Source organism: Columba livia, chromosome 6 (assembly GCF_036013475.1).
Source record: "Columba livia isolate bColLiv1 breed racing homer chromosome 6, bColLiv1.pat.W.v2, whole genome shotgun sequence".
In the NCBI taxonomy this organism is placed as follows: Eukaryota; Metazoa; Chordata; class Aves; order Columbiformes; family Columbidae; genus Columba; species Columba livia.
In genome coordinates this window covers 11,779,848-12,356,563 of record NC_088607.1, presented here as the reverse complement: position 1 = coordinate 12,356,563, position 576,716 = coordinate 11,779,848, and the positions used below count along the sequence as shown (strand labels likewise).

Sequence of the window (576,716 nt, the reverse complement as noted above, 5' to 3'; positions counted from 1 at the left end):
CTTTTGCCATGGAAAATAAATGTGCTTCAGTACAGCAAAACACAAAGAAAAAACCCCACACCTTATAACCAGGGAAACAATGATTTTTCACGCAGGAGAGGAAGCAGAGCATAAAATAGGGTATATGGGAAACAGGGCAGGCACAGCCCCATCTTGTGGCAGAAAGTCCAATTCATGTTTCTCTGGCTGTGCATGAGCCACCACGACCCAGTGACAATGTTCTGGGACATTGCTCTGTGCAGCTGGCCTTTAAATATTTAAATATATTGGACTACAAGAAAGATGTCTGCTCTTTGCCAAGCAGCTGCCTATAAACAGCTTTCTAAATAGCAAGTCTAGACTGCACCAGCCTAATCCAGAAGAGAACAGGAGGAATTGTGTAATTAATTTTTCCCTTTCTCACAGGGAAGAACCGCTTTGTGCTGGGAACACAGGGGTTGGTCTGAGTATAGAAAGGAACTGAAGTGACACTGGTCTTTTTTGGTGTGTGTTTGTTCAATTTGGGAGTTTCCTGTGGTCTGTGGCAGGAATAGAGCTACATGCTGACAGCTGGCTGGTCTCTTGCTAGAGATAGTTTCTCCAGTTCTCCCTTGCATCCATTCCAGCTATCAGACATTTATCCAGGTAATTTCATATTCCAGAACAGTCATCCCCACTCAGCTAGCTGCAGGCAGACAGAATACTATCAGTCAGTGACCAGGAGTAGCTATTTCAGGATCTTCGTGGTCCCAGAGCTACAGGAGTGCAATGTAGAAATCTCTTTTATTTGTGCCCAGGTTATGTCTCCTGGGATTTCTTTCTGTAAATACACCTCAAGCCATCTACTGCATGTTGAGGAGGACATGAGCAAAAAACTTGCAGCTAAGAATGTATCAGTCATATCTATGGGGCTGTGCAAAAGACATCAGATCTGCATTCAGCTTTTTTTCCAACTAAGATCCAGCTCTTTAAGAGATTCTGACACATTGCACTGATTCCAACAGTAGCTGAACTTTGAGATGAGAATTAGGCTCCTAAATACCATTGAGTTTTGAAGTGTCACGACTGAGGACTTTCCAGACACAAAGAAAGGTTTGTCTGACTACAGCCTATCTCTGGAAGAGTCTGCCTTAGGTCTCCAAAAAAGATTGGAAATCATTACAAAGTTCTCTCTTGAGCATTCTCTTCCTTTCTCATCTCTGTTAATGAGCATTTATACATAGAAAACATGTTCTCTCATGTCATTTTGTTACTTTTGCATCTAAAAATGAAGTAAAATGACTACATAAAAATGCAAAGCTTTTGCGTACTCAGAAGTTTATTCAAAACTTCTGTCAGTGGGAAATTTCATTATGAACTTGGGCCAAAATTTGTAGATTATCTGAGTTCATCCAGATGTCCTAGAAAATAACTTCCTTGAAAACAGATCAATGAATCATCTTGGCCATTTATATTTCTAGCTCAGATGTGAGCCTGTGGTGGCTCACTTCTGCTTTGCTGTGAGCTGAGGGTTCAGTAAATGGTTGACTGGAATCCTTCACCTCCCACGGAGTCCCATGGTCAATGTGGCCATGGCCATGGGTCACTGCTTAGCAGCATCTGCCACGTGGCTTCTTCATGTCTGCAGTTCAGTTCCTTAAGGGTGGGCATTTGCATAATAAAATGGAAGGGCAACTCATTAGTGAACTAGCAAACGGGATACAGACCTCTCATGGAAAAAGTATGCCTACATTACGACCTCTCCTTGTAAGAAAATATTTTTAAATACTTTATGCTGAAGTATTCTGTGGTGAAGACAGCAGCCATCACATTCTATACACATCAACTGGATAAATATCCACCTTATTTTTAATATTTTTTTCTATTACATGCATCTAAAGGATGTCAGACTCTGCTATACTATGCATGCTACAAGCAAGGCTTGAGGATGGGTATCTGGCCTAAGGATCTTCAGGCTTAGCACAAGAGCAAATGAAAACAAGTTGAAGTTCATAAGCACAACTGGGAAAAGGATCCAAATGTTTTAGCTTACAAAGTCATCCTTCATAAATTAGGTCATACTCATTTCCTTCCCTCTCCACTAACCTCTACTTTTTCTACCCTATTGGGTGTTCTTTCCCTATCTGAAAGAGATATAGGCTCTGTAAGAGAAATGGCTGGGAAAGAAATAAAATCAAAAGAAAAAAGCTGTCATTTATGGTAGAAGTTACTGGTAGCAACATTGGAAGGGCATATACTGGAAGATTGTATGACACTGGGAAACCTTTGGATTTATGGGGTGGCTTGCTGGGATGAAGGAAGATGAGGTTTCAGAACAACAGAACTTTATTTACTACACAATGTATGCTGACACATTTTCTTTGATACTAGTGAAATGTGAACATATTTCCTAGAAACTTCAAGGGGCACAGAGGAGCCTTCACTAGTGGCAAAGGAAAACACAAATATCAATAGCATGAGCAGGTTGCGGATGTTTCCCTGTTTCTAGAAGAACATGGGAATATTTTTATTTTTATTCAGTATTTTTCAAAGTTTTCTATTTTTTGTGTTATCGGACTTTTAAAAAATATTTGACAAGGATTCTTTTCAAAAGGTCAGGAAGTGGTATTACTCGGGTTTGTTTTTCTGAGCATCCTTTGAAGACTGTTTTTCTACAGTAAACAAAACTTGAGAAATCCCTAATTGGCAATTAAATAGTTCTTCTGGACATCCCTATTTAAAAAAAAAAATGGCATGTAAAAAAACAAAACCAAAAACACCTGATATGGACATAAAGATTCAGCTTAGCTTACTAATGCTTTGGATAAATTTGTTATCAGAATATTTCAAATGTGTTATTTGCAAATCTGTTTACTCTGTACTCAGTTCTGGCTCCAGCAAAATGGTATTCCTTACAAATAACATTATTCATTATGTTTCTCCCCGGCTATTCGTCATACGTTTTCTTTGCTGATAGTCAATTGTTGATGTTCACATTTTGTTGTATTATGCAATGAACTTACTTAAGAGCTTTAGCTGAGCAAAGGTCTTGCAATATGTGGGGGCCAGGTCCTTCACTGAAGAAACACGTCAGAGTGCTGCAAACTCTGGCCCCCAAAGGCAGAGCTGGGAATCTTTCCTAGTAGATGCCAATACCCAAATCTAAACGGGGTATGTTTCAACTTTTACAATAACCTTCAGTCAGCTAGAAAATTGTAAGGCAGCAGAACTCACTTGCCTTTCCAGGTATCACTCGCTCCTGAACCCCACATCCTGGGATGATACTTCTTTGCACATCCTGCAACCTAAAGTAAGTTTTCTTGCTTCTTTCTCTGTCTCTTCCCACCCCTTCCCAAACAGGTTCTTGTCTTTTGTCTGTGCATCCCTGCTTCTGCCTGTCTTCGTTACTGACCATGTGACTGAACACTTAATTTATTCGCCATGGATCAGCTTAACACTACTCCTTTCTGTAATTCACCTGTATCCTGCCTGCTGTTGAATGTTGTTTAATTCTGTAAAGCTTTCCAACTTACAAGCTGCTATGCACTGTGCCATCTTTTATTGTCATCTTGAATCTTTAATAAAATTGTTTTCAAATAATGTTTCAATAAATGAAATATATCTGCTGAGATGAAATTCTGCATATCAACATGATGAGCAATGACATTTAACGGGATGGAAAATACAGACAAAGGGAAGGATAGGCTATCTTGGGGAGAAAGAACCTTCCTCCCCGTTTTTTTTTTTTGCATTCAGAGTTCTTGGCTGTTTTTGTCTGAGATTTCTCCCACATAATTGTCAAATTTAATTATTTAGAACACATATCCAATAATGCACTATGACTAATTCCCCAGGAAACTGTCAAACTTGAAAAAAGGAGTGGTGAGAAAAGCCCTGGAGGGATTTTGTTTAGCATGACTGCAATTCAGAAAAAGATGTATGCACAAATACTAAGGGCTTGGGTATTTGCATATACATGTAGATGTGCACATGTATTTATACATGAATATATATTCATTTGCGTAGGAAAAAAAACAGAATGCCTATAAAAAGTGAAAAAGAGGTGGATGAAAACTGTCCCTTTTTAGACAGAAAAAAGCCCAGAATTTAATTTCTGACTCTGTAAATAGATACAGACAGTTGATGGGAGGATTAGTGCTGAGTTATTTGTGATGAAGAGGTGAGGTTTGTTTTCTGTGAGGATTCATTATGCTATAGAAACTCAGATTCTTACAGGTGCACAGGCACCCAGTTACAAATGAAAATCAATACAAAAGAGTTATGGACATAACTCTTCTTAAGAATTTGAGCGCTTGATCCAAGGCCCATTTGTTGGTTTCCTTAGACTTGGGAACAGGACCTATCTCAAAGATGCTGCAAATAGAGACAAGGTCAAGGTCTGCTGCTCAGTGAAGGGAAAACAATGTGCTAAAGCATTAGTGCACTCAGCTCCCTGGCAGCTTCCCTGTGTCCCCCAGGATGCTCCGAGGTTCACAGCTGTGAACGAGCAGCTGAAACATTCAAGCACGGGAATCAGGCAAAGTTAAACAGCTAGAAAAGGACAATATCAGGACTGGAAATAGCTGAGAAGTAGGAAAGTGGGTGCAGGACAGGTAGTTCAAATTACCAGCTCTAGTCTGGATCTTTCTACTTCCACTTGGTTCATTGTTTACAGATGACCACTAATTTTCCTCAGAAAGGTGCAAGAGGGACAACACACCAGAGTGGTGCTGAAAGGAGCTGTTGACATATCCTGAATGACAGTGGGGAAAGTTTCCTAGAAGCCAGCCAAGGAGAAGCGCCCAGCGAAATGGCCTCAGAGGAGCTAGAAGGACAGAGGAAGAGGCAAAGGATGTTCCCCATTGCACTTCTGCTTTCAAAGGTCATAAAGAAAATGTTTGGTGAGGAGAGGCTTTCAAAAAGCAGAGCCCGATAAGCCAGACACAAGTCCTCCCTGGCCTGTCCCCTCCTAAACTAATGAGATCTTCATCCACCCAGAGCTGTCAAGATGGGTGTTGGAAGTAAGAACTAACTCAGACGTAAGTTTCACATCTAAAAGCATTCTGAGATCTTAGAGTCCGCAGGACATGGTGGAGCCTACTCATTAAGTGGCATGCTTAATTTTTCCCTTGATTTTTGCTGATAACTTCAAGATGTCAGAGACTGACTACATTATCTTTGATAGTCTTTTCTTTTGTCAGTGACTTTTGGGGCTGCTCAGGTGTGCTTTGTGTGTATGCACAGGTGCATGGGATTGAGGTGTTTGGTTTCTATATGTGTTATTCTAAACAATATGTTGATAAAGCCTCAGGCTTTAGGAAGAATAAATCTGGGAGAATCAGCACAGATAGTAATAGCTTCTGCTAATGGTGGTGATTCAGAAAGAAACCCGAGACTAAATCAGGTATGCTTAATTTTTGCCACTATAAAACACAGTTCCTGGTTGCTTGCTTTATTCAAGAGTAACCTGAAAACTAGAACTGGGAAGAAGCGATTAATATTATGCTTCTCAGGTGTTGAGCAAGTGTTTCCTGGGAACAATTTCTAATATTCAGAATAAAGTTAGAGCCTGTGAGAGTTCTGCTACCCAGTACTAAAACTGTTCCACTCCCTAAATATTCCTTGATTTTACTATTTCTGTGAATACCTGAGAATGGATGGTAATTCCCCTGAGAAGAAATCTTAATAGTGTAATTAAACCTGCAATGCACCCTTTCTGCTTCAGTTTTGAACTTCAGGGGAGCTCAAGACTGTATTCTCACTTCTGGAATGATATATCATGTGGCTCCCACTGAATTACTGCTGTACCTGAAATGCATCATCTGCTGTCATTCCAGATCCACCTCTCCCCTCTCCTTGTGGTATTGCTATAGTGCCTCAGGACCTGCTGCCTCAACACTATCCCATCCTAAAAAAACACCGCAGCCCTAAAAAGAAAGCTCCTTGCTATTGCACTTGTGAGCTAAGTCATGTTTACCCACATGTTCTCATACCGAGCAGACCACATGGTTTCAGACCAGTGTCAGCCTTTCAGCAGGTTTCAAAGGGGGAAGATTTCTTTTCTGTGTCTTAACACATGGACCGAGAGTCCCTGAGATACTGCATCAGGGAAAAAAAAACGCACACAGCACAAGGTCCACCCTGATGTGAAGCAATTCTTGAAGGCACTGCTGTTGACAGGGCTACTCTTGACCTTGGCAATATGATGGATTGCTCAAACTATCTGTATCATCCCAGGGAAGATACGCAGGCATTTCCTCTTGCACATATCTTTCAAATCACTCATCAAAATGTGGAGTACACTGTGGGACAAGTGCTGAGATCTTGTTCATCCTCTCAAGCTGTTTTTGCTTAACAAAACACAAGCAGGCAAAATGTAGATCTCTGTTGTTTGCTTGACATAAACAAATTACATTGTGGGTCAGATGATATATAGAAACTATCCTATTAACTTGACAGCCTGTAGTTGGTTTAGAAAAGGAAAACAAAGACACAATATTTTTGCTCCATTAGGAAGTGTAGGGTTTTTTTTTATGATGTGTACAGAGAACTGTGAAGTCAGGTTGTGGTAACCACAAGACCAAGGAGCACAAGTGCTCCTTGTAAGTCCAAGTAAGTCCAAGTAAGCATAACAAAAATCTTCTGAGTAGTCAATAAGACTTATATCCTAATGTGGTAGCTAGCACAGTGAAGGGATGCTTAGGAAATGAATATGTAAAAGAGCTGCAATAAAGTATGAAAGGCAATCATAGAGAGGGTGGTTGTATGGAGTTTTCCACAGGACAATATTTCTAGGTGTCATAGCACCCCGTATGTGGCAGGTTGTGTTCAGATAAACAAGGCAGAGATGCTTTGATGTTGGAAATATGCACAAATTTTAACTCTGCTTCCTGATTTCTGCTTAAGCAAGCCTGTGGCTTTCTCTAATGATCTTTGTGTGACTGATCAGAAGCAAACCAGAGATAAGGTGCGGCAATTGTGCTACTTAATTTCAGTGTTATCTGATGTTTATGATCCACCTCTTACATAATACGGACTATTGACGCCAAACTAGTCCATTCTTCCTTGTCTTTGCTAAATCAGGCTTGCCTTCAGCTCAAATCTCCTTCTGAATACTGCTGTTAGGAGAGAGGCATTTAACTCTGTCCTAGGTGATATAGTCATTGGGAGAACAATTAACAAAATCAATCCTGTCCCTTGCTGAGCAGTGAAAGGTGCCTTCATGAAACGGCCTTTCTAAGGGGAGCAGCACAAAGGAGGAAGGAAGGACAGCATCACCTGTTGGAGCTAAAAATAGGCTACAGGCAAGCAACAGACCACCTGAGAACTGCTATGAAATAGAGTCCCAAAGCAGAAGTTCCTCTTGATAAAAGGAAAGGCCTCCTCCAAAAATAGAGAAGGCTGGGAGAGGAGAGGCAGAAGTGCATAACTAGAGATGGCTCAGTGGGGCAGATTTTGCACCTGCAAGAGGTTGTTCCAGATTTGGGTGCATATTCCCTGCCAAAATATGGATTTAAACATTTCTGAAATAGTTGTTCAGGTATCTTGAGTTTCACGGAAGTCTGCAGGCAGCTTAACACGAGGTGTTGCAAGCTAAAACCAGCTGTTGCTCTAATTTATACCCCAGGGTTTTTTTGCTGCTCAGTGTATGCTGAAATGGAATGGGCCTAAAGGGAATGTAAATTCCTCTTATTTCTGCCCTTGCTTTACACTGTTCTCCCAGAATGTAACACAATATACTGTGCATTTTCCTAGGAATTTCTTTATGCTGATCTCCTCAAAATACAATTTTTTATTATTATTTTGACTGGTGGTCTATATCTGACCTCTGTTACCTCCAGTATGTGAGGCATTTGGCCTCCTAATCTCTGTGTAGATGTAGATAGTTTTCCAGAAAGTAAATGGACTGCTAAATTTCCCTGAAATGAAATGTCTGATTCCTGGGACTCTCACTGAAATGAACGGGAACCAAATTGTTTTATAAAGCTGTCTTTAAAGACTTGTAAGAACTAGTGATAGAGGCTTGACCTGGGTTTGAAGGGTAGCAGGGAGCACTTAAAATGTAGAAAATCCTTTTCACTTGACATAGTGGCTCTTTCAGTGAATGAGTCTTCCTCTCAAATACATGTGCCACTGACAAAATTAGGCCATGCCACTGAATTACAGAATCTTTGGTGCAACTAGGCAGTCTTATCCTTTATATTTCATCTTTCATTAAGAATGCCTATTACATTCTCATTCTGTGTTGACTTTATATAAACTTGTGATTCAAAGTAGTTCTGCCTGGGAATCAGTCACTGCAGTGTGCTGGGCTTATATCAAGGATGCTGGAATACTCCACTCACAATGCAAAATTCAAAGGCTTTATTAATATTTTGCAGTATTTTTGCATATGTCTCTTTATGCATATAACTAGACTCCTATTTAGCATATGTATCAGTGACATGCAATGCAAGGGATATAAACTTAGTTACAGAAATACAGCTGTATCTAGTGCCTTCCAAATATAGCTAAATATTCTTTATCTCCTTTAAAGATAACACTTCTGAAAGCTGCCAATGTATATGACAACTTCTAGACCTAATGTGTATTACTGGTAAAGCTAATTCTACTGAAATTTACATCCTTTTACTCAGTTTAATTTCCTTTTTAAAGAAGAAAGAGTAAGATTGTAAGAATGTGATATTTATTTATTCATTTGGAAGTCACCACTTGCCCACTTTACTGTTTTCTCCCATAGGGAAATATTTAACAGCTCAAATAGAAACAGCAAGAAAATATTTGTGTTTTGTTGGAATGAAACATTTCTGAAGACCCCAAACAATCCACTCTTCTTCTTCTTTCTCTCCTTCTCCTTCTCCTTCTCCTTCTCCTTCTCCTTCTCCTTCTCCTTCTCCTTCTCCTCCTCCTTCTTTCTCTCCTTCTTCAGGGAGACCTTATTTTCTATAGCTACCCAGAAGGAGGTTGTAGCAAGGTGAGTGTTGGTGTCTTTTCTCGAGTAACAAATTATAGGACAAGATGTAATGGCCTCAGGATGATCCAGGGGAGGTTTAGATAGGATATTAGGAAAAATGTCTTCACTGAAAAATGAAGCATTTTTAAGCATTAAAACAGGCTGCTCAGGGAAGTTGTTGAGTCACCATCCCTGGTCTTTTCCAACCTAAATGATTCTATGATTCTCGGTCACCAGGTAGAGCTGTTCATCCTGGGAAATTTTAAATTTTTCAGATGTTCTTACCACTTGGAATAAAGCCAGTCTGTGCAGCTCCAGTTACAATAGCAGCTTTTCTCTCTCTACTTTTTCTCTTGCATAACCATCTGGCTTTCAAGCTCTTTATTCTAGGTAATATTATTTCCCTTTCTTCACAGTTCCTGTTTCAGTAAGCACAGTTAAATTTTCATCCCTTTACTCTCAGGGTTTCTGTAGCTTGAAGACCAAGGTAATACTGCAAGGCATTTCTTGGCCTGATCTTATCTGTTGAAAATGCCTTGCAGAGGCAAGGCCAGTGGACTCAACTGACCATGAGATTTGGCTTCTGTGGGCTAAACCTAATGATTTTGTCTAACTGCCTTCTGAAACCAGCCAACGTTCCACATCTGACTGCATCCTGTTCTTTTGCTGCAAGAGGTGGTTTGAATTTCTCTATCTAGCTGACAGTTTTTTTAGAATTCAAATCATATTCTGATCTCAGAGACTATTTAGAGAAGTTTGAAAGGAAGCAGCTTTTTAGCTTTGGGGAATGTGCTTCTTAGCTTTGTGCTTTAGACTTTTTGTTATTTCTTATTTTCCTTATAATAATACTATCAATATCAAGTTAAAGGGAATTCCCTCGCTGAACTTGTCTTTTCACAGACTTCTTATCTGCCTAAACATTCATCTGCCCAGAGCTTAGATCCTGCCTTAAAGTTTTATAGCAGTTGTTTTTATCAGATACTTTAGAGATTTTTTGTGAACATTCTTCCTTTTCTCTGTTAAAGAAGACTGATTTTCATGTAAACGCCATAACACTGCTAATATCCCAGAGTCCCTTTGTAGCTGCAGAGTTAGCCTGGGATCCAGGGCTAAAACAAAAGGTGTTAAAAGGAAGAAAGGACTCTTCAATGCAGAGTTGCTCCACCATGGGTTTAATGTCAAGGCAAGCCAGATACCTTCCAGAGTTTGTCCCTTCAAGCACTACAGACATCAGTAACATTACGATGCCATGTCTGGTATAGACACCGTAGTAATTTAGGTGCCCTGTGAATTCCTTCAGCTCTGGATTGATCTTTTTTGGATTTATGTAACAGGAAATGAAAAAAAGTCTTCTCTGTGATCAAAATGGTTAAACATTTGTCTGTCTTACACAGTGGACACACTTTTTAACTGTTTGAAAGCCAATAACCATATAACAAAGCCATTTGTCTAAGCATGTGCCATAGTACCGGGACTGTCCAGACCTTCACAGTCTTGGATAAGTAAGGCACAGTTTTACTCAGTGTAAACTAATCAAGTACTATATCTATTGATACATGATAATTCGTTGCTAGCCACAATCTCTGACACTAAATCTCTCTTGGGTGTATACAACCCTGACTGCAAGCCACTCCTTTGTACCTGTGCTTTACCACCTCAATATCAAACAAACTTCTGCTTTTCTGTTGTATCATCTATCCCTCATAGTGTAAGACTTTACGAAAGAAACACGACTAAGGCATTTCTCATTGAATTTTAGAGCAATGCTGTGGCAAATCACACCCTGAGTATTCTGCTAAAGACTTCTAAGCAGCACATGGAAGAAGTGACAGAATTACGTTCATGCCTACTGCCCCTGTCACAGTTTGGCTGCTAAAACAAAAGCTTTTCCCATCACTACACTTAAGTTTTGCTAGTGACATTAGTCACCACAGGAGGCAAACTCAAAAATTTTCTGGAGTATTACTGCCTGGTTCATACTGTCTAAACACTCCCTGCTATAGCCAACAAGAATGCAGCAGGAGTCTCCTAGACCTTTTATAAATCTATTATTTAAGGCAGAGTCACTACTGGAAAGGTGTTCACAATTAACAGAAATAAATCCATTTTCTTAAGCTATGGCAAATAACTCAAGAAAATTGTAATTTGACCAACTTGACCCTGTATAAGTTGATTTAGCTCTTTTTTTCTTTAGTAGAGCTATACTAAAGCAGGTTTTTGGAGAATCTGGCCACATCTCTTTATTGTGCTAAGGTAATCTATGTTGTCAAACGTCATCTACTGCAAAGACCATTTAGTGCGTATGGAAGTCAGTTCAGGGACAACTTGTCAGATCATTTTATTCCTGTCTGTTGTGGTAAAATACAATCAGAAATGCAGAAAACATCTCTCTTTCAGAAAGGTGAAAGAGCAATACAAAAGAGCAGAGGCATACTAAGATATCTAGAAGATGTCATCTTTCCTAAAATGCGTATTTTCCTGGAATGCAATTTTAAGAAGAGTGATATATCCTTAGATATTCTAGAGATAACAGACATTTTCTTGATTTTGTTTCCCTATCCCCACAAAATTTTAATAGAAAAAATATTTAAAATGTTTTATTAAAAGAAGCAGTCCTGGTAAAAATAAACTAATACAGAAATTGTGGGTATTTTCTGCTTTATTCCTTAACCTACAGCTTACATTACTATGTTTTAACTATGTATAGTAATAAAAAACAATTGCTATAGCTAACCAGCTAAATGAAAATTTAGAATATTGCAGTCATGTGCACAAGTAGTCTGTTCTAGTACAGGGATTTTTGATAGAACATATTTACAGTTCAATTTTGGATGAAATAAAGTCAAGCAATACAAATTGGCTTCATGCACAATTTTGCAAGCGGACACAAATGGCAAAAGTATCAATTATGAGTACAATGCAAAGGGGGCAGGAAAAGTGACCTCCTGCTTTTTCTGCCTCTAGGTAACATTTTCAAGGAAATACAATGGTAAGTGGAACTGTGTCGTCTGAAGAAAAGATACACTTGAGTACAAAACCCATCATATCAGGTATACCAACCCCCCATTTTTCATTTCTTCAACTCTATTATATTGATTTCTGGCCTTGCTTGAGTCTCTCTCACCCAAGGGGCCAGAGTCTTTCAGAGATTTGTGGATTCATCTTCCCACTCAAGGTATCGATGAAGTTGGTATTTCCAACAGAAAAAGCAGGGTGAATACACACAGTGTGGAGTGGTTCCTTCAGAACTATGTCAACAACAAATGGAACGGGGAGTTGTGTACATTCCCTCAAAACTTTGTGTGAGAAACAGTGGGGCTTAAGCTTGAGTGTTGCTTTGTGCCTCTAAGCTTGAGGGTTCCTTTGTCCTCTGTTATTTCCGCAGTCAACATTCAATTACTACTAGAAACTTGGAGGCTAACAGATAACCCTCATATCAGGACCCAGTGCCACAGTTTATATAGTTCAACAGAGATTACTTCAGTTTACTGTGAGAAATCAGGCCCTTTCAATTTATTACTTTTCAATACGTGAGAAATATATTTCTTTTTTCCTCCTTTGCAGCTAAAGAGGAAATGACCTCTAGTTGTGCCAGGGGAGGTTTAGATTGGATAATAGGAAAGGGTTGTCAGGCATTGGAACAGGCTGCCCAGGGAAGTGGTAGAGTCAGCATCCCTGGTGGTGTTTAAAAGGTGTTTAGACAAAGTTTCTAGGGACATGGTTTAGTGCTAGAGTTAGGGTAGGTTGTGGTTGGACTCTATGATCCTGAGAGTCTCTTCCAACCGAAATAATTCTATGATTCTAAGAGACATTTTTCCCTGGTTCACAGAGAGAAACAACTTCTCCTGGGAAGGCTGTAATATTTCCTGCCCTCCTCTGGCCATCCCAGCCACTCTGATGGATCCTCTGTTTCGCACTGTTTGGATGGTTCAGCTGCCTATGCAACTCTACAAACTGAAGAATGTTAAAATCATTCTGTATGATTGTTAAAATAATCGTACATAAACAGCAACATTCCTTTAGTATCAAAGCCAAGGTACGGGAAATTTGAAGGGGACAGATGTTTGTAGACTTTCCCGCTCATGACTCAAAAATCCAAATATCTGGGGCTGATAATATCAAGTGTGTCTTGATATCTCGTTCACTAAGACATCCCTTTGTCTGCAAGGAAACCTTTTACTTCTCCAACAAGCTCCCATTTTCTTGACAAATCAAGGGCTAAGCCTCTGAAAGGAGCAAGTGTCCCTCTTTAAAGTGACATTTTCTCTGATGGGCCTTACTCAGTTCAGTTCTTGTCCCTCCTAAAGAAATCTGGAGCTCTTCCCAGTAGTGCCAGCATTCAGTCTCAAGTCACATCTTTAGCAGGACTAAAGGGAAGCCATGAAAAGCCTCTCAGCTACAAAGCAGCAGATTTGGTGTTCAAAGGTAGAAGCACGCTAGTCCCAAGATTTGTTAGCAAGTGAGGACCTGATATTTTCCATCCTTCTGCCTGAGGGGAAGACGTAATCATCTGGTACATGTTTACAGGGCATGAAACAACAACTTGGCTGTAACACTTCAGGTCAGATCCCTTCAGCTGATCAGCTTTGAAGAGGTGGCAGGGGAAACACAGAAGCACTGTGCGTGTATATATATATGTGTGCATTATTTTCTCCCATGCTTAGGATTTCATATAACTGTATGAGCACCTGCTGAATGGAAAACTGAATTCTTCCTGCCACTTGAATGACAGAGCTGCCAAAATGGTGATGAATATTTCTTTCAAGGCTGATAAAGTAATCTCTCAGTGCTGGTCACCACTGAGTCTTCAGGGAACCTTCAAATGCAATTTTCCCTGTGTAGGTTTGTACTTGTTTTGATTTTCAATGAATTGCATCAGTGTGAAACCACCCAAAGAGGACACATAAGGAAAGAAAAAGACTTAACTGGTGTGTTTCTGATTGACTGTGTAGTTCAATATTGTGCTGTGAGCTGCATTAACAGTTAAGCTCATCCCTTTCATAGGGACTGGGACAACTCCAGGGAGAAAGCAACTTTTGCTAAGCTATATACAGCCCAACAAAATGACTATGACTCTTTGGGATTGGGTCTTAGGCACAAGTGAGACAGAGTAAACCACAGGCCATGGTGAATATGCATACTGGCATTTATTTAAGAACAAGTGAGATTAGAGTTTTTACCTTACTTGATTATCTCACACATATTCACACGCTCGCTCTCCCACAGCACTGCATTCACCAGGGCTCAACTTCCCTGGAAAGAGGTGGCATTACCAGCCAAGGTCACTGACTGTCCCCCAGCATTTAGCTTCCTGATCTTACTGATCTTTCCCACATCCCACATCTTTCCTTCAGCAGAATTTTCACCTTCTTTCTGGTCCAGTTGCCTCTTTCTGAAACAACTTCTTTTTGGGAACACCTTTTTGAACAGTATGCTTTTTCCAGTCTTCCAAGTCCCTTGTTTTCCCAGCCTAAATATTCTACTTGCAGAGCAGTAGACTACAATGCATGAGTGCCAAAAAGCTCCATTTTGGTCATTCACCCCCTCACATGTGTACGCCCAATTGTCTGCTGCCTATTGCCAGTCACTGTTCAAACTACTTTTTCTGCCTATAACAGTTTCAGTTGGTAAAAATCAAACCCTCCCCCTGAGTCAGCAGAGCTGTACTGGTTTCTGCCAGTTCAGAATCTGGCCTGAGACACCTTGACTGTGTTCTGCAGGTGGAAAAAGGGGCATGGAACATTTTCAGGCATGTTTGTTCAGCAGAAACCAATCCTAGAGGTGGAAAAGTCCTTTTCTTACTTGCTCGAATATTTGTGTTGCTGTTTTACCACAGAAACATTATTTTTCTCATTAAAATCTTGTGTACAATATTGTTTGAGCATCATGTAAGGCCTTCATATAAAGACGATTTACTGCTTTTCCTCTTTGTTTTACTTGTTTAATCCAAGTCCTGTGTGATTACTTTAATGCAGAAGTTTGTTGCTGAGGGCAATTTGGAATGTAATGCTTGCTACTCTCCCAGCAATGAGGCTTCCTCCGTGAATCCCCAGCTGGAACCTGCTTGTGTGCCCTGCCCCATTTCATGTTGATGCAAAAAAGCAGCATTAAAGGGAGAGCACAGACTGAAAGAGAGGGACATTTTGCAAACTTCCCAAGTAGCCTTGTCAATAATATGGAAAGTTATATTACCTCCTTCCCTTCTGTATTACCTTCCATGCATGCGCTCAGCTTCTGATATCTTCCCCCTCCCCCCCCCTTTTTTTTTCCCTGTGGTGAATTAGATCACTAAAATACAATGGCAGAAAGTTTTGGAGTGTCATGCTGCTTCTCTGGTCTCAAATTCTACAAATTGTGTTCATTCGCCCCTGCTCCATGCTTCTTCCTCAGACAGTTTAACGGAGTTGATAGAAAGAATTATGATGAGTATCACAGGTCCATTGCCTTGTACGGCATGTCGGTAGTCAAAAGAATCCAAAATAATTTTAGAAAATAATGAGATAATAGTGCTTAAAAGACAACTCTGTATGCGTGCAGACATACCTGAACCCCACTACTGATGTTTTGGGCTAAATGCATGCTCTTTGGTCCAAGACATTTATAACCACATTAGCTATGTTTGTGCCTGATATAGCTGTCTTTTAATATATTGCCTGACTTGGCAACCTGCGGGTGAGAGCAGCCTCAGCTGAGCAGCATAGGCTAATCTCTGAGTGACCCTGTGTGTTAATAGTCTAAGAAAATAAAAGATTTTTCCATTTTCCAGTGGTGAAAGCCAAGGTTTTAAGTTTCTCTATGGGTTATGGAATTCCTTTCTCCCCTTTTGGGAAAGCTTTTTCCCTGGGGTAGCGCTCAGGGTAACAGAGGCACAGAAGGGATTTGATGGGTTGGGGGAACTGTTGGCATGCTGGGCACCAGCCAAGCTGTGGATTTCCCTTTGCAGAGAGGTACAGGTAACAAGAAAGGGGAGTTTATTAGGAAACCCTTTCATGCTTCTCCTGTGCAACCGAAATCTGAAATGTACTGGGGCAAGGAAGAGGTGTCAGCTTCTGTTTGGATGGTAGATTAAAGAAAGCCATGACCTAGGAGCTTTAGCTGAAATTATGTGGTGAGTAGGGGAAGCTGGGTTGCAGTGTTTGTTTGTAGTCTGAGCCTTCCATGGTTATCTGCACTACTGTAGACAGCAAGAGCCAGACCTGTGTATCTAGAGGTGTCCTAATTTCATATTTCTGTGGCCAATGCATGTGTATTAGTTGGTGCTTCTACTATGTCATCTGAAATGGGGAGCAGCTCTGCAGAAATCCCATCCCCATGATGGCAGGACTTCCTCTGAAGTCGCTTTACTCTCTGCTAAATAAAACAACATCTGGATTAAGCAGCTGGGTAATATTGAGTAACTGCCTCTGCACAACCATGAAGTGCAAGAAACACAGCTCTTTGTCTCCCTCCGATGGCTAATTAACGTCAGAGCTTACAGCTGGGGTAACATCCATGCTCCATTTCCACCATGGGCAAACCTTACAGTGACTGCTCTTTTTAGCCTCTGAATCATCTGCCTAAAAGTCTATATCCAGAAGTTTGGAGTTGTGACTTTGGAACCAATCTGGAAAAACGTGGATTTGTATGTGCTAATGCCTTAGGACAGGACGTTTAGTTGCCTGAGCTGAGACATGGAGTAGAACAGGAGGGCTCCAGCCCCCCTCTCTGAACCATTGTCATATCACATAAGGTCTTTCCCCCTTCATAAACTCATCTAGAAAAACCAAGCTGGTAAACACAGCTGGCACATATGAATTTATACATCTCTTCTTTGATGAAAGAAAGCATGTGGGATTTGCAACGTTCAGTAGCAGCAAGGAGCTGACTTTTAGCTCCTATCGCAGATCACAGAGATACTCAACACTGCAGCTCTCCTCTGTGTCCCACTGTGACACCAGGGCCATCCTGCAGCACGCCAGCCTGTCACTGCTGATACTTGCAGCACACTTGGGCTTTCAGAGGGTTTGGTGCTCGGCTGCCTGACCTTTGCATTTGTGTGATCTGAGATGATCACAGCCTGCAGAAATACAGCCACAGGCAGAAACAGAGGTTTGCTGCAGGCCTGGCTGTTCTGAACTAGAGATGGGCAGGTCATGAATCAATGCAGATGGAGAGGCACTGTGAGAGCAACAGGGTGCTGGGGGAAAAACGGGGTTGGTCTCCAGCTTGGTTTCTGACTTATGTCAGCAGGTACTGCTAAGCTCAAAGTACTGGCCACACAGGCAGGAAAACAATTATTATTGAAAAGACACATCTGAAAGATACCTTCAGGCTAAAAAAAAAAAATAGTTGAATGCAGCTTTGTCTAAAGATGGCCTGCAGTTTCTGTAGCCAGCACCCCCCTGTCCTGCCTTTCTCTCTGGAGCCCAAGTGGCTGCATGGATGGGGAAGAGGAGAGAAGGGGATCAGCTACATTCCAAGGCCGCAGCTCAGCTTGACCTCATGCCCTTAAATTCACAGACAGTCCCTGCACCAGCTCTGCTGCTGCATTCTCTCTGTTGAAACAAACAGGTGTAGATGTCATCATTAATGTCTTCCAGCCAGGAAGTCAAGACAATAACATGCAAGGTGTCAGCAGAGCTGAGAGGAAAACCCAGTGCTGGTGGAGTCTAAAGCTAGCCCTGACCCAGCCCCCCACGCTAGCTCTGACCCAACAACTCCTCTGCCTAAGGGTCTTGTTCCCATCACCTGTGACTTAAAGGAACTTTGAGGCTGGAATTGCATTGGAGGCTGAAGGCTGCAAAGCTTTGTGATGCAGAAGAAAGAAGTGATGAATGTGTGATGGATCCTCCAGCTGTGTGGTTTGTGGCTGTTCTTGGGGTGGAAAAAAAAGAAAAGTTCAAGGCAAGGCAATAAAGTACATCCTTTTTGTCCTTTCTACACTTCCATGGGGAAAACCGTTATACTACAGCTGTCAAGATGATGAAGCTCCTCCCATAAAATCACTGGCAACCCTAGCCATTCCTGTGTAATTATAAATCTGTGCTTAAATCACAAGGAATACCCATTAGTTTGTTTGTTAAAGAAACATACACACATATACATATACATATACAAGGTGTGTCAGTGAAAGCCAGCTGTTTATGAATTATAGTGGTTTCTCCAAGGATAATCTATATGCATTGCACAGTACATGTAACAGGGCAACACAGAGGGCTGTACAAGATAATAATGCAAAAAACTACACCAGAGCTGGTCCTGGTGTCCCTGTCCGGGGGTGATATTAGAAATTTGCATTCTCTTTAGCTGTTACAGTCAGTGTAGGTGCAATATAGCATAACTGGGAACAGAAAATTTGTGTAGCAGCAAGGGTCAGCTCTGCCAAAGCTGCCTGATAGTTTGATGGCCATTTTGGGGACAAACTGTGAATATAGTCAGACTGTAAGTTATGACCAGGAAAAACCCAGGAATCTTTCCTCACTAAAACCCATCCTTCAATGAGACAATCTTAAGAAATCTGAACTATGGTTATTTCCTTCCAGTTCTTTTAAAATCAAGCTCCTAGACAGGAGATTGCTAATTTATCTCTTGGTAATAGGCCTGTTGAGCCCAGATACAGAGCATACTAGGAGAAAATCAGATAGTAAATTCTCTCCCAGAGCACATTAGCAAACAAATAAACAAGTAATCCATGAACTGACCCATACCTTTACTCCAGCCTCAGTTGCAATTTACTCTTTGCTTGTCTCTCCATTGCCAGAATTAAAACACTTTTGAGTACCCCACGTGCACAGCTGGCAGAGCAGCAGAGAGCTACAGGTAGAGAATGTTTGAAGATACCAATCCCAAAGCTGCAGCTTCCTCCATTCCAATCTTCTAATCTCCTGGCTAAATCCTAATTAAATGGTGTGTCCAAAGGGAGATGAATAGGAAAAATTACAGGGACAGAATTAAAAGCTTAACCTATGCTTGCAGTTGCAGCGATAATTTGCACTTCTGGGGCAACATTTATCTACAGTGGGACAAGCATGTCATATACCACAAACTGATGCCAAGAAAACTTTGATCAGCTCCCTTCAGGACAACTTAACTTTGCAAAGATCTGTTTTTGCAGCAAACATTTATTTTTACTGTACCACTGGCAAATGACACTAAAGAGTTATTGTGGCTGATTGATTTCTCTTGTGCTTTTGTTAGCCAGATTTGTTTATTCTTAGCATCCTGTTCCAAGCAAAGACTACTTTAAAGGATTTAAATTAGCAACGTGAGTATGATGTTCATCTATTTATATGGACAACATCACCATGACCACCAACTTCTAACCTATCATTACAGAGTTAAAAGTTAGTAGCGACAACTGGCTGTCACAAGTTGAGTTCTCAGTGTTTTCTGTTTTATTGGTAAAGGCATTGTTATTTCTTACCCTCTGAAAGGAAACAAAAACATCAACACTGTTTTTCTTTGTCAGTGAGCACCAGAACAGTTAATGCATCTTAGTAAGATGTTTTTTATTGAGTTACTCTGAGATGAAGCAAACCTTATTTCAGCCACAAAGACCTCTCCACCAACCCTTGTGATCAAAAAGAACTCCGTTTCCATTCACCATTTTGGAATAACAGCACTGCATTGTTCCAGGGTTGTTAAATCACTGGTCAGTTCTTGACATACTCAAAATAAGATACAGAAAAGTTATTATAGCCCAAGATTGGAGTGCCCAGCACTGTGGTTCTTACTGCAGACTTATGACTTCCACTAGAGGTATCCGTCTCTGCCCCCACTGCTGGCTAAGATGACAAACATTTTATGGCAATGATCTGTCTCCAAAGAGAAGTGATAGAGATTTTATTCTCATTGGAAAATTCTAACATGTTATATGAAAACCACTTCAATGAAACATGCTGCCTCTAACTTCAGAACTGCAAGAGCTTCAAAAACTGAAATAAGATGTGAAAATGGGGTCAAAGCATTCTATTTGAGCCATTTAAAGGAGAATTATTTGTTCTTGCATTCTGTTTGGTTTCTCATTTATTTATTTGTTTGTTTGTTTGTTTGTTTATACAAAAATATAACCCAAACCTGAATGAAAAGTCTGACCCATGTCAAAAAGGAATGTCTCCTGCCTCTAGGATTTTCCATCATGATTTAAGTGGCAAAACACTTTCTACATTTTGTCTTTGTAAACCCAAAATTTAAGATTCACCCTAAATTAATTAAAAACAAAAACCCCAACAACAACAGCAAAACCAAAACAAACCACATCAAATCCCACCACCATTTATTTCACAATAATATTCACCAGAACTTGGGCCTGAAATGGGTGGCTGCTGCAGGAATATATATATATTTTTCCCTTTTAACCAGACTTCAAGACAGAGTAACCTTTTAGATTTTCTATTTTCCACATATCCATGCTAGTTTTCCTATGAGCTTAGCAGCAAGGAAAATGAATATATTCTTTCACATAGTTAACCATCTGTATGTAGTAGAGAGAATGGCAATCGTCCAGAGGACAGTTCTGTATAACATTTATTTTAAAATAAGAAGTTCATCTCTTCCTTTGCAAGATTAAAGCATTTCTCAGTCCTACATGAATGAACTCTTCCATCCATGGCATGTGCAACAGAAAAAGGCATTTCAGCTCAATATTGAGCTGAAAGTCCTGCTTGGTTCATTATGACATTGATGATTATTATATTTGCCTAGAGAAGCAACTGTTTGTGGAGATCCAGGTTTTAGACTGACAATCGGGGGATATTTTCAGACAGGCAGGAGAAGCCAGGCTAAAGAAACAGGAAGGCAAGATGCTCTTTAAGCAACAACTTACTCTTACTAACACTGAGACCATCCGAGATAGAGGGTTGTTGCATGATGCTCTGCACACACAAAGAAACGTTTGCAGCTATTATCTTGTCCCCAGGTGACTGGAACAGAAAAGCACTATTTTCTGTTTGCAGCAGCACTTTTCAAGAACAGCAGCAGCACAGCACCACAGATCATAAAGCACTTCACAAACACTAAATCACAAACCAGGCAAGTGCAAACAGTGTTTTATCTCAGCTTTCTCAGAGTGCAAAATTGGGAGCCAACGAGCCCATGTCTACTGTGTCTGTAACTCTGTATTACAGCTCATTAAAGCAATTTGCAGTGAAGTTAGACTTGTTGCTTCTGAATGACAGGGCCCTAGAAGAGGAACTGGAGAAGGTCTTTTTTAGCCATTAACAAGGGAGGCCCAATGATTGGCATTGAATTGCTCTGAGGCCAAGGAGCAGCGACACATTGGTCTATGGCTGCGGCAGGCTGCCCAGCTGGGCTCTTGCAATTCTCCCTGTGCAGGATCAAGAGTGTCCAGGAGGACACAGCTGTTGGTGCAGTGCAAGTAGTTTTCAAAATGGTATGAAAGCAAAATGACTGTGTCTCAGGACTTCTGGCAGAAATGTGATCTTCCAGACAGTTAGAGAAGACAGAGCTATGTGGATAGGAACAGACCTGGGAGGAACATACAACTGTGGAGGTGGCTGACAGGTAAGAGGACGAGGCAAGAATGTCCTAGGAAAGTGTGGTCAAGTCCAAGGTCATGAGATGCCTCGTGGCTGAGGCAGGAACAGGATGCAAGTCTTCTGAGTTAAAATCTGGTGCTTTATTCCCTGAACCACACATTTAGGCCAGAAGGAGGGCTACGTCTAGCTCAAATGTCTAAATTCCTTTCAAAATACAGAAAATGCCTAAATTACATCTTTTTCCCACAAACAACACCTTCTCATTAAAATAGGAATCTGGGTATTTACAGTCTGATTTCCTAAACACTAGACTAACGTTCAGGGCAAAAGTGAAACAATGTGTTGGGAAACACTTTGACCAGGATAATTTCTTGACTATTTAGTTTTGTCTGAAAGCTGATATCTGAATTCAAACTATTGCCCCAACCACATGGTCAGTATTTAATGCCTGAAAACTGTACAGTATGTAAAAACCATCGTACTTCAGAACTTAAAAAGAAACACAGGAAGTCTGTGGTATGATGATGAGTATCTGGTCTGCTGAGGAGCTCTGTATATCATATCTCTTTTTGCTTTAGTTTTTCTTCTGAAAAGAAAAGGCATTTTGTTACTGATGTTTTTAAAGAGTTCAAGAAATGAAAATTATTATTATTAATACATAAAAATACCCCTATCTTTGGGGAAAAAAAAAAAAAAAAAGAGTTGGGTCTGTAGGTATTGTTGCAACTAGCAATTTACATCTCATTATCTTCTAGAATATTAGCTTTCATCATACTGCATATTCTCCTTACACTGTTTCCTTTCATACTTATGTTGACTGTAATACAAAGTCACAGGAAAACCTCTCTCTTGTTTTGTTCAAGTAAATCACACAGTAGTTCAGGGATTTTGATAAATTGATACTTCACCCCCATCATCTTTGGATATGAAGAGGATGCAAGAAAGAAAGATGAAGATGAGATTTTGTCCTTAATGTATTGCTCTGCAAATGAGAAAAAAAAAAAAAAAAAAAAAAAAAAGTAATTATTTTGTTTCCATTACGTGTGATCCTGGTAAGGTAAACCATAAATGACTGGTGCTACTGATGTTTGGGCTCACAAGGGTGTAAGATACTACTTCTGAAAGGGTCAATTCTCCTTCAAATGAAACATGACAGTGTGTTTGAAGGAAATGGACACAGGTTCTAATTCTGACCTCTGTGGATAGTTATATAGAGGCACAGTTATCCGCTGTACATCGATTGTGTTTCAGGTTTTCTGGGTTATTTTCCTTTCACAGGCATGGCCTCCATCAGTGCTGTTACCTGGAGCAGCAAGACAGGAGATGACAGCCCTGTCCGAAAGGAACATTTTGAGCCCATGACTACCAGCAAAAAATGTTGACATCCTTTTCGAACGGATCAGCCTTGTACCTTTGCGGGGAACTCTGCCAAACAGGATCTACGTTTTACACTCTCTGTGTGACAGTTGCACACCTCCATTGAGGGCCGGAGGTTTCAATAGGGCAGTTGATGGCTCTTTAGCACCTTTTGTGCCCCCCTGTGCCGCTCCTCCCGTCCCCCGCCCCGGGACACGGTGACTCCTCAGCGACACCTGCCCCGGCTGGGGGAGCGGGAGGGGCGGGAGCCCCGGTGAACAGACAGGGGGCTCAGCCAAACAGGTGCCCAGGCGGGGAAGCTTCTGGGCAGTGCTCGCGATGGCCACAGCCAGAGCCGCCCGGGCGACAAAACGGGGCCCTTGGCAAAGAGCACTCTTCGAACCTGCCACCCCATGAAACAGGGACACTGTTTAAGGAGACTTCCCGTGATTGAGAGCCCTCATCTTCTCCTTGGTGAGTGATTATTTTCTTATGGATATATCCCCAAGTGAGAGTGGCCTCCTCTTGTGAGTGTGCGTGGGCTGTGGATCCTCATTCTTTTGTGGCTGTGTGGTAATAACATCCCTAACTGGTCCGTCCAACCTCCGGTTTATCAAGTGTTGCTGGAGTGCTGACTGATTTTTGGATTATCCCTGTGCTGTTTGTATTGGGTTTTATTGTTTGGTTTCTTTGTGTTGTTTGGTTACAGTTCCGAATGAAAGGCAGTTTAAGCTTATTGTTTGGAGTAGTTTTGGCCTCTGTGACAGGGTGAGTCCAGCAAGGTGCCAAGCCCATGGCTGGAGGTGCTAAGAGTGGACTCACAGAATTAAACTTTATCTTAAATCATAATTTGGGTTTCATAAAAGGAAAAGGCTGCTAAAATAGCTGTTTCTTAATTTTAAGGATTAGATTCACCTGCTGCAAATCGGAGTAGCTCAGCTGATTCAGAATAAGCTTAGCAGTTTAGCAGATTGTCCTTATGCTTCTTTGCAAGTTGTTTGGGTTTTGGTTTTTGTTTTGTTGTGCTTGTTTGTTTGTTTTTAATCAACATGTCCCACCTCTCCTCTCTCTTTTTTTTTTTTTTTTTGGTAGGTTTCCAAGTCTTTCATTCAGCTTGATGCAGCAAGATTATTTACAATGCTGTAAGCATCACAAGTAGCATGATACTAATGTAGGAAGAGACTTTTGATATTAGTAATCCTTTGAGTCACCTGAGGTCTATTTTCCTGATCCTTTTTCAGCTTTTCATTTTTACAAAGGTGTGTGTACCTACATGCACACACACAGGTGTGGAAGATGTCTATCTGTATAATTAACAACTACAAATTGGCTGTTTGCCCTGTTACATTGTATCCAAATCCTTTAAAAAAAAATAAATTAATAGATGGGGATAAAGTGAGGAATATTTTTCCACAAAATATGTGTAGTCTCCGCACATACTTTTACAGATGTCGTATGTCAGAGGTGTGCAGTCCAGTCCTTTATTGTGCAGATTAACTTGATACCAAGAATGGCGTGTTTTGTAAATGACAGTAATGCTTTCAGGACATGCTAAAAAGCCTTGACGTGCATTAATGAGCTAACCAGAGCCCTTCATCTCCTTCTAATAGAAAGCCAATCATTATCACAGCTGGATGAACTAAGGCATGGACTGAATTGTCACTGTCATGCCTAGAGACAGTGGAAAGGCCGGGACTGCAACCCCCACCACATGCTGATTTATCCAACCTGTGTTTTACCTGCTGCATCAATCAATAGCCCTGTCTACCACACTTTCAACTTTCTTCTTTCAGACCCCTAAATATTTTCCAGCAGAACAGTGATTCCAGCAGTGCAGATTTAACCTTAATGTTTTTCTTGGTTAGTTTTTGTTGTTTCCATTAAAGATGCAAAACAAACTTAGAAGCAATAAACAGAATGAAAGATCTCTCTGCCAGCTAGATGACATATATCTTCCTGATCCAGAGCAGGCCTTAGAGGGGAAAAAATTGTTTGGTTTTGAAACGAACTATGGTAGTAAAATTGTTTGGTTTTGAAATTGACCATGGTAGTACACTTCAGAAATCTCCTATGTTTAGCTGCACTTTGCAGTAATACCACTGCTGGGATAGCTCATTCCTTTTCTCCCGACAGGAATGGAATGTACTGCTTTTGTGGCCTCTGTGATAAATGACTGTATACAAATTCCCAGATTCTATTCAGAATAGTATTTTCAGATGTAAGGTTTCCTGTTAAAAAGCTAGGCAGTTCATTTTGTCATCTCCGCTTCAACCTCAACAGAAGCAAAAAACTAATTTCTCTGTTTGAAGAAATTTAATTTAAAACAAGAAAAAAAGCAATTCCCCTTACAAAAAAGGCGTTTTATTAAACCTCAATGTTAAGACGAAACTGAAAGTTAATTCAGGAGTGATGATTTCTTTCTATTTTGTATATTTTATTTTTTTGCATTGGTTACATGCAGATTGAAGACAGTTCTCAGCATGTAGCAATGGGGAGAGCACTAAGGGCATCATAGGGGCTTTGGGAAAAAACCATACCTGGGAAAGAGTGCAGACATCACTGAACCAAACTGCTGTGCATTTTCAGTTGTGCAAACTCTTTTTGACACCTCAGCTTCTCAATGAGGTCTTGAAATGGCATAAACCAGAACAGCTCCACTGAAGTTGATGATGGCATCAAACTGAGCTGTGTCATGGGCTTTGACATTTTACTTGTAAAAACAATGCCTTCAGCCTCTGAGGAAGCACTGCAGTGGTCATTTCTACAATGTCTTCAATACATATATATGTAGTTAACTCATTTCCTCCATTATTTGCATAATTTTGATTTAATTCCCATTACTTTTATCTACAGGGAGTGTTTAATTTCCTATGTGTTGTTATTATTATATTTCTTATTTATGCAGTGTTCTGAGGGCCATTTTCTTTTCTGTAGCACACCAAATGGCTTCAGTTAAGCCAAGTTACAAATATTTACATGAGGTGAGTGTTTATCTCTTGTGGTCTTCTACTCAACATGAAAACAAGAAATGGAAAACAACAAATAGACAATATTTCAAAATGCAAGTCTGTGCATTCCTGATTCTGTACACTCAGGTTGCTGCTGCAAAGCAGAACACATGGATATCTTTCTGCATGCCCTCATATTTTGTGTGTTTTCTGAGTTGAAACTCCTTCCTCCCCATTTTTCTGATTGTTGTGGGCCACCCAAATGCTTTGATGGTTTGTTTTTTGCTGTGTTGTGTTTGTTTTGTTTTGTTTGTTTGTTTGTTTTTTGTTTTTGTTTTTTTTTTTTTTTTGTTTTTGTTTTTTTTTTTTTCCTTTCTCTAATGGACAAGGCCAGGGTCTTTTGCTTAGGCTTCTGTAAAACAGACAGCCAAACATAACCTATTTGCTTACTATGTCAGTCATTCAGCAATGATCATAAATAATAGTACTTCTATTCAGAATTATATTCTCTGTATATTAGTGCTAGTGGTGGAATGCATTTTTGGATTAACAGTATACTGGATAAAGACTCAGAAAACTTCAATACAATATCTGTTTTTCCAATTGGCAGTTCTCAAGTCACTCCATGTGATCATCACTCTGTACCTTAACTTATCTGTTACCATATGAGTTTAACCTCCAAGTTGATTGATGTGGGAATTGTCTCCTAACACAACCATGGCAACACACACAGAGAAGCTTTTCCTACATTGAAATCTCTTCTAATTTACTAATAAATCAAAATTTCTATTATCCTACTACCGAAACATCCTAGATACATTGGATAGGGACATAGAAAAGGAGGCTTCCAATCCTTATTGAAAGGCCTTATATAGTGAAGTGAGCCTGAGCCATGATCAAAGTCTTTAATACTGAGCACAGCTCATTGTGATTTCTGTTTGCTTTCTGATTCCAAGTCCTGAATCATCACCATACCTGTTCCATACAGTTGTCTAGAAGAGCCAAATGCAGATGGGAGGACGATTTAAAGTAATGAGCTAATCATAGTTAATTTTCTTGGTATTTACTGTAATAACATTAATTTTGATGAACCCCTCCATTATTAATGTGAATGTCACAAGTGCTTCTATAGCATTTCCTCTTGGATTCCATATTAATTAACTAGGCTGTTAATCTAAAGTGTTACTGCAGAAATATAATAGAACATAAGTCAGTGAGGAAAAAAAAATATTTCTTAGTCAATTGGAAGGTAAGAAATATATATTAAAAACCACAGGAAAACCCTAAAAGAAAAATAAAATGCCCCCTGTGATTTGTCAGACAGGGTGAGTTTCAGCACCCTGGACAGAGTCACTGCCCTGTAACCGTTCCATTCACCAGTCAGCGGTGGATGACTCCACCGTTTGAACTCATCCCTCTTTACATGTAATGGACATAAATTGCGTTTATGCCTGCTTTATAGCCCACTTTAGTGCCATCATGGAAAAGAGCCTTAGAATAAATTAGAGCAGACCCACATTTCTTAACCAGTTTTCAAAACATAGACAAACTTGATTTCTTTTTTCTTGAGGAGTTTAGAGCTTAGCAGAGTCTCCAAATAAAGGATGACAAATCAGGCTGTGAGAAGCAGTATGACGCGTTGCTGTAGCGTAAGAGCTGGACAACTAATATGTCCTCTGATTTCTGGCCGGTGCCCCTAATCACCCTCTTTGATTTTTCTATATTGCAATATATTCTATATATCTGTTTTTCTGTATTGCAAGCAAATACCTGGGAGCGTTATATAATTCACTAACTGTGCAAGATCTGTTATATTTTCCATTTATGAGCCAGCCCATGCCCTACTAATGTGTTTTTTTTTTTTAAACCCAGGCTGAACAGGACAGAGATGGATTAGAAGCAGCACTGTGTGTGGGAGTTGAAATGTGTGCTAGTTCTTGTTACTCCAGTTGAGATACCCTTCTCTCCTGGACTTTTGTGTCACTGTAAACCTCTCAGTAGCACCCCTTGTTTGCTTCTTGCTTTCACAGCACCAGAAATGCCTTTTTGGCACTCACTAAGGACTCTGTGCATGAACACTGCCTCTGCATGTCTCAAATCCCTGAGATTTTTCCTTAAAAGTCTATCTAATAAACCCATGTCTTGTCTATGCTTATGTGCCTCCATCTTCTTGTCTTGCCTGTCTCTAAGCTACAGTCTGATTTTTACTTTCTTTCTCTGGCTGCATAGATGACTATGGAAGTAAATGGAAACCCGGGTATGCTGTCATATGGCTTACTCTGGTTGCCTGTCCTGGCACGTTTTGGCACTCGCAGCCACCTCATCACAGCTGACTTTAGTCAGCATAGATTTTTGCCTCCCGTCTTATAATGCAAGTCCTATGCACAACTGCTTAACTGCTTGTGAAAGAGAAACTTCTGCTTGGGGTACAATTTGAAGTGCTGATTTTAGTGACCCAGTTAACTTTCTCACAGACAGAAGATTGTCCATGTGTCACCCTTGTTCAGAAATGTGTTCCCTGAGATGTCTGCCTAGAGGGGTCTGGCTCATACATTCTCTTGAATGATTTGAAATTGGGTACAAATATACAAGCATTTTAACTCCAGAAGAGTCGATATCACTTTTCTGTGTGGTTTCTTCTCAGGTTTGGGAAATATCAGCTTTATGCTGTGTTCAAGAAGTGCCCCTTCTTGCACAGAAAAATCTAAGTGTGTTTAGTATCTATCATGCACTGACCTCAACACAGTCCTTGTGAAAAAGAATGATGAATAAGTGAGAGAAAGCTACAAAAGCATAATCAGTCTTATCTGGTTCTCCTAACATGTCAGTGGTGAGGAATTATAAAGACTCTTATCCTCAGTCTCAGCCTCTAAGATCACAGACCTTGTCAGAGAAGCTTGTCACACTCAGGGTTGCCAAACATGTTACAGCATTATGATGATGTAACAGATGGCAAGGAGCAAGACACAAAAGGAATTTGATTATATCCTAAGGAAGCTATTTTAAAATATGGCAAATGCACATCCAAATCTCATTTCACATATTCATTCAGGCCTAACAGCAAAATACTCTGTAACAGCTCAGCAAGAACGTTAGTGAAGCTCAGAAAATTAAATGTTGCAAACTGCTTTGTCCATCTCTGATAGAAGGTACCACATATATGTAAAATAATAGCTAGAGCTGCTAAGCACATCAATTATTAGTGAAAAGATGTAATGATGATTTTCAACTTCAGTGAGAGAGAGACTGAATTGAGTGAGCTGATGTCTTGCTACTTCAGAGGGGATTTTAGTTTAAAGAAAACAACCTTACTAGTCACTGTGGTTTGTCTTCATCACTTCTCATGATCCTTACAGATTTTCACGTGCCAGCTGAGGACATGGTTTAAGTTGTGTATTTCCTGCAAAAGAGCTACATCAATTTATAACAGCAAAAAAAATCTGTCTCTTTTGCTAGGTTGTCCCTCGCAATGATGCACAGCAGGCTTTGCAGCATGACCAGCACTCAGCTTTATTATGAACCTTGTTTTCATGACTGTTGTCTGTATAGAATTTAATTGTTTGAATTATTTTACCCTCTTTCCCTGAAAATAAGACCTACCCTGAAAATAAGCCCTAGCATGATTTTTGAGGACGTTTGAAATACAAGCCCTGCTCCAAAAATAAGCCCTAGTTACAGTTCATTTTAAAAGTAAATCACCCTTTAAGATAAAGAAATAGCAATTTAAGCCTTGCTTTTGAATGCTTTTGATTTTCAAACACTGCTACTTCCAGTGAGGTCTGTTGGGCTGACTGAGGAAACTCAGTCAAAGAGAGCAATTAGCCAAAAGGTTTCAAGTGTGTCAGTACTCTCAGTGCTGGCACAAAAAACCTTGAATTATCTGAAGACAGCAACTAACCACTCCAATGACAGCCCTTTGCCTCCATGCCTGACAATCCCAAATGCACCAGCCAATCCTTACAGGGGGGGCAAATTAGGTCCCTGTGGAGAAACCCCCCAATAGAGTCAATGCCTTAGCTGGGTAGCTGAGAGTCACCACTCAAAATAAGAAGGAAAAGTGCATGCATTACACTCCTTGCTTTCAGCTTTCTCACTTTGCTGCCCCATTATCAGCTACTAGAAAACGCCCTTTCTATCAGCTTATTACTGCTCAGGCGTTGTGTAACGTGCTGGGGAACAGACTGAACATAGCTGAGAGCTTATTAATGATGGAATTAACCAATTAATAAGCATGCTTTCTGTGCTCTCTGAAATCCAGAGCATGCATATTTTGGGCTGCAGTTTCTCTTGCTCATGCTATATTGCCTCTTTACATTTGTGTTGTGGGGTCTTTGTTTCATGGGTGCTTTATAAAATGTTTGCATATATGCTAATTAAAAAGGATTTATCAGGTTGAGCTCATAATGACTGAAGGATCCTTCCTCCTTTGGTAAGGTTTGAATATTTGAATAGCTCATTAATGCTCCTGCTTTTTCTCTTTATAAGTAGAGACTGAAAAATGAAAGAAGGGGATTTGCTGTGTGGCTTTAGATGAAAGGTTGCTTCATTTATTTTTAAAGCTGTCTGAAGGGGTTAAGCCCTACTCTGATTTACATCAAAGGGCAGCTTCCCTCACCAAAATAATTCCTCATTTACATTGGCAGGAACCATCTATTTGCAGGGTATATTGTATATAAACAATATAAAAATTTATCTGAGTCTTCTGCCTTTTGAAGGTGTAAAACTGACACAGTTTTTCTGAATCCCTGTGAATCAGGAATTGTTGTAGTTGACTTGGTTGTGATGTAAACTAGACTATCATAGCCTTTAAATTACAGGAAAATACCCAGGCGGCATAAATGAGGGTATTTGACCTGAGTAAAAAAAAAATACCCAGGGGTTGATTTTACTGCCACTATGCACCTGCTGCAAAGTTATACCATGTTTATATTGCCACAGGTGAGATTATTGCATCTTCAGAACTGAATAAGAGTAGTGCCCATGCAATATTAATAGTTAAGTTTCAAAGTAATGTAATATATCCAAAGACATACACATATGTTTTAAAAATACTTCCTATCAGTGCTAATCCTGGGTGCTTGGCTTGACTATTATCTCATGAAGATTATATCCCAGAGAGATTTTATTGCCCACTATGTCTTCCTTTATTTTTCTTTCCAAAGTGCTTGAAAGATCCCACTGAGTCAATTACACACAGTATCTCTTAATAATGTCCTCTTCTTGGCACATCATTGTTTTCCTTTATGTTTATTTTAAAAGGTTAAATTAAACAGGAGAGTAGAGATAAATCCACATTATGAATTATAAAATGTTACCATGTGCTCCTGAGAATGCCCAGAATTTTGATGGGGAAGATTTAGCAAAGTGGTGCCCTGGGGAGGTTGGTGTTAGAGACAGTCAGGATTGTTAAAGCAGAAGGAAAGCAGGGTGTATGAACTTTGCTGTTTAAAAGTCCAATTTTCCTGCACTAGAAGGCTGGTGCCAAACATCCTCTTGGTTTCTGACTCCTACACTTTAATTTGCCTGCACGTACGTGTATTATGTAGCAATTGAACTGATTTGCCAAAGCAAATGGGGGGAAACCCCCAGTGCTTGGGAATCTTTAGGAAAAGGTCAGTTTTAACAGCCTTCAGGTCTGGTTTTGGAGCTGATCCTTCTTTCAGCAAGGTGATCCTTGGAAACTCAGCTCTATGATTATCTGAAATTCCGCAACACACGTACGCAGGAGTCATGTGGGCTGGAAGAGAGATAAGTGCTGTTCTATGGGAACAGCAACAGTGATGGTTTTTGTACTAGTATTAAATCTCATAACCTTTCCTGGAGCTACAGGGGTACCACACTACCGAATGAAAATTTAGCAGGCACGCTCTTGAATGCGTAGAGCTGTAATGGAGACTCTGGTCACCAGTACCACACATTGCAAACTAACCACTTCCTAAAATACACCAGGGTGTAATATGAGCGTGGCTCAATTTCCCTCCTCCTAACAAACATATGAAATAGTTTGTCCTCTGACTTCAACCTACCTTATCTTGTCATATAAATTCAACCAGATCCAGTGAGTAAATATAACTCAACATAAATCAACACAGCCAACAATAGCCCTACAGTAATATGTACTGGCATAGCCTAGGGACTATTTCCTTTCACCTCTTATCTTTGGCTTTATCATTGCTTCACTGTGAGCTATGAAACAACGACCACGTCTCTCACACCTGAAGAAATTTTATCTTGGTGATGAGTGCAATATTCCTCATATAGCCATTGAGTAAGTACATAAAGCACCTTATGAGCCTTCCAGATATAAAAGGCAATATAAAAGGAAATAGTAATATGCCCACATAAATATTAAGAGAAAACTGGCATTTCTCTTTTATAAAAGCAATATCCATTCCCAACTTAGTATTTTGTGGAATGTATGGAAAGATAAAATCTGCATGCCCATATTTTATGGCTATATTCTTGTCTACAAAATTTCACCTCCTCATTTCCTCCTCTCTTCCCCAATAAATCATTAAAAGCAATAGGGCTTGTAAACCTGTTGTAGTACAGGATTCCCTGAAAGTCTTGTGAAAAAAGGTCAGGAAGGAGAGGTTTGTTTTGAAAGGTAAGTGGGGCATGTGAGAAAAGAAAAGAAAAAAAACTTAATGCTGCAAAGAACAAGAGTGCTGAATGTTAGGAGCAGGCAGCAGCAGCGAATGTCAAGCAAAGTGGAAAATGAACTATATTGCATATCTCTAAGAGGGGTAGCTGGCAAGTTATGCAGGTCATCATTCCTTTATTGTCCTATTTTCTGCTTTCCCATTGCACATACCACCTGCAACTGACGAAATCTGTGGCCAAAAAAAAAAAAACAAATGGACAAAATAGCCAAAGCAGGGTTTTCCCTGCCATAGGGATAAAGCAAATTTGCCACCTGGTGTAAACTTATATCCTCTAAAATGAATTGCTCTTGCTGGTCACTTCAGAGGTCTCTTCTGAAATTGCAACAAAATGACTATCTGGCTGCACTTCCATCCTCAGTGACTCTTCATTAGAACTACCAGCACCTCCATCAGCACCTCCATTTCCAGTTTTGTGGGTTTTTTTTTTTTTTTTTTTTTTTTTTTTTATTTAGTCAGTTGTGTGTCATGAGGAAGATGCCTGTAATACAAAATGGGATGTGGGGTTATGACACTTAGCTGTAAGCACGTGGACCACAGCTTAAATCAAATAATCTAGTTTACAGCCCTGTGGAAAAGGCTATGATGGACTTTTTTTTGGAGTCAAAGCCTTTATTCAAGATGGTACCCTTCCCTGATGACATATTCACAACAGTGGAGATGCACAGGACTAAACTGCCTCTGTCTACACTGACTTTGGAAATGGCTGTAGAGAAGAACAGAGGGAGCTGGAGACAGCAGCATCCCAACCATCTCCACCTGAGATGCTGCATAGTCACAGCCTCATTGTGATTTAAGCTGCTACCCCTGCAACAGGTACAGTGCAGGTTCCAGCTGTCCCACGTGGATCAAGTAGCTACACCAGCTTTAGCTTTGGGACTGCTCTGCCATGGTTGTCTGAGCATGACTGAAGGGGCCCCCAGAGAGGGAGGTCAGATTTGACTATGGACACAGAAATGGTGCAGAAAGTAGCTACCAAAATTAAACATGTGGAACCTCCCTGCTTCTCACTGTTTCTGAGTAATGCGGGCAAAACCATGCTGCTGTGAAGCAGGGCTGGACTGCTTCTGCTGTGGGATAGGAGTGAGGAGCTGGAGAGACTTGCTGCCACTGTCCAGGTTTGAGGATGGCCACTTGTATTTCAAAGGACAATTACCTGTCTTTTATTTTGCATCTTTCTCAGAAAGGGAGGCTATCAGCACAGCCCAACTATTCACCTGGCACCTCTAACCTGGGCTTTAGGGTTTTAATGTATGCAGCAGGAGTAACTGCCATTTTGCCATCTCAGCTGTCTATTCCACCAGGCTATGACTTGCTGGGCTTGAGCCTAGAGCTGTCTCTGGAGCAGTCTCTCCTGTGCTACCGATAAACCAGAATGTCTCAATTCCTGTGGCTTTGCATATTAACAACACTATTATACCTCCTAAAAGATGTAGTATGACCCTCCTCTTCTTATCCCCTGGGAACTTCTCCTTTGCAAAGAGATCCAAATTATTTTATTTACATGTGTAGTAAAAGTCAGGTCAGTTAATAATGTGTGAGACCCAGGCTGAGTTTACAGATTTTTCTCCCTTGAAACCAATTATTTCTTAGGTTGGATATTTTTTTTTAAACTCTTTTGTTAAAGGGCAGCCTGCTTCTTTAAAAATACATCCTCTAGCCTCTAGACCTGGATTCTTTAACATTTATTTATGTAACTCTGTTGGCTTCTGTAGAATAACTCAACACATAATATGTATCATCTTCAACCCATCTGCTTTATATTACACTATTTCTTCTTGCACCACTAGTGCTAATCACTCATTTGTTTTCTGTGCTGACTGATTATTATTTATATTAGACCAGGAATTTCCTGCAATGACTATTGCCCTTTAAAAATCCCCATTTTTCAGTTCCCTAATAGCCCTTAAAAAAAGCTATTACTAAGCAGCAAAATGGCTGTAAAAAGACTTGGCAATCCTAACAAAATCTGATCTATATAAACTCTAATAGAAAGTCATGATAATTTCACACAATTCCATTCAAATATGTCTGAATTGGAACAGTTTGATTTTAAAATTACTTAATTTATATACTTTAATTTTATTTCCTGTTATAGATTTTTAAAGAAATAATTGGGAATATGGAATTTAATGTTTAGCTAAATTTTTTTGTCAGAACTTTATTTCATAGGAAGCCTCTTCTTTTTTCTTTCAGTATGTGCATACGTTTGTTTTTGTTTTTTTTTTCAGTCATATTACACACTTCTTCCACAAAAAGACCCATCAGAAAGGAATTATGGCAAAACTGTTATTGACACTTCTGGCCAGGTGCAAAGAAAATAATAGGTACAGATTCTGTATAAGGCTTGACTTCTATACGCAATTCCAATACTGCATGAATGATCTACCTTTTATGTCTCTCACCCCTTCAATAAAAAGCTGCCATGTTGTTCCTTAAAAAACAGAAACATGCATAGTAAGTTATACCAAACACCCTCAAAGCCAGAATCTTTTCCTAGTGCTCTGTAGTGATTCCTTTCCTCTTGCTAATACTCCTAATAATAATTTAGTGAATTCTTTGGTTCCTAAACTTGTCTTGATCCTTCTGAACTTGTGCCAGCTCAGGAAAATGTCTTGAGTGAGAGAAGACTTGAATGAGAACAGTCCTAATACGATGCTGCCATATTTAAGAAAATCCTCTTAGGTTTCATGTAACCTAAGGAATTCCTAACTAAGGTCCAGTATTTGGAGGATGCTGGGAAGATGCAGTCTGTTGTTCTCTGCACTTTAGCTGTGTTACTTATCCTGGTCTACCTGAAATGATGAGTTCATCTGCAAAGTTCAAAGGAAGCTGAAGTCAAACTTCTCAAATATTCTACAGCCTGGATGAAAGCCCAGCTAAAGAAAACTTTCCCATCCTTAATTCAGTTGAACCATTCTCATGGGGGGTGTTCTCTGAGCTTTGAAAGAAGAAACTTGAGACCAAAGATCAGATCCTTTCAGCGTTTCTTGATATTCATTAGTTACTGACAGTGAATTAATATTAACCATGAGTAAAAGCTCGAAAATGAACTTTAAAAGCTGCAAATTGCCTCTGTTAATGCTTAATGATCATTTCCAAAATAACAGGTGGCTGATTGAGATCTTCAGCTGTCTTAAAAGGTGATACATTATGTTAGTTCTTCTCCAGGAGCTGTTGAATTCCCATATTACCCTCAAAAGACATGTATTTTCCCGTTAGTTAACATTTCATGGGATGTCAGAACATTTATAAAACGTGTCATATTGCTGAGTGGCAAACAGCTAAGATTGACAAAAACCATTAACAGTGAAGGGCGGTGACCCCGAACTATTAAACGAAAAGATCAAGTAATCACAGAAATCATTGTTTACCAAATTTCCCAGTGAACACAACCGTTGTCTTTCCTAGTTCAATATGCCTTTTTGCACATACCCTTTCTCCATGTCCAGTTTTTTCTCTGATTCTCACCAGTTTACCACTTTGCAAATGAGGTCCCATTCTTCTGAGTCATTTAGTGCTGTTTCTTTATAAAACTAAGGCGAGCCTCTGACCAAGCCTTTACAAATCATTCTCTTTACTGTTTTTAAATTCTTTGAAATTCTTCTTTGAGGAGGCCTATGAGTGAAAATTACATGCTTGCTTATATGCAGACTGTTTATATCAAATGATTAGGGAAGACAGAAGATTACTGAGTGTTTTGAAAAGACATTATACAGAGATTATTCAAGAAAACAAGCATCCACCAGGAAACAAACAAGTCCCTGACAATTGGTGATTTGATGTGAGGAAAACACTGTCACTTTACAGTTCAGAAGAAATCTGACTCCATTGATCCTATTTATTTTGTACTTCATAGAAGTGCTTCAGCTTGTTGGGATCAATAGTAGCAACTCATATTCTACCAGTCACAACTGTTATTCCAAGAAGCCCTTCATCAAAGGCAATCATGTTTTTCTTCAGAGCCCGTGCATTATACAAAGAGAAACATTTGAAGTAAAAGTAAAACCCTGTGCCAAAGTCAGCATGGTGCAAAAATGTCAGCCATTTGCATATGGTCCCAACATTAAAAGAAAAAAAGGAATAAAAGCACAGAACATAGAAATGTTTCAGAATGTCTCAAATATCCCTTTCTTAACAGTGGTTAGATAGATGATGCAATGGTTCCCTGACTGATGGTCAAATGGCATATCAACTTTTTGATGATGTGACTATGTATAGCTCTTCCTCCTGGCTTTCATTAGCAATAGCAAAGATCATTTCAAGGGTCTTCATTACATCACACTCCAGGCCTCCTTTAGAAGGTGGGAAATCAACCCAAATCACCTATATAAACTAGACTTCTAGATGTGCTATTAATGAATTAAACCATTTGGTTCAGCTGTTATTGGGGAAGAGGTGTTTGGGGAAACTAAAAAAATACTTAGAAAATTGTTTCCCCTTTCTTTTATCTTTCAGCCACAGGTAAATGGTAGCTTGAGTCATCTTCTTTGGAAGAAATCTCTATAGCAGCTGATAATTACTTCTCTGTGGTAATGATGTCTGACTGATATGTTGGCCTATAGTGACGTATTCCTCAGCTGTGATGGTTGGCCATCACCAAAGCTAAGGCAGGTGCTAATGTCCCCAAACAGGATGCCCAAATGTATTTGTTAGTAGAAATCATACAGAGCCACTGCCACAGAAGAGAGCATTCCTAGGTAAAAGATATTTTCTTTCTTCACCTAAAATAAAAGTTACAAACTGCTGGGATAGTTTTGGTTGACCATACACCTGGGACACGCTGGGCCTTTCGAGGGTTTTCTATAAGATGATGACACCTTTTGTAATTCTCTGAGGCTTGTATTCTGGTTCCTGGCTAATACCAGCTGAGCACTTCTCCAATTCTACCCATCTGGAATTCTTCTGGAAGAGGTTGCTCTTTACTCTGTATGTCTAAAGGCAGCAGATTTATTCCTAGAAAATCATGCAGAATTATTCTTCAAGTCTCACTTGCAGACTGCCACAATTGGACAGTTAGGTTGAAATATTCTTCCTTTCTTGTATTATCTGTCATCTCCAATTGTACTGAAAACACAAAAAAATGTCATAAGATTTTTAGGATAACCTTGTTTTTCTCCTTTCCTGGACAACGCAGCTGGCAGTTTAAGTGGCTAAAGCAGAAGGGCTATTAGACCACTAGTGACATCTAATAGACATGACAAATAACTGAAGTTGTTCCTGAACTGAACCCACTAACCAGTTCTCAGTTGAGGTAATCTTGCCTGGAAAGATATCCAGGTCTTCAGACAAAGGACTTGCAGAACTGCAGAATCTACAATTTACCTTCGTGATTTCTACAAATGGATATTCAGCTTCAGCACTCAAAATCTTTGTCTTGCTTCTCATTCAGATGTGTCCAGATTTAAACTGCCAGCTCTCAGTTCTCTTTAGACTTTTTTTTTCCTACGTTAAAGAGCCTTTTAGGACCTGGTGTTCTCTCCTTACAAAGGTGCTTACACAGACAATGGATGTAGTGACCTCCCAATTTGGGGTGTGCATTTGGAAGTTTCACTGCTTAATTGCTATAGAAAAGCACCCGGAGATTTCATTGACTGAAGGGACCTTGTCATGTATCAGAGGCAGTGGTAGCACATCTGAAAATAGAAACAAACCTTCTGGGCTCTTCTTATGTGCACCGATCATATGCTATATGCCAGATAATATTCACACTTAGCTGGAGTACACAATCACCAGTGTACTGCATGAGATGTAATATGTTGTGTCAACTAATGGAAAGCAGTTTCAGGGGGACGGGGAATCCAAGCAAGAGGAAACTTAGAAGGAAGTTTGCAGTGGAGAAATTACAATGTGGAACTGCCAGCAAACTTCAGCTATGATGTTGGACATCCCACTTAAATTTGTTGCGTTCTGCCTAAAAATATAGCCTTGGCCATCCAGTGTGGTGAGAAGAGTGGGAGGCAACCTGATTCACTGTGCTATAACAGGAGTAGTAACTGCAGAACACCATTACTGCAAGGCAGGTGAAATAGCTTTTTTTTAATTCAAATTCATGTTATCTGGCTGGATCAAATGCCTCCATTTGCATCACAAAGTCTGGGTTGCTGAAAGTCCATAAATATGAGACTTTTGTTTTTCATTAAAAATAACTGTTTCAATCCTTGTGTCAAGAACATGTGAACCATAACAGCTTAAAAAACAAAGCAATATTAACAAATACAATTTTTGGTTTCATTTGGCTTTTGCTTCTGAATCGATTTTTGATGGATATGTTTGATTATATCAGTCCCCAAGTACAATAAAAAACCCCCGAAGCTCACCTGTAAGCAACAGGTGGTTTTCAATTGCCTGTTACTGCTGAGAATTTTTCCCAAGTAAGGACTCGTAATAGTACATCAAACTAGGGGTTTTCAAGTGTTTGTTTTCTGTATGGAGATACTGTTAATATGTAAACATTTATCCTTTACTCAAATCCCATAGATTTTTGAGTTTTATTTTCAGACTGGTTTTGGTTCATTTGTTGTTTGTGAGCTTACATAGCATTACCTTCAAATTCATGTTCTTGTGCACAGGGCAGATGGCTCTGAAAGTGCAAATTAAAAACATAAAAAGCAGCCCCTGTATTTTAAAAGAAAATATATCCTTATTAGACATGTATCTATTTTGATGGGGTTTTGTTTATTTTTTTTTTTTTTTCAGTGCCAAACAGTGGAAAAATAAGCTTTTAAGAAGCTAACGCTTGGCTTTAGAAAAACATAGGTATTCTTTAGATACATAGATGCTTCATTGTAAAATCATATAATCGTTTTTCTATCCAGATTAGGCTTTTGAATATCCTGTGCTTTTCTAGTTTAAAAAAACTTATGCTGCATTACGTAACCGCTCAAGCATGTCTCTTTAATGGACAAGATTTATTTTGTATAATGACTTCTTGGAGAAAAACAGCTTTAAACAACCCCTGATGCAACAGCTGCTGTTAAATTTCAGCTGAATTGTCTCACACTCCACAGTGCTGCATCGCCAGGCGTGAAGGGGTGAGTGCCTTCTCCAGCAAGAGCCGTGCAGTTTGTCCAGTGCTTTAACACACATTTGTATACTTGAGGTGATATTTTAGAAAAAAACATTGAATACAGCTTCCCCTTCCCTTGTCTGGGTCCTGCACCTGGGCAGAATGGTGACATTCTGCTTTTCAAGAAGGTTTTGTTACCAGCTACTGCTTGTTTTGTGGTGGTATCAGCACGGCTGCTGTCACTGTGGCTTCGTCAGTCTGCCCTCTGGACCTGCTTCAATTAGAGCTGTGCACACACAGAAGTATGTGCATTTGCAAATTGGTCATGTTAGGTAAGGATTATGAAGCACACTAGGTATTGAATCAGCTAATTATCTTAAAATAACTATGAAGAAATCTCCCTGGAGCAGGGCATTCCGCCAGCTGTGTCCCAGCATGGGCTGATAGCTCTCTGCTGGGGAGCATCAAGGCCTTTTCTTCTGGGAACTGGAAAGTGCTTTACAAATGATAATTAGCTGCAGATCACAGCCATCCATAAAACATAGCCAGATACAACATCCCTGTCCTGTGCCTCTGTAAGCTTGATTATTGGTCATATTAAGACCAGAAGCAGCAATGGCCCCTGTTGCAGGATACTCCAACTTGAGAAGATGATTGCTCAGCTATAAATTGCTGGCTCTAAGGATCTTTGGTCTTCTCAAAATGAAATGCATACACTGTAAGAATGGTTAGGAACTTACTAAGAAAACAAGTTTCTGTTAATATGTACAACAATGCACAATATGTACATATTAATATGTTAATATGTACAACAATTCTGTTAATATGCACAACAATGTGGCTTAGGTGCATTGCTGGAGAAGCACAGCTCAATGAGGTATCACACACACACCAGTGCAAAACCTCCGAGATGCTCTGTTTTAGTTTGCATCTGTGACAGGAAGAAAAAGAATCCTCTGTCTACTAACAGTCCCCAGTGGGTATCTGACAATTCAGAAAGCTGTAGTAGTGTAAACTTATATTTTGAATCAAAAAAACCCAGATTTTGTACTAGGGGAGCAAATGGACAATTAGCACCTTTACCTGCAGAACCACAGCCAGCTGGCAGCACAGCTGGGAGCAGAAGCTTTTGTTTCCTGCACCAGTGCTCTAAGGAAAGGCACGTACTGTTTGTAAGTATGCAGCAGATGAAAGTGAGAATTTACCTCTAACTCTGCTGGTTAAGTTTTTCCTCAGGTCACATGGGTAACAGCTAACACTATTTTCCTAGTAATGGTTTGTCTTCAGTTGATTCTCAGGTCACTTGTAACTGTAACAGGATGTTCCTCCTGCAGATTTTTTTTTTTCTAGTTAAAAATGGAAGATGTTTGACTTTTGATTTTGAAGGACCTGTTCTAGCACTGGTCTTGAGAGCCTTGTTAGCTGTAGCTGAACTTCAAGGAGATTATTAGGGTTGGAGCCAATCATGGGGTGACCCTGTTCTGTGTTGCAAACAGAAATTCATCAGAGTTGAATGGGGACTGACCTGAAATAAAGCACTGCTGTTGTGATGTTTTTCCCTCTGATCTCATTTCCACTCATTCTGTGATCAAAAACGTCAACACATCTTGTTTGTTGTTAAGAAACCCATAAAAGGGGGTAGACAATATCTTAGAATCTAAATATTAATCTTTGTCATGGTCAGAAAGCTGTGAGTTACAGGTTTGTTACTCCAATAACACCAGAGAGAAATTACAGAACCTCTGTATTTTCATCAATGCACATTTATGTTTTCTCAAAGCACTACTAATTAGAGCAGGTTGAAAACCAGTAACTTATTTCACAAAGAATGCTTGCAATTTTAAAAAATGCTTCAATATGGAAACTTGGAAATGTAGTAGTCATTAATTAATTCAGATATTATCTTGATTATTTCCATATGAAGATATAATTTTTTCCCTTTTTTAATGGTGTTAAGGATAAGGAAGAGCAATATGGTATGCATTTTTCTCCCATGATTCTTCCACTTCTTGCATCTTGCCACTAAAATAGAGAAGAGGTAGAGCATATACAGGACAGTATTGAAAGAAAAAAACCTGTCTCTTGGAATTTTTCAGTCTAGGGAAAAAGGCTATTGGGGGGTAATCCTAAAAATGTTAAATGAGTGTTTCACAATTTGACATTTCAGACTTTTATGTCTGTTGCTGTAGGGTAAACACTCAATAGATAATGCTTTGGAAAATTTTGTCAAGCATGAATCTTAAATTAATAAAATAAAAAGGTCATGTATAGATTTAAATAGGAGTGTTAGAGACTATTGAAAGGGTGATAATTTGATTTTTAGCTTGTAATAATACTGTGACCTACACATGAGAAATTAGGCACAGAGATTTATTATCAGTTTTTGACGGCAAAAAGGTTATAACTTAGTGAAGGTGGAGGTCAGAGTTGAGGCAGTTTCTAGGATATTAAATTAAGAAAACAATCACTGTGAGGTCAGTGGGACAGAAAGATCTTTTCAGCCTGGGATTGCATAGAAAGAGTAAGAATGAGAAACTAAGTAGATGAAAAAGAAAAAAGTTTATGAAAGCCAGTGGAAAAAACCTAAGGGAGATGTATGTGAGGATGGAGCGAGGAATGTGAATGCTTCTGTTCTAAGTGCAGCTGTTGCTTTCCTTGGTGATCACACTCTGCAGGTTCTCAAAAAATTGAGACTGCAGTTGGTTAGCCTCAGAAATGCCATTATCAGTAATGGGAAAGCATTAAGAAAGGACTACATGTAATGAATAGAAGGAAACACTTCCAGATGGTGAAACTAATTAGAAAGTGAAACATGAACGTGGGGAATTTATAGAAGCCTCATAGCAAAGGTCACTGAACATAGGACTGAACTAAACATGGCAGATTTCTGCTGAGGGATTCTTCATGGCCAGTTATGGTTTGCTCTGTTACTCTTGAATAACCACCTTTTCTTCTGGGGTAAAAATCTATGCGGAGTTGATACCAATAGTCTATTTCTACCAACATTACTGAGGTTCACTGAAGGTCTCATTTTCTTTAAGTAGCAACATGTAGGCAGTTCTAATAATGTATACACGACAGCTGCTACATAAGCACATGTTAAATGCAAGACAACAGAAAGGACTTGATTACTTCGGATATGTAATAGCATGTTTCTAATTGCCCATCACTAGATTCCTGGAATGTGGAGAAGTTAGATGTTAGTCTCCCAAAGATCAGCAAGACTTTTCTTTGAATTATCCTTTAGCAGTGTCAGTGCTTTTCCTGCTGTCTAACCTGGAGTGTCACCACAGAACATGATTTATTAACAAACTTGTTCTTGGTGTGTATATACGTAGCAGGTGAGAAGTATCTAGGCGAGGTGCTATAATATGAATAAGGTGCTTTTCTCATCCTGTAGTTAAGCTCATAATATGCCCCAGGCCAACTCTGCCTCAAGTCAGAATGATATCGAAAGTCTTCTGATGGAAAATGACACTGCACTAATGGAATGCATTATTTACTTTCCAGGGGGTGCAAGGGGGGGATTCACATCAGCTAAAGATGTTAATGGATATAAAAGGAAATCCACCCCTCTAAGTACCATGTGTTTACAGGGACCTCTGGGAATCCTTCTGAAATACGGTGATTTCCAGCACTTGTTTCCTGCACAAGTAATGTCTCACTCTCTTTCTGAAAAAAAACCACACATAAGCAAGCTACATCACGAACTTTAAGTGAAGAGTAAATATTTCTCCACAACCAGAAACAAAGATTTTGGGGGAGAATCTAATGATCCTTGGGAAAAAATCAATCATTTCAATTTAGTTTCTACATGCACCACCTTTATTGTATATTGATTTTCTACCTTCACAGTCAGCTTCACACCAGAAAGTGAGATAGGATGGTGACCTGCATCCCTGCTTTACCACTGTCATCTTTTACTAAAATCTATTCCGTGCCACATCACTGAAACAAATGTTATATATGCATGCTTACCAGACAAACTTTATAACTAAAAATATAAGACTTTATATTTCTTTCAAGAGAAGTTTTCTCTTTAGAGCACTATGTTTTATTTGTATGGTGAGCACAATAGGGACAGTGTTACACTTGGTGAAAGAGTTGAGTTGTTCATTATTTTGAAGCATGACAACGTAACAGAAAATTTGGTGTTTCTCATTCCTGAGAAACTCTCAGGAGTGAAACTGGAAGTATGAGTGGATGGATTCTGTCCCACTAAAAAGCTGAAAGAGCTAATCCAAACAGATGCTTCTGATCATCAGTATCAACACATGCAGTCAGTGTTGTTTTTTAGACAATCCATTCATTATTTATTGCTGTTTAACACTGTGAAAGGTTTCCATCAACCATATAATAGAAATGCTAAATTAATGGACACGTGAGACTTTGGCAAAGATTTGCTTTCGTTATGTTTATACTCTTAGTAAACTTTCTCACGGTTTTCCTAAGCTCAATGTTTTCCTCCTAAATGATCATGACAGAGGTTACTTTTATTTCCAAGAGGCTTATGCCTAGTAAATCACTTCTTTACAGTGGTACTGTATGTACAATCTATTCAAAATCTCCAACAGACTTTATCCTAACCAGAACAGCTACACTTTGGGAGCCAGGTTAGTTTTTTGCCATTATTCCTCTCTTATTACAGTGCCTTTTGAGCACTAAAAGTCAGATGAAAAAGAAAACCTATTTAAAACTAGTGATTTTTGAGACATTTGTGCTTTAGAGATCTACAACGTGATTGTTGAAAGCTGAGGTTGGCAATATTAACTCCTCCAAAGGTGGATGATTAAAGTAAGTGTAGCTATAAATAATCTCCATATGTGAGCATGCCAGGATTAGAAAAAGAATAAAAATCAAGATGTGCAGATATGTAATGTGAGTAATGGTCTAATGCAATATAAACTTGATTGTTCTACACTCGTATCTCTGGATGTGAAAGTGAAAAGTGTTTGGGCATATTAAAGTATCATGAATTTTAAGTAGCAAAAATAAAAAAAAATGAGATACAGTTAATTATATTTATTGTGTATACCTAACATGTGTGTATATGCATATATACGCATAGAGACATCTATATGTGAGCAGATATTACATTTGGAGAATTTGGGTAAAAAATAAAGGAAGCTGACCAAAGAAAATACAAGTTTGGAGTAAACATCAAACTTTTTGTCCTATGAAGCATGTAAGACACACTCGCCCCAGGCCTCTCTATTTGTGAGACAGACACTTATGTTGCTGCAGAGTTTGGAAGCATTTCAGCCTGGGGTAAAATCTTCCAGGAGGATGAGCAGTCACTGAGCAATTCTCTATAAGGTTTGCCAGCCAACCAGATTTGCCTTCAGCAATATGAGCAGGGATCTCTAACTTACCTGTGATTGTTTCTAGCTTTTCAGCTTTACAGTTTTCCTTTTACCAGCTGGACTTCACTCATTTGAATTTCAGCCTAATTAGGCTACAAGATTTTGGCAAGCTCTGTCCATTTCTATCATTGCAAATGTGCCGCAGTGTATTGCAGAAACCTGTCCAAGTCAAAGAAAGGAGTATTTAATGTAGTTTCTTTACTGGAAATTTTACAGGCTTCTACATGGTTTTAAGATTGGCTTAACTAGTAGATCATGCCTACCCTTAGCCTGGAATTCACTGGTCAGCTTTATGATTCTGGAAGCTTTGTTGAACATTTGGGCAGGAAACTGGCTTGTTCATTTTAAAATATTCACTTTCCAGAGAAAAATCAAGATCTGCGTAGCTTTAGAGCCATTTAGTATACCCAAAAACTAGAATCTGGGTGGTGATGGATGATCCTTAATACTGACCTGGGTGTACCAGCAGCACCTCCTGCAGGCTTTGGACCAAGTTTGTGACAAAACTCTCTTTGGACACTGAACAAAATTGAAGGTGGATAGATGTGTCATGTAGCAACAAAATGGCAGGAGGAAGCCGGTTAGGATGTGTCTTGATTACTTATCAGAGAAGGTTCTTTCTTGAGGAAATGTCTGTTTCTCAAAATAAAGAAATCATAGCTGATCGAATGAGAATGCAAACACTATTATATAGCCTTTGATGAAAAACACTAGTTATTACGTATTCAGAACAGGACGTTGAGATTTAGCTAAAAGAAAAACCAGGTAAAAAAAACCTCAACAGCTTTAAGCCTTACCCCAATAGATATGTGGGTTTTCTTTTTTTCATAGTAAAGAGCAAGACTAAGCTTCTTTTCAACATGAGTGCAAGAGTTAGCAAAAAAAAAAAAAGTGGTTTTGCATAATTTATTACATTCCATTATTAGTCTTTAATATTATTCTGATTTTGCAAAGCAATCACCTTGCATTTGCCAAAGCAAGTGTCAATAAAGCAAGTATATAATATCCCAGAGTGCATGCTTTTGCTTGGTAAAGTTTTTTTTGAAATTAATAAGTAGTGTGAGTTACCACAATAGCCTCAATCAGTCTGTAGGCCACTTTATCCTATCTAAGATTCTACTACTCCTCCACCTTAAAACCCTGTCTCATCAACCTGCTACATTTTCATAAAAGGGAACCCATCAGTTCATGTATCTCAAAATAAGAATCACATTTTCATGACAGGTCATTTAGAGCAAGTACTTGTGTATAGTAAGTGGGAATACAGGCAAACAACCCCAGAGTGCCCATGAGGGAGAGTTGGTTGTAACACCTATAACTTGATTATTAAAAAGTAAAATTTAATATGTGTAGAAACATAACAGCCACCAAGGCTGGGATTTCTTTATGCATAAACAAACATTGGCAGCCTTAATAATAATGAATGGCCTTCCATGCCTAATCTGTTCTGTTTAACAGGTGGTATTTCATACTCAGGCTTCATCAGTGGGATAATTTTATTGTAAAAGAAAAAGAGATATTATACATGGAAACTGCAGTTATTTGTTGAGATAACTGGCCTAGCAGGCTAAGCAGCAGGGGTGAAATCTTGGTGCTATCAATGCAATACACATTTACTCAGTATGGTATGTGAGAAAGGCTGTTGTGGGCTGCATAAAGGAGAGCTGCTGAGTGGGTAGTCTCGAATTATCCCAGGTAGGTGTTCAGCAGCAGTCTAATTGAGTGATGCAGATGGTCAAGACTTAACCCACAAACATTGTATTTTAACTGTCTGGAATTAGATAACAATTTTTGAAGTCTTTTGCAGTGTAGCACCATCTCTAAGTCCAAAGTAAAACTCAGAAATGTTTGTTGACAAACGTGTAGGAAAAGTCAGTGTATTTCCCAGAAATTTACTGCCTCTATATGCAGGAAAAAAGGTGAGAAAAAAATATTTGGTGTATTTTGCAGGTGTAAGAAATGTGTGGAATACAAAAGCCAGATCTTCTGAATGTTCATCTTGTCTTAGAAGAAGAGCAGAACACTTCAGTTACTGACTACACTACTTAAGTGATGTGTTTTGTTTGAAAAGATTGTATCAGATGCAGACAGACCCAAAAGATTTGCAGAACTGTGCTTGGAGCACAGAGTAGTTTAACCAAAAGGATCACCCTTCCACTTGTTTACTTGTTTCCAAGTTTCAGATGTCTCAAGCCATCATCCTAAGAGAGGTCTGCTTTTGTGACTACTGATTGTATATAAATAGTCACAACTTCTGAAAAAGACCATGAGGAGGAAATACTCTTTTCATCTCATCTTGCTTTGCTGGCTGCTCTCTGACAAGCAATAACATTGTATTTGAAAAGCTCAGTGATCCCCCAAAACCTAGTTAATCCCATGAGCTAGTTGCAATTGACTGCATGATCCTCCCACACTGGCAGCTGGCATTTGTAAAGCTCTTGGAAGTCCAGCAGCCAGCACTCAGTGCTCCTGATACCAGAGTCTCTTCTTCTTTAATCCTTACCTTGTCACACCACCACACAGCTTTGTTCAAAAGGTCTTTTGCTGTAGAAAAATTGGAGTCGGTAATCTTGACAGTTGCTAATAAAGCTGCTTGGATGGACTTGCCAGGACAACCAGTTGCTTCTGTTATCCATCACTGGGCTCATTGGTTTTAGCTAATCTTCTGCATTAAAACTGCTGATGAAAACTCAGCAGTTGCCAGGGAACAAACATTTGGGAGAAAGTTGAGTGGTTTTATGCTATGTGTTTGAAAATAAAAGGAAACTTCAACAGAACCATGAATGTGTCACAGAAATCCCCAGGACTGCAGACATAGCACACAGTTGCATCACGTGCATGCCACAGCAGTAGTTTTGTCAGAGACTGCGCTTATTTTTTCCTCAGAAGAGGAACATGGAGAAACACCTATTTCCAAAGGTAATAGGAGGAGTGGTAATTCAAATTGACATAAATAGGTAGAATAAAATCAGAGATTGTTCATTAGTATGGTGACCATTAGCAGAAATCAATTGCTGCCCAGAATGCATTTTCACTACAAGCTTGTGTGATCCTAGTAACGGGAAGGGGACTGGAAACTTAAGTGTTTCTGCTGATTTGAAACCCAGAAGTGTAAAGTAATTGAAAACAAATACTGTAATTAACTGTTTTTTTGTTTTTGTTTTTGTTTTTTTTTTTTTTTTCCTAGTTCAAAACAGAAACATTGTTTTTCTAGTTTGGATGAAACTTCAAGGAGAAATGAGGAGGTAAAAGAAAAAAAAAATGTAGGATAAGCCTGTTCTTAGTGGAAGTCATTAATGGCTTAGGATGTCACCAATATATTGACTATTGTCTTCCTCCATAATTAATTACATTCAGTTTCTTTGTATTCTACCCAGTACAGGAGCTATATGACATTTTGGTAGATGTCTTTTAGGACTGGCACAGAACATGGGTGAGAAAAAAAAAGTGGAGGGAATTTTTACAGTCCACAGTAAGTGTTAACTTCTAAAGAGAAAATATAAGTTTTGCTTTCCTTACTATTGATGAAGTGGAGTGAGTGATTTCTGCTTTAACTTTTATTATGTTTCCAGAACAAACACTTCATGGGGCAGAGAAAAAAAAAATCTATTAAGCAAACTCCCTATTGCTTTTAAGCAACACGCAAAGATTGTGAAAGGAAAGCTAGATCTTACTTGTTTTGTTCCTTTTCACATTGTCAGAAAGAAAACTTTGCTTACCATGAAAATGGAAAACTTTTATACCAAATGAAGTATAATTGTATGCTTTTATATTTTGGTAGGAAAGAAAACACAATAATTTTACACTCACTTATGTATTGCTTATTCTTTCCATGTACGCGCGCTCACACACACGTACGTGAGAGCTCACGGGCATCCGTGGATTTTTCTTCTTTTGTCCTTAGGTAAAGCAATGTAGCTTCTGCCTCTCACCCAGTTCTTGCACATCATCCACTGTGACCTGTACTTTAAGGATGGTGAAAGCCACAACTTCATCACTTGTTTTCCCAGTGCTGTGAAAGCTGCTGCCGTACTGCAGTCCCAAATGCACGAAGGTCACTTCAGCAATTCCCAACAGAACAGTTAATAACAGACAGTTCTCCCCCAGTTCCCTCTATTTCAGAAGGCTACAGATAATCTCCATGAGCAGTCAAATCAATACCTCCTGCTCCAGAGTGCCAGATCCACACCAGGAGCTTATTGCCAACTTCAAGCTAGAAAAGTCTCTGAGGCCACAATGTAAATTAGGGACTGGCTTGGTTTGACTCCACAGGATGTTCTCACAGCTGTCTCCCCCTTCACAATCTGTTTCACCTCAGAAGAAGAGAAGTACAAGGCTAGTTGGTTTGCATGCTGAATTATGCATTCAAATAGCTTGAGCTTAAACCCCTAAAAAAAAAAGAATCTTAATGACTTAATTAAGCTCAAAACTGCAGAATGCATCTCCTTAAATCTGAACTTCCAGATTGCTCTCTTTGAACAAGCCAGCAGTGTGACAGTGAGTCCAGAGCATAACTAAGATAACAGGAAATTTAGTGTCACACTAACTTCTTACTTTCCCATTTAATAGATTTTTCTCCTGTATTGTCACACAAAAATAAGATTATTTTTTTCTTCTAAATACCAATACATTTTAAAAATTATTTTGTTACTTTCTGTCCAGACACAAGATTATGACTGTCCTATATCAGTGCATGTTCTGGAACTGACTAGATCATTCCAAAATGAGAAACATAGTTTCATTTTGTTTGAAAACTTTAATTTTTGTATTTATGCAAAGATTTGCTCTCTACAATAGATCTGCTATATATTATGTTCCTTTGGCTGTTCAGATTCGGTGAAGGGTAGAGAAAGAAGGCAAGTAGTAAAACTTTTTTCACAGAAATAAAATGTATATTCAGAATTTTCATTTTGTCGCAATCACTCCCTCCTAACACCTCTGTAGACTCAAAAAAAAAAAAAACCCAAAACAAACCCAACCTGAATTTGAATAGTTTTGTGTCATTTATATGACACAGTAGACACTTATGTGTGTTCATAACAGACAGACATCAGTTGGAAAGTTGATGTTATAATGTCAGCTGTAAGTTGTGTGAGTGTGAGCTCCATCTCAGTATGCTTAGCAGCTGTAATGGAGCAGTTCTAACATGTATCTGTCTGTCTTGGTGTCAGATCTGAAGGCTGGTTTATTCCCAGCAAGTCTCAAGGGAAAACAGTGAGACCACAAAGTGCATCGTGCAAGAAGTCAGCACTTTGCACTTCCAGAAGGGAAGTTTGATAAGTTGTGCTTTGTTCAGATCAGGCTCTTTCTCCATGTGAGACCTGTTCTGCCAACTACAGCTTTGAACGGACCCTCTTGTTTCTCTTTCTTCCATCACACCTTTGCAGAGCTGTGCTGCTAATTCTGTCTTTTGGGATTTCAGCTGCCCAACCCTTTCAGAGGGTTTTTGGAAAAAGGACTTTGATAGCTTGTTATTGCAGGCTGAATATGCTGTTAGAAGGCATCTTCCCCAGACACAGCTGTCTCTGAATCCCTCACCCATGAGACCTTTAGCGCCTGGGGGCTTGGCTGTCATGACATCACTCACATAACTTTCATGTACCTTTGTGTGATGGTTACAAAGTTACATGTTCCATTTATAATACATTCATGTCTATTTCTGAATAACAGATATTATGTGGCTTGATAATTGAGTTTTGTGTGTCAAATTTTTGGCTATCTGATAGATTGAGAGTGCTCCCAGAGAAGCAGCCCATAGAGGAGGAGGGCTAGGATCAGACTAAGCTGCTTAGCTGGATCTAATCCCCCAACACAAGCCATTTTCTTCTTCTCCTTTCCTAGTTTTAATCATTTATCTGAAAATTGTTTTCTCACAAGAGCACAACTACCTGTATTAGGCTCTGAGGAAAAAAAGTGGGAATGCTTGTGTTATCCATGGGAGCTGGGATAAGGGGAGACAGGATGGGATGTGTGTTGGAGATTAGCTGTCAAGGCAAAAGGGAGAAAAAAAAAATAGACAAAGTCCTTGATGGAGGAGAGAAGCCATCTCAGTTTTAAGAACTGAAACTCAACATTTAACTGATATTCCTGTTTCTTTTTTTTTTTTTTTCTTTTTTTGAACTCTGATTTCTTTTTAACCATTGGTTCAAACTCAAGGTAGTTTATTAGAGAATTCAAAACATGCTTTTGGGTTTCAAGCCTGTCTGTAGTGATTAACTAGGACAACAGAGTCAGGGCCAGGACAGGAAGGCCCTGGTGGCCACCTGAACCTGGCTCTCTTATCCCATTCAGATGTTAATGGGATGCACAGAATGATAATCTGCGCTCATGTATCATGTTAGCAAATCAAAATGCCTTGTGACAACATGAATACCCCATAGTATTGGTGACTTTCTGAAATGTCTCATTAGATCTTTGTAGCTGTGTAAATTAAGCAGGGTTGAGTCTGGCAGAAATTGACGTGGCTCCCTGAATGCTGATTGCGTGGAGCTGCAGCAGCAAGGCTGGAATCCAACCTCTTCTTTGCAGCCATTTTGCTACTTTGCAGAGCTGTCTTATCCAGGTCAGATTAGATATGTGCATGCACTGAAAATGTCTGAGTGATGGAAGGAATTTAAGGAAGAAGTGAAAGAGTAAAAAAGTCAGTCTGTTGGGTGAGAGGTTAGGCCCCTGACATTGTCCCCCCTTCCTTTGCAGAGATCTGTCATGACCTTTCAAAACAGTCCCCTCTTGTTCCTTTTTTTTTTCTCCAATCAGCTTTGTCTTTTTAAGTGACTTGACAACCCATTTTGCAATGCGGATCCCCCAGCATCTTACTTACCCATCTAGTTAAGTATCTGTCTTGACAATTAAGTGCTCTTTCTTTGACACAATATTAAAGGATTTGACTGAAGTACTCTGAACATACCCCGGACAAACGTAATCCTGATGTGCTTCGAATCAAAAAGCTCTTCTTCCAGTTGCAAGACCATGAAAGGTGGGGGGAACAGCTGTAATTGCAGCCACTAAACCTGGACCATTCTGAATAGATTTCAACCTGAATCTCTTGCAGAAAGGGAAAGCTAATGCACTGCATCAGAGACTGGGCTGCAGGTAGGGAAAGCATCTGAGTGAGCCTACAAGATTGTTTCAAGCACAAATAGTGTATCAAACATAGAGCGGGGCAAAGGGGAGGATGAATTTAGTCACAAGGTGGAGACTGGGAGTGAAAAGAAAGGATAGGTAGGTGGGGCAAACTTGCATGTGATCCATGCCATCATACTCCATTTTCCTTTTGTAGTGACTTAAAAACTAGCTATGAACAGCAATAAACAGGAATAGCTTATGAACACAACCGATGTAAGCATGTGTGTCTTAAAAGTCACAAGTTCGGTCCTGTGATGATCTCCTATTACCATGATATAAACTACTTAGGGAAAACACTTTTCCTCCTTTTTTTTTTCCTTCTTTTTTTTTTTTTTTTTTTTCCCCTACATAGGCTTGTGTCATTCTTCATCAAGGAATCTTTTTTAATAGAAACAGCTGCGGTAGTCCTGATAACTGCAACGTGTTGCACTGTGTCCGAATGTTTCCTTTTCTATCGTTGCTTTGGTATACACTGTGGAAGCAGCATGTCCCTCTCTCTTATGGAAAGTGCCTGACATGAACATGGAGAATTACATGGTGTCAGTAGGTGGATGTTTTTCATAAACCCCATTTAGTAACCAAGGGCTCAGCAAGTTTGGAGATAAATAATTCCGGGGTTGGTGGATTATTGATGTTCTCCTACCAAGGAGGAAAGCAGCTCAACAAGGTAAATGGTCATGGGCCTTGGCTGTGTTGCTAAAGATAGAAGACAAATGTCTCAAGAAAAATGGGGGTGTCCTGCAGAAAATGGCTACCACAGCAGCAAGTCATCATGAGAGATGAGCCTCTTCCTCTTGTCAACAAAATGAATGGTGCAGGTGGCTTGGTTTAAAAGGGAATCTGCACCATAAGGTGAAAGATTTTCTAGTTGAGACACCCAATTAACAAAGGTGACTGAATCATTTAGCATATTTTAAACATGGATCTTCTATTTCCCTTTTAAAAGAGTTGACAGGTAATTAACTTCAAAACCACTCATCGTGTTCTGTCATTGTAGCTTGTGACATGGTAAAGTTCTTGTTTTAAATTAGGAAATGGATATAGATGATGGGGTCATGAAGTGCAGATCTAGACCTACACGTTCAGTTCACCAGCTCAGGCAGGAATTTGGCTTGAAGAATGAATCTGAATTTTGTCATCTTCTTTTAAATGTAGAGTAAAGCTGTGAAATTCAAGATGATATCTGAGCTTTTACAGAGCTCTGTAGGTGCATGGATCCATCTGCCAGAGGAGGGCCAGCTTTATTTCCAGCTCAGAATAAAGATAGGTATATTTAAAGTGTGACATCTCTGAAATTTACCTTCCTGGACACCATGCCACAGTTTTATATATTCAAATTCAAGTTGAATAAGCCTGAATATTTTCACTGAAATCAAATTGGTTTCATGCTTAAGAATATCCCTTAGAGCTTCCCAGGCCTGGAGTGTTGTCTGGCAATTCCAGTGAGATTTTCACATCTCCATGCATTAAGCCAGAAAATCTGTGGAAAGGCCAGCACAGCAGTCTCCTGCCCAGAGTTGTGAAGCTCTTGTGAAAGCCAGGAGGTGTCTGAGCCAAGTGTAGAAAGCATTTGCTTAAATAAAAGATAATTTCAGAGACTCGGAAGAGCACATACAATTATTATTTTATATATATATATATATTTTTTTTTTTTTGTGAAGAAGGAGCAGAGTACATCAAATCTGTCAAGACTGAACTATGAGGGGAATACCTCTGTTCTGCCAGAACTGAACACTACATCTTACGTCTTTGTCAGAAGCTTTGACTCCTTGAAACAAGTGAGTGCTCTCAGTACTTTGATTCGCTAGATTTAGTTATCTTGCAGGCCTTTTGCTGCTAGAGGCATGAGAATCTCTACAACTTCAGCAGTTGACTCAGAAAAGTACATTTAATACATTACAGTAATGGCTTTCTTGGCAGTGGTTTCTTTTTATTTTTTATTTTTTTTCCCTCAGAGCAGTTCTTGAGGAAAGAGCTTAGGTGTAAAAACAAGTACATCCATTGCACTTATAAATGTGTGAAACAAACAAAAAAAATCCTACTCTTCTGCAGGACTAGCATTTGCACAATGCTGCCTAGGAAACTTGGTACAGCATCAGCACAATGAATGTGTCCCTGTTTCGGGGACCTGGGGATATCAAGACATTTGCTTTTCTACTACTGCACTGTCCAGCAACTGAAAATTATGGCCCAGTGTTTTTTTTTAAAAATCTAAATAAAACTTTGAAATAAGTGCCTGTCCCACCCTAAATTCTTGGGTAAAAACTAGAGCCAGCAGAACATTTCTGCATTATCTAGAAAAGATCTCCTTTGGTACCATAGACCTTTAAATACATCAGATAGGAAGGGGAACTCTGTACACACAGACCAACATGCACTGAGGGCAAATCCTGAAAAGAATGATCTCTTGAGGGCAAGTGTCACAACACCAATAATGCCATATACAGTTGCTTTGATTTTTGCTATGAATGTGCAAACTGCAGTAAAAATAACTGCAAAAGCTGGTTTCTAGTCTTAATGTTCTAGAGTTGCACTGAACAGCAGACTGTCCTGGGGCTTTTGTTTCCTTGTTAAACCAAATGGAATAAGTTTTTGGTAGAGTTAGTATTTATAATAGGAGATCTGAGTTGTCATTTAACTCACACAGCATCAGCGTGGCAACAGCTCAGCCCTTAACCTTATGAGCAGCATAACTGTGATATGACATAGACTCTTTTGCGCACACATGAAGGAGGGTTTCTGGTGTCTGAAGGAACTGGATCAGAATCATTTATTGCAGAAAAGCACCATGAGATCCAGCTGGTAGATCCAGCTAACAGAAATTTAGACTAGGACTAAATTACTGATTTTTGCAGTGATGGTGGTTAACCAGTAGATCAATTGGCAGAGGAAATACAGCAGTCTTTCTAGTGCTAGGAGCCTTTAAATCTGAACTAAGTGCCTAGAAAATGCTACAGTAATAAACCAGAATCAACAAAGAATTTCTCAAAGTTGAAATGCCTGGTTTACACATATTAGCTATAGTTGTCCTTCATGATTTTAGAATACACACATGTTCAAAAGGAATCTTACTGCAGGCCCTGATTCAGCAGAGAGGATACTTGGAGTACCCTTAAACTACATCTTTCAACATAGGGATGGACCATGTAAAGTCCTCTTTTGTCTCAGCTGTGCTGCTGTTTTTTCATTCAAAGCTCTGGACCTGACAAACTGCAACGCATTTAGAAACTCAGCTCCCCTGATGTTCTTTTGGGTTTTAGTGTCCAGTTTCCTAGAGTCTATTAAAAATTTGCAGGCTAAATCAACTTGCTACCTACAGTGGAAGGAATAAAGGAATAAATACATCCAAATAAACTGTGCACATTGGTGTAGCTTCTGATTTCTCTCACACTTAGTTTTTTCTTTTACCATTCGAAGCAAAAACAGACTCTGGCCCAATAGGTCTGCAGCAACAAAACCTATAGTAGACAACTGAAAACAAGAAAGAATGTCCCTGCTTCACAATACCATTTCTCATCTCTATCAATGTGGTTTAAAGGCAGCTTGATCTTTCTTGCTCACCCTGCGGCCATTTAATCGTTATGGATTGTTACAAGTTGCTTCAGCAAGCCAAGTATTCTAGATGAATGTGTGTTGGCAAACATATTTAAAGAAATTGCAGCATATTTTGAAAGGGACTAGGCAGAAATAATGGCAGTGGGAGGTCTGTATTTGTTTAGAAATCTGTTGGCACACAGAGTCCAATCAGCTCCCTATAAGTTTTCAATCAGACTGAAATCTCTGTCCAAAGTCTGTCATGCAGAAGAATATTCAGCATGAGCAAGGAGGTTTCTGTTTGCCTGTGAGGATTTATTGTGCACAGAAACAAACAAACAAACAAAAAAACAGCTACCAATGCAGTAACTAGCAATATAAATAAAACTGGGGACAGAAGGAAAAGCCAGGATATCTAATAATTTCAAAGCTTCACCATGATCAGGTCCTGAAACTAAAATAATTTCTGAATTATGTGTCTCTGGATTTCAACAAAGCAAAACTTTGTATCTGAACTGTCCTGATCTCAGAGTCCTTCCTAAAATGGGATGCAAATTTCAGATGGTTTGGCACTGCTTAAGGTGGTAGATTAAGAAAGTCTTTCTGTGGTAGGAGAGGATACATGAATGCAGTCACACCTTCCTGACAACTGCAGGTAATGAGACTTTTCCATTTGTCTTCATCTGGCTGCTGTTCTGGTCCCAGCTGTGCTATTGCAGCTGCTGTAATAAAAAGTGAATAGATTGGGGAAGATTTTTATTCCATAATATTGTATTCCAACTCCAGTCTTGAGTGTCAGTATTTGAAGTGGTATCTAGCTGCAGCTTTTATTACATTCATTTTATGACAGCACAGCATGTTACCACCCATCAGCTGACTGCAGATACCTTAGCTTACCCCAAAGGTCTCATAAAATACAGTAGTTTCATGGAGGTTGCTTAGACTATTAAGAATTTAACTGTAATATAATAAGTGCAAGTGTATGTTTGCTAATGCTCAACTGAGGATAACATGAAAGTAAGATGTTATGTCAAAATAACTAAATTGGGTCACAGTAAAACTTCCTTTAGATTCCAGTTTTGACCATTGACAGAAGCAAGATTCTGAGCTAGAGGTGACTTTGGTTCAGATAGTTTGAACACAGAGAGGAGTCAAGTCACTTTGGCTAAAATTGCAGGTGAATACCCTAACAAAGAAAGGAACTAAGACTAGTTATGAAAGGGAATATTCACTGAGAAAAGGGAAAATGTAAACATAAATTATTTTGAAGTTGCTAATTAAGTGTCTGCTGCTGAATCTTCCAGTTGTGTCTGCTATAGGTCAGCCCAGGGCTGGAGATCTCGTTTAACACTTCGTATTTGTGATGCTGCTGCAGACAGCACTGCACTGCTTGCTCAGTCCTGCTGGTTGAAGCACGGGATTTATTCTGTGCAAACAGATGGGTTAGAGATTTGTTGGGCTTCAGCGAGACTGCTATTGCTATTCTGTAACAGCATCAGTTAAATAAGCATTAAGGCAAATGGCTGTGTTCTAGAGAGGAAGATCGGAAGGCAGTAATTTAACACTTGTTAAGAAAAAGTCTCCTTCCTTACCCTGAACTTCCCTCTATATTCCAATTGTTAAACCTAACTTAAAAATCCTAAGTCTTTGGGCTACTGTGGGGACTTCACTGCCCTACATGCAAAGTAGATTCTGTGATTTGAAACTCTGACGTGGAAGGTGCCAAGTCTAAGTCTCCAGCTAACTCTCTTCTCAGCTTTCTGAGACCTGATCACCTCAAATGTCTAGCTTAAACTTGCCAGGGCACTAGTTACACAAACATTAGATTTATCCTACGTAGGAACGGGGTGGGAATACTGACTCTTTCCAAGTGCATGATACAGTTATATGAAGTAGGATTTCAAGTTAGCTAGGAAATTTTCTCCATATTTCTTAATGGGATACCATGATTGGTGTTTAAATGGCTACAACTTTGCCTTTTCAGATGTTTCAACTTCTGCATTTCCAGGTGACCTAGGACTCCTCGTCTGTTAAGTCTGGCTGAGATACTCAAGCTGGCTCCATCCCTTCATCTTTAAATTAATTCCCTATCATTCTAAAAAGGCATCAACATTCATACAAAGAGGAAAAAAAGAACAAAATCCTCCTTTGCAACTTTAACTAACAAGACCACACTATCTGGGCATTTGCAACCATCACTGCCCACCTGTGGGATTCAGAAAATATTGCTCCCCTTTTATTTGTTATCAGATCAATTTCTAGAGGATTTGTATTAAACAGCCAAGAGGAACTTTTGGTGCTGGGGGCTGTGTACCTGCAAACTGTCATCATGGAGGATTTACAAGTGAAGTATGCCACAGAAGACAGTTGGAGACAGTTTCAGCTCTTTATAATCTGGACATTGAGGTGGGAATAAACTCGCCCTTCTTTCCTGCCAGTGAATTGGCAGGACCCATAGATTTAGGGCAAAATTCAGTTTGAAAACTGCTTCTTAATTATTTTCTATTAACATACTAGGTAGATATGTTTGTTTGTTTGTTGTTTTTTTTTTAAACAGGTAAAAGAGCTCACTTCTAGGGGTAATTACTAGCATACGTTCTAGAGGTATGAGTTGTTCCAAGCAGGGGGAAAAATTGAGGAGGAGAAGCAGGCACCAGGAGCCCTGGTCCAGCAGACATCTGCGAGTGATGGCAGGAGCAGGATTTGCCGTGACCTCTGCTCCCTGGGGAGGCATAGTGTGCAGGAAGGGCAAGAAACAGAATGTTTCCCTTTAATGCTTATTTCTATTTAAAAAGGAGGGAGGGAAAAGAGATAATTATAAGTTGTCTGTTATATATTAGATTTAGAAATTTTTGTAAACAGAGTGCACGGTTATAAAAATCAAGAAAGGTTAAGACAGCCCAGACGACCTGCTTTTTTCAGTCAGAAATTCATTCAATACGGGAAAAAAGCCTTGGTGCACACCTCTGTCCCATATTCTGCCATAGAAACTGTTGACATTTCATATGTAGCAACAAGCAGAAAGTTAATTGGATTCCTACGTGAGGCTTAAAAGTCTTGTGTTTTAAGGAAAACCTTTGCTGACAACTCCCTGGCTCAACTCAGTGGTTTGGCTTTATTTTTTTTTAATTTTTGTGCACTGAAGTCTCATGAAGATGTGAGCATTTCAGAGGAAATTTAGCTTCCTGGGGTTGCATTTCATCTTTCTGTTATTTCATCTCACCGTCTCCTTACTGGATTCCATCTCCTGCACACTCCTTCCCTTTTTGTCTTTTCAGCATGGCTATCTTTTGCTCCATTTTTCATCCACATGCTGATCATTATGTGATTTTCCTTTTGCTTAGCCAAAAAAACCAATTGCAACGACCCCAAAGTCCCAGAAGTCAAGCCATCAATATAAGTTTGGAATGAAAGCAATATTGACTGCCAGCTCTTCTATAATTCCTAGCAATCAACTCCATTCTCTTCTCTCTTAATGATAGGTGGATAAACCATTTGACTTCACTTTTCCAATCTATACAGAGGCCTTCACCATTCCTTATAACCCTCAAATTCAAGATGATTAGGACTTGATTAAATCCTGTCATCTCTCAGGTCTCTTAAGCCGAGTAATGGCTTCTTGGAGAAGCCAAGTGATTTTGCAGCTTCTCCCGTTCCCTCCCCTCTCCATTCTGGTCCATGTGCATTTCTGGCTCTAAGCATGGGTTTAATTAAATGTACTTGACATCCAAAGTAATTAAAGAGATTATTCTAGACCTTTAACATAAAAGCTATGTTTTTATTAGCAATTTGGCTAAGAAAAAAAAATGTATTTATACATATACCTATATTTATGTATACATTTCAATTATATTTGCATTTACATTTTTATTTGCATTTATATTTGTATTTGTGCATACATACATATACACACACTATGTATGTAGACATATATATACATGTAATACAAATCTGCAGATTTGTACTTGGTGTTCGTTCACATCTCTACACTGGCTTTATGCATGCAGATTAATTTCCATGAGAAATAAAAATACATAGAGATCCTGATTCCATACTTACTAGAGTATGCCACAAAGTATGTGACAGACACGCCGCCAGTAACTAACACACATTCATCTTCAAAAATGTTGGTTGAGATTTCTCAAAGCACCTTCAGGTGCTTTGTAGAAGACTGGGTACATGTCCCTTAACTGCCAGCTGCATTCAGACTTTTCAGTCTCTGCTTCTGTGACACTCCAGCTTTACATTCTCAGCCTTCCTTACTTTCTGATTTTAATTAATTTCAACTTTTTATTCATCCAGCAGCACCCTTAATTGACAGCTTCAGTCCTTTCTCTCATTACAACATTTCTGTTTCTATAATTCTTTACCCTTCTATACCATGTTAATGCTTGCACCTTACATTCAGCATCAGTATAAGGATGGTTTGAGCTTAGGTCTTCAGGTGATGACCTTGCGTGATGGTTACACTGGGATCTGTATCTTCATCACAGCATGTTTAGAAGCCAGGCACAATTTCCACATCCTAAAGATAGAGCAATATTTGCTCAAGATCATCAAAATCTTTGTCAATGGCCATCATCACAGCTGTTGATGCTCCCTGGGTCTTGCCCAACCTGAGGGGAGAATAGGGTCATGAACGAGCTCTGCTCAGGTAAGAGACTCAGAGTATCAATCTGTTCTGATCTGTGCTGAAAATGAATGCATATTAATAGAAGGGGAAGGGTGGACACAGCCTCTGGCATCTAGAATAAGGAGAACACATCAATGCCTGGATCCTTTTGGCTCAAATGGCAAGGTGACAACTTTGAGGAGACAGAAAAGATACCAAGCCTCACAAAAATGTGATCTTATTTCTGTTGCATGGAAATGGAGAAAGATAGGCAGAGTTAATTTCAAGTTGTGCCCACATAAGCATTGAACTTTTTCCCAATTCATCCCAAAACATTATTTGATTAGAAAAGCTCAAATAGCCCAGCTGTGCCTGATGTTTGCCCTGCAAAACAGCCATGGGTTTCTCACCCCTTCTTTATTCCTGAGATCTCCCTACAGCTGAAACATGGTCATATAGGACTAGTCCTGCAGAAAGAAAATGTGAGAGTGGGGCTGTTTCTAGTGAGCAAACCACAGGCTGTCTGTGAGGCAGAGGTATCCATCTAATAATCAGAGGAGCAGCATTATCAGATGTGAGAGCTGGTCAGTTTGCAGTCAGGTTCCATTCATAAATTATTCATAAAGAGCTGACAAATGACCGAGCCAGCTTTTAATAAGAGATTGCACTTCCGTAATAAGATTAAGCAATCATGACATGGAAACATTAGTAACAAGTACTAATTGAATCTCTGACATGCTTATAACAATATGTATTATAAGTGGGACAGACTTAAAGGGATTCAGTATTAAATAATGCCTGGTAAACTACAAGTTGCTCCTCACATCTCCAATAGCTTCAGTGAGGTTACTGTGTTATCCTACTAGGAATACATAGCAGGGCCAGAAGAAGGGTGAATAACTTCCTTTGTCTGTCCTGTACTGTAAAGGCTAAAAACTTTGCTGGCTTATCTGTACCTTGATATGTTTTGCTTTTCCAATAGTAATCTCAGGGACAAAAAGTGTGGTCCAATAGTCAAACATGCCCTTTTGTTTCATTGCTTCTAAGATCTTAAGGTTGTGATCTTTCTGTAACTTTTGGGATACTGTTTCTCCAAGGTGAATCTGCACAAAGATTTTGAAGCAGGGACCAAAGCAAGGATCTTGCTTGGATGCAGCAGCATGAGTATGTGTTGAAGGGAGCACCTCCAGAAAAAAAAAGGATTATCTCCCCTTTAGGGGGAATCTGTGTTGCTATTCTTATTTCAATAAGAATCAGCAAGTCATATTGAAACTGACGTTATATTTCTTCTATATTTGTTAAGAAATGATAGAAATATAGAGGTAAAAAAGTAAAAGAAGGTGTAATCTTGGTTTTCAGCATGTCAGAGAGACATGGTTGGACGATTCTTTAAACAAAAGAGCAATTAAAACAAACCTGGGTAGGAATTATAAACAAGTCTGTTGTCTAAAACAATTCTGTATTGTCTCTAGCTATGCCTAGGGATTAGATTATGTATTTGTTCTTTTCCATCTCTGGTTACTGTGAAGCTATGCAAAGTCCTGAGACAAAGCTGTGAAAAACTTGATCTAAAGCCAAATTGCTCTGGGGTAAAAAAATAGCTTTTCTCTTTGACGCAAAATAGATGTCTCTGAGAAGACATAGGAAAGGATGAAAAAAAATCAGTAATTGCTGCTTTTGCAAAGGAAAGCTCTAGGGCCAACTGACTTAATTATGCTAATCACTCCATCAATCTTAATAGAAGAGAGACTGTAATCCTAAAACTACAGTCAGTGAGGCGCCAAGAAAATTCCTGGTTTTCTTACATTTGCTAAGGCCACTATCACATGGCATCATTATAAAGGTATCACCTTGCTCAGAGATAAAGCTTAACTAATTCAGATCCATTCAACTGGTCAGGCAGGTGTCAGAAGAGATGGCTTGTACTGGCTGCCACACGAGATAATGAGACAGCTCCTAAAGCTTGTTATGCAAAAATCTCATAGAGGGGAGGAGAGCCAAAGAAAAACTTCTGTTAAACTTTAAAAAGGCTTTGAAATAATTCTCTTCTCTTAGCTTTTGTGACTTTCTGGCTTTTTTGTTAAGTTTTTCCCACTTTCGTGTGTTTTCAGGTAGTAAAGTAATTCAGACCACGGGATGAATATGAAGCCTGAGTCTCTTGAGGAATGGTGCTTTTACTCAAATAATGAACTGAGAATTGTTATTAAAAGTGGAGGTGGATTTTTCTGAAGGGACATATATCTCAGGTCTCTTTTAAGGTGAGAAATGAGGAAAATACCTGTGGGCATGGAGGGGTTAAGTGCTGCTATTCTCACCCGGTACTGAAAGAGGGATGGGAATCTGATTTGACATGATAGAGCTTGATCCTACCATCTCAAAGAGATATACTATGACTGACATATATTCATTCTCCAAATGGATCTAATACCACCCTTGCTTACTATAAATAGTTCCATGCGTCTATATCTACCCAGTGGAACCTATACAAGGGTGAAAGAATCTTTTCTGCAGGTGCCTGATGAATGCAGATGATATATAAAGCTTTAGCATCCAGCTGCTTTGTTCCTTTTTCTCTCACCTTTCAGAAAAAATACCTACTGCTTCCCATCAGCTCTGATTTGGTCGCATTGCAGACAACAGCACAATATCAGCAAAAAGTGACTTGAGTATATAGCCTTATATTCTCCTTTGGGAAGCAGTAAAAGTCAGTTAAAATAGAAGGTCACCGAAGAGTATGTGGATGAAGGGATAAATGACAAGGTGTGATATTTTTCTCTCAGCATGTTTCAGATTGGATGTTGAACAGAAGCCCCCTAGCTCTTTTTCCCTAAAGCCCATTTCTCCAGATCTGTTTTCAGTGATGTCTGTCTTTCCCAAAACTAAATCATCCAACAGCTTTATTTTGAAACTTGAGTATCTCCAAAATTAAAGTCCCACCTGGGTGGGAAAACCTGGCACTTAAGCTAAAGCACAGGAGTAGGTATAGTCAGACTCCATATTTGAGTTTAGAAAATGTGTCTCCATCTCCTACCCTAATGATGATAATCTCATGTGAACTGCTTACAAATATAAAGAATTAGAATTTGGTATAGATTTTTCTGAAGAATTAGTATTCTGTTTGTTCTCTTGCTCCACCTAGCTGAATCAATTTTCTGCAAATTTAAAACTAAAAAAACACCTTAGTTTTTTAACAAATATGTTCTTTATGTATAATAAACTCCAGTGACCACATTCTCACTTTAATATGGAAGGCTGATACTCTCAAAAATGTAAAGTGATTTCTAAATGAAGATATATTTCAAGTTAATTTGTATTTTTATTAAAAAACAATGAAAATATGAATGAGAATTATATTGACATGGGATGAAACTTCTAAATTCTGCACAAATTAATGACTAGTTCTGATTGTCTTGAAATGGCTTTTTATTAAATATACAATTCTGCAAAGAAACAAAAGATGATGGATGAAATTTCAGAAAAGCACATTTACTACAACCTAGATTGAGAGATTAACTAAATAGGTTATTTTAAGTCATGCACTACCACATGGGTCTGTGGAGAAGATATAAATCATGAACACATACTTATTTTAATTTCAATAGTTTATACTAGTTTTTAACTTCAAGTAAGTTGATATTAAATTGTTCAGTTTGAACCACTTGACACAGGCCAATCAGATCATCCTGCCCTGTCATGCAGGATGTGCCAGGGTAGCAAACAATAAAAAGCTGTAGCAAAAACTTCTTCCTGACTGCTAATGCTGATGTAACATCCTGAAGGCTGGTACCAGGCTATTTCATCTCAGGTGCTGAAAAAGCACAATGATTTCATGAAATTGTTCAGTAGTTCAATAATCTACATTTGTGATTAAAGGGTAATCTAACATAGAGCTGCAGACACCTCTATACTCTTTTAAGTAATGTATAAATCTTCTATTTGATTTTAGCTTGTTTTTCTTTGGGGGGAGCAAATCAATTGCTGTTATTGCAATATGTGACACTTCTTATCACAAGACAGCGTGTGAATAGAGAGTATCCAATTAAATCTTCACTTGCAAAAGTCCTCTTTGACTAACCCTGTTGAGGACTGAATGGAGAAGGAAATGTGGTTACTGGAGATTATATATAAACAAGGAATGTTTTTGTTAAAAAACAAGGCATTTATATCCCGCTGTAATATTACTCTAGTTTTAACAATTTTGTGAAATCCATGATAGGAGATGTCACTGAAATAATAAAGAGAGATGAGACATTGGGTTTTGGAAGGCATTTCCTGTGGTGGCCCTTCTGCTATGTCTTCAGTTATTGTTTAAATATTCACCATACTACAAGCTTTGCAGGTAACAAGACTTCTAACAGAAGAAAATTAAATTATTAAAATTCTCACCTCTAGGAAAAAAAAAAAAATAATAAAAAAAGAATGTGCCTACTTATGGCACAATTTATCTGGGTGGATTAAAGCTGATCCCTTGGAGGGTTTAACTAGTAGACAGCTGCACACGAATATGAGACAGAGAAAGAATTCAGCAGGAAATCAAATTGTACAGGGAAATCACTGCTTTGGAGATGTGGGGAATACCAGAGAAGCTACCGTTTAAATGCTGGGTTGATTGTACAAAGGAAGAAAAAGTATTGGACTATGTGAAGTTAAATGCAAAAACAAATAATTGCAGAGGTTAGTGATAGACTGTTTCTGAAGTACAATATTGCCAGTCATTTGAGGGAGGTGATTGTCCTGCTCTGCTCTGCACTGGTGCAACCTCACCTGGAGTACTGTGTGCAGTGCTGGGTGCCACAGGATAAAAAATGTATATCAAGCTACTGGAGAGTGTCCAGAAGAGGGCTACAAAGTTGGTGAAGGGTTTGCACAGGAAGCCGTATGAGGAGTGGAACAAGTCACTTGGTTTGTTCCGCCTGGAGGAGAAGAGACTAAGAGGAGACCTTGTCATGGTCTACAGCTTCCTCACAAGGGAAGGAGGAGGGGCAGGTGCTGAAATCTTATTTTTAGTGGCCAAAGACAGAACCCAAGGGAATGACAGGAAGATGTACCAGGGAAGGTTTAGGTTGGACATTAGGAAAAGATTCCTCACCCAGCGGGTGGTGGAGCACTGGAACACGCTCCCCAGGGAGGTGTCGCAGCCCCAAACCAGACAGTGTTCAAGAAGAGACTGGACAACATCCTCAGACACATGGTGTGAACTGTGAGGTTGTCCTGTGCAGGGACAGGAGTTGGACTTGATGATCCTTGTGGGTCCCTTCCAACTCAGGACATTCTGTGATTCTATGAAGTTCTTCCAGCTCAGACCTTCCTAAAGAAAAATTCTGAGCTTTGTGCACACACAGTGGAAGAAAACAACTCTGCACAAGTTTGCATCCTCTTTGCATGGAAATAATTCTTTTATCCCCATATTGAAGCTGAGCCTAAAAAGCAAGGTAACATCATGCTAAGAAAAGTACAATTGCAGAGGATAAATTAGTTCAAGAAAAGTGTAAAATCAAAACAAAGAAAAAGATGAAGAGTGTAATACTTGAGCTCCTGCCTGCCTGCAAATATTTTATGATGGAGAATTGCTGCATTAATGAATCTGCATATGACACACACATGTTGCCGGGGGATTCAGGTGTGCATTTGAATTTCATATCATCTAATAATGGGAGAGATCAGTGACTGGCAATCCAGTAGTGCTGAGTAGGTGAGAAAACAATTGGAAAGCCGGTCAGAGCTGACTTAATTCCCAGGCATCTGGGCACCAGTGGTGCGCAGAAGGATACGCTGCCTGTAAAACAGCTTAGGAAACATCTGTGATTACAGTGAAGCAGGCTGTCACCAGCTCAGCTCTGAAGGGGATCAGGGCTGGAAAGGGTTTGTAAGGCCCTGGTGACTGGGCTGTGCAGTGTCCCCGCAGTGCTGGGAGCGCAGAGCGGGGCAGTTCTGCTACATCCCATGGCCCAGGTGGGGTGCACAGAGGTGTCTCTCTTTGTGCTGCACAGGAGAAAATGTAGTAGGGGTGAGTGAAGTCAGTGGAGCTGAGTGTGCAGGGCTCTTCTGGCACAGATTTAATAATATCACCTGTGTGAAAAGAGTGTACGTAGCTCTGCAGGAACTGCAAATACTCTTCAGCCTTTGTACATGTCAGCTAGTAAAATGGATGTTGAAGTAACATTTTTGAAATTGTGACTTTCAGCTTTCAGGAATGGCATGTCCTGATCACGTCTGTCTTGTTTGGATCCTTCTCATTTGTCTACCAGCACGTAAGGCAGGTAAAATAAAAACTTCAGTGTGATTCACAGTGGCTTTTTGAGCAACAAAGAAATACACTAAGTTCTCATCCGTTCGGTATGCTGAGCCTAGCTAAGTTAGATCTGCAGAGCCAATAGTCCTGTATAGGATTATATATAAAAACATCCTGTTTCCTGTGGTGCAGTAGAAATAAGTTCAAGGCATGTTTAACTTAAAAAGAAGAGTATTTTCAGATAGCAACACCTCTAAGAGAACATTCTAAGCAGAATCCACTTTTCATATATAGCTGTACGCTGTGTTGATGTGGTGACCCAAACACCCTCATAAATTTAGACTGTATGGAAGGCGCTGCATGTAATTATCTGAAGCAGCTAGAACATTTATTATGATAATTAAAGTCAATTACTTTTATGACAGGATCAAAAAACAAACACCACCTCTAACACTTCCCTAGTTTTCTATCTCTTGCACAATATAATATTGCCACAGTAATTACTGTAACTCACCACCCTCCTAGCAAATTCCAAATGCAGGGACATCTTAATTCACTTGGCTGGTTTCCTTACACATGACCACTTCACTCAGCAGCAATAGATGGATATGTTCCTTAAAATGTTGATAGCACTCCTGACTTGGTTTACTTCAAAAAATGCATAGTTTATTGTTGTCAGAACACCTCTGAATAATGAAGGACATGGTTTGAATGATTGCTAAGAAATTATTAGCTCATAAGTAATGCTAGACACATCCTAATGCATTCTGAAATGGGATGTTACTGTGACTATGGGAACAATACGAGACTGTGAATATCTTATACCATTCATTTGTGTGTAAATGTCTGCTCTGTTTGGAACTGGAGTAGAATGGCAGTCTACCAAAATAATCACGAACTACTTTTCCTCTTGGGATTATATTCAGGGACCAATTAATAGATTAACAAAGTTATTGACAGTGTTTAGAAACTTTGAATTTCAAACTTCTGCTGAAATGTACTTCAGTTTTAAAGCAAAGGATGCTCCATTTAAGTCAAACAAGGTACCTTAGGGAAATAGAATGATGTGATTTTTTACTAGCTATCCTGTTCAACATCAGCTCTCTGTTTCCCGGTTCTTTTCTTGTCTTCTCTCTGCAGTAGATGCAGCAGTTATCTATATCACAACAAAACCTCTTCCAGGCCTTGTGTCCAAGGTCACAGATCTTTTGTGCTCTGGGATAGCCTGCATTTTCTGAGAAAAATTCCCTCTCTGATATTGCTTGTGTGTTAAACAAAGATGTATATGTAAAAAAAACCACCCTCTCAGTACAGTGAACCTTAGTTTTGATTCACTCTTAAAATAAGAGAAACTGAATTAAAAAGAGCTATTAATAAAGAAATGTTTAGGGAAAATTCATTTATTAATTCATCCATTACAATGGGACAAAACCCAAGAAAACTAGTAGCTGTTCTTCCAGCCCTCAAAAGTAGTTCAGAATCATCAAAACAAGTAGGATACTGACCAAATACTTGTAGTTCTTAATGACATACATCTTTCAGGAAAGACCAAACAAAAATTTATGTCAGTGCAGTACATGAGAACATTTCTGGGACATCTGACTTCCATGGTGCAAGTGAGAATCTCTTGCACAGCACCACAGAATTGACTGAGTTCTCTTGGAAGTCAGATGATATAATGAATAATGTGACCCAGGCAGGATCTCAGGCTGTTTAGATTTTTAGTACTGACAAAGCAAAACATAGTTAAAAAAAAAAAAAAAGTTGCCTAATGGAACTGTTTTAACTGAGCTGAATAACCAGTCAAGACACTGAAATAAGGAAACATAGAATGGTTTAGGTTGGAAGGGATCTTTAAAGATCATCTAGGTTAACCCTCCTGCCATAAGCAGCAACGTCTGTCACAGGATTAGGTTGCTCAAAGCCTCATCCAGCCTGACCTTGAACGCTTCCAATGATGAAGTATCTACAGCTTCTCTGGAAACATGTTCCCAGGCAATATTTTTTAAGACTAAAAATGTTAACTGTTCTGTGGCCTCCTACCACCAACACCACGTCTCACACTGCCTCCTCCTACACTGTTCTTGGTTAGCAGACACTCTTTCTCAACCTGACAGGGAGTCAGTGTCGGCTAGTTACCACTTTGCACAGATGGTGCGGGCTTATAATGTGATGGGCATCTCAGACCCCAATAAGCTTCAAGAGAAAACCTTGTCAGTCTCCAGGGTGCAGCAGCACATTATGAAACAGAGAAGGACTCACTCCGCTGATATCTGAGGCCCTTATTTGAAAAGAGAAATGCACACAAAAGGCTGCAGTGTTAAAACCAGGCTGATGTTCTCTATAACTCCCTCCTTGCTTTCCGTAGGGAGTGTAAATCACATTGTGGCAGTGCTGGCATGGACAGGGTATGATCAGGAGCTGGAACTGACTCTGGGGAGGTGGCTACTCTTCATGTTCCTACGGGAGACTTGAACTGGGGCAGTCAACAACACCCCCCAGCAGCTGAGATATGAGAGTGGGTTCTACTGCAGCTCGGTGTTGGTAGCTAGGATTTGGTTGCCAGCAATTTAATACCATCCCTGGGAGCACTGGATCACTGGATCAACCTCAGCTCTCTGCCCCAGCCATGCCAGAGGCCATGATCAAGAGCTTGTATTGAGTTTGTGGAGAACCTTCACCAGCAGCTGGGTTGTATTTAAAAAAAGTGTGTAAAAATATTGACAGGGCCACCAGAAATATATGCAGCTGCTGTGAGACCGTGTGATTGCCTACATGTTACGTGGCAAAAATTCGAGTGAGGTCCTTGATTTCCAGTGTTAATGTCCAAAGTTAACTAGCAAGTTCTTCTACAGATTAGTCTATAGCATTAGTGATGCCTAAATGTATTTCACTGTGTTGGCCATTTCAAAGACAGAAATTAACATATTCTCATGGATAGTGACCCAGAAAACTCCCTCTGATTGAGGCCATGTGCCATTCCATTGAGATCCATGTAAGCTAAGCTGAAGATAAAAATAATTGGGTAAAAGTCAGTGTGCAGTAATTGACATTAGATGATGTAAGTTTCTTTTCTTCTCTTGACCCTTTTTTCTCCTGCTCATACCCTTTTAGTCTTTTATTCCTGTTATATTTCATACTGGGGTGTCTTAATTTGAATCTGTTCTTCCTTGAAACTCCCCAGCATTTCTTAGGAAGAATTTATTGGTGAATTTAATTATTCTTTGCTTATAGATCAATCATTTTAAAAATAATAGGACATTAACTAAATATATCTTTGCCTCTATTAGTAATGCAAGCATGTTGAGGAAAAAAAAAGCATTCAAACAGTGACGAATGAATTTAATCTTTACTATAAAAAATGGCATAAAGGATGAAAATTACTCATTAGAAAAGAGTCTGTGAAAGTAAATGCTTAGCCTGGTAATGTTTCCTGGGGAAAATCAAGATCTTAGGGATCAAAAGCTATAAAATATACTTTGCTCCAATTACAGTGCTGGTTTTGTTGCCATTGTTTTTACTATTACAAAGCTGTGTTATTCCAATGAATACATATGGAAAAAGCTACAACTAGAAAGTGTTATTTATTTAATCACTGTGAACTTGAAAACTACAAAGAGCAAACCTGGTTTGGCTCCCAGCTGCCAAACATTTTCAGTCAGTTACAGCAAAACAGTGAAAACCACTCCCTTTTTATACTGTCCTGTCTCCTCTATGTATCACTGCTCACAGGGACCGCAAGCTCAGGTTCAACAATTCAGCAGTCAGCTACAAGACTACTACTCTAATACACATGCCTGTCTATCTGGGGAACTATACCTCATATTTGTGTGTTTTATTTCAAAAGAAGTAAAAAATTAAGCAAACTCATGAGGGTAAAACACAAATAAACAAAAAAACAACTAACATTTCTATATTGAGTTGTCACTTGCTGCACAGCAACAAGATAAATTGTATGCCAAGGATAAGAAAAACCTGAGTCTCTTGTTCTCAGCTGCATGGTGACCTGGACTTATTTTCTGATTCAGAGAGCTGAGCCAAGGAGAATGTATTATGTGAGGAGTATTTACATTTGCAAAATGATTTCCAGGTAACAAGATTATGGAGACACAAGGAAAAAGAGTTTGTTAGGCTACTACCATTCCTGTGCAGAGAATATTTTGTCTACTACATCGTTCCACAGCAATCTGGTAGATTTTTGGTGGTTTTAAGCCATGTTTTTTTTTCCTTGATTCTCATGTTCAGGTTTAAAATTTCTGTGGTTCTATGGGGCAGTAGCAGTTCTATTATCAAGTGCAAGAACAATGTTCCAACACATTAATACCTGGTCAAAATGCAGTTATTAGAGAAATTAGATCCTTCCTGAAGAATTTGCTAGAGCACACCAAGTTCACAATTTACAGTATCAGCTTGATGGAAAAGGCATCAAAAGTTCAGACATTTAGCTAGTAGTGTTGCCAACATTGTACCCTGTGAGAAAACGGGGCATCTGACCCTTTGCAGTTATTATTGCTTTTGGGCTCCCAGTTCTAAGGTACTTATAATCCATATCTATGGCATTAAAATGAAGCATGTCACTGATACTATTTTGAAGATAAATCATAAGACAAATTTAGAGTCCTAATGGATTTTAAAGATATTTTAGCCCCTTTCCATGCACAGGGTCAATACTTGAACTGAGCTTGGATACTTTGGCAAAATTGAATTAATAGAGGCTTGGTAGTAAGAGGCCTTTGAATCACATGAAACGTTTAACCACATCCCTAGTGAGCTTCATCGTTGGACTTCTGAACCGTCTTGTCTTCCAGGACAACAGTGATTTTAATGGTTCATTTAAAAAAAAAAAAATAAATTGATGATTGATCACTCAGTCTTAAATATAAAAAATAAGAAGAAGAGACTGCAAATGGCACTTGGTAACTTGCTGTGCTTCTAGTGCTCTAAGAAAGAGTTGTGATAACATCAGGAACCTAATTTTCTACTTAACTGGTCATTGTCTTCTTAGTAATTTTCAGATACAGTGAATCACTTTATTGTTCATTCCAGAGGAAGACATTCACTAGGGATGACATTTAATTCAGATCTTCAATAGTAAGGATAGGAAAACATTTCCTAGGTAGTAGAGAAACAAAGTTATTTAGGAGACATGTAAGTAGGGGATCTGCCATGCTTTGAAGGCTTTTTCGCCTCTTTAACACAGGGTGGCTTGTACACCCTCAATGCAGAGTGAAATATTCCCCGTCTAACACTCATCTTGCCCGGACTGAGGGTCAAGCTGCTCTTCACTGAAGAACAAGACTTCTGGGGCAGCCTGAAATTTGAATAGTGAATAGCCTGAATGAACTGGTAAAATGCTTTTCTGCTAAGAAATTGAATTAATCAAAATCAAACTTAGAAAAAACAAACAAACAAACAAAACAAAACAGTTGAAAGAGGAGTAAAATTTCACCCTCCCACAACTTGAAAAAAAACAAAAAAACCTGAACTGCAGGGAAGCCAGACAGGGAACCTGCAATTAACTGTTTGCATTTATGCAGGATCCTGGGATCAATGTCCTTTGCAGGCTCTCTGCAAGTAGTACAGGCTATTTCTGTTTGAAGAGATTCCTGTTCACAGGGGCTGAGAGTTTGTTGGTTTTTTTTTACACTGTTTTCATGCAGTCAAACGATGACAGAAATGCCAAGAAACAAGATCAAATATAGTGTGGGTCACTACTGATCTTTTACCGAAGTGCTTTTGGTGTTTGACACCTAGACCAGCTCATCAACACATATCAGAGGTTAAAAAAAAAAAAAAATAGCTTGGGTACTATAGAAAATGATAAGAAACAAGTAGCAGGGAGACAATACTGTCTGAACCCAATGTTATTTCCAAAGGTTAGGAGAGAATGAATATTTCTACTTTTTTTAAATGTCAATTTAATCTGAAAGACACTGAACCTCAAATAACATTTCAAACTAATGTAGAACTTCTGAAAACAAGGTAATTGCTGATCTAGCAGCCAGAAATTTCATCTTGAACTGATTGTTACTCCCAATATGCTTGATGTTTTACAATGTAAATACATGTATTGGGAGAGGAAAAAAAAGTGTAGTAAGGGAAACGGGAGAAAAGATCCAAGGACGGCTGCTGAGTCCTTGGCAGTGGTGAGCTACTGAAACTGATGTGCTGAGATTTAAAGAAGGATGTACTACTACCTGCCTCGTTATTTTGTGATCTTTCCTCACCAAACACAGAGGCTGGTACAGTAAAGTCTTTGTGCCTTCTGGTAGGGAGTCATTCTCTTTAAAGGTGAAGGGCTTGCCCAGGGCTACAGAGAAAAACCCCATCACATCTGAGGAATCCAAATTCAGGATTTTAGTGTTGGATGTTTCTTCTAAATGCTATTTTTACATCATAATAAACAATCATGCAACTTCTTATGTTTCTTTAAACACACTTTGCACCTGGCTGAAGACATGGTAACATGCTTCAGGTTTTGCTGCTTATGAGTAGGAAGATGACAAGTTACAGGATTTTTTACTATCAGCTGAAGCAGCCAGAGATGTTCAGCTTAAACGTTAAAAAAGACCTTCTTGGCTTCTGCAGCTCAGGGACAGGCCACCCAGAGGAACCTTGGAGTCCCCGTCTGAAAGTTTTTTAGACTCAGGTAGAAAAATATATCTGCATATCTACTCAATTACTCCTGCTCTGGGAATGGATATATGGACAGGGTACAGTAATAGATCAACTGGTATTTCAAGTAATAATAATAATAATAATAACAGCACTAGGAGAGCAGAGTTCAAAGTGTGCACTGTGTCACTGCATGCTCCAGATACCTATCTAGCATTCAAAGACTTCAGTTTAAAAGCTTTCTTTGCAGAACAGCCATCTGATTAAGCCAATAATTTATTTTTCCTTTTAAAGATATAAATCATTGCAACCAGGCTAACATTTAATATTTAAGTTTGGCTGTAACTTAATTGTTTGAAAGGTTTTGAGATCTCACCACAAATTTAATATCAAATCAAATGTTTAAAAAAATTAATTGGCTGCTGAGAAAGGTGAAATTAATGCTACCAATACAATGCCACAGATATTGTAGATTCATGTTTATTTTGAATATGATTTATGAGTTAATGGCCTACAGTAGAGAATCCAGGATTCAGAGCAATCTACTTGCAGTGTTCTTTTCCTTTTTGCACAAAATAAAATTACCTTTATGCAGAAATTAATACAACAGTTTTACCAAATTGGTTGTGCTGCTATTTATGCCAATATCATGAAGAAAGAGCTATTTCCTTTTAAGAGTATGGGGGAAGGCATGTAAGGAAGTTTCAGAAGAGAAGAGGAATGCATAATGCAGTGGGGTAGAACTTTGATGTATAACTGCTGAAAACTCATCTGAACTTTCTTTTCTGTATTAAGTGCTCTGGAAGTGTTGATTGTCAGCTTTTATAGGAGAAAAAAAAAAAAAAGTCACTGTCTTCATCCACAAATCAATGCTGTAAGAACAGTAGCAGTGCAAGGTTCTGCACAAACCATTATCTTTCAACGTGGTCTAAGATGTGAACATCCCGAGAGGCAGAAATCATCTATTGCCACATTTCAAGAGAATGATCTGCATAATAAATGTGGCAAGTGATGATGACATTTTGTGATGTATGCATTTCCTCAACAGGAAATATGCTAGGATTCCAGATCTAAAAATTCATATGAATTTTTAAATAGCCCTCAGTCCTTCAGGTATCCTGTGCTGGATTTAGAATAAAAATTTAAAATGTAAATGCACCTTCTTTTGCATCTTCTTTAGGGCTTTGAAGGTGAATATTCTTCGGTGTTCACATGCCTGAGTATTGTTTTAGAGCTGCGCATCCACTGAAAATAAATCCTGATAATCCTCCTTGATCAGAGATGGAAGTGATACACTAAAACCCTTTGAGAAGTGGAATGAGTATAAGATCACCCAGACACTCACCTTTCGCTCTTTTCTCCTTCCCACATGCTAAGTAGTATGAGAAAGTGAAATACTTGTCTTTCTGTTAGTTTGTAAGACTAAAAACACTTCTGTGTGCTGTGAAAATGTCTTTTTTTTTTTTTTTTTTGCCAATGACATTTTCTAATAAAGGCATGTACCTTTTCAAAGTAACTGGTGGTCCTCCAAGAATTATTTTGAGTACTCTTTGCAAGAACAAGTTCATATTTGTCAAATCTTAAGACCAGGACCCTGATCAAAGTTCCATAGTATCAGTCTGAATCTTCCTGTTCCACTGAAGTTTGGAAGTTGTCCCAAGCACATCTCCTAGACATGACAGCCTACCTAGAAGTTTGAGGGAGCCTGCCTAGATTCATTCTGAGTTAACTTGGGCATTTTTTTGTATTAAATCAGGAGTGATCAATTCTTTTACACTTGGAGCAATCTTTACTCCAAACTGTGTGTTCAGGAAAACTGATGCATCAGTTTTGGCCGTGGGTAGCCAATTTTCAAGAAGACAGGCCTTCACTAAACCACAAAATATAGATTGCATAAATAAAATAGGAAAACCCTTTAAGGTGAAAAAAGTCAAATTTCCTTATGTCTCTTAAACGTGACCTGACTTTTTTCTGATCAATAATTCGTCATTATAAAATAAAGATTGTGACAAAAATTAATCAAATCCATAAGTAAGTCATGAACCATACGTCTCAGACAAGCTCTGCAGCAGAAGTTCACAATCAGACAGAATCAACTGTCAGCAACTGGATACTGTGACTGGATTTTGACAAATCCACCACCCACACCGTAGGTGGATAATAGAACACAATATGTAACAGATGCTACAGTTCACTGCAGAAGTCAGAGGAGTATTTCTGAAGGGGTAGGAGTTGTCTCCTCTGGATCCTGTGGTCTGAAGGGCTGACATGACTAGCTCAGAATTTGTTCAGATCTTTAACCATGTTTGTGCTTTGTCTCCTATGGGAAGCATGCTTGCTAAGAAGTACTTTATTTACACTGTACAGCAGGATACAATGCGTAATAAGAATTAGATATACTTGGCACACTTGATTTGTGAACTTGCTGTCTATGCAGAATATAGCTACAAAGTCTGCACTGTTGTATTTATACCACAGAAAAAGCCAGCTTCTATTTATTACTTAGCCTGAATTCTGAGAGCTTTCCAGTTGAATCCACTCAGCTGTAAATTAAGAAAGGTACAATGGGAATGAGTTAAAGCATTATGCCAGCACTGCAAAAATGTTATTGGAAGTGAGTTATCAAGATGTCTTCCATACATAGTTTATTAGATATGTATCAGTGACAAATGTGTACTGCTGATAGACTTATAAATGAATTCAGCCTACAAATTTTCTTATCTGTATTGAGATTAGCATATCTCATCAATACTTTATCCATGTATACGTACATGCTCATTAATAACTGCCAGAAAAAAAGAATTAGATTATGCTGTCTTTTTGTACAGAGAGAATATTCCTGGAATTAAATAATCAGGTTTGTATCAAGCACTGGTCAAGCGTTTCCTACTTCTCCTCACGTAGAACAAACTCAGTGGCTGAAAGGGCGCCCAGCTACGTTGCCAGTATCTTTCTTCTCGTGTGAGAATGCCCGATGAAGGCAGCAGCTGTTTGCCTCTCTTTCCATTTTGAGTAAACCCCCTTCATCTCACAAGTGCTACTTTAAAAATCAAGCTTCCTCTCAAAATACCTGATTTCTGGTTAAATAATCCACAGCTCTCTTTATAATCAAGCCAAGGAGCTAGGATTTCAAAGTGTTCACATTGCAGACATTTAGTGAACTAGGTTTTCAAGGGTTACTTCAATCACAGTGGGGAAGTTTTGGCAAGCCAAGAAAAAGCTTTACCCATGTATATGTTTTTTTGGGCACATTTCCAACAGAGGCTCAGAAATTGCTCTCATTCATTGTCCTGTCCAAGACCTGAACTGAGAGGTGGCGAGTGAGCAAGTTCCTGTCTCCAAATCCTACAGATTATGGGCAAACAAATCAGAAAGAAATGTTTAAACCACAGACAATGGTGTAGCCCTCCATGAAAGCTGAGGAAAAGCATTTCATGGAATCAGTAAATATTTTTCCAGCAGTAAAAAGTATTTGGAGCACTGTTTTTCACCCAGGTTCCAAAGTTCAAACATTCAGCTGAGGTGACTGGATATAAAGCTTTTAGGAAAATCTGTTTCTCTGGTTTTCCTCAGGAATACCTTTGAAAGTATTCTTTATTTTCTGATGACCTATACTCACAAATCTTTGTCACCTTGCTTTGCCTTCAATCTAGGGTTAGATATGATTTCTTTTTTTTTTTTTTTTTTTTTTTTTTTTCCTCAGGACAGCTTTAAGTCTGCCTTAGCATTATTTTTTTTGTATTTTCTCAAAATTGTTACTAAGGGCAGGAAAAGTTATTTCAGAAAGAAAACTGTTCCTGGACTGCTGCATCTCTCAGTGTAACTCTTAGATGTGTTACCAGTTACTTCTACCGTCTACCCATAATATTATACCAAATCCCAGTCATTTCCGAAGAAATAGAGATTAGGACAAGCAATACCTTCATTCTATGATTATTTTGAAGAAGAGTTCATAGAAAAAGAATATAATGTTTATAGGGACTGTTAATTTTTCTGTTTTCAAATTATTTTACCCAGACTTGAAGAAGGACACTTAAAAGCCACTCATAAGCAGATTTCATTTCTGTTTAGACCTAGGAAAAATAAATTCTGACATGAAAAAATACTGGAAGGTGGTTAGTGGATGTTTGTCAAACCTCCAAAATCCATAGGTAGCTCATACACCCCAGAGTTCTTGCTGCAGGTATCTCCCATAGACTGTTTTCACCTACACTTAAAATTACTAATCTTGACTCTCATTGCCTTGTTTCAAAAGGATGTATAGCCACCAGGAAGTAGTGACTGACTATAGCTGTGTCTGACTAAACTTATACTGACGTTGCAAAGGTTCCCGTGTCTTCTTTTCATAGGTTATAGAATCTTAGTTGAACACCTGGCCAGAGAAAAAAAAGTAAAGCAAGAATGTAGGCAGGTTACATGAATATTTCCACATTTGAGCAGCAGAAAAGAAAATCTGCCATAATACACTTCCATTCATTTCCATGGCAAATAATGGCATGAGAATAAGTATGTCTGATGTGGTTCGCTAGGGTCAACATACAGAAAGAAATCCATTAGGAGACCCATTGACATGGACCAGGGTGGTAATATCTTCCTACATGTAGAAGTGAAGTTTGGCTAGAGGACTTCCTAAGGAACATCACTGAGGTGATTAACAGGAGAACAGAAGTAATTTTTTGTATTTAGTATTGGTATTGTTGTGACAGCTTTATGGCCATTGTAGACTAATGTGTCTGATTTGTCTCCTAAATTATTGCATAGTTGCAGTCCTCTGCAACACTTGGGTGGTGGATTTTGTAGGTAGGTTTTGTTCTGCATAAAGCTTAGAAGTGATGGCTGAATGGAAGAAAATACTGTATCTGAATGTCAAATGAGCTGAAAAAAACCCCATATGAACCTACTGTCACATTGTAGGAAGGTAGGCAGACTCACTTTTTGCCCTCTTATTCTACACATTATTGCATTCGTGTTGAAAGAGACAATCTGTACTCCAGGTAGCTTACAGAGGTCAGAGACTGGTAGATCAGAGAGTGAATCAGAGACAGCAAATTCTTTTACTCTGTGTCAAAGAGGTCACTTGAAGAGAAAATACAAACTCGTGTTTACATATCTTGTTGAAACGTAGACATTGATATTTTAGGCTCTAGGAACTGTTCTTAGGAATTGAAATTCAACATGGTAGCACACTTCCTTAAGAAAACCCGCAATACCAATTCTCGCATTACAGCCAGAAACCCATGAAAAACTCCTAGAAATGGCAACATGCCTGTATATTAAATGAGATCTAACTTTGGATATTAATACTTGCATATTTTCATCTATTTATAACAGCATCAGAAGATTTCCCTAGTATCTCATTAGCCCTTTCATCATTATCACAGAAGCATGCACTCTCTGCTCCTCTGTTTAGATCAGAAGAGCAAATAAGCTACTTAGGATTCAAAGAAGAAAATAATTTTAAGTAAAACTTCTTAAAGTTGCCCTCTGCTACAATGTAAAGAAGAACATAATCATATTTTTTGTTGTTGTAGTAGTAAATACTACTATAGGTAGCTAATTTAATGTTAGCTATACACCCTACATTCAAATAGCAAGAAGAATAAGATGTAAGTAGGTAAAGCCAGGAGGCCAAATGACTGTATCACTCTAGGAAGTTATCTGATTTCCAGAAAGAAATACCTGATTTCAAAATAAGGAGGCTGTTATCCTCAAGCTTAAGGTTACTCAAAGACATCCCCAGCTTTTCTGTCTCCTATGAAAAAGCATAACCAGTTCAGAGGGTAGATCACACAATGCCAATTAAGAAAATCGAATATTTCCAGACCTGGTGTAATTGTGTTAGAGTTATGACCAAAAACCCTTTGCATTTCATAGAACTTTATAATACATGGGCAATGATACTTTTTGGCAATTTAAATGATGCCATTTCGTCATGGTGGCTAGGCACTACTCTCTTCCTTAAGCAAAGAAAGATGTCATTCCATCCATTTGCAGCTATAGGTCTGGTTTCTTGAGAAGACTGATTTTATCCTGTTCATCAAACACTGTCAGCACCTTAATTTCCCTGGAGTTTGACACAAGTAGCAGCAGGCAGGCAATGAAAGTTTTGATTCATTAAACTCATTAGCATTTCTTGGAGTTTCTGTTGAGCCTGAGCAATTACTAATAAAAGCAGAATGACTGTCCTTGACCAAAATTCTCCTGAAATACTGATGTAGAGAACAAATCAATTGCATGGACTCTATAATGGCACTACATACAAATAGTCTAATCTGCCAATTTATTGAAATTCTTCCCATAGTTACTGTTGTGGAAAGATTCTTGTGTGATGCGTTTTTGGAGATTGGCTTAAAAACCATATATCTAGGTTAAAATATCTCTATATGTGAATGAAAAAAAAATATAATAGAGAACTAAATCCAGACAACCAGTAGGCAGATATTCCATTTGAATATACATTTCAGAAAGCTGGATTTCTGAGGGGTTTAAATATGTAAACCAATTCATAAAGTGCACATAGAAAATGGAAGATACTTGATTGAATCGTCCTTTTCATGAGCAAGAGACAAGCATTTCTGGATTTTGATGGGAAAAACCCACAAGATTTACCATGTTTTGCAATTCATATAAATAACCACTATCTATGAATTTCCTTCTTATGGGAGAGTGTCTAGGACATCTCACCATTCCTTAAAGATTTATTAAAGTATATGGCACCATACAGGCAGCTCTTAAGCAATGACTTCTGGCTTTATGAGGATTAACTTACATGAAGGTGTGCAAGACCAAGGGCTTTTAGTTCTGGTAGACTTCAGGGCACAATAAGATCCAGTACCTCAGACTGATGTCCAGCCTTATACTTAAACAAGTTTTGTGATGGAAATCCTACACAGCTCCCCTTGAGAGCATCATACATTGTCCTGATTGTTCTACACAGAGTATTTCCTGATGCTAAATTGACATTTTCCCTGCAACATCCTAAATCCATCAGTCTTGTTCTGCCCTTGATGACTCGAGAGAATAATTGGTCCCTGTTCTCTCTGTAAAATCTCTTTATGTATGTACAGACAGTTATGTCTCTAAGTGCTAGATGGTCAGTCCTCTTTATCACTCTTGCAATTTCCATTTTCTAAGTATTTTATCATTTTTCTGCTGTACCCCTGTAGACTACCCTTGATTTGTCTGCAAGGTCCTAGTAATCCAGCATGTAGCCCTGACAAGTTGTTCTCATATCAAGTGATGGTTACAGGAACATGCAATCTTTCCCTTGCAAGATGGAAACCCCCCTCAAGTGGGTATTTTACCCATATTCTTTTTCTTTTGTCATCAAACAGAGGTTCTGTGACAAGGTTCAGACAAGATAGCTCAGGTTCATAAGATTTCCTATTGCAAAATATGTAAAGTGAAGCTTTACAGTAAGCAAGAACAGGAGTGATGCTCTCTCACTGAAAACAGAAACGTTGAAAACAAATATGCTGTATTAAAGAAGCAATTCTTTTCTGTTTGAGGGTTATTAACTATGAGTTTTAGTACCACTCTTTTCTGGTTCTGAGGTTCAAAGTGTCTGGCTGAAGTTGTCACAGTTGAGAAGTGCATTAACCTACATAAATGAGTTTAAATGTTCACATCATATTTTATGATCACACCATAACACAAAACTACAGGATTTCAATTTTAAAATATTATTATTCTAGCATTATCCCCACAATTTTTTCTAAAAGTCTCCAATCCTAGGAAGACAGTAACATCTAATTCCTCCCCAGTGCGAAATACAAGTATTTATCTTTCATATAATTAACAAAAAATGACTTCCTTTCTGAATTAACAGTTGTTTATCTACAAAAAAAAATGCAGAATGATGCATATTTAGAAGCTATTATTTAATTTCAGTGAACCATTCACTAACAAGGCATTCAGAGGATTAGTAGCAACCACCTATTTATAGCAAAATTATGCCAGCATGGAAATATACTGTTCTATTCCTTGCATTCTTACAGCAGATCTCAGAACATGTTCTCCATATCTTCCAAGTCATGTTTCAGTTCCAATGTTGTGGAATTTAAGCTGCTCCAATATTATCTTTGGTGATGTTAGAAAGGCAACCATTTGGAGCAAATCTTTTGAAAAATCATTGTATCAGTCAGAGCATCTGTAGCAACCAAAACACTTAGTGAACAACCAGTCAAGACACAGAAATCTGCTTAAAAACATTTCAGAATTTTCCTCTGTGCTGTGCTTTCCCCTAACTCCCTAATGCCCCAATTTGCATTTTGCTTTCTCTGTGCTTTGTGTTCTAAGCAATGATTGCCCACCCCAAGGGCTGCTTTCAGCATTTTTTCATATATGAAGTTACAGCAAGTAGAATTTTTAGAGCTATACATCAAGGTCTGTAGAGTCTGGAGCATTCCCATGAATATGTGCACCCAACTTCCCAAACCTTATTTCAGTGTACATTCAATGGGAATGCCATTCCCTAAAGATCATGTATTTGTTAACTGATGTCATGTCTTCACATTTCCCTTTCTAATACTTGCCCCACAGGGGCCAACTGCTTCTTGGTATTTTTCATGTGCAAAATGTGAATGGCTGAGTGGATCTCACAAGCTGTTTGGGTATCCACCACTGCTGCAGTCAGATTTTATATCCCCAGCTTAGCCCAAAGAGATGAACTACTTGCCTGGAGAAAAAGCTGCTCTCTGGTTGTGGAACTGCCAGGGAAGCTGAACTGCAAGTCCGCCTCTGTCCCCAAAGTCTTGTAGCAATGTTGTTACCATGCATCTCAGGCAGAAGTGCTGAGCGTTTTGTTCATGGGGTTTACAAATTCCCAGAGGCTCCGAAAACCAGTGTTTTTCTGTGTGTGACGAGGGACTGCTAATTTCAGCCTCCTGTTCATCTACAGTGATCATTGCTACTGTAGTACATAGACATCAGAATAACGTAACAGGGGAGACTGAAGCACAGAAGATGAATAGCACTTGCCAAAACACGCAGCTTCTCTAGTCCCTGTTGGACAGTGAATTCAACAATCACACAAGGAATGATCTGCAAAGCCATAAATCAATGGAAGTTATATGCTGTTAAAAGAAAGTGAGAGATTTGCCTTCCAGCCACAAGGAAATAATGAAGGTTGTCTGTACAATTTGCTTTGTATTTTATAAAAGGCTTTTGATGATATAAATAATGCATTTGCAGTATTCTGAAACTGGCCAATATTCACAGATATTGCGATAGGCTGTGGCAGAACATTAAACATGGTTTAGCAAACTACAGGAGTGCAGTGGGATATATCATTAAGGAACTTGGTCCCTAGCTAGTTTTGCTCATCATATCTCTATTAAGATCAGTGGAACTGCTGCCATTTTTACTAGCTGACACTCAGACCAATGCAAATATTTCCAATGTGTTTTTCAGAGCAAATGGTCAATGAAATTGATTTGACTTTAATATTGAAGTGTTGGGAAAAATACCAGCTGTGACAACTGACTTTTACTCTCATATAGCACTAGTGAAAAATATCAACCATTTAATGTTGTAAATTGGTGAGCTGCTTATTTGTGTTAGATGAGACTATCAGAGAAGATGCTTCCTCAGAAGAGCTGTGGACTGGCTGTGCCTTACAATTGCTACATCTTTTTCCTCCTCATAAGCTCTGTGGAGATTCCACACTTCAATATCAACCTTTCACCTACATGGCAGCCAGAACTGAGAGAGTATTCTCATGTATGCTAGAGTTCTGCTGCAACACTGGTGACTGGACTTTGAGTATTGTAAGTGCCTTTCTCTGTTAAAAACAAGACAAATCTAGTGGTTTTTTCCTTTTTTGAAACATACTTACGACTTTCAGTTACATAGGATATTTTTTATCGCAAAAGAATCTAATAAAAGAATTTACGGGCAGTACCCAGTGGATTTTCTGATACTTTCAGAGCCAAAATTTATTCCAAATAGCTTAATGTAAAATAATTAAATAAACTAGATTTTACTCTCTGCGTTTTCCTTACCAACCCAGCCTTTCCATAGTTTTATGAGTCCCAGGATTCTTACCTTTCCATACCTGTAGGCAAAAAGTATGAGAAAACACAAAGCCTCTATCTGCCTTTCTGACTGATTTTGTAACTTACGAGGTGACAAAATTCCATGACAAACCAGTAGCAGTATAATTTCACTACTAGTCCATGGAGTCTGAGCTAACTACGTGTTTTTATCTGTTATGGATTTAACCCAGCACCCATTTCACAGGCCCCTCCCAGTGCTAACATATCCAGGTGTGGACTGAGGCCTATGCAGTCATTTATAGATTCAATTGTTTGCAGAATTATCTCTCAAATTACAATGAATAACTTAGATAAAAAAGAGCTTTACCATATCAAATATTTCTGTAAGCCCCCCCCCAAACCTAGATCTATGATACATTTGCAGTATGTGCTCATTTCCAGTTAAAGGGTTTTGGATCTAGATTTAAATATACAAACTAAAAAAACAAAAGAGGTGGGGGGAGGAGGGAGGCAAATACATCCTTTATTTTATGTGGTCAGCTCAGCATGTCAAGATTCTGTAAGTTCCTTTATGTTTGACCTTCATATTAAACTGCATTAAAACTGCAGGACAATTGAAGTTACCTTACCCAAACAGTCAATACACACAGAAATAAAGTACTTAAAAGTATACAGACTGCATCTTATTTTATTTTGGCAAGTGGCTTTGGCAGAAGAAAAAAAGAATTGTTAAGAGTAACAGGAGAACTTACGAGCCTTGCCAAAGATTGCTTCTTGAGTGAGAGCTTGTTTCTTTGAGAACGTGCGTATATTTTATTTATTGCAAGCATCACAATAAATCATTTTACATCGAATTCATTTTGACATTTGTGAAATAGCTCATTAACAAGACACTTTGTCAGAGACAAATAAATGAATATTTTTAGCATATTAGATTGATATTAGCACTTCACATTTGTAATAGCCCCTTTCCTGCCGGAATCTTCATCTGTGTTGCAAATATTTTTTAAGTCTTATGCCACTTGTGGGAGGTAGGTACAGTATTTTATGCTCCTTCAGCCTAACCAACTACACTACAGACTACAGAGATTTCCTGTCCCCGGTGAGTGCTTGTTGAGGATGCTTAGACTATTATTGTTAAGCAAGATACATATAGTTCATCCTGCTGTCTGTACAAAGTCAATTCCCTCAGTTACTTTAGGCTGTGGATTTGTGTTTCTCAGTCTTCCCTCCTATTCCTCCAAATCATCTGGTCACAAGCAATCTGCACTGCAAAGAGGCTACAGTTACTTGTCTGATTATATTTCCCTCCCACATGAAGTTTGGTTGTGAAGAAGTCACGAAGATGTAATATCTGATTATATGGACATCTGCCAAACCTAAACACACAAGATCAAGCCCCAGAAACCCTTGGGTTCAAACACAGAGGAAATTAGTACAAGTATGTACTTAACCAAATGGGCATTACCTAATCTCTTTTAGTATATCCTCTCACACCATTGGAACTAAATAATAAAGGAAATAGAATGAAGATTTCTAAAGTTCTGCCAAATGCAACCAGACACCAGCAAGAGTAAAAGGACTGCAAAGCATTTCATCTCATGTACTAGAAATGTGCTTCCTAGGGCTTGAGAACCAGTCCTTAACTCCTCCACAGGGAGCAGATTCCTAGTGCTCCTCTTGTGAAGAGAAACTTTAAGAAGAGAATAAAACTAGTAAAAAGTACCAGTAGACTTAATCAGGGATTAAAATTTTAATTGCCTAAACACAGAGACTTTTTTCTAAACTATAAGAAAACACCAATTCTTAAACAATCACAGCTGCAACCTCACTACAAATATCAACACTCTTTACGGTAAGCTGTGAGAACCCTGGATCATCACCCTTCCTGCAGTAATACACTACTACATCTAAGGATAAGGCTATAAATTAGCCTGCTGTTAGGTAAAACACCTAGCAGTAGTAAAACTAACCAGTACATATAATAGGTAGATTCTAGCCTAAAACATGAGATTGAAAAAAAAATTTGGTATCTATTTGTAAAATCACTTGGTACCCTAAAATCAAGATTGGGTTTTTCTGGGCTGTTCTCTTAACATCTTACAACTGAACTAAAGAGCTACTATTGCTTTTCCTTTCCACTGTCCCTTAGCTTACTCCCTTCAGTGTTTGTATAAGATCTCACTTGTTTGAAGTGTTGAACTTTGAAAGATCATACAGAACTTGCTGCAGTCTTAACACCAAAATAACAAATAGCCTTTCTTTAACCATGCTTTTCTCACTAAATAGAGAAAAGCCATTAAGAAAGGAGTCTTATATAGGTCCCTTATGTTGTGTTCCCATTTGTTATGGGAACTTGGAAGCTGTACTTTCTAGGTGTCATTAGCCAAGGTCTTTTGTGCTTGGCTACAGCTGGGAAGGAAATGAAGGAAGGTATGAGCAAGTGTGGTAGGTACAAGATGTTCACAAATCTAGGTTGGGAGAGAGATTTATGTCTGTTAAAGAACTGAGGTTCTAAAGTAAGGGAGGCGGGTAAGGGTAAGCAAGTGGAATTGATAGGTAAGAAATATTCACAAAAAGGGACATATATGGTTTCATGCCATGTCACAGGACTGTTTGATCATTTATTGTTCTTTGCAAGCTTGTGTTTCAATTTATTTCAGAGACTGAAGGACAGTCTTACCAATACTGTTCAGCACCACTAAATCTTTGAAAATAGATGGATTATCTTAAGAATTAGGGTCATAAAAGAAATGCACAATAATGTCACTTGTACATCCTCAGTCATAGCTTAAATAAGCTTAAATGATTTCCCCCTCAAAAGAGGTTTTATTATCATGAATGTTGGGGAAACAGTCTTAAGGAGCATTATTTCTATTTGCCTTACTCTAAGCTATAGCTAGAGGTTGACTTTGGTTATTTACTTTCTCATTTACATAATTTTTACTTTATCTTTCCTGTCTATGGAACGTAAGAAACAATATGTTTCTCTGTGAGAACCAGCTCACAGGTGCCTGGTGATTGTTGCACCCAAAGCACATATGCTGCAAATGGGGTGCTGCGTCTTAAGCAGGGAGAAGAGCTCATGCACAGCAGTGTGTTGACTGGACTATTCTCTTTCTTTAGAATAGCTAATTGTGTACAGACATTATACATTTAGGTTAGCTGTGCAAGATGTGGGTAGGTGTGTTTGCCACAACTCAGCTTGAAATGGGAGCCTTTCTTTCCTGTGCGGGAATGGTTAATTAATGCTATTGTTATAAGAAAATATTTGCCAGGTGAGGTGTGTCCTTTAGAAGGCTGATTTGATTGGGTTCCCTGTAAGTTCATTTCAGCAGACAAATATACAAAAGAACTGGGAAGCAGAGTAAAAGCCAAAAGGCAAGTTCTCCAATTAAGGGCTCGGGGAAACAATGTTCACTGTATTTCTAGCATAGCAATTGGTGCTGCAGAAGAGTTAAAATGCAAGCTGCTGCAAGAAAATAGCTTTAATACACAATCCCCCATAGTTTTGTCAGGATAATTGCACTTGATATTACACCTATTGCATGTGAAGCATAATTTCCTGTTCTACAACCCATGATCAATACCTTTTCCAATGCAAGAATCAAGAAACCCCAAAATGCTCCTTTATGCTGTCATGCAAGCTACTGTAATTTCCATCTTGACTTAACAAGCTATGCTGAACCTAAACCTCCCTTGTTCTTGTGACAGGGACAGTGCTTGGAGGGAACAGCAGGGTGATGGGGTGGGAGGTGAGAAGGGAAAACTTGTGCGATGGCAGGAACCTGTCAGTTTGTAAGTAGTGATGGTGGTCATGTCTAGCCCTGAAGCAATGTATTTCTATAGTAGTTTATTACTACCTGTATCTATGTAATCTTTCAAGTATCTCAGTTCTAGGCGGTTATCCTCAGTAAAGGTGAACAATGATCTTCTGCAGGAAAGAGCCACCTCCTAGTGTCTTGGGAAGCAGCAATCTAATCTTGTTTCCTGAAACTACATGCTGCTCTGAAACACTTATGCAGATATGCTTTTTGTGGGTTAAGGAAGACCCTTCTGTGGTGTTTATATACTTTCCACTATATTTCCCACCTGCTGCCTCCTGTCTGACATTTGGATTGCAAACCTCTGGGGACAGGAACCCCCTCTGTTTAGCTAGTGCAAGGGGCTCTAGTCTTTAATTAAGAATCACAGGTGCTGCAGAAACAGAGGTATATAAATACTTGGCCTGTTTCCTTTTTGGATATGACTTCTGAGTTAGCAGTAGTATCTGATGACTTTGATGGAACAATAATTATGTGTAAATATATTAATTTTCATACAGGAACAAAGGTAGATGTGCTCTTGGAAGCACAATGAAAAGAAAGGATTGATGTGTCTCAAATTGCCACTCCCAGTACGCAACAAAGCAGGACCCCCAGAGCTTTCTAAAATCAGCGTTTTCTCCATTCTTTTCATGAAGGATCAGACTCTTCTTTTCTCATCCACTTTCTTCTGCTAAAATAAGGACATAAAATTTGGCTGTTGTCTTCAATATCTGATTTTAGAATAAAGCCATTATTACATAATCTCTAAATTTGAGAGCTGTTTCTTTAAAAGTTTAACATGCTATGTATTCCACTTTCTTTGAAAATCTAGCTGCAGGTGTTGAGATATGATGTGCACAGTCTATTGTGGGTGGGGAAATGAAATTTTAATCTTTTTAGGCCATAAGAAGGTATCAGTTCATCTTTGAAAATCTGGTTTGTTTTTAGACCAGAGAGAGGAGCAAAGCAAAAACAAAACCCCACAAAAATTTCTGACTTCGTTCTGAGGATAAAAACTAAGGTTATCAAAGAGACTGACTGAAAAGGGGAGATGTATTTTATCACTCTATCTGCCCTAATCTGAAGCAAAATCATGACTTCCCTGAGAAACTCTTGGATTCAGACATTTGTCCCCAGGACTCAGATTCTCTGCCAGAATACAGAGATTGCTGGGGTCACTTGGTGGGAGAACAAGGCTCTGGTACCTAATGTAGATCTTCACCTCTACAGTTACATTGCATTTTTAATACCTTAAAATGCAAATCTTTACTGTCTAGCTTGACAGACAAAGTTAAAAGCTCTTTCCCAGAAACATGAGTGAAACAGTAGAAGCCTTAATGGGAATATTAATGCAAGGCATCAGAATAGCAATGGCAATGCTGGAGGGATGCACTGGAGATACAGCTCTGAGATTAGCCATCAGGAGTAATTTCTGCAGCATCAAATAATTACTGTGAATTATTTTCCTTTCAGATCCCCAGGGTGTAGCTGCAATAGCAAACACTTTAGCACAACAAGAGTTGTTGTAGAGCAAAGCAGTACAGTGCAAGGACCTGTCATCCCTAGTGATCATTTGTGTCACCTAGGGCTAGCCTGATAATCTTATTCCAAAGTCTGATTTTACAAACAGAGGTTTGGGATATTGCAATTATGATCTTTGCCTGAATGGTAGGTTTGCTGGTGTGTAGTTTCCACATGGGTTTCTCTGGGGATAGTCCAGCTGGGGGAGCTGCAAAGCACAATCTAAAGTGCTTCAAAAGTACACACCTAGGAGATTTGTGTCAGAAAAGCACTGACACTACACAATAAATTGCTAAGGAAGATGCACCCTCATTCTGAGAGGTGTTTCAGTTATTTTCCTGGCACAATGTAAGAAAAGTATTTTATTTCATGTGTTTTAGGGCTGTGGGGGGGGCCATTCAGCTGATGTGGTAGCTGAAACTGCAGCTATTTTCTCAAAAGCCTTTTAAATGTTGCTTGCTGCATACAGTATGCTTGCTGCTTTGACTGATCCTCTGGAGCTGTGTCAGCTTCTTTCATGCTGCTTCTGGTTTTCCCACTTGGGTTCTCTCAGTCTCAAGAAAAAACAGTTGCTCACTTCCATATGTGTGAAAAGGTAAAACTCTAGCAAGGTCTTGACACCATCCCAGCTCGTATCAGAAGAGTATAATGGCCTGTATTGGCTTATAGGTACAATTTTGCATTGGACGCTAAGACGCAATTGTTTATTAAAGCCCTCAGAATAAGTGGAAGTGCTAGCAACCCACTAAAGACTGAGGTGATAAAATGCTATGGAAATATGGTCATACCACTATGATAGAAAGAACTTCTTTGGAAAAAGCCAACAATACTGTTAAGACTTCTTTCAGGAATTGCACACTCAGTAGTGATGCAGATGGATACAGCAGCTTGCTGAAGTTGGACCTTATTTAGCTTGGAACATGGTACGGACTAAACAGAGAAGACTGTTCCCTCCTCCCAACAATGATCAATGCAATGATGAGCTGTGTCTCTTTAGTTATTCAGGTGTTTGCTGAGTAACTCTGACCTGTCAGCCTTCTGTTCTGCTTATGGGTGCAGATCCATACTGCCATGTTACACTTAGATCAGCAAACAGTGCTATCCCCAACCAGAGGAAATATTCAGGGCTGCTTATTACTGTGTAGATTTGCAAGCTGGTATTTATGCAAGGATGTGTCACCTGTTACTGCCAGAGCAGGGCTTTGGTAGTGTGGGATGCGCAGAGAATTGTGTGTCGATACCTGTTGGGCTGTGGCAGCATCCAGCCAGGCACTGTGTGGCCAGGTGGCTGCTGCTGTGCTGGTGAGTCCACATGTTGCCTGATTTGAGAGCTTCTATCTGAAACCCACTCTTGCTTTTGGCCTCCCTGACAAATTTTTCATAATTGCATACATGGCCTGATTCCCGACCAGGCTTGTTAACACTCTCAAGCAAAGACATTTGAGGATCTGTTATTTTATCACGGTCGTTTTAAGAGCTGTAGCTCTGAACCTGCACTTCATTGTGCTGACTGCAGTACAGGGAGACCAAAGAAACTTGCCCATACCTCAAATGATTTATAGATTACATATAAAACAGGATACCCCTTGAGTGGGTATATAATATGAAAATGCAATTGTACATTTAGAGGTTGGAAATTTTAAAAAATGGTTTATCTTACACATCTATTCCATGTAACTAATTGTCCACAAAAAGAACCGATACATCTTTATTTGTGTTACCAAATTTGGTTTGAAATTAGTTTAAATGAGGTTATCCCACAAACTTTTGCTTCCATAGCTGCAAGCTTTCCTTGGAAACCGTGCTCTTTTATCTCCAGCATTCGACAGTGTTGACTGTTGCTTTTCTGATTGGTTGGGGAGAAGAGGGAGAGCTCAGTCGCTTCTTAAAAATTGTAGTTTGGAATTCCAAGGCAGGATGTTATTAATGACATTCCTTGCCAGGGCCAAGCAGACTCCAAGATCAAAGTAATCTGGCCACCCATGTCGTTTTAATAGCAAACTATAACCACTTTAATTCTTCCCTGAGCATTGATTAGATGTGGTATAAACTGCAGTGAGAGCCTCCTGCCTCGTAAACACTGGTAGAAAATGCAGTCTCAAAATTCACATAGGGTTTTTTTTCTAGGACTCTGCAAGATAAACTGGAAAGACAGTGGCATTCCACATACTCAACAATATGCAAATGCTGACTTTGTAAGCCAACATAACTGGTTTTGAGCAGAAATATAGACCAAACTTCAAAAAGATCTTTATATCCAGATCTCAGTACCCCCAGTGACTCCCAATTAGGACTGGAAATAGGTGACCAGATGTTGCATTTGCAAATGCTGGAAGCTGGTGGCTGCTGGGCATTTTCAAAATCTGCTCTTATATAATTTGACAGCATTTTCTTCACTCCTACCTGCCAAGGGTTGGGTGGTGTGTTGGTTTTTCTTTATCCTTTTCATGGGCTCTGTTTATCACTTACCTTGTTGATAGCTGAGGCTTAAATTAGTGCAGGGAATTCAGAAATAAAGTCGTCACATAAATGCTGCTTTTCAGTGTAGCAAAGAAAACAAATTTCCTGAGCACCTTGTTTTGAAAGATGAAAATAATTTTGAAAGTACTCATTTAAAAGGGAAGCTAAACATTACTGAGAAAATAAATGAAATCAGTTGCTTGCTGTTTAATTCATCTCCAGGACTGGGATGCGGTTAAAAAAGTTCAGATTTTAGTGTTTAGGATAGATTAACCATTTAAATAAATGGGAACTCTAATTTTTTCAGCTTTGCAAATCTGTGTTTTGTTTCTGTCAGTTTTTAAACTTCTAGGGTTATGAGATCTGAGAAACTGGTTCCCCAGGTGGGATGCAGAGACAAACAGCAGTTAATATATCCTCCCCAGTAATAATGAAATCCACAAGCGAGGGGGATGCTCTAATGGATGAATTTTCATGGAGTGTAGGGAGAAAGATGTTATTTTTTGTCCTGTTAACAAGACCACTCCTAGCCCGCATTTACAGGGTACTTGTAAGGTCAGGCAGACTGCTCTTCACTAAGCAGAATAAAGTGTACAGTTAAATAAATAAAATCTGTAAGTGAATTTTTATACTGACTGCATAAACAGCACAAAGTTGATTTATGTAATAAAGGATTCATGCTTAGCCAAATCAGCATTTGTCGTATGTAGTTTCCTTCTCAGTTGCCTGCATCAGGAGAAAAGCCATCCATCATGACTCCTCTTCTTCCAAGGGTTCAGCAAAGCAGTCTGAAAGCTCTTACACCCAAGACCTAAGGAGATAGTAGAGAGATAATTGCAGTGCATTGCCAATAAAATAATCAGCTAAGCATTCCTGACATTTGAGTTCACGAGCTTTTCATCGCCCTTGAGGCTGGGAGAAGTAGTGAGAAATACAGAGGCAGAGCACAGTTCCCAGAATGGCTACTCATAATTATGGCAAGCTTTGTGCACTTGGGGTGCCCGTGGTACAGGTTGGTGATGCTTTGCTGATGTGAGCTTAGGCTTTCAACTAGGCTGAGCCCGGGGGCCATGGGGGTCTGTACTGTGCAACCGGTGTGCGATGGGCTGCACCCCGTGAAAGCAGGGGTGCCATTGTTGCTTGCTGTGCCCGCACTGGGTCTCTGGTGAAACAGGCACGAAGAAAGAGACGGCATCAGAGTGGACTGAACTGACCCCAGTTTTTGTGTTCTTTCTTCAGATAAAAATTCCTGTTGTGTTCAATAGTCAGCTTGTAGTGTTTTAAATACTGTGCTTTAACTGAAAGTCAATTTTATTGAAGAGGAAAGAAATACAGACTTTAAAAAAAATTCCGTTGCGAACTCAAGTCTTCTAGAAGATCAATTTCTGAAGGCATAAGTTTGCCTGCAATTATTGTGCTACATGGAAATTTCACATAATGGCATTTATATGGAGTTTTCCTTCAAACACAAAGAAATAAATTATACAAGTAAATTACTTGAATCGCTAAAACCTGCCAGTTAGGATGATTCACAAAGATTAATCTATTGCTTTAAAACACCAAGCAGCCAATTAAAATTTTAATTCAACTATAAGCTGCTGCAAAATTAAAATTTAGCAATCCTAATTCTGGGGGTAGTTCAACCAGAAAATAATGAAACAATAAAGAGTTTGTCATGACCATCATTATGTTAAAACAAACAAACAAGAAGTTTTATGTAGAAGCTTTTTGTTTGTTTGTTTGTTTTTTTCAGCATTCTTCACGAAGTAGGGGGAAAAATTTAGGACTGTAAGCCTAAACATTAATTAGCTTAACAGATTCCTGAAGGAAATATACTGGGCCAATTATCAGCACCTTCTTTCCAGTGGAAAGAACATTCCTTTAATACTGAAGCAAAATGGACTGTGTTTATTTACTGGAAGAATAACAATGCTCCATATTTTAGTTGAACAGAGATGAATATGTTTTCTAATGATGTAAATAAATTCCACTCTTTTGGTTTAGGTAAGGTCAAGAAAAGAAATCCTTATGTTATGTTGGAAGTGATGGAGATTGAGTTTGAATTAGAAATGGACTGAAAATACTGACTGAAAAATACAGAGGTTTCAGGTGTTCCAGTTAGATGCAGAATGAAAATGAGTGACAGTCTCCTTCAATATGAAACATTGTCTGATGGTTAGGTCACTCTTCAGAGATGACAAATTTTAGAGTAAAGCCATGAATAAGTTCTTAAAAAGTGACTAAGATTGCATGTTCATGAAATTTGAAAAAAGAACAAGTCTGTATAGATGCAGAACTTGTCACACAGTGAATTCCATACTGTTCATTAACCATATGACTCCACGAAGTTCTGAGAACAAAGGCTCTTTTATGGGATGAGTGCTTTTTGCTTTGAATCTAAAGGATTCAACACTTAAGCAACAGCAAGAGTCAGCAGTATTTTTATCCTACTGCCAAGTACATGTTCCTGATCATGCCTGAAATACCAGTTTAGCTGCCTTTGATGTGTCTTCCCGCGAGTGATGTCAGGTGACATGACCGTGGCCATGTGTCAGACAGTATGACAGGGCCAGGCTGAGCACCAGAAGACCATTCATGAGTTTTGCTGGCTGAGGGGGTGTGGAAGGAAAGCCAGTGCTCGTGGTAGCGGATGGCAGAGGTGGCCTAGAGAGGGCAGGAGCTCCCTGGATTTTGCCAGGTCTTCACCCTTCATAAAGTGGAGGTCTCTGTGAGGGTTTGCTGTGACAAGCTGCAACACTTAACTTGCTTTCCCAAGTGTAGTCTCTTTTAGCTAACACTTAAGCAAATAATAGAGCAATGCTGCATTCCTGTTCTTGTGCATTAGTCCTTGGTGGGAATTTCTCTGGTCACCCCAAGCTCTCAGATAAGGGCTGGTGGCAGTTTATGCAAAACACTGCAGGCAAGTTACAAAATCTTTTGCAAGGTAATGATGTGGGGTGGTGTTTGTGGTGTGTGTGTTGGGTTGTTTTGAGTTTTTGCGTTTTGTTTGTTTTCTTCTCCCATTGCATAGCAACTAAATGTTCTCATTTTAATAGGATTGTCTTCATAATTAATAGCTTCTGCTTTCTTTCTTTCTTTCATACAATATTATTATCTTAAATCTCAGTTGTGCTCCCTGCTGCCCACAAACATGCCTAATATAAAATTTTCTGTTTCGATCTCCAACAGATAAAAAACATGGGAGTTGCCACCACCAGCAATTTCATCTGTTCTATAATGATGCAATGTCAGTTGTTATAGACAGATTGAATGTTTTCGTCACAGTAAAGAGAACCTTCTCTTTCAGATACCTATCTGAATCTATTCTCGTAGTGGTTAGCATTGTACCTTTAAACTGTCTGGAGCCTTGCAACAGATTTAGCATATATATTTTTTTCCTAACAAGTAATTGTCGAATGAAGCCATTTTGAATTTTCCTATAGCAATTATTTCCAGTCACATTCAACTGGGAAAAAAAACTTTTTGTTGAGTCATTGTCCCAGTTTGACTTTCAGCTGTTACTTATGCTTTTCTTTGTAATAATCTTGGATTTGTACACATCTGGGAGCCTTTACCAAAGATCATGGCTATGTCTTGTGAAATCCACTGTGTATTTTTTCTGCTGAGTTGTCAGTGACTTATCTCCTTCATTGCAAAAACATACTTTAATTATGACTTCAAACACTTATTGCACAGGTCAAAATAAATTTCAGCTTCTGTGGTAGCTAGCCCATGTAAATATAAAAAGATATGTGATGGTAGGAGAATACTGGCTAAAGAAAAATAGTGATGTTATCCTCCAGTAAAATACTTTTGATAAGTTTTTCAAACTGGAGTGGGATTGGTTGGGGTGGAAACATGTTTTCAAAATACTTTTCTGCCTTTTTCCCCCTGATTCCTGCTTAAAAAGAAAAGCCTTAAGGAAGCTGATGCAAAAAGGAAGATTTTCTAGGGAAACACTGACTTTCTATTTCAAGAGTATTCACTTCCCAAAGGCTGAGAATTGCATGTAGTTTAGAAATGTTTTACACCTCTCACAGTTTTTGACCAGCGCTGAGAATGTGTTTTTATTGCCTTGTTTAGTAGAGCAAATGAAAGTGTCTTTCTCAAAGTGCTCCGATACTAAGAGAACTATGTCAAGAATTACTTTATTTTCTTTTCTAAAGGATGCCTTTTTTCTTCTTCCCAAAACAGAGGGTTGAAGTGAGCTAACTTCACTTGTGTTGGTTGGAAAGCTTTCTTCATTATTTTCCTGCCTTTTCATCGTGCTGAATGTGACCTTCTTGTTCCTGCCATGCAGCCGTGAGCAGGGACCCTCTCCTGTTGCTGCTTCACTTGCTTTCAAGATATTCACTGGAGATTGTAAAATTCGGTTTGTAGCTCCCAGACCTTTTCAATGATCTACGTTTTGCCTTTGAGCCATCCTTCATGCTTTTGACATATGTTATCTTTGAAGACTTGCAAATGCTGCTTATGTCTCTGGGAATTCCTTTAGGTATGATGGAGACCGATTCTAGGTGGACATTAAGTGTTTGACTCCAGCTGCAGGGGAGCCATGTAGAGCTGCTGCCCTTAGGAAACAGCATCTTACTGTCTTTGGGGAAAAAAAAATAAAGTTCTGAGGAACTGCTGCTGCCTTGGTGTTCCTTTCATCAGAGAATTAAGTAAAATTTGCTCTGGACTTGTGAAGCATTTTGGCCTTTTATGTTGTTTCTGCACCCCAAGGCTTTTTGCCCAAGGTCCAGGAATTACACAAGTTTCTACTGAACAGTTAATACTTGATAAAAGATCTTCCAAATTATTTCTAGAAACTAGACAGGCCACAAGCTGCAGTCCATCCAGAAAGTCCATGTCACTCAGAAATGACCTCGCAGGTGGAAAATCCTCTCAGGATCAGTGTGTCATAGCTGAGGAATAAATAATGCTGAGTTTGTTACAGCAGGATTCAGCTGTAAAACAAATCAGTCTAAACCGCTGTATAGTACTCAGTCTTAGTTATGGAAAAATGCCACATGAACAGGGCAAATTCATCTTTATTTATTTTAGAAAAAGGTCTTTGTTTTTCTTCCATATGGAGGCCTTTTTCAAACACAGTACTTCTCCCTATGCAGATGTATTTTTAGCCAACAGTTCCACTATGATCTGGTCCTAGTAGACTTCACTCTGGTTCTGATTTATTTGTGTTGTGTGGATGGCATAGACAATCTGAAGGAAGGAGATTTGTCATCATATCTGTTGCTGACTGATGGAATAAGGGGGATTTATTCTTTCCACTTCAGCTGTGACTTTGGATATCAAGAAGATACATTCTAATTGGCTCCCCCTTGAGACAAGGTGCTGGCTGGGGTGTGTGGGAGGTGGAGGGTCTGTTTCAGGACCAGGTAATAATTTCAGTATTACAAGACCAGATGCATTTGGGGAGTCAGTTTGACAGTTAATTCCCTTCTCTTTTCCTAGGGTGATGCAGAGGCTTTCGTTCTCCTTAGTCATGGTAGATTTCAGCTCAGTTCATCACCAAGTCAAATAATAAAAAAGTGACAGTTTGCAGAACTCTTTAGCATCCAAATTACTTTTTTGAGAATAAACCCTGCTGATGCCTCCTCAAGAAAGAAGAGATTTGGAGGCAAATAAATGTGCTGGGAAATTTTTGCAAAATACTGTTTGATCTTTCAACCAATTCTCCGTAGACCTTTCTTTATGGTTCTGAATCAGATTGTGGCTGCTAGAAAACTCTTGTGTCAAGGACTGTTTTTCCTTCCTCAGAACTGTTGCTGTCATCTCACAGTGAGTAGGAAACTTTTGAAATTTGAATGATTTTGATATTACTGATTATTAGATAGAAGGATTCTGTTTTGTCTTTTTGGTATTTCCTGGGTTCATGCTGCTGCAGGAGCTAACATATTCTTACCAAAGGTACTGTAGTGATCAGATCTCTGCTTTAACCGTGCAATGTAGTAGGAAGATGTTATCCAGGCAGTTACAAGGGGAAGAAGGAAAAAAACCCAAAAGGCAGCCCCTTACTGATATACTAGTTAACAAACCAGTTACTATCTTTTTAAACTCAGGATTGCAATTTTAGTCAAGGAAAAAACAACAGGTAACCTGTCTTGTCATACAAAATTAATTGCAAAATATGTATGTAGAGATATATTATATGATATTTCTTATGGAAAAAATACAATGAATTGATATAATATTTATTGTCCTATTATTCTACTTTGTACACAAAACTCCCATTATCATTAAATGATATGTGCTCACTTTCAATAAAAAGGAGATTCCCAAGGAAGGAAATATAATTTCCTTTTTTTTGTTGTTTTTATTGAAATTTAAGGGTGTGGTATGTTTTGGTGTTTTTGAGAGAAATAAATTTGTTTGGGGTGCGTCACCAACAAGTCTGAGTAACTGAGTCATTCCTCACCACTGTACTTTCAGATCGCCGTTTCTGAAATTGCTGTAAATGAGACTTTCTATCTTGGGTAACTGGGAAGGAGCAAGCTATGAGAGTACCGAAGTCATTATCAGCTCAGAGGAGGTCCAAAGCTCTGCTCAGAAAAGGTCAGCAGGTATTAAATTCAACCTTTTCATATTCAGCAAATAGTGAAAGAACACGTTCCAACTTCCTTTATGAGTTCTATTAAGAGGAACTGTTGTTTCTACTACATACATTTTCCCTGCTGCCTGGGGTACCTGGAAAGCCCTATGCACTCACTACACCTACTCCACTTATTTGCCTGAAGCAAAAATCACATATAGAGAACCCACCAAAAAGGTACAGAAGCAATTCTAGCAGCCCAACTGGTCCTTTTCAATAGCTTTTTTTTTCCTACTAATAGTAAAATTTTCTATGCTGGGATAATAAAGATTTGAATGCATGGATAGTTTATAAAGCAGTACCTAATTCTGACTTGCCTGGCTAAATGTAAGATAGAGAGTCTGTGGGAAACTGGATTAACCTTTCTCTGCCTTCCTTACAGATCCACAGTGCTTACAGCTGGGAAAAATTAATAATGCGATAGTGGTGAGCAGGCCTTAAATCAATAGATAGGATCTTGGCAAGACTTCTTAGGTCTGAAATATGAGTAGCTGGTATAGTTTAGCCAGTAAGCTGTGTCCCTTTTTTTGGAAATGTTATTCATAGGAGACAAAGACATGCTATATCGATATTCATATTTTGTTTACAGTACATATTTTAGGGGAAGAACTCATAAAATGAGATGATCTATGTTACACATTTGATAGGTCCTTGGCAATGTTGCTTCTTTTTTGGTCCTCTAGCACAGGAAAGTCCCTTTCTTCCCATATTTTCAAAATATTGACGATTCTATTATTTGTGGTGGAAAGAGACAATGAGCATTTTATTAAAAAGTGTTCCAGGACAGTTGGTAGGCCTATCTGAAGTTATCTTCAAGTTGATCTGGAAAAGAGGTGATAATTCCTCCCCTGCCCCTTAGTATTAACCACATGGGAAGTAAAAACCACAGGAGTAATGTACCAAACTCCCACCCATTATCTCTGTGTCAAGGAAAGAGGGAGTAGCAGGGGTAGGAAAATCTCCTCTCTACCGCAGCTGGTGTGTTTATTTGTTCAGGGCAAATCCAGGGAGGCAGCGCACCATGGCTCTCAGCATCTTTGTGCAACTCCTGTCTTGCTTAGGAGAGAAAGCAGCTCTCCTGCCAGCTGAAAGTCGTCAGAAGGTGATGAGCAGGGACCAACACTACAGAATACTTCCTGCCTCCCCTCAGAATACTTGGGTTTTATTCTGTCTTTATTTGAACACCTGGTTCCTGTTCAAGTTACTTATTATTATTTTTTTTTCCTCCCATAGTCTAATCTTTTGGGATGAAAATTTTTCAGGAGGTTTGTTTTCAAGCTTGGCAAAAACTAGTTTATGAATCAATCCAAAAGGAGTGAATTGTGTGAAAATGATGCTTCCGATGTCGTTAGTCTCCACTTCTGCACAGGACATTGCCTGTAAAACTAAAATCCTATTGCAGCTTTTTTTCTGACTGCCCAGGTGAAATAAGGCTTAGATATGTCCTTCAGTCCTTGCTCACCCACTCTGCTATTCAAAATAACCTTAGCATATTGGGAGGTTGTATTACCCATTGGCAGCCCAGTGTCCCTGCCTTGGAGCAAGAAAGCAGTCAAACATTGTATTCAAATGATAAGGTAGTTTGCTGTCCTGCTTTTCCCTTTACATCTCCAGCATTTCCTTGCTGGATGGAAGAAGAGCTGCATGCATCACCTCTCTTGTAGTGGTATAGATATTCCCTCTCAGTTCCAAATCTATCAAACTACAGCCAATAATTTTATCTTGAGGTTCTCCCCTCCCTCTCCTTCCATCCTTTTCAAATATTCTTGCATGCTGCTTTCCCCTTCTTGAGGGTAATTTGCAAGTGTCTGCAAGCATGAGGGCAAAGTGAGACTATTTGCGAAAATGCATTTTCCTGGAGTTGGTGCTGGATTGCACCTGTGTCTTTCCCTGTTGTTGCCTTCCTTTGACTGTGAAGCTCTGTATTCAGAAAGATCTCTTACAAAAATTAGAGTTTTCTGAAGATATTTTTTACAGATTTTTTTTTTTTCCTTCCTTTCTGAGATCACTGGGGAAAAGTAGGTAAAAAAAGACTAGGCAGGTGTACTACATACACATGTATAATCCAGGGGTCATCCTCATAAATGCTGTTTCTGCCCCTTAAGTCTTGCATTCATATTCAATTTCTGTTGTTAACTTGCGAACCTTTTTGGCTGCAGAAAGAGAGATCATTTTCCTGCTGATTTAATGCCAGCACAGCAGAGACTGCTCTGTGTAGCCCTGCAAGCATCGGCCATGCACCCCAGCTGGTCTATCTTTTTGTACCTTTTGGGATACTTACTGATTTCTTCAGTTTTAACTGTGAATTTTATCTGCATGTTATTAAACATATTATTTTTGTGCAAGGCTAGGTTGCAAATGTACCTCTTTTTGTTTGTTTTTTCTTTTGAAAAGTAAAAGGTAAATTTCTCCATCCAAGAGTGGCCGCTGCCATCTTGTAACAGGAGAAGCCTTCAGGATCCAAACTGCTACCTTCTCCAAATGTAAATGGGGAAGAAATGGTATGTTTACAAGAGTTAAAACAGCTTCACCAAAAGAGAGAGAGAACCAGCATTCTAATCCTATTCCGCATTAAATAAAAACTCGACAGAAATGAGAATTAAAAAGCAAGGAGTTCTCCAGTACCTTACTCATAGATTTCTCTTTGTTTGGTTTTTAACACTTAAAATGCTAGAAATAATCTCTAGCATTTCCACATATAATGTTGTTTGAGCAGGTGTGTGAGATCAAAGAAGAAGGGACCTGTATTTTTTGAGACTTTTCATAAGCTCTTTCTCTCCTCCCCTCCCTTACCCCTCCTTCCCTGTGAGGTTAAGGGGTGGTTTTTGAAAAAAGCAACGAGAAATATGAAAGCTAAATGTGAATGAATGCCTTTTTGACAAAAATGAAATTTCGAGAACATGCTGCTCGAGCCAAATCTTGCAATACTGTGGGTGTGAGTTAATGATTTTGAGAGAGACTTTTGTCAATGAGATTTGAGAGGTCAAGGGCTTGGTGCTCACTTCTGCCTGTTGAGAGATTTTCCAATTGCAGAAATATTTTGTACTTTTTAGCAAGAAAACAGGTGGTTTGGACATAATTTCCTCTCATGGAAACATCTGAATGAGATTTTGAAAGACAACTTGTTCCGGTGTGGGACATGAGCAAACTGACCTCTCTAACCATTCATACCTGGAGCTTTTTATGAATATCTCCTAAACATCTTGGCTTTCCTGATTATTATTTTTCGGAATTCTTTTTGAACCATTTTGCACAGACCTACTCTTGGTAAGTTGGTGAAGTCTCAGTGCAGTAAATGAAAGAATAGAAGGCTGTGTGAAAAACATGCTGTCTCAAATGCCGTAGGTTTTGTTATTAATTAATGAGCACCACAAAAAGAACTACAAAACAGCCTGTGAAAGGTAAATGGATTTATGCTTGAGTCAGAAATATTTGAAAGACAGTTTATCCCAGTAGAGAAAGTCTTTCTTTTAATATATAACTAATCCTTCAAAAAGTGCTGGGAGGACTTTCCATAAGAAAAGAAGAAAATTGCTGCAATTTGAATTGCAAATATTTGCTGCAGTCATTGTTTTCCTGAAATACATGTTAAGGTGGTTTCAAATTTTGACTGTTCCTATCTTTTTCCAGGTATGACACATCAGCCTACCCTCTCCCCTACCAAGTCTGAACAACGCAAAGTGTGTTTTTCACAAAAACACTATGTTTATCTGTCCTAGGATATTGAGATTAGAAAACCCAAGGGGTGTGCTTGCCGAAACTCAAACAATTATAAATTAGCTCATAGTAGCTACCAAAAAATGACAACTGTAAAATGCTTTTCAGAACTTATGATACTTTACTTGTTCTATCATAATGCCTTTTTGTCACAATTCACATTTATTACACCTGTTCCAATTAACTACATATAAAACCTGTCAAGTTGCTGTTCTGCTGCTGGTTTTTTTCCTGTTTTGCCAGTGGACTAAGTATGGCTGATGTTTACTTCTATTTGAACCCAGCAATTTCAGTCATGTTATCTTCAAGAGAATCTTATCTTAATTTTCTTGATAAATAAGACAGCTAATTTAACCAAGGCAACCATACTGTGTGATATAGGAGCTAAAGTGAGCCCCCTGCAACCAGCTTTATTTTGTTAAAGTAAGTGGGCAGTCATGAAACAAGTGGAAGATATTAATTTAATTAATCCTTTACTGCCAAACAGGTGATTAATTAAAGGTGTTATTTTAGCTACTAGGATTCACAGCCCAGTTGTATTTACCTAAATAACCAGTGATTGAGGTTTAATGGGCTGTTACCCTGGAGAACAAAGCTCACTGGGGTAGGACATTCACCCCAGTGACCTCCAGGCTGGATCTCTATGAGCTTTTTGTGCTGGAGCAGGAAGGTTTTGGGGAAGTGGCTGCACCACCTTGGAGACAGCATTGAACCAGGATGCTAACAGGGACCAACAGCAATTTCTAATCCACTTGAAGGCCGGTAGCTACCAAAACTCATCTGACTTGAATCCTTAGGAGAGAAGAGGAACTACCTAAGGAAACATGGGGTTTGTAAAGTGAAAGGTATGAACAGTGATCTGCGGGATGGAGAGCAGGTAGGGTATCAGCACAGGCTGGGTTTATTTCATATGTTGGATTTATGTTGTGAGCTTTGTGCTAATGCCTTCCCCACTATCTGGCCATTTACAGCTTTTGTGATATGAAATCTCAATTTACCATACTGAAGACAAAGTTCATAAACTATTCAGATAATGATTAAAGGAACAAGTAGAAATTCATCAGCAATTTAAGTGTTTGCTCTTTGTTAATACAAAAGCAGTAAAAGCTCTTTCATTTACATTGTAATATTAATCCCGCTTCTCAGCCCATACAATAATGATATGTTTCTTATATAATAACTGAGTCTATTACATAATTACTTTTAAATAATGAAGCTGAATCCAAAGCAACTGTGCATTTAACGTATAATAAAATGCAATTTACAATATAAATAATCCAGCAATTAAACAGTCAGCAGTTACTTTCTGTATAAACAGAATTTTGGATACTGAGAAAATGTAATTTTAATGCATCATCTTTTTATTATTATGCCTTTAATTTTTAGGGACTTTGAAAAGTCTGTTAGCCAGGTCTGGCAGAAATGAATGTGAATGTTAAATAAAACACTGCTCTCAGTGACAGTGCAGCAGCTTTCAGACTGCCGCTCCAGATTTTCTCTGCTCCTTTTAGTGAACCTGCATTGTGTTTGAAGCAGCTGTGCTCCAATCCAGGGCAAGCAGAGAATGTCCTCAGCTGCTTTGCAGCTCTTTTAGCCCACTGCTCCTCTTCCATTAAAGGTAGCAGTACAACTACTTCTCACCATGCAGTGATTTTCAGACCTATTCGACTTAAATTGGTATTTATTTAAGGGAGATGAAATCTACTGGTAATTTGTCTTCTGACTGTAATTGGTAATCTACTGCTGTGTCCCAGCTATGGAGTTAAAATAGCTTTAGTTGTTATTTTTTTTTTATCTACTGCCCTCAGGATCCAAATTAGATGGCTTATAGACTGGCCAAAATAACAGAAATTTGTTCATAGTTGCTTAATCATCTTAAAAGTCAGCATAAATAAAACCAAGTAAACAATTGGTTATTTGAATATTATATTATCTAATTATATCTGAAAGCTTAACCTCCATATGTTTAGAGAGAGGAGATATATAATAGATTCATTGTACAAATACTACTTTATGAAACTAAATGCGCAATTGTAGTTTCTCAGGTACAAGACTGCTGATATTTAGAGAAATGCTTCCCTGTCATTAGCAACGTATTAGAGGAATGAAAGCCTGGTGATAAAGTCTCCTCTTTTTATTGTTGCTTTGCAAATGCAAGCATGTCATTAGCGTCTGAAATGGTGTAAACATAATTCTATTAAACTTGTGTTCTAAAAAAATATAGTTTCTTTCCAATTACCTTATTTTCAGCTCAATCTCTCCTTGCCAGGGTTAGCACTTTTCTTTGTCTGTTCAAGTCAGCTACCAATAATATTTTCTCCTTAAGCTTTTTAAAACCTTTAGTACTTCAAATATATATGCAGTCACTGATAATGGAAAATGTAGATTTCCACCATGCGTAACAGCCAGACTAAGGCTGCTTGCTTGGCAAAGGGATATTGAGTTAAGGGAATTGGTGTTAACAGTCAAATACCAACAGTTAAAAGCATTCTCATTAGGAGCAAAAAATGATTGACTGAGAGATGGAGCTACCAAGTGTTTACTGGAATGCGTGAAGGTTTATTAACGTTGGCACGGGGATGCTCCTGTTTGTCTAGACACTTAAAAATCTAGTGTGTCTGGGCTGTGATTTGTGAGGAACCTTTCCCCTTTGTAAACAGTATTTTGTGCTAAGTGATAGACACAGCTCCACATACACTGCAGTATTGGCCTGGAGCATCAATTGGTTTTGACAGAATCCTGCTAGTCACAAATAACCAGGGTAAAACAATTGCCTTTTTAAAAATTCCCTTTGAGCTAGGGTTCTGGAATGGGTTTTCAGCAATCTGCTGCCTCCTTTATTCCTTATAAACAACTGATTTTCTGATAGTATCATTTCAGATTTTTTTAAGGTGTGTGTGTGTATATATAGATACATATATATATAGTTCTGGGTTCTTTTAGAAAGGATGTCTGAGATTGCAATGTCTGGAAGCAAGGGGTGTGTATACCTGTGGGAAGAGCATTTCCTAAATTATTGCAGAATACCATGTCTTGTGCACAGATGTTTGCAAATCCACCTTTTTTTAAAAGTCATTAAATGGTTAATAAATACCTGTAGGAAAGATCTAGAACCCCTTTCTTCTTTGCCGTTCATCTTCTCCCTTGCTTTAAATTCTGCATGTGTCCTCTCACTGGTCTTTTCCAGAAAATGACTGCTTTCAAAACTTCTGTACACCAGAAGACTGCAAACACATGCTCTCACTTGCTATGTAGGTATTTAATGGTGTTACTCTGTTCTAAGCCAGACAACAGGACAAGTGCTTTCCAGCTGAAATATAATATCTGTGATGGATGAATGTATTGCTAGTGCCTATTAAAGTCATAGTGTCATAGCAATTTTGTCACAAACCAGTATGGCTTATTTGACAGTAAACCTTTGACTGTGGAAAGCTGTAGTGTAGGTATAAGCCTGGCTTGCACACAGCTTAAGGGGGATAGTCTAGTAATAAAGCAGTGCAGCCACTGCTTTGGGATATATGTCTCAAAACAAGACATGATCTCAAATAATGGGGCTATGCCTGTTGCTTGATTTCCACTTTGGGATAAGCACGGAGATATATAGCAGTGCTAGTATAACTGTATTTAAATGTGCATAGGCCAGAAAAACAAGAAGCAATTTTCCTATGATAAATTGAGCACTTTCACAGCTGTGGAATATCCATTGCTTACCTCACCTTTTGCTGTACTCAGGTGGTTCAACAAGGAGGAGATTTTACTAGATATCCTATTGCATTGATTTGAAAAACACACGCACATACAACACTAAAAATAATCCCTGAAAACACCCCAAAGCAAAAAACAAAAACCCAACAGACCCACCTTAGATGATCTGACAGATGAATCTCTTTAAATGATGAAAAGAGGTCATCCTAAGATTGTTTTGGTAAGCTCCCAGAAACAGATGTGATAGCTGCTGTTGATTTGTGGTGATTTTATTTGGTTTTGTTTAATGCAGATGCACAGACTTTTCACTTAAACACAAACTCAGGTTTCATGGAATTGGGTGTTTTATGGCAGATTCTTCCTCCACACAGAACCGTGCTGCTTCATTTACTAGGAACGTTTTTGGTTGCTGTATTTCAGCCAGCCCTCCTTACCATTTGTTCCAGCATGCACAGACAGGATAGAGTGCTCCTGTGCTGGTGAGGGACTTCAGCAAGCTTTGGAGAGGCTTTACATCACGATGAGTTTCTTTTGCTGTGACAAAACCTGCAAACATTAAGGAAAGATCATCAGAGAGTTGTTTTTTAAAAATGGCCACTTCATTACAGCCTCCATTCTTTGAATGACACCCGGTAACACATAGTGCTTTTGCAATTTTGCTGTCAAAATGGATGGTGGTTTGCACATAGTATATCTCCTGGAAATAGATTGCATAGCTCACTGTAGAAGCAGTTAGTCAACAAAATGCACTCTGGCACTTGGTGTAGAGACTGTAATTATTTGACTGGTGGCCAGCCTAGGTAGGACTCGGGAATTATAAATAGTATTTAGAGATTGCTGTAAAAGCTTTTTAATTTGTTACACCAGAGTTCATTTACATTGTACACCATATGTCATGGCAAAAGCACCCTCTCTTTGTAGAACATTATGCACAACACAATATGTTATAAATGCTACTTTTTAATGGCCTCCAGAGTAGCTGTAGATAGCTCATCCAGGAGGCTGCTAAAGATGAATCTGTTACATGGCTGGAAATCTGAGGTCACTTTGTTTTACTGATCAAATGAGCGAAGATTCACTCTGCATTTCAGATGAGAACATGGACCACCAGCAGTTTAATCACAGTAATGCAAAGTTATTTGTTATAGACTAATGCAGGAGTTGCTATTGTAATTGGAGAACTCATCCTCTGGAAGGGGAGGAGAAAGATCTGTTTTGATGGAAATCTCTGGATGATCTTGAACCTGCTGCTGTGCAGCTGATGTGAAACAAGACAAATGCTGCTTCAGCGATGCACAGGGGAGAGGTTACCAGCACTAGAAGGTAATTAACTGTTGTCCAAGGCTACATGAATGTATTCTATAATTCTGTTACTTCAAGAAGCTGAAATGAGGAGAAGGGCAAAGAGAGACTACCAAAGAATGGAGTGTGTGTTTTCAGGAGAAGATGAAAAGAGTTTAGCTGGCTTAGCCTGCAAATTGTGCGCTGAGAGGAGATAGGATTATTCTAAATAAATGCATCAGAGAGGATTAAGCATGAGGGAGGAAGAAGAACTATATAAACTGAAGGACAATGATGGTAGGAAAAAAACAGATTAGGCACTGTACATTAGGGAACTTAGTGTGGCAATTGAATGATTACCAACCATTAGAGGAATAATTTCTTCCTGCCCACCCCCAGACGTTGATTATGTGAACGAGATAGTAAATTTAGAGTATGTACTAACCTAAGAAAACACAGGTGGCACGGTGACAGTCAACACCTAAAACAGCAGGGAATCTGAAACAGCGCTTTCCTTTATAGTCCAAGCATAGACGATTTTTCTGCTTCTCTTGAGAAAGAAATTCTAGTTCACCAAGAAAATCTGGACTACTTAGGGTCTATTTTACCTGTTTGTATTATCTCAAGCCAACTGAGGAAAGAAAGAATTTGGAAGTTTTGCTCTGGAAATCTGATCTAGATTGGATTTCTTCTTTTTAGGATCTCACATTGGTTCTTTTTTTTTTCTTATGTACTGGTGCAAGACCTAGGTTTGTTTGGGGATTTCCGTAGTGCTAATAAGCATGCTTCTTCGCTGTCCTATGTTCCCATGTACTTGTATGTGGATCCATCTTTGTTAAGCAGCTCTTATTCTCAAGTTAACTTGATTTTTGGAATATTTGTAACTTTCTGAAACACTGAGGGTATAAAGAAACTTTGTTCTTTTGAAGTCAGTATTTCTTGCTCAGTCCAGTTCTGCTGTGGTCTTCGTTACAGAGAGAATTATCCTGTTTAGCCCTACCAAATAAGACATGAGAGGGCTAAAAGATAAAATTATATCCAGTTTACATGGAATCATATCCCTCCATGAGCCTTAGTCGTTTTGAGGTTCTTGCAAATGAATTACAGACTGATGAAGCTTGTAAACATCTCAGACAACATTAAAATCTGTTCCTGAAGTTAACCCACTATGTTAGGATGGATGTTCTGGTCTCTGTGTCTTTTATTTTGTGCTTTAGCATTCTTGTCACTACCCAGCTTCAGGTTTGAGTGTTAGCTGCATTCTTCTAAGAAGTGGTGAGAATATAATTATTTGCCATCTGTGGTGCTGGGCAGTATCTCCATGTGAGTGGAACTGGATAACATCACTGGAGAAGCTGTCTCCCTGCCACTGGTCTTACATGGCTTCATACTTCTATGTCTTGACTCTAAAACTGTTTCTAGGTTCTGAGGTGAGGTGATACCCTGAGGACTTGGTTCTACCAGGGCAGTGCAGCAGGGGCCATGGAACTGTGATGTGTACAGCTGCAGAGGAACAGCTCCAGAACAGAGAGGGGAACATGCAGACCTGAGACAGTGACAGTAAATGCACTAAAGGACCCATGTTTTCTACTCTACAGTCTCCTGCGTTCTCTAAATCCTCCACTTAGAGGGACAGCCTGTCTGCCTTTCTAGAGCTGAGTAGGAGGCAGCAAAGCAAAGGCTGTTTTTATCAGCCTTATTTTCTTCCTATGGCTAGAGATGGCCCTGCATATGATCCATCCATCCTGTATGGAAGAGTGCCTGTTACAGACATTGTGACTTTGGGGTTGGGTGTTCCTCAAGAAACCTTTACTAGTTGGTAGAATGAAGATTTTTGCCATAATCCCTTGCAGGGGATGACTGTGCCTTCAAAGTAGAAGTGGCTCTGATCATCTGGTGCATTAACCAACTTATGCTTGTAAAACTTCCCTCCCTGTAGAAAAAGCTTTTGTTGAAACGTAAGGGCTCCCTTCAGGGATGTGTGACTCTCTTCCAAAGCAGAGAAGTAATTAGCTGCCACGATCTCTCACCCATGCTGTGCTTCTCACAACACTTCGAAGGAGCTTGTTAGAGGTACATAACTTACCATGCTCATCCTATATTAAACTCATCAATTGCTAAATCCACCTTTTCAAACTGGGGATGGAGCCAGAGGAGTCAGTCAGTCATGTGGAGCAGGTGTGGCTTTCTGATTTCATTAATTTAGATAATTGCAACTCTTCTTCAACAGCATCAATCTCTTCTGTGTCTTATGTAGTAAGTCCCTGGTTTATAAATCTGATCACCAGGGCTGCTTAATTATAAGTTTTAAAAATTCTTTGCTTTCCTTCATGCATGTTGACTCTGTATGACTGTCCACTTGACCAATCAAGTCCAATTTCTGTTCTAATGAGCTTTTGGAGACATAATGAAATTTGAATGCCAAGGGCTGGCAAGAAACTCCTGTAGTTCCCAACTTTTCTCTGTGATTCTTTCCTTCTCCAAAACCCTCATTGCTGCCATACTGCAAATGAAATAAGCTCTAAGGAGATTTTGATTGTGTAAGGAGGGAACATACAATTTGTAAAAGTAAATAAATAATTACTGGGGGAACATAAGTGTTAGGCTGATTAACAGTGGTGAAAAGAGAACATTGCAGTCTGATTTGGTTAAAGTGGAATGGAATATTCAGAGACTGAGTGGATTTAGATCAGCTTTAAAGATTATAAAATAACTACCTCTGTGTTCATAAAGGGCACAGGAACACCTTTGTGCCTTGGTTTCTCTAACATCTAAAGCAGTTCTCGAAATTCACAAGCATGCAGACTTTTGATGGATTTTATTTTTTCCCAAATTAATATGAAGTCCTGAAATATTATACTTAACCAAAGCTTTCGTATCTGTAAATGAGAATTCTGAGCTGATAATCCAGTCAACAGCTGAAATCTAACTGTTGAAGCAAAAAGGTTTGCGTATGCATTACTCAGACGTGTGTGTGTTTGTGTATGTAACATCAAACAATTTAAAAAGAAAGTATGATTTCACATGAAACTTTTTGAAATTGTTTTGTTCCTTGGACCTCCAGACTGCAATACAAACTTGTTCATTCTAACCAGTTTATCATTTTTCACTGCCAGTGCTTCATTTTGGACTTTTTTTTTTAGTCTTTTTGTATGCATTGTAAATCTGCTTTCCAGTTTTTAGAGTATTTTCAGAGATATGCCTACATTATCTGTGTGCTTGGAATCAAGCAAATCAGTTATGTAAATATAATACCTGAGTTTATTTGGAGAAATTTAAAAATAATAATAAAAAAGCCAATAGATATATGGAACATTGTTTGTAGCTTAGTGAACTAGCTCAGTCACATTATTATTGTATCTTTTTTTATGGTTATTGTGTCATGCGATAGCAGTGACACAGCCACTTCAGAATTCAGCCTTTATCTTTGTTCCGTTTGAAGGTGAATCTTGCAACCTCTCTGAAAACACACAGATATAATTATGAGGAGCTTTAATCTTGTAAACCAAGTAACAGATCTAGGAATATTTTGACCAATGTGATTTGCTATTTACAAACAAACAAGGATTTAACTGCCAGCTGTCTTTGCTAAGTGCCTAATTTCCAAGCCGATAAATTTAGAGGTAAGCACAATGTTCAGCAGTCTGCAGACCTGAGTGCTAGAAAAAGCACTCCTGCACTTCCATGGATTAAATAAATACTGTGTGCATTGAAAGCAGCTGCATTTGTCCCATTGCAGCATAATGGATGGTGCCTTCTGAGGCCGCAGGAAAACTTCCCTTGATTTCAGCAGCTTTATTTACCACTGGGGGCTGAGCCAGGCAGCGGTGGATAACTGTGCCCTCATAGTGAGAAAAAACAAATCCTCTCAGATGCTGGATCAGCTGGTGTTAAATTCAGGGGTGATTTTGCAAATGGGGGCCAAGGCCTCTTACAGATGATATGACAGGAAGCAAGATAATGTAATGTGGCAGATTTTGCATGGAAGAGAATTGAGGTCATTTGGTATGCCCATGTATAATACAACCTTATGCCATAATTAAGACACTGGATAGAAGCTGTTGAGAAGGATTAGCTACTGATCCATACATTTTATGTTTCTGTTTATTTAAGATAAAGCCTCATGCTAGAGGGCTTTTATATATATATATATATATATAAATATATATATAAAACTTCTTCAAAGGTTTGATTTCCTTTATTTTCTTTGTAGATGTCTATTTTTTAATAATTTTATCTCTGTTTAGGTGTAAATAAGGGTTTCTGGAAGGTGGTCTAGCTTTAGAAGCTGGCCTATAAGGCAGGACAGAGATATATGGAATTGAACCTAATTCACATGATTGATTCATCATGGTACTATATCCAAGGAAGACTGTCTTGCTTATTTTCAGGGAAAATTGGAGAAATCTTGTTTTTCAAGTATATGGAGGTGATCGTGTGTGCTTTCTTTTTAAATAGTGAAATTCTCCATAAAAACTGGGCAGTCCCACTGAAATATTCTTTCCTCAAAAAGCCTGTTTTTCTATCAGTAGACAGCTATGATGGACAAATGTCACCTGCTCAACCTCTGGAGAGAGAGACAGAGAGATATGAAGTAATTCTGCAGAAGGAAGTTGTGGACTGAAGGCCAGAGCAGACATGAGCTTTCAGACTCCTGCTATAAGTCAGCCTTGATAGAGGAGAGAGGGGACAGGCAGAACCAGGTTACATTCAATTATTCAATTGTTTTCTTTCACTGGTTATTTCAAATCTTCAAGCTGGTGCTTGGGAACAAAAGGTTGGGGCAACCATCTGTTTTGAAAGTGTGCCAGTGAAAATCAAATGATGAATTAGTATCAAAGGTAGACTTCTGACACGGAAAGTGGAAAAATGCTAAGGTAGGAAAGTCTGTGAACAGACAAGTTTAAGGTGTGTTTGAAACTGATCTGGAGATGATCTTCCTCCCATTTTGGACAAAAATAGAAAAAAAAGAAAACAAACACACAACCAAGCAAAACTCAGAAACTATGTGAAACAATTATGAAGGGCTACATCAGATCACTGCCAAGTTCCCAGAATACTAGAAAATTTTTGCTTTCCTATGGTGGGTTGGACCAGAGGCCCATCTGCTCATGGTTGTAAGCAAGATGTAGTGCCCCCTTGTTCATGGATGATTTGCCTGTGAGGGAATGAAATGTCTGTCTACATTATGGTATACATTTCCTTTCAGAGATTGTGGAGGTATGGTTGGGCAAATTCACCATCTGGGGAAGAGTCTTTCCTGTCACTCACTTAAAGCAAGTCTTAGGAATGCAAACATATCACAAGCTTTTCCACTGGGAAAACCAGTCTCGGAACAGAAGCTATGACAAATAATCTCATATGCCATATATATTTAATCAAGAACAAGCAATGGGCAAAAAATGCAAGACCTTGGAATTTAAAAAGAAATAATAAAATAATGTCTATTGAATGTATTTGTATCTCTCAGTGTCTCCAGTTCAGAAGACAGAACATCATTCATATTTATGAGGAGTAATTTGTATCAATTCGTAATTACCTTGTGTAAAATTAATTCTCTCAGTGCATAAGTAAAATATTCAAAGGCAAAATGAAATGGCCATAATAAAAACATTTGTAATAGAGACATGCATACTGCACTCAGTAAATAATTTTTGGGCCCTTTTGCAAGGCAGTAGCACCCACCTTGAACACCCTGATGCTGTTCAGAGAAGGCAGCCTGGTCTTGTCTCCAGTTGCCTCTCATCCCACAATCCCTCATCTGATCTGGAGTCTTGAGCTACAAAATCAGTAGCTGATTTTCCTATGGATGAAAGCTCATGATTCAGCTGTTTCCAATGCAAGTCTGCCTTTTCCTGGATCCTTCTTAAACTCAGTGGCATCCATATTTCTCTCAGTGTGCTTGAGTCCATTTTTTTTTCTAGGATATGCAGGCTGTGAGCTTCTTGGATCTGAAAAAAGGACAAATTTAAGAATAAGCAAGCGGGTACACTTCAGCTTTTGCATCTAATCATCCCCCTGCCGCTAGTGGAATACTTGTGTCCTGCCATGATCGCTGTTTCCAAGCACTACTGCTATTAATAGTGCTTTCCAACAGACTAACTCATTTCCCCACCCTAGTCATTATGGGCAGTAAGTGACCTTTTACAGATGGAAGCCTGGGGCACTGCTGAATGTACTTGCTGCATGCAATCAAAGCAAATTCAGGGAAATGGTTGTTACATTAAGCACTAACCAGTGTTTTTAATGATGAATTTACTCTTGTTTGGATTGTTACACCCAATGGCACCAATGAGAGAAATATGCTGTTTTGAGTTAATTAACAGTACATACTTTTTTTAAAAAAACTCCTCACCTGGATCCCAGGGAATGCAGGAGAAGGTCTACTAAATTTGTTGGGTTTTTTTAATATGAGTTTTGCCTCAACTCTGTCCAAATCATGGAGTTGGACCTGAGGAGAAATATAATTACATCAGACTGTATGAGCTTAGTGATTTGTGGACATACAGCATGCACAACACACACTACAAGAATGGGTGTCTCCAGGTGTGGGTTACTGTATGATAAAGTGTGCAAGGAGGTAAATTTATGAGTGTGATCCAGCTGGGATGAATGGCGATCAACAGGCAGAGTGTGCCAGGGCATATTTTCTTTTGACTTTCTCTGCAGATACAGCAAATTCACTGCATTCTTTTGAGGTAGAAATACAATTTTGTACTCTTACCATTCTTGGCAAAAGCAAAAATTGGGTTAGGATGTACAGAGAATGCTCCAGCATTGAATTTTTTAGAATGTCTAAGTACCTTCATTTTTAGATGAGTTTTTGTGCGTGTTTTAAAACATCTCAGCATAGGAAAGTGCGCTTTTAGACAACTGAAGGCAGATGGCCCCAAAAGGAAGGTCCTTATAAATCAGTATGGACCACTGGAAAAAGCTAAGGCCACTTGATGGCCTCTAGATGAGTCAGTGGCTAAGTGGGAGTAGAAATGGAGATTTCAAATTTTCAGTGACAGTAAAATGACACTAAGTGGAAGTTTATCTGGTGAGGTGGTTTTATAGCCAGAACAGAGGAAATGTTTGCAGAGGACTCTATTTTTGAGAATCACTGTGATGCACTGAGGTAGCCACAGTCTGAGCCCTTCAAGGTTGCTCATAACATTCAAAACTAGTTTGTTTCTAGACCGTGTTACAACTATGAGGTTAAGCCTGTGTTTCAAGCACTCTCCTCCTGGCCTGCTGTGTGACAAGATAACCTGCTTAATGTTTTCTTCTGGGAGACGCTCTTCCCCTCAGCTGGCCAAGTAAGGTGTCTGTCCCCAGCCAGGACAGTGAGTGTCCTGAGAATTTGACTGTCTCCTCTTGGGTGTATTTGATCTTTGCTGAGGGAGTTTCATGTTTACTGATTTCTCCTTTGACAAGAATAAGGTGCATGCAATTTTCCATTTCCAGATTATTTTTAGTACCAAGCAATTTAAGTTAAAGAAGGCATTCATTTCATCTTAGTGCAATGACTATTTGAACAGTTACTATATTTAGTAGTACAAAATAAGAGAAGAATGTTTCCTAAGTACCTAAACAATAGCTTCATTCAGAGAGGTTCACTGTCTGGTTTGTCCATTTAAAAAGTTAACACGATATTTATATCACTGTCTGTTTTCCTCTACACGGTTTCCAAAGAACAGGATCTTGATATAGGGACAAAACTATTTTCCATATGTATCTGTTTTTCTCTGGGAATCCATTCAAATTGAATTTCTCCTTCTTGCTTAGGGATATACGTAATAGAGTTTATGAATTACTGGAACAAAATATCAATTGTCGTATTTCCCTAACAGATTAATGATTATCAGTTTGTAAATGCTACTGATGTCCCTTATGTGTTGACAGATACAAACAAAAACCTTTACTGAATGCAAATGTAAAGCCTAAGAACTGATTTTGTAATTAAAGGGACTATAAATGGGTAGCTGATCCACAGTAAATGCGGTGCTGTATAACATGTTAGTGGGACTTCGAGCTCCTGTAGCTGGGCAGAAGGTTGTCAGAAGAAAATAGAGTAATACAATGTTGATTGATTAAAGCTATTAAAGAACTTGGAATTTTTTTGAGAACTTTTATCAGGAAAGGTTTCTCAGCTGTAGAATGTGGAGAGTATTTTGAAAAGGAGTACAGATCAGTAGAAATACTCTAGTGATTTTTTTTTTTTCCCCCAGCTTTCTAGCACTAGTGACAGCACAGCCACTGTGACATATATCTTACACTTTTGGTTATTCCAGGCAAATTCTACTACAAATTTCTTGCTTTCTGAACAAATAGATATTCACTGGAACAGAGAAAAAAACCTGCAGAGTTCATGCAGCCTTATGGCAGTGACTGGACATGCCCTCTGTGTATTCATATGAAGAGAAAACACACAAAAAATCTTTTTGAAGAAGGAGAAATTCAGACATCCAAGCCTTGGTCACCTGGTGAAAATGCATTTTTCCTCTGCAGATTGAGAGGCAGCTGGAGAAACACATTCAGAGCAGGAGCCTGAGTTGTCTGCTGAACTCCTGGCTGCTGGAGGTGCCTCTATCCCCAGGGACTAAAGACATCTTTGATTAATCTGCTCAGTTAAGTTCCTAAAGTCAGATAGATTCAATCTTCTTTTTACACAGCACCTACTGTGGGAGAGCGTGAAGCTCAGATCTACAGAGAGAATTCGATATCTAACTTTCTTGTTTAAGGACACAAGGACATTGATATCAGTAGGAGTGGGGCAAATAGGTATCTCTGGATCTTCAAATTTGGTGGGTTGTACTAACATCAGAGCAAATTACAATCCTGTTTCCTCAGATTTTTGTTAATCTATGACATGTCTTTATCATGTGAATATAAATTCATTGTGGAAATAATGTTCCTCATTATTTCTTTTTCTTATTGAAATGCTAAAACATTAGGCTGCCTGTTCTGTCTGACTTCCACAGATACCTTTTAGCTGCTGCTGTAGTCTGCTAACCCACTTCTTTATTAGCATTAGGTTTGTCTGTGTTTTCTCTCAACCTCATCGTGGCTCCTCCTTAGCTAATAACAGCTGGGAATCCAGAAAACAGCAGGATTCTTCCTGCCTTGCAGAGTCTTTGTGCATGGCTGTCCACTGCTAAAGCACATGCAATTACCCATTGCTGATGTACTAACAGAGAAAAGTTATCTGGGATTATTAGCTCAGGCATTGCTTCCCCTCCTGTATTAAGGTAAATACAAATGTTGCATTGAAGGCCCTCAAGCTGTGCTGGCAATCCTTGTTTTTGTGAAATAATTCATTTGAATGCTTGCTGTTGCTGGTTTTTTGGGATGGTGCTGATGTCGGTTATCAGGTTAGGTAATTAAATTGCTGCCACCTCTCCAGAAATATTGGGTTCTTAAGAAGTGATTTGGGCCACTCTTATTATTTACCACATAAAAGAAAAGTGCAGAGATTCCAAGTCTGTTACGCTTGTCAGCAATGAGTGTCTCAGTCAGGCTGGAGAAGATCTCCTTTCCAAGATAATGGGTTTCCCTACCAAATACAGCTGTTGCTAGTGGAAAGTGAGGAATGGATTTCATAACACAAAGGAAGACTTGTGCTTTTGAAATGCTATTTTGATCTAGAGTGAATAGAGATTTTAGGGAAAAGCATCCTGTGAAATCAAAATTTCACCCGTTAAAACCTGAAAAGATTTTATTGTGATAAAATGGGAATATTGGGTTTCTGTGTCAACTTGATGTGCACAAAAATATAAAAGTATATAATCATCTAAGTATTTCACATAGAGAGGTTGTTTTACATACACAAAAAGAAGTTTTGGCAATTGTAAAAATAAGGTGTTATTGCCTTTTTTTTTTTTTTTCTAATTATGCTTTTAAAATAATAGAAATTGTTTCTAAAACATTTTGCCAGGAGAAAAACTGAATGGTTTTGTTATATAAGCAGTAATGGAAGTTTCCGTCATGTACTCTAACTTGGAGCAACTCATCTAAACAGGATTAATATGTCCAAGGTGAGACTAGGAACTTTCATTTGATGCAGAAACTACATTAAGATATCATGAATTTGGGTCATAACCGCTATAATCAAAAAGCATTTTCTTTCAATGTTTGCTAAGGCATTTATCTGCCTGGCAGATGGTTTTCTAATATTTTCCACTTCTGTTTTAGACTGGTCCAAACCAAAATTATATGGATACACAGGCAGGAGATGTGGGGCAGCCCAAATCCCAGGTTCAGCTTTTCAGCTGGATTCTCAGTGCTTAGAAACAATAGACCTTAGGCTAAACACCCAGAATACTGGAAATATTGTGATTTTTTTCAGTGAAAGCTCATCCCTAGTTCTTCTTTGATGTCAGCTTCACTCCAAATTCTGTTTCTTCTTTTGATCCTTTTGGTGCTCAGAGGTGAGAAACTCAATGCAGAATTGCCAATTTGGTTAAAACTTCCTGCTAAGGTGGCTATTAATTTTAACTAGTAGATGCAACCATAAATCACCAGGAAAAACAATTATTTAAAAAATCAGGCTGCATCAGCAGCTATCATTATTTCTACTACATTACTGAATTAGCAGCCAACCCCAGCTCCCACAGGCACATCAGTTGTCTGTTAACAGGATCCCATGATACCTTCCCACAGCAACCAGTCTGTACTCATTATATCCTGCACAAAATATCACCCCCTCTTCCCTTATCTTCCTACTAATCCCCAAATGTTTAGCACATCAAAATCTGTGGAACAATCTCCTCAGAACAAGGAGGGACACATGAGCATCAGGGCTGCTTTTCAAGTGTCCAAACAATGAGTGCTGGCTTGTTTCACTGCATGCGAATTTGCTTGGAAAATGAGAGACAGTCTTTCCTCCCGGGCAGTCAGCACTGCTAAAGCCATTGTGGGCTGATTGGTTGTGAATCTGAGATTGTCCTGTCCATTCCCATTCTCAAAACACTTATGAGATTGTGGCCATGTCACATCTGGCCACTTAGGGAATATGCAATAAGCTGAACCATTTTCCTTGCAGATGACAGATGGGATTGCAGGAGGAGGGACTGATGAATATCACAAAGAGCTCTCCACGAATATCCTTACAACTTATTGATGATAGAGTTAAAGCTGGGATAGCTCGAAGCCACGGGATAGGCTGTTTCTGAAAGTATTAGGGAAGCATTATGGAGAGAGTGAGAGATTTTCACGTTAAACAAACAAGCAGAAAGAGTTTGTTAAATTTTAAGCCTTACAAATAGGGAGAGTTGAACAGTCTCTTCAAAGAGTTTAAGGACACTACAAAATGCTCAGGTATCCTTGAGTTGCCGTTGAGATAGACAGACACGGAAGGGAGGAGTTAATGGATGGCATAGCCAATTTCTTGATCAACAAGAACAGAGGCTCTCCGAAGTCATGGGTCCGAAGTTCATATGGACTGATGCTGATAGGAAGCAAGTGAATAAGTAAAAGCAGTTACCCTGTGCAGCACCAAGGTATCAATGCATGTTTACGTGGTATGCAAGTCCATTTATATCAACTGGGGCCTGGACTCTGTACTTGCAAGTGTAGAGTGGGTAACATCACTCCAGTGCTCAGAAAGCTTACACCATGGACTGGGTGGCTTAGGACCCTTTGTTTTGACAAGTAAACACTGCTCACTGTCTGCACCATCAAACTGATGCACTGTTAAGGTGGCAAAGCATTGCTGTCTTCCTTTTCCCTTCTTGATTTTGCTCCTCTCCATCTCCCGTTTGGCCATCTGGGATATAGTGTCTTTCCAAGAACTGAGTCACACTGAATAACTGGGGTGTAGCTGCCACTTTTGCAGCCCCAAGAACCTCTGCAGCTTTGTGACCAAGTTGGCAAAGGAGGCTACAAAGTGGATTGCTTCTCTGTTCTCACTGGAAGTCAAAATACAACACTTAATCCCACTGGAAGGTGGTAAGTCACCTTGGATTCAGGTAAATAAACATTCATGTCCATGAACTCAATCTCACCTGATGTTCCCCAGGCCTGGTGGTAGTCTGCTCGGCTTTTGCAAAAAAGGATGAAAAGCATGAACTCTGTTCCTCCAGAGACAGAAAACCTGACTTTTTTCATGGGTCTGGGAACAACTTTTGTTTTATTTTCACACTGAATTCACCTGGGTTCTGAAGAAGCAATTCTTCCTCACCTCTAACCCAGTGGCTGGAGCTCAGATCTGATAGCTGTTTTAGCTGAGACTTGCAGCCCTGCCCTCAGCAAATATAGTTCAAGTTCAAAATGTATTTATTCCTCTCTAGTCTGCTGGAATGGAAGAACTCCAACTCAGAAAGCTGTCTGCAGCTTTAGATAAACTTGTTGAATTAAATGGGTTTTAAATGGGAGAAAGGTGGTGTTGCTGGAATATCTTCTATTGTACATCCACTGTGGGATTGGCATCTCTGTGACTGATTAGGAGTGTCTGGACATGCTACACTGCAGTTGTATCAAACCAGATTTCAAACTGAGAAAATTCTATTTACATGTATGTTTTCTCCTGGCAGATGAATGTTGTCACCAAGACAAAAAGTAGTATAAAGTTTGGAGGGAAGGCTGAGATGTAAGGAAGAGACTACATCTCCCATTTGCATTCTGCAGATGTGTTGTCAATTAATGTTGCTGCAGTTAAATTCACAGCAAATGGACCTTAGGTCTCAGCTAATAAAACAATTCTTGAAGTTTTAGCAGTTCAGTTTTATCTGAGCAAATGCAGGCTCAAGCCATGTGAATAATCTCTGAGTTTTTAAAAAGCAGCTTTATTTAAAAAAGTGAAAGGTAAATGACTTCAGATGGCAAACTGTATCAGGAGAGCTAAATAAGGAAAAAATATTGTTACAGTGACAGTAATATTAGCTGCCACAAACAAAATCAGTCAATAAAAGCACTTTGGAAAGTTAAAAAGCCAAACGAATGAATAAGCCTCTCCCTAAATTCAATATTCTCTTATATAAAATATTAGCACTCAGACTGAAATCACCTCCTGAGTAGAGTATTTTTTTTCTGGTTTATCAGCATGCTCTCTCTTCCACCTAGTAAATTCATTTATTCGTTCAAAACTGTGGTGTGTTGCCAGCACTTTCCAATATACGTATATAAGATAATGCACCCTTCATCCACCCTAAATCTCTCGTTCCACAGGTTATTGATTTAGCCATGCTGCTGTAAAGACAAACAGCCAAGTTCTCTGCCTCTCTCTGACTCAAATGACCAAAGCTTCTCTTGCTCGAAGAAATCTACTTCTGATAATGAGGGCATTGGGGACTACGTTTGCACGTGGCCAGGCGTGGAGTCTGTATTGAGAATCACTTGCCCACTATCTCGGTGGCTCAAAATTCAGGTTATGATCTGATGCAGGCTCAGGCCAACCTGCAGAGGCTTTCTGAGGGGGGAAAAGCCAATCTTTGTAGACCCATAAGTTCATCACTAAGAACAAATAGAGGCAGGGAAGAACTCTTCACCAGCAAATCTGTCCTAAGTTGCCTTTTTCGAAGCAGCTGAGGTAATGAACTTGAGCAGCTTGTCAGCTAATAGTCAGCAATGTGGGTAATGAAAAACATACCAGGGACTGGAATGCTAACATTTGCTTTTGCATCCTTTGTTTCTGTTAGTAACATAGAAATCCCATGTAAACTACCAGTTCTGTGAAGAGTTAACACTATGTGAAGATTTTCTGTCACAACCACATGGAGTGGTGTGTGTGACCCCTCATTTTGCCAGTGACTATGTCCAGGAGCTGAACAGCTCATGTCCTCTCTTGAATAAAGCCTCTTAAGTTTTATTACCCTTAACTCCTGGTCTGCAGGAGACTGTGAGGTCTGCATTTTCATGCACTTTTGAATGTACTTGGATCAACAAGGCTCACCCTGCACTTTCTGTCTGCAAGAAGCACTTTAATTTTGATCTGAGTTTGACCTAGTTTATTGGGAAATTTCAACCTTGCCTTCCAGGTAAGAAGCTGGGGCAGTTGTCGAGGATTCTTCCACCTCTAGGGAGGGTTTCTGTGACTCAATGTGTCAGAAAGAAAACTCAAAGAGGATGCCCAAGATCTTGGTAATGGGGAGTGTGGCTGATTCTGTAGGTAATCATCCTTTTGTGAGCACAAAAACCCTGCCTGTGTTGTCCAGCCAACCCCTGCTACTACTTACAGATTTCTGTGCTAAACCTTTGATTTAGAAAGTCTCTGATAGTCATCTAAAATTGTCAGAGATGAGCAGGAAAAAATAAGAGCAGAAGAGCATCTAGTTGGCAGCTGCAGCTGTGGTTTGCCTTTTCTGGAGGCAAACAAAATCTGCAGAATCTTCTGGGGGCAGGAGGAAAAGGAGGGAAGAGGCCATGGAACCTTGTTTTTCCTTCTTGCTATGACCCGTTTCTTAATTCTTATGAGACAGAACTTGAAAGAAGCCCCATATGACAGGTTGACTTTTGACTGGGTAGAAGGAGCAGCAGCTGGTCCTCTGGCTCATACCAAATGCCCTGATGCCAGGACCCTTCACAGCCAAGGAGATGTGCCACTTTCCCTTTACTTATCAGTGTGTCTACCCTCCTGGATCCAGTGCCACATCAGCCTATTCCTGCAGCAACTCAGCAAATAAAGGAGAAGCGTGTTTGCGGTTCGCTTCCAACTACCAGGTAGTACCAAATTTGATGTTTTTTTCTTTATTTATTTTCCTTGACAAGGACATCTGTTTACTAGAACTCATCTCCAGCTTTAGTGAACATCAAAAGGGATGTCTGTGAGACTGCAGCTGAATTTAGATGGTACAAAGCCCTTCAAGTGACTATTTAAATCTTTTTTCTGTTCTGCATTCCCCGTCTCCAAATAGAGATGGGTTAATTTTAAATGCATCTCCAGCTTTTGCAAATTCATTTAATGTGACTGTCCTAACTTGTGTTTCATGATCACCTTTGGATTTAAGTGTAGCATTTTATTGTTAAAAAACAAACAAACAAACAACAACAACAAAAACCCAGCAAAAATACAAGCAGAAAAGAACATCTGTGCTAAAATACATACATGGGTCCTTTTTCTTCAGTAATAGTAAATATCTGAAGAGAGAGGGGAAAGCTAGTAGCAGATTGGGGAGCATTCTTCTTTGTTATTCCTTTCCTCCTGATATCTGCCAGCACACACTTAATCTCAGGAATATCTGATTTAGGAGTACTGTGCTTTCATGTTGTATGCCTATATGACTGTTTATTTAGTTGTGAGTTGATTGATTAGGAAATAAGTGCTTTTCAAGTTGACAGTATAAATAATGAAACTTTATTAGTGATATATGTGACACATTTAACAATGCTAATTTTCTGTACTGCTCTGTGTAATTCACTTGCCTTTTTCGGTAGGCTGTAAACAATAGAAGGTTTGAGGGAAATTGCTAATTTGTTGGCTTTTTAAAAGGCAGTGGAAAGGAATCCAGAATTTAGAAATATTTCCAGAGTGCCACCTAGTGGAAAAAGTGGAGCGACAAGAAAACTTAAATACAGCTTTATAGAATATGTCTTAATACACAGCAGTGTCTTGTAATTTCCTTCTACAGCAAAACACAAGCAGCTACTAATGGCCTTTATGTAGTTTAGTGATAATTGCAAAACTTTGTTTATTCCTTTTTAATTTATATAAAAATATATGTATGGTAGAAATAATAAAAATGAATGCCTTCTCTGCTTTTAGCTTTTTGAAAAAATAACAAAGTCTGGCCTGAGACCAGACTTAAAATTTGATTTAATCATCTCATGTTCTCAAAAGCTTTGTCAGTAAATCTTGACTTAATTTTCATTCTTTTAATTAAAATATAAAACTATACATTTAAAATGGTGATACACAAAACAATTTAGACCACTGTTATGGAAAAGGCTTTAAAACAGAAGAGCTTAAAAAAAATCATGTTGATGCCTTGTTGCTTCCAGATGTGATTTTATCACAGGCTTTGCTTGGTGCTTCTTAGGAAAGCCACAGCTCCTGTGGTTATAGCAGACACACTGCTACCATTAAACAGGTTGACCACTTAACATCTCATTACACAGGCAGTTCTGAGGGTGTCAAAACCTCAATTCTGCTACCTCTGAAGACGCCAGTTTTTCAAGTGTGGCTCAAGGTGTGATGTGGGAAATACCGGGAACAAAATTCTTCTCGCTTGAAGGTGTCTGGGAGTTGAGTGGAGCTTGGCTGGGGCAGGCTGGTGTGGTTGGAGGGCAAGAGAAGTGGGCAGACCAGCCTGTGCATACAAATATTCTTGCATCTGTCTACCTGCCTACTGTTGGTAGATCGAGCATAACATTTTGTAACCCAGACAGCCTGCTGTTTTTGTGAGATGCCAGGCTCTTATGAAGTAAGCCTTAGAAATTGGCAGCCTGTATAAAACTGGGGCTGCAGCCTCTGCTGCCTTTATTGCTGAGGGTCTGGAGCAGGGCTATCACTGGGCAATGCTGAAGGTGCCTTTCTGAGAAAGGATCATCTGGACAGGTGTGTGCATCTCTTCTGTTATTGCTGCCTCCTGGGAAGGGAGTTCGGGGATCTCAGAATAACAATTGCTGCTTCCACAGTTTACTTTGAGAAATTCCTGTCAAAGGGTGTTGGTGCTGAGTTGGAAGTGTCCCCCAGCTTCATTAGTTTGGTAAAGATTTACAGCAATGTAAATTCTAAGAGGTTCATTTTGTAACCGATACCTCTGTGGTAGATGTTTTTGATTTTCCAGTCATGAGCAAGAAAATCAAGTCGGATTCACTTTCATTTCTACCTGCTTCTTAAAGTTCTTTAAATTTCTACCTGTGGCATATTGCAGGGAATAACTTATGGCAAAGAAGGGCTGTAGTTACTTTCACAATGACTGGCTTTGACATTTAGAATGTTTTCAGTAAGCTTGTTATCTGAGTGCATTGTGTGTCTTTGAGAGAATTTTTTTAAATCTATGTTAAAAGTAATATTTACATTATGGAGGATAAGTGTAGTGTATTGTTATGTCCGTCTGGTATACAACACTGGTAACTTTATTGATCTCAAAATGAGATAACAAGAGGGGAATGACAAGAAAGCTCTGAGAAAAGCAATGTGAAACTGAGGCAGGAAGATTTTTTTATTTCTTCTGAATTTTTCATGTGCTGTGAAGCAGAAGCCAACAACAGCACCAACAAGCAATTAGCAGGCAAAAGGAGTAGGGATGATGTGGTGTGTGAAGTATTGCTTCCTTACCACTTTGATCCAGACTCTGCTTTTGCTTTTCTTGGGTAAAACAATCTGCAGAATTATGTAGAGATCACCCTTGCAGCCTGCGTGTTGGCAAAGCTGGAAGAACAGCGATTTGTCAAAGAAAATATTAGTGGCAGCATGGAAAGTGCTCTTTCCAAATGTGCTGCAAAGGCCTTGTTGGCAATAGGGAGAGAGAAACAGGGTGGAAAAGGCATGAGCACAGAGGAGGTACTTTGGTGCTAGGGAGAGGCTATGTTTTGTATTGAGGTCAAAAAAGTAGATCGAGCATTATCTTCACTAGAGTATATAATCAGCTTCACAGGGAGGTATTTCCCTATACGTAAGAGCTTTTAAACTCATCTGAGAAGAACATATTAATAAGCTGTTTGGAGGTGTAGCGTAGGAGACATTTTCCTCTAATGGCACTGTTTTCTGAAAGAGGAGCTGTAACATAATTACTGCATATTTTCACAGTTCTCAGTACTGTGTGCAGTGGGTGTGAGAGGAGTGTGTGGCTGAAATCTGGAAGGAAAGAACAGGATTGGAACAGCAGCTGTGAATGATGAAGACCTGTATCTGTGAGATACAGCTGCAGGAGTTCAAATAAGATCTTCTGAGAGTCACAAGTTGGATCCTATATCTATGACTGATGTGCCTGCATGCACATGACTGCAGTTGGACACCATAAATAACTTCCATGTCACAAGCGCAGCTCTCAGAGACAGCAATATTCAGTAAAGTTGCACTTTTCCTGCATTTTTTTCCTATTTCACTTCTGCTTTCCCCACTGAAGTTGGTTCTCTCTGCTGCAGTTTCAAACAGATGCATTAGATCCCTTCAGGCTGAGTTTTGAAACCAGCTTGTTAGAGAAATGTTTCCAGTTTTCACTCTTATTGCCAGATGACTCCTGCTTGGATCTTGCCACGTTCCTGGAGCAGTTATGAAAGCAAAGTGACAGTGGTCTTGTAGAAGCAGGAACGGAAGATTTGTGCCCCTGAAAAAAAGGGAAAATTTTAGTTTTAGTTTAGTCACAATCAGTTCCTTGAACTCTGGAAGATCCTCTGGTTTTTGACTCAAAGTATTTGATGTTTTTTCTATTAGAAGAAAACATCCTAAATCATGTTTAGAGATGTCTTCAGATGATTAGTTGTGCGTATTTTTACTCCCTCTGAGCCTAGTTTTATTTCACTCCTGGGAACCATTTATACAAGCAGAAGAACATGCATGCTCCTGAATTATTTTTGTTTAGCTAATATCTCTAAAATATTTTTGTAACTGTTTAAAATATGTGACCTTCACAAAATACATGTGCGAGTACAGTGGTACAGTGTCATTAAAAAGGCTTGTGTGTCATTTTTGCATCTTAAAAAGTGTCTTCTATCCTACTTTGTTAGTTTATTGCATCAGATCCTCTTACTTCCTCCTTCACTTCCTTGGTCTCTGTCAGTGCAGATGTTGAGCCTGGGAGTCCACTTGCATTTTCTCAACGTGTTGCTGCTAATCTGGTGTTTCCTAACATCCTATTTTCACCAGCCTTTACAATTTTTTTTTTTCTTTTTCACACTTAGATGGTCAATGTTGTATTTAAGAACCTGTTACCAATTGCAGTTCTTCATAGTTGTGAGTGACGAGTTCAGGGCAAAGCACTGTGAAGTTAATGAAAGTCTTTCCATTGATTTTCATACTTTTCAGTCTCTGTGCCATATATTTGTTTCAATGGACATTGGATCAATCCCCTCAGAGCTCTCTCTAAGATTAGCTGAAAGTCAAAATAAGGTACCATGGAAACAAAAGGCTCAAACAGAAGCCATAAACAAATTTTTTCTTATTGCAGATGAATTTACTTAGTTGACTTTTGCAAAAACACAAATATAAGAAGAGGCACATTAATCTAGGCGTTAATACAAGGATTGTATCTCTTTAATTACCCCGGAGTGTGTAAGAAAATTATTCTGGTAAATATTTCATTAGCAACTGTAGTAAAATATTGATTCCAATTTCTCCATTAATACATATTACTTTGGTTCTGTACTTTTCTCACTTTCAATTATTTAAAAAAACCTTTTAGTGGCCACTTCCCCCTCTGACTCCTCTAGGATGGGGGAAGGAAAAAATCACTGTGAAAACTTTTTTTCTCCTGTGCCATCATTTCTAATCCAGTTAATTACACAATATGTTATAACCTCTCAGTTTCATTTTTTTTTTTTTTTTAGATATAAACTAAACAATGAGTCTTTTCTTGAAGAAAACCTTCTCTCATACTTTTAAGCCTTCAAAATGACTACTTATAACATGAGCTAATTAGCACATAGTTATATTTCTGAATGGATGCTATGCAAAAGAATCCAAAAACCATTTTATGGGGAAGAGCAAAGTATTCATATTTCAGAGAGAGGTTGACCTATTTTGATGAAGCTGTAAGCTTGGAAAAAAATCCAAAGCAACAGCTAGAGAAACAAAGGAGGACACCGAAGAAGTTAAGATATCAAAAATCTTGTTCCTTTGCTTGTTACCTTCTAAATATGGTTATGCATTAAGATTAACAATCAGGATATCTAACTTATTCTCATAGAAATCTTTCCAATAATAAATAGATTGTTTTTTTCTTTAAAGCAGCTGAAGTCAAAGCAGTGCTTTGACTAAATATGCTAATCATTTACCACTGTTTGTAATTGCAAAATGTGAGTTTAATCTCATAATATTTTCAGTTATACTTTAGCACAAAATCTGCTGCATCATTAGTAAATATATAATGCTTAAATACTAGTTAAATACTGAGTAAATGCCTCAAAAATGTATATACAGATTGATCTCCTGAAATCTGGTGTAAATGGCCTTGTAGTCAGTGTTTTTAGAAGTGTTTGTCTTGTTCTTCAATTCTTCTTAGTGCAGAAGAAACCTGCTGGCATCTAAAATATTTACAGTAAAAGCATAATAAATATGGAAACAAATACATTAACTATACCAAAGTCTGACTGGCAGACTTTTGGCATAGTGTTTATGGCACACTGGTGGTCATCAGACCAGTGAAAGTAGTAGCTAATGCCCAATGTAGCAGCTAATTTCTGCCACATGGTATTTGTCTGACAAATTGTCCTGGGAGCAAGCCAGCTGGTACCACACAGTTTCACTAACTTTGCAGCTCTATTAGTCTGAAGTCAGGAGTTCAGATGTGGCCTTGACAAGCATATGATTCTGTGCTGCGCTGCCTGTCATGGGAAGCTGTTCAGTTTTTCTACATTTAACAGATGAAAATGTCTCCAGAGTTCATCAAACACATACTTGAGATATCACAAGCTGCAGCTGGCAGCTGTGAGCTCTGTAGTTCAAGGTGAATGGGATGCTAATTATTAAGTATATAGGGTTATCAGCACATGCAACACCCACTTTTTAGAGCAGAGGAGGAAAAAGAATTAATATAAAGAGGAGGGCCCTTCTCCAGCTGCTTCCAGCTCCCCTGTGGCTCTTGTTCCACCATCTACCCACCAGCTTCCAGAGTGAGACCTCCTGCAGATGCAGCTGTGAGCACCAGGGGAGCACTTCGGGGCCGGTTGGCATGGGGGGGAGCCAGGTCACCCCTGGCGGAGGTTAGATGTGGGTTCTGGGTTGCTTTGTCCTCTTCCAACCGCTTCAGACACTGAAAGCCTGGGAATGCGGCAGGATCCAAAAACACTGGGTAGCCTCAGGTCCTGGGAACTAGTGCCAGCAAGAACTAGCAGGGAGCAACAGCCGGCTGAAAAGCAACTTCCCTTCTGTCGTCAGCAGAAATTGAGGGTAGAAGAGAAGATAGGACTGAAAATTGCTGGAACACCAAGCTGAATACTAGCCAGGGAATAATCCTTCCAAAAGTGGGTAAGAGTAAGATTAATGTGCATTTTACCAAGAGATATCACTTTTGCAATTACTATTCAGTATCTAGAAGTCCCTAATTCAAAATACAGATAATTTACTGTAAATCTTTCTACTGACTGCCGTGTTTTCAGTAACTCTTGGCTGTAAATTTAATAGCTGCAGGAAAATTTCAATTCAATGTATGTAGAATCATATCCTTCTCAAATATTTTCTTCTTTCCAATAGCCATTCTTTCAGGAATCAGAATTGCATTTCTTTGGGTAGGAATCCCATCTGTATAACTTTGAATCACCCAAGATAAGCCCGGGGGATAAAATTAAAAGCCAAGTTTGATGAGGTTGGTTCTTAACTTCCTTGTCATTTGGCTACCAGGGATATTGGTTCTTTAGGTGGCTTTAAGTCTGCCAGTCCATATTCCTAGTAAATCCAGAATTAGTAACTCTGTGTTCACAGAAGTCTCAATCTAATTTTTGTCAGAGACTTTTGTAAATGAAGGTTACACAAACTCATCTGTGGTTCAATAGCTTTGCTGTCTCCTTCTATGACTGAACTTTTTCACTGTTACCCAGATGATTCTTCTCTGCATTCCTCCTACTACAATGTACCCTCCTTAGTTTGCAGTCAGGCATTTGCAATGAAAGGGAGGGAGGGTGAAAGCTTCATGCATCACAGAAGTAGCATAAGAAGGAATAAGTTACTCAGATGTCAAAGCAGTAGTAAGTCTAACCAAAAGGATGGAGCAATTATCTGGGAATAATTCAGGGAAATGTACAGAAATTCACAAGCTGGGGTTCTGTGGAAAGGAGAAAAGTGAAGCTGCCTTACAGTGAGGAAAAGAGACAGTAATGACTAAAGAGTACAGCTGTAATACTGCTTCAGGAATTATTTTAGGTTGTACTGTTAATAAAAAAGATGGCTCTGATCTCTTAGACGTCTTTCATAATCCAGGAGTAGAAGTTCTGCTTCTCACAGGATTGTTCTCAAAGATGAGACCAAATGGTCTTGATGGTATAAGCTGAGATTCATGCATGTAAACCTGAATCTTCAGGCCTTGGAGAAGGACTGCTCCTGATTTGACTTACACTGAATCATACTCATGCAAAGGCTGACATCTGGAAAGGACACACATTGTTGCGGTGCTACACAGGCCTGAATTGTGGAGCAGCTGATGCCAGGTAGTCTGTCATGAAGAGACAAAAAGGAAAAGAAAGGTCCAAAAGGATTTCATATAATCACAATGAGCCCATATTAGGAGCTGTAGTTCTGAATTGTGAGATAATTCTGAATTGTGAGGGTCTTATTCAGCTGTGCCTCCCAGTAGCGCAAGGCAGTGTGCAGAGATGGGTGGAGGTAGTCAGGCCGCCACCACTGTCTGAGGTCTCAGAGTGTCCAAGTCTGCTGATAAAGATGAGAATCCTGATAAATTGACAGGCATGCCTCATGGATCTTTCATCTCACTTTTGGTCACAGTCAAAACTACCAGATCTCTCTTTCTTGTGGCCCAATCTAAGCCTTTCTCACTTTTCTTCATCACTGAGGATTTGGACTTTTGCTGTTTGTCTGACAAATCAACTTATACATCATAGGCAGGAGCAGAACTAAGCTCATCCAGGCACTGCTGTCCTGCCTGTATCTCAGAGGCATGATGGACTCCAGATTGAGCCATGCCATTCTCTGTGGGATGGATGTGGCATTGAACTTGAGATGATAACTTCTAGTCTAGAGGATGCAGTTTGAGCATTGTCCTACTGAGGTTTAATTAGCTCCACAAAAATGCAAGCAGCGAAACTGTAAGCCTGAGATGGTTGCTTGATAAACCTTTGGGATGCTGGGATTCTATAACTGGAGTGACCCAGCAACATTACCACAATTTTCTTTGTTAGAAAAACACAACCATCGTATGCTCAACTTATAACATTGAGTTGCTTTGTAGAATGTCTCTCTAGTTAATATCAAAGTGCAAAGGGGTGTTAACCGTGATAATAAGATAGCAAATACTGATGGAAATTTGATTGTAAATGAGCGATTTGTGTAGCAAATAAGAATTAGATACTCTAATGTGTAAGATGAGAGGCTGCCTCTGCAGCCTCTGAGGTGTCCCCTGTGTCCCCAGTCTACTGCCTTGGCACGCTGCATGTTGCTGGCACATCTGGAGGCACATGAACAGGAAGGGACACACCTAGAGTTCCTTCAGTTGCAGAGGGACAACATCAGACCTCAAAGACCTGCTTCATGCAGCTGATCTTAAGGAATGACCTGCATGAGGGTGAATATCTGCTTACTGGTTTTCAAGACACATTTAGTCAAAGTGGGTGTCAGGAAATCAGAAGATTGTCTGTCCCAGCTTTAATCATCCAGCTCATCTCCTGTAGTATGAAGGATTTCATAACAAACATTAATGAGTCACCTTATTCACATTCCACCTTTACTTGCTTATAAAAATACCCAGTACGTTTATTGCTCATTAATTAACAATGACTTTATTATATACAGCTAGTTGAAATTTACTAGCAGTACAAAAATGTATCTTGTAGATAATTATTTAATAACTATTTTCTTTAGTAAAACTTAGCTAGAAATTAATTTAAAGTGCCTTTACTTGGGGGGAGGAGGCAGAAATAGAAAGACGTATTGTTCTCTTTGAGTGTTCTGGTCTCAAGATAACCTTTTCAGTTGTGGGGAATATTAGAGTAAAATATTTTTAAAGTATTAAAAAGCTGTGTTCCTTTTTACTGTAGTAACTGACCCACAGAAGATTATAGCAGGAGTTATGAATGATCTTATTTTGTATTTATATATATATCTGTATATTTGTATATTTGTATTTATATATCTGGGAATAATTCAGGGAAATGTACAGAAATTCACAAGCTGGGGTTCTGTGGAAAGGAGAAAAGTGAAGCTGCCTTACAGTGAGGAAAAGAGACAGTAATGACTAAAGAGTACAGCTGTAATACTGCTTCAGGAATTATTTTAGGTTGTACTGTTAATAAAAAAGATGGCTCTGATCTCTTAGACGTCTTTCATAATCCAGGAGTAGAAGTTCTGCTTCTCACAGGATTGTTCTCAAAGATGAGACCAAATGGTCTTGATGGTATAAGCTGAGATTCATGCATGTAAACCTGAATCTTCAGGCCTTGGAGAAGGACTGCTCCTGATTTGACTTACACTGAATCATACTCATGCAAAGGCTGACATCTGGAAAGGACACACATTGTTGCGGTGCTACACAGGCCTGAATTGTGGAGCAGCTGATGCCAGGTAGTCTGTCATGAAGAGACAAAAAGGAAAAGAAAGGTCCAAAAGGATTTCATATAATCACAATGAGCCCATATTAGGAGCTGTAGTTCTGAATTGTGAGATAATTCTGAATTGTGAGGGTCTTATTCAGCTGTGCCTCCCAGTAGCGCAAGGCAGTGTGCAGAGATGGGTGGAGGTAGTCAGGCCGCCACCACTGTCTGAGGTCTCAGAGTGTCCAAGTCTGCTGATAAAGATGAGAATCCTGATAAATTGACAGGCATGCCTCATGGATCTTTCATCTCACTTTTGGTCACAGTCAAAACTACCAGATCTCTCTTTCTTGTGGCCCAATCTAAGCCTTTCTCACTTTTCTTCATCACTGAGGATTTGGACTTTTGCTGTTTGTCTGACAAATCAACTTATACATCATAGGCAGGAGCAGAACTAAGCTCATCCAGGCACTGCTGTCCTGCCTGTATCTCAGAGGCATGATGGACTCCAGATTGAGCCATGCCATTCTCTGTGGGATGGATGTGGCATTGAACTTGAGATGATAACTTCTAGTCTAGAGGATGCAGTTTGAGCATTGTCCTACTGAGGTTTAATTAGCTCCACAAAAATGCAAGCAGCGAAACTGTAAGCCTGAGATGGTTGCTTGATAAACCTTTGGGATGCTGGGATTCTATAACTGGAGTGACCCAGCAACATTACCACAATTTTCTTTGTTAGAAAAACACAACCATCGTATGCTCAACTTATAACATTGAGTTGCTTTGTAGAATGTCTCTCTAGTTAATATCAAAGTGCAAAGGGGTGTTAACCGTGATAATAAGATAGCAAATACTGATGGAAATTTGATTGTAAATGAGCGATTTGTGTAGCAAATAAGAATTAGATACTCTAATGTGTTAACCAAATAAGAGTCAGGAAACACTTGGGAAATTAATGTGTAAAGTAGACAATATAAAGCATTCAAGGCGTGCTCGTTCCTGGAAGTTTTTTTGCTTTCCCAATTGTCAAGCTATAGAATGAAGGTTATAAGTAAGGGAAGAGACGGCCCACTTCTCAACTTTGTTCACAGAAAACTGTTTTTAATTATAGAAATAAGCTGTGCCTGAATTTCCAGAGTAAGTCTGTGGTTCTTGTAACCACCTCAGACAGGTATGTTCATTCAGGAATTAGCTAATATCAACCCCACAGCTGTTGTTACTTCCAGAATACTTCCAGCTACATTACCCAATCTAGTTTAAAATATGCTGTCACATCTGAATACCTGAGAAACTCTTTACAAACACAGTTATTCTTGGTTAGAAATTTAATTACCTAAATATTTTCTTTGATAAACATCTTTTTTACTAGCTTTGTTCCATTTATGCTATGGCTATTTTGAAGCCTCTGAAGTACCTTTTCTCATATTGTTATATCTATCTTCAAATAGCAGAATCCTGTCGTCTTGGTAGCTAAGTGAAACCAATGTCCTACTGCTGGTAAGCACTGAATAAATGCTTGGTATGAGACCCTGACCTCAAAGAGAATGCAGTTTGGAAAGACCAGGGAGAAAGAAAATCCTACCTTTGTCATGTTGAATACAGGATTAATTACATGAATACATAGAATAGCTGCCTCACTGCACGTAGGAAACCTCTGACAAGATGGACACAGCATACAAACCTCCTGAGTCCCAATCCAACATTTTACCTGTTCTACATCCTGCATCTCATGTTATCCTTTATCACGGGCCTTTGTTCTCAGACAAAAGCTGGGAGGAGTTTACTTGACAAAAAAGGCAAGTCATAAGGTTTAATTTGTAGTTTCACATTCTTTTTCCTTTCCTTTTACTTAATAGTATATAAAAATTGTTTTAGAGCCTCTTAATGAATCCAATACTTTATATAGTGCTGTAATTACTTTGTAAGTGTCTAAAAACACAGCCAATCTGTCTTTTACATGGTTTAAATGCAAGTGAAGCACTTATTTCTCCAGTAAATGTTCTGCTCCTCTAATAGAAACTGATTTTAAAATAGGAGAGAGAGAGAGAAGGGGGTGTGGGGGGGAAGGTCATTGATATTCTTACAAGCTGTCTGCAAAGTATTATTATAAAAATAATTGCATTTTCATCTAATCAAAGATGTGTTTAGGAGTACTTGGGCTGCAGGGATTGCACATTCAGAATTTAAACAGAGCTTTCAATAGCTGTATGCCTGAATCTTTTCAAAGAGGTCAGGATATTCTATTCAGTACAACAGATTCTTATTTTCTGAGCATGCTTAGATTGAGAGTTGCTTTATGAGATGACACCATCCTTTCCTTTCCACACCTCTCTCTTCTCACTGCTAGTACTCAAGGCGCTGAGGGAAGTTAGGGATGGATAAACAGTAAAGTTAATTTAATCCCATGTGGTGCCTGGCAGATGTTGGTCGACAGGTAGACAACCCAAATTTAATAGAGTGACTTTTTTTTTGTTGTCGTTTTGTTTTGTTTGAATGTTCTAAATAGTAGAATGATGTCCTACCAATACCACCAAAAATGATCTAGAGAGTTTTTACCCAGAGTTATTTCTTTTTTTCTTTTCCTGGGACTGAAGAGATTATTTCAAAGGAATGACAATCAGTTCATTGACAAATTCATAAGTGTGACAGGAAAGTACCACGGTGCTGGGCACAGCAAGGTTATGAGACTTCTCCGCCTCATTGTGTTTAGCATCCTCGATACTTGGACACCAGTGTCAGGACAGTTCAACAGAGAGAAGTTCTTTATTGTTTCCCAGACTTATCTAGTCCTCAGGATAGTGCTGCCACAGGATTTTGCATGACAGTAGCTCTGCACTTGTTCATTAATATGACTCAGAGATACAAATGTAATATATGCTGATCAGAAATTCACTTCCTTGTTTGCTCTCTGACAGTTAAGCAGGAACAGCGATGATAATCCAAGCTTAGGCAGGCATTACAATGGAAATCCTCCAAATGAAACACAAAGATTAGTGACTCCTCAACAGAAAACAGTACTTTCTATGTAAGGGGTAATATACATTGAAGTGCAGAATTGCCACTTGCCTCCCTCAACAGCAAGCTTTGCTAGCAGTTCACTCAGTCCGAAATATAAGTTGCAAGTCTATTTTAATGATAAGAGTTAATTTTGTCTTTGTCATCATCTTCTTCATTTTAGTTTTTTAAAGCAGTCTTTCAAGATTTGTGTTTTGCATATTGGAAGGGCTTTTGAGATGGTGTCATTTGTCATGCTACTTGAGCTTTCTTGATGTGCTGAGCAACATCCAGTGTTTCAAAGAGACTGAAATATCTAACAATTGAGTTGGAAAATCTTCTTCATGTCATGTTAGAATATGAACTGCATTCTCTTTCAGAGACTATGTAATTCAGCAGAACTTGAACCTCTGCTCTCTGAGCTTTTATTCCTTCTAGTACAAGAGGACAAGATTCATATTTTGTCCCCTTTCTCACGAGGCAAAACATGTGAGCAGTGAAAAACAAGGTGAGCGCTCCCTAGTGCTCTGCTTGCAGTATTGTGAGACTGTAGGAATGCTTCTCCTGTTTTTGCATGATCTGTCTAGCTGCTGGAATAACTCCAACAGAGAGCGATGCCTTATTGAGCCACGCTTTTCTATGAGCTGCAAAAGAATGATCAAGGAAGACTGAAGGAATGATGCTTCCTTCTCTTCTTCATGGATAAGGCAAAAGCCACTGGTGGAATCAAAGAACTGATAACTGTAGACAGAAGATAGTGGTAAGATGAGAGGCTGCCTCTGCAGCCTCTGAGGTGTCCCCTGTGTCCCCAGTCTACTGCCTTGGCACGCTGCATGTTGCTGGCACATCTGGAGGCACATGAACAGGAAGGGACACACCTAGAGTTCCTTCAGTTGCAGAGGGACAACATCAGACCTCAAAGACCTGCTTCATGCAGCTGATCTTAAGGAATGACCTGCATGAGGGTGAATATCTGCTTACTGGTTTTCAAGACACATTTAGTCAAAGTGGGTGTCAGGAAATCAGAAGATTGTCTGTCCCAGCTTTAATCATCCAGCTCATCTCCTGTAGTATGAAGGATTTCATAACAAACATTAATGAGTCACCTTATTCACATTCCACCTTTACTTGCTTATAAAAATACCCAGTACGTTTATTGCTCATTAATTAACAATGACTTTATTATATACAGCTAGTTGAAATTTACTAGCAGTACAAAAATGTATCTTGTAGATAATTATTTAATAACTATTTTCTTTAGTAAAACTTAGCTAGAAATTAATTTAAAGTGCCTTTACTTGGGGGGAGGAGGCAGAAATAGAAAGACGTATTGTTCTCTTTGAGTGTTCTGGTCTCAAGATAACCTTTTCAGTTGTGGGGAATATTAGAGTAAAATATTTTTAAAGTATTAAAAAGCTGTGTTCCTTTTTACTGTAGTAACTGACCCACAGAAGATTATAGCAGGAGTTATGAATGATCTTATTTTGTATTTATATATATATAGTATATTTTTTAAAAGAGATTATTTCCTTTCGTTTTGAGTTGACCACCATTTAGGTCTTGCAGGGAAGCATTCATGATATCAGTCAAATAGCCTTTAGGTATTTCTTTTTTTATTAACCTGAGTGCAGCTTGTGTGGGAAGACAATGGTAGGCAATTTCTTTGTGCAGAAATCTCCACCTGTATGACTTGAGAGAGCTCCGTGCCAGATGAAGCATCCTCCTTTCTTCCTGTAATGTTCTTCCTCTTTGTCATTCAACCTGTCACTTCCCCTGAGACATTACCTGAACTACATATTTCAGACCACTCGCATAACCAACCATTCATGCCCTGAGTGAACTCGTCTTTGTCTGTAGGTTTTTCTAATGAACACAGGCTTTTTTAGCTTGAAAATAAGAGCTTACTCAGTTCTTTGAGTTAATAAGGTCTTTGATTCTCAAACTGCTATTTGCATAGGGGTATATGGCTTTTTTTACTGGGTAAAGAGCAGTTGTTGCATTTACCACCTTCTACCATAACAAGTTTTTTTAATGTTTTGGCTGTCCTACCTGTGTAAGGCAAGATTATAGATCTAAGAATATTCTGATGACTGAATGTGAAAAAGATGGCTTGAAGGATGTCATCAGGGTACCACAAATGTTTGTGGGACAGTTCTTGGGTGTTTAATTATTTGTGCTGAGAAATGAATAAATGAAAGACCATATATTTTGATAACAGTTATCTAAGATTTGAACCTATTTGATCAAAGGCTAATGTTAAACATGAGGGGGCATGACTGCTTTGGACATAGGGCTGGTTTCATATGGCAATAGAATGTCAGTATTGATTTGCCCTGAAAAGTCTTTTTGGTGGTGGTGCGGCTGGTTATTTGTTCTTACGTATTTCAGTTACTGCATCTCTAAATTTGCTGATCTGATATATAGTTTTGGAGGGAAGCTGAGAATTTACAGTTCTCGCAGACAGGAATGCACTTCCTGGTTGAGAAAAAAATAGCACAGCAGCTCTTATGACAAACACAATAATTTCAAATTCAAGAAGAGCTTGCTTTGACCTGTATGTTCTTAGTGTAGTTTAAGAGCCTTGGAAAAAAGAGAAGAGGCCTTTTCTGAAAACGAAGCACCTGAGTTAGCTGGAATGCCTTGAGATTTGACATTCTCAAGCAGAAGTTCACTGCAATACTTTTCTCAAGTCTCAGTCAAAGGAACATCACAGCATACCATTTATGCTTCTCTGTTTTCCAGTAAAAAAAGAATCTGCATCATTTTATGAGTGGAAGAGATATTTTTAGCTTTAAATTATCTACCCCTTGTATCCCTTTCCTTGTAGATGAATCAATAAGTAATTTGAAAACTAAAACACTAGATCTGGTTGAATGGTTTGTATACAATAGCTGTGACAAAAGGCAAAGAGAAAATGGCCTGGAAACAGCTCAGAAAATCCTGAACAGCATTGGCACTGAATTGATTTGGTTTGGTCTGTGTTTGATACAGGTTTGCACTACAACTGATCCCAGGGAGTTTTTCAGCTTTCATAGCATGTATTTAATCTTATACACATGATTAGGTTGCAGAAAGACATGTTGGCTGATGTGCAGAGGCTGAACAGCAGGACACGAGAGGAGTTCCCTTCCACAGGCACAATTTCATCCATCGGAGAGCAGGTCTCTAATGCATCTTGCATTTGCTACTGGCAACCTTAGGTCACAAGCCACCAAAAAGGGGCAGGGACATGGATTAGTTCTGGGCCTGCAGCTCTAACACTTTGGTATTGCAAATCGCACACCTTCTAGGTGATGGAAGAGCTTCTATCATAAAGTGCGAGGGTAAAAAATCATGGAGTCCACACAATCCAATATGAATTCAAGCGAAGCCATTTATTACAGAAAGAAGCCTCCTTATATATGCAGTTATTTCCTGATAATGTGTCCACACTCCAAGCATGCATTAGCAGATTGGATATTGTCCATATTCACGAGCTGTCCACGCGCCCAAGTCTCACTGCTAATAGGTCTGTTGATTTACGTCTTGTTGAGGCCCTGTTATTGTAGAACTGCCTCACTCCCACAGCAGGTCATGTTTTCAGCTTTCAAGCTGGCCTTGAAATTTCTTTTGAGCTTGGCTAGTTCAGAAATAAATATCCATCTAATAGAAACCCATCCACACAACAACCTCAAGAAAATCCCTCAAATCTCCCACAATAAAGTGGCCTAAAGTTTTAAAATGGATTCAAAGTTTCTTTTAATTTGTCTCTGCCTAGTATAAAGTGGATGGGCCTTCTGCTGGTACTGTTTCTTTTCAAGTTTTTTGTTTGGTTGGTTGGTTTTCTTTTTTTTTAATTTTTATTTTTCTACAGGTCAAGCAAGCTCAAAACACTTTAGTGGATTTTTTTAATTTTTTTTTTTAAGAGGACAAAGTTAATGTATTTAATCACATTATTCAAGGAACTAATGCTTTGGGGAAAAAATACAACAGAATACAAAAAACTTCTATTTCACAAAGATAATGCAAGAGTTGACTAGATTGTGGCAACTTGAGCTCATTGCCAGTTTGGCTCAGTCATGTAATTCACACATTTTTACAAATAACAAAGTAGGAAAGCACATTACAAAAACTTCAGTAACATAGAGAAGGGGAAAAAAAATTAAGCAGAAGGGATTGCAGTGATATTTCTGTGTTTAACCTGACAACATCTCAGGATGTCAATAAAGTCTCCTGTACTAAAATTGATTTGAATTAGCGTAATCCCATCCTATCCATGATCTTACTATTCTTGTTACTGTCTGTCAGCCTGTCATTCATTAGTTCTTCTTAAAAGATCTGAGCTGGGACGCCTGATGCTGGGTGGCATTGAATTATGCCTCTTCTCCTTGTTATTTTGGTCTGTCTCTGCTTTATGAAAAAGAGCACGGGGATGTGTGATGACAATAAGTAGCTGCTGTTCCTGCATGGCCCCAAAGCTCTGCTGGTGTGGGGGAGTGGAAGTGAGCCTTGCTTCAAAGACAGGGTGTAGATGTTCATGTTTGTACCTGTGTGGATTGCCTTGGGAGGTTTTTGGTGAAAAGCTGCGTAGAGGAAACCATGTCATATTCATATCTTTTATTTTAGTCCTACAAAATCAGAGAGATGCCTCACATGCAGACCACACTTGTGGCCTGTGGCAGCAGTGGGTAATTGTTTTTCCTAAGCTTATATGGAATTCTTTAGAATGCTTGTAGCTTTTTTTTTTTTTTTTTCTTGAATAGAAATGCAGCCTGAGCTGCAGAAAAATGTTGTCCAGAAGAGACTGGATGTATGCGTATGGTGCAGGTTCTTTCTAGTCTCACTGTTCTTTGCTGAGAATACATGTGTTAACTTGTAGGATTTAATACCGCAGCTTTATCTGTGCCTGAACCAAGATGGTGACAGTACACATGAGCATATGGCTAAAGACGTAAGAAGTGAATGCACCAACTTGATTTTGCTGGGCATGAAAGAGGTTATAAAGAACAAGGTTGCAGTTCTCATTATGTGTAAGACCCAGACTGAATTTATGCAATAGGAAAGTACTATCAGAGTCTAGAGATGAACATCTTGGTCTGCAAGATCACCTTTCTCAGTTTTCTTTCCTTCCTGTGAGCTTCCTTAGTCTCCTCCATTCATACAGGAACATGCTCGACTCTGAGGTTGACTGGTGGCGTTTAAAAAGTTAGAGGTTACAGAGCTGCTGATATTACAGCAGCAGTAAGCACACACATAACTTTGACATGCCCATCCTAAGTCAGATCCCATCTTTGGACTGCAGTGACCAATCCAGCAGAAAGGACTATTATTTGTTCAGAATGAATGGAGTTGACAGGTGGAGGAAATTTATTTAATGATAATTGCCATTTGTGGCCTGTAGGACTGTGTGGGGGACCATGGCTTTGTTTTTTCTGTGACAGCAACAGATGTATCTTGTTGGTGTGATCAATTCAAGGGACAAGGATAATTCAGAGACACTTCAGTTTTCTCTGCTGTAAGAGGTTTAAAAAGCATAGCTGAAATCTGGCATAATTTTTGATTGGTGTTATTCTGGGGATGGAGTAGAAAGGGATGCTTGATCTGGTATTCTTTTTTTGTGGGAAATATAGGGACTGTAATTTCAAAATTAAGAAAAAGTGGTTTTAGGAGGTGGTAAAAACAAATAGTGTGGGTAGGCTGCTGTTGCTGCTTATGTCAGTCTCATTTCTATTTCATTTTCAAAAGATTCACATTCTGTTTTGTTTTCCCTCTGTAAGCTTTAACACACCTTTTGCCTTGGGGTCCAATCCTGTAAAGATCTAGGGAGTGATCATGCATGTAGAATTTCCCTTCCATGGTTCAAATATGTCAATTCACAAGATCCATCCCCAAAAGAGAACACACATCTGGGACACATCAGGATGCATTTAAAATAAATATGGGGAAAAACTCCTTTGCATTGAGAAGAAAAATAAATCATGTAATGACGGATTTCAGGTGGTGGTGGAGTTTCCTCAGGCTGCATTTGTTTTTGTTTTGGTTTTGTTTTGTGTTTTTTTTTTTTGTTTTTTTTTTTCCAATCAGTAATATTCTGTGAATCCAGGAAGCACTTGTAAGGCAGGCTTGCTGCAGCTAATGATCACCTTCTGTTAAGTGTACAGGTGGCTACTCTTTGCTAACAGGGATGGTAATAAACAATTTTACTTCTCCCCAGGGAGTTTAATTTCTCTATTTATTTATATTGCAAGGAATTTGTATTTTAGTGGCCTTATTATAAATCCAGCCTGTTGGAACAATCCACGCTGATTAAATGAAGCACTGGGAAATCTATTAGCATAACTGGCATATATTAGTGTGAGACTGCTTTGGCTTTAGGAACCTGGGTAAGTCTTGTTTGAGGTGATCTGTTGTTCTAGTAGATGAAATCTTTCCCTCTGTAAAGCCGATGCCAGAAAATATTAAATCTGTGTGCAGACTAATGAGTTTGAACATTTATGGCCAAGCTTAAAACCAGGTCAGAAATGAGCCTCTTGCCCTCTTTAAAAACTCTACTTGCAAAGCAGTTGTAGAAATGTGAACATGCTCTTTATCACCTCTCATGTTGGATTTGTTTCCACCTGTCACCATTAAGTGGTAGACACTGGGTTTTTTTCCCCAGGAGGAGAACTCTGCTCATGATTCTGTTAACACGTGTATCCTTCATTAAGGAGAGTTTAGTGCCTGGTATATAACCTTCAGTCCCTCCCACTTTACACATCCACCTGTATTCACCGTTTTGTTGAGTTCAGCACAACCATGACTGGAAAAGAGTTGTCTTGGGAATGGAGTACCAGTGCTGTCTCAACTCGTCACTTGGATAGCTTTTCTTCACCCACAGTCTTCCAAGCCACAGAGGTATGTCATTGTTAGGACCTCTGAAAGCTAAACTGTTCTCCTTGGCAACCACACATTTCCAGAGCTAACTGAAACCAACATTTCAAGGGCTTCTGTGCTTACTGCTAGGGCTATGGAGGAGAGACTTTGTCTCTGCAGACTCTTGCTTGAAGATGCCAAGCATGAGGATGAACATTAAGATGTTGCTTGCTGATGTTAAATCCTGTGTTTGCAAGAGAATGAAGTTACACTCCAGAAAGCATACCCTTCAGCCTCTGAGACTTGCTTGCAGCTTGATAAACCAAATTTGGCTGGTGAAGAATCCACAGGCATTTCTTCACTATAACTTATCTCTCCTTATTGTCCTTAACTCTTAACATATGTGGGCAGCCCATCTTCAGATAGATCAAAATCATTGAATGTAACTGAGGCAATTTTTTCTTCTTTGCCTTCCTCCCCCATCCTTTTTTTTCCCTCCTTCCCTGGAGTTACTGGCTGGCAGCCTGCCTCTGCTCCCTTGTGCTCTGGGTTGAAGTTCAACAGTGTCCTAGAGCTAATTAGCTGAATTAGTGTCATCCAATATGACCTGTTAGTTTGAGGGTGAGAGAGGAAATTTTCCAAGATGATGTATACCAAGCAAGCTCTGTTCTTTTGTAAGTGCCCCTGTATTATCGTAATTAAATAGTTATAATGGCTTAAAAAAAAAAATTTAAAAAAAAATTAGAAAAAAAATACTCCATTACTGTAACTTAAAGATTATTCCTTCTTTATAGCCCTGTCACTTGGAGATGCTCATGAACTTCCCTGTTGTTGACCTTGTAGGTTCATAATGTGAAACTTCTCATGACTTAAGGGAAAAGGTGTAAGCAGAGAGCCAGGGAAGGAAATACTTCTGTCCCATTTTAGCATGTTCTTCTCCTCTGTGTGAGGTGATGACATTGTACATTTTCATTATGACAGGTTATGCATTGGAGAGAGATGCCAGGTGTCAATCCTAATGTTATTCAGAAATTACAAACCTTTTAAAACGTTGAAAAAAAATATAGAGGGATATAACTGAGAGTTTTAAAATACATAACATTCGGTGCAATGGCAGTGGATGGTTTGAAAGCCAAGACTTTAGGAATCAAGGTCCCATCTTTAGAAGAAATATAAATCTGTCATGGGAATGCCGATCTTCGCATAGTGACAGTACGATGGTCTTGCTCAGATAATTTCACTGGCAAATTATTCCACCTCTACTGATAATAGAGAATTGCAACACCTACAATATCTACCTGCTTTCATGTATGAATCGCCCCATGACAACATCTGAGGAAAGGCTTGTGATGTTTCTGGCTTTGGGGTTTTGGGAGACTGGGGACAGAGAGATGTTGTTTTTCTTCAGCCACCCTAAAGAAAAAGGGTTTTAGGAGGCTTCAAAGTTTAGAACTCAGGTTTGGTTTTTTAATTATTTATTTATTTATTTATTTTATTCAGTTGGGGCCCTTTGTATTGGACTTCTGTGTTGGGAGCTGTAAAATCAGTGGCGAAATGGGTTGGTGGAAGATACTACAATAGACTCTTTGTTCTGCAGCCTGTTAGGAGTCTAGGTGATATTAATTTTAAGATGCAGAAGCACCAAAGCTGGTGTATCAACATTCACAAAAGAAAGGGTTTTTTTTTTTTCAAAAAGACTGCTTCTGTTTGCTGCGGGGATTCAAATAGCCTCATCACAGAAAAATATCAACATATTAGCAACAAAAATATATAAAAAAATCCCTCTCAATATGATCTTTTAGTACCACCTAAATTCTGTCCCAATAAAATAATCCATCTTATCCCACCTATGAATAAGAAATGTCTTTGTCCTAGGAAGAATGGGTATCACTCCCCTGTAGTTTGATGTTGATCACAGTCCCTTTGCAACCTGAAAAATTAGTCCTTCAAGGTTTGTTGTTACAGTGCATTATAAGTATTCTGTATGTGCTTCATGAGATGAAGATCACATGATGATGTTTGTCTATGGCACCTTTGAAAGGACACAGTGTGCAGCATTTGTTCAGTGTTGTATTTGATCCTTGGTTACACAGAGCAAAAATTGCTGCCCTGGGGTACATGCCAGTAGACCACCTGATCTACTAACTTACCTGCAGCAATGGGTGATTTTACTGGCCTCCACAGATGTTCACAGAGAAAATATTGGCTTAGCATCTGCATGAAAGACCCAAACCTGAGGCACAGGTAGGATGTGAGAGGTCTTCAAATCCCAATGCTGAGGATAGCTGACTGAAATATGGTGGTAACACAAGTCAATCTTTTCAGCCTTTCTGGTCTTACTGTGTATTGCATACTTGAACTAATCTATACCTTAGCTTCTAGTGCTGGAGCACTACTTCTTTCTTGTGTAGTAGTTCTCTGCATGACTGTTGCTAAACAGTACTGATCCCAGCTATCTAACACACGTAAGAAAGGGCTATTCAGTGCATATATTCATTTGTAGAGCTGTTAATGAGTCAGTTATCTCCATGGGGAAAATGCTTCCTCATAAAAATTCCAGTAAAATCTAAGGATTTTGTTCTTCTTAAAACCTATTGTTCTTTGACAATTCCTTGTAATAGTAGCATCAAAAATGTATTGATCACAGGTAGTATAGAATTTGAAATATGAAACAGAGACTACTCAAGCTGATAGCACCAAGCAGCTGTTAAATGGCCAGGTTGTCTCTAGATAGTCTGTAGCTGTTCAGATGAGTAGAATAGAGAAAGAGAGACATTTGTCCAACTTCATATTCCTTCTTACAATGCAAAATTAAGCTGTGGAGATGATGGATGTGAGACATCTCAGAGAAGAACTCAAAAAAGAAATTGGACTTTTATTTGGCTAAGGAAAAGTATCACAATGAAACATAACAATCTCATTAACTTATTAAAGCAGATAAGTCACAGACTGACTGTGTCCTTGAAACTTGTTAAGATGGTGGGACAGACTTTCAGCCTGACACAGCAGGCCTGGTTTTATCTTCTACCATTTCCTGTGAGATCTTTTTGGAAAGACACCTGCAACTTATCGGTGGTTTGGATCTAAATCTTCAGATGTGCTAGGACGGATCTGTTGTATTTTTCCATTTGGGAGAACGGTAATCAAATCTGCTTTTATCAGGTGTGTGTAAAACAAAGGAAACATAAAAACATACCCTGGGTTTAGGCAGGCAGATGGCACTTTCACTCATTTCAGCAGAGAAGAAATAGGGTTTGTAGTTGTGGAAGAGACCTTTTATGATTTGCTGACTCTTTCTATACAGTCAAGTGACACAAACTGTGTTGATCAAAGGCAGTTTCTGCTGCTCAGAAATGCTTTTTCATGTCCTGAGGAGGATGAGCTGATGGCAAATGACAGGAGTGGAGGAGGCAGTAGAGTGCTGCATATTAGATTCAAGCAAATCCAAAGTCACTTTAAAAAAAAAAAAAAAAAAAAGGTTTTTTTATTTGTTTGGTTTTTGTTTGTTAGGTTGTGGATTGTTTTTGTTTTTTTGTGTGTGAGCGAAAGCTAACAAATTACAGTGAATCAATGAGGGCTTAGTAGGTCGTAGTTTTCCACCAGGCCTTGCAGATAATCAGTCTTCTACCAGGACTGTCATGTTAACAAATCTTTGTTATTATAAGTGACAAAGCTTTGATTTGGTACACCAAGAGGTTTACGTAATCTGCTCAATGTGCATGTGGGAATAACATGGTTAAAGAGCAGGCACATGATTGAACATAGTATCTCGCATAACAGATGCAAATTTGATTCTTCCCTTTTGTAATATCTACATTTTCTGTATCTCATTGTTTTAGTTAGTTCAAAAAGGTATTGAAGTAATTCTGATGATCTTTCTTTTCATCTGCCTATCTAACTTTTCTGATAATCATCACAGAAATATTTGATTGTAGAATCTGACTCAAAAGCTCCCTGATATGAAAAGAAATCTTTTCTGTGGCTCAGAGGATTTCTGATCGGCTCCTGCAGCTGGCTGCAAGGACCGCAAATTCCTGTAAACAGAACAGTCAGGGACCCAAATCCACCCAGAGTTCCACCAATGCTCAGTGTCACGCAGGTTGTCAGATTCAAGCAGGAGAAAGATTTTTAAAACCTACCGAGCTATGCAGCTCTCACATGAGCTCACTGATTGTGTGATGTTGTTGAGGTTTCCATATTTGCTCTTTAGTGGATAAAAATGGATTTTTAAAAAAAATCCTTTATAAAATAAAAATTTAAAAATCCCCTTAAGGAACTCCACACTAGATATCCAAACAAGCTTCACTGACTTGCCTCTACCCTCTTCCTTTTTTTTTTTTTTTTCATCATATAAAGTATAATGATGAAAATTAAATTCAGCATAATGCTTTTCAATAAAGCAATCAAACTATTTATTGTCAAAACTACCGAAGCAGGACGCATTGAGATTGTTAGGCTTTTCTTCCCAATATACACACAAAAACATGCATGCATCTACTTCTCTAAAATGCAGTTCTGGAAAAATCTAGCTGATTTTGCAAGGCATCACTGTGTTTCGCAATAGGAGATGATTCCTTTAAGGAAAGTGGTTTTGTTCGTGGAATTTTTTTTTCTCCTCTTTTAAGTACCTCCACTCAGATTGTGCAGTAAAAACTTGTTTGTACCTTTCCCTTGAGTAATTGAGATTGTTCAATGAGGTCAAGCCCAACATTTATGAAGAGCCAACATTTATCATTAGTTTTAGACCTCAACGTAGACCTGTGTGTCATTTTCTTATAGAAACAAAGCAAACCGAGATGTGAGGGAACTCAAGAAGTAATAGGTAAAAGGCATTAACACTTTTTCACAGGGATGCATGAAAGGCCTGACCTTGGAGCTGCATCTCCTTGTCTGATGAGTGAAGGGCATTCATGCTTATCCTCTGGGGCTCCAGAATGAGCAGTAGCATGTGAATCCCTCCACCTTCTGTCTACCAGCGCAGTGAGCATTCACTCCCTACAAATTTTCCATAGAAAGCTTCCAATGTGCATACTCTCCTCAGCTCCAGTGGGAGAGATTTATTTCTTTGTATCAGGGAGTAATGAGATGCATTTCCCACCACTAAACATGTGTAAATAGCTGTGGTCTGTCACATCTTTTTCTGATGCATCCAAGAAGTATTACGTGCCATGGCTTTCTTGCCAGCTCCATGGGTTAGGAGAAACAATAATAAAACTGTGACCAATAGTTTTTTCATTTTACAGCCTTTTGGTCTCAATTTCATAACTGGGATGACTGTCTTCTTTTCTTCCTTTTAAAATTAAATCTTTAACTTGCCCTGGACTTAAAATGTGTTATGTCTGAGGCACTGTTATTTAATGTGTGCTGTTAAGTGCTCAATGCAGAGGAGTGACAGCGTGTGTCACTGGAAGGTTATGTGGCTGCTCCTTTTGCTCTCTGTGTCTTGTGATAATTTACAACTCATACGGAAAAGCCTGGTTAGCAATTAAGCTACTCTATTAAAGTAAATAACATAGATTGTGTTACTGTATCTTACTTTAATCTTTGAAAAGTAAAATAAGAGACAGCTTAATGGTTACAGTGTAGTTTGAACATAAAGCTCAACTAATAATACGCTCCCTAATCTCTGATTTTTAATGACAGTTTCACCTGGCTAATGATAAAGTAAAATAGACTTTAACCTGTCTTGATGTGGTAGAAATCAAATTTTGATGGAAATTCAATATATATGGGTAATTTTTACTTCTTTTCTTGGATTTATTTTGAGGGCAGCCAAATGAATTTTTTCTTCCTCTGATCACAATGTTTGCATTAAACAAAGCAGCTTCCTGAACTCCAAAATTTTGAATCTGCTTCCAAAAGAACTGATATTTTCAAATCCAGTGCATTCAGTCTGACTGTGAAACAGCAAGATAATTTTATTCTCACAGATCTAATTTGGGCTGCTGGTTGTTATTACTAAGGTATCCTATCAGTAATATTTCTAAACTGGGGCTGATATGGTTGGCAGCTGTTACAAATGTCAAGAGCCTCCATATGCACACAGTGAATAAGGGGTCCTGAAAGAAGTCTTAGAAGGAAGTTCTAACTTGGCCTCATTCACTTTCATTTCACTTTCGGAAAGTTTTAAAATGCATACTTCCCTGTAAATCAAGGAAGTCACAAGCACTTTTTTGATTAAGGGTGGATTTAGAAGCATAGAGGTGTTTTCCCATAGTGTGGCATTTTGGGGGTTCCAAAAATCCATTAGCATTTCTGTTCTTTCAGAGGCATTTTCATTTACAAACAAGATTACATCCCTGTCTCCTAGTGATGAAATAAATATGACTTTAAAAAAGGTGCTGTGAGCTGCCAAATATTACTGGGTAACGCTTTCAAAATATACAAAGAGTTAGAACAAACAAACAAAATCTACCAGGAATACCAAGTTCTTTGCCACCTTTTGTTTCTCCTACCTGCATTGGCTCATCCTGGAGACTAGCAGAGGATTGGCCTTTTTAAGACCTGAAATGGTGGATCGAAAATAATAAAGGTTAACAATTAAAAGATCAGCTGAACTCCCTGAGAGCTGTGATGAGTCATGGAGCTCTATTTGATTAACAACAAGGACTGCTTTGCCATCCAGATGTACCTGGTGGGTAAACTGCACCATTTCTCCCATAGCCAGCCTGATGTTAAAGCTTTAAAGGAAATCTAGTATGGAGAAGGGTTGAATAAATACCTCCTTTGCTTTCTGTGGATATCAGTTTATGTCCAAGTGGAAGGAGACTAAGTTCAGCCATTTCTAATACATTACACATTGTTTTCAAGTGCCCTTGCGGTCACTTACATTGCAAACAAAATCTAGGTGTCACTCCAGGTGTGTGTAAAGCCTGAGGTGTCTCCTGTTTAGCTAAAGCCTCTGTCTCCTGATTTCCCCTCCCTTCTCATCTCCTCAGAGAGAATACTGCTCCCCTGTTAACCTTCTGCAGCTCTGAGGCAGGTCCCTCCATGGACACATGCCCTATATTGCTGTGGTGTGCACCAGCCTGAATGTCCTTTCTGTAGAGAAGGAAGCAACACCTAACAAGAACTAAAAGGGACTTTAACTTTAAACCTGGTATGTGCTGTATCACCAGACAGCTGGAGTCAGTGGTTGTTGAGCACCAGGGAATAGCAATGGACAAGTGTTTTCTGTGCCATGGCCCTGCAGGACTGTTGAGGCTGGTCCTGCTGAGGAAGGGGTGAAGCAGCTAGGACACAGAGACGTAACTAGTGCCACTAGTGTTTAAAACACCACCTTGAGAGGTGATTAGAAGTTTGAGGGTATGTTTTGCTTCTCATGTTAAAACTGTCTTCAGTCTTGCACAGAACAGCAATTTCTCCATTTGCCTGCATTGCTTCTCTTCTGCTTGGGTGTTGGTGTATTTGAAAGTTAATGGCATGTCAGGTCTAAAAGAGAGGAGGGGGAGGCAAAAGAAGAAAGGAAATAGGGGGAAAAAAATCCAGGGACTCATTTTAAAATCCAAATCCTGTTCTCAGACTGATTTTTCTCTTTGTTTGCTCAGCTGCTTTTCACAGCCACCTTACTGGCTCAGACAAATCAGAACAGCTTGCAGAACAAAATGACAGGAAGATGGAAGGATAATGTGTGTTTAAATATCAGTGACCAGCCTCTTTCTTGGCACTCTCAGCATGGGGAAAGCTTGTTATATTCTGCTTCCTTTAATCATTTCAGACAGGGCTTTTCCTCCTACCTATCTATCAAGAAGAGAGAGGATCTTCCTCCAATTGTTAGCTGGAGTGACGGACAGGTGAATTATTAATATTGTTTGTCACTGACTTTCCTTTTTATTCTTATTTGTTAAGTCCCCAGCCGATGTGACCCCTGTTTTTTTTTTTTTCAGTCTGCTGAAAGCCTGACTCTCTCAATCACATGTAAAATGCATGTGGTCACCAAACAGATTTGAATTTGAGAGGTTTTGAAAAAGCACAAGAAAAAAAGAATGACTTTGGTACCTGTAGCCCAGCAGAGTGGAGAGGAGCTGGAGGAAGGCTGATAACACTCAGCTTCCAGTTAATGAACTCACTGCCAAGGAATTCAGTGTCTGCTGTCTCCATGGGACACTGATGTGTGTCAAAATAAAAATCGTACACCGTTGGTTAAACCAGACCTTTGTTACAGCTAGTATATGGGATGATTAAAATTTAAACACATTAGGGATTGAGATAAAGAGAAAAATGGCTCTACTATTAATTGGACATTGTGATTGTCTCTTCTCAATGAAGGAGGTTGTTTATTTCCTTGGGCAGGTTTTTCTCTGTATGTATGCATGTGTGTGTGGATGTAGAAGTTTACTTGTGCAAAGATATACAGACAAGAATTCCTATACGAAAGCTGGAGTGCTTGACTGTAAATAGGGAGTCACTGGCTGAGGGCTGCACAAACAAGTATAATTTCTCTCCCTTCAGCCCAATGTGACAATAGCTTTTTTTTTCTTATTATTTAGTATTGGAGCCGGTTGAAATTGTACAGTACTTATTTCCATGTCACGATTCTGGAGTAAGACACTGTAACTTCTGTTTTACTGAGAAGAAATTGAGGCATGGGGATATTGTTCATAATTGCATTTTTAAAATAAGTGAAGCTACTGATTTTGAGTACTCATGCATTCAGAACTGGATTCAGCCTGCCTCCCTGTAACTCGCATCTGAGGCCCAGGGCTGAGCGTTGTATTTGGCAGGGAAGTGTTCCAAGAGGATGAGTAGTTTTGTCAAGAACGAAATCATCTTCCATCTATCCCAGGGGAATCCCCGGCTCCTTTGTGCAGGAATTAGGGTAACTGCAAAAATTCAAGTACCTTTTCCAGAAAAGTTGGGGTCACTGTCGTTTTCCTACCTAAGTGGTTGTCAAATTTATCGTAATTTATTTTTTAAACTAGAAGAGTGAGTGAATGTGTGTATATGCATGTGTCTGTGAATGGGGAGGCATTTTTTTAAATATTTTTTTTTCAAATAAAATTAATCAGTTTTCCAGACTCTTTCCCCTGACAGATCAGTTTGAGCTAGATGCCCAACCTTAACTATGAGTCTAAAGCATTTAAGCAGCTGAACAGAGAAGGTCTTACCTCTGTCAACACTAAAGCAAATATTTTAGTTAAAAGTATGACCCAGCATTAATAGCTATCTCTATTTAGAAAAAGCACTTACAAAGCCTGATGTTAAGCATATGCTTATGTAACTTGCTGAATGAGAGACTGTATGCTGTAAAAGGCATGTAGAATAGGGATGTGAAGTGGGTAATAACAATAATGAACATTTACGTAGCCTTCTGCACTTTCAAAGGGAGGTAGGAGCTGTAAGTATAGAGCATCAGGGACAGGAGGAGGTATGAAAATGTAAGGCTGTATATTTAAGCTTCCCTTTTTGCCTGGCTAAACCCTACCTTCAGCTACCAAACTTCCAACCTCATTAAATGCCATCAAGCTGGATTTACTAGCTAGGCAGGAAGAGAAATTCAGCCCAGGGTCTTGTATATAGGTAAAGAGTTGTTTCAAAACGGAAACCTCTTCTCTCTTATTATTAATTATTTCCATTTTCCTGTTATCTTACTACAGAAAATACAGCTTTACCATGATTATATTCTGAGCTCTAAAACAGATCAAATCAAGTCAACCAAAGATGGTATTCCTGGTCCTGGAGAGTGATTTACACAAATCCACAGAGAAAAAAATCTGGAAGTAAAGAAGGGGGAATAAAAAAAGACAGAGATTTTTAAGGATGTAGACACACAAATTAGCTCTCTTCTGGACAAGTGACTGTAAGCACCATGTCTTAGAATCAGTATTTAATTAACCTCTTAAAAAAAACCAAACCAAACCAAAAAAACATTAAGCCCACTGATGTGTAACGAATGGGCAAAGGAATGGATGTTTGACAGGATGCCAGACAACATCAGAGAAGCTTTAGGAAGATGAGGTTGAAATTAAAGGGAGACGTTTGCTTCAGGAAACTATCTCATTCATGGCTCATGCATCTTAAACAGGAGCCTGGGAGCGGTTTCACTGAGCCAAGCCCTGGAAGGTTCATAAATTGCTTCTTAGGCTTGGTGGATGCTATGACTGACTCTCCTCATGGAAATTAAATGAGGCAGCTCACAAATATCTTCTGTTGGCCACGGCTGGAGGTCAAATACGGGGTGGGTGAATCAGCCAAGTTTATGTGAAAGCAAGAGCAATGAGAGCTTTAAACAGAGGGACTGATTCACATGGGTCCTGTTAGAAAGAGCTGCTGAGCACCTCCTTGAGCCACTATCAAACTTGCCACTCTCCCTGATGATTAAATTTCATTTGGAAAAATAGAAAGGATCTTTTAGTTTATACCACAGTTTCAATTCTTTGTATGGCTTTCTGGAGCAGTTTCTGTCTCTCTCTTCCCGTCTGCTTGAATCTGGTTTCCTTACCCAGCTCCCCAAACTATGTGCTTGAAGTTCAGCAATGCTGAAATGAGGTAGTATTTGAATTGGAGGCATTAAAGTCTCAATTGCGCAATATAGCAAAAAAGACAGAGTCAAACCATTGTTGACAGCCCACCTGTCTGCTCAACATCCTTGACAGCAATGAGGCTTTTGGAAGTGTGCCCCCATTCATGGCTGAAATACACTATAGAAGACAAAGGACTGCACAGGTTCATGCTGTGCTGGGCAAGTTTGTGAAAAAAAGACTCAACGATTGCTATTAAATACATAGAAACTATGTTTGGCTCAAGAAGGCTCCAGCTGTCCAGTGGTTAAGGACTGGAGATTATCCTGGGAAAGCATTCTCTATACTTACCTTGCTCTTCTCTGGGTTTCTGGCCAGTGCCAGAGATGGGAGAGCAGTCTGCACAAATCCTTGCTGTAATTCACAAGAGCTGCTCTTCCCACTTTCTTGTTCTAGCCTGAGGGTGCATGCCAAAATGCTGCATTGCATTTATCAAATAAAAACTGTGTTGTTTTGTACAGAACGAGCTGCATCTGTTCTGAATGTTAGTGGGAGGTGTTACTCTGGAAAGTAAAAGGTCTTTCAGTAGAGACATCAGATTCAGTCAAAGCGTGAGCTAAACGCTGCTAAAATCACATCTCTGGGGAAATTTCCCCTTCTGGATGTACTGCTGCTGCAGAGTTGTAGCTCTCCAATATTGCTGTGAATGAAGCCGTGTAGTTCACAGCAGCTTGGCAGAATGGCAAGCAAAGCCATGGAGTCTGTGACCCCAGCACAGGCTGTTCATCCAGCCACTGCTATGTTTTAGATGAAACCACCACCAACTGCATTTGACACATTGCCAATGTGCTTGCCCTGTTGAGCAGAGACCCTTTCTGCTGTGATTTGATCTTTTGTCAGCATGGATGGAAATTTTCTAAAGGAGGTAAATTAATTAATCAGGTTAACCCTGAGATGTCTAACGAGAATAATTGTATTTAACCACTATGCATCTGGCAAATACTAAATAGCACTTGAGTTCTGTTTCTTTAATGACTGTTAAAAAACAAAAATAAGGGGAGTTGATTATGTCAGGTTAACAATATTTAATTAAAATGGAGGGAAGGGGCAGCTGTTATTTACAACCGCCACAAAGAGGAACCAGATAGGAAAGTATTGTGCAAACCTGTGAAGTGCTTCAGCTTTTAATTAAAATTGCAGTTCTTTAAGACAGCCCTGTGTCAGATGAATTCTGTTTAATTGCTGTTACTCCTGCAATATTGCCAACAGGATTCTTCTGTGGCTTCATGTGCTTAATAGAAATCCCTGTGTGAGGGTACATGCTAGATCTATCATGTGAGGTCCCCATCCCTACAGTGAGGGTGATGCTGGCTGTCTCTCTCAGGAATGTGCTGTCTACAGATGGGACAAAAGACATGCTGCTGGTGAAACAAGCTCTGTGCCCCTTCATTTAAGGACTGCTACTTTAGTTTGAACTTTGTGGTGATGCTGATGCTCACAGAGCTTTTGCAAAGCTTTTGGCAGTGATCTGGGAGTCAGGAGACCTCAGGTCTCTCATGGCTGATCTATTAATTAGCTGTCAGCTCTTGATTATCTCTCTTATCCACATCCCTCTATTATCTGCTGTGAAATAATGATCCATACAACCTTACAGTGGTGTTTGAGATCTACACATACAACTATCATATTGGTAAAACTGGCACATTTGCAATGTCCTACTGCCACATACACACACAAAATGTGAGGGAGTCAGGTAAATTCACTGCAGAAATGTTTAGTTAGTGAACAGCTTACAGGGTCTAGAAAAGTCGCAGATGTCCAAGGTACTTTTCAGAAATATATTCACAAACCAGTAACAAAGCACAGCCAAGCAAGAAAGAGATGACATCTACTTAGTGCCAAGGAACAGACACGTGACAAAATTCACTTATTAAATTCAGTGTCATGCACATACGTATATATCCTACTTGTACTAACATAATTGTTTTTGTTTCTTAAACTACAAACATACACAAACAGACACAAACATTTGGAAAACATTTATATGGGATTTAGAAAAGAAATACCCAGTTTGTTAATATGATTATACTGATCCAAACTATGTCAGGCAAAGTTTGAATTTTGGCTCATAATATCTTCTTTCAGAGCTGACTGCAGTCTCTCTTGAGTTGTCCTTAGTAGTTCAGTGGTTTTTGACATGAAATCTCCCAGATGTTTTAACTATTCGCTACAACCCAATTCTCTGTCTGCTGTCTCTGTGTTTTTACACTTTCATCTCTTTGGTGTCCAGTTATCCACAATGAAGAAAAGGTGGGTTGTTAGAAGTTTTTCATACTCTGCAAACTCTGCTGGAAACAAATAAATTTTCTTATTGCTAGAAACAGAGGATATATGAGAAAGATATTCCACCATTGCAGTACCACACTCAGTTACTTTATTTCTGTGGGAATCGGTCTACGTCTGTGAAACTATTATATTAGGGTTTCCCCCATATTTTGTCTTTCATCATTCTGGGCAATAAACTCTTCTAGGTTAATATTATGTACAGATAAGATACTTATTGTGGCCTTTATCTCAGTTTACTGCTGGAAAGAAAATCAGTATTTCCTACAGGCTAACAAACACTTTTTGTTTAATAAACAGCTAAACAACAAATCTAATGAATGTTACCTGTCAAAGTGTGAGCGCATAAACGTTAAAGAAGTCTTCAGCTGCAGAAAATTATTTTCAGGTATACTATTTACACATGTTTTCAAAGGGTTTTTATAATCTTTTTAGAGAAAAAAGTTATTTGAGGCAAATCTAGGCCTTTGTTGTTTATCATAAAGAAGCCAAAGAGCAAAAATAGAGCCACATCTATCTAAATTTAATTTGCTTGTTCACTTTCTAACCAAAGATTATGTATATGTATTTATTTAAATAATACATTTTCTGAGGTGCTAAAAATTCACACACTGCTCTGGGATAACTTCATTAGACTCCACTTTGAAATCCCTTGGTCAAATTCTGCTCCCACAGACATGTCTGTAAACACTCTGCAAATCCAGTGAAGTACCTGTTCATTTAACTCAACCTCATAAAGCCAGAACTGGCCACCATATGATTTATTTATGGATATCACAACCACATTGTCGCTTAAAAGTAGATGTTTGTAATTCACATTCTTGATTTTCTTGATTTTTAATCTTTCATAGGACATAATAAAATATTGATACTCCATCTATTACAAATGCCATAAATAAACAAGCTGTGTATCATGGTCCGATATACTCCAGTTCCGTACACCATAAACTGTTTTCTGTTTGATAAAGTATTCAGCTGAGCCTGGAAGGTGGTGGGTAGACAGCAGACCTCTGTCTTCTTGGCTGCTGTATCATAAACATAAGAAGACATTTCTCTCGCTTCTTGGTTAAAGTAACCCAAGGAATCTCCAAAAGGGAATATGAAAAAACATACCTGATTTTCATTTAAAAAAAAATACAAATGACCTTTTCCTACTGCTTGTGGTCTAAATGAGCTGTCTCGACTCACATCTTTGGGAAAAGAGAAATCCAAGAGTAATTAGATCACTGAGGGTAGTTGAATGCCCAGTTCTGTTACTATTTTTTGAAAGTGCAAACAGGCAAAAAAAACTTAGTTGAAAAATGATCCTTTTATGTACAGTCTTTATACATTAAATGATCCTTTTTATGAAAGAGATTTATTTTCAGTTCAGAGGGCACCCTTTCAAAAAAAAGAGGACTAATTATACACTCAGTACAAACATTTAGGTTAATAAGTACTTTATCCCTTGAAAGGGTGTTAAGAAAATCAATTCACTCCTAGCCCTCGTGTTCTATTGTTTGATTGAATTTTTACGTCCTGCAAAATGCCTTAAGCCAAAGGCCCTGCTAGCTCATGCTCATGGTGTAACAAGGTATGCTGACTCTTCTTCCTCCTCCCTGAACCATGTTTTTAAGCAGAGCTGGCTCTGTGCTTCTTGGAAGAGCTGTAGGAGAAGGCAGGTGCTGTTTTGCCAAGTGTGTGTTCCCTGGGCTGGGAAGCCCCTGCCGTAGTTGGGTCTCAGTTTAACTAAAAAGAATCTAGATCAAAGGAGTGTCTGCTATCGCAGTGATTGATCCACTTGACTTTTAGGGATTTGACCATGATGTAGAGTCCTCTGCTTTCAGTGATGTGCCCAGGACATCACTGAGGTGGACATAAAGGGACAGGAGATGGGCTCAGCTGAAGGGATTCAGCAGAGAGATCAGGCTGGTAGCCCTGTATACTGGAGGTTCATGCAGTCACTCACTGCTTGTGAGTATGGTTGTTTTCATCTCTCTCTTGACTCTTCTTCCCTCCTGCCCTTCATTTTCTATTAATGAAGCTACTGGGCAGTTCCAGCCTTGCTTAACAAGTCTCAAAGAATCAAATTCTTAGCAGCTTAATGCAAATTGTCAGCTAGGCAAAGAAGAAAGTCCACAATGTGTCTTTCCAACCCCTGCCCCCAAGGTGATCACAAACTGGGTCATCCCTGGAATGGCACATATATTAATACATGGCTTCATGAAAGAGCAGTGCCACAGGCCTTGCTGTGCTGTCAGTTTCCCTCTCCATGGGCTGGCTCAACAAAAACAGTGGGGAGAACGTGTGAACACTGGTCTTTTCTCTTTGGCAGGTTATCTGTCTTCATGAGAAAATAAATTAATAAATCCATGAAAATCTAGGCAGCTGGCTGTGTGGAATTTCTTTGTGCCCTTTGATCTATGCACCTGTGGCTCTGTGATGATGCTTACAGCTGCTGACAGACGATTTGCTGGGGGTCTCTCTTCTTCATCGTGCTTGGTCTTGGCATGAGAATTTCACAGTGGTTAATGAGATCCATTGGCCACAGTAATCCATCCCCTATGCATTGAGTGCTAATTAGTGTCAGCCTGTCACAATAGCAAGATGAGTTGCAAAATAAAACCATCATGTGCACTCTGATTCTGATTTATTACTTATTTTCCTGTCACTGTGGCTGAACAATAATTTTTTAAAAAAAGTCATTCTGGCCTCTTCCTTGGCTTCATGTGCTCTGGCAATGATTTTCCTGTAATTAATGAGGTGTATTATCTAACTCCCTCACCTTGCAGTAGGGAGAAAAGTCCTTTTTTCACTATTTTCTTGTTTCCAAAGAGAAACTCTCTGAAAGCCTTGGGAAAACACAATCTTGAGGAGCGAATGGCCTAAAAGGCAGGCTCCATTCATAGTTCTGCACAATCCAGTGTTCTTTTGTTCATCAATTTAATTAGATTTAGTGTGGAGTCCCTACCCACACCAGTAAACACAGCACTGATGTTTCAGGTTGATGCAAAAGAGGTTGTGAGACAGGTTCTTGGGGCCTGATCCTTTTACATCTGGCCCCTTTCCAGAGTGTGTTCCTGTAGCATTGAACAAACTGCTGCAGTTTTCTAAGGTGGCACAAATTTTCCTGTACTAAAGTTAACTTTAGAAACAGCCTATGTGTGTGGAAGAATTCTAGAGAATTGATCTTTATCAGAGTTTTACCTCAGTATACCTGGGATGAGCCTGGTGACAGCAGTTGTGCTCTTTCAGACTCAGGATGTCAAGGCTGAGATCAGTCTTGCTTGGTCTGTGCATTACATTCTTTCTCTAGGAATATTCATCTACCTCCAGCAGTAAATTTTTGCAAATGGCTTGATTCACAGTTATTGTATTTTGTAGGCTCTGCCTAGAGAATAATGATTGTGATTAGGGTAAGTATCATACTGTTAATAATGAAGCAGCAAAATGAGAGTTGGCATAAAACTCATGTATGTCCATTCATCTGTGTGTGTCTTGAATTTTCCAGCAGTAGTGGGAGAAATACTTTCTTTAGTGCTTTCTCTTTTTTCTTTTTCCTTTTTTTTTTCTTTTTTTTTTTTTTTAGCAGTATTTATGAGATGATAAAGGTGTACAAAAAGTTGTATGAGGGAAAATAAGAATGATCTAGGTCAGAAGAAAATGGTGAATCACCCCTTAATGTTGTCCTCCTGTCTCTCCTTCAAGTTTCTTTTCAGTGGGATTATGGCTAGCACCACTGAATAATCAATGTTCTGGCTGCTAATTGTACGTATATTTGAAGATTGCTTCTTATATTGGTCAGTCCATTTTACACTACCAGCTTTTGTACTTAATTCAGTAGGATTGATTACCAAGGTACTTTCAAACACACTCGCTTAAAATGTTCCTGACCAGCAGTGTTTCAGCTATAATACACTTAAAGCAACTATCAGTTATTGTGTAGGAGACACTATTTTGGTGCAGAACTCTTGGCCTAGGAAGTTTCTGACAACTTTGTGGTGTTTCAAAGTGAAAACTGATGCTGATAATTTTTTTCTTCAAATGGTTTAATTTGGGGTGGAGACTTTTCAGTTTGATAGAATCAGGCTTTTTGTTGGATAGTTTGCCTTTCTCTATCATCTACATTGGGTAATTGGGTACAATTCAGACCAGTAACAGAGAGACCATGACAGCTTCCCCAGCTATTGCTTGTTTGTGGTTTACTGGTCTGTTCTTCACAAATAGGTCACTTCTCAGTCACGCACTAGCAAGCTGTCAGCAGTAGCAAGGGGCTTCTCACATGTAAACTGCAGGTGCTGTTGAGAAAACTTCTCCGAAATGAAGATATTCAATGAGCACAGCAGAGTGGAAGGTCCTAAAACTCAGCACACCGTTTCTACCTTGCTCCCACTTTTTGTTTGTTTGTTTGTCTCTTCAGTTCTGATCAAATAACACTGGGTGCACTATTTTTGTTATTACTGATGATTTGGGTGTTGTTTGCTTATTGTTTGCTCATTCATCACAGAGAGCAGACTCTGTTAACAACGTGCCTGGAAGTGTTAGTGTGTCCATGAGCTTTTCTTTAGTAAGTTCTTTTTGTTCTTGCTGCATACCGCTGCTACAGTACCAACTAAAGCAGAGAAAGGTTTGAAAATCTGGGAGCGCTATTGCTCACTGCTGTCTGTCCCTGCTTTAATATGGACTTCTATTTGTTTAAGGACCTAAATGCTTTGCTAAGTTCCATGAGGTTTACTTGGTGTAGATAAAGTTTTTGGGAAAGTTTCCTAAAGATGCCTGCTCCTTGCAGGAATTGGCTTCTCATGTGCTCTCTTTGTGCTATCTTATTAATTGTTTTATAAATAAACAAATGGGAGAAATGGCTATAAGGTGGGAAGGTGACAAATTAGTTGGAGTAATTGCAGAAGTTGCAGATTGGAAGTTGAATGTAATCATCAAGATGAGACAGTACCTGATGTAGGTGAGGTTTAAATAGTGTTTTAGTTTTTGGGTGTTTTTGGATCTGTTACCTCTTGGCCTCAGACAAATGACATGATCAAGGTCATGCAGGATACTGTAGAATATCTAAGTCATGAACTAGGAGCTTTTGTATCCCTCTCCATCATTTGATTTACAAATTCACCCACCTTCCATTGTGTTGTGCTGTTAAACAGCTGCTTATGAGCCTAATTTTTAAGATCTCATTGGATGGTGAGTTTTGAGTTTGGGGCGATTTTGTTTGGATCATCTTGACTCTTAGAATGCTTCCTCCAGTGTCCCTCTGATTCATGATGACCGATGTGCTGAAAAGCCTGCAAAATGGGACGTGAATAACAAAAGGCCAATGCCTTTATTTTTGTCTGAATTGGAATATATTTTAAATGAAGGTCCTGCAGATTGCATGTACTAGTTATTTTATACAGTCTTTCATATTCAGAGCTTCAGAGTGTATGACAGGTAATTTTATAGAAGACATCTGTGCAAAAGCATGTCTTTGCTGAAATGGTACTCATTTTTCCCATAAGTAGGTCAGAGGAAGGAACAATCCAATGTGAGAAAGTCTTTGTTGTGTTGTTTTGGGTTTTTTTAATGTCTAAAACCAATCTAATTTATTAAAAGAAGAAGAGTATACAATAAAAAAAAAAGTCTCACATGACCAAATAAACTGCATTTGAAAAAAGGCACAGTTTGTTTTCTAATATGCACTTTAGTTTTTATCAGTTATGGTCTCCAAAATTGTATTCCTTGCAGTTAATTTAGTTTTGAAAGAACATAACTTGTTTTGTTAATTTGGCATGGAGTTGGTCTGTTTACATAAAACACTCTAGCAAAAGAGATTGGCAGAGTTAGTGTTGTAAAAACAGGGATCTTTTCAGTTAATTATATGCAAATCAGCTTTGTTAACAAACACCTAAATAACTCTGCCTTGTCTTCATTAGCCTCAGAGATACAGTACATTTCTCAAGGAACTAGGCAAGGAATATTAATCAAAGCAGCTTGTAAGTTTTAATGAGCTTATTAATTGTTGACCTCTGTATTTCCAAGAAGTGGCATTAAAAGTGAAAGAGAGATATTTTTGTAGGCAAGTATTATGCAGATATATGTGGGAAAAAATGTTATGGTGAAATTTGGGTCATGCAAAATAAAACCTCAGTCTAGCTGCTAACATATTGGTAGCTCATGTTTTTCTAAAAAACTACATGCTGGCTGATGAGAGTTTAATGGCAGAAATGTTCTTCTTGCACTAAAAGAACATTCAGGGTTGTAGAGAAAGATGAGAAAAAACGGAATAAAGTTCAGATTTGTAGTTTCCCAGATGAGGTTTTTCAAACTTTCCAAGCCAGTAGTGACACTGTTCAGAATTTGTTCCCTAAATGGACTTTCCGAATGTCAGGTGATTCTAGCTCCTATTTCTAGGTTTGGGCAATCTCTTAAGGCAAAAGTAATCTTGAAAAATACAAACAGAAAATGAACAAGCATGGCCAGCTGAGCTTGTCACACTCCGTACAACAAACCCATTAATGGTGAGTGGAAGGGTGACACCCAGCCTGGGGAGTCTGGTGGTGAAGTTCACCGAAGCCTTCCTTGAGGGGAATCTTTAAACCTGCTCTCAGCAGTGATGAACCCTTACTATCACTTCTCCTAAACAGAGGAATATACTGCTTCACATGGCTGATGTTAATGTCATGGAGAAAGATGAAACCCTCTGCTGTTTTTCTGGCCTACGATCTGGCAATAGTTTTTAATGCTGTGTGCAGGAGCAGACTGTGGTGTAATTAATCTTCTAATTCGTTTCTAATAGCTGTCTAGCCATGTGTCAATAAACAAGGATACATAACAATGAAAACATCTATCAGAGTAACATGCAGTGTTGTTTCAGAGAGAGACAGACAAGAAGGGAGGCAAATGAATAAAACAAGAAAGAAAACAGGGCAAACCACGGATCGAGATTAAATGGAGTCTAAGCAGGAGAGACAAATTCTGTGTTGCCAGCTGATCTTCCCTAATTTGATTTGGTCACTTCCAATTCTAAAGGATAAATGAATTTCCAGGGTGGGGGGATGGATAGCGGATGATTAGCTTCTGGTACCTGAGTTGCTCTGGTCTCTAGCTCTGATCCTTCTATGGCAACAAAAGATGATGGTGTCTATTTTCTTTCTGCCACTGCTGTCCACATGAAGTCGTCATAAATCCTGATAGATTCACTCATCCGAGAGACTGTACCTGTGTAGCTGTGAGTGGCAAAGCTGGCCAGTGATAATACTGGCAACTAGAGTGTACCTCATTTACTGCAGCAGAAAGCAAGGATGAAACTTAAGAAAATGTTCTGCTGTCACCTAGTAATCGGTTCCAAAATTTTTCCACCCAAACTTTTATGGGGTGGAGAAGAAATTAAGATCAAGCAGTTCTTATGACCACATTTCAGTTTTAATGGGAGATAATTGAGTTGGAAATACTTTCACCACTTCTAGTAAGCTCATTACAGATGAAATGGAAAAAGGAACTGAAAAGAATTGTTTACTGAGACATTGCTAAATCCTGGAACATTAGAGACCCAGGAAATCTCAGATGACCATCTGTCCAGAGACCACACTGCTCAAGAACAGAGCTACCATATAGCCCATCACATTCTTAGTTAGTCTTTGTCTTCTGTATTCCAGTTCTCTTAGGGTTTAGATATCTCCTTGAATTTTTTAGTCAGCCTCTTTTCCATTTTAAATATCCTCAATCAGCCCTTTCTTCCTGCCATCCTTACTGCCATTGATTTATTTTGATTAAGATTCTCCTGTTCAAGTACCATAATTAGCCCCTGTCACTACTGATTCATATCCCTTGGATTATACAGATAGAACTAAAATCCATGTGAACTAGTTCAGCAGCATTTGTTCACCTGCAAACTGGGAAAGAAAGAGCCCAAAAGTCCCCAGTGAGGGATACTTGGGACTAGAAAAATATTGCCAGCTCTATCTCACTGAATTGATGGGTCTGTCTGTTTTGGTTGGGTTTATGTACCATCTTTCTGGTATTATTTTCTACAAATCTTCCTGCAACCTTCTTTAAAGGGTAGAAATGAACCGGTGAACAGCTCTTTCCATAAAGTTCCAAAGGGATCTAATACAGATGAGTTTCTCAGAAGTGGCTGTAAGTTTCCAAGAAGGTGTTTTTAAACCAAGTTGTTAAACGTGCTTTTATCCTTGGAAGTAAAAAATATGAACAATACAAGTTACATTAAGTAGTTTCTTATGTTAGATCAACTTGCCTGTACTTCACTACATGTCAGACCTTTGGTGGTGCTATGAGATACCCATCACATGCCAGACCTCTCTTGGTGAGTGTTTCCCTGCTTCCACTCCTTGCTTTAAGGAATTGCAGCTACCTTAAGTCTCCTGAGAAAGGTGGCTCATGCTCACTCGTGCAGTGTGCTGGAGCAGTGTTGCAATGCAATCACATAAACCGAAGCAAAGCCAAAATAGAAAGCACATTATTATGATGTGCACAAAACACACAAAATTTGATGGCAAAATATGAGGCATATCTGCTTTTATTATTTTTTCTTGAGATATTTTTAAGGCTTGATGTCCATGTCCTGGTTCCACCAGTTGCTTTTCATCTTCTTTGCTTACAGAAACTGAGAAATAATACCTAGAATGCCATGTTCAAACAAAGAGACAGGAGTTGGAGGCCTTGTGAAAACCCACATTGGGAGACCTTTTCACAGTCAATATGAATACATTGCTTCTCCTGATCTGTAAGAAAAAAACACTAGAAGGCAAAATGGAGAAATATGTACCTCAAACTCCTCATCCTCATACACATGCAGAGTTCATTATAAAGTTTGGAGCAAATGGTTGTCAAGCTTTACAAACATGGAAGCTGGCACTGTTGCAGTACTTGTTCAATTACTTTTTGAGTGTTGTTGGATTTTTGTGTTTTCTGTGAGGCTTGGAGGCTTACCATTGCTGGGAACTGAGGAAACTGCAGTTTGCTGAACCAGATGCCTTTTCCCTTAGCTGAGAAGGTGGGATGAGTCTTGCACATTAAGATATTTTTCCAGACCAGCGACTCACTAAAGAGATAAGGAGACCTGTAATATTGATTGGATTAAGAAGGTGTCAAGCCTTCACCTCTAGCTGATCAGCTTTCTGTATCAAAATGTGAGTATGAAAATAAGAGTATTAAACTCTGAACCTTTCCATCCATGCTCAGGTAATCTTGCATGTGCTAAAGAGGCATTTGATACCACAGAAAGTAGCTATGGGATTAGGCATTATTTGGGAATATTTAAATTCAGATTTTTGGCCTTTCAGTGTACAGATAACTGATTTTTCTGATTCAGATGAAGAGAAAGACTTCAAATTTTCTCTAAATTCAGTAATGTTTAAACCAAAATAATAGCAAATGCTTCTCTGGTTTAGATGCTTCAGTGTAGGTTTCCAAAGTATGAAATAAACTGAAATTAATTGGTAAATTTAGTAAGGCAAGAATGGTCTAAGAGCCTGTACTGCTTATATGCCAGTTTCATACTGAAGCCACAAGTTTTTTACTAAAGTGAACACATTCATAATATACTTATTATACATAGATACAAAGTATCTCAGCTTCTAAAGCCAGAGGTTAGCCATTGCAGTATGTAAACAGGCACAGGACAGATTGGGCTTTGATACAACAGGAATCCTTTTAGTGTGAGCAATTCAGTGGTTAACAGGTGTCAATAACCGTGTGGCCAAAGAAGGCACTGAGCATTTTTTGGTGGCTGTGGTCAATTGTGCAAGGACACATGGGTTTAAATGTTATCAGAGTAGCCACAGGTGCAAAATCAGGAGACATTTTTGTAAAAGGAAGGCTGGAAATCAGTTCCCTGGGAAGGCTGGAAAACTCTATCATTAAAGAACTGCTAACACTGATAATTAGAAAAAATGTGTCATATAGAGTTGATTCTTATTTCCTGGAGCTGGATGGGTGACATAGTCATCCTGAGGTCTCTTTTGTCTCTATTTACTACATTTTTCATAATTATGTTATAGAAAATGACTCATTTTCTGACAGTCAAATGTGAGTGCTTCTGTGTGTGCAGGTGTGCAGGCAGAGAAACATGGAGAGTGTGAACACAGCACCTGTAGTGTTAATTGTTTGAAATTTAGAATGGAAGAAAAAGTAAAATGTCCTTCAAGATGATGGTCAAATTAGGCTGTCTCATCAAAAAAGCAGCTTGGTACCTTCCATCGTCAAACTACTGGTAGGAGGAAGCATTAATAAAAGAACAACAGGAACACCAGGACTACTCAAAAGAGTTAAAAAGGCCATGGAAAGCTCCTGCTTTCACTCTGCCTGTATTGAAAATGAACGCAGTGAGGAAAAGGACAGAAAAAACTTTATCTGCCACAGCTGTGTGCAGTTATTTGCGAGTGAATGCCCAGAGCTGCAGTTGTGCTGGCCGCGGGGGCTGAGGGTTCATGTCCTGGTGTTGGCTCAGCCTGTGCCTGGCCTGGCCAAGGACACAGCTTCCAGAGCAGCACATCTGCAGGGACCTCTCATTGAGATGCAGCATATGCCTGGAGAAGGAGCTGCCTTTTTTATTTTTATGAAGTGTTCATGTTTAGCTGTATTAATTCTTCCATGATCTTAGTGAAACAGAAAAAGGAGAGAACACTCCCCAGGAATTCTGCAATCTGATCCTGTGGTTGCGGCATTGCTGTTTTTTTTCTAGATTAATCATAAAAAAACCGCACGCCTGCAGAAATGTGTTGTGAAGGGCAATTTAATTTTTGCTCTCTCTCCCAAACCTGGATGAGACCCCCAAATTAATCTTTTTCTAGTTTCTGGTGACAATGAAATTTCAAAGGGAGCATCTCAAGGCACAAGGGGTTTTGAATTTTACAATACAGGCAGACTTTCCAGCATTTCCTATCACTGCACCTGCCTTAAGATTTTATTTTTAATCCAGACAGTTTGGAAGTAGGAAACAAATAACAAAGTTCTCCAATTCACGGGAGGTTTGCTGCCTACTTCAGTCTTTTGCCTGGTTGGAAACAGAAGGAACTGCAGAAAGCTCAACAGTGGCTCCAGACAGTAACAAAGTATCAGGACTTTAGGATCTTTCTCCAAACTCTTGCCCAAAGTATCCAAAGTTCTGTATCTTTTCCTCCTTCAACCATATCCTTCCCTGCAGCACCACACCACTGATTTATGGGCTAAATTTTTTCAGCAGTGTAAGGCATGAACAGATTCCAATACTGTCTCCTTTTTCTAATTAATCACTCTTGAAGAGAGTGTTTATCTGAGTCTAAGGGAGAGGCAGGCAAGGTTAATTTGTTTGATGAAAATTCAAACCCTGCCTATCCCACCTGAAATCTGGTTTTATCTAAGCCTGATATAAAACTAAATGGTGTCAGCTAAATGATGCCTTTTGCCAGCTTTGGACCAATGTTCTATGTGTGCTGTTCCCTCACTATGTCCTCTGTCCTATGGTTTCTCTGGATGGGCATATACAACCCTGATTCTTAAGAAATCTGCCTTTCTTTGCTGCAGATGTATGCCTATAAATCCATAAAAAAAACCCTGAACAATCAGTTCAGTGCAACAGTTCCAAGCCTGATGTATGCAGATGCCTCAGGCTAAAGGTTCACATGCGAAAACTCCAGAACACATCAGTATCCTATATACAGGTTTTGGAATAGCATCAATTACTTTCCAGCCAAGGAAACCAGACTTGTTATCATAGCATGCATGTGTTTCTGCTTACCTGTGAACTCATGGGCCAGTTTTGATCACATGTTAGTAGAAGAGGGAATATCTTAAATAAGTCAATTTTTTCACCTGTTTAGATAGTACAAGCAGCCACAAAGAATATAGGAAATTTCTTTCAAGGTCTGAATCCATGGGCAACACAACTGCAATAGTTTTGCCAAATCACAGGAGCTCCTCTGTAAAACACTTGATATTACATTTCCTTTGCATGGTGAAAATAGACTTTACCCTCATTACAGAGCTTTAGTGATAAAAGTCAAAATAAACTCTCATTGTAAACTCTGTAAACATTATATTCTTTGCCCCCATTTCTTGGGATTAGAAATGTATGCATATGGAGTTTCCAGAGGAATTGTCACAAAGTTGATGTCTACACATGTAGGCAGGTTCAGGTCCTCTTGGAATATGAGTGACTGTCACCATCACCCAGTGACATGATAAAATCTGTCAGAGATTACTATGAGAGGAAGCAGAAATGACTTTTTTTTTGCCTTTTCCTAATCTTATTCTTAATGTCATGTCTGCTTGTAGTGAAGTTAAAGACAAGGGGAGCTGTGAAAGCTGAGCACATCTGAACTACCTTTGTGCTTCTGAAAATAATAAAATAAAAAGTTAGTGTGACTGAGTGTGATACCCCAAAAATCCAGAATAGAAAGAGAAATAGCTCTTCTGAAAGACTACTGGACTGAAATTAATGTCAGATTCCCATAGTGAGTCCTTAATAAATGGTAACGTGAAAATTTGTACTTCTGCCTCTCATCCACAGTTGCAAAAGCAGCACATTTTTATTTCTTTCTTTTCTCACTTGGCTTGGAGCTCAAGGAGAAGGTCCTGTCTGGGATTTACTGGCAATTGTAAGAGGTGAAAATGCTTTAATTTGCTATTAAAATGCATAATAATTTGAAGGCTTACAGGATATGTTCCTGTGATATGTTCACTTATGTTTAGTGTGAACAATTAGTTTGGTGGTGTTTATGTTTGTTGGGGTTTTTTGTTTGTTTGGGGTTTTGTTCGTTTGTTTGTTCATATGTGTTTTTTGTTTTGGTTTGGTTTTGGTTTGGTTTGGTTTTTTGAGGGTCTGTGGAGCATTGCCTAATGAGCTGGCTGGATCTGCCTGGTCATTGTATCATTTCACATTTCATGTTGCTGGACCCTTTACACAGGGCTGAATCTGAATGATGGAAGGTACAGGTGCATTGACGTCATAATGCCAAGTTCATGTTTTTTATTCCATGACTCCAGCCCTGCATATTGCAGACCAGGTTACACCAGCCTCTGACCTAGGGTTTCTTTTCACCCAGGTGCCACTAGTGTTCTGTAATGAGGAGGAAGTGAACAGATCAATCCAGGCTCATTAGAGGTGTCAGTAGCAGCAAGAGAAAGATGGACTCAAACATTATCCCTTGCTTTAAATGCTTCTTAGAACTGCTCAGCCCACAGTGTGGATCTTTTCTCTCCAAGGTTTATGTCTGATCATGATAATGATTTAAGTAATAGCAGAAGATATTTTGCAATTTCTCAGCATCATCCAGCTCTGCTATCAAGATGGGCTACTTCAGCTTGATTGCTTTTTCTTTTTCCTATGTTATTGGGCTTTAGAAATGATCCCTGTAGAACAGCCAAGCAACTTTCGTTGTCTTCATACTCCAGTGAAGTTGAGACACCCACACAGACCACTGAGAGCCATAGGCAAGGCTTGTCCTTAGGTGAACTTACCCTAGTTGGCACTACAAGCAGTTCTTTCCATATGAAAACAGCTCTTTGAAACAGAGAAACAACATGCCTTCAAGAATTGGATACAGCAACTCATAAACAAATAATATAACGTTGATGCTCAGTGTTACTCTAAGAGAATGGTTGGGTGGATTTACAGCATAAACTATGATTGATTAGGTTTGTATATTTTCATGCTATTTAAAATCTCTTTACACTTCAGTGTTGCAAGAAAAATGCTCTAAAATATTTCAGTAGCATGAAAAAGCATAATGTACAGAGCTTATAACAGAATGAAACCCAGTGCTACAGCATTATTGGCTTGATTATTACATTTGCTCCATTTTAACTTGTGTCCTATTCCCTTTCCTAGTAATGCATCCATTGTCAAATGTCGATATTAATATTGTTTCAGCTGAAGTGATACAGTTGTGCAACAGGATTACAGCTTTGTCAGTAGAACTGGGATTTGCACTCTCATTCACATGCATGAAAACCTCAGAGATTTAATTTTCAGATCACATGTGATTCTATTGATTGAAGTCTACAGGGGTTAAAGAGTAATCTGCAATTTGTGTCTCCTGTGCCTGCATTAGAGGACTGTGCATTGCAGAGAAGATAGTGGGGGGTAAATAAATACAGCAGCTGGTGGCAAATTCATGTGATTCTTCTCAGAGTTTCTTGTTTGGTTGTTTTTTTCACCTTTAAGTTTTGTCAGTTCCAGCTCTGAAACTGGGAGATATCGATCATTTCCAGGTGGGTAAGCTTTCTGATTCCTTCAGAACCATAAATGGTATGGTAATAAAACTGTATATTTAGATTGGCCTTGTGTGAAGAATTATGTCAGGCAAGAAAATTATTTTCTTCCTCAACAAAAAGACTGTTACCCTCTGAGCCTTTAAATCTTATCTTTGCTATAGCAAAGATGCAGACCATAAAAGCTTAGGTTCTGTATCTCTAATTGCTCATGCTGTGTTCTCACCCCATCTCACATGTTTAAGTTGAGTCACAAAGAGTCTGTTCTTTGTAATGTAGGAACTGAAGGGAAAATCTAGGTGATTCAGAGGTCGTTTCTCTTCTCTCAAGCTGATTGCCAAAGTAAGATATTAGCCTGCAGAACTGGAAGCCTCTGCAGGAAATAGTGTTTATCTGACAGATGGATGTTATACTGCATTCCTGCCCACCTCCAACTATGATAATCTCCCTCCACTACCTTCTTCCCAAACTAGACTTTTCTATTTGGGGTAATAGCAGAACCTAATTTTTCTTTCCCCTTCAGTTTCAGTGATATGTCTTCACTTCTGCTATTCTTTACATGTACTTTGCTACTTAGTTCCACTCCAGCAATAGCTGCATTTCTGTTTCAATTAGGGCTTTTTATCATACTTTTTCCAATAAAAGTTGTGTATCTATTGGTATCCCAGTGAATAATGTGACTCAGTGGTTCTTCGTTTTTGTCAGTATCTTACCTGGTTTAGACATAATTGTCTGATAGTAATTTGAAGGAAAAGAAAAGCTTCCTTTCTTTTGTTTTAATGAAAAATATCCATGTGACTCTCAGTTTGTGTTAGAGAATTATATTGTGAGACACAGTGTGAAACTGGAGGAGAAGAGGGAATTGTTTCTGGCAGTCCTCAGTTTCTGGTATAACTCATTATGCGGTCTTGAGACAGGACCTAAAATAATGAAGTTCTGTGCAACAATCACCTTTGCTCTTTCAGAAGAGTCATTGAACGTGAGGAAATGCCACTGTAAAACTGTTCATGTATGTGACATCTATTAGCTGAGTCTCTGTCTTGGAGCTAAAGTGATGGACTGAATTGTGACTTCAGAGGATCAAAATATAGGAACAGCCACTGGATTTGCTGGATGCCAAGAGAAAAACAAGTTGGACAGACATTTATTTGGAGTTTCAATTTCACTGTGTCCCTAGTAAAAATTAAACTTGGAGTATCAAAGAATAAACTAAGACATAGCAGCAAAGCTTCGGTTACTTTAGTAACAAGGACCACAGTAATGAGTGGGAAATCTGGAAAAGTGTTTGTCTTTGCAGATTTCTTCCTTGGATATAGGAGGTCTTAATGATTCAGGTATATTCCATTGATTCTGCTCTGGAAAAGGAGGAGGAAGGAAGACTGAAAAGTGGTGGTAGTGTACCTGGGTAGGACATCTGAACTGGATACTGGTATTCTGTGGGCTGGAGAAGAGTGGAACTGGAGGTCTCTATCATAGAAGAGATGATGGCAGCTGCCTTTCTGCTAAAACAGAACCTTATTTCATCTTTGAGAAAACACATCTTGTTTCATTTTCAGATTTTTAAGTTGTAAAACTCTCAGAGTCAATGGATGTCTTCGCCCTTCTTTTCAACTTTTTTTCTTCAGTGGGGTAAGGAAGAATGAAAAGGACAAATGGGGATCTTTGTTCCTTGCTGGTAGTGTCCTAGTCTTGGGACAGGGTAGATTGATGTGGAGTTCTTGAATCATGGGACTAATCTGTATTCCTGTCTCCCCAAAACCAGAGAGCGTGAGCCTGGGGTTAAGAACGTGTATGAGTCCTACCACTTCTTTAGAAATAGATTTCCATAGCTTAGTGAAAAGATGCAATATTAATGTACAGCCACTGACGAATATTTAACAAACTTTTAATCTTCCAAGAATGGAAGATTAAAAAAAATTTTTCCATATATTTCCCTCCATCCTTAGCCTTAACTAGGAAGTAAATAACTCCAGAACATATTTTTGGAATGAGATTCAATACGTGTTTTGCTTCTTTATATTCTGAGTCACACCTTCACAAAAATGTACTGTCATGGCATTCTAAGAGATTAGTGGTTTATCTTACTTAATGCTGCTCCATCAAGGTTGCCCCAATAACATAATCTTTTAAATCAAGGAGCCAAGGCAAAGACAATCAGTGTCAGACTTCGCCATACGTTATGTGCTTTTCTGATCATCTTTTGTCCATGGGGATAAAAGGCTGGGATATACTGCCAGATTATCAAAGACCATCAACATTCTATTTATTTATTTATAGAGATCAGCAGAAAATGGAAGGTTGCTTAAAAAATGGTTCGTAATTTGAGTATACTTTCTTGGTTGGTGTTTGGAGTTGGGTACTCCATTATGAAATGCTAATGCAGGAATCACAAGACATGGAGACTGTCCAACACAAAGATATTTTATCTCTATATCAAAACATTTCTTCCCTATGTGCAAGGGAGTGTTGCATTGAGAAATTGCAAGAATTGCACAGAATGGTGAAATCTGTAGCCCTCAACACTTCAGTATTTGCTGGCTCAATTTCTTTTTTCATTAGGGATAAGAATGCTATCTTTGCCAGCATGTTGACCAGTCACATCTTATTCACTTCACACTGGGACTAGAATGAACTCTCACCTCATACTACTGGGTATGTTTGTAGTCAAGTTTGTTTTTCTGGGAGCAAGAAACACAACTGGTCAGTCTGACCTGTAATCTGGTGACCAGCTCTGATGAGAAAAAGTGTGGATAAGAGTGATGGCGAGACCCCTGGGGTGTCTATCTAATCAAAAGATTACCTGCAAAGGTCAGTCCAGCTGTCATCTTGTAACCTGATGGTAGAGCTGCCAGCTTGCTGCAGGATCTGGAAGGTTTTCTGGGGCACTCTCTGACATCCGAAAGGAATATACTTGAATTACTTGGTTATTTTTTTCACTGGTAAATATAATAAATTTCTTGAAATTATGCATTCAAGAAAATTGGATATATATTGTATGTGTAATGGCAAGAAAATTATTTACCAGTACAGCTCAGAGAGGTATTATTAGGTGTTTCTGTAACAGAACTACTGGCTTGGCTTGGCTTTCTCTTCTTGTTTTATTTCCTAGGATAAATTTCATCCATGCTAAAAGAGTTTTTTAGGATCACTTTCTTTGGAAATCTTTTAAATTCAGATAAGACCTTAGAGATGCATCAAAACTGAAAACTGTGAAATGTACAGCTCGTCATGAAAGCAGTTAAGTTCATAATAATAAACACAATTTATACAATGTCTGAAATGTTCAAAAAGCTGTACAGACATTAACTCATTAAATGGGACAATAGTTACAGGCTGACACAGCTTGATTTGTAGAACTTGAAGCTGCATTCAATTTAATTCTAAATAGACTGGAATTTCAAATTCCTTGTTTTGTAGAAAAATTGTGTGTATGGATACAAACAGCACGTGATTGTGAGACAAATATGACAAAATGTTAATAGACTGTGAAGGGTAAAGCTCTAAAAGTGAAATCCATAGCTATTTATTTCCACATCCACACGTAATTGTTGGAGGGTCACAACCTAAAAAGCACAGAAGTCTCTGATCACTTTCTGTGTCTAGACCAGAGGAAGTCAAAGCAACAAGTCAAAGCACCATGTTCCTGAACCACCCAGAGCTGGTTTAGCGGGGAGAGGTTGGTTCTGTAGTTTGCCTTTTAAGATCAGGCAGTTAAAAATTCTGAAAATCAAAAGTCCAAGATGTGATCTCAGGACCTGTTTTTAAAAAAGGCATGAGGGGGAGAAAGTCCTGGAGGAGATAACTCTCTTTGTTGTGTGTGTTCATAGTACAGATATCTCCATCTGAGCTAGTCTCCCCAGACTCACTGGTAGTCAATAAAATAAAATAATGGCTTCTCTGGACTCTTACATAGCTTCATCTGGTCTCTTAGAAACATTTGGGGGTTTGTTTGTTTGTGTTTTTGTTTTTTCAAAGAGCTATGCCATAGGATATTCTTTTGCCTATTAACTAAAAATGGATCTTGGAAATGCTCAGGCAAATATCTATATATCAGCCTCTGGTACTGGGTGACATGAATCTTGCTTCTACTTACCAGAATTTTTAAGGTTGTTTCCTGCTTTCAATGAGACACTAACACAGAATCATAGAATAGTTTGCTTTGGAAATAACCTTTAAAAGTAATCTAGTCCAACTCCCCTGCCATAAGCAGGGACATCTCCAACTAGATCAGGTTGCTCAGAGCCCTGTTCAGCCTGGCCTCGAATGTCTCCAGGGATGGGGCATTTACCACCTCTCCGGTAAACCTGTTCCAGTGTTTTACTATCCTCCTTGTAAAATATTTCTTCCTCACTTCTAGCCTGAATCTCCCCTCTTTTAGTTTAAAACTGTTAGTCCTTGTCCCACTGCAGCAGCCCATGCTATAAAAAAATCTGTCCCCATCCTTCTTATAGGCCCCTTTTAAGTACTCAAAGTCCGCAACGAGGTCTCCTTTCTCTACCTAATAAAAGGTAAGCCTTCGCCAGGCTGAAAAACCCCAACTCTCTCAGCCTTTCCTCATAGGAGTGGTGCACTGAACAATGACAAATATCTGTCTTTCACAGATTTTTGTGACTATTGTGTGGAAATCCCAATATGCCTGCTTTTCCATAATGTGTGCAAGCCTGACTCAATTAGCAACACAGAATAGCAGCTTCTCTCCTGCAGAAAAGTTGTATGGTGTTTGAGAAGACTAAGAAAAGCAGCATGCAGCTTGTTCTAGTGCCAGTGCTATTGCTGAATGAGTAAGTGGGATCTGTCAGATGGCCCCTGTTAGCCACAGACTGCCCTTACCTGCCCTGGCAGCTGTCATGGAGAGATCTGGAGGCCTTAGTGATGAACTTTTTTTAATGATGAGGTCTGTTGAGTGACCTGGGGCAAGTCATGTCCTCTTGATTTGTCTGAGAGAGCAGAATGTATTCTGGTGGTGACTGCTGCCAAGCAGGTTATGGGGAAGGTGGCCAAGAGGAGATGAGAGACTTGACTGGAAAACGGGCATGCTTGGGTTGGGAGCTGAAGGGCATGGGAGGAAGGAGCAAAACTCAAGATTAGTCAAACTGAAAGGCTGATGTGCCTCGGGCAAGAAATCAACAGCAAATAGACACAGGGCTGCTTCTCATCACAGATCTGGTATCTGCTTTCTCCAACTAGAGACTATTCACAGATACTGGCCTCTTGTACGCTGCAAAAAACTCACAGAAAAGATGTGTCCACTGTTCCTTGAACCCCACTATCTTTTATTAGTAGTATTTTTAACCTAGTGACCACCTAAACATTTCCTGGGAAATAATACTCATCATGCCTGGAGCATCTTGTGAAACACATCCCTAGAAGTTTTCACTTACAGTTAAATAAATGTTAACTTAGTTTGTCAACATCTAGTTCTTCCTTCTTCTTCTTCTCTTTATGTCTGTAGGTCAGCTGTGCAAGGGCACATGGTTCCTGTGACAGCCTGATGAAATCATCTTGTGAACAACTTCTTAATGTCTGACAGGCTGCTAGTTGTTCAGGAACTGAGCTGACATAATATCTAAATAAGGCTCTAATACAAATAAATGACAAACATTGACCCTTAAGGACATTGACAACACAGTTTAACCTCAAATGGTAGGAAGAGTGACAATCTGTCTTTATCCTATCTTTGTCCTTTTTTTTCTAGCTCTTTTACTTTCCAGTCTTCTATCTTCAGTTGAGAAATCTCAGGAGTATTTGATTTTTAAACGTACTTCAGTGTTCATGTAGAGAGTAGCCTCTCACTGTGTCTTCCTTCAGCATGTTAGGCAAACCTAAAAAGCATTAAAAAGTAAAACAGTCCTAAGAGGACTATTAACACAGTGTCTCACTAGAAGCTTCCCCCTGTACTTTGTTTAGCAAACAAAGCATTTATTGGTAAAGACAAGCACTGTTCTGCATCACATGTTTTTGGAAACAGAGCTTTCTTATCAAGCTGCATATGAGAATTTCACAACTGCAGAGCAGCTTCTCTTTTATGTAAGTTTTGGTTAGTGTGGATACAGCCATAAAACATGGGATTTCTATTGTAGCTGATAAACAAAGTAAATGTGACAGTGTTGTTTGAAAGAGCCTGAAAAAACCCAAGCCCTTGTGTCTGTTCAAGGTCTGTTCAAGTGTGGGTCTACATCCTGAAAAACATTGTGATCCCCAGGGATTATGCCATGAGAAACAGGAAGGTGATAAAAACCAAATAGTTACTGATATCATTCCTAATGGAAAGCAGATGTCTATTTCAGCAACATCTGAGAAAGCAAATATGCCTGATACAAATAAAAGAGCTCTTTTCCTTCTTTTGCTCAGCTCGGTGAGAGAGGACAGAACCCATCTTCCTGCTTATCTTGTCCGGAAACTGCTTTTCATTTGATTTTACCTGTTTGGAGGATATATTCCTCTAACTGCCTTTGTTTCCTGAGTTGCTTTTAGCAGTTGATAAGACATCCCCTAATCTTCTGTTTCAAAACCACTCAACGCTGCCCATAAGCAATTTGATTCCTCTGAAGTTCTCTTTTCTGTGTGTGCCTTGTATCTCAGCATCAGTGAAGGGAAAAAAGTTATCTGCATTATTTTCATACAGATATCTTTAACTGAACCTTCTGGCTATAGGGCACAACAGCTCTGATACCACGAGATGCATCCATTTTACTGGTCTTGTTTTGCTTTGAAGGAACAGCAACTTTGTGTTCTTTTTAATCCTCAGAATTATTTGTTCCTCCGCCATGGAGATGAATGTGGCAATGAAGAATAAAAAGACAGGCTCCTCTTCCTGCAATAAATGGTTCGTCATCACTGCTGTGGAGGAAGGATTGTTCCCTCCTATTGTAGAGCAGACACAGGAAAGATGGAGAAGAAAGGTAGTTTATACTTTTTGATTGTCTCCTCATTTCTGTTGGTGAACCAAAGTGTTGCTTTGGGCAGGTCCCATGCAGATTCTGTTTTGCAGCTCACTCCTGGCACTGTAGAGCTGCTGCCTTCAGCCCTCCTGACATCCTTTCAGCCTGCCCAGAAACCCCCTGAATGGCACTGGGGGGAACTTCTGGACTGGCCCTTGCTAGAAGTGGGGAAAAAGTGGTGGAGATGAGGAAAGGAAATCTCAGATCCATAGACAGGAGTTGAGCCTCCTCAGCAAACCCAGCCTATAAACCCTCCAGTTGAGTTAAAAGCACTGAAATTCAAGTGTGTTGGTGCCTAGTCCTTGTTTTTCTTGCCCATGGGGTGAAACCCACAGTGAAGTGACTTTACAGTTGTTCCTTTTCCGTCCCTTTCGGGTGACAATCACTCCTAATATTTTCTGTGTAGCTGGTTGCTTCAATAAAGTTTCTGCTGCTACAGGGTTTCCACACCATTTGACCTAGCAGTAGGGAGCTCAGATGAATCAACTCACTAAAAATATTTACAAAAGACTGCCCTCGCACTTCAGGCTTCCTCACAATAATATTAAATATTCAAACATCAAAGCCAGAAAACAGCAAAAAAAAAAAAAAAAAAAAAAAAAAAAAAAGAGTTCTCTCTCTCTCTCACCATTACACCTCAGACTGGTTTGTAGTCTCTCTCCTAGCCTACCCTGACCTCTTCAGGTGGCCTTGTGCAGCCACTTTGATTCTACAGAATCTAAAAAATTCATGCTTCAACATGGGTTAGTCTTTGAATATGTATTTGTGAATGTGTATGTGTCCCTCTGGGGTACAGCAGCAAAACACAACCTCAAGTGTTTGTTTGCCAGTAATGTCTGTGTACTGAGAACTGAAAGTTCCCACCACGTTCATTAAAATACATGTTTTGGGCTGAGGGCATCATTAACAGCCTGGTGTTGCCTGTGGCTCAGAGTGGAGCTATTCACCGCCATACGGTGTGCCAGTGGGGATCGCGCTAATGATTGGGAATGGCAGGGTGAGCTGGGCACTTGAGGGACATCACACATTTTGGGCAAGGCTTTGGGGAAGACTTGCTTAAAATGGAAACACTGTTGCAGCAGGACTCCTTGGATTTTTATAAAAACATACATTTCAGAAGTCTGTTTTATTTCTATCTACTTTGTTTTTGATACACAATATTTTGATTTGTATATGAAATGTATACTTTTTTTAGTGAAGCAATTACATAAGAGCTCCCTACTGTAAAGTCCTACTTTTTCGCAATATTTTAAATTTCATGGAAAATGTCTTATAATGTTCATTTACTTCAGCCTTATATGGACTGGATTTCTTGGCTTTCAACCATCCAGGGTGGGTGATGGATAAAGCAAATGTGTATTTCAGCATGGCTGTTGCCTGTCATTCAGGGCTCCTATGAGGAGCCCAAAAGACCAAAGCTAATACATCACAATATCTTCAGATGTGTAGAACTTTAAAGAAAATTAATTGATATATTAGAAGTGGAGATATGGGGAGTGAGAAACAGTGACAAGTAAGAGTCTGTTGACTCTTTTCTTTTTTTTCCCAATTAAAAGTGATACTTTCTAACACCACCACCACCCGCACACACACCAAAAAAAACCCCCAAACAACCAAAAACCCAAAACAAAACAAAAAACCACCACAAAATCAAAAGTATTTCCACTTTTAACTTACATCTTCTAACTTTTTGTGCATTTTGTTTGGTTTGTTTTTTCTCTACACACTAACAGGGAGAAAGTAAAACCAGAAAGAAACTTTCCCATTTCATAATTTCTTGCTTTCTGAAAGAAAATGTCAGATGCATGTACAGGAACACACACACATATGCACTGACAAACACATGTACAAAAATGGCACATTTCTGAAGCTTATTTTTAATTTTATCTTTTTTTAATAAGTATTTTTTAATAAATAATCTTAATTTGCAGCAACAAATAGTGAGAAATTTCTGACCTGCTCTGTGTAACTGAAAAACTCATCAAATTCATACCTGTCCATTGGAAACTGGACAGCAAACCCCGTGTGAGGTAGAGCTTCCCCACTCCAGGCTTTCAGCCAGGCCAGAAACAATCAACTCCAGATTTTTCTATCCTGTTCTTTCTGTAATGTGAAATGGTGAATGGGGAAATAATGAAACAACTGCCAATTTCCCCCAAGCTGTTCAGCCTGATTTGAATCCAAAGCCAAAATTTGTACCAGAGCTAGTTCCTGAGGTATTGCAAATCCAAATACCTTTAATGAATTCAGTTTACAATTTGGCCTTCAGTTATTTTTTAATCTGGAGAAGCTACCTTGTCTTTACTAATTACATGTTACAAACACCTTGCCATGATGTGTTCATTAAAGCAAAATAAGAAGTTCAATACATGTAGGTTAATGACTTTTGGATCTGTTCAGAAGCTTATCCTACAAGTGCTTCGAGGTCAATGGGAAGCTTCTCCATGCGATCAAATTTCTTGAGCTTGGACTCTGTGAAGTAATAAGTAGGAAGAGTAATTAACAGACTATCTAAACTAGCAAAACAGGGGCAGGTTCTGAATCTGTCCTTCTCTATCAGAGCAGGAGTGATTTGGCAGGGGCTGGGGGCATCAGAAACTGGTTCCACTTTCTCATCCTCTGCTGATGCTTTGTGATGTCAGACCTGCAGAGTAGCAGGCTTGTAAACAAACGTGCTTTCATTGCCACCTTGCAAAACAAAATGCTACTAAGTTCAATTTAGATGCCATTAAATCTTCAGTGGGAGACTGCTGTGTGACATTTTTGATTTTGCATGCATAACATACTATAACTCAATGACAATGTCTGCGCTCCCTATCATTCGTGAGCAAAATAGCTCTCTTAGCCATGCAGGTGCTGATGACAGATCAATCGCTGGAAAGAGATAACAGGAGTGTCTTAGATCATTACAGGACATGAAACTTTAAAAGTAATTATAGGTGGTAACAACTGGTATGACAATTGAGTCTCTTCAGCGCATGTTTCACCATAAAAAACAACTATGTGTGATATTTCCCCGTAGGAATGTGCTGCTGCCTGCCAGATCCTGCTGCGTTTTGATGTAAAGTCACATTGTGCATGCTAAAAAGGAGAAATGTTCTTAGTACAAGTTTCTTGTTAGCATAGCAGATCTAATTGGAATCTAAGGAAGCCGGCAAAGCAATTGGATGCTAATTTTCTCCCTTTTGCATTATTGAAAAAGGAAATATTCTTCTCTTTGTGTGCCGTGCTATTGAACTGTCATATTTAGCATATCATACACCCATGGTGTATTTTATATAATCTTTCTTAACAGGGATATAATCTATACTTATTCTTTGAAGAGCTAAATTCTTGTTGGCTTCAGCTGGAGCTGAATATAGGCAGATTAAACAAGGAAAGACTTCAGGATTTGGCCTTTTCATTGGAAAATATAGAAAGATAATACTGAATCAAAATGCTTCTTCAGATTTTAAAGTTAGAAATTGTTCTACTTCAGTTTGATCATTTCAATTTAACTGAAATACTGTAGCATCTAGTTAGTTTATGCACCTCACTAGAAACCATTTATAAATTCTGGTTTGAAAATGGAGAAAACTTGGTGTGCCTCAGTGTAGGTTGAAGCTATGGCTGGAGTAATCTTTTTACATCCTTCTTCTCTCGTAAGCACCAATATGAAACAGATGCACCCCAAGGTAATGAGTTTGCTCGAAGAGGTCCATTGCTCCACCATCTCTGTGATGGGATTAAATTAAAGTGAAGATGCTCAAATGTAAAAGTAAGAAACCAAGAACTGATGCTAACTTTCAAAATCACAGAAGCTAGCATGGGACAGGGATACTACAGAGATATATGGGAAGTTTGTATAGTAAAGAGAAATGTGATGTTGCAGTGGGGGTATATGTCTTATCTGTGAAAGCTGCTGTCAAGGGGTGGTGCCTACCTCAGTCTGCGGGCCAGAAGTTTTAGCAGGGCAAAGACTAGCTAAGGAGTGTTACCTTCACTCAGAGTGTAGGTGCACACACCTGTGCACACTACTTGGAACTGAAATTACAACAACTGATTTAGCTTCTAGTAGTTCAGCTACCAACCCTTTTTCAATAGAGGGGATTTTACTGCATTTTGTTACGCTAATTTCAGCTTAGTTTGCCCAGTGGTTTAAGTCATTTTGGATTTCAGTCTTTCTGAGCTTGAAGGCATCCATGAAAGTTCAGTCTGTCCTCTGTTCAAGGCTTATAAGAGTGTCACTTGGAACTGGTGGGACATATCACTTCTCTTTTGTTTACAAACATGTCATAACTATTTTCTGAGAAGTATTTTTTATCTCTTTGTGCATGTGTCTCTTTACAATTGTAACCTGACCATATGCCCTTAGGTCTCTCATGAGAATGGCATATGAGTTTGAGAAAAAGAAATCTAATTAAGGTCCATGTGTACTAAATATACTGCCTTCAACTTTTTCACTAACAAGAATATTCCTGACAAACAGGAAAATAGACTAGATTGATATAGTCCAGTTTTGATGGAAACATTAGGGCAATGGAGTTTATTTTATTATCTTCTGGGTACTTGCAAAAAGACAGTGTAATACTTTGTTCAAAAATCTTTCTGGATTTTCCAGATTCTATTAATGTGTATCCTTGGCTACATCAGGAAAAGTGTTACCAGGAGGTCGAGGGATGTGATTCTGCCCCTCTACTCCACTCTCGTGAGGCCCCACCTCGGGTCCTGCATCCAGCTCTGGGGCCCCCAACAGGACATGGACCTGTTGGAAGGAGTCTAGAGGAGGCCATGAAGATGATCAAAGGGCTAGAATACCTCTCTTACAAAGACAGGCTGAGAGGATTGGCATTGTTCAGCCTGGAGAAGGCTCCAGGGAGACCTTATAGCAGCCTTCCAGTACCTAAAGGGCACCTTCAGGAAAGCTGGAGAGGGACTTTTTACAAGGGCGTGTCATGACAGGACAAAAAGTAATGACTTAAAACTGAAAGAGGGTAGATTTAGATTAGGTATAAGGAAGAAATGAGGGTGGTGAGGCATCACAACAGGCTGCCCAGAGAAGCTGTGGATGCCCCATCCCTGGGAGTGTTCCAGGCCAGGTTGGATGAGGCTTTGAGCAACCTGCTCTAGTGGAAAATGTCTCTGCTTATGGCAGGGGGTCTAAACTAGTTGATTTTTAAGGTCGCTTCCAACCCAAACCATTCCATGATTCTATGATAAGGTAGCAGGATGAATCTGTAACTCTTTTAGTTGAAAAAGTTATTCAATTGCCCTTAATCCTGTGACATCTCCTCTGCCCTCCATGGTCTTTCAATCTAATTGCTGAAGATTCAAGCAGTGCGTCCCCCAGATAGTTTAAGGTTATTTTTTTAAGACCTTGATGGCATGCATGGCTGTGAGTTAACTAAAATGATCTTAAATTTTTACTGTCATCTGGCCCCTCTTCTTATCTGCTTCCTTTAAATATATGATGGGCCAACTACCTCCTAAGTTAGCCTCAGTTAATGTCAGTTAATTAATATCCTCCTCTCCTTTTCTCTAGTTGAAGAATACTTTATCTTAAGAAGAAGTTTGGCCCTCTCTAGCAGTCACCATGTTGTTGCAGCACTCTCCTAGCATGCCTTGCATCTGCAGCATCGTCAACTCCTTTCACATTTTTTTTTTTTTTTACAGCTTCCCTGGAAAGCTGCTTATTGCTTCTCTCATTACTCTCCACTTTATTTCCCTCTTTATTTTATTGTGGCACTTTAAAACAGTCTTATTTAACATTCGAAAACACTTTTTTCTTTTTCCTCATGACAGATAACAGGATAAAGTTGTACTGCCTGATAAACACTGTCGCTGGGGATCTAGTGACATCTCTCCCTTCTACCCACATAATGCTTAATTTGAAACATAGAATATATCAGACAGATTTCGCTGAAGGAGCATCATAGTTGAATTAGTGAAGCTGCCAGTCTTCTAACATGAGTGGAAGAGAGAGCATAGTCTGGGGAGTCTCAAAGAGATGCAGAGACTGGAGGAAACTGTTGCTGTGCCTGGGGGAAAACAAAACAAACCAACCAAACCAACCCAAAACCAAAACAAAAAAAACCTCACAAACAAACAAACAAACAAACAAACAAAAATATTCCTGAGAGAAGAGGCAGGCAAAATAGCCATACCTGAGTTGCATGGAGAGGCACACAGAACATACTGGGAATCAGGGGAAATTGTATACAGCAATGAAATATCCAAATCCACGGGCATGGCTGAACATGCATCTTAAAGAGTCACAGAAGGGACCTCTGGAGATCACCTAGTCCAACACAGGAATGCTGAGGTAATTTCAATTTCTGTAAGATAGGGATCACTGGAACTAGTGATTAGTTTATAGTAGAGCATATGCTGGCACAGGCTGTTTGAGGAAGGAAAATCCTGACCAAAATAGAAAGGGGAGATGCTCACATGATGCTAATTGGGCTTGCTCTACAGGGAGAATGGCATCTATGGATGCTACGCACAAGTGTAGTCTTGAGGCAAAATCCCCCAGTGCAACATGTGCCACAGGCATAGCCAATGCGTGCCTTGTCTCCTGTATTTTCCTCTTCTTATGTGCCTTATGACCACAGAAATCAAGGTGCTCTCTTAGCTTTTCTAAATAAACAGGGTTTCTTCCTCATGTTTTAAGAACCAATTTAGCGGTAGTCAAAAATCAGACTAGTTTACTGGAAATTTCTCATGTGTACTTTTACATGTGTGCTTTTTCCATTTTCAGTGTTTTCTTACTTCCCTTGGGAATTGGGTCCATGTGAATCTAATTTAAATCATCTATCTAGTTTAGATTAATTATACTTAAGTTATCAATGCCAAGCTTTAAATTAGAAACAAAGAACAAAATAAAGTAGGAGGAGAAATCTGCAGCAGGCTACACACAGACAAAATTGCTAAAAGGCAGCTAGAAAGCTTTAGGAAATATCTCTGGGCCTAAATTAATCCGTTTTGCTCTTTCCCAGTGAGTTCAGACCATCAGGAGTCTGATCAGGGCAGTTTTTAAAGTGACTCCTTAATTAAGTGCTTCAGCATGTAACTAATAGGGAAATGCCTTGGCTTGCATGGGCTGACATTTGGCAACATGGTATCTGCAGGAAAATGCAGTGGTTTCAGGTCAGGGGAGAAGAGTTTGTGAACTTTCCTAGAGTGGTCTTCATGCATTGACCTTATCTTCAATATATGCTGTTGTTTAACATTAGCACGCAGGAGCAGTAGAGGTATACATGGTGCTCCCAGCCTGCTGAGAAAGACAAAGATCTTTCCGATAACAAAGTAATGTAGAATACATTTTTGGGTGATGGGCAAACTTACTATGGGGCTGGATTTAGTATCAAATTACCTTGTCACAAAGGGCATTGTGTGTCAAAGTAACACCAAGTGTCAGCCTACTATAGAGCTGAATAAAAAACTTGTAATGAGTAATTTGTAAACCCCCCTTCCTTCTGGCTAATGGGAAATCTCGTAGCCTGACAACCTGAAACAGGTGTTATTAATGTAGTCATTCTATTCAGCCAATAACACTGTCCAACAACTTCTGTTCTGAATCTAACACCATTCCTGGTAAAATGGTCCTATTTTTGCTCCCTGATTAGACTAAACAGATTTTCAGATGAAGTTCATATGAGTACTTATGTTTGCCAGTTTAATGTTTATTTTCTGTGAGGTCTTTTTGTAACTTTAGCTTAAATGCTGTAAGAGGGTTTTTGCTGTAAACCCTTTGCAAACAACAAAAAGTCCAACCAGCAGCTAATCAAGACAGAAAGCCCACTAGCTTTTGATAATAATAAAGTATGGTTAAATGAAATTCATTTAAAATATCTATAGACTGTAGAAAATAGGATTCCCTCGTTACACATACATAATGAAGTGTGAATCAAACACATGCTTAGTAAATCATGTTGCATATTCTATGAGAAGGATTGTCTGTATTTCTGCCTGTTATAAAGATGGCAAAACCAGTTTGCCTACACTGAAAGCATTCCTTTCCATATTTCCAGTGGTGTTAAGAAGCTGTTTTGGTGTGACTTTCCAGGTGTTATTTACAGCACTGGTATCACTAAGATGGAGAGAGCAAAAGCAAGAAACAGTAGAAACAAAGGCAGGAGGCAGAAGATACAAAGGGAGAGAAGAGAGAAAGAGACATAGGGATGGGAAAAGCCATACCCAGAGCAAGGAACTAGACAGGGATTCAGTTGCTGCTGAATTCTGGAGCCCAAGCAGAAGGCAAACTTCAGTTTCATCACTTTGTGCATTGACAGCTTTTGAAATATATGACAATATATTTCCTATGTATATGGAAATATCCACTCAGAGTACTCTGGAAGAATTCTTGACATTTCTCTACTTTAGATTGCCTCTGAAATCTAATGCTAGGTTTCTGTCTGGAAGTGTGGTGGGTTTTTTTGTTGTTACATTTTTTGTTGTTGTTGTTTTCTGTTTGCTTGGCTTGGTTTCCGGTTGTTATTTGTTTTATTTGATTTTTCCTTAACTGTAGGTTACATCTATGTCTGTGATAGGTGCCTGGTGTACTCTGTGAGAACACCATTATGTACAAGTGTGCTCACTGTGCTGTGGCTGTTATTAACACTGAGAATAAACTTTTTTTAGCTCCCAGCAGCCACAGTAATTTATCAGTACCTATTTGAGTTCAATGCAGCCTTGCCTGAGGGACGATGGCCTTATAATTTCCACACACCATGGAGACAGACAGGACATGGAAAAGTTGGTGTGAGATCCCAGCCTCCAAACATGTTGAAGGTGTCGGTATTCCTGCTCAAGTCCCTTTCTTTCTATCAGATGGACTGTCCTTGAAAGATAAGGAAAGATGAAGGTGGACATGTCTTTATACACGAATTGTGGTGATGGCTATTCAGTAGCCACATTGTAACAGCCAAATTTAAACAGATTGCTCAAAGCTGGCCAGTCTCCCCTTGCCAAATAAATTAAATAGAAAGACAGTCTAAACCAAATCTGATTCTTCGCCTGAAATACAAGTGATATATTCCAAACCTGAGAAAGATGCTTTACCAAAACTCTGTACCAAATCTCTTCAGTCACAATATCTTTTCCTAGTTGCTCTTGCAGCAGATACATGTCACCTCAGGGTATATTGTAAAATAATGAGCTAGCCTGAAAGGAAGAGTTTCCAAGAAAGTACAGCAGGCTGATGATGGACAGCAAATCAAGCCCCTATTGGCAGCATCCCCCTGAGGTGCTCTGAGATCTAATTGTCCTAAGGACTGAGGTCTAAAGAAAACTTTCTAAGCTCTATGAGAAGTTTCCTTCTCTTTAGATGATATCTCACAAAATGCTTCTTTGGAGTGTTATGCTCAAGTTTGTAGGGCCACTGTGGCCACGGGTCTGCTGCTTCAGGCCTGTTTATGGCTGTCCTTGTGAGAGAAGTTTCCTGCACTTCACTAAGTTAGGGATTTCCTTTTTTCTTTGCTGATTCACCATGACACAATAGGTACAGAATCCATTAAAATAATCAGTTCCATGTAGTTTGGCTCTAAAGCCCAGTGGGTATTTTATTTCACCATTCAGCCAACATCAACTGAAGATCATGAATGACCTAATACAAAATGCAGGAAGCAGTAGGCAATGGAAGAGCAATTCTCATCAACTTTCCCAGCCTCTGGCTCAGTCTGTGGCAAAGACAGCTGGTGGCACAGCTGACTGGATCTCTGTCAGAGAAGAGCTCATTGTGCATTTTGTTTTCCAGGAATTTGCAAACACTCTGACCAGGAACAGAAGCACTAGAGAAAGGTTGTATCTGGAGATGAAATGAATCTGAAGCTTTGAGACAAGATGAAAAAGGCATCATTTGAAGCTGAGACACTGTTTCTGGTTAAGCTGTTGAAAGAACCTGAGTTCATTTAAGTTGATCACTAAGTTCCAAATACTTCTATTACGGTGTCTTTAGAAGGGAGAGGACAGGAAAAAAAAAAGTGATTTTGGAAAAGTAAATTAATCCTAATGCAATCATTTACTAACACGATTGACTTAGTCAATATTTGTTGCCCACCCAACACCCTGGGTCTCTTGGTCACTGAGCTCAGGGCCTGATGACTATTATTTGTGTTCTGACTTGCAACTTCCTTGTGTCTTACAGAATGAAATCCTGTTTGGTTAAAGATGTGACAAAAAAAGACTGTGGCGAAATTCAGGAGAAAAGCATTCTGTTTTGACACCTGATTAGAAATAAGGGACAGAAACAGAAGTACAAAGTATATTAATGGTAAAACATAGTCTTTTCACAGCCCAAGACCAACTTGTGCCACGTTCTCCAGGTGTAAACCACGTTCTAGGTCAATGTTGGGTACTCCTCCAGTGCTGAGCTTGAGGTAGTCAGCCCTGAGTGTATAAATTTGGGTGGCTGAGTGTATTATTTTGGGATTAGCATGGGGTGAGTGTAGGTTTGTACATTTGAGATTCTGAAACAGGCAGATCAAACACAGGATTAGAAATAGCTGGTCACTGTAAGAAGCAAGAGCTTTGCAAAACAATTTCAGGGATAAAGTCAGTGTAGCATTGAATTATTCTGTAAAATGAATCTGGAAGCCCCAGGAGATTGATAGTGAAAGGCAATCTCAGCTTAAGTTTTCAGAAGTATTTGAACATATTTTGTTTCTTTTGTTCTCTTTATTTGAATGTCTGTTTTCTGAAAATAGAGTTAGAAGTAAGAAGTCATTATGAGACAAAGAATGGTGTAATCCCTTTTGTTCTGATTTTTCTCCCAAATTAAATTTCAGCTACATAGTCATGTCTAAGGTAAATTCTGATGCTGATGGTCAGTTCTTTTCAAGAAACAATAACTGAATTTAAATAAAGGCAATTTTGACTACTTGAGAATTTAAATTCCTGCTGTAAATGCTATGCCCAGCACCTGTTTGGGTAGAGTATGTGACAACACACTGAACAGAAACGTTGAGTTACTCTTGGGCTTCATGCCTATTAGTGGGCTTCATTCCTTTTGTTTTGCTGAGCAGTTGCAATTACCTAATTCTATTAACATCTAGTGGGATCTTCAAATGTGAAGGTCAGTGCCAATAAGGATGTCATTTGGCTTCAGTTTAAGAAGTTCCATTGGTTTTTAAAAAATGCTATGAGTCTGTGTAGTATTTATAAAAAGCTGTTCTCCTGCTCATGCACTTCTTTATGGAATTGTTTTAGCATATCCTTGTGCTGTGTTTGGTTACTGACAGAGCCTTGTAACTCATTGTGGCATCATGTGTTTATGACAGCTCCCTGGATATGCCCTGTTTTGTTCTATTTAATTGAGAGGTGGGTAATTTACAGCCTCTGGGTCATTTGTGGCTTGCAATTTTGTTTCACAGAGCCTGTGGCGGATGATCATTTTATTCTGGATAACACTAAGATGCATATTAATGGAATGCCTACCAAAGACATTAGAGAGGTCCCTCTGGATGATGAAAAATGTCCTCATCTTAATCCAATATAGCATTTAAAGGGACAATAATGGCAAGAAAATAAAAATTTTGTTTTGTGCATGACAGTGTTTAGATGTGAACCAGGAATTACCAAGTAAAATCTCCATGATAATTTAGATCAGCATTCTTTCCGCTATGGGACTAGAAATCTGTCATTAAAGGAACTTTTGAGATGTCCTTGAGGCTGTTATCCGGTATCATAATGATAAATGATAATGACTCTGATGGCTGTCAGGTTGTGTTGCCATAGTTATGTCTCTGGGAACATTCCTCCTGTGGACTAGATCTGCTGTTGCTGCTACCCAGTAAGGGAGCAATGTGTTTAGTGTAAGTGCTACTCTTTCGTTCAGACTGTTGTGGCACAGGAACTTCCTGCAGGTATAAGAGGTGCCCAAGGAGCCTGTGGTAAGATTTGTCCCTGATGGGCTCAAAGGATAAAGAAATGCCAACTATCTCCTGAAGGCAACACTGGGAGAGCAGGGCCACAAATATCGGTGTTTATTCCCATGATAAGCACATGTAGGAACAGTCAAATCCCATTGATATCACAAGGAACAGCCAAATGCTGTGACACTTCAGCCCTCTTTCACATACCCCTAGACCGAGCTGTAGTCAGAGCAATATCAGCTGTTCACTGAATCACTTGTCCTCTCACGTTTTGTCTGTTTTCTTTACCTTGTCCCCACGGTCTCCCTTCCAGCAAACCCACACAGGGGAAGCTGCCTTCTCTGTAGAGCCTCCTGTGTGGGTTTTGCATGGCAGTAGAGCAGCTGCAAAGAGCTCTCAGGACTGACACACAGCACCTTTGCCCGCAATGACCCCATGAGAAGATATTTTTTGAGCAAATATTGTTATAATGGCTGGAAGCCTTCAGTTCCATCCTTGCTGCTCAGAGAAGGAATGTCTATTCTTTTCCTCCCACAGCAATTTCTAGTTGCAGTAGCAGTTGCAACTTCAAGAGCTGGTTTGGCTCATAGGAAATATCTGAAGAAATTAAAACATTAGAGGTTATTGAAAGTGGTAACCATCACTAGCAAATGAGCGTTAGGCCAGACTTAATGAGGATTTTTTTCCTAGCACCTGTCAAAACACTTGTTTTGTCTATTGCAACAGTTCTGGAAGTTTCTTAATTTCCCGTCTTTATCCATTCTCCTGATCTGAATCTCTTGGAAAGACTTGCACCTCCTTTTCCCACACTGGTCTTGTTTTTCCTCAGTGGTGCTGTATTCTCCATTTGTGGGCTGCATAGCAGAGTGCTGTAACTGTCTGTGCTCAGGGCCTGAAAACAGATGATTTGGTGCATTGCAAATCACTTTCAAACTGCATTTCCTTAGCAGCACCTTTGGACTGCATGTTATAAATAATTCCAACAATTCTAAACATCAAGAATGCTATGAATTATGAGCTTTTCATCAGAATAGCGTGTAGGATCAATAGAAACAGAAGGTGTCTAGATAAGCACATTTCATAATTACTGCTTAGATCTGCATAAATCAATTTACTAGCACGCTTCAGGAAAAAAAGTTCATTTTTTTTTAAGATGTATTAAAATAATGATATCTTGATAGAAGGTTACATCCCATCTCCCTTTTAATAATACCTCTTAAGAAAATTTAATTTCAACTTCAAAAGGACCTACATTAAATATCAATCCTCTATAAATGGATCTGACACATTTATGTTACATTATTTTATTTTATTCCCTTGCCTACCCCAAAGGAAATGAATCAATCATTTTGTTACTCTTCAGTTCATCTTAGTCTTTCTTGTGCAAAGCTATCTCCTTCAAATAATCAGACCTGTTTGACAATCAGTTAATAAACAGACACTTCAATATTTTTTTCCTGCAGCCTAATAGGCAGGTAATGAGGTTGAAAGATATTTCACAGTGCACATCATACTTGTTCCTTTACTCAGATTAATCTAATAAACCCTCAACCTTCCTAGTACTTTAAAGAAGATTTATTTCAACTGTTTAATCAACCAGTTAAAAACAAGATAGGAAAATTCAGTAATTTAGATGCAAAGTTTCTTGTGTTGATAGGTTTTATCATTCTTTCTTGGGGTAAGTCCCATTTAATTGCCTTCAAAATGGGGAAAAATTGTGGTATCATTCCACGCAGAAGTGGTAATGAACAAGACTAGTTTTTTCTAAGGAATTTTAATTTATAGTAAGTTGTTTTCATTACTCTGTTGTGTTAGGAGGTGGTGGTATAAGATGAGAGAAGAACAAATAGTGCTTATTTATTTAAGCGGAAAATGATGATGCAGGCCCATTTGTCCGTTCTTTGTAGCCTTCAAATGTTTAAACCACTTTGTTAGAAAGAACATTTTAAGATGTCAGAGTAGCTGAAAAATGGCGTCAAGCAAAATATGGATTTCCCAAAGGTAGATAACACAAGACTAAGTCAATAACTGTATTTGATAAGGGAATTTCCCTTCTAGAAAAGACAGGTGTTCTTGTCTTTAAAAAAGTATTTGATTTTTTTGAAACAGGAAAAAAAATAGAGATGGGAGAGAAAAGGAGAAGTTTAAAAAAGGAGTATCATGATGGAGGATTAAGAAACTAGAATATAACAAGCAGTGTTGAAAGGAGGTGTATGAAGCTTGAAAAGGTAACTAATAGAGTTCATAAAACACACATTTTGGAATTGATTGTACCTAATATTTTCAATAATAACCTTATTTAACACACTCCCATTTCTTAGGCTTATGAAATGAAGATGTAAAGTATTGTTAACACAGATGGTCAGGTTATCCTACAGAAAGAGTTAGAGTCTTAATGTTGAGATTGAATCAAGAATACAAAATGTATTAAAAACACATATAAAATAGATGTGTTTAGAAACTAAGAATGGAAAAAATCAAGCTTATCAGCTGGAAGCAACACAAGCAGGACATGAATACACCCGAGTCAAGTATGACCATTAGCCAAAGTGGTGCTACACATTAAAAAGTTGTACACAATCCTAGGAAGTATCAAGCAAGGTATCAATGCTGGTACATAGAAATTGTTATCTAGTCCAGGATGTAAAAGCAGGTCACAAAGTTTTCCATTTTTGCATGTGTAATACAAAAACCAACAAACCAACCAAACCAAGAATTGGGATTATTTTCTCCCTTCTTTCATTCTGGACTCAACAAGTGAAATGAGCTGTTTCATGAGGCTTCCTTGCAGCTGAATTCACAACTGCTGATCCCATAAAGGGAGAGGATTGTGTGAGGTTTTTTGATGTTAATCCAAATTTTCCCTCCTTATACAATATATTTCACTACAAGTGAGAAATCCTCAGGGGAGGAGGAAAAAGAATGACTCTGCTGCCATATTTTGTCCTCTGGCTATAGTGCTCTATTGGTCTTTGGTTTTGGCTTGGCAAACAGTTTCTGTGGCCCTTTTAAGCGTGCTGAGTGTTTCTCAGGATCGCGAAACAATCAAGACCATAAGGTGAAAGTCAGGCAAAATGTATTTATTCAGATAATAAGAACAGAGGTGAAAAAGACCCAAAACATTAGACAACACTTAATTTTTCATTATCTTTCTCTCTTTTTGTCTACCTGCCTGCCTGTCCTTCTCTTACTTTTCACATTAACTGCTTAGAGTAGGAAAATAAAAATCAAATTAAATTTCCCACAGGTATCGTGTTACGTTTTACTACTAATACTTCAGGTACATATAAACTAGGATTAAGAGTAATAGTGTTTCAGACTGCTGTTCTTCAACTCATGCCTCTTGGCAATGTATTGTCCTGACCCTCCCTGACATCACCCGTGGCATTAAGAAACAATCAAGTTAAAATTGACATTGGCAGGAAAAGCAATGTGATACTGCCTGTAGGGTTATTTGTTCAGTATTATTATTCCAGTGATGCTTGGCAAGCAATTGGATTAGACCTATTTCCAGTTAGCCAAAGCTGAATACAGTTTATGAGTTGCAAGGCCCCAGTTCAGCTTTGAGCTGGTATGGTTTTTTTGAAAGGCTTCTTGAGGAAGCTTCAAAATAGAGATAGGAATAATTAAAACTTGTAGTTGTCACTTAGAACTGTGCATAATGAGGTTACTCCAAATCTTAAAAGATTATCTTTAAATTATCATTCAAAAACTTCTTTATCATGCACTAACAGCCTCTTCTCCCTTACCACTTAGAAAGAGCTCTTGAAAAAACGCACCACTCTCAAGGATTATGCACTCTTTTCAAATAAAGAAATAACTTGTGTGTATATGTGTGTTTTGTGGGAGTGTGTCTTGGCACCCTTAAAATGCATTCATTTTCACATGACTCCTTTGACACAGACAGAAGGAAGACATCCCAGGCGTTGTGTATGAGGCCTTGGTTGTGTACTTACAAAGTCACGGGTCTACTGGGTTATAAGGCCTATCCCTTTTTGAAAACCTGTGGCATCTTTGTGGCTTTCCTTGCCACTCTGCACAGCCACATTGACATTTCCTGCCACAAACTACTTCAGTGGAATTGAGACCACCATACCCTTCCCACGAACACCAGCAGCTGTTCCTCCCTTTACACTCTTGAAGTGCTTCATTTTTCATGCCTGTCCAAAACGCATCTGCTGCCTTTCTTTTTCCAGCCCATAGTGTCTGTAAAATACTGCAGACTAGGGAACGTGGTCTTCTAAGACCTGGTTTCAAAGCATGTAGGAAGCTTTCCCTCACAAAGATACAGCCTGTCTGCTGGTGGTGACTCTTTGATGCGTGTTTGCCTCAAGCTTCACTTCTGTGACTTTTGCATATGGGTGCTTTAGCAACACAAATAATTTTGAAGGCCCTTTTGTAGGAGGACTGCTTGAAGGATGGCTCTGCATGCGACAAAGCATGTATGCAAGCCTCAGGGAGGCTTCAACATGCATCTGCTGTAGGACAGTCTTTTTGGTGTTATTGCCTTCCTGCTGTCTTCTGAGCAGACTGAGGACCACATGGTGCTTTGGGTAGTGTCTTTGAAAGGGAAGACCCAACTCCTGTGCATGAGACCATTTGGGGAACAGGATTTGGGGCTAAATCAAGAGTACTCCCATTTAATAATGTAAATGTACCTGTAGAGTCATGTCCAGAGGTACCAGATCCTTTGGTGTCCTTAAATGAGTGGTACAAAGTACCTAAATACATCTGGCGGTCCCTGTCACCTAAGATCATGGGATAAGTTTAGAGAGCCAGTGCTTGTCTCACAAACCCAGGCTCCTGCTAAAACCACAGGACTATTCTTTCTCTTATGAGACTCCTTTACTACAGAAATCATGTTTTTGTGGAATGGATTTTATTTTTCTCTTTTTTCGTTTGCAGTGAGCAGAAATGGACCCTTGTTCTATTCAGAGTGTAGAAAGGCCATTGATTTCCCCATGGACTGTAGCTCAGTGGCACAAGCAATGAACCTGATTTTCAAAGGCTTCATCGCTAGTGTTGACTGCCTGCAAGTGTTCTTTCTTAGCATATATATCATAAAAAGGTACTACAGAGAGAGCTGTAACTGTTCTCTGCAGGTGTGGAAATAACAAAACTGGGCACTACTCTTGCTAAAAGGGACATTTTCCTCATGTTTCCTCATGTTTGTCAACAGGTGGTATGTGATATCTATACGTCCTGCGGAAACTATAAAGTCAGAGCAATTACAGAACAAAGAATTTAAGCTCACTTCATGTCAGCTTTTGCTGGTGTTTTTTCTAGGGGGAGGTGTTTTTTGCTTATTTTTTCATTTGAACTGTGCAGAATACATGATGTTTTATTTGACTGACATTCAGAGCAAATCAACAAACATCCCAATGCCTTCACAAAGGGAGGAAAATGGTGGAGATCCTAGTACATACATTTTAGCGGGTTCAATTTCAGACAAAAGGGGAAGACTTTTTTAATCAAACATTACTTTCCTTCTCTTCTTTCACCTAATATTTTCCTCATTCCATGTGGAAAATGGCCTTCTCAAATAGCCCCTGCTGATGACTTTCATGAAAATCACACAAAATGGGTGGAGGAGGGAACTTGCAGCACAGCCAGGGAGGAGTGCATTTGGCTGACACTTGTCAGCACCAGTGTATTTTGAAACTATTCTGGCTGAGCAGGTCTCAGCCTCCTGAAGACTCAAGATGAAAGAGAAGAATGAATTTTGACTCTTAGACATTCTGATATGAGAAACTGAGAGGAGGAGGAAAGGAGGAAGGAGAGATAGAGGAAAGCAAATAAAGTTGCATAAGAAAACTAGCTAGGTGATGAGTGAAGCACTCAGCACTAATGCATTGAACCCCAGAATCCTCAACCAGGAGAGAAATTCTGCAAGCCAGTCAATAAGTTCCTTTTCTGAAACCCTGCTTATGTCAGGCAAGCCCATCCATTTTTCATCAGCTACTGCAGGCATCTATTTGTCAGGATTTATTTGGTCTTACTGAAAGGCACACTGAGGTAGGGGTCTCGAAGTGTAAGTATTGGCATGCCAGGATGTGTCAGAATACGAAACTCTACAGCTGATGCTTATTTAATATCTGCAGTGTTGACTAGAAAAAGACAATAAACTCCTGGATCGCTGTGATTCATTGTACAAAATTGACAAGCCAGGGAAGGCTGGTCGGCTACTGTGTGAGATGGCTTCCCCCAAAGGAGTAGAGAAGCAGGTTGGATGAGCGTATAGTGAATTCTCGCTTGGAATTGCAGCCCATCTACTATCAGCTCCCTGGAGACAGAGCGTACGGGGCAAAGCAGATGCTCTGAACTCTTTTATGGTTCATTGACTCAAGACCCCGGAGAAAAGCATGGTTCCTTACATATCTCTGCTGATATGGATTAGGTTAAACCTTGTGGTACCTCAGCTCACTGGTTTCTCAAGTATCAAGCAGAAGTAACATGTGTACACCTGTGCATGTGCCTGCCTATACGTTTATGTGTGTATATACACATGTATGTATGTATGTACGTATATGCGTATTCCCATAATCTTTATTTAGACTTCTAGGTCAGAGACAGTTGCCTACTATGGATCTACCAACAGTATTTTTAATACAGTGTTTTCTACAAGTTCATTTGAAAGTCTGTGTGGCTTTTAAAGCTCTTCTGAAACACAAATGACTGTTTTGAGATGGTTTCAGTAAAACTGGTTCTTCAATATGCTGTGTCAAGTAGAGGCTAGTAGCAATGGTGTCTGCAGATGGTATGCTCAGTGGGTAGAAAGAGGACTTGAGTGTCCAGCACTGTTCAATAGGGAACTTTAATTGCAATTGTGAGAGCACCTGGAGAATTTGAATCTCCTGATTACCTGAACCTTATTTTTATCTGGGACTGTGTTCATCTATGGTTTCATGAAGATAAACCAGGCCATCACTCAGACCATGGATTGAGGCCAGAGGCTGCCTAAATAGTTTTATGGAAAAAGTACGTCTATCCTGCATGGCCGGCCCAGGTCTGAGCCAGAATTTGTGCTGACTGATCCATCTTTTATACAGTTGCTCTTCCTTTAAGTAGGGTCGTGGCACTGTTATGATCCCTGTAGAAGCACTAATCTGCTGAGTTCGGTCATGGGTCTTCCTGGGAGTGAATGGGCTACAGCAACCAAAGTCCTTGACAGGGCAAGTGAAATTTATTTTAAGGTTAATATTGCTTTTAGCAGGTCATTCACTTCTCTGAGAGAAAACTTTAGACTTTGCCACTTCCCAGAGTAAAAGTGCATTCCTGTGTCCTTGCTGGCTGAGACCATTCAAGTTTTCTGGCTCCTGAGGATGGAGGCCAGAGATGAGACCCTTGGTCACAGCTGTGGTATGCACATCCCCATGGCCCTCCCTGCCTGAGCATCATCCTCCAGCAAACACAGTCATTTGTAAATAATTGGGCTTTCATATAGGCATCGAGTCTGACAAGGGTAAATTCATCCTTTTCAGCTGACTTCTGAAGAAGAGAAATTCTACTTGGTGGAGAACTTCTTCCCTGTAGTACAAAAAGCTGCTATCTGTGGACACCTAAATCGTAATTAGTCCCTTGGGCTTGGTTCTGACATGGTGGCTCTTATTACACAGACTACAGAACTGCTTTTAGCCATTAAGAGCATTGGTGTGTCTAGGTCTGGGCATTGTTTTACCCTGAAGAGGAGGCCATGGTCAGAACACATATGTAGTACTTACTCGCTGTGGCAATGAGTCTTTTGTTAGTGATTCAGATGGGTAGAAGCTTTTTGACTGTCACAGTTCTACAGCTTTTTCATGTTGACAAATATAATATATTTTATCTAAGCAAATGTGCAAAGTACTAGAAGTTAGAGCACATATCCAGTCTAATTTCACTTGAAAATTATAACGTGCTATCTTTACGCTAAAACAGGACTGTTATTGAGGGTCAAGTCTGCAAGGAAAATGTGTTCAAATGAAGCACGTCTTTTTTCATCAGCAATCTTCAATCCAGACATGAATTCTGCCTGACTCTGAATTTGTTTTATATTTATTTATTTATTTTGCCCTTCAGATATTGAGGAAGGTTTGCCAAAAGCTTTGTTAATCATCGGAATGTGAGGAGCTAACCTTATCAATCTGTTTCCCATGTTGTAAAGAGATATCATATGCCTGAAGTAAAGATGTGTTATAGAGCACATTTCCCTGGATTGAAATATGGTATATAACCACTGAAACAGATCAATAAAAACATAGTGATTTTGAAGAAAAATGTCTTTAACAAAACAGATTATTGCTTTTCCAATAAATCAACTTTTGAGCTAAAAATTTTCTAGTTTCAATCAAAAACCCTCACAATTCCTCTTTTTCCTTTCATCCCAAAACCAATCTTTATGTGAAAGAAAACTACTTCAGAAATTATTAATAATGAAAACTATCTTTGGACATAATTTTATTAATGAAAAATCCCAACAGGTGCTGAAGTAGTTCTAAGGAATTTCCTCTCTGCATCAATATTCATGCTACTGATGGAGGTAGTAAGGAGAAAGTCAACTTAAAGTACAGCCTGAATTTAAACAGGTATTGACCTGAATTTGTAAACTAGGTACTGTATTCTTCAGCTACAAATTTATGATTTACATACAAATGCAATGCAATTTTTTGTAATTTAAATACCAAAGTGAAAAATCTGTATCTGGACATTACAATACTTGAGTGTAGGTGAGAGAAATTTTGTTCCCATTTAAAAAGAATACGAAGAAATTGTTGATCAAGTCCAACTGAACTATTTAGCATACCTTTTGAGACCAGTCTAAGGTATAATTTTTAAACCGCATATCTAAAAGAGTTTGGAAATTAAGGGAAATGTACAGTGTCCCTAATAAGACTTGTTACACCTGTAATGCACCCAGGTGACCTCCTGAATTACTGCATGTTATTCTGCTTTTTTAATATTGTCTAGTGCATTTCAGCTGTGTTACACTGCGTCCTGAGGAGATTAAAAGGACACAAATGGTCCAGGTAATATTTTGCAACTGTGACTCATCAAAATACTAATTTTATAATATGATTATCAGAAGCAGAGCTTGAAACTCAGCTCCCTCTTGCTGTTGAGCTGTCACTAGCTCCTTGGTCTCCCCTAGTTTAGCAGGATACCTCAGGGCCTGAGCTTTGGCAGCCTGATCCTCTGTGAAGGTGAGCACATTTCTGTTTATTCACTTTTCTGCTGTCCGTCACTGTAACGGACATGATCAGGTTAAAAACCATCAAACTAATACGGTTTTTGTTTATTCTTGGGCTGGGTGGAGAAGAGGATTGCATCCAGTAGTTTTTGTACCTGTAAGGTGGAGTTCCCTCAGAGGACCACCAGATAAAAAAGTCTGCAAAAGCTACTTCTTTTCAATGGCAGCTGAAGAATGACTTATTATACAAGTGAGATGAGTGGGTTGGCATCATCCCAGTTTCTTGCATCTCCATGTTTGTAAAAGAAAAAGATAAAAGAATATCAAGGTGTGACTCATTATCTCAGACAGGAAATCATTAACAAAGGTGTAATGATCTAATCTAGATCTGAATATCATTTCTTAATACTAGCTTGCAAGTGTTTCATCTGTCTTACTGATGGGAAATTGAATTAATGAGAAGTGTTTGTTTTCTTATTTCTGTTTCCCCTTCTGAAAAAAAGTGATAATATGAAAACTCCTTACTGACTAAAATACGAAATATAGATATCATTCTTTCTTTCAAGAGACAAAAAACTTCCATGGTGACACTGACAATTCTATAATACTTATGTCGATAATTATAATGCAGTGTCTTTAGTTTCCATGGCATGATTTGGATAAATGATGACCTGTCTTACAACAGTGACCCAAATAAAGGGCTCAATGTTCTGTGAATGTAGCACAGCAATGACTAAGACAATTCCAGTAGTGGTATAAGAAAAACAGTGTAACATAAGAATAGCTGCATTAGGTCAGACAAAGTCCCAGCCAGGCACTTTCTCGGTTGTTAACACCAGATGATGCTGAATGCTTTTGAAAATATTTGTGATATACCTCTCTAGTTCCTGACAACACTCAACTAGAGGATATATCCAGATTAAAGAATTTAACAGGTAGCAGTGAGGGTCTATCTTATTTAACTTCTACTTTAATTCATCAATACTTTGACCATCTACAAAATAATGTGTCAACAAGGTCTGCAATTTAGTTATGTGTTGTTGGGAAATGTTCTTCTGTTCCGAGTTGTAGAAGCTCTGACACCCAATAATAATACTGTGTGTACTCTGCTCTTAGACTGTGGAAAGCTGCAACTTGTCTCTTTTTCACTGTCTTTACATAATATGTGATTTTTGAGAATTGACTGTATACCCATGATCCCTGTCATCTGGCTCAGAAGCTGAAAAATTCCACGTTATTTGCTGTCTCCTTGCATGGCTGCCACTTTAACTTTCCTGGTTACGTTGTCATTCTGTTTTGTGCCCTTTTGAATATGTCCCCTTTTTGATGTAGAATGAGAAGACATACTCTCAGGAGTCAGGATGCTGGTGCACCATAGATTTATGCAGTGGCTTAATAAGGTTTTCTGTTTAGTTCTCAGCTGTTTTCTTAATAATTGCTCCATTTTTTTCATCACAAATCTCATGGTTTTGGGGAAATGACCACAGGTACTCCATGATCTTTTTTATGAGTTATGAACAATTATCATTTCAGCAAATCTATTTTGTTACTCCCTTCATGACCACTTCCCACACACTTCAATTCACTCCTACTAGAAGTTATTTCTTGTTGCTTTTGAAGCCTTAATTATTCTTCTTTCTGTACTCCAATTCATGCCTATGAAATGCTTGGAAATTAAAAGTAGCCACAAAAACCCTACCATGATCAATATCTGGAGGTAGTATGTTATCTGGTGTGTATTAGGTGTATCTGCACTTGAGACTTACGCACAGGCAATAGTAGAAACTAATGGATTTTAGTGGGGTTTTTTTTTGTTTTTTTTTTTTTAATAGACTCTTCTTACAAATTTTCCATGGGAGATTCAGATTTCTGAATTAGGTAGATTTCTGGAGAATTCATAAAAACTTGTTTTTAATGTCACCTTTCATGAATTCCCTAGAAATAACATATCATGGGCTGAAAGTTCTTCTAGGGAAGCCTATGGGAAGCATCTTAGAGAATGGAGTATTACTGCCTCTTGGGTGATGATACCTTGAGACTATATTACTATACTGCAGTATAAATATTTATAATGTATGCATAGAATCTGAATAAGGGTCAATGCTGAAATACAAGAGGTTGAGAACAAAAATATGTGTTTAACTCACATCAAAGCTCCAGGGTTTCAATATTGACAATTGTCAGCATCCCTAATTTTATTTACTTTTTATTTATTTGCAAACTAGAAAAACAGAAGGAATTCTAGCCTGACAATGATATCTGCATGCAATTTCAGGCAGTGGCATTTATTTACCTTCTTCTCAAAACTTTTTAGACTATTTTTTTTTCCTCCAATATTATTTCAAAGATTCAACAGAAACGGAATTTCCAAGGAGAGGAAATGCAATTAAGGTACACAATTTCCTAGGCCAAGTATAATTTCACTATATACTTTGAAATGCAGATTTAAAATACTTGGATAGAAATGCATGACCAGAGTATACACACGTGACAGACGAACAGATAATTAGTGATAATGACTGCAGTATAGCAATGAACAATTCAGGCAGCCACTGCGTGAGAATATTGCAGCTGAAGTCCTGAACTTGCTGTAGAAGAGTAATTTTCTTGTTTCCTCTCCCCTGCTTCCTCCATCGCCCTCCAGCTTAGAACCGATGGGCATGAAATTATGTTCCTTGTCTGAAACGAAACCAGGGCAGCTTCATCCTTGAAGCTACTCAGAAGTAAACATTTTAGATATAAACTACATTTACCTTGAGAACTAGAAGTAGTTAACACAATTTAAAGACTTGAAATAGAAACCAAAATTAAATGTACTGCTTAAAGGATTAAACAATCATCTTCCTGTACAAACAGCATAAACAAGGAAATCGTATTAGCTCTTAATGTAATTAGCTGAGCCCAACAGTCTATGGATAAAACCTTTCTCTGCACTTCTCAAAAAAACAGGGCAATCTTGGGAGGACTTAGAACTTGACAATTTGCATGAATTTCTAATGAGCCAAAATTCATTGAACTGATTAAATTGAATTCTTCCTATTATCTAATCCTCATAACTGCTAGCACAGAAGATATGAAAGCTTTACCTACTTCCACACTGAGAAAAGGCAGCAAAAAAGAAAAAAATTCATAACTACATCATGACCTCATTTTTTTTTTCCTCTTCTGCTAAGCTACATAATATCTGGAATTGAATTACTTTATTTCTCATTCAGGGCAGCATAACCTTGAGAACATTTTCAGGCTGGATACACACACCAGGGACCTGATCCAAAGGCCACTGAAGTCAAAGAGAATTTCCAAAGATTTCAATGAGTTTGCATCAGAAACACATTTCATTATATTTTCTCACTTGTAAGATGGCATTGTTCATTAATTGTTATAAAGAGATTTACTGGAAGAGGAGGATGTAGGTTATGAAATTATAATTAAGCATATACAAAAATATGATTTTTAAGTAACTATATAATCACTGCTAGACTAATTCAAAATTTGATTTCTCCTCCCATATAAAATTCTAATATTTTGATTCATGTTTTTTATCCTAATTGGGAAAAAAAACCACGAAGCACAGAACCGCTTTCCTGGATCAAAACTTTTGAACATAATTCTGTTTAGAAATGTTTCTTTTTGTTTGGAGTAGGTCCAAAATGAAATTGTCTTTGATGTGTAATATGTGGGGAAGTCTCAGCAGCCAGGATGGTTCATGAGACAGGTAGCATGGCCATAAAATCACTTCCATGGAGGAAAATGTGAGAAGCATTTATGTGAAATACACTTTCCATTAGCTTAAGCAAATTTAACCCAAATTAAAAAATGCTTTGTTTCTATTTGGCTTTTCTACCAAGGGGAAAATTGAAAATAGTTGTAAGTAATAACATTGTCCAAAACAAAAGAGCAATTTTGCAAAACCTGGCATTTGAAATGAACTAGTTGTTCCTATAAGCAATAAACCTAACAAGGTCTGTTTTTCTATGAGCTTTATATTTGATGGTATTACATTGGATTTTGTACTACATCCTCTACAGCCTCACATCCTCCCCAAGCCAATAGCTTTCTCTCCATTTAGTCTACCTGAATGTCCTTCGTTTCCCTACTTGATATGAAAAGACCTACCTTTACAAAACAGATTTGTATGGATGTTCATAGCCTATGTATCTGTCCCTTGATAGTGTTCTTGACCCACGTTCTCTAGGAGTGCTGAGTGTAAGAATCCTATGTCTCACCAAATTAAGTTAAAGTTGGCCAGCTGTTCAAAATTTGTGTAGGAACAAGAGAAGTAGATGCTCTGTCATATAGTCTTCCTAATCCTATAACACTTATTAAGTTTGAGGAACTGAAGTGAAAGACAGATTTTGGTGAAAAATTCCTAACTCAACAAGACAGGATTATCCACCATTACCCACTGGCTTGCAGAGTGTACACATTACTCTTCAGTAAATACCAAAGTGAAGAGCAGCACTGTAACTCAAAATAGTGCTGAAACAAATATCATTGTCTTAGACAGGATTCCTTCCTCAGCAGAATGGGCTGGAAACTGCATGAGCTCCAATTGCAGTAGAGTGATGGTCATTCAAGTAGACAGTTGTTGAACTACCACTGCCTAATGTATTGCTTTTATAAAATGCAGGGAGTAGAAGTGAGACAAGGACCACTCTTTATGTTATAGGGTTGGAGATGTTTGTTATCTATCAGCAGGTACAAACATCATATTTGGGGGAATCAGCAGGTAGCCCAGAGTTGTGTGAACATTTATGTGAGAGAAGAAATAAAGTGATGGAAGCATATTTTACCTTTACTGTCTAGTCTTATATATTTGACTGTGACCAGTCAATGTGACATGAACAAACTATGCAAATTTATTCTTGCTTCCAATATCCTATAAAGTGGGGCTGGACTTGAATCAGCCTAGGGAGGTTACTTCTGCATCTCTGCAGAAGCAGAAAACCAGAAAAAATAGTAAATTCCTCTCATGGTTCTGGTGGTGCTGGGGGCTGCTGTTATGTCTTTGGATGAGGAGGGACACAGTGATAGCTTAATGACAATAACCCCAACACATCTGCCTAAACCTCCAGGGCTGGCCCAGGCTGGGAAAATGCCCAAGGTGGTGGAGCAGCCAGTGGAGATGGGTTTGCCTCAGCAGGGAGTGGGATCTGGGAACAAGAGAAGCAGGGAGGAGAAACAAAGTCTGGAACAAGTAATCAAACATGATGTCTGACACTAAACAGGGAACCTGTGGACATTTCAATGTCTTCAAGGTTGGAAGGAGGCAAGGCAGAGCTGTGACCAGGAGGGCTTGTTTAGTATGGCAGCTGCAACACAATCATTCCTGGAGTCCAGAGACTGAGGTAATTGCCCCGTTGCCATCACTCCCACTTGAGGTCTGTGAAGCTCGTTGACATGAGCCCAAAGATAAGGACTGAAACCTGCTGTGCCCAGGTTTGCCCTCAGACATGTATTTGGCCTGAGAGGGTCGAGTAACAACTAGCAACTTGCTCAGTTGCTATGCAGAGGTCATATCCTCACTGAGAAGTGACAATGTGTTACACTTCACCCCTTAAAAACAATTCAATTCAGCCCATAAGATGGAGCTCTAATAGACCTGACGCTATTACTGCCTGGAGGTGAATGTCTCCCTCTTATTTATTAACCCTGTTGAATTTCCTAAATTTGATCCTAAAACTATCATGATAAGGAGACTCTTGTTATGACTCACTGCAGATTATTAGGTACTCTGTAGACATATTACAGTGCAATTCATACAGTGCTGACTGTAGCACTGAGCTATTGCCAAGCAGAGTGAGATAAAGTGTACTGTACATCCTGGATATAACCCTACGTCTTGTCATAATCTCAAATTTAGCATGGCTGGGGACAGCTGCTTTTTCTTCCAGGGAAAATCAGTCTCATCAAGTGAAAGAACTACTAAAAAGTATTCCATTCCAATGAGTAATGACTAAATAAAAGCATTACAACAAGGGTGTAATTCCAATTGCTAACTTAGCATTGAAGTATTTTTGTGCTCTGTGGCAACTATCCTGTGAGAACAGTGATTCCACATCTAAAGGAAATAAATACACATATTTCAGAAGGGCAAGAATCTTTCCCAGTTGAAATGGCACTGGATTTTAAGTAGTATTACCGATCGGATTCCAACAGGAAGAACACAGAAGGATAAAATAAAATAATAAAATAAAATAAATCAAATTGAGTTATTTTAGATAGAAGTGTGTAAAATCACAGAAGATGCAGCAGCTGTCAGTTCTGATGGAAACATATAAATCTTTGCAAAAATTTGGCTTTGAGCAAAAGCAGAAAGAAGCATGCACAAGCTGTGTGTGGGTGGCAAAATGTTAACCCGAGGGATTGTATCAGACTTTCCATATTTAGTTCTTTGGGGTCCTTTCCTGCCTCTCTGCAGAAACACATAATGGGTTAAACCAGATTTTAACAACAGTGAAATCCTTTCACTGTATTCCACTAAAGAAAGATGTCTGGTCTGATAGGCAGAAGGAATCTCCTGTGTGATTTTCCTTCATGATGCAGAGTAACAAGTTCATCAGGTAATTTCTCCCCTCTCCTGCCTCGCTAAAGTGTGATGCTGCCAGCTTAGCAAATACATCTCATTGAAAAAACACTCAGACTTGATTTAACATTTTCAAGTGATCGAGTAACTGCTTTGTTCCATCGTAAATTGTGCAAATGATTAGTTATCATGACTATTAAAAAAAAAAAATCAAGGCCTGTAATGGAAGTGAATTTGTCTGGCTTTCACTGCTGGTCTCCAGCTTTTGTTCTGCCTTTTCCAGGATATCTTAGAACTCTCTCAGGTATGAGAAATATCATCTCTGTATGTAGCCCAAACTCTTGGGTATTATAGCTCTCAGATGTACCAAAACCATACAAACTTTTAAGGCATTATAGCTTGTCTAGCAGTTCAGATCAGTCTAAAGAACAGAACTCTTTGCAACTAAACTTGAGATTTTATTTAATAAAAAGAAAAAAAAAATAAATATAAATATATATATATATATATCAAGCTTATTTAACTGGGGTTTGGTTTTCCCCTATTAAATTGTTATTGAACTAACAACTGTTTCTTTCACAATTGAACTTCCCCTCATGCTCATATTTCTGTTCTAGAATTTCCCTACTGTTCCATCTAAGAATAATAATTATTTTGTCAATGCTTTTAAAACTCTTGAAAGCAAATTTCCAAAGTGTAGAGAATGGAGCAAGGACGAAGCATTAGGCTTTGGCTCTTCTGTTACTGGGTCGCCCACAAATATCATCTGTAATCTTGGATTGATCATATAATCCCTTTGTCTCCTCTGGTGTATGAAAACAATCATTTTTCAGTACCTCCTGAAGTTGTTCTGAAAACATTTCTATAACTAATCCAGAGCTGTATATTAATGAGGCTCATAAGATAGTTAATCAGATATGCTTTAAGGAATATTTCGGATTCAAACCAATGAGTATTTATTATTGTATACACCAAAATACATACAAACACTTTAAACTATAGTTTGTTGATAGCCTAGATAATTCTGATGAAAATGGAGTAACTATTGGCTATACAATCAGTTTCACTTGCAAGTCTTGGGGAGGGTTTGCAGTCCGTTAGCAGTGGAACGCAACTGGAGAGCTACCAATTAATGTGACTCAGATAACAGCATGTCTAAGGACATCCTTAAGCCCAATGTCTTGTCTGAACTAGGTTAAACAAGACCATGAATTTGAGTTTCCCCTACCTTGACCTAAAATGATCTCCCAAATCCTAGAAACCTTCCTGTCCAAACTAAAATGAATGTCCTTGCACAAAGTTGTAACTTCAGTGCCTGTGCACACTTGAACAGCTAGAAAAAAGTTTGGAAATTCCCAGTTAGCTGTATCTGTAAACATTCAACTCAGAGGGAAGCTCTGAACAAAAACTGTCTAAAGGGACTTAAAAATTATACAAAACCAAGTTCCTACTCCTTTAAAGGTAACTAATGGGAAAAGGAGAAAAATCTACTCCTGAGTGTTTTTTTTAGCAATATTCACATTTTGTCAAGCTCATACTGTATTGTAAGAGGATTCTCATGTTATCAGAATCAAATAATTCACATCCTTGTTCAGCACAAGTAGTGAAGAGTACTGTCTATAAATCCCTTTGGATTACCACATGGCTTTGAGCATGCAATAAATCTTTTCCCCTATCCCATCCCCTCCTAATCTGCTAAAAGTCTTCCAAAAGATCAGAACCATTAAGATGTCATTTTATAATGGAGGAATTATTGCCTAATTTAACAAACCTTGTTCTGAGGTCTATAAACTAGGACTCAAAAGTGAAAAGAAATCCTGTGCTGAATTCAATCACTGCTTGGGATTCATTGCCATGAGAGCCGATGCATGGGCTGAGTAGCCACAGGCCTTACAAACTGGCTGATTTTCCTTGCCAGGTTTGAGCTGTTTTGTTACAATAATTGTTGTTCCTTATCTTATTGCTTTTTTTTTTTTTTTTGATCCCACAAGTGAGCCAAAATGTAGAACCTGTGTAGGTTAAATTTGTCCTTCCACTACATGTTTCAATATCCAAAACTCATACACAAAGGTTTGTAATACTAAAAAAGCTTGTTAAACCATCAGCAAGCAGCCTTCCAGCTTAGAAATTCCTAAATCTAAGATTTCTTGTAGTGCTCTGTCACTTGAGCAAAGTAGGTATTTCAGTTCACATAAATGTATTTATATGGCATACAGTGCTGAGCCCTCAATACGTTTAACGTATGTAGCACTCCTTACAAATAACTACCTGAGCTCATACATACTTCTGCACCCTGTGATTTTTGTGCAGTTTTTACCTCTGTCCACCTTTCATTTTCATTAGAGCTATTTGACTGGGAGTGTAATCAGGATGAAGGTATTAGCGTCTAGTAAGGGAGTTAGCAAGCCCCTGATGAGCTTAGAAAAAAAGATTGCTCTAATATCTCTTTCCCATACACAAAGTTTTCATGTACACTGGCATGTACAGTCTGGAAATTGGTCAGGTTTCCATGGAAATTATGGAAATTGGACCAGCAATAGCTTCTTATGAAGTCTGATTTCTTGCCATTTACAGATGCCTTTGTCTAAGGAAGCAAAACAATGAAGACTGTCCTTTACTTCTCTCTCTCTGTCCTGCTTCTCAGCACTACCCTCACCCTTCAAGAGCCTAAAAGAAATATGTACCTGTGTGAGGGGACTTTCTGTCTGAGGAAAATCAAAAGAAAACCCTTGGTGACTTCAAGAAGGACTGGGTCATGGCTGTGGTACTGCTCACCAAATCAGGGGGTGACTCCGTTCAGCCGTCAGCATCAGCAGCATGGAGGAGGCAGTTTCAAACGCCTTTTCTTCACAATGGTAGCTTTTTTCTCCAAAGTCTGAAAATTGATTGCTCATGCTTAAAGCCTGCATAACTGTAAGCTATGGCATGGTGGTAGGGGTCATATATTGTTAGTCCCTTCCCAGATTTGTGCTACTGTGTTTGACTAGCTGACCACCTGGGAGACAGCAGCAAATTATTACATGGGCCAATGACACACAGCACAGCAAGTTTCTCCTGTTAATCTTTTCTAAATTTCCCAGCCATTAATTCCACCGAATAAGCTCTTTATTACAGTATAATCTTTCCTTAAATTTATAATAAAAGTGCTAGGAGCAAAGGCAGAAAAAGAAATCACAGCTTCAGCCTAGAAGTGGAAGTGTCTGCATTCCTGCAGACTTGTTTTTGTTCAGGTTTCTCTGTCTTGTTCAGGTCCTGAATGAAGTTTTACATTAATTTATACTCCCTTTAAGGAAGGACACTAAGGAACACTACTTAAAAAAATAGCTCAGGTGCTGAGGATCCTTGGAGTAATTCCTGTCTGTCCTACTGTTTATTTTCTATGTTCTTGAGATGTGCCAAAACCCTTCCTAAGACCATGGGCCAAATGGGTGTAGTCCCCTTCAGAGATGCTTTCTCTCCGCCTTACTGATGCTAGGGCACTTGTAGTCTGGTGACATGTCTTTCCTGCAGTGCTTTGCACTGTGTAACGCTGAATCCTTCTGTATTGTAGCACAAATAGCTGATATGTCCAGTACAGGCCATACAAAGTAAAAGCAAAGCGTTGTTGAATTTACTGTATGCTGTCAAAGCAGGGAATGCAAATCAGAACCAGGTTTTGAGCTTGGGAAGCAATGGCATGGTCATGTTTATGTGAGGGGGCAGTGAGAAGTGTGAAGTTTTAGAGAACTAGGAGAGTGGCTGGCAATTGTATGCAAGTAAGTGTCTTTAAATTGTGATTAGAAGGAGATATGTGTTCTATTTTCTTCTCTACATTAAAAAATTCACTCAGGTGCTTTTGTAAAAGTTCCTGGAAGCCGCTCATTATCTCTTCATTGTCAAACTGGGCTGTAGGTCTTGAGAAATTTGATTCTTGTCCTGTCGTTTGGCTTTCAGCCTGGCCAGGAGTATCAAGAACAAGCACTATGGTCCCAGTTCAACTGCCTGGTACAGAAATCAGCAAACACTAACCAAGTTGAATAATGTGACTTTCCACAGTGAAAGAAACTGACTTTTCACAATGTCTAAAAGATGTTCAGCTTTGGTCTGAATCTGAACTAGAGGTCTTGGGTTAGTCATTACTGAGAGTGATCTGTTACAAATGATCACCTCCCTGCTTCACTGCAAAATCTTTAAATTGCTGCACAAACCTTTGTTTTCCTCTCACCCAACAGGAGACAGCAGCAGCGCAGCATAAAATGTCAAATGAACTCCAGGCTCCTGTAGTAAAAATAGCATTGTAAAAGATGATGGCAATGCTGAACTCTCCCTTCAGATATGCCAGAAAGGGATGGCAAAAACAATATTCCTCTCTCATTATACCGTATCAGGTCACAGAGTACTTAGTTCGCAGGTGCTTTCTGAGAGCAGCAAACCAGTTCCACCTCAGAAACATGAATTTTGATTGTGAGGAAATCTGACACACTGCAACAGAGGTAGGTAACCCAAGAGCACTGGAGTATTCCAGCTCAACGGCGTTGCTGGGACATTTCTCTCCATGATGTTCTGTATTCTTTTCCTGACTTCTGAAATTTAATTATTTCTGCTTTGCTATTGGTGTTTTTTTGGTTTGATTTTTCTCTCTCAGCCAAAAAAACATTTGAGACCTGAAAAAAATTACATTATCACAGCATTTTCTTCCCCTTTTGGTGGCATTGACTATAAGAAGAAATGAAAGGAAAGCTGTTCATCCCTGTGAAGAGTTTTCAAATGAGCACATTATGTGGCAGGAGTGCCAGCAGGCTGTGCACGAGGTAACATTCAACAGCCAGATCTGGAACAAAATGGGAATATGGAGTTCATCTTGTGCTTTCTTATAGAACCGAAGGTTGGGGTAGTCTGAGTTTGGCAGAGAGTGGAGCTAAGGAGTATGTGTTCATGGCTCAGGAACTCTGCTAATCTTCAGCTCTCTCTAACATAAACTTTCCCTGGCCTGGACCACTGGAGCAGAACCCCTGGAAGCCAAAGACCAAGTACTTTTGCAGAGCACAGCACCCACAGAGGAAGCCCCATGAACTGTCTGCCTGTGTTCCTCTGCCCCATTCAAGGTCCAAAGAAAGGAGAAAAGTGAACAGCATTTTTTTTTTTGCCAGTAAAAAGAGGAAGGTGAGGGATTAGGCCACTCCTAAAACTATTACTTCTCCATGTGCAAAGTACTATGTTGTAATTAGGACAGACACCCTTTTTATCAGTGTGTAGTGAAAATTCATGGGAGACAACAGTCACATCACAGCTTATTGGCAAGCTTTAAACAAATGCATCTAAAAAATGAAGAGCTTGTAATGCTGTTCTTAGCAGTGTGAAGAACAGAGTCTGATCCTGTTCTCACAGCAGGAATTTGTGCAGGGTTTTGTTTAATTACTGTCAGGAGCTGCAGGGTTGTTCTTCCAGAGAATTAGCAAAAGAAATGTCACAACTGGGGAGTCCTATTGAGAGTTCAATGAGGCTCCTTTCACCATTCTTGTCTTGAAAACATATGAACACAGAATGGTTGAGAACAGATGACATGCCAAGTGGTAAGAAAACCGAATTTCCTTTTCCTGTGGAGATAGTTGTAAGTCTATAAGCTTGAATTTTATTAGTATTTGAGCAGCTTCCTAAAATAAAGAGTATTAGCCCTTCCATGTCCCCTCAGCTGTAATGAGGAATTCAGTGTGCAAGAAATGTACTTAGAAAACTCTCTGAGATTGGGTTAAGGGCATATGGAAAAATATGAGGGAAGTCACTACAAAGAATGAATATAAGAAAATCTTCCCTGATGGGATATGGAGTTTTCAAATATTTCCTCCAGTGTTAGTCTTAATATGAAGTTAATTTTTCTCATGACTTGCAGAAAATGATTGTAAAAATTGTCAGTTTTCCGCAAAAAATCTCTTCCCCTTAAGAATTTTTGCCCCATTTTTGTTGTTGTTGTTGTTGTTTGTTTGTTTGTTTGTTTGTTTTCATATTTAAAATGGTTAATGAAAACAAAAATAGTTCTTGGGTACATCTAGCAGGATGAAATGAAAAATACTAGACAAGACTTATCGATCTCCCCATCTTCCTAACAGCTTTATTTACTCAAAATGACCCAACTCATTGGAGAAGTTTGTAAACACAATCCACTCAGTTGTTCCAGTAATCATTAAGGCCTCTGTCTTGTCTTCGAGCAAGCAACACTCTTCTTCCATGAGGACGCAGAGGTGGATCTAGAGGCTAAGTGGCTGAGAGCAGAGAGGTCAGATACTCCCTTATCTGATCTTCCAGCCTCTTGTTAGGTCGTAACTAAAATAATAGAACCGTGAACCAGTTTCAATTGCCCCACAGGTGGCATGTTGCCTGTAGATCATCCTTCTGGTGCAAAGGCTTATTTTGTCATATTCTGTACAATCTAATACGTAACAAAGTTCTGCTGAAATAGCTTTGCTAGAAGCACATTGGTAATGATAAAGAACAGCAATGTCAACTGAGAAATTGCAGGGAAATTCAGGACACATTTCTGCAGCAAAGGGCAAGAGGTACTCTCCTCATTCTGACCCATGAAAACTATGTCTCAAATAGAGTGCTGCACATGTCTGAAAGTCTTTGTCTTACAGATCCCTAAACAGGCAGGACAGGAAAAGGAGTAGCATGCCTAACAGATATCTGAAGGAGAAACAATGACCTACCTGTTCCACCCAGGCAGTCAGCTGGATTTTAAGTGAACCTAGACTGGCTCTGAATTATGAGAACTACAGGACCACACTATCTATATTTGACCTCAGGGGTGAATGCTTTTGGATAAACCAGAATATGATATTTTGCATTTACTCAGGCTGCTGTCCCACTTGCTGGATGATCTTTAGACCATCTGGGAAGCCCAGACTATGCAGATTTCTTGCACCAGTGGCAGAGATATGAAAAGATGTTGTGTGTCCAAGGCCTTAACATTTGTGGCTGTATTTTCCTCAGTGGACTGGTGTTTCATTTTACCCTGTACCTAAAGATTAAGGGGACACTTTGCTAATTCTGTTATGATTACATGATGTTATTTAATCATGATCCCACCAGGTCTTCCATATCCTGCTTTAGAATTAGAAGGCTCACAGAGAACACACAATATCATGCCTCAGAAAAGGCAGATGAATCTGGCTGATCTCTGTATCTCAGGGATTCAGGGAGACCCTGGAGAAGGTCTGAAATCCTTATCTTTTTCTCAAGCTGTCTTCTTTTATTATTTATTTTTCAGCTTCCCATTTTGCTGCTATTCCAGATAAGAGGTTCTGCTATCAGTTATGTGCTGGGCTTCCAGCCACTGAACTGAGATCAAATGGTGTTTTCTCTCATGTGTCAAGAGCTGAGGTAACATGCAATTAAATTATTTCGTTTCTTTATAAATAGAGAAGTCAAAAGATTTCCAGAATGATACTATTATGAAAACCAGACAAAATCAGAATCTCTCAAAAATTGGCAGTGATGAGGTTTTTGTGAGACTAGATCCAACCACAGGGTAGAGGAATTGCTATTTCCCATTTGTACATGTACAGTGCTGAGGGAGAGCATGTTTGTACATGATGATGACAGAAGTCCTGTGACAAACTGCTTTCACTGTGCTGCACTTGCCTGAGGCAAGGAGTGTCTTGCATTGTAAATTTTTCCTTGAACCTCTGTCCTTCCGGAGACTACAGCTGTGCTTAAAGTCCTGTTTAGGGCCAAGCATCACTTCCAACAGTTGAGACATGAGTGTCCTTCATTATACCACAAAAATAAATGGAATTTCCTGAACAAAAATAGCTAGGACCAGTAACTGCAAACATTCCCATAATCAGCATTTAAAACACCCCAAGTGACCTCTTGCTGCCACTGCTCATAGAAGGAGATTAACATGGAAATGTCTTCACCCTATCCTCTGCTCAGACACCAGGAAGCCTCCTCTTTCATGGCTGGCCCAGTGCCATTGAATGCGATCATTTATTCACTGTCTTTGGGATTAGCCAATGGCCATACCTACTGATAAGTATCCTGAGTTCATTCTTGTCAGCTGTCCTGATCAAACGTTCGGAAGAAGAAAAGGGGAAAGCAGCACTTCCTATAGCTCTTTAGGTCATTTTGTAGGATTTATGTACTTACCCTAACAGTATGAGAAGAGAATGTGTCACTGGATCTCCTAAGAGGAAGGCAAACTTCAGTGTCATCTTTTCCTGTATAATCCATGTTGTAGAACTATCTATGTGAAGGTGAGTGCAGGGAGTGCCGCTTTCTTTTCAGAAATATAGGGGCTCTGATATTGAGATTATGCCCATCTAACTCCACCTGCTGTCACGAAATCTGTCTTGGAAAAAGCAATAAATGCAGTAGTATGTCAACCAATTTAAACTGCTCTTAACATGGAGTTGTAATCATGGGAATCATATACTGCAACACAGTCAGAAGAGAAGTTGCATTATATCATGGTAGATATAGTGCAGGTGGTGAAACCTCCTTAATTTAATTTGGGACACATCCACTATGACTCTTGTGGAGGTTTGAGACATCCCAGACTGCCTTTCCCAAATTGGAAACCATACTAAATATATTAGTACAGTGTAGCTAATCAAAATATTACCCTCTGAGAAGTCTGAAAATACATTAGATTTTTTTTTAGTAGAAAATACTGACTTATAGAACTTTTTCCATTAAAATTTATTTAGTCTCAAATTTTCCAGCAAGTTCCATTGCTCAGGCTCATGATTTAGACTTTCACCTAAGCCTTGCTCAGCAGTTGTAAGGTTGTAAATTAACTGTGAGTTCCTCTTGGAGAAGGTCCCATTATTAGTTTTAGTCTGATGCTAGTTTCTTAGCAAGGTATTTTGAACCGGAATCCTAAATGGCATAAATCGGTGTAACTCCACTTGGCAGCCTGCTAATTAATTCAACTGAACCACATTAACTTGGTCCTGCTGTCACACAGTATACTTCTTGCTTTAAATTCTTCACAGGAATTTGTTTTCACTTGTTTTTCTTTTGCAGAAACAATAGCATCAAATAAGTGCCTTGACCAGAACATTTTGCTGTGTTTGTCCTAAACCCTTAGTCTCCTGACAGTACTACAGGTGAAAGCAATGTGTCTGTCCATGGAGCATGAAGTCATTTGCTGGGTTTCCCCCTCTTATTCCCTTTTGCTTGTATTTGAAATCCGGAGTACTGTGTTCCCAGATACAGAAGAAAAATGTGTGCTGAGAATCTGAGCAGCTGGGGTGATAGCATTGCAATGTTTGTACCCAGTCAAAGCAAACTCCTCATTGCTATGTGTCTGCTTCGTGCTGGGCAAGACTTGAGCATGGGAATGGACTAAATGACCTCTCAGAGTCCTGTTAGTTGCCTTTTGTGATTCTAGACTACTTTCTGCTTCCTTTTGACTTTATATTCCTCCTTTTCTCTCCCTTATTACCTTATTTATTTCATTTCTTGACACTATTCTGTATAAATTTTATTAACTGTAACAGAAATTTAAATATTTGTGTGCTGCCCCTGTGTGACAAACGCTCAAAAAAGTATTATGAAACCCATCCTTAGACTCCCTCAACAGTCAACAGACAGAAACAAGGACTTCCACAGGGTGCCTTATTTCACCCTAAGGTCCTTGTTTAAGACAGAAGAAACAAATTACCCTGTAGGCATTCCTACTGCTCTCACTATTGAGGGAGTATAGGTGTTTAACTTCCAGACACCCATGGTTAGATGAAACGAATAGTCACCTAAACTTGTCTTCTGCACTTTGTCTGTAGTTAATGGAGGGAGAAAAAGAAGGGAATATATATCGAGTAACTTAGTCTTAAGTGAGTCCTGAGACAGGAAGAATTGCTTTCTGCATGTGCTTACCTCTCCTAATTAATTGTGGAAGCCCAGGTCTCTGTTTCAGACTAGATACACCCTGTTTTGGTGGCTGAGCTCAAATGAGGTGAATTGAGTCTGAAGAGAAATACAAAATCACGCATCAAGCCAATTACAGTGCTTGTAAATGAACCAACAAATGTAACTCTTACATGGTTTTAGGTACTGGACCGTGACTTACATCGCCTCGTACCTTTTTTTCCTGCAATGCTGACTTGAAGGACAAGGGAAACTTCACAATTGAGAGAGAGGTTGAAACGTGGCTACTGAGGACTGTGAGAGAAGAAAGTCAGATAAATCCTCTAGCTAAAAAAGTGAGACTGAAAACTGCCTTTAAAGGCCCCTTGGCCTTTCATGAGACTTGGTGTTTGACTCTGCATCCAGGCAGCGCATCAGAGTGAGAAGTGCTGGTAATTTCCCTGCTCTGCAGTGGTAAACGAGGACTCATTGAGTGGCTTCTCCCTACAGCTCTGCAGATCACAGTGGTGTAGAGCTGAAAACACTTTATCTTGGGGGAATAATGGCTCTGTCACTTTTTAATGCTGGTGAACCCAGTTATTTCAGCTCTGTTCCTGCTACTTTACTTATTGTTCTCCAACGTATTATTCATTCATGCCTTTCTATAGACCTATAATGCGGTCTCAGAAAGAATTTCAGGAGGATAGGGATTTGATTAGGGTGATGCATTTGAAATGTCAGAGGTCTCTCCACCTCATCTAGAAGAAATGGATAGAGTTGACAGATGTGCTCTGTGGTAATGGGAACAGCATTATTCTTACAACATTGTTATAAACTACCTCTGTTTATTCTTTTCCTTTCCCTCTTCCTTTATTTTTCTCTCTCCAGGAATAATCACTAGAAAAATACAGGGAAATAAATAAGGAAATAGACTTGACCTGTGCCACTTAACTTAGGGGTTTGTTTTGGTTTGGTTTTGGTTTGTTTGTTTGGGTTTTTGGTTGGTTGGTTTTTGTCTATTTTTGTTTGTTTGTTTTTGTTATTTACATAATATTTTTCTTAACCATTGCTTTGTTAAGACCACACAAATGTCCACATGCATTTTCTGGAACATTTGTTGATCTGCATAGCCAAAATTCTAAAGTCTACTCTTAGTAGTTTATGAGGTTCATTTGTCTTTTATGCACCTGCCAGTGGCTCCAGGCTTCCTGTGATTACTTGGCAAGGTTGTGTCTGGGCTTCAGCAGCATGTTGTTCTCTGCAGCCCTGCAGAAAAGACAGAGGACACCAGTGATCAGGGCGAAGGCAGCAACTCTTACCTTCTCTGTGTTGACTGATATCGTAGAGTAACATTGATAACTTCTTAAAAGAGTAGACATGGTGATCTGTCTGATCTGTCTTTATACCATTCTCCCAACTGTTGGGAACCTTGACCAGTAATAGAACTTTATTATGTCACCTTGAAGCATTTAGATGGCTCAGAGGCAGCAGGCTTCACATAGGTTCATAAACAGTGGGGGGAGTTGAATAAATATAAATTCATTTCCAACTTTTTGTTGCTGATAGAACAGCATTTTAAAAGGTGGGTTACAAACTGACCAGACATTGATTGCATTGCAGCCACATTAACCAGTTCCATAGGCATGTGTTATATGAGAAGTGAAAGTCTTGGGAGAAACAACCTTTTATTAAGGCAATGGACTTTCATTCCAGACTCATGTTTGAAGGACCCTCAGCCATTAACAAAGGGATTGTTAAGAATGAACACTTACGAAGTAGAATGTAGCAAGTGTTTTAGAAAAGAGGGATATTTTAGACCACCAGGTAAGCAATAAGCTGTTGTCCTCATTTTGGAAGGAGGTTTCTCCTCTGTTGCTGTGGACGAGCCTGGCTAAAAGCATAATGTGCTGCAGCTGGAGGCTGTAATTTCTTGACAATCAAACAGATACAGTCATCCTTTCATCTTGCTCAGGAGTTCCTTATAAACATTTGCAAAACTGTCTTGTTAACCTTCCTCAAGCTCTTTCCTAATGCTTTCTTCTTGGGCTTTAAACAACAAGAACATAAAAGAGTTAGTTGCTAGATTTTCATAAGCAGCCTGTTTTAGCACATCACAGTGAATCTTGATTTACAGCTAATGTTTATTGCCAGAGCTGTAATAAAACATTTGTGCAATGATGACAACATTTATCCCTCTCCACCTGCTCCTTCTGCCTCTGTCTCCTTTTATTAGTTTGGCTACAAGCACCTGTTGTGAGAGGGATGTATAAAACCTGGGAAAGGAGCACTGTCATTCCTGGCTTGCTCTGGTGCTCTATGGCTGAGCCCATGTCACACCCCTGGTCCTCACAGGACTGAGACTTGACTTTCTATTTTATTCCTTTCCTGGCTACCAAGCTATATTCTGTAGTTCAGGGTGGTGTTTGAGTTTTTGTTTGTTTTTTTTTTTTTCAGGTGAGAATTTTAATTGCTTCACCCATATGTGACATTTGGGTGTGGCAAGAAAGGTATGTTCTCATTTTCCCTTGCTTCTATCTCTTTAAGGCTGTTCTGAAAATATTCTCTTGTCTTATGTAGTTGTTACAAATCTGTGAACTGGATTCTTTTAAGGTTTAACATTTAAAATGCTGGGGTTTTATAAACACGGTGAATGACAAGTTTACAAAGGGAACACTTAAGCACATTCTCTGGAGAGCAGGGTGTTGATAACTGCCTTGTATACAACTACTAAAACACAAAGGTGCAGAAATGCTTATGTAAATTTCCAATGTTATTTTTTAATGGATTTTGACCTGTTCTTTGTTCTTGCTTTGACCACCTTTCCAAGCTGGTAAGAATACTGTACTAATACCTGACACAGAGACTGTGTTGTGAGAAGATGGTCTTTTCCCTCTCAAGATTTGCTTAACTTAGCATAAAATTTAGATAAATATGAATATCCTAGGAGCTTAAATAATAGCATTACTGTAGCCAAGGTCATGTGATGGTGTAGGCACATGAAATCTGTAGAAGAAATTCTGTTGATATATTTGAAAAACCAAACATTTTGGTCCACAATCATATCTTCAGGCCTCCTAGAAATTGTTTGTTATGATAATATGTTTCTTAATACTTGCCTTGGGGAAGCTTACTTGCATAGTGTTTGCTAATGGAATACAAACATAAAATGCAGTGAAGGGAGGTGACATAGTAAAAAGTGAAGAATATTTCCCTTGGAGAGCTTCTACCCCCTCTTTTGTCAAGTGACTCCTTGGTCAGCCTATCCATCTTGCCACCTGAAGCTGACTTTGGAAAAGGAAATCTCTTTCTGTGGCAGCATCCAGACCTTCATCCAAGAAGGCTTTGCAATAGAGGACCCTCAGAGTTTGACTGATTATCAGTGGTGTTTCAATATGGTTTTGCCAGAACTGGTTTTACCAGTTCAAGGAACTGTTGAGATCAAAGGGAGTCTTTAAACTGGGTACATACTGCATTTTTGTCTTACTGCTGGAGTGATGGATTACTGTGGTCACAGAGTTGCTTGTGGAAAGTGTTAGAAAGTTATCATGCATTAATTCTTAGTGGTGCAGTCTGTGTGGGGTTAAAGAGTGGGTTCTCAAGCCTCCCTTAATTGTAAGGAGTGAAAGAAAGCTAAAAATCTCAGTTAAATTAGTATTTTTTTGATGTTAGTGGCTTGACAAAGATATTGGGGTAAGCCCTGCAGAACACATGCAAAAATATGGAGTGTTTTAAGACACCAAAAATGGGTTTAGGTTGGAAAAGTAAAGCTAATAGATATTCTCAGTGTCTGAAACTCCCATTGTGTAAAGCTCAACACAGCTGAAATGAGATTTTTTTTTTTTTTTTCAGCTGTGTTGTTTATTAGACAGGCCCAAGTCTTCCTCTGCTAAAGACCGGAACAGAAGAATGAGCAAAAGACCATTCTGCCTACAGATAAATAACCTTTTCCACCAATCCAGCCTCCAAAAAGCAAGAAAGATTTTTGTTGTTGTTGTTTTGCTCATCCCTAAGATGCCCATTAGTTAGAAAGTATTTTGAGAAAATGGATTTAGGATTTTTAAATTGCCTAAAGAGTGTAGTGTTTCTCAGAGAATGAGAGTGTAAACAGATCAGCAGGTCAGACACTGACACAAATAGTTACTGTCAAAGCCAAATCTTAAATCTTTTTACTCAGGGGGTGCTAGAAGTATTTTGTGATACAAGAACAAAACATATTCTCTGTACCCCATCTTCTTCATCCCCATGCATTGACAGCTTTGGAAATTAGGTACGCTAATTCCTACTCTGATTTGCAACTCTATGCTGGCAACCTGTCTGATACCCTTGTCTTATTTACAGGTTTTTCAATTAAAAATGGATGCTTCTCACCTGCTGTCCACACACTGTTTTGGCTGAAGGTCTTATCTGAGATTGCTTTTGGATCAGAGCACTGTCAGATGAGGTCAGCAGTCTAAGCTCCTACTGAAGTCTAAACTTGTTTTCTTCTACACTGATTAATGCTCATATGCAAGCTTTGGCCATGCTCCTGAGGTCTAGGTCTGGAGGATACTCACCGTCTTGGCATGGTATGTGGAAAAATGCTAACATTAAGCCAAGGGAGAGCTGAGTGCACTGTAGCTCAGGTTGCTATCAGGAGATGGCTCTTCCACTGCACTGTGTGGACATTTTGAGCCTGTTCCTTCAAGGAAGACAAAGCTAACAGCATGGGAAGCAGACGAACAGGTGATAGGACATGTTCTACTAAATTCTTATTTTCAGGATAGATTTAATCTTAGAGTTCATATCAACATTAACATAATTCTTCCAGCACATAGAGAGGAGTTAATTTTGCCCTGGGGACCCAAAAAAAAAAAAAAAAAGACTTGGCTTTTAAGAGATGAGGAGATATCTTAACTGGACAGATGAAGGCTAAAAAGGTGTTTTTGACTTGCTGTCAATGAACATCATGCTGACTATATGGAAAGGCAGACATATGGAACCTAAGTCATCCTTAGGGTGAACTCTGGAAAGGTTTCTGTGGTCTTCTTCCCCTGACTTTGTGAGCTGCACAGTCTGGCTGTGCCTCATGTCCTGCTTGGGGAGTGCAGCTGAGTCTCTAACATATTGTGAACCATATAGGAAGCTAATAATAAGGTATAGCTTAGGTATAAGTATGTGACTTTCTGAATGAAGAGAAATACAGAGGTTTGGGTTCTGCCATGATGTTTTTCTCAGTCTGCACTCATGCAAGTCAGCAGACACTAAATATGAGAGTGAGCAAGAGGTGCAACAAATTCTAGATGGAAGTCATAAATGAAAAGTTAATAATATTTCTGTTACTGAACTTCATAAAAGTGGTGGTCTTTCATCCATGTCCTACTGTATTTTAAACTGAGCCAGTTTATATGTTTGACCCCCACACAGATCCCACATAGCAGAGCAGGCAGCTCATCAACCTGAATTGACTGCAAGGAGTGAGTCACTTATTTGTTTTTTTTGTTTTTTTTTTTTTTTGCTTAACTACAACAAATGAGTACAAAAAGGAAATAAAACTTACTGCATTTGAAATGTCCATTATTTCTTTTCCTCCTTACACAGGGAGTCAGATGGCTTTGAAAAATGTATTATTCAGCTAGCGGCAGTACAAACATAAGTGAAACCAAGCAACTGTCAGTTTTCCAGCAGAGCAAAAAGCAAAATGTCACAGAACCAGCATCAAATCCGATAAATGCATTAGTTTGATTACATCCTTTCCACTGGAATAATGGAAAATGATGCTAGCATAACAGGAATGAAAATAATTTAGGTCTGACTCAAAGACAGATATAGCTGGGGATGCTAGAAAGTAAATTCAAAAGGTGTACCTTCAGTAAAAAAGGGATTTTGATCATGCATATTTTCATTTAAAGTGTCTATTTTCTGTGGTTTTCATTTAAAATCTAAGTGCCCAAGTGCCTAATCTTTTTATACATGCTTCCATGGATACCATTACCAGCTTCTTAACAATGAGCAGTTCTGTGGCCCAGCTTGTGCTGGAGCCCCAGAAGTAGCTGGGGAGTAGGTAAGAGTGTCACCCTGTTGGTCAGGGTGATGAGGGTCCAATATTCTCGGCTGAGAGATCTGAGAGCTGCTCCGGCTGCCTGCAGTTCATAGCAATCTCCAATACTGCAGGAGACTGTGACTAAATAAGGGTCCAGAACACCAGGTTTTTGTGCCTTGAAGTTGCTGACAATGTGAATGTGAGGAGGCAGTAGATTTGAGCTCACTACAGATTCAGTGCTCACATCTTTTGGTGTGCTATGTGATAAATGTCTCTTTAAAGCTTGTAGACCTCTGTTCATGGTTGCCAACTGAGGATTTTCTGTTGGGGATCTCTGCCCATCAACATTTGGAAGTTAGAATATCTACTGGACTTGAAGAATACTGGTGTTTGGATTTCTTCAGGCACTCTGGGACTAGCAAACTTAATGTACCATCTCCTACAGCTATAAAACTGGATAGATTTATTCAGCTTCCTAAATGGCCCTATAGGTAGGAGGAAAATCCTAATGATGTATGACAAGGCTTTCATTACAAAATAATTTCATTTGCTTCATGTGTGTTAAAGCACCTTATAACTGCTCTGGAAACTTGAAAATGGGTTTTAAGCAGGTTTTAAATTAAAATAGATGAGGAGATGGGTTATTTCAAGTGTGGAGGTTCTTTATAGCCCTAATCCCAAATGCCCTGAATTTTTCTTCAATTGATGGAATCCCTTATGCTAGGAGAGCAGAATACCTTCGCGTTAAATACAAATTATAGTTGTATTTACATGTGGTATACAGGAGGCAAGTTGAAGCAAAGATAGTGTGGAAAAATATCATACTTGTCTGTAGTATAGTTTATTTTCAGCGTCTTTCAAAATAAAGGAGGCAAGTGTAGCTGCTACAGCTGTTTATCTGAAGGAAAAAGGGAATGTGGGGGATCTGCAATGCTTGTGTTGGAGATTAGTAGCAGCGTCAGGAGCTGCACTCAGCTCTTACTGCTGTGAAATACCAGCTCCACTGCCTGTTGCACACTCTGCTCTGTGACATTCCTACGTGCCGGGGAGGTGTCAGGGGGTGTCGTCACACAGTAAGTACAGTTATGATCCCATACCTGGTCCAAAGAGCCATGTTTACAGTCATGTAAACAATAGAGAACACTTTGATCCAGCCTTACTAAAAGACTGAAAAAAGAGCCGTTTTTAATAAAAGAAAAAAGATTACTTCAAGGGATCACAGAATGTGTTGATGATGTCCTACACTGAGTAGGTTTTATAGGGAAGAGAAACATTTTGGAAAGAGAATATTGGACCAAGACCAAGCCTAAACTAACCATAATGATAGACATTTTTTCCAAACATTGGACCAGGTCTGTTCTGGAGTATACATCCCACAATGGGGGAAAGTGCATCTTTAATTTAAAGGTGGAGTTGATCTATAGATGTTATCTATAACATCAGGAACTTGGCTAGGTGTACCACAAGATGATATTTTCTTCAGCACCATATATACTTTGGCTGCAATTGTTCAGCTGAATTCAGAGAAGACATCCAAACCATCCATAAGGGTGACGTGCCTCATCTCTATTTCCACAGCTGCCTAGCTAATATAGCACTTGTGGAGAGGAGTTTCTAAGATATTAACTTACCTTGTGGGGCTGGGTATGTGGTACCCAGCTGCTCTCAGCATGCGCTCTGCATCCTGGATTTTTAGGTGGCTGTTTCCCTCTAAGTCAGATACTTCAGAGGCAGGGAAATGATGATCTGACAATGATGTCACCTTTGTCACCTTGACAAAGGAATTTAGTAGACAACTACTAGTTAGCTTTTGATGTTCAAGCTCTGTGTGCTGTGCTAGATCAGCGTAGCAGGACAGGCAAGCCTCAGTCACTTTGGGGCACTCTATTATGCACTATAGTGACAAGCCAGAAAACACATTTAACTAATGGTCCTGACTCTGCTACAACTTCTATGGTTCCAAATCAAACTGAATTTCAGTCTCCTTGGAAGTGAGGGGGACTGATGCCCTTACACAGGTGCTTGAAGAGCAATCCAGGAAAGACCTAGGAATATGTTTTCAGCTATAACGAAGCTGGCAAGTTGCTGCATCATCAGTTTTGTGATTACTGGAGTGCTATCTTTGCTTAATTAAAAATAACACTCAACAGCAGTACTTATCTTCCAGTGAGCTAACCCAAAACTGCTCTAGAAATCCTAATTAGTTTTATTCAAAGGGTTCCTCTGGCATTGATCCCTCTGGTGGATTTCTTGCAAGAGGACCAAACTCACATCTCATGGTGAGGCTAGTTCCCATTCCCAGAGGTGTAAGAGTGGGGGGAAAAAAATTCTTTCTGAGCCTGAAAGACACCACTTTGGATCCCCACAAGAGATGAAGCAAAGGATGGTGCAGCAATGAAGTACAGGGAGGAAGAGAAGGAGGGGGTCTCACATGAGATTTGGCTTTGGTGCCTTATCAGACCTGGATCTTCATCAGCACAAGGAGGAGTTGCTTAAAAGCATCAGCTTGGGGTGACACACTTTGGGAAAAAGAGATTTGCAACGTGCTGTGAACATGCAAAGAGAAGCGGGCTCACCACAGCCCTTCAGCTCTCTGAAACAGGCTGTTCTTTTTCTGCCGTAAACCTACACTGGATTTTCTCAACAAGGATGCCACAGGAATTTACATAGGGAGTTCCAAAGGATGTTACTTAAATGTTCAGTTTTCTTAATCTACTTTCTGCATCAGTCCTAAACCTTTATGCTTATGTGCACTCCTGTATACTGCCACTCCTTTTGATATATCATGTATTTATTTATGTTGCTATCTTTTCAACAATAACATGATTATCAAGTTTATGCTGTTGTTATAATCAGGCTTTCCAGGTATCTTATCAAAATGCTCACTGCTCTAACAATCTGGGAATGAGTCAATTTACACAGCAGTCTAACATAAAATTGCATCTTTATAATCCTTTTCGCCAAATAGTGTCAGGTTATGCTCTATTTCTTAATTAACATGAAACTACATTACACTGTATGACTAACACCGAACTGAAATCAGCTTACCCATAATTCATTTATTTATGTCACAGAGCTCTCTAGGAAGCCTTGTAAATGAAGAGTTTGTCTGTTGCTCTTCTGTTTGCTTTACATGATTTGGTTTAATTTAAAAATCCTCAAATGCTGCCTTGGTAGCATTTTTACCATATTCTGGGGTAAAAATGTCAACAACATTGTCTAGGCTTTGGTAGTAGACTCAAGTATGCTAAAAATTCACTTGATAGCTGTTCTGGTCTTCTCTGTGATGCCTCAGAGGGGTTCTGGTCATCAGCAAAAAGCAGGTGTTGTAGAAAGTTTCATGATCTGAGATTAAAAAGTTTAAGGAAGTAGCATTCAGTATAACTCTGAAGATATCATTTGCAAATTGCAGATAATTCCATTTGAATTTTAAAAAAAGGAAGAGAGACCAGGATTGGTCCTGGTTTGCACTAGTGGTCTGTGTCAGAGCTGAGACTTCAGTTCAGAGCTCTTCAGAGAAAAGGCAAGGGAGACTGATGTTACAAATTACAAAGGAGAATTACAAAATGGTACAGCTGGGTCTTGATTTAAAGCTAGGACAAACATTCATAGATGAGCTGCAATTTTGCGTGAGACTGTTTCTCTCTTGGGTAGTGTGACTGGCACGATGTTCCTCTTCTCTCAGCAAATGAAAATAATACTTTTCTTGTCAAAAAAAGGAGTACGTTTTGAGTCTAAGTTTTTTTTTTTTTTTTTTTTGAGACATGCTTCACTATTTAAAAAAAAAAAAAAAAATTACATATTTGAAAACTCAAAACCAAAAGGAAATATTTCACTTGGAATAAAATTAAAAACAAAACAACTTTTTAAATTTTCTGATTTTTAAAAATTATAAAATACTGTCCTGACATGAAAGCAGCATTCTCTCTCAGTTGAGTCAGTGAACCAGTCACTTCTGTTACTCTACTGCTTATAATGATGGCACAATTTTATTTTCAGATTTTCAGTTATTTTTTCATTTTATTTTGCAGTGGAGTGAGTTTTCCAGTCATGGCAGGAGTTCATAGCATATTCTCATGAGCCTGAAACTAGTTTCTTTGTTTAAGAAAGTGGAATGATTTCAGATATTAAAAAAAAAAAAAAAAAAAAGAAAAAAGAAAAAACAAAGACTTTAACAAATGCACAACAAGAGCTTCAGAATTTCATGCATCTGACCGATCTAAAGCTGAGAAGAGGAGAGTTTCTGCCAGACCTCATATGCAGAAGCTGAAGTCCCCCAATGTCATTGAAGTAAATCAAAGGAAGCCTTGAAAAACTGGCAGGGAAAGCTGGGCATCTTTTCAGGCCAAATGAAAGCCTGGCTCAAAAGGCACTCGTAGAAATGCATAGTTCATATTCTGAAGGCAACATATATTTACAGAAAATGAAATCTTGGTTAAAACACTTTTTGAATCATGTTGAAGTGTTCATTGTAAACTCGAAAGGTCTTTCTTGATTTACTTGGCTCAATTTCTGAACCCTTTTTTTTTTCTTCTGCTAATGGCAACCCATCGATCATTTGAGCTGTAATCAGATTTTGCAGAAGGCCATGGGCATCATTTTCAATCATTTAAACTTTGCCAGGCTGCTTCTATTTCTTGTGAATCATGAGGATTAATGCCAAAGGATTTTTACCCTTTAAAAAAATTAACAAGTGTTGATTTCATCATTCTTGTTACACCTGACCCACTTATCACCAATTCACCATTTCACTGCTCAACAGACAAATGCCTGCCTGATGGTATGTAACAGTCACATCCAGTTCTAGCCTCATCTCCCATAAATCTCAAAAATTATTTGGATGTCTACATGCCTTTGAAATTAATAGGACATATTTGCCTAAACTGTGAATAGGGTAGCAGACTTTGTTGTGAGGGAACAATATGAGTTCATAGCCAGAGGCAATGTGATAAGCAGTGGTTGTGGCAGTGGTAATTTGTTATTAGCTAACTTAGATGCAATTTAAATGCTTTACTCACATCTTTGTGTCAGTATAAATATATCCTTAGGAAATTATGGTTAGAGTCTTTATTCGCAGGCCACTATCACTTCATGCCACTGCTCCTAGATTTGTCGCCAAAGCATAGTTAAGCCATCACTGGTTATTTACATGTGATGCTCATGTAATGCTCATGACAGTGATGTTGTCATCCCTCCTTAAGTCAGAAACAACACATTTAAAATAGCACTGTCAGAAGAGACTGGCTCTATCACTCAAGTGACTGATACCAGAGAAGTCTGTACAAATGATGATGAGTGGGGATGAGCAGCTTTTAAATGTGCTGGGTGGTTCAGTTGGTTGAGAGTGATGCAGCAAACAGGACCAGAACAGGTGCATAAGAAAGTGCTTCCTAGGATCAAATGGTGACTGACTTTGACTTTATCTGAGCATGAGTATCTGAATAGACCCAACACAGCTGAGATTTGGTCACTGATCACTTCTAGTCAGTTGTAGTGTTTAAATTTTTCCCAGAATTATCTGTGGGAGAGTGATGGCATGGAACCAGGTGAATGATATTTCGCAGAGAAAAAAGAGAACAAAATGACACACACAAAACAAAACGAAACCCACCACAAACAAAAAAAACCCAACCCTAAGATGTCATCTCTTAATGCATAGAAAATAAGAGGGAAAGATATGCTGTATTCTCTATCCATCTATCCATTGCCATTTTCAGCTGTTTGAATACTTCCTTCCTCTTCCAGGCATGTGTCAGCCTGTGGGTGAGTTATCCAATGTCCTTTCTCACAGCTGTTTAAAAGCACAAGCCATTTCCAGTGGGTTTTATCCCGTTCCGCAGAGGACACAGCATTATGAAATCACTATGTCACCTGCAGAACAGGAACTCACAAATGTTCCTCCTTAGTGGGACAGACCTGTGCCAGGAGAATGTGCCATGTGCCTGGAACCACCTTCTTCCATGGCCATGGAAGTCATTGTACAGAAGGGATCTTTGAGTTATAATTCAGTCATCTACAGAAGCAGGCCAGTAGAGGTAGGGACAGTATAAGGGTTATTTTCACTATATTTTGTCAAATTTCCATCCAGATCATGAGATATAAGACTGTACTTAAGCATTCTGAATAGAGGTGTCATCTTCCATCAGGTTTTAACTCTTTCAGTCCTACAGGAACAGTAAGTTTGTGCCCTGAAACATGAAAGTCGATCTTGTTTGTATCTGGTTACTCAAGGAAAGTTACAAGCTTTTTAAAACTTCATTCATTAACAAGAACATCCAAAAATCAGTTATGTAATCCCAGATATTGTTATCAAGTCTTACCTTTCCAATAAGTGGTCTCTCTAGTCAAAATTCACATACGCTATCCTTTTAAACCACACTGCAAATACAATCCTGAAATGATTACCCAAAGTGCTTCTTTGCAGCTGATGTATCTTTAAAGAATTTGAATCAGATGGCCTTTGCACTAGTGAAATGAGAAAGCAAGGCAGTGAGCTAAGACATGGCTTTTTTTTTTTCCCCTTTTCTTTTGTCAGTATGTGTAGAATTATGATTGCACAGGTAGAATATCAGCTGCATGTGTCAGGGTGATCAGTCACACAATCAAATGCAGGTTCATTCTTTACCATAAATGCATTAAAAGAAGATCAGTCACATAGATTTGGCTTTCAACAGAGCAGCAGGCTGAGTTCTATTCATAACAAATCAGCTCACGCTTTGGGGGAAACTACAAATCATTCCCACAGCATTATTCATTGGATTGTCCTTTGCATCCCTCCAAGGAAGACTAGTTTGAATTCTTATGCATTCTCTCTGCTGTTAAACTAACAGCAATGGGTGGGGGAGGCAGAAAGGAGGAGCAGTCTGCTTGAAAGAACAGCTTGGTTTGTTTTTTGGGGGGTGGGGTGTGTTTTATTAAGCAAGTTTTCGTATTTGCTTTTCATGGCAAGAAGGCATTGTAACTGAATGCATGGTGGATTATCCAGATTTAGGTTTATTGATTTTTATTATGATTTAGCTGGAAATCTCTGTTTTCTAGCACTGTGAATTCATCATTAATATTTCAAAGACATAGTTTGTATTAGTGGTGGTGCATAAAGCTCCTCACTGAACTTAGGATCAGTTGTACTGAGCACTAGACAGCATTTTATAGAAAAATAGTAATAAATATTCAGTAGGCAAATGAAACGGTCAAATCTGTCTATGCCTTAGGAGGGAGAATCAAAAGAGTTTCAAAATTTCCCCAAAAGTCATGGTTGCCTAGGAACACATATGCTTCCACCTTGAACAAGCAAAAGGATTATATTCATTTACATCTTGTAACCAAAGGAGCAAAATGCCTTCTCTTCCTCTGCCTGCTCTGCAGCCTCAGCAGGGGAGTGCTGCTGTGCCCAGCCCACCTTCAGCCACACACAGCTCAGAGGAACTGGGGAAAAAGATGAAGATTTTGCTAGCTGGTCACTGCTGAGCTCTTCTTGCCTCAGTTCTCGCTCTTGCAGTATTTGTTAGCTACTTTAAATCTAGTGACATTTCCTAAAAATACAGCATGCATGACCAGGTGGTGGCACAGCAGGTGGAGGCTCCTCAGGCATCAGGATGGGCTGTTGAGAAGATGGTGGCTCCACCACGACAGGGCAGCTCCAGGAATCCCTGCTCACTGCTGAGCAGCACTGGGGTGTGCAGACCAGTGGTTGTGCCAGATGTGGCTTCTCAACATCTTGCTCAGTGCTGCAAAAACAGGCAACGCAGCTCTCTATGTCTCTAACTCCAGACTCCGTCTCATCCCTCCCTCCTCTCTGCTTTCTAGGACAGGAGTGGGCTGGCATCAGTTTTTAGCCCAGAGAGGCAATGTTTGCTTTTGCTTCCACTTCTGAGAAATGAGCTGGCTCATTGAAGGTATGGATGTAACCTGCACAGATTTGGGCACCTTTCCAGGTGGACCCTGAAGTGAATACATCAAGCTTTGAATTGTAGTGGCTTGGAGATGGATACACCATTTCTTCTGTTGCCTCAGCTAAGGGGGTGAGAAGTCTGGTGGAAAGCTAGAGTCAGCAGTCAGCACTTCTCTCATGCATCGTTTCAGTGCCAGTTGCTAGAAAATGCAAGTCTAAATTCAGCTGTATGGCAGCTACTTTGCAAAAGACTTTGGACCAAGTTATTGCATGTAATTTCTCTCACTGCTTTCTTAAAACATGTTTTTAACATACTCTCCAGGTCCTGACCTCAAGTTTATGAAGGGGTCCTCAGGAGGTAGCCTGACCACTGTTTGCATCAGATCTGCTGGTTGAGAAACCTCTTCTTGGACTACAATCTACGACACAGCTCTCAGAGACACCCACCAACAGAGGGATTTGAATTCATCACTGTTCCATCAAGAATCTGTGAAATGGAAGGTGGGAAATAAACCTCTCTCTTGTTCAGTGCCTTTACCATGAGACCATCCTTTTCCAAGCAGCTCAAATAGCTCCTAAAGATAAGATCTTGCACTTGAGATTAAAGACATGATGCAAACAGTAGATTAAATGAATAAAGCAATAATCACTTCATGCAAGGGGATCTGACCTACCAAATATGTGCCATCTGCACACAGGGTGCAGCTTCAACTTTATTTTCTCATTAATTCTCTTTACGACCATAAGGAATATGAAGCTAGAGCAAAAACATTGTTGACTGACACAAGAAGGCTATGGGTTCAATTATTCAGCAATGCCCCTTACGAACTTCTGCAACCTGAACTTTACGGAAAATAACTGATAGATCTGGTAATGTTAAGATAAATATATGACATAAATGCACACATAAGAAATTATTTCCATCAAGCATCAAAAAATGGATTTTTTACCAGATGGTTCCTGACTCATCAGGAAAAATGGTAGCATCAGAAAATGAGGCTACCACTCCAAGCTGATAAAGTTTTGCAAAAAAGGAAGACAGTTAAATGTCAAACTGACTCAAAAGGTCAGTTTGTTAGAACAGCAAATTTAAATGACATGTCTAGATTTGGAAATATCAGAATGTTTAATACTTTTCGTAAAACTATTTTGTCATTTTCAGATGTATCTTTTCTACATAGCATTTATCAGCTTTGTACAGACATTTTTATACTCACGCACATATGCATACACACAAATATGAGAAAAAAATTAAGTTTAATTCTATTTGTTCCAAATATTAAAGACAATAAAATGGTGATGGTTCAGAATGTTTCATGGAACAAAAATTTAACTTTCTACTTTACCTTAGCATTAGATCAGCATCTGGCCATCCTTTATGGAGGCAGCTGATAATCTACAACAGAAGATGACCTCGCATGCCCTCCTGGCATTCACTGGCATTAAAACCAGAGATACTAAATTAATTTTGTGGTTAGATCTTTTCCCCAGATATTTAGAGCTAAAAGCCAAGTGGAGTATATCAAACACTAACTTTAATTTGGTACAGCCCTGCCTTTAGATGCACAAACAAATGAGCCTTGTCTGCTTGAGTCTATCCACATTTCCTACTGAAAAAACAGGAAATGCCTCATGATAGGAGTGTAATAGAAATACTCGGGTAGATAATTCAGTTAGTTTCAGAATTGCTTCTCAATTGAATCTTTTTTTTGGTGATTTCCGTAAAACATCTGGAAATTTTTAAATTTCTTTCTCCAGGCATTGAAGGAAAATTGTTCGCCTACTGTTTTAAAGGAACTAATCTAATGTTGCGATTAGTTAAAAGTCTTTCAGAGGAAAAAGATGAAACAGAAATAGATTGAAAGCATTCTGGCATCTACAGGAGTTAATACAAACTTGCTTCCCCTCTCTGTGATTCCTAATTGAATTCTGTATGAAGCAGGTTGTAACCTTTCTTCCAGCACCTGATGGAAATATATTGTATCATTGTCCTACCTTCAAGATCAAGACGCCCACCTTCTGCTCCATGACTCAGTGGTGAGTAACAAGGGGAATGAATTATGAAGCCACAGGAGCTGTCTTGACTAATTAATTCTGTTGTTGTTAAAGTGCTTATTTGGATGTACAGTGTGGAGTGGGAGAGGGGCGTTAAAAGAAAAGGGATAAAGAAAGTGTCAGGGAAATTATTTTTGTGTGATGATGAATCAAAATTGTTTCATCATCCATATGATGGGCACATTTGAGCTATGTTGTGTGGATTAATATAACACTGCTTTGGAAATGAGAGACAAATATATTACTGCTTTGGAAATGAGGTGAGAGACATCTTAAGAGATCCTGAATAGTCTGGTGGAGCGAGAAGGCAGAGAGATGATTATACTCATTTCTGATATGAATGAAAAAAAAAAATCGGTACAGAAACTCCAGCTTCTTAATCCATATAGCTTTTTTTAGGTATGTGCATGGCTAGTAATACTTGTCAGCAGAGTGTCTTCTCTTCCCCCGTACATAAAGGTGTTATGATCAGTGAAGAGTTATCTTTGTAATTGTGGCGGTTGCACACTCACCCACCCCCACTTCCCATGAGGTCGGAGCTTTCAATAGGGCAGCTGATGGCTGCGCCTTTTGTGCCCCCCTGTGCTGCTCCTCACACACACACACGCCTTGGTCAATGCCGACGCTCACATCTCCCACCTCTGGGTCTGGTGACTCCTCATGTTCACCTGCGCCAGCCTTGCTTGGGGGGCAGGAGGGGCGGGACCCTTGGTCAACAGACAGGGCCTTTGACCAATGAGACACCTCAGTTGAGAGAAGTTTCTGGACCACTACCATAAATGACCACAGCTCAGATTCAACTATGGCATAAATGGAGAACCCCATTGAGTGAGTCTTGATCATAGCAGTGGGTGTATGGTTGAAGACTCTGCTCCTTAGACTGCCCATCTAAGTAACGTTCCTCAGGGAGTGAGATACCTTGCCAACCTGGTAAGCGATCTGGGTATCCTTAAGAGTTCTCACTTCAACACAGAGTGGGAAGATGTGAATTTTGAATCATTACTTTAGAGTTTCAGGGTCTGAACCCTTGAGTTTCAGTTGGCTGTGTAGTAATTAATGCCAAACTGGTATCCGAACCTGTGTTTTATAATGTTCTCGGAGTGCTAAGTAGTTCTGGAAAACCCTGTTTGTAGCTGGTTTTCTGCTAAACAGTTCTGGTTAGAATAAAGTCCATTTGCAGCTTGTTGTCTGCCTAAATCAACTTCTGAGGTGCCCCCATGACAGTAGTGGTAAAAGCAGAGAATACAATTGCCTGTTCAGTCCACCACCAGTCATGCTTCATACATCTAAATCCTGTTTCCGTAGCATATATTAGAGGAGAAAGAGCTGCTCTAGCAAGCTCAAATGCTTCTCAGAATGGTTTCAGATACAGGCCAATGTTTTATTAAGGCTACCAGTAAGGCTACCAGTAAGAATAAAGTGGACTTGCATGAAATACTTTTTAGCTTTGCCCAGGTAGCTCCACACAGATGGACTTCAGTTGCATTAGTGCAGGCAAACCAAATAGTGCCAAGCCCTCATGAGGATGATGGTGGGCTCCCAGAGCCTGTTGCTGGGCTGCCCTGGCTGAGAGCCTAGAGATTCATATGGGCACCTGTGAAGTTTGCCACAGTAGGCATGTTGGTAGACCACACAGAGAAAAATCTGGATGCTCTGTAGGACTCTACCCTCAGTTATTGTAATGGATTTTGTTGGAGATTGACTATGTTTTGGGGACCACATGTTCATTGAAATTCTATGTGGTTAGGTATTGGTGTGAATTTTAATGAATTTACCTCATTTTTGCTATCTCTTTGTAGTAAAATAATTTGAGAACTAATGAAGACAAAAAGGATTGTAATTATAATGGTCCTGGGCATACATAGGATCAACAGGTTTCTTTAACTTCCATGATAACACAAGTTGCCCTGCAAACTTAAACCAACATGTAGGAGTTCCAGAGCTGAATTGGATGTACCTGATTCCTCTTTTTACCCAATAGCTCAGAGGACAGAGCACGGGAGATGCACAGTCAGCTCCTTCCTATCCCTATCTCAGAAGTTTGTATGGGTAAAGCAACTCAAATGGAGTGTGGTTCACTGTTAGTGAGCAACGTTGTGAGTTTTGAGCAAGTGCTGCCCAAACAGTACCAGGCTTTTTTTTTTTTTTTTTCTTTTTGAGGAGGAGGGCCTGAAAGAGGAAGAGAATAATGGAAATTGCAGTAATTCAGAGGGGATTTTTCCACCCAATTTACAGAAATGTCAGGCAGATTTCTGACAGCAAAGTGTAGCAGCATGCTGAGATGCTTACATTTCTCTTAAGTCTTATGCATCACACACATTTAAAACAAAGAACAGAACACCCCCCCCCCCCCGAGATCTTGTCATTGAAGTTCATATCCTGCTAAGTACATTCATTATAGTATAAAAAGTGCACTATAGTATAAAAAGTGCTGAGGATACTTGTTTGTGTGCTGAAATGAATAATTGATTTTTCATCCAATACCCACACCAACAAATCAAACGAAAAGTCAGATCTGATAACATTTAATTGAGGGGGGGGGTAGGACTGTTGTTACAGAAACAAACAGAAATGCATTTCTTTATCATTCAAAATGTTCTGTTCAGTCTGAAATATTCTATGCTCAAAAAGAAAGTAAAGGAAATTATGGAGTATATTAATAATCCACTGGAGTCCTCTGAACTGGTAACCCAGTGGATAGTACAGCTACCCTGTAAACTCTATTTCTGGGTTTAATCCTGCCCCATCTCCTCCTTGGAATACTATTGACAGGCTGTCAAATCTGATAACTCTTTATTTATGGTAGAAAACCTTCTTCTGAGTCCTACTTGAAAACTCATGGTCAGGCAAAGGTGTCTCCCAAAATAAAATGGGAAGAACTCATCAGTAAAGAAACCAATATGGGTGGGTTGAAAACCTTGTCCTTAAATTGCTATGTCTCCTACATCTCTTATGTCTTTGCAATTTTACATTTCAAATTCTTATCAATAATCATCTTGCATATCTCAGCTATTGAGGGCTAGACCTATGCAAAGTCTTTTTGTGGAGCCAGACGGGGGCCCAGACACCCTTTTTTCCCACCTAGGCATTCTGCACCTCATTCTACACACCCTGTGGCTGCATGTGATATGGTGCTAAGCAATCGTCCTTTTCAAGTGAAAGTTTCCTATTCTCAAGGTTCTTCCCACTTTAAGAACAAGTTTGTCCAAGCTGAACCCCATAGCAGTGCATTACAACTAAAACACAGCATATTACAACTAAGTCAAGATATTCTCTGTCATGTTTACCAATTGACAAATGTTCACCCAGAAGTAATATCGTAACAGTGATCAAAAAATGTAATTTGTATTGACCTTATGAAAACAATTTTGGGCTTCCCATTTCATAATTTAAAAAATGTGTAGATGTGGCACTTAGGGACATTTAGTGGTATACTTGGCAGTGTTAGGTTTGTGGGTGGACTCTATGATCTTAAGGTTTTTTCCCCTATGATTCTATTCTGTTGTTGGTAAATATTTTTTTCGGTATCAGATTCTCACCTCTTCCATCCTGTTGAAACAGACCATCCAGGTCTTCAAATAACTGGCACAAGTTGCTGTCTGCAGTGCCTTTCCTAGTAAATCCCCACTAATCTTCAAAATCTCTTGAGAGGTTGTCCATTTCCCTGCTCTCTCAAGAAGTACTGCTGAAGCCAGTAAATTGATAATTGCAGATTTTTTTTCTCTTTGAAGGAGAGTTTTGGTTCTGCCATCATAACAAATTAACTTTGCTGATAAGTGCTGGAAGCAAACTTCAGAGAGATATTGACCAGGAAATTCCTTCAGATGTGCTCCACTCTGAGCTGTAATAGATCTGTGGCTGGTACAAACTGACATGCTTCTTGCAAAGCTCGCAGAGATGTAACAGCTGCAAATCGGGAGCAGAGCTTGCTCACACCCTTCTTAATGAGTGAAGAATTGCTCTCCACAGTATGTTCTGCAATGTATTAGCTGCAGCTATTTTTCAATGTCTGTTTTGTGCTAAGACCGGTTTGATTTTTTTTTTTTTAGCTCCAACTCCCCCATTGATCAGACAAAGTGTTGCTTTTAATTAAGTTTTGTACCTACAAGAGATATGTTGCAAATAAAGCATTATTTGTTATTTTTCCTGCTGAAGTGCAAACAAATAGGAGTTGGAGACAGTCATAAGGAGGAGACAGTGCAGAGATGTACTTGAATGATGAAGTAGAAAGAGAGAAAGTCAAGAAAAAATTTCCAGAGTTCATTAGCAAAAATATTTTCCTATTGTGTTTGCCTTCTCTAGTTGATGCTTCCATTCCTTACATGTATCACCATCTTCAGCGGCTGCTTAGGGCCCTAGGATTTTAGCAATGGCTTATTCCTCTTCACTCTGATTTTATGATGCTCTCGATTTGGTTTGGTTCAGGACTCTCTTTGTTATTTTGACAAAACACTCAATTTGCTGTAGTGTATATCTGCCTGTGTGAAGGGCATCTGCTTCACTGGATGCAAGTGGAGTGGTTGGGTTTTGTAGGCTTATTTTAAATTACATCTCTGCCTTGTGTGGACTTGCTAATTCAGTTTGTCCTCCTCTGTGCTTATGTTTCTGCATAATTCCTTATTATATACAGGGTTCAGTTATTATTGTTCCCCTTCGTATACTTGCCCCACAGCAGGTAGGGGGTAAAGAAAAGTTCCCACCCAGTGGTATTTCTCTTCTGATCATGTATTGCTTGCCCACGCTAAACCCAGGGGATCTGAATGAAGGAGAGAGAAGGAGTGGCAACACTCTCCCTCCTCTTCCTAGACAGAGCTACAACCCCAACACAGACCCTCAACATGCAAGTGTCCTTCATGTTCTCCTGGCTTCAACCACAAGCAAGAGATGATGGTGACTTGCCTTATCTATCATGCCATTACGTCGTAGAGATTTCTGCAGGGTGGGAGGGAAGGATTTCTTTTACTGGTCCGTAAGTCCTGGGGAGCCTTTGACTTTTTTTTCATCTCTGCTGAAAAATGTAAACTGTTTTGAACAGAAGGCAACTTTTCACATCATTTGCAGTAAGCATGCCTAAATTTTTCTTACTAGGACCATTTGTAAACATCAAGCATAATGATATATCAAAGAAGACATGGTTTTGCAACTCAGACAAGCTTTCTCAATGTTTTCAGTAGGATCCCATAATCACTTTTTGTGTAACAACACCGGAATTCCTTTGTTCCCTGGACACATTTACCTAGTAGTGGGTATGTGGGAGAGCCTCAAAAGTTCTTTGTCTCAATTTGTATTTAGGATCTTAAAATTCTTCTTCTTTGGTAAAAGCTGCATTGATCTTCTGGATGTAATTACATCTGCCTTCCTGTAATTATTAATTTCTTAATAGCTTTATGAAGGGCTCCTTATTCCATCTTAAGTGCCATTTGGATGCCCTTTTTCCTCTTACACAGATTGAATCGGTAATAATAAAGCTTACAGAAGTTCAGCAAGTGCTCTACTGATATTGCATGCGGTGATCATTTCACTCACCTGTGAAATGCAGCCATCTCAAGAGAGGAAGATACTGAATATTTCAACAGGATCTTGCAACTGGTAAATACATTGTGCTGTGCCCCACTGTCTGCCCCACAAAATCCTTATCTCAGGCAGCAACAAGGAGAGGAGCCTCATACCCTGCTGATGGCTGGCTGCAGAAAGTGCCCGTGGTAAATCAGAGTGACACCGATCCTCTGTCATTGTGCTCCTTTTGCAGAACTGTGTCCTTTGCTATCAGATGGGCCATTTGGATGGGCTCTCACAGGCATCAGGAAACCTTGGGGAAGAAAGTAATGTCTGGGACAGATAAGACAGTAGTGAGCTCTGGGTTAAGCTGCATACATGTGGTGTGAGGGAGACAATATTACAGTTTAGATTGTGCCAGTGCACAGAAGCTCTGGCCGCAGATGCACTAACCTTGCTGTTGAGAGCACGTGTTTGAAGTCAGTGAAGGTTGGACAGATTTCAGTCCTTAGTCTCACTGTTAAATCTTCATTTGTGATGGCACTCCCCAAGATACAGACTTTTCTCAAAACTTCCTTGTCCTAAGAACTGTCTTCTACCTTTTTTTCCCATGAAGGGTATGGCAGGCAAGAAAATGATGAAAAAAAAAAAAAAAACGCATCACACCTTCATAATTTAGCAGAGCCAACAACATAGGGTTCAGTGCCAGCAGTATAGACAGGCAACATCAATACAACTACATTTATTTGGAATTACTTGGATCCCAAAGCACTGAGAAGTTATTTGAAGCTGCACAGGTCTCACCAATATACCTGAGAACCTGGACCTCCTGCCTGGTGCTGAGCTCAGCAGTGTGGCAGCCAGAGTTGCACATAGAGCTTGCAGCCCCAGCATGAGGCTGGATAGCTCTGCACTGCAAAACCAGTGCTGCTGTCCAAGCAAGCCACAAAAGTAGAAAGCAACTGTCTCTGCTGCCCAGCCTACTGAGCTTTAGGAAATATAGCGAATGTGTATCCGTATAATAAATATGGATTTGCTTCAGTGCTTTGAACCAGATCAAAAAGGTGGACGACAAAGAGTTATTTCAAAGTTTCTTTCTTCTGTGCACTGCAGTAATTACACAGTCATGCTGAACTCTACACACAAAGTGCAAATATTCTGTGAAATTCCTTGACCTGCCTTGAGACAAATGGATTCCTTTTGCATCCCCAAAGCCTTTAAACAAACAGAACTGTTAGGTTGCCTTTGTTTAGCTTCCCTTGCTGATATCAGTTAGGTTTTAGCCTGACTCTGTGTTAATTTCCAGTGAGATTCTTTGTTTAAACTGTAGTGAATGCAAAACCTTGGTCATCTGCTGATCCATGGAACAGCTCAAGGTCACGGATTTTTTTGACTTTCAAGTGGCTCCCATTCAAGTGACTGAGATTACCATTGCTTCTTGGGATCCTCTCTTTTGTTTTGTTTTCCAGATAGATGCTGTCTGTACTTTAAATACCTGAAAAAGCAGTGCAAATCAGCTTTAGAAAAGTGGCACACAGGTGAGCCTGAAGTAAGACACCTTGCCCTTTGGGAAGGCTTATTGGCTTGAGCATATGCCAGCTATTCACCATCCAAGTTCAGAGGGCACACAGGGAGAGCTTATGTCTGCCTGCAAAGAGCCTTTCACTCCAGTACCTATTTCCAGCTGCATTCTGTCTTTCTGAAGCTGATGGTCCTTTTGGCATGGATTCAGATAGGAGCACAGTCATACTGGTGTTTCTTGGTGTCTAGGTGTTCAGGAGAACTGGCAACAATTTCGATGTGTACCCCATCTTGTTAAGAAACAGATGAAGAGACTGTCCTTGAATTGATGTTCTGTTCCCCCCCACTGACCATCTCTTAGCTGGCAGAAATTTACTTTTTTGAGCTATTCAAATAAATTTGGGGTTATTTTTAGTTTGAAGAGGGTTTTGTTGTTTGTTGTTTTGTTTGTTTTTTTTATTTTTAGTTGAAGACCATTAAGCAACTGCAGTAAATAATGTTAGGCTGTTGCTGAATACTGAATTTTTGGATGCTCTTTTATTTTTTGTTCAACTGGGAATACACATATTTGTATGGGGGCTTAGGTGCTTTAAATAGCCAAGACTGACATTTGGGCTGATATTAAAAAGGTATTGCTCTGGTTTTTGTCATGTATATCGACATATTTCCATAAAAGGTAGATGCTTGCTTTTGTTTAGATGTGGCGTAAGGCATTGTTTTCATCATGTATTTAGATCGTGTCCCTGTGTCTTTGAAAAGAAAATCACTCTGGCCTCCATACAATTGAGTTGCTTGGAAACATTTGCTGGAGCTCAGTGAGAGAATTGCTCCAAGAGAAGGCTTGGAAGAGGGTGTCCCTTTCCTGGTCAGGCTGCAGCTGAAGCACAGTAGAGGGAGCAGTAGAAAGATGTGGACCTCAGGCACTAAGTATCACAGTAGCACTGTTCCCAAATATGATGGGCATTTAAAATTTTTCAGCTATCCCCTGATGAGGTGTTTGTCCTGGTCACATTACCTCTGATGCACTATTGTGACACTGGACCTGGATTCAGGTTTTTGAATTATGGTCCTGTTCCTCCATCTAATCTTCCTAAACTTCCAAAGGGAAGGACTAAGCAACACAGTTAGAAACGTGCCAAGAGGAAAGGTTTTGGGGTAGTGGCATTTGCTTTCCTTCTCATCAAGACTGAAACCAGAAAACCCTGTGAAGAATGTGCGGAGTGGATTGGATGCTTGAATGGATTTAAAAATGCAAAGAATAAACACAAGTTGTGTCAGCCTTCTATTTCAGTTACATTTTAAATCTGCAGAATATATGAGTAGAATTCAGTTCAAAATGAAAAATCAAAGCAGCATTTTCATTACATACTACCAGACCTTCCCCAGAACCTCTTCGTCAGTGAAATCTCAGCTGAACAGGGCATGGGGTATTTCCTGTGGATAGGAATTCTGTTCCCACAGTACCACAGTTTTCAATTACTACTTTATTTAATCTATTTTTTTTAAGAGAGCACTTAGATTGACAGGATCTGTAAGTATTGTCATAATAATAATAGAAATTAGAAGGACCGCATCAAGCATCTCTGCTTGTTTAGCCATAGGATTCTTGTAATGTATTTTAACCTTTTTTTGCTGCTGTTTCAATTCTTAGCAGTGCTAAAAGGTAGCATCTGCAACTAAATACTTCCCAGCCCTAAAATAAACTTCATGGAATGAAACAGTAACCCTGGAGATAGAGAGCTCTGAAGAATGACCTAAATTGCTAACTGGTGTGTCATCACAAAGCTTGTTGTATTTGCTCCCAATATTATTTTGCTTTATTGTGTTCTTGTCATCACAGTTCCTATTCCAATATGCTTCACATATTTTCCTTGGAATATAATCCTCTTCTATGCGGATTTGTGCAAGCAGGCTTTTGCAAATGCAATTTATTTTTCAATTGGGTTATCAAAGAGCACAATCATCTATCTGGATTAAATGAGCTCATTAAGAAATTAAAACTTTTAGCTGCTTTTAGAACAGAGTTTATATTATTTTTAGTCAACTCTCTTCTTTTTTTTCCATGCCAAACTCATTGGTCTGTATTATAATAAATTATGCACACAGACAAATGAACTGGAACAAAATTACCTCTCTTCAGTGTAACAGATTAGTTTTACTTTGTGCATACAGTGGTTTGTCTTCCTGTTGATGTATCCTGAGGAAAGGGAAGAAATTTATGACAGTCCTACTGAAAAGGCTAATGGAAGTTAGATGCATTTTCCTGCCCTCTGGCAGATTTCTTGGGACCAAGAACAGAACTGGCAAGTGCACCGTGCTTTACTCTGGACATTTAAAGTAAATTCCTGAGAATTTTCAGCCAGAGGACTGTACTCTCATCTATCAAACTTTGATTGATATCAACTACTGTGGAAGAGGGATTTGTAGGAAAGATTTTTACCAAGATTTAGGCAAGTGGGATTTTGGAATTATTACATAAACAGAACTCTTCTAATTTAGGAGTTTCTCATATTGATCAGCTCAATAGTTTTCCTCTTTTTTTTTTTTTTTTTTTTTTTTTTTGCCTATTCATTTCCACTCTTGTATCAGAGTACTTTTGAGACTCCTCCCAACCTATTTTTATCGTGCTAAATTTCTTCAGCTCTAGAGAAAAAAGTGTTGGATCATCAGTTGCAATACTGCACTTTGAAACAAATGGTACACATTTTTCTTCCCAAAGCTTTTAGATTTTTAAAATCTTTGAATGAAGCAAGCCAACTATATCTTCTGATACCAGCATAAGTAGAGTTTGAAATCAATGATTTAATCTGTGTATAATTTTACCCAGTATATTTTTCTGGACCAGTTTCAGACTGACATCTAAGTACTTGACAGTCTCTGAAGTACACCTTGCTGATAGTCTAAACTGAAAGCTCAGATGTTAAGAGTGTTTCGTTTACCATAGCCTTGGTAAACATGTATACATTAAATATATGTTTAAGGTGTCCTTCTCTGCATCAGGAAAAATGAATCTAAGTTTCACTTCAGATTTGTTTCAAGAAGAAAGTTCAGCTGCTTTGCCATGCATCTACTATTGGGATCACTGGGTCTGAATACATCACAAAGCACCTTAGAACTTTTCACCCCTTCTTTGCTAAAATAATTCAGTCAACTTTGCTCCTAATGATGCAGACAAAATTGTCCAAGCATATTAGGTGTCTTCACGTTGTCAGAATCAGTTGAGTAGTGAGTGGCTAAATAATTTAATGAGCTTAGTCTTTTTTCTCCTGTTCCTCAACTCCTTATTTGGATTTTAAAAAACTGAAGATAATAGCAGATTTTTCTGTCACAGAAGGATTGTGAAGATAGATGCATTAAAGATTATGAGATGATCTCAGTGAAGTGGGCACTACAAGTTTCTTCTCTGAATACAATTAACATATTCTGCAAGGCAAGAATGTGTCTGCCCACTTTAACATATTTTGCAGTAGAAGGAAGAATTAAATGTGTGCTTAATCTGAAGCTCATGCTCAAGTGCTTTGTTGAATCAGGCTCCATTATAACAATCCAGCCACTTCTAAGTAGTGTATCTCTGTTTCAATGTTCCTGACTAGATTGAGCAATGTCCGTTTTAATTATATGAGAAGCACTTAATATCATTGGCATTTAGCTCACTTACAGGTAATGCTTCAGATTTCACTGTCCCCTTATCTAACAGATGTGACATCTTTACATTGAAGTATCTAAATAGCAAGCCTTCCTTGTAATTAATTATATATGAAAAAGTAAGAAAACATAGCTCAGAAAGGTATTTTGCCAATAAAGTTGTAGAAAGAGCAGAACTACAGTTTTAAATCAGTCTGAAATGAGCCTCAGAATTATGCAACTTCTCACTTAAGAGGCACTTCATGGAAAGTGGAAGGAAATTCATAAATTCATAAAACATAGCTCTTCTGAAATTTCATTAAAATCAATGAAAAGCACAGGTGCTGAAAACCATGCTGACTTGGAGATTGATCTCTGGGTTTGAACATCTTATTTTCCAGGCATACAAGTAAGGTGACTGCTGACCTGTCTCTGTGCAGTGAGTGGAAGCCAGGTCAGAGAATAAGCCTCATGAGCTGTATGGGGCTTTCATCTGGGAGATGTCTGTAGAAATATAACCCAAATCTGATAGTGAGGGAGATGGGTAAGGACTGGGTCCCTTCCCCTAGTGATGGTTTCCTGAACTGATCCCAAGCTGACAAAGGCTCAGGCTCAACTCAGATGTGTAGGGTCAGAATTAGGAAGGATTTTGTGTCTGCCAGTAGAAAGAGTTACTGCTCTGAAAAAACACAGGTCAAATGAAGGAGAGAAACAGTAGCAAAAAAAAAAAAAAAAAGGAAGGAATAAAAAGGGCATAAACTTTTAAAGCTTACTATGGAATTTAGATGCACAACTGTTTGTGTTGTGGGCTACATATCTCCAGCTATATGCCTCACTGGGAGAAATGCCACAGGCATCAGGTCTCATATCTACTGTAACAGCCCCTCAAATTCCACCTTAATTCAGCTTGCAGAGAGATTAGACAGACTTGTCCAGGGATGTGAAAAGATCGCTACTATAGTAGTGAGATCTGAAAAATAACCAATGTGCAACTTCATCAGCTGTGCAAGTCTTTCACAGACACAGAGTAACTGGCATTACTGTCTTGTTCACCTAAACATTTCAGAAAGCATTTAGAAAGGAGGAGACTAGTCTCACATGTGCCTTTAAAGCTAACCAAAGAGAACAGAGAGTACAACAAAGTCAATATGAAAACAGGGTTTGAGCCAGCAGCTCGTCTCTAATCTGACTTCATGTATTGATGAATGCAAATTGGTATTCTCTCCTTGATAAATTAAATCAAGCTTTGATGAAATATACAAATCAATCAATTTGTGCGTTTAAGGTTTCTTGTATAAGCAATGTCAAACAAGACAATGTATCCAAGCCCACTGTGCTCTTCATAAATCCTTTTAGCGTATTCCTACTTGGAGGTATATATTTTATGGGAATTGATTATTTAGAATAGGTTCATCATTCATTTCACTACAAAAAATGAACAGGGGGGAGAGATGATAAATTGGTAACTAGAGGCATCAACGTATTTTTAATGCTCTTGATCAATTTCTTCCCTCAGACTCTGTTGGCAGTGCAGGGTGGTTATGGTAGTACACAGGCTTTAATAATACTGAAGTGTTTAAACAAATAATTGTGTTTTTTCCATACTTTTTACTGGGTAGATACGGTGCATTTTAAAATGCTACGCTATTCTTAAAGAGTCCATAAAGACTGCATTTAAGCTGAGACAAGACTGCACTGTCAGACTTGCACAACAATAAGTGTCTGTCACACTGTTCAGTCTTGGTGCCCCAAATAATGTAGTAGTAATTCGTGCTTTGAAAAATCTCTCTAGTAAATTAAGTTGCTCTGTGCCCAGCTTATGGCTGAGTGGCAAGAAGCTCTAGGTTTAACGCCAGACTTGCTCTTGAACTATTTTCAGGTTTTTCATTATTTTCCTACAATGAAATCCCATCTAATGAATCCCCTCCTCTGCTAGTCTCCTGGAGATGTTTTGAGATATTCTGTGTTCACATAAATTTCACAAATCTTTCTCCTAAAGGCTAAGAGTGATAGTCACATATATATTCCAAATAACTCTTACAAAAGGTGTCTCCTTTCCTGTTTGAACCACTCCATATCTTTTTCAGATCTCCCCTCAGCTGGATTTCTGCTACTGTTATTAGGACACAAGGTGCATTGAAGTGAACAGGCATTAAAAGGCTTTGCATTAGCCCTTTCTCCTTTGAGATAACATTATCTTACCTGAATTAGGCCATGTATTCTCCAGGCAATGAGAGATGATCTAGGGCTAACAGTAGCACAGGAGATCATACAGTCAGGTTAAGAAAGTGGGACTAATTAGCCTTCCACAGAAACAGAACAACGTATTTCAGAGACAGCACCGTGCAAGTGCCACTGTACTACTTAGGGACCAAGTCTGTATCTCTGAACAATGTTAGGCAGTTGTGCTCTGTGGGTTATTTCTAGTTCTAGGGTTTGCACATCACATACCATTGTAAATATCCACGAGGTCTTCGAATGTCCCTGCTACCGTAATGAGCTGCTTAACTCTCTGGAGTGAAGACAACAAAGCACACAAAATACTGAGTGTACTAGATCCTGTTTCTGAATTGTGGTTGTTTGGAGGTCATTAGAAAATGAGAAGTTATTTTAGGTAAATAGTAATAACTATTAGTTTTTATTGTTTCAGTTGACATGATCATTTAACCAGAGAGGTAAGTACCATGTGCACAGAGGAGACTCCGTTTCCCCATGATCCCCTGAAGCTAAAATCTCCCTTGAAGCAGTTTCAAACCAGCTATTGTACATCAGTTGTTTACTGTTGTGTCCCATTGCTAGGGATGCACATCTCTTTGAGGCATCAATAACACACTAATTGGTGTAACAGGTGTGTCTTACTAAGGGATCTTGTGGTGGAGTCAGATGCAGAGAAAAATAATCATGTCTTCTGCTGAGCTCAGTTGCAGTGTTGGGAAGGTAAGAAAATGTTGCTCACATCAATGACTAAAAGATTGATCTACAGTCTGTTCCTTACGGAAGTGCTGAATGCATGACTTAGAAATAAATTGGTTTAAGGCTTCTCTGCCATTTACCTGTTACAGAGCATTGTATCATACATATTGTGTCTGCCTAAATTACACAGGTTTGAAAGGTGAATAGCTATTTTTCCAGGAAGCTAAGAATTAAACACCTCTGTCTTCATCACAAGATCAGCCTTTAATTCATCTTATATCCACTACTAGTCAGGCACATGCCAAACTGAAATGATCAGTTCCCACAAATACATTTTATTTCATGAAGTCACGTGGTTGGAAAGAATTTCAAGTGGTCATTTAAGTCATCCATCTGTGCTAGTGTTAATGAAGAATTGTCCAGTCTTCCCTAAGACTTTCACTCATTGTCTTCCCTAAGACTTTCACTCATTATTTTCCCAGGATGCCCATCTCAATCCTTTATCTCCCTTTCTGTTAGTAGGTTCCTCTCTAAAAGTAACCTGAATCTCACTTACTCAGTTCGCACATGTTGAGCTTCACCATGAAGAACATTCTCTGCCTTTTTTTTTCTAATAGCCTTTTAGAGACTATTACTCTACTTCCCCCTCAAAATTCTCAAACCTGCTTTTTCCTTTTGAACCATGTCTTTTTGTTTCCTTATGTTTTGGTGGGGTTTTTTTAAATAACTTAAGAAGCTAAACATTTTTTTTCATTCATTGTTGAAAACTGCTTGAAGTATTCCTGCTGAGGTTTTACCTGTGTTGCATGAAGGAGAATACATTCATAAATGGTGGATGTTTATATGTGCTGATGTGTTTCTTTGTGGAAGGGGATGACCATAAATGATCTTGGAACTGTGTCTGAACTTCATCTTCTGTTCAGGGAGCTTTTAGAAATAATCTCATTTCACCTGTTTTGAAATCACTAATAATTTGCAAGTTTCTTCAAGGTGTCTTTTGTCTCTGTCCCTGTCTCCCTCCCTCTTTGGGGTTCTTTGTAGGAGCTTTGCTAATTGATTGTGCCAGTGTCCTCCAGGACAGGATGCTCCAGCACTTGAAAACTTCAGGCATTTATGTGAGAAGAAATTCTCAGCCTGAAAAGCAAAGATTTAGGTGAATAAGATAAAACCAAGCAACATAAGTAGGAATTGTACCAGTTTCTCTAAAGGTACTTTAAAACCAGCAGTTTTTGAGTCTGTAACTGTGGCCAAGACAAGGGCAAATTCTGAACACCCATGAAAACTTCTTCCTTCCCACAAGGCTGAGCAATGCCCATGCAGATGATTTATTTGTCTCTGAGGCAGGGGCTGGTTTCTAAGTGGAAAGAGCTCAAGGAATTATTAACAAGCCACTGGTATGCAGTGCTTAAGGGGTTGCCTCTCGTTGTAACACTGCTTAGGTGGTACATATGCAGCTAAAGAAATACACATTTGTGGTGACACTGTGATTCAGTGGGGATGGAAATAGGATCTGAAATTTTGAATGCAAACTCCAACTGAAATGACATCCCAGTGTGAAGCAAACATATTTGTCATTTGTCATTGGCAAGCTGGATATCTCCTTCCTCACAGCTTTGACTATTAACAGTGAGCTGCTTAACTGAAACGTGGCATGCATGCGAGGGGATGTCAGTTTTCTTTTCTAGTCTGGAAATGCCAACATTTTCCCCAACTAATTTCTCTGGTTGGGTGAGTTTACAACTTAATTTATGCCTGGATAAAAATCAAGTTTAGATTCAAGATGCTATCTAACTACTTTCTCCTGCCACTCTCTGTAACTCTCCACTCCTGACAGAAAAGGAGATAGTACATGAATTTCTGAAAGAAAGGAGTTGTTCCTTCTGGCTCCACAAGATGAGGTGTTCTTCAAGTACTCCACTTATTTTTTGATTTGTCCTTTTGGTTCTGTCAGCATCCAAATGGAGGTATCAGAAGTAGTTATTCAACTCAAAGATGTATCAGGTCCAATGGTACTGGCATCGGAGCCTCTGAGAGTGGAGCTGGGGATGTTACCCAGGGGCTGCAAGTCACTGACCTGAGCACAGAGCAGCCCTGAAAATATTAAGTGTGGGCAGTTTGGTTTTGCTTCAGCCTGTGATGCCACCCCATTGTGGTCATGTCTTTCTAGGTCACCACCTTCCACCCATGTTCTCCGCTCCTAAAAGTCTCCAACAGCACTTTCCCAAGCGGGAAGATGTGGGGGAATAAGAGTAGTAGATGCAGAATATGCCTGGGAAGGAGCAAAAAGGCACAGGGAAGAACATCTTGGGGAGTTTTTATGAGGAGAGCTTGTGTCGCATCCTACAGTCTACAGGGGCACCTTGCTAATTGTCACGTTTTCATCTACATAAATTAATTCAACATACATCTGGATCTCAGAATTTTAAGAACACATCTAGTATTCTGTGTCCATGTGGTGCTAAATCATTATTTTGTTTTCTTTTATTTTCAGTGAAATTAAAACTCAACAATATGTAGAAGTAATTCCTTGAGCTCTGCAAGTGTGACATTTGACTTTTTCGCTGAGATGGGAGAGTGAAATTGAGATTCTAAGGTTTGTGCTGAGAATAAGCAAGGAACAGCTGAGTTCCTCTGGGGTTCAATGTCGTGGAGGTAGAACTTGTAATGTGTCACTACTGGGTTCCATATTCATTAGCCTTTGTTTGCACTGACATTACACTGCCTAGTTTTTTGTCCTTGTCAAATGTTTCTCAAGTTTCAAGCAATTTTCTTTTATCAAAACACAATAATTGTTTAACCTCTGTAAGTGTTGCTAGTTCAGTATGTGATCTGTAGAAGCACGGATTTTAAGTCTGTTCTTGTTGATCTCCCAAGTTGCACAACCCAAAGAATGTCACCTAATAATCCTTGCATCAGACCTTCTCTTGACCTAGAACATGTCAAGAATGTGTCATTGTGATGTAATCTGAACTGCTGATGAATCATAATATTGTCCCCAACATTCTGTTTTTGACCAAAAGTGGTAATACTGAGTAGCATCTTATTAAACGCCTCATTTCACTTTGAAAATTTTATACAACTTCCTTAAAAACACATGTACTGTTAAGCATTGTGTAGTATGATAAGTTTTAAACACACTACATTGATACTAGGTGTTCTTTATACACTTCCAGTAAAACTTTAGTGTGATATAGCAGACAGTGAAAGAGATTTTTTTAGATGATGCTTGTACTTTGACTCAAAAATCCTGTAAGAACTTCTATGCTTGGGAATTATGAGACCTTTTCTTGTACTTCCAAAGAGGACTCCGAAGTACAAAGGATCTGCATTATGAGAAGTGTTATACTCAAATATCTTTTTTGATGTGCAAAGACAAAGCACATTTTACATATATATATATGAAACCAAGAATTTGTTGATATAATAGAAATCTTAACAGACTTATCATTAATAGACCACATCTAACTATTACCAAAAAAGAAGACTATAATATAGTTACAATCGTTCCACACTTCTGAGTTTCTGTCCCTTTCCAGGTGTTATACTTTCCCTTCCTCTGCTCCTGAGGCTGCTGAGATTAGAGATTTCATTCTGGCATTGGTGCTGGTGGGGTGTTGCAGAGACCTGTCAGGATCTGGAGACCTTTGCAGGGTGTTGTTCATGTTGATGTTTTTTTTTCTTTTTTTTACTCCGGTAGCCACCTGGGGTCACTTATTTGTTCTCTTAACGTGCTTTTTACACTTTGTACGCACTTTTACAGATAAAACAAGACTGTACACCTGCTTATGCCAGAAACTTACTCAATATTCCATTTCTGTGTTAGCTGGACTGTCCTTTCTCTGACATGAACACAGGAGGAAAGATGCTCTCACAACAACTTACAGAAAGAAAAAGCTTTTTCCTAGTCAGACTGAAGTGACTTGCTCACACTGGCATGTTGAAAACATTCTCCAGACCTAGAGTCAGGAAGAAATTAATTCTTCAGGCAGAACAGCAGTAGGCATTGGAGGTTTTTCCTTATCTTTTTAGTGTGAAAAAAACTGCGTTTTGCATCAGCTTCTGGCTATTTGCTCCTAAAAGATGTCTTCATCCTGCAGGCTCAAAGCATTGCTTGTGTCTTTGAGATCTCCTGTGATGCACAGTACTGGCAGAGGTCTTTTCTTCTTTTTTTTGATACTAGCGATCTATAACTTTATGGCATTTGGAAAAGGATGCATCAGGGGTTGTGCTGGGCTTATGAGAGGAAAAGCTGATGTGTTTTTGGCTCTTTGGGATTAGTTAGTAGATAACCCACATGGCTGATGTTCTCATATCTGTGTCCTGGCTAGTAATTACAGTCGTTCATTGGTCAAAGGCATGAAAATTATTCCAACAAGAATGTGAGTGAACAACTCTGAAGCTTTATAATAGATGGTTTTTAAAAGGAAGAATAAGACGAGAATGTTCCTATGGTAAATAACCATTTCCCTAATATGCAAAGCATTTATTTTTATGCAAGCTGTGCTTGTGTGGTTTCTCTGGACAAGAATCCAAAACAGCTGTGCTTGTCTATTTGAATTCCTCCGCAGGTTATAATGAAGCATGCTCCCAAACTACTGAACAGCATTTAAGGACCTATTTTTAATCTTGTCATTCGTATCTCATTCCAAACTGCACAAGTTTTGTACCTCATGGGTTTAAAGTTGCCAATTGAATTAATAAAAAGAAGGAAATGAGGAAAGACAGAATCCTGTTGTTCCATAACTCAGCCGGTCTCCCATCATATTCCTCTTCTTAACCACACACTGGAAGCAACTGCCCTCTCATTTAGCTCAAGTGTGAAGGATATAAAAGTGGAAAAGTTCTCACTAGACTGAAGAAGAAATAAAAGAGATTGAAAATGCCCAGAAACCACTTCTACGTGGGTAGGAAGAATATGGCATGGATCCTGTTCTGTGTGATTCCACTGTGTTTGCACAAGGCTCGAGTTGGGTGAAGAATGAGGGGAGGTGGTTCATTGTAAGGCTGAAAAACAACTACTATGAAGGAAAAGTCTCTCAAAGGAGACATTTTCTGAAATTAAACATGCCATTATGAAAGACTCTGAATGCTTCATTTAGAAAGCACTGATATGAGACGGTCTGGCTTTAACAAACCTGAAGGTCTTGGTGTGAAAATACATAAAGTATATGGGCCTGCTCCTCAACACAGAATCGTGATAGTTAATTGATCTTTTGGATAAGAATAACACTGTAACTCAGCTCCAACAGGGCTGGGTGCAGCCATAATGGTGAATGAAGAAGAGAGTGGGAGGAAGGGACTCCGTGTTCCCCGTCACCTTGCAGGGCATCTGTCCCTGTCCCCTTCGGCTTGCCTGGTCTACCTTAAGGTGACCCAGGACTTCTCAAAGTTCCTTGTGTCCACTTACCAACAGCTGCCAGCCAGCAATCTGTGGCTCTGTGCTTTCCCATTTTTCCTCTCTCACTGTGGGTCTGATCTTTCAGGGAACTAGGAAGAAATTTCAGCTCTGTGGAAACCATTCCACTGTGTCAGGATAAGTTCTTTGGGAGAGTGAAGCTACGGACCTCCTGATGCAGAGGCACTGGGTTGATCAGAACACTCCCAAAAGAGGTATGTTCGTCACTGATGTGGTACGTGGTGCCATCTGTCTCCAACATTTCCACTTCTCCACTGACAGAAGAAGATTAGTTCCTGCTGTAGCAGCAAGGACTGTTCTGTAAAGGACATAAATTAGCATTTCATCATGCTTACCTGCCATACCTTACCTCATAAAAACTCAATTTCATTATAATATTTCCTTTTATTTTAGTGGAACTCTTCCCTTCAGCAGATACAGGTTTTACCATCACAATATTGCATCTTATTCCCTGAAGCATTTATAGAGTATGTGTCACAGGTTTAATGGATCTGGAACATAATTATTCTTATAATAGTAAAACTTTGACTGACGGCACTTGGCCATTTCTATTTTTTACTTTTTTTTTTTTTTTTTAATGCAATGAATTGCAATATAAAAAATATTTTAAAACCCACCACAACCTGACAGGCCAGAATTCTCCTGTCAGCTACATCTCAAAATATCAAACTTTACTGACATTTTGCTTGAATATTTTGCAGGGTGAGAAATGTCTGGAAGCAATCTAGAATGATCTTGTAGCAGAAAAGGCTAGTTCCCTGCTGGGATTTGTACTTTTTTAGGGTGTTAATCTAATACACTGTTAATCTAATACACAATTTGTTTCCATGTGAATGGAGAATTTATATGGGCAGTGTAAGAGGAAGATTTCTAATATGTTTTGTACAGATATGGGTGGGATCAAACTCACTGATGCTGTGTAATTTCCTTGACTGAGAAAGAATACGTTGCATTGAGGTGGAATTTTTTAAATTGTTTTTCCAAATGATATTCCTTCATAAATTGCAGGTGGAGGCTGGTTGAGTGATAATGAGCAAAATCTTGCAAGTAATGAAAGTAAAGAAAAAATAGTAAAACCTGAAAAGTCAAAACAATTAGACATTTTCAAACAAATAAATACATTTTAAAAATTTTTTAGATTATATCCTATGTTGAAAATTGCCAGGAAACTTAATTCAAAGGAGGGTTAAGAAATGGGTTAAAGATACCCTCCAAAACAGAGGACAAAAATCTGTTTCCCTACAGTATATTATAGCTGTCATTTGATGGACATTTTTCATGTTCTTTTTCCCTCACTGCGTAACATTAAAATAATAATTGGGGATCATATCAAATTATATAGGTTTGGTGTCTTTTTTTGGCATCTGATTGTTAAAATCAATTATTTGCTGAGTTTCCTTGGGAGATCAATGGATGCTGCAAGCTCTGCAGTATGGCTGGAATGATGACATATTCCTTAACAAATGAAGTTAATAACTATGCACTGATACATCAAGATTTTCCCTAAGGAGTCAGGCCCATACGGTTTTCTATTTTCTGTATGTGTTGCCTGCATGATTGAGTATTGCATTAGTCTTGAGATTTGCAGGGATGAATTCAAGTATATATGATAATTACCACAAATAATGTATGGCCATGGGCAATACTTTACTACCTGAAGGATATCTGCCAGCTAGTGAAGGGCCCAGTAAGTTGAAAGCCAAACCCAGAGGAAACTTTCAAAATAATTTAAGAGCATTGCATGTATTCATCCATGTACTCAGAAGACATTTATTTTTCCCCCATGCCTGCTGATATAGTTCAGGGATACAGTTCATTCTGGCTAACTAGGTGAACGCATCTCAAAGGAGGTGGATACTGTTTATGAGTAGAAACTCTCTACACACCAGCCTTCACCTCTGAAAAAGTCATTGGCAGCTTCCAGAAGGAAAATGTACCTGTGATATCTCAGTACTAAGGAGGAATGGGAATAGAGAAGGATATGTATCCTCTGATATGGTTGTGAAATTAGAAGAAGAAATGCCAGATCCAACCTGTCACTGATTTAAAGTATAAATGGAGCTGATGGATTTCTCATCTTTGACTCTGATGGAGTAAACAGAAACCTCTTGACACTTCCTTGGGACAGTGACCAAGGATGCAGTGGATCACATTACATAAATGAAGCAGCTTTATTTCTGGTGGGATGGCTAAAATATATTCATATAAATATTAATGAGCTTGAAAGGAAGGGAAAGAAGCAGAGAGAAGAAGAGGTCCCCTCACCCTGTTTCTTCCCAGCTCTAAATTATTTCCTTTTACCTTTTTTTTGTCTCACTGTCCCCATTTGTCTGCCTGCAGATGAACCTGGATCTCTAATAAAGAGCATTCCGGGAAAGAGTCAATGGCATAATGCATTTTATTTCCCATGGTCCTCATTGTCTCACCAGTCCACAGCTAATGACAGAAAAGACTATTTCAGAAACATCTCAGAAACTCCTGAAACCTAAGTATCTGGGTGTTTTAATTGCTGAGTTTTGGGGGTCTTTTAATAATCAAACAGAACAATTCTTTTCACTTTGCATGGCAACTTAGTTAAAACTTTCAGACTGAGATTAATTTCTGCTCTTATCTGATTGAGAAACATCTGTTCTAGTTCTCCTCTAAATGATATTCAAAGGATGTGTAAAATCCATATATAAGAGACAGTCACAATAAGGCAAGGTATTCCACAGAAAATGATGAAAAAGCAATGTCCTTGCATGGAATAAAGTACATGGAGTGTGGTCATTCACAACAGCTAGCAAAGGATTCTAAATAGCCTGGTCAAATAATATGCTTATCACCTACTGCATAAATTATTTGGGACTTTTTTTTTCCCTTTTGTCCAATAAGATGGTCAAAATGTTTTCGTCACATCTATTAGCTATCCTTTTCCAGCTGCAGATTTCAGAATTTCATTTACAAGTAACCTTTTTTCACTGTTTGCACAGTTCTGTAGTCAGGTGGCAGTAGCTGGAACAACAGTATAACACAGCTAATGAACTCATCATTATTTCTAGCTGCTAAGCAGGATTCAGAAGCCTCTCCTGCTCACCTAATACGCTAATTGAAGAACCACTTATATAATGAAAGCAAAAAGAAGCCTATTAAAGTTTTCCTGGAGCTCTTCCCAGAAAATGGCCTCATCTTGTGGCTTCTAAGTGAGTTTTGTTCCCTCTGAACAGGCTGTTGAGGGGAGACCTAGGTTTCCTCTGGAGAAAAGGAAGCTACACCACTGTCATGATTTAGGCTTAGGTGCCACACTGTAGAGGAGTGTGTCAGAGCTAAAAGCATAAACTACTGTCACTTGAGTTTCAGAGAAGGTTCTGCAGCTGGCCTCAGACTTGGGAAGAGTGTTCTTCTGCACCTCTTCCTCTTTGTGAGCAGAGTACATTGGGGCATGGCAGTCCTCCAGAATTTATTTCCCCCATGCACAGCTATCTACATACTCACACCCGTTCACTCAAGCCTTATGGAAAAAGAAAGGACCAGCCTAACAGAACTGCTGGAGTCATCTAAAGAAACTCATGTGCCTAAATTATTGATATAGGATTGCAGACCTTTATGTAAAATAGGCACACATACATTTTTAAGTTTTATTCCAGCTGTTAAATATTAATGATTTTTTATTAAAAAGGCTCTTTATCAATTTAGCTCTCGTTACTCAGTGCTGAAGGCAAGAAAAAAAGGATTAGGAAGCTGTTAGGATTTTTCTGGGTGATCAGTAAGAGACAATAATCCTGGTCCCAGATCTTAGTCCTCATAATAAGGGAAGATGCCCAAACCGTTCCTTTTCAGCCATGACATGCTGCCAGGACACCAAAGAGGGCATGGAGTCCTTTACAGAGTATCTTCAGTGGTCTGAGTACATAGACTATAAATAAGGCAAGCTACAAAGAGCAGACATTTCTAGAGGGGATGGAGGACTCACTTTGTGCTCCCCATCTTATTGCTGTGGCACCAAGCTGTAGATTCGGGCTGTCTCCATCTAGAGGAGAACTGATCAGGTTGTTTTCCAGTCTAGCAATTGTCAGGAACCCAAACAACTTCAGGCAGACATTAATCCTTTTGAATGGTCTGCTAAAGTTTGTAGCAGTGGCTTGAGAGTATGCTAGCCAAGAGTTCTTTTTCTAATAAAATTAACACCAGTATCTGTTTGTCCCTGGAATGTTTTTCTGCATTGTGCTGTCCTTCTGTCCTGGTGTTTTTACTGCAGCATCTAGTTAATTAGCACTCAGTCTGTCTTCCTGGTACTTTGAATCCAGTCTCATTACATTATGCAAATCTCCATCTTGCTGAATCTGCTGCGTTTTAGGCCACATGCTGAAATAATCAAAACCCCTCTGCATCCCATTGTTGTTGTCCTCTCTGTTTCTTAATTTATTCACTTCCATGCGTGTGGACGTGTATGTGCATGTGTGCTTCCTAATTTAGACACAATTGAAATCTTAATTACAGTTCTCATATAAACAATAACACTGCCATTCTAAGTAGATGACATGAAATGGACAGGATTCATTTCCTAAGCGTTTCTGACTGAACCTCCCATTTTGTGATATGTATTTATTGGTCTAGTACTGAGTACCATCTCCCCTCTTTCACTGGTGCCAATTTTTTTTCTCTCAGACAGAAATATCTGAAATGAACTATGGGCCTAATCTTGTGAACTCAAGTAAAAAAACATTATTTCAGCATCTACAAATTAAATATTGAACTGAATTATAAACCTGGAGCTTGGAGCTTGAAATTTAAGCTTAAATAAACAACTTGAGGAAAGCAGGCATGCGCTGTCACTCCATCACCTGCATATAGTAAAAATAAGAAGTAATAATAAATAATAAAATTATTTACAGTAAGATTTCCAGTGTTCTGGAAATGTTTAAAATACTTGAGAAATGTATTCCTTATTCAAGGATTTTTTCAGTAAAAAATGCTTACAGACAGACTGTTACATAACTATCCCCCCAAAGACTGAAATCTTGAGGAGGACTTCCTAATTGGAATTGTTTTCTATCCATTAAAAAGCTGAAATCAGGTTCTTGGCAGGCTAATGAACTGTAGGAAATCCACAATTCAGCTGATTTCTAGTTGTCAATCAAACACCACAGCAGTATTGGTGAGGTTAGAATCAGCAGGATAACTTGGATTGCAGATAAACTTGCATTTTATAATACCACATTATTTTGCTCTATTGGTAATGATGACTGCACCTAGAAGCCTCCAATAGTGCAAACGGACAATTTTAAAATAGTGCTAGTGCAGAAAATTGTCTGTCCATCAGAAATACCTCCTGTGGGTTAGAACTGTTTTCTTGGCCACTAAAAGGAGATCTCTTAACTAGCTATTAACTAGTGAACTCCCTCAGTTTCACCCTTCGGCCCCTTGGGAGGCCCTTACAGAGAAGCAGATGCTGGGTGAGAAGGTCCTACTTCTTCTCCAGGCCAAAAAGGATGGAGTTTGAAGTCCTTTCCAGGTAGGAAAATAGCAAATGTGTTTCAATTGCGCATAGTCAGGAAGGATGTTTGCCATCAGTGATGACATTTTGTTTTTCAGAGGTGAACAGGGACCACAAGGGCTTTTGTCTTGAACTGTGCTTGTTATCCAGCAAATATTGTAATTCTCACACTCTTTGGACCCTGGCAGTATCAAAGTAGTTTTTCTTTCCTTCTTCTCCCTTTGAGCTGCTACAAGAGAAGCAACATTTTGAAGGCAAAGATGAAACAAAATTCGTTTCCTTATTTGTCTTATTAGAACCTTTCTGAACAGAATGCATCAAACTGCTCATTAGAAGTCAAAGATTAAAGAGAAATTGTTACTGAGTGAGAAGACCTTTCGTGCATCTCCCCTTTCCGGAAAAGCTGGAGGGCACACTGAAATGACTAAAAGGGAGTGAAATGACACAGAACGTGCTACATGTTAGAGATTTGCAGTGATCTGTGATGATGAAAGCAACAAGATCAGTGTCAGCAAGACAAAAATGATGATTTGCTAGTTCTCTGAACAAGCATGACAGTATTTCCAACTCCACAGCAGACACTGCAGACATTTGCATGTAAACTGTATCTCTGCTATCTCAGGATGGGAGATCAGAAATTTTATTCCACACAAGAGCTCATAAGGCCAGCCTGAGTTGGTCATGGGTAAACTAGGGTGAGATTTGATGGAAAGCGCCTGTAAGAATTTCTTTAAGAAGTTGAGCATTTCTCTCATGTAGCTGTCCAGGAAAGCCTAAAAGTTTAAGAAAAATTAGAGTCTTGTTTATTGTCTCCACCATAGCTCTACCATAGCTGGAGTTTAATGAAAGTTTGAGAGATAACATAAATAGAGCAGTTTCTCAATAGGCTGGAGGCAGGTGCCTGGTTAAAAGTGTTCAAAGAGGACAGTGTTTGCTTTACTTTTGTGTTCAGTCTCCCCTACAGAGGATACAATTTATAAACCTTGTGCATCCTTCTGACTTGTATCAGGAGGAATCCACATTCAGACATCTCAGCACCTCAGTGGGAAAAAGGGAGGAACGTGTCACTCCTCACTGGTCAACCTTTAACCACTGTTCTTGTGGCATACTTCAGATCTTTACCCAGATCAATATTTTTTGAACTATTGCCTTTCTTATTTCAAAGAGAACAATCATCCAGAACACTTAGATACTTTTCCTGTTTGGTTGGTTGGTTGGTTGGTTTTTTTGGCGGGGGAGGGTGTGTATCCTTTCACACAGGATTTGCTCTCTCCTCCCTATAATCCCATGAAGCACTACGGACTTTTCTTATGGATTACAAATATGAGTAAAAACCTGTAAGGCATTTGAGATTTCAAGTATCATTTGCAACTGTCCTGAGAAGGTGCTGAGAGCCATTGGGCTAAACTGAATACCTGTGACTCGTTTAGAAGCATCTCTCAAGGGTAAGAATCCACTTTCAAGCATCGTCACTGTGTTGTTTTCAGTGATCTTCTGCAGGTGTGGACTTGAAAGAGATGTAATCACTGATAGATGCATTTGATGCCATGGTCTGGGCAGGACTCCTGTTGAGATGAACAGTTTCTCATCACGAGAGATAAAGCAGCTGAGTGGGAAAGGGAAAAGACACATGAACTCTTGGCCAACACGCTTGTTGAGTGAAACTGGAATTCTGACAGAAGCGGTTAACTGGGAAATCATTTATGCACTGATTACCAGTACTGCCTGCCTAAAAGCACAACACAGCACTTGTATGGAAGCAAGCAGAGTGTAACTTTATAGTATACTTGTGTTGTCAATTACCTGCCTAATAGGCTTATAATTGAAACCACTATTATCATGTAGTTTCCATAATAAGCAATAAACACTAAAAAATAATGCATGAAGCCCCTCCAAGTCTATGGAGTGCATGTATAAATCATGTAATCAACAACAGCTTACTTTGTGAATCCCAAAAATTGATTAAAAATAATGACACTTCCTCAAGGGACTCTTCACAGAAGCATCTCTAAAATTCAGGAACTTTTGGATGAGAGCCTGGATCTTGAAATAATGGCTTTAAGTCAGAAGTTTTTAAACCTAATCCCAAGCCTATGAACTCAATGGACAGTTTGCCTTGACTGCACAGAAGTTTGGACCAGGCCTTTAAAAGACAAATCATACCCTGGTCTTATGCAATACTTCACATATTGAACTTCCCTGGCAAGAAAGAAAAAAAAAAGTCTGAAGCCAGCTTCGCTGGCTGCCCTACCAGTGGTAAAGTAGTCTTCATCTTTGTGGTTTCATCTGCTCTGTAACTTTTCAAACTGCTTCGACTAGGAAGAAAGGAAGACTCAGGTGGCTGGTATTTCTTTCACTCCATCTATTTCTAGTGAAACAATGGAGGTCAGAATGACCTGAGAAGTTCAAGGAATCACATTATCTTTGCATTCTTCACACAGCATAATTGAGAAAGCGATCACGGGCCAGGTAAAACATTGAAAGGCTTAGAATGTGGAGGGATTTAAGTGTCTTGCTGACTAGAGGACTACAGTTTAACAAAATCCTAACAAATTTTGCTACTGACCATAATTAACACATAAAGTTGAAGGGAATAGTATTGCACATACCTCAGTTTTCTTGTGACTAACACTTGAAATGAACTGCAGCTTTTCCTCCTAGCAGACACTTTCTCTGCCTGTGAAGATAAGAATTATCTCCACTTGTGAACCGATTGGCAAATCAAGCACTTATTCAACTTATTGTTAATGTCACGAGGAGCATATATAGATAATTATTCATTCTGGGAGCAGAGGAAAAGGAAACATAGTTATCGCCCAGACAGAAATATTGACAAGAAATCCTGACCTTTCTTGGTTTATATAAGTCATTTAACTAGCCGCTTCTTGCGCCATATAGCAGCTGAGGTAGCTACAAGAGAAACTTGAGTCATTTTTCTCATTAAAAACCCAACGAGTCAGTGACTAACTACTTGAAAGTAATCCTGGTGAAACAATGTAACCTCTTTCACTTTCTTCCCTCTATTTTATTACCTTCAGTTAGGTGAGGAGATTTGACTTTATAGAATATTCGGTCTTGCTCAAAAATATGAGACTTCTACCCCCCCAATCTTTATGATGAAACAGAATGCCTTATTCTGTCTTGGTCTAATTTGTATAATAAATTAGACATTTCACTGCAGATTCCTCAATGAGAGTTGAGCCAGTTAGCAAGTTCTACTTTTTACTGCACAACTAATTTTTAGCTTCAAATAACCTTTGGGTGTATGTATTAGACTTTGATTTTTTTTTTCCATTTCTCCTAATAAAATACTCTACATACATCTCCATGCACTAAAATGACAACAGTTTTATTTCCTTTCTGTTGCACTTTAGTCAGTATCCCTTGCTGTCACCACACACCTCATTCAAGGACATCCAGTTGAGTATGGGCTATCTTCAAGTCAGTTAGGTCTGATTTAATCCTCTATGCTAATTTATTCTGTGGGCCTGCAGATCACAGCACCATGCTCAGACCTCTGAGGTGGGCTCTCCCTGGTGATGGGTTGATGAGGCTGTAGCCTTTGGCCTCCAGAGTTTTCCTTCCACTGCATCACACTGCTCTAGCTTTCAGCAGATACCTACTGGCTTCTCAACCATAGGTCTTCAGGCACTCAATGCACAGAAAAGTAAATTAAGACCGAGAACAAAGTCTTAACAGAGCCCAGAAAAATGCAGTATTGAAAACAATGAAGAGTGGAAACTTCTTTAAAAACCTGAGAGCTGAGATAAATGTCTGATCATGTCCTTTTTCACACCTCCTTAGGAGGATGTGGTTTACTGTCTGCATGGCAGTTAACCTCATATGAACTGTGCTTCCTGCTCCAGAAGTATTCAGCTCTTAAAAAAGCAAACTCTTTCTGTATCATATGATCACCTTGGAAATTTCATACCTACTCTCAACTCGCAGCTCCTTACAGCCACCTGCAAAAAAGTTGCTCTTTCCTAAATGTGTTACAGAAACCAGGAGAGAAATGCCCTAGTGGTAGGACAGCAGCCTGCTGTTTTCCCAGTGAATTATAATATGTCTTTTTTGGGGGCTGGTTGCTTGTAGAAGTACAATATATACCTTGGGCAGGAGCAGTGCAGGTGTTCTCAAAGCAAATGTCCTGTGTAATCTGATACAAATATATCACACACTGTCACAGGATGTTTGCTTAAATTCTTGATATTTCAGGGCTTTCCACAGTACATATTAGCACAACCAAATAATATTGGGACCCTGATCTTGTCTGGGTCTTCCACAGTTGATTTTATGACATTATTAATCTTGTTTGCTGTAGACAGTTCTTTGAGTATCTTGTGCCAAATTCTGATGTGAACATGGGAAATGGATATAAGATAGCCATTTTACCTAACCCATTTGTGGCATTTGCCTCTTCCAGCTGTGGCAGGCAAAGGAGTGGACTGAATTGTCCCCAGAGTTCCAGCCTCTGTAGCTGGGCAGAGATTACTAACCTCTGGCAGATGGCCTGGAGCTTTGTTGTGCTGAAGATAAATATTCTGTCTGCAGACAAGGAGGAATTTGCTTATGTGGCTTGGTTGTCAGAAGATTTAGTTTCAGAAATGTTTGTTCTGAATGAACAGGTGAAGGAAAAGGTAGGATGTAGATGCGGACCTGCAGTGATCTGAACTTGCTTAGAATCATAGAATCATTTTAGTTGGAAAAAGATCTTTAAGATCATCAAGTCTGACCATTAACAGATCCCCATGGTAACTGCTTTGCTCGCAGCTATGGTGCTCTCTGTCCTGTGCTGCCCAGAGGAGCACAACCGTCTTATTTAGCTAATTTAAACTTTCTCCAGTACATCAACTACTACAGCACTTCTCTCTGAATGCCTGTTTGTCGATATCTCTCTGGTACCCTGACCTGAATGTAATATTCCAGGTGCAGTCACGGCCAAGCTGTACAGAGGAAAATTATTGGCCTTTTTGTTTTTCTCCATAATGTAATGTCTCTCTAAACATAACCTAAGATTGCATTGCCTTTCCTTTTGCTGTATCACATTGCAAATTCATTTGTGATTTCTCCATTGCTAGCCCTCAATCTCTTTCAACAGTACTGCTTCATTCCATTTAATATAGAATTAATTTGTTAGTGTTTATAGACCAGTGAGTGCTACTGAGTGAGAGGCTGGACTAGACCATGTAGAGACAATATAGTATCGATGGCAGCCAGACAAAGAGAAAATTGACAGTTCAAAATAGAAAGGAAAGGAGGAATAGAAGACAGATCTTTCATTTCTTTGGTAGACCAAAAAAGATTTTTAAAATTGCTCACAGCTTAATGTCAACAACTTTAAAAACACAAACACAGTATCTAAAAACAAACAAACCCACCAGAAACTGATTTTGATTTTTAGTAAAGTATTTTGCTCAACTTGAGATTAGAAGTCTTGAGAATATTTTTTATTTGTGTTCTTTTACTGTTGTAATAATTTAAAAACGTCTTTTCAAGGAAAAATATTTTTAGCTTGAAAATTCCTTTGTTTTCATTCTTCAATAAAAATGGCACTTCAAAAGGCCATTCAAATTTGTAATATTTTTTAATATATATTTTCAAAATGTCGTCTTCTTTTCCATTAATGTTATTAACCAAATCTGATATTAGTAACCAAGTTCTAGTCCAGTTTTTAGTTTCTTCAGAATAGTTTTTGGGGAAAATGACTGTCAGTTCGTGACAAAAAGCCTAATACACAATCAGAGAGAGGAATGAGCTGAAGAGCCAAGGGTACAATAAGCAGGGAAAATCAAAGGGAAGGAATAATGTATATAGAGAAAACGGGGAGATGTTAAAAAGTTAAAAGTAGAGGAAGAATTTGAAGATTCACAGGGAGAGAAACAGGCATAATATGCTAAAGAATGGGAATAATGCAAAAACCAGACTATTGGTTTTAGGCAAGAATTGAGGTTTATAAATCAGGTGTCCAGATATCATGCACATCCACTACAAGATACAGGGAAGAAAGCCTTAACAGGAGGTGCACATGAGATCAAAATATCTCAGTGGTTCTATGTCACTGAAGACACAAGGTGCTGAAGGTGACCAGACCAGACAAAGTGTATTTATATCCTTTGTTTCATGGTCTTCCTCACATGCATCTGATATCTAAGCTTGAGGAAAAGGCTGACGAGTCAGGCTAGTTTATTTATAGTACTATGTAGAGAGTTGTATCATAGGTCATGGAAGAAAAGGGTAAATTACATCAAATCCCTCATAATTTCTTGACAAATTATGCAACTTACTGGCAATAGCACTCAGGCTATTGGCATGGATATCTGGACCCTGCACCAATGATACCAAAAGACCGTGGCTCAGATAATCATACGAAGAAAAACTAAAAAATAGGTCTGAGTGCCCTAAAAAAGTCAATTACCCTTTGTTCTGCTGCCTTTTGATTCTGTCAAGGATAATATTCACCCTTCTTGAGGCAGTGGGACAGATAAGTCAAGATATTGGTATCCGCTCATTTTGGTTGTGGTTTTCGGTCCCCTCAGGAAGACAACAGACAATTATACCAGTTCTTTGTTTAGCTCTGGGTTGCAGTGTAAAACCAATTTAGCTTAACTGCCCTGGTAATCCTTATCCTTGGACCTCCATGGTACAAAAGTCTCTTGACTGAGCACCAGGTTGAAAATAAAGATGTTCCAAGGTTATTTTCCATATCCTTTCATCATTAACTTTATGCCCATGATATTGCAACTGTCATTCTCCAAGATCAATGCTTTCAAAATATTTATTCTGTTGTTTACATCTTCTGAAAGTCATGCGCACCTACCACTAACCTCTCTCTGCATATGTGCAGTACGTTAATGCCACTAAATTGGCAATAGAAGTAAATGATAGCTGTGTAAGATTGCTTTCTTTGTTTGATTCATTTTCTCTTCATCTTAATAATCAACTGCAGTAATTGCCAGATCCTTTTTATTTCCAAAAGAAAGCTGACTTCCAGAATAACCCTTCTGCATTATCCCAAGTAAAATCAGAGCCAGCAGGCTGCCATAGAGGTTCAACATTCCGTGCTTTGAAATAGAACATTCACATTTGACTGCCACAAGACTAAATTCTTATCTTGTTTTCACAAGAGTTAATGAACTGCAGCCCCAGAGTCACTGCATTTCTGGGTGCCAACCACTGCCAGTGGCCCACCAGTTATCTCACCAAGACCTGTTACTCAAAAGCTGCAGGTCAATGCTCACAATTCCAGCATGTAAAGCTGCAGCTGCAAATTTCTGGAGGATCAGCTTATACTCATCCTCAGCGAATGCTCCCCTGAATTTGCTGTTACATGCAGGTATCCCTTATCTCTGCCACTGAATCACACAATTCTCTGCAGTGACATAATGTCCATGAAGAACACTGTCCTTTAACTGATGTTGGGCCTGAAACAACTCTCCCTTGTGTCTGTTCTATGAATTCATTGGTCCATTGCCAAGAAGAAAATTTTTGCCAACAGATATCAAGCCATCTGATACTTTTGATTAAAATGATCTTAGAATCATCTACCTATTATAGCTAAATAGTTATTTTAGTGGTTATATCTTTAGTGTGAGACGTCTCATTACAGAGGCAGATTGCATGAATCGAAGTAAATGTATGTTGTGGAGACTGGCAATGATGACTTTAGCTGCCTTCACTAGACAAACTTCTGAGCTGTTGTGTAAAATATGGAGTGAGATAACATCTCTGTTGTGGCTGAGGCACTCTGAGTGAAGAATTTCTGTCTAGTGTCTTCACTCTTGCCAGTAGTTCTCAGCAAATATATCTACTGTTTCATTAAAAAAGAAAAAATATACAGAACATCCAAGTACTTCTTTGTATAATGTTGAAAAATTAGAAAAAGGACAAATCTAGGAGTCTAATCTTTTAGATCCCCAAAAACCAATTAAACTTCTCAACTTACCATCATCTTTAAGTCAATTCCCAGCTGCAGTGGAGCTGAAACCTCCTCGCTTCTCAGATTGCAGATTGTTGTCAGGACATGGGCTGGGACTTTCAGCTCATCTGAACTCTTGGCTCTGTGGCTCAGGACCTAGAGGCCCAGCGGGACCCATTTGCAAGGCAATTGGAAGTTGGGCTCACTGCGGTGCAAACAGTGAGTGAGCATCCCCACATTTCACAAAGCAATTTGGCAAGAAACTGGGCAGTGATCTACAGGAAGTTCATAAAAATGGATCCCAATAGGTAAATCATTTTGGTTTCAACAAATCTTTTTTTTTTTTTTACTCTCATAACAATGTACCTACTTTACCTATGTTTTTCTGAAGCCTTTTTAAAAGCAGTGTTATTTGTGGAACTGGCATCAAGCTCTCCAAACCACACTCTTTCAAAAGGATCTATAACTGCAGAATTGCACATATGATCATATCCCTATCCTGCAGTGATAATATATTAACCTATTACAAGTCTGGTTGTCTTTCCCCTATCCATATTTTTCAGACTGTTGCGTCAGTATATTGTTAGCCATCAGTGTCTATAACTTCTAGTTAGGGTTGCCAAAAATTTAAAAATATAAAGAAATTCTTCTTATAACTTTATAACATTTTTAGGTAGCTATTTGGTGTCACAGAGAGTCTTAATGCAATATAATCCTATAAAATTCAGCCATGAATCTAGTCTAGAGTCATCAGCTAAAATAAAACTAGAAAAAAAGTACTAAAAGTTCTCTTGAGTGATTCTTTTCTGCAATATATTGTAATATTTTTGGAAGATGTTAAAGCTCATGTTGAACTCCAGATCAAATGCAGCATGAGCTGTTCCTTTATTTCTGAGCATTTCAGTTCTCTTTGTTAAATAATGGATCTGAGCAAACCAAACATACCTCATGTGAAGCAGTTGAAATTAGATATGGTCCCTTATGGTTTATATTAAGGCAAACCTTAATGGCAGTATAAACTTAATATTGAAATTAACTTAGGTGAGAGTATTTTAATCTATATATTTATGATTTAGCTTACTTCCTTTACAGCTAGAGGAAATAAAATAAGTTCTCCCGTGGTGCTTTTCTTCCATTCCAAGTCTTTATATTAAAATGTCAATATGCAATGTTGCAAGATGGATATTTATAATTACTCTGATTTAATTAGCTAAAAAGCTAGAATTAGATGGTAAAAATTAGATTTTAATGAACAATTTCAACATGAGGAAGTTATGAATTGGTGTCTTGAGGATATCATCATGACTTAGAAATGAGGCAAATTAGGCAACTCAAAAAGGAAAAAAATTGCAAGGTTGAGAGGAGATTAAAATAACTTCAAACAGAGCAGAGGGGTAGTAGGAGTAGAGAAGAATACTGAATTAGCTTTAAAATCTTAATTCTTGTTTTAATATTGCAAAATAATTCTGAAAAGGTTGGCAGAGATTGGGGAAAGGACTTAATTCAACACCAGACAAACATCAGGCTAGAGAGAATAAAGCTATCCAACCGAGCAATACATGCTGCTACTTCACCTACCACTGTTTTGTAATCAGTGATCTCACCTGCACTAAGAAGCACCTGTGCTGATTATATACATACTACCCACTTGTGCTTCAAAATAGGCCCATAGTGGCTTTGCGCTTCTGGCCTGTGAATGTGTTGACCCACATCTGCAAGCAAGTCTGAGCCTAGGGCAGTGAGAAAAAAAAAATAATCTGTAATTAACCAAAGTTTTAATGATTAGGGATGAAAGGCTGCTGTTCACAACATAAGAGATAACAAATAAATACAGAAATCTGTTTACCATTTACTCTGCGGGTGTAATGTGGATTACAACCATATTGTGGTGGACATCTGAGCTGGATAGCTCTTGGCCGAAGTTTTTATGAACTGAATGGATGAGGCTGAGAAAGAAAGGGGAAAAATCAGTACAACAAAGAAGTGATCTGACTCCTTAAAAGGTCAAACACCTGGAAACAAATCTGAGGTATCCTGAATCCTAATGCAATATCATCCTCATAAAACTGTGTCATGCCCTAAAGCAAATGCTCAATAGAACTGCATTTTTACTGCAACCATTTAAAAATGATGGCTCTTGTGGCATACACATGTCTCATTTGTTATATGCGGTCATGCAAGTGATGCAGATGACTGTTAATGTTACCCTCTCTCCCCCTCAACTATTAAATAAACTCAGAAATTACAATGATATTAAGAACACTTTGAGCAATTTTATGTGATCATTAAGTCAGAATATTCCACTCTGGAGGCTTCTGCTATTCAGCAGCCTTGAAATTACTTAGATCAATTAAGTGCATTATATTTTATATGGAATATAGGAATGTGGTTTTTTGCCACTGTCGGGAAATATAAATAACGAAACAAGGAGAATCTCCAGTTATCTCTTTGTAGTCCTGTGCTGCTTTTCTCACTTCTGAATGTTTTCACTTTATTTGGCTTCCTTTTTCCTCTTTTTGGTGGAATGTAGTCATGTATCTCTATAACCCAGACATTTTAGCAGTAAGAAAGTCTAAAAATCTCCCTTACTCTGCCATCTCTTTTGTCTTAGCTGATAGAGCAGATAAACAAGCATGCATAAGCCAGGATCTTTTAATGAACTGGGAGTTCTTAACCAAATCATCAAAACTAAGAGCCTGCTTACTCTGTATCTTGGAGAAGAACTTCCAAAGGATGCTTCATGCAGCTGTAGATCTGAGGTACATCCTCAAAATACTCTCTGTATCTACTGACAGCACAGAAACAATCTGAGTCAACTTCATGGGATAGGTCTCTGCTGGAGGTGTTGGTGTCAGTACACTGAACAAAAGTACTGTCAACATTGGAAAAAGTTGAAAAGAGCAGCAGAGGATCAGGCAGAGAGGGCTGGACTTGAGGCAGGTCACTGCCAGACTCAGCAGTATAACCCAGGTCTTTTAATGGACAACATCAAAGGGGTAATGCCCCTGTGGAGAGAATGATGTGTGACAACATCACACCTCATAATGAAGTAGAGACTATATTTATCTATTTATTTATGCTATTTATCAGTGTAATATTATTTTTATTGTGATGTGTTCATTTATATTTTATTCAGAAAGTGAGCCACTTGGTATTAATCATAATCTTTACCACCGGTCATTACCAATTTAGGAGAATGTTTATAGACTCTGGTATCATCTTGGGATATGACCTTACAGGAAAAATCATTAGTCATTAGCTACTACTAATAATTAGTGTCCAGGTAGAGCGATTAGCTGGTCAAGTACAATGCAAGAGTGCCTTCAGAGCAAGCACTGCTTTCTGTAGAGTGAAAGGGCTAGAAGATAGCTTTCTGGCTTACAAGAACGCTGATTGAAAGGCTATGTAATTTAATTCGTTGTGTGCTGTGCCCATCCAACAGAACATAATAGGACTTACCCAGAAAATGAATCCGATAACCTGGCACCCAATGCCATGCTAATTTTCATGCTGTTGTGCAGCCCAGCCACTAAATTATAGTTATGCAGGATTAATTAGTGCCATTCTCCATAAAGCTAATATTCATTGTAAATGAGGGGGATTAGCAGGGAGTTATGTGGTGACTTATGAGAAAGGAAACACATTTTTAATAGGGATCTTAGGACATATAAACGAAACCCAAAGGATTTACTTTCAAAAAGCAATGGCTCACTGCGTTGGGTGTGCATTTGCTTTGCATTGGCACTGAAATACGTTTACAGAGATAGAGCTGTGCTCTGCTAGATGCAGCTGAACCTCCTTAGGTATTTCAGAGTCATCAGCTTCTGCATTACAAATCCAGAAAGGACCCAAAGTGAACTTCTAAAGGATTACTTATATAATGTGGATATTACAACACGCTTCAACTGCATTCTGTTTAAGCTTATTTCTTTAAGTAATATTTTTAGGAAAGAAAACAAAATGAAACAAAATCTATAAGCATTTGATGGTAATCCAAAATTGCACAGTGATACTGTGAAAGCTCTTGGTGCATTATTCTAATGATTCATATTCTCCCTATTAAAAAATGGGTATCTTACCACACAGATTGTTTGTTCAATTTTGAATTCTAATCCCTGGGTTTACTGTAGCTTTATTGGCTTGAGTTTCAATAGTAAACTCATCCTCCCCACTGAAATCTGTATGAAATGGGATGAAACTACTCAGTCTCTTTTATAAACTAATAGATTGAATTCTTTAAATATTTGTCTTGGGGCATGTTTCTCAGTACTTCACTCATTCCTCTTTTCTGAACAATTGGCACTATCGTTTCTGAATATCAGACCCCAGACCTGGGCATAATATTCGTGCAGTGATTGTAGCATTAGCAAATGCTGAGGAAAAACAGCATCTTGATCTCTGCTCAGAATTCTCTAGTTTGTACTGTAATACACATTTTTCACTGCAGTCTTTTGTAGGCACAATTATTTTCACTTGATTCAAGAATGCTTATACTTGTTTCAAATTCACTACAGTGGAGTTCTTTTCTTCCCCATTTATGTAGGCTGTAGCTATGTCTGCTGTGTCTAGCACTCTTCATTCCCCTTTTGTGTCTGCTGGCATACATTAGTTACATATAGATTGATTTCCTTAGGAGATTAAGGTGCAAGGACCTTTCCATCAGGAAGTAGACTTCTATGTAGCCCATACATCAGAGGCACTGGGTGACTCTGCAACTTTGTGAACGCTGATGGCCCAAGAAGTGACTCTAATAAATGTAAGTGAACAGAAGAGTGGTATGCTATTGGTTTGCTTTCTCTTCAGAAAGGTAGAGGAATGTACCACAGAGTGAATATTTATGTTGTTTCTTATATTCTTCCCTAAGAATCTGTCAATGAATACCATCTGAGATAGACATTTAATCTGATCTGGTAAAGCATTTCTTATCCTCTTCAGGGAGGAGGAAAATAAATAAAAGGAAAGCTAATAGGAGGATATGGCAAATTACAAGCCTGTCCCAGACCTAAGCAGAACAAAAAAAAAAACTACAACTGACAAAGGTGTTGAGGAGTCACAGAAATACACGGAGATCTCTTCAAGTGATAATGCTCACCCTGCTGTATTTTGCCCAAGACTGGGCTTTGATTGCAGCCCTGCTCTCTCCAGCTGGCAGAAGCCTGCCCATGGATGCACATGTATGTGTAACATTTGGACACTACATCAGGGCTTGAAACAAAGACCTCTGAGGCTGGAAAGTTGATTCTGCCCTGTCAGACAGACACTTTTTGTGGCAGTGGCAGAAGAACATGGCAACTCCCACAGACCGTGGTCTTGGACAGTACAAGCTTAATTACGATCCGTAGTCCCAGTAGGGGACTTACACAGTTTGTAAGACAAAATTATTCAGTTTAAGAAGGAAGATAGTAGAGAGATCAGAAACAAGACAGAGCCAATAACTTAGCTGACACTGCCATCAGCTTGTGTTTCTCTCACTCTGTACCCTAACCCTAGCTTTTTTTCTGAACTGGTTCAGGGCACTTGCAATCAGAATCTCCACATATCTCCTCCATGCCATGGTGTATTTAGCAATTACATTTGCACAGAGTTAGTATATTTTTCTAATGAGAAGAGGTGCTATGAAAGCTTTGATGTTGTTTTCTTCTTTATTTGGTTAATACACTTAGTGTGTGTGAATGTGCATCTGTGTAATGTTTTGTTAATGTGACATTTATTCTCCTTTCCTTCCAGCCCCTCCTCAAGCTTGTCTGCAAATCAGTCTGGCTTTGTGCTTAATGCAAGTTATCAATCATCTTTTCATGAGCAAATGGTTTCGTATTAAGGGTAAGGAAACATTCCAATTTATTCATTCTATTATTGTACCTTGGAAAATATCCAGATTTGCAATAAACCAGTGATTGGAAATGCACAAAGTATTTTAATATCCTAATTATTTTGATTTATGTTGCTCTAATAGTTTAAATTGATAGTGAATTTATTTAGAAGCCATTACAAAGGGATTCCCCCCACCAAGTAGTTCAGAAACACATATTGAACTTAAGCTGAAGACAAAATACATTGTTCGTATTCCAAGCTACCAATGGTATGCAAAGGGGAAGCTTTTGTATAAGAAAGCCAGGTGGAGGGAAATGAAAAAAAAAAAAGAAAAAAAAAAAGGGCAAATGGTGCTGCTATATATACATTCCGTTATTATTTAAAAATTCACCTGATTTAAAAAAAAAAAAAGTTACAATAGCAATTTTTCTGTCTTCAAGAGATAATAATCAGACACCCACTGACTTCCTACATTGCTGGCACTAACACAGATTTGAGTATATGAAAAGACCTACTCAAAATTTGTATCTCTCCCTGCCTACTCTTTTTTTCATTTTTTATTTTTTTTCCCCATGTTATCTGCATTTTTACCCTGCTGCTACGGTCATGCTTTTCACTTTTCACATAAATTTCATATGAGATTTTCACAGGAATGCTTTGCTTACGTTCAGGATTTCTCAGCATCCTTTCACCGCCTGGATGAACTAAGATGACTTTAAGGTGATAATATGTTCAGTCCTCCAATACATAACCCAGAAACCTTAGGATCCATGCCTAGAAGGCTCATTGCTGCAGTAAAGGTTCAATGAGCCTCTTACCGCGTATGTACTAAGAGCTTGGTAAGAACTTTGTACAAGCACAAAAATGTTATTGCCAGGCTCTTCCCGGGTGGAAGCCATCAAGTTAGACAGAAAGTTGGTCAGGACTAGTGTCCTAAGTATTTTCTAGATCTTTTGTGGCTCTAGAGATATCAGTAAAAGCTACAGACAGGATGAGTGACCTGCCATGCTCTTGGTGGTCCTGACACAGTAAGAAGCCATCCTTGGCTTGATGAGCTGATGGCTCCACGCCTGGATCCCCAGTGGGACTTTGGACTACAGCAAGCAAAGCTGCCACTTCTACATTTACAAGTCTTACTTCAGTAGCTGACTGACCTGTTCAATCAATTCCTTTTCAATATCTCCCTCCAACAAGAAGTTACTACAATTTTAGATTTTTTTGACCCTAACAGAATCAATGGCATTACATTAGCATAAATTAAAGCAGTGGAAGACTGGGAAAAAAAAGGTGAATAGGATCTCTATATTAAGAATTTATGCCCCGTGATTGTTTTGAAAATAATTCACAGTAGCTTGTAGCTTGTAGCTTGACAATAACTATTGCCTGCAAGTGAGCATCCATGGATACCATATTACTTATAAAGCAAATTCATGAAGGCACAAAAGTTTCTCAAAAGATTTGGCAGAGCTTTGATCATTAATTTTGAAGTGCTAATTTGGCACAATTTTTAATGCACATTAATTCATTATACAGATTTTGACATGTTTGATTTTTTTTTTTTTAAGTAGCATTGAAATTTGTTTGAGAAATGTACTCTATATAAACACACTATAATTAGAATCACCATACTTTACCGCTTTATTTAGTTGCAAGTGAAGAGATGAGTGTTTCATGTCATGCTATGTCATTTTATAAGAGCATGTGAATGAAGTCCTTTAAACTATTTAACTGTATTATCTTGCCACCTAGCTTTAGGACAAAATTCTGTACTCTTTGCATTAGCTGACCTTGACAGTGAACAGAGTGAGTGAAAGAAATAGCCATTTCTGAAAAACAGTCAGGAATGTTCTCTGTGCTGAAGGAACAGCCAATTAGCGCTAGCTAATAATAATCATGAGGCACTACTCAAGACTTTTAGAAACAAATCTAATATTGCTGTATCCTTTCTTCTGAATTGCATATGATTTTAAAGTAATTACTCTGAAGATGGGGAATTTAGGCTCTGGCCTAGGAAGATTCAAAATATCAATCCTGAATTATGACCTGGAGTCTTCTTTTTGAAATAGGATGACTTCTGCTCCCTAAAATGCAAAATTCATGATGAGGGCAAGTAAGAGGAAACCTGACTGGGAAGGCCAATGCATATTGCACACAGCTAGGACATGGGGAATTTGGATATTTTTGTCCCTACCTAACAAAATCATAAAGGAGGGGAACTAGAAGGCAGATCATCCAGATCATTCACACATGTACAAATCATCAAGACAAGGAGTAGCCTGTACTCAGAGAAGTTGTTTTTATCTTTATAGCAGCATTTGCAAGACTTTCTCAGCCAGTTCTTCCTGGATCAGCATCTTTCCCCAGGACTTGGGCAGCCTTTAGGCAGCACTAAGCCACTCTGCTACAGTCCAGGCCATGCTGGTAAGATCTATGGGCCGAATGGATGTGCTCAGGTATATATATGCAGTGCTAAAACGTATACACATACACAAGACTTTTTTTTTCCCCAGGTTGTCCAGGGGAGCAGCCCTGAGGTGCTTGGGCAATACTTAGCGACCACCCATCTGGACTGTGGACTGGGCTTAAATGTGGACTGGGTTTAAACCACACCCAAAAACCACTTTAGATGGAATATCTGCATTCTGGATTTTGTTGCGACTATTCCTTCATCTCTGAAGCAGTGAAGGGATAAAAGTATAATTTGTTGATTCTGTGAAAGACAGTGATGGTAGACTAGGCTGATCACAACGCAAAGGGATTTAGTCTAGCAGTGATAATTTAGGCTTTTTTGTATATTTATCTAGCTATCTACCTGTCAGATAAGCAAGTCTATGATTATCTGTATTTGTTTGAACTACTGAGCTATGATCTAAGTTTTCTACTGATGCAATCACCTTTTCCCAAGTCACTGAACATTTTTTGAATCCCTCAAGATGTTTTAATTGACTTAATGCAAAATTTTCCTCCTTGAAATAATCAGGGAGTTGGAGTGTGTCTTTGTCCCTCTGTTAAGTCCTTTATAAGATATGACTAATAACTGCAGTATTTTCCTTTGACTATTGTAGCAATGCTTCATTCACTCCACATTCTTTTTAAAGTAATCCACCCTCACAAATGAAGTAGTTTCAGCCTTTCTTTTTTAATTTTATTGTCTATCCAAAAAAGTTGCTAGATTTCACAGGTGTCATATTTTCATCAATAAAAAAGATGGAAGCCACTGGAAAGCACCTAGTCCCTGCAAGATAGGCTCCTGAAGAAAGAGGTGTTTTGAACATGCACAAGTGAGTGAAAATCAGTGATTCAGTGTACAGGAGGATTTCTTTTTAGATGCACATTTGTAACTAAACATGAGCCCTGTAGTTCCCTTTACCACAGCACTTCTGTACTTCAAGCAGTTTCCCTCCTTGGAGAAGCAACGTTGAAGCTGCTCAGTGGAGCATCATTTAGAGCATCCCACCTTCAAAGCAAATGTAAGGTTCTCCAGATGGCAGCAGTTATCTCTGCCTGGGAAAATGGGATGTGGATTTATGGTCCTAGAACCACAGAAGATCACAGGAAATTTGTTTTACCAGTTACCAGTGTAGCTGTACACCTATAAGAGATTTCCAGCTGGTTTTTAGCTCTTTCATGCAGCAAACAGTTATCATTACTTTCCAAAAAAAGTCCTTGGATGCATGCCTAAGACAGATTTCCAGATCCTTTCATGACACTATTCGTTACTCTCTCCTTTGTCTCTTCCCCTCCTTTCCCTTTATAATGGAGACAATTTACATCATAAGCTAAATAATAATTTCCTTGTACAATATAGGAAGAAAATAATGTTGCAGAACAAATAAAGTAAATGAATAGTGTATGAACTGCTGCCATCTCTTGGTTATATTCATTATTCCAAGTATTCTGGGTGTATTCATCCAAATCAAGAATATTAGGGCACTTCATAGTTTTATTTTCCCTTTCACCTCACACCCAGTCATGCAAACACAAAGGAAGACACAATTTTTTTTTCTGATGCTGCTGCTGAAATTGTCAGTTGCAACTATTAAGGTAATGTTTAAAGATCTTTGATCAATATTTTTGGTGTGCTTAAGCTAAGTCCTTTATTTTATTTTCTGGATTTTAGTTTGTGTTTTACCTTTGCTAGGCTTCCAAGCATTCAGTTGCAATTTTTGTACTACAACAAAGAGAGTTAATTTTATTATTTTGTTATTCCGATAATGAAAGACGTGAGGGAAGGGCAGTGGTAGTGAGGAATCACATCTGCCTAAGTGAAACAAAATGAGTTTCCAATTTAATATTTTTTCCATGTTTAAAGAATAACATGCTGATTTTATGCCTTATCCAGGTGTGTGCCCTGATTAGAAGCTCATTGAAGTTAATGACATAACTCCAGTGCACTTCAAGAGCCTTTGGATGATTTCTGTTGAAAATCGTCAGATTTCTATTGAAGGTGTCAGTGAAATGACATTGTTTTTTTCCCACCCAGTCAGTACCTTTCACCACCATTGCTGCATGTTTAATCAGTTCCTGCTGATTTCAGTAGGACATCAATTGACCTTTTGTAGGTCAATTGCAATGTGTGGACAGCTAAAATATCCCATCTGAGCAGTCATTATTGCCCTCTGAATGACAGTATGGATGATAAATGGGAACAAAATCCTGGCAATCTCCCACTGAAAGCCACAGAGGCAGGATTTTTGCCTATTCCTCACTTTTTCTAAGCCCTTGGTCCCATTCCTGTTGATGTCACACTTGCTTATTAACACGTTGCTGTAGCTGTATCTCACCCATACCTCACCAGTCCCTATGGCTGCACCACAACCGGTCGTCTCAGACAACAACAGAGAAGGATCAGCAATTTATACTGAAAATACAAATGCAGAAGATCTGAGAGCAACCTAATTAAAGCCCTCTTGAGTTAGGCCGTCACATTAACTTAACACCCGGGCTGTAATCAGCAAATCTTCTCACTTGACTGAGTGAGGAGGCTTATCCACAGTCTGTTGGAGCAGAAGCAATTCGTAACCACCATGAATGTTCCAAGCAGTTGCTCGTCATGTCTTACTGAAAAGATCATGTTGACCTGAGGCCTTATTAAAACGTATTTGTCTGGAAAACCAGAAATTGCTTGGTTCTTCCCTCAGCTGAAAGATACATCCAGTCATGGCTGAAGAGCTCTTTCCTATGGGATGTACATGACTCTGCAGTTCTGGACCCAAAGATTATTTTATCTTTCTTTTTGTTGTCATGACTAAATAGTACAATCACATACAAACTCAGCTAAAACCCCCAGCATTAAGTCTGAAAGGACTTCTAGAAAAGAACAGCATCTGCCCCTGTAGCAGGTTTTGCTTAACTATTTTTTATTCATGAGTGTCTTATGTGACAAGTTACCACAGCCTAGTTTTCTTACTCACTGAAGTGATTAAAGCAATATCACCCAGAGACTTCTTGTTTGCCTGCACATATCACTGCAACCCTCTCAGCTTCCTCCAAAGCAGGGGCAGAGACCCGGCGTGCTGGAAATTTGGCAGGGTGAGGTCTGTTCTCATTTCATAATGGAGCCATTCTGTTTCTTCAGCTTGCTGAAATTCCTTCCTGATGACTTGATTAAAAGATTTAAAAAAAAAAAAAAAGAAATAGAAAAAGAGAAAAAAAAAAGCAGCATGGTAAGTCTGATCTAGAAGAGCACAATATATACCCTGAAAAGTGCTATAAAGCAGCATTTCATCCTTAGAGCAGTTCAGACATAGGTAAATAAAGGGATTTGGGCTGGGAGCCGAACTACACTGTTCTGATGAGTGGATACTTACTGCAGTGAGTATGAAGTATAGACATGAAAAAGGGTTGAAAAGCCACTGTAGAAGGTGTAGAAGCACCGTAGAAGTACGAGTAGGACCACCAGTGTTCAGGTCCTGTTACTTAAGCAGTGGTTTTCTCATAGTGTCCAGTGCACCATCACCTGCCAGAAGGAAGGATTTATATGGCTAATTTGTGGAACAACTTATCAGTAGCCAGGCTGCTTGAGGATGCAGAATTTGTAGTGATTATTGTAGCTTTTTCTTTCCCAATGCCCTGCTCACTGGGGATTACATAACATTGCTCAAAAAGCAGGCAAATAATGGCCTTCATAAGGAGAAAAAAAAAAAAAAAAAGATAAATAACCCCACACACTTTTATATAATATATAAATACATATATATATATATATATATAATTTTTTTTTTAAACAAATCCAGGACATTTAAAAGAAGCCCTAGCCTAGAAGCAGGTTAATCTACACTGACAGGTTCCTTCTGGATGTGAACACCTGAAGTTTAGCTTCCAAATTGCACTTCCACTGATTTTTTTCTCTTACCCCATCATTCGACTAAATTGAAAAAAATGTTATGCCATTACCATTTATATTCAAACTCAAGTCTTGGTGGCTTCAAGACCTCTCCAGGGACTCATCTTTCCTGCATAGCTATGGTGGTGGAGAAAATGGGGGCACTGAGCTCTTGTTCACTATCAGGATATTGAGTGGGGCTTCTGTCATGAGAAAGGTCTGCAGAACCTTGTAGAATACTTTTTATTTTCTTGCCTAATCCTTTTTCTTCTGCAAGTGAATCTTTGTACCATAAAGACATGAATGCTTTAGTTAAGAATAGATGTCTTTCTAAAATTTCCCATCTCACCTAGACATCACCAAGCTCAGAGCAGGAGTTGGACTAGAATTTTCTTTGCTTTGGTTTTTTAGTACTCAAGACATGATCACTCTGCTGCCTGGAAGCAGGAGCATGTTGAGAACAGGTATATCAGCAAGAGCTGGTAGGTACCTTAAACCCTTACTCCCCTGGTGGGTAAATCTGAAATCAGGATGAGCCTGGGTTACCTACAAAGTCCACATGCCATAGGAGCATCTTTATAAAAACAATTTTTTTTAAATCCTGGACTGTCCTTGCTGGCTGATGTCTCGTGATACAACTCCAAGAGGAGATGTAGGAGTTGGGGAAAACAGACCATCCGTAGACAAGAAAAACAAGTTGTGGGAACTTGTCTGTGTTTTCCTCCAGCTCCCAGCACCGCTGGTGTCAGCACAACGATGCAGACCTGACCCCAGTGTGTCCCACAGCAGAGAACGGCATCTGCAGAGTTACACAGGCTAATCCAGAGGGGCTTCCAAACCCTACTGCCTGCAGCACTGAGATCCAGAAGATTCCTCCTATGGTTCATTATTTTGGAAAAGATCTCAGGCTGGGAGATGAAGTGTCTTTGCTGCACTTCAAAATAGCAGGGAGAGGTCAGAGAGGCACAAATGCTGCGGCTGTTGTGAACATCTTGGCAACAGCTTCATTTTTTGCTTTTGTTCTGCTCTGGTGAACAAAAAAGCTTGCTGAGGAGAAACAGAGATGTTCCATTCTGGTGAAGCTAACATATTCAAAACTAAACTAAAACTGGGTGAAAATATTGGAGAAACTGACTGGCAGATTTGCCCTCAAATGAGTGTACAGTTATGGTTTCTTCTCTCTGAAAAAATCTATTTCTTTGAAAAATTTATTATTAATTGAAAGAGATGACACAGTTTGATTCCCAGTGGTAACAAAGGATTTGTGAAAAGCAAAGATACAGATGTTGCTAATTATGACTTAGGTGCACTGAAGTACTGATATGAAGAGGGCTTCTTGCTTACAGTAATTGAAAAATGCTGGTTTCCAATGTGACCAACTGCTGAATTCACTTTTAGAAAAATAAATTAAGATCCCATTTAAAATAATGTTTTATTTATTTTTTTTTTCTTTTCATAGTTGGGAAGAAAACATTTCCCTAGGTGATTTATAACAGTATTCAAATGCAATTCCCTGAGAAGAGTGAGTAATTTCAAATCCTGACTAAGATATTTAATTTGAAATTAGTTAAGTGGTTATTTGACTGAAAGGGATTTTAAAAAACAGGATCCATTTATGTGTCTTCAGGCTAAGGAAGTATTCTAGTGAATTTAATTAAGAATAAGATTCTTTACTAACTTCAATCCAGTAGAAACATGCAGGGTTGTCTTTTGGTAATTAATGTGTCTGCTGGTTAATATGATAATCACGACCACGTTTTCAACAACTGAGAACTCTAATTAAACAAATAAAAAATTGCTAATAATCATCATCAGTATTCACTGAGCCTTTTCTTGGAGGAAACTTCTGGCTGCATTTATACATCTTATTCATAGTAATAGTATTACTTAACTCAAAATCTACAAACTCTTAATATGCTGGTATTTAAGTACTGAACAAAATTTAGAAGTGGAGGCATTCTGGTATCTTTACCAGTAAAAATTTCTGATAAAGTGAACTAGGCTTTTATTTTTCCTCTTTGTTGCATCTTCTAAAAGGCTTTAAGATGCTGTCTTAGGAAAAACAAAACAAATCCACCTGTTTCTGATTTCTTAATAAAATAGTAATACTTTTGAAGAAAAGAATGTGACATTGTTTTGGGGTTTGTTTAGATATCTCCCATGTCACTTTATTTTGGAAAAATAAGATCTAGTTTTAAAAATACAGCAATGAGGTATTTCCAATGTATGCCAAGGGGGTTTTACATTACACTTCTCAGTGTTTCTCTCTTAAGAATTCATGACCAATAAACGAAGGTCAGCTTGGAAAGACAGGGAAGGAGTGTTCTCAACAGGAGCCTCTGGGAACAGATTTGTGGAAGAGACTGTATCAGTGTGAGAAATTTGTGGCACAAATTATTAGCTAATAGGGTTGCTGCTAGGTGAGTAAGGGGTGTTGAACCCCAGGCAGCCCTTCCAACAGGGAGTGAATCTCCAAGTCTTCCTGGCTAAAGGAGCTTTCCTGAGAACCATTTCAGCCGAACTTCCTCAGCCGGACCTGCTGCTGTTACCCATACAATTCACTGCCTTCACCCCCTTACCTTAGCTGAGGGTTTGCTTCACTGCAGTGGTTATCTAAAATGACATTGGTCCTTGCATAGTCATACAAGTCTGCTACAAAACTCTGTACCCTTGCCACATCTCTCCATTCCCTCTCTTTAGCCCCTCTTCCAGCTCAGAATTACTCAGCTACGATGTCTGTGACAAAGGAGGATGAGGAAGATTGCATCAGTGTACAGGATGGGAATGGACCAGATGAACCACCACACCAGGTTCTCTGCCATCTCAGGCCATCGCATCAGAGCAACATCTGGCAAGATGCTGAGGAAAGGGATTCCTCTGAATTACAGAAGGGAACGGTAGCTCCCAGGACAGCATCCTTCCCTTCTTTCCATAGATGCCGACATCATGGAGCGCCTGAGCAGTGGAGTTTACTCCTACAGTTTTTCCATCCTGGGTTCCAGCACTCAGGATCAGGTTGTAAATAAGGCAACAAGTCCATGTGAGTGGAAATGATCACAAAGTAAATACATTCATCTTTCAGATCTGTTGCCAAATTCTGGAAGACAATGGGCCTTGACAACTCAGAGGGTCTCTCAAGGCTGGGCGTATAACAAACCTTTCCAATTCATCTGTTCTTCAAGAAAAAGAAAGGCTTTTTAGTTCTTTGAAAAGCAATACTAGAATTCACAAAAGGGGTCCTCTGTATGCTTCTGAAAGTCTCCTTTTAACTGTACACTTTACAGTCCATTGGAAAAGCACTGAAATATTCAAAGATGCCAAAATCAAAGGCTAGTGAGTGTCCAGCTAATTCAACCAGCACACATCTGCAGATAGCTGGTAGAGATCTCTGTGGACATGATTTTAATGCTCTTTCATGCATCATCTAGTAAAAAAAAAAGGAGAGAAAAAAAGAGCTTTTCATTGTTATTATTTCCCCAGGTGCTCAAGTCTTAGCTTCTCTGTCATTTAATTTGTGCATAATTTTTCATGAATACTGGGGAAAAGATCATGAGATATGAAAATGGGATCCAACTTCAGAGCTGGAAATACTCATGATTTCTCCTTTTTATTTATGTGTTTCCCAAGAGCTGGGGCCTTCTTTTTATGTAAGTTCTGGAAAAATGCACATTAGTATCTTGCTACGCACAATGTGGAAACCAGAATTTTGAAAGGGAGAAAATACAATAATCTATTTTTGGAATCTAGTTCAAACATGTCAACAAAATAATGTTGGCTGCCCTCTGCGTTACCATAATTACCAATAATTACCGATAATTATAAGAACTATTGTATAGATGAAGGAAAAGTTCAAGTAAAACTAAGGATTGAAAGTAAATTTCCTCTCCCTGAAACCAGAACATTCTTTGAAATTAGTAAAAAGGGTGCAATAATTACCTGCAGAAGAATCATTGCTTTTAATTAATAAAAACGTTTAGATTAACAGTAAAGCTAAATAGATTGATAGGGAAGGATCAGAATTCCATTTTTACTAAGAGCTGCTAAATGTAATCCTCCTACATCATAACATACACTGGATGCTCAAGAAGTTTCAGCAACGAGGTGTTGCTGAACATATACTAATGTTTATTTTCCCCTGAAGTTAACTCCAGTGACCCCGATTGTGCCTTAGCAGAAACAAGCTCCTCTTGTAACTGCATCAAAGGCCTGAGGAATCTTAAAAACACTGTAAAGGAAAAAAGAGCTACAGTTTTATAGATAAACACTGAGGCCAAATGAAGGCTATGGGCTCTCTTTGGGTACCCTCATGAAATGCGAGGAAGGCCCGCAGCAGCAGGCGATGTGGTAAGTTTTCAGGTCAATGTGGCATGAAGACATGAGGGAAAAAGTATCCCAGTAATGAGAAATGAGTCAATGCAGATCAGCAGGTCAGCCATTCTGATGGGGCACTGTCAGCAGTCAAACTCTGGAGCTTTCCTCTGCAGTCACATCCAGGCTCAGATGGGCATGCCGGCTCTGACCCTGGTTTAGGCTTAGCTACGTGTGGCAGGCAAGTGGGATTAATAACGCGACTTCTGTATTTTAGGATTTCAAGTGAGGAGGAAAAGTTTCTAGACTCACAAAGGGCCTCTCTCATGTCCATTAAGGAAATGTTTTTCAAAGTGTAAACATCAGCTGGGAAATTTCACTGCTTTCTGTGGCTTTGATAATTTCCCCCCTGAACTGCACATTATTTTGGATACAAGTTGTCTTTCATCCTGTGACAGTTAAGAGTGCCAGGGCCTCTAGTCACTAATGAAACATAAATAATTAACCAAACGGTCTTCCTGCAAGTTCATCTGTAGTGGAAAACACTTCTATCTACATAAACCAATGCAGCAGCAGGGGAAAACCTGCTCCATGAACAGCCCACTCCAAGATTTTGTTCAAGAAATCAGTGTCTCAGAGGCCAGTCTCTCTGGTCGTGTGGCTCCATGGCATGGTCTGAGGAAGGATTTTGGTTGTACATTTATTAGTGCTTCTTCTGGGTCTCTTGAGCAAGCACTTTCCAGAGACACAGAGGTGCAGCTGGTCAGTGGATTGCAGCTCAGACCAAACAGCTTCACCTCACCCACAAGGACATAGAAGGGAGAAAACCTCAGGTCTCTGCTACAGACGTGTTGTAGCTTCAGGGGAGCTTGAAGGAGGATTACACTGTTTTGAATCTCACACTCCCTGGGTGGCACTAGGTGGGCGTGAGAAGTGGGAAAAAGAGTTATTGGTTCTGAAACATCTGGTGTAAATACGCCACATGATGTACAGCGCCCTTCTCAAGAGTGCTGGGTCTCATGCACTCACCTGAGGTGACATCGGGCAGGAATCACTTCGGATGGGCAGTCTGTATAATATCTGTGTCTGCTACAGAGGTTAAGGAAGGTTTCCAGCTTCAGCCAAAATGCCAAGAGCAGAACTAAGACCACCTTGGCTCCAGGAGGGCCTCTCAGCCCTAAGTGCACCACACATACAGGGAGATGGAGACACGCTGCATCCCAGACCCTTCTGGTGTGGAGATGAGAGTTCAGCCCCTCAGTTTGGGCTTTCTCTGTGGTGGCAGAATAAGGATGTTCCTCCCATGCAGGATTAATAATCGAAGGGTTTCTCCCTCAAAGCACTTTCTAACACTACATTTAAATGTGCTGCATGCATTATTCATCTTTTTGCAGCAAGCAGCAAGATGGAGGCAGCTGTCAGTCTAGTTCATGTTTCAGAGCTCTACCCTCCAGCTGCCTGTGGGGGCATGCTAAGGATTAACATGGTCCATGGCACAAATGGCCCACGCTTTCAGGCTGGGGAGTCATTATTTGCCAGGGTAGCTGCAGTTCTAGAAACACCAACATATCGAACTTCGTCTAAAGAAGGCTGAAGGAGGGTTTTGTTAGAAAAAGTGAGGCTTTTTCTTGCATCTATGTTGTACCAAAAGCAGGCAATCATGACTCTTGACAGCTTTGCTACATTTTTTCTCTGGCATCTTCATCTCTCAGGGCTTCTCCATCAAAAAATTGTTAAAACTACAAAACTTTGGGTTTGTATCTTATTTTCTCTGCAGTTAAGTGGATACAGCACTTGGCATGTCAGACTAATGATTCTGGTTGGGATCCTTTTATACAACTCATTTGAAGCACAACAGAAGCAATATCCTGGCTACTGTTAGTGATCCTTGTGCCCACAATGGCTGGATGTGCTACAGACTCAGAGAAGTTCAGGAAATCCAACAGTTGTCTGGCTCCTATTCTGCTTACACATGGCTGGGCTATTATAGCTTGGTGGGGAGTCATTACACAAAACTCAAGCATGGCCTTGTTCTCTAAGCACTTAGAGTCAAGGTTAAATATTTGACTGGATGTATTTTGGTCCTGCTACTCTCGCCTCTCTGCTATCAAAAGATCATAAAATTCCTTGAGGACACAACGTAAATTAGCACAAACTTCAAATCTCTCTAATTTGCCCCAGTAGAAAGCAAGCCTTTGCACAGACAGAACAGCATGGAGCTACTGCCCTGGAAGGCTGGCTGGTCTCCCATGCATCTCTTACCTCCTAGGACTCAAGCCATTAATCTTATATTGAGCTGTTTAGATGGTGGACTGTCCATTTCATTCAGAGCTCTCACACATAATGCTGAGATTTTTTTATGTAAAGAAGGTCTGGTTAAAGTCCACTTGTCAAAATGACACAAGATTACAATATGAGATTCAGAGGTGAGAAAACATGTTCCATAATTTTGTTAATTTTATCCAGTTCCAATGTGACCCTTCTCGCCCATGTGCATACAGCAGCTAGCACTGGGGTGGCTGTATCACAATGCAAACAACAAGGAAAACGTCTTGTAATTCTCTCACTGGGGAATACATAACAGCACAGATCTCCTCTAGGTCCTGCTTTCTGCAAAATGAACAGTAATAAATGGCCATATTCCTCAGTAGGAAATAAGGGAAAAGAAAAGCTAAAGTTAAAACTGCAGATGAAACAAATCTCTTAGGATGATGACTTGGTACATGACAGCACTTTGATCTTTGCAATCAGAAAACAATTTGACTTCAGTCTTTTCTTCTGGGTATTATGGCCAGGATCACACCAGCACTCTAAAAGGATCTGTTCTAGCTCAAGTATTATTTATTCACATGCTTTTTTATTCTGTTTCATGGAGAAATGCAAGGACAATATCTCATTAACTGAAGGAAAACACAGTTTTCTTTTTTTAAATGTCATGAACAGGGTAGCTCTGCAATCAGGGATACTGTTTAAAGCACTGAATTTACCCAGAGATATAATGTAGCAAGGAAACTTCCCATGCATTCAATGAGAGATGACAGCACACAGATAAGATACTAATCCCTTGTTATCATCTCTAGGTACCAGACTAAATGCAGTTGTCAGAAATTCTCAGCAGAAGTTGACAGGACCAAGACAGGGTTCATTTAGGGTCACTGGAAAGTCCCATTTCATTTGCATAAGCATTTCAGCAAGTGTTTTAAGAGTCTTGCTTTCCACCAAAAGCTTAAGCAATCAAACATAGCCACATATTAACAGCAAGCAATTGGGGCCCAGATCCTCAAAAGTATTTAAACACTAGCACCTACTGATTTCCAGGAAAGGCAACCCAGCACCTTGGACCAAATGTTCTGCTAGTTGGAGAAGTATAAATCTCTCTGAAGCCAATGTATCTGTCCCATCCATATTTCTGGTTTTTGGCAGTTGATGATGATGGTAGAGAATAAACATCAAATTAGGAAAACACTTGGAGTTTTTAACCATATTTTAACTCCCTGCTCATTTTGACAAATGATAACACACTTTTTTATTCTCTCAAGGCATAATATCCTCATAAAAAAATCATATTGGATTTTATAAGTATTTGGGATATTCTTTGTTTATTGTTTCAGTGTTCAGCCATTAGCAATGAATTGCTGTGTTGTTATACAAACCAGAAAACAACAATGACAAATAACAATGAGTCTCTGCCTCAGGACGCACAACGTGCTGAAGAGAATGATCTGAAAATGCTTGAGAGATGCTTCCCAAAACCAGACTTACTGTGTATGGGCAGAACAGGTGCCTGCTAATTCAGGTGAGCCCTTCGACTATAAAAGGAGATTCCATCTACACACACATCTCTGAGTTACCTGCACCATGGCTGCTCCAGCCATTCATCCAGGTGAAGAAGGGTTGCAGTCTCTGCTTTAACATTTTAGCCTGGTAATTATAATTACACTGGGATTTGCCCAGGATGTGAAAACTATGCGCTCCTCCAATAAGCAAACTCATCATTCCTGGACTTGACATGAGATACCACAGCCTTGTTTGTTGACAATGCATAAACCTCAGATCTTCAATTATTTACATACCGCATACATACATACATTCTTATGCCAGGGGTACAAAAAAGGCTGGAGAACTGAACAATGAGCCAGCTAAAAGAGGTAGAATGATCTGGTGGTTGCATCCTGACTTGAAAAGCAGAGAAGCTACGTTTTCTTTCTTTTTCTCAACAACATATGTTCACTGTCATCTGCCAAGCTGCAAGAAAATTCCTATGCCTCATTTTCTTCACATGTAAAACCTGATTGATCAGCAATGTGAATAATCGAAACTTTCATCAGTATTGGCAAATGGGTAGTCAAAAAAAGTATTTTAAAGGAACCTTTAACAGAGACTTTATGGGAAAGGATAGCCATGGGCAGGGAATGGAGCTGGAGTTCCAGGCAGCTGCTCCAAGCTCTACCATTGCCTGTTTGGAAATCAGAAAAACAACATCCTTCAGCTTCACAATCCATAAAATAGAGACAACAGTACCAAGCTTCACTTTATAAAGCACTTTGAGCGAGGACTGAGAAAGTTACCTTCATATCGGCATCTTGCCTCTAGGAACTATATTTTCAGAAGCATACTGTTGCCACCCTCTCCCACTTCTACTCCCACTACCCTTTCTTTTTGAATTTTTCAACTCCCTACTGTGTTAGTGATCCCAATGTGGGAGCTAAAATGAGCAACAAAAACACCAGCCTTCATTTAGAGACATAATCTGTTTAATAAATATGACTGTAAAAGCAATAAACAATAGCAATTATACATTACGCTACATTGTATTTAAGGAAAGGGAAACAGAAGATGAAAAAGTACATCAAAAAAGTAATTTTAAAATTAGAAATAGTTCCAACACTAAGAAAACTTTTTGATTGGCTTACTATAAAAATAAGTTGGCTAATGTTGGACTTCAGTGGGGAATATTATACAGTGGCTGCCAAAACTTTCCCATCTTTCTTAAAGCTGTAGTTGCAAGGACAATAGCAAAGCCATACAAACTCCTGTGTTTCTGGTGTCTTCAGAGAAACTACAGAAAGAGGCAGAGGACTTACTGTGATTATCATTTAACTACTACGGGTCTAATGTTCTTACACTTGGTATCACTTCTTTTCTTTGCCAGCAAGTAGGTTGATTTGGGCTTGTGCTTAATTTGTAACAGAAATTCAAACCCACCACCAGCACCAAACGCCCGCCCCAGGACTCCAGGCAATGACAACAATGCTGCTATCTCCTGGTTTTGACTCAGGCTGCCTTGTGCAATGTCTATTGAACAGAACCCACTCATGTCAGGAATCAGGGTGCCTCCTCAGTGCGCTACACTGATTTTGAACTGGCCTCTATTTGCCTTCGCCTGGTGCAGTTTACTAAATATATATTGGTTACGGTCTTTCTTTCTTTGCACTTCAAAACAAAATCTGGTGTCAGGTTTACCTGAATTGGGTGGGAAATCAACAGCTGTAGTAACCACAAGTTAGGCTTCAGCCAGATATCCAGTGACTTGGGAGGACTTGTTCGAGGTATGCTAAGCCTGCTTTCCCGCTGTTCCCTTGCATAGTCTACATGAACATGTTCTGCAGCCTCATTTCTAGTTGCAGTGTAAAATGCAAGCTTCTGTTATTGGTAAGAAATCAGATCTAGTCCAAGAGTGGTGCTGTGGTTCAAAACGCATGGCAACAATCCCAAGCTAAATCCTCCTCTATTCCTCCTCCTCTGCAGGAGTGGCAGGAGTTTGCAGATCTACAACCAAGTGGGGGTTGCCAAGAGGGCCATAGGAAACTGCGCATAGACCTTTCCCTGCTTCCTATTCAATGGACGAGGTTTCTTTCAAAAAGTTAACAGACCTTGGGTTGACTCCCAAAAGGCAGAGGTCTACTGGGACTTCCCCAGACAAATCCAAACATCAGCATTAAATGCATCTGAGGGTGTCACTAGGGCTTTCTCTTAGCTAAAACTGAAGGTGTAAGGCTGGTACAAAGTACAGTGTAAGTTCATGCTGGCAATAACCTCCAACAAGTGCAGTATGGACAGACCTCCTCACCTGTAATGCATGCTAGTTCTGTTCCATCCAAGGTTAGGAGGCAAGAAGTTATCTTTCAACAGTGCTATCAGAGGGAGGCCTTGGTGTGAGTAGGCTAAAAAAGCTGTTTAAGAAAGAGCCTGGCTTTGCGGTTGGGATTGCCCACACTCGCACTCAGCCTCACAGCTGTGGGCACAGGCAGCAGCTGCAGATAGAGGAACGAAGGGCAGAGTCCAAAGAAAGACATAATCCAGACTGACCAAGAATATTTTCAGTGCCTTGAAACTCCAGTGTGATTTCTTGTGTGTCCTATGAAAGTCTGCTAGGGCAGCTAGCCCTCCTGCAGCCCAAAGTGCTAAAAGAGCAGTTAAATCTAAAGCCAAGAACCCTGAACAACCCCTCCCACCTCCCCCCAGCCCTTGCCCCCCCACATCCCAGCCCACCCCTCTCCCAAAAGAAGAGACCCCCATGCATATTCTTGGCCTATATCATTATGAATTTTCTACAAATTAGAGACATCAGAAAAAAAAAAAGAGAGAGTGGAGGGGTGAGGGGAAGGGCTGCAGGAGTGAATAGTGGTACCAGTTCCTCTCCCCCCACCCCCACTAAAATTGAACACCTGTACAATGCAGTTCCACTATGGTCTCAGTATAATGTCCACATGCACAGGCTTAAAGCTAAAAACCCTTTGTCATCTGAAGAATTTAAAAGTCCAAATGCAGTGAGATCTCCTCTTTTTTTAGATACAGATACATATCAGTGTTGTCAATTCAACCATTTACATAGGTAGGGATTTCTTTTGTGCTCTGGGGCTCAGCAGCCGTGGAAATACTTCCTGTGGCAAAGAAAGAAAATAAAATAGTCAGTAAATAACAAGTGCATTTAGCCATGGAAGATCTTTGAAGGTATCACCTTGCTGGCCTTTGAGATTCAACTGTTCCAGACTGACACATTCTTCCCAGAAATGTTTTCTTGTCATTCAAAACACTGAAGGTGATGTCCTGTTCTTTTGCTAATGAAGATGATTCACCCATGTTGAACAGAAGAGGGAGAGGCCAGAGCAGAGGGGTGGAGGGAAGGAGGGGTTGAGGTCCTCGAAGGAAAGGTGTAACTCATTTGCAGTTATAAGGTGTTAGAGATTTCATAAATAACCTTAAGCTTTACATTTGCAAAAGACGAGCCTAAACCACTCACATCTAGAAAATATGGGGGATTGCTGCCAGAGTTTGGAGAGAAAATTAAATGGTCCAGAGACATTCATTCACATTCCTCCAAGGAAGGATCCCTGAATATTAGTCAAAGGGATGAAAAAAAAAATGGCTTCTGAACAAGCACACAGAAGAGAAACACCCAATTACAGTCTTGCTTTGTTTTCCCAAAAGAAAGAAAACTCATTAAAAAAGAAATTGCTGATTTCCAGAAACAGATGAGCTGGTTGTATAGAAGAGTGAAGAGCCTATGCACTTTCTATTCTGTTCATACCTAGGTCCACACCTTTTCATTTTGTCAACAAGCTGTGTTTCAGTTTCCTCATTCATCTTACTGACAGGATGGGAAAAGACTCTTAGGAAGTTTGTTGGGCTGATTCCTTTTTATAGAGAATTGAGTCTGTGTATCCCACGCATTTACCTTTTGTACTCGCTAGTGTGGTTACAGGTGCAAACCAAGGAGTTATAAAAGGCCAATTTCTGGTTCAATACAGTGTCCAGTAGCACAGCTGAGAAACACAAAATGCTAGCTATTGTAGAAAGCCAGAAATGCTACAGTTGCACCAAATGAAAACCTAAACCCAAAATTAGCTTTTGACTACTCTTATCCTAGAGACTTCAAAGGATTAGTTTCCAACACCAGCAAGAGCAGGTTTGAAGATACCTTGAACAGCAGGTGACTGACTCTTGCCACTTTGGTCTCAGTGACCTGTGAAAACATTTGTTTCCATACCCCTGGAACAGCATGAATGAAAGTCACTACATTCTTTTAGAAATGGGAAGCTTAAAGCCTCTCTCAAACTCCAGAAAGAGAGTTCCTAACTGAAATTGGGTGTTTCTCCCTTAGCAGCTTACATCAATTTTTCCTTGGAGGCTTCTGGGGGAAAAAGAAAGAAAAACAAATGGAAAAAAGAACTGTTAAAGTTTAGGACCCACCGCTCCGGGTCTTGGCTTGAAACCTCTTGGTGATCCACAAGCCTTTTGGAAGTCCTCTGTCCAGACTACCTTGGTTGCATTTCCTTTCCTTGGGTTCTGGACTGTGGCCTGGGGTTGCTCTGTATGGGGAACACCACATGGGAAGGTTGGTCCCCTCATTCCATCCTGTGTTTTGCTAAGCAGGGATGTCTAGGTCTGCTGATGAACAGCTGCTTAAAAGCTTTTAATAGCTACCAGAGCTATCTTTGGTGAACAGGTGAGGAGAGATCAGTATTGATTGCAGTAGGGGTTCCAGCTTAGACATCAGTTTCAACAAGAGACTTTCTTCTTTTTCATCCCAGTTTGTTTCATTGGCCGCAATCTTAGCACATTGCATACCCTCCTTTAATTGCCCTTCCCCTTGCTCCCACTCTAAAGTAGTTATGACACCAAACCTGCCTTAGCAAACACCCTATACAATTTAGGGACATCTTTGGGTAGGATCTAAAGTTTGGTTAAGCTGATGAAACTGTGAAAATAAGGGATCTCAGTTGTGACTATGCCTCACTCATATCTGAGTCAGAACAGCAGCTCTCTAAAACAGGTCCATGGTATTATCTGCAGGGATCCTATACTGTACCTCGAAGTCTGAGCCTGCAGAATCGTCACCTCATAAGTGAAGCTGAGCTATGCTGGCTTTAGCACAACATGTCCCCAGGCTGAAACCTCCCTGCTCCATCCTGAGACTTTTACTGCAGTCAGGATAATTGAAAACATACAAGCATGAGCAAATGTGTGATTGAACCCAGTATGATGCCCACTTCAAGTCTGTCCAATTTAGGTCCTATGAAATCCTGCTTTGCAAATTTCCAGCCACACAGACCTGTGTGAGTAATCAGCCTGAGGGCAAACCCAGCTGTCCAACACTGAGATCCCAGGTTTTGCTCGATTTCCCTGGCGATCAGCCAGGCCAGCATTGCTGCTGGCAACAAGGTCTGGCACAACACAAAGGCCACGGCAGTCAAAACATAAACAAATATTTAGGTTTTAGATCTGACTTACCAAATCACCTGCTCACCTCGATGTTCCAGGTGAGGGTGGCTGAAGTTCTGGATATGTCTCAGGTATGGGGTTTAGCCCCACAACTACATCAGCCCCAGCAAAATAAATTAAATTGCCTTATAGTGCAAGTTAAGTGCCAGCAGGGTTTTTTGAGAAGGGAGGGGATCTACATAGAGCAACTAGGAAAGAGAAAAAGCCTAAAGTTGTTCCCCTCCCTTTCATTACATGGCAGTGAGGGAGAGTCAAGAGTTAGCAAGATTTCCTGTAGTAAAACTAATGCTGCAGCAGAAGAGGATGGAAGGAGTGTGCAGGAATATGGGAAGAGGGAGGCTGAGAAAAGGGTTAGCCAATCATAAGTCAGAGTCTGACCAGCTGCAGGATGCTGCAAATTATTTACCTATGGGCTGGGCTTCCAACTTCTCATCTACTAGTTGCTGAGGGCTCATCAGCTCACTTTGAGGGACATTAGGTATGCTTTCCCTCTGACTGACTGGACTGACCATCTCTTGATCTTTTTCATTCTGCATCTGTGCATATCTATTAAGGCCAGGAATCTTCCTAAAACATCAACAGAAACCATCATTGTGGGGTACTCTGGCAGATGACGGAGCATCAGCTATTACAAACCAAGAAACAAGTCACTGCAAAAAAGAAAACCCAGCAAAACAAAACCCAAACACCTCAGTGAAAGGCAGCAATGGGGAGAAGGAAACGGCTCAGTGAGCATCATACCTTTTGAATTTATAGATTACAAACACAGCTAGTCCCACAAAAACGACAGAGAGGAGCATCAGCATAGCTGAACCACTGTGACTGGGAGTCAGGTCCACCAGGGGAGCTGCAAGAGAGGGGAAGAAGGTTAGAGCTGCCCCCAGGTCTCGTCTGTCCACCCATCTTCAGGGCTTCTCTCCCTTTTTAATCCAGCTGGGAGGAAACTTGGGTACGGACCATTTGTGGTTCTCAGCGTACGGCTTGATGTGAAGCCCTGTAGCTTTCTCCTTAGAGGCCTCTCCTCTCTGGCCTGTTAGAGGACTGCCTGAAACATAGTCTCTCATACTGCAGACAATTACCTGAGGTAGTGGCAAATGAGGTCACTTGGGTACCAAAATTAGTGTTTTCTGTATGATCCTGGAGCTACCCATGGGCTAACTTGTCATGTTGACTTTCTGTTTTGCTTGGAGCCAGTCTGGGTAGCTCCCAATGCATAGTGAATAATGAACAACTGAGTTCTCAGTTTTACTGAAGTAGTAATGCTTACCATTATCCTCTTCCTTTGTGACCAGAAGTCCATTGCCCTCCACAGACACTGCCTCAGCATCCATGACTTACCATGGCAACCTATCCTCACACCTCTGACATTTTCAGGTTCTTCCTTTATCCCCTCCCTAGTCTTCTGAACATATTATGCTCTCTTTCCCCTGGTGCCCTGCTCTCTCTCCACAAGTCTTCCATGCAAGAGAGTACATACGTTCAAGAAAAACAAACAAACAAAACCTAATAAACCAAAAGGTCTTTCTGTGCTTCTCCTACAAGTTTTGCTCACCACCTTTTCATAGCTCCTTGCAAAATAAGGCTACACAAACCAGCCAGAAGTGTGGCTTTCCCAGAAATACACAGCAAATTGTATTAAATAGAGACAGTTTCCATCACTCATACACACACAAAGACATCTAGCATCCACAAAGGGACACACATAAAACCAGAAGTCTCAGTCGTTCATGCAGACATTAATAAAACACACTATAACAGACATGCAGCTGTAGGTTACAGAGAGCTAACACACACAGCAGATATCTCCTCTCTGACTGTCTCTACCTGGTGTTACATGCAGAACAAGGTGTAGGTAGTGCCTTCCTCTGTAAAGCAATGACTGTAACTTGAACCACTGTCACACATATTCTCTGTCTCTTGCCCCTCTTCACATGCAGTGAACACACCCATCCTAAACCAGAGCCAGCAGACACAAGAAAACTTGCACATGCTAGTAAGTACTTACTCGGACACACATATCACAAGCATAGACACTTTCAGCTCTCACACGCAGCCTGATAAAGCCAAAGTTTAGCAGAATAAGTGAAAAAACTTTGCATTCGCATATCAAGCAGGCTGTCCTCAGAAAGGTGAGGCACTAGGGTGAAATGATCCATTATTAGCAATTCCTCATACATCTCCACTCTGTGTCCTCTGCGTCTCTGTTTTGTGGGTCTCTGCAGTTCCGCAGGATGATGAAGTGGCTCTCCGGCCGATTCAGGTTCAGCATCACTCAGTGTTCTTGTTATAATGCTGTGCTGAGAGTCTGGTAATGAACAGCTATTTAACTGCTTTGTGAGGAATATTGGCATATTGTACTCTGCCTTGGAGATGAGGTTGTCTGTTGAGTTGGGGACACTGCTTTGTTTTTGGTTTTATTTTTCATGAGAAGAAGGAATGAACATGATGAATGGATTGCAATCTGTTGTCCATAATTGCTATAAATTAATCCTTTCTCCAGTGTGGCCTGAACAAAGAAGATGGAGGTGCTAAATGTTCTGAGCCTAATGCCTGTCATTCTTCTGTGCTCCGGGGAATGCACATGCTCGCATACAACATGCACATGAGACGCACACACACAGAGGCTTAATTCTACAGGTTCTGTTTCAAAATCCACACCAAGCTAGTTTATATACCTGTCCTTCTGTTTGTTGCAGCACCTCTGCTGCAGAAGTTTCTGCTGTGCATGATGAGGCACACACAAAGGAAGGAACATACATGTGCATATGGGAACATAAATGTAGGCATAGGTATACATAGGTGCACTTACACAAACACATGCGGAGATTTGTATTTCAGTCAACTAGACCCAATAACTACCAGGAATCCAATACAGAAATAAAACACAGTGAAAAGTCTGGGACAGAAGGGATACCACAGACCAGAGCAGCACCTCTGGACCACGTGCATCCCCCTGGAGTGTTTTCTAGGGACTGCTTCCAGTGCTGGTTTGTGTTCCAGGATTCCCTGCTTTATTTTATTTTTATTTTTAATAAAAGCTGGGATTTAAAAAGGACAATTCTTCTTCCTTGACAACCAAAACAACCATTTTCAGCAGCGAAGTAAATCTCTCTTTTGGAATTTTGTGAAATTCTAAACTATTCTCGAGTTTTGATGTCATGAAATCAGGCCTTTTGTAATATTTAGACAGGGAATTGAGTCATGACCTCTGCAGCTTGATAAGGAGACATATTCCATCAAAGACCTCACAGTGGCTGCTCTCTGGGCTTTTTAATATCTAATCTGGCAGTCCAGACTCATTTTGCATTCTTATTGAATCATATTTCTGCAAGAGACAAAATCCTGTAGTGTTCCTGTAGGACACTGTGAAGCCAGTTACAGTGAACACTCACCTCTCACCAGCGGCTTCGAACAGAAGTGCAAAAAGCCTACCTTGCAAGACAAATGATTGTTTGCATCTATCATGGAGAAAACGTACTCATTCCTGGTGTGTGTGTAAATAAAAATAAAAATGTGCATTTTCAGTGAGCACGAAGATCATGTGTTTAAACAGCATATCCCAGCTGCTCAGCCTGAGCTATCCCTCTGCTTCCGCCTGAACTAGCAAGAAACAGGCCATCATATCCTTGGAGGCAATACCATTATCTAGCATAGCAGTACACCATGCTGGTAGACCCCCATCTTTTGGTTCATTCAGGGCAGTAGGCAAGGTTTAGTATCCCTGAACAGTGCGATGGTGCCTCTGCTAACTGTCTGGCTTTGGGACTGGAGCTATGCAGCTTTTGCCAGCTCTGAGCGTGGATGGAGCAGCTGGGGACTCTGTGTACTCCCTCATGCCGACATGCCCAGAATTCCTCTCCAAGAAGTTGCAGGAGGCTCCTACTCACAGCACAAACTTGGACCCAGATTGGTCTTGTATTAAAGGCAGGACTGGAGATGCAGTTTTAAGTGTCATCTGTTTCGACTATACAAAGTCAGGAATGTTCCTTTGGTAGCAAGAGCTAAAGACGAGCCTTGCCCAGGAATACCTGACGTGATTCTTTCTAACTGTATGTTTTTAGAAATGGCCTAGAGGATATTCAGGGCCAGAGTAGTCATGTCTAAATGTTCATTTGGGATTTGATCTTGACTTAATGGATATTGATCAAAATGGAAAACAGGCATGTGCATTGGCAGAGTAAGTGCCCAGAAACAAATTACAAATATGGCAAGGAATTGCAGGTAACTCTAAATTTGAAGGTCATGTTAAGACGCTTTTAGATAAGTTTTTTTTAAGAGATGGGCACTGAGCGTTTTCTGGAAGTACATATAGCATCACGGGTCATCATTGAAAATTCAGGCCAAGGTTTGCTTGTTTGGTAACAACTATTATGTAAAATGTATATGAATTTACATCTATAACCTTTTTCCTTTTTTTTTTTTTTACAATCTACAGGAGAAAAAAAATCAAACTGATGTCTCAAGCTGTTGTGCACTTTTTTTTTCTTTAAAGATTACTCAGCTGTGTTGCATCTCTGCTTTTTCATGCTTTTGGTTCTAACAGGTCTCAAAATAAGTATCTGATCATCTGTTCAACAGCAAATGGAAAGCAGAAACACGCAGCAATATTCCCAGGGCAGATATTATCAAGCTCTGCTTGAGAAAAATTAAATCTTTTAAACACCAAGGCTTTCTCCTGGGGGGTTTTAAATGCAGTCACATCACAAGTTTTCTTAACAGTCTCTTTTTCCTTCCCTTTATGGACAAGACAGCATGTGGACTGACAACAGTTTGGGTAGACCTGTTCATAGCATTAAAAGCTTTTTGCAAAGCAGTTTCCTGGTAAAAGTGAACTGAGGCTTTTCATTTACAAGTTAGCAAAAGAAGCTGATACCAACTGATGAGAATTATCAGCAGCTCCTGGAAAAAATGAATTCCTAATAATCCTGAGCACGGATTTATTTGGCCCATTTCTTGTAGTAGTTAAATAAGGCCTGTGCTGTGAAATGAAGGTTTAGCATACAGAATAGACAGAGGTGCATGTAATTAAGTATAGGGACTTTGGAGATGGCTCTTTTTGAGATAGGATTTGTTAAAGTCCAAACTGCCTAAGCTCACGTGTGTGCATACGTAGATTGATTCCCGTCTTTCAGACTGTTGAACAACTTCTGACCTGCGCTTAGTAGCTTTGAATGTTTATTGCTGCTAGAATATCTGATCATGTCCAAAGGTAGATGGTAACCTTTGCACTGTGTGATCAAGGCTGAGTATGCCATGGTGCTATTTAGCTATTGAATATTTCAGAGACAGCCAAGAAGTACACGTTTCTACTGCATTTCCAACAACAATAGCAAATTCTTGCACATAAGTAGACAAAAGGATTAGCTGCAAATGCAAAAGCCACTATATCTCTGTCATGATAAAGAAAGGACAGGCGGAGCAGGCATTTTAATGTCTGCACATACACTGAGTTATTGTGACATAAAAATGATAAATGTTTGAAGTACAGCTGATAGCACACTACTACCATTAAGGAATATATTGCTTGCAACACAGAGAGTGTACACAGAAAGAGAATACTGACCTGATGTTAAATGAGCAGCATGGACAAGGATTTGAACCCCTGGCTTCAACTCAAAATGGACCAGGTTTTGGTTCAGCTTCTGGATCAGTGTTTCTGAAATCTAGAGAAAAGGATAAAATAAGAAATATATCTGTTTCTTTATCATTGGTTTAGATTGCCAATAGGAAATGGATCTGCACGCAGAACAAAGGTTTTACAGAGGCACCAGGTTTCTGAGCACAATTTCCCATCACCTTACAAAGAGGGAGTTTGTGAAAGCTGGACACCTCTGACAGTACCAAGTCCGGAGTGGTTTGTGTACAGTTAGCAATGACTGATAGCAACAAGTTGCCCTGTCACACCCCTGTAGGAGCAAAAGGGAATTGAGCCCCAAAGGAATGTTACACCCACATGTGTAAGTGTCTGCAGGACCAGCCAGCAATGGCACATCGCTGAACTCCATTCACTATTCAAGCAAAAAGAAGCATTTCAGTTGTTAACGCTAATTTGCTCATAACAAGTAAATTTTACTTGTTGAGTGGCCAGCTCTAAGATCTTAGAGCATATTCATAACATGCAATATACCTGAATCAAAATGAATAGTTTAAGTCCTTACCCTAGCTTCCACTGAAATTTCAAGTCCTAAATCCAAATTTCATTTCATCCAGCTGAGTTTCAAGCCAGCTGCTCAACGATCCTTTAGTATGGACCAGAACCAGCTTGAATCTGAAAGTATTTACTAACTACAGAGTGCAGCTTAGGTGAAATGCATGTTCCATCTATTCTTATGGGCTACAGACAGAGAGAATATGTTCTTGCATTCTCTCTTTCGTGGGAGAGACATTCCAGAGAGCTTTTAGGTCACTATATATCTTGCCATAACTCTGATGACAATAGATGTCTAGAAGAAATGAAGCAGATTACTCCTTCTTAAAGGACACAATAGAGAAGATGAGCATTTGCTGAGATAAGACCTTATGAAATCCATATTTTTAAGTGAAGAAGCCATGGTTTAGTCAATCTGTTGGTAAACATTCACTTTTTTAAAAGTCAGTTTATCACAACATACACAGACCCACTTTATCTGTATCACTCTTAGTTATATCCAAGAAGTTCCAGGCATGTTGCCATTAAAAGCAAAAAATACAGATAGATTAATCAAGGAATGGAAGCCTATAGATATGGTGTTGATAGTTCCTTGTGTGACTTTGTTAATTTGCTGGTATTTCATGTATTTCATATTTTCTTACAGCAGTGAGTAATTTTCCAGTTGAACAGAGCCACTGTTCTATGTACTGGTTTATTAGGGAGAAGGGGTTGGAAAACCCCCCAAAACCAACCCCACAACCCTTAATATGCAGTTGCTGAGAACATTGTGTTTTTATAGTCATAGCAAGATCAAGAGGAACCATATTCTAGTGCTCACCACTTAATTTAATTTGTTTTAAATAAATCTTTATTCCTTCCTGAAGATTAATGAAAAATTGTCAGAAAAAAGAACATTCCAATAATTTTTACACCTTCGTTTTCATGTTCTTCATTTTTGTCCGGTTGAGTTATTCCAATAAATGCTACCCAGATATGATTAGATGTTCCTCGGTTATCATTCATCATAGTATGAGATTTATCTGCCTCTTTTATTTTTTTAACATTCTTAATGGTTCTTTCAATACTTTTGGCTTGTACGCTTCATTTCTGGCTGCTGATCACTTGAATAGGTGCCTTTGGTCCAATACCAATTTGGCAATAACTCTTACGGGCATTTTATTTATATTCTTAATATATCTCTTTAAAGTTTACAATTTTTTCATTGGTGCCAGAATGAGCAGTAAATATATTTCTTCCAATAAAAAGAAAAAAATACCACCTGCTTACAAAGAGCCATCTGCTGAGATCAGAGCATCAGGGATGGTGACAAAAAGATGTGCTGTACATAAAGGAAGCCCAGGAAGCAAATTATATTCCTTTTTAAGAACTGAAGCGTATTAATAACCAAGACTGACAACTATAAAGAGTGCTTCATTTCTAAAACTGGGGTAACAGATGCAGACTGATATGCTGTAAACCAGGTACATTAATGGCTCATGGCAATAACAGGAAAAATACCACCCTGGCCATTTCCAGGCCCATATATGACCTAACAACTATCCTCCATATCCTCACAGGAATTATCTTCCTTTGTGCTCTGAGATTCTGCTGCTGCTGGAATGGCTGAGCCTATGGACAAAACCACAAGACAGAGAATTGAAGAAAAGCACCAACCACATTGTGTCGTTCCTCTTCAGCACATTGTGAGAGCTGCACGACACGGTCAGGCAAACAGTAGAGGTAAAACCATACATGATGTCTTCTATACAAAAAGAGGCTTAATGTGATGTATGAGAATGCAGCTAGAAAATGTTGCTATCTAGTACCAGAGAATGGTTTCATCAAGGATTTGGATAAGAAATGGAAGAATAGGAGAATCTTGAGAAAGTCAGCACGAGAAAGGCCCAGAGACTCTGTTGGACACCAGTGACATGAAGGAACACTGAGTTCTCACCTGGCCTGCCTGAGAACTCCTGTGGCACAGAGTGAAGAGGGCAAAACATCAGCACCGACAGGGACATTATAGCCGAGAGGTGCCGTGGCAGCCTCCCAGCAGGAAAGCCAAGTACGCGAGAGAAAACTCAACCAATATTCTTGTCTGGCAAGGTGATGAAAAATCATAATAAGGAGAGAGGTAGCAAGTAAAAAAGAAAAGAAAGAAAGGCAGAGAGAAACAGTCACAACTGAAGTTTATTTTTACTGTGGTGCATTGTTACCTGGTCATGAATAAGGTCCTCATTGTACTACATCCTGCACAAATGCAACTCAGAATAAAATGATTTCTGCCTGAAACCATCAGTATCTCAGCATAAGCTGAGCCGTCACTGTTCCAGGTCTATATGCAAAGTGTCAAAACAGGCAGCACCTGTTCATGCTGCTCAGAGTGTACAACATCTTTCCTTCCTCCTTTCCTGCTCTCTCAGTGGCTTTTTGAGGGCAGCTTTTTTGCCCGTGTCTCTATGGCATCTGAACAAGTAAAAAAATTAGTAACAGCCTGAGACTTTCAAAAGCACCAGAAGTTCTTGTAAGAATCAGTCATCTGCCTTCCTCGGGCAGCTCTGGAGATTCCTGCACACACTTCTGAGGGAAGAACAGATGCTTTCAGACCTGTTTTTAAAATGTTTGCTTGCTTGGTACAATATTTTCATTTCTCTTTACATGGAAAGTCAGATTCTCCTTGAAACAGGAATATAGACAGTATAGAAAAAGGGAGAAGAAACACATTTCTGTACTTCTAAACATTAGCTGAAATAGAAACCATACACAATGGTTTACAAACATCGGTATTGAGGTCAACGACCAGGTTACATAGAGCTAAAGTGCCAAATTCACATTGGGATAGGACACTGCTCTCCAAAATTGGACCTGATGATGTTTTGGGTCCTCACATGGTTCCAAGGGGATCTGTGAACCCCAGATCACTGGGGACATTCACCTTGAGATTGGAGGAATGGCTCATCTGCCATTCTTATTCTGTCAAGTCTATTTCTACCTCAGTGGATTACAGGTCATCAGAATTTAACCCAAGAATGGTTCTGACTCTCATAATTTGTTTACAACACTAATAAAGTGTCTTTGAAATAAATCTCCACACAAAGGCTGAACTCAGTCACCAAGGTAGTGAAAAGGTGTCAATGGGAAACATTTTGGGTCTTGTGCCTCTCTTTATTACTGCACTCAAAGTGATACCATAGATGCATTTTTGTTTAAAAAGCAGATAAGGAAACATCATAGTACTTTGGCCTGTTTCAAAACTAGCTATGCAGCTCTAATTGAAGAGCTGGACCTTCAGCTGGGGAATAGGTTGGCCTGAGACCTGTCTCTGTTCCTCTCTTATTCCTGGAGATGCAACTAACTCAGCTCAAGACAAAACTTCTTAGAATAGCAACCTCCTAATTTATAGTCTTCAAGAGTTTCCCTTGTGAAAATAATTAGCTTTCAGAATTAGTTTTGGTCCTTAACTGAGCCTCATTGACTTTATCTGCTTCATTTGCAGAATTAAGCATGATGTGCAAAAATAATTCAGTAATAGCAACCATCCCTCATGTATCATTTTTCATCAAAGGACTCATAATGAATAATAATAGCAGACAATTTATGAAGGAAAAAAAAGATATTCCAATTTAAAAATGGAACAAAACAAAAATTAATTTGGCTTCTCTTAGCATTTTGTCAGAATTAGGACTGTGAAAGAACCATGTGCACCAAGAAACAGAATTATTACTCAGAAAGGCATTTTCCCATACTTTTATTGAATTTTGAAATCTCTGGTGTAAATTGGTTTAGACTAATTGAATGTGATTCAACTGTGCCAGTATGTACTAGCTAAGAATCTAGATAATTTTGTAGATACTGTGTAAGGATCTCAACTAATGAGTGCTACACTTCTATTCAATTCATTGAGTAAATCAATAAACAACTAAGGAAAGTATTATGCACATTGATTGGTAGGAAGCAACTTGAACCTGCATTACAAAAGTGAATCAGGAGTCAGGGCAAATGTGAATTACTCTAAACTGTGCTACTCGCCCTGCATAACCTTGATTACTTCACATGAGGCCTCTAAAGCTTGCTTGCCTTAGCACTGAACAGAACATAATCACTGATTTACAGTGTCCAGTGGGTCCATTTCTTGAGATCTTTTAATGAAAGATGCTAAATCCAAGCTGCTGTTAGTATCCAGAGATACTGTGAGAACACAAGGCAGAGGACATTCCTGAGGTTACTCTGGGACAACAACCAACCAGCTGATATGAACCCAGAGAGAACCTGGACATGAATGTCAGGATCCACTTTAGATGAACAAAGGTGACGAGAAGGAGTCTTGATAATCAAGGGCTGCTCTGTACACTGAGCAAAAGATGAGAAGGCAAGAGGGCCAACAGTCACAGTTAACTCAAAGGTATTACGACAAGATATGTAGACAGCCTCTTCTACAGCACTCAAACAGCTGATTTAAGCTGGCTAAGGAAAAAAACCCCTTGGTATAAGGTCTTATTCATATTATTCCATTATCTCCCCACCTGCCTTTCCTTCTTAAATACTGGCCCAGCCTTCCCTAAGCATCCAGTGGAAGATTTGGTCTGCATACAAAGGTACAGATGTTACAAAAATGTCTCCTAGTAACACTAGATGATTTACTCCTCGTCCTGGAATTTAATTTTCAGGACTGATTGCCAGCATTTTCTGTAAGATTTGAAGGTGTTCTCTGTCATGATCTTGTTGCTAAAATATTTTTATGACAGACACATCTGAATTACATCAGAGGAAACAAAAGTAACAAAAGTAAATATGCTAAAACACTAAAGCTTAGGACTGTGGATGAAAAAAAAAAAGTATAAAAAAAAGACAGAAGCTCCATCAGCTACAATAAAGCAGAAGTAAAACTAAATCTCAGGAAAGAATCCTGAGACATATACACAAGGCATTCTCCATAGCGTTATCTTCACCTGAGGTATTTCATCTCCACAGTTCATCACTGTCCATTTGATATTCAGTCATCCATGTCATTTCCCATCTCTTTGGCTGAATACAGATAATGGCCACAGCTGCAACATGTTGAGCACAGTTGGCCACCAACCAGCTGGTGTTGCCATTTGCCAAAGTCTGTGTAATGCTTGTTACATTGCTGATAGCTCTTCTCAGATAAAACAGTAATGGCCTCAAATGTCATTAACTAGTTGTTCCTACATCTATTTTGCATTCTGCTTTCACAGTTATTTTGAATAGGCCAGGTAAAAGCATGCAAATGGAGAACTAAAGGGAAACACGTGAAAACATCACTTTAGAATTCTTGTGCTTACAACTCATTTGACCGACAGTAGACAAATTCACTAAATTTGACAAAACGCCTCCATTAGTAAAGGTTGTAGAGAGAAGATAATTTGTGAAATGCATAAATAAAAAAACAACCCTTCCTGTAGAGTAAAACTGTACACTGAAATGAACTGAGTAACTGTGTCTGTGTATTTGTATCACTGCCCTCTACTGAATTGTAAGGAGAATATTTTCTTACCACGCTTTCATTTTGAATTGTATTAGTGCTAAAAATTACTCAAAAATTACTTGAAATGCAACTAATTTGAGGTTTGCCCTTCACTGAAGAGAAAGAATTCAGGGGTTTTGAAGTGGCAGATCTGAATTCTGTAATCATCACATTCACCAAGCCTGTCCATAAAGATGATGTAACAACTGCATGCCAGCCCAAGTGGCCAATGGCAATTCTGGGTGGGTGTATTTGCAAGGTTTGGGATATTTTAGTGGTGTTGTAGTGATAACATGCGAATCAAAACACAGCATTTTACATCTGCCAACTATTTCTACATTTTTAAGCAGGTTAGCAATCTGTCCTCAGTTACTGCGAAATGAAGGAACTAAGTAACCCAGTAAAAAGAAAAAAAAAAGCAAAGTCACAATACTCTGGTCGTAAACACAAGAATATGCAAAATATTTTGGAATTCTGCAGGATGAAAAGGCCTTTCGATTTTTATGAAGCTATGAAGAATCACTTTACACTGACTACAGAAAGTGGAGTGGATCAAGCAATCTAAGTTCCTCAGAAATTTTGTTTATGTATGAGATGGAATTGTCCCATGCTTCATATTGAGAAAATGTCCCCAGCTTTATATGTGGCATATTTTTTTAGCTGTCAAGAGCAGTTGAACTTTTTAAAAGGTACTTCAGTCTCCCACGGGAAATATCAGGAATGCAGAGTTCACATTTCTAAATGCAATCTGCAAACAGATATGACAATAATTGGTACTGTGTGTACACACACACACACAAAAAAAATTGGGGCACTTGAATGAGAGTGGTACATCAGCTCAAGGAGAAAATAACTTCTACCATCCACCCACAGCCTCAACAAGAGCATGAGACACAAATGCATCACCCTAATGGAAAACTACACGGAAATATATATTTGTCAATTGTGATACAGGGCCTAGGACAACATCCACAGTCCCACTATTATTGTACCCAACAATTGATGGCTTACTGTGTTTAGACTCATAAAAGATGAGTGACACAGAGTAGTATTACAGACTTGGACAAGTGGGAGACTAAGACCTAGACTTTCAAGGGACAGTGGACATCCAGCTGCCTCTGAAGTCTACGGGAATTATGTACCTAGAGATCACAGACTGGCTGGACAGAGACACCCAAAGGTATGCTTAAAAAGCCAAATTAGTATGAACCAGATAAAAATAGACCAGACTCAAGGGAAAACAGGGAGAAAGTAACCCCTTGATAGTCATTAGATATATATCAGATTTACTGGTAAATGTGGAAGTCCATGAAACCACATGTACCCTTCACTGTTACTCATGGCAGAATAATGTTCTAGTTCAGGTGATGAAATACAGCTTGGTTGGTTAAGCAAGTTGTCCAAAATCCTCATAGGTGCTCTGTGACAGACATGGCCTGCAGCAACTTCAGGAGTTTCATGTGGGGAGATGTAGTTTGAATTCCTTCTTCAGCTACTGTTTCTGTCACTTTTCCCTTCCATTCCACCAGATGTCCTTAGCCTTGCATGTTCTAGCTAACAAAAGTTAGCATGCACCACTCACATGGCTTCTCTCTTTCAAACCCAGGTTGGACGAGCAGAATATAGGACAACTAAGTGTCCTTCCTCTGTTCTGGTACCTGGCATGGGAGTATGGTGGGTTCAGGTCTATGTCACCACATCCACATCATATGACAGCAAGTATACATGCTGAATCTAGGACGCTCTAACAGGAAGGGAAGAGAAGGAGGGGGCTATAAGCACAGTTCATTCTCCTGATAAATCCGTCCCTACATCATGCATGGTGGGTTTTGTGCCCTTCTGTGGTGTTTCACTCAGTTTCACTAACTTTTGATTTTGAGAATGGGTTGGGTTTTCCCTCTCTCAGGTGCTGAAACAAGAGCTTTTGCAGAAGAGAAACATTGTTTTCTGTAATTCCTCTGCATCTGATCCATTCTAATGGGAAGGGACAGAAACTATTTGTTGCTGTGTTTCTGGATAGGCTCACCATGAGTCTCAGGTTTGGAGAACAGCTTCCACATGTGATATGATACCATGAAAAAAAGAAAAAAGGAACATATATAGTTGCTTCCTTAAGAAATCTGATTCCACTGCAGTGGTTGTGCAAACTATTTTCACTTTGTTCCTGTACAGTTTTAAGTTGCTATTTCAAATTAGAGAAAAATAACCCATAACTAACTCCTTTGGGTGTGCACCTGCAAACATGCAAACTCACATGGGTGCCTTTGAATAGCTTGTTGCTTACTCATGAACACAAACAGAATTCTGTTCCAACCAGAAAAGAACACTATACATCACAAAGTACCTACGAAGCAACTTAAGCTGTCATCAGCAAAACATCTGCTCCCAGTACTCATCCCAGTGACTTTGGGCACAGAGAGAAGCTCTTGGATGGGCTTTGGGAAACGCTTTGGGAAAGCGATAGTGAAGGATCACAGGCCAAAGGGATGACAAACCAGGAACAGTATCAGAATATGCTTCAGAGCTGAGGGCACAGACAACTTTTAGGGCCCTCCTTAGGCAGTTCACACCAAAAACAATGCTATTTTTTACTACAGTAACAAGGAAGGGGAACGCAGTACCCACAGATTAATAAGAAAAACATTCTGACCATCCTGATGGGAGCAGGGGAGATACTTCTCCACAAGAAACAACTGGCTGTAAGCAGTGAATAGTTTCTCTCTCCTCAAAGGTTACCACTTGGACTCTGCAGAATGCCATAGAGTTGCTGGAGTCTCACTGAAAATGACATTTCTTCTTGTCCATAAAAAGGGTCAAGAGAGCACTGTCAGGGCTTCCTTCCACCACAGCCATAGAGACTCCGTTTTTACAGGGGGGAAAAAAAGCAAGAGACAAAGAGAGGGAGTAATTGACAAAGTACTGAGTTGCTGAGTGCAGGAGGGGAGCTGGGTCAGATGTAAATTTCAAAGTTTATGGATTGGCTTCCTTGCCAATCTTTCACAGAGGAAAGGAGAAGGGGGATGAAGAAGAAAAGGTGAGGTTTTGCAGAGCAGTAATCTCCATATATTTTGTTTATTACATGGGTGGCAAAAATTTCAGAGGAAATTCATTTGTCAAAAAAAAAGACGATACCTAAGGATGCTGAGAAAGCGAAAGCTTAAGAATATGGATGACTAGTGGTTTGAGGCCACAGCTAAGTTAACAAGGTTCTAGACCACCAGAGGAGGCAATTGCAACAGCCAATTACAGGTCAGGCAAATGAAAAGGCTATTAGAAAACAAGAGTACAAGAAGGGGAAGATACTGTTGATACATGCACCTATGGGAAGACTTCATTCACAAATTAAGGGACAAATCCAAAGAGAAATGGCAAAGCCCTTGTGCCATCCAATGGAGTAGCAGGCATCCAGTAATGCTGAGGATTTCCCCATACCACTGAGGCTGACACATCATGAAGAAGGCAGGGAGATGATCCAACCCCATTCTTGTGCCTTAAAGTAATGAAGTTCTGATTTGCCCAGGTCTAACATCCAGCTCTGTTCTCCAGTGCTTCCTAAACTCTTGACAGCCTCATAAACTTTGCCTTATGAGGCTACTCCAGTTCATGCTAGTGGGAATCATCCCCTAAATCCTTCCTGCTTTCTTACTACTGCCATGAAGTAGAACAAAACTTTTAAGGGAGAGACATGACATCATACAAATTTATATCAATTTAACACTACTGAGGGAACTCAAATGGGAGTCTCCACTCCCAAATACAGCTCCAAAGCCTGTTTCCAGTGTTTGAGAGAAAAACAAACACACAAACAAAACTCAACCAACTAAAAAACAACAAGTATGTACCACGGTTGTCATTTAGACCCCAATGAATCAAATGCATTTGTACCACAATAATTATTTGTTCTGACCTGTCTTGGAAATCCCACATATATATATATATATATATATACACACACACACACACACACACAAATGCATAACCATACACTTCTCCAAGTAATGGACACAATACCTGCTCTAGGTCTGCTGCTGTTCTTTTATTTTCTTCGGTGGCATCTTGATAAGGTAAAATGAAGAGTTCAGCAGATGTGGGCAGACCGGGGAGCACTGAGACCAGAATATGCTTGCTTGAAATACCTGTTGCCTGATATATAGACAATTAATGGACAGATAAACAGTGGGGATGGCATTGAATGCTGACAGCTTCTTTGCTAAGGTATCACAGTGCTTATACAAATGATTTAGGGTATATCTGGTATAAAAGGGAGAATCTCATTAAAACCCACTTCAGGTAAAAAGTCAGGGATTAATAATTTCCTGATCTACACTATTTTAATATGTTCTCCAGTAAAACATACAAGGTCCTAAGGCAACAGTGATAATCAGACATGCTAAAAGGAGCTCCTAAATAACAGTTGCATATGGTACTATTCGCTTTGTCTAAACTGTGCTATTTTAAAGTTATCTGACCATCCCAAGTTAGTCCCTGAGGTTCTTCATTTAGTCAATGTTAAGAAGCCGAATGTTAAAGGACAAGGTATGTGGGCAGAATTGCACTCTAGAGGTGCGATTAGCCAAAACATCTTAAAAGCCTTGTGGACACTCTGGAAGAGAGAGATGATGATGATGAATCAAGTTAGAATCCCAAAAGTCAAACAAATTCTTATAATTCACATCCTGGGTCAATTTCACAAGTTAATGAGGGTCATTTCTTTCTTCTTTAGGCTTTAAAGATTGTATTAATCTGCAACTTTTTTTATCTTGCTGGCTGATAATCTTAAGCAACCCATCTAAACCCAGATATGCCTTCAACACAAATTAGTCAAAACTCAGAAAAAAGTACCCCACAGGCATCATGATCAGGGTCATCTCTGGTCATGGGTTTCAGCTGCTGTTACCAGGACATAACCCAATCAGATTGCAGAGTTCTTTTCCAGAAAAGGAGCTAGTTTGGCCTCCAGGAAGTTTCGTCAGCAAAAAGGAGGAGAAATATAGTTTGTGGAATCTTCCTCCATTGCCTCTTTGTGTTGTGGATTATCCAGCAAATGCACTTAAATCTCAAGTTTCTAAGTGCTGAATTTAGTAGGTCACTTTTTAAAGGAAAAAAAGTGCCCTCAGATATAAAGGCAGACCACAGCAGCTGGAAGCAGCACAGAGATTCCCCTGCAGTCAGAACTTGCAACCCTCTCAAGACATTAATTGGACCTAAACCTCATGAATTCTTCTCCCTAGTAGTTCAGGAGCAAAGACTTGGAGTGCTGCTTATTGAAGGAAATGATGGAGAGAGAACGAGGAATCAGTGGAACTGACTACACATCACCATTGCCTTGGCTAATTCTGTGTTTGTCCCACATGTGACTGCTGGCAGCCCAGGGAACACTCTGAGGAGCTGTGCAGAGGGAAACCTCCTTCACTGTACGCCAAGGACAAGCACATGTGTTTGTTGCTGTTGGTTTTTTTTTAGTGTGGATTTAGGAAAAAAAAAAAAAACAAAAACAAACACAACAACTACAACAACATAAATATTCCATATTCTTTCCAAATATTCCGTGAAGCCAGGGCTCACATTATTTGTGCTTGCCTAACAGGTGGTTTTAAGATATCAAGAAAAGGACACAGTATTAGCAGTTAATGGAAAGTCTTCATTTTCTGAGGCTGGGAATGATTTGTTTTTATCTGGAAGCTTTTGGCTGATCTACTCAGTTTATTCTTGTCTTCTTCATCAAAAGCGGGAGACAGGACTCAAAAAATCAATGATCTGAGCAAATAATTATGATCATAATACAAGTAGGATATTTTGTGATAATCTGAAATTATCCCTACATAGAGAGAAGATCAGATTTTAGTAGAGAGATATAATTTCTTATGCAGAACTTTTATCCAAGTCTATGGTACTCTGTAATAAAAATGTAATACTTTAATAAAAGTTCATAAAAATTCTATAGCACAGTTATAATTTCCTATTGAATTATTTAGTTATTCAACTCATTTTTTCACAAGTTTACTTAATTGCTGTAGAAATCTATTGGTTTTATCTTTAATTTTTACAGGAACTTCGCACAAAGGCTTGTTTAAGGTGAATCATTTAGCTATGTAAAGAGGGATAATTAGCTATCAATTTTTTATATTTTTTTTACTCAACAAAAAGACTCTCTTTGTTTTCACTGTTCTGCTTTTGAATGTAGCCTTGGTACTGTAGTTTTATAATCCTTTTTTATGGCTTGATTTTGTTTTATTGAGTTGTTTATATTCTGAAAATTCATCCTGAAGATAAATGCATCCTTGAATACTTGATACTGACATAAATAAGTCAGAGGAACAAGCTCCAGGATTTTTTTTTTCTTTCCTCCCTCTTCTTCTCCCGTGTTTTGAGGAAATTGAAGAAAGAAGCTCAGAAACAATCCAGACAAGTTTGTGTGCAAGTGATTATTGCAGTGTCTTTCCAGTCTTTTTGCACAGATAATGACACAAATGAACATATAAACCTGCTAAAAACAGCTACAAGCCTTGCATCCTTTCAAAAATCTGAGTAAATTTATTTAAAAAAAGAAAGTAGAAACCCTGTTTCAAACAGTTTCACTATTTTTCTGCTGAGCTGGGAAATCCCAGCTGTCTCTAACTTTTCTTAGCCTCTCAGTTTGAAATCCAAATCTTCAGCCACACAAGGATATTTTTATGACATTCTGTTCTACAGTTAAAAACAGAACTTCACAGCTTCTCCACAGTGTTGATGGGATAAATAGCATCCAATTCTGACCCATGATCCTCATGCTATGTGAAGGACATAGAACACTTACTGTGGTGCTCTTCTATGTAACAAAAAATATTTTCTTTTTTGACTCTTAAATTTCCTACAGCATATTTGTAATTCCATTAGAGTAGCACTACTTTCCACTGCTGTATATCAGTGAAAGAAGTAAGAATTGCTATGCATCAGTAAAGACATTTGTACAGCCAGAGATAGGTATACGTGATTTGCTTTCTATATGCCCACTGTCAGTAAAAAGAATAAATGGAAGGCTGACTCTGAGCACCAGACTGTCATAGAATGGGATAATGTCACCTGTCTAAAATGTGGGAATCTGGCCTCCAACATCAGTCTAACTGCCTTTTATAGTTGGTAGAAACAGAGAGGCATCTTGCAAGAAGAGCTGAGCCAGTCCTAATGTAGGCACAAAGTAGAAATTAGAACCATTGTAATGCAGGTTATACACATTGCTTACCTCCACCAGTACTCTCTTGACTACTCTACTGATGTCCCTTCTCCACTCAGGGATATCTGGATTGTAGTCATCGAGGTTCGGAGAGAATGATAAGCGCAGGGACTGAAATTGCTCTGCAGATACAATGACACAGTGGTGAGTAAACACTGTGAAATGCCTCAATGCCGCACCAGTGGGCAGAACCTACTGAAACCTGCTGCAGCTCATATTTTGCTTAATTAATCTGCAGGTGATGCACAGACTGTCAGAGAATCCAGCAGTGTGTCTGAGAGATTCACTGAGAGATTTGGAGAATCTGAAAGATTCACTGCTCAAGTGTCACAAAACCAAAAAGGCCGCTGGGTCCCTGCTTTAATGGATGAAGAGCACTGGAAAGAGCGCTGTGTTGGGAATGTAACTGAAATGTTACTTTCATCTTGACTTCCTGAAGCAGGCAAGCCCTGTGAAAGCAGCTGGGATTGTACTCTCATAGACATGCCACAAACACTTGAAATCTTAACTGGAAGGGGACAAGGATAAAGGTAAGGAGGGGACTAGCCTTGGCAATACATGTCTCAGTCTCTATTGCTGTTAACAGAGGTGCCCACACCAATCACTAAAACCATGTGCTTAGTAGAAACAGCTAAAACTGGGATTCCCAGTGGTTCTTAGACTACATCTACACTATATGATACAATATTTGTGTGCCCCAACTGCCTCTGAGACCCAAGTACAATAACAAATCAATACAGATTTCTGTACAGAACTACAGCACACAGCATTGACTTCTTTTTCAAGCTAAACAGCTTTTGCAAGAGTTAAGAGGCCTCTGCTGGCCAAAAAGGGGGAAAACTAGCTCACAAAATGACCTAACATTTTCACAATCATGTCCGATGGCCAAATAGTCATAGAGCAGATGCAGAGTGCTCTGGGAAGGAGATCAACCTTCTGCAATCAACTCAATCTGGATGAATGTCAGTCAATTGCCTTCAGAGATGCTATGCTGAACAAATAATACTAAAACTGATATTACAATTTCAGTCCAGGCATTCTGGAATAAAGACCTCATGTTGCTGCCAGGTCTCCTGGCTCTGCAGCTCTTGACTGTGGAGAATCCTATGCAAAATGAAGTGGGGAGGGCTCACCATACACAGCTATAGTCTTTGTGTCCTGAAGGATGGTGTTTCCTGCTGAGACCTGAACGGTGATGGTGTTCATCCCTTCCACAGAAAATGTGAATGTGATGCTCCCTTCCAATGTGATCAGTGGCTGCAAATATATCAGAAAAGAAGAAATAAAGTTAATTTATCTGAAAAGTAGAAATGAGTTTGGCTCTCTAGCCTGTTGGCATGGTTTAGAGAGTCAGTTCCAGCTTGGAAACTTAAGACACAGAAAGGGTCCTGTGACATGGAAGACTATTTTCTGGAGAGGGCCCAGGGATCCAGATAATTATGTCCTCTGGAAGCTTCAAGTAAAGTACTATAACTTCCAAAGGAGCTAAGTTTTAAGACCCCAATATTTACTTCTCACTTAGCATGCAGCATATTCTGGAACCCATGTTATAGTGTCCATCTTTGCTGCAAGATGGTGACCTGCAAGACTCACTGCTCAGGTGTCCCACACTTTTCTCATATCTAGCTGTCAGTGATTTTTGGTCATCTCAAAGAGGTTGTGACACAACCAGAAGGCAAATTAAGATTTCTCCCCTGTTATTCTTAGCCATGGAGACATCACTTTTGGAAAGTGATAGTATTTAGGGAGGACACAGATCCCCTCATCCTGTTTCACTGTACAAAAACAGTTCATCAATGAGTTGTGCCTCCTTTCAGCAGTCTCTGCCCTAACTTCTGTTTTCACTTATTAATGAACTCTGGGTGAGATCATCAAAGCACTCAGGATGAAGTCAAACTCTGTTGCTATTGTAGTCTGTAGTAAAACTCTGGCTTCAATGAGAACAGAGGTAGACCAACTCTGATCACTTATGAGCTTAGCAGATCAGAGGGAAGGTTAAAAGGTGACAATCGCAGCCTGTGAGTACCTATAGGGGGAGATGACTTCTGATAGTACAGAGGGTTCTTTAATCTACACACAAAGGCATAACAAGATCCAACAGCTTGAAACTGCAGCTAGATAAATACAGACTACAAACACAGTGCATGTGTTTAATGCTGAGGATAATGAGCTGTGGGGAAAGAGTTAGGGGAGGGGGTAAGAAAGAGAAGCAATGAATTCTCCATCATCTGAGAGAAATTATTAATGCAAAACAACAAGAAGTCATGTTCTGCCTTAATCATAAAGAGTTAAATAAAGCAGAAAGTATTGGTGAAAATCTCTGATGACCTGCATTCCACAGAAGATAACCATGTGTGGTTCAAGGTCCCTCTTGGCTCTACAACATCCATGAGAATCTCTCCCCTCAGAGACTAATTAGGTTCTCTGGGTACTTCATCCACAAAGATATGTAAAATAACATTTATAATGCCTGTGCAGATTTACCCGCACCGCAAGTACAGAGGTGACAGAAGGTGGTGCATGCTGTTCTCATAACTGAGCAGAGCTCAGAGGCAGGGATATGTTTTATTCACTGGTAGCACATGATAATAAGGTCTTTGGGCACATGTGTTTTAGCATAGAGTGTGGGGGCTCAGGACTGGGCTTAGCATTTAAGGGAAGGCACAGAACTGATGGCAATCTCTACCCTTGTTAGTCACCAGAGAAATGAGGTTTAAACTCTAGGGCTGTGTAAAGTCAATTCCAGATATAAAACCAGCTTCAATTTGAAAGTTTAGTTTCCTGAACTCGACCCCCAAACCCAAGCTTTTTATGTTGTTGTGTTTTGTTGTTGGAGTGGGAGGCACTGGAAACACTCTTCTGGATTTTGGTTCATGACATCTACCTTGGATGTAAAGACAACAAGAAAGCTATTGGCAATTAATGTAAAATGGCAATAAACACTACAGCTAAGCCACAGCAACAAAGAAAAAGCGGTTCTTACATTTCAGTGTTGGCACATCAAAGAACCCTTAGCTTCTCAGTCTCTGGTTTTTAATTTTCTTGCATGTGTGACTGTTTAGAAGCTTTCACAGAACCATTTCTCCCTCCCTGCTCAGTCAGAGAGCTCCTCTGATACTATTTTGATCTCAGTCCATAGGAAATACAAACCTCCGTGTTGTTCCCAAACCACCAGACGTAAGTAAGTGTTCCCACTTGGCTTGGCCACAGCACTGTCGTGGCATTGACCTCCTTGTTCTTTGTGGTGACAAATGGCAGAGATAAGTGAACATGTTCCAAGGGGCCTGCAGAGACACAAGCAGCAGGTGAGCATTTCTGGGGGAAGGGAGCTGAGGGGATACCCATTGGTTTAGGGGAGAGGTCTTCCAAATCATTGTGGGGCATGACTGTTAATGTTTCAGCTTGGTGCCATTTCTAGAGAGACAAGCTTAAATCTGCTCCTCCTAGAACAACAGCTATCGCTGTACCTGGGAATGCAAACCTTGGACTCTTCACTGAACGAACATCATATACACAGGGATGTTATATACAACTTAATATAGGCAGAACCTTGCTATGTCAATACTGTCTTTACTGTGAAGACAAATGAATGTGCAGGACAAATGGCTTCAGTGAACATGAAGCATCCCTAATGCAAACTGCTATGATTTGGTGAACTTCAACAGTGGTTTATCTATTAATATCCACTGAAATTCTGTCTGAAAGCAACTATTCACTGAGTGCCTTCATTTTAATGTTACCTTATACTCCCTTCTTTTCTTCAATAAAATCTTTTATTTCTTCAGTATAAACAGAACATAATTCATTCGACAAGTGACATTATGCCCAGGGTTACACATTTCCCATCTTCTGGAGACAGATGAGCCTTTGTTGCTACATCTTGTCCCACAGATTATTTTTTAAAACGTGTTCTGACTGTTCGCTTAGAGAAGAAAGGAACAGTTGTCCTGAGAGTGACAGAGAAAGGAAAAAAAAGAAACCCCAGGTGACATGGGGACATAGGTTTCTTAAACAAATTAAGACCACATATACACGGTCCACATCTGCAAGCTCCCCAGTGATGAGAAGCAGAGACCACAGCCTGGGATTGCATTGTCCAGATGGAGCTGAGATACATTGCTAGAGGATATTGTGTATTTCAGGAAAGGATTTTTCAAGACATAAGCCATGCCCGTATTACCATTTAGACTGTGCTTTTCAGCCTAAAGGAGCATCACACATTTTGGAGCAAGCACCCTGTACCCTATACAGCACTCACAGGCAGAGAGAGACAGACAAGCAAAACTTCTACCAGATCAGACTGAATAAACAATGCCAGCATAAACAAGGACCAGCATCCCTGGCTTATTACTGAAATGCAGCTTTCACTGGATTGTAGACACAGCTGCTGCTTAACTTGATGCAGCCCAATTAAGAGTTATCCATGATCAGACTAACCAAGGCTCATTTTTCCTTTTATAATCAGGAGGAAACACACTTCTTGAAAATTCATGAGAAGCCAGAATTTCACCCTTATGATTTTAATAGCATTCCCCTGCTCAGACACATTTCCATGCCTGCTCTCATCAAGACCCTGAGACCTGAAAAATGGCTGCTTCTCAGGCTAAATATTTTGCAGGTCTAGTCTCCTTCGGGATGTTTGTCAAATGCCCAATGTCAGCACAGCCTAACACTGTGAAGTGACAGCAGAGACAGTGGAGCCCAGATAAAGTCTAATACACTCCAACATAACTGCACGGTTGCTCTGAATAAATCTCAAATAATCCTGCACTGCAGAGGGTGTCCAGCATCTCCTCAGACCTCCACCATATGGTGGCCATGAAAGAACAAGAAAGTGGCTCAAGCAAGCCAGTTCTACCTCAGTATTTCTGTGCAAATAGATGATGGGTCAAAGTGGCTGAAATGCTGAACTATTCTCTGGCCAGTAGATGGGGATAGCTCACTCTGGATAGGCCCTTTGCTTGGCAGGAGACTGCTTTCTCCCAGGTAAGTTTGAAGAGAATTCATTTCTGAGCTTCATGCAGGCCCATGGAGACTACAACCTTCACCTGCCCCAGGAAAAAACTGTGCACAAGTGCCACACAACAGAAATGGTGAAGCTTCTCAAAAGGTTCACTTGAGCAGGTGATGTTATTCTGAAGCATTCAGGCAAATACATAGCTTTCCAGAGGAAAATTCTGACCTGTGAGGACAGTTCAGAGACAGCTTTTTGGCTGGAGAAGCAGTTTATATATAGTCTACAGTCCATCCACCCCAAAATACTCCTGCCTCACAATAACCTGCATTTCTGGATCCCTGGACCAACTGCAGCAAAGGCTACCCTGTGCTGGCGCCGTGGCTGCAGGAGGATGAGGAGGGCACAGGATGGAGAGTTCACTGATCTTTGAGATCACAAGGACTGTGGGACAGTGCCTGCAGTTTTCCCCTCAGCAAGGCTGTTTGCCACAGGTAGGGAAGGGTGCTGAAAGGCCCAGATCTGGCTGCAGACACGTGTATTAACCTGGTAACAAGGGGGTACAGTTAGTAGCCCCTCCTAAAACTCCCTGAGCATTCAGGCTGCACACTGTGTTTCTGTGGATCTTTACGCTGCAGTGTGTGCATCTATTGTAAGGACAGGTATTTTCACAAAACTCCAAAAAGATCAAGCTCATACACTCCCAGCAGAATGGTCAGCAGAGAGCTGAGTGGCAATGCAGGCATTTAAACAGGATTTAGAAGCTTCTGTGGATCTGGGTGTTAGGCTCTGGAGGGGACTGGATTTACTGTATGTCTCTGTCCTCAGCAAATCTGTTGCTACTCTGAGTGGCACCATGCTCAGTCCACAAGCTGTTTTGAAGTCCCTAGTCCTTGTCATGTAGAGAAAGGTGAGACATATCCCTTAGAGCCGTCACTTCTCCAAGGGTTTAAGCACATATAATCTGGGCCTGGCTACAATGATTGCACAGGACTTAAATCCTGTGCTGGGATTACCTACGTGCAATATGGAAACATACACTATCAGCTGCTAAGTCACAGGAACGTATCCGAATATTGTTTATTTCCTGTACCACTTAAACAACCAAAACAGTCCTTAAGATTTCAATTTATCAAGAAATTGATTAAAACAGCTATAAAGCAGAACACCATTATGAGCGAGAGCAAAGGCTGGACACCTATCTTCTCCTTCCACTTTGCAATTGTTGCACAAGAAAGCAGTTGTTGCTTTACACGGCCTCATTACTTTGCAGATAGGCTGAGGGTTTGCAATGGTCCCCATGGAATCATCTCTTGTCAAACAGCAAACAATTACAAACCCTGCTTGCACGAGGCTGTCAGAACCTCCTGCGAAATATCAACCACCAAAACACTTCTCCATTTGTTTCCAATGACCTTTACAAAGAGTAAAAAAAAAAAACAAGACGACTCCTGTTGAGCTGACTTTTATAACCAGCAGCAGTGAGATGGGGATTTAGGCATTCAGAGCTCTCAGCAGCTCCCATGATAATTATGCAAGCACACGCAGAGACACAAACTTGAAAATGAGTCCAGAAGTGAAGATATTACACAAAAGTGTATAAATGCCTATTCTGACCAGAGGTCTTTTTCTCTACCCTACCTAGGATGATATTTGAATTACTAAAAATAAAAATCAGTAGCTTTCTGAAAGCTCAGAGTTCATCCTGATTCACCAGTTCCTCAGCATAGAAGTGATATAGGCTAAGCCCCCAGATAAAAATCCCGAGCTTAACGATAAACTAATTTATGAATACAGTTATTTTTGCAAGGTATTACAAGCCTTTCAAACATGTGATATGCTGAAGGATTATGTGACATAAATGTTTGCCACAGACAGGGATCTATCAGGTTAAGGGAATCATAAAAGGTACACTATGATGGTGAACTGAAGGTCCTTTAGAAGGGAGGCATTCGGGGAGATATTTGCTCCTGCTTCTCTAGTGCTCCCTCATAAACCTCCTGTCTCCCACGGCTATACCTCCCACTGCTCCCATCTGTCGATACGAAGGTGCACCATTAAAGAGCTGCCCCTCTTCCCCTGAAGAGGCAGCTGTATGAAGTACAGCTACGAAGTACTTTAACTGGAGTTAAAGTATATGGAATGTAGTAAATTACCTATATAATAAATGGAGTTAATTTGGTAGAGTGTAAGTGGAATTTCTGTAAGCATAACTTTAAGTTTTGGAATTTCATTTTTCTCATTACATCTGGCATACAGGCAGGCAGTTGAAAACATAAATAATTGACAAAAAAACCCCACTATAGGCTGTATGAAAAAAATGATGGTCTAAACCAAAATCCACTAGGGATGTTACAAAATTTCAACAATAAGTTGACCCTTTGGGTCCATAACCATGCACTAGAAAAAATATGAAAGAATACATTGCTGGTTTTATGCAAGGACTTGAGAAACATTGCAGTTGTAAATCAGAGGCAGTTGAAGTATTAAAAGGTTAAAAAGAACAGCAGAAGAGCAATGAGAAGATAATATTTTTTCTTGTAATACTCTTTAACACAAAGATTTTAGTTCCTATGACAACGAAAAGGTTTCCATCGCAGATGTGGTTGTATTTCATTAGAGAACAAACCAGATATATAAAGTAGAAGTCAAGGCTTTTAAAAGTGATTAAAGACCTGAATGTCTTTGTTTTTCTGGAAGCGTAAACATGCTAATGAAGATGCATCTGAGAAACGGCTGGATACTCCTCTGAGGTGTCCCAAATAAGACTATGCAAAATTACAGGTTGAACATGATATAAAAGAAAACATCACTGTTGCTTGTGGCTGCTCTCAGTCTGGACTCCTTTGCTGGAGGGAAGACAAACACTCATAGTATCCTATCACTCTGCTCCCAGCTGCAAAGCCTCAAATGTCATCTCTAAGCACAAGTAATTTTGTTTTAGGAATGACAGGAGCTAACAACTAGTATGAACATACATACATGTAACATGTAGGTAGAGGACAGCATTGTCAGATCCCAGACTGTTTTCCACCAGCACAGTCACTCTGAATATGCCCACATTCTGGTAAATATGCTTGATCCCATCTTCTGTTGAGCTGAGATTGGCATATGACACAGCGATGCCATCTCCAAAATCCACCTGAATGAGGGATCTCTGAAGGTCTCCCTGTGGGAATAGAAAAGAGAAACTGTCAGAATAGATCCTCCTGTTTTTTTGAGAAAGACTGGGTAAGTGGAGTGACCTAGACCACAACTGGAGAATAGTCACAAGGTCTGATGTTGCCAGAGGAAAAGTGGTCACTTCATCAACTTGTTCAGCACTCAGCAGAGAGTGACCTCCCTCCTGGGGCTGACTCAGCTGCATGGTGAAGGAGGTGTTCTCCAAGGTGTGTGTTGTAACCCCACTTTGCTAATCACCATGGCAATGGGGGATCATCTGGAAACTATACTGGCACATTCCTCTGGGTTTCCTTTTAGCGAAGAGTGGGGTTGTTGTGGGGAATGGTGCTCACCCCAGCAAGTCTCCAGGACATGGGTGGCTACTAATATTGCACCAGGAGTCTTTGGAACAACCCACATTGCCAGCTTTTGTATTTAAAACCATAAAAAGTAGAAAGATAAAAACTGAGAAGTCCTCGGGGAAGGGTCAACCATATGAAAGTGGTGGGGCATCAAAAGAACCGCTTCAGCCTCACATGATAATGACAGCTTACAGCAGTTTATGACTTGCTCAGTGGCCTGATTTAAAATGAGCTGGATTTGTGTTTATTTTGGAACAGCTACCAGCACTACTGACACTAAGTGTGACCCTTTATGCCTGCCTCAGAAGGGAAGGGCTAATGAATTGACAGAGCTCATTAAACTCTCCTCCTCCTGCCTAGAGATAATCCCATTGGAGTGGGTTTATGGTATGACTCGAACTGTCACTTTATGACATTGGTCTCCTGGGCTGCTAATCTAGCACCTTCCAGAATTGTTACAACAAATAAATAAAAATCACACTTGAGAACCAAAATCATAAACAAAGACCATCACCACAAACCAAAAGCCAAGGATATCAGGGATCTGTTCTCTTCATACCAGAATAGGGTTCTGCTAATGTGAAACAATCTTAAAATAGGTTTTAATCTTGCACTTCAGAAACTGAATTTCAGCCTGGTGTACACAAAATGCAATGTCAGAGTCACTCAGCCTTAAAAGGCTTTTAAAACCCCAAAGAGGGGAGTGATATATTTCCCTTATTCTGCTTTACAATGAACAATTTTTTTTTTGTTGCAAACGTGTTTAAAAGACAGAGAAGTGAGTCACACTTGTATACAAAAAAATCACGGTAACCTATGCCTCACATACGAGAAAAAACTGCAAGATATCTCATATTACAAGGCAGTGATATGCCTATGGTAAGGGCAGTTTCTGACAGCCAAATAGTTACACAGCCTACACTGACCTATATAACAGCCATGCCTGCTATAGATCCTCTCCCTTTCGGGTAAGATGCAGTACCTTGTGCTAACTTTAAGCATTCTTGCTCCTTTTGAAAGTTCCCTTTAGTGGCTCTGTGGGATGCTATGCTGGGTATGTTCATGCTTGCTGGCTGTCGCCATGGAGCAGCTCACGCCTTCTGGAAGAATGCCGGTAAATTAATAGCTGAGGGCTGTTCATAAAATTGGCTGAAAGGACATTTAATTTACTTTGGTTTCCTTTTCCTTTTTAGCATGTTTGTTTGTTTGTTTGTTTTTCTTTCCCTTGAGGAATAGCCCTCTGGATGACCAACTAGAATGAAAGGTACCCATGTAAACAGTTGGTATCAGGCAGGTTTCCGCACCAGAAAGGGAAATACGTGTGTGTATGAGTATAGGAGAGAATTACAACATAAGCTTTATATTCCTCATGTTCTCTCAGTCTTTTTGTAACTTGCTGTGAAGGCAGAAATAGTGGAATCTTGCCTGAATGGAGGATGGGAGGAGCAGAGCTACACCTGGGGATGACAAGCGACACACATTTTCCCAGATGTTCTCTTTTTACAGGCTGAAGTTGTAGTCATCACACTGCCCTCACACCCTGCTGGAAGCTCAGTTTCTTCCAAATAGATGAAACAAAAATAATGGTGTTGCTCTCTGTTCTGGAGGATCTGAGACTGAAGGTGTTGGAGGGGAAGGTATCTGTTAACAGAGGCACATGTCTGGGGTTTCCTGCAGATATCTGATCCCTCCTGGTGTCTCCTCTTGAGAGCACCAGTGATGGCAAAGGAACCCTGAGCTGCTGAGACCTGAATATCCTATTAGAATGAAACATGGTGATCTTGAACATTAATGCAGCTCCAGGTTGCCTCTGTGTAGTTCTTAACTAAGTTTCTCTTAGTAATTAACTTGATAACATTTGGAGTTTTTAATGACACATCCTCAAACCTCAGAAAGGTGTCTGAGCAATGCAAACTACTAAGGCCTCAGCAAAGTTCATGGCAAATTTTCCATTGGATGCTTTACTAGAAGTTTAAGCACTTGCTTACATTCTTCTTTGAGACACAAATCACTGAGGCAAGGGCTCCTACCTGTTTTGCAGAGAAGATCAAACCAGTCCTCATGAAAAGCCACTAGAACACAGAAGATGGTCTTAGGTATGGAATTATGTCCTTTGTTGGGCTGAGTTACATGAAAGAAGATGTGCAGTTTGGTCAAACTGCACCATCACAGTGACACTACTGGCTTTATCATCTCTGAGTATATTTGAGATCATGCAGTTGAAGTCTATTTTAGGTTCAAGTATATTCCTCTGCATATTCGAGGTAGCATTGGAAGATGCAAAGGGTGACAGCATTTTAGAGCAGCCCTGTTTCTGCAACTGTCAAAATTTGTGCTCTAATAAGTGTTTTTTCTCTTCATTTTGTCCAGAGCCACAAAACCCACAGTGTCTACAGGTGTTGCCAGGCAAGGTAGCAACTTCTAAGGCATGCAAGATTTAGATTTCAATTTTTCTTTTACATTCCCTAAGGAGAAGAGATGCTGACAGCCACATCTGAAAATCCAGTTAGAGAAGAGCTTCAGCTATTGTTCCCCCAGTCTTTTTCATTTGTCTTGGCCTTTTCTGTTTTGTTTCAAAACCCTTTGAACTGGAAATACATTTTCCACTCAGTAAGACCCAGGCTCTAACACTTTCCTGAAAATGCCACATTTTGAAAAGCTGACATTTAAAATTTTAGCTTAGGAAGCAGGAGAAAAAAGTCAGAAAAACAAAGAGACTGTTTTTTGACTTGTTTTATCTGTGCCAGGTAAGAGCACAGGCAGAATAAGACAGGCAGAGTAAGCAGGTGAGCCAAAATCAAAACATTTCCCATACAGCTCACACCTGATCTACATCAACCCCAGCTGTCTCTGCCTCCGGCAGCTCTCCAAAGCCATGTGCAAGTGGCTGTTTTACCAAGAGAAGGTTTGTTTTGCAACAATTTGATGTATATACATACATCTTGCAAAAAAACTCTCCTGTTGCTTTTTCCAACTGCTGCTTGTCATTTTGACAAGCCAAATACCACATGATAGGGTTTTTCTGAAGCTTTTAGCTCAATTAGGCAGACACAAAACTCCCTGCATCACTTGTGCAGCGACAGCAAAGCACTTGGACGCAGTCAGCACCAAGCTGTCTCTGGGCAGCCTCTCTGGCCTTCACTGTAAGAGGTCTTTAATGCTAGTGCTCTTGGGCATCAAGGGCAAAATTTGCCCAGGTGGCTGCTTGTGGTGATAGCTCTGCATTCAGCTCAGTATTTTAATCACCCTAAGCTAATCACCCACCAGTTGCAGTTCCTTCTATTAGGAACATACACTATGCACAATCTTGGATATGACCTGAAGTACACCACAATCTTGATAAAGCCTTTAGTCCAGCCAAAGATTTATGCATATGCTGAACTTTAAGCACATGAGTACTTCTTTTACCCTGAAAAGAAGCACTTGGAATTAAAAACAAATTTCCCAAGGCCCCATATTATGCCCTTTACCTATACAACATTTTTTTTACTAAAATATAATTCAGAAATTTCGTATTTTCTAAGGGATTTTCTCATTAAATGCCTGGGAGGTTTCGAAGCATATATAAAGGATTCCCCTCCCTCCTTCCTCTCCCTGGCTTCCCAAGCCAAATGCACATTTTCACTGCATCTTACCAAAAGAATAAATGTCTACAGTGTACACAAGATTTGGATGCTTCCAGAAAACCCTATGAAGCTTCCTGCCCTGGGATCTATCAAGAAACAGCCCATACAATTTCCAACAATGTTTTTACATTTTGATTACTTTATGCAGCTCTCAGTATTGTGGTGTGAGATGTGAGGCCCACATAGCAGGATTCTCTCTCAAACACTTCATCTGCATCTTGCCCAGAAGGCTGTAATAGTGACATTTTCTTATGGAATTCCAGCATTTGTATCTAAACAGAAGTATTAAAATGATGAAACACAGTTCAAGGTTCTTAATTTTGGTTCCCATGATTCAGATCTGATTTTTAAGTCTTCAATTATGTACTGACTTGTGCATCTTCCTTACACATGTTGATTTTGATTTAATTATCCTTTGCAAGAGACATATCCTGCTGTTGTTGGATTGACTTCATGGATTAATGTTTTGTGGTTTCTTTAGATTAACCTTTTTCCCTCTTTGGTATTCTCCTGTCACTATCAGAAAACATCCATCAAGGATATCTCTGTTGCAACAGAGTATCTCTGCACTTGGGCCACATTTATTCTAGGTCTGTTTGAAGCATATGCTTCATTTACAAAGATATTTAAGTCCAACTTGATCAAGTACCAAAAAACATGCTTTCCTGTGTAAATTCCTGCTTTCAGAGATGTTCTTAACTTTTTAAAATCAGAAACTGAAAAGATATATGTCCCTTATCAAAGTAAATAGCTTGATACTTTTCACATGTGCTTCATTCTCTAGACCAAAACAGTTAACTGTACTAACTGAGCTATTCATTCCACCTGTCACTTGTGCCAGCTCGACTCACTTATGAGTTTTTTCTACAGGAGCAAATCTTCTGTGCTCCACAGGAATCAGTAACTATAGTGTTTCAGGATTATGCAGAATAATTAAACTGGTGTGACTGGGGGTGCATTGAAAGACTGTAGTGCTGCGTGTCATCATGAAGGCGAGGTCAACTTTCATACATTTGTGTGGAATTTCAGCAGTGGATTTAAAAATGCATGAAAGGCTCTGATTTCTCCCAACCAGCTTTTTCATCATCAGTGACACAGAAAATGCAATTATAATTCAGATGACAGTGGTATGGGAGTGGGGATGTACTGATCTTTCATCTGTGTGTTAACAGGAATGTGGTGGTGTTAGTAGGATAAACAGCCATGATTCAGCACGTACAGTGAAAGTTAGGATGAAGGTTTCATATTTCTGTAGTTATTACTAACTAACTTGTGATATCAAAGGGAGAACACAATAGGATACCACAAAAAAAAATAGAGACTGTGGTTTTAAGTACTACTAGCTTTGCAACTTTGATTTGGGTACATCGACAATCAAAACAATCCAAATGCTAAGCTCATCTCCAGAGACTTCAGCTGAGCTGAATTCCGAATTGCACCAAACAACAGTGCTGAGGTGGGAAATGCTAATAGTAATGTCCCCCAAGCAGGGTCCCCAAGCTCATTAAATATACTTGAGACACTATGTACCTTGTACAGCTATTTATTAACACTGTCATTAGAGAAAACCATAGTGGTCTTTAGGAAATTCAATTCCATTTGTATATTCACATGGTGAGAGAGAGTTCTCTGGCCTTCTGAACATTAAACACATAAATGAAAGGCACGGGATGCATGAGAGAGAAAGCAAAGATCTATTTTCAAATGAGGCAGTAAAAAAAGAAGAAAGGCTAAGTTTCTTACTCAAGGCCATGCAGAAGGAGGTCAGAGTGTGGTTCAGGAATGAGTTCAGATAGCCTGAATTCTAGCCCATGGCTTGAACTGTAGGAACAAATGAGCTTTCCTCACACATTAGTCTAATCCAAACATCATACAGCAGCAGCAAGTAGTCAAAAGCAAGCCAAAATCTACTCCCAGTGGAGTGACTTTGTCAAGTGAGAACTGAGGCAGCCCCGGAATGTCAAAGACTTTTGGCTGTCATTTTATCAAGACAGAAAATAAATTAGAGGAGGCAGTTTCTCTGTGAATTATCTGTAATGAAACAGCCAAAGCCCTGAACCTTTCTGCCCTGAATGTCTTTACCATCCAATTCCCCAGCAAAGATGTATGAACAATCAGATGAAACAAGTTTGAAAGCCATTGTGTTGAACAGTGTTGTTCTGGAGGCTGCAGCTTTCAGTGTCTCTGCCAAAGCAGTACAGCAAGCACAAGTGTCTGATGTTCCTACAAATAACTCAAACACACAAATAACAATTGGGTTTCTGACAGGCGAGAGATCCACACAACCATGTGATGAGGAAGGCACTCAGAAACAACATCCACTTAATAAAATTCCTCTATTTTCTACAACAGAGCAGCAAAATATGTCAGGGACATTGGGTTCAAGAACTTCAGTAGCAAAAATGGCTCTGTAATTTTTGGTCTTAGGTTTCTTTTGTTGCTGTAGAAAAAGAAAGTGAGGATTTGGGTTGTGTAGGTTGAGAAACAACTCTGTTGTGAATGCTGCAGTGAGAGAGGTATAAGCCATGGGCCTGTACATACAGCCCAGGCCAGGCCAAAGAATTAACCTTAAAACTGGCAGAATTTTGCAGCACTGGGAGAATTTGGTTTTAAGCATAACCAGTTTTCTCCTGTGCTGGTATTTAGTGACAGAGATGCTGTTGTTATTCTGCTTTGCTTAATGAAAATTTAAGAGCAAAATCACCAGCATAAGTATGGTGCTCTGCTTATTAACCACTTCTATGATGCTTTGTACAATGGGACACATGCTAATTATATAAGGAAATATTGATGTTTTTTGGCTGTTGTCACCTACTAAGAATATAAATATGATTGTACTGAGATTAATAGGAGAACTAACCTGGACAAACCTATCCAAAGTTATTAAAAGTACAAGGTGACTTTTCAAATGGTTTTTAAGAAGTCAATCAGAAAACCTAAAAGGTGACAGGAAAGTTACACCATTTTGGAATGCATTCCAATCATTTAAATATGAGTTTCTGGTTGTTACTACTTCTAATTATATTTATGTGCTGCCAGATATATATACACCTCACAAGAAAATTTCTTGTGACTCGGGGTTGGAGAAACTGGGCCAGAATCCTAGCTCTCAGAAATCAGCAATTCTCTGCACACTGCTGATTCTGGTACCTGCCCCCTTTTTGCTTGCACTGACTTCAGTGATTATTTTCTTTCTGTGTCTTTTTCAATAGAAGAACACTTCTGAATGACTTGTCCTTGTTTTTCTCCTCGGACATCTTTTGCTGACCTTGTGTCATTGTTTGAATGACACAATCCTGGCCCTTAGCATCACCACAGGCACAAGCAGGCTCTACAATAAACCTTTGTGCTGTGGTCCCTGCCCTTGATTCCCAAACCTGAGCGAAAACCAGTTTTTTACTGCCACCATTTGCTTCTCCCTCCCTTCTTAGCAAATGCCTTCACTACAGAGATACAGTCACTTTTCAGGGCCTGCAGTGAGCTGGCCTCTGCAGTTCGTTCTTCTTTGCAGACCCAAGTGGGACCTTAGGTGAAGCAGAAAGCCCTAGAATGATACTAGGAGTACAAATCTCAAACAAACTCTTGCACCTTGGCTCACCAGCTTCTCTCTCTCCTTTTTTTTTTTTTTTAATTTTTTTCCTGCAGGCCAAGTAGAATATAAGCATGAACAAAGAGATCTGGGAGGCTGCAGTCTATGGAACCCCTGTCTGAGAGGGATACGGGAGATGTTAAAGATGCAAGGGGACCATAATACAAGCAAAGGACACCGTTTTTTTCACATCCTAAAAGATACCAAGTTTGACACAAACTAAAGAAAGATTTCCCACCAGGCTGAAGCACTTAAAAATATTGACCACCATTCCAGAGGGCAATGGTTGAATAGAACACATTTTCTTCTTCGTTGAATATTTCTTTTGCTGCAATATCAGCCTGAAGTCTTTGTCAGATTGGGTCCGATTCACCCAAAAGTTTTGTTGGTTGCTCTGTAAACTCTTTATATTGACAAATCTAGGAGCAGGAGGTCAAGATTCATCTAGCAGGGAGAGTAATTAGAAAGGCTGAAGGTTGAGCAATACACTTTCAGCCCTCAGAGCAGTTCCTAACCTCTTCCTTACCAGATAGACTGAAAGAAGAGCCCCTTTTAGATCTCCTCAGAAGCTGACTCACTCACTCAAACATGCTTTATGTACTCCCTGTTACACAGCATGAGAAAGACATCTCCTAATGGAAAAGGTGTTGCTTCCTTACTCTGCTGAATACTGAAGAAGGGCTATCAAAAAGATCAGAATCAATAGCAAAGACAGAACAATTCACAGCAGACCCCAAATGATAGAGTGCCAGGGGTATTCTTATAAGATATGTAAGCTGAAGCACACACAGAAGGAAGAGCAGGACATTTGTCCTGAGTTTTCCACACTGTGGATGATTGTCTCTTCCTCAGACTATTGGCATAATTCTTTGGTAGTTTCGTGACTGACTTCTCAGACTGCACAACTCCTTCTCTCAATCCATTTTAAAACTTTGCTGAGACCAGAAAGGTGATACAATGAACACTTTTTTGGGGGTATATAAGCCTGAAGACTTTGAATCTTGTTTTGGACTTTTTATTCTTAATCTTTAAACACAGAAATAAATAACTTATCCAGATGAAATTCTATGTTTATACTGTTATGACAGCATCTACAGTAGCAACACTGTATGCCTGTCACTACTGAAATAAAGTGACCACATTTAGGAGAAAATGAACATTCAGGTCAAACAATTGCTTCAGGTTAGATATGATTTATTGTATGTTTTTGCCTTTACAAATCAAGTCACCTGTTTGCTGGGGAAAGCATCAATAATAAAGATGTAAAAAGCCCAACACATGCCCTATAAAACTCAGCTCCAGAGGTCATCCTCATTTCTCTTTCCTCACTACACATGACATTTATTATGGAGAGGATCAGAAGTAATTTCCATGAATGGTCTAAGCTGTAAAGGGATGTCCATTGTGCCCCAGTATAAGGGCATAGATGTTTTAGGATTTATTGGCCATCTACACAGAAAAAAATGGTAGAAGTGTAAAGAAATCAAACTGGACCAGGGAAAAAGAGAAAATAGATACTTTGTGAATTTTATTATGCGGGACCCTACAACTAAACATGGATAAATGAGTACTTAAAATTAAAAACAGACAAAAAGATTCAAAGTATTTTTTTTTTCTGAAATGTAGGGAGCAGAATAGTGAAATACCAAGTTAGTTACAGATGTAACAAAAACACAGGTTCTGATGAGAATCTGAATCGGTTTCACATTTGCAAGCAATTTTAGACTTAATGCTGCTCTTATCTGGAGATCTCATCCACAAACGCCTAAACAATTGGTACCAACTTGTGTGATGGGGCCAGATCTTCACATTACTTTTAGCCATGTTTGGTTGAAAGGCAATGGCAACTGAAAGTGGAACTTCAGCTTCAAACGAAGCAAGAAATCAAAAGCACACTTATGGGTGGGGATCAAGATTCAAAGCTGCACTCTCCACTTCTACTGTGAAATTCCCAGACCAAATCAGTTCCCAGTTTTTATCAACTTTTCCCGGCTACTGCCGTATGCACCACAATACTCTTCCAGTTCCACCAACCCCATATATCACCATTACATTTTATAGCAAGCTCCAGCATGGAGCTGACTGACTTTATCCCACACTTTCTTGGTTCACCTCTTCACCACTTTGCAAACTTTATCTGACATAATTCAGGCTCAAACACACCCATGGGGCCAGGGATGCAACATAAAAATAGAGCCTACCTCTTCCAGCTGCACCAGGAAAGTGACGTTGTGTCCCTGCTCAGCTGTCAGTTTGCCATCAGATGTGAGTATGCGAAGGCCCTGGGGGGCTTTGCTGGGACATTGCTGGGGTTTTGCTGTGTACCGTTCCCTCACACCATCCGTGCAGTTATTAGAAACAACTTTCCGGTATCTGCAAAGTGAAAGAGAAGTCTGTGTAATATGCAGACAGGGAGGACAACAGTATTAACTGGAAAGAGGAGATTTTTGAGGTTTCTTTAGACTCAGGAGATTGGAAGAAAATGTATTCTTAGATATATTTTAGCATTTGACTCAGCCAAGCTTTCATCATATGCCTAACATACAAGTACCTAATAGTGGTGTTAATCACATGCAATGTTTTCCTGCATAGCACACCTGTATTCGACACATTAATAAACTGCATAAAACATTAATTTATATGATGATCTATGATACATGTTTAATACCTATAAAGTTAAAAATATATTATATACGTACATAGTAGGGAATTCCCTTCAATTGTTACACAGTTAGGAATAGTTAAACAACTTTTCTCACATGCTATTCACCCCTCAACAGATGTGAGGCAACTGTCTCTACAGGTGAAACTCTCCAGAGCTACAGAAATGAGACAACTGAAGAAAAAAAAAAAAAAAACACAATAGATTCTGCCTCTCTTTGAGTCTATAAAATGCCAAAAGACAACTTGGATTCATTTGTTTTCTTTAATTGCTTGCATCAGAAATGAAGTTTAAGGTCAGTATCTTTACTTAAATTACATTTTCTGTTGACTTGAAAGAGGGCAAAAGAATAATCAGCATCTGGGCTAGCTGCCCATCTATTGCTCCTGTTCACATATATATCAGTTTAATTTCTTTCTTCTGACTTGTTTTTCACCTTTTCTGCCCCACGTGATACCACATGATTTCTATTGAAATAGGAGTATTTTCAGAGACTTTACTTACTTGGGCTTTGACTTAGAGATTTTGCCCAAAGTTTCTTTAAGGCATCCTTTTTCAGGGAAAGGTCTGGACTATACATGGTGGAAATGTGGAGGGCCAGACTGTGCACAGTAACAAACTCAATGAAGAAGAGGTCCCAAGGGCTTTAGCCAGCTTTGAGACACTTACAGTAAATGCAATCTGTAGTTTTCATTGGGTTAAAGTCCATATGGGTGGTCTAGCTGGAAAAAGTCTGGTGTGCCACTTACCCAGTGCTGTTGAGATAACTCTGTCCAAGGCTACAGTCTTTTGACAAGGAAGATGGGTTATACCAGAAAGCTGGTAAACACTGCCCATTGCTGTGACGTTCATATCCATAATCACTGTTTTAGGATTAAAAGAAACAGTGACATAAAAACAAGCAAACAAAAACAAACAAGAAAGCAAATACAGGTATTAGCTCATACTTTCTTCATTTGATAAAAGTTCTGATTTTCCTCAGTCTGATTAATAGAATTTCTGGTTTTTTTTAATTGATTTAATGTCAGATTCTTCATCCTACTTTAGCTTTTTTGGGGAGCAGAGTTACCTTGCATACAGTATAAATAAGCAGAATGAGAACAGGTAGTTCATGAGCTATTGCATTATCTGTTCTCTCTCTGCAGTCTAACAGTGCTTCTCAGGTTCAGTTCTAGACAGAAATATATAATAATAAAAGCTAGAGATACAAGCTAAGTTCAATCACTGCCGTCTCAGTCATATCTTAGAAAACTGAAGTGCTAAACGGTTAATTGTATTTGGAAACTATATCACATGAGCTGTGAAGGAAAATTTACAGCTCTGAGAGAGCTCTTGGCTGAAGGCATTAACAGTATATTTGATAACGGAAGGGAAGGCCATGATCTTCAATTCTGTTTTTGTTTGGAAGAGGAAATGCTACTAAAACTCATGTGTTAGAAACAATGAGTCAAACAGTAATCTTCTTTTCTCAATTTGGGTTTAGCTACAACTAAATTTTATTTTGTTCCACTAAAAACAAACAACAGTTCAAACTGGTTTTGATTCCAGGTAAACAAAAACTCTATAAGAATTGTTATTGTGGAACAAATAAACAAAAATACCCCTTTAATCAGTATTTCATTCACATGTGGATTTACTCTCCAGCCCTTGAGTAATGAGGACTGTTTGGTTGGAAAAACATTCTTTTTCCATTTACTAGCTTTCTCCATAGCCATAACAGAGAAGTGATTGGGATGTCATTTCTGAGAACAGAAGTACAGAGTGCACCATTTCCATTCTAATATTCCAGTTGCAACATGATCCTTTATCTTAAAAAGGCGTTTCTTTGCAAGCACCTTTTCACCTATCTTTAATGTCTTGGTATCAAGTAGCCTGATATTCTAAAAAAGGAGGATTAGGGCAACAATAGATTATGTGATTAAAGGCTCATCTCTGTACATGTAAAGAAGCAGAGAGGAAAAACAGGCAGCAGAAGAACCTTAATAACCTGGTCCGAGCCAGTGGAGCCTCTTCCCAGCTTCTCCCAGGGCTGTCACAAGAAAGCTATCAGCCCGTGACCAGAGTGAGACCTATGAGATTGTCAACAGCAGTGGATCTCCCCAAGATCCCTTTGCAGATCCCTGGGTGGAGTTACTTCACACAGGGATATGAGGCCCATTATGTCAGGAGAGAGAATCTGGCATCTCCATTTCTGTTTTCCTGGGTGAGTGGCTATCTGTTCTGCGTGTGTGTGTGGTGGCTTAAGTGTCAGCAACTGGGCACAGTCACAGGCGTCCATGTGCCCGCATTATCAGCAACTGGAGTGACTGAAGCGTGTGCATACTGTGTGGTGACCACCAAGGTAGACAAGTCAGTGACTAGGCTAAGAGATTGGGAGCTAGGTGCTGATGTGGTCATAAGTCTGGGCTGCATACTAGTTCTGACAATTGGTTACTGGAAAGACCAAGAGGTCTGGAGGAATAGCTACTGGTGTAAACACATATAGGCCTAGACCTGCTCGTGAGGAGACCTGTTACATGTGCATATGTCTATGCACAAGGCAAATGGTGACATGCAGTTGTCAGCAACTGGGGAGACAAGGCATTCAGGGGACAGATACTGGACAGATGCGGGTGTCCAAGGCTAGGTTCTGGTGGGATCAATATTGTATGTTTACAGCACACGTATTTTCCACAAATGGGATTTCATGTTGATGAACCAGAAGGAGAAACAGCATGAGGCAACTGGCATTTGTGTGAGTGATGCACTTTCTGTTTGTGCTAATATGAGTCACCAGGTGTGTAAGTATGTGTGTATGTACTGCACATAGATGAACACACGTGCCACAGCAGGGACAAACACTGAGCCTTGCTACTCCTGGGTCAGGGGACATGGAGCTGCAGCAGCCTCACCTCTATCAGGCTACTGGATTCAGCAGCTCCTAAGGGTCAGCAGTGCAATCAATGACCTTTTGTAGAATAATATTAACAACAAGAAGAATATTTAACGTTATGAAGACTTTTTTTCAAATGTCTTTTTCTTTCTGGACCCAAGCGTGATGCCTTAAAACAAAAAAGTAATGAATCACTATTAAACAATTTCAAGCAGACTGATATTGATGTACTATATGAGATCAAAAAAAAAGAGAGACAATATTTTCCAATTTGTTTTGTTAAATTTCTAATATTTATTATCAAAAGCAGGACATTAAGAAGAATTTTGTTGTTTTTTTTACATCTGCCTGCAATTTTTCCCTCTGAATCAGGAAGAAAAATGTTTTGACATAATCTAAATAAGGAGAAATTAAAAAGATGATGTTAAGCAAAAGAAAATTAAAGCTGAATATCACTTGGGAAAACTCCTAAACACCCATTAGACTGCATGACCATTTCAAATGAACATCTTGGCAGCTGTGGTGCTTGGGATCTCTGCAACAAGTAATTGAGAACACAGTATAGGAAGCAGCATTGAAGTAGATGACCTAAATAGTCTTTTTCCTCAGTTTTTTGATTGAATTTTCATCAATCTATTTACTCAAATGTAGTGACTGAATGTTGCTTAATTGCTTTGGAAGCATCAGCCAGCCTATTGTCCCACTGCCATGTGCTTCTCTAATCATCCTTGCTGGAATAAGAACACTATAGCTGCAGAATACACTTCATAATGCAAAATACCATTCTGATTTGCTTAGAGAAAACAAATATTTATATACAAGTGGGACTCCTTTAATTTTGTAATTCCTTTGTCAACACTTCGCAGTGCTGTATTCCTATCACTCATTAAAAAGCTGTAACACCATACACACACAATGTTCTGTAAACAGTTAGGTGAAAACAAAACAAAATAATACAGTGAAATCTGCCTCAGACAGGATCAGTACCCACAGTCCAATTTGATACAGTAGTATCAGCTTGGGATTTCTTACTATACATGCATTTAGACTCATACCATATTTTGGTTCATATTAGTACCTGCACATGAGGACAAGTAAAGCTTGACTTAACTAGGTTTCACTATACTTGGATTGTATTTCCGAAAGTCAGGGGAATGAAATGATAGGATTTTCCACGGCAGGAATAGTTCTAAGCACCGAAGTTTCATAGTGCCATTTTCAGGCTTGCAAATCGTCCGGCTCATTAAGGCCCTACAGAAATATCATCCCAGTAAATGACATGAATTGCTGTTCCACATCTCTCTACAGATGCATCAGCCACCCATTCACCTCTGCAGTCTTGAAATCTAATGAATTCCTTGGCTACAGGCTGGTGCTCGCAGAACACTGATGTCGACAACAAATTGCTGCCTACAATTTGGCACAACAGGCTTTGCAGCAATCAACAAGCATTAGCATCAGTTGGATTGCCATAGCATGAGCCAGTATAGCAAAATCTGGAGACAGGGAAGGCATCAGCCTCAGACTGCAATCAGCTAGCCGAGTCATCGCCTGGTAATTGGGAATTGGAATTTGCATATATTGATGATATTTTGTGCCTGCCTGAAAAGAACTTGGGTGAAATAGATAATGTACCTATCAAAAAAGAGTGGAGCATTTACCAGCAGGGATTGTTTTATCAGTATGAAGCAGCTTATCATCATCATCATCATCACCCTAACCACCTTTACTGGTTTAAACTGGAATCCCCTTTGTCTTAGTCAAGTAGGATTGCAAGTCTTTCTCTGCAACTAGAGACACATACAAATTCATTCCAGAAGCTCTGTATCCCCACTCAAAGCTCACAGTGAATTCCCCTGTCTCAGATTATTTGCAGTACAGGTAATAAAGGGAAAATAAATCCCTTAAGGAAGTTTATAGTTTGAACACAGACCTGACAAACGTATTGTCTTGGAGGAACTGTAAATCCATGCAAAATTATTAAAAACCACTGCCATATGAGTGTCATATGATTGCCATACTCATGCCTTCTAAAAATCAGGACCTGACTTAACGCGTAACCACAGGATTTTCTTGATGCTAACAGCTTCACCTGAAGGTCAGCTATGCCAGAAACTGAAAGTGTTACTTGTGGTTTTGTATGCTGTGCTTTGCAAACTTTTCAAACATGAATTGGGGTGGAACTGAGGTATCTGCGATTACAGTCACCTTTGTTCTACAGTTTTCAAAAGCCTTTGTGGAAACAATTAACTGTGGCCACAGCCATGGTAATATCTTACCACACCCCCCCCCCCCCCTTTTTTTTTCCACTTAATGTTACTGTCTAATACTGAAGCATGGTATAAGTACAGGGGAGAGGTGCTTCCTTCCCAGTACTATGGGATCTGACATGGGATTTATCTCAGAGAAGGATGGATTCAGCTGCAGTTTGTGTTACGGATCTGTAAAGCCATATGATTATAACTGCACCACAGTATTTGAGTACATGCTGTATCAGCTTGTGTTAAGAAGGAATCTAAAATCCCCAGAATCTTTGCAGTAAATCCATGCCCAGTAGATATCTAGGTCTCTGAAGATATAGAGATGCACTGTAGACTTTGCATAGTGAATCTGCCTTTTCTACAAGCATTCCAAACGAACTGAAAATTTGTTAAAAATTACTGTTAATTAGTTAACAAAGCCTATCTCAATGATAAAGCTAAGTTAATTAACCCAAGGGTGCAAATGTATGTGTATTTCAGAATTAGCACTTGCATGATCGTCTGAACTAATAGGTGGGTAACACATGAAGACAACAGAGTCCAACCACATTCAATATCTGCCTTTTGCCTCCCTGCAGTTTGTCAGGACAGTTTCTCATGACACAGGACTCTGATGTTTTAGCATAAGAACTAAACCTGGCAGGCAGGTCTGCAATTTAAGTGCCAGACAACAAAAAAAAATAATAAGGCTGAGCCTGATCCTTGCTGATATCATCAATGAAATAAATAGGCCTGATTCTTAATTGCAAAGTCACTAGCACCAGCATCAACATGCATGTACTTCCCAGGAAGGTGTGAGATAGGAGAATAACGACAGGAGAAGCCCTCGGTATTAATGACAGTGGGTTCTCAAAGGAAGAACTGACAGTACAACACTTGAGTCAAAGCTTCTATTAAAGCACCTGGGAGACAGGTAGCTGAAGGATAAACATCACCGAAGATTTCCATCTGCGTCTAGTAGACGATTCTACCGAAGAGATATTGCCGTAATAACGTTCAAACGGCAGGAAGGAACACAGTGTAAAGAAACCGGGTAAATTAATGCTTTAATAACACACAAGTAACGGTGTCATCCATTTACCCAAATCAATTAAATGAAGAAGGAGAATCTCGTTTCTAGGCCGTTGCTAGGACAGATGTGCCGAGGGCTTTGCCGAGTTCCACTCCTCCTATTCCTGAAGCGTTGTTGCCCTCTGGCTGTGAGCCTGAGCCCCTGCACCCAGAACTACCACCAGCAGCACCAACCCCGTCCCAGCTAGTTTAGGTTCTAGCCCCTGAGAAGAGATGCCCGCTGTCAGAAGAGCTGAGGTTCCAAAGGCTGGAGAAACTACAGTCATCTCGAATGTCACTCAGTTTCGTTGCTGTGTAAAACAATAAACAACTGTGCCGTTTTCTCTGAGGAAGAGCTACCACAGGCTGAATACAAATTTGAAACGAACCTGGAGTTCTATGCTATTACCAGGAGAAAAAAAATATTATAAAATCTTTATGCCTTTTATAACCACCATTTTTTTCCCTGAACTGATAAAAAGACACTCTCAGGATTAACAGCAATAACACTTTTTGTGTAGGTTTGTTTTTTTCACTTTTTCTAACCATACAGATAATTTTATTTTATTCCAAGCTTTGGCAAGCTTAGGTAATAAATTTTTCTCGATACAAATTCAGTGTTCAAATAGCAAAAAAAAAAGTCCTACTCTGATTTGGGCAGGGATAATTGTTGCCTTTAATTCTGTATACATGTCTGGGTCCTGTAACCAATGATGTTAATACAAAAAGACACCCAGTTTATTTCAATATTGCAAAATCAAGTACAGTCAGCTAAGGGGCTTCTCCCTGCCTGGGGGATAGATGTCTCCTTTAATCTCCTTCAACTAAGAGCCTTGCCCAGCAAAAAGGGAAATAGAGAATTCAAAAGCACTGCTGAAATGTTGTTGATGAGGATGGTGAAAACACTTCTTCCTTTTGCAGGAAGGGCCCCACAGAGGACATCCTTTCACAGCGAGAATTCATTCACTCATTTTCCTCCAAATGACTTTTCAGATCAACTTCTGCCAGGTGTATGGACAGTGAAGTTCAGTGCAGTGTTCAACAAGGCAGGCACTGAACGCTACAGCGCAGCAGCAGCTTCGCCTTTCTTAGCACAATAAAACCAAGCTGAGGAATTTGGTAGAGCCAGCAGAATTGTTTTTTTCTCGCCATCTCTTTTCTCCTTCCTTAATAAATCTCTGTCTTCTGTTCCCTATGGTTTTTCTGTCCTTCTCTGCCAAATCTATGTAAAACTATGCTCCTGACTTTATTAAGTAGATTAATAAGTGATGAATAATGCTGGTAAATATTTCTGAAATGGATGCTTAAAGGCACACTTCAGTCTTTATTCCTCAGAGGTGGTGTGAAAGGAAGCTGAAATGGATCAAGTAAAACTTCAGATCTGAGGACTATATGAATAACAAGAGCTCAGAGGGAATTGCAGGGGATCATGACAGTCTGCTCTAAACCAGAACTGATTCCATCAGGAGAAGGAAGGCCCTATTAGGTCAGGAAGGCTTTTTATCAGTCAGCTGAGCACACAGATCTGCAATATTTTTAAGGTTATTACTCTTAGGCTACTTTTAACAAAATGATGTTACTAAAGTTCTAATTCTGCCTCTTCTAACAAATTGGAGGGGTCTTGTTGATGCATGTGACCTGCAGATGTCTGTCATGGATTCCCAGACATCCAAGCTTTCTTAGAGATTCTCTTACAACCCAGCAGACCTTTTGGAGAAAGTTTACTCAAAGTGAATGTAAAAGAAATAAAAACCTGTTTCCCCCAGCAAATGCCACTGTAGTACTCCTGTACCTAGTTTTGTAGTAGCAAGCCACACAACCGATTTTAATGAAATAAAAACATACATTCTCAGAGAGAGTGTAGTTCCGAAAGGAAAGCATATTTTTATCAGAAGTGTTTTGTGAGTGCATGTTCCTTACAAGCGTAAGGGATTTAACCACTAACAGATTGACTGTGAGTCAATCCCAGCAGTTATTTTCTTGAGCCTGGGCACAAGCCTGACACAGCTTTGTAATGCATGCTCAACAGGAAAGTCAAAATCTACAGGGATTTGTTGCTTTTTTTTTCTTGTTGGCTGCTACCTTTTTTACATTACCAGAGATATGTCAAACAGCTGAAACCTCAGACCTTTGGGCACCTATGTGATGAACTACACACAGAACTGAGGTATCTTCTCCCTAACAAAGAACTCACTGGAAGATGAGGAAATCATCAGGAAACCACATGAAGATAATCCATACCCAAGTATGCTCATAATTTTTTATTATTTGGTGCACGAGGATTTACCTTTTTTTTGACACATGGAAAAGCCTTCTGTGATTTTACATAGCAAAATCAATATATGTACTCGTTATGGAAGGGTGAGAAGAGAAAGGCTGTACATTTTCAACATCCTGGAGTGAACTTATATAGCAAGAAACAAAATATTCATGACATGTTACAACTTCTGGATTTAATTAATAACATGGCATAGATCTAGCTGCGTGAGCCACGAAGTGGGTTTATCAGCACTGCCAAAGAGCCACCATTTCTCTCTTCTAGGATACTCAAGATTATCTCAGACTTAAAGAAAACAGGTGACAGCCAGTTTCAATAATGTGGTTCCCTGCCTTTTCATGCAAATTGCTGTGCATCAAAGGAATCTTGAAATGAAACCAGAAGCTGAACATTTTAATCATGCCATTCACTAATGGACTCTATTTCCTATATCATACAGCAGAGAAGAAAAGGCTTCAGAAGAAGATTGACATAAATCATGAGGGCGGTGTCTGTTAGACACTATCAAACCTGACAGTGCAGATATAATGAATAACCCAGGAATTCCCTAGATACTTGATTTCCAGAAGCTGAATGCTCACTTTGTAATATTTACTTTTGCACGTGTGTGTATGTATTAAGGTTGTTTTTGCTGGGTATTTGTTCGTTTGTTTGTTTTTCCCCGCACACTGAATGTAAAACATACATAGTACGTTCACAGCCACCCCTGATCATGATGAGGTTAGATGTGCTAAATGGACCTTCTATCTTAGAGCTCAGATGTCACCTGTAAAATGGTCTGTTGAGCATCACTTTTGTGGGAGCCTTAGCAAATTACAGATATCTATTCCACCTTTCTTTCTTTTGATATACCTACTATCAAGAAGCAACCTATTTAGCCACTTAGATGTTTATAAATATCTACTCTCTGCAAGGCTACATGCTCTCTAGTGAGCTCTGCATTGGTGTGATAGAAAGCACATGGTTCTTGTGCCCATTGCTCACCAGTCAAAGTCTGCCTCTGTGCACACGCATGGCTCTGAGGTCATAGCCCCAGCATATTTTCCTTGCATGCATTTCTTCTCCGACTTGCGCTTCCTGTAGATCCTTTTTGCTCCCATGATGCAAGCTTCTCCCTGGAAACAAAAACAAAAATATATTTCTCTGACGCCCACCAGGCTATTTGTATCATTCCACTTTTCCAAACCTGTGTAATAGGAGCTGTGACTCAAGAAAAGAAGATGGGAAGTCAAATGCCGTGTCAGTACACAGGAACTCGTTAAAGCTACTGAAGCTTTAACTTAAACCAAAACAGCTTTTCCAATACACAATAAGAAATGATCTGAGCTTACTTATGTATTTGATTCAGCTCTGAATTTGTTCCAAAGCCAATGAGCAATTGATTCAGGCCCATTTCTCACTTATAGATCAGGTATCACAGCAACTGAAAACACAGTCTGATCCCTCTGTAATCTGAGACACAGAGCAGGGCCTATTTCTTTGGTAATAATTTTGTTCAGTAGAAACTAGTATTGTGTAAATACTTTCCACAGACTCTGAGTTCAGGTTTTGCGGGGTTTGACTTCTTATGTGGATGCTAAAACTTCCTTGTCTTTTCACTGCTATCTTCAGCATCCTGCTAAATATTTCTATCTAGGGAACAGGACTCAGCCTTGTAATTTCAATGGAAAGCAAATCAAAAGGCAAGAGTCCACAGCAGCTTTCCTTAAAATAGTCCTGCAAGCTCCAAAGCCAACATTCTCAAAGATATACTGCAAAATCCTTGGCATTTTTGCTTATGCAAGCACAAGAAAGAACAAAATACAGTGGGGTCTCACTTTTCATGCTGTTAAAATCACTGCAGGAAGGGGAAACTTTTCATGGCTTTGATTAGCCCATGAAACAGAAGGGCCCGAATAGCAACTGGTGTAAAATGCTGTTCCTCCTTGAATTTCAAGGAAGCTGTACTGATTTTCAACATCTAACGATATATGTCATAACTGCAACTGGTATTTTTAGGGTGGAGTTGTGCCTTGTGTGAGCTGCTAGTCTGAGTCAAGCTACATTCGTTTCATATTCATTATTAAATTCTTGCCCAGCAAGATATATACAGAAAGACAACCTTTGATGATATAAATGGGCATACTACTTTAGACTTCAGTGGAGCCTGTGGTGTTCATGAAACCTCAGAATTTGGGCCCTATTTTATTCTAACCTGCTATAACACAGGCTGCTGTGTCAAACTTGGCAGAGCTGAGAAGCTGCCCCAAGGCAGGCACAGGCACTGTGTGAAGTGTGTTACCTTGTTGGGCACTTAAGCAACGGTTCCAGGAGTGATGCAGCAGCTGCAATCAGGATGCAAAGGACAGAGCATGGGTGCCCAACATTCCCCAACCCCCAGCAGAAGTACCACTGCTCAGAAAGATGGAACAAGGAGGAAAGCAAGTGAGTAAGAAATGGAAGTGTGAGGGTAGAAATCTGGAAAAAGAAGTGTGAGAGCACTAGAAGGGTCTTAAGATACTGGCTTTGAGGACGCAGAAGGATGGAGGAATAAATGGAGGTAATGACAGGGAAATTGGATGGGAGATGTTAGACTGAAGGAGTTCAGGCCTCTTTCAGCAGCAGCGCTTCAGCTGTTGTTGCATTCCTCAGCTTTGGATAAGTCTGAGCTAATTGCCTGCATGGAAACTGAAACCTCTATTTCTTCTTCAACACAGCCTCTAATTCATTAGTTGCAGAACAAGCCAAAAGGGAGCTGTTCATCCTTTGGGTCCCACAGAGTGCAACCTGAGTACAACACACCTATGTAACAAAACAGACCCATCCAGTCAGGGACAATCTGATACCCTAAAGAAAGAGGAAAAGACATCAGATCACACTGTTATTTAACTGTAATACCATTAGCTACTTCAGGTCAGATCCCAGACTCCTTGCTTCTCACCTGGCTATGGAGTTGCCAGGGCCTGTAGTCCTCTTCTGCACACCTCCGATCAAAAATGGACTTGTAGTCTACTTTCACCAGCTGCCACTCTGAGCGGTGGCTAAAGTGTCCAAACACTCTACAGAACAGAGCAGAAAAAGCACACAGTAAAATAGAGCACCAGATGGAGCCTCGTAGTTACAGAGTGTATAGTCACAGAGGTATAGTCACCCACAGATTTCAAGCAGAGATTATTGTTTAGGAGTGCATTTTTACTCAACTGACATGATGAACATGCGACTTAGGCTCCTTAATACCTACAACAATCTTAAAAATTGCATGTCGCGCATATTCTGTGAATCAAGATCCTCCCACTTATATCAATCCCCAAAATGACTATACAGAGAACATGGGTCTGGAGACAGTTATACCTACAGGAGTTTGATATCTCAATTATGATCTTTGGGAATCCCTTCCTCTCAAATTAAAATCAGAACCTGAAGAGATCATTCTTCATGCATCTCTATGAACTCAGGTTAGTTTCCGAGACACATATTCTGTTTATTACAAGTCAGTCCATTTTTTACAGACAGAAATTAAATTTTCCTCCTATTTTTGCAAATTTGATCTCAGGTAAAATGTCACAATATCTGTCAGGGTAAATCCAGATTTATGCACCATGCAGAACTCAGCATAACACATTGAAACTAATCATAATTTTTCATACGTCAGCCTCCAGGCAACATTTTGTCATTCATTTTTACAGAAGAATGTCTTCATTTTTCTGTCTCATGCAAAAATAGAGTAGCAGCAAAAACACAGCTATAAAAATACCCCTCATTTTTCTTTCAAATATTTATCTGTCAAGAGTAACTCTGCTTTAAATCACATTCAATTGGAGGAGTCAGGTTTCATGCTGATAAGCTAAGTGATAATGTTTTTCAGTTTACAAGGAGCCATATTGTCATTCCCCTAATAACATCACAAATAAACATTGATGATTTAGCAAAAGAAGACTGCATACTCCTAGCTTCAGAGAGCACTTGGTTTGGTCCTCAACCAGAAACACTCTTATGTCACGAAAAATCCTCATAAGACATTTACGGTGCAGTTCCCATCAACAGCAGCATGATGGCATGCTCACTTACGTCATGATAAGAGTTTCCTCCCCAGGTTCCCCTAAAACTCCATCTACAAACAGTGGGAGGGATGTGAAACTGTACTTGCTCCAAGATTTCCCTTCATCAAAACTTAACCTAGTGGAGAAAGCAGAATTTAGTATCTTCTTTCCTTAGTCTCTTCCTACTTCATCTGAGGAGATTCTCTAGTCCACTACAGTTCCTATGGAGGTATGGAAAGCAGCTTCTCTTCTTGGATACTGCATTTTTAGTCCTTTAAATGACTATTTTTTTTGAGAAGCATCATAAATCAGAGCACTGATCAAGTTGTTTGGCATCATGCTTGTTACCCATGGCCAATACTTAAGTGGCAGAAACTAAGAAAGTTACGTTAGAGATTGATGTTTTAAGGTAAAAATGTAACCTAGGGCTAGGATTTTTAAAAAATAAACAAGTGATTTTGAGCATCTTATTTTTGGATTCCAAACATAAGGCATTCTACAGAGGTTAGATTTATGCAGCACAAGAGCTCTGTCTCTTCTGACCAGCATTCTTCTCAGAGGTGGATCTAAGTGAAAGCACTTTTGCCTTTGGCTGTATAACCCTGAATCTATTCAAAGAAATTCTGGTTCATAACAGCTGCCTGCCACATAGAAGACAAGTAAATCAATAATTTTGAAAATAAATAATATTTTGGTAACTTACTAAAAGACAAAGCTGTAATCCAGATACATATTACATAAATAACCAAACTCAAGAAGCCAAACCAATGCGGAATTACATTGACAATATCTCAGATCTGGTCAAGCTGAAACTATGTAAGCTGGAATTGCCGGGATGTCTTAGCTTTACCTGAGTTAACATTTGCCAGTATCTTAACTGATATTTTCTAGCTTGTAGCTACAGAAAACTCTGGATGCAGCCTGCCTGCTTCCCGGCATCTAAAAACAGGGACAGCAGACATTTATCAAGGATAGCATTATTACCAGAGGTGTCTAATAGGCAGAGATGTGTGTTTCATGGCCACCAGTACTCCACCTTGGTCCAGGTACAGAACACTGTGCTCTTCCTCAAAGATCTTATATTAAAAAAAAAAAAAAAAAAAGTATATTTAAATTTCTTTTCCTTAGTATCAAGAAATATCATAGTTATTTACGTATGATCATGACTCATGACAGAGAACAGGTATATGTTAAGGAAGTTGGCTGGTTGGTTGGGTTGGGTTTTGTGTGTGTTTTTTTTTTGTTATTTTTTGGTTTGTTTGTTTATTTTATTTTTCCAGATGCTTGGGAATTGCATTCTGCCTCTCCTTCACAGAATATTAGAAACATGATTTTTTGTGAGGATCAACAATTTCCCTCCTTTTGATGAGATTTTTTTTGTTTAAAGAACTTCCATTTGCACATACCTGGACTTGTCTCATGTAAGTGATGTATATGGACAAATGAGGGCTGGTCAAATATTGTAAAATAATTAGACTCTTGGAATACCAAATATTTTTAAATACTTTTCCTGTGTCTCTTTTATATTGGCTTTCTGCAAACATCTGCTCTCTAGTTTAGATGGCAGCATTTGTTAGTCTAGGAAAGTCACTCTCTTTATGACTTTATATCTCATCCAGAAAATAGGAATAATAGAATTTTCTGTTCTGGGCATAAACACATTAAAGGGTAGCAATGCTTTGTTTAGAGGTGGGGTTCTGCTAGATATTAGGAACTTGATTTAACTTCATAATCCAGCCTCTTTCCACAATTAATAGAAAGACTGGTAGCTTTGGAACAAGATAAACTGAACTCTGTCTTTTTCTCCATTAATTTAAGAGCAAGGCAAAATAATCAGTTTATATGAATACTGAACTTTGGACCACTCAACTTAGGTGAAATGAGTCCCACACAAGTGAGGGATAGACTAGGTCAACTGCTGATTCTCAGGACAGTATAATCATGGACAGAGAGAAGAATGGTTTGGTTGTTATAGGGGTTGTACAACAGGAAACAGAAACACATTTTCTCCCCTTAGTATTAATATTTTAATCTATTTACTTTGCTACAGGTTTAAACTGAAGTCAAACTCTGAGTAGAATTATAAAAATAATTTTCTGTTACAAGAAGTCTAATGACATATTCAGTCTTTTTCTTTGAGCATCTCTACTTCTTGGAAGGGAAAATTATGCTTTTGTAAACATTCACAAAAAGCTACGCTGAACCAAAAGAAACAAAAACTAAATGACAGTTAGAATCTACTTTTATGACAATTTCATATGATTACTATTTAAACCTGTGATTCTGTGTCATTTACCTGTCTCCAAGTGTTCCCAGCATCAGAAGAAACAAACATGCTGATGTCAGTGTCTGATAGTTCAGTGCCTATATTACCTGTAAAATGAGCATTGGTTAGTGATGTAGCACTCTAAGAAATAGTAGAATTAGCAAATCAGGGGAGTAGATGTATTTATTTACATTTTGCAAATACAAAATTTCCAGTTTTGGGAAAAGAAAGAGGGAAAGGGAGAGGATGGAGAGAGAAAGGGAAAGGACTTTCAGTTTGAAGAAAATATATGTAAAAGATCCAATCTGTACAGCTCTACATACCTCCATATCAAAGGAAACACCCTGATTTTAATCTTATGTTCATGGGAGTGGAGAACTAGAAGTGATCTCCTCAGTCTTGAAGACCAGTTTCCGTTAAAACATGACAAGTTGAAGGTCCACAAGGACTTCCAATTTGACAGCCTGTATTCCTTCCCAATACTGATAGTGTGACAGCCCACAATCCAGTCAACACCTGCCACACCCATCACAAACTCAAGATTTTGTTAGTGTTTGCATGTCATAAACAAGCAATCTTTAAATGTTTCATACCTGAAGCTACGATAATACTAGGGGCAGTGTCTCGGCTGGCGATGTTTCCTGAGGTGTAGGGATTCTCTGAGACCTTCAGGTGAAGATGAAGGGAGCAGTAGGGCTATGGAGAAAGGCGAAATAAAACTAAAAAGCGGACACAACATGTTCCTTAAAGGTTTTGAAATATACAGCATCTTTCTATATTACTTACCAATTGCTGCAGTCAGCCACACTTAGAAAGGTACAGCCACCATCCTGGTTCTGTTGCGAGAGCTTCACTATCATTTTCGAACACAAATTAGTTTCCATGGGGAAACTAATTCACTAGGCTGAAACCCTCTCAAAAGGACAAGATCTTTGAGGCTGTACCCACAAAGGAGGCAACCAGGCTTGCAAGAGCAGGTAATGGTAAGGACTACCCAGCTCCCTGGCTCCTAGCTCTCTTGAGAAGCAAGCAAGGCTGCAGATATGAAGTGACTCCTGGAGTGGTAGTGCCCAAGTTATCTCTGCAACAAGAGGCAATATAATCCTATTGGTGTGGTGCTGAGTCATCACTAATTAGCCATGAGAAACAACTTAATTCAGGCAGTGTCATACCATTTCTTTGACTCTGTGTATTTTTGACACATGACTCTGTTCTGCACTGCACTAAGAAGAAATAGCAAGACTGGAAAGTGTTTGTTTAACAGTTATTTAATAAAATGCTTCATTACCCCACCTGGATGTGACCTTTGAGATTTCAATACAAATACATCTCTGAAAACCTCACCTGTTTGTTATTGATTTTGTATGTCAGGTACTCAGACAGGAATGGTACAGAATAAATGAGGTGAGCAGGAAAGTAAAACAGGCAGATTTCCAAAGTTGCCATAACAATTCCCCCCAAATCTGTAGTCTGGTAGTTTTGAAAATTCTGAAAACTTTTGTTTTCTCTTGGGTTTTAAATTCAGCATTTTTTTCTTCCAAACCTCGTGAAGAGTCCTTTATGAAACAAGCTAAGAGAAGTGAGCTGGAAAAATATTGGCAAGAAAACTTGAAGCAAACTGGCTCACTCAAGACATCACACAGGAATACAAATAAAGCAACGCCCATGCTTCAGCTTGCATGGCCCTGTAAGGCGAGCAAGAGAGGCTGGGCAGAAGGACTTTAGGCTGCAAGGAGGCAGGTCTTTCTGTCTCAGTGAGGGTGACAGACACTGGAACAGGCTGCCCAGGGAGGTTGTGGAGTCTCCTACTCTGGAGACATTCAAAACCCGCCTGGACGCCTTCCTGTGTAACCTCATCTAGATGTTCCTGCTCCAGCAGGGGGATTGGACTAGATGATCTTTTGAGGTCCCTTCCAATCCCTAACGTTCCATGATTCTGTGATTTTGCCTAATATCAGCTATCTAAAGGCTAGGTCTGTGGTCCCAAAAGTTTTGTAGGCTTCCTCTGCAGGACACTTAGCCCTATAAGTCACTGGGGGAAGCCCACTGATCTACCACTTCCCAAGGCAGGAGTCTATGACTCTGAATTGAAAACCTCCTTGTGGAGAACAGCAGGAGGTTGTTGGCTTTTTTTTTTTCTTGGCAAAGGTGGATAAGGGTGGTGAGGAGTGATGGAATCTCTCAGATGTGAGACAGGAAAAGGGGACACAGTTTGTGCAGAAGGGAACACAACCTGCCAAATGGAATGTACTGAGCAGCCTAACTCCACCTGACAGCCTGGTGAGGGCAGCCACTGGAGCAGCCTGGGGGCGCAGGGAGGGATTGGAAACCAAATTGAGCTGACATGCATGCAGGAAGTGGAAAATCATTGCAAGAGCATGAATTCTTTACTTTTCCATTGTTATACATTATGAAAAGCCTAAATGAAGAACACATTTTTAGAACTAGCATACTCCAAGCCCACTTCAGCATTTTGAGGACAGTAGGCTAATGGTAGCAACTGAGGCAATTCCCCACTCTGACAGAGATTGGACCTCATTAGACTCAAATCTTTGTGCTACTGGAAGTTTTCTTTCAAATTTTCCTCGTTTCGCAGACATAGTACATTGAAATGGAATATGTATCTCATATATTAAAAACCAGTCAGCTGACTAAGCAGAGAGAGGGTGTATTTTTAGTGGCATGACTTCTTATTGGTTGGAGTGGAGTAATGCTTACAAACTGTATTGACAATTGGGTATGCTGTAAAAACCGACCTCCCCACTCTAGCCAAATGCCTAAAGTTGCTGCCCATGGCCATCTCACATCCTTACTGTGGCAACATCCTCCTCTCCATCCCTGACATACACCTTCTCCATCTGTATCCTTATATAGTACACTGACAGATATTTTTCCAGATTAGTTTGTCTTCCACCATAACTGTTGGTCCCTTTGTGTTCATCCTCTAGCTCCAACAGCTTAACTCATACACAGATTATCTCAGCTTTGTTTTCTAGAATTTCCTTTGGTTGCCTCTATCCTTCTTGTTGTTACCAATAGGCAACTGAAATAATTATCATCAGAATCACCAGTTTTGGGTTTCCCTGTCATTGTCATTCCCAGGTGTGCTAGGTGCTGAACAGACACCAAGGGAAAGACAACCACTGCCATGGAGCATTTACAACCTGGGTAGAAGATAAAGCATGAGTGACATAGCCCATTGATCTGCTCACTGCTACTGTTTTTACTGTCACACTGGAGTTCGTTACTTTGCTTAATATTTTTCAAGCCAGCACTTTCATGCTCCCCTCTCAGGAGGCTCATTGATCTTTAGTAAAATTTCTCATAAATACCCACAACCCACTTCTTGGCAGTTCTGCAAAGCCCAGCTGCACCATCGTCAATGGCATGACACACACAAACCAGCTATTAGTGACTGTCCCTGATCAGGAGTAGGGCAAAGTATTATATCACAAGGATGATACCAGATACCATTCACAAACTAGGGGTGTAGTCAAAGTATTTGCTCACCTGCAAGGGCAAGGAGCAATGAAAAGAGATAAACACTTCCAGGAGAGATATTCAAGACATCTCACTTAGATGCCTAAATTATTCTGTAGCAGATGGCATGAATGCCCCCCCTTATGAAAAATGGCTCTGTGTCTTGAAATTCTTATAATTCAGATAGACAAGACAAACAAAATGTGGGAGGGAGTAAACAGATGTCTAGGGAAGGGAGGCACAGAGAAAATAAATGACTTGCCCAAGGTCACACACGAAATTGGAAATAGGCCTAAAAATTGGATCAAGATTCTCCTGAGATTCAGCCCTCTGTTTTAACCACAAGACCATCCTTGAAAGCTAATTGATTAACTCTCCTAGACAGACAACCATAACTTGCAATATAGAATTACTCCTCAGCTAACCACTTCACAGCACAAGGTAAGAGTCAAACAAAACCAGCATCTTTGGGATATAATACCTTGACAGCTATTTTATGAAGATTAAATGTATTCATCTTAGAAAACAAGTGGTATAAACAAGAAAAATAAAACCTTGGGATTAGATGGAATTTCATTGCTTTCCTCCATCCTCATTATTCAGAGTCATCTTGCAAAAAATGCAAAAAAATCTTTGAGTTGCTTTGAAAAAAAGCACTTCAAGTGTACTGTTGGTAGAGGGATGGTTCTGTCTGTCTTGCCTTGTGTTTCAACCAGATTCCCTCTCAACCTCCTTAGCTGCCAACTTATCTGTTATTTACTTATTTCTGCATTAACTCTCCCTTAGCTTATGTTTAAAGACCAGATGCACGAAGAGCACAGCATTGTACTCAGAGGCTGGGGACCTTCACTCTGAGAAATGGCGGATCCCATTCTGCCTGCAAGCTGGAACATAAATCCATTGTCGTGTCCCAAGATAATGCTAGAGACAATTATCCTGAAAACCAGCAGTGTGAAAGCATTTGTAACTGCTTTGGTGTAAGGATGGGAGCTAAGCCAGATGTAAAATGGACTATTTGGAAATCACTTCTCTATGCCATAAGGAGGGAGAATCAGGATCATGCCAAGAACAATATGTAGATGGAAGAGGAGCAATTGCTGTAAGGAGGTAAAACTTCTGGTGATGCAGAGATAGACAGAATATGGCTAAAGAGGTGAGTGCAGTTTGTGAACTGTCTAAATACTACAGGTATGTTACATTGACAAGGAACAGAATTGCCTCAGAGTAGGGAACAATTCCTTTTCTCCATGCTTTTCCTCAGCAGAATGTCATTATGGACCCCTGTCTTATTTTCAGATATACACACTTTCAGTGCTTTGCTTTGAAAATTTCCTTGCGCTTCATATTGTGCCTTCATCTTCCCTCACCATTAACTGTGAAGCTCAAATCAGATTTTTAAATAGCTTGTCTCGTAGCATTGCTGGTTTACTTTGTGGTCTTGGTACATTTTCTGTGCCGCTATCTTTCCTTTCTGTTTGAGGCAGACTGCCTGTTCCTTTAAAGGACCTAACAAGTCAGTTTTGTTCAGATTTCATGTATTTCCTTTCTTGCAAATTCGCAAGTTGACCACCTGAGACCCTGTATGTTCGGCTAATGATCTCTGCTCTGCTACCTTTCCACTAGCTTCTGACAACCTAAGCATGATGGAGGCAGACAGGGTCAGGTAATGAAAGAGGTTTCTTGCCTGTTTTACGTGATGTTAAGGGAAGGGTTAAAAATAAACATGGCTATTCATTCCTCTAGCATTACCACAGGGAAGAGCTCATGAAGTTCCTTCCCATTCTTCTGGAAACACAAAGACTGAGCTACACAGTTTATGGTCATTGAGGATTTGTCCCTTACAACCCTGAAATCACGGTCCAGTTCCAACAGACATTTGTGGACCTGAGATGCCTACCCCAGCCCAAGTCACAGAGCATTTAAGAAGTGGGTTGCTTTCCAGCAAAAACGGAAAGACAAGCCTACATCAAGTTTTCAATGCTGGAAGTAGTTCTTAGGGCAACTACACTGTTGCACAGAGAACAAAATAAAAATGGACCAGTGTTTAAACAGTGCACAGTGGAGCTGCAAAGGTGTAAAGGCAACCCACAGAGAACCAAGAGCTTCTCTGGGTCAGGTCTCAATGGGTCCCCACAAGTGCCCACACTTCTGCCCTTGCTCAGGACCCCTTGCCCAGCTTGTTCGAATTTACCACCCCCAAGAGAATTATTTCTAGTTTGTTCAGGCATATCTGGTCTCATTTTAAATAAAATGAAACTGTGTTCTCAGGTGCCCATGAGTATAGTAGCAGATATAGTATGGATAGGAAGGTGTAAGGGAGCCATAATCCCCTCACTCCATAAGAACCATCCAGTCCTGGTTTATACACAGTCGAAGGACCACTTCCACGATGCAGTGGATAACTGCAGTGGCAGCATACGCTTCTGTATAAAACACACAGTTCCTGCAAATGACTGTTCCATAAGGACCCTGCAGAGCAGTACCGCTGGCTCATTTATAACCACAATGGCAAGTCAGATCTCTCTTGAGCAGTGCACAACAATACCAAGAAAGACCTTTTCTCAAAAGGTAAACTTCAAATTTATGGAAAAATAATAGAGTTTATTTGATTCTTTAACTTGCTGCATGGTTTTTATTTCTTCTGTCTTGCCAGCCCCCCAAAATATTACACTCTCATATCATATAATAAAAATATTTTGATTCTGATAAAATTAGTCATAATTTGAAAAGGTAAATGTGGGGAATATTTACCAGATATGTTCACTTGAATTAGAACTAGATTACAATGTATTTGAAACACAAAGGCTTCTACACATAGCCGCTTCCAAAAAACTCAGTTGTTTTACATCTGCGAAGTTTTCTCAATGTCACCTTTTTGGTTTTCATCTTATAGAAAGATTTAATATTGAAATGTCCTTAGTCACATTTTTTAAAAAGTTGGAAGAAGAAAACAAACCCACACAAATTTAGTCGTGCTCTGAAATACCTCTTCTGTTTGACCCTCTGTCCTCCCTATTTCTTTTTTTTTCCAAACTGGAAAGAAAATGAAAGGCTTACATTTTGGATCAGTCAAAAAACCCAGTTATTTGAACAGCTCTTGCAATAACACATGGAGTTCAGTTAAGAGATTACTGTAGCATTCAGCTACTTATTACAATACATGAAATATAATGCTGATTTTTAGATTCTAACGAACATAGAGCTTCAACATGAGAAACACCCCATCCCACCCCTGATGGAAAATAACATGCAGGTACAGGACAGCAGGAGGAAGAGCAGAGTAAGCAGTGCTCCTGATTCTGCCTGGAACCATGTTAATTTTTTTGTAATATAAAAGCTATTGAGAATCTCAAAGGCTGAGGTTCCAAGTAATATCCCACTACTATGTATAAATTATATCAGCTGAAAAACATGTCAAGATTGGCCCAAATTTTCTTTTTGACAGAGATCTCCAATTTTATTTACACTGTTTATATTTCACTTTCACTCTTGGAAACTGTTTGCATATAATGATGATTAAAGACTTATCTATATGCTGATCTATATCAATAAGTTCAGAGGCAGATACAATATACACCAAACATATAGCTATGCAAATATTTGGCTGAATGTGTCGATTCTCAACTCTGAGCTCAAAGAGAAAATGATAAATATTAATATTGCTTACAGAGCGGCCTGAAATAAATCAGACCTCTCCTTTGAGCCTGTCTCAAGTTGTTAGGTCCCTGAAAGTTCCTGAGCTACAACAGCTCACTCCTCCCATCTAGTGTCCAGAGAATCAACTGCGCAGAAACGACGTCCAGCTGCATCTGCTGCATAAGGGGAGACCATCAATTGTGCAGCAGGAAGCTGATCTACGATGCTTCCTTTTGTTCCAGAAATTAAGTTAAATTACAACACCAGCTCTTATAATACCACCTGGCAGCTGAAGCCTGATGTACTGTACTTTTAATATGCAGTATTCCCTCCATGAGATACACCACATGGAGAGGAACTGCCCTTTCCTTCTTGTGTTAACTGGTAGTTGTTCTGGGATGTTACCACCCCCCTAGTTCCCCTCCAGGTACTTACTAGGAGACAGTGAACAGGGTTTCCTCTCAGATCGGTGTCTGGTGCCTGCAACAAACTCCAGTCTCTCCCTTTATTGTAGGTGATGAAAGTTTTCACTTGGTTGTCAATCTTCTTGTTAGCCAAGAACATTCCCTTTATCCCTGCTACCTAGGAAAAATTGACATGGCTGAAAAATAGATCAAGCCGACGCAGGTTTTGTGCATGTGTGTCTCTTGCTCTGTGAATCTTGTGGCTGTGTCACTGTGGTAGATGTTAGGGCAAGAATTGCCAAGGAGCATCCAAGAGGTGCTGGGGACAAGCTAAGACTATCACAGGTGGAAAAGTGACAAATGGAGGAGAAAGTTTGTATTTCAGAGTGACCATGGGAACATGGTACAATGCCAGCAGCCTTATCTGTAAACTGACAATCTGTTCACTGTGCAGGCATCCTTCCCCCTGGGGATGAAATATGTACAGGACAGTTATTTGTCTCTTGCACTGCAATAGCAGGAAACAGCAGCAATTTTGGTCTCACAAAGAAAATGGCAATACATGCATAAACTTGCAGTTCAGTGCTTCTTTTCTCATACAGCCTGCTTAAGACATTTCATATAAGGATCTTAATGTGTTTCATAATTACCAGTGTTTCAACAGGACAACTTGGGGCACAGAGGTATTTTTATTACAGTTTCATATTTTGAAGAAACTAAAGCATTGGTGACTTAAAAGCAAGGCCACCCAGAATGCTAGTTACAGAGCGAACAAGGAGATTCTCACCCTTTCATTTTTCCCTGATGTTTTACTCAACAATTTTACCCCACGGACCTGCAAGAGGATTTTGTAAAGATGTGATGCTAAGAGACTCATGTTGGAAACAAGCCCAAAAGTGGGGAGAAAAAAATTCAGCCTCAAATCACAGCTCACACTGCAGAATGTTCCCATCTTCTCAGTACACTGAAAATCAATAGCCCAATAGCTGCTGCAGCTTGCGAATGAATTTGTTAGAGTGTCATTCTGCAATCTGAGTGCTGCAATAAAAAGGGAAGTGAAATTGGTGAAAGGAGGGGGGAAGTGAGAAACTTTTTGGTTTCCAGCAAGTCTGTTCTGTCATCCACCTCATCTCTTCTTACGGTGCAGAACTAGCACAGAATCATTCATCAAGACTTTTTATTTATAGAGATTATTACTTAAATGGTATCATGTGGCAAACAGTTACACGGCAGATTCAGAGTTTGTTCTAGCTCAACTGATTTAATTATGTGGTTGGATTTGGATGCAAGAGCTCCCGGTGAGTAGGACCTTATTGCACTTTTAGTCACATGCTGTGGGACTACCAGGGCACAGTGCATTGGTACAGAACATTGGTGTACTTAGTCACTTTGAACAGCACTTTTCTTCTTCAACAATGGCACCAAATTTACGTAAAGACTTAGATCTGACTTGCTATAATGGGCAACAGTCTTCAAATTAAGTAGTTAACTAAGTTATTGTTGATATAAACATAAAAAAGGAGAGTATTTTCAATGACTTAGCTGAATTGTTTGGTACTGTCCAACTAAATATTCAAGATTTCTTTGTTGCTATAGAGAGGAACCCTGATAAGACAAGTGTACTTTCTCTCCCAGTGATACTGCATGAACAAACAGAGCTGGAAAAATAATATAGTTCTGTCTTTACTACCAGAGGCCAGAGCCTATTGCTCCATTTGTAATTTTCTTTGTTGTTGTCCAGAAATATTTGTATTATACTGTCCCTGTGAAATCCTGCCCATAAATGATTAAAGAACATTTTATATATTGGGTGATACATGTGTTCTGAAATCCTGTGTATTTTTCTTTTTATGATTCTAGTCAAGGGTTGGGACTCAGAATCCTTTCCAGAGAAAGCAAAGTGTAAGTTATATGGTTATTCTTGGACAGCTTTATCTTAAAAAAAGACCTGCACACACATGTTTGTGTTCTCTCAGTAGGAAGAGATACACATGTTGCATACACAGCCACAACACACACACAATGTTCACCTGTGCTGTTCATAAAATCACAACAGAGAAAGTCTCACGCAAGTAAGGGGTCAGAGAGCAAAGCACTCTGTCAGCTCCCACACAGACTTTGTAGACAGTCCTCACCACCTTGAATATATTGTCTACAGATACAAATGCTGTTTACAGTTTTAGTGAAAGATTAATACAGGACACTTAAACACACAACTCAAAACACATTCTTCAGTCCCCCATCTCCAACTTCATAAATCAAACATACACTTCCTATCTAAGTTGCATACTGCTAAAAAAAAAGTTACACAGTTATAGGCATATATACCATAGCTACAGACACATCTCCTGGTCTTTTATGACTTCAGGCATGGATTCCCACTGGGAGAATTCTCTTTCTGTGGATCAATCCAACTACAGAGCCAAGCAGAACTGTACCACATCATTGGAGAGGTGCAGGAACTAGAAAAGGCACTCAGGCCCAATGGCCAGTGACTCTTGCTCTTCCCTTGCTCTAGGAGATGGTCTCCAAGACAGATCCTTAGTGACTGCAAACCCATTGAATGCCGAGTCCAATATGCTACTTATGAAGTGGAACTGGAAGGTGGTGGAGAGAAGAGCTATTCTCACACCCTGCTCTGTCCAACATGCAGAAGGGTGAATAGTGTCACTCCAGGAGCAGTCTTCTCATCCTCTACAAGGTCCAACAGCAGAAGAGCCCATACACTGAAATAACAGCCTCTGAGTGAAAAGGTCCTGATGACTTAATGTGGTAAGAGAAGGGAGAACATGATGTGGCACCATGAAAAAACTTCTATTTTCTCTTCATGGGCAGTGCAATTTCCCATTGAGATAGACCGAGCAGATTTTTTCTTGTTGCAGAATCACTTTAGGAATCTACACTCACAAACACGTTCACTACAATGCAACCAGATGAACTTACTTGTAACATCTGACAAACATGCATACAGACACACACGCACACTTAACAGGTCTCTTTCTGGCATCTCCTCAAACAATATTGCTTATGTGTATAATAATTAAATATGCTGCTGTCACCACAGAAGGACTCATAATCTCTCTACTTCCTTTTAATTTATCTATGGAGTTTTTTCTTCTCTCATCTTCATCCCCATTTACCCTTAGAGCATTTATCATTTGCAACAACCCTACTGGGAGTATCATGCTGGATAGCCTTCTGTTCCCTTCCAGCTAGAACATCAAATTGAAAGGAAGGTTTGTGCCAAGTTCAGTGTCAGCCAATATTATTTCTATCTAGATAATCAGCAGATATGATGCTACAAGTCTGATTCCATCAATTTCAATCCAGGTTACTGTGTGGTGTCAGCTTAATAAAACAAAACAAAGGCTTTTCTTTCCCCCTGGGATGTAGGACACCTTTACATAATGCAGTGAAACTGCTTCTCCAGCTGACAGTAATAAGAGGCAACAGTATTTCCACGGGCTGCCAGCATTGAAGAAAGATTAAAAGTCTCAAAATGACTGAAATGCCATTGCCCATCCTCCTACAGTTCATGGGCATTTATGTACAACACTCGGGCTCTCTGGACAATTCAAGGTGGTTTCCAAGTAAAGGGCAGCTGAAGGCAAACTATATAGAAGAGCTATTACTCAGATAGTGATGGGAAAATACAGGGAGCATCTTCATTCTCAAAGGAATTCGGATTAGTTCCTGGCCTTTGTTCAAAATGGTCAGAAAATCCCCTGAAGGAGACCCTCAAAACAGCAGCTGAGGACTGAATTTCTACTCAGCTGAGTACTGTCTCCAGAGGTAAAACAGGCAGCAGAGCAAGAGAAGCACATTAAAAGTCCTGTATTTAGGATCAGTTGTCACAAAAGACAATGTAAATTGGCTTTCTTACTGGTGAGCTTAGGAAGACTCTGTCAGGAAAAAGCTCAGGGGTAAAAGGGACATCAAGACGAGGTAGGAGAGCTTCCATGCTCAAGGGATAGCCAAAGAGAGTGTATCTAAAATCTATTCAGATCCCAGAATTGTCCAAGCTGAGGAAGGTGACAAAGATAGCTGAAAACTGCTGTCTCTCCTTACTTCTAAAACAAGAGACTATGCTGTCAGAAATGCAACAAAAACTGGAGAATGGTGATATTCTGAGTGTTGGCAACTATCAGAGCCATAGGCTGGACTAATATGGGTCAGCAAGACTTTTGCAGAGAAACTGAAAAAGTTCCTCTTAGCGACTGAGTGAACTATTCCACCACATCTTCTGATGCTTATCTTCCTATGCATGGAAGAGCCATGAGCTCTTCTTCACCTGAGAACCTACAGAAGAATACAGCAGTGAATCTGTTCATAATATTAGGCTGAACCGGAATTCAACCCCCATGTAAAACCTAGCCTTCGAAGCTCAGCTGATTGCACTGAGTCCCTTAAATGAAATAATAGTAAGACTATGCATTTAGTCATTTTTTGGCTCTGCTGTTCACATGCATATAACAAAACTGATGTGCAAGAGGGAAACAGCACTGGCATCATGTGACCTCCTGATACAGGAATGAGATGTTTGGAGACATGACATACCTCATAGAGGTCAATCATCACATTCCCCTCCAGCCCTTGACTACTCTTGACATTTTCCAAGGCCAGGGTGAAGTACACCCCTCGGGTGTCTGAGATATACAGATTGTACGTGTCGTTCTGGTTCCACTCTTGTACAGCTGCAAACACCTGATTCTCATCTGTGCTGATAACATGCATGTCCTGGGGAAAGAAAAGAGGAAGGTTACTACAGAGAGCTCTGCTCTGTCTTTTCCAAGGGCACCAAAGTAATTGCGGAGGAGCAAGGGATCTATTTAGGCTGGAGTTTAATCAGAAACTGTAGACAGCACTGCTGTAAGTGGGTAATACCATCCAGGAATATTTTACAGCAGCTCTCCTCTGCCAGTTTTCAAAGTAGTAATTAACTGATTAGGTGTTAATTGAAGATTTACATTGGCAGTACGGTGTTATACAGCATCACTTCCCCCCTCTCCCCCAACACATTCATTTTAATGAGTACTTTGTTTGAGCAGGATGTGTTGTGTGTTTTTTGTTTTTTTGTGGTCCATGGCCCACTGTGCTAACCACCCCCCCACAAGAAATGTAACAGAAAGAATACTCTAATCCTCACTAGATGTAAACAGTTGAATTGTAGTTAGATCACTAGTGTTATGAGTGAGGTTTTGGTTTACTCTGTTTTTTCTGCATGTTACAAAAGCCAGGAAGCAATGAAAAGATTGCATAATTAAAGGAAAACCAGAAACTATTAAACCCACTTCTGTCTTTCAATGCCTGGAGAAAGTATTATCCAGTGGAAAAACCCACTGAGATTGTTATAATGAAATTCCTAGGCTCTATCTGCCCAGCACAGGCACCCTGAATTCTTTGATGCCATAAAAATCTGTGGAGGTAGGAAAATAAATGCAGATTTCTTAGCACCAGGTGATTCCCAGAAGATTCAGTTGTTTTGTCTGTTTTGGGCAGATATCCCAAAGTTGTTCTGCTTCCATAAATCTCAACCAGGGCTTTCTATATGCAAAACTGGGATCTTTATCGAAAAATATACTCTTTGGAAGCTGATGCTACTTCTTGCTTCTGTTAATAATAGTCTCTGACAATTTACTTTCTTGTGGTTTTGTAGGGGGAATTAATACTTCCAGATGGAGCCTTATAACATAAAGATGAAAAAAAAAATATAACGAGAAAATCTCATCGATAAATTTGAAAGTGGATTCACCTTGAAATTAAGATTCAGAACAGTTGTTTGTTCATCCAGATTCAGACCTGAGTATGGAACAGATGAATATTCACTTGATTTACCTCCTCCTTTGTGCTGGAGAAAAATATATCCCAGAAGACAGGCTGGTTTTATGGAGGAAGGGATTGGCTTAAATCCTGAGGCAACAGGAAAGGCAATATAAATCCCACTGCCTTCTACCAGTTGTGGTTGTGAATAGATATCCTCTCCTAGCTTCAGCTGTGCTAGTAGAAGTTACTGTCACAGCTGTTTGTCAGAGCCTCCTTATTTCGGATTGTCACTTCAGTCAATCTGCTGGTACATCTACATGAGAAGGTGCTCCCAATGTGCTTCAGTTAGCACTGGCTAGCCCAGCTCTAGTCTGAAGTTTAAACTTTTGCAGATGTGTATATACATGGGCAGACTTCTCTATTTAAACATAGAGATAAGCAAAAGTTCTTTTGCCTGGTGAACTGACAGTTTCATTAACTTACCATTTTAATCAACAGTTTTGCAATAACTAGTGGAGAGAAGTAAAAAGGTATTTCCATCAACACCAGGGAAAAAGGAAATAGAATTTAATGAATGCTTAAGGACCAAATAATTAATCCGTTAGATGTTTTCCGAGTTTTGATTAGATTATTCTGTAAGATGCAAGTCTAAAGAAGATTCCAGTAGGACTGAAGGAATTTAAGCCTAGAGAATCAGGGATTGTGACAGAATTGGCATAAAGCAAAAAAAAAGATAGCGTTCCAACTGTTTGCCTTTGGGGATCAATGAACTTTTCCTCTTAATATGGCCTTGTCTAATAGATGCAGTAACAATACAAAGCTTTGATGGAAAGAGATCAGTACCTGGTCAAACAGGTCTTTGACCGATATCAGGAACTGTTTGGTTTCCACATTGGCAAAACTAAAAATAATCAGCCTATCATATTAATTCCTATATATATATATATATATATATATTTATTTTTTTTTTTAGGGTGTGGGTTGCTTTTTCTTGGGTGGGTGGGGAATAATACTAAAAGAAAGCCTTTGTCTTGATATGGAGCAAGAGCTTCACTGCATCTTCCACTACTACAACAGAAGTTCACTTCACCTCACTAGAGAAAAGGAAGAGGACAGGAAGGTGAAGGAAGGCACCTTTCTCAAAGTCACCATCATCTTCAGGGGCTCCCCACACATTTGCATACTGAGAGCCCGAGCTTTCCTCTCTTACTTCCTGCGCATAGTAGAACGACGTTAATAAACAGTTCTTCCATCTATCCCTCTTGCCTTTCCAAAGACAGAAGTAAGAGCACAATGCTGGACATGGGTTTGATCAGGTGTGTGTTCAAAAGACTAAAGGACAAGGCTTTCTGAATTACAAAACATGCTTCAACTGCCCTTTTCGCACTCAGTCAGGGAACTTTTCTTCCTGGCAAGTTAAATAGCAGGGATGTGTAATGTCTGTTTTATCTTGTCAATTACTGGGACTGTCAGCTCTTTTTAAGGTCTGTATTTAAGCGTTTTTTGTTGTGGTTATTGCTTCTTCCATCAGGATGTGCATCCTGAGGTTGAAAGAAGGTGATGAATTTAAAACAGAGGTACCACACTTGCCCATCCCATCAGTATTCAGCCCAGCACCAGTTAAGGACAGGTCTTTTTAAAATAGAAATTGCTTGGCTTCCTTCAGTATTCACAGATGTCTGCCCAGAGCATTGGTCTAAAATGAAGTAATTATACTCTGTGTGTACATTTAAGGTGATTTTCATGAGTGACATTACAGAGTCTGTGACAGATCAACACGTGCTGCTGTGGTATAGAATAGGCACTACCAACACACAGATCACTGCAGAAATTATTATGCCTCAATAAAGACCCTTTACAGGGTTGACACCGCCTGTATGAACATGTGCAGACATCATCTTGTATGGGAGAGTGTTTCAAGTTCATTTAGGGTTTTAATCAAACTGGTTGTCAGGCTATCAATGTCAAAACCAAGAATATTTTAGTTTGGAATTGCTATAGGCCATTCCTCCTGAGCAGAAGTATCACCTGCAAAGCTGCTTGATATCACACCCTCCAGTTTATCAAGAGTGACATGCAGAGACAAAATCTTGATATTTCCATTTTCAATTCCAGAAGTCGCTTAGTACTGTTTACTGTATTTGGCTCCACTTTCTTAGCTGAAGGAGATAAAAGAGAATTTAGGCATAAAAGGAACTGTTTGTTTCAGTTCCTTGAATAGTAGAACGCTTTGTGCATTTTTAATAAAAGTAGCTATCCTGCTTTGATAGCAGCCTCCTAGACAGCCACAGTTCCACTGTAGCTCCTTCCAAGCCAAATGTAGCTCTTCGGTCTCTGAAGATATTCTGAGATTGTGACAAAGCATCATATCTCCTTAAATATCTGTCTTTTTCTTTCGGTCAGATAACATGAATGTATTGCTCCAATTCCCATTCTCTGAGAAAACATTGCAATTTAATTGTAGTGCTTTTTCCCTGGCTCTCCAGAGATCTCTTTGAGAGGGTGGACAGTTGAAAAATAAGTGTGTGGTAAAGGAGACAACTGGTTTAAAGCAAGCAGTTTCTCCACAGATAGTCTGAATCAGCTGCAAATGACGATTTTGGTTTCAGTGTTACAACAACTGCGCTAAAAATACAACTCCTCTGCTAAGAGCTACTTCAAATAACACCTGTTCAAATTTGATCCAAATTGCAGAGTACTTTCTTCCTGCTTGGATCAAACCAACCTGTCTTTAAATGTGACTGAAGATTCTGGGGCAGACCACAGGTCTCCTGTGTCAGAGCCAAGAAGATATCATGGCTTCTGGTAGGGTCCTCAAGTTCCTGTAAACTTGGGTCTTCAGGTGATGTAGACAGGAGCAAAAGGGACAACAGCAGAGTAGGTAAGGTATGGCATCAGAGACCTGGGTTTGAACTGCAGTCTGATTGTATGATGAAGGTCACCGAGTCAAATCCACTATACCCAGGTCAGGTGGGTTGAGGTATCAAAGACAGCCAGCTGTGATATTAGCAAAATTATCCCTTTGAATAATTCTGCCTACAAATCTGGTGCACTTTCAACTTCTAGGAACAGGCTGACCTTGGACTTTTTTTTTTCCTTTTGTCAATTCTTCCTTAATTTCTGGGAATGCATTTGTCTCAAGATAGAGACACATAGAATCCACAAGATCATTTGCTGCTTTGAGATAAAATGTTGTTTAACCCAGACTATATCAAGAATGAGAAGGCCTCAAAAAAATTTGTCTTTGTTAAGAAGCTGTTAGGAGCTCAGCTGCAAAAGGGTGGTTTCTTCAAAACGGACCTAAAAATTTTATATAGGTCTTATAAAAATTCAGCTCCAGAAGGCAGGAATAGCCTTTCAAGCTCCGATGCTAATTCACCATTGTTCTTAATTAGGGAAGATATGGAGCAGACACAAAGACATCTCTTTGCCTGGCTCCCATTAAAAGCTGCTAATGAGGCAAATCACAGAAAGCAACTCACACAGGACAGGGACAGGAGAAGGGAATTTTAAGACCAAAAAGAAAGAAAAAATAAAGAAAAAAACCAGTCCCCTCCAAAACTTAATTAACTAAGCAACTAACCATAAAGAAATGGTAATTGACATGGGCTGTGGTATCTGCCTACATTTAATGCTGGTGTCCTTGACTAATCAAGGTGCTGACTTTTCTTTCAGTCCTTTCTTGCTTGCAAGTGTTCTATTTAAAGAAGAATGATGTTTTCACTCATTGCATGTCATCTTGCAGTTACTTGTGCTAGATTCAAGAATTTCTGTCCAAACAAAATATCTGTAGGTTCACATGGGCACTCCAGCAACAGCAACATACCTTGGGCAAGGCATACTTTGGCAGCTTCATCTGTGCAAATGCACTTCTCCTGTAAGAAACGTAATAATGTGGTCTTCCTCCTGATGTTAACTATAAGAGAAGCAGGAAAATTATCATCAGGATTTTTTTAAAATATTTTTTATCGTCAGAGAAAATATCAAGCAAAAGCTGTCAAGAAAAATACCACAGTGTTGGTGGCAATGGCTTAAAACTGCAGCACTACTACCAGCTGACGAATAAACATTGATCCAACTGATAGCGGCTGAAGAAGAGAGCGAGAAGAATCTCGTTTTCTGCAAAGAGAGACAAAGGCCAGAACTCCAGGTGAAAGTCTGGGGAAAGTGAAGTCCCAGCTCCACTTGGGCCATTATGCCACCTGCTGGAACCACAGCTCCTCTCTGACTTGCCACAAAGCAGCCTGTTCTTTGCTATCTGCAGAGCTGCCACGGAGGCTATTGGTTAGACTGACAGACTTAAGACTTAATTTCTATTTCTGTCTCCAGCTTTGGTTCCTGTGTGGCCTTGTACGAGCCATCACATGTATCTGTAACCAGATCAGCTAAGCATTCACTACTCCTGAACCCAGGAGAAGCCAAGTTGATTTGATATTTCTGTGATTCTGGCCATTTATTTCAGTGTCTAAACACTGATGACAATACCTTGAAAAGGCTGGGTTAGAGTAATGTGAGTTTTCATTTCCTACCACCTATTAAAGGGCTAAAAAATAGAAATAAAAAAACCTGTCAATGTTATCTGGCTTCCAGTGCTGCTGAAGCATAATCAATGTTTGCGAAGTACTTGGAAATGCTTGGGTGAAAGATACTGAAGAAAAAATATCCCCAAGGATCCCCCACGTAGAACTTTGCTTTAATTGCCTGATATATGGGCTTATCAAGATTTTTTTCTTTAGTACTGTTTAAAAATGCACTGCAATAGTTTAAAATGCAAGACACACAGAGGCTAAGTTCATAGCAGATTAAGTAAAATAAGAACTGTTTCTTATTCTAAAGCTCTTCAACTATTTCTAAAAAAATGTGCAAAAGTCAGGAGAAAGAAGTCCAGAAGCATTGTTTATGAGAGACTGTGAGTTTGTAAAGAAAATGCAGTGTAGTGGGAGAAATAAACCCACGTTCCTTTATCCTCATGCTTTCGAGCCTACAAGTTCTCATTCCAAATACCTTAGTTGCAGAAAAGCTCGATGGGGATCAAGGAATGTAGGAAAGTCTATGTGAGGGTGCTCGGGGCATCCATTTATTCTTCCAAACCTTCACTGTCTGATGTAGGGCTATTCATCCTCTGAAGAACAGTGCCTGGGATATGGCAGGGTCCAGCATCAGCCACAGCATGATTTAGCTTTTCCTTGCAAGCTAGATACATCCATATATATATATATATGTATCTGTAACCACTTGAAGAATCTCATTTTAAATTACCAGCCAACAGTGAATTCACGGACTACTAGGAGCAAAGCAGATGTTGTTTCCAGGGATTAAAATATTATTATTTGATGTTTGCAAGTGTCATTTACTTATGACTGGCAAGTACTTTCTCTTTGACCTGATATTTATTTCTGTTTAAGAATCCTAAGGAGTTTAAGAGGAGCTTTAAAATAGGAGCTTTCTAGATTCAAATATTCCATGATACCTTCTCAAACTGCATTACAAACATGAATACATAAAGTTGTATGAAGTCCCATTGAGCATTAAGGGGAGCATCATAAGAGACTGCCTCTCCTCCTATGTTCTTCCTTTCAGAGGCAGCTAACACAGAGGTGTAACAAAGCCAAAATTTGACAGCACTGGGAACACTATACAACAGCTTACAGACAGAAAGTGAAATGCATCAAAATACAAGGGCTATTCAGAGAGGCAGACAATCTCCCCAGCACTGACTTCAGATGGGGCAAAGGGGTTGGTTTCTCTACAGTGTGTAATAACTTCAGGTCAGAACAGATTAGATTAACAATCTCGAAAAGCACAAAAACAAGTAACGAAGTCAATTAATCAATTCATATATGAAGAGAAATTCTCCAGCTCTTATGTCACTTGAACCATGAAAACACAGTTATTCTGAAATTAAAGAGCGTGCCTGAACAGTGACAGGTGCTCCTTTTTTTCTTACCATATAAACATTTCATTTATGCCTCAGACAGACTAGGCACAAAAACTATGCTGGAATGTATATCCTAGATTTATTTGTGGATGATTTAGATTGGTGTTTATGGCTGAGTTCATTAACTGAAGGTAATTAACAATCAACTCACCCAATATAAAATATCAGTCTTCTCTCTTCCCTCCACCCCTAAGCACGGCAGAATATAAACTGTCTGGAAGACCAGTTTAGTCTTAATGATTTCCAGTTCACCTCCAAGGTGCCTGCAATTTAGTTGTTATTTTTTGTCCTTTTCAGCTTTTATTAGATGGACACTGGTGGCAGGCTAATGAGACTCACAGTAGTTCAGATCTATTCACCAGCTCTCACCTGGAACACAGCTTGGCTGAGTACATCTCATCTTCAGCTTTTTCACTATAATCATGACTAAGGCATAACAATAAAGCTTGATTACTCCTCCTTTCGTTCTTCCCCTGACTCCCTCCCTCCTTTTCTATTTCCCTCTCATGCCAAAAAAAGCTTTGGTCTGCTCCCTTGTGGTAGTAGGTGACTGACACGTCACTTCAAGCTGGGAGGTTGAGGTGCAGATGGGACTGCAGGGAGTGGCACAGAGCACTCCAATAAATATGGTAGATGTTCCAGGCAGGAACTCTATGACTCTACAGTGACAAGATACTAGAGGTAAAAGGAACAGTACTAGCACTGTAATGAACTGCTGCAATCCACTCAGTGCCTTTATTATATGGATCTAGTTTTGTCTGAGTAGTTGGGGCCAGCACATGCACACAAGTGCAAAGGAAGGGAGGAAGAAATAATACAAAACAATAGGAAAAATAAGGGAAGAGGGTGTTCTGCACCTGAACAAAGACATAATCATCCTGGACGATGAGGGAGTTGTGGTCAATATAGCCTGGAAAGGGTTTGCTGCGAGTGGCTTCACTGCAGTTCTGCATCTTGCAGGTGATGTATTGGGCATCTGAAAGGAAAAGAACAGAACCAAGACACTTGAGATCCTGAGCACAGACCCTTCCTACTGCTACAAACCCATTTGCTGAGGTAGCATTTTTGCTTCCCAGATTCAAGTATCAAGAAGTGACACCATTAATTCAACTCAACACAACACTTCTTTCTCTTACACCCCTCCTAAATCCATCCTTGATTACTTTCTTCCCTTAAGTTCCTTCCTTCTTCATCTGCCCCAACCTCTCATTATTTCTCTCATTCTACCCAACATGTAGTTGTACCCAACTACACATTGCTACTTTATACCAAGAGAGACCCCAGTATAGCTGATCGGATTGTTCCATACCACTCTTGTTGTTCCATGCTGGAAGTAGACCAGAGGCAGCATCTGAAGTTGGCACAACACACTGCTGATGGCTCAGGTCTGACAGAAACCCAGTTAAGAGTGTTTCATTCAGCAGTGTCACCTGCCCTGATGAATTTACTCGGATGTTACACAGGCTTAAGCTTAAAGCAAGTAAATGAGTAAGGGAAAAATAGAGCCATGAAGGACCCTTTGAGACAACAAACAGCCCAATTCCTGTGACTCTCAAGGTAACTATAGCCCTGAAGAGTTGTGTTTATGCTGCAGGACAGATACTCTCTGTGCTGAGCCTCTACAGTTGTCCCCATGGTGTGGGATTTGCTGGAGAGCATGTCAGCTTCTTCATGGTAACATGCTGAGTTTATTTAGAACAGGGGTTTCAAACTCATTTTCACCAGAGGCCACAACAGCCTCACAGTTGCCTTCAAAGGGCTGAATGTAATTTTAGGACTGTAAAAATGTAAGAATAGTTATGTTTAGACAGTCCTAAAGCTACATTTGGCCCTCTGAAGGCAACTGCGAGGCTGATGTGGCCCCTGGTGAAAATGAGTTTGACACCCCTGATTTAGAACACAGCCAAGGTCCAGACCATACACAAGTATGAGGACACCTTCAGAAGATACCTGCCCCATAATGTCACCACTGACAAACCCTTCCATGGCGCACCTACAGCTTTCCTACAACACTTTTACTCTGTGGTGTAATTCAGACCACCTCCTGTCCAGGGGTTTTACCTACATCCCTGTTGGCAATGCAGGTGTGTGCACTCTGGCAGACCTGTGCAATCATTCCACACTCTCTTGAAACTAGAGGCCTTATAAGTTTACATCACCAGTATGTTTCAAAGTAAACAGCCTAAATGCAGCCCTGAAGCCCTGTCATCCGTTGTCGCTTATGGGATGTCCTCATCTCCTATTCTAAAGCACTGTAGAGCACTCATCTCATAATCCATGACCTGAAGAAAAACAATTTGTGTTATTTCATGGTGGTAATTGATCCTAGAATACAGTACCAGATTCTCAATATTCAATTTGGGCTTTTTCAGATAAATTAAGAAGTTGTTCTTTGTTTAATGACAAAGCTGATTCACAGGAAGACGGATTTCAGCGTTTTAGCATTAGCACTTCTATGACAGAAACACTACATGGCATTTAATCTTAGAACTACTTTAATCTTTTTCCTTGTCAGAGAAATGAAGCCCCTATTTGATATAATTATAACTTTCTGACCAGAGAAGCAGCATTTTACACTGAAATAGAAATGGATGGATTTTTACCATCTCATATTTAATCTTGGTTTTAATTAAAATCTATTATTTGACATTTCTTTGCTTCTAATGGCTGTTGACTTCTTCTTGAAACAGACATGCAGGGTGACAAACATTCAGGAAAGTTTGATGAGGCCTGATTTTACCACAGCCTTTGCAGAGTTCTTGGAATATATAAAATGCTAAGCATTATTAGTCACTACAGTTTATAACATTTTATGCTTTTGCAGCTCACTGCAAAACATTAATTAAAACAGCCTGGACAACATGACTGAAATGTATTTCCCTTCAGAGGGAATTTTTCCACATTGGCCACGAGAGGGCAGGGAACGACACAACTCCCAGCCTGCTCATTCAACTGAGCTCAGGAAAGTTCTTTTAGAGCTGTTCAGCCCTCTGTCCCTCTGCTCCGAAGATGAAGGAGGACAACGGGTCCAGAGCCTCTTCCACCACCCCATAGTACTGTGTGGTGCAGCACATCCCCTCCTAGTCATAAGACACAGAATGTGCATGCATTTTTTCACCTGCAACACAACTAACTCCCACTTCTGTTAACTCAATCCATTGTATCATGAAGGACAGCTCCCCGTACCCACCCCCACATTCACCTCATCCCATTCTGGGGTTCTGAGTGAAATGTCTGATAATCCTGTGCTTAAACAAAGCAGCATCAGTGGAAATGGGTGGCTCCAAGACCCCCCTGGGCTGTTGGCAAGCCTGGGCAGCTTTTCACTCATGGGATCAAATAACACAGCACAGAACTTCAAAGCATCAGACATCTGTTTTCCACCTTGTTTCCTTTTTTCTCCCCCCACCCACATTGTTTCCTTTTAATTCCACAGGCACACCATCTTCCTTGGAGACACAAGGAAGAGACCACAGTGCCATCTTACTGCCCATGGAAATGGGTTATCTATCCTGGGAGCACAGGGAGGTTACAGGATGGGTGCTGCTGGGACCAGCAAGCAAAGAATATTAAAGAATCTCTCCACCACAAGAGATTTTAAAGAGCAGGCTGAGTTGACATCCATTAGAGGTGATTGAAGTTTTTTCAGTGCTGTTTTAATGGAGGAATGGGGACTGTGTCTATTTCTGCTGTGATCACAGGAGTCTGTACAGGCGTGATTGTACCATTGATGAAGATTTACTAAGGCAATTCCTGTGAACTTTTACAGTGCAATTCTCCACGGCTTCAATTCTAAAATGCCAGTAATAACTACTAAAGGGCAGAGCATTGAAATTGCTTAAGCTAATCTTCCAAACAGCCAAACTCTGAGATGTGCACTCCAAGAAAAGCTCCCTCTGCTATGGGAGACAGAAAGAAGGAAAACAGGAAAGCAGTGCCTGGATCCCTCTTTTTTCCTAAGGCAAGTTTTGCTGCATTCACATTAACTCAAGGATTTTGTTTCAGCATTTGATTCTCATGGACATTTTATGTGATTCTGCTGTCAGAGCTTTGTAATTTAGCATTAATTAATGTCAATTAATGTATTCAGTTGCTAAGCTCTGGAATTAATTTCATTAGTTTTCCCGCACAGATGTTTTCCCTGCCATAGGTAATTAGGACATTATGCTTTTCAGTTCCAGAACCCTCACCTCCAACAACAGCTGCTGTTTTTAATATACAACAATAAAGTCACACTATGCCTGCAGAGAAGAACATAGCAACTCTGAGCACTTACACCCCCAGACACTTTGATTTTGACAGGTTTAGACACCTAGAGTAGGACTGTTCTTGGGGAATGGCAGCTATTTCTGAAGAGGAAGCAAAAAAAGTCACAGGAATGGAGGAGACATCTTGTAACGGAAACCTCTGACAAAATTAATCTGTTTCAGTAGTGAAAGAGAACTGCAAATGCTAACACATAACAAAGGTTGAGAGCCAGGAGGACCCTAAGCCATGAAATATTTTAGTCTATTCTGTTTAGCTTGCACTTCATGCTAGTATGTTCTCAAGGGAAATGCATTCAGCCTGTCCCAGAGACATTTCTTGGCTCAGCTGGTGGAGATGGAAGGTCGTTGGTGAGCCTCTGCAAAAGTACAGGGGAGAATTTAAAATCCTTTCCTACAGCAGAGCAAGACTTTCTTCAGAACACTGTTGCCAAGTGTTATTTTGTATGACATATCAAACCACAATATCCACTGCTTTCCAGTCTAAGCTTGCATGTACATCTTTCAAAAACCTTATTTGATCACAAAGAGAGTCAGAGAAAATATTCACTGTACTTCACTGTAGAATGTATAATTCCTCACAATTTTAATTTTTGTCTTTAATTCATTGAGAAATGCATCCTTTCTACAAATAAATCCACTTAGGACAAAACAGGAGTTTATGCAAAGAGCATCCACACAATCTGACTCATGCGCCTTCCCAGATTTACTATGAAGTATCCCAGTTCATTACTGAGCAGCTTATACATTAGGGATAGTTTCTGCTTTTTAAGGATGACTGGCATCCTGTAACTAATGATCAGGAAGATCATGGTAGTAACATATCTCACAGAAAGACCCAGGACTGTAAACCCCCTCCAACAGTGACTAATAACAAAAGTGTATAAAAGAGAATTTGCCCAGATGCCTTGGCAGTTCAGGTACACCTTCAGCATCCACAGTTTCCCATTGCAATGGGTACCACAATTTCATTAAAATTTCTACCAAAAATTAATGTTTCTGTTTGTTTTGTGAGAAACACACAAAACAACTGCTCCTTATCCATTTCCATCTGGTCTGAATGTTGATTTGTGAAACATTTATGATATGGGAATATACTCACAACTCTCCAGGACTCAGCAACTGCAAAGCAATTAAGCAGTAATGAAGATCAGTGAAATGAAGCCGTCCCACTTACTAACTACTCACAAATCTGATTTTATCCTGCTGCAACTCTTTCTTCACTGCATGTCAGAGTCAGGAGTCTTTCTTTACATGTGGAAGTATACCCACTGTCATTTCTGGCAGAAGGATATAATTAGAGAAACTAACAGATGTCATTCTCCAGGACAAATACTAATCACAATCAGGAAAAACTACTAATCACAGCCAGGAAAAAAAAAAAAAAAAAAAAAAAAAAATCACTGCACAGCTTTTGGGCACTATGAGAATTAATTCTCTAGCTATGTTAGCAAAAGATTGTCAGGGTAGGTTGCCTATTCATTTTCTGCACAGCAGTGATTATTTTTTTCTTCCTAGCAATGTTTTGTTGAAACAGAAATTTAAGTCCTAGTATTAGTGATTCAGATGCTATTGGCCAGATGCTCAGTCCTTCTGTTCATCAGCAAGCAGAACGTGCCTGCTGACCCCATGTGAGACTTTGGTCTTACCTGCAACCACAGCAGCACCTAAATTACCTTTCAATAAGAAAAGTTGCTGTGTAAATCAGGACAGCAGAAGAAAAGCAAAGGAAACAAAAGCACGTGTAGAAAACCCCTTAGCTTCATTCATCGACACCTAAAAAAAAATCACGTCTACAGAAGCAAATGCATATCTCAAATGTAACAGTTGGTTTTCTTGATTTGTATCTGTAGAAATGGTCACTTAGACATCCTCTGAGTCAGCTTTGCCATTCTGTGGAGAGCCAGTGTGTAGCCAGTTAGTCTCCAAATGCCTTGTAGAGATCCATCTTTCTAATTTTCACCAACAGTCTGGATTCCTCAATAGGGATCACCTGAATAAAAATTACCTCTCATGTCAATTAGCTTGAATCAGGCCTTACTGGGGTAAATATCCCTAGCTCAAATCAGATAAACCCATTCATTAAGGATCCTTCAGGACCTGTGTATTCTTTATGAACCTAAAACCCACATGTCCCTAAGTTTATATGCCTTCTGAAAGCACATCAAGCTGTGTTTGAGCAAACCTGGATTTAATTTCCAACAGTGATTCTGCCTGCTGACTATGGTGAATGTACCAAGAGAAGCTTATTGTGTGGTTAAGAACTGTAGGGGATTAATGTCTTACCGGGGTGTTGACCTGAAACCAGGCAAAAAAAAAATATCACAATTCCTGCTGACTTTGCCAGCTTGTCTTTGATCCTGTTCCAAAATCAAAGTGGAACACCAAGGACACCCAAGCGTACAAATGGAAATGTGAGATAAGGTTCATATGAACTTCTTCCAACCAGAAAAATCGGTATTACTACTGTGCTCTCAGTCCCAGTTTGACTCTGAATGGGCCTGAAGCCTTTAAAAATAAACAAAACCATCACATTTGATGAGATGAAAAATAGCCTGGTGCTCTCCAAAATTTACACAACAGGATTAAAAGCACAAATGGCAATGATTAGCCCTGCAAATCTGTCTCCATCAATACAACTAAACTGCACAGTCTGTACTCAGTTTGTTCATCACTAGCTTCAACCTTGTTTGATGAGACACAGTGTGTTCAGAAGGAGTCCAGGTTTGCCTGGATCCTGATAGGAAAAAGAAATAGTAGGGAGAATGTGAGCGCAGGTACAACATTGCTAGCCAGATCCACAGCAGGTGTAAATCAACATGCAACTGAAGTTATACTGATTTGTGTCTGCTGAGGGACTCCTGTTTTGGTGCTCATAAACCTTTTACATTATGTATATAAACACAATAAATAAAAGGCACAGACAGACTATAATCAGGGAGCAGAGATAGAGAGTTATGGGTGTTCTAGCAGGGAAAGCCCAATACTAAGATCACTGCTGACAGATGTTCTCAAACGACCCTTCCAGGGAGATGGGCTAACACCGAACTCTGCTGACATTTCTACTTCTTCTCACCTAAAGCTGCAGTTATACTATTCAGCTTCTGTTAGAAAAGATGAGGTAGTTTTTCTTATTTGTACCGAGTTCAGCAGGTTTTTGCTCAGCCCTTATATTTTCACTTCAGGATCTATTATTTTATTGTACAGATTGTGTGGCTGTTTCCGCACCACCCTCCTTCCATTCCTTCTTTCTCTCTGCCTTGTTTTGGCAAGTCTACCTTCTCAAATTTAATCCCTTTATTGAATTTTTACACTTGGTTAACCCTCAAAAGAGAAATTGCAAAGTATAAATAAGTAAATGCAAGAACTTTAAAAAAATACAACAACAACCACCCACAAAATAAACAAACAAAACCACAAAACACTGCAACTAATTATTTACAAATTACCCTCAGCTAGTAAAAAGGTAACTTTTTCACTTTAGTACACTTCTGCTCATCACCTCACTGGCAGTGACACACCTGCTTCATTCCAAAAGAGAAAGGTTTGTTCATCCATTGGAGGGTCATAGTCACTTCATCCAGGAAAAGTGGAATGATTTAGTATATAGAAGAAGGCTCTAACAGCCAAGAGAACTAAATATACGAAGCTGGTCATGGTAACTAGAGTCTGTCTCAGTCTCAAACTCCTGTGACCTGCTACCAGATGTCTTCTGACAACAAGTGCTGTGATATGTTCCAAACTCACCACTATAGTCATCTGCCAAAGACCAACGCTCCCTGGAATGATGGGCAAAACAGAGCATGCACGTACTGAAAATCCAACACGTTTTCTTATATTGCCAATGAGTTGAGCGGGGTCCTCCTGCTTCATCTGCAGAAGTTTCATATGAATGACTGGTTTGCAAGAGGGGCTGAAGATTTGACACCATCACTATATTTACACTAATAGTTCTGTCATTGCCTAAACAGAGAAACTTGTGTTGCCACACAACTAAGCCAAAATAAGTGCACAGAATCAGTTACTAGAGCTCGGGCTGATGAGCAATAATTTGTTATTCCACAGTTCTTTACTAATATACCTGGAACCCTCAAGCCAGTTTCATTCACTTGGTGGTTTTGGTTTCCATCTTAAGAGATGTAATAAAACTTACTAATTTGTCAAGCACTGAAGAAGTCTTTTGCAGAAATGTGGTGTAGCTGTACAAAATGTTCTTATTGCATCCTAAGAACTCAAACTGGACTGTTCAAGACATTTGGAGCATGACACTTTCTCTACCCACTGTAAGCTGAACATGCCTCAAAAAGCATCACCAGAATATAGCTCCTGAAACATCAGTTGTAGTGCTTTATCTCAATGACCACAAATTCTTAATGCCTTATAACAGTAACATTTTGTGCTGAAATATTCCTGTTAGAATATTTAATTCTCATTTAGCATGTCCCAAGAAATAGAAAACCTCATGTTTCCAGCCTTGCTCCCGTGTCCAGGTAATTGAAACTGAGAGGAAAAATAATAATCAGAGATCACAAATGATAAGCAATAGAGATAATACTTCACTTTTACTAATCTTGCATATCTTGAAATGGAAAGACCTTTAAAACTTTATGGTTTCTATCGCAACTGTTTCTTTCCAAAATTCATCTTCCAAAAAATTCTCTTTCATGCTAAATTTCAGTGAGTTAAAAAAATGATTACCTTACAGTTACCTTTTCAGAAAGTTTTTAAGCTTCTGATGACAAAATACATATTTCAAGTAATACCACTGCATTTGGGGGTACAATTCAGGAGCGAATTTTATCCATATTTAAAGGAATTAATTGACTGCATCTTTAATACATACATATTGCAAATGGTAAAAAGCTGCTTCTTATGTTACAGCAAAGTTGCTATTTACAGAGGAAACAGTATGGAATTACAATGATGAGATCTATGGCAGCTAAGCTTTCAGTGTGATGCCTGCCTGAGGCAATGCAGTGTTGTGGAAAAGAAATCCATGGAGGAAGATCTGCAAAGGCAGTGGACCTCAAAGATGAACCTTGAGGAAGCATGGGTGGGAGGAGAAAAGGCCAGCGGGTGCTCAGGGTGCCTGAGAGAATTTACAGCCAATTAGGAGAATATTTTGGAGTTACAGGTAAAGGAGGCTCCTGAAAAGGAAAAAACACCTCAAGAGTCAAAGCAGGGAGGGAGAGGAGCTGTTGAAAGTGAAGGACAATGACAGGACCAGCAATAACAGTGAAGAATACACTTAGGCTGGTCATTAAAAGGTTTTTAATGTGAGAAAAATGAGGTATTTTCAAAGGAAATACCTAAGGCAGAGTATCACTGGTCTGTTGAAACTGCAAAGCTATGAACAAGGAAATATTATGTACTGTGTGCAACAGCTAGACTTTGTAACCCAGAAACTTCTCTCCAATGTCATGTTCCCATAAACAAAAATCACGTAGGAAGAAAGAAAAGTGCTGCATACACTAACTCAAATTACTACTTACCACCTGTTCTTCCTTATCATGTTCTCGGTTCCTTTCACAGCCTGTTAATCCCAAACTTTTGCCTTGCTAGCAAGACTCTCTTCTGACCAATGTGCCTTGGAACAGTCAAACCCCTCATATTAAATGAATGAATCACTAAACAGAAGTCAGATTTCCATCATGATATTGTGTGGCTACAAGAAGATGAGAGCAGTCCAGAATGCCTCAATATTTGGAAGCTGAGGTACTTACGACCATCCACTGTCTTTGCCTCCAGGTGCACGAGATCAGGTTCTCTACCGGACCCCATCATAGACCTGTAGAAGACAGATTGATACAAAAGCATAAAAAAAACCCAGATACCATGAACGTCTGAGATATTAATTCCACAGGAGATCTTGTTTAGCTGGACCTAAGCTCATACACATAGGTGAGAGCTCATAATTTTGAAAACATTTCTGAGCTTTTCCTAAAATAATCTCCAAACTTTGAAAGAACTTCTACCATATTATTAAATCAATACCACTGCCCTTATGAATTCTTTATTTCTGACCCCTTTTTATTTAACTTCATTCCTCCTGGAGACTTGCTTCTGTTGTCATTGGATCCTGACAGTTTATCCATTTCCTGGTTTGGTCAGAAGAATGCATTTCAGTTCTGTGCGGGATACAGAAGACTTTAATTGATGGGATAATAGTATTTGCCAGCACACTAATTATAGCTGTTCCTTTATATTGGACATTTTATGCACATTTGCTTAATTGACACTCTTAATGATCAATATTCCCTCATTAAGAAATTTTAATAACCCATTTAATCCTGAGACATTTTATCACTTCTGATCTAATAAAAACAGTGTTCCATTAATAAATGTCTGATTGACTCAGAAAAATGACTGTTCACTCTGAATTAAAAAGCAACAACATAAAGACACTGTGCACTTCAAATAAAATTTGATTAGGGGGATTAGGGACTCAGGCTTTGCTTCCATTGCTAAGGTTCCCCTGCACTGGCACTGCTGGCCTCGAGATCTCCCTGGGACAGACCAAATGGCCAGTAGTTTGGACAGTCTGAATTATGGCAGTACTGACTGCAAGTATGTACCAAACACATTGCACAGAAGCCTCAGCAGCATCTCTGACCATCAACCTGGTTTCTGGTCTGGGCCCCATCACCCAAGTCATAATCCCAGGTTAAGACTAAAGGTTAAACAACCAGTTTCTGTTTAGATGCCTGACCTCCAAGTTAATAGATGTGTGAGAGAAGAGAAACATTCATTTCCAGTGATAGACAAATTAGATGCTGTTCTGTTCAAAGCTTCATTATTTTTCAGGAAATCAAAAGTGAGGTTCAAACAGTGATTTAGACCTTAATTTAGTTCCCACTGACTGCAATCAGAGGCAGCTCCAGCTCTTAATCATCATGCGCATTAACTAATAACTATTATAAAAATGTTAACGGTAACAAGACTACTTGTGCCCTGATTAATCCTTAGCTTTTCTTGACAAAATCTGTAACAATTCTTTAGCTAGAAAACGGCTGGATTTTTTTTTTTTTCTCCTCTGCTGGGGACTGGAAAGTTTCAGAAAAGACTCTGAGACAGCATTGCTTTCACATCTTCTCCATTTTTAAGAACATAAATGGCAAAGTCTTTCTCTCCTAAACATTCAACTTCCATTGAAAATCTCTGCTTCCTGATAATTGACACCAAGTGGGTGAGAAGTAACTTCCTAGGGCATTTTTTCTTTCACTTGCTATCATCAGGATATTTAGGGCCAAAATGCTGGGCCTCTTAGTTACAATTCAGTTCAAGATAAATGCATGCCCGTGACAAACAGCTCTAAAAAACTGCAGGAGGACTAAGCTTGTAATTTGGCATATCTCTTTTTTTATTCTTGTTTATTCAGTTGAGCTTTAAGCACACCTGGAACTGGGCTATTGCAGAAGATGGAGTAGAGTTCTGTCAGAGCATTCCTCTTCTTGACTTGACACAGCCCCATGGAGATGTGAACTCTCCAAAGAAACAAGAATTATATTCCGTAGATTTGAACACTTTGTCTCTTCAGAGACACACAACAATGGTATTCATCCAGCGAAGAACTTGTCCTAGTTAAAGCCTGTGAGTCTACAGTCAAGTGCTTTGTGAAGTTCCTCCTAACATTGTTATTCTGACCCCCTAAAACACCTAAGCTGCATCTTCTCAGGCCAAGACAGCTAATTTGGGATGTCTCATTGAAATCAGAGAATGTCCTGAGTAGGAAGGGACCCACACAAGGACCATCAAGTTCAACTCCTGTCCCTGCACAGGACAACCACAAAATTCACATCATATGTCTGAGGGTATTGTACAGTCACTTCCTGTTAGGCTTGGGGCTGTGGCACCTCCCTCGGGAGCCTCTTCCAGTGCTCCATGACCCACTGAGCGTAGAACCTTTTCCTAATGCGCAACCTAAACCTCCCCTGGCACGTGGTCCTGCCATTCACTCAGGTCCTCTCACTGGTCACCAGAGAGCAGAAATCAGCATCTGCCCCTCCTCCCCTCTTAGCGAGGAAGCTGTAGGTGATGATGAGGTCGCCCCTCACTCTCCTCCAGGCTGAACAAGCCAAGTGACTTTAGCTGCTACTCATACAGCTTCCTCTCCTAACTCCTGTAAATTAGAAATAAGATGAGAAATGAAGATGAAAACTAAGACCCAGAGAATCTAAAGGAGTTCCTGAAGTCAAACAGGACATCTGAAGTAGAGGCAAGAACCATACCCCAGTCTTCCTATCTGCTAGATTGTTCCTCCTACCTTAGAAAATATACATTCCATTGCTTTGATATATAATAGGCTTAATTTACTTGTGACAGCACAAGGTCATGGTCACGTCTATAATATTAAATAACACGAACAATCAGTTGCAAAGGACAGGCAAAATACAAATACATATCCACAGAAATCAATACTAGCTGTACATAGCAGACATCCAGAAAGACCACTCCCATTTGGCTTCTGCTGAGATCTTACTAGCCAGAATTTTTTTAATGACAGATTTTCTTGTATCATGCTGTCTTGTTCCATGGTAGCCCTGTGATATTTCTCTAAACATCCCTCTATACCACCTGAAGAGCCACATTAAGTAATATTCATGTTTCCCAGTTATACACTATAGATATTTAACTCTGAGCTAATCACACTCAATAATTCCTGCAGGCAGTGAGAAAAAATGGGCAGTTTTGCACAGGGGTTCATCTGATGGGTGTTAGATATGACTTCATCAGAAGACAAACTTTACCCTAGAAAAGATTGTTTCACTTCATTAGATACAGGATGTCTGAACATATATTCTACAAACAACTATGTGTGATCACATAAAGGTCCCGAAGCAGGTAACAAAACAGACCTGGCGTGTTTATTACCCACATTTCAAAACATAAATTACAGATAAAACTATGGATTGTAATTAAAGGAGAATATCCTGAGCCACCTTCTCTCTGAGAGAGTAATGCTTTATATAGCTTACCTCAGCTTTATTATTTACTATATAGCATGCAAAAGCCCAGGAGACATTCGGAAATGCAATATTGACCACAATGTGCATATGCAGGAGATAAATACCATGCTCTTGTTTGTGCTGTACCTGAAAACTTACACTCTGCAGGAAGACAAACATATCCTTCTACACACGTAGGACAAACAGTTCTTAAAGATTCTACTGGAAACAAGGTGCTAGGAACTGTGGAATATACATAGAAATCTTAAATTTTTAATATGTCAGTGAGATCTATCACAACAATACCAAGCATGCAAGCTATACTATTACTGGGTTTTCTTGGCTTTTTCATTTGGCTGGGTGAAAAAAGAATCATTCTTCACAGCTAAGCAGGACAACGTACTTCTACAAGCCTGAGTATTATCAAGTAACAGTCTTAAGCCCACAGGATCAGAATGAAACAAAATTAATAAACCTAACTGATTACAATGAAATGCAGTTCTGACTCTTGACCAGATTTGAAGGTTATTATAACAAAAGTAGAGTGAAAAATAAATACAAGCTTCACACATGGAAGAAGGCAACTACCTGCTGGATTTGCCCTAGATAACACCAAAACCTCAAACTCAGTGTTTCTAACTTGACACAATTGCCTTCTCTGCTTCATTAACTTTTGTAGACATGGTCAATGTGACCTGGTCAATGTACACTTCACAAGCCAAACTAGGAAAAGTGCTGCACATTTGATAGCTTTTAAATCAAGCACCTTGCCTAGAGTACAGGTACACTCTGGGACCCATTCAGTTACTGATTGCTCTCAGAAATTTATCTAAAAATAAATAGCAATCCAAAACTTTGCCATACCTATTTCGAGCAACTTTTGTTAGCTACACCGGCAATGACGCCTTCTCATATTTCTCAATTCTGTTCTTCCCTTTCAGTATTCATTCCCAAAGACCAATCACTCCTACATCCACTAACTTTTCTTCTCGCAACAGTCTATGTTTTCACTTCATGGTAAAATGCTAACATGCCCTTTGTCCATCCCTTTAATCTCAGGCTTTCTGAAATACTCCCTGAAACTTCAGTATACCAGAGATATGCTTGTAACACTTTCTGCTGAACAGTGCCTGTTGTATTTTGGCAATTAGTTTTTGTGTTTTGTTGGTATAATCGTCTGGATGTTTTGAAAAAGTAAAAAAGGAAAGGAGAGAGTGAAAAAAAAAAACACACACACACAAAAATTAGTCTTCTGGGAAACTGAGGACTTAAAAAGTCCATGGGGATTGGAAGGCAGTGACCCCACTGCCTTTACACAGAAGATGCTTGCATTATGAAAAATATAGGACCCCCATAGTCCTATTACAAAGTTGTTTCCTAAAAGTTTAATCACTGTCAAGCCTACTAAGTAGTCATCTACCGTTGAAAGCTTCACAAATTGATATCAGTGGCTGCAGTGCACTAATTGTTCTGAATGCAGTTCCTACATCCATTGTGAGAAGCAGCACAGGGAAAAGAACCCAAATCATCCTACGGTTTAGAACTAGGTTAAAATAAACAAAAGTAGCCTGGCGCTCTCCATTCCACAGCAAATGCTAGCTGGCATATTTCTATAGTGACCAACCCCTCGCCATCTGTCTGTCTGAAACATTTCTAAAACCTTGGCTTCCTTGGCCTGTCAGCTCTTTTGAGCCAAGGAAACTCAGAGACCCTGTTATCCCAGGGTTTCCACCTCTTCTTTTTTCACTTCTAGGAACAAAAGTAATTGTTTATGGATGCTGGTAACAGATGAGGCTTGCAAGGTAGTCAGACCACACAAAACTGCAAAGGCATAACTGTAAAGAGAGCAAAAGCTTCTGCTTGGTGAACTTATTTTGAAACTACCATTTTTCATAAACAAATACAGCACCAGACAATCCATCTCAGGGGCTTGTGCATTCTGGAAAGTAGCTTTGTTTGCCTTTCATTTTGGATGCTTGCCTTCAGACACAGTCACACCATATCTGAGAAAATCTGCACAAGAAACTCAATGGCAAACTTTTCATGTGTATTACTTGTATCATGCATGCCTATAACAGCCAAGATCAAAGGTATTTTAAGCTAAGCAATAAAAGACAACCTTCTTTTAGAGTATCTAATATAAATGGCCCAGAATGGAAGGCTGAAAGAACACAAATGCTACTACGTCCTTTTCACAGGCAGAATCAGTGCAAATGTGGTTCATTTCTTTTATGGGGACAGAGATCCTATGCAGCTTTCCCATGTCTCAGAGGAAGCAAACAAGTGCAGAACCAGTACTCCTATGACCATCCATCACCTTCTTTTGGGGGGAAAGAAGTATGATTTGCTCATGCAGCAAAGGATTGCAGATAACTGACAGATATCAGCATAACTTTTCTAAGGTGAATAGAAAGAGATCCCCCGAGCTCTGCATACTTTGAGCTTATTGACACTGACTCAGAGTATGTCAGAAGTGGCTGCAATGCAATACCAAACAGGAAAGTGACACAATACTTGGAAAATGCAGTTTCACCCCTCAACACTAAAAATGCTCATTTGCCTATGTACCTTCTCTTTCCCTTCCTGCAACCTGTCCTGATCCTCTTTCTGGACATTAAACTCTAGTTGCACTCTGCAAATGACTTTTTGCTTAACATGTTGTTTATTTTGAGACGTTTCCTGACCTTCAGAATTCCTTCTTCCCACCCTCCATCTGAGCACAACTTCATCTCCACATACACTGCATTACACAGAATGACTGCCTTACACAGAAAGACTAATGAGCTGCAACAGAAAGATGGAAGAGAGAACATACTCTCAGGGATCCTTGTGCCAAAGTTGTCCTATGAACATAAATATTCTAACAAGCTTTATCCTGCCACAATAGAGCTATAAAGTTTCTGTGTTCAGCACATGATAATGGCTTTGTAATTCAATTATTGGTAGAATTTGCCTTTGGGGATTTATCTTCCTTTAGCCTCAGCACTCATGCGAATCCTTTATCGTAAATCTTACCAACGCAAGATCAGCTCCCCCGTTGCCTCTGGGACACATCCTGCCACTTCACATTAAAAAAATGACAGCTTATTCCAACTTAGTGAATGGCACGCTTTGTTTTTGTTTTAAAGGACCAAATGAAAACAACGACTGTGGATGACGTTCATGGAGACATCAGTAGCATCAAGTTTCTTGGTTTCACTGATGCTTCTGTAACACTCTAAATCCTAATTGTCATTCATAAAAATAGTAACATGTAGCACTGAACAGGGAGCTTTTTGTCCAAAGATACAAAAGTACTTGACAATCAACCTTTAAGTAACCTTCCCTGCATGCTACTGATTTGTTCAAGACCTATGGAAAAGTACAAGACCAGCAAACCAAGTTAGAAGCAGGGACTGAGGAAAATTTTTATTCTCAGCTTTATAGATAAACTCCACTGATTAGTCAAGTGCACAGGGATCTCATTGATTTGACCACTATCACACAGCTGTTATGTGGCAGAGACAGAAATAGAGCCTGAGAGTCCTCTAGGCTCCTTTTTCTTTTACTACTATATTGACTCCATGAGGACTTTACAGGTATGCTATGTTCCCTTTTTTTGGCTTGCAGAGGTCAGAGAATCTGCCCCAGGGAGCTTAACGTGGGAGGGAATTCTTGTGATTTCTTTAGTTCAGTCTCTATTATGTGAAGTTCTACAGATTTTACTATTCAAAACATACTTTAAAGACTGCCTGCTAGCTTTAACTTCTCTTAACAGTCTTACTCTTTAGAAACAAAAGGCCAGATTCCAGACAGGCATAAATCAACACTTCATTTCTTTATACCTGGCCAACAAATTTCACCTGACAATCATCTAATTAGGTTTTTTTTCCTGCTACATCTCTACGCCGTTCTTTTCCACATTGTCCAATTAGAGGAAATTATATAATTTTGTGCAATTGAGCTGGAAGCCACTGGGTCAAATCCATCCTATGGTATGCTTTACTGATGGAAAAGTGCAGTGCAGTGAGTAAAGCCCAACTCCTACTTCTCAGCATTGTCTAGAGAAGAAACACATGTATTTCAGATCTTAGTTTCTTCAGAAATAAAACATATAATAAATCCGAAGAGTCTAATGAGTTTTAAGAGCAGCAGAGGATGCTGCCTTTTTTCTGTCCTTGATGACCCACATGGGGCTGGCAAGTTTGTATCTCTGGAAGCCAGACAGGAATAAAATCCTAATTCCCAAGATAAATCTGAGAGATTTTAACCATCATTTGTAGCAAAGAGATAGCACTACATCAAGGTCCAGCTGTCCGAGTACTGTAAGTAAAGAATTTCACTATATCCTTTGAAATGCCAGTGGGATCTTTAGTGAACACTGCTAACCAAGAGTAACCCTTCCTTGCACCCTGGCTGGGCAGGATGTAACACTGACCTTTCTGGTGAGGAAATGTCAGGGGCACTGAACAGTGATAAAGTGCTCTAATGTGTGTTACCATCAGAAACGTTAGCAGCAGCAGTGTGGTGAAGACCAAGGAAATGAACATTTGCAGATTTGCTCTTCAGTCTGGTCCCTGTCAGTATTTCTCATCTGCAGCTCATCTGTGTCTTTAAGCTGCCAGCTGTGAAACTGCATAAAAACTGCATAAAAATATTAGTAAGGTAATAGCAGCCAGACTTTCTCCAAAAGCCCAGCTTCAACTGGAAGCAAATGTGTGGTGTTCAATTCAGGTAAAAAAAAGAAAGAAAAAAAAAAAAAAAAAAAAAGGTCATAAAGCAAAATTCACTACTCCCATTATTCACCATCAGCCAGTTGCTTAATTCAGGTCTCCTGAAAGCTTTCAAGGGTTCCTCTGTATTGTGCCCCTCTGGCATGTGCCCATCTCCACCACAGTTAATCTATGAAATACGTATATTTTAAATTAAATTTCTGGTACACTTCAGCTCATCGGGTCTGGTTTGTGTGTTAGATCAAGCGGATGATTTTCTGGACAGGCTGTCACAATGCCCTTTGATTGGCATCTTTCCCATCAGCCTCTAGCAGTTGCCCTGCAGCGATTAAAAGGTCTTGTTCCGCAATACATAGCATCATTTGTAAACAGCCCAGATACCATGCCATTTAAATTGTCTCAGCCCACCTGAGTGGGTGTGCAAATCTCACCAAGCTGCGGTCTGACAAGAACACCGGGACAGCTCGCCTTTGACACTCCCCTCCCTGCCCCCCGCCTTGATTTTCAGCTCTTTCAGCTGCTCCAATGAACACAGAGCTTTTAAAATACAGTCCCTAGCCTCCTCTGGAAAAGAAAAGATATATACTCTATAATTCTGCTCTGAAGATTAACTTTCTTTGCCATTGCTCATAAAGGAAAACCAAATATAGCCCTATCTACTCATCTGTCCTCCCAGCTGCTTATGAGTTTATCTTTTTCTCTCTTTCAGTGTGTGTGAAAATCTCCATATTGTTTGAGGAGAAAGGTTGGTTGACTGCTTTTTTACAATGTTTTCATCCATTTTTTTCTTCTAATACTTAGGAAAAAAAAAAAAAAAAAGACAGACTGAAGACATAGCAACATCTCTTACCAAATTGACTCATCTCCTGTAATTTCTTCAGGGAATCATTGACATCATAGACACATGACCCTACTGGAAATGAGATATGTGATATGTTTTTACTTCTAATCAGCCCGTTACACCTATGTAGTGCATGAAAGCCCTGAGCTGTATTTTTTGTCTAATTAAGACAATCATCTTAGAATCATAGAATGGTTTGGCTTGGAGTGGACCTTTAAGGATAATCTAGTCTGACCCCTGTCATGAGAAGGGACATCTTTCACTACGTCAGGTTGCTCAAAGCTCCATCCATCCTGACCTTGAATATTTCCAGGAATGAGGCATTCACAGCTTCTCTGGACAAGTGTCCGACAACCCTCATAGTGAAGAATTTGTTCCTCAAATCCAAAATAAATCTATTCTGTTAGTCTAAAATTGTTACCCCTTGTCCTATGACTACAGTCCCTGCACCAGTAGAGTCTCTCCTTTTTTTCTTATAGATCATCTTTAGGTACTGGAAAGCTGCTATAAGGTCTCCCCAGAGGCTTCTCTACTCCATGCTGAACAATCTGAACTCTCTTAGTCTGTCTTCACAGAAGAGGTGTTCCAGCCCTATCTATCATCATTAAAGCATTCTGATTTTGAAGTACAGAGTGGTATTTCTCCTGTATTACTTCTACTTGCTGGTCTGGGTGTAATGCGCAAATACGTAAAAATGAAAAGTCAATAGCATTGATACAATTAATGATTATAACATGATACTATAATTTACTAGCTGGGCTTTTCTAGTGTTTATTTTATCTTAGTTTTTAATATACTTTTATTCTTTGGCTTTACTTCTTCACCCACGCAGCCCCATAAGTTTTTCAAGGCTAGGCAATGACTAGTATTAGCTGAGAATCTTTTCAGAAATTGCCTCATTTTGATTAAAAACCCCTACATTTTGCAGGCATTTTAATAAGCTTTTTAGGCTTTTATTTTTTATATTTTTAGGGCCAGTTCTAATTGAGATACGCTGACATACTGACTTTCAGAAAATAAGTTCTGGTTGAAGGCATGACTTGATCTGAGGACCAGAATAAAAATCTAGATTTTAATGAGCAATTCTGCATATATATTTTGGTCAAATTGAACTATATGCACTTTGACCAGGCTTCTGCAACCACTGGTCATGAATGTTTGGATTTGTGAGTCATAAGGTATCACTTTTGAACTTTGACAGGACCTTTTTTTTTTTTTTTAAAAAAAAAGCAATTAAAAAAATAAATAAAGTAATTCCCAGTATGACACCAATTGTCTTCACATTTATATTCACTACAAACCAGTGTCTTTGCCAGCAGAATTCCACCATAGGAATGTATGCTGAAAATCAGCAAATATCACAAAAATAAACCCAGAAGTATTTACATAAAGCATTTGTCCAGCTTTTCTATCATCTATTGCAGTATCTTTCCCTAATGCCAACCACATCAGTAAACCCTGTGCTATCAACAATAAGCCATGAATATTAATTCGCTGTTTCTGTATTACCCTGATTAACTAATATTGCTTAGAATACTCCTTTCCTAGTAATTAGAGTATTTTCATACACTACAGTTCCAGAATTATTAAACATCTTGGTAACTTCCATGCATCTTTCTGTCACAGTACATTTAACAGCAGAATCTCAAGAACCTGCCAGAGAAATGATAAAAAACATGAAAAACATCAATACAGTGCAGCACTGCAGTGCCTTAGGATTGTATGCAGTGTGTATTTTTTCATGTTCTCATCAGACACATATGGTTGACTCTCAGATTACTCTTTCCTCAGTATACCACTTTCACATACTTAGCTTATAGATAGAGATATGCGATAAGATACCTGAATTACAGCAATTATTAGAGATCTCACTTTTATAGTTGCCCATCACAAATGCATCCTTATAAACTTTCAATAAGGTAGAGAATTACAGATCACTCCCCTCTTTTATTAAAAAAAAAAAAAAAAAAAAAAAAAAGTGAGAAAACTCCAGGCACCTCTCAGTTTATAGGTTTCAGTTATTTGCTCATCCCTCACCTGATATCTTCCTCCATGGAATGACGTTACAATCTCTTTCATCACAAGTGTAGATGTCAGAGCATAACTTAGAGCTGCACGTAGAAGAATAAAAGGAGGGAACAGAGGAGCTCTGAATAAACAAAGATTCTATTCTGAGGTTAATTACTCCTCTTAATGAAATAGAGAATGCAAGAATACAAAATACATATGAGCTGCAAGGAGCTGAGTTGTCTCTACACAGAGTGTTTTCTCAGAGTTATGCATTAGGCATCAACAGATTGCTTTATTGTTGTTCTTCAGGGGTTTAAATTTCTGTGGGGTGGTAGTAGGAGTGATGTTTCACACAGCAGCCAAAAATGAGCAAATAAAAAAGAAAAATCTCTTGGAGACAGATATAACAAATGCAGCTGTAAAAGACACTACAGCATTTGCAGGCAGAACCTTCTCAAGACTAGAACTAGCAAGCTCTCTGGTGTTTATTCGCAAGACTTAGTGACCCACAAACTATTTACAAAACCACCATGACAGAGTAAAATGGCAATTAAAATATCAGTGAGCAATCAGGATGATGCATCTTTGCTTTCATCAACCATTTGATTAAATTTAAAAGTCCTTAAAGTCTTCCAGATGTTTCTTCCCTGTTAAAATAAGCAGCGTTGAGTAAATGCAGCCTCAAGAGAGCCTGATGCAAAGACTTTTCTAAGATCAGGAAGACACAAAGCAAAGTCCCAGTTTAGAGAGTTCTGGAAGCAGCCCGCAGTAAAGCTCAGCCTTCCTTATATATTGGAATACAGCCCACATTCTCCAGAGATGTTATAGCCCCCATTCTCTGCACAATACAGCTGTGTCCTGTTTGATCCCTTCAAAACCATTTGATTTAGGAAATGCACCAGGAATAGGAGAGAGTATCCCCACAGTCTGCTTTCCTTGAAAACTTGCGCCTTCAGGACATTTACCTTAACTATTCATTTCTGCTTTTAAGGAGAATGGGAAATCAATCTTCTGACTTTTGAGGTTCATTAGATCACATATTTCCAAGCCAAAATGTATAATAATGGACTAAAAAAACCAAATCAAACAAACCACAGGGCACTGAGCAAGGCTCTACCCAACTTGCACATCAGCACTGGCTACAGAGATGTCGCTGTAGATGTTTGGGTTTCAACTGTAATTCTGAACCCCCTCCCTTTTGTTTTCTTGTGCAGGAAGTCAGCAGCGACCATGCTCTGAGAGCAAAGCGTTGCCCTTCTTGTTCAGCACTTCAGTGTCTTTTTTGTCCTTGAGTACTTGGCTGCACAGAAATGGAAATACACAGAAAAGCCCACTGTTGCACTCTGTGGTGTGGATGTAGTCAATTACACATGCACAACTCTGTTTTCTCCTGTGGATGGTTTTGAGGACAGGCATTGCAGCTAGCAGTAATTTTCTTTTTTTTGTGATGTTCATAATAAACAAGCCATAATGAGATGCAACGCTGTCTCCACAAGTTGTATCATTTTTACTTTTGATAGCAGAAGTACAGTCTATCTTACACTAAGGTGTGTTACATGTTGTTCAAGGTGAAAATACAGGTTTGCAGTTTTGTGTTTTGTTTATGGCTGTGGGCAATTAGATGGGTGGTTGGAAGGTATTTTTCATCTTTCCAACTTATGCTTTGTCTTTGAAGCTTCAAGCCTGAGTTCTCTTCTCTGTTAGGTTCTAAGAGGCCTTCAAAGTTTGTAGGCATACATCATCTCAGTTCACAATGAACCACTACTGCAAGTAATGATGGGAAACCTCAAAAGGTTTGGAGTGCAGGACAGGACACAGTGATTCAGGAAAAGGGACATTCTTTTCAGCTCTCTGACTCTCTTCAGTGAGTGAGACTGGGTCCCCAGATTTCTAGGACTCTTTGCTTGCCTTTTCCCCACCCCCGACTCCCTGGGCTAATAAAGAGGTGCGTGGGGCCATGTGTTTCCATCTGACACTTTGAAACCCTGTTAGAAGTCCTGCAGGAAATAGGAGTGATAGAAATATATATGTGCCTGTCTATGCAGACACTCACACAAAACCAAGTGTAACTTAAAAACAGAATTTAGTTTGCAAAAGCTTCAGCTAACACTGTTTCTGAGAAAGGATTAAAAACCAGGAGCAGCAAACAAAATCTCCGGTATATTGTTTGCAGACTAAATATAAATTCAACTTTGGAAGTAAATTTGACCTAGAACTCTTATTTCTTTCATAAATTAAAAGAAAATATTTGACTAAGCCCCTCCTGAATCTTGATACATTCAAAACCTGTGGTTTTGGCACAAAATTGTAGTTTAAGAAGCCACTAAAAGGGTCTGATTTTAATTATCTGTTTCAACTCCTCCTGATTTCAAGATGGACTATTTTATAGAAAGCTGCTTTTTTAAAGGCCAGATTCACAGGATGTGAGCCAGATTCTGCTCACAGGTGGGTACTGCCTCCATAAAGAACAGAGAAGTCTCAACAGATGTACACCAATGTAAGCAAAAAGAGAAGTAAGACAAATATAAAGAAATAAACTTATATTCGACTTAGACTATAACAACCATATTTTCAGGAGAATAGTCCAGTGTGTCCTTCATTCTTCACCTTTCTTTTCCACATAACTAGATGTTACACTAATTGCTATTGCGTGACAGCGAGGAGGCGTTTCAGATAAGTATTTTACTGTGAGCGTGGTTACAGAGCTTTACACTGGACATGCAAATCCGTGCCATAGAAAGCAAATGCAGAGAGATCTGTCTGCAATCAGACTCATGAGAAAAGAATCAGTATACCAGAATCACTGGGCAAATCTGTGATGAATAAAAATAAAGATGATACAAATTACAAATAAATATGCCAGTAGTGAAGAACCGGAAAATAAACTTTGGACCTTCATCCAGGTGTGTTGTTGTTGCTTTGTTTGTTTGTTTGTTTTTGTTTTGGTTTGGTGTGTTGTTGTTTTCAGTGGTTGTGGCTACTACAAGCATTTGAGTTTGAGGTTAAATAACCCATTATGGACACCTCATATATTAAAATCTAGGAGATACTCAGTATCTATTACAAGCATGTATGCCCCAAGTGAGTTTAGATACAAATTGTACAGCATAAGTTAATGCAGCAAAGTGACAAAGAGTTATGATGCTTCTTTAAGGTAACTTTGTCATCAAACTTGTAAACATTTTACCATTGCTGTAACCTAGTGACATTCAAAGCTCCAGAAACAGGAACTTAAGCATGGCTGATCCATATAGCTTGAAATCTGACTGGAAATCTTGCATGGCTGCTTAGAAGTAATACTGCACAGTGATTTAAGCTCATAATGAAGAGCTGTGTGTTCCTAATTCAATAGTCATTAACCACTTACTTTCAGGGATTGAAGCGGGTCTAACATCAGTTAAAAACACAACACCAGCTTCTAGAGGATGTGCACTGTTACCCATGGCAGACATGCTGGTATCCTCATACAGTCCAGGACTTCAGTCTTTGGCCCTCGCTAGCAGCAGAATCATACTTAGTGCAAAAGTAAACAAGTTTGTGCTGAACAGAGCTTCCCTCAAACTCAAAATGTTCACAGGAAATTGAAGAACTCTCCCCTCCCAAATCAATGCTTTTCTCGGACTATTATTCAGTATATTTCAATTACGCATCATCCTTAGATCAAAGACTCCACTTTCAAGTACTGTATAAACAGATAACAAGAGATATAATGCCTCTTTTACACCAGTTCAAAATTAATCTCAGCAAATCAGCAGTGCAGACTGCATTCAGTCATGTTGCCTTCAAGCCCCCATTTCAACATCTCTGTGTGCATGGGGAAGCTGTGCCTGGGAAATGAGGAAGGAGTTTTTGCTCTTACCAGTAGAACCTGTTTGGTGCAACTCCCTCATGAAGAAGTAGCCATCTTCTGCCAAATTCCACTGAACTGAATAACTGGGGACAAAAACAAACAGTCATAAATCACAGTAAAACACAAAGATATTAGAGAAATTAATCTGAAGAAGCTTATTTTACTTCTGACATACTGACTTGAACTTTTACTTCCTCCAGTCTCAAAGGGACACATCTGGGGCAGCTGAAAAGTGTCTATGGTGCCTTTTCTTGGCAGAGGCAATACTGAGCTGTGTGACATGGGACACATGTAGTTCTTTGTGGCACTCTCAGCTAATAAAATCATGCAGTATGGAAAAGCTGCCTTTTAATTTTATAAACTTGTTGTGGACACCAAAGGTAAAACACAGCAGCCTGATATCCTAGCCTAGCTCTAACAACAGATATACAGATTTGCCTCAGTATTATGTTGGAAGGCCATTCTAGTTACCTGCAGCCACCCCTAGAGAGATTGTTCAATCTGGCACCAAAAAAAGTGACTTAACATGTCCAGATTTCTCTTGCAGGACTGAATGAGTTTAAATAGCACACATTACTTGTACCATGAAAATCTGTGATTCAACCTTTGCTCCCATCCTTCTCCTGCAAACAATGTGACACCTTCTCCTAGTGTGGTTACACAAACAATATCCAAATACATCAATCACTTCAGAAAATCTTTCCATGATAAATACCAAACCAGACTAAGAAAGGTCAGCAAAAAAGGCATGTTACAGGTATTACAAATACTTTGATGTGTCTTTTGGAATGATATACAAATGTCACTTTTATAGAGCACCTACAAACAGCTGCTCTCTGTAAATGCTGCCAACAGGTAATTCTCAGAAAGACAGTAGAGGTGAGGATCACTTGGGTTCTTTCTTTTGCTTTATTTGACTTCAAATTTCTCATGTGGAAACACTGAGAAGCAGTCAGCCCTATACATTTTTTTTTGCAGACCCATCCCATTTTGCTTCCTTGCCATGCTTGATAGACTTGGTCAGTCCCCTTTTCTGGCAGGAAAGATGTTAGACCCCTTTTTTGAACTGTGATCTGCCTTTTCATGACACCTCTTTACGGATCTTGCAGAAAATGCAAACAATCTGAATCTTTATATGCAAAACCTGACCGATTGTATTTGAACAAATAGTGGCAGTGGATTGGCGGGGAAGAAAAAGATGGATGTGCGAGAAAATGACTGAGAAGGAGAGCAGCTGATTTAAAGCTTTGGGTTGATCAGAAAGATGTTTTGAATGTATTTTAAGAATTATGAGACTGGGATGTGAGAAACCTTGAGATCTACTTCCTAGTCTGCATTACATTCCCAGTGCAACCCACTATGTCCTTCAGTTTTCCTACTGTAAAACCTTGCAAGGACACAAAGAAAATAATTACAACAGTTTTACAGTGAACGGTAGACTGTGTTTATATTGAAATCTACTTTAAAATAGGAAACCTGAAAATCCACCTCTTCTTCTCCCTTTCTCTTGAACAGTGTTAAAGAAGAGAAAGGGAAGAAGGCAGAGAGGAAAGAACATAACGAGGGTAAGAAAAGGAAAAACAGTTTAGCTTTGGGGATAGAAATGCATCCACTTGTAAAACTTCAGCAGTGAGTCTGTTATTTTTCTTAATCAAAAGATTCTAGATACATTTTTATTTGAAACTTTGAGACCCTAACTGTAACTAAGGAAATCTTTCATTTTTGAAAATTAAAGAAAATACTTTGACACATTTAACAATGACTTTTTTAAAGTGATTTGTGGTCACCTAATCAAGAACTTTGCCATCACAGGAGGTATTTGTCCCCTTTCATATTCAAAATCCATTTCTAGACCTACTTTTGTAGTTGCAGCAAAAACAAATACATAATAACAATAAATTACTGTCAATCTATCTCTCTGATGTCTGTGTTTTCCCTTTCATGGCAAGGTAAATTTTTCCATTCCAAGTAATATGTCTTTGACATACCAGTAATTTAAGTTTTAATAATGCTCAGGGGGTAAACTTTTTAGTAGGACCTGTTGCGATAGGACAAAGATTTATTGTTTTAAACTAAAAGAGGGTAGTTTTAGACTAGATATAAGAAAAAAAAAATTACAATGAGGGCCAGGAAACACTGGTCCAGGTTGCCTAGAGAGGTGGTAGATGTTCCATCCCTGGATACATCCAAGGCCAGACTGGACAGGGCTCTGTGCAACCTCATCTAGTTGAAGATCTTCCCTGCTCATGGCAGGGGGGTAAGACTAGATGACCTTTGAAGGTTCTTTCCAACCCAAACCATTTTATGATTCTATCATCCTTTGAGAACAAGAAGCAATCCAAACAACAATATCCCTGTTTCCAGGCCAGAGATATATATAGGATGTAAGCTTTCCAGGGACACTGATGTTCAGATGGCTGAAATCATCACAGTAAATCTTGTTTTCTCCCTTTTTTCTCTCTTGCACTATTCCTGCTCTAGTTTTATCGAGCACAACTTTTGGCAGATTACCTGCTCTCCAAATTTGCTGATGATGGTAACAGTAGCCTGAATTAATTAAGCACAGCCTGTGAAAGCTTTCTCTGTGCTTGTGTAGCATTCTCCTCTGTGCCTGCAGTCCAAGTACCACAGAACCACCACTTCCTCTGGGCTCTTTCAGCCCAGCTCTGCAGAGGGGATGGTCACCTGCTGCATCCACAACTGCCCCAGCACAGCAGAAGCTGCGATGCTGCAGAGTACCCAGGGAGCCCTGAATGAAACACGTGATTCAGCCAAAAAGAGGAGAAATGCAAGACTTTATAAGTTTGTTTCAAAGAGAGGAAATGGACATAGCAATGCTGCTGTCAGGACCGGCCTCTCAAATTAGAAGCCAGTGCCCAGTGAACTGGACACAGCACGTGAGGAAAGGCAACAGTTCTCAAAGGGAAACACCAACTCCCTGGGAACCCATGCCCAAAGCTCTTATTGTCTTTGATGAGACACTTTAGTAACTAGACTTTAGAAGGTTTTTCCTCCCCTACTATTATCTCAGCACCAATCTCAGTCTTCACTGACTCACAAGCAGCACTGATATACCTTTAGCAAAGGGTGAATTCCCCACTTCGAGTGTCACCTCCCACAAAAAGCAAAAAAAAATCCCTTGCAGTGAGGATGTTTTCAGATATTTTATTCTAAGTATTATTTTTTTTAGACTGAGTTTATTTTGTTGGACCAAAAATAAAAAAAATATTTGGAGGCTAGGTTTTTTTGTCAAGTATCAGTTATAATACAGCTGGGATTATTTTTCCCTGTTTAGCAATTATAGTGCTTGTATGGATATTTTTTAAACCCAGCATCATATTTTGTTGTTGTTATAAAAGCCCTCTCCCTCCTGGGACTTCTTGTGACAGACTCATGCATACAGTCCCTTCAGAGATGACATTTTATTTTCTTTGGTGAGCAGTGTTGCCTGATGACAATTTTCATTATTAGACTGAAATTAGATCATGTTCTTTGTTACACTTCTTTTCAACCACAAATAGAAAAGGAACCTATTAAAATTTCAATATATGTTTTCATCTGAGGGCCAAGTAGTGATCTGACATTTCTGCTTTCACTGACACAAAACTGTTATGAAGTACAAATCTTGTATTGATCTCTCAGATTTGACCCTGGATCATCAGGGAATAATTCTCTTCTTGCTTCCTCTTCTCTTGTATATTTATTTTTTCTGTACAATACTTGAATACTTAATAATTAACAGTCTGGATTTGCTTTGTTTTGCTTTTTAAAATCCTAATATTCTGTAAAATAGAAATCTATCATATACTTCTTTTTAGATGGGAGAACAGAAATGCAAGGCAAAAGGAGAGGCTGTCCCAAGATTACAAATACGTTCTGAGGCTGAGTTGGGATTCAAATAAACCCTCTGAATGACAAGACAATCCCCCAGCTATAGGAAGAGCTTTCTCACAACATGACACTGCTATCTTCTAGAATAGAGAAAGCTGACATCTGAAAACTTAACTTATCTACACCAAACAATACCTGTATACTACTCACTCTCTCTGTTATTTGGTTCCCATCCTGTGTGAGAAGCATAAGTGCTGCTCATGTATTTCACAGTGACAGTGTGAGCTTCACCTTAAAATGTTCTGGGATATCTGGGTAACAGTAGGATACAGTTGCCATTTAATCATCCATTTCCCTTCTAATTTTCCTGGTCTCTCCAGCACTAATTTTAGACTTGAGTATTTTTTTTTTTTTTTGCATTTTAGGATATATTAGTTGATAACATTTTTCATTTGAGACACTCAAAACATTCTTCAATACACAGATTTTTTAAAAACAAAAACATATTTTTTTTTGCAAACTGTGGATAAACTTTCATATAATCCAATGAAGAAGCAGAAGAAAAATAAAATATTTCAGAAATATTTGTAGTTAAAAAAATCAAAGCATTTAATGAAAAGGAAGAAGCTGTATGTATAAATTCTTAGTGAAAGTAAAATATTTATCAGAAATTAGACAAACCTGATTGATTTATTTACTGTGGTTTGACAGGTTCAGCACCATGAAAAATAATTACATTTCAGAAAATGTGGGGAGAAAAAATGATGTTTTTCCAAAATGTTCCATGAAGAATAACTGGAATTGTATTTTACACAACCAATCTACACTACAATGTCACTTTTAGAAAGGGAAGTGTGTACTGCGGAAGAGGAAAAAGAACTCTAGACTTTTTTTTTACTTCAGCTCTGGGAAATCTCTCCAAAGCAGAAAGCTCTCAAGATCTTAGCTTCATAAAACCCTCTATTTTTTGGTTCTGGACACATTCTGCCACACATCTTTCTTTGCCCTTCAACCCTGTATTGCACGGAACAAACACTTGTATTTTTCCATAATCTACCCATGTTCTAGTTCACAGCTGTAAAAGAGTTCTGGCCCCTTCTGTCATTTGACTACATCTATTTTATTCTTCCCTGGTTTGCCCATGTATTGTACCTCCTCCACATCTTCCCTTCACTCAGATTTCTAAGCACTTTAGAGTAGCAATCATCCGTTGTAGCATATGTTTAGACAACATAAAGATTTCTAGGGCTCTCAGTAGCTATTATAAATAGGGGGAAATCACACGTGCAGATTAAGTGTAAGGCCTCAAAACCAGCTATCAATAACTCACAGGGCTCAGAAAATATTTAAATACCATTGATTCAATTCTTCTCATTTTTCTTCAATATCTTACACTTTTTAAGTGTCTCAACTGAAATACTATCACGTTTGAACACCAGTATTAATATCCATGAAGTTGGTATTAACTTGTACCTTATATATAAAACATACATGTGTCTTATGTGTAGCTTATTTAGACTATCAAAAAAGGATTCAGAAGGTAATGAACTCCTTCAATAGTTCTCTTAGTGAGCAATATGTCTAATAAACAAATATTTACTGTAAAGAACACAACCTTCTTGCCATTTTACAGATAAAGGTTGCATATCTTCACTGAAAAGCTGCAGAAAACCCTGATGTGTAATATACAGACTCATCCTTAAAACACCTCTCCTAAAGGGACTGTGTGGGAGTCATAAGTGCTATAAAACATCAGACTTCCTCTCACTTTTATGAAGCTAAGACAAATGACACTAACTTGGGATTAATCTCTCTCTTTAATTTACCAGCAGTCTTATTTGGCTGTTTTGTTTTTTTTTTTTTTTTAATTCATCTATATGCATTTTAAAAACTCTAAAGCAAGTAGCTAAAATATGAGATTTGAGGGCCTAGTGTTCTCTAGGTGCCATGCAAATTTGATTCATTCTGATACAATCACTAATGATATGAGATTACGACCTACAGGACCCTGCCTGTCTATCTCGGTTTGACTGAATTATGAAGTTGAGATCTTCTGAAATAAACTCACATCTTTAGGATAAACAAAATGAGCTGGTAACAGTTTCATAAAGTATTGCACCTGGACATGCACTTTAATAAAACTGTACTGTGCACCACTTGTTTCCCTTACAAACACTGGATTTTTCCTGAGATTTTTCCCAGCCAAAAATCTGGCTCTCATGAGGCAGTTGAATTGTTTCTTTGGTAAGAAAGCATATCATCAATCAGACGTCGCTAGTAAATGCAAATTTGTCTTAAAGAAGCAGTCTCCATTCTTGCCCAGTTCCAACAAGCTCTGGGCTCTCCAGAGCCAGTGGACAACTCTGCTCCCTGCACACTCAAACTCACCATACCAAAAACTCAACTTTCTCAGTAATCTATACATCACTCCAAGAAGACAGATAAACATTTCCTCATTTAATATGTGACTCAGTATTTAATTGGATATTCTGATTGGTTATGATGCTTCTTCACATACCTATCTTGATTCATGTAGTAGCTCCTTGTACTTGCTATGCTGATAAGAATATTTGATTTTATGTACTGATTTCATCTTACACAAAAACATTATGCACATGGAAATTAAGAGTCTTGCTGAAGAAAAGGTGATTTAAATTGCATGCTGAAGTGACACAAGGGAAATAATTTGAGCAGACTAGTAGTTCCCATTATTTTTCTTTTACTTAAGAAAATTTCCCTGAACAAGTTAAAATAGAGTATGGCATGGAGAATAAATTTATTTGTTAGTTGGATTTACCAACTTTTGTATTCTTGTTTTCACAAAAGAAAAAGGTTTCTTTCACCTCTAGTTTCCATAAAAGCTACACTCATTCTCCCAGGACACAGATCTGACCAAAGCAATTCAACCTACACTACAGTATTGACCTTAAAAAAAACACATATGCAACTGGAAAACTAGCTCAGAACATCTTTGAAAGCACCAGGTTTAATCCAAATTCACCTCTGATTCCCTGAGAATGTTCCTCTTTGTGAATCCTCCTGGTTGTTTCTTCACATATACTGATTTCTTGCCGCTTACACTTCCTGGTGTTTCTATGAGAAGATTGAAACTAACCCTGTTCATGGTATTTCACCTTCAACCCTTCAAACATAATTTATTCCCACATAAAAATCCCCCAAACACCAGTAAACCTAAAGCACAGATTTGCACTTATGAGCCATGTAAAGACTGAGAGATCATTTTTTTCCTCATCTTCAGTTCATTATTTTTTAATTTATCCCCATCTCACCAAAGAATACAGCATTCCAAAGCACAGTTTAGCTTTAACTATAAACATAACAGAGTGAAACTGGATGCAGAGAACTCTTTGCGAATATGCAAGAATGTAATCTGAAATAAATGCAGGCAGGTTCTTCTTCTTATCCCTGTTCATATATACTGAATAAATTTATTGCTGAGAAATTGTACTTTACTACCACCACAGGTGTATTTGACAAAATTCCACTCTTCTACAAAGTTTTAGTCATTATTCTCATTGTTCATAGGGGCATCATTCAAATGCTATTCAACTGTGAAAGACCATATTTAGAACTAATTTGAAGCCTTCAGGAAAGTAAAGAGCAATAGGATAGACATCACATGGAATGCTTCAATTCGGTGATGTATTACTTCAATTTAAGTCTCTCTTGCATTTCTTTCACTTTCCATGCAGTCTGAAGTAAAGATTTAGGTTAGTGCATCTGGTAAGGAATTAAGATTGAGCATGTTTATATAGATATATAGTAGTTCTTGATTATCTTCCAGATCCTTATACCCTTGGATCTACTTACTCGACAAAAAATTACCACAGTGGGAAAGAAGTTTTTACAGTGGTACCACAGACATCTCAAACAGTGAGAAAGAATGAATAGCAACTTGGTGCACACATGTTCCCAACATGCATCCAGTGCAGCTTACTTGGGTATCAAACAAAGTACATTAAATTTAAAGGAATTACTGCACAGGGCATTTCTTTCTCAGAGCAGTCAGAAGGCTGGGAGCTATGTTGCTATTCCCTGAATCACACTATTCCCCTTCCAAGGCTTTCCTCTTCCACCACTGGATTTAATAGAACAGTTTGTTTTATATAAACAAAGAACCCAAAATAATGCAGGTTACTTCCTTCCTAAAATAAGGCATAAGACTCATGATCCGGGATACAAAAACTGGTTAAAGTGCTGATACTCATTTACTTCCCTAGTCTCTGATCAAATTGTAGGTTAAGATGCTTAAGTACCCTTGAAGCAATAGAGTTCATAGGACACTGCAGAGACTTTTAACATTTTAAGTTGCAGCAATGCATTAATCATGTGACGCAGAAGGCATCAATAAGGATACCAAATAATTGGTGTTTATTGAATGCTGATGGAAACACAGAGTGATAAAGCTTTCGTATACTTGTTTCACAGCCCATTCAAATACCAGTGAGGTCTCTGCTGCTTTTGCTGATGAACCGCATGCTACTGTCATGTAGACTTGTTCAGTATGGTTGTAACACATCAGTTTCTTTTGTGCATGTTACTCATCAAAACATCCTGGAGATGACCCTCAGCTTTCTTCCTACCTCTCCACACACATTCTCATGCAAGCCACATCAGCTGGTGTTCCGGTTTTGTGGCAGCTTGCAAGCAACTCTATTAGCATGATGTCTGCAGTGCATTCAACTCATAAGCTAAAAAAGTGGCAGGAAACACATTTTTACCAGCAGATATTTAAAATATATATACCTGGCAGGTTCCTTTAAAGCCAGAAGGAGCCACTAGTATCATCAGTCTGTTCTCCTCCTAACAGATGCTGCAGAATCTTTACCACTAACTCAAGCACTAAAAAGGATTATATTCAGGCCAACAACTGATGGCTGAACTAGATTGTATCATTTGGAAAGACAGCCAATCTCAATTCCAGGGGATGATGAATTTACCACTCCACTTAGTATGTTGTCCTCGAGGTTAATTCCCTTCTCTGGTAAAAAATACTGTTCTTTGTAACAGGTAACAGTGTATCCTGCACTTGCTTTCTGTTGAGTTGTACATTTACCAGGTAGGTTCATAACTGTTTACATAACTTCATTAAATATATTTTTTGTTTAAAAAGTATGTTGTATTAGAATGAGAACAGAAAAGGCATATTACAGCAGAATTTAGGACAAAGTGTGAGAAATTACAATGCACACATGCATAGCTTTAAGTTTTAAAATATCATTGTTTATTATTTGCATTATATTAAAACCTCTGGTTCCAAGTGAATTTAGTGTTGAGAGGCACTCTGTACAATAAGAAACTGGAAACATGTTGGAGAATACAGTCAAAACAAATGACAAAGGGAGAGGTGAGTCTTTACAACAGAAGAGTGAAGGGAATTGTTCAGCACCACAGAGATCAGTGGCAGACCCAGTGATACTGAGTACATTTCTTTATTCCTAATCCAGTGAACTGTCCAGCTCTGATAGAAAGGAAAAAAGTAATTTTTTCATGGAAGTAGGAAAACTGGAGTTATGTAGAGTACAGAAAACCTTTCAGAGAAAAATGGATCTACTCATAGCTGTAAGTATGCATCCAAAGATCTCAAAGCAGCAAAAAAACAAGTTCTCTAGGGCTTCAGAGGGCTGTTGTTCATACAGATGGATAAGCAAGAACATATTGATCTGCCTGAAGATGAGTAAGTTGGTGGTAAAGAGTGAAGTGATTATTGCTCAAGAGCCTTTCCTTCTGTTTCACTGATCATACTCGTGGCTAAGAAATGTATCTTCCTGTCTGGACTGCCGGGCTGCCACTGGGCTCTGTTGATTTTTTTTTCTTTTCTTTTTTTTTTTTTTTCTTTTTTTTTAATTATTTAGTAGGGGAAGAAAGAATGTTAGAGATTCCTCCCTGTTTTAACTCCATTCTTTATTTTAAGTTGTTACCCCAGCACATTATGTTTGTACACTGCCTTATGGCCAATGAAAACAAAATATACAATCTGACACCATTATTATTCTTCTTGCTGAGAATGCTGAGGAACTGACTGTACAAGAAAAGGAAAACTCCTAATAAAATAAGAGCCAGATAAATAGTTCTGATATCCCTTCTGTGTTCATATTCAGTATGCTGGTTGCCACCAAATGTTACTCAGCTTGCCTAGAGATAACAAGGTATTATGTAATTGTAATGAGTTGCATGCAAGATGTGTTATCAGGATGTCCAACAGGTCTCTGCGCTTAAGATCTTCACACAAATGGTATGCACAGCCCTAAATAGAAATGTGGATGTTTCTATGCATGACTGATCACTTGCTTAGAAATGTAAAAACACGGAAAGTCTTAGAAATATGGGTTAGCATTCACAAGGCCTTTGTGTGGAAGGCCCTTTCCATCACTGGCACAGGTGCTGATAACCCAGAAAAGATATCTAAGACCATGCAGAAAGCGAGACACTGCAAAGCCTCGGAACAAACACCTTTTAACGTGCAAATTCTTTACTACTTTTCATCTTCAACAATGTGTGTCAAAGACAATCAAGTTTACCGGAAAACTGGCTTGGTTGATTAGCGGTGTCCTACATATTAACATAAACAGTGTGGGTTGCTGGAAGAGTAATGCCTTAGGGAAGGGGGGAGTTATTTGCATTGGCTAACATTAGTTTTATGCAAACTAGATCCCTGGTTTTGTTGTAGTCTGTCAAAAGAGATAGGCTTTTCCAGAGGATGATTCAAAGTGGCTAGTGCTTACCACTCTACAGAAGCTTTTTTCCTCTCCATTAATTTTAGATGGAATTAGCCTGCCTCAGCTAACATTAGCCCAATGAATAGTCCTCTAAACGTTGTCATCAGTGTGGAAAAAGGAAACATCCCAAAATGATGCCTCTATATGGTAATGTCAATTTTTTAAAAAATAACAATGCAATTTCAGATAAAGTAAATGTGAAATTTATTCCCTGTTTTCTTATCTATGTAGGCAGTGACTGTTATCACTGAAATTGAGATGGTGTAAATAGAAACACAATAATGTATGTTGAAAGGAACCTCTAGGCGTCCCTGGTTTGACCCTTTTCTGAGCAGAGCCACTCTCAAAGTTACATCCTAATGCAGTGAAATGAAAGGTTTTAGAATTATGTAGTGCATCCAAAATAGTCATCACATCTTGAAGAGTGAATGCTGGCTACAACTGTGGCAGGGAGCCTACTGTCAGACACAAGCATTACATCAAAAACAAAGACAGATGTGGCTGAAGGTACTTTGTTGATCTGTTCTCACACAGACAACATGTGGCCATATGCATCCTTATCTCTATTGTAAGCAGTTTCTCTGTCATTCCTGATGTATGGACACCTTTCTCTTCTACTTGAATGCATAAGGAGTGGACCTCCTTTACTGTAGGAAACTGAGGAAGACTACATGGTTTGGTGACAGGATATATACATTTTCCCATAAGCATCAGAATCCTGATTTACTAAACTTTGGCACTTGAGCTACACAGTCAAGTATCAGTCCCTAACTGACTGATGTCCAGCATGACACACATGTTAAATAAAGGTAGACAGATGGAATCAGATATTTGGGAAAGGCCAAAATCAGGAGGAAAAAGAAAAAAAAGGAAATGTAAATCTGTTAATTTACTAGCACTATGTTGACAGAGCTCCTATAGTCTGGGATGCCTGGCTTTTCAAGAGTTCATTTAAAATTAAAGACGAGAAGGAAGAACAGTAATTCCATTTTAAACCTGCTTTTTCATCCTCTGTTGCTGCCTTTCAGTGCCTGAGTGCCTTTGTGCATTTATTCCTGAGCTGAGCAGTTATAACCCAGCTTTTTTGCCTGTCTGACTCGTGTTTCCCAGTTTCACCTGTATTTCATCTCTCCAAACAGCTCTGTTATTCATGGCTGATTACTAACCATTCCTCTGTGTGTCTGACCCATCTGAATAGCAGAAGATGTCTCCATATGAAGTAGAGGCTCTTCCAACCCACCCTCTGATTACACAGCAAGCCACTTTTGAAGATTACATAATAATACATAAGCAATACTCCCATAAAATACAGGTCCCCATTCCACAACCAAGTTGATTACACTCACGAGAGATCACATGTACACAACATCCAACAAGTTTTTGCCTCACACAACACTTTACTGTATCTAAAGTTTCCTCCTGATTTGTAACTTCTCTTACACAGAAAATGCAGAAGCATACAATAGTTCTGCAATTATGTGGTAAGAATCAGCCATGTAACAACTGTACTTTCAGTCAGAACAATGAATGCAATCACGAAGCAATTAGTGTAGGCGACAGATGGTTGGCCGCTTGGCTGCTCTTTTTTTTTTTTTCTCAAGACTGGCAGGAAAAAGTCATGACTGAAGAAGGGACTGGTCTGTCAGCTGTGGTAATTCAAGTCTGCTGCCCCAGGCAGAGACACAGGGGAGGGATACATGAACAAAAGCAACCAAGTCACTGAAGCTTAACGAATTATAGCTCATTAGCTGAACCCCAGTAATTAACCACATTCACCCCCACACAACACCCAAGAAACTGGGACATAGAATGACTTCAGTTAACACAGATTTCCCTTCCATTGAGTAAATCCCTATTCAACCAAATAATAAATAATTTAAAAAATTTGTAGTACTTATCATAGTGATAGACTCAGTGGGCTGTGAAGAGATTGAGGGATGATGCTATGTGACCCATTTCCTGTTCATTACAACTGAGCAATGAGAGGCATGCACTAACTGTTGGCTTTGCCCTCGTCAGTCTTGAATTGGATGGACAATTTCCAAGAACAAAACCAGTTTGGACTCAATATGATTCCTGTCTATCCAGCTCTTGCTCTATTCACCACCCAGTTCTCCTGGTCTCACCTGCTGCAATGACAAGATGCAAACAGATGGCAACAATGATGTAGCTTGCTAGGAGCATGTAAATGTGTTTACTAGTTCATTCTCACCTCCCTCCTGTCTGTCAATAACAAAATTACATGACTGCAACAATCCTAACTGGTCAAAATCCAACTTACTCTATTATGGCCACCATCAACAAATCCCGCACGTCCTCTTCAGTCAATGTCATCAAAGTCAGTTATATCAAAATGTAAATTCCTTACTATGCAGATACATTTCCCTTGCTTCCTTGAGGGACTCTTAATGTGCACACAGTGCTTGGAACCCACAGAGTAATGGGTTCTCTTTCCTTAAATACGGCCTTAGCACAACATCACAAAATAGCAAATAGCAGTGTCATTTGTTCCAAACCACCCCACAGTTGCCACTGCAATTATCTAAATACTTGCAGGACCTCCTAATTACTCTGAGAAAATTTTGCCTTTGGATATACAAGCATGTAACCAATCGGAGTAATTTATGGTTAGCCACAGGCTGAACTTGACCTTTAGTTTGAGTCATGTTTAATTTTTTCCAATCTGATTAATACTCTCTGCCTGTTGGTTACCCTCTATGGTTCTTGACCAAAGCTTGTTGAAGTCAGAAAACATGTCCATTATGTTTTAAAGTAGAAACTAGGTCTGTGACTCATATCTATACAGACTACTTTTAAAATTATATTGTAGAGCTAATTGGTACAGATCTACAGATCTTGTGCTACATGATTTTTCTCTTGCAACTACTGTATTGAATTACCAACAGTTATCCAATTTGATAATCAATGACATAATACAAAGACATTTTACTATACAGCCTGCACCCTCTTGTCCAAGTTCGGGATAACACACAAAAAGGCCCTTTTTCTTATATCCAGGTTCTTCTTAAGGATTCTGTAGAATTCCATAGAAGAGTAGGAGTTTCCTATAGAATAGTGACAATATACTTGCTGGTATCCATCTACCATAGATTAGATGAGCGTTAGTTGTATGGACTAATTCAGAATTATTTCCTGAGCAGGCTGACTACTACAACAGCTGAAATTCATTTTCCACTATTGCTAACTCCATTTGACAAATTTACCACTGGATGTTTCATTGATCCTCATGTAATAAATTTCCTGTTACTAACACACAGTAATTTTCATTCCAATGGGTCCTAAAAGACAGCAGAGAACAGATTCTGTTTGGTTTTGTATCTGTCCAGAGAATTCAACAGGCACAGGGGAAAGGAAACATTTTGACCTTGTCTAATTACATACTGAACACCCAGAAATAATTTAATCTGCACCTTCCTCTGAACAGATTATAACCACAGTACACTCTACAAAATGCTGTGAGAGAGGTGAGTGAAAAATATTGCATACAACTGACTTTACAGGAAGAATTAGGCAAGCAAAATGCATTTCTGATAGACGGGAAGGATATTAAGCTACAGTCCTGGAAGGATACTGGTTTTGAGTATAAAGCACAGGACTGAACTTCTACCCCAAAAATTCCCATAAAATCATTTTGTGACTTCAGCTACTTATTTAGCCTCTTTATGCCTTTATTTTCTCAGGCTTACACTAATAGTAACAGCAAGTCAAATTTAGGCTAAAGGAAAATTAGTTGTTTGATGTCTGTAAAATTAATTCAAATACAGAGATGGAAAACATCCTAGACTTCAAACTTCTATGTTGCTATTCCCATTAATGTGCAACCTGAAAAAAACAGCCAATACTTTGATTATTGATTAGATTCAGATTCTCATAGCTTCATCACAGGTAAAACAAAAATAAATGACTAAATTACTTTGTATAAAGTCTTATATACTAGATGCCAAGGTATTTCATTCTTTTACCCCTGTTGGGATCTCAGCAAACTGTTTTTGTCTTTTTCCAGTTTTATTCAAAACCACCACAATGTCAGGATATGAAACCCAGCATTTCTCAGAACAGTTTGCTCCCATGGTTAGTTACTTTACAGTTGAGTTTATCTGCCACTGACTCCCAGCCATCAACCCTTGCTACAAGATTTTTGCTAGATTACAATTCTTACTCATACATCTTGTCTTCCCCCATATTTATCTAGTCTCCCTTCAATCTGCTTTTTGGCAAACTAAACAGATTGTGTTCCATAAAGTCCTTCGCTGGAAGATTGCTGACTTCTAGGTACTGATGCACCTGATTTTCAGAAAGTTCTGACAATGTGGTCTTCTTACAATCAAGTCCTGTTCTGTTGTCTCAAGTTGGGCAGGAAAAAATCAAGACAAGTCTCACAGCATATTTATTCAGCTGATGGATTACCTATACTGAAGGAACTGGACTTCAAAGGAAATTGATTCACTGCTACTTGTCTCTTAAAAAATCAAAGGCTACTCGAAAATGTGCTAACCAGATAAGAACAAGGAGTGTCTTACACTGTTCTTGGCACTGGTGCTAGGACAGAGCAAGAGAATTATCAAATAAGGGGACAAAAAGCCTCATTACAGATTAGTTGTTATTCCTAGCATGAAGGATCCCAGCTGTCGTCTTTGCCCATTGCCTGTTACATGATATTGCCGAGAGGACTGATGAATAAATGCAGACTGTCAGGTCAGCCATAGAGGGCTAGATGTCAATAACACAGTAGATATCCATGTCTTTTACTTTGTCCTTTACATTGAGGTTTATTCAATGTTTCTTGCTTGGAAATATCAGTTTGGTATTTCCAACGACTGTCCTGAATTCTCTGCAGCAGTAACGTGGAGAGATGGAGAAACCCTAGGTTGTTCCTAAGCTAACAAAGCAAAATGCTGCCAACATTTCTTACCTTCTGATCTTGGCTGTATGCTAAGATCCAATCTTCCTGCTTGGGATGGAAAAGCAGACTGTGGATGTAGAAGTTCAGACGGTATTTTTGATAGGTGGCCCCTTCATCAGAACTGATTAATAAGCTGCTCTCAACTTCTGGATCAGTCAGCAGCATAATCTATACGGAACAGAAAGATGAAAATAAAATGGTGAACAGTAGTCAGATGGAAAAATAAGTACACAGCTAGGAACTTCAGATAAACTTATTAAATATGCACATTTCAAAATGTGTCAATGTAATATCAAAATTAAGCTTAACCAATCTTACAGTAAGGGAAACAGTATATTTCATCTTTGTATATAAAAACACACAACATGTGACCAAACAGGCAGAATGACTTTACTACTAGTTAAAACAGACCTAAATGAAGTTTTTCTTAGGTTATCAGAAAAATCAAACATAAAATTTGTAACACCAGAGTGCAAACTTACTAAGTTACCAGGCAGCCACAGTGGGCTGCTAGAGTCTTTATGAACCACCTACTGAAGGGGCAGATGAAACGTTGGGTGTTAAGAAAAAAAAAAAAAAAAAAAAAAAAAAAAAAAAGAGAGACAGACATACAGAACAAGCTCTAACGGTGAGGTTTGTTAGCCTCTGGCAGAATTTTCAGAGAAGATGACAGCTTCATTGCCTGAAATGTTATAACCTGGCTGTCTGCAAGAAGCAATCTTGCTTTGGCAGGGGAACACATTTGATAACATGCTGGGTTCTTTCCATCTCCAGTTTCTATGGTGTTGTGAATTATAGATTCGGTCGTGTATCAAAAATAGTCTTTGCATAGCAAAGTTGCTTTCTAGCTTTGTCCAGGAGTATCAGTTCATGAGTGACAGAAGATATATGGCCTGCAGTTGTAGTAGCTACTTCTTCCCATTAACTGTGGTATTAATTGGTCTGCATTGCTGACGAATCAGAGAGAATAACGAGATACTCCTTTCATGTGTCTCTGCATGAGAGAATATATAGGTTTGAGCAGCAGAAAGAGATCATTCCAGTATTGCAGTATTTCAGCAAGCAAAGAAGTAATACCCCTAAGGAATGGGAATGAGGTGCCATGAACAACAAACATGAAAACTTCTGAAGAATATTTGCCTGGGAAGGTATTAAAGCCTTGAATCATAAGAATTTTTTTATTTATTTTTTTTTTAAGTACAGGTCCTGCTGTTGCTTTGCAAATGGCAAACACTGATCAGTTCTTAGACAAGTCTAAAATGAAAGGATCCATGCCTGGCATTTCTCAGAGTAAATTCCCATCTGTGTTTGGCCACTGCAAAAACCACACACTCCATTTCCTTCTCTTTCTTTCATTTAGGCAGGCAGAGTTAAATATAACTTAACTCACTACCTATGAGCTATAGGATGCCATAAGTCTTGATAGGCACCAGACGCAAAAGAACTATTTGTATGTGAATTTATAAACACACATATAATCTACACAGGAAATGTCCTTCATTATTGGGTAACTGCCAGAGGTTTTTATTTGTGTCTAGAAAACCTCTTTCATAGCATAACTATTTGACCTGTGACTCAGAAGGTTGAGGTTCTTAAAAATCCCTGAATTTTAAAATCCTGAGTGATCTTAGACCAGTTACGTTATCACACCATATCTCTAATGTAAAAAAGGATAATATTTCCATTGTAGCATAAAGGTACAGCCTCCCTTTCTCTATCTGATTTACTTTCAAAATTTTGTGATGAAAACATTCATTATTAGAATTAAACATTCTTTCGTTAACAATTTAAACAGACTAAGCATACCATTGATGCAATTCTAAACTGAAGATTACATGACAGAAGCTACACAGAATGCATTAACAATCAAAACATCAATATATAGAACATCTACTGTCACTAAGCAGCCTATCCAGGTTCTGAAGCCAAAAATTAATGGTGATGTTTATCAGTTGATTCTTTTTTCTCACCAGATTAATTTCTGGGACAATGTTCCTATGGGTAACATTTATCAATTCAGTACTATGATTCAGGCATTATGATTCTCCTGTTTTTATTATTTCCTTCTTGTGTGGGTTTTGTTTATGCTGGTATTTGAAAATATCAGAGCACAGCATTAATTTGGACTATAGCAACTAGAGCAGAAATAAGCACAAATCAATGGGCTTGATCGAGCTCCCTGAAGTTAATAAGAGTCTTGTCATTGACTTTGGTTTGTGCCTCTAAGGCAAGTTGATAATCAAGATCCACTCTAGTCTCACATATTTCCTTATACCTGCACATGGAACTCATCTGACCTCATCACTGTCACATCCAGGCACATCACTGCCTTAATACATTTTCTGCCAGGCCACTTCTCTGAAGTGTGAAAATGCTCTTATCTTCATTTCTTAGAAAGGGAATTGAGGGACGAACTGCTGAAGCACTGAAGCACCTAATTCCTCTTTCAATCAATAAAAGTTAAGTGCCTAAACAGACTTGCCAGCACTGCTGACACTGGCTTTAATCTGCTAACTACCACCCTGGGCTATTACTACTGTGTTTTCAGGTATTTACTGTCTGTAGAAGCTTTAGTTGTTGCACTGTGATAACCAGCTATTCTGCACATATGCAGTGTTTCAGGACACTTTGGTTTTACTACATATGCCAATAGCAATAGTGTTTTAGATATGGTGGAGCTGTGCAAACTGCTGCAGATTTATGCAAGGGCATATGTAGCCGGAGACAAGGGATGGAGTTGACAGGCGACTCTGTAGCCACCAGTCAGACTGTTAACTGAGACCAGCTCAGGGCTGGGACAGAACTGTCTGCTCAGCTGTTGTACCCTGTGTGGACAATCGTTTTGCACAGATGCCATAAACCACTACAAGCAAGAGGTGACTAAGCAGCCACTGCTCACATCACAGTCAGAGCACCGTGTTTCTTACAAGATAAGAAAAGCAAATTTAATTATAACATATCTGCATGTGAATAATCAGAGTTACAAGCCCAAAAGATAACATTTATTGGATAAGAAGCAGAACTGAAATCTGCATGAAAAATCTGCTAAAAGAGGTAGAATTGCTGCATGTATCTACATGAACCTTTCTAATTAGACCAGAAGTGTGTTTCTGAAAAGAATCCCACAAGTCTTGGGAGGAAATATTTACAGCAAATTCTTACATACTATTGTCTGGTTCACACCACAGTGATCTCAGAGCACAGGAACTGAATTCCCTTTCAAGGAAACTAAACCAGAATATACATTTCAGGAATTCTTCTAATGTGCTCTGACCACTACAGGATATTTAACTCAGAGTACCTGGCTAACAGCACTCTAAAGTCAGACCACCTGCATCCAAAACATCTATATCGCAGATAGATGACATCTCAATATCAGCTACCTAGTTGTACAAACCCACTTCCACTGAGCTACACTACGTGCTAATGTAGTTGCACCCACATTACCTCAGTTTTATCGCATAAGTTGCCTGAGACATAAATGAGAAAGGAGAAAAAGTATAATTCTTTTTAATGTTTTTGTTGTTGCAGCATATGAAACACAGAGTAAATATATTTTAGATTTTACTTTTAAATAAATGAAGCCCATTTCTGCTTCGAAGACTAGGTGCAGTTGCTTATACGGAAGATAAAACTGGACACAGACACTTTTCCTGGAAAAGCATGGAAAAGAAAACCAGTAAGAATAATCTAAGTTTAGAAGTAATAAATTTCAGTATATGAGAATATATAAGATAGGAGATTAGAAAGAAACTATTTTGATGATTTCTAACTTCACTGTAGAAAGCATGCTCAATTCCTTAAATGTGAGCTCCTCAAAGGAGCAATCTTCTCACTCAGTTTCTACAGTGGCTAATACACCACATCACTGCTTTCCCAGCTAACACTGGTTTCTAGATGAGTATATTCTGGACATCATGGAGGAGTCAACATGACTTTTGCACATGAAAAATCACACCTTAAATCTAACTAGGTTCTCAGAGCCTGCAGGGAAAGACAACCTAGCTGACAAAGTTTAACAGGATTTTTGAGGGGCCCCCTTGCCAAAGGATTTGAAATTGTCATGGGGTAAAATGCCCTTCATAGATTAACTTACGTTTGGAAGATCAGCATCAAAGGTTAGGGAAATCCTTTCCATTTCCACAATGGAGAAAAGCATTCATTTGAAATTTCCCCAATGCTTTGTGCTGTTGAATTTATTTGTTTATCATTTGGAATGAAGAAAGAAAAGATAGGTGACAAAGTTTGGTGATGGCAGCAAGGCATTCAGAATGATGAAAGACCTCTAAAGTATCTTCAGCTATGAAGATCTGTAAAAGGATTTTGCAATTTACCTGAGCAGTAAAAGGACAGGTGAAATTCATTGATGATGTATGAAAAAAAATAGAAATGGAGAAACGCAACCTATCATAACAGATATGACATTAGACTCAGAACATACATTCCTTCTTAGGAAAAGAGTCTGGGGCTCTGTTTCAGTGAAAACATCTGTGAAAACAGACGCTCAGTCCTCAGATCCTACAAAAAAGCCTCAGTACAGCAGTAGGAATTATTGGAGGAAAAAATTAAATAGCATGACAAACGATGCTATTTGGCCACTGTGAAGTGTTTCCACTTCTTTAACATTGGGTGCTATCCATCTTGAAAAAAAAAAAAAGACCTACAGTAGAACACACAGAATAGCTATAAGACTGATCAAAAAAACCTGTGAAACATTTTTCATACAAGCAGCAAATAAATGAACTCTTCAACTTCCAAAAGATATAAATAAGAGGCAATTTGACCAAAATCTACAAAACTATGAATGGCCTGGAAATGCTCAGAGAACAATTATTCACTCTGTCATATTATAAAATTCATGAGCATCAAATGAAATTATCAAGAGTGAGATACAAAAGACAGGTAAGGCCATGATTTTTGCCTTGTTAAACCATGGAATTCCTTGCTATAGTTTGTTGTCAATAGCAAAAGCTTATATGAATAGGAAAAATGAACAGAAAATGTTACTGGAGAAAAAAAAAATGAACAATTCAAAAATATCACTGTTGTTTCAGGAATCTGGACCACAGATTGTTGAAATCTGGGAAAATATATAGGAAAATATAATTATATACTTACCCTGATCTGACACTTCCCTCTCAACAGAGAGTGAGATTGGTTAAGATTCAGTCTGATTTAGCATGGCTGTTTTTACATCACTGGAGGGTGAATGAAAATGATAAACGATAACATTATCAGCTCAGTGGGCTGATCCAGCAACTTCTTATGTGAAAAATTGAGCCTATCATTTTTATCTTGTCAGTTTTTAAACTGCCTCTGATTCCACCGTTACAAAATAAAGCTATTAACACAGAAGTAAAAAGAGACATACATATCTGCCTTTCACTTCCAGCAAAAGCCCCTAGTAAAGAGAGACCAACCTCAGAGTGTCTCTGGTCTGATTTGTTGTTGTCTTATGTTAAACAAAAATGAAGAGTGAGGATAAACCAAGACTCTATTTCTTCCCAGCAAAAGTAATTGCTCTTTGTTTAGATCAGTGCTCAGCAATGATCAGAATCTGCTTACTCACACCAGGTACAGCAAGTACACGCTGCATTTCCTGATGCTTCAGACAGAGTGGGATTTTCTCTGTAACAAAAGTCAATAACAACGACACAGGCTTTTGCAACCAAATGCAAGGCACCCATTAATCATTCAACCTCTGAAAAGGGAGAATCTTGATTTGCTTTACTTAGAAGTGAAAAATGTATATGAAAATAATTTATAGATCTTAAAGAGTCCACAGTTTTTACACACCTTTTTTGGTGCTAAACTGGTGGTGGCAGATTGTCCTTATGCTGATTTTTGCTGTCCTCACAAGGAAACTCAGGAAAACTTCAAACGAGGATTCTGATTTTTCTTCTGTAGATGGAATCATGACCCTTATACAACTGGCCTGAATGCCAGCTTCAGTGGCTGAGTCAAAATAAGTCTAGAACTTCTTTCAGTATTTTATTTTGGCCCCTTATATCTCCTTATATCTCGTTTTTCTAATACTTTGTAGGAAAGAGCACAATATCAATGAAATAGAAAGGTATGAAAAAAAACCCACAAATATAGATTCATGTGTTCTTCCATTCACTTCTGATATATCAATAGATCTGAATTATATCACCTGACCAGAAATAGGGATGAAATGCAAATTGGGTTGAATCCCCTTAAAGAACCTTCACAGTCCTCACCTATTACATGCTTCATGTATAGACCTAACACTAGTGACCAAAATGGGACAAGCAACATTTCTCACAGGAAAACAGAAGAGTCAGGAATGGCAAAAAAGGTAATCAGCAAGGAGGAACAGAAATGTCCCACTCTTAACAAAAGCAGGCCATTTGCCACTTAAATTCTTTAAACATTTGCATTTTCTTCCAGCTTGTCTGCATGCCAGTTACATAATTTCAGAGGGTTGGGGGTAGCTTTTTTACATGGTAACTGATTGCAAGAGCATCAGTGCCATGGAATCCCAGCATAATGAAACTTAATTTCCACCACTTTACATATCACCGCTGAATTTGGATTACCATTTACAAGGCATAAAGATTGTGTAAAAAGAAAACCTGATTCTCCAGATTCACCAATTCACACAAGCATTTCATGTTGCCATCTTTTAACTAATCAAACTAGCTCATTGTTTAAGCTTTTTTAAGACCTAGAATAAGAAATAAAATGAAACAAGCCAAAGAAAGGAACTGCTTTGGCCATAACATTCTGAAATACATGAAACACTACTGTAACAGAAATTGAAACAACTCCTTTTACAGGACTGAGTTGCTGGAAGCAGTAAGTGGTTGCAAGAGCAAATAAATTAGGAACAAAATTACCAAAAAAGAAATAACTCAAACATTCATTTGGATATTAACAGAGGAAAAGGAGACTAAAACCTCTGCAAAGCCTAACAAGGTTTACTAATGGGTTAATATCAAGTGCTATAGAACTGTGCTCAGGAGTAATGTCACAAAATTTGGCCCAAGTCTTTGCTTTAAATAAATTAGCTAACAGTATTAGCACCTACATGAAAATATGAAATGACCTAGAGCTGACAGTTTTGAAGCTGTCTCTAATGCCAACTAAAAGACAAGGTTAGTTACTGAGCAATTTCATTAAGACATCATTAAAATAATACACCAATAATTCAATCAAGGGACTGTGAATTGTTTTATTAATATTTCCAGAAGTTCATGTTAACTCAGAAAGTGCAGTAATTTTGTAGGGAAAGACTTCAGTTACAGAATTACACTTTCAACACTGAAAAAAAAAAATAATAATATGGCCTTTAAATGATGACAAGGTTTGGAATGGTCTCAGAAATAAGTAGAAATGACAATTTTAACATAAAGAAAAGGTCTATGCACAAGTTGTTTGCAACTATAACTCAGTGACTTAAGAATAAAAATGTTCTTATTTATACAAAGTTACATAACCCAAACTCATTAAATCAGTCAGAACTTGGCTCGTATGGATGGTAACATACTCCAAGTCTCCCCCAGTTGAAATTATACTCATGATTCCTAAAGAGAGTAATTCAGATTTAAACTCAGTCAAGATCCGGACAGTGGAAACTCTAGCAGTTTCCCCCAAGAATCCACAGGAGTTCCATAACTCACAGAATACTACCATCTTCCTCAAATCTTGGCGGTTCAAAGGTAAGAGAAATGATGTGGTGAAAGGTTCAGATGGTAAATTTATCTTGTTTGCACACATGAAAGATTTAGTGTTCATTGGGCGATAAGACAATCTCTTGTCAGCAGAATACTAGATGGCAAAGGACTATCTTTTGAGAGAGAAAAATTATCACCTGCCAATATTTCTGAAAGCTGGAATTGTACAGTGTCCCTAATAGAAGAATTGTTGAGAATTGCATTTGGCATCTTGATGAATGTGATTTAAAATAAAAAGTTGGCTAGTGGCTGGAAAAAATAATCCATTTACCTGTTCTGTATTAGTGAAGAAGTTCATTATAGGCCAAAAGTGACCACAAAAGAAAGCAGTCAAGTAAAGTTCTATTTCTTTATTATCTGTGGGAATTATGTGGGGTGGTTTTACCAGACAGAAGAAGTGAATGTATATATCAACTTCCAATAATAGAAGAAACACTGTATAATTCCCTGTTATCCAAGCATCAGACAGAGGCATAAAAAGTCGCTTCCAAAATTCTTCTGATTGCCTCTTCAGTTATACAGAATAATACCATTATTTAGTGAAAGTCCAAAACAATTTTAAAAAGGAGACATTTTGGGAGAAATTTTTACGTGTGTGCACATAGGCAGAAAATAGCACGCATCTACATTTAGAAGTTGCCGCAAAATACATGAGATTTCAGTAGCCCTTCTGCACAAACTGTCCTGTTTAGAGGTTTCAGAATACAAAAAGTATGAGACATACTTATTTCTACAGCACATCCTTACACAAGGCTAAGCAAAGGGTATCAAACAGCAGCTGAACCCCACTACACATATGCTAACCAGAAAACAAAACAAAATCTACAACAAAAAACAACCACCATAAACCCCCCAACAAAGAAACAAGAAAACACACTTAATCTGTCTTAAAACAATATTTCTCTATGCATCAAATGGAAAACACCACCATCTGTCTTAGCAAACACGTTTTAAAATGACATTGCAAGAAACTAGAGCAGTCCTGTTACCTATGCATCGAATAAGACCATTGACTGGCCACCTTGGCTGAACGTGATGTCTTCTTTCTATTAAAGGATTTCAGAAAAATATGGTCTTAAACTTTTATATTACAAACTGTCTAATCCTCTGCTTTTTGTCTCTAGCCCATTTTTGGTTGAGTGCAATATTTGAAGTCCTATACAGATGTTTTTAATAGACTTGTTTCAGCAATTTGTAAAAGGCTTTTGTCTAATAACAGTGAGCTTTAGAAGACTTATTTCTGATTATTCCAGGAATAAGAGGTCACTTCAGCTCACTGTTCCCTCTTCCCACATTGACTGAAATAATATTTTGTAATAAATGATAAAGCTTTAATTCTCTCAATATCTAACCATTCAAATTAAACAAAAGCTTATTTTTTCATGTTTAGGAACACTTCCAGAATTACAGCTATTGTTGTGATTTTCAACAATAATCATAATCTTAGTCAGTTGACGTTTCCATATTTCTTTTATGTGACTGTTGTCTGAAAGCCAGTGAAAAAGTACTAGTGAACCTTTCTATCTTGAACATCACAAGCCAAAATTAATATGCATGTATTAATGAACAAGTGCTGTTATTGTTGCTCAGCTTTTTCTACTTTGACTCATCCCAGTTTAATATGGTTTCTCCACATTATCTGAATTTTCATACCAGCCAAGTCCCAGGTATAGGGTTGAATCAATGCGGTGTAGACTCATGAAAAGCAAACATGAGGCTGAGGCATCTGTGCAGATGCCATTCAGTTGTTCTCTCCACTCATCCTACTCGATATTAATTGAGATATTAAAGTCTGGACGTGTGGGGGAGTAGATTTTTCCTGAGAGAGAACAAGGTACAATAATGACCACTCCCTACTCTAAACTTCAGTTCAGAAAACATCTGAAGCACCAAGTGGGATGGGGCTGATCTTGTTTCTAAGAAAACCCAAGAGAGGGCAGTGCACCCACACATAGCCCAGTTCAGCACTCGCAGCGCCTCAGCATGGGGACATTCATCAAGCAGGCAGGTCTCTACCTGCAGCCTTTTCTCTGTGCCTGAGCTTTGGCAGATGCCCCTTTCTCAAAAGTGCTTCACCTTGAACCAGACCTGAAAAGCTTCAACTACTTCTTTTTTCATTAAGGTGAAGATGTTGTCACATCTATAGTTTTTTTGTGTGCTGCTGAGTCACTGCTTGTGGGCTGGACTGTGAATAAAGAGAAACTTTGACCTTCACTGTCCCAAGAATAAGCTGCAATTCCAGCAGCAAGTGGGAATTCTTAAAATACATGTCTTTGCTTTGAGGTAATCACTTTTAGACAAGATGGGGGAGAAAGGACACCCTGAAGATTAGCATCACTTTAAAAACCCTAGCTTTTTAAATTGCAGTTTCCATTTCCATTACTCAAGAATTAAAGATTCTATATTGTCTTTACTTGAGCTAATGCATGTAGCAGCTTGATGAGGACTGTAAAAAAAGAAAGGAACTCTTATTTGCATCTTCCTTATGCAAAACTAGAAATGTAATACTAAAACAATAAAACATTTCATTAATATAATTTAATAGATTATTGAGGGAGGTTTCAGGGCAACTTTTGTTTTATCTAGAATTATAAAGTGACTTATAATTTAAATAATTTAATTTGGGTAGGTAAAGGCCTCTGGATGGTTTTTACTCCAAACTCCTGCTCCCTACTGAGCCAGCTTCAAAGGTACAAATAGATGCTCAAGGTTTTATTCCTTCAGTTTTTAAATACCTTCAGGGATAAAGATTCCACAAACATTTTGGGCCTATCCAATCTGAAACTATTTACTTTCCATTCAGTGTTAATTTTAATTTTAAATGTCTGGGGTTATAATGTCAGTTTTAGAACAAATAAGAATACCTTCAATTTTACATTCCTTTTAACTTAAAGGCCCATCTTAACTTAGCAAGAGCTTTGGAAGCTAGAAGTGCTATATGAGCCCAAACCACCAAGGTTAGTTTCACCCGCTGTGATCCTGTAGCAGTGCTGAAAATAGAATTCGGCAGGTTTAGCTCCTAATCATGCACATAAACACTGGCTCTGGAGCAATCAGTTCTGCGGGAAGGAACATGAAATGATTAAGCTTCTCAGTTTTCATCTCTCTCTCAAATAAAATTCTAGATTCTTGCCTCCTAATTCCACAGCCCATTTGGGTCTCATCTAGTAGCCTGACACAGAATCGAATTTTACTATTCCCATTTCATTATTTTTACACACTACTTTCTCTTCTTTTACACATATTCGACATACAAAGCTTTATCACAGAAAATGGCTTGAAAAACTATTCCTCAAAACTTAAATAAACACTGTAGAAACTTCCATTCTGGCATAAAATCTAACTCATAACAATGATTGTATTTGATTATTATGTTTTGAGAAGAAATAAAGAAACAAAGGCAAAAAACTCAGGAAAGCTACAAAACTACAGGCACTTTATTTTGGGCAGTGCAATCTAGTTTCAATTATTAATCATCTGTTATTTTGCAACAGATGTTCTGCATTGTACTGAACAGAGAATACAAAAAACTTTTTTAAATCTGAGACAGTCTTACTTGCTCAGAGGAGAAAAGAAACCTCAACTTTGTAGAGATCTGGAATGAGCTGTATTCATACATATTGCCTGTACTTTGTTCTGTTGCTCAGTAAGGCATTCCTTTCATTAAAGAATCTCATGAGATTAATTAGTTAATCTTCACACCAACTTTGTGGCAGAGAAGGAAAGTGCAGATATCAAGAGGGAAAATTACTTGGACAAACTCCACTAATCAATCAGTGGCACAACAAGAAAGGAGCCACTTGCACCGTAAGCGTATTACAAACAATAGCATCTTCCAGCCCCAAATATGGGGCCCTAATGGTCATTAATCCTAATCAAAGCAAGAGGAGACTCTTGGCCTAAAACTATGGTAACCTAAGCAGAACTACAAAAGGGACAGGGAAAAAAGAGACACTAAGGGAGAAATTTTTCCCTGCAAGGGTGAGTTAGTGATAAACTCACAATCTACATGATATTATTTCCTATTTCTTGTGATATCCCCTAAAATGTACTTGAACCTCAAATCCTTTGAACTTAACCCTGTGAGGCATTGAAAATGGCCTAACAGCATGGATAATTGATACATCCCAAGTTGTAAAGTTCATAGACACTTGCTCACTGCATATAGATAGTGGGGTATAGCCCATTATCCGGGTATAACCAGGGATAGCCTAAGGCAAGAAAAATCTCCAATACATTGTGAAGATGGATGACTTGATGGCCAGAAAACTGCTCAATAAGTTTCAGCCTCTGGCTACAGATAACCAGAGATTTATCATTTTAGGCGTTTCCGGTTTGTTTATTTTTATTAGGCCTCATGAGCACTCAAATCTTTGCATGAATCTTTTATCAAGCCTACAAGGGAAACTAGTTCTAAGTAGATCATGTGCTTTGTAAAGGAACCTTCTCATTATATTAATCTGTCCTTGTTTTCCATGTGACGCCTAGTTTTCCGTTTCCCCTAGTTATGCCTTTTTCATACTCCACAACAGTAAGGTTTTCTTCTTGAGAAAGTAGTTCTTGGGTGGTTCATTGTCTTCAGCCAGTCTCTATCACAAGACATATATACATTCAATCAGAAGAACAGTAATACCAGACTGGCTACTGGAATGAGGATAAATGGACTGATTGGCAAGGAAATTGTATACTTTTCTGCCCTTAAAACAGAGGAAGAGTAAATTGTCTCCTGCTCTCTCTCTCCGTCTTCCACAAGTGAGAACAACTGGGAGGGAGGAACATTGCACTCTAATGCTGCTACAAGAGGCAAAAGGCCACACACTCCCCTCAAACTTTTTGGCATAGAGACCTCTTGCGCTCCCAGTGTTTTATTAGTGCAGGCGATGATAACTAGAGAACATAGAATGGTTTGAGTCAAAGATCTGTTTCAGATTTACCCAACCTTCACCCTGCCTCTACCACATGTAATACTGTAAGAGTATGAAATCCATTCCCTTCTGTCAGGGATATTTCAGAAAGGGGAGAACAGAGATGGGAACAGTGATGAGCTGCAGACAGAAATTTTTAAAAATGTTAACATAGTAAACAATTTTAAATAGGAATGCTGACGGTCTGCTGACAGTCTCTGCTATATCACAATTATGCCAAGCTTGGACAGATGGTCAATTCACTAAACACTTTGTTTCATAGCCAACTATTTAAAGCCATGCCATTTGCCTCTGGCCAGCCCCAGCACTTGTGTGGCAGTGTGCTGTTTAATATTTCAGAGGCTTTTACTCTTGCCTGTTTCGTAGCATACCCACAGTGAAAAAACAAAGCAGATATCACAAAGCTACATGCACCCCAGACTGGGGAAAAGGTGCCCTGCTGATCCCAAGGACATGACTATCTGTATCTGCTCATGTCCACCTCTCTGTACAAGGTTCTTATCCCCCCATTCCTTACAAATGTTTAAATCTTATTTCACCTTAAATCCACCTGCTGAAACTGTTCAATAAACATGGCTGATTTTAACCAAAACACTCAAAACAGTCCATCAGTTCTCAGGTGGAGGCATATGCATTCAGCAAGAGTGCTAAAGAACAGCTGGAACCCAGTAATAATTTCGAATAGTAGCTGTTTGAACCAGGTAGGCTTGGTAAGAAACTGCTATTTTTCCTTCATCTGCTTTGCCCTAACGGGCAAAATTATTGGGACTGACTTCACTGCAGCTAGTGACATTATACCCATCTGAAGCAAGTATCAGATCCTTTAGTGCCTGCTGCTTTTGTGTTCTGAAAATAAGAAAGTACAACCTTAATAGAAAGTATAACAAGATAAAGCTTGGAGTATGCAGCTGTTCCCCAAGATTTATGTTCTGGATGTTGGGGGCAGGGGGAAGTATAAGTACAATTTTTCACTGTAGTTATCAATATTTTGACAAAAAGTAATTCACATTTCAGACTTTTTCCCTGAAACTGTAGAGATCCTATGCAAAAGAAAAGGAAATCTTCTATACAGTAAAAAAGAAGTTCACTAAATTGTCTGCAAAAATAAAAGATATTCTTCAGCTACTAGAAGAATACTCAGTATTTTCAAAGATAACTCCCTGAAAAACAAGAATCAGTCTCCAAGGAGTAATTAATAAAAATCTCATTTAATTTAGGATTTTTGTTTGCCTTTTGGCTATTCTTGGGATGAGGAAAGGAGATTTCATTAGGTAATATTTACATTAATTCTTAAAGCTCTGCTGTGGAACTCTGAGGTCTAGAAACTTTATTGTAACATAAAATTAAATTATTTCCAATCTAAAATTGATTCTAGCAGTTGATAACTTTAGAAAAGACACACATCATAGGAATCCTGACAAAATCATGAGAGTTGGCATTGCAATTCCCGCACTGAGAGTTACAACTCTTTACTCTTGGGAGATGGCTACACAATCTAATGGTTCTTAGTGATATTTTCTGACTAGATTTAAATGGAATTGCTTTTAAGTAATTATATGTCTTTCAACAGCCATCTATGCAACAGATGATGATAATAGCTGAGTGTACACTTGCTGGATCAATATAAACTTTGGCACAGTACACCTGGCTGTACTACTTCTTGATTTTTAGGTGTGGAGATGGAAAAAAGTGAGTGAAGGGGCAGGAATTCAGCATGAATGAAGTCTCTGGTTTGAGAGTGTGAATCAAAACAATTTTCCTATTGTATGATGGTCATCAAAACAAGGTGAGGAGGAAAACCAGAAAGAAACTACTTTGTGGTGAGTTCACTGGCAGTGGTGAGACTGAGCAGTGAAATCCTCTGTAAATTTAACAACTAAGTTTTCACTAAACAGACCAAACATTTCAAGCAGAATGTTGAGCCTGTCCTCCTGTGTAACTGAAATTAATTTAAAAAGACTATTACAGAAAAAATCAAAGACTCTACAAATAAAGTTGATGTAATGTGGGAAAGGTAAACTCCAGCTCTGCGCTGTGAACAAGGACAGCAGAGGGTCAGTTCTCTTTCTTCCAACTACAGTAAAGGAGACAAATGCGTGCTTTGAGGAGAACACTCCAAAGACAGCACAGAGCCTCCCAGCCTTGTCTGTTAATTTTCCAGTTTTCATTGCTCAGTATAAAGTCTCTTCAGATTCATGGTACACAGGTGTGTTCTACAACACACCTGCTTCCAGGCTTTGAGTATCCTGCCCTTCACACAGTCATCTTCATCTAGGATATGTGCTCATACAGCTGGAAATTCTTCCTTATTCACATGTGCAACTGCTCCTTTCCCAAGTACATGACATTACACTTTCTGTACCATTTAATTCCAAAGCAGACTATGTGTTGGCTTTGCTGAAGCTCCATGCTTTGTTCCATTTTGGTTTCTTATATAGTAATTCTGAAATGTTCTTTAAAATATCTCCTCAGTTAAGTTTAAATTTTTCCCTCTGACTGAGAATAAAACATAGCTTCACAAATTATGTCTACAGCAGCTAGTTCTTTTTATGCACATTTATCTGATTTGCTTCTCTCTAAAGTATTTTTTTGTATTAATGCATTAATTTCATAATCACTTCAAATTATGTTCCATGTTGCATGAACAATTGGGGAATTAGCATCTGCTTGCAAGTTGTTAGCTTGGCTTTTTATTTTTGTTGCTGCAGTTGATGAACTCAAATTATCCATACCAAATGTGCCTGAAAAGAATTCCACTTCCAACAATAAATAATTCTCTTTACTTTCTGTATTGGTTTTTGCTGAGGGAATTCACTGCACTCTGTTAAGCAATAACATAATCCACTTTTTTTCATTACCAGTTTTGGTTGTAATGGTTGAATTACTATGTAAGAGTAACTCTGTAACACTCCTACTTGGTCTTTCACATATGCACCTAGAAAGCTACTGCGTTAAAATATTTCAACTGTACTATTATCCTCTGGTTACCGTAATGCTGGGTCTCAAATGGAACTACAGAGTCAAAGACCACCTGTGATATCTAAACAACTTCAATGTGAGTGTTAAGCTCACATTAAGCAAGGGCATCATTTTTCAGACTCAGTATAGCTGTTTTTCATCAAGAGGACTTCCTGAGCCTATTCAGATACATGTACCTGAAAGCTGTTCTGGGTCATATTGAGATGCTGAAAGAGTGGGATGGATAAAATATTAACGAGGACATGATACCCCATGTAGTCACATGGCTGTGGAGCTTGCAAGAGGCTTTCCTGCACAACAGACATTATAGTTAATTGCACTTCTATAACAGTTCTTAGAATCGAACCAGGGCAAAACATCGCTGGTTTTTTACATGAATGTTGCTATAACAGAACTTATCTCTCTACTTAAAATATAGCATATGAGGAGGAACATAAAAACCTACTCTCATTTCAGTTGTTTTTTTTTTTTTTTAAAAGGAATAAAAGACAGTGGATCCTTCAAAGTGACCTTCCTGGCTGTGCAGCTGATCTTGCTGAATCAAAATTCTTCTCATTATTAGACTGATTGTCGAAACCATATGAAATTAACCCTGTAATAGTGAAGAAAGAGGAGAATCATACCTAGCAGCAGTTTTAAAATCGACTGTTTGAAGAGGACACTAGAATTCATGGTATTTTTGCTTTACTGATTTGATGTCATCCTGGAATCAGACTTAAATACCTTCTGCTTCTACTCTTAGCAAAGTTCTTTGAGAGCATGAATTGTACTTCCGTATCATACTGCATGTCAGGTGTTTGTTCACCAAACTCCTATTAATGTTTGAAAGGCTGAGGCACTAATGACTTTAAGCAGTGCTACTACCCATGAAATGACAAAGGAAACTTAGACTCAACCTGTAATGCTTCAACAGCTTCAAACAACTGGGGATGTTAAATTGTGTGATAGCTCACTCCTAACTTTAAAGAGTATGGAATAAATTTATCAATTAGCTACCTGGCATCAAAGATGACACAATTTTGTTATCAGAGGCCAAAGATCAGGACCAGTTTCAGCAGCACAGATAACTCACGTGACAATGGCAATGGAGTACCAATGACTGCTAATGAGAATTTGATCGATAGTATTTCTAATTCTAATAACACAACTCAGACTGTAAGGAGGCTGCTTTTGGCGATAGGGAAAATAAGTTAGGAGTGATTATAACATCAACCCTGGCAAATGCCAGTGTTGCCCATTTCTTGTTATTCTTCCTGCTCCTTAGTATCCAGTAGGTATATCTTCAATCATCTCTGCTCTTTGCAATCCCTACATTAAAGACTCTGAGGATCATGATGTTTAGATGCTTACAGCTCCTATGCTGTAAAACTCTTGAGTTGCCTACTAATAATTTGTTATTTTTACCTAATGGAAATTAGGTGAGAGCAAAGCTACCTTATCTTACTCTTCAGACAGCCTCAAAAAAGATCATATATTACCAGCATTTTCTTGCACTACTTCCTGAAGGATATACTCCAGATACAGACACTTATTAATGTCCAGGTCTGTCAGCTGCTCAGTGATGTAGAAGAGGTTAGTTGATTGGATGCTCATAGCAATAGTTCTACATTTGCACTCAACATGTGAGGTAGCCTTCTCTTAAGTTTTTTCTGGGCATGTTCGACTCAAAAGAAAGAACAAATGATAGACCACTCTGGCCACTGCAAATACTATCCCCACTGCCATAGGGGGCAATAGCATAATACAGTGCAACTGATTTCTTTGTAATATCTTCTGTGCATAAGTTAAAACAATGCCCAAACATATAGTTTCAGATGGCAGTACATTCCATAAGTAAGGAAAACAAGATGTGATAAGGAAAAAGCATGTACCAGACACATCACAGAGAGACCACACAAGCATGGGAATAGTGGAAAGCTGAGGGAATAGGATGTAATAACTTTGCTACAGAAACAGTTTAGGTAAGTCAGAGGCCAGAGAGGAAAACTGCATTTTAAAGTGAAGTTTCAGAACAGACTTGGACTCAGTGAAAACAAAGGTATGAGAATTAGATGCAGTGAAAAACCTTTCACAACAAATATGGTTAGTGAGAAATGCAGGGAGAACAGAGGTGAGGCCAAACAACATTGCCAAGTGCCTACTATGCCGGATCATTTGCTGACATAGTCAGCTTGAGTCATAAAAGTGTCAATTACATTTTGTTCATGCACTGCAGATTCTAAGGTCCTCAAAACATAGGGATCACACCAATGAAACATCAGTTTAATTTCTCTCCATTTGTGTGGGTGAATGAAAAAAAAAATATATGTACTAAGAAGGCTAGAGATGAAGTAAAAACTATGACTACATAAGTCAATTCCCACAAGGCAGGATAACTGTCCTTTATTTGCTGTACATTAGTTGCTGATTTGTACACATTTCTCCTTGCTTTCTCTAAAGGAGTAAGCACCATCAAATTTATCACACTGTAAGAGTAAGCATATGGACAGTTACTATGTAGTAGTTACCATGCTAGAAATTAACAGCCCAACATGCTCGACAGTAATTTTTTCATGGAGTCATAACCAGAAGTAGAATGTAACTGAGGACTGGCAGTCAAAAAGGAAAAGAGGCTAAAGTTCAAGAGTGTTAGTGGTCTTGGCAATCAACTCTAACCATAGCCCCTGCTCACAAATATGTCATCAAACCCAGATGTTACAGATAAATGGAATATTAAAGAAAAAAAATGTAACCTTATCCAGGTCATGCACTAACCCAGCTAAAGGAATACTTTGGCACCAAATAAAATCAAAGCACACAGAGTTCATGCTGAATTTTCTGCTTCTCTTAGTCTACTTGCAGGAGAAAACTTCTCTTGAGGCTGTATGATGTTCTAGGGAATAAAAGAACTGCCTAAAAGAATCACTGAACATCCAGGTACCTGAAAACAAAGAGAGATTTATGTTGTCACATCAATAAACTAAAACATGTTCTTCCTGAATATAGTGGGTCATCATATACTGCTCAGGATTATAAGTAGTGTGATTTTGTAGTAATTATTGAACCTAATGAAGACATTCTTCTTCATATAATTGCTTAATCTTCCTTAGTCTCCAACAAGGTATTTGCCACTCTCACCAGTTGAACTGTCACTATGAAAAACAGAATTCACTTAATTAGAGCTAGGAACATGACAAATAGGAGATTTTTGCTAGGGTTTTTTATTGAATAAATTGTTTGAAATGCATTTCCTTAATTAGCTCTTATGATACCACTGTGTTGTACCCGATACATCAAAAAAGTGTCAGAGACATCTTTTTCCCCATTTCCCCAAATTCTAATAATGGTGTGCTCAATTGTTAAGAATCGAAAGCAGAGAAATTATTAACATTTCTATAACTAAATTGTGGAGTCTAAATTATTTTTTTTTTTTAGAAATGATTGGCATCAAATTTCCATCAATCTCATAATCTCTATCTACCATTGAATTCTATGAACCAAATGATCTCTAGAAAATTTGATTACCTCACATGTCTTCATTCCGTTATTCTTTGAATATCATAAGCATAGTAAGTGTTCTCACCTTCACTTTTAATCATGGAAAGATAAGGCGCAAAGCAATTAAACATCACATTCACTAAAAGACTTAAGACCATGCCAAACCTCAAATGCTTTGAGTGCTGCATCTGTAATAGAAGACTATCCTTCTTCCTATCACATATTTATGGGCCAGTTATCTTCTTTTGGGGGGACTATCAGTCTATCGACATACTGTCAACAAGGAGAAAGAGTTGTTTACACACAAACTTTGTGACATTTCAGTCCCAGTCTCTGAATAGCTTTGAATACAGTCATTCTCTCCTTTTAAAAAGAAAGTTAAAATCCATCCAGCTGAACTTTCTAGTCTAAGAAAAAGTCCAAGACAGAGATTACACCTGACTGGAAGCTGGAGGTGGACTGTTTCCTTCAGATCACCAGCTACACAACTATGTTTTTAATTTTTTTTTTTTTTTCCACATACATTGTCTTTTTGTTGTATTTTAATATTCCTGAATAACAGGGATGTTTACTGTTTCTTTTTCACACACTGTCATTGTCAGATAGCTCTCTCAAACTGACTTGCACAAAGCCTTTCTGAACTGCTTTATGAAAAACAGCCAAAGAATCCTGCACCTTCTCTGATGTTTGATTCAAAGCTCCCTGGAGTCAAGAGAAATCTCCAGAGGATTCAGGTTCCTGGAGGCCTGAAGTTATCTATTAATTCACAGAACACATAAAGGAGCAAAAGGGTATCTCCCCTTGCCTCTGCTCAAGTGCCTTAAATGTAAGTGCAGACAGATTATTAATTTCAGTCATGTACGTAGTTTTTAGTCAGTGTAACCTGAGGAAGTTTTCCAAGACCACTGACAAATTAATGTATAATTTTATCAATAATGTCGTTTGTCAGTCTAGAGCTGTCTGGCTTACTTTGCATAGCCAAGATACAATAGACAGTATGTCCTATTCTTAGCCCTCTGGACATCCCTCCTCTTTAGAGAGATTCTGAAAAATACTCTCTCCAGAGCCTAGACCAAATGTCATAGAAGCAAATAAAGTCTCATTACTAGATGATAACAATTAACTGCATTTAATTCTCCATATATCCTGATTTCTTTATTAAGCTTGAACAGAAGTTGCATTCTGAAAACTTTAGCAATGACTCAGATTCAGACAAAAAGTCACTAAAGAGAACAATATTGCCCAGAGCATCCTTTCAGCTTTAGTTCTTTCTTGGGTTTATGGGTCATTTACAAATTGGTTCTGACAGGAATATTAGGCTGCTATATAGCTATAGCAGCAAATTCAGAGGAGATTTAAAATCCAGACAATGTTCAACATTTACATGGGTTGTGGATGAGATAGCTGTTATATCAGCAATTGTTTGGTTCTAAAACATCAGCCAGCTTTTCTCAGCCACTAAAATGAATTTTAAAAGCCTTCAAAAAGAAAGCCTACTTTGTGTGCTAACCGACACTCCAGGAAGTTTTCTATCTGATTACATATGCTCTCCCAAACAATTGTTTAAGTTACAAGCATTCGGTTGGCAGCTGTAAGCATGCAAATTTTCCCCCTAGTTCCAGAGCACTTGCACAGAAAAGTGTAGACCTTGTACCTTTCCACAGCTTTGTAATCCTGCTGATATATTTGTAGTTTTTTGTAGGCATGTGTCTGAGCAAGTTACATAACAATTTTAGCTGACAAGTGAAACAGCTGTCAGATGACTAAATTCTTCTTTGATTCAGGTGCTGATTTGGCACAGCTTCCCCCCTTTTATTATACTCAGATCTACCTCGTCTGCGTTCTCATGCATAAAAAAGGCACTGGGACAATTTAGCTAGTGAGTAAAATGGCAGAAGTCCAGAAAACTCAATGATTTCAACCTTCTTATACTAAGACTCTGAGAAGAACCAGATCAAAATCCAAGCATGAGAACAGCTTCCACATCTAGCTGTGCTTTGCCCAGGAGGCACTGGAAAACTACACTGACCTCTGTGAATGTAGTCACTAGACGTGCCCTTCTCTCCAGGGTCTTTCAGGGAACTGTCAGAGGGCTAATTAAGAAGATTGCAGCTCAGTGTGTCCTGTCTATACTGACATTTTTCTTCTCAAGTACCCTCACAAAAGTGACATCAACTAACCAGACAGAACAGGTATGGAAGAATACAGAAACTTGAATCCTGAGTTTATTTTGACTTCATCGCCTGTTTCTCTGATAGGAGATTATAAGGAAAAGAGTAGTCACATTGCTTCACATCAAACATCTCATATACACAGCTCTGGACCAGCCAAGAGAAATAGGGTTTTTTAGATATTGCCTCAGAAAATCTAATGTCACAGCAATATAATCTGATACATCACAGGTGTTAGAATTCTTCTGCCTCCTCTAGCTGCAGATTTTCTTGCCCTTCCTCTTGCATTACTCAGCCTGTCTGCTGGTTTACCAGCCTGAACCAGCCCACTGCAGGGGCACACAGCCCTAATGCTAGAACAAATGGGAAACACAACTATTGAGTAGAGTATGAAGGGGGACACAGGGACCTGCAGTGACCCTGACATAGTCTGGCTTGGGCTACAGTGGAATTTCACCTTTGGTTTGATTGCTGAACTGTTCTCCTGACAGGCCTGAGGTCTTGATGACAAGAGGGAGTCAAAAGTGACAACCTCATAGCTTTGCAAACTTCGTAACAGGCCTACAGAAGGCAAAGTGAACATGGCTTTGTAAGATGTTTTGTCTCTTACTTGTAAGGTTAATGGCTAGCTTGATTCGTATCAGACAAAGGTTTTTATTTGGAAGCAAATCCTTGCGTCAGTTGCATCAATACTGCTTAATCTTCACTAATTCTTTTTTAGACCCAGAAGAATTAGCTCTTCTTCAGATCAGAATTAGGGGCTTTTAGATCTTTGTTTCCTTTCCACTAACTCCTACTCCATATACCAAGGACGAGAGTCTTCAATATCAGAAGGCCCCAGACATTAAAGCTCTAGAACAGTGTCAAAAAAAAGCAATGCTAATCAAAAGGGTAGCAACAGATATAGGATTCAATACCTCAAAGGGCATCCAGCCTAGAAGTTTTATAACTTTGGAAACATGAAATTCTCTGCCTTCCACTCAGAGAACTATTTATCCAGCCTCAAAGGCACTGTAGTCACAAATAAAATGTGAGGTCCTTGTTTAAATTATTTCTACAATGAAAAATGACAACAAAGAGCCCAACAATATTATGCAAGAGCCAGCATTACAGAAGTGAGAAATTGTTAGATATTCTGTTAGATACTCTTATATTCAGATCTCTTGCTTGCTGTTTCTCATCTGGCTTCTGTTCCCACCCTGCCCTGAGGTACCACATCTCAAAATTCTGCTACCCTGAAGGGGAAAATTTTACACTTAGAATCATTTTAACTGCCCATTCTCAAGGATAACTAGTTACACTAAAAATCAATACTTCATAAAATCTAGTTGCAGTTTTCTTTTTTTCTTTTTTTTTTTTTTTTTTTAAATAATCATCACCCAATTTTGATCTTGGTTACACTAGGACAGGTCAGGAGTAAATCTGCAGACCTGCAGTCAGTTTGTCTCAGCTTAAGAACTTACTGCACCTTACCTGGGGCATTTACATGTCTATGCATGTACTTTTATCCCCAGTACATACAGGATAATTAAACTTATTTTAAGCATTTTTTGCTTTGACCTAAACTAAGTTCTATCACTTTGCATTGCCAAGGTTAAGAGGACATGCATGGATGTCGATGCCACTAATTCATTAGCAGTTTACCTCTCAGCTTAGTAAATTATTTTTATATAACAGTATGTCTCAGTCTCTAATTCTATATCGTCCCTTGAGTATAAAATAAGTGTAAAGAAGTTTAAAGTCAGCACATAAGGGAGAGGTTCAGGCTACAATAATTGTGAAAGTTAATTTAATAATATCTGTGATCATATACTAGACTTCATGTAGGTCATGATCTGGTCCTCATATGTCATTTTAGAATATGTTTTATGAATTTTGGTTCCTGAAAACAGTGTTGGGGGGGAAGACACACTGACCTCTTTTTTTTTTTTAATAATCCTGTTTCATGAAAAGCAAAGAAGATAAGAACAGGAAGTTAAAATACTTTTAACCTATTTCATATAATAGATATCCTTATATTTAGCAGAATGTGTGTGTGAAAATACAGAAACATTTGTGTACAAACACAGGTTTTTAAGAAAATATTTGTTATACAAATTGGTCAACATTTTAGCATGTAAGTTGTTTTAACTTGCTAGGCCTTAAATAAACTCCTCAGTCAGTATAAGTAGTTTTGGTTTGTTTTTTTTCTTTCTTTTTTTTCCCTTTTTTAAAAGTGGAAAAACACATGACCTTTCAATGTTAATGAAAAGAACCCCTCCAAAAGCAGTCACTATTTGCAGCACTAAGACATTCCCCCTAAGCATTCAGCTACTGAAGAAACAGTTAATAATTACGTGTATAAGCAACATTTGAAGACATTGAATTTAATTCCTCTGAGAAATTCTTCCAACACTACCTAAAAATGAGCAAGACCAGCACTACACAGATCCCAGAATGACCAAGCTGCATTTTTTATGTCAATTTTATTTTTATTTCCCTTCCATTACAACTTCATTAGATTTCATCTGTATCCTCGGACAAATGCCAAACATCCTGTAGAGGTTTAGTAGCCCATGTCCAGATATATTAACAAATCAAATAGTGTTTCATAGGGTTTTCGTTGTGGTTTCTTTTAAGAACATCTAAGGGAGTTGCAAGTTTTGTGTTTGCTTTTCTTGCCTTTTCCCTCTAAAAAATAGTTGGATGTGGATGAAATCAATATGGACATAGAAGAGGTGAGAAGCTGATAGTTCCTGAGACAAGAACCACCCTGTGTCGTATGACATAGTGAATCACATATGGTCCTTCCTTCCTTCCTTTAGAGCTGAGCCATGTCTGCTCCTACAGATAAACCCAGGTATACATGCAAGGACAAGAACAACAGCCAGTAGACAAAAAAACACCCATCGAATACTCTAGTGAAAGAAGTAATTTCACTTACTACTCATTTAGTTATTTCCCTGTTTTCCTATCTGTAAAAATGCCCACGAAACAGGGATAACGTCACATTTCCAAGTCAAAAGCAGGAATCAAGTGGGTGAAGTGATAGTTTACCAAAAGCCACATGAAAAGCCTATGTTTTGTAACTATGCTGACTTATATGTGGTTCTGGTTTCTAACAAGCAGAAACAGACATTTTTCTTGCAAATACTTTGTGTTTCAAAACCCTGAAGATTCAGGACGACCACTATGAAGTCACATATCCTGGAAATCTTAGAAACTAATTTCACCTGAAATATTTTCAAGTGAAAAAACAAAACAAAACAAAAAACCCACAAAAATCAGAAAAGCCTAAATGTTTTATTCTAAAATCTCAAAACAAGTTTTTTAACCCTAAATTATGTTTGTTCCATCTCTTATTTCAGACAAATGAAATAACAACCTTCCATAAATACAAGAAAAAAGAACAAAGTCCTAACTCCACAGAAGGCTAAATATTTAAGCCCTAATTAGGGTGTAGTTCCCACCATAGTCAAAAGAAAAGACTTGATGCTAACCCTTCCTTGTAGACCTGGCGATAAATTCTTTAGAGAATTTAATCCTCCTCAAACAAAGAATCTTTCAGAACTGCAAGGATTAAACTGGAGGGCCTGGGAATGTTATGCAAATGATTTAATGCATTGTGCGCCCACCAAACAAAAAAATAATGACTTGATTTGCAAGAACCCCCTACCTGTGGTTCTGTAAACCCCCTCTTGTTAATCCTCTCAGTCCCACCCCCAACTCAACTCCATCTTTTCTTCCTTCCACTGATTCCTTCACTTTTACTGTCCTTTTTTCTCTCATATTTGTTCCAGCAGACAGACGACTGTCTGCTCCCTGTCTGGTTTATTATTTTGTGTAGCTCTTTCCAACTACTTCATTAACTATTGCTTGTGTTAACTCAGCAGCCCAATCGTGGTCCAGGAGTCTGCTGCTCTAATTAATATGCAAATGTCAAAAAAACAGTGGTCTTTGTTGAAGTACAGTACCTGCAAAGGTACAAGTTAGAGGCAGCCAAAAGTGATCCCAAGCCCACTATGATAAAGATTTGTGTGAATGACAGAAGAGGAATGGAAAAAGCATAAAAATTAAAAAAAACAAAAACAAAAACAAAAACAAAAAACAACAAAAAACAAACAAACAAACAAAAAAACACACCACAAACACACCCAACCAAACCCAAAACTCTCACCCCCTCTTTATTTAAGCAAATTATTGGCATAAGGTAGTGGATGTTCCCTAGAAAGCATCTCCTCTCACGCATGATGGGCACACTGAGAAGCTATATAAAGGTAACTAAATTCAAAAGGTTTCATGAAGAAATGGAGACAAGCATCACAGGTTAATTGAAGGCAGCAGTCGATCTCCTAACATGCAGTGCAGTATGGCAAACGTAGTAAAACCTAGAAAGCAAAGGCTGGCAGCCTTCTTTTTAGTTCATTTTAAGCTGGGAAGCATTTCAAAAAGTTGTGTCGTATGTCTGAAGCAGAAATCTATGTGTCCAATTTATGCAGCTGCATTCTGAACAAATCAGAAATGGCCATGCCACATTTGTCAGGACTAGGGGAAAGGACATTGCAATAATTGATATATGAGATGCTGAAAGCCTGAATAAAAGCATTAATCCTGTAGACAGCTAGGAAAGGCAGCGTGTTAGAAATAGGAATGCAAAAAGAATAGGCCAGGCTTTAACACAACCTGCATAAAAACCCTGACCTGATATAAACCAGCTTTATGGCTCCCTACAGCTGGAGTCACAGGATAGATGGAGCTGTTTCTCCATTCTAATGACCACCACCTACAGAGCCAGTCATCTGGATCAAAGAAGAGGTTGCCATTCTGCCCTTCAGCAGTCCTCTTAATCCACAGCAACATATTAAAAGAGTAAATGACTTCCTTAAGGCATTTGAGGAAGGCATCTCTTCCTCCTCTCTAGTATTAACACTTCAAAAGCAAATAAATCCTAGTTCACAGAAAAGGACTCTGTGTTCCTATGGACTTGCACTTGCAGTGACTTACTCAGAAACCAGCAAGGCAGACACTGAGTTTTGCCGGTTCAGAACAGCAGGCATGCAACTCGCTCCACAGCAATGAAGAGGAAGCCAGAGGGGAGCAGGGTTCAGTGCACACCTAAGTGTGAGTGAATGCAGGCAAACCACTACTAAATTAATTGTTAAGTATACAGCTATATATATATATATATATATTCATGACAGCAGTATCTGAGTAGCTACTATAGCTGTTAATATTCAGCTACACAACTCTCTGATGAGAAAAGTTAGAATTCCCAAACCTTGAGGAGAGATAAGGAATGGGGAGACTTTCAGAGCATTTTCCATCTGTGTCCTCCCCTTGTCAGAAATTTAGTCTGGCATCAGACTTTGGGCCAGACCATAAAGGAAAGAAGGAATCCATCTCCTGTTTAACTCTTGTGAAACCATGGGAGCTAAGCATCATAGACTCTAACTCCTGTAACTTCACAAAAAACACAAACAATGTCTATGGTAAAGTAGAACAGTAGCAAAGAGGATAATATATTTGGGTCTCTTCATCTGCAGGTTAGAATATCCCTCATTAGACCTGTGATACCTAAACAGTGACAAGCAATTAAACTGCAAGAAATTTAATGGCATCCAGTCAAAAATGATGTTATACTGCTTCATGGTCCAGTGGGTAGTCCAAACCCTGACTAGGAGGAAATGAACAATAAGAGACTTCTCAAAAATCAGACTTGTGCTGTTGTAGAGCCTGTCACCTCTATGTTGCAATAACTGGGACACTTTACTAAACTCACAACTGCAAAACTATCCCAGAGATTCCCTCTCATCTACTCTGTAATGTCTGTGGGATGAAAATTTGATGTATCACTCAAAGGGTTGGGATAGCTGGTCATTAGGACCCAGAAGCCCTTTCTCTTTTGGTACATACATATCTGTGTAGGTATGTCTGCATGTATGCACATATGTGCATGTATTCCATCAGTATGTTTGTATGTATGTGTGTATCCCACCAGGGTCACACTTACACCTCTCTCTAGAATGTACTGGGTAAATTGTTAGTGTTTTAACTGACACTTTGTGTTACTAGAATCAATGGATGCTTGGATTTCAGACTTTCTTGACAGGTGAAGTTCAGCACAACATAAAGCAAGAGAACAGTCATGCTTTATCAATGGTCAGCCTAGGGAACATCTTGATTTGGACCCCAGGGACAGAAAACGGTGAAAACTGACAAAAAACAGACACTCTTGGAGCTGCTACACTGATGCATATGTGCCCTGGCATCACAAGGCATCCTGTTGACCCAGAGGTCCAGAAGTCCCAAGAGCCTTACTCAGGAACTGTTCCTGTTCAACTCCTCTTTGTAAGTCTACCAAAGCCTCAGTCTTAAACAACCCTGTTTAGCAAACTGGTAAGCACCTGCTGCCATCCATCTAGTTGGCTTGCACCCACTGATCTACTCCTTTGGTATGCCTTCTGGACCAAAGGTAGGTGTTAGGCTTCTTGATGTTCCAATATCGCTCCTGCAGAAGATTTCAGGATGGCAAACATTTTGCACTGTCACTATAGAATGAAGAAACAAATCCACTGTAATAAAACCTTTTGACAGATAGAATTTAAAAAAAAATAATAATCACAGCTCACTAGACTAAAATCCCTCGTGATTCCATCTGCACCTATAATAAAACCATTAGACCTCTAAGGTAAAATATAGCAGAGCTTTTTAATTTTGGCAAAAAAAATTAATAAGATTTATCTGCTTTACAGTTAAAAAAATCCTGGGGTACTTTATAATGCTAGATAAACCCCTCATCCAAATAATAGTATTTCATGCAGTAAAAAAAAACTTTGGTACGCTTACACGATAGTGATTGAATGTCATACATTGAACTACCATATATACTCTGCAATGTGTAGAATATAGTTATCACTTATACAATAACACAGAAGACCCTACATAAGGACCACAGAACTGTCATGCCTGACCCTGGTCTTCAAAAAGTGTACAAAGTGAATCAGAGAAGAGCTGGTGAAGAATAAAAATCTGTGTCGTCTTAGATCTGCAGATTGTGTTATACATGACAACCTATTTTAGTTAGTATTATTAGATTAAGACATGCTTTTTTTTTCCTATAAGCAATGAATAAGCTTTTTCTCTACTTGGTTTTGAGCAGTAAACAGATAGTAAATTATTTGTGATCTAACTATAAGAGTTCAATTAAAAGTAAAAAGCTGCAAAGTGGTTTGAAGCAATTAAACATTTTGAAAGTATCTGTGTTACATTTCTGCTATGAAGTCATTTGACAGAGTTAAAACTTTAGTGATCCTTCAAAAAAAGAGTAATCCTACTGACTCTGTTAATATACATACAACATTCTGCATCAGTAACTCATAACGCAAGTGATAACCTAGCTTATTCAGTGGGTACACATGATATGCCCTTAAGGGTTTAATAAAAGTAGCGAAGATGTTATTATTTGTCACTCTGAACTAGTATTCATGGCTATATCTGATTTCTCGCATAGTCTTGTAGGTGTCTTGCGGTTCTGATGTCCTCACTTGCAAATACCAGATAAAGACATTCCTCCCACAAGAAATTCTAAGGTTACATCAATCGATGCCTATTGATTAGACATTGATTAGGAACTTAGCCTTCATAATTGGGCACAAGGTATTGATATTGGCAACATCTAGGAACAGAAAAAAAATAAAAATCAAAGACAAGTACAATTTGGCTGCTGCTTATAACACAACAGAATGTACAAGCCAAACTTTCTCACAGCCCCTCCTCAAGAACTAGGATGAAGCTCCTAATACAAAATTAATCAAGGAGCATCTTTTGCCCATTGTGACCACTAGACCAGAATCAAAAAACACAACCAAATAAACAACAACGCAGCAACTACAGGAATATGCCAATCTCTGAAAGTTTAACCAAGAGCAACCACTGAAAGCCTGAGAATAGAAACACAATGTGCATGTTTCCAGCCTAGAAGAAACAGCTTGCATCACCCTTTGTATATGAGAATTAATTTCACAGCACTTCAGACATTTGCATGAGTTAAGAAACCCAATGCAACTCTACTTCAAAAAGACGCAGTTTCCACTAAAACCAGATATCGAATACAGAACTTACGTTACCATTGTTGGAAGTGACACCACTAACTATTAATATGATTCATCCACAAACACTCTCTTTAGCTGAGTTTGATAAGAAATAATTTATGATTTTTAATTAATGAAAAATTAAGCACAAGGAATTGTAGTCACCTGTGGTTCAATCTAATCACAAGTGTGATGTTCTCCTTTGCTTGGCCTCCATCAGTCTTCTGCATGCTGCTGACCTCCCATTGATTTAGCAAATGTACACATTCTCAGCAGCATTTTAACTGAGTTGAATTGGAAACATGAGGAAAAAAGTATTGTCAGATTCATAGCACAAAAGGCCAGGATTTATATTGAGCTTCAAACTGCCATTTCTCCAGTGGTGTCACAGATGTAGACAAATTATTGAATATTTTTAGACCTTTTTAGTCTTCTCATCAGTTGTCTGGTCTTGGCTATTCAAATACAGATGTTAAGGGCAGAAGAGACCATGGTAGTTCTCCTGTCTTACCTCACACACAACATCGAATGCAGAAGACAATAGCAACTTTCAACTTAAAACAGATGGAATAATTGCAGTAGATTTCTTTCAGATGAAAAAGAAATTCTGAATACACATATAAAAACTAGATACTTCAATACACAAGTCAGTAAAAGATATCTAGAGATGCATGCAAGGGCACATGGACAAACAGGAAAACATATTGAATGCACAGGTCCAGTTGCTTGGATGGCCAGCATTTTAAAAGCTCTCATTTCAGATGATGTCACTAGTATTTTCTTTTGAGCATCAGCTTAGAGATTATTCTGCAAGACTTCATAAATCCTTTTGCAAATGGCTACCCTTGACAAAGTTTTATGGTGGATGTCAGTTGTACAAGAACAACTTAGGAATGATATACAGGATATTAACTGTTGTTGACCACAGTAGTACCAGGAGGATTTTGTATATATCTCATTTTATGTATCTTTTTAATACAGTAGAACATGCACCAATCTCTGGTAGGGAAACCACAGTGGTACCTGTGTAGCATATGAAACTAATACTATAACTACATGTTAAATATGTGGTGTTATATATGGGGCCTGACAGAAAAAAATGACAGTGAGGTAAATTCTGAAACACCTCAAAGACTTAGAGGTTCTAACACCTACTGAAATAACACATTAGGGCAGGGGCGTCAGCCTCGCAGTTGCCTTCAAAGGGCCAACTGTAATTTTAGGACTGTATAAACGTAGGAGTAGTTACAGCTATACAGTCCCAAAATTACAGTCAGCCCTTTGAAGGCAACCACGAGACCGCTGTGGCCTCCAGTGAAAATGAGTTTGAAACCCCTGCTTTAGGGTATCTGATGAAGTACATTGCCTGTGTGCCCAGCTTGTCCACAGGCTTATAAAGAAAATATCACCTTCTTGCTGAATATTCTGCCGTGCTCTGGTTTTCTATGCTGCAATGGTGGGACACTGCAAGAAGAAGCTCTTCTAACATGCTAATAAGAATAATTTAATTCTGTATTCAAAGTGAGTCTTTTTATTGACTTCAGTAGATTTTGGATCTAGATCTGAGACTAGTAAAATGAATGTTAACCAAGTGAGAGTCTACGTGGCTGATTTTCAAAAAGTGGAATACTGATTAAAAACTAGATCCATGACTCTTACAAAAAGCTCTGATATATTTGCATTTAAAAGCTTGTAAACCATTTCCAGGACAGGCTTGGATTCTTTTTTTCCAAGTTTTCATTTCAATTCACTTAGTACTCTTCTCTGTACACCCTTATTTTTAATTTATAATGGACCCTTTTCTTATTTTCAAACACCTTAGCACTGTACTAAATTAGTAACTGTAATTTAAACAGGGTAAGAGGATCTTGTTTAACATGACAATTGAATGTGTATTTTTCAAATCACTCCAGCTATAACCACAATTAAAATCAGAGGAAATCACATTATTCTGATTATTGCTCAGTTTAACAAGGCTGTAGTATAATAATCAGATCTTTTTGCATAAAGAAGTTTTGCTTTTCTTATTCCTTCTCACTTTTCCTGCTTTCCTATCCTACCTTTTATTGTAGCTACTTTAACACATGTTATTACATGACATCCTTATATAAAATAGGGACATTTCAGGGCCATAGGACAAACAGTTTTTAAACAGGCACATTCTTAACACTACAAGAAGCAAGGTCACCTCAAGGTGGTGAGGTACCAGAGCTGAAGCATCCCCCTTCTTTATGTTCCTGAATCTGCAACAACATTGGTGGGCATATTAGTTTCCCTCACATATGCAAAGTCTTGTCTAAATACAGCTTTTAAGACTCAATAAATACTTTTACAAACTGAACACAGAACTATAAGCAAATTTCCCTTTGTACGACTGGAAAATACACTTACTCTCTCCTGGATATCCTATCTATGGATTATATGTTTATGACAAACATTAAAATAAGTACTCTCCCCCCCAAAATACCTCTAATTTTGTTGTAGATTGTGGGGGTTTTTTGTTTATTTTCTTTTTTTGTTTGTTTGTTTGTTTTTTACTGTAGACCTCCAGATTACACTAAAAACTACTGTGCTGACCACTTACATTTGTTAAAGTTATCAAAACACCATACAGGAATGATGATGGCAATTTCTGTTCTCTCAAGCATTTTTTTAGGATGGCTAATTACATTTTCTCTGCCTAAATTTCCCTTGCAGCTTCAGGAAGAGACGATTTCCTCCTTCCTTCCCTCACAAACATTTCTGTAGTTTTACCACATGCTGTTAAATAGGCCCAAATATATTTTTGTCCCAGAAGAAGACATATTTCAGGTACAATAGAGAAGGGAAATTGATAATTTTTTGTTTATTTTTATTTCATTTCTTCTTAGAAATGTTTGTAATAGAAAAAAAACCCTCTATCTTCATGAGAAGGAAATTTCTGAAATCCTTCACTTTTTTTCTAGCTTTAGAAAAGCCAGTCTGATTATCATTGAACATATGTACACTGTATAAAATCCATAATGCATACTCTTCAGAGACCTGGACTTGCCATTCTCTCTTCCATTAGGATTATCCTTGAGATTCCTTCTTTTTCCCTACTTTTAATTATTATTTCTCTTCTACATTGAAGTTGTTAATCCCAAAGACTCTGCCAACCTCGGAAAAGCAATATTTATCATCTTCCATGCCTGTCCTCTTCTAAAAAAAAAAAAATTTCTCTAAAAATACTGATCAAATCTAATTTCAGGAGCAGATGAAGTAACCCTTTAACATATAGATTTAGATAATAAGACCATAAAACACTTTGCATTGATAGCTTATAGCAACTAAGACTGGCCACCAGGTGTTTTCAGATCTGCTTGCATGTGTTTGCATGTCTTTGTGGGGGACACCACCGATGACAAAAAAATTGACATTGAAAAGTCTTTCAGAAGAATCCAAGCTACAGATACTTTGAACAACTCTTTGCAGTCTGAAACTTCCTTGTTAGAAGATTCAGATTATTTTTCTCAGTCCACATGCAAACCAATAAGGAAACAAATAAACAATGCAGTCCATGAGACATATCTACCATAACAGATGCCTGTGCTCACCCCACAGAGCACTCTCTCACTCCAACTTGCTGTCTAAACAGTAACACAATTTGCTGTGTCAGCAGTGCCAGCTGCTTGGTGTCAAGCCCCTTAAGTGTTTTTGCTACTTGGGGAAATTTTCAAAAATGAGAGTCAAATGATGTAGCAGTGATGAGCTATAGCTCAGTTCTTACGTGGCTTTTTATTTTCCCTTTGGCAAGCCTTTGAAGAGAGGAGTAAATAGCCATTAAGAGCAAAAGAAGTCAGCAGCACAAAAAAACCCACAACCTTGAGCTTTTTTTTTTTTCTTTTCTCCATTCTCTGAATGATACCAAGATTCTTCCCTTGCTTTCAAAAGAAAATACATAACACCACTGAGAAGGAAAACAGAACAAACACATAACTGGGCAAGATCTGTGTGATATCTGTGTCTGGAAAATGTGAGTCTTGAAGCTCTGTTTGCTCTTATAGTAAAGGGACACAGGCTCTTACAGAAAAGGGAAGAATCATGAAGAAAAGGAGTATCTTACACAGTTTATTTAGTCTCACTAATGATATATCTTCAACATTCAGTTTCTTAGTTGAAACTAGGCTCATTTATGATCTGTGATGCCTTTGTAGAGCTCTGGTTCTGAAAATGAGTTTTGGGACCAAGGTGTTAGGATGTGCACTCTCCAAGAAGCATGGCTGAAGGAGAGGCTGGGAAGAGAAGGAGAATATTTTGAAGAACATGAATAAAAGGCCTTTGAAGCCAATAACAGTAGGTATCACTTAAGAATGCCTCCAGTGCCTAAAGTGATGAGAACAGTCATTCTCCAGTCATTGCTTGATGGTTCACACGAAACAATTTGGCAAGAAGTCTGAATTGCTACTGTGCATGTGCCCATCCCAGCACAGACTGCACTTGGAATGAACCCCTTGTTACCAGCTTGAAGCACTGAGCTAAATGGATGATGAAGATTGTGGCAGCTTTCCCTGCCAAACCATTCACAGGTGGCTATCAGCAAGTGAAAAAAAAAGTTGAGAGATGGAGGCTGAGCCTGTTCTGTGATCGCTGTACTGTTAAGACCTCAAGGATCACCAGCCAGCAGGCTTCCTGCCTGCCTAAGAGGAGTGGGCCTGGACATCCTTTCTCCATGTTGGATCCTCCAGCAGTCTGAGAGGAACAGAGGCAGTTACATCCAGGGTGAACATAACATACACCTGTACCCACCATATTCTTATTTATAGGATGACTACTGGAAACATTTCAGCCTTTCACTCCCCTGCAATGCGGTGGTGAGCTCTTTAACCATCGGGTCCAATCATTTTCCTGGCCACAGACACTACCAATAACCAGGCTGATATACAAGAAGTACAATCTAGAGAAGGAGGTAAGATGTGCTCCTGTACAGTCATGCCTGTCAGTTGACAATCTAGTTGACAGAAATTCATTTCTCTTTTGGGCTGCTGAAGCACCAAAGATAGCAAAAAAGCCACATCCACCCTGCTAGTAACTAAGATCATTAGAAATACTCACAGACTGAAGAGGAAAAGGGGCTCTTGCACATGTTCAAACAGGGGAAAAACTTATCTTTGTTGGTCTCCACAAAATCAGCAAGGTGGAACGTATTTGGATGGAAACACACTAAAAAGGGAATTGCATATATAGAGCATTCACTGAAGGCACTTGCTGAGAGCTGGTACCTGCCTGACCCTCTGTGCCTTCGAAAATCTCTTCTCCTGTTACACATGCATCACCACTAATGCTGTCTCTGGTCATGGCCACCCTGTCCCTGGAGAACCCCTAGGAAAAAAACCTGTGTGGAAAGAAAGTCTGACCCAGAAGGAGGAAACATGGCCTCATTTCACTTTAGATTAAACTCAAGCTGGACCACAGCAGCCTTCAGTGTGAATGATTTGACGGATTACCGAGTAATATTTTATGACATTTAGGGATGGATTTTTCAAAAGGATGAGACTTTTTTTTTTTTTCTGGGTTTTTGCATTTTAAGGAGACAACAGCCCTTCCATTGCTTAGAGTCTGAAAGCAGGTAACCTAGAGAGATGCTGCTCAGGGGTTTGATTTTTTTTTTTTTTTTTTAAACTATCCTCCACTCCAGAAAAAATAATGTTGTTTTCTCATTATCCTTCCGATGAATCTGCTTCACTTATTCATGTCTTCATAAAATATAAGTGCACCTAGCCCAGGAAATGTCTTTTCACTGAAAGACATGTTTTCTTGAGTGGCATAGGTTGTATTTCTCTCAAAAAGCAATAATGTACAAGAGGATATAGTATAATGTAGCACCTATTCATATAATACCAAACAGAACCAATACGTGCAACTTTACTGTGGTTGTAACTTCGATATATTGAACAATATAACTTTCTTTATGGTGGGAACCTATTTTTTTTTTATTATTCACATGAATTGACTATTAATAAAAATTGTTTGCACTTACACTGCACCTCACCAAAAGAAACTCTAAGAATTTCTCAGTTAAATACATTGCTGTTTTGCAAAGCTCGAGAGCTAGCACTTCCAGGTGCAAATCATTAATACAGCTTTCTCAAAGTTACGTGGCAAGTTGGAAAGCAGGTAAAGAAATAAACCCAGATTACTTAAATTCCGGATTACATTCTTAAAGTCACCTCCCCACTGCTTGGGGGAGGTAAGACTCCTACAGATAAGAATATAATTCAGTTAACATGAATACTGACATCAGGTGACATAAGTTTTAACTGAATAAGGAAAGCCCTCCAAGTTCCTGACAAGCTGTTGTAACCCATATTGAAGCCTATGCCCCTTCTGGTGGTAGCTGAATTTGCTGAAAGAAACCTTGGGCTGTGCCAGCCTGTCACTTGTAGCAGGCAGCTAGGAGAGAGATGTACTCCAAGCCTCCTCATCAACTTCTGGATGGTTTTGTGATGGAGGTACCCTAGCAAGTTATAACTGTACATATATTTGGCTATATCTAAAGCATCTTCAGAGAGATATTAATAGATAAAGAACCTAAAATTTGAATCATCCAGACTTAGCTCTGTGATGCTACATGGCTGAATATGCACTTATCACATTGCATCTATTGTCCAAACAGTGGAAAAAACAGCCAAAAGTCATACTGCCCATAAACACCATCAACATCCTCAAAATGCCTCTTTGCGGTTTACTTTTCTTTTTCAGCATCAATCATTTGGTGATGGTCAATCATATGCTATTATCTTAGAATATCCTCACTGGAATAAAGGGAATCCTGGTGTCCAGACAAACAAGCAGTTTGTTTCCTCCCTGAGTTTCCTATTAGTGCACACTCAGCACATTTGCAAATCTCACCCTTAGAACAGGCTTAGGGTCATTCTTGAAAGACACTGACTGAGGAGGGAGCCATCCTTAGATAAGAACAGGTATATGTAGCACAATTTTAGGGGCTCTAACAATACAGAAACAGACCAAGCAGCAGGCAAGCACTGGCATCAGGAATACTCCCAGAAATGACCTAGCCACCTTAGATATAATATTTTACTCACCTCTTTATTCATGACTCTGCTAGTGCTTTGCAGAAATTTCTTTTTCTTTTACTCTTAGCCCTTTTTTACTATAACTGTAACCACAGCCTCGAGCTGAACAGCTAGTGGCATGATCCTAATTACAGGGTCAAGCGAACAGGCAGGTTGACACAGCTAAAAAAATAACACAAACACCTTTTTTTATTTCTCTGCATCTAGGTTTGTGGGTCTCTGCTTTGACAAGCATAGTACATGCTGCTAGCCAGTTAACATACGCTGCTTGATAAATATCTATCACTAGCAGAGAAAAAAATGTTTTCATAAACCTTTTTTGCTGTTGATTCAGAGGATGAGAGCTAGAGATATTGTGGGAAGGAAAGTACACCTATCCAGGGTAACCTGCATGTTTTACCTGTATGCCCAATTCAGCTCAGATTACTTTAATTTCCTGTCCAAAATCTACCTGTCAGGTTGACCCTTACAGTGTCATTTTGTTATAAAGGGAAATAGTTATTGCAATACCTGACCTGTATAACAGAGAGCAAAAGGATCAAGGATACCTATCAGCTGACATATGTGATGTCAGTGAGTTAATAGCATATACCTGCAATTATCGTAAGGTAAAAATTAAGAGGGACTTTTTGATTACCTAGAACTGGAATTAATAGCTCAACGAGAGAAACAAGACAATTCACATGTTTCAGAGTTACTTTTCAGGCTGCCTGCAAAAATCAGAAAAACAGTGCATACATTCCTAAAACATTTTAAAATTATTTAATGGAAATATCTGTCTAAGTATGACATGAACCCAGGAGCCAAGTCCAAACCTCTCGTTCTGCTGCCTCCCTTGCCATGCAGCCAGTGACACCTCCTGTCAGAGTCTGCAGTGTGAAGACAAGGGGTGGGAGATACCTCAGAGTAAGGCAATTGTTTCCGGAGAATTGCTACACACTGGCTTTTCCCAGCTGACAGAGTGGTAGCTTGGCGTCGGACAAAATTATGTGGAAGTTAAGTAAAACTCCGAACTGAGACTAATCCAGCTCAAAAGGCTTACAGAAGGGGAAGACACTACTTCTGTAACAAAAATGTGATTTACTAGCTTCAGACCAAAGTCAAACATTTTTTAGACACCAACCATCTCAGGTCAGCTGCTACTCGACCCCAAAAGCCTGTGACATATTTTGTTCTAGTATTTTTCATTAGAAAGAAGTTCTTGGTCCTCCTTTTTTTTTTTTTCTTCCACCATCATCTTTAATGGTTCTCTTCAGCTGTGAAGGAAACTTTTAGCAAGCAAAAAGGCTGAGGTGAGTTCTACCTCTTAGACTTCTCAGGGAAGCCTCAATATTTCAGTTCTTCTTTATGCTGGCTATAATGAATCAAGGTTGCTTTTATCCTCCATATAAAAAGACTTAATAATTAACTGCTGTTGCTTTGGATTTGTAATGTTAAAGCACATAAAGGCACAGATGATGAACTGCCTCTTTATCATGCAAACCTAGTGGCTTCCTGCTGGCTTTGGATGATAGAAAAGTTTGCATTCATCCCTGGGGGTTTGCCTCCTCAGTCATAATCTTTTACTTACCTTTTCCAATAGCTGGGGGGGTGGAATGGGAGAGAAAGGAAATAGGTAGGTGTTTGTCCCTAGGGAAATTTCAAACCCTTGTATAAAAGACTTTATTTTCACTTTTTGATACTTTTTATTTTCCCCATAACATATGAAATAGTATGTAGCAGGGCTTGACAAATCTGTTCCTGCAGTTAATTCATCCACCAGTTTAGAAAGTTTTATTTTTCCAGGTTTATTAGATATAAAAATCAATCTTGAGCATGATTCACATCTAAAACAACCTTCTGGAACTGGAAAAAGCAAACAGAAAGAGTATTAAAAGTAGAATAGTATAAAGGACTGTCAGTATTTCCAGTTATTGGGGTAGCCTTGTTCCAGGGAAGATGGTGGGGAAGAGTGATTCTTTGAATCTGCAGAAAGATGGAAATCTTAAGATAAAAGGTACATGTGAAACCAAAATGCACAAGCAGCTCTTTCCTAGGACCTTGGACCACAGAAGAAAGGCCTATCTTGTATTCCCTTTCAACAGTGAAGATACTCATTCGCTGTTCACAAGTTTGGTTAATTTCAATCCCATTTAGTGGTGGGGTGGGGGAAAGGACACTTTCAAGTCACTGTGAGGAAGGAAACTTAATGTTTCATCAAATTCTACTAAAGGAAGAATATGAACACAGGAAAATAATTGTTCATAATCCTAGTTATTCAAGGTGCCACACAGAATTTTGTAGGTGAAAAAAATGAATTATTTGTCTTACCCATGCACATTCCTAGGACTACCTGTGACTTATGTAAGACACCAAGCACAAAGTTATTTGGTGCCAGGTGGTAAATGAAGGTCTTGATTATTTAACTTGGACACAAAGACATGGAAATAATTCTGCACAAAAATGTCAAAATATGGTGCATTAAGTTACTAGAATATTAAAAGATTCAGGCAAAACAAGTGCATAAGCAGCAAAAACATACTGCCTTATACCAAAACCAGGAAGCAAAAGGAACCACAAGTTGCTCTATAGCTATCAGGGAGATTTTGGCAGGTATTATACAGGCTTATACACAACATGGCTATTTTCTAAACAAGTCAAATTCTCTTGTAATTAGGCTTATGCAAACTGATAAACACTAGATTTTTCTGAATTCTTTGTTATCATAATGATTTAGAAACCTCTGGCCAACTTATCAGCATCTGTTTTATAAACAGCCATCCATATTATGCTGATCTTAAAACTGAATTGCCTTCTGTGATAAATACCTTGATAAATAGCTTGAACACACAAAGCTTTCATACAGTTTCAAAGATTTCAAACAAGAAGTGCCAATAACAAGCAGATACACGAACACATTTTTCAAAATCCTGATTTTTCACAAAAATTATACTCTGACAGATGTGACGTCTTACTGACTGCGCAGACAGACAACTGTAATACAGGAAAAGTTCTCCATACTTGACTTCTACCCTCATAAATTCTAACTGAAAGGAGTCATGTGTTGGTGGAAAGACTTAATAAACATGAAAGTATAATTTTACAGCAAGAATTTTAACTGCAATATACAGCTTTGCTACCAGTAATGCAGCATTAACAGTCTTTGTTTCTAGCAGTTTGTAGCACAAGAAAGGACAAGCGTTGAGGCTCAGAACACTTAACAGGTGCATGGTCTTCTGCATTTCTCTCCTCAACTTTCAGAACACAGTAGTTGGGTACTAACAAGGCCCACAGCATGTTTGTCCTTCAGTTGCTGGCAAATCTCTGCTGTGGAATAACTGGAGCACATTAGCTGAAGGAAGAAAACTAAAAGAGGAAGCAAGCCAGCCATGCCATTGCGTGAAACGTCTGTTCTTTCACTTGGATTTTTCTCATACTCCTGATCAAGAAAAAAAATGAAAGAGACTAATGTAGAAGCTTCATTAAAATGATGTTGTTGTCCCCAGAGTATATACATATATTTTTGAACTTTCACTCTTGCTATTTTTAGCAAAATTTCAGTAATAAAGAAAAGGAGATAAAAACCCAACAAGTTCTACCTGGCAAAGAGCCAGAGCTCCAATTACAGCAAGCACTATAGGAATAAAAGTAATAGATTTTAATTGGTGCCCAAGGGGAAAGGTCAGTCTCCTCGGAACAATGGGAGTCTTTGGTGGTAATTGACTGAATGCTCCTGTGAGAGCCTGTAAATGTCAGTAACACACTTGAAACAGAAGCAAAAGGAAAGGTTTGGCATCCTGGAACATGCAGAAGAGTTTTTCTGGCAGATGTATTCTGAAAAGAGAATAGTGAAACACTTTAACAAAGGACGTGACTTGGAAGATAGCTCTCAGCTCCAAGGTTCAAAATGCCAGACACATTGCAAAAGGTGTGGGAGAAATTTATTTATTTTTGGGATTAAAAAGGAATATTGCAGTGCTTGCTGATGTCAGATACACAGGGGTTTGGAGCACTAGATGATGTGTGAACTTTACCCACTGCTGCACTAGATGACTGCCCCAAGCTCTACCTCTCTACCTCTGCAATGGCCTCATGCTGCTCTTCTCCCAAGAAGACACTGAGTGATGTTTCCTTCTTTCATTTCTGCTTCTGCCCCCCCCCCCCCCCCTTTTTTTTTTCTAATACAAAGGAAAGCTACAAACTTATATGAGTGGGATGCAGTTTGGGATTTCCTCCCAGAAAAGAATGGTATAAAAAGAGATCAGATCTTCCAGAATGGCATACATTAGGAGAAAATATTATTTTATGGCTAGGATTTCAGTCAAAATCCTCTGTTCACTTCCTGTCTTTGCAGCTGAATATTTTCTGACCTTATTAAAACACACAACTGATCTCATTCACAAACTAGGACTGAAAATATTTCTTCTCAAGTACCTATTAACACACAATCCATCAGTGAACAAGGGTCTCAAGACATAGGTAGAGAAACTGTTATACTTTCTTCTTCAGTTGATACTGTCTGCCGGCCTTTGGTTCACCTGCATTTGTTTTTTATTTTCTGGGAGCTGAACATTACATTAGGGAGGGCATATAGATGTGTTTGGATCTCTTAAGTGAAGGGGTTAAGCAGAGACTGATGTCCTTCAGGTTTGCTATGCTATCACATTCACTATTTATCACTAGTAATAGTAATAAACGGGAGAGAAGTTGTGCACCAGAACCCAAAGAAACAGATGCTGTTCAAACACAGAGAAAAAAAATGTCCACATCCAAAGTTTTTAACTTATAAATAGGACAGAAGAAACTTAGGCTTGATGCAGAAGGATTAGTCCCAGTAATACAATATCAAATTCTCAGTCCTGCATAGTGTCCAGAAACAGCTGTAAACCCATTGCTATGCCTGTTATTAAGAAACTACCCTTTAGTGGATTTTCTTGACTGGGAAGCTATATCCAGAGTAGACAACATGCTCAAGAGTGCAGCTCACAGCAAATATTGAACCTATGAGCAAAATAGAACCCAGCATCCACACCACATGCTCACAGCTAAATCCTTCCATGCTCCAAAATATATTCTCACTGAAAAAAAGAGAAACACATCAGAATAATGTTCTGACTTTGTGCAATTTGCTGTGCAGAGAAGCCTTAAAACAAAGAACTGTGGGGGTTTGGTTTGTTTGGTTGGTTGGTTTGCTTTGTTGTTGTTGTTTCTTTGTTGTTTGTTTGTTTTAATCTTACCTGCTGAAGATACACCTACTAATTTTAGAGCAAGATTAGTCATCAAAAAAGGCAGTTTCTGTTATTAACTACGCAATTTCATGGTAATTATGTCACATTGCTTTGTGTCTGTATCTTTTGTCTGTCTGTGTGGAAAAAAAAAAATATTGAAACAAGCACATAAGCATTTAATCATTGAGCAGGAGAGACAAAACCCTGAGAACTGCCTGCACATAGGGAATCTGGGGTGTAAGGACCAGGTCACAGTCCTTTCTCATGTTTCTTTCTGCATATTCCTGAAGATTGCTTTCCCAAAGGACTAATGTCTGAAAGTTCTTGCTACATCCACATTGTTCAGCCATCCTAAATTACTTCAACTCCTAGTATCATTCTGCCCTCTTTTTTTCCACTGCCATTATTATCCACTGAATTCCCTTCTAATTATCCTTATTTCCTCTGATGAAGGAATTAGGTATATGGGATTGGAGAATGCTAAGAGGTTTTATGTGTACACAGAGACGTGTAGAGATCTAAATACAAATGTGCAAAGGAGAATTCAGCATTTACTGTATTTAAACTGTTAAAGGCACTCTTTTAACAAAGAAAGAACCAGCAAATTGACTAAGAAGTTAGTTACAGTATAATTTTTAAGATCCATTGTTTTCAGTAGGATTTATCTTTGTAAATCTGTTAAGAATTAAATGTGGAAACATTTAAAACAAAATTAGTTTTTCACCTCCAAAACACTGTTGGATGACCTGAGCAGAAGCAGCCAGTGGAGGTGGGGGGGAAAGAGGAATAAACACTTTCAATAGATACAATTTTTTTTTTTTCTCTAAATATCAAAAAACATTATTCATTATGTTAAATATGCAATAGATCACTTTTTAAATTTGATTCTTTCTTATCAAATAATGTGTTAATTTAACTGTTTATCTTATGACTATATTCTGCCACTTCCAATTGTTTAAATGCACTGGGAGGTTAAGAAAAAGCAAAAAAACAATGCTGTGTCTCCCAAATTTATGGGACCAGTTGGCCACACTCAAAATTTACTACCAAATTTTTCTCTCAAATCCTCATGTCCTTCTTAGCAAATGTACACAAAAACATTGTGAAGGTATGAGTGTGTCCTGAATATTCACCATGGTCTGATTATCCTTCCCTGTTGATGAAAAAAGGCTTGAAAACCAGTGGCCTAGAGCTTGATCCATAGTATCAGAATACATGGTGAGATAGTTCTTTATGAACCTAATTTGGTCTAGTCAATGTCAGTCTCTCTGCACCACCCTCAGCACTGTCTCCAATTATTGTCATTATTGCTACCAGCTTTCCTCAACAGCTTTCTCTCCTTTGCAGTCACTTACTCCTAAACAAAAAAAAAAAATCTACCTTTAAAGAATCATTGACCGCAATTCGGTATTTCTGAATATGGTAGAAGAGACTTCTCTACAGAAAACCTGTACCCATCTGAAAGCCAAATCATGGTAAACCAAAGGATAATTTTGTGTGTTCCTACCCCCAGCTTCTACATACTATTCTCCAAGCTGTAGTAGGTACTGTATTTTCCTTGCTCCCAAGTTGTATGCCCTTCCTAAATGTTTTAATTGCTTTTTTGCTACTAATGACAAAGGTAGAGAGATGGGGAAAAGACTCAAGAGACAAAAACATGGATTACAGTGCCTTACTTTCAGTAAGTTTTGACACTTGAATTCTCTGTTTACCTTTGACTCAAGGCTTTTATTCCTCTTCTGGCTCTGGGAAATCTCTGCCCCTGCAACAAGAAACCTGACCTTTTCACTTTGTAGCACTAAAAGGAAAAAGCTCATTTACAGTTGTTGCAATATCTTCTCCCATACCATACACTGAATTATTCCCATTTTCTCCAAAAGGCTTAGCTGCTTCCACGATGACCTTTTACTCTTTATATGATGACTCACCACTTGTTAGTCTCTAATTCTCATTATATCTGCATACAAGTAAAATTCCACATTTTCTTAGCAGTAGACAACTTTCTAATTATACGCATTAATCTTTGCAGTCACTCCCCTCTCTCTGCATTTACCAATCAGAAGTTTTGTAATCAAGAATATTGTTTTATTTTCTTCACTTTGTTCCCCTTGTACGCCAAGTACAACTAGACAGAAGGCACAATACTCAAGTACCCTGTCATTTAGTCATTCATTTCTTCATAATGACATATCTAGACAACAGAAGGGGTGAGCAATTGCAATCTGCTGGTAGACCTGCACTAGATATTACACCGTCTGCTAATTAACAGAGACTGCATGACTTTGTTGCAGCCCTGGCAAGGGATGGTTGAGTTAAAAGCTCCTGCGGTCAACACGCATACATTTGTTATTTTTATGTTATCCAACAAACCAACCATCATACGGTTACACCACAATACCATGCTATTCTTCCATTTAAGGCCAACTTCTGAAGTTATACATTAACAAGACAATTTCCACATTTTATGACCAAAGAAGTATGTTCCTACCACAACAGAGCAGTGAAATGATATAAAAGTGAGATTAGGTATGTATCTTTAATGGCTCAAAAATCCAGAAGGTAAGTGAAAACAACCCTACTGTACATACTTTTAATCCAACTTTATGGGACAGTGAACAAATCAATTTTCCTTTGCTTGTGGCTAGTTTTTCATAGGAATAAAAACCAAAACACAATATTATGGCAAGTGGCTTTTTTCCTGGTTTAAACAGCTTGTCTTACTTACAAAAATGGATGGAGCTACAAGTCTGACAATAAGACAGGTCTGTTCTGTAGTTAGACACATTCTTGCACTACCATCAATCCCAGCTGCCTGTATTTGGCATGCAACTAACAACATATCATTCCTCTACTCTCTAAGCTGCTGGCATATACCCTCCCTTGCCAAAAAAGGATATCATTTGTTCCATAATATCTGGTAAATTGCCAAGGAATTAAAAAGGAATAAAAGAATTCAAGGACATTCAACAAGAGATTATCTTGCATAAATTTTAACTGTCCAGTTTGTAGAAAACAGGGGTGAGAGTCAGAATGGAAATAACCCCTTTAAAATCCTCCTCAGTCTGTGTGGATCTTAGTGCTAAAGATGAATTCCATGGCTCATACTTCCCTATCATTAGTTTCAACACTCTGTGTGCCCTTGGAGACTTCTGTGAGATACAGCAGCATGCTGTAGTACTAGTTTTAGTGGGAAAATGTCAAAACTGCCACTATTTTTGATAGGCTTACAAGAGCAGCAGTGGAATAAATGGGCTTTGATTTCACTTCATATCCAAGAAGAGATATGGATGTAGAATAATGGCAAGGGCTTTGTGTGTAATGGCTATTGTGAGAGCTGTCATATGCTATAGCCATGAATCACAAAGTTTGGTAGTGAATGCTGCCAGACACTTCAAAAGTCAAAATATTCACTTTGAAAGATGAGACTCTCCCTTCACTTTGTTAACATGGACCAAATACTTGTCAATTATTGGCTTCCAATGAACTCAATAGTAAAAACTAGCAATACAGCATCAACTCTTCAGTCACTGCCACTTTACAGGTCTTCATTGACACCAGTGAAACTCTGCCAGACTGCAGCTGTGTTAGATCATATCCAAAAGATATGAGGAACAATCTACCTTTCTGAAATAATAATAATAATAATAATAATAATAATTATTATTATTATTATTATTATTATTTGGCTTTATCCTTGTTTTCATATGGGATGGAGGGCAGAACAGACAGTCTTCTGAAATAGAAATGAAGTCTTTGCCTGATTATATGGTGCACAGGTAGAGACATCAGTCTTGAATCTGAAGATTTTACAAGCAGAAGTGAAAACTGTAATATATGTATTATCATAAGGATATAAGACTTTCCGGTCACCACCAATAGTGGCTTGTATATAGCAGTAGACATACTCAATTGAATCATTATTACTGAACTTTAAAAAATTGAAGATTTTTTAGTTCAAAGAGTAAGACGTGTCTCTTCCTGTAGGTAGTGAACTGTTTACATGTGTATATAGTGTTACCAGACATGCACTGAACCACCCCTGCAGTTCAAGATAATAATTCTGACCCTTGCAGGTTCAGGATTTCAACTCTTCTGATCAGGTTGTGAAATCTTAAGCCAAAACTGCTAAAACCTATTTAGACTGCTGTATTTAGAGAAAAGATACAAGAACCCGTATGTTCTCCCACTGGAAGACCATTGGAGAAAAGGCATGTGTAGTACAATTTATCCCAAACTGCCTATTAGATCAGCAAAAACAGCTGATGAATCCCACCCAACATCCTCTTGACTCCCTTCCTGCAAAATATTCTCTCCAAAGTAAAAGGTGAGGCTATGAAGAATTATTATCTGTGGTCATAGCATAGCAGACATTTAAAACAAATCTGGGTGATTCTTCATATATCCTTCCTGTGCTACACAGGGTTTAATCCAGAAGTTTCATTTGATGAAGTTTATATTTCAACCTGCCAAAGACTTCAATACAAGGTGGCCCCTCCCTTCCAAAATATAAGAATAGATTTACATTAAGCATCAACTTGAAATTTCCTGTGCAACATGTCATTAAAAACCAACCACCACCATTCACATCTGTGAAACAATTTCTTTTTGGTCTCTTATGACTGTCTCTTTGAAGGTTGCACTCACAGCCTGCAGCTAACAAGGACCTTTCCTTCCAAATGAAAAGAGGAGAGTGATGGAATAATTGATTTTATCTCTGCAAGAGTGGACTGCAATAGCACTTGAGCTACTGGCATGACCAATCAACCATAGACCCTGAGTCTCTCACTGTGCCTAATTTGCTAAGGATGCCATCCCTTGGCAGCCACAGGATCTGGCTCAGTGTACAGTGAGGTGTGCTCAGAGCTCTACTGAGCTCTAACCTCTGCAATACAAATGGATAGTCTTTGTACTAGGATTTATAGAGGCTTACAAGGAGGACAACACTGGAAATAACTGTTTTTCACTGAGTGAAACAAAAAAAAAAAAAAAAAAAAAAAAAAAGAAAAAATCAAGACCTTTCATCACATCAGACTTATGAAAGCTGCCATGGTGAGACAAGTCAGTGAGAGGATTTCTCCATGTCTTCCCAATCTGATTTCAGCAACTGAGGGTAGCAGCTTCTATAGAAACAACGTCTGGTGGAACTGTTAATTTCTACAGTTGTTTTCTCCAACTTTCAAGTGAGTGTAAAGCACGCAGGTCTGGGTCTTGCCCTTTACACAGCTAGGCAGTTTACTTTCCAAGACCAGGAAGCTCCCTGAAGCAAATGAACTCATCTAATACCACAGGACAGAAGGTAGCACTCATTCATTCCTATCTCAGCTAATAAGGATAAATCTCCTGTCTTGACTGAAGCAACATTTGCCAGCTATTCTCTCCACCACCACCCCCTGATGCTAGAAAGAACAGAAGGCTGGGCCACCATTCCTTTCATTTAAAACTCATTAATAGACATGAATTTGAAGTACTTGGGGATCTAGCCAGCACTGAAACTCATGCAATTATATTTACAATAAATATCTGTTATCTTGGAGCTACACGCACAACAGGGCAGTGTTTAACATACTGTGATAAAGGTGCAAATAGCGATCACTAAATATAAAAGAAGAGGAAGGCGTCTGTAATCCATTCATCTTTAGAGAGAAAAGAGGACACTGTACCACAAAGCAATTAAAATCTGAACAGCTGGAGGAATAAAGGGAAAATTCAAGGCAGGCCTGCAGAAAGGAGGTGAGAGAGACAACAAAAAAAAATAACACAAAAATTCAAATCTACAGGAAATATCTGATGCACTAGTGCTGCTAAAACATAAAAGTTGCTATCAGATACTCTCACCCAGCATTTTATTAATTAACTGGAGACACATAGATACAAGGGGTTTGAAAGTACAAGGAACAAATGGGCTGCACAAACTGGCTCTTTGCAAAGAACACAGTATCTGCTTACGTGGATACAATATCTGCATTAGTAGCAGCACTTTTTGAAAATAAAACCTATAGGTAAGGCAATTGCAGAGTCCTGACCACTCCTCAGTCACTTTTAATTTGCACAGATCAATGATTTTCCATGCAATGCTTAAAAGCAACCACCTGAAAGGATTTTATAAGGAAAGACCACAAAACAGTGCACGTGAATTTCTAGGAAGGTGAATGACAAACTCTTGTGAAAATCCACTGACTTGGATTTTTAGTTGATTTCAGTTTAGTTTAACTATTTTAGTTTATTTTTTAAACCCACCAGTGCACTGTTTCCAAACACTATTTCCTCATATAGAAACATCTAAATCATTTTATTTCCCTTCACAAAAGGCTCTATGGCCCTAACAAATAAACCAATGTTGACATACCTAAGCCTAGGGATTTACTGCACATCAGGGATTCTCTCTTCTGGAGACTTGTTGACAAATATTCAAACATGCTTTGTGTCTTGGGAAAGATCCATGTGTTACAGTTCCCATCTCCACCAATCCATGTCATCAGTCATACAACCGAGTAGTACAGTAATTCAGTGAAAAGAAAGAATATAGAAAACAAGGATTTCCACCAGAGCTTCTACATCACTACGTTACTCACTGTTTTCTACAGTTTCCTTAAGAAAATACTGTAATTCAGAAAAATATTGAGCAACACCAATAGGTCATTAGGTCATCAGTTTAAACTGTAAATAATGGTTTATTTTGTTCTCATTTCTATTTTCAAAGCACCCTCTTGTAATATGACATTGCCTGCAATGCCTAGTTAAAGGATTTGATTTTGTTCAATAAAGAGACAAGAACTGGAAGTCAGAGGCTTCTTGACAGAAATTGGCATTCACAGACTGTGGGAAGCTCTAAAAATCTCATGTATTTATAGACACATTTTTCTAGATGGAAAAGAGCAAATAAATTAAAACAATTTATTCAACACATGTTACTGTTTGTTCTTTTCCAGAATGTGAAAATAATCAGAAAATCATAAACAAATCTATTAATTATTTGAATAAATCCAATTACATGCTTTCTACAGTTCATTGTTCCAAATGCTCTGCTTTGCAAGGAACAGACGAGACTACGTACAGGAGACACTTGTTTTTTTTTCATTAGAAGCAATCAGTATTGAGTCAGTACAGTCTGTTTCAGTGGGATTATTCCTAAAAGTTAAGCATGTGCTAAAAGGATTTTTTTTTTTTTTTTTCATAAGAAGGCAGCTTCAATAAGTTAAGGACATGTTGGCCCCACCAATGAATTAGTGTTGTATTATAGCAAGGTCTCTTGTCCAATAGCTTCAAGATAAAAAAATGCTTCATTTCTTTTCCACTACTGAAGAAGCCTTTTCTCTCTGCTAAGGAATGCCTTGCAGAACAAATAATATCAAAGGCTGCAGGTACAGTCAGAAAAGGCACTTACCAGATATAATAAATATTTAGAGAAAACACACTATAGCATTTGCCCAGTATTTACTGCAACAGTGTATAAACCCTTCACACAAACAATATCAGTGTTACAAAATCCACGCATTTTACAGTAGTTGAGTCGTACATTAAAAAAAAAAGCTACTCACCCAGCCCACATCAGTGAAACAAGATACAACTTTCAGGGTAACCAGAGTTTCTCACAGTATTATCAGAAATTCAGAGGGTTGGGGGGGGGGGGAAGGGCACGATGTGTGGAAATAGGTCTCAGAATCCACAGGTTTTTGCAAAAAATGTTTTTGGTGGTAAAATTTGTAAATATGTTTCTTTCTGCTTTCCATTCCACAGCAAGTATGATAAATACCATGAGTTTCGGTATTTTCACTTTCACTGAGAAAGTATTTTTAGTGTGGAAGTATAATATAGCTCTGCGCTCTCTTCCCCATGCCTTCAGTCATGGGGGACTAGCTAGGTGCTTAGAGTTAAACATTCATTGGAGGAATGACCTGATGTTCCACACAAATAAACAGCATAAGCAGGACCTCCAAAAGTTCTCCCTAAAGGCCTAATGCTGCTGCTGCTGAAATAAGTTTTGAAAAATCCAATCCTAGACCTTTACACAGATCTTTTCATCACAGGAGTTGCAGTTTTCCTCTGGCACTGTCCCATATTGATTATAGGCCAACTTTAGTGCAGTCTAATGCCAGAACAGGTAGTTCCACTTCAGGGTGATTTAAACTACTTTTTAGCTTCCACACCAAAACACCAGTGGCAATAACTGATTATCACCAAATATGAGAGTAAAACCCTTTTCTTAGGCAGCATATGAATGAAAGCATTTAAGTATGATATTGTTTGCTAGCATATCCATACACTAACATAAAAAAGAATACAAGTTTTCCTCATCATTAAAAATTGTGCTTCATCACTTCCTACTGTAAAACTCCAAATTATAAAAATTTTGTCAAAAAAATGTATCTCAAAGATGGTATCAGATTCTTCTTATGAATATGTCCGAGTTATAAATTTTTAGTAGATTATTGGTCCGTAGGGTCCTTGCATGATTAAAACCTTCTAGGCTTCAGAAGGCATGTTCTCTGTGGGAATTTGTCAAATCCTGTTCAGTTCACTATTGGGAGCACTTAAAAGACAGTGTTACATACAATCTGGCCATTGTAGATGCATTTCTGCAGTTTTAATGAGTCTCTTTCACTTTCAGATAACAAAACCATCACCATGCAGAAGGTAAGCAAACAATTAAATTCATTTAATAGCCATCTTTTGCTAACATACAGTCCTTGAAGCTCACTGGTAGTTAGTATAGGTGGTACAAACTGGCTTATATTTTGGTAAAGCTATGTGTTTTTTCGAGGGGAGGGAAACAGCGAGTTTCTAGTCATTTAAGTAGTAAGAGATATTGAGGAAATTGGGAGAAATCATCAGGACAGAGATCGCATCATGAAGTCAAAATGAGCCAACCACATTATCACCTACCTTACGTTTGTTTGTTGGACAAACATACAAGTAGCTCAAAATAGTCTTCAGGCCAATTTTATCATTCAGTTTCTCATATGTTGTCCCATAATCTGTTGACCTACAATTCAAAGAGAGATTTTGTAAGTACAAACACTAAATCACAAAACCACAAGTCACTTGGCCATCATGCTTTACGTAGTGGAATGGCTCTCTAGAGCTTTTTGAATGATTCATGTAGTATATAATGATACTTAATTATATACACACAGAATCATGTGAGTGCTTATAATTTGCATTTAAATTAGATTAGGAAAAATTAAACCTACATCTTCCTAAAGCATTTGAAGATAAACATGTACAATAAGAAACGCTAAATTCTGCATATAGACGATGATAATGATTGTCAGAAATGCCAAATACCAGCCAGCAAGAGATTAAAGTTACCAATTCATTTTATATTCCAAGCTTAGCGTAATTTTGTTAAGAGTATTTTCTCAACATATTCCAAAGTAACTGCTCCAGATGATTCTTCAGTGAAACCGGAGTTCAGTTTTCTGCAATAACATTGATGTCCTTTTGAAAACCTATATACATGAGCATTACACCTACAATTTATACGGATTTTTCACAGGTACTGACAGAGAATATGGACAGATGTGCACTATTCTTGCTCTAAGAGCCACCATTAAGTAGAGAAAACAATACACCGCTGATATGAGGGTTGCCTGTAGAGACAGTGACTACATGTCTTGGGGAAAAAAAAAAAAAAAGGAGTGAACAAAACAGACTGTGCAAAGTCCCTGTAAACATCTACACATCTACTCCTAATATGCAACTGTACCCAAGATCAATTATCAGCAGAGGTTTTGTTCATTATGCAGCTCATGTTTGCCTGAAGTATATCCTAATAGCCAGAGGATTTAGATAATCAGCCAAATCAGTACAGTTGGTATCCACAAATTACAGAAAAGTGACATGTATCTGGGTAACAGAAGTATTTAAAACTATAACATAATTTTGCAAATAATAAATCCACATCTTATCTTTAAAATGTGCTAATGGGTTCACACAGAACTTCACTTGCAAACAGTAATGTGAATTTTCCCTTCTACTGATCGCTCCAAAACTAGTCATTCTAAACAAAACCTTAAGCACCTGTTATTTCCAGGTTCTCTCCTATCTGGGAAACAATGGCTAAAATCACAAATGAATTTAAGACACTTAATGTCTATTCTCGCCACCCCCCCGCCCCGCCCTTGATGTGGAGGGTGTTACATTTCTGGATCACGTTCCACATCTACATTCATATAACAGCTTCTGGAATTTCAGATTTTGCAATCAGTACATGAATAAAACAAGAATGCAGCAGCTTGGGTTTTCACCCATTGAGATGAATTGCTCTAAAATGTGCATTTGCCTTAAAGTTGAGTCTTTCTATTCAGGAATTTTGTCAAAGCATTTGCAGATATCTGTTCTGGTGTACAATGTTGACCTGTGGTCTACAACCATAGCTTTTTTCTTCCCCTCCCATCCTCCTGCCAATAAACACAGGCACCCTTGTGCACATATACGACCTTTGTTGGTTAGAACATTAATGTCAAATTCTCATCTGATTGATCTTTCCCTTTTATAAGGTCATCTGTCTCAGGAGCACATATAAACTAACTGAGCTATTTCCTCAGTGGACTGAGAAGGAGGGTATTGTTATAATTATTTCTGGTACTGAATATGTCAGAGATATTCCGGCATTCAGGTGAAGGAAGCCAGAGCAGGATACTGAACACAGCCCTGCCAAGGTCTGCTTGGTTCACTCGGGTTAGTTACCCTGTCCACCTCAACACGCAGTTTTCTCAAAAAATAGTATTTCTGTTGAAGTCTGCCTAAAAATCAAAGCCTATCCTTTGTGAAGTTTGGTCTGATAGAGACATGTAAAGACTGATTTGATGAGTTAGGAAAAACACATATTAATGAAGTAATGCAGCTCTTCTTCATACCAGTGACTGATTTCAAAAGGGGATAGGAGTGAAGAAAATCTGATACATAAATCTTGCTTTGAAATAGTTAAAGAAAAGCAGCCAGTACCCCTGCCACGGCACAAGTAAACAGATGTCAAAGGCCTATGGCAAATGGTACTCTTAGAATTGCCAGCCATGTCTTACTTCAAATCTCTAGGCAATTATTTTGCATTCATAGCTTTATTTACAGGTAATGTTACATACAGAAGGAAGTCTGTGCTTCTGTCAGCATCCATAAAAGCAACTAAAAGACTGGAAAGCTTAGAAAACCATCTTTTTTTTTTTTTGAGATGAACTAATACACAGGCAAGGAAGCTACTGTTCGATCTTATGTTCAAAACTAGCAACAGCCCATCCTTCTGCCTGTTCTGTTACAAGTTGTTATCTCTTACACCACTTTACAATTGATCTTCATTTTAACAGGAAGGTAAATGGGTAAATGTTACACAACAGCAGATGGGTACCTAGAAGTGCTTTAAGACAAAGAAATAATGATAGATACACACAGAACAATGGAATGAAGAAATCAAATCAGAGACTGTGTACATGCTCCCATTAAATCCATGTCAAATTTTACCAGTAGCTTTTTAGAATAAGACTACCTATTTTTTCAGTAAAGCAGAATCATTTTTGCAAACATTCAAGAAGATAAACATTTTAATTATTACTAGTTCATTTGACAGTATTAAAAAATACCAAAACAGTGGGACTGAAGCTCTGACTGCCCTGAGTAATAAATTAGAACAAAACTAGAAACACATAGAATAATTTATATTTTGCAAACTATTTGCAAGAAAGTTGACATTTAAATAACTTCATTATTATTCATTGACAGGACTTTTCGCTCTCCTCCCGTCAGGGTAAATGACATTTCTATTACAGTATTATAATAAACTCCTGCACATTTTAAATAAAGTCACTGAATTCCATTAGTCCACCTACTGTCATGAATATATCTCAATCCATTCCTACCAATATTTCACAATTATAATAGGCATTCTGAATCAACCAGTAACATGAACCCTATGGAAATTTTCTTCTTTCTCAAGAAGCGCAGACTGAAATTCAGAGGACTGTCAGTTTGAATATACAGATTAAATAAATTCCCTAGCAAGCTGCTGTTTATTCTCCTTCGTTACAAATTTAAGGTTGTCTGTATTTATTTTATACAGGCTGCTGAAGACTTGAAGAATCAGCCAGTTGATTGTTTGGTCAAGGTTTCTTTTGCAACAATATCTTTCTGGAATAGTCCATGAGGAAAAAAAAAAGAAAGTGACATATAGACTTCAAGCTGTGTAACATAACGTCTCCTGTCTACTCGGGTGCAGATTTCTTCCTGTAAAACACATATGTTAACAGATGAAGTTCCTTTTTATGTGATGTCATTAAGAAGCAACCACTTTAACTGGCACCATTTACTATTTATTTTCTTTTTTTCCACCAGTTATGCCTTGTTTTCAGATATTAATGTTGCTGCTTTGCACAACTCCACCATGAGACGATGGTCCATGTATCACATCCTCACCCTCCTTCCATTCAGTTTGCTGCTCTAACTCCTGCTTGAGTGTCAGCAGCCCTAGAAGGCAGGACCAGAAGCATCTGTAGTGTTGTTAGAGAGCAGCAAAGCAGGGCAGCCTGTCACAAGCAGAAATAGAGCAAAGAGATGGACTCTAGCTTGTTTTTCACTTCTACACATGAATTCACCCCTGGCAGCAGTCAGGTGTTGTAAGTCGGAAACAGCAATGACTATTAGATCATCTGTTCCAACCTCCTGCATAACAACGTTTGCCACCTGGTTTGCCTCCAAAGGGACTGGCCAGTTGAGCACAAAATTTGCCAGTGCTATTGTATTAATCTCCACATGAGCAGATGTTTTGGATAGAAAGCTTTCAGATCACAGAAGGCAGAACTGTGAAGTCAAAGGCTGCACTTCCAAAAGGCTTTCACTGGCCAAGTTTTTGAATAAAGGAAAAATTAAGACATTAAAAATGATCTTTCATGTCTGAACAGGAAAAACACTGGAGCTGGTAATTCTAGGGAGTATTTGTATTCCAGTGTGCAACGTTTTAAGCCTATTTGTAAACTGCTGTACAGTTGTTGACTTTTGCATTTTTTCTTTCTGGGGATATTTCTAGGCTGAAGTGCTATTCCCTCATCACTTAAATTGAAACTCTTGCCTTTAAGGTTTTATAGCCAAGTACTAAAGTTTCTCATTGATTTTTGCCATGCTACCATGTTTCACAAAAGCTAGTAATGTCAAAGTCTTCTTCAACAGCTAACCACTTAAGTTCACATGTTCTTCCTATTAAGCCTTTCAAAAGCCATTGATAGATGTCACTTTTCGTCTGATGCCTGTTTTGGTTTAACTCCTTCATGTGTAACCCTGGTATTTTTTCCAGAAAGTGATAATGTCTGATCTCAGCTTCTCTCAGGAGGAGCTGTGGGTTGTGTGTGGGGAGTTTTGTTTGTTTGCTTTTTCTCCCATTCTTTACTCTTGCTTTACAAATTACCTTGCTTCACCTGGATGCTTCTCACCAAAGGCTGTCTTTCTAACTCATTGTATAAGTAATTCCCCAAGACTTTAACCATTTCTAATGGGAACTGTTTGCCTAGCTCATAGACACTGACATATTTTGAGGGGAATTTTACATCTCTACATTGAAAACCAATTACAAGATATAAACACAGTGAAACCTGTGTCCTTGGACACAGTTTCCACGTAGCAAAGAGGGAGACTGCCCTCATTTGTACAGTTTTCTCTCCTGAGGTCATATTCTGAATGGCTATTGGTCCCCACAGCACACAGGTTATCACATTAGAAAATATGGGGAATTTTTCCCCACGAACATCTTAAGGCAAGACACAGAATTTTTAAATAAAATTCCTGTGTCTCACTGAGCAACCCAGGCCTTTCACCACTGCACCGATTTTTGTCCCTGATACATTGCCACTGCCACAGGCCTTTCTGCAGCTTGGGACCAGCCATACCCTGGCCTCCTCTTCCTCACTTCACTAATGCATCTTGGCTGATTCTTAGCTATAGCTCATTGACTTTAAGCTAAGGTGAAGCTAGTCCCAAGAGGCTTTTTTGCCTTTGTAAGAGTTTGATTTAAGAGGGCAAAGTTAAGTGGCCTGACAGTAGTGACTAACCAAAGAGCTGGTTAGCATTTCTTCAAACGTCTGTACTGGCACTGCACATGTCACAGCATTAACACACTTCACATTCACCCTGGCAGATTAAAATTAACTTTTAAAGACATCTCCAGGGTAAAGAAAAGGAAGAGATTTCAAAACTCCAGGGACCCACATGTCTCACTCCATAAGTGAAGACATATCTGATTACTTTTTTCTCATGAGGCCCCAGCAGGCTGGCAAGTATCACTGTTCCCACTTCCTAGGTGGGGGGAACAGAGAAAAAGACTAGATAACTAATCCTACATTTGAAGGAAGCCTATGACAGAGCCAAATGCAAGTGCCCTCAGGCTCCACAGACTTTCCACTCTACCCTGACAGCATAAGTTTTCTGGAGTTTAGTGTGTGTAGAAAAGGATTGGCAAGAGCCTTAGTATCAATGTCAAAAGGAAGAAATACAACATTAAATATAGTTTAAATGTGCATTTTAAAACAAATTTAAGCTTTCATTTTGAAAATGTCTTGCTTCTAGTTTGAGTTTTTACTAGAAATTAAGATATGAATTTTTATATGACTTTACCAAAATGTGTACTTTTTCCCTTACAGAAAAAAATTTCTCATCACAAAATAGTTTCCCATCTAACAGAAGCCATCAAAATTACTTGGGGGATGGAGGAAGCAAAAAAAAAAAAAGAAACAATACAAAACTATGAAATAGACATTTCTCTACATAATCAGTTAAATTAATTCCATTTTCTTTTTAATCAACTTCTATTTGGAGTAATCTAAATGAACAGAAATATACACACTCAAATTTCTTGCAATTTTTGGCTTAATACAGTTCAGCTGATTGTTGCTATAAATAATTTAAAGATGTGACAAGCAGTAGAAGCAGCTGATATTTTCTCAGCCAATCCAGAGTTTACATATTGCATTGGATAGTTATTCAAATCTCACCCAAATCAGAAAGAAAGGAAATAAAGGGGTTGGAGACTGAGTTATTTCCCCTTAAAATAATGGTCAAAGAACTTATCTTCATTGTTAGTTTAGTTGAGAGTTAGTTACTCAAGTTAGCAACTTAAGAGAAGAAGGCCTGTCTGTCTGTCTCTACTACATCTAGAGACCATCCACCCCTTTGCATATATGTAGTAAAGGGTGTGCCAGAATACGTATCCATGTGGCTCCATATGCTCACACAAGCTGTAGGTACAGGTCACAATTTAATAGCCATCCACATTCCTACTACTGGCTTTCGCCCCTGAGGGCAAGGTATGGTGACAGTAGAAGGAATTGGGGTTTTCACCTCCATTGCCTGAGTGGTATAGAAGATGCCTCTCCAGAGCTCTCCCCTTCAAATCTCCCTCGCACCTTGTCATGCTGTAGCCTGAAAGACTCATCTCTAACCCTCACTGACAGAAGCAGCAAAAGTCAAGAAGAGTGTAGGGAAACTGGCAATCATAATCACTTTAACTGTTCTAACCAACGGTAGGTGAAAGGTGCAGCAAGAAACAAAAGGGCAGGCATTAAAGCAAGACCTCCACTTGACCCTCTCACTGAAAGACTCAAGAGGCTGGCACTAGCAGTGTTCTGGCTGAAACACCAGTGCAATCTGTCCTGTCCTTTCTATGAGCCATTTTGTGCCACAGTGCCTGGTATGCATGTGAGAAGGATCAGTAACTCCAGTAAGACTACTAATTTTTTGGGACCTAATTAATAAATACCAAAAGTTGATATGTTATTTACACTTGTGCATCTGACTGTATGTACACTATAAGCATTTTCTCCTTCCCTAAGTCCGTAGAGCTGTTTTTCAATATTTCTTCCATTTGCCATCCCGGCATTATTTTTGATGAAAGAGCTGAGCCTGAAAAAAGGAGTTAAAGGAGTTAAATCTTACTGGTAATAGACCTGTTCCTTGCTACCTTAGAGAATTTTTTGGAATCAGTGGACCACAAGTAGAAATGCACTGATATGGAAGATCTCCCTGTCTACCTGACTTGCTTGTCAAATCAAACAAGCAGGCTAGGATGCCAATTTCCACCCTTCTTTCAGAGTATTGTCTACCAGGTGAGAGTGCAATTCAGAATGAAGCCATTTCCACAGGTCCAGCCTGACTCAAGGCTTAAGGTCATCAACAAAACCAACAAAAATTCTCAGCTTATCTGTGACATACTGAAGTTGTTATTCCTTACGTTTAAACTAAAAGATGGCTTTTGAATTAGAAGGATTGAAAATGACTAATGATTGTTCTCGCCATATGTTTACACGGGGCATGCTGACATCACCGCACTCTTAATGCCAAATTCTTGCTTATAAAGTGGTTCTTCCAGTGTTGCATCTTCCCATTTCCATCCCAGTCTGGTGTAAATCACACAAATAGCTAGGACTGCAGCCCAGTAATCATCACACTATTAACTTTCTAATTGATGGTAATGGCCAGAATAAATTTCAGGCACCCCAAGGGGTGGTTAATGGATTTTGTAGCTTGAGGGCAGAGCAACAGGAAGCTTTTCCATTAATCAGTGAAATGAGACAACCATACATGTCCTACATTCCACATCCCATCATAACACTGAGGTCATCGCAGCTTTGTTGAAAAGGAGGGTGTTGCCAGGCAAAAAAAAAAAAAACAACCCTCACTGCAGGCTGAGCTCAGTTACAAGGTTTGATGTACCAGCTCAGCAGAGCTATTTTACTTAGCATCCATAGTCACATTATACATTCAGGAAACTGCTTTAGCCTATCTCCAATTAAAAGCAAGAAGCAGTATCATTGTGTCATAAAAATGTTGCAGGTCTTCCCTGGCTTTTAGCACATACCCTGCAGAAGATGTTTTCTAAGCTAGCACCATCCAAGCATTTACAACACAATATGCAAACTTCGTTCTATCCTGCCAGTACAAATCAACAGCTAGAAAGCTTAAAAGATCCAGACAGCCCAAACATTATTATCAAAATCATTGTCCAAGGTCCTTGCTTGTTATACTGGAGTAACTCCCAAGGACCAGTAGCATTTTAAAACCAGTTACAAATGTGCCTCATGCATTAATTTCTGTTAAAGTTAGTTGGATGATGGAATTCACATCCTTCAGGCAATGCTAACATTTTTTTTTGCCCTGTTTTAAACTGTCATTATACTCAAGATCTGGATAGAATAAGAATACAGGGGGAAAAAAGATTAAGCAAAAAGTTTAAAAATTTCAGAGTGTTTCATGCCACTAGTACCAGCATTATCATTATACATTCAATTGAATATTTTATATTACTGTCTGGTTGTCACCCCACATGAAAAAAAGCTCAAATGAAACAAGGTGAAGATCAAAATGAAACACACTTTTAGTTTCAAATCATTCTGACATTTTCTGTCAAGATTTCATTTTTAGAATATTGCAGAAGATATATCTAACTGATACTGCATTTCCTAGCAGAAAATCATTCCATTGCAAAGACTTCAATTAGTTCTCTGGGTCCTAGTGGTGAACAGGCTAAGCTGTTCACTAGACTGTTACTCTACCACATCAGCTAAGAAAGAATTTGCTGTTGCTGGATTTAAAAGCTGTGTTAGTAGATTACTTGGGTTACTGTACCCAAGATTCACTAAAGCAAGCTCTAAAGCAGGCAAATACAAGGAGTGTTACTTTTTTTCTTTTTAAAACTATTTGAATGATGCAGCCATACCGTTTGTGTCAGTTTCAAATAATATCCATCACCCTGAGCCACCATGCAGCTTTATTTTTTCCTGTTGGTTGGTAGAAGCATATTTATCACTATGTATTGTCAAGGATCAGTGGGGTTATAAAGCTTGCTATTTATAGCTACTCTTAGGGTATCGAGCAGGTGACAGTAATTTGTCCCTTTGACATCTAACCTTAGGTCATCTCCAGTAGCAGAAGATGGATTTTTACAGGAAATGAAATGAAAGTACACAGCAGAAGATTAATGCCATTTCCTAGGCCTGAGGAGAATGTATGCCCCCAATCACTCTGCAGAAAAAATGGTCAGGAGCACGTGCTGTATATTAAAAACAGAGCAAGATGTGGCGAAGGTGAGGTGTTCAAACAGTCTATTAGCAGACCGATACACCAGCATTTGTGTGTAAAGGAATAGCAGGCTGATGGTCTAGAAATGAGTTCAGGTCTTCTGGTTCTTTGATTTTGAAAGCCATCTTTAAGTAAGTGCCAGCTACAGATAAAATGGGATCTTGCTTTTATGTTACTGTTAAGTGATAAAAGAAAGTTAAAGCTAGGCTGTAAATTCCATATCAGATACATCTTGCACAAGATCAAATTACAATTTTGCCCTGCATTGCAAAAACATCTTGTATTAATTATATTTTCTGTTTGTGAAAAAAATACAGACTGCAGACTGAAACATCTTGAAAAGATAGCTTGATACTAAAAACCTTACTGATGGGCCATATTGGTCCATTACTCACAACTTATATTCAAGAGCCTTTAAAAAATGTCAAATTTGACCAGAAGATTCCCCCCAACCAAGTCATGTGTTTTTAACTTATTTGGAATTAAAATTATGAGGAGGGTACCTGAGACAAGTTATGAGACAAATACCTGAGAAGTCCTCCTACCTTTTTATAAGAGACCTACCATCCTCAGCCACCACCAATTCCTTTAAAAAAAAAGGCGTGTTGTCCCACATGCTCACAAGTCAGTGAACACAGCATCACTGAACCCTAAATATCACACATGAGCACAATAGCTGTGTAAACCCACAAATCTATGTCTAATGCACCAGTGTGCCTCCAGAGGCCATCACTTTCAGGCATACCACTGCTCTATGCTAACACAATCATGCAACTACTAGCGCAATAGATTTAATCAGGCTGAAATATGTGCATCCTACTACACTGGGTGCAGCTGGTAGAATATATTATATGTGCCTACTCACATTCCTATCATAGGGAGGGGAGGCAGCATTGGGGGGAAGGGGGGTGGAGAGGGGGAAACAAAACAACTATCATATGCTGGACAGATGAGATCTCAGTTTTCACTTCCAGGCTATAGACAATGCAGACCACTTAGCTCCTAACCCAAAGAGCTTATCTGGCTGTATTTATGAAGTATTTTATGTGCCACATGCAAGCATTCCATGTCCCAAAACAGCTGGAAAAAGTCATGCTTATCTCACCTGTGTGGAAGCCAAGTCTGGTAGAACAAGAGTTATTAATTATAAAAGGTTCAAAGTTGCACTTTGAATCACAAAGGTCATACAGCTACATAAAGATAACACCCTCAAAAAGAACCTTCATAAGTCCCTGGACATCTGTCTGAGAGATGCTTGCCAAGTCCTGTCCTCCTGCTTGATGGAAAGTCACTGATAAATGGCCATAAGTGGAAGGTCTTCAATTTAGTTTTGATTTATTAAGGCACAATTAGAACAGGCACATTAAGGAACAGTCTTCACAACAGCCAAACACGGGAACTGTCGTTCTGGATGGTGGGGAAGGAGGCAAGATTTTAAATGTGTAGTTCAACTGAGGAGCAGGTATGTCACAGGTATGTCTAAAAACCCACTTTCAGCATTATCTACACACACGCCTCCACCATCTATCAAACTGGCTGCCAGAAATCTGACCATTTGTTGCTTAAAGGTCCAGTAGCAGGTGAAATAAGACCAGACAACTCTGACCAATTCTTCTAGGTCTCCACAGATCAAGCCCCTGCCAAAAATGCACTGAACCCCCCTTCTCCAGTAAATTAGAATTGGAACATTGTAAACACAAAAAACGCAGTCAGTGATATTTTACTCCTTCAGAAAAAAATTCTCTGTTCTCTGTATTCACCCATCTAATCTCTGGGTGAGTAAGACACCTTAACCTTCACATCATGCATAGGTTTTTTTTTTTTTTTTTCCTATCTCCATCCTCTTCCCCCATTTTAGAATTTATGGTTACCATTTAGTCTGATTTCAATTTCCTTTAATAATATGTGCAACTGATGTACATTTAAGTGAATTTAATCATGTTGTAGGGACAGGTTTAGCTTAAAGCAGGGCTTCACTTAGAACTATCAAGTAAATTTCTCTTGAAAAGGTCAGTTCAACATTTAACAGGATGGCCCATTCCAGACAAATTAGAATTTGCTCCACTTGTTTCAAGTGCAAACACTCCTCAAGCCCACTTCAGAGGCACATCAATCAAAAGAGAAAAGTGCCAGGTGCCTAAGGGAAGAAGTTCACTGATGCCTCCTCCCTACACACCCAGCCCAATGGCTGCTCAGACATGTGGGGCAAAACTCAAATATTCCTGCCCCACTGTTCAAGGACTGGGGCTGGAGCCAGACAACACCACAGAAAGCCATGAAGGCAGAGCTGTGAGTGTCTAGGCAAGACCCTGACAAGTCAGACTTTTCATTTCTAACAGCTGCAGCAACAAGAACACAGTGGGAACAACCTTGTGTGCTACAGAAAGGCGCTATTGTATGTGTGTCCTATGAGGATTTATTATTGCTTCCATTCCTGCCAGAGGCAGTTCAACTTTCCAGGACAGTGGCACAGTAAGCAGAGAGGCGATACCTGCAATGCTGTATCAGCGGCACCCTCAGCAGTAGCCCAATTCCCCTATAGCTGGAGATGGTCCTGACTCCAAGACAAGTGTCCTACGCCAGTCACTCAGACAACTCTTCCACAAAATAGCAGAAGACATTCAAAACCTGCCTGGGGGATTAGACTATATGATCTTTTGAGGTCCCTTCCAATCGCTGACATTCTGTGATTCTCTTTATTAAAAGGCTTCACAGTAGCATTACCACAAGTCCTGAGTGGACCACATGTGGCAGGTACTGCCTTCTCTTCTCTGACTGGGACAGAAAACCAGTATCCACTTTTTTGTTTTGTTTTTCCCAAGACTCTTCTCCAGAGTTCCAGTCAAACCACTATGTGTAGAGAGAATTTTCTACCCTTGCTGAAGCTGGCCTCAGCAGCACGATCTCTCAAGTTTTACGTAGTATTTGTCAGCGGACCACCTCATAAAATCACAGGTTCCCAGGTTTGTAACTCTGTAACATATACCATAGAATCAAGTTCGGTAAGTTTCCTAGTTCCAATCTTACATTACCACAGAGAGTTGAAATTGACAGTAACATAAGCAGTTAACACACCTCCTCTGTCTTGAATTTGCTTTTTGATACATTTATTTTATAGTGTCTAATTCCTGTAACAGAAAAGAGAGGGAACAAGCAATCCCTGCCTTCCTTGAGACTTCTGTGGTTTTACAGGTCTCTGACATATCCCCATTAGTTATCAGTTTCCAGACCAAAGGCTTCTCTTCAGCTCAGTCATTCCATCCACACAAATCACCCCATATCTTGGCCCATCCGTACTGCTCTTCTCCAAACCTTCCCTACTTCTAACACACACTTTTTGAAAAAAGACCAAACCTGGACACAAACCAGTATTCCTGTTACTAGTGTATGGTTGCTGAACCAAGAACTCAGTTCTTGAGCTTAACTGCTTACAAGAGCTTCAAGATTAACCTGCTGTTGTGCAAAAAAGTGGTGCATAGACACTTAACTGATGTGAATCACACATCTGAGCTCCGAAGTTGCTGAGCAGACTCAGAATATGCCTACTCTCATGGATTCAGCAGGATCTTGTGGTGCTAAAAGTCCCTGTGTTCACACTTCCTTGGAGGCAGCAAGACTTATCCTGCTAGGAGGCAGGAAAATATTCTGTGGGAGTCCAAAGCAAGTTTAACCCAAAAAGGGGAGAAAAGCAATCCCTCTGCTGTACCCTCTGTACCCTGCAACTGGTACAATCACAAATAAAAAGAAGGAAATAACCTGTAGCATTTGAATATTTGAACTAGTAGCCTCTAGAGAACACATAGTAACAAGATCCTGGAGCATTTCCACAGTGTTGCTGAGCCTTTCATTGGTAACAGTCACTGAGACTAAGACATCCTCTTACTGTCCTACCCATACAAGAATGTAATGGGTCCTAATAGACTTTTTCATTGGAAATAAAGTTTTCCCTCAGGATGTTTCACATCAGGTGACAGCTCCTGGATAGAATCAAAACATCCTCCAGGGACATATCCAACCTTCCTAGCCAGCTGGCTGACAGAATGACATCATCTGTTTTGTGACAAGTTTCACAGTGTTTTTCATTGCTATGTTTTATTACAGTTTCAGAAGTGCAGAATTCCTCATAAACCAGAAATTCTATTTTCCCAGACAGCTAAGTAGGTTGACCACAGTGTATATTTCCCCTGTCAACTTCCAAGCTCTCCAGGAGTCCTAGAGAGACTTCAAAGAGTATCTTTGACATCTGTACTGTCACTCTCTGAGCAACCTTCATTATTTCATGGGCTTGTGCTTCTGTCCAGAAGCAGTGATTGGAAGAAAAACAAACCAACAAACAAGACCCAAAAAACCTCCACACAAAACCACACCAAAACAAGACCTCAAACACATTGAAAGTTCAGTGATAAAACTGAAATTAAGTTCAGTTATCTGCAGGGTCGCTTGGAAACATTTCAGACATGTTTTCATGTTAGAAAATGCCAACCTGCCAAAGCAAAACTTTTCAGAAAAGCACATGAATGGAATTTCCTGGCAGAACATCAGAAGGAACAGATTAGTTAACTCTATGAAGATACCCACCTGAGATGTGAAAGGTCTAGGCTTTTGTGGAAGGAAAGGACAGCATACAGCAAAATAGTCAACTAAAGTACTGACACTTTTGTAGCTGTCTAAGCATTAAAACAACAGCTGGGGCTGTTATTGCAGCAACCACCCATACACTGAAATGAGTTTCTATCAAATAATCATTTTACAGCAAGGCAAACACTGAGATAAAGTCATTCTTGAATGACATGAAATTTCAATTTAGGAGCCTCCTCAATCTGAAGAGAGCTTTTTGAGCCACTGTACCACTTATTATTGTGGGTGATGCTCTCCATCAGCCCTCCGAACCCTGCTTGTGTGTAGGACAGAAAGAGATGTTTAATAATGCAACTACACCCATGATTATGGGGAGAGTAATAAATTCACCAGCAATTTGACTAATCAAGCTGACGAAGTGATTGCGTTCAAAAAGGGAAGGACTCTCCCAGCAGCAGTTCATTAACATAAAAAGTTCATTTTTCCAGTGTAACAAAAAGGATTTACTGGTCCATAAAAAGGAAGGAAAGGGAATAGCCTGAATAATCTCAACTATGAACAATATATAGATAATAAAAATGAGGTGTAGGATACAGCTAAGACTGGCCTGGCTCTTCTGGCTTCACTGCCAAGGATCAGCAAACAAAATCAGCAAAAAAGGAAAGCCCTTGTACCTATAGAAAGCTGCTGAAGAGAACTAGGAAATAAGCAAGGAGAAAAGACGGCTCAGGAAAAGCTGCCTCAAGTGCACTTAAGGATCATTAAGGGACATTAACTGAATCAGGTAAATCAGGTGAAGGACAGGTGTTGACTGGAGGTTGAAGGAGTAATTGTGTTTGCAGAAGAACTGTGTTACAATCCAAACTAGTTCAAACCACCATGAAAATCCCTAAGAAAGGCATCCAAGTGGGACAAATATTCCCAAATGCTGTAAAAAACAGCTGAAAAAGGGACTGCTATCCAAAGACTGGCTTTATGGGTTGGTCAGTGATGGTGGGAGAGTCAAAGGAACCTGAGGATGAAAGAAATCGCACATCCAAAATTTCTTATTGCAACACCAGATACAAAAACCTTTGCTACAAAAAACTGCCCTAAACTACTTTACCATTGGGTATGCCACACATGGTTTTATCACCTTGAGATTTCTAACATTCTTTCTAAACACTGTCTTACTGTTCAAACAAACAAACAAACAAAAATCAGTTTGAGGAAACTTACCTTTGTATTCACCAGTGGTTTACATACACCAAAAGAAAAGAGCACGTGTTACCATGTTTCTTCAGTCATGCTGATAAGCATGGAAGAATACAAACTGTATTTAGGCCAAGACTCAGGAAGATAATTGAATTCTGCAGGACAGATGTAGCCATCAATGCTGGGAGCTTTTATTGGCCAGGAAGTGGAAATACTTCTACTCTTGGGACCAAAACTCTTACATTCCCACTTGTACATTCCAGACATTTACAATCCTTTGGGAAATTCCTCTGGATTGTAGGTCTCGGTTCTGCTTTACTGAGGACAGCCAGGGAAAAATGCCTGGTGTTATTTCTGTATGTCTGAGCCTGAAGGAGCTCAAACGTTTTCTGAGGGCAAGGTGGGCAGGGAAAGGAATCTTATTCTGTAAGAAAATAGATAGGGACAAACGGAAAACTCTAGTAAGTGCATTGTCAGCCCTGAAATACAAAGCCACTTTTGCCTCTGTAAGTTAAGGCTATTGAGCTAGATCAGAAGCTGAACTGTCTTCAACAACTAGACATGTGCATAATGATTAACTCCCAGCTCATCTAAATAAAACCTTCAAATAAAACACTTCCTTTGGGTATTCAGGAAGGGAGATACCAGCTCAGCTAATTAGACATGGTTGTCACAAGAGCTAATCAGCATACCTATATTCATCCCAGTGATCAGTACCAGCAGGGGAATTATATCAAAATGAACCAGGGAATGAAGAAACAACACCTTTGGGACCTACTGGACTGCAAGTCTTTGGCTGACAAAGAAAAAAAAACAAGCAAACAATAACACAAAACAAACCCAAAAAACACCAAACAAAACAAACAAAAAAACAGGAAAAGCATCAGCAGGTAAGAATAAATTTTGCTTTAGAAAATTAGCAGTGAAGACAGGTATAAAGGTATAAGTGATTCTTCTGGCAATTAATAGACTATCTGATCTGCAGTGCTGGTGGGCAACTCAGTAGTAAAGAGTCAACTTTAGGGGAAAGCACTGGTGACTAAGCACAATAAATTATTAATCACAGAAAGTCAACCTACAGTGCAGCAAATGACAATGCTAGAACACAAACAGTGAGTAAATCACATACACCCCTGCCTTGGGACCGGGATTAGATCTCTGCTCTCTATCTCCAGACAAACCCATTCCTAGTCTATTATTTCAACTAATGGAACAGTCTTTTTATGCTAAATGAAGACATTATTACTTGTCTCCTCAGTGACTCTGGCAACACTAACAGTGCATCTTCCTTACTGTACCACTGGGCATAACTCAGCTCATAAAGCTGACAAGTCCTGCTCAATTCAGAGGACAGCAAGTTCAGCTCTTTGAGTGTAACTTACCTCATTTCTGCAGGAGTCTGTCAGTAGAAGAGTTATGCTGCCAACCCTGTTCCCACAAAGAATCTAGGCATCTTGGCAGTTTATGCTTACTTTTTTTTTTTTTTTTTTTTTTTTTTTTGCATTTAGACATTACAGAGCAATATTTAAGATATAGCTGAGTTTCTGAAGAAGTTGTTCTGTGAGCTCAGTGAATTAGCAGCAGCAAGCTTCAGCCTTTTAGCAGGACTACTGCCAGCTCATGATCTGAGCAGGTGAGACTCATCTCCCACAGGTATGTGCCACAGCTGTACAGCAATGTTACAGCCACATAGTAGGCACAGTTGGTGACAAAAAAATATCAGGGCAACCACCTGCACCCACTACATCAGAGCAAGAGACTGGCCATGGCACCCTGCTGAAGAGCAGGAGCCAGGCTTGATCAGAAGAGTCTAACAGTTACTGTGGGATGTCTGATGATTTTTTTTTTGCCTTTTTGTCTCCCGGAGATGTCACAGTGATCCTGGTAACACATCAGCAAGGTCAACAGCCCTAGCTTGCCATTGATCAAACTTACCCAGCTGCATGCATTTAATTTTTGTGACACAGCACAGCAGTTATCCATCAGATATATTAAAAAACTGGAAGAAGAGCCCTTTAGCCTCAAATTCTTCACTAGACCTTACCTCTGCCTTAGCATCTCCAATCCCTTGGACAATAAGCCAATTCACACTATTGAGGCAACTGAGTTTGATTCTCCATAAAGCCCTCTGGGTTCACTAATCTCTGTTATTAACTTTAGCCTCTATTCACATACTTCAGGTCTCTCCTAGGAATCAGATGCAAACAGCAGATGGTGTGAACTCCTCCAAGAAGTAGGGCAAGCTGTCAGTCATTGCCTGATGTGCCAGCAACTCTTTCTTCCTCACTGCATCAGGCTCACCTGACTTGCTGGATACTCAGCTGCAACAGTCCTAGTGCAAGGGCTGCTTTCATAGGAGGAACATTACTGGCAAGTGCGCAAACAGGAAGGAGCATCCAATTTTACAAATACTAATCCAATTTATAAGAATTTTGCATACTTATTGATGGTGTGGGGGGAAAATAAAGCACAAAAACCAACATTCTGTCAGGATGACAATGCCCAGTGGGTTGTTGTTAAGGCATGCATGTGGTGACTGTCAAAGCACAGGCCAAATACACATGTAAGTTAAGGCTCTAAGGTAGCTGAGATGTTGCTGATTCACTCAGCATCCTCTCCCGACTTCCTGGATGGATTGGAGCTCATTAAGTGCAGCTGGAAGACATTGGTTCCTATGTGAAATAAAACACGTGCCAAAATGAATGGAATTATGCAGCCAGATTTATACTACACATCCTATGCGTACTGTCCCTATGTTCCAGACTGAGCTACGACAATTTTTGTGTTTTCTGAAGTAATGAAATCCTTCCATCAAGATTACGTCCTTAAAGTTACTAACGCTGATATCAAAGGTATCAATGTTCAATCTTTAAGTGGTGAGGGGGAGTTCCTGCATATGGATGGGTAGACACAGTGAGTGTTGGCATCATTCCACGTATGATGTTACCTGGATCCACTGAAAGTAACACTGGCAATAATTCTCCTTTTCCCCAACTTACCCCTCCCATCAGTGAATAGATATTTTGCAGCCAGTAGAGGCTGACTCATCCTATCAGATGGTGAACGTCAAAGCTTTGCAGAAGTTAAGGCTGCCTTTCAGATTTCTTTCTCAGAACAGAGAGCAAACAGCTTGCTAGAATTTTAACTCCTCCTGCTTTTTCCTTTCTGACCAAGACTTCTCTAGTTATTTGGGGGGTGGGGACGGGTGGAATTTTCTCCTGAGAAGCTGATCTATCAAACAGAGGAGGATGTAGATTCAATTCTCTACATCATATTCAAGCAGAAGAAGGCAAAACAGTCATCACTTGGTTAATCCAGAAAATTAAACTAATTAATAAGCCAATAAGGTCCCTATTGTAGGTTCAGGCATACTAATGAAATAGCAGTCACCAAGGTACTGAGTCATGTGCCCCAAGTAGCTGGGTCTTCAGAATCAAGGTCATTGATACCTCTCTGAAGAGAAAAATATTTCTGAGGTTGTAGGAACAATATTGCCAGCCTGGCAGCACTACAGAACCAAATACCATCCAGGACCACCACACACATTACTCTTCCATACTTTCGTTTTCTAGTAAGCAGCATGGTACAAAACTATGAAGCACGAGTTTACTAAAGAATCAGAATTTTTCCTTACTGCTTAATGAAGCTTTCCAAAGGCACCCCTTTTGCTTTATCCCTTCATTAAAAGAATAAGGCAATGCTTAAAGAGCAATCAATAAAACTCAAAAGACAGACTGTACTCCATCTGCCATATGGAGCTTCTTGCCCTAAAGGCTACACACAAGTGCAGTTTTGTATCATTTACTTTTTTTTTTTTTCACTTCCATAGGGCACTCAGTCTAATATAGGGAGTGGCAAGTTCATTTTATAATAAAATACAGTCTGGTGAATTAGTTTTCATTACACAGCAGGACTTCACGTATATAAAGAAAAGTGGGAAAAGAAACTGGGTGGCTGAAGGCACAGAAAACATCTTACTCAAGCATTAATTCAGCTCTCACTGCAGTTGACATAGCCAAACAACCACCTGGTGCCTTTCAGCTGCCCACCATTCTGAGCACTAAAAGTTTACATTGGTTCAAATGAAGGAAAAATAATTCACACAAAAACACACCCACCAAAGGCTAATAAACACCTCTATTAAAAGTCTTCTGCTGATGCCAGAAGTCTGTATTAGGTGGAAGGCTACATCAAGTAAGTATGACACACCACCTTCAATGATCAGCTCTTACAGACTTCGTAAGTTTATTTATAATTTTAAAAAAGGCTAGAGTGATAGCTGTTATAACAGGAATAAATAGCCTCAGACCCGCCCTCAGCTAAGGGAGACACTTGGATTTCAGATTTGGTTTGGAAGAAAGTTGCAACATGGAGCTCGTCTGTCACTGGAATCCATTTCATGAATAATTCTAGATGTTACCATTTCTTCCATATCAAACTAACAAAAACCTCCATTCCCAGCCTCCCCCAACTTTTTTTTTTTCCACAGCACTAACCAACATTCCAGGAGTTACTGTATATCAAAGATAAGCCACACACATAAAAATAGGCTATTAAATCTCTATACAAGGGGTTTTTTTCAAGCACTTGGAATAGAAATTCTGCAAATTAACAAGCCTTGTTTACTCTGAGAGGTTTATTCCATTTTCTTTCTAAACCAATTGACTCAGCAGGTTTCTTCTGAGACAATAAAGAGCAACTACTGAATGTAAGACAAGCCAAATGCCAAACCTAACACCTTTTTAATTATGTTAATAGAGTGGCTGGACAATGAATTTATACTTATTACAATGCTGACCATTATTTTCTAATGGGACATAGACTGAATCAACTTTATAGCTACACTTACTGTATTTTTCAACCACCTTTTCTGTTTACTTTGCATTTTCATAATGCTAAAAAGCTAAGCAGTAATAGCAGCTATCATAGCAGTATCAATAGTAAGAAGAAAGGCCTAACAAGAAGGTGATGCTGCTTTTATACTAGTGGCCAGAAGTCAGCAGATCAACAGCTAATGGAAAGTGGTGCAGTTTGACTCAGGTCAGTGAATTAATACAAGTTTCTACAAGCAAAAGAGCTGACTCCTCATGCAACCCCTCTAAACTTAACCATGTCTAATCTTCTTTGCTTCAAAAAACTAGATTTCCTCCCCCACCTTTCTTCTGTACTTGTCTCTTTTTTTACCTGGCCTGAGCAATCTTTTGCCTGCTTTATTCACTACTCATTCCACTTTTCTTTCATTTGTTTCACCTCCCAACTCACTATTCTTATAAACAGACACCAAACTTGGTTCACTTGCAGTTTCAAGTGTTCGCTATGTGCATGACCTTAGGGAGGTGTTTCAGATCTGTTTAATTTTATGTCTATTCTTTAATTCAAATCAACATTTCACTAAGTTAGCCTTGTGCTGAATTAGGTAATTTGGAATGAATTAACCTAAAATTATTATCTTAGCAAAAAGAAAATGAGCAAATTTAGATATGAGATGCAACTACATCACAACAGCGACACTTGTATTGTGTACACTTAACTATACAGAGTTCTGTGCTACCACATCATCAAGGTGTGCATCTTGTGTCAGAGCAGAAGCTTGTTTAGCTCAGTGCCCTGCCTCTAACAGTGGTTAATAACAGTTATCTGTGTAAGACCTCAGGAAGTATGAATTTGTATTTCCTCTAAATACTCTCCCAGCCTCCAATAACTGGGATACTGTGACTTTCTGGACCACAGATGCCATACTCCATAGGCATATTTAACTTGTTTCTGGAGCATATAGACATCCTAAACTGTGGAATGCATTGTTGCACTTCCCTTTTGTCTTTCAGTTCTGCACAGAAGTTCCATCCTAGGCGCAGGGTTTTGCACACTGTCACAAAGTTTTTCATGCCAAATCATTGTCTTAAAAATAAATGTTTCTTAGTCTTAATTTCTTTACAAATTCAGCTCCTGGCTCCTTAGCTTACATAGCCATTGATCAAAGCAGTCCATTTTGGCCCCTTCACAATGGGACGTGGTGTTCAGTTCTCTGCCTATTACAGTTCCTATGTACTGGCTGATTGTAGCTCTTCACAACGCTGTAAGGAGAGAGTACATAGTACTGTAAGTACAACCCTTCAGCTCTTGTCCTACTCTTACGTTTTGTTGGACTAAAAAACATTCTTCAAGTGAGCTCAGCTTCATAAGTAATCCATTTGCTCACTGTGACTATCTCAGGTCTCTTTATGATTCACTATGCCACTTGTCTTAAAACCTGGAAGTTATAACAGATTTATTACCAGACTAATGGCAAAAATGGCCTATATCACTGCATCTAGAACTAACCTTGCAGAATGTCATTATAAATATCTTGCCAAAAGAGGATCCCTTGCAGCTGACTTTTGATACACTTGAATTTGCTAATTCTTGATTATGCCTAACCAAATATGTCACCATCTAATAGCCACAAGCCCATACAGTGACAGAACACTAATCTCCCAAACCCAGCCAGTATCCTGTTCTCTGAACCATGCAGCTCTTTTATATCACAGTAAGTTCATTCATACTACTGCTCACTCAGATCACAAACTGGGCTGATTAACTCACAAAGAAACACTAAATAAGAAGCAGAATCCCTGTTCTGAATCCAGGGCCCTTCTTCCTCAATCAAACAAATTACTGTGTTGAGGAAGAAAAGTCAGGAGACTGAAAATAACTCCTCCAAGTCTCTCCTAAGACTGCATTTGGCTTCCAAACACTGTTGTGCATCATCTTAATAAAACACTTAGGGAAATAAATCAAAAGCTATTAAAACACTTGTGACATCACACTTGTTTCTTTGAGTAAAATTCGTGTCTTTAATTTACAGTACGTGCTTGCTGAGTAGGTGGTAGACTTTAAAGAAAAAGTAAAAAATATATTGGCTTCTTCTTCCCTTGGCTCCTTTACCAGAGATAAAGCAGACTGGCATTGTAATGTGCTTTTCTTACAAAAGAGTTAGCATTGTGAAAGCTGTTAACACACAAAGAGAGATTACAAAGAATAAGACCATTTACCTTTGAAAAGGGAACACTTAGAAGGGAAATTTACTGAGGTCTTTAAGTTTCTTTCTTACTACCTTCATCGTGACTAGCCTCTAAATGTTATGCTGCCTCATAACAAGAGAGCACATCCTCACTCGAGCACTGGCAGGGAAGCAAAAAGAAATTATATTTTCACAATGCCTGTAGTCAGTGCACACTGCTCACAGAAAAACATGGTCAGAGTCTTGCAAACCACAGATGTGGTTACTGGCCAATAATTTAATAGCCTAATATATAAAAAGTACATTTTTAACTAGGTATTAATGTTAATACGGCAGGTCATCAGAACTTCAGGGAATAAGCTCATTTCTATAGCAGGGCAAGAAAGAAAAATTATCCCGAAGGTAGTAGGTTTCTGTTTGAGAATTTAGCATTGATAACAGCTGTCATTTATTGGGCATTGCTGGAGGCAGGGTAGGAAAAAAAGCAGAGTACCTCTTGAATACTCTAGCAAGGAAAACTAATTTTGAGGAAGAACTGTGCAAAAAACTCCACATGGAAGGGTGCTGCTTCCACTTAGGCAGTGCTACCATGTATAATAGCAAGAAGGAAAAAAGGCTGCAGTTCTACCTCTCTCACCTCCCAGAAAACACAAGAACAGGGAAGCTGAGAAGGTACAAACACAATTAGAATAAAAGTTGTTTCATATCTTCATAAAGAAACAGCTGTTACAAGTGAGGTTCATAAAGATTTTGCTTTGCTGCTACCTCTAGTGCTGGGAAGAACTACCAGATGGGAGAATCAATGCCACACAGTCCATGGTCATAAAACACCTTCTGCATTGATTTTTCCTTCCTTGGAAAGAGAACTGATTATTTTAGAGGAATGGTTTTGAATCTCTTTTCTTACCCTTTTGCAAGCATCAACCTCTGTTCAGGCAAAATCCAAACTCAAGATGTCATAAACTGACCCAAAGATGACAATTCACCCTGCCTACAAAGATATTCCAAGAGTTTTGCAATGTCCTGTTAGGAATTGGATGAGAATAGACCATAACTTTGTCTTGGTAAAGCATAGGTCAGATGTGTTAGTCTTCAACCATGGACAGAGATTGTAAGTTTATGCAGCTGTGTTTCCACTCAGACTCTTTCAGAACTGTTTTTAATTAGCTGATTTTTAATTTTTAACTGGTTTCATCCAAACCTCCCAGCTCATTACTGCAGACAAGGAACATAACCCTGTTATCCACACATGCAACAGTGAAGCAGCTTTCCCAAAGCTGTGTGCAAGAAGGCTGGGGCTCAGAGCTCTGGTTCCCACTCCACACCTATCAACAAACAACATGTTGCTTCCTATAAGCAAGGACAGAAATAAACACACCCAAACTATCCGTAAGAATGCAGTGACTTGTTGGTAAAGCATAATGGGAGCTCAAACCTGCCTACAGCTTCCTTTTATCCTCCTTTGGGACCTTTGGAGTTCAGATGTCAAGCTAGAATAACTCACTCAGTTTTTTTTACCCAAGCTCAGCCTCAAATACATTCATTCATTCTTTGTGATTATATATTATATATTATTCTTCTTTGTGAATACATATCTCTCTGAAAAGATATGTACGATTTTACCCAGCTTTGCAAAAGGAAGAGTGAATGCACAGGTCTAAAAGAGATTGAAATATCAGAACATAAAGGGTGTTTTACTTTCTGTTTATGAACTGGTAACTACTGCATTGGTTGTCTTTCCTCTTACATATCAGCTCCAGTCCAGCTTGTCTGCAATTATTACACAGCCACACAGATGGAGAAACCCCATGGACCGGAACCAGAGATAGCTCTGCTATGTTTCACCAATATAATCTGTAAAAATACGTACAGTGTAGGAAACAGATGTGCAAGTCCATCTTCTAATTTGCAGAACAAGAATAAAAACCACATTTAAACACTCTATGTCTATAAAGTGTCAGGAACATCATGCATCTGATATTTACAATATATTGATAATATATGTCAGTATTAATATTTATTATCTTGATTTACATGGGCTTTTTTAATGCAGAAAATTTATTGGGGTTCTTTTTTATTTACTTGATAACAGTCCTACATTTCATGACTGGCTGCAACAGGGAACACATTTTTAATATGCTTTATAAATTTATGTCTTCATTAGTGTTGAATGTTTTATCCATGCAGACCAGGAATGAGGAGCACATCACTAAATCCTCAACCAAATCTGATCCTTCAGAATAGCAGGATATGGTTCTTCAAGGCATGCCAAGGCAGAACTTACTGGAAACTGATTTAACAAAGACAAATGTTACACTGCAAAATGCAAGGGTTGTACTGGCCCTCATTCTTCAGAGAACGTAAAAATGTTGTAAAATTAAATAAGGTTTTTGTTTGACTGGTTCCCGCCGCCTTCCTCTGGTGTTATTGGAACCCTTTTTGATAGCAGGCAAAACACCCTGGGAAACTTTGGCAACCAACTAGAAGAATTGTCTGTGCTAGAAATTATTATTACTGTTAGTCACCAGGGTAAAATAAGCTCCCTCATGTAAAAAAATTGATAGTTATAGAAACTGCTAGGTCCCTAGGGGTCCTAACGGCTGAACAGTGTCACATCACACAAGAAAAGGCTGTACTCTGCTCCAGATTCAGTCAGCACACAAAATTCATGTTCTAAGCTTTCTTCCAGGGCAAGGTATTCTGCTGCAATCAAATCACAAAAAGATACTGCTTCCTTTGTGAATAGCTGAGTGTGCAAACCCATTCTTCCTTCTCCCCAGATGCCCTCCAGCATCTACACACTGAGCAGCCAGGGCTTCATATTTTTGTGGGAACAAAGATATAAAAAAATTAAAATAAAAAACCACATTGTTACAGTTTCACTAAATGCTCATGGCAGATAATGTAGCAGCATTTATCGAGCTCTCATAATCAAGAAAAGTGACTTACATTGAGCAACCAAAGCACCACATTTATAGGTAAATGCATTTCAAATAGTCCTTTTCAAGTTCCCCTTTCCCATGAAACATCTGGTTAAAATGTGCTTAATGTGACTCTCCCTCCCTTCATTTTGTCAGTTCCTCTCTCATATGGATTTGTTTCTTCTACCTGCTTCAGCTAAAAGGCCCTAATCTGCTGTTGCAGAGTACACTGTGTCACTAAGCCACAAGTTATGACCTTATTAATGTGGCTCAGCAGGTAGAAAATAAATGTGAGTTAAAAACAGCCCATCTGCAAAACAGAAGTAAGGAACCAGTATAAAGTGTGCAAGAAAATTATGAATACAACAGACATATTCTAGAAATTTCCCCCAAAAGAAGTAAGCAAATACTGACAGTCTTCAAAGTCTCCTGTTGTAAGAAGTCTCTAGTCTAGAGAAGAAAATCTTCACAATCACATAAAGAGTCAAGATGACATGGGTGGCTATAGCTCCTATCTGTAGATAGCTTTCTTACATAGCAAGGAGCCAGAAAATTGCATGCAGAAACATTTATATGTGACGCTTCAAAGCATCTACAGTATTTATAACCACATAGGTCAACTCACAGCCAAGTCTTTTTAAACAACAGGATTCAAGGGAGAAAGATGCCTAACAGAGATCATCTGGCTAATATTGCAAGGTTGTATTCAGATTTGATCCTCAATCCACATCTGTCTCCCTAAGGCTTCTAGCCCTAGAATAGCTGCAAGAGAAAAAAAAACACGTTCCTGTGGGCCTTTGCTCCTTTTCAGTAGCTGACAAACTATTGTAAAGCCATCTCCAACAAATAAGTGTTTTAACCCAAAAACTCCCACGTGTAATGGAGATTATGGGCCTACCCAACATACAGACATAAAGCAATGGTACTCATATCTTCGTAGAATACCAAGTACCTTGGTCTATATTAGCCCAAAATCTTGTCTCCAGCAGTGGCTGAGAGCAGAAGAGGATAAGAACAAGGTAAGGACAGTGAGTTATTTATTTCATCAAACTGTCCCACAGGATAAATGAAGTTTAGTCCAATACTGAGAGGTGGACATGCTCTGAGGGGTCTGATTCTTCTCTGGCTTACCTACCCAATTTCCCTTCTCGAAAGGACAGAGTTGCATATGTGCATTGGTGGTGTTGGAAGGTGGGTTGAGTAAACTGGTGGAAGGGCTACAGCACTAGTTCATGATTAAACAAGAAGGTCGGTAAAAACACTGGAAACAGAGTCTTGGAGTTCTGAGAATTTTTATCTTGCTGCAACCTCTCTAATACTTATCACCAGGCATTCTTCGAAGTATTGCAGATACCAGTTAGCTAAATCCATTCTAAGATATCTGAGGCTGCTGAGGGAAGTACAACTACTAACATATCCTGCTTTACATCTTGGAAGCTAAAGCTAGGTCTGTATGAGGCATAGGTATTTTTCAGAGTCCCTGAGATTCCTTTACGGCATATGTGCTAAAGCTTCCTCACTGAAGAAACCAGGAGCAGTGAAGGACAGGCTGGAGGGTTAAGCACTCCTGAACCAGGCACAGTGTTGGAGTGCAGGACTATTATCAACAACTTCCAGAACTAACAGAGCAACAGATCGTGATTTAGAATACAAATGCTCTCAAACCAAGCAAACTCTACATCTTTCTACTTTCAGGATGAAAAGCAATGTTTAATTACTGCTATTTTTACAGCTAGTTCCAATAAATTACTCATTCATGATGAAATACAGAGTTATAAGAAGGCAAAGAAGTGAGTGGCAGTCATCCTTGCTTATCAGCATCTCACTGCCCTGAGGGACAGCATCCTGCACACACATCTTTCCAGAGCATCATATTTACACAAACAGAAAAAAGATTAGTGCTCCCCACAGCTGTCTGCAGCTCATGGATAACATAGTCACTATTCTGACATTTTTATTTATTGGAAACATAAGCTTATCTTACTCCAGTAGTAAAAAACATCTTCTCCTAACTCTCACAGCTTAATCCTCTTCGTGATCTGAGATATCTCTAGGAGAAGAAGAGAAATAAATCCAATACACTCAGTTAATTGCTCAGTGACAGGTAATCTTTTCTTCTCCATTTTCTTCCTCTTCTATAAAAAAGAATAGCAAGAAGTAAATAAAAAGCCCACAACTAAAACTGTGGAAAAAGTCTGCTGAGAGAATAACTGCATAATTAACGTCAGGCACAGCCTGATGCAAAAATCTCATTTCCCACATACAGAAGCAGCAGCTCACTTACCATCCTGAGCTTGGTGAGCACAGAGCCTTAGCACTCTAGGAAATTGTACAGATTTTCTCTCTCTCTCGCTTTTCTCTTACTGTATTTCATCCCCTCATGTCCATTGCCAGTGGCCTCTTAATTCATCGGTAGTTTTAGAAGGGTGATCTCCATCCATTAGCACTGTGGCCTGCTGTAGTTAAACTGGCTGAAAAATTACAAGGAAATGCCATCCTACAAGGCAGTGGTGTGTTTATAAAAAAGATAGATTCATATCCTGTAGGCAATGGCATAGTTGTGTTATAGATGGTTACAGTCCCATCTGTCATAAGACTGCTTAAATCATCCAACTACATCTTCGAATGACAGATATGCTTATAACTAGCTATAGCATAAATGACTAGTTTCTGTGACATGCTTCTAAACAGCCCCTCATCATTCATCAACCTTTTGAGAACGTACTCTGCACAAGAGGAGAGAGTGGTATTTCTTTGTCATGTATTCAAGGCAGAGATTCCTCTTCAGTTGCAGGTACCTGCAGAACTACCTTTCTCCTGTCCCTAAGGAACAGAACTCTTGACATCAGAAATCAAACCAGACATGAGATCATGCTTTCTTCCATTCCCCAGCATCAAAACTAGAGGAACGAAATAAAGTGTAAGATACATTCAACTTCTCCTCTCACTTCTGTGGTGTTCTTTTTGTTTGTTTGTTTGTTTGTTAAGGCAACAGGACCGAGGAACAACAATGAAGTTCACTGGCAACTTTCAGAACAGTCACAAGCACTGAAGAGCCAATCAAGAATAATGGAGCACTACAAAGATAAGCGGGTTGATTTTAGCTATCCTGTTTCTCCTTCAATATTTCCCAGTCCAAAGTATTTGGCCAGGGATTCTGGATGGTTGGCCATGGAACTGTAAGCAAGTCCTCACAAGTGACATGTGCCAAGTGAACCTGACAAGTGGTTCCTCACAATCTGTGGAACTCCTAACTCTAAGATGCCACAGGTATCAAAAAATTTAACACACTCCAAGAGACATTAAGAACTGGGGTATTAGTCCCCTAGTATATACTGAACTCCAAAATATATTCAGATCTTGACAGACCTTAAACTGAAAGTTGAAGAAGGACCCCCAAACCTAAGAACAAATCTTAGGAGAACACTAGGAGGAAGCATCAGACATGACAAACCTGTTCATATATTTTTTCATAGACTGCTTTTTTTTTTTTTTTTTGTAATACTGTACTAAACTAGAGGAATCAACCAGGCTATTACTTTATTGTTAATCACATTCTAACATTAGGACTGTCTGAAGTCCAGGCAACTGTGTTTCCCTCACTGACTCTAAGACTGCTATACTGCCCAAGCCCCAGCTTCCAGTACCTCTTCCAATGACATCCCCACAGACCCTTTTCTTGGAATCAGGATAAAACTTATGCCATTGGGTCATGGCCCACAGAAAAAAAACAATTCTGAAAAAGGCAACAGCATAAGGTCATCAGCGCAATTTTGAGCCCACATTCATACACTTCCATAAGAAGTGTGTTTTCCACTGTCATGTGTCTGTCCTATTTTCAGTCCTAAACCAATGCCTCAACACAATCCTGCATTGCATCACATGAGTAAATTAATTCTTCAACACTGTCATCAATGGGGAAAGAGGTGTCTCCACATGTTGAAACACCACATCTTCCTCAACGACTGATGAAACAGATTAATATTTTTCAGGCTGAAATGATTGAGGACAGTAAGAAGAAATAAAAATATTTCATATTTATGAATATTCTTTCTCAAAACCATTAGGAAATAAAACAATCTGCCCCAAAACCCTTTCAGAAAAACATTACCAAAGCCATTGTCCTGAAAGGTCCTTTACTATGGTGTGTACACCATCGTAAAGACAAAGGGAGTAGAGAAAATGCGATCAGTTTTGATCTCAAAACATAGAAGCAACATATATGAAATGGAAAGATCTGAGTATCCCTCCACTGCAAGATGAGAAACCATTTATCCAACCCCAAAAACCAGTAATGTGTTCTTGTTGCTGTCCAGAACAAATCCTAGAAACTTTGAATTTCTTTAGCTTTTTGTTTCATATGTTTTTTTGAAGTATTTTGTTTGTTTTATTTCTTCAGGCCAGCGAGTAGAGCACGAGCCTGAGTTCAGAATACGCTCCATGTCAAATCCCTCCTCTGCCATTCTTGTAAAACCTTGCTCAGTACCTTGAACAGAAAGGTAATTTGTTCCACTTCTGACCCAAAATTCTTCCTTGGAAATGAAAAACCTTTCTTCAACAAGCTCATCAAAACAAGTTCATTCTAACAAGAAGTTTTAGTTTTCTTATATCAAGACAGTAGCCTGTCCACCTCCATCAATCACCTGCATACAAAACCCCTAGACTTCCCACCAATGGTTGACAGATGGAACCACAAGAAAACCTCTCTTTCATCAATTACAGGTCATGAAAGAGAGAGAAAAACAGGCACCATCTGCTCTCAGTGAATCCAAATAATAGCCTTAAGAAACAGGACATGGTCCAACTCTCTCTCTTTTGGTTCACAGAGTGCATGATACACTTTGAAATCATGAAAGTATCAAGGCATTCCCCATAAACCAGTCCAGTAGTAAACATCACACCAGTGGTAATAATTATCTTGTGCTAATACTATCAGTTCTGGATAAACAGACATGGAATACTTGCTCACATGTATTCCACCAGTCTTAGTAGCACTGATTTTTCATAAGGATCATTTGGGCAGCAGACTTCAGGCTATTAACTTCTCCTAAAAATAAGCCATTTGGTTTATTTGATTCTGAATAAGATGGGAAAGGGGAAATCATATGATAGCAGGTTCATTAAATATGTTATCTAGCTGAAACAAGACAATCAGACTTCAGTCTCTTCATCCTTGAGCATGAAAGAATAGAAAGGAGAGGGTTCAGCTACAAACCTTCTAGTACATTTAAAAAAATCCAATTAAATTCAATAAAATAATTGTATCAGGCTCTTTCTATTTAAGTAAGGTGGTGATTATTAACTCAATTTATCTCCATACCTCCAAAGAGAGCTCTCTGTGATGCTTCCCAGGTTGTAGTCATACAGCTTTGTCAGAATTAGAATCACCTGAAGGCAAAAGAAGAAATCATGGTTAGTCTCAAACAATTACAATCTTACAGAACTTAAATGACCCCAGGGAGGGCTTAGAATTCCTTTAATGGGTGCTTAACATAATTGAATGAATTGCTAAAAGCATTTGCCTAAACTGACATGGGAAGTATTTGCAGAGATGTATGTTGAGCTAATCAGACTTTTTCTTGCTCAGCTCCTTTGCATGATATTGCCAACAGGTTCTTGCCTTAACCTTGGGAGGCAAAGTTCAGTGGGAAGGAGTTGACATGCTAGACAATATTTCAGGATACCAGATGAGATCTGCTGTATGCAACAGAAATAGTGATTACTTTCTGCTCTGTTTCACAAGGACTGAAGTTGCTCATCTTTTCCACAGCTGTGGTCCACAGATAACCCACCAGCCTGTCTCCAGTCGAACTCTTTTTGGTTGTAGCAAATGAGATAACACAAGCATATGATCACCAGTCTTAGCCTGGGAGACTCAGACTGCACATCAGGAAAAAAATCTCCATAAGGAAAGTAGTTCAACTCTGGAACAGGCTATTCAGAACATCTATGAAGCATCCATTCTTGGAGATTTTAGAGGCCTGGCTAGACAAAGTCATAGCTGACCTGATTTATAGCCCAGTGGTAACCCTGCTTTGGGTAAGAGGTTGAACTAGAGACCTCCAAAATGTCTCTAACAACCAACACTTCTATGAGTTCAGTGATAAGATCGAGATTTAGCCAGAATGGAAGTGTTTCCAGGTTTAGGAGGTTCATTAGCTCTTTTGATAAACATCTTTTCCCTCCTGCCAAAAAAAAATTATCTTACCATGGGAGGAAAGCAATTTTAGCAAACAGAATTTCCAGCAAAACATTTCAGTCTGCTCTTTTGTTAATATATACAAAAAAATACTGACATTCAAGATGATGGGCTCCTTTAACAAGACCTATATTTGGGACATAAACTGCCAGATCATTACTACTGCTACTAATTTATTTTGCATTTCACCCTGCCAAGTCACTGTATATCTTATCCTCCTCTCTATCCCATTAAAACTGCAGTAAATTAAAGAGGCACAACACCTCTTATCTGACAAAACCCCTGATCTATATACCTCTACATTATTATTTTCAGCCTGAGTTCTTAAGAAATGAGACTCACTAATACATATCCCCCTGTTCCCTTGATAACATTGCCAACTCCAACCAATTTGGCAGAGAAGCAAAGTACTGGAGCAAATTCAGCCCCTATAAGCTCTGTGCAAGCTGACACCAGCACAAGAGAGGAATAGCCATGTGGCTGCTTGCACTAAGGGAGAGGAACAGACCTCGCCACTGCCACTTCCAAAGGCAGAAGCCATCCTATAATACCTCTTACACACCAGTAGCCCCAGACCAGCCACACCATGAACTGTGTCTTTCCAATATGTTCAGCATGTGAGACAGAGCAGGGAAAGCACAGTGATGCTGGACCTGATGGCACAAGTGAGCACCTAGTTACCACAGCAGAGTAAGGTACAGGGGACAGGGCACACACATCTGACAGGCATCTGTTTCTGCAGCACAACTGTTAAATCCCTCATAGCATAGAGAGAGGCTGCCCAAAGTGTTTACAATCTGCACTAACACAAGTCATGTGCAGCTGATGATAGAGACAGAGAGACACCTGAAAAAACAGTTCTTTACCAGGGCAAACAATCCCCCTAGAGCCAGGCTCAGCCAAGCCCTGAGCTCTTGCATGACTTCCCAGTCCAGCCCCAGATCCTCCTTTCCACAGTAGCTTACTCACATGTTCCCCTACCAGCCCTGGCCCACAGCCTCACAGCAGCAAGTCATCCCCAGGTCCTTCCAGGTGCCTGAACCGCCAAGCCTGGACCCCACCATGTCCTCCAGCAGCACCCACCTTGTGGCAACTGGTGACCGATCCACAGTGGCCCCAACCCACAGTGACTCCTGCCTTGACCAAAGGTCCAGAGGACAACATGCATCCCATGCTACAATGGGGGCACTTCACACAACCACCACGAACCTTCCTTTACACCCTGACATGGATGTTCTCTCCAGCCCCCAAACAGACAACCCCATTGTCATGAGAGAGGTGTGTCTCTCCAGCCTGAAGAGTCCTTCTTTGAAGAGTCAGCCAACATGCAAAGTGCCTGCGACCTGCCGAGGCATCAGCTGGCAGAGCAGCAGCAGGCACATATGCTTTGCAAAGGCTTGTGCCAACTAGGGCTTAAAACATGTTAAATTTCAATCTCGGCCCTCCCAGGAATGCTTATCAGAGACAGCAGGGCAGCTATCTGCTCCAGATACAGAACCGTGTCACTGCTATCCCTCCTCACAGCACCCTCTATACAGATCTATAAATCCCCTACTTAACAAATAAATGAAAATTAAGGAGAGAAAACAAGGAAGCGGAAAGGGTGTGCACGTAAGGCCTTTCTGAATAACAACTCTCCCAATAAGGGGTAGCAGTGAACTCAATGAGGTTCAGTGCCAGCCTGCCTGGAGACCTTCATTACAATGTGGGAGCTGCACACACCCTTGGCTTCAAGCCTCTTCTGGATCTCCAAAGCAGCTGGTCAGTTACTTACATCTTTTTCCAGGCCTTGTTGTCTTCTTTTGGCCCTCTGTTTGCCAGAGGAACTAGAGATGTCAATGACTAATTAATATTTTCCCCTAATGAATATTTTGACATCTGGTAATTTTAGAAGCAGACCTGAAGACAGCAAACAGAGAAACTGAGCAAAATAAATAGGAAAATGAGCAGTGTTTTCCCCCCATTCTTTGCCACCGGCTGATGTAATCTTGGGGAAGACCATACAAGAATCAAGAAACACTTTTCCCATCTGTAAAACCCAAGAATTAGCATCAGGCTAATAATATGGAATACTAAGATTAGCAGCAAGTAATTACGGGTGCTAAATAGACTGACAATAATTTTTCACAGTTTGCTCAGATTTTTACTTTTTCCAACTGGGCAAAATTCACAAATCTCAAAATTTCCATGACAGAAAATTCAAGAGAGAATTTTAATCTCCACTCTAAAGAAAAAAAAAAAAAAAAAAAAAAAAAAAACCACAAACTAGAAATAATATGAAATGACAAAAAAAGAAAATATCAAAAGTGTCAATATGAGAAATCAAAATATTTCACTTCCAGAGAGCTGAAATATCTCTTTTGTTCTTTTTTTCTTCCCACAGAAATTTCAGTAAAACCCACACACACTTAGAGTGGTGTAGCTCTCTTAGAACTATATCAAAAAGAAGTATGATGGAATGTTTCCCCCTATCTGTCAGTTCTAATAGTCCTTCTGCAGGGGCATCCCTGGAACCATCCAACCATGCCTGTTAGTTGCAGACTCACTACATCCAGAACCTCAAATAATACCATTATATCCTGACTTCTTAGTAAATTTAGGATCAACTCTTAACATTTAACATTTCCAAACTAATATTTGTATTTGTGGAACAGGTATGCACCAGTTTGTTGGGTAATATTTTACATATCTTCACTTGGTGCAAATATCCTATTTCCAAAACACAGTAGGGATTTCCTAGAGGAAGCTTTCCCATTTTCATGGACCTGTATCAGATCTCTCATATCTTTAAGCTTATCTCTAGTTTCAGCGGTTTCCTGATGTCATTTACTGTAGTTCAAATACTAACAATAGATTTGCTCAAACATGTACATGCAAAACAAACAATTGGGCAGAAAATTAGGTATATCTGCCCTGGAGTTCAGTATTGTCTTTTCCCCTATGTAATGACATTTGAATAACATATGCAAGGCCATGATATTGGTTATATTTACTTTTTCAGAAAACATATTTCTCCTTTGCTGTTCTCATTTCTTTGTTATTTAGCTTGCAAAGGTTAATTCCCATTTAAGATTGTTTCTTTTTCTTTTTTTTTTTTTTTTTCCTCCCTCTGTGGCTGTCACTACGTAGTACTGAGGAAACTAATGAACAGAGACATGCATATTACGTTGTTCTAAATGTCAGAATAGGGGCTCTGAAACACAGCAACAAAATGAAAAACATTGTCTCGCCTTTTTTATTTCTTCCTTTCTTTTCATTTTCTGGGACTCTGTGTTTTTTCTCCCTTCTTTACCACCTACCAATCAACACAAGCTAACAAGAGCAAAAAGAAAAGAACAAGTAAACTAGAAATACAATGGAAAAGGAGCTGAAAATCCAGTCTTATGCCAGCTCTGCTGTGAATACAGATAAGCCTTCCTATTGCATAGGAATGCAAAACTTCAGAAAGTCTGTTCTTCATTAGGATCAGCAGTTGAAGTGAGTTATTCTACCACAGCAGGTACAGAAGAGAAGGAGAGAGAAAACTTCTTCACTTCTGCATTGATAGTTCAGAGCAAAAGATATTTGAACCTGGGTTTACCACATCCCCAGTGAGTGCACTAACCATGAGGTATACCACTAAAAATGTTTTGTTAGAATTACTTACACAAAGTAGAAAAGCCCCAGCAGGCAAGAAATTGACAGGAGGCCTGGTGGGTTAGCACATTCACCTGGGAAAAGACAGACTGACAAAAGAGGTACTTAAACCTGGCTCACCCATCTCCCAAAGGAAACCAGTTCCCAGTGGCTAATCTAGGAAGGGCAAGGGTATTTGCATCTCATACACCATTATGTTTTTCTTCAAACTAAAACAGCATTTCAAGGACAGCATACTTTGTTAATCACTCCTGACCCGTGATTGCTTTTCAAGACTTGGGATATGTTTTGAGATGAAATCAGTGGCTGGACAGAAGAGACTGCTCTGTGAATTTGCCATTTTAGGCTCTAGGAGGCTCTTTACTATCTTGGGAGAAATTCTAGGGTAAGCATGGTTAAATTTTTCACAGATCTACCTTGGCTCATGTTCGACTGGTGTATGCTGTCTCATCACACCCTTCCTTGAGCTTCTGACCCAGGTTTAGTACTGGCTTAAATATTTGTCATGAACTTGTTTTCAACTGCCTTACAAATAGAAGTAGCAAGGCTCCTACAGGATATCAGACAAACCACATTCCTTACTACAGCACCAATTCCAAATGTAATGCAAGGATTACATTTATCCTGACATTTCTCCCCTGGCCAAAAAATATTTTTCTTAGTGAACAGTACTGAACTAGCTGATCAGGAAGGTAGGCTATACTCTGTGGCCGTGTAACTCGTCTGCTGCTAATGATGTGTGTCCAGAAAGCCAGCAAGTCCACACTGAGCTATCTTCTGCCACGGCTACACAGAAACCAGTATGTCAGCCAGCTAATAGCACACTAGGTTAGGGATTGTAACACTCCACACTAGTCACTGACAATTGCAAAATTTCCTCCTGGGAACACTATATGAGCAGTATGTTAAAACATGTCCATACTTATTCAAGCTAGGCGAAACAAGGATGTGGACTTTAACAACTGTTGTGTTCAAGGTTTGATCAGCATTATTAAAGATGCATCTATGCAAAGCGGTCTGTAATAATCCAACTCAATCTCGTTTCTGCCAACAGTGCTCTTCTCTTGGATACATTTTGTCAGCTGCATTCTCACCACCACCACCGCCCAGGTCTTCTCTGCAAATGCTTTCCACTCTATATAGCACAACAGGGTGCTAAATTCAAACAAACAACTTTTATAGCTACATGCTGATAGAGATTTTTCCAACAGAAGAACTCATTTTTTTTAAAGGTGTTCACTATAACTTCTTGGCTCTGATTTTTTACAATGTTACCTGCAGATTGATCTAAAACTGTGCCAGAAAGAGCGAGCTGATTTCAAAATTGCAAGAGGCCTTTGCTTAAGAAGGCAAAGGTATCACCTCTGCTTTAATGTTTTCAGACTTCCATGCTTTGCACATATGGTTATGTCTGTTTCAGTCAAGACTGCAACTGTTCTGGGATAAGCCACATAACTAAAAAACAGTCAGTAGTTCACTTTTCTGACTTGCACACCATCAGCTCTCAGTGTTACTTGTGTACAGACTGTTCCTTACTCAATAATTCATTGAAATAATTTGGAAGTGATGCAAATGGTATATTTGATAAGATATTTCTAATACATGACTGCAAACCACTTACAGCAGCTTTCTGAATCAGTTTGAGAATCAGTTTCTTCTGTAGACTGTTAGTACAGCGATCAGACACCTCTTTTTGACCACAGAAGATCCAGAAAAAAAAGGAAGGTTGCCCACTCCTCTTCCCACAACCCTGCAATCCAATGAAAGTCTTCAGGTTTCTATTTTGTCCTGACTTCTTATCCAGCACCATGGATTTTTCTGTCTCAAGCCTCAGGAGCATATTCTTTCCAACGTAAGATATCTGAGATGCTCTCCATGAACTCCAGCATTATTCCTGTATTAGAACTAATAACCAGATTGAAAGTTTCTAATTTCAGTCATGTGTCAGCTATACACCCTACACTGTGACCTGATCTTCAGGATGTGCCACAATTTGACAAAAGAGTACACACAACAGTCTTTCCTCCCCTATGGTGCTCTCTACCCAGGCAAGGAGCATGAAACACAATCAGAGCTTCTGGGACTCAACACACCACACCTGCAGTTGGCTCACTCTGTTATGAGCTGTAAATGTTTTGGCATAAGGGCTATCTCACACATGCACAGCACAAGAACAGTCTTAAATATAACAATATTTTGTTAATAAGGTATTGTAATACATATAGCTATGTAAAAAATGGTAATCGTGTAACTATCTTTACAAGACACTCCTGATGAAACTGTCATGCTGTCTTCTAATTGGGAAGAGTGAAACAAATATCCAGCCACAGTCAAGACAGTTTAAGTACACCTCAGTGCGCAGTGATCCATGAATCCCTTATTAAGCTCTAGAGATCCTTCCCATCACCAACTTAGCAGAAACATAAGTCAATAACAAATAAGCACTAAATTAAGTTTTCACAAGCTCGCTGGTCTGCTATAATTGAGCAGGAAGCTAAATGACTTGAAGTTTTCTTATGCATTACGTGTTAATAAACCATGTTTCCTGAGCTAGACTGCAGCGTTTGAGAGCCTGCACTATTTAAAGACCAGAAATAATTAGGCAGCCCCTATCTGTTCCCTTCTTCATCTCTACCTTCCCAATACAGCACGGAACTTTGGGACTGGGAAAAAAAAAGGCGGAACACAACAAGAACACAAGAATATTCTCATTGAGCTGTTTGGTGTGGCAGCTATGTGCAGAAATGTTTTCAAATAAATTCATAAATAAGTCTGAATAATTCATGACTGAGAATTTTACAGGCTGCTCATGAATAAAAAAAAAAGACAAACTCTAGAGAACTCATTATTTGGGGCAAATTACTTGTACAAATCTTGTTCTCTGTATTATTATTTAGCATATTTAGCAATTTTATACCAGTCAGCAAATACCACGGTCTTTAACAGCTATGCAAGTAGCAAGAACTATAGACATGTGAAGTCTTTGTGATTTGCTTTCCACCTGGACTACAGATCAACAGGCTTCCTTACATAAATACATCAGCAAGCAAAGGAAAAATGTGGTGACAGAGAAGGACAGCCACACGGTTACACAGCTGGACTATATCAGAGTCTTTGTTATGAAGAACTCAAAAAGTAAAAATCACTTCATTTTTCTGCATCCTTCAATGGACAAAAAAAGGTCCAGTTCTGCACACTATTCCCTTTGTGACAGGAGATTATAGCAGAAGTTCAGAGAGAAAGTATTAAAAATTGTCCAAATAGAGGGTAATTCTTCCATTTATTAACTTTCAGCAATCAGATTGCACTCCTCCTAATTCAAAAACTATTGCCACTACTGCGCCTAACAATAAAACATTAGAAATAAAGCAAACAAGGATGATCAAAGATGTGGAATTTTTTTTTTGGTTGGTTGGTTTTTGTTGTTGTTTGGTTTTGTTTCTTTGTTTTTATGGGAAATGGCTCAAACTCTCAATCCAAGAAGGAGATAGAAAAGGAGTCAAGAAAGACATCTGTAAAGTCAAAACTGTCCTGAATTGATTATTCACTCTTTTTCAGTACACAAGACCTAGGAGAGCAAGTGGAAATGGAAGGCTCAAAATATTACATATACATGAACTGGGAAATTCCTTCCCACTGTATTTTGCGGATACTGAAAACTTAATATTGGTTCAAGGGGAAACAGGAGAAATTCAGGGAAGAGATGCGTACTGAAGTCAATGAAATAAATAAAATCATATCTAGCATGTTTGTGCAAGTTTTCCCAGGCATACAATTTCAGTCATCGTTGCAGAGGTAATATGGCCAAGTATGACAATTCTTTTGTTCTTGTATCTACCAAGGCGGCTTTAGCCTTCATGATTTTGTCTAAATCTGTTTATAGTTATTCATATTTTTGGCATCTATAAAAACCACCTGGAAGCAAGAAATTCAACGTTTGCCAAATACAGAAACTAGTATTTCCTTTTCAGCCTTGTATAATTTAATCAGTAGAGCAAGATGTACAGTGGTTTCTATTATACTTGTCTTAGAAGAGTCCCTGGCAAGGTGACAACTCTTAGAGGAGACTACAATACAAATTATAATAATGAGAGGCAAAAGAGGCATCTTTCTCAAATCTTTTAAAGATAGCCTCAGTCTTCATTCTTGTTTTAAGGATGAAAGAGAAATTCATCATTTTTTAAAAATAATTTCAAATACTACCACCACCAAAGAAGAGGGAAGGAAATTATGTTTCTGTAATAGCTAAAGCCCAAAGGTCAAGACACTGAGTTGCTGCTTCTCCTGTCTCCAAAGGGGACCCAAATCTAGGCCTACCACATTACAGAGAAAAAACTTAGCCACTGACATGCTGAATAACTTATAAAAGGGGAGTTAATACCCTGCTTTAACCCCTTTTCCAGCATTGAAATCCATTTTCACAAGTTCTCCTTTCATTCACTGAGAATATGTTTCATGGAAATATTTCTGAGCAGCTCCATATTGCAATTAATGAACTAAAAGCATCCCAAACCCAATAAATTAAAATGAAAAAAAAAAAGGAAATTCCAAGGAGTAAATTACTGTAGGGAAAAAAAAAACAGAGATATTTAGGTTCCAAAGTAAATGCAATAATAGATTTTCTTCCAGTGACAGAAGTAGGCATGAAAGAGGGGAAGTAGGACAAAAAACAAGGGGAAAAAAAAAGAACTGCCTGTCATCTTGAAATGTTTTAATACAAAGGCAAATAGTTAAGAAAGACAAAAGGTTTCATTTCAGAAGACAAAAGTTGGTATAAGGAGAATCAATTACACACTATAATTGCATTGATGCTTAAAAGCCATTAGCATGAGAGCTCTGTGCATGTTTCAAGAGGGAAATGAAGCCTTCTGTTTATTCATTTCACTCAATACCCACACATAGGCCTTTGGGGGATTATTTCAGAATTAAGACCAGAGGAGGGTGAAGCCCTAAACTGCTTGGAAGGAAATTTCTACTCTTGTGCCCTATTATATTTGCTGTCAATCAGCAGCTATTGCTTGAACACACAGTTACTGCCAGTGATTTAGAATGGACACCCAGAAAGTGCAAAAGGATCCATTGGAAAAAAGCACTAAGTTGTTCTGGGCCTGGTCTGCTCTCAGGCTTGCTATTCAAACACTTAGAGACATTCAGGAGGCTCTGGGCTTTGCCAATAGACAAAGATTTTAAATGCTGAGAAGGCATTTCTGAAGCTAATTTGGAAAGCTTGCACATTTACAAGTAAAAAAACCTTGCTTCTGAGGAGTTTCTCAGTCACCTGATCTTATGTGCAAACTGGTGCTCCAGTATAGCCACTGGCAGCTAAAAGAGAGCAGTATACAACACGTGCAGAAGAAGAGGGGGCATGCAAGAAGAGACTTCACGAAAACATGCCACTTGGCCATTAAGATCCTACTTTGCAAGCTGTATTTATGGTGGTGCCCTTCTGGTTAAGACTCAGAGTTTCTGAAGGATTTAGAAATACCCATAAACTCCAAACACATACAGTATTTCCCAAACCAGTAATCCAAACCTCTACTTGAACATAATTCACCCAACTCTGCCTGAAGAAAGAATGAAGAAGAAAAATATCACAAAAGACAACAAAGTTGAAAAAGGCTGAAACTAGAAATCTTTCCTCGTGAGAGGAACTGTGTCCTGGGGGAACAGTGGGGGAGGCGGGATACATAAAACCAAAAAAAAACTGGGACTCATGGTATGTACAATACCCAGATTGCTTATTCTGGAGCTCACTACAGAATATAAAAGTGAAAAATTAGCATGCAATGAATAATTTATTTAGCGCTTTAATGTTGTTTAAACAAATCACTTTCGTGAAAGCAATGTGTACTCAAGCAATAAATCACTGTTTAGCACTCTGTCACAAGCAAAAGATACTACTTGACAGAATAATTGAATGATGTTGCATGGCCACAAGGCAACTACACCAGAGATAAGGACGATGTCCTTGAATAATGGACTGCCTCCTTCTCACCCCAGGGAAGATATTAAATCTTTAAAGTCAAACTTTCATCCTGGGGCAGCAGGGGTAGTGAAACTTATGATTGTAAGTGCCTTGGATCTTTAGGTCCCAAAAGTGCCCTGAAAACATTAATTGATCACTCCTAACAACAGCTCTGTGATATAGGCTGGTTTTGTTACACACAAACATGCAGAGTTTAAGAGTTTGTTATGGAAGACAGGGAGGGAAGGCTTACTCTGATGAACTCCTGGGTCTTCACTTTTGAAATCTTTCTTGCCTGCCCTCTAATGCATGGAGAGATGGACTTCATAAGGTCCTGACCTGCTCTTTAAATCACAGCTTCCACCCTTGTCTAGCTCTAACAGGAAATGAATCAATTTCAAGTTTTCTGTTCCCCTTCCTGTAATTCTACTGCCTTCTTGCATCAACACAAACAGGAACACATATATATTTTTTCGACTGATCTTCAGTCAGTGATGAACAACACCATACTAACAGGTACCAGGTATATTTCTCAGAAAATGAGAAAACAAACAAGCTTGATGGAAAGATGACTTTCATTCAGCACAGTATTTTGTTACGCTGTATTGGGGATATCTATTCTTCCAAACATTAGTTCCCTGAAAACACTCTTGTAGCACCCCTTACACATCTTACACTAACAAATAACAATAAAATGCATCACTCCATAGGCAAAGATGGCAGGTCTCGTCTTACTGCAACCCTTTGTTAATGGAGTTAAATTAGAAATTAATTTGGCTCAGACTTAGGGTTCAGAAATTGCCTCATGAGCTCTCTGGCTGCCAACACTAATTTGGTCACTTGTTACTCCTCAATAGTGCTAAAAGGAAAAGATGCAAAATCATGTCCTTGTGTTCTCAGCTTCACCCAAATCAGCAGAAATCTCAGGGCCAAATTCAGCACAACACTTACTTTAGTTTGTGTGTTAATCACATGAACAACAAAACAAAGCAAGAATTTAGTGCACTTGGTTTGCCATAAACAAACGAGACAAGCCATCTATTCAGCTTGTACTCACTGGTCACCACAGTCAAGGAGGTGGGAGGATTTAGAGTAACATCAAGCTTTCTAGCAGTTCTGAACAGAATCACCATTTGCTGTAGAAAGAAACAGGGTACACCACAAGGACAACTAAGCTTAACTAATTGGATATCTATTACTTGGTAATTATGTGACTCCTAAACTCCCAGAGGAGTGAGCCCAGTCTCAAAAAGGGACATTTCAGCCATCACCCAGTACATTTTGTCATCGAAGATTTGTCACATTATACAAGAAAAGTTCTTCAGTTCCTTGCATTCTTTCACCCACTCCAGCTGCAACAAAATATGCTGGTAGCAGCTGTTTCTAATAAGCTGGAAAGCATCTTGAGACCAATTGTGATGCAAAGGTCATATTTTCCAACCTGTTTATAGATGGTAATTTGTAAGGTTGTAATGTCATGTGTTGTCAATAATTCAAGGTGGGAAATTGAAACAGTTAATAGGTCATCAATTCTTCACTTTCCCACCTTATCTCTTTCTCCCCAAAGAGCTGTTAAACCATATTTCATCTGAGCATATTCCTTGAACCTCAGACTCAAAGGTTTCATTTGTTTATGGAAAGAAACTTAGGATGGTAAGATGTAAGTAATCCCTTAACAGGCACCCAGGGATCATAACAGATATAAAGTGCACATTTCAGACTTGGGATATAAATTCTTGTTAAAGGTCTATTCTCACTGGGGCTCTATATTCTATAGAACAGGTTGCTGCTGTCAAAATGAAAACTATTGTATTTTAGGAAAGAGAGGAGGACTTAGTCAAAACCAGCTTGTTAAAGGAAGTGAGATATACGCAAAGCAAGATCCTTCCCCCAGTCCTTTTAGGGAAAAACAAACAAATACACACAACAACAACAACACACCACACAACATCCTGTCATTATAATATGAATTACAAATTGTTCCTTTTTCTCTTCCCCCCTGCCGCACACCTCCCTACTCCGAATTAGAGCCACCAGCTAAAGACGAACCAGCTCCCACTGGTATCATCAACTGACAGCCAGTAGTAGCAACCCCAGCGTCATAAAATTAGTGCTCGCAAAATACTTTGCAAAACTGAGCACATCTGGTGACTTGCAGCACTGATGCAAACTTCACCAAGAAGCAGATCACACAAACCTTAAGATGGAGCTGTACGGTCATATCCCCATAAAAAAACTATTATGTCAAAATAGTTCAAGTGACCCTGGTCATAAGACAGCATTGACAGTCCACCATCTGAGAAATCTGAAAATGGTATTGCGGTGGGGAGACTTATCGACCTGATTAGGAAAAATTCCTCTAGACAAAAGTGTCAGATCATTCTCATTCTTTTGATCTTATTTATAACACAACCACACAGATATAGCAGAAGCTGAAGAACACAGCAGGACTGGAAGAAAGATAGAACCATGCAGGACAGAAAACCTGTTACTGAGCCTTCCATCAAAAGATAAATCAGCAGCCCATGAGCTGCCTCACAAGTTATCTGCACCAGCTGCAGACTCGCCACTGACTGGAGCACGGAGATAGAAATTTGTATTAAACTACACCCTCCACATACAGGGAATGTATTGGATGTTTACCTCCACAGGATTCAAAGCATGTTCAGCTCACATTCCTATGCCTTTGGGAAGAAGTTCAACAGAAACGAATGACTCCGTCTTCTAATGGGCCATACTATTTATAACTACTGTCTAAGTCAAGACATATTAATGCTAAATATCTTTAGGGAAGGTATTAAGCCTGAGATACTTTCAGTGGCACTGTGGCCAAAACAACTGTCCCCTCAAGTAAAAAAAAACAAATCCCAAAGTTTGTTTCTTTAAAAAGGTGCTCATTGCCCTCTACATCTTTCCTTCCTCTGCAAATTTCAGTCTCATATTTCTCTTGCTGTATTTTTTTAACCATGGTGGAGGAAAGTGGAAGGAGAGATAAGATCTGGTGGAACAGGTGGAGGTTTTCCACCAAGCAATGAGGGACAGGAACTACACCTCTCCAGGACTCTGACTGAAACCAGGAAGGATGAGGAGGATAAAACAGAATAAAAGAAAGATAAAACGATTAAGACTTGGTAATTACAAGACATTCTAACCTGAGGTCCTTCCTATCTGTCAGGAAGACAACTTGATAGATTTTAGCTGCCTCCTAGCTATAAAATAAAAAGAAAGGCACATGCATATCTCCTGCAGAGGGTTCATCTCTCAAAATTAAGGGGCAGGATAGTGATTTGCACCTCACATCTCCTCTCTTTCCGAACACACGTTTTATCAAGAAGCTAACTCAAAAGGAGAGGGAAGTCAAAGCGTATTACAAACCAAAGCACAAAAATCTTATTAACCCACTAAGATGTATGACTAAGACCCTATTATCTGAAGGATAACAAACCTAATCTGCCTTCTGTGTGTATCCGCAAGGCTTTGGAAGAAAGCGTAGAAGAGGCACAATAGTCTGAAGTGACTGGTGACCATCTTAATTTCTTCTCCTCGTTTACTGTCAAGAGGGACAAAGGAGGAGATACTCTCAGTTACTACATATAAACTGTTTAAAGTTTAGGGTTTTCACGGGGTCTTTTTGGAGGGAAAAAAACCAAGTCAGTTCTTGACTTCCTCTGTCTGCAGAGGGCAAAACCAAGATCAAAAGGCTGCTGTGTGGAACAGCAGCACCCAAATCACTGACCATTTTTGATGACATTGCTGTCTTTCAGGTAGAAAAAAATGATGTTTTATAAACCTCCTGTGGAATCTGATGTCCTTTTGGACTTCCAGGCATTAGGCTAAGAAATAGCACAGGTATGTCATTCCCACTGCTGAGATTGTATTTTTTCTGTGTAAGCTCCTTTGTCCCTCCATCACTTCCTTTAGGTATGGGTCAGACCTACAGCTCTACATTAAACCAAAGCAGACCAACACACAGGTCCAAGGATGATTTCCTTATGGGGTATAATCTTGATTCTAGACCTAGCCCACACATCTGAAACTCTCTGTTGGCTTTACTGTATTCCTCCTTAAGCTTGTTAGAAAGCTGTGTATTAACTGGCATTTTCAAAATTCACATAATTTGAAAAAAAAAATACTAATGGTGCTTATCAACAAAATTAACTACCTTGCCTGATTGTCGTAGCATAGAAAAATGTCCCATTCCTCTCAACACATGGCAGAGAAGTGTATTATTTCATCAGCTGTATCAGACAACAGTAAAAGCTGGAGGAAAGATAACATATTTTGAGGTCTTCTGAGAATTTCAGAATGATACAAATGTTTTATACTGAAAACGTTGGGTTTTCAGCATTTCTGGGTATCCTTCCACAGTATGTTAACATCATATAAGTTCCTTCCTACAAATACAGAAATATTGATTCCCAAGCTCTATGGACAAGATTAATCCCTTAAAGTCTGACGTGAGCCAGACTCTTGAAGCCTGGAAAGTCACAGGTAATTTGGGAATGCTAAAGCCTTGGTTTAGAGATTTTATTTCAGGAGCACTCAATGGTTTGGAAATTATTTCTCCTACACTCAGATACTAGTTTCCTGTAAAAGAAATACTTTATTTCTGAATACAAGCCTCCAGCCAAATAAGCATATCTTTCCCACTTACACCATGTTTCTGATTTTCCAGCATTATAATCCCAAATTCTAGTCCCCTGACCTTTCCACTCAAACTTCATCCTATAGGAAAACCAGTTTGACCTTGGCCTCAGCTAAGAAGGCATTCTAGAGATCTGAATTTTGTCCCAAAGCTGGATGTTGCTTCCATTCCTCTCAACTGTAAACCATTACCCCAAAAAGCCCCTAGAAAAATATGATGGATTCATATATTATAGCAGAGAATTCCCCTGAATTATTTCTAACGAACTTTCAGCCCTGTCACTAGTTCACTGACCCATCTACTAAACTAATTTGTTTTACACTTACAGTCAAACACAGGTACAGAACAAAGTTTTATACACCATTCCCTTTGACTTATGTTTTACATTTGACACATGTGCCTCCAGGGAAGCACGTACAATTTTTTCCCCAGAATCCCTGCTCTTTGCTCAACACCTATTCTCAGAGAGAGTGGTATTTCCACATTTTTGCCTTTGAGATAGCCAAGTAACTGAATAGGTCTTCTGGAAGAAAAATATTCTCATCATGTCAGCTACCACCTTTATCCTCAACCGCCCGTTCCGTAAAGCTCAGCAGTGAAAGTAGATTATTAGCCTTTACCCTTGGCTTGCTATTAATCAAGTAGCTTTGTATTGTACCATAAGCACCACTAGCAGTGTATATTCCCTAGAGATTAAAAAGGTAGGAGACAAGCTGGTATCACTCTATAGGTTTCCAGTGGAGCACCAACAATTTCCAGCAGTTGGGGATATCATTCAGGGAGGGCAAGATATTCTGAGAGATTCCTACAGCCAGAATAATGCGCTCTGCAGACCAGATCTTTAGCCAGTGGAAAGCAGCAGAACATAATGAATTATTGCCTCCAATGTCTTTCACTAAAAGATTTGCCTCACTGAACCACACACACCTTGGAAAGCCCAAATGAAAGAGATGATGTCCCCAAGGGCTCTGCTCTTCCGACTCACAAACTGAACTAAGCCCAGGAGACCCCAAAAAAGTTTACGAACTGCAAAAAGCTTAGCTCTCCAGGGGTTTCTTTTATTTTTTTTTTTTTCCCCTCTCCTCCACTGCAGAGGAAGTTGAATGCATGCATTTGAAGGCTACACCTCAAACTGAAACAAAGAAAGAATTCTTTTAGTACTGAACTCAGTAAAAATAAATTCATCAAAATTCTGCTGAAAACCACATCCTAATTTGAAAAGGACAACACTGATGATGTTTGCACTATGCTCACAGGAAACACATACCTGATAGTGGAAGGTGATGGGAGAAACAACAATGTATGTACCTTCACTGTGAAAATGTTCCCTCAATTTTATCACAGATCTTGCAATATCAGTTGTACCGGGAATAGTTGCCTGACCGTACAGCTGGGGCTTATGTGCAATTTTATAAAACAATAAAATCTTCCTTCCCTGTTTGTTAAAAGAACAGAAACTGACTTAAAGAATCTCATGAAGCAGAGACAAACTTTCCATCTTTCATCTGGAAAAAAGTCTCATGAACCTAAGCTGTCATCATGATTTTTTTAAAAACGTGTAATACCAAGACACAGCATTAGCTGACAGTGGTCTATCCTTTTTTTGGGGTAAATTACAGCCAGCGTGAAAAGGTATCAGCTCTACAGATTTACTTGTGACAACCCAAAATAAAATTTAGCTCTATGTAATGAGCTTCCTATCATTTTAAAAGGGATTACTGCTGCACAAATGCATCTAAAGATTAAACACTACTCAGCTGTAACTGACAGACATGTCGTTAAACCAGTAAAATCTTTTCATGAAGATTGTCTTATTCTTTTTAGACCAACTTCTTCTTCAATAGGAAAAAGAACGTTAAGCATTTGAGAAGATGATTAAAGCAAAACCAGGCTGAAAAAGAAAATGTCACATTATTTCCCAAAGAAAGAATTCAGGTCCTTTGGCTTTAATTTCCTCCACAGAGAAAACATGTTATTTAGTGCTAGCTCCATGTTAAATTTCTAGTGCGGTTTGAAAAGGTGCAGAAAATACCAGCATGAAATGAACCAGAACACTTTGCATGAGAAGAAACACATGAAGAGGCAATAACTGGTTCACCGATACCAATCTCGCTCGGAAAAGGCAGATGCCCTGGAGTCAAAAACAGACCCAAAGACTTCTGTGTTGTTTGTTTCCCCTCAGTTTTCCCTGTTCTTTCCTCCTCCTGTATGCAGAAAGCAAAGCAATTGCTCATGTCAAACTAGCGAAGTGACAAGGGACTCAGTGCCTGGTAGAGAGAAAGGCACAGATTGAATGCAGTATTGCTGTGGGTCACACAAAGCACAGCTAAGCCCAACCACAGTGAGAACACGGGATGGCACAAACGGCAGCTCAATGCTGCTGCACCAAGAAACCCCCCAGTGCCTCTGCAAAGCTGGGAAGGTTTGTGCCTACAAGAACTGCCATGTGAGAGAGTAGCAACACACTGGTGTCTTCATAGAAACACCTGTGTTGGAAAAGACCTTTAAGATTGAGTCTACCCATTAACCTAACACTGCCAAGACTTCATTCTTGTTCAACAGGAAGCATTAAAATGCCAACATCATTCACAGGTGAAAAGTTACACAAGCTGGAGTTACTCAAGAAAACCCCTCTCTCTCTCTTAATTGGGAGGATGTGTGCAAATAATCAGAAGGGAACAGAGCAGCTCCTGGTTGAACAGCACTGACAGTTTAAAGGAAAATCTCTCCGACATTCAGTTGTCTTTTCCAAACCCATTGTGCTCACTATCCTTAGACTTCTGAAACCACATGCCACACCAGCAAAGAGAGATCGGTCCCATCAAGTTCACCTACACCAAAGGATAAGCTATTGTGGAAATGGTCACTTTAAATAAATAAAGTGCAACCAATTTTCAGTGCAGTTTGTGCAGATGAGGAAATCATGGTTATAATTTCCACACCCAATTACCCAGCTTGCACTGGCAATTACACTAATTCCATGAACAAATTAGACATGACACTGCGTGAGCATGTTGTTTATGCAGTGATCTGTACTTTCAATTATTATTAGTTTTCAAATTTGGCCCTAAGGCTCTTTGTGGCTGATATTGAAAGATTGGTAAGCAGGAAGGGCAGTAGACCATGGTTTTTCTGGAGATGTGTGTCCGTTTTGTGGAGATACTGCTGTTTTGCTGAATAACAAATTCACTTTCTTCTTTTTCACTTCCTGAGGACCAAAGCTCTGATTTCTGCCTTCAAGAACTTTGAAAAAAGCAGTGTACAGAGATCAAGGAAATGTAGCATTATAGTGACAAGTTGTTTGCATTAGTACAGGAGCAAATTACTGTTTCAATTCCAGTTGACTTGCAAAGCTGATTAATATAGTTCCTCCTTCCATATGTACAACCAAGAATTCACAGTAAATTTTAAGAAGTTTCGTTGGTGGTCTGGCATTTTTTGATGTGTGTGCACATGGGGAAGGGGGTTGAGGTTTTTGTGTGTTTTGTGGGGTTTTTTGTTTGTTTTGAAGAAAGAGGCAGGAAGTTAAGATAGTATGAAACAAAAATCTGTATCTTGTATCACCACTTACAATAAACAGAACAGAATTATTCACTGTGCTTTGCCTTTCTAAAACTCTTTCCTATATTTCTTGATAGAAAATAAGATAAATACAAGAAAATGGTGTAGGAAGAAGGAAAAAAAAACACTAAACAAAAACAACAACAAAAAAACCACACACACACACACAACAAGCAGAATAAAAGCTTTCAAAAATCACGTTACCATTCAAAACTGACAGTTTGTTGTTTTCTGGGTGCAAATCAAGACACATCTTCTGAATTTTGTTGGAGAAAATAGCAGTGAAAATATTATTTTTCTCAGTTTAGCTGAAATTCTAATCCAGAGTGCCAGGTATGCTTATCTCTCTGCTTGCCCGCACTGACCAGCGACGTGACCTTGTGTGGACAGAGGTCCCCAAGGAAGCACTTAATAGCTACATTGATTGTGTTGGTCAAACTCGGTGAAGGGACAGCAGTGCTACTTCCATCACAGCAGTGCAAATCGCCGTGTTGTCAACATGGCCACGTGTGTTTAGAGAGCACTTTATCAGTACAACATATAAAGATATCTACATATGCAAAGGACTTTTAGCATAGACTTATGGCCTCACTTACCACATCAGCATTCTCTAGATTGAGGGCAACTGCTCTGCAATTAAATAAAATACTTTCTACTTACTAAACACAATGCCATATATATTTTTTTTTCTTCTTAAGTAAATAGACTATTATGACTGCAGGTTCTTAAATTGCTTTTAAATGCTGATGATTTGGCTACAAGAGAAATAAGCAATCTAAACTGCCTTCAAGTGCACTGTTCAATCTCAACTGAACTTGTCTATTTTTACATTAAAAAAGCAGTCTCATTCACTATTCCCAAAGAAAATCAAATTGAATTATTCAACAGCTTTAAAAATCTCCAAACAGCTGTTTTCTTCACTTATCCATTTTCTTTAGAACTTTTCCGTCCTCCCTATCCAGATAAAACCGTAAACTAACGAAACATGAAAAGACACAGCAAAATCCCCTGCAGCAAGGGGTTCACAATTGGTTCTCCTGTGAACTGTCTGATTCTTAGCATTTCAAGCAGTTGCCTGTTCCAAGGTATTAGTTATTCCAGACACCACAGTAACAGAGAACCATACCCACGATAGGATTTCAGTCCCTTATTCTCAACAGTGAATTAGACAACTAAAAACATTTGTGACTAGAAAACTGAGATTTTCTACCTGACTCTAATGTGTTATATCAGAAATGATGTTATTCTCCTTTGCTTTCTCTTTACAGGTCAAATAATGTAATTTTATGCAGGATATTGAAGAAATAAAGCAAGCTGCATTTTAAAAAAATAGATTCACCTTTCATTCCAACTGCAAGACAGTGCCATTTTTTTTCTGTCTAAATCTAGCTTCTGCGAGCCTGTCATTTGTACCTATGAGTCACCTTCTATTGGCAACTCTTGTCTTATTTTCTAACAGAATGAAAGAATGAGGTCCCAGAAATTTGTTTCTCAAAGAAAAATAATAATAATAATAATAATAATAATAATAATAATAATAATAAGAATAATAATAATATCAAACCTAGTCAACCAGTCTTTCCTCTCATTTTTGAAGAGATCTAGCTTTAGATATCTGGAAACAAAAGGATGGGGATGTCCATGTAAAATATAAGACAATAGCTCAGCACACGTATGTGACTTTAACTCGCAAAAGACAAGGTGAGATGAAGAGTTTCTAATGTTCTGATGTTCAAGGAAAACAGGCCGCAGCAACATCAAACAGAAAATTAAACTGTATTTGTGGACTGTTTCTTTGCGTTTCATTCTACAATATTTTCCCTGGCTATAACACTGACATTTATTAGCTCTTGGCCTGTAAAACAGACACAAGACTTATCACAGTCCTAAAATCAGATATCAAAAGTAATTTTTCTCCCTAGTTTAGACTGAAATCACCTCAGAATCTGTATAGCAGTGTCAGAGCCCTTGTTCTTCCAAAAGCAAGTTTTGAGAATGCAACTCTGCATGAAGCAAACTATCTTCAGACCTGTAGCATAATTCACAGGAACAACACAACACAAGAATGTTGGTCATCTCTTGTCTAATTTTTAGGCAAACTTGTGGTTTAAAATCTAGGCAATGGAAATAAAAATCAGCCATACAAAAAAACCACAAAACAAAACAAAAAAACTCACAAAACAAAACAAAACAAAAAAAAACAAACCACACCAAACAAACACAATGATAAGCACCATAAGCTTGCACTTCAAATCCCCAGTTTCTGTCATCCTCTCCAAACAGTGTGTTGTCATTACCCAAGCATCATAATTTGCACATTAACATATAGAGATGAATTATTTGGCTATCTCAGATAGCAGCTGTGTGGAAGTGGTGCTGTTTTGGGGTGCTGCCTGGCATCAAAAAACACAGGAGGGGACATCATAGAGCTACCAACTTGGGCCACTGCTTGCAAGACAGACATGCATCTGCCATTCACTCCCAGTTTTCAATTAGACAGCACAATGCGAGGTAGCACATTCTCGAACTGCCTTTAGCTACTGGGCACAATTGACTCACCCATGGTAAGCAGCTTAGAAGCTCCACTGGGAACTGGAAATCTCAGTCCAGATGTTCCAAGGTCCTGCCCTACAGCAAAATCATCCCCAGTTCTCACACCAGAAAACAACATTTCTGTAGTTACATAGTGATATTGAACAAGTGTCTCTTAGTAACCAGGTTTTTATTTTCTGCTTGTCTGTTTCTTTGCAAGCTCGCACCTTACTTACTGGTGTTGTTATCATAGCCCTTGCCAGCAGAGAAGCAACTGTTTTTAAGTGTTTTATGCAGGAAGTCTTGAAGTTTGTCATAAGAGCCAAAATAGACTACTTCTAGAAATTTTAATATGATGATATGCAAATAAGTTAGTTTAAAAATCTCATATAGTTTCAGAAATATTTCCCCTTGACTGAGTCTTTGCAACTACTACATAGAAACTAAATGCATGGACAAAATATGATATTAAATTCTTGGCATTAGTTAAAATACAAGTCGACTTTTATGATTTTTCTTTAAGTTCTTGATATTTACAGGTTCTTGTTTATCATAGAATAAGATTGATGTCTTTAATAATTCATTAAATTGCATTCCAGTGTGCAAGTTTTGTAAGTTCCATGATAAACTGTAATTGAATGAAATTGTTTACAAAACAGACAATTTCCTCCAAATTATTTGTTTTGATTTGGAACAAGAAAAAAATACCGGGCATTAATTTACCTGAAGCAAGCAGCCAAAACTCAGTGTGATGTGACCAAGAAGCAGTCACACAACCAAGCCCTGCTGTGCTTTCAGAAAACCACAAGAAAGTATTTCATTGCAGCCAAAACAGGAAGACAGGTCCATAAAACAGTGAAAGCCTAATACAAGCACGTGAAATCACATCACACAGAAGGCTAAAGAAGTCGTGGACACTGGAGAAAGAAAAGTCAAGCTGTTATAAACAAATTGTTTCCCCCCACCCCCAGCACAGCATCAAGCTGGGGCACCAAATCACAACCAGTTATTACTTCAACACCTTTTATTAAGCTGTAAATAAGAATGTACCACTCATCTCTCAACCTTGTCAGTCTCTGGGAGATTTGCAAATGCTCCATCTCAGCACATATTCTTCAACCTTCTGTTCTGGCACCTTTCTTCATCTCCACACACATAAGTACTTACAGAAATCATTCACACAAACTCACAGAAAAGGCTTTTATCTTCAGGCAAAATATGTTACTCGAAATGACAATGTTTCTCAGTAACCTAACAACTGCTTTAGCAACAGAGGTGGGAATTAATGTCTCAAAAAACTACATGATCACAAGTATTCCCCAGGAAGAATGTGGCAAAACCCTGTGCTGACTGGATTTGGTACATCACAACATAATACCCTCAAAGCCAAGAGAACCATTCGGAACATGCAATGACAAGAAGTTATTTCATTAATCCATTTTCAATTGAGCTGTTTGCTCTGGGTTTTGTGTTCAAAAAATATCAAAAATATAGGAGGGATTCCATGTAAATGGCATATGCTGAGTGTTCTGGGGTTTTTTTGTTAATAAAAATTACTTCTTTGACTTCAAAGCTCCTTCAGTTTTGCTAATTAACACATTGATGATGAATACTTCACTCTGAGTCTGGTGATCCATCTTCAACAAAAGAATTTAACTGGATATTAAATATTTTAAGGAAAGGACATTTCAAACTTTCAATGCCCCTAACTGTCTTCATCAACCCATACAATGACATTTCCTCTGTCATTCACTTTAAAGTTAGCTAAGCAAAAATATCCGTTACCCATACGGCTGCACCTCCCGGTGGAACTCTCACAGCTTTAACAAGAAAAAAAAAGAAGAAACACCCACAACCACAAAAAACAGAACTTCCACAGGTTCCTGTGGGCCACATCCCAGCAGCTCTCTCAATCATTTCAAGCAGTATTTGATTCTACTAATTAGCAGTACATAATAGCTTTTATTTATTGAGTTTAGTATCCCTTAAAAAGAATTCAGAGAATGAGAGCTTGGCCCTAAATTTGGACTCATAAGTTTAGTTCTAGGTACCACAGTTTGAAAAAAACTAGCCATAATATATAGGTAACACAAAACACATATGTAAGCACTTCAGGTTCCTCAAGCAGGAAGGAGTAGTTGATTTATCTATCAATGACACATTTGCAGCTATACTGGATAGTGCATAAAACATTAGTCTAGGATATGTAACATGTAAGATTGTTGCCCTGAATTCTGTGCAACTTTATGGCAAACGTTGGAGAAAAACTTTGAGGAAAATAAATAAAAAAATATACTTGTCAAATTTCCTCAGCCTTGATACCACAAGGTGTAATTTGAAGATTTGAAATCTGTAAGGTCACATTATCAAGGAGAGAAAGGAGGAAAAACAGCTACTAGAATGTGAAAGCATTAGATCACCACTGGATTACAATAAAGTTATCTTTGTGATAGAGCACAGCACTGCCAGAAGTAATTAGTGCTCTATCTGGAAGATGTATATTACCAGCAAGAGATCTGTGATTACTTTTAGTTGGGATAATAAAAGGCCTGTGCTTATCCTTATTCCAATTCATTTCTGTTCGCTCCTATCCGGCTTTATCAGCATTGGGATTAACATCAGTAATAGGCCTGTGTGCATATTTACACATTGTAATTAAGTGCTGGGGGAAGACGGAAGGGAGCTCTTTAAGATCATTTATTAAAATGCAGGCATGCTGCTAATCTAAGTCAAAATTCAGGGAGAAGTTATTAGAAAATAAAAACTCACTCCAGGATGACAAAACAAGAGTTCTCTGGAGTCCTCCTTGGGTAGATCAATTAAGCAGGATTCACTAGTGGCATCAAAGGGAGTCTACAGAAAATGCTAGAGTACTCATTTGAAAATCTGTGTTACAGTTAAGGCTGGCTTAAAAGCTCAGTGTTTGAAGCAGAAGAGCAGTAATTAACCTGGTAGATGCTACCCATCAGACCAATGAAAGATGAAGATGAAGATCTTGGCCATTATGGCCTGGATTCAAAGCACTTAAACTCATTCTTTACATAAAACATCTCCTTAATATCATCACAATCTGACAAAATGCTTTAAAATATGCTTAATTCCAAGGGCAATTTCCATTGCACTGACAAGATTTAAGCTTCTGCTTAACTTGACCTGCTGCTAAAACAGAGTATTGCTGGTTGCAACACATCATCACTGATGCAGGTTTGTTGTCAGTGGGCCCCTCACACGGAGAATTTTTGTTTGATATTGAAAGGCAACTCATTCACTACAATATGTTTTTCACTAAGACTTCGCTCTTGAGCAGATTTTGCATAAATTTGCTTTCCAGCAAATATTCTGAATGCTGGAGCTTTTTATTATGTTTCAGTGGATTTGTGTAATTGATAGAAAATAGTTTGGCAAAGATTGCAGATGGTACAGAAATACAGCTGAAAAATAATCCTCTATCCATTACACCACAATGTGTGTTATGTATTGGTTACATATCCACCGATATGTTTTATAACATCTTCTACTAACATACTGTAAAATGAGCATTTGAGGCTCAATCAGGATTTCAGTTTCTTCCAACAAGTTATCACTGAAGTCAATCAAGTGACCAGATTTCTCAGTCACTCATATCCACAAGGTTTCAGACGAGCTGTGTTCAGTATCCTAAAGATGTCTGTCCTCCAAGGGCTATCCTCAAGGGCCAATATTTTTACCCCTTGCATTAAAACACACCACAAGCCTTCCCCCTTGTTATTTACCTTCTGGCTTTCCACAGAGCTGTTACATTTCCCTAGCAAATCCAGTATCAGCTGCATTAATGCTCTAAAATCTTTAGCGATTAATTGCACTTATATAAGTGCCAAGGAATTTTATTAAGGATGCATCTTACTGCCCTCTCTACTGCGGCCAACCTTTGTATGCCACATGCATACGCATAAGCCAAAACCCAGAAATAAGTGTATTCCGCAACAGAGTTACAAGTTTTATCAGGAAAATCAAGTATGTTACAAACATTAATGACTTTCAGCCACATGCTCTTTGCTGTGAAGTAATTACTACCTCCATTTAGCACAAGTGGAAAAACTAAATGATAATGACTTGCCCAGGTCAAATAAGGTGTATGGCACAGAACAAAGCACACATAACTCTGACCGAGCACTCTAGACAGAGAGCCGTCCTTTTCTTCCTATAACCCATGTAATTAAATTATTTTAGTCCACTATGCAATTTGCTAGAAGTCAATACAATGAAAGCAAAGCTACAGTTTTTTTTCCCTCAAACATAAATAACAGGCCCATCTTTTCACTTGCCTACTTTTAGTATTCTCATGAATATTCACGTCAGATTTTCTCTCTTGGAAAGCTCTGGAGAAGGAAAAAAAAAATAACGACCTACTAAAACGAAAAAAAAAAATCTAATGACCTACTGCAACTTGAAGTCATTTGTTGCCTGTAATGTGATTAACTGCTTATGTATAGCCTGAAAGACAAAAAGGAAAGTCTGTGGGACTGAGTCCAAAGTGAGCAACCAGGTTCTGATGATAAAGAGAGATCTGCCCACAGTAAGGAGGTTTAAACTGGCAACTTGACAGGAGCTTAAGTGATTCACTTCATTTACATACATATTTGGATTATTTTTTTCTTTTTTTGGGGGGTGTAAATTATAAACAGGAATAGAACCGCTACAGGAATAGAAGCAGTTTGTTAGCTGATTTCATCAGCAATATAAACCTGCAGCTAACTGTTTCTCTCTGTATCCTGGGGTTACAGGAAATAATCTCGCTGATGGGTTGATTCAGAAGGAGAATTAACTCCCATAAACAAAGCTGAGAGGTCCACAGCAGAGCAACCCAGCAGAGGAGTGCCACACCTGGATTCTGCCTCCATAAAATAAGAGACACCTCAATTGCATAGACATGAGTGATTTGTGAGAACAGATCAGACCGTGCTTCAGCCTTTGCTCCCTTCAGTGTGGTGCTTCCCTTCAGTCTGCCTCAGCTCCCCCACCAGTTAAAGCAGAAGATACTGAACTTTCTTTTATAGGTCTGGGTGGTCTCAGAATATTAACTGTCCTGAGCCCCCTCTGAAATCAGTAGAGGAAGGCAGAGCCTGCAGCACTAACACTGACTCTGCCATAAGTTTTTCCATCAGCCTCAGGACCCTCAACCTCGTACTCCTGTATCACTGCTTTTCCTCTTCATTTTGGCTTTTTTTTCATCCACATCTCTAGAGAGAAATCCCTTTTGTTCAGGTCTTCTCAGAGCTCACTGCACTCTCTTATAGCTGAGCTGCAGATCACTCATATCAGCAACACTGTCAGACGTGACTGAAGAATGTGGTGGTCATGTCATCTTGGCTCATCAGTCCCCCACTAATGCCTTCACATGTAGAGCCATTTCTTATTTACAATATATCCTTGACACCGTTTCTATTTACACTGAATTAAAATTAATCAGTTGGGCATTTGCCACAGCAATCCATGTAACTCAGCCTGGCAGCATGACACTATCACTAGCTAAGCAATATTAGCTTTGCATGATTAGGATCTCCTGGGAACTTGTTCCATGAGAGGACTTTAGGTGCTGTAGTCATAAACCATTATGCTCCCTTCTAAGCAACTATTTGACAACCTTTTCCAATGGCAGCATAAAAAAATGCAATAATGACTCAAACCTGATCTATTAGTGCAAACGTCAAGGGTATGCAAGTCCTTAAATTATAATCTCATCCTCCAGCAGGAAATCCCACATTTACCCTTTCTGTAGGTGTCATAGCGCTGGTTCCCTTACTGCCCTAGGGTCAGACATCAGAATATCTACAGATCACCATATCAGGGAGGTTTTCATTAGCATGATTTTTTCCCTACTTATTCTGCCCCCCAACAAGTTCAATTCTTCACACCTTTGACGCAAATTATCCTCACATGTTTACTAACATTTCAGTTCTTTCTACTGTGGGCTGAACCTGCTTTGCTGTTGTCAAGACAGCTGCCCATGCTGGGCTGCTGGGTATTTGCTTGCTAGGGCTGACATAACATCTTCTGGTGCTCTGCTTCTTTACTAGAAATAAACATCTGTTTACTCTGCACACACACACACCCCCACACACACATCCACCCACCAGAGAGTTCAGAGAAGGCATGTGCGTCAGGACTGTACCGCTGGCAGAACCCACCAGGAGTGTGAAAGAAACCTGTTTCCTCCTGTCGTGTCTCACAAGGGCTGGCCAAAACAACCCATATTCCTTCAAAGTGGGTACAATAGTCACAAGTCTCTGGATAGTTTTTCATTTGTCTGTCATGGCAGGAAGACCAAACTCAGCTCTTAACACTAATCCTGGCTTTAGAAAAAGGGTCTTCAAAATCCCCCCAAATAGCTAGAATGTCCTTTTAAGGAAATCTTTAGCAAATCTTTAATAGAACTGTCTTTCTAACTAGAAGGTCTGGCCATCAAGGAAGAGCTGCCCTGAGCATCCAGTCACTAGCAGATGGTGGCCTTCAAAAGAAGTGGCTTATGTGGATCCAGAAAACTAACTCTTGCAAATTTTCAATGCATCATTGACACAGACAACCAAGTTGTGAAGGATTTATGTTTCTGATGTTTGCAAAGTCACTGATCCCAAAAGCCATTACCTACATAATTAATTTGAGCACTACTTTTACAGCCATTAGGGAGGAAAAAAGGCTACTCTTTTTATACAATGCACTGCTTTACAATTTGTCATGGATTTTAATCACAAAGATAATAGATGTCATAATATTAATAGCAAGAAAGATATGTTGGGCAACAGGGAAACAGTTACTCAAATATCCCCAGCATTTGTCAGAGGCTGGCACAAAAAATAAGCAAAAAGACACCAATCCATAAAATAAATGCCTTAAAACCTCAGTTTTCTCTTCAGACTGTAGTCTTAAGGATTGGGATAGGAATTTCAGACCCTTTTTAAGATGGCATCAAAACGGTCTTTGCATTATGGACCCAGACTAGCAGATTGCCTCAGCTACAAGAAAGGTTGCCTAAAGGTACATTTTTGTCAAAAGAGAGAGATGCTTTTGTACAATAAACAGAATAAGCTTCAACATTAGACTACAAGCTACATGACATGTTTTTATTTTCAATTTACTTTCTCTGTTAGCCAAAGAGCATTTTTGCACTTAATGTTTCATTCCATCTAAGAGCAGGATATTAACGAGGATGATTTTCCCAGGAAAAGTGCACACACAAAACATATACATTTTTTCCTATTGCTAATTTCAGCGCAATTAGAAGAATAAACAAACAACCTTTCCTTTCCTCAGAGGCAAATATGCTTGACTCTTGACCTGCAAAGTTACTAGATTTTCTAAATGGTTATACAAGTATGTGTATATGTAAATTAAAAAAATACATATAAATTTATACTAGAGTGTGTGTAAAAAAAAAAATAATCTTGTTAAATCAATTCAAAACCCAGTGATATTCCCCATCATTTGTTCATGTATTTTACTGAGGTAGAAAGTTTGTGCACTATTTTTTGTTTATTTTTTAAAGACAGAGCTTTTCATTTTACTGATGTGTAGGGATTTATGAAACTTAAATCAACTTGAAAAACCTTGAAACTTGCCAGATCAACATCATTTTTGGTGGAAAAAATCAGGAAAATATTAGTATTTTCTTCCAGCTTTACTTGGAAGTTGGCTACTTCTTTTTTTTAATTAGTCATGTTACAGTAGGTTGGATTAGTCATGGAATGACTTAAAAGCTTCCAGAAAAAGAGCCTTGCAAATTTACTATGGATATTACACATAGGTTCGAAGAAGATTTGTAGAATTTGATACCCATAGTCCATATATTATGATGCTAAGTAAAAGTCAAGACATTACCTGCGATCTTTAAGAGGATCCTATACCTCAAACAGGACATATTCGCTTGAGAAAAGATCTGTTAATTTCAGTTAAATTTAGCAAAGGAAGAGGAATGTTAGAAATGAATTTTCTGTAGGATCTGAATAAGAGAGAGAAAAGCCAAATTCCATGTTTACGAAAAACAAGTGGTTCAGCGTCATTATCAGGCATCAAAAAATCCAAAGGATGATTTAATTGCTTTCACAAAGATCTGATGCAATGTCATTCAGTGGAACTGCAGAGTTTTTTTTAATGCTGCTTGTGCCACCTTGACTCTACAGGTAGCTGCAGGGAAATAAGCCAAGGCTGCGCTCTAACCTGAGAGAGATGTGCTTAAAATATTCCAAATTTTTGCTGTTGTCACAGGAATACCAAGGACTGAGCAGTGTGCTGTAGGCACTCTAAAATAAGATAAAATCAGGCATGGGAAATAAATCACTCTGCTCAAAACCCAAATACTTCCATTCTTACTGCTAGAATCCTTAACAGCTGGATCAACTCAGCCAATCTACCAGACCACCAGTAAGAATGGTCATAGCCTTTTTTATTGTGGTTTAACACACACGGGATTTCTATAAATCATCCATAAGCTTGAGCTTCTATGAAAGAACAAAATGACCAGGTGCAATGACCAGGGAAGGTCAATACAAAGACGAGAAGGATAACATGGATCACCTATCACAAACCATGCTGAGAACCCTTTATTGTTTCCAGATTACGTGCACTATAGTGGTTGTTCCTAGCCATATTAAGACAACATCAGAGGAATAATGAACATTAAGGTATCCCTCTTCATCCTCCAGCTCAAGCATTCTCTCAAATGTTTTCCTACAGCAATTATCAAAATAGCATCCTCTGCTGTTATGACACCTTGCTACACTATTCCTCAAAATATGTGTTTCAAGAATAAACCTGCTGGTACCAATATCACTTGGTTAAGCAGCTGTGGGGTTGGGAGAATTAAGGAATAGCAACCGGACCACAAGCAAATAAATAGCTTCCTTTTGGAGACCTATCCATCCCTGACTGTAACTCATAGAGATATAGTCCAATAAATTCAGTACCAGCAGCTCACATTCCTTTAAAATACTAAAATAGCAATGTTCTAAGTACCGCAAACTAGCAGATGTGAAACTACCAGCAGAAGGTGTTTAAACTCGAAGAGAGAAGAAAGTGACTTGTGTTTGTCCTTATTACCATACAGAAAAAGAAATAATATAATCAGTGTAGCACATCCAAAGCCACTGCATTTCATCATCTCAGGCTTCATTTTTGCAGCCAAAGAAGGATTTATGCTGATTGATTGAAAGCACTACATAGAGTCTGCACTATGCTTTATTTATTTGGCAAGGAAGGAGGCTCAGTGCTCATTAGGCATTTATTGCATTGACCAGTTTTATGAAAGCTTTTGAAATGCTATAAAACAGGCTAATCAGGTGAGCAACATTTGTATTCCTGCTTACAAAGGTTACAAATGAATTGATCAAGTCCAAGGAAGCTTTCAATAGAGGAGGTTTTTTCAGGCACATTACCTTCTTAGAGATATTAAATGGGAACTTCCCTGTGTGGGGAAAAAAAAAAAAAAAGCTGCTTAGCACATTTGGTTTTCCCCACAAAGGGTTGAAAACTTGAAACAGCAGGATTCCAGTACAGTGCAATATAACTGGTACCTCTCTGTAACCTGTAGACAGAGGGAACAAATTAGGTTTTATACCAATGATATGGTGGTAGAAGTCACCTCCACAGCCACTGAGCACGGACAGACCAAGGCTAATGAATTGCAAATCTCCAAGTGCAAGTGTGACCAGGTTCAGCCATATTATACTATTTAGAACCAGGCCCATAGGGATCACTGCCAGAAGAAAACAGCACAACCGTGAGACCAGAACAGAGCAAAGGCACCATATGTTTCATGCTCTCAACTGCGACTAGACTGTCTAAGAAGGTATGGATGGAGCAGTACTTTATTTTGTGTACCCTTCCAGCACTCCGCAGCGAAGGGACAGGTAGCAGAATACAAAATAACAGGGCAGCATTTTTTCATCTAATACTGAACCAAAGCCATCTTGTGCTGTGCTTCAGGAATTGTTACTCTTCAGATTAGGTGTAAAGCCAAGGTCTTAACCTCAAGAATCATTAAAGATCCATCCCAATCCCATTGCATTTTTTCATCAATGTCAATCCCAATGCCCTGGCCATATTCCCATCGAGGTAATTGCCATTTGCCTCTGCAAACTCCTCCCTTTATTTCAACGAGGCCTAAGCAGACCAAATTCATCCCTGTTAACACCACCAGCATGTTTAAATCATTCTTCCCCCAGATTCTGTGCTTGTTGTACTAGGCCATAGTGTATTCACACCCTTTCCAGCAGCAGCACTGCTGTGCTACATCATTTCAGCAGTTGATAGTGCAATGACACGTGCAGAGCAGAAAGTTTTTTTGTGAACACCTAGAATGACTATCATCTTAGTGCTAAAAATTTCCTAAGTAAGCTGAGGTACACATACATTAAGTCAGAATCTCCTTAAGCACAAGAACTGAAAACAAAGTGAAAACAATGTGACAGACCACTGAAGCAACCTCCTTCATGGGAAGCAACCAACAGATTGAGTATGCAGACACCAACCTCTGCATTGAGCAGGACACTGGCAGCAACCTCCCCAACTTAAGGAGATGGTCTACTTACCATCCCCTATCCTTTAGCCTAGTTTTTAAGTTAAATTATTATATGTGATGAAGGTTATAATTCACTAAATGTAGGCTTCGTCTCTTAGAAATTAAGTTAAATTTCAGGGATTACAGTTAGTCATGCTGACTTTTTTTTTTTCTGGACAAAACTAAGAGAGGTGCTCCTAGAGGGAAAAAAAGTCATTAATTATTACAGAAATATTTACGAAATTTTCTGGCTCATCTTTTGGAAATCTCCTCTCTGCCCAGCAGGAGCTCAGGCACCAGCTTTTACAGTAGGGCAGATTTTTTTCTTACCTAACTTTAAACACAAGAGAGGTGTTTTCATTTAAAAGGGTGTTCTTTCAAAGTGAGTGTAGCAGAGACTGATCTCTCTGTTCTCCATAGATGACAGCAAAGTCCTTCCAACAAGCATGAGAGATGTGGGAAGTATTTAAAGAAACCTTTAGCCAGCTGCATACAGCACGTTCTTCAGGCTTGCAGAAGTACTTCACCCACAGAGCAACCAATCAATTGTACATACTTTCAGATGATTTAATCACCCATTTCTGTACCCTGTGCTTTCCAAGCTCTCCCTAGACACTGATGCTTGCCAGCTATTCATATATCATTAAACACACAGGGTGAAATGGCCTTTCCTTGATATTATTGTTTAATGGCACAAGGTAATAACCATCCAGTTACTATTTGAAACCCCCAAATTTACAAAGAAGAGAGGAAGGGCAAGGAAGGAAGCTTACAGACTGCGACCTGTTAAAAGGATGTTGGCTTCTGTTGAAGTTTCAGTAATCCATAGTCAGAGTGGTTTCACTTTTTACAACTTCAAGCTGGCACAAGTCAAAGAACCCATGTCCTCACCCTCAGGTCACCAGGCTGCAGATGCCAAATAGTTTCCAGTTTCTGGGCAAGGAGTGGGTCTCTAATCTGTACACAGCACAGTCAGATTGCTCAGTGCATAATGAAGTACCTTCTTTCTGCAACCTCATCTCTCCATTAGCTAAAGCATAGACAATTTTAAGGAGCAATTGTAAGATTTTTTGTAAGATTTTTTTTTTTTTTTTTTTCTTTCACTGCTTAGCTAGCATGGCTAACTTATCATCACTCACATTTTTCTCCTTCCCATCATTGCATGTCAGTCACAATTACAATTGCTGCTCAGTTTCTGGGTTGTAGATTATGAACAAAGGCAACTTTGAAAAACAAAAAAGCCAGATCAAACCATTTGATCTCTCCTTTCATCCCCAGCCAACAGCAAACAACACTAAACCACAGCAAAAAACAGATGTTCACGCATTCAGCAGAAATGATCAGAGTATGTCACTGTCTTAATCCAAATATTAAAAATGCAGCAATCAAAATGAAGTATTATCAAGGGACAGAAGGACTTACAGAGTACCCAGGAGTGTTCCTATCATTAACCTTAAAAGTAATTCCTGGGTATTGTGCTTTCTGAAAGTTTAGTAAGACATCGTTAATTAGATACAGAACAGAAGCTTTCACCCAGAGACACACTCCTATGTCTTTTATTGTACTAATGTAGCTATAAAATTTGTCAAAATGCTATCAAAATTTATCAAAACAAATTCTTCACTACATTCCAGAAGATGAAAAACACTCTACAGATCGAACCCCTCAATATAATTCAGTCAGTAAAGATACTTATGTTCATCAGAAATCAAGTGTAATAAATGGGGTTCAACCTTACACAGGGTGGGTAGAAAAACATCACTTGTTTAATGGGAATTGTGTAGTTATCACTCCACCAAGAAGCACTTGCAATTTGAACACAGCGTGACAACTTGCTTTCCATCAGCTCCCATAGCTGCTCCGGCTGATGGGACACAGGATTTATGCAGTGGCTGATGGCAACACATGGCCACAGATCAAGCGCAACATAGGAGACATGGATACTGGTGTAACTCATTTTAGAAAGAAGGCCCAAAAAGGGACCAAAGATGCTGGAGCCTACCTTCTGAAACTGAAGCAGGACAAAACTCTGCTATTAATGGTGGAAAAAAAATCCCTATATCCTAACTGGAACTAAAATATCAGGGATAAAACATAAAACCCAGGGCTACACACTAGTGGTAATCAGTACGCCTGTAATTTTAAGATTACGAATGTCTAAGATCTGAACTCAAAAAAGGGAAAAACCCAAACAATGCCCAACCCACCCACAAATTCCTTGAAAGCAAATTAGTCTCAGTACTTTTCAAGTGTGTAGGATTTTGGGATGACTACCGTGTTGATGGGCAAACAGAGATCAGAAACACTCTGTATGCATGTCGATACCTGCAACACCATTTCATTGCAGCTGACATGTCTACAGCAAAGATCTCCAGCTGCCAATGTTTACTGGGTTGAAAAAGGTCAAAGAAATAAAACTGACCTTTTCACATGGGCCTGCTGGGTAAACATGAGGCATTGCTAAGCTTGAAAATGGATTACAGACAGCAAGGGAAAGAAAGCTCTCGCAAGAGCCTCCATGGGTAAAATCCAACAGTGCCTCCCTTCCTTCCAGTGAGATCACTGCGGTCATTTGGGCTTGACTTTGGCTTTCAGAGTATGGGATTTTAGCAAGTATAATATCTGACAGCAGGAATGGGTCTATGCTAAAGATTGGAAAGCCCTCCTAGGAAGTCACCTAGGAAGGCAGATCTAAATTGGGCCCCACAAGCATGTCCTGTATCTTGCTGCTGCCTGCACTCATAAGGCACAAAGTCGGATTAGTTTTGCATTGGTTCCCAGTTTCCCCATGATCCTTTGTCAAGAAGGAAGCACATAGTCTCAAGGTTAGGTACAGAGGCCACCTCAGCTCTGCACAGCCAGACTTCTACAAGTGAGCTCTTCCAGCATCTCAATTCTTCAGTGATCAGGATTACCCTAGCTCTACCTGTCACCCAGCACTCCGCATTGTGTTCTCTTTTCTGTCCTTAACGCTACTAAGAATTCTTTAAAAAGTATTAATACAACAGGACTACAGAGAATCATATTTAGCAGATACACAAAACAAGCCAGATGCAACATCAACATGCTGCTTCTCTGGCTTTCTACAGAGAACACTGAGCATCTCCAGAAAGTTCAAATTACCTAAAGAAAAGCTTAGGCTAACCCTGAACATTTCCAAAAAGTCAGAGCCCAGGAGTTAACATCCAAATTTTCAAAAAACTGAGCCCTCCAACATTGGAAGACTGTATAGAGTATGACATCAATAGCTGTGCAACATCTTCCTTGGAAAGTCCTGACTGTTGTTAGATAATGGAAAAAAAGACCGCAATACCAGGAAAGCCTGGCCTTCGGATACAAACAGTTTTGCTCTGTGCTTTCAGAAGCTGTGTCTCATTGCTTCCAGATTGTGAAGGATATGCACTGGGTAGAATTAACGTTCCTACACAAGCACAGGACCAGCAATAGCTGCTAAGAGGCAGGTTCAGTGTCAAGCAAACAAATTCTGCACTTTTGACACCATAGCAGGACTTTTAGGAGGACAAATACCCAACTTGTGGTCATATCAGCATGGAGCAGATATTGTAAAGCCACAAATAATGATGGACAGCAGCCAATAATATGCATATTTTAGAATTCCTTTATTTTTTTTTTAGTAGGGCAAAACACTGACACAAAAAGTTATTTCACCACAACTGCAGCATTCTGTAATATTATTGTATTGAAATTAATGGTTTTTTTGTGACGTAACATCTTGCTGATGCAAGTGACTGTCACCCAGTCAAATGCACAGAAAATAAACACAGTCTGACCAGTAACACATTTACCTTTACAACTATCTTGTCATTTGAAGAGTACGTCCTCTCACAAGCCAGAGCAGTATTTCCTTTTGTGCGGATTTTTTTTATTATACTTTTTTCCTAGAACATTCAAGCGCATCTTTAATGTATTATTCAAACAGAAGCAATGATTAATTAATCAAAACTCTGTTGCATAGGGAAGAGAAAACTGGGCTCTTGTGCAACACCCGGCCAGATGCTCCAACTTAAAGGGAATCATAAGGGAGGATGTGTCAGCAATAGTGCTTAATTATGCAATAAAAAATGATGGGATTTCAGAGACAGCTTTTAAGTTTTTAGCAGCATCTCCTTTCAGTACTTCTCTTCACCATATATAGGCTACCTGCCTCCTTCCATATCACATCTATCTGAGTTATTGCAGCAAAGAGCACTTACTCAAATCTCATGCAATCTGGTTTGCATAGGACAACCAGCACCTGGATTCAAAAACTGACCAGACTGTCCCTAGAATAGGCTGCTTTAGACGACAAGTGTCCCTTGTATGCCTTGGTACTTTTAAAGTAAGGAAAACAGACTGATGTAACAAACAAGGAACTGATTTTGAAGTCATGATGGGTGGTCTCTACTTTTGGTTTTGCTGAGCTATACAAGCCAGTTCATTTCTTGGTGTTTCTCTTCCCTCTTACATACCAGATCTTTGCAACATTGCGAACTTCAGACCTCATAAAAAAATTTTAAAAGTTTCAAACATGTTTAAAACCATTCTAATGCATTATCATAATCCTGTCTTGGAAAAGTTTGAGCAGGGCTGTTTCAAAGAGGGAAGAAACTATTGCCTAAGTTTGTGGTAGGCACGACAGGAATCAAACTGTAATACCTACAAAGAAACACAAGACAGATATTAAGAGAAACATCATTCCAGCAATACCAATGAAGCATGAGAATAGGTTATTGAGGCTTTCTATGGAGTGTCTATTCTCAGTAGCCTGGATATCTTGAAGAAGAGGGTGAATGCACTTCTGTCAGAAAGAGTTCAGGTTGAGTTGTTCTTGCCACAGGGCAGAGATGAGCTGCATGATCTCTCGTGATCTCTTTCAGTTCTATATATTTTAAGAGAAATGTGAAGGTTTTAAATTGTCATATCTTTTCTGAAGCACTGACCTCTGCACTTTTTCCATTAATGAAAATATCTATGATTGTCTTAATTAAACCGTGAATAAAATGTAGGTTTTTTCAGATTTTTAATGCTTTGTGCAACATAACATTATGTGCAACCTTCTAGTTAATACTTCCAACCAGAAGTTGCATAAGCCCAAAGAACTAATCTTTTTCCTGTCATTTAAAACAGGAGGTAAGGTTTTAAAGTATCAAAAAATCAACTCAGTTCCAGCCAGCGTTCTTATTCCCCTTCAGAATCACTACCACAAGTCAGCAAAAAGTTCACTTAACATCTGGTTCAAGTACATAAGAAATCTGAAGGTAGAAAAAAAATATTTTGAAGCTTTATATTTTATTACATTTCTTTATCTTCACCCCCACCCTATATTTCTCTCTCTAACCTACTGCATCCTTCCACCTCTATAACCATACACATTGTCAAAATGCAACATCACGATGAGGTAATGATATTGACAGCAAGGGAAGTAGGCTCAAAGAGTTATCCAGGAGGAACAGATCACCATAGAAAAGATGGAGAAAGAAAAGCATAGTTTACATTTGAGAGGCACAAGAGGGAAATAAATTGCAAAAACACATGTAAAACTTTCAGCTCTCATCTAACATGATTTTATGTTTTAGATAAGAGCTGATTCTTCCAGAAAACTGCATAGTCCTTTAGCCAAGTTCTCAGTTGTATTCGCACTGGACACACAGGAAACTATTAAGACTCTCACTGCCTACTGAACCATTGCATTTAACCAGAACCACTGCCTTTAAGGTTACTGTAGTGGTGGTATCTGCCTTTTTCTGTAACGCAGATCAAAAAACATCCTTCAGACTCCCGTATTAAACCAAATATCTTCTTTCGGCTGGAGAAATCTCTTGTGGAGAAGCACCAATCTTGATGAAGGCTTTGTGAGATACTGAATCTACCCTATATTGCTTTGATAACTTGTTCCAATGCTTACTTTGTCATACTGTTAAACCTGATCCTAATTTAACTAACTAAATGGGAAATATGATTTTTGCTTTTCCAAGGAAACCATATACCTGTATGCAGAAACAGGCCATTAACACAAAAAATAAATTGAAAATAAATACTCAGTGATATACAACATGAGCAAAGGTAACTGCTTGCTGGATACTCTTTCCAGCTGGGAAGTAATTGGCAAAGACAAAATATCTCCCACTAAAGTTACAGCTAGCTGTCTGTCCTGAATTTAAAAAGGCAAGATCCAAGAGATTGCCTTTATAATAACAGCCAGTGAAATCAGAGTCTGTAGAAAAATGAAGCTAATTATACATTGTTGTTTGTTCTTTTCCCAAAAGCTGACAATTGCTAAGGGCAATGTGCAATGATACGGACGTATTTCCACCTGAATTAGCCAATATGTCCAAATGGCCTCAGGTGAAAAGAAGGTAACTGAGACCTTGGAAAGTAGGTAGCCCTTCTGCATGACTCTACTCTTGAGCTAATTAGCCCTTTCAAGAAGCAGGAATAATTGGTGTAATTTCAGTGTTATGCTAGAAAAGGCACATTACCTCCAAATACCTCTGCTTGGCCCTGCAGTACGCACATCTCAGGAGCTGGATAGCTGGGCTCTTACCAGCATTGTATCTGTAACATATCGATGCCAGCAAATTGCTAGGTCCTTTTCAGAAATTTAATTTCCTTCCTCATTGCTAGTTATTCTGCATTTGCTCCTTGTTACAGATTAAGTGTTTTAAGACCTAAGCCATAAAGGTTTAAGCTAGTTTCATTTTTAACACTCATGCTGACAGTGTATGATGTTGCAAATTGGGTTGTTACATCATCATCATCCTTTGGATTAAGGAAGATGAATTTTATCTAATTCTAATCACAACAAAGGCTACCCCTGTAGTTTTACCTATAACCTGATCTTTTTCATGCTAGTGAGTCAGAAATCACTAGTTAGCAAGTGCTAGCTACATTCATCCTTTGATTGATTGTGAACACTAACAAATAGTAATCCAACTAGTCTAAACCCTTCAAGTTTTTCAGCAGTTTAAGATCTCCCTTAGATCTCTCCACTTCTCTAGGGATAGAGGTATGGAAACAAGCCTAATCAAGTAGGTATAAGTCTGTCCTCTTTTCCAAACATCTTTCCTGTGCAAAGACACTGTGAGGAGTTGGCATCAGAGACTGGATAACCCTCACACCAATATGAAGAGTCCCAAAAAACAGCTTGAGCTGATTTTCTTTCCGCTCATCAGTGTGCACAGCTCCTTTTACATTTGCTCAGGCAACTGTGAGGTATATGACCAGGAGGGATCTGACCTACTCCATTTTGTGGGTCAGCATTGCAAAAAATAAAACAAGGAAAAAAACAAACCAAACCCCTCCATAAAAAAAAAAACAAAACAAAACAAAAAAAAACACCAAACAAACAATAACCACCACCACCATGTTTTACCTTCCCAACAGAGCAGGAAAGGAGAAGAAAAAATTACCAAAAACAAAAAACACACACACAACCCCACACACACAAAAAACAAACAAACAAAAAACCACCACACCATTGTCTTTATTACAAACCCAAGCCCTGCTTTCCACATTTGCATATCAGATGTTGGTGATGAAGATGGGGAGGGGTAACAAAACAACAGAAAGACAATGCTGCAGATTCTCTAAGAAATTCAGTCCATGTCTGGCATACTTTAATGGAGACTGCAAAAGCAACTTTTTTTTTTTTTTTTTGGCTTTGTGATGTGCTCTTGGTGAAACAAAGCTGCTTAATTTTAGAACAAAAATCTTCTCATGTCTTTCATCTGAGGGTGATCAGGGGAAGGTTGGATTACAGCAGTCATAAACCTGATGTCCAGAGCCACAGGCAAAAACTTGGCTGTGTCACTGTCTTGTATGCTCACAGATGAGCCAGTGCTCATCACTAAGGAGTGGAGACAGGCAATAGATTTGGAGCTGAACCAGCCTCCACCAGGCCAGATATATCTACCACCTCACCCCACCCTCAGGCTGGCTCAGTCAGCATGGGTGCTCCTAAAACTGCCAGGACAGACAGCTTTGTTCTAGGGCATCTTTGAGTCCCTGTGCACCCTTCAGTCAACTAGGAATGACATTGCACTCTAATTCAGATTTATGTTTAAACTCCCGCTTTTGAGAAAAAGTGATGTAACTGTCTCCAACAGGGGTACTGTAGAGGCCCATCTCTGCAGGTCCAGATGCAGGGGGGGTCACAGCTGTGTACAGTCACACTGCCAGCAGGCTACCATGGCCACTTACCAACCAGTGATTGATTCTCCTAATTCAAGTGCCTGATCCCTCCTACAGCAGCTCCTCCTCTTTCCCTTGATGGCTCTGCAGCCTAGCCAGCATTTGGGAAATCTGCAACAGTTTGTGTCACAGCCCACTGGTGTTTTTCCCCTACACATACAGCTACTAAAAATCCCTTCCTAATCATGGCTAAGCTGCTTCTTGTACTGCCTCACCATATGACAAGAGCCATTCAGAGTGTTAAAATATTTATGTTGCATTCCCATCCTCCAGGAGCATGAGTGCAATTAAGCACAAACCCCTCTAGCTCATCTGCCTCTATGAGACAGAAAACTAGCATTTTATACATCACCTTTTAAGGTAAGGGCTCACTTTCTATCCACACAACATCCACACTGAGCAAAGAAAGTCACATTCAGAGAATCACAGAATGTTAGGTATTGGAAGGGACCCCAAAAGATAATCTGGTCCAATCCCCCTGCTGGAGCAGGAACACCTAGGTGAGGTCGCACAGGAACATGTCCAGGCGGGTTTTGAATGTCTCCAGAGAAGGAGACACCACAGCCCCCCTGGGCAGCCTGTTCCAGTGCTCTGTTACCCTTACTGTGAAGAAGTTTCTTCTCAAATTTAAGTGGAACCTCTTGTGTTCCAAGAGCCTGGCTCCATCATCCTGACACTCACCCTTTATATATTTGTAAACATTAATAATGTCACCCCTCTTCTCCAAGCTAAAGAGATCCAGCTTCCTCAGCCTTCCCTCATAAGGGAGATGCTCCACTCCCTTAATCATCTTTATTGCCCTGTGCTAAACTCTCTCCAGCAGCCTTGCTCTGACTTTGAGCATTCCCCTCAGTCAGCAGTGTGTAAAAGCACAGCCATGCCACACCATATTGGAAAAGTGGCTTTGGCTGTCAGAAGCCACTTCTAGAGAGGTTTATCAAAACTGACCTCACTTTGTTCATTAGCCTTCTGCCCTCATTTCCAGGGCACCTGACTGCATCACCTTTTCAGGAATTTAATTATTCCCTTTTCCACCCAAGCTGAAGACTAAGGTTTGGCCTTGGACCCCTTTGTCTGTTCCACACTAGCTCATTAAAAAGTTGGTGTGCTACAAATGGGAGGAAGAGAGGGCAAACAGCAGGAGATAAAGTAGTAACAGGTGAAACTGGAAATAACAAACCCACTCAGTGTATGCAAAGAACAAGATCAGTGTTTGTTTCTAACCATTCCAGACTAACACTTCTTTATTCATCTATCTTGAAATGGTTAAGTGTTGACAGCAATAGCGTCTGCTAGACAGCAGTATTTCATGAGCTTCCTAACAGAGATAAAAAAAAAAAAAAAAAAAAAAAAGAAAATCAAAAGGTAGGAGCATTTCCGTTAGACTCCCCCAGAACAAGCCTGAGCTTTTTTCAATTTTCCATCTTTTTCTTCTCTAAAATGGCAACAGGAAGCACTCCGATACCTCTGAATGGACGGATACTGAGCTTTCTCAACAAATGCTTGTCTGTCACAGTGAAACCAACTTCCTGACCATAAATTATTCATGTTTAAGGATAAAAGTATCAGAGTGGATAACCCAGCAGATTAGGACATTTCTTGCATGGCACTTCTTCCCATCTGCAGGGCAATCTGTTTCTGTTATTTGTAGCTAAGATTTGTCAGGAAAGTTAAACTCTGCCAAGACATCTAAAGGTCTTTCTGGGTAAGTTGCTTTTCTCCCTATTACTGTTCATCATACAAAAAGCTGCTTTTACATTTCCACATCATTCATTCAAACCAGAGACACAAATACAGAATTCAACGTTTTCAGATAATCAAACACCAGCAGACTCCAGACTGGGATTGTCACCAAATGGGAGATAGGCACCTGAACTTACTTAGGACCTCCTGAAATGCCAGTCATGAGTGGCATGTTGGAAACATCCTTGGTTTTGTTTTTTAGGGGGAGGAAGTGGGTGCTTTTGTCACCATCTGCAATGTTCTTTGAGTAGCTTGGAAATTTTCTAATGCTCTGTAATTGATGCTATTGTACAATAATGCCAAGTATAGCTGCTCAGGGTTACATGTATGAGGGAAACTAAGAAATAACTGGAAACTAATTGGGGTGATTTTTTTTTTTTTTTTTTTTTCTAAATTAAGCTACCATTTGAGGGAAGAATAGGTTAAGATTCTCCCCTTATTTGAATTAGATCACTCATTTTTTTACCTAAACAGTGAATTCTGATTTGGCTTATATGCTCTTGTTTGAGATACAGAGCCACTAAAGTAGCCATGGAAGTGAATCAGTTTTCACTCTGAATTAGAGGTCAAATTCACTCATTTCTGGATTTTCTATAAATCTAGACATTTTCTATAAATCTAGTCTAACCTCTGGCTAAGACATGCTCTCAGCTGTCTACAGCTGGTCTCTGGGCTGCTTTTTGAAAGTTTCTCATTTTGTATTTTGATGCATGATTCATACAAGATATGATTTACCCCTTCATTAACTTGCCCCAAGTATAGATGGTTGGATGCTATTAGGTCAAAAGCATTTTAAAAATTTCCTTCTTGGCTGATCTACTCAGTGAATCAATATTCTTCCCACTCAACCAGTTCTGCTCTCAAAGTGCGTGGCCCTGACCCTAGAGATTGGCCCTTAGCCCATCACTTAAAATGATAGACAGTAATTACAGAATTGGTGGACAGAACCGTCATCTGAAAACAGAAAACAACAAACAGGGAAAACCAAAGAGTGGAAAGAAAAGACAGATATATTGATAACTGGCTAAAAGGAGCTCACTAAAAGGGGAATATGTCATGGGTTGCCTCTCATAACAAATACATGTACAAAAATCTACATATGTTTCAGGCTAGAAATTCTGAATACAAAAAACTTTGATTGAATTCCTTCTGTCTCAGACACATTACCCCTCCTCCCCTCAACTCTGTTGCTCAAGCAATTGGAATCTCAATAGATCTAGTGGTCCTACTTACTTCATATTAGAGTCACCAAAAAGATACTGCCACTAGCTGGTGTGAATGTAGACCTTATATTCCAAGAACTTTGCACTTTGCAAACTGTAGTTAGCTCTGATATGAGATGAACAGGACTGTTTGTTTTCCCCTTGTTTTTTTCCTAAAAAAAAGTGCTAGAGTAGTCACTTGAAATCTTCAGTATCACAGAAGCCACATTCATGTAGTTCAAGAACAGAAATCTTCAGTGATCCACTTCAGTAAGACCTGAAAAGGATGAGGCTTGCATAGAGCAGGTGCTCATAACTCCTGAAAATTTCAAGATATTTCCTTCACTACTTTTAGTTATTGTTTTTGAAAAATAAAATTGCAGCTACAAATTTCTAAATCAGAACAGAAATGCGTTCTCTCCCAGCATTTCACTGCCTGCTAAACATTTTGTTGGTATAATGCAGTTTGCAAAAGAGGTGCCCTAACCCAGTCTACAAAGCAGAAGCTGTGCCTCAGTACTGCTAGAAAGTGCAATAGTGCTACAGGCATTTAAATATACAACAGTTCTTTTATGTTGCTACCTGCCTCTGAGACCAACAAAACTAATCAATGAAAATATGAGCGTATTCAGAATATATTTCCTCCTCACCCCCAACAATATATGCCATGAAATGCCCCTCACGTAATCCATGCCAGATAAAACCTTTGTTTCCTGTGGTTCTGTCAGCTTACTGTCAGACCAACAAACAAGGTTTTGGAGTAGTATTTAAGTCAGAAGCAGAGGCTTTAGAGAAGTCTGTTAAAATACATCTGAAACAAATTCCCATTAAAAACTTAAGAGAGTTCTTTCAATAGGAAATGACAAATGTAGACTTTTTTTGATGATACCTTGAAAGATGACAACTACAGTTTCCCAAAACAATGCCCTCTTTTCCAAAACATCTTCCGCATACTGGAAAGAATTTCTTAACAAAAGGAATTACTCTGAGCTCAATGTAGGTGGCCTAGTAGTGCTATTCCTGGTCAGAGAAGAGCACAGAAAACTGACAGTTTTCAGTACTCAGGTGAGAGACATACTTTTGTGATCATAACAAATGTGCCTGGTTTTGCCATAATTATGTTTTACCAGGAGCAGGGAACAGGTGATAGTCTTCCATTGCATCTGAAAAAAAAAAAATCCAATGGTTCAGATAATTCTTCAAATTAAAACGGCACATGGGTTCTGATGGGTTTTTCATTAAACTTTTGGTTGTGACAATAGGAGCTACAACATTGTGGACCTCAATTCACACAGACAGCACCACCTCATTCACTTTTTCCTCACCTTCCACAAACAGATTTGTGTAGAAGACATTTTAGCAATTAATACAAACATGGATGTGAAGTCCCCAAACCCTTCCTGATCCTTTACACAGAAGAAGAATTTAGTGATAGTGAATTTAATTAGCTCTTTCAAGTACTGAAAGTGAATTGAAGTTGACATGCAGGGAAAGAGATCTTGCTTAAAATGGTTCCCCTACCACTGCTTAAAGCTCTTTCATGCTACTTATATCTCTGCTTTGGAGCTCATCAGACAGGACAAGCCTGGAGCACTCAGCTGGCACTTCAAATATTTCTAGGCAAAACACTTCTCATGTGCCTTCCTGAGGTGATCTCCACCCAGATTTTCCACAATTTCAGCAAACCAGCTCTTTCAGATAGTTTGCAATGCATTCACCAAGTGACCATACATCCATCATCTGCAAATTGTTACCATGTGATTTACATAAAACAAAGTCTGAGTTTTTAATTGGACTGACATGCCCTGTGGTATATCTCCATACCCTTGGTTACATAAACACACCTCCTAGGTTTCCTCTACACATTTCATATCAATATAATCATGTTTATAAATCAATATGGTTTAAGCAAGAAACTCCCTGTGGATGTCATTACAACTCAGCATAGGTGTGTATTTTACTTAAATATCTTGTTTCAATACACATATCAAATTATGCTACACTAATACAGATGTCTTTAGATTATTATCTCCAAAAATAAAAGAGCCTGAATTTGAAATATTTACCAGTCCTGAGTAATGTTTTTTGACCAACACCAGGATTAATTTGTCACGCAAATCCTCATTTGCAAATACAGTATTTTTTTTATTTCAGGTGGTGAAGGTGTGGTTGTGTTTTTGTTGTTGTTGTTTTGTTTTGATTGTTTGTTTTCCCCTTGTTGTTGTTTTGCTGGGGGGGGGGTGTTTGTTTTGGGTTTTGGTTTGGTTTTAAATAAAAATATTTAGAGAGGTGTAATCAGTTAATTTTTAAAAGTATACAGCTGCACACTCCAGATACTTTTTTTTTTCTAATACCTGCAATATTTTAAGTCTGTCATTAGTGCTGCATTAAAAATTGCTTACCCAGGGCACATTTTTCCTAGGTAACCATGTACTAACAGAATAAACAGCAGGCTAACACAGCAAGTTTGTGTTTTTCTTAACTCCTTGACACTTGTGACAAGGTTTACAACAGCTACAGTTTTGCAGAGGGGATTTTTCAATTCAACACCAAGCAAGTCTATCACAGGTCAGCTCATGCATGGATCTGCTTTTAAAGATTGAGCAAAACTGCCTATTCATAACAAGTACCAACTCTATTTCAAGTACCTGAAATCTCTACCTGTACATGACAGTGTTATAGGATGCTGGAAAAGTACCATCCCTAGCCTGAAGAGGTATATAGTCTGCTTCTGAACTGCTATCAGCCTCAATAAAGAGAGTAGCAACAGAAAACCTCAGTAAGGTGTAGATCTTTGATGACCCCTCTCTTCCAACTCCACATGTGAGTGGGTGATTTAAGTTGGACTCTGTTACAAGAAGATCTCCAAAGATCTAGATAACATGGTGATTGAATGTCCCTTTTCCTTCTGGATCAAAGACTGAAGTCAAACTCTTTCTATATTTCAAGCAGGTGATTTTTCCTCAGCTATCCACTACATTAATGAAAACCTTTGAAACAGTTGGTCTAAAAGGAAGTACATCTCACCTGTCAAAAGAGATGTGGCAAGAATAGGTCTGCAGACTGCACAGGCTTTTAAGTCTTCCTGAGCTTTCTGTGCAAGTATGAAAACATTTATCCTCAATTTCCAGATCAAACTGCCACACAGAAAAATGCTATCTACATGAGGGAAATCATACCTGCAGATTTTAAGAAAGAAGTTTCCCCTACCCTTTGAATTCAGGAACATGCAAAAGAGCATGCAAAAATTCAGGGTTAACAGAATCACAGGTCTGTTTCCATTGGTTGTGTCAGCAGTTCAGGGAGGATCTGTGTGGATGCAATCTCTAAAAGATCTTAGGTGTAAAACAGATAGTCACTTCTAATTTTCCACAGTAGATGCTATTTTTTACTTAAGACATAATTCATTTGAGATCACTTTTGTTCTCTAAATGGAGTCCAAAGGACTCTCATGCATGTCCATTTGCAGTGTCTGTAACAGATTCCATGTCCAGCATGCAGCCAGCTAAATCTTACATAGCCCATTTGAATACAAAAAGGGTATTAAATACTAAATGAAATATTTCTAAACAAAAATCTTTGGCACTTTTGCATTGCAGAGCCATTGCTAGATGTTTATATGATAGTTAGTCTTGACAGTTTTGCCTATTCTAGGATTATTACTGCAGCCAGCATCCCCCACACTATGTGAAACTCAAAACCATTTGCACATCAACAGAAGACCAAGCTTAAGCATACAGTTCAATCTAACAACAACACTACTTGAAGATCAATGAAGTTTTTTGATACCAAGAAAGAACAAGACCCCAGCACAGGACAAGGAAAGAGACTCTTCTGGGTTTGATCTCAACTTGCCTTTCTCACATCCTTGGACAATTCAGCAATATCATCATTGCAGCAAGAGTAGAGTCAATGAAATGTCAACATACAAGAGCTAAGTTTGACAAGAATTCCCAGTTCCCACTGATGTTAGCAAGAAACTTCTCTTACAAAGTGAACTCTTACTTCAGCACATAACTGCACAGAGTGATACTAAGGCCACATTACCTTGACTAGGGGCCTTTTGTGTACTACGAGTTATGTAGGAGCTCCTTGAAACTCAAGCACTTAGTATGAATATTCCATTCAGCAACATTTAATTCAACAGCAGCTAAGAATACAGTAAGTTTAACTCCAAAAATTAGACAAAACTTTTTATTATCAAGCAATAAAATTACTTTTTGTCCAGCTTTGTTTCCATCACTCCTATCCCTGATAAGACTGAATCCTTTAGAAACAATTCTCATGAAATGTATCAAATCCAAAATAATTATCCCAAGGAATAATTACTAAGGAAGAACTTCCACCTATATTTAATTAAAGCTGAAAAACGTCTTACCGTAATCTTTCCACCAAGAACTTTGCACATATTGCCCAGGATAAATTTAAGGAAGTAGCCTGGGTTGGACCCATCTTCTTTATAAACAGAAGTATGAAAAATTTTCTCTTGTATTTCAAGTAAGAAGCAGACTCAGCCATGTTTCGTTCAGTCAGCCTAATGAAGGGCTGATCTAAAGACAATTAGGAGACAAGAATCATTCCAATAATCCTTGTGAGCTCTGTATCCGGTTCTTTGAGAAAGTGGTAATTTCTTTTGGTGCCATACTTTCAGACTAGCAAGTAGAAATCCATGTTGCCATCAGCATCAACAATACAGTTTATGCTCTTGTCAATGAGGACCGGATTTCAAAGGATGTTTGTTCCTTGCTTGAACTTCAGATATGTTTGTAGAAAAATAGCTGTTGGCAATACTTGACATAAGCATTGTGGCAAAAGATGTAACTGACTTTAAAAGTGCTGGTCACATCATAAAGCGTAATAGCTAGGTGTCATAACAAGATTAGCCTGCTGTAATGGTGGAAAAATGTGATAATGGATGGAAGGAGGTGAAATCATGTACAGAGCAACATGGACTCAATCCAGGTCACAAGCCCATCTAGACGCAATCATGGCAGACCTCAGAAGGGGACCTTACAGCGCAAGAATTACACCGCTCAAGCCGTATTTTGGCATTCTTTCAAACTGAAATGTTTTGACCAAAAATTTGAATTTTGAGGGTGTTTATTTCTAGTCATGTTTGGGGTTGTTTTCTACATTTTTTTTAATTTAGTGCTACATTTTTTTGTTGGAAAGTTAGCACTTTTCACATACACTAAAACACAAAACACAGTCAAAAATGGCTTTGTCAAACATCCAGTCAGGGTCCCTCCATCACTGTGCTGAGTTTTCTACAGCTCCAATAGTGAAGCATACCTGGTTCAAAACTGTTTATGAGCAGGACTCCTGAAATATGCACAAGCATCTTTTTGCACATTTCCCCACATAATAAGCCCTCTCCAGTAAGACAGAATCCAACATGTGATGCATTCCCTGGCCTTACCGTTGTCAGTTCACTTATTTGCTGTTTTAGCATTATTCAGCACCTCACGCTGAGCTGCCCTTTCTTACTGGAAAGTGCTGCTGGATTCGTACTGCAGTGTTATTTGCTTTCCATTAGAAAAAAAAAAAAGAAGAAAGCGGGGGTTCTATTCTGTTTTTAAACAGACAGTCTACTGCTGTCTTCAGAAAAGTGAATGCTTGAGCACCCTCAAAAGCAAGATTGTTATTTTCTTTTTAAACAGCAAAACAGATTTATTTTTTTTTTTCCCTCCAGAGCTGAGGAAGAGCATTCAGTGCTGCAGTGTTGAACTCAAATATTTGCCTCAAAAGCAAGGTGGACTGGGTACAGCATGGGATAGACAGGGAGTAAGGGACTGCTCAGGACTCTGCTGGTAACCTGGGTACGTTGCTTTCCCCACACTGCACTGCTTTTCTTGATCTTACCTAAATGCAGGCACTCTGGGACAGCTTGACTAGCCTGTGGATTTTTATCACCTAAAGGAATTGATCCAGTTGTCTAATCTTACTCCCCCTGAGGAGTGTAAATCCTACTAGCCAGCCCATAAAAATACAGTGGGGACAATGTCTATTAATCTGTGGAAATCTCAAGGTTTGGATCCCTTCTTTTCTTTGAAATTTCACTTGCTTTGCTCATTCTTCCAGACCTTTTTGTTCTCTCTGTCTACACTTCTCCTCCCCTCTTCCTTCTACAGATTGCCCCCTGCACATGTCCCCTTAACAATCCCTTCGTCTCCTGTGCACACCTGGGCCACACATGCCTTCAGTTCCAAAATTTATTCTGCTGCTTCTGTGTGGAAATTTATAACCCAGAGGCCCAGGCACAGCCTGGCCATGTGTCTCTGGGGACTGTCATCCCACTGCACAGACTGCTCCTATTTTGTTGCCAATGATGGCTTCCTTTTAAATGGCTACAGCAGCTCACCTCCAGCAAGCTGAAGTTTCATCTTAGGAAAAGCGCACATTGCATTCAGCATCTGGAGATGACCTGTCACATTTGGTAGGTGATATTTATGGGCTAATTTTATGAAAAGCTGTTTTGTAGGTAACATTTTCTGAAGTAGTTTGTACTTTCCAGGTGTGAAACAACAAACAAACAAAAACCAAAACCAAACGAAAAGAAACACCAAAAAAACATGCACATTACATCTTTGGATTTGCAAGACAGCTGAAAAGGCAACCTCTGCTCCTCAGCTCTTCCATTGATTAAATCTGTTAATGCTGCACACACATGAACAGAATCCAAAACTAAGACCAAATCTGCCATAGCTGAACCAGCTCCCCATCAGAAGTGGGATTTGTAGCAGCTTAGGATCAACAATTCAAAGGTTTGAATGAGCAAGATTTTGATTTGGAAACATTGGAACTCAAGGGGACATGGCAGATTTAAAAATAAATAATCCTAGCTCTTTAGGCTAGGGATGGTCAGTGCTTGTATTAAATTTGTATGGCTATCTAGACAGAGGAACAGGTGTAATATTTCCTGTTCTGACCCATACAGTGACATCTTCCACAGCCACCTAACAGCAGAGGTCCCTGCAGGGCAAGGTCTCAAGGCAAGTAACCTGGTTCCTGCTCCACCAATGCAATACACTGCTCCCTTTAAACCATTCTCCTCCTTCCTACCTTGTTCATATGGACCATTTTTATGGGTGAATATCTGATGAGCCACTGAATGCTCAGGGTCTCCCAGGGAGCCTTCATCCCCACTGGTATGTTGGTGGCACCTGCAAGTTGTCTCCCGATACATGAGACCCTGGAGGACCTTAGGAGGGGTCAATTCCCACAGCACTCCATTCTGCTCTTCACACACTTCCAAGGCTGGGTCATGGCCTTTTGCCATAGATAGAAAACTGAAGCACAAAGACAAATCAGTTTGTCCTCTGCCATCAGACATGCATAACTGCAGCCTAGCTCTTCAGAATACTACAATAAATGATTCTATGATTCTATAAAGGTTAACCAGTGGGAACTACTGAGAGGAAAGCACATTCTCCAGAAAAAAAAGGAAAAAGGAAGTGGTTTTGAGGTATGGGGCATTTCTTCTACCAGAGTGTAGCAGAAGCTTTACTATGAGTGGTCTTGACAACTGACCTCCATTTCTTTATTAGAACATTGATGAATAATTAGTGGTTTGTTTTTTAATTTAATTGGCTGAGGTTTTAATCATAATGTATACTGTTTCCAGAAGTACTCATCTTTAGAAAATACTGCATTACTTCAATTTTCCAGGAGAATTTATTTTAATAACAGAACAAGCCACTTGATTTCCCCCATCTTGGACAGGAAGAGCCATCCCTGTCTCTCTCAAGCCAGCACAATAAGGAAAATGAAAGCTGGCCAGACATTTGTCCAATACCACAATTCTACTAGATAGCTATAAGCTCTCCAAAATATTTCCCTTCCCTGTGTGCAAGGCCCCACATGGCAGCTACATGATCAATCCATGACAGAGTGGTTGGTCACCTGGTAATTAAGAGTCCATGACAAGGCCAGACTTTAAATAAAGGTACTACTTTATGTTAAGTTTCGAAGGCACATCTGTGGCCTTTTTCCCTCACAATAAGATTTGTTGTTGCAGTTACAGAAGGTCAGCTGTCCAGATAATGGCAGTTCTGTGCTGAAATGCATGAGGCTGAGGTCTAGCCAATTCAGACAAATTCAGCCCATCCCAGACTTCCCTGCAGGATCATTACACCTGCTGAAAGGAGTCCCACTCAGGATGCAGCTGAAAGGAGCAATAAGGGAAAGACTCAGCAGCACAGGACAAGACCAAGTGCACAAACTCATCTGAGAAACCTGAGGCAGTCGAGGTGGTCCAAGCTCCCTGCTCTCTGCTGACCTCTCCTACAGCAGGGCATGTAGGTATGAAGTGGTGCCCATGGGGCCACAGTGCATCTCTAGACCAGCCTCTGAGTGCTGCTTTCCTCTCTGGGATGCAGTGTAGGACTCATCCCTGCAAGCAGACCTGATCAATCAAACCTGTACTGAACCACACTGAGATCACCAGCTGGGGCAATTTCTGCTCCACAAGGTGTTTCTTAGGACAGACCAGTCAATCAATGTCTGTTTCCCACTGCCACAAGTCCACTGCTTTGTAGAGTAACCACCCTCTGATTAAGGTGACACATAAAACAAGACACTTCACCACATGGGAAAAACTGGCTTGTCTGGAAAGAGTCAGGGACTATCACAAGCAGAGATCTGACCTCTCCTGGCTTCCTTCCCCACAAAGTGAATATGCATGGTTGTTCTTAGACAAAGGCTCAAAAGAATCATAGAATCATAGAATGCTAGGAATTGGAAGGGACCTCGAAAGATCATCTAGTCCAAACCCCCTGCTGGAGCAGGAACACCCAGATGAGGCTACAATAATCTCACAGCACAGAGCAATTATATTATACACAATCACCAAACTCTCTGCAGATAACCTGCATCACCCCAGAGTACAGACTGGGGCTACATCTCCCCAGCACCACCAGCTTGGATGTCCATTTCCAAACCAGGATTCCTGCACAAAGCAATGTTCAGCAGTTACATTAACACAACCAAAACATCTAAAGGTTACTGAATTTAGAGAAAAATTTGCAGGTAGGTATACAGCTCTAAGCACAATAGAGACCTGATCTGAGGTTTCTGGTTATTTCTCTGACATAAACACCACTGCCAAATGCAGCTGTTCCTTCTCCAAGTATAACCAAATCCAAATTAACACAAAGCCATTTCTGCTGATTCCAAGACAGAGAAATTACAAGCAAGTCAGAAGAGAAACTTTTCTGCCAAGTTACTGGGTTCATTTACAAGGAAAACCTTTTTCTCCCATTCATCTTTCCAGACTTAGTGGGCAAGCTGGCACTCTTCAATCCAGCTGTCCAGTCTACAGAGCCAAAGGGAGGCTCAGCTCTAAGACAGAAAAGGGATTTAATAACCAATTGCAAAATGCTTCTACCAAATAAAAGCCTGCCCCTTAAATGGCTTGAAACATTTTTCATGTGCAGCTTCAATTCAGGAAATTAGCAAAACACAAACAAAAGTAGATTCAGCTTCTGAACAGTAATGCAAATACATGCAGGCAATCCAAATAATTCTTGCTGCTTTAATTCCCTGGAGACACAACTGCATATATTACACAAAGCTTAGAAATTAAAAGTCCATGTTTCCAAGCAATGAAATTGCTGCAATAGCATCCCTGGATCCATTTTAGAATTACTCTAAATAGCCCATCACTGTCTCATTTTGTTGTGAAGTTTCCAGCATGCTTGTGAGCATCTTGACTCTGTCTCACCTCTCCCCTTACCTGGGGCATCACTCAGGATTCCTTGGGCTCAACAGACAGGGCCATGTTCCCAGCACACCTTGGTCACCCTGCCCACATTAGCTCCCAGCTCACTTCCCCTTACATCCTTCATATCTTTAATCGTAACCATAAGCATCTTCCAAGTATTATATAAACCGCCACTTGTCTAACATCTACTAAATTGGGTCCTTGTTTTAAGTCCCAAATACTTCTTCAGTGTAAATACCAATGCAAGTCTATGCTGTGTTTCTGGCATTTCTGAAGTTTTCATTTGCATGGTGTTTGGATATTAAGCAGTTAAAGAGCTGCTCTAACATTCCTTATTGTGTTCTTTGAGCCTTATTAAAGCAAAATCCTTCTCTAAGACACCTTTTGTGATTGACTGCTTTTCAAATATTTGAAGAAAATTACTAACTATTTGGGAATTCTGTGTCAGAATAATTTGCAGGTGGAAACACTCTTAAAATGAGTTTTCCAGAGATAATTTTCAGATCCTCTTCCTTCTTTCCCTTCTGCATCTAAAAGGGATTTTCTACCTTGGGGGAAGAAAAAAAAAAAAACACACAACAAAATCAAACCAATAAGTGCCTAGTGAAGCTAACAAGTGGCATCCAAGCAGGCTGATGGAAGTAGATTGCCCCAATTTCTTTCTCTTAGTTATACAACTTCCTTTCTTTTAAGTATACTCATGGCTTTCTATGGAGATGGCTCTGCCTGCCTCCTTTTCTGGCAACTCAGTTGGAATGCTCAGCCCCACTTTCTATATGTAGACAGATTAGGAATGGGGCATTAAGCTTCTAGGTAAACAGCAAGAGAACTATATTTCATTTCAGTTCTCCCCCAAATTTAACCCTTTGTAAAAAAAACTTCCCACATGCTGCTAATTATTTTAATATTAATGAAAGAAATGGCAGCCAGCTCTATTGGCAGCTGATCGCAAGCAGTTCCAATATTGGCCATGTTTAGGATCTTGTCAATACTGTATCCACAAACAAACCTATTGTCAGGGCTTCTGCTCAGTAATTACATTCTGCATTAACTTATAGGGAGCTTTTCAAGTCAGAGGCCACGAGCAGCTACATCATCAGAATACTAAAGTGTTATTGTGCTGTTTTCTATAATCTCCCACATGAGAAAACTTTGCTCAGTAAAATGCTTTCCTCTCTATATTTTTAACCAATGTGATTTCCTAAATGAAAGTATTGACACTACATATTCATAACATGGTGTATTTAAATATGAAAAAGCTGAACAGGTACAAACTACCAGTCAGCAGCTCAGCTAGTAGGAGATTATTGACCACATTATTCTTTCAAGGAATGAACCCCTCAGCCCTCCTAAGAATTTAAGGAGACTTAAGTAGCTCCATTCAACCAATGAGATTCCACAAATATTTACCTCTTTTCCTGACTCAGCCTTTAGTCTAAGTATCCCAAAAGAATTTTAAAACTCCTTCTGCCCAGACCTGTAAACTCTTCCTTATCCAAGTAGTCCTCCTTGTATCTCTGTTCTCTAAAGTTGCAATTACTTGTTGGGCAAAGGTCAGCAAAATTTAACTTGTTCAGTGAAAGAATCAGTTTTCCACCATGGATGCGTAACAGCAGTTTAACAGTGAGGATCAACAATATAAGATGCTAACATCAAAAAACAAAAAGAAAGAATTAAAAGCATGGCATATAAATTCAGCTGGAAAAGGGAAAACAAACAAATATTGGAAACAAGTTGGGTCAAAGAGGCTGACTTCAAGTGATTTCACACGGATTACACATAAGAGAAAAGGCAAGACTATACTGTCAGTAAATAGCTACTTTAGCTTTCAATTAACTGCCTATTCATTGCTCATTTACTCTGCAGCTGTAAGACCAAAAGCCAGACACTGCATCTGCAGAGTAATTCCTGCACTCATGAATTCCTCCACCAGTAAGTGATTTGACTCTGCATTTATACCCTTCAGGCAGTTTATTCCCAGCTTCTGCTGTGCAGCACCCAAGGAAACAGAAACACAGCTAAGAAGAGTTTTTCCACTGTGTTTCACCCAGACTATAACAGGGAGAAAGTGTGAACTCCTGGCCTGACTTGATAACAGTTTAACTACATCAGAAGTGCTGCTTAAAGGGTGCAGATGTACTGATGTGTATCAACACACATTCAAATAGAGGCCACCAGATATGTCGCCCATTCCCTGGTCCCCATCTCAAATACTCTTCAGACAACCTTCTTTGCAGGGGGCAGGTCCCCAGCTGCTCTCCTAGACTCGCAATGCGTTTGCCAGCCTAATTTGATGTGGGGTGCCAAGGTGCATCTGCATTATCTCCAGTCTGTTTGTGGGAGTCCCAGAAGGCAGCGTGCACAAAAGCTGGAACAGCTAAAATATCCTACAAAACTCTTCCCAACTGGGCAGCCTGTCAGCAGGGAGGAATTACAGCAAAGGCAGTTGCAGCAGAGCTAACAACATGAGACACATGGGATCAGCTAACTGGTTTTGACAGGCTCTCCTTGACCTTAAGCACTGAGGAAAATCCATAAAGCACACTTCCCTTACAGGAATGTTTCCAAATGCAAATGGAATGATTAAAAAGGAGAAAAGGATGTAGGCATCCTTAGGACAGCATCACACTGGAGCATATGAGCAAAGCATCCAACTGATTTAGGAGCTTGATCACAACCCCCCTTTCTAACAGTGCTCAAGTTAGACACTTGAACCCCACTGCCTGTCTCACCTCCTCCATAATTTCTAAGTAATATGTCTACACTATCATGCTCTGGTTTCCACATGCTTTCCAAGGCAAGCTGGCTTTTGCAAGTTGTCCTGTGAGTTTGCAAGTGAATGTGTCTGCAAGTCTCGCCTCCTGCTGCTCTGCTTGAACATACTGCCTGACTTGGACTTAGTTTTACAGCTGCAGTAACACAGAAAAATCTCTAAAAAAGCCAGGCAGTTGGGCAGAAAAGAGACATCCAAGAAACATCCCCTGAGAGTGCCCTTTCTACAGGAAAGGCCAAGCTTATATTGAAGAGCTGTGAATCCTGGAGAGAGAATTAGAAAGAGAAAGAAAACCCTCATGAAGTCCAGGCCCAGGGGAAAAGTTTCAGTCAGAGCTGGCAATGAACCACAAGACAAAGCCATTGGAAACCAAGCTCCATTACTTCTACTGCACACAGAACTACTTGTCTAAAGTATCTCTTACCTGAAGATATCAGCAATTTAATTAAGTAAATGGCCCTCGGAGGCAGGTAAGTATGATGATGCTTATGTTACAGATGGCTTGCACTGAAGCACTGAGCAGTTAATTGAGTTACCCATCACCACACTGGAGGAGTGGCACAGAAACCCATGAGTCCTGCCTATCTGGTCTCTTTCTCTAACTATAATAATAAAGGCACTCGATTCAATTTACATTTGCAGGTCTTTACAGCGGTCCCACAGCACAAAACCCAGATAGCCCCATCATCTGCACAGGAGGCCAGCTGGCACATTGAGATGAGACTGCCAAGTCCTCACTTGCCCTGGACCTCTTTCCACTTTGGCTCAGTCCAAAGACTGCTGTGTCTCACAGCAGCTTTGTTCAGCTGTGCCTCTGGCTCTAATTTTACATGAAGGACCACAGCCACACTCAGGCTAAGCTTTATAGCTGGATGCAAGAGGAGCTGTAAACATCAGGCACCCAGCAGCTCATCCACCTCTGCTGTTGAATCAGCTCATGGCTGGCAGGTGCGTTTCAGCCATCCCGGTGCACAGGCTCTGGAAAGCCACCTCCAGGGCCAGCCAGCCCTTCTGCCTCCTGTGCATATGGGCAGCGAGTCTGGCCTTGAATGCAGTTCCGAAACCAAGAGCAGATGGAGTTCCTCCTGCAGGTGTCCAGGAGAGCAGTAACGAAAGCTTGTCCACCTTTCAATCAGCTGTCCCTGATAATTAAGATTTAATTTTAAATAATTCCATCACATCAAGTGTATTTATTGCCAAATTGTGGTTTTTGTTTCATTTTCCAGCCCCATGATTTTCTTGAGCTTCAAAGCACTCAAAGCTGAGATTTACCGGAAATCAGAGCATTGCTTCACAGCAGGTTACAAGTAGGTGGATAGCACTTTTGAGACCAAAAATGAAAATAAAAGAATGAAAAAAAACCAGATCCTCCAATTCCTAACTTTACTTCTCACAGTGTTATAAAAGCTGTGAAATGTTAGTCACAGTCTGCCTCTCCTAGCAGCTGGACTGTGCATAACTAAAACAAGACATCAGATATGTCTTGCATGGAATAATTTCAGTCCCCATGAGAAGTCAGGACTATAGAAGGTCACACCTCCAGCTATGAAAGCAATTATCCATTAAAATAGTACTGCTGGTAACATTGTTATGGTTAAATAATGGCTTTATCAAAGAAAACATCATTGTATACAAATAGCTAAGGGATGAAATCAAAGAAAGGAAAGGGTCTGCATACTGAGTAAATATGGGAGCATGTCAAATTATAAAGATTAAACAGATCAGAAAACATAAGTGAATAAATACATTTTTATTCTATTAGACTGCATAGATTTGTCACTAAAAATGTAGTAATCTATAACTGGACTAGACAAAGTATGGGATGGCTGACATCAGAGGCCAGGCTCTTCTTGAGCTACTTAAGTTTTTGTGCTCTGTGAGGCTATAGAGCTTCTGCAGCCCAGAGAAATGAGCTGCTGGGTTTCAAACCTGCCCACTGATCTGGAGCTACAGACAAGTCCATTCACCCAAAGGCAAAACAGAACACATCAGCTTCATTATCTGGTCCCATAACAGAATGTGGGGCTCTTCTCATGGGAAAAGCCCATTGCTAATGCTGTAGTAAGGTAACTGCAGCATGCCAGTTTGTCTGGTTTTTTTTAAATTAAAAAAACCCCAGACAAACAAAAAACCCACCCACCCTCCCCCCCAACAAACCCACAAACACACACATACAAACACCACACACATCAAGCCCATTCTCAGCTCTGTAGGGTTATTTTTTAATTTAAGCATTAATAAAAATTACAAAGTAATAAAACCCCAGATGGATTAAACCTAGTTAACACACCCATGGAGTTTTAACACTACTGGAGTGAATTTTTTTCAGTCTAATGCACAGATTCAACTAAGCATGAGGGATGACAGTTTCTCTGCAGCTAATTCTCACCTTAGCTGAGTCATTGAGAAGTTAAGGGGAAGATTGTTTTTTTAACCTTAGAGATACAATTTTATAGTATGCTTGAGAAAAGGAAGGAAGCACATGCAGTGTCATTTCCATTCAACATAATAAGAAATTCTCCTTTGCATCCACTTGTTATGTTGACGCAAATACACAATCACATTGAGTAGCTCCTGTTTAAGATTCAGAGACATCCACTGGATTATCAAATTTGTTCTTAAAGACATCCTGTTCAAGAGGAGAAAAGGGATGAATAAAATAAACTCCCTAGACTGAAATTCATTCTGAGCATAGAATATTTCAGTCATGACTGTTAAGATGGGTCTTTTTTTTTTTAATTAAACCACACTTGTGCTTCAAACAGTGCCAAGTTGCTAAGTGTGCAAAGAAACTAATCCGTATCTAATCCGTATCCAGGGTGCCTGAAGACAACCTCATCTTCTGGACACACGTAACATGGGCAAGTCCAGGATCTATGTTGTGTTTGTAATCCGGCTCCTTGTTACAACAGCAGTGGGACAGGTTGTCTAGAGTTATTTAGTCTCCATCCAGGGAGGTTTTCAAGACTCAACTGGAAATAGCTCTGATCTACCTGGGCTGAACTTTCCCTGCTTTGAGCAGAAGATTAGACTTGAGATTTCCTGAGGTTCCTACCACTCTAAATTAAGTTTGGGGGGGGCACTCTGCTGCAAAGCAGGCAGTTCAAGTTCAAATATTTGAGTATAAAACTGAAACCTCAGGGGCCTCTCTTGGGTTGTGGTATATGGGCTTGTGGCTTCTTATGGACTTTGGCTGTTCTTTAGATCCAGAGTTTCATCTGCCTGAACAGGTAGGTATGCATGCATTTGTATCCACACAGCAAAAAGGGAAGCCAGTTTGTGTATGTTTTTTTCCCATTTTAGCATTGCTAGAACTATTACATGTTTTGCTTACTACAGTGGAGTGAGCCTGAAGTATTGAAGGCCACACTTGTATCTGCTGGTAACAAGGACCAGCCCCTGTGTTAGCCTACTTTGTCTTCCTTCCACCTGGTACACAAATGCTGAAATCATTCTGTGATGCATATTGTTAGAAAATTGGCTTTAAGTTCCAAACCAATTTTGTGGTTAGATGACTGCTTATCATACAGTTTGATCACACAAAATGCGTAACTCAAAGTATATCAGCCAAAAACAACAGGTAACTTTGAAGCAGAATTGAACACCTGGATTATCAACACCTGTATACTAGCAGCTACACAGATGCATCCCAATCATAGCTTGTGTTTCATTTCAAAATGACACTAACAGCATCAGAAGTGGCCAAACAGGACAAAAGAAACACAACTATGTTAACTGGAGACAGCACTCCTCTTCTTGTTCAGTGAAGCAAGGGGAAACCCAGCTGTCCCTGCCCCAAAAGACTCTGAATCACCTGCTTCTACTGATAATTCAAGATTAGTGAATAACTGCAAGTCAAAATTTTTCTTTATTATTCAAATGCTCATAGGCTACCTCAGCTCTTCAGCTGAGTCTTTTCCCTGTCACAGCCCCTACTCCCTCTTTCTAGCATCAACCCAGCAGCTTGCTCCAAGTCCACCTGCCATCATCACATCAATGAATTAACACCAGAGGATAGAAGACACGCAAACCACATCTTATCCCTTGCCTTTTACACCTCCACCACTGCAAATATCTGTTTTCTTAATTTCTGCCTCTCAGTCTTCCACTGAATGTGGGGATTAAAAAAAAAAATGCACCACCAGAAGATTTGTGCAATTCCTGTTGCTCATGAAGAACTGACCTCCCACAAAGAGCTCAGCTGCTCCATTGCTGGGAGGCTTGTGCTCCTTTCTTCCTATTTCATTTTGATAGACCAAGACTCTGGAGTTTTACTAACATATTTATGCACCGGGTGGGTTATCCCAACAGTCACCAATAAATCTTATTATCCTTCCTCCACAAGTCTTGATATCACCAGGTGACTGATGCCCTAAAACTTGGTATAAACATGGAGATAAACATCTGCCATCCTTTTTCTTCCTTGTCTTTACAGCACCAGCATTTTGGAAGTGACAACCCATTGTTTCACCTTTAGCACAGCTGTTCTAAAGCTGCCTGAATAACAACAGACACTATGCAGAAACATTAATCTTCACTTCTTGGGGGAAAAAACAGGTTTACAGAGCTCATCCCTCACAACATCCCCTCTTCTTTGTAAAGGAAAGTGCGTGGATGTAACTCTTAAAACTGGGGATGATAGACGCCTAACAGCAGCACCTAAGCAGTGGTACCCAACTTCCGGCTCCCAGAGACAGGTGTACTAGACTGAGGCCACTTGAAGCAGTCATGCCTTCCTTGGGAGGAAGGAAAAGATTCAGCCAGTCCAGAGTATTACATGGTCTGTATTATTACCTATTGATCAGCAAGGCATGCAGACCACTGACACAGAGACTGCAAAAGAAACGTAACTATCCCATGGAAAGCTACTGCATCAAGCAACTGACAGTACAAATAGACACCAGTGGAGCAATTTGCTAGGAGGTTGCCCAGCAGGGTTAGCAAGCTATGAACCAAACCAGTTACCCTAAATCCATTCTTGGTTTCTATCCAAGTGTGATTGTTTCCCCAACATATAAGCAACTAAAATCCATGATCATTTGCTCTGCTAGAATAGAAGTTACCTGGCAGAGGAAAAACACACACACACAAAAAAAAAAAAAAAAAAAAAAAAACAAAAAAACAAAAAAAAAAACAACAAACACAAAAAACAACCACGAAGGATGCAATGATGGCTATTGTTTCAAATATGAATGCTAGTGTAGACTTTTCTCCTACTACTGAGGTTGTCTTCAATAATTTTTTAGGCTCTGTCCAATCCTGGGCAAGACTGAACATCCTCCTCCACCCTCCCATCATTATGCCCCATAGCTCACGCTAAGGAAAAGCTGTGAGTGTACACAGCCATAGTCCTTTAATGTTCTTTCTCAGTCAGCTTTCTTCAGTCCACAACACATGACAAAAGACACCCATATATTAAAGTGAACTCAAAGCATAGGAGAACAAATAGTGAGCAGTAAAGACTAACTTACGAGAATGGACAAAAAAAGATAAATATAGTCTGCCAGAGCCAGATGCCACACTGCTCTCCATAGGATTCAAAAACCTGAAGCAAAGTAAGGAACTCCGGTGTGCCGGCTGCAGGATAAGCCTGGGTAAAAATATATCCCAGCTTGAGAAATTAATTTGTTTGATCCCAAACAGGAATGCTGTAGTGAAACAAGAAATTTAACCAAAGCACCCCAAGTTCCAGCCCTGGCAGGCATCAATCTTTAATCAACCATCTGACTCAAAGGGAAAAAAAAAAATAAAATGGAAGTCAAATGAAGTATCAGTATCACTTTCCCTTCTGATAGTTCCCTTTGTTATTAGTAATGAGAGTTGGTCAGAAAGCCTATGCCTTTCTTTCCCAGGAAAACATATCACAGAGAAAAATAAGCCCTCTCTGAAAATGTTTATTGAAATTTCTTGATTGAATTTTGATTTATTTGATTTCTAGACTGAGTTTTCCTTTGACCTTGTTTGAAAAAAACCACACTTTTCTTTACATTTCATTTCAAAACATCATTTAGAGTATATGTACAGAGCACAGAAGAACAGGGAGTAGGGACTACTTCTGCATTTTCTGTTTCTTAAATATTTACAGTAGAAAAACTGGTAAAGGGTAGGGGCAAAACTACAGAAAGAGTAACAAGATAAGAACAACACTGGTTTTTAATTGAAATCAGAAACAGGAGTTTTAGCCAAATGAAATGAAAGAAATAAAGTGTCTGTTTTCTTCATTTCACATGACTAAAACATACAAAGCTATCAAAACAAACATGATTTTGCAGTCAATGTTATCTTGACTTCCAAAAGTATTAACCTCTGAAATACTTAATATTGGATGAAAATATTAATTTTGTATTTTTCTTTTTTTAATCCCTGGAAATAATTAAAACCACTATTCATTGGTTCTACATGGTTTAAAGGAAAGCAGATGTCCAGTATACAACATCAGTTTATCACACTAGAGAATGAAACATGAAGTCAATGGGAATTTATGAGCTAAATACCATCACCACAAATTTGGTGATAAGTTAAATATAGTAAATTGAGGAGATTAAGGAGTGCATTGAAGTCCCCAGGTGGGACAAGCATTGGCATAGATTCATTTCACCTGACTCTGGCAATTTGGCCAAACTCAGAGGGTGCATCAGGACAACAGGAGACAGTGTTACATCGTGGTGAAATTCAATTCTGCTCTTCCTCTGCTGTTTTAGGGCCACAAAACCAGTAGATATTTGCTGTAAACTGAAGAAAATGTCAGAAAAGTGTCCCAGGATCAGGAAAGAGCATCAGCTCCTCTCCTACCAGAGCAGAGATAGATGAGTGCTGGTACGAAGCCAGCACAAGGCAGCATTACCAAGCCTATCACTCAACTTAATCTGTAATAAAATAAAAATCAGGCATTATAGAAACCCAAAAGAAACTTCCTTTAAAAACACCACATAAAAGATTCTAAATAGAAATAAACACTTCAAGATGAGTTGTTTTTCAGTTTTGCACAGTTCTCGCCACAGACTTGAAATCAGCAGAAAGAAAGCACTTAAACTGTCAATTCTGATGTGCTACACCACACTCACACCTACGAGAGCCACGGGTGTCCGGCTTGCTGACAGCCTCCACAGAAACAAATAGGACACCTGAGCTACCAGATTTACAGCACTGGCGGCTTAGGGGTCATTTCAGCAAGACCCAATGGGTTTGCTTTGGCATCGGAAATGAAAGAGTTTGCCAGGTGTGTCCTCTCCCAGAATACTCATCCACAGCATTAGCAGAAAGTTAAACACTTCGCTATTCCATCCCCACACAGGATTTCAATCTATTAGTGGAAAATGAGATGCCTCTATCCATATTATAAGAGCACACACACTCCCCTGCCTATATATAAAGCCCTTTCATTTTATGATCAGTACAATAGTTCAGTGATAGAGCAGGCTATAATATTTTATTAATGTTAAACTTGTCCACCTGGGAATCTATAGAAATCACCGTAATCTTCTCTCACTAATGTTTGTTATCAATCTTCTCAATAAAATGGGAGAAAAAATATTGCAGAAGTCCCTCTTACTGATTTTCCCCCCCCCCACCCCCCCCCCCCCACCCTTCTCTCTTCCCCTCTTGTCTGGGCTTCTGTCCAAAGTCACAATGAGTTAAGAATAAGATGTTCAGAAATTATTTCATAATTCTTTGATCACCACACTTCGACACACTTTAGTCATTTGGGCCAGACCATTTTGATATAAGCAGATACCATGTAGAGACAGAATCAGGTCAGCAAGGCAATTAATCATCTCCGAATTTACACACTTAGCAAAACAACACAAACACAAAAGAATGGATAGAGAAGAGGGGAGGAGAGTCACTAACCATGCTCTGATGGGCAAATAATTGTCTTGGCTTTGCTCTTGCAGTGGAAAGATGCACAGCTCACACTTGTTAATACCATTGCACAGGCAGCCTCTGGGAACACATAGTAGTATCTAGGAGGCTCAGTGGCCACCAGCATTTCAGCAGCAGGCTGCTGCTATTTTCTGTGCTTAGCTCTTCTCCTTGCATTGATAGGGCCTTTCTATACCAAAACAGGGAGTTTGATACTTCAGCTTTTAAACACTGTGTAGTGCCTAAGGCTTGAGAACTAGTTTTGTGCTAGTGTTTCAACAGACTCGATGGGAGAAGTAACAGTACAGATGATTATGCTGGGTGGTTTTTTTTTTTGTTTTTTGTTTGTTTGTTTGTGGTTTTTTTTTTTTTTTTTACACAGAATGGCTATATTTCCCAGCATATACAAACCCACACATGGCTCCCTGCTTTCACCTACACAGGAAACAATTTCATCAGTGCTTTTTGTTTTAAAGTTCTCACTAGTAGTGTCCCTCTAACCATTCTGTTGATATATTTTTCTATGAGCTCAGAGAAATACGTACAAGCAGCTTCCACTATAACACAAGCAGGCTACCCAAAGTGTCTTGCAAACGGTCCTCAAACTAAATCCCACCTAAAGAAATACCATTTTCTCCCCTTCCACTCTAGTACCTCTGACAAAGAGGCCTTGTTGCATCCAGGAGTAAACTGAGACACAGAAAGGGTATGTGCCCATGCATATTCCCAACTTCGGAATCCAGTAGTGCCACTGATCCTTCTGCTCAGCCACTCAGCTGAATGACACCTCCAGAACCAGGATAAACTCACTAGAACACAGCTTATGGTGAGATAGAGATCTGCCCAGTACAAGGTAGATGTACCTTCTGATTTCAGGATACCTGCTCTGACATCCAGCAGCTTGGATGTTCGCATATAACCCCCTCCATAGCTGTGGAAACTCAAACATCTGAGGACTTGGGGAAAACTCAGAAATCACTTTTTACCACTCCATGTGGTCATTCGGAAATTTTACTGAGCAACACCCAACTCTTTCACTGCATTCTTCTCTGAGGCCCACAGATCAAAAAGCCAAGAAACAAGCTCTCCCCAGTACCATTGCTGGCCTGGTACTGCCAGGGGTGAGTTCAGTGAGTTGGGAATTACAGAGCCAAGATCAATAAAGCTGTAGTGTGGCAGCTCAGGCAGGCTCACAGGGGGCATAACTAGGAGTGATGGGCTGAAATTAAGCAGAAGGAAAATTTTGGCTGAATAGCAAGAGAAATTTGCTTTGCTAATGGGTCGATCAATTAGACAGAGCATACACCTCTCAAGGGATGCGTGCGGGGAAACCTGTCATTGAGATCACTTAAAACTGGAGTGAAAGAGCTCCGGAGGTTGTCACTGCATAAGCAATTCTGCAGTTTGCGATTCAGGAGTGCTTGCTGCTCCCTCCAGGCCATGGGATCAAAGCTGAAGCTGTCCATCTTACACTACCTGCAAAGGTCTTAATAACCCTTTCGTGTCTACATCAAGTCCACATTCTCAAAAGTAATACAGCTCTATTCTCCCTGTTCTTGTACTTAATCCTCGCATACTCTTAGAATGGCATTCATCTAGCTAACAGTCATTGAATATTAGGGTGTTAATTATCTGAAATCCAGCTATCTTATCCCCCTATCACTGATAGAGCAAGCTACTGAAATAGGAATTTATCACAGAAAGCACTTAGGTCTCTCCAATAGCCACCCAGAGCCTGGAATAATAATTGCCAGACTTTTAGAAAGCTAAAATTTTATTGTTTGAGTTACCCGGGGGACGTTAACTGCTTAAAACGCTAATTCAGTTAGCTGTAATAATGTAGTCATGCCATAAAAGACCTTTGCTTGTTTACCAAGCAAAATAGAGGCTACAAAAGGATAGGACTTCTGTTCCTAAATAGAAGAAAGAAGTGCAAATATCAGAGTGAAAATTAAAAGATTGTGTTGGCAGAATAGCAAGTAGATAAACAAGACCTAAATGTAATTATGCTGTGCATTAAAGAAAGATTTTTTTTTTTCCAATGAACAGATCAAAAAGATTAAACTGTTCTTCAAGAAATATCGTAGGGCAAGCCAATTAAAACAGGTCATGGTCCATCAGTACATGGGCTATATCTTTCCCACACAGCAGAGATTAGAGCTTGTTGACTTAAGAGGCCATTACCTGCTGTATTCTTGCAGTATCATTGCTTATCACGAGCGGGACTCGAACCTTGGCCTGTCAGCACGGTGCTCCCAGCAAGAAATTACTTTTATCGAAGGAGGAGCACAGGGAAGACAAAAGCACTGGGGACACACAGCTACAGGAATGGCTCAAAAATGCAATGGGTCAGAGTACCAGCAAAACAGGAAGCAGCTCATAATGTAGCAGAATAAGTGAGAGTTAGGGGACAATTTCACATGAGATGTCTCAACAGGCTCTACACATGTAAATTTCCTGAAACATGCCAGGGAGACCACTAATCTGATCAGGAGTCTTGCTGATCAAACCATGCTTGTCCTGAAATTACTTCAGATCATTACTACTCTCCAAGACATGCCTTCAAGTCAGTCTTCTGCTAACTGATAATTCCTCTGCCTTTTCTTCAAGCTATAGAGTTTTCTTCATCCTAAAAGATCAAGAAGGTCAAATATCCTATTCCTCACCCAAATTTCTCAGACACGCTAGTCTAGATTGACTCAAGGCACTAGACCTGCCTATGTCCTTGGCTACAAATTGTTTCTCAGCTGTTGCCCTTGTCCTATTGATGTGACAGAACCTGCCACGGCCAAGGTACCATTTTGACATTTGAATCTTTGTCTGCTTGCCCCCTTTTAAATGGTTCACTGCTTTTCTTGAGGGCACCTTTTGAAGCAAGGCACAATCCCCCAAGTACAGACTCCAGGCTGCTATAAGTTAAATAAACAAGTAGGTTGTCTAGGCACATTTTCACTTTCAACTATAGTTAGAAATCAAAAAAGCAAGCAAAAAACCGCAAGATTTCACATATCCAAATCAGTGAAGAAGCCAATACCTCTGTTTCCCCAATAGATGGTGCTGATAATTTCTTTCTCAGATACTCGTGAATAAAAAAAGTGGATTTCTTCTGTGACAATGCTGCAGTGTGAGCAAGCTGTGAAATGGGGCAGAAAAAGCAAAGAGCAGAGTCCCAGCAGAAGCTCTGGGGATTCCCATAATAAAGATCTGAAATGAAAATTCTCACTTGCCCCAGCTGTGTTGCTGGTGCTTTCTAATTTCTTTTCATTAAATGTTATGTTCCTGAAACCTTTCCTGAGTCTTTGCAGCACCCTCTTCCTTATGCAAGTAAGGATGAAAAGTGTCAAACTGATAAAGACTTTTGGGGAAAAAAAAAGTACTGATTTATCAAGGGACAACAGCAGGAATAACAATTTCTATCTTCTGCCACTCCTGTGGAATGAATATTACATCCAAGTAGTAGAAACAACAGTTGCTTAGTGTTACTGGTTACCAGTCAGTAGACCAGTATATTTTCACTAAGGGCATGCTGGAGAAAAAAACATTTTCTAAATTTCCTTCCCCCTCAGCTTCATAAGTGAGGATCTGGTTAAATATACCAGTGTTAGAAACCAACATCAGGGCCTGAGAACTGGCTAATTAGGAAAGAAATTCACTTCCTAATTTGGGCAAAAAGCAAGACGGAATATGTAAGTAAAAGAATACTCCTTCATTGAGGATAATTGTCATGTTAACAATTTCAGTTGTTTCAAGACCTCTTCAGAAAACTATTACCTTGGTTGTATACAATTATCTTTTCAGCACACCAGAGCTGTTGCATTTGCCCTACAACTTCTCATGCTAGGCTCAGGCCATTATGCTACATCCACAGCATAATTTTTTCATCTTACATTCCCACGTGGCTGTCCTAAAACTTCAGTATTCCTGCTGTATTTTCTCAGCTACAGTTTTGTCAGCCACAAGGGCTATTCAGTTGTTACAGACCCCAAGCAGTGATGAAGCAGATGTTAAGAACAAATGACAGGGTCAAGCCATTTTTAAGTCTTATATTGTTTACTTGGCTGCCCTGGTTTATGCATTAGAACTAGAAAGTAATGGGAAACCCAGGCAGTCAGACACAGATGGGGTTTTAACAACAGAGGTGCCATGGTCTGAAATGTAATGTTTTCTTCCAGGAAAGTGAGAGCAGGAATCAGGCAGAAAACATCCCTGTGAAGCACGTAGCAAATGGAAACTGCATTCAGTTATTTATGTTCTCTCCAGATGAAGAAGCACTCATGGACAATACCAGAGGGATCTGGCCAAAGACCATCTTTACAGAAAATGGTCCACACAGGACCTGATCAGGGCACAAAAGCCATCCTTTGCCTGGCACTTAAGTGTTAATGTCTTGAGATACACAGACAGCTGGTCTTCCCTGCTCCATATGAATACGTTGGGCACTTTGTAGCTGGTCCCAGTGCTCCCTGTAGTATGTAGTATGGAATAAACATAGGGGAGGCAAAAAAACAAAGCACACCCAAGGATAGACTAGTAGACCCAGACAGTCAGGGCACATGCCTTGGTGTGTGCAGTATTATTCATACCACAAGAATTTACATTTACACAACTCAATCAGCTGTCCCTCAGCAAATAAGGCTGCTCATCATTAAATACTCCACGAGATCCAAGTCTGAAAACAAATACACTCCTGGCATTGCTGTGCACAATAACCTCCTTTCACTTGTCTCTCCTAACTCCCAAAGGCAACATTTAGGCTGTGAAACTTTACTAGCCACATCAACCCACAGGCACAATCCCATGGCAGCCTCAGCCACCCCATCTCCTGCCGATGTCCAGCTTTCCCCATTGCTCCCAAAAAAACAATCCGCACCTCTTCCTTACACCAGGAAGGGACAAGATCAGCTCAGGACAGTAGGATCAATCCTTTAGATGAACTTCATGGAAGTAATCCCTGCAGAAATGGTCCTTATTCAGTCCATCGGACACTTCGGTAAATTAAAATTAATGTTTCTTTCTGAGCTCTGCTGAAGCAGACTGTCATGCTTAGAGAACAAAAAAATCAAGGGAGTAGAAGCAACATCCAAAATGATCCTTTGGAAAGAATTACATATGACTAGAATATGGGTTTTGGCAATGGGCACTAGGAGACCTTCCCCCTCTACCTTTACATCTTAATAACAGGGTATTTTAGTGCACCACCGCCTTTGAAAAGATTTAGACTGGTGGGCTCCATAGGAAGCATGGCAAGGATTTTAATATGTATTTTACCGAGTTGTCACAAGGCACAGGGATTTTCTGGAAAACAGACAGGAACTCCACAGCAGAGCAGATAACTGAACTGAGACTTCCCAGGCCCCAGCTTAGATCCACCAGCACATGAACTCTCCTACTTGTCTTTTGTCTATGATACAGCTGTCCCAGAGTAAATACATATATACCTAGGTATGAAATCAGATGCAAATCCCTTGCTCTACAAAGCAGAACTCAAAGGTATTCTGAAGTCAGCATGAGGGAAGGGAAAAACACTCTTGAGCTGAAAATTAATAGAAATCAAGCTAATATACAGCATATATTACTGATTCTCACACACTTGAGTCTAAGCTCTGATCCACAGAGAAAATGGCTTTAAAATATTAACCACAGTCATTACGGAAGGCTCACGTCTGACAATGTGTCTTATGGTTCATTTACCAAGAAAAAATGGATGCAATTTTAGCCAGTGTTAAAATTAATCTGCTTTTATCAGAGAAAGGAAACTAATCCCACCTGCCCAGCTCTTCTGTTCTCTGTTTTCAAAGACTGAGACAGAGGCAGCAGGTTTTAAATAACCAGGCGTTTCACTGAACTTGGGATTCCATAAGTTTTTACTCATCTATGTTGAGGGAAAAAAAAATATCTTCCTGATAGTGGGGCCAACCACCTAACCTAGACAGCATGGCTCCTGCAAGGCCAAGTTCAATGCCAGTCCTGGTACAATTCAAAGTGGGTGCAAACAGCAAGACTTTTCATTTCTTCTTTGGGGAAGGTCAGTTCTCAGAAGTCAGTCAAATCTCTGATATCTGGAAGGAATAAAGGCAGCAGAAACATCCTACTGTCCACTCAGTATCATCCACACACAGCCCCCAGAGACACAGGCAACCCTTTCATGCACTGAGTTCACTCAAACTTCTGCCTAAGCTCTTGGACTCCTGCTCTGCCCAAGACAGAGGTAAAACTTCAGCAGTTGCATGTCCCTGAGTCAGAAAAGGGTTTCCTGGGGAAAGAGAAAGACAGAAAGGCCACGAGGAGGCAGAGTTCCCTCCCCTTTGGAGCATCACACTCTAACTCATACATCCTTGAGCAGCAGGCATGTCCCTTCTGAAAGGGCCTCAGGTGGAGCTGAATGACCCTATTCACACCACATGAGGAGCTGGCTTCAGAGACAGAGCAGAACCCTCTAGTTCCCATTTGTCAGCTTCAGCCCCTTTTGGATCCAGAAAGCATTAAAGTTCAGCAGCAGAACTGAAATGTCATTCACACTCTAGGCTTGAGGCCTCTTTAGATTGTTGCTATTGACAGCAAAGCCTGGGAGAATTATTATTTTTTACTAGTATTATTATTTGCCAGTACTGGATGCATAACAATAGCTCTCTAGACAGAGCAAATAGATACAAACAAATGAATGGAACCATAACTGCCTCATGTCTTTCATTTAAAACACTGTGATTTTAGTCCTTTTGTTCAGAAACAAATTTAACAAGAATTTAGGAGCTATGTGTTTGGGCTAAAATAAATCAGGTGAATAGCAGGAGAGGGAAGCTTACTATGACTTCAAAGTAAAACGAACACAATGATGGGACTTGGTGGAATAAGAAAATGAAGGCTGAATTTAGTACAAATGGCTCCATTATTATCAAAGGTTCTGTACAAGCTCTAATGATAATGCAATTGCATTGTTCATTGGGGAGAAGGTAGATAGAAATCACTTAATGTTTTTTAATTAGCAAAATATTTCAACTTGGCTACAATTTAGCTTCTGTGTGAGGCAACAGAAGTGGTGTCAATGGCAGGTCGCAGCTAGCTGTGGCTAAGCTGACAGACCTGCATTACGCTTATGCCCATGCTAGGGGAAATGCTACTCAGTGGCAATGGATACCATCAGCTGGAAGAGTCTTGTCAAGACTTCCACATTGTTCTTGTGATGTCCCACCTTTGTGTGATTGACAGGATTGCCAGAGCATTTATCTTCTTATAATATGACTGAAGTCGGAATAAGCACTTGGCCCACACACCTTAGAATACTGTTTTTCTATTCAAAGTGAACACTTCAGATTTGTTTAAAAAGTCAGGGCTATGTTGAACTGGACTAAAAGGCAGGACAAGTGCTAAGTTCTGTCTTGAACAAGTCAGTTCCTAACCTGGTAAGGATAACAAGGAAAGCCTGGCACCTCAATGGAAATGCAGCACAAGATATTATCCCAGACCTCCATCAAGATAATCCCTTTATTCCAACATGATCGGAGGCAAACAAAAAACACTAGACCTGCTCATTTTCATCTTTCTTACGGCAAAAAGAAAAGGCAAGTTTAATAACTCAAAGCCCAGAAGGGAAATAACACCCAAGTCAATGATTTCTGAAAATGACTTCCAGATTTGTTCAAGAGCTTACGCCAGCAGAACAGCTAATGCACCCTGTTGTATCCACAAAGCACTGTTCTATGTAAGCTCTCCTAGCTGATCAGCAATACGCAAACAGATGATTATTGTGACCAAGGTATCAGAAGTAGCTGCAGCACTGACTGCTTGATGCTTTGGCCCATGAAACTGCTATACTTTAACCTCACTAGACTGACAGCTACCTCACCTTCACACCTTCTGGTAAGACATGATTTGTCTTTTTTTACATATGGGTTGGTGACACCATTTGTCTTGTGACAACAACAGGAGTGATGCTGGTGTAAAAGCTGAAAGACTAGACAGTTGGGATTCTATAATCTGTCCATTACCACTCACCAGTAGAAGTGGCCATCCTCACTGCCTTTCAATGCATACAAACATGCCAAGGGCTACTGAGTGAGCTAAACACATCCTTAGTAAAGAGCAACAAAAAGAGCAGCCCATCTAAGTACAGATTCATTTTCACATCTCATACAATAGAAATAATACAGCAAATTCAAACCCCTTTTGACCTCAAGGCACATATTTGCAAGTCTTCTAAGTAAAACTACAATCAGTAATACAAAATCTGACCCTTCTACTGTCCAGAATGAACTATGCAGTATGAAGACAGAAGGTCCCCAACCAAAAGACTGGCTAGAAAGCAGATACTTGTGGGTTAAATGTGGGGTTTGGCAGATCTTCAAGGGAAACAAGACATGATGTGCTTCACTTTCACAAGAAATCAGAACTAATTAGGGGAAAACCAAACCAACCAACCACAAGCAATAAGAATGGGAGAAACCATATTTGAAAGAAGCCAGAGGGAATCAGCAGCTGATAAGGAAGGTTGCAACTTTTATTTAGGCCAGAGACACTCACCCCCCTTTGGATGATATACCGCAGGATATCAGGTGCTAAAAGCTGCCTTTTTGTGCTTTTCATGACATACCAAACCATTTAAGATCAACTCTTTGCCACAGGCTGCCAACACCAGCTTTAAAAAAAAAAAAAAAAAACCAAACATACACAAGAAGCAATGCCATAGTGCAAGCTTCTGTGTGAAAAATGAAGTATTTCATACTAGTACAACTTAAGGAGCTGTCACACATTAGCCTATCTGTGATAACCATCCACATGCAGGCTCCTCATCTTGAAAGATAATTTGGTTTAAATGCCTCTCAATATATGCCAGGGTAAATACAGGTACACTTCACATAACTTGCTGCAAGACAAGCACATATATGACATTGTCCCTTCTTGGCTCAACAGTGACAGTCTACTACACCTCAGGTTTAAGCCTCAAATCCAAGCCAGGCTGCAAACATTCTGTTGTGATTGCATTGTCAGCTGCAGAAAAGCTTCTTTCCAAGGCTGCATGCTCAAAATGAAAAAATGCACCACCAAAATCCCCCGCTGAGACCAGGACAGTCCCTTGCCCATATTGACTTTTGTCACAAAGATACGGGAGGGTATAAAGGCTTCCGGTTTTGCTTACATCATCCTTCTAAAAACTAGGCTGCTACGCTACAGGCTTTTGTCGTCCCCAACTGTTTTACTCTTTTCTAAGCCCAGATAGCAGCTCTCCAGCTATAAGAACTTGTATCTCTACAAATAGCAAGGTCATTCCCTGCCAGATTCAAAGTAGTAAACAAAACACATCTCTTCTGGCAAAATGTCTCCACACCAATTTGTATAATTACCTACGTCCCTGAAGAGGGTCTTGTTCACATATTATAGCTCTGACTCTAAACATTGGAATACAATTAAACCAGATGCATCAGACACAACTTGCTGGCTGGCTCATGTCAAACCTCCACAGGTGGTGGGTAAAAGACATGACTTTCATTCAGATGCTTCGAATAAATAGCACAGTGTATGCAGGGAAAGTCACAACATTGAAAACTACTTTTAGGTAAACTCCTCCATATATGTCCCACCCTTCAGCAACAGTCTCTTCCCAATAAATATTCAACTTTGTCTAGCAATATTAATATCTGCCAATTTATCTCCTTATCTCTCCCTCCAAGCTGTTTCACCAGTAACACAACATTCACCAGTGCATAATAATGCTTCTTCGTTTTTATCCTGATTCTTACCTTTTTTCTGCCTGTTACCAGTCAGTGCTTCTACATCACTTAAATCCAAAATTCCAAATAGAAAAATCCACACACCTTCTCAAAAACTCACACTCTTCTTTTTTGAACAAAATCAATCCAGTTACCTGAGTCTTGACTAGTGAAATGTTCTCTCCCCTCCAGCCTCTTTTTAGCCTATTCTGGAGCTCAAACCACCCTTAAAACCAACTGTTCTGACTACATTACTGCAGTCCACTAACCTTGCTTTGTCTACATTTTTTCCATTGCATGCTATTTCACTTCTCAAGGCTATGTCCCACAAACCTAGCTTTTTAACACCTGCTCTATCAGCCTCTTCAATTTGCTGCTCCATTCCCTGCATTTTCCAAGCAACACCTTGGCACACTGCTTTGCAGTCTCATCCTCCCCTATTTTGCCAAGCCTTTTCTCATTCTCCAGTTAGCACCCCCCACAGCAGAGTCTTCCTACCTGCTTAGGACATATTTCTTCCTTAGCATCTCTTTGCTGGTAAAAGAGACTTCAGACCACAGTCTTCGTTTGCTGAGGCCACTCAACATCACCTTCTTCCAAAGTTTACCAACAGCCATAGGTCAACCTCTCCACCAAAAAAGCTGTTCTTCTACAAACAACTCACAACTTCATGCAATCCTACAAAAAGCCCTCACCCTTCTCTCTTAACCCTCATCTCTCTTCCTCCTTAATTACTCATTCCTTCCACCTGGGATGAAAAGGAATTACAGCCAGCTGGGTCCTCTGCCTTTCAAGGGCAAATTTACACCCTGAGGGCTTCCTTCAAATTGCCTTCTGTTGCTTCTAACCACACCCTAAAATCAATGCTCATCTCTCGTGTGTTCCTGCCTGTCTGTATCTTCTTCACTATAATTATTTTTCTTTCAGAAGTTAACTATCTAAATCACAAAAAACTTTGCTAGGCTGAATCAAGTGATCACATAATTGATCCATTTGTAAACCTTGTGTTTCTGCTGCTTCTTGTTGCCTGTTTGCACATTTAAAGAAGAAACAATTCACTAGTCTACCTCCTGCCTAAGGAAGAGACCATTGCAATCATGTTATCTGACTCCTACATACAGCAATCCAGAGCACGTAACTTGTAACTGTTCCTACAGTGGAGTGGCATTGTCTGCTTCAGAGATCATGGCTAACTGAGACTGTCAGTTGTTTTAGCCATGAATCAAATATTTGTCTTTAAAGCATTTCAATGCCATAACAGGAACGTTGTGCAGGCTTTGTGATCAACAGAGAAAATACATCTCTTTGCCCTCCCATCTTGCACTAAAACAATGTTCGCGATTAACACCTTTAGGAGGCTCTTGCTTGGACGGAATTGCATACCTTAGGATCTCAGCTGTCAATATGCTTGGAGGGGAAAGGTGTCAGAACAGTACAAAGCAGCTGTTTGGGTTTTCAAATGTTCCTCTTGCAATCTACTCTCCCCTTGAGTTTCTGGCCAGGTATGTAATGGCTGAGCTGCCACCCTTCTGACATTCCACAGAGCTATCATTAGTAATGCTGAGACTGTTTCAGGAACAAAAAGGAATCTTTGATACTTAAGTTACCTTCACCGTAACTTTATAGCAGCCAATAAGTATCATTTTATAGAATGCAAAAATTGCTGAGATTCAGTCTAAAAAGACCTTCCAAGCTACATTCTCTAGTTGTATGTGTCAGAAGCCAGAATTTCTGTTCTGTGATGGATGCAGACAGGCTAACGCTTGGCTTCTATCTCAAGAGGGAAAGGCAAGACCATGACATTTCCCATGAAAATGACTATGAGTAAACATTTTTCATCTGATAATCAATAGCACTAAAGCATTTCCTTTTGATGACATCTGAACATTAAACATTAATTAAAAATATATATAGAGATGTGATTCCGGACACTCCAAGGGATATCAGTGATAAAATCCTCACAAATACCGTATCAGAAACAAAAAAAATATATTGCCTTTGAGACTACCCACCAGATTGCCTTCCCACAGTCCCCTTGCTGCCCAAAGAACTTGTTGCCTTCAGCAAAAAGCCTTTGGTGACACCCACCATGCGACAAAGGAGACGTAGCAGAGAAGAGACAGCTGGAAACAAAATCTCTCCAGGAAAGAGAAAGAACGTGGCTTGTTCATAGGGCCCATTTCCAGAAGGGAAGGTGGAAGAGGATGGAGAAGCAACAAACTTTTACACTTTCTGAGAATAAGATGATGTGTCATGTAGTGTCCCATATACTCACATACTCAGTATAAAAGATGTGTCCATGATATAGCATTAGTATCTTGTTGGTGACAAAGCAAAGGCCAACTAGGACTGTTTCTCACTACAGTTTTTGACACTATCAGAATGCAGACAATTTTAGTTGATATTTTAGTATAGAAAATGTCACTGAAAATTACATACACCCAAGAAATTTTCTGATTTTGACTAAACTATATTTTCAAATGGAAAATTCTTCTGACAACTTTCTTTACCCAAGTGGCTTTAATACTCATGTTTAATGATTTATGTGTCTCAGTGGTGTTTTCAATTTACTGACGTCATGTGTCCTTTGTAAACTCAACACAGAAGGTGGATATTTAAAACTGTATGTCATCTATCTTCTTTTATCCTTATTGTGATATTGCATTCATTTCCCATACTTTATTGTACCATGTATCTCTGTGATGAAGTATTTTCATCTTCTAGCAGCTGTTACTGCATATTTCTGCATCATCTGAGTAGCTTGTTAGAAGGACAAATTTACTAGTGGGTTAAAGTTTAATTCATATTATATCATCCAAGTTCAGATGTCAACCACACAATTCCATATATTTAAGCAGGAGCACCAAATTACAGAAATCTTTCCTTTTCTCTGAACTCTCTCCAGCAAAGATCTCCATCTGTTTAATAAAACAGCATGTCCTTATTTAAACAAAATGCTCTTTATATAGAGCATTAAGTACAGGTTTCCTGAGTAACATTTCATAATGAGATGCTGATTCTTTTGTACTATATTCTCTACTCCTCATAAAATTTCTGAAGGTATTTCTTTGCCTTACTTGCTCATACAGATTTGTTTTTCACTAAAATCCACCTTGTCAAACACAAGATTTCTCAGAAATTATTCTTTCTGCCTGGTCTTTCAATACCTCAGCGTTAGAAAGGAATAGATTCTCCTTCTGCTTGCCACACAGTGGTTCTTGGCTTCCTCTAAATGAATCCTGATTTCCACGAACAGAAAAGGAGCGAAGACACAGACTCAACATTCCTTCTCAACTGTTTCATTCTGAGATGGTGCCAGATGCAATGGAGATACTGAAAAGATAGAGTAACTAAGGCAATTAAATTTCGTGTGTTTCTCTTCCAGTCGGATAGGAACACTGGTGATTTCCTAACTCTTTTTGCAAGGATTTTTGTGAAGTAGCTTGGGGTTTGTTTTCTTATTTCCCTTTAGAGACATCACTCAGATGCCTCGTCAATAAACCTGCCTTAGAACCTGAATAGCACTAAAGAAAATCAGTGCTGCTGTACTAAGCACAGACATTGACAGCAATTTTAAAAGGACATGAGCAGCCATCAAATCATAGGCAGATAATCCAGAGCACAAACATTTACTGAAAATACTTGCTACACTTAACATCACTTTAAAAGTTCAAAGAAATATCAGAATCCCCTTGGTTAACTCTTGCCTTAAGAGAAAGGTGATGTTCACTTGCACTGAAGCTGTACCTTACCCCCACTGTTCTTTGAGGTGAAAATACAAATGGAACAAACCTGCCAAGACAGCATGATTTCCCTGAGGAGGGCTGGACAGGACCTGCACCCAACAGGACAAGAGAACAGTAGAAATGCCATCAGTTCTAACTTGGGATAAGACTAAAACGGGTGATTGAGAAGCAAGTAGGAAGCATCAAGAACATTAATTTCCTTCCTCCAAATCCATGCATGAATCAGATAAACCATCAGTATGAATGTTATTTGCTTCATTGGATCCTGTATCTATATCTTGTGTTCATAAACACACACATTGTAATGAGTTCTTGACAGCAACAGGACTTAAACCCCCTACAGCTTGTTACACTTAAGAACAAGGAAAAAAAAAATGGAAGGGGTGTAAACCTACTCTTTCTGGACTTCAGATAAATGCTGGCAAAACTGGTCCACGTCTCTGTAGTGTGGGGATGCTGAATTTTGTCAGATCTCAGCTATAATACTGTCCAGCAGCTCCCCAGCTATCAAAGTTGCCTATTGCAATCCCAGCTCCCAGCCTAGTTCTGAGATACGTTACAAGGAATTAAAGCAAGCTGAGGAAAAAGGGAAACAATACACTTTCTACAGAACTTTTTAAGATTCTCAGGAAGTTTTTGGCAGTGTAAGAGGAACCTGTGGCTTAAGGAAACTTGAATGACTAAATCCCCAGAGCCCCAATCCAGTTGTTGTAGAACTGGCCTGTTGCAAGCACTCAAAACAAAAATAAACAAACAAACAAGGTGGCTTTCAGTTCATGAGTGGGAGTTTCTTAAGATTTCTCTCAGCATTTCCTCTTAGCATCCTGGTTTACCCAATCTTTAAGATGCATCTGGTCTTGTTTCCAAATCTGTTTTGTAAGGACAATGTTTGGTGTCACCTGGATTTGGAAGGAAGGAACCTCCCAGTTGATCCTGGAAGATGTGATGCACAGTGCCCTAAGCTGGGAACTGTGGTCATTCGTTTCCTATCAGGGCTGAATCCACCTTGCATCCTTGTGCCCATAGCAGTCCTGTCCATCTGGAAGGCAGGAGGAGAAATGGCAGGTGGACCCAGCAGCACCACCACCTTCATAGTGAAGCTTCAGTCCGTTCCTCCCCATGCAGAGGACATTCCTGCTCGCAGTTGGGGGCTGCTGGTTCTGCAGCCACCCTTTGCTCACAACTATACATCCCATTTGACTGCTGCCTTGGCCCATCAGAGCAGTTGAGATGTTGACAGCCTCAATACCAGCTGCACTGGCTTGTGGCCTGTTCATCATGGCAATTATTAGGGTTATGTTCGCATTTTATTAATAAAGAACCACAGGTCTTCCCTGGCTCTTCTGCATCATGGGAAGGCATCAGCACTCACACACCTACCCACACAGGTGTGTGTGTAGCACTTTCCTTGTATGTTTATTATTTTTCGTGTTTTTTAGGAAACACACAGAGAATGTGTTGCTCTCTCAGCTGTCACTGCTTGTCACATTACAATAATGATCGCTGCTTTCAGAAGCCCGTTCATGTCATTTAATCATCGCTTCCCTCCAAACTGCCCGTCACAGAGTGGTCGCCAGGCAACAGCATCAACAGACAGGGCTGTAGGTGCCTGGGAGGAAGAGGAGGATGGAGCACACCAAGGTTTGCAGGGAGGAAAAACTCACGTTTCCATGGGAGAGGGAGGCACAAGAGCTGCCAAGTCTATCTGACAGGATCCCAGCCTGCAGCATGATGAAAGTAACAGGGATTTCAGTGATTGCAGAACCTGGTGTTCTGGTGGAGTCAGAGAACATGGCAGAACTCTGGCCCAAGACACATTAACACAGAGCCTGGTTCCTGGCTCCAGCTCCCATGGGTGTCCATGGTCCAGGTTCCTCCCATCACAGGTAGGATGGAAGGGCAGCTACTGTCCTGTCTGACTCACAGACACAGACACAGCCTGTGGTTAGAGACATCTGGAATCAACCACTTTTATTCCTTTAACAACTTTAAATGAGTTGTTTGGGAGTGGGTAAGAAGTTTCTGAAGCAAAAAGACAGACCACATGTCAACTTATTCAAGTTGAAAACAAAATGAAGGGCAACACTGAACCTGGAGCTTTTCATCCAAAAGATGAGCTGAAGGATGTTTTGGTTGGTTTTGTTTCATTTTGTTTTCCAGGAAATACACAATTAAACAGTCATTTGTCATTTAAACAAATAGATGCAGATCAGAATCAAAGCAGCTTTGGGTTACAATACTGCAAACAGTTATTACTAAACTTCAGTAGCAATTCTGTAGAGACACGAGGTCACTGAATCCAAGCTAAGTCCAGATCTATAGCCCAGATCTATATTATTCATATTTGTAGCTCAGGTTCTGTCCCCCTTAAACTATTTAGGAGAGTGTTGGAACATGCACACAAATGAAGTGGAAGAGGTGTAGTGAAGTCCTTTTCCATGGTGTGATCCTCAACCAGAACACCATCTCAGGGAATTATCCTCAAAACTCTTCTAACTTGTGACATTTCACCACAGACCTGTACATTTTTGTATTAAGTTTAATGCATCTGCTGTTTTGCTGGTTTATCTTTTATTTACCTGTTTATCCTCTCCTATAAAAAATATATTAACATAAGCAAAGTAAGATCTAACTTTGATTTGCAGATAATTTGCACATTTTATTTTGTTTCCAGTAATGAACAATTTAAATGTTTTCTCTTTCATCTACAGAAAACTCTTTTCTTGAAAACCTGAACTAAAACTCAATAGAAAGCAAATTAATTTTCCATATCCTATTATTTGCATATACAGCTTGATTTTTCACCATAAGTATGATTTTTAACAGAAAAAAAATATATTTATACTTATATATAGGTAAATTCTTAAAAAAAAAAAAAAAAGTGCTTGAACATTCCTTCAAATATTCAGTGGAATTCACTTCTCCTACTTCTCTTTTCAGAGAATATTTAGTGAATGGTACTGGCAACATTCTTGGCCAAGGCAGTGAACTTTATGCTGTATCAAAAGGTTTATACTGACCCAGTCACACACACAAAAAGGGAGCATATGACCTCTTTCATCTACTAAAAATATATCTTGAATTTTAAATAAAAAAATTCCATGCAAAGTCTATTACAAATGGCTAAATTCTGTCTATTTGCACATTACCATGGAATTTCCCACTGACTTCAGAATGAGGAACTTAATGATTACTTCACATCCCAAAAAATCGCACCTGAGAAAATCGCATATTGAGCAGGCGCAATTTACTAAGAGAAAAACAAGCCTACGTTTGTTATATAAAATATTTCCCTTGCATTATTTTCTCAACCTTAGATGTAGTGGGGGAAGTGAGAATGAGGGAGGAAGAAAAAACATTTTGGGGAAGACAGGGGATGTCTCTGTTGGGTTATTTAAATAGCCTGAGATTTTATGAAGTGCCTTTCACCTCCTCCTGAAGACCTCCATGAAAATGATCTGCAAGAGCTCATGGCACTGCTGTCCTTAAATAATCATCAGCAAAGGTGACATAAAACCTAATACAAATAGAATGCAAGCACTGACACTGAGTTGGGACCTGGTATTGTAAGGGAACAAGAGCTTCCCATGTGTAGCTGAATACTTCCTACCCAAAGAAACACAGCCCTCCCATGCCTTGAGAAAGGTTTGCCTTGAAGTGCCAACTGCAAATCATCCCCTTCCATCTCCTTTCCTTCATCTTTCGATTTAACGTATTTGTGCAAAGAATGGAAGATTCTGCAAATGGGCTCTTAAGTTCCAAGGAGCAGCAAGAAGCGATACACAGGGCATGGGGGACATATTCCTGGTGGCAGTCTGAAAACTGCCTTGATGAATGAATTTCAGACACCCTCTCTAAACACCAGCCATAGCTTTATACACTAGTTACACTTCAGTATTTTTGCCAGCTCAGACAGTCCAAGAGTATCTTCTCTACCTTGCTGCTTCTGCATTAGAGAATGCAATAACATGGGGGGAGAGGGGGAAAGCTTTTTTAAAAATTATTTTTATTTTTAATGAGGTCAATCCCTCTGTGGGTGAAGGTAGGTGGTGTTTGCTGGTATCACATAATTTGCTGCCTTAGGTACACTTTGTGCTCTCCTCAACCTGCCCTGAAATTCCTCGGCCACACTTCCCAGAAGCACAGCATGGGTCAATCCCTCCATCCCCCCCAAGCCCCTCACTTGAGGTGGGTTTCATTTCATCTGGGCTATCTCAGAGCTTTCTCTCCAGGAAAAGAGAAATCACAAGGCCTGTGACTTCCTTCACTTTCCTGCCCCTGCAGGAACAGTGCTGCCCCTAACCACAGCACAGGGGGGGGCACTAGAGGCCCTGTCCCAACACAGGCTGTTCATGGCAGGGATGCTTGGCATTGACTTCCCTCCATAGCAGCAGAAACAGGTGCCATTTCCCACCCTCTTCTCCCCACATCCCCCCCCCCCCCACACACCCCAATCTCCATCTCTTTTCTCAGCTTTCTCCTCCCCGCTCAGCCCATGTCAGGGGCACCTCAGCACAGCCTGTCCTGAGCATGTCCCTGGCATGGCAGCACATGGGGAAGAAGTTCAGAGGCAGCTTTGAGTGCTGGTGTGGCATCATGGGAGAACATTGCTCCCCTATTTAGAGACACAACATGAGGTTAAATTAAGATCTTGGAGACCCTCTAAAAGAAAGGAATTACATTTTAGGACATATCCTAAAATATTCTATTCCTTCTCAAAGTACTTTCCTTTTATGTTCCCCAAGGAAAGAAAGTGCAGTACCAAGTAAAAGTGTTATTGTGTTACCAGCACCGAGAATTAGGGATTAAGGGCTCTCATGTTAACTGTTGTTTGATTTAAGAGACAGCCAAAAAAATTGCTAGTGGCACAAAAATCATTTTACTGCATCAACTTTTATGTGCATTTAAAATTCCAAAATAATTAGTCCATCACCCAATGCTGCCATTTGAATTGGAACCGAGGCCCATTTTCATTTAACATAGAAATGTCAATTAGAGCTGCGGGAGTCATTGATTTTTTGGTTTGCTGGCCAAATATAAAAAAAGAAAATGAGAGAAAAGAAATGCCTTGTATCAGTCTGATTTTTTTTGTCCTCCTATGAAACAAAAACCTGAATGTAGGTTTGGTTCTGGCTGAACATGATCCAGTACACACAGTATTCATGGTAATATCAGTTGCCCACATATAGGCAAATCTAGTTTGAGATGTTCTAACATTCCCAGGCTTGGGTGTCAGGTAGGGTGCAGGATCCACAGGATACCTTTGCCCTGTGAAGCAGCAGCTAGAGGCAATACCATATCACTAGATGCCTCTGTGTGGGACACTGAATCAAGGTTTTTGTGTCACAGGATCATTTTTAAATATAGAATAAAAGAACTGGAAATCCATTCAAAAAATTCTCTCATGAAACAAAACAATGAAAAAAATGTTACATTTAAACTTTCAAGATTTTGGCTTGTTCAAGGCTGTTTTGCAGGTGCCTTGGGATCAGAAGGAAGTCAAATTAAATGCTCTGGCCAAGCTACAACAGTATTTCTAGGGGAAGAGGTCTTTGATGGGCCAGTTTCACCCGCCTTGTACAACATGAGGGTTGTACTGAGTCTGGCATAATAAGAAAAGCCCAGAGGACACAAGATTGTCCAAGGCCAATGCTGGTCTTGCAGCCCTTCATATGTAGAGCTGTATCACAACAGGAGGGGTCAGAATGATCTCTAACCTCTCCAGAATGAGTTGAAGACTTCTGACCTCCTTGCTTCCCCCTCTGGACAGACCTCATCATGATTGCCAGGTCAGATAAATACAAAACTTTACTTAAAGTTAGGAGGAGAGGGAGAAAACCCTTTTCTACCATGAAGTACAGTATTAAGGAGATTGAAATCTATAACCCTTTTGCTTTATAGAGTTTGTAGCCTCCTAATATTGTATCGATGCCAGTTGCAACTGTCAGAGCTATTCCATTATTCTCCTTGATCTCACCTCATGATAGGATTTGCATATCTCACCTGTCAGTCCATACGGAAGCTACTCACCATCTCCCAAACACTTTCACAGAGACTAGATTCATACAATGATAAGCCTTTCTTCTAGTCTTCATGGATTCTCTTTCACCCACTGCTTTCCCTCAGTGCACGGCTATTCTTATTAACAGATTCCCACACCTCTTGTGTTCTGTATATGAAAAGCCTACGTTTTAGCTAGATACATCTAGAGGTGGATTACAACACAGTAGAAATACTGTTGACTCATTTTTGCCAAATCACACGTGCGGGGAGAGGTGGGGGCGGGGGGGGAGAGGAGAGGGGAGCAAACAAAAACAAAAACAAAAAAAACCCCACAAACAACATAAAACCCACAAAAACAAACAAACAAAAAACCCTCAAAACTTTCTGGTTAAAAAATAAAGTCCTACTCAAAGTTACAGGAAATTTTCCAGTGTTTTCTCTCACTGAAGACTTGTTTTTTAAGTAGACTTCATAAATACTTTACATACATTTTACATATGATCTACACAGTAGCAAATCTAGTTCAGAACACCAAAATCTGAAACAGGGGACTTTTAGCAATACTTTAATTTGGCCTGATTTTTTCTGGTTTAAATCCCTATTTTTGTTTCCTCACTTTTTATCCAGCCCTTCCGAAATATATTCTCATTAGCTCTAGCAAGAGATTAGCCTGAAACAGTCTCAGCATCTGGTGCATTATACTGTTAATACTATTATATATTGTTGTAATATGTAAGAAATACCTACTACATCTCACTGAAGCATTTTAATGCAGGCATCCTTCTCAGATGAATCTTTCTTGGGACCCATTTCTTGCACCCTAGGAACCAATCTAAATGCAAAGTGACTGACAGAGGGGTCATTCTTCACTGTGGGTCTCACCACGCAGCTGGCTCTGGGCTCCACAGATATATTCATATACTTAAAACTCCTCCTTTATAATAATGTAATTGCCATGGGATGAAGGGATCAATGGGCTGTCACAGTGTCATACAATGTAGTGCCAGTCAGTCGTGGGATGACGTTTACAGATTCTACATCCATGTCTTGTAGTTTTACACTCTGCCAGTGAGAGAAGGACAGAGGGTACCAAATACAGCCTGTTGCATGAACACAGCATCTGAGCAAAGAAGATTCAGAGTGAGATGATGTGAAAAGTGACATTTTGATCGTTGTCCTGCATTCTGGTCTGAACAGAAGAATACTGGCAATTTAAGATACTTTTACCATGCCTTTACTGTCTCCCTTGTAAAAGGGAATATATTTGTTATCGTCTGCATGGGATTTTGTTCATCTAAAGCAAAAAGCTAATTCAAATTCAAGCTCTTGGGAGCCTGACTCCTAGAAATTCACAGTTCACTTTCCACAGTCTGTCTTACAAGTGGATACAGAAAGAGCAGTGCTTGCTTGATTTAGCAAACCAGAGGCTGAAAAGGGAATATGATCACTGCCTGTAAAATAATTTCAGGGGGCATAAGTGCCAGGGAGAGAAAATAACTTTAATTAAAAAGCATATGCACAAACAAACAAACAAAAAAAAAATCTGAATCGCCCAATGGCAATGTTAGAAAAGAAACATGAAGAATAAAGCTTGGAACAGCTACCCAGAAAGAAAGAAGGCAATAGCAGGATTGGTTTAAAGAAACCTAACTGTTTTCAAGATGCAGTTTGATCATTTTATGGCTGTATGGTAGCCATAAACCTGTTGTAGCCCTGTACTTTCTTTAAGTTCCTAATTTATAAAGTAGGTTGAAACACTTCAGCTGAAAATCCAACAACAGGTTATTCACAATTACTTTGCCCAGGAGGAAGTACAGTGCATTGGAAATACAGAGGTGCTTTGTTATTCTGACATACCTGTGCCCAGTTTGTCCTGTCAATAACATCAAGTAAAATATTCCAATTCCTGATGTAGAGTCTCGTCTAAAATCTCTCGCATAAGAGACCTAACTCTTCCCTGTTGTCTAGTGTAATCACCTGACAACAGCAATGATGACCTTGCAGGATGTATCCTGCACTGGACCCATCAGTTGTATTGATTTTCTACTGTGGATGGAATATAAAACCTGTCTAGCCATGGTTGTTTTGCATGTGGTCCAGACTTCATCTCCATCAGTCTGTTGAGGATCTTCTGTTGTGGAGGACCTAGGAGAATCTCAGCTTTGTCTTTCCAGCCATGTAAATCGTAGAAGTTTGAAACAGATATTTAAAGGTACCATGACCATATTAAATCCAACCCCCAGGTGTACAGCAAGGTACATGCTCAAATTCTTTGCTAAACACTCTGAGATCTAAACCAACGTCCAGCCCAGGAGAACACTCAGTCCAGAGCAAGGCGAAGGTAAACTGCCTTATGAAGTGAATGTGAAACCTATGCTGCGTTCCTTTAGAGCACTGCTCTGGGGAACTCCTGCTGAGTCCACCAGTGAAAAAGCCAAGGTAGAAAGGAGGGATTAGTGCACATGTGAGGTATGTACCTACATATGTCACCTGGGCACACACCAAATGTCCAGCTACAGATATTGTGCTGGAGGGTAGGCTGTCCAAGGAGTATCTAAAGTCACTGATGGGTCAAAATAATTGCTGATGTAAGACAATTTATGCTGGTGGAATTACACCCGGATGACTTGGACTACTACTTATTATTCTTATTGTACCTGTGACCAAGCACACAGTGAGTTCATCCTCAGAGCAGAATACCATCAGTTAGGTGGTGTACACACTCAACATGAAATCACAGTCAAGCCCAAAAGAAGCTGCAAACACCAAGAACAAACCCTAACAGAAATCAGGAGTCCTTTCAGGAGTCCCTTCTCCTCCATTAGAAGTATTGCGATTGTATTCAAACCACTACCAAGATAAGGATATAGGGAACCACACCAAAGCTGGCAGAATCAGGTACATTACAATGGAAAACCTTGTTGGTGACAGTGCTTTAATTTTCTATCTTTTCTATCTAAAGGGTTCTCCAATGTTTTGAGCTTTGCTTTGGATTTTTCCCATACTCACATAGATGCTGCAAACCATTATCATCTTCACAGTGCCCCTGTGCCTGGGTGAAAGGCAAAAGCTGTTTAACAGCAGCACTTACAGAGTGCATTAGACTGAAAATGTGAAGAGGTGTGTTGCATCCCCCTGTCACAGCAGGGAAACGCAGGCAGGGAAGCGGCAGCTGCCGCTGCTGGAGTGCAGCCAGGGCACCAGGGTTACACAGCATCCCTCACAAGCAGCACCATGGGATCCTCTGCAACCCCCACACAGGCAGAACAACATACATTGTACCCTACAGGAAGCATTTCTTCACAGATGAGTGCCCAAAATCTCCACAGAGAGACACTGGGTCAGTGCCACTCTGGGCTACCTACTGAATACGCACCATTGCTTCAGCTGGGCCCAGACAAGCCTGTTGTGTATCCACGTCCTGCTAGGGCCAAATTTCAATTCAAATTTACTGTTGTGAGGGGGCTGCAATCACAGCACAGGGTAACACAGCACTGACAGAGCCCCAAGGAGCAAGGTGGAAGCATAATCTCCCCATACACAATACAACCCACAGATCTTTGGGGAGGACAGCTCCCTGAAAACATTTGTACACAAAGACGTGCAGAAAGTAAATCAGTCCCTAGCATTAATAGGCATACCACCACAGTGGGCAGAAACATGTATACATATGTGTGTATACCTAAGCACATGTATTACAAACACACACATAATAGCAGTGTATCTGTCTTGATAAATCTACAGATTAAACATAATTGCAGTGACAGATCAGGAAAACAGAAGCTTTTTCTTAGCATATGGGTCACTTTAAACCAGTGTCGGCCTCAATTCCATTTGTATGAACAGACCTGAGCTCCTACAAGGCAGCTTCTGTTCGCACAACTACATAAGAGACAGGCTGAGTTGTGAAGAAAGAGGAAAGTCCTTCAAAACGGAGATGACAAGTATTATTCTGTCAATTCATTGATTAAAAAGCTCCTGATGAGACCATAAAACCAAGTCCCAATTAACTAGGGCTGAACCCTATAGTGAGGTGCTTACGACATCCGCTGTAATTCTAAATTGGGTGACTGTGATATACCTCAATACAATCTATACTGAAAGGAATTCATGATAATTAGACTATTATTTCAAAATGTTACCAGGCTCTTAGTACTAAAAGCTGAAAGAGAGGCCAAGGATTTATGCCAAGCAACCAGAAACCTTCTGGCATTATAGCTGCAGGCACCTTAGAGGAGAAAAGCCCGAGTCTCAATTTCTCCTGGGAAGTTGTACAGGCAACAACTATGTCTTGCTGGCAACTATCCCCTTCTCTCTTATTAGCATTCTGCTTGCTGTCTCTAGGATGCAAAGTGACAGAAGTTGGAGCGCTCAGACAGCCAGATCCCCCCACCTCTGCTAGTCCACAAGCAGACTTAACAGCAGGCAGAAAGCACACCCAGGCCTCAGCCCTGCGGCTCCAGGTTACCTCTGCAACGGAGGCTGGAGTGATACAGAGCTCAAGTTAAGCTGCTAACTTTAATGCCATAGCTATTGCTCCAGCCGGGAAACCAGTCCCCTGTTTCTGTGGCTGGTTTTGTTCTCATGTCAGAGTCCTTCTGCTGCTACTCACAAGGAAGGTTCAGGTTATGGGAAAGAGACAAGAACTGTCTCTTTTCAACACTCCAGTGACAACAGACAAAAGCAGCCTTATGCCCAGCACCTCGGCACTTTGGAGACGAAGTTCTGAAGTCCTCCAGCATCTCCCCATCAGCAGGGCCTGAGGACCGGCCCTTGGACTGACGTGGGGCCCCCAGGGCTGGGAGGAGGAGGAGCAGCACCAGAGGGGCTTTCCCAGGCCTCACTCCCAGCTTATCCTCCCAGGCTCCCAGCGGTGGTTACCCTGGGGAGAAGGATGGATGCGAGGATCCCCCCTAGACTGACCTTTTCCCTCTCCACAGTGTTTTATCCCTCTCTGCTCCCAGGGTGAGGGAGAAGGGGGTGGAGGGGGCTGTGTTCAGCGGTCGAGCGCCGGAAAGTTTTTTTGCTCCAGAAGAATGGCCCTTTTGAAGCACTTCTGCCCCACTGCACACTGCTAAGCGAAACCAATCCCCGGCTCCCAGAGGCACAAAATCCTCCCTTGAGGAAGAAAAACTCCGCATCCCACCCCCACAGACCCCTCCAAAAAAAAAGAAAATAAAATAGAAGAAAAAAAAAGGAAACCAAGGACAAAAGCAAACCCTCCGCCCGCACCCCGCGGCGGCGGTACTCACGCTGCTGTTGTGCCCCGACCAGTGCACCATGGCTTGGTTGTGCGCCGAGTCGCCGGCGAGGGCGAAGGTGGTGCTGCCCAGACGCAGCTCCTCCAGCCCGAAGCGGGCGGCGCCGGAGTCCCCCGGCTCCCGCCCCGCCGCGCCGCCCGGCCCCGCGGCGCCCCGAGGGCTGCGGCCCCGCCGCCGCCGGCCCGGTCCCGGCCGTGCGCCCGCAGGGGGGGACCCATGTCCCCGGAGAGGATGGTCCTCGGCAGGAGCCGCCGCCGCTCGGGGCCGACTCTCCCCGGCCACTTTCTCCAGCTGCCTCGTCAATTGCCGGGTCTCCCAGCCGCTGAATTTCTCTCCCGCGGAAGCAGGAGCGAGGGTCGCTGGCAGCCCGACATCCTCCGCCTCCATCCCGGCCCCTTGCCCTCTCTCACCTCCCTTCTCCCCGGGGAACCTCCTCTGCTCTTTTTCTCCTCTGTCGGTCCTCAAATGCATTAATCCCTGCTGCGGATGTTGCTGCTGCGGCTTCACCTGGGAATGGCAGTATCTGCAAGTTATTTCTGCACCGGTAAAGCCAAAAGTGAGGAGGAAAAGCCATGTCCAGTACAGAAGAGCAATGTGCCAGGCTGGATACCAGCCAGCAACTTTTTCCATCGCTGCTGACTGCTGATGAGTGTGAGGGAGAAAGAGCAGGAACGAGAGAGCAGGAGCAGGAGAGCAGGGTGCTGCCGATTCACCCGCCGCGGGGTAAACACAGCGAGAACTCCATAAAGTTTCAGACTCTGCTGTATTAGATGAAGCCGGGGGGTAGGGAAGATTGCTTTCTTTCCCCTTCTTTTTTCACCCTTGTTTTCTTTTCCTTCTTTTGCACTTTTCCCCTTTTCCCCTCTTTCTTTTTTTCTTTTTTTTTCTTTCTTTTTTTTTTTTTTTCCCCTGTCTCCCAAGATTGGCGTTGCTGATCAGGCTTTTGATGGAAGGCAAAGTCACAACCACACGGGGGAGGAGCTGAATTGAAATCAGAGAGAGAGGGAGAGAGAGAGAAGCAAATCCTGGCTGGTGAATTCTCCCGGCTGCCTCTGTGGAAGTCTCAGCTCGCTCGTCTCCCTCTCTCTCTCTCTCTGCTCCCTCTCACTTCGCCGCTTCTGCATCACACTCCTCCCGTCAGGACGCCCTGCGTGTCTTTCGTGAGTGATTGGTTACTCATTCCCCCTCTCTCTCACGCATACACCACACACACCCACTCCAAGAAGGACTTACCCCAACTTATAAACTCGTACCATCTGATCCTCTTGCTTCCCATCAGCTCAGATCTCTAAAATCTACTTCTGAGACCCAAAATACTAAAGCCACTGCATGGCGACTGGAAGCAAATGTGCAAACTGAAGGAATAATACATGTATGTAAGCATACATACATGTGTGTACAGTCTTTCCAGAAGAAATATTTTAATTCGATTAATTAAGTGGCCTTAAATGTCTGAGTAGACTCTGAAATGTCCCTTTCTTCCTCTCTTCCTGTGATTGATGGAAATGCACTAGAGTTGCTGGGAATAGGCACCTGTACTCAATTACACTGAGGGAAATTCGTATTTCTGCCCCTCTGTTTCCTTCTCTGCTTTTGCGTTGTTGTACCATCATTTACAGTAGCTGCCGATGTTTAGATAAATCACTCAGGCACAGCGAAGATGTAATCACATAAATGCTGATGGAGACAGGGACAAGCTTTTGGAAATGAAATGACAGCAGTTGTTGGTGGGAGAGGGGGAGAGATTCCCCACCATTGGTTTATCAGCAGAAAAAACTCCTTTCTGCTCTAGCTGTCTCTCACATTTTCAGGACCACCAGTTTCTCACCCAGGAGCTGTGCTCCTCTCTCACTAGCTCTCTGCCCCAGGGATCAGCCACTAGTGGTGGCCAGAGGAGATCACCAAACCCTGATTGCAGAGGTTGCTGTCTGCTGGCCATGGGAGCCTCTGGTCCCTTCATGTGGGCAGCACCATCAGTCACTGCCCACACAGCAGAGCAGGGGCCCGATCTTTAACAGGCATTTGCAAATGCCCACGTGCCTTAAGACTGAAGAGAATTAAAGGCTCTTCCACTGGAATTTTATTCCATCTCCATCTGCTTGCTCTCACTCATTCCCATTTGATTTCCAGAGAGTTTATTTTTTAATTAATGTTTTTAGCATTTCCTTCCTGACATGGAAGATTTTATTGTATATTTTTGGTAGGGCATTTCAGAAAGAGATTTACAGATTTATTCCACATTATTTTAGAGATTTCACTCAAATGCTCACTGGTGACATGTCTTGGGATATAAGCACAAGACCACAGGCGAAGGGGGACTTGCAGTAATCGAGGCTGGGCATAACTTCATGCTGCTTACAACAATGATGGATTGCTGGCAATGCAACCACCAGACCTCAGCTAAATCTACTGTAAAACAATTAACTGCATACCTGTTTCTGTACCTCCCAGCTAAATGGTTACTATTAGTTACAGTCTGTCAGTAATAATAATTAAGAGTTTGTACTTAAACAACTTTCCTTTACTAAGCCCAAAGCCTTTTAAAAAGGCCAGTGAATTTTAGTCTTGTTGTATAAACAGGGGAAACTGAGTCACAGTGCAATCAACAAAGCATCAAGGGTTCAAGATGGAGCTACCTTATTATTAACCCAATCCTTTGCTTTTTATACAACAGATTGACCAGATGGATCTATCCCAAAGGATGCACTGAAGAGTGGCATCTTCCCATGATAAGTCTCTTAAAGAGGCTTCAGTCTAAAGGGATGAAATTCAAAGAGATGAGTGGAAAGTCAGAAAAATAATTCAGAAGAAGGAAATTAATAAGCAGCCAGAGGAAATTTCTCCTGGGATTGTAATAGAGATTTGCATGAGAATGAACGGCTAAAGCTAATGAGAGAAACAATCTAGCTGTCTCATTTAGGCAGATGATTATCTCTGTGTTGTGATGAGTGACCAGTGAGTGATATGGATGTTCCTGGTAGAGCACAACTTATACTCTGTGAATACACTACACCTGCAGAACTCTGCAGCAAATGCATGTGAGAGTCAGTCATTGAGAGAAAATACTGGATCTGACCTGAGGGCCGCAGTCACTTTTTCCAGCATAACCCTTGTTGTGGGTGGATATAAGACAGAGATGTACAGTACAACCCTTTCCCTGATCTCTATTTCCAAGAATCATCTGTTTAGGTGATTTCAGCATCAGAAACTTCACCTGATCCCTTATGTTTAATAGCTATGGATGGACCTGTCTTCCCTAACTTTGTCTAATCCTTATCTATACTCTTGGCATCTGAGGCATGCTGTGGTGGTCAATTTTACAACCTGATTATGTGTGCTTTTGAATACTCATGATCTGCACCTAACTGGGACATTTTAAATCACCATAATCTAATCTTGTTGCTAGCCATCTTTCTGCCATAGATGATGTGATGATTGAGCTATCTGAGATAAGAAGCCAAGAGTCTTTGGCACAAAAGAATAATCCTCTTCCTTTTGATGTAAGGGATAGCTTTCTGAGTTGGGAGCTGCAGTAAGCCCAGATGCTGTCATTGGAGAGGGGCTAAATTTGTATACTCAGCCAGAAAGCAGCTTTGGTGTGTAGCGACCGAAACCCATGGCCTTGCTAACAAGAAAGGAAAGGCTGCATTCATGGGTATCCTTACCTGGATCTACACCTGATCCGATATTTCAATAGCACAGACTACACCACATGTTCAGCTCCAATCTCTGATGAGAATGTGTTTTCCATCAGACCTGCTACGCTACCCAATCAGGAGACTGTTCTGCTGTTTCACATGGGCAATATTGCCTTGAGGGAGGATGAAAGGAGTGAGAACTGCAGGCTGTGGAAGAGGAGACAATCGTTGGCACTATAAAATATGATGCTATGAGAGCAAATGAAAAATGCAGGTCTCAGCTGGCCTCATCTGTCTTTACCATGATGAGCAGTGGCAGGAGGTGAACCTTTTTGTCAGGGAGGAGCTACCACAAAGGCAGAGATCTGTACAGACATGAGAGGGTTTGAGGAGGTTCTCACTTTCAGGATCAGAAAGCACAAGCAGGAATCTAGTGAAGGGAGTAGATACCACTTCAGGGCAGCTGTTGCAGTGGAGCAAGCATCTTCCTAAGGATTTATATAGCCTGAAGAAGAAGAGCAGGAACAGAATGAAATGCAGATGACTACACAAATCTTCACTTGGGACTGGGCAGGTTCAGATATAGGGATCGGTCAAGGACATAAATCCTTGTGACAATGATTGCAATAATCTGTCATCTGCAGGAATCCTTTCATATGGAGTGTTTCACACTTGCAATCAGAGATGACTTGTGAAAATGTGGTCCTGAGATACTTCCTGGCTCCACAGGATTCCTGTCTTCTAAAACATGTCAGGCAATGTACCCTGCATGAGGGAAGCATCTCAAGGCCTGTGCCGACATTGCCTGCACCTTGGTGGGGTATAAAAGGAGAAAGAGGAATGAAAGAGGATGTAGAGAAAGAAACAGAATTGGGTGGGCTTAACAAGCTGAGTTTTCAATATAGGGCAGCGGTATAATGTAGCCTGGTCTGTCTTGCACATGCACGTCTTTTAGTCTAAGCAATATGATCTTTGCCTAGTAAATATTTGTATAATCAGGATTTTGTGAATCCACAGTCATTTTAAACCATCAGTTTTCTCTGTAAAGACTGTGTAATGAAGGGAGCCCAAGAAGAACACTATTCCATTGATTCCTATCAAGCCATGGTGAGTGATGAATACTGTAGTTTGACATAACACATAATTCCTCCAAAAGGAATCTCTGTTTGAAAAAAAAAAAAATTACAAATCAGGATACAACAGGGTTTGCTGAACTTTCCCTTAGGAAAAAAAAAAAAAGATGGTTCTCAACTGTAAATATCACAAAAAAGATTTTTTTTTTTTTTTTCTGAATAGGTTCTGGATGCTTCATTCTTTAAATAAAATACAGACTAATTATATACATCAAAATTATTGCTTCCAAGTGCTTCTTATTTCACTGAGCAAATGGAAATTATTTACCTATATGGCTTGTTTTGTAGCAATATTGAGATAATTGTTACATAAGTGTTATCAGAAGTAAGTCCTAGGACCTCACATCAGGGCAATGCATTCAGCACACAAAAATTATCTATCTGAAAAAAATCTGGAACTGAAATAAAATCTGCATCTTCCTTCCACTGAATTTCATTTCCCTCAGATTATTTTTGGAAAGGTGATTGAACTATTTATTTTTAACACTAATAATTCTTCTAAATTAATTATCATGAAAGCTCTCCTTTGTTATTCCAGACAATCAAGCCCCAAACCAGTGCCATCCCAAAATTAAGCTGCTGCAGCTTTTAACAGGGGCTCCCATTCATCTGCAAATGTGATGCGATTTTGCTTTAGTTGCCATAAATATTAACAGCAAGGGCTTTTTGTTCTTTTACTCCCTCTTGCTGCAGCCTGTTGCAAAGACTGAGGTTTAAAGTAACCTCAAATAGTGCAAGACTTTGCCACTTTATAATTTAAAGAGCCATTTCACTTTTCTAAATCCTCAAATGGAGATTTCAGATAACAATCTATCTGGCAAGGAGAGCTGGGTGGCAAGCAGATTTGATCAGGGTGATTGCTTCTAAGTGCAGGAGGGTACTCAGCACCCACAGTTGGTGCCAGTTTTCCTTAAAGTGCTGTTTATACTGAAATACCTAGTGATGCTCATCAGCCAGCAGCTCCCTCTGGGGACAAGAGGAGCTGTCTGGATCTTTCTCCTCTAGAAAATCTCTCATGTTGGCTCCTCTGTTTCGCTTCCACTTCTGGATCCAAAGGGTTTTCACACCATCCCACCACAGACACCAAAGCTCACACTCAGGGTGCAAGATTCATGGGTCCAGACCTCCTTCCCACTCTTCCAGCTGCAGAGACTTCCTGAGCCACAGTGATGTCAGGGATAAACCAAGGATGGATTTGCCATAGGAGAAAGGGAGTATGTGGACCTCCCCCCCTCCAAAATAAGCTTGTACTCCCAAACATGTGCATAAGCAATACTTGTGGCTGCACAACTACTAGGCTCACGCATGACATTGAATCCAGCCCTCTTTGCCACTCTGCCTGTAAATCCCGGGATTTAATCCCACCTCTGCCATTTCTTCTCTATTGACATCTGCTTCTCTGTGCTGGCCTCACATATCACGGGTCCAGCGATCCTCTCCCCTTGTGATATGGAGGCATCAACCTATTCCAACTTGTGCTCCTAAGTACTGCTCCTCTGTCAGGGATTAGCATGGGATTTAGGAGCTGAAAACACCCCAGGCCACAGAAGACAGTCGATGAGAAAATTTTCTGCTTGAAATTCCCAGCTGACATTCTCTCTTGATCAGCTTTTGCAGCTTAAGAAACCTGGAAAACTGCCCTGAAAAGCTCATCTTAGCTTCTGCTGGGTTTCATAGTTTAGTTGAGTGTAAAGTAGAACTGCAAGGACTGCACTTACATCAGGACTGCACGTACCCAGCTAGTGCTCTGAGCTTGCAGCTAAGGAAAAAACTGAGCTGGAGCTCAGAGCTAGAATGAGCTTTATTATAACAACTTCTAAACTAGTAAACACTGGCGGAAGGAGGAAGCCTGAGGTCTATCTCGTAGTCAAGTCATTCACCACCACCGGGATGAATAACCACAGGGATGACCCAGCAATTGTCACATTTCATCCTGACTGTTTTAAAGCAACCCCATAATATCCAGAAGGTTTTTGCCATCAATAACTGAAATGTACGTTGTAGACATTTCCAACTACAGGAAAAGCAAGAATGTAACCAGGAAAAATGAAAATTACTTTAGCAAAAGCAAATAATGCTTGACTGACCTGATTGTCTACTGTCACTAAATAGCTGACTGTTGTAACACTGGCTCTCACAACAGTCTCACGGTCAACTAAGAAAGTATGGGCAGGTCAAAGCAATTGACAGAGGTTTGAAAGGTGTCTAGACCACTAGTTTCAGAGGTTGAGAATCAACTGACTGGAAAAAGTGTGGGGATTGGATTGGGTTCTTTCTTTGCAATCAAGGTTAATAGCGTATTCATCTGCCTTTGGCAAAGCTTCATCAGGAAATCAGGAGAAACTATAATCTCCTTCTTAGCACTGCAGAGGCTGAACATGAAGCACTGTTTCTGGTGTGGGCCTCCAGTTCAAGCGGCACATGAAGAAACTGAGGAAGGTTACCAAGTGGAGGGCTGCCCAGTTGGTGAGCATAAAACCTACAAGGAGAGGTTGAGAGCTGGGCTTGTTTAGCCTGGAGGAAGCTAAGAGGCAATCAAATATCAGCCTACAACTACTTGAGAGTGAGTTACAAAGATGAAGAAGACAAATCTTCTTAATTGTGACAGGTGTTAAAACAAAGAAAAGACAAAATCAGTGTTTAAAACACTCAGACTGAAAATTAGGAAAAGCTCATCCAGAAAGATAGTGTCACTCCAGGACAAGTTCTTTAGATTGTGGAATCTCCCTCAGGAAGACAAAGCTACAGCCAACCTGATCTAGTAATGATGGCAGCCTGGCTTCAAGTGGGAGACTGGTCTCTCCTGATCAACATTTCTCTGGATATTTGAAACTATGACACAATGATGAATGATTCCTAGATTCATCATGAGTTTAGATACCATCTTACAGTGAAATTCAGATTCCTCCAGAGACCAGTCCAGTTCTCCTTTCTTTAGGTGGTTGTATCCCCAGCATTAGTTTAACAAATCAGTGGGGATTCTTGAACAATTTCATCCTCTTTGGGTCCCATCCCCCTTGTTGCCAAATCTTTGCAGAGTCCTACAAGACTCTCATCATTTATGTGAGAGTGGAGTAAACTGGAGTTCAAGGTCTGATGTAGCGCTATTTCCAGTGGTGGTATGCATTGGAAAACAACAATCAGAGATTGTTGTGCTATAACATCCTAGATTTGACCATACTGAAAAACTTAAGCCTTACCTTTCTCTCTCTTGTTTCACTGGGCACCTATCTGTTATATATATGGCTCTCAGCATATTCTTTCTCTTCCTTGGGTGGAGATACAAACCTTCCTTTCAATGACAAACAGAGGGTCTTCGCATCTATTGAAAATCAGTTGCAAATTGCTTACTGTGTCCATTGAGCCATTTTCATTCCCTCATCTTCTAAGCCTTTCCAGTTCCTCAAGAGAACTATGGCCATGGGATGCCTCTGGTTGCCCTGTAACCTTGAAAATCTGCAATTTGAAGCAGACTGATCAAGTGCAGATATTAGTTTCCTGTGAAAAATAAACACCACTCTGAGCATCTTCCATAGAGTCAGGATAATTCAGTAACATAAATTTTCCTAAAAGCCTAACAGGCATAAAAATAATTTGAATTTTGTCCCTTTTTCAGAGATTACTGAACTTCAGTCATCACTGGGGAATTTTGCCTGACATTCTATCAGCTTTGGGTTTATCTGTATCGACAGGGCAATAAAATTTCTTGTCTGTCATTCTACCACTGTCACCTTTGGCTTCTTCACTTGGTTGTGGAAGAATTTAATGGAGGAAAGAGAATAATGATGAAGAGAAAAAGATTACAAAATTAATGGACTGTGAATGCCGTTTATAGTTTGTCATCATTACAGATGGTGTTTTCTTGCTTGTGCACCTTGCTTGATTTCTCTTAGCCAGAAGTGTTGACAAAGTAGAAGTTCCAGGTACAGCTAAAGATAAAATTTTTACTAGAAGAAAGAGAAGACAAGAAAAAAAAATCCTACTTTTTAACTGAAAAAAAAACCAACAACCAAATCCCAACCAAATCAAATAAAAAACCACACACACACACAAAACCACAAAAGAAATAAACAGAAACAAAACAAACACTCCACAACAACAAAAACAAACAAAAAATGAAGAATGAAACAAACAAACAAACAAGAACTCTCGAGGCTGATTAAAAGTGTGAGCTTGCTCATTGACTGTATTTTGTTTCAGGATGGAAAAAATGACCAGGCAAAAATTTCTGTTAGGCAATTCTGTCCTGCTTCACTGATGCATAATTTCTTAAGTCATGGTCAGAAATCCTTTTCTGGAGACAGCTGCAACACTCACACCTCAACCAGGAGAGCTTTTCATACACACACTTCCACGGTACAAAATCAGGATAGATATATCTGCCCATCAGTTAAAACTGGTTTTACTAACTCAACTCATTTCTGCCTAAAACAAGTTAGAGAATACTCACATTAATGTTTCTACTAGTTGACAACCAGTGTGATACTTTCCAACACACATCCACATCCAAATATTACAATGCATAGGCAGAGATACCTTTCCCATTGGGCAGCTCTTTGGAAGGTTCATGGTTTCCTACAATCCACCTGGCCAGAAACAAAGGCAGATGAAGAGAGGAAAATTTCCTCTGACCTTTTCTCCCTCCAGCCTGAGAGCTTCTTCAACAGCTGCTCAGATGTGTGGCATCTATCTACTGTTTTGTTCTTAGTGGGACAAAGAGAAGCACCCCCTCTAATGAGGGCAGAAGAAGTAGTCATGAAGGATAGATAGCATGTCAGTCCCACATTTGGTGAGAAACTCCTGTATAAGAAGGAAGGATTTGCAGTGGGTAGTGGAAAATCAGAACAAAAAGGAAATCTCTATTTCTGTGTTGTCAATCTTTTCATTGAGAAACACATAGTAAATTTTGAGCTCCTGATGTCATGAGTTTATACGAGATTATCAAATACCTTCATTTGTTTTCTTAAGAAAAACAAACAAACAAAAACAAACTACAACAAAAAACAACCAACCAACCAAACAAACAAAAACCAAAGCAAACCCAACCAAACAAAAACCTAGTACTGGAGAACAGTATGAAGACAAGGCTTCTACTAGCTCCAAGTCTAATCTGAATTGTTTCAACACAAGATACAAAGCCAAAGCAGTCAAATTTAAATATTCCATTTGAATACTTTGAAAATGAAGCGCTTCCTTTTTTTAAAATATATTCTGGACCTAATTTTGCCTGCTTGCAAGACTTTTAAAAATACATATATTTTACATATGTTTCTACATATATACACACACATAAAAGGAAACACTTTTTTGAAAGCTGAAAAAAATTACTGCATTCAGCTCGAAATTAATATTTGATTTCTCAGTCTATTTTGTGCCCTTTTAAAATTCAATTTGGTCAGGGAAACTAAAAAAAAATCAGTGATTTGTATGGCTCCAATTATTTGAGATGTTTGCCAGAACACCTTGCAACATAAAATAATTTCTTTCTATAAATTTGGTACAGGGTTCATTTCTTGCCCAGAGCTCTTAGCAGTTTATCTGGGACATCAGTGGGAGTAGCACCTGGAAGATCAAGCTACATAAAGCTCATAAACAGATATTTGTGCCAGATAAACAGGACCCTGATAATGATAATTTATTTAAGGATTAAAGTTGATATTATGTATAAAGGGACTCGATGAAATAATTTCTATGTGAACTGAAATTATTTCAGTTTTCAATGAATCTCTTGTGGGGTAAGAAAAGAAAGAAATCCCTTCATCTTCAGTGAAAATACTTCCTCATAGACTAATCAGATTTATGAAATATGGGTGATGGAAAAACAATAACTCTGTTTGGTACACGTATACACACAGAAAAGTCAATAATAGCCCAAGCAGTGGAAGGAACTTGTAAGTGACGCCTCTGCCGATTCCATTGCAAGTATTCCCTGAGATTCCACATATTTGAGGGAGTGTTTGCATGTGGATGGCTCTGTGTGTTTAATATCTATTCTCATTTCAGGGAAGCATAGCAGAAAAACTCAATTTGGATGTATTTTCATTCAACTAATAGTAGTTCAGGGATTGTGCTTCTCTTATGCCAAAACTGTGCTTGCCAAGGTTTGAAGCCCTCCAAATGCATGTTAGTCCAAGTCTGAATCACTCTTCCTCCTCTGTTTGAAACAATGTTTGTTCAAAAGATATTAAGTGTGCTTCACTTTACTCTTTGTTCAATCCAAAGTAATTTTTGACATTTTTATCAAGACTTCTTGATATCCTGTTTTAAAACAGTTTAAATTTTCCAGTCTGGCCAAGTCTCCATGTACATTTCATTTCATTTAAGTCTGATTACAATCGGTGGGAGTCTTTTCATTGATTTTAATGGAATTTGGATCAGGTTTGTTTGTAGCATAACTTACATATGTTTGGTGTCACAGAATAAGCCAGTTACCACAGCAGTGGCATCCAGGGAACTTTGAAGATCAATGAATAAATCCAGGATCTCAGACCTTGCTTAGGATGAACTTAAGCAAGTCCTGGCTTATTAGTGATGACTGCTCCATATAACACATCTTGAGCATCTGCCCCTTCACTGCAGTAAGAGCTTCTTTTCCAATTCATTCTCTCCCAGCAGTCAGCTCAATTTAATATTTAATATGGTTCCTTGGTCTCCTGTAAGATTCCCTAATCATGATTTCAAATCCTTGTTGGCACACTCCAGGAATTTTGCTGCTTTAAACATCTGCTGAAGGACTCTTTGAGGTGCAAACTCAACATCTTTTTATACAGT

The 576,716-nt window shown here is 39.3% G+C and overlaps 1 protein-coding gene and 1 long non-coding RNA gene across 7 annotated transcripts; one reads left to right on the top strand and one right to left on the bottom strand.

Annotated features, from left to right (window-relative positions):
* Positions 1-120,140: 120,140 nt before the first annotated feature.
* Positions 120,141-279,571, top strand: LOC110363281 (uncharacterized). 3 transcript variants are annotated; one of them, XR_010473457.1, is made up of 8 exons: positions 120,141-120,563; positions 208,731-208,843; positions 225,545-225,723; positions 227,184-227,259; positions 246,315-246,441; positions 265,366-265,458; positions 267,759-267,870; positions 269,792-279,571. It is a non-coding gene; the product is annotated as an uncharacterized LOC110363281 (long non-coding RNA). The 3 variants fall into 3 exon arrangements; XR_010473456.1 differs by having other exon boundaries at positions 120,144-120,563; positions 267,960-279,571; XR_002421249.2 differs by lacking the exon at positions 208,731-208,843 and having other exon boundaries at positions 120,149-120,563; positions 267,960-279,571.
* A 1,247-nt stretch (positions 279,572-280,818) lies between these two features.
* Positions 280,819-566,300, bottom strand: SORCS1 (sortilin related VPS10 domain containing receptor 1). Of its 4 annotated transcripts, XM_065067076.1 has the most exons (28): positions 565,166-566,300; positions 477,220-477,287; positions 447,039-447,138; positions 396,585-396,743; positions 381,090-381,163; positions 366,446-366,510; positions 357,315-357,433; positions 354,346-354,435; positions 349,314-349,493; positions 344,788-344,934; positions 337,830-337,932; positions 337,267-337,343; positions 335,955-336,046; positions 334,999-335,106; positions 333,872-333,989; positions 331,936-332,066; positions 323,240-323,353; positions 322,030-322,201; positions 312,072-312,258; positions 307,286-307,419; positions 305,269-305,392; positions 304,145-304,257; positions 300,934-301,065; positions 290,871-290,970; positions 286,049-286,154; positions 285,714-285,874; positions 284,276-284,394; positions 280,819-282,966 (listed from the first exon to the last, which is right to left on the bottom strand). In XM_065067076.1, exons 1-28 carry the CDS (start codon positions 565,802-565,804, stop codon positions 282,910-282,912), a joined length of 3,789 nt encoding a protein of 1,262 aa, XP_064923148.1. In that variant the 5' UTR covers positions 565,805-566,300; the 3' UTR covers positions 280,819-282,909. The 4 variants fall into 4 exon arrangements, with proteins under 4 accessions (XP_064923148.1, XP_064923149.1, XP_064923150.1 ...); XM_065067077.1 differs by lacking the exon at positions 284,276-284,394; XM_065067078.1 differs by lacking the exon at positions 285,714-285,874 and having other exon boundaries at positions 565,166-566,299.
* Between the last annotated feature and the right edge of the window lie 10,416 nt (positions 566,301-576,716).

Bases quoted from the DNA above. Each gene is read 5' to 3' on its own strand.
- SORCS1 (XM_065067076.1), bottom strand. From the start codon at position 565,804: ATGGAAAAAGTTGCTGGCTGGTATCCAGCCTGGCACATTGCTCTTCTG. The intron at 357,434-366,445 runs GTAAGTACCTCA...TTTTCCTTTCAG, and splicing joins GGCAAAGACAGTGGATGGTC to ATGCCCAATACATCACCTGC. The intron at 349,494-354,345 runs GTATGTTGCTGT...TTCTTTCCCCAG, and splicing joins CAAAGTATGCCTTGCCCAAG to GACATGCATGTTATCAGCAC.